Raw genomic sequence first — 510035 nt, 5'->3', positions numbered from 1 at the left:
ACTGAAGCATTAACCTTCCCATGATGGCTACATTGAAAGAGGAAAGGACAGAGAAAATTTTAACTCAAAAGGATACATGGCTATGATGCTTTTCACAAATTTCACCAAGTGCTTTTCCTAAACCTTAAGTATTCAAAGAACTCCCTTTTGAAATGCCTCAACAATCTTTCCTTCTTTAATTGCTCATTAGTCTCACTCATTAGAGGTGCTCATTTGTCACTGGTTTTGCTGGGCTGCAAGAGGTTCCCTAATAGCATTTCACGGATTTCATGAAACCCTGGACCTGTTTTAATATCTGCAATGTTACTTTGCAATCAGCTTGCCTGGCACTTGCCTGTTGCATGGGCTAAAACTCTGGGAGAGGCTGAAGACAGAGTTGTGAAGAGATGGATAGTGACAGATGTTATTAAAGTGAGGAGGGAGAGATGGGTGGGGGTGACATTTCTATATAGTTAGGTCATTGGTGACCTTTAATTCCTTGTTTGAGGAATAAATAAGGAATCTTTGGATAGTAAGGCTCCTCTGTATTTCCTTCACATCTTTCTGGGCATATCCACAGCTCACCAGACGTGGCTTCCTCATCCTGTGGTAGGAGGAGTCAGAAGGAAAAGTGAAAATAATTTTAGATTCAGATCTAGGATGGACTACTGGTTTCACTACAGTATCTGGTCTCCTCTACTTCCTTATTACTAAGAACATGCAGGGTATAATAGGCTTTTCTCGTGGCTCAGATGGTAAAGAATCCACATGCAATGCAAGAGATCCAGGCTCAATCCCTGGGTTGGGAAGATCCCTTGGAGAAGGAAATGACTACCCATTCCAATATTCCTGCCTAGAGAATTCCATGGACAGAGGAGCCTGGCAGGGTATAGTCCAAGGAGTTTCAAAGAGATGGACATGATTGAGTGACTGAACACACACCAAGGACAAAATGTGTATGTATACATACTTGCATATATAAATATATTTGCATTTGTACCTGTGTTGATGATTCATATCTGTCTCCCCACTGAAGTGCAATCCTCCTGTGACTATGAAAACTGAAAACCTTTTCCTTGACACGGAAGATGCTCACCATACTTTGTGTCAAGAAATGTCTGGTAAAAAAGGTACTTACACAATAAGCATATGTGTCTACAGTGAAAAAATTTTCAAAGTCACAAATCGCATCTGTAACACCTACCTTTAAAATTTGTTCCAAACTTAAACTAAATTTGTATCTTGAGCTGTCATTTCCTTTAGAAGTGATGCTGCCAGTGCAAGACATTTGGTTACGTTAGTAATAATTCAATCCCTTCATGTATGAAAATTTTCAATTTCAGGAAGCTCCCTGAAATTTTCCCATTTTTTTCCCCTTAGGATGACAACTAAGTTTTTATGAGAAAGATTATACCTCAAAACTACAGCTAAAGGACATCTTTAGGGTGTTCTGTGTCCCTCCCGGCCCAGGGCAGCCACTCAGGGGATTCTCTTGGGCTCAGCTCCAGTGTTATCCAGCAGCCATTTCTATTTTCTGCCACAGAATCTTCTCTTCTGGTGTGTGCTTCCATGTGGTTCGCCCTGGAGGTCAGAGGGTTTCCCTGTTTTCAGGAGGAGCAAGGGAAGGAAGGAAGGTTGGGTAGAAGCATTTGGAACTGTAGGAATTCCAGGGAAGTTTGGCAAGGCTGATGGGGAACCCTCAAACCGACCTATCCCAGAAATGAGCCTGCTTGCTGTCCCTGCCACCACTGAGCAGCCCAGGGAAAGGTTGGTCTCCATGGGAACCCGATGATGGATTTTGACCACAGCAGCTGGGATGTTGGTCATTTGTGAGATTAAATAATGAGATCTAAAGATGTCCAAAGCCTTGAAGGTCAGAATCTTTTTTGAGGAAGCCATTTATAGCTAGGCATGTCCGACTCTTTGTGACCTTTTGGACTATAGGCCACCAGGTTCCTCTGTCCATGGAATTTTCCAGGCAAGGATAGTGGAGTGGGTTGCCAATCTCTTCTCCAGGAGATCTTCCTGACCCCGGAATTAAACCCAGGTCTCCTGCAATGCAGGTGGATTCTTTACCACTAGCGTCACCTGGGAAGCCAGGGCATGGTAAGAGGCTGAAAATATAATACATTTGATTGATGGAAATTCTTCACTTGTTCATTTGCTTAGAAAGTCATTCTCCTTTTGCAAACTCCAGTTGCCACTCAAGGAGGATTGCACTTAGGTGGGGAGACAGATATGAATCATCAACACAGGTACAAATGCAAATATATTTATATATGCAAGTATGTATACATACACATTTTTAAGATAATTGGGACCATGTTTTAGTCATTTTCTCTATATTCTTTTATTGAATTTTTAAAATTGGGGCAGATTCGTATCTTTAACTAAAAGTTCTTGCAATGATGGCAATCAAATGCCTATGTGCCTATGGAAATTATTTAAAATGCACAGCCCAAGGGTCCCCTTTCTTGTGATGGCCACCTGAAAGATGCAGGTACATGGTTTAATTCCATGATAGCAAGGAACAGCATCAGAATATGCTGCTCCAAATATGCCACTTTGGCATAAAGATCATTTGGAGCTGAAAGCAATTGACAAAGAGCAGATTGACAAGCTCTCCTTAACCAGGCTTCTCAGGTGGCGCTAGTGGTAAAGAACCCACCTGCCAATGCAGGAGACCTGGGTTTGATCCCTGGGTTGGGAAGATCCCCTGGAGGAGGACATGGCAACCCACTTCAGTATTTTTGCCTGGAGAATCCTATGGACAGAGGAGCCTGGCAGGCTATTGTCCTTAGGTACCAAAGAGTTGGACACAACTGAAGCGACTTAGCACACATGCACTCCCCTTAACCAAACTTCAGTTCAGCTCTTCTGAGCACTGTTTGGCTAAATCTTGACTTTTGTACTTGTGTTTTATCTCTACACTATCCAATTAGCAATCCTGCTGTCAGTTTAGTTAGAATCCCCACCTTCAATATCTGATCATCCTCCATATTTAATCAGGTTCCTCACCTCCACCAGTCCTGGTGATGTCTAATGACTCTGGCCTGCCTTCACCAAGAATCAACCTCCTATTCTATGTTTCCTTAGTAATTTTCCTTCCACTGACCCCCACCCTGCTTCTTTGCTATAAATCCCCACTTGGCCCTGCTGAAATTGGAATTAGGCCCAGTTCTGTACTGAGGTCTCTTTTCCCCTACTGGAGTAGTCCTTGAATAAATCCTGTTTTTACCATTTTACTATCCAGTTATGATATTTCTTTAAAAAGACACAGAAACACTGTCTAAAATCAGGGCATTAATTTCCCTTTGTGGAGATTTTCCCCATCCTTTTGCATACCAAGGACAGAACAATTCTAACTCACCATTAATCTCCAGAGAGGACTCTAAACTCTTATCAGCCCAGAGACATAGGGAGAGGAATCTGCATAACAAATCTTACTGATTGACCCTTACCTCCCATGACTTTCCTCCATGTATTTACTTTTCCACAATTTACTGCCTCTAAAAGTTCAAACTTCTTTTCCTGTCTGTCCCATGTCTACAATGTATCTCTTTATGGTAAAAATGGGCTATACTGCTCTCAGGCTTAACCACCTCAGAGGGTCTTGATTTCTTTTGTATGAAGGATTACAAGTACACATAAAAATATTAACATCAAATAAAATGTGTATGCCTTTTCTCCTGTTAATCTATCTTTTGTCAGTTTAATTTCTAGGGCTCCAGAAGCAGAATCTAGGAGGGCAGGAAAGTCTTTTTTTTCCCCTCCTCCACAGTTTTACAAGGGTGAAAATCAGCATGGAATGAGGAAGGGAAAAGGGCATCAGTTTCATCAGTGAGAAGAGTTTTGCAATCTAATGGTTACTCACAAACAACTGGTTCTCAAATAGACTCTGACATTTGAACATGAGCATGGTCCTTAAATGTACCCTCTTGGTGTTGGTTGAACTTTGGGGCCTGGAACCTGGGGTTGATCTACCCACAAGACCCTGGAAACAGATAGTAGCTGATTGGTTGGTTTGAACGTGCCTTTGACCGTGGTTTAGTAAAATGGGTCTGCACAATATACACAGCCCCAGCATCCATTTGCTTTTACTTATTAAAGTGACAGCTATTCCCAGAGTCATCAGGGACCAGTTTTGTAGAATTTTTATGTATCTGAATCCCGAGTCCAGTCCCTGTGGGTTAGGGGTCCTGCCTTCTCCACCCTCCGTGGATTTCCGCTGCCTGATCACTACCACCAGGTCAGAGAAAGCTGAGCCCCAACCACTATACTGGGACAAGGAGGTGCTCTAATCTCCGTTTCTTTGTCACAGGCTTTGTTACTGGGGGAAGCTCACTTGTTGCAGTTTGTGGAGGGAGGCTCTGTACAAACAGGCTTTCTGGCTCTCTGATTGCAGCCATGAAGTCAGTTCTCAAATGTGATTCCCAGCTGCTCCCTCGGACTTGACCACAGGCCACATGGCAACTGGCTAACCCAGTACCAAAGCCAAGCCACTCTCAGCGGCTCATCTGCAAATCTTATTCTCCTGGGATTATAGGAACATCTGCAAGGTTCATTTTATCCTGCAGAGTAAGGAAAAGAAAAATGCCACATACTGGCTTGTTTGTTAGAAAGGAAAGACTTTCCTTGGAGCTGAGCCATTGCTTCTGAAGAGCAATGCAAATGAAGTCGCTCTGCAGCTGGGCCCAGGCTCAGCGATCCTGGCATCCTGACAGTAGGAATGGTTTAAGGACAAGCACGCCCAGTCATCAGTGTCTGTCCTGAGACCCCTACACTCAAAAAGGTGTTGGAGAAGACTCTTGAGAGTCCCTTGGACTGCAGGGAGATCCAACCAGTTCATCCTAAAGGAGATCAGTCCTGGGTGTTCATTGGAAGGCTGATGCTGAAGCTGAAACTCCAATACTTTGGCCACCTCATGTGAAGAGTTGACTCATTGGAAAAGACCCTGATGCTGGGAGGGATTGGGGGCAGGAGGAGAAGGGGACGACAGAGGACGAGATGGCTGGATGGCATCACTGACTCGATGGGCATGAGTTTGAGGAAACTCCAGGAGTTTGTGATGGACAGGGAGGCCTGGCATGCTGCGATTCATGGGGTCACAAAGAGTCGGACACGACTGAGTGACTGAACTGAACTGAACTGAAAGTAAAGCAGGAGACATATGAGATTTGAAGAACTCTCAGACAGAGCTGTAAAAGACTAAAGCAACAGCAAGTTCAGTTCAGCTCAGTCGCTAAGTCATGTCCAACTCTTTGAGACCCCATGAACTGCAGCACACCAGGCTTCCCTGTCCATCACCAACTTCCAGAGCTTGTTCAAACTCACGTCCATCGAGTTGGTGATGCCATCCAACCGTCTCATCCTTTGTTGTCCCCTTTTCCTTCTGCCCTCAATCTTTCCCAGCATCAGGGTCTTTTCCAGTGAGTCAGTTCTCCAAAGTACTGGAGCTTCAGCTTCAGCATTAGTTCTTCCAATGAATATTCAGGACTGATTTCCTTTAGGATTGACTGATTTGATCTCCTTGCCGTCCAAGAGACTCTCAAGAGTCTTCTCCAACACCACAGTTCAAAAGCATCAATTCTTCGGCACTTAGCCTTCATTATGGTCCAACTCTCACATCTATCCATGACTCCTGGAAAAACCATAGCTTTGACTAGACGGACCTTTGCCGGCAAAGTAATGTCTCTGCTTTTTAATATGCTGTCTAGGTTCGTCGTAGCTTTTCTTCCAAGGAGCAAGCATCTTTTAATTTCATGGCTGCAGTCACCATCTGCAGTGATTTTGGAGCCCAAGAAAATAAAGTCTGTCACTGTTTCCATCGTTTCCCCATTTCTATATGCCATGACATGATGGGACCAGATGCCATGATCTTTGTTTTTTGAATGTTGAGCTTTAAGCCAGCTTTTTCACTCCCCTCTTTCACTTTCATCAAGAGGCTCTTTAGTTCCTCTTCACTTTCCACCATAAGGGTGGTGTCATCTGCATATCTGAGGTTATTGATATTTCTCCCAGCAATCTTGACCCCAGCTTGTGCTTCATCCAGCTCAGCATTTCACATGATGTACTCCACATATAAGTTAAATAAGCAGGGTGACAATATACAGCCTTGACATACTTCTTTCCCAGTTTGGAACCAGTCTGTTGTGCCATGTCTGGGTCTAACTGTTGCTTCTTGGCCTGCATACAGGTTTTTCAGGAGGCAGGTAAGGTGGTCTGGTATTCCCATCTCTTGAAGAATTTTCCACAGTTTGTTGTGGTCTACACAGTCAAAGGCTTTAGCATAGTCAGTGAAGCAGAAGTAGATATTTCTCTAGAATTCTCTTGCTTTTTCTATGATCCAGTGGATGTTGGCAATTTGATCAGTGGTTCCCCTGCCTTTTCTAAATCCAGCTTGAACATCTGGAAGTTCTCGGTTCACATGAAATTGAATCCTGGCTTGGAGAATTTTGAGCATTACTTTGCTAGCATGTGAAAACATTAAGATCTCATGACCCCCAGCATCCTCAAGAATTAACCCACTCAGTTCTCCATCCAGAGGTAACACCCACTGCCCTAAGACATTCATCTCTACATCATGGTCTTCTTTCTGGGTTCTTCTCTGGGGGCATTTCACTTGAGGTTTCTGAATTTATGATACAGGTCCATTCCTCCAGAAAATGATGACAAACATAATAAACAGGTTTGAAATGTCCAGAGATGGAAGCTAGCCTGTGAAAGGTGATCACAGTCATCAGGAGGGTAAACCTCTCAGTGAAGGATTAGCTTCTCACTGATGTAGAGTCTGAAATGAAGTCTTTCTCCTGCTATATACTGAAGAAGGTGTCCTATACAATTATAAGTGCACCTGAATTGTGCCTCACAAAAAGACAGATTGAAGTCTGACCACCATCCCCTGTACCTATGAATGTGACATTATTTGGAAATGAAGTCTTTGCAGACGCGGAGGAAAAATTAATTAATAGTCAATCAAAAAGGAAATAGAAAATTTTATTAGAGACAACCTGAGGATTCTAACCCAGGAGACAGTCTTTCAGAAAGCCCTGAGGACTGTTGTGAAGAGGTAAGGGGGTTGGGGGAGAGACCAGCGTGTATGTGGTTTTAGTGAAGGGGTACATGCCATCAAGCATGCATCTCGGTAGAAGGTGACTGTTATTCTCAAGGACCAGACATCTTCGTCAGTGGTTTCAGTGCTTTTCTAAGTGCGGGAAGATGCAGGAAGCTGGGTTCATAAGATATTCTCCTAAAAAGGCTTAAAAACTATCTGGGGACTAATTCTACCAGCTTTCCCAGAGCACAAAATGCCTCATCTTGATCTTCACCCTGAATTCCTTTCAGAGTGTATCGTAGGTCAGCGACTGCAGTGGCCAATGACTTGGTTCTTGTAGAGCTGGCTGGTGGGCACCATTCTTTATTTTACAGTCCTCTCCCTTTTACTCAATTTCAGCCAAGGTTTGGGAGGCATTTTGTGACCAACTATCCCACTGTACTGGGAATTCTCATTCTCAGGCCAGGTCAAGATTGCCTTGTTAAGACTCTTCATGTACTATTCCTGGGTCAGGCCCAGTTAACAGTGGCCAATAGCCTCTGGACCACTGTCTTACTAGTCTGTTATGATCCAGGAAATGGTTGCTGCCTGTTGCTTGTTCCCATATCTAGAGTTACGCTATTACAATCATTGATCTTACAGAACTGTTCATTTGGTCACTTGTTTCAAGTTTCCTAGTCATCATTACTTTTATGGGAGTCTCAGTCACACATTTGGTAATACAAGAAAAAATAGCCTTGTAGAACAGGCAGAATACTGCTGACATTAGTAAGATCACAAGTATTTAAGCTCAGAACTTCCATTAGGTTGGTTCAGTAGCTCCCCAGGTCATCTGATCCGGTCTGTTCCTTAACTAAACTCTAGTTTTTAAGGGAAATGACATACTGGACTTCACATATAAAGTTCATCAAAGATTTCTGCTCATACATGGAGAGTGGTGGGTCATTATGACCCCTTATAGGACCAAGAAAGAAAATGATTTTCTAAGGAGTTACAAGGCCAAAAGAAGATAAATTGAGCTTTATGGTTGAACAGATATTTCTTCTGTTGGAGAGGTCTGGTTAATGCATAATGCAGATGTACAATGAACACTAGAGGGGAGGGAAGAGGCTGAAATAGGCAAAGAAAAAAACCTATGTTTGAATTATTCTTTTCTTGCCTTAAATATGAATTTTATTTCAAGACAGATATAATTAAGTATCAGTTAAAATAAATTCATACTTACATATGATTCACATGTAATTCATATGTAATTCATATATGATTCATGCTTACATATACTCCAACAACTTCTCTTGGAGTAGGGTTGACTCTAACCGAATGATTGATGGCCTTATAAAAAGAAGGAAATTTGGCCACACTGGAAAATGCCAGGTGATGACAGAGGATGAAATTGCAATAATGCAGCTGCAAACTAAGGAAGGCCAAGGAAAGCCACGTGCTGGAAAAAGCAACATTGGAAGCTACTGAAGGGAGAAGAGGGTTCTATCCAGAGTCTCAGATGGAGCATGGCCCTGACCACAGCTTGATTTTGGACTTCTAGCCTCCAGACCTGTGAAAGAACATATTCCTGCTGTTTTAAGTCATCCAACCTGTACTACTTTGCTACATCAGCCCTAGGAAACGAATATGGCACAATAGATTTTCTTTTCCTCTTTTGATAGGAATCACATGAAATAAAATTCATCAGAATTCCTGTGTTTGTGTATACAAACCTATAGCAGTCCTGGAAGCAGTAAATGTGTGGAATCATATACTCTAGGCATCCAAACTTTCAATCATAATATGTACACTTGAATAAATCATGATGGAGTAAATGGAACTTCTTTCTATTGTCTGTACAGAAAATGAAATTATTATAAAATTATTGTCATGTGGAGTGGCAGTCAAAGAGTACACAGCCAAAAAACTTGGAAAAAGCATTCAGAAGTGTGTCAGGTGGTTATTTAATAAAAATGCAATATTATTTTCCTGATATTTGTCAGGTTTATGGTATTTGTCAGTGTAGTGAGATGAACAGTGGCCTCCAAAAAGATAGGTTCCCATTCCCTGGAACCCGTGAAACTTACCATATTTGGAAAAAGGGTCCCTGCAGATATAGTTAAGTTAGGGTATTGAGACCGATTATCCAGGTGAGCCCAGAATCCACTGACAAGTGTCCTCATGAGAGATATAAAGAGGAGCCAAAATAGAAGAAAAGGAGGCAAAGTGACCACCGGGGCAGATACTGGAGTGATGCGGCCACAAACCAAGGAAGCCAAGGCCCGCTGGGGGAGCTCCCAGAAGATGGAATAGGCAGGAAAGTGTTCTCCCCTAGAGCCACTGGGAGGGAGGGAGTGTGGCCTCACTGGCGGCTTGGCTTCTAACTTCTGACCTCCATGACCATGAGAGAATCGACTTCCCTCAAGTCACTAAGTGTGGGGTAATCTGTAAAGGCAGCCACAGGAATTTAATACACTCCACTGTTGAAATTTTGTCATTTGTTGTGATTTCTGCTCTTGTTCTGAATAAACAGTCACGTCTACACCTCCTTGTACATTCATAGCCTTGAATTGTTTTTCTTAAAGAGGGCTCTCCAAGTTTCCCAAGGGCTAAACCCCACAAGCCTGGAGTTGTGTGCTGTTGCATCCATATAAAGGTGATGAGAAATGTTGACCCAGTCACCTTTGGGGGTGCCTTTCCTCTCTAGAGTCGGACAAGAAGAATCCAAAGAGCCAACATTTGGAAAGAGGAACTCTAAATGTGGTTCTTTCCCAGTCACCCTGAGGGGTGACTCCATTTGAAGACAGGCGGCTCCATTTCTTCTGAGCTAAATGAAGGAGCAGGAATGTTTTGCCTCAGTCTCTAGGCCATGGCTCTCAGCTTTCTTCTCTTGTTTCCATGGTTGAGCCTTGCAGAAATCCCATACTTGGCCTTGCAAGCTGTGTGATCACAAGGCACAGGCCCCCACCATTCTCAGGAACCCCCCAAAGGCCCAGCACCCTCGGCCATCACAGGAGGCTGGCTTCTCTCCACTGGGCCTCTTGCTTCCCCAGCTCCCAGCACCCACCTCTTCTCAGACTGAAGCCTGTCTGGGAGCTGGTCCCTGCCATGTTATTACAACTTTTCAGTTGGTCACACTGAGGCCTTTGAGGTAAAACAACCGGCCTGACCCCTCCCTGGTGGTGAGCACTACGTCCGAGAGGAGGGGACCTGGCCAACCATCCAGGGGCCCTTTCTCCCTCCTGGGACCTCGCCTCTGCCCTCGCAGGCACTTTAAACTTGAAGAGTTGGGATCCGCCCTCTCTTCTGTTTCAGACAAGTCTCCCCTCCAGCGTCGCAGCATCTTGGACTCCTCTTGGACACCTCAGCGTTTTCCCACCCTACAGGATGAAGCCTGAGGGGACACGACATTTGTCAGCAACACTGATCATCCTGGGACATGTCATCTCCTACTGCCCTTTGGCTGGACAGTTTGAGGGAAAACATGCCTTGGGGAGAAAAAGACAACCGTGCCTGGCTGGAGGAACAGTCCTTGGCAAGCTGCCTGCCTCAGTAAAGTTTGTTCTTCCTCCAGATCAGTGAAGCAGTCACCTGACAGAAGTCACCAGTTGCTGGAAGCTTCTGGAAGTTGGATGTGAACTCATCGTATTCTTTCTTTAAAAATAGCCCTCTACTATGAATAATTCTGGTTGTATTTCTGTTATTTCACAGAGGTGAAAAAAAAAAAAAGCCTTTCCCTTCAAAATATCTCTGTTAATCCCTTTCACGTTTTTGTCACCATTTTCTACGTCTTTATTTCAGCCCTTCAGGGTCCCAGTCGGCTTGCTGCTCTTATGTCCAAATAAATTCTCTGTCTCTCCTCTGCAGTCCTCACTCCACAGGACCCCCAGAAAGCCCTTCTGACACCCCCACTTTCAAAACAGCCTTCCCTGCTCAAGTAGAGGACACAGGTCAAGGACTTGGGCCTCTGATATCGTGGCCAATTGAGGTTGCGGGTTCTTCAACAAAATTCACATGGTTCAGAGCAGACGACTTCCGAGCCTTGCCCTGGACCAGTGCCTGTCCTGCACTGTGCATTAAGAATGATTCCTAAGTAATTTAATTAGCATGCTGATGGAGCTTTCACACTGCCTTGCACATTTCCTTTTGTTGTTCAGTTGCTAAGTCATGTCCAACTCTTTGCAACCCCATTGACTGCAGCACGCCAGGCTTCCCTGTCCTTCACCACCTCCTGGAGTTTGCTCAAACTCATGTCCATTAAGTTGGTGATGCCCTCCTAACATCTCATCCTCTGTCATCCCCTTCTCCTCTTGCCTTCAATCTTTCCCAGCATCAGGGTCTTTTCCAATAAGTTGGCTCTTCACACTTTTCCTGTTACAAACATTTAATTTGTAAAAGACAAATACTGGAATGTGACTCTGTATTCAGACCGCATTTGGAATTGCTCCTGTTTCTAATAGACCCATTTTAAATACCTTGAAATAAAACTCTTATGATGCCTAAGATACTCAGCCCCAAGTGCTCAACACAGGGTGGACCAAAAGGCCCAATTTTCAGCAGCGCTCAGCACTCCTCAGCATCCCCGCCTCCGTAGGCAGTGGGCACTGGTTCGGGAGGGTTCTATCTGGGCCCGAGGCAGTCCTGGTTCTGGGATCCAGGGTAGATAGAGCTGAGCTGGGCGAGTTTCCTCAGCCTTTGGTTCCTCTTACCTTTCACTTTGGTGTTTGCCTTCACAGTTTGCAAAGTGCCTGCTGGGCTCTTCTGTTTTGTTCTCCAAAGAGCCCTGAAAGGGGAGAAACTGACCCACAGGGGGTGGTGGGGGGATAACTGGCTTCCTCAGGCTCCCCTCACTGGCTGGTGCAAAGCAAGACTGGAATCGGGCGTCCTGACTCCACACTCAGTGCTCAGCTACTAACAGAAACGGCAGTCCTTTACGGAGCGCCTACTGTGTGCGGAGCATGGTTCTCAAAGCTGACTGCATTAACCTCACATGAACCTTAGTGGGGAAGCGCTTGGGTTGGCTCGGGTTCCCCCAAAGAGGACTTTGTGGTGAGAACTCAAGAGCAGGCTGTTTGTTCAGAAGGGCGTCTTGGAAAGCAAGCTGAGGAATATTGGAACGTGAGACAAGGAAAGGGGTGAGACTCACGTACTGCTCACCGAGGTCACTGGAGCTTATTCCTGCTGAGGAGGCTCTAGAACCCGCACAGGACACACAGTCACAGCGGGCCAAGAGGGCGGGGGTTTGGACACACCCGTCTGAGCAGTCATGGTTCGGGGGCTGCTGTCCTGTTAGCGGATGAGGACAGGGCACTTAGATGTGGAGAGCTGGCTTTGGCATCCAGAAAGAGCAAAGACCTCAGGGAGGGGTGTCCTGAAAGCATTAAGGGGCGGCACTTGAGCAGCACCTGCTATGGTCCTACTACTGGCTGCATTAGAATTTTAGGGACAGGAGCACAGAGAGAGAGAGTCCAAGCCTCCGACTCAGGTCACACACACACAGTAGGTGGCAGAGCCAGGATTCAAGCAGTCAGAAGAGAGCCTGTCCTCTTAGCCACCCAGAAATTCCATGTGCTTTTCATCTCCCAGCCTCCAGCCCCATCCTGACCCCCCTCCTCCAGCCTCGGGGGCCCCAAGCTCCTCTATCTCTTGACCCCACTGTCCTCACACAATTGCAGGACAGGGGTTCAGTTTCACAGGGATCAGAATCCCCAGGCCCTGCTCAATTATAGCCCAAGTGTCCGTAGCCCCAAAGGTCTAAGGAGGGCAGGAACTTGCATTTCTATCAATTTCCTGCTGCAGGCCAGGGCCGGGCTTTGGGGACCTTTGCCCCACACTCAGGGAGAGACGCAATCTCCTGCCCCGCCCCGTCTGTGGGTCTGAGAAACAGAAAGCTGGAGATGAAAGGGAACAAAGAGTTCCTAGGCTCAGGTCTCAGGTCCAGATGACAAAACTAGGTCACAATGATGAAACTAGGTTCCCATGGACTAAGTGATGTGCCCACGGTCCCCTCTGAGGTTCTGAGCAGTGTCACAAGATGAAGTGATGGGTTCCAGGCAGAGGAGGGAAGAGATATCTCTTGCTGCTTCCCTGGGGATCTGTCCTGGACGTGAGGGCCAGGAGGCAGAGATTAGAGGAGCAGAGTGAGCTTCCCCCCACCAGCCACTGGGGAAAACATTGGGATGGCTTCAGTCCCCTCTAGGGCCAGGCTCACAGTAACCCATCTGCAAGGGTCTCTGTGGGGAAGAAAGTCAAGTAAGGAGAACGGGAGGGTGCAGGAGAGCTGAGGGTGACAGGGAAGTGTTTGCTCAATATGTTTATTGACTTTGTCCCTGTGATCTTCAAACAAAGAGCTGATTCATTTAGCTGAGTTTTTAAGTCAGTTAAAATGGTTATTTAGCACCTCATAAACTAAACAGCCAGTGGACTGAACTTCTCAACAAATTCTAACATTGAATATATCAGTTATGATACAAAGATATTTATAGGCGCTAATAAGTGGCAGGCAGGGATGCTAGGCCCTGGTGAAAGGGGCGTGAACCAAAAACCCCTGCTCATTTTGACCAACTGAAAATCCAGTGTGTGTGTATGTGTGAACCCACTTCATTGTTTAGGATGTGCAACCCTCACTTCTACCTCCTTCATTATCCAAACTCCCTTTGTATCTTTGCAGTGTTTGCAGACTTGGCCTCCTAAACACAAGAATGATGCTCATTCTGTGTGCAACAAAATAACGCTGCCCAAACTGTCATCTTCTGTGTTTCTTTGGGCTCCACCAGGATGTTGAATTACCCAAACCATACAGCATATGTTCAGCAGAGATACTATTGTAAACAAACATCTCCACCACAGCTGAGCAGGAAGCCTAAAAAATGAATTCAGTCTGGGATTGCTCAAAAAGATGAATTTTCATAGACTGGAGTGGGAGCGAACGATTCACTGGATTGGAAAATGGTTTGGCGATATTCTAATGGAGTTACCGTTGGGTGACAGCGCCCTCTATTGGTTCCTTTAAGGAAAACAGGCAGGGTTTGAGAGCATGGTGATAGGAGAGCTACACATACTAAAATTTGGTTCTGGTGGGAAAAGGTCAGTGGTTTGTTTGTGGGATTTGTCAGGGTGTTGAGGTGCCAGTTTGTCAGGATATTCTCATATTCAGTCCAACATGTGTGAGAGCCACCCCGTCACTTAGAACTGCCCTCCCAAGTGTTTTATTCTCAGGCTTCTCAGAACTCGTTTTTGGAACTTTACCTCTACCTTCACTCCTGAGGACGGTGGCCCAAGGCCTTGGGGTTCTGTAAGGTCATCGTGCTACAGGACTGACGGATACAAACAAGACTAAAGAGGCTCCTCCCTGACAACATTATTGTGCCAAAGACAGTAACGAGTAACTTAGGGGGAGGCAGCGGGGGAGGGCGCCTTGCAGCTTGTGGAATCCGTTCAAAATTGCCATTCAGGAGTGTTCTGAAGAACGAATTGCCGGCTGTTCTGTCATTTGGCAAAGAGTTCCTTTACTTCAATGAACATTTAAAGGTGGAGAATATGAATTTGGCAAACAATGTGGCAAGGTAGAAAGTTCCCAAGGCCCAGTACGGCCAGAGGGACATGTAGAACCTGTGTAGTGGCAGAACAAAATGGATCTCAAGCACACGATGCCTTCTGCAAGTGCAGCTTGCCTGAATTCAGAAGGATTCCAAGGAGACACCACGTCCACTGGGGCGGGCTCACCCAATGGTGCAGCAGTGAAAAAGAATCCACCTCCAATGCAGGAGACGCAGGAGACGCCGGTTTGATCCCTGGGTCGGGAAGATCCCTTGGAGGAAGAAATGCAAGCCACTCCAATATTCTTGCCTGGAAAAATCTCATGGACAGAGAAGCCTGGCAGCAACAGCCCATGGGGTCAGAAAAGAGTCAGAAACGACTGAGCACAGCACACAGCACATTTCCCTGACCAGCACTTGGACAAGTGCCCTCTGCAGTGAAAGTGCGGAGACCCAGCCAGTGGACCGCCAGAGAACGTCCTATGGGCAACTGCCTGAGGCAATGACCCAGTCTTTGCTGTCTGTCTAGAGATTCTGAGTAGGAAAGAAATTTCAGGCCAAGAAGAGGGGAGAGAGATGTTATACCTCATAGACCAAGGGAGAAAACAGTTCAATATGGTTTCCTCAAATTAGAATAGTAGGCAGTAATGACTCTAGTGATGGGTCATGAACATTTCAGAAAAACATCTTGTTTGTTAAGAGTGGTAATTAAACAAGCAGGGCATTGGACCGATGTGGCTCTAATGTGGTGATGACTTACTTAAGAAACAAAAATCTAAGCCTATAAATGCCTCAAGGTTCCAAATCAAATCACTAAGGACAACCAAATATAGTCAAAGCTATGGTTTTTCCAGTAATCATATGCGGATATGAGAGGTGGACCATAAAGAAAGCTGAGCACAGAAGAATTGATGCTTTTGAGCTGTGGTGTTGGAGAAGACTCTTGAGAGCCCCTTGGACTGCGAGGAGATCCAACCAGTCCATCCTAAAGGAGATCAGTCCTGAGTATTTATTGGAAGGACTGATGCCAAAGCTGAAGCTTCAATACTTTTGGCCATTTGATGGGAAGAGTCAACTCATTGGAAAAGACCCTGATGCTGGGAAAGATTGAAGGCAGGAGGAGAAGGGAGGGACAGAGGATGAGATGGTTGGATGGTATCGATGACTCAATAGACATGAGTCTGAGCAAACTCTGGGAGATGGTGAAGGACAGGGAAGCCTGGCGTGCTGCAGTCCATGGAGTTGCAAATGGTTGCATGTGAATGAGTGACTGAATAACAAAAGGACAACCAATCACAAATAGTCAACTAGGCTTTAATCTACAGCCTGTCAACAATTTCCTTGCTTTGTTCCTACCTTTTCGTTATCAAAGTCTTTCTGTAGCTGCAGTCAGTAGAGTCCTCCTAACCACTTCTGCTTTGCCACAGCCCTGTGTGAATCAATTTTTGCTCAGATAAACTCTTCATGTGCCTCAATTTATCTTTTAATGAGAGTCAGAGACTCCTCTTTCATGAAACTTCCATGGTGTCCCTCCTGGAGGGCTCACAATACCATGGAATACATCGTCATAATATCATAATATGTCTGCAGGAACTATGTAAGGCTCGAGTTTCAGTTTATATTTCACATAACAGTCACTGACACAGATGTTTTAATGTCTGGTAGACACAAATCCAGGGGCTTCCCCAGAGACTCAGTGGTAAAGAACCCATCTGCCAATGCAGGAGACATAAGAGACTCCAGTTCGATCCCGTGGTCAGGAAGATCCCTTGGAGGAGGGCATGGCAACCCATGCCTGGAGAATCCCTTGGACAGAGGGAGCCTGGTGGGCTACCGTCCATCGGGTCACAAGGAGTCGGACACGACTGAAGCAACTTAGCAAGCATACAACTCATTGCTCAGCCAAATTCCTGCTGAAGTGAGCACCTCGTCTCAACTAGAGCTAAAGGTTTAAAAGAGTAAAGACTCACTTGTAAAAATTTTGTTATAACCTAAGGAGACCCCAGGCCCTGCACTGCTGGAATCAACAACTGACCCTCACCCACAGAGGATGCTTTGCAGATGTGTCCTTGCTGGGGGCACATGAAGACGAAAGCCACAGCCTGGCCAAAACATTGCTGAGAACACCTCGGCCCACAAGGACACAGCTCTTCTCCCTGGTTGGGTTACTCCTTCGCTGATCTTCAGCACCTTCATGTGAGATCCATGAACGGGAGGTGGTTTCCAACTACTTACTGATCCGAAGGATCTGAACTCTAATTTTTAAAAAATGAATGACTAAACAGAGGAAAAGTTAAGGAAATATTCCTATTTGTATTTTCCGATTCAGTAACATTCATGTGATTTCCCATTTCCCGTTTGCCTAGCAAATTCTACCCTGGGTAGCTTGGGAGGCATCCCTGAAGCCCTAGAATAAAAACCAACAACGCACTTAAGATCAACATGGATTCGTTTTAAGGTGAACTTCCTTAGTTCAGTTCAATTCAGTCGCTCAGTCATGTTTGACACTTTGTGACCCCATGGACTACAGCACGCCAGGCTTCCCTGTCCATCACCAACTCCCAGAGATTGCTTAAACTCATGCCCATCAAGTCAGTGATGCCACCCAGCCATCTCCTCCTCTATCGTCCCCTTTTCCTGCCTTCAATCTTTTCCAGCATCAGGGTCTTTCCCAATGAGTCAGTTCTTCGCATCAGGTGCCCAAAGTATTGGAGTTTCAGCTTCAGCATCAGTCCTTCCAATAAATATTCAGTGTTGACTTCCTTTAGAATTGACTAGTCTGATCTTCTTGCAGTCCAAGGAACTCTCAAGAGTCTTTTCCAACACCACAGTTCAACAGAATCAGTTCTTCGGCGCTCAGCTTTCTTTATGGTCCAACTCTCACATCCATACATGACTACTGGAAAAACAATAGCTTTGACTAGACAGACATTTGTTGGCAAAGTAATGTCTCTACTTTTTAATATGCTGTCTAGGTTGGCCATAGCTTTTCTTCCAAGAATGTTTCCATTGTTTCCCCATATATTTGCAATCAAGTGATGGGACCAGATGCCATGATCTTAGTTTTCTGAATGTTGAGCTTTAAGCCAACTTTTTCACTCTCCTCTTTCCCTTTCATCAAGAGGCTTTTTTGTTCCTCTTCACTTTCTGCCATAAGGGTGGTGTCATATGCATATCTGAGGTTACTGATAATTCTCACAGCAATCTTGATTCCAGTTTGTGCTTCATCCTGCCCAGCATTTCATGATGTACTCTGCATTTAAGTTAAATAGTCAGGGTGACAATATACAGCCTTGACATTTTCCCTTCCCAATTTGGAACCCATCTGCTGTTCTCTGTCCTATTTTAACTGTTGCTTCTTGACCTTCATACAGATTTCTCAAGAGGCAGGTCAGGTGGTCTGGTATTCCCATCTCTTTCAGAATTTTCCACAGTTTATTGTGATACCCCTAATTTTCTTGAAGAGATCTCTAGTCTTTCCCATTCTATTGTTTTCCTCTATTTCTTTGCATTGATCATTTAGGAGGGCTTTCTTATCTCTCCTTGCTATTCTTTGGAACTCTATATTCAAATGGGTATATCTTTACTTTTCTCCCTTGCTTTTTGCTTCTCTTCTTTTCACAGCTATTTGTAAGTCCTCCTCAGACAACTATTTTGCCTTTTTGCATTTCTTTTTCTTGGGGATGGTCTTGATCACTGCCTCCTGTACAATGTCACGAACCTCCATCCATAGTTCTTCAGGCATTCTATCAGATCTAATCCCTTGAATCTATTTGTCACTTCCACTGTATAATCATAAGGGATTTGATTTAGGTCATACCTGAATAGATAATCTAGTGGTTTTTCCTACTTTCTTCAATTTAGGTCTGAATTTAGCAATAAGGAGTTCATGATCTGAGCCACAGTGAGCTCCCGGTCTTGTTTTTGCTGACTGTATAGAGCTTCTTCATCTTTGACTGCAAAGAATGTAATCAATCTGATGTCGGTGTTGACCATCTGGTGATGTCCATGTGTAGAGTCGTCTCTTGTGTTGTTGGAAGAGGGTGTTTGCTATGCTGCCGGGGTCCAGCCCCAGCAGGATCCAGGGGAACCCTCAGGATGAACAGCGTCGGCGAGAGAGAGACACGTAGGACCGGCCTTGATGGGGCCAAGTCTGCTAGGGAGAGAGAGAGAAAGAGAGAGAGAGAGAGAAAGAGAGAGGCCAGACCAGGAATATGCAGCAGAGTCTGGCAGTTGCTTTATACCCTAAGTTGGTACATTTCTAAGGGGCAGATAAGCACACAGACTTAGTTTAACATCACATCACATCAGCTTGTCCTTCACGAAACCAGGTGTGCTCTGTATATTTTTTGTTTATGAGAGTCTTTTCCATAGATTTTTTGTACATTATCTTCTGGCCTTGAGCTTAGCAGAAAACAGAAAATTGGCAGTCTCATGGTACAGCAAGTTGCAACATAATAGAAATACAATCTTGTTAACGTACAAGTCAGTATTTCTGCAGAAATTCTCAGCTAAATTTATCAAAAGTTTAGCACACAAAGACTCTGCGGCTCTGGTGAGGGAGCCCCTGTTTAGCACTCCTGGTTAAAATTAACAATTATCTTATTGTTTTTACACTAGGGCTGAACTCTTATTTTACTATATCTTTAACTACATTAACAATAGCTTCCACTGCACAACCTCAGCACATTAACATCAATCAAACGTTGATCTAATAACCACTTTTAAAACAATATTTTTTGTATTCTCTAATAGGGCTTCCTCACCCCCCCAAAAGGCTCTGTGCCTATTAGGGCCCTTTTTATGGTTAATTTCTATGTATAATATCTTTTGGCTTTCAGGCCTGTTGACAATTTATGGTTTGCACCTGGTGCAACTTAAAGCAACTTCAGTAGCTGACCCTGTCTTTTTTGTGGTTAATCTATTTTCTTTCTATTAGGTGTCATCTCCAAGGGAACTAGATAGGATTACATTTTCACAGAACAGAAATGCAAAGGATTGCAAAAACAGCAGATATGGCACAAAACAGGCTCTTAGTCTAAAAGTTAATTACCTGCAAAAAGTCACCAGCTAATCTCTATCTAAACTATTTTCTATTAGGCACATATGTGGCTATAATATTTGTGGAGCTTTTCTCACCCCGCGAAGGGGCCTATGCTTAATAGTTTCTTTTGTTAGTGTACTGTGCTTAGGATGTTTAGAACAATCATGAGCATTTTGTGCAATGAGAGCACATATTTATCAAACAAGCCAGAATGCCAGCAAAAGGGTTTGAATTGAAGCATTTCCTTCATCCCTGGCCCCTTCATAGGGTACCAGCGTCCAGGAGATTTATTAATTAGGGTTTTAAGTTGGTCCTCATTCAGTGAAAGAGGAGCAAGAGAGCTCTTGGCAGGCAACACAAGAATCTGCAACAGGGCAAACAAGACCAACAACAGAAAAGAGGGGAGGATATAGGGTGGGGTAGAGGCCGAGGCCAACCTGGAGGGTCCCTTATCCTAGACGGCCTTGCCTGTCAGGTTTTTTCCTCGTGACCTTGTCATGGATGGGGTCCCAGACGGCCTTGCCTGCCTGGTATTTTCTTCATGACCTCGTCACGGGCGGAACGTCCCATAACGGCTCCCGGCACTATGCCAAGTGCATTCTCTTGGCACAACTCTGTTAGACTTTGCCCTGCTTCATTTTGCACTCCAAGGCCAAACTTGCCTGTTACTCCAGGTTTTTCTTGACTTCCTACTTTTGCATTTCAGTACCCTATAATGAAAAGGATATCTTTTTTGGTTGTTAGTTCTAGAAGGTCTTGTAGGTCATCACAGAACCATTCAGCTTCAGCTTCTTCCGCATTCCTTATTTTTCTGTAACTATTCTCACTCTCACAAATGTTTTCTGTTTTGATGCCACCAATTCCCCTGGGCCAGATGGTAATGGATATGATTATTATTCACAGTCGATGGGAGGGAGGATCAGAGGGTTCAATGGATCTGCTTCAAAGGCATAGGTAGTGAAGTTGCAATGGCCCTCTTCTGGTTCTCTTATTAAATAATGCAATCATACCCACTTTACAGATTAAGACAATCAAGGCAAAGTGTCATCTTTGCTTCAGTGACTTTTGATACCACCTCTATCATTTAATAAATTTCCATATGCATTTGGGTCTGTTTCTGGACTTTCTATCCTATACCATTGGTCTGTCTTTGCAATGCACTAGTGCCTCACTGTTTTAAGCTGTATTGGATGTTTTAATGTCTGGTAGACACTCCCCTACAGCTTTTCTTTTTCAGTGTTTTCTGGCCACTCTTGCCCATTTATTTTTCCACATGAATTTCAGTATCAACTTGCCATTTTATTCCATTATATTTAAAGTCTCAGTACCTTGGTCTTTGACAATGGTTTCTGTACTTTGAAACCAGTTTAAATTGGCTTAGTGAATAGAGGGCTACCTTGTAACCTCTGAAGGTAGAGATAGTTGGGTAGAAAAGCAGCGTCCTTCGGCTGATTTCTGACGTGAGCTGGCTTCCAAGATCTGTCAGAGAATTCTTAGTGGAAGAACCTCAGTTACCACTATAGCACACAGCCTTTCAGAATGCAGAGGGTAACGATTTAACTAAATGTCTTGCTGCTGCAAAACAAAGATTCCCACATTCTCAGTCTACAGTATCTGAGTCCTCACTGCCCTTTTCTTTACCACTTCCAATAGACTGTTACTAATAATTTACTTTCTGTGACATTCAAAAAGTCATTTCTAGGTATCAACTGCCATATTAAACAAAATCTAAATTTATTTCTTTCATATCAAGTAGGTCTGGAAATCATCTGGGGTTGGCATGGCAGCTCATCAAGTATCAAATACTCAAGGAACTTCTATCTTGATGTTCTGCCAACTTCAACAAATTTTTCTGCCTCTTGATTCAAAAGTGAGTCCTTGAACTCCAGCCATCACACTCACATTCCAGCTAGTCAGAAGAAGTTGTGGATAAGGGCAGAACTGAGTCATAGGCTGAGAAATTAGATCTTTATCCCATGTGACAGCTAGGAATTAGGGGACAGACTTCTTAAAAAGTGGAAAATAGATATTGGAGGATGCCAGAACATGAGCATGAACTCTGAACACAGTATTTATTACACAAGACATCACTGCCCACTCTCAATAAAGTTATAGCAATTCTGATCTGGCAGTTGGGGTTGGTGAATTGTTTGTTAATTGTGATGATTTTGCGTAAAAACATTCCTTACTCTATAAACCTACTTACACATTAAGTACTTCTTATTTCTAGAGGGGCTGGGAGACATTAGAATTATAATACTAATTGACCTATAAACCTAATTGACCAGTTCAAGCCCTTTTTAGAGGGCCTCCCCAATAGCTCAACGGTAAAGAATCTGTCTGAAAGGAGGAGACACAGGATACACAGGTTCCACCCCTGGGTCGGGAAGATCCCCTGGAGGAAAATATGCAACCCACTCCAGCATTCTTGCCTGAAAAATCCCATGGACAGAGGAGCCTGGAAGGCTACAGTCCAGAGGGTCACAAAGTGTCAAACACAGTTGAGCACACTGCACCTCACAGGTCTTTTTGGAAATCCTGTTTTCGGAGTAGGCTATCTTTCCCATCTTTGCTATTTTATGTGATGTATTGCTACTGTTTTGAATTTCTCCAGGAAAGAGCGAAACAAAGAATTCTGAGACTTAGGTCTGTGTGCAAATGCTGTTATGCTATATCACCACTAGGTGGCGATCATGTCCAGGCGCCTGGAACTCCTCTTTTCGCTGAACCCAGCTCCGTCTCCAATCTTGGAGCAAAGTTTAAGATCCAATCTCCATCAGATTTGATGGAGGGAAGGGAAGATGGGGGCAGGGAAGCATGAATCTCCGGGGGTGGCTCTGCAGGGACAGTTAGAAATAATCAAAGTGTTTTCTTCGTTGCCCTTGCCAATCCAGCCTATTTCACGTAACAGTTAAACTAATATTTACTAATCGCTTTCTTCTCCAGGCACTTTTCTAAGCTTTATATGTGAATTAATCCCTCGGCTCCTCCTCATTTCATACATGACGAAACTGACACGTAGGCTGTGTTATTTTGTCCTAGTTAGGGGGCAGTGTTAGGACTCAGGCTGTCCAACTCTCTCATCCATACGTGACTACTGGAAAAACCACAGCTTTGACTGTATGGACCTTCGTCAGCAAAGTGAAGTCTCTGCTTTTTAATACACTGTCTAGGTTTGTCATAGCTTTTCTTCCAAGGAAAATACTTGTATTGATTGTGCATCTTGAAGCAATGTCTGTGTTTTCCTCCTTTCAGGGCTAATGTGACCTAAGGGCAATTCTTACCCTGCCTGATTCGAGTTTCAGGAAAACCATCTGCTTCCTACACTGTAATCTCTTGTCTTTGTGAGAAAAATTATTTTGCCCCTTTGATAACCACCAACTGTTTGTAGTTAAAGGGACAAAACACAATTGCTCCTAAATGGGCTCTTATATTGAAGGCAGACGTGATTTGGGAATTCTTTCTTCATCTTGGCACCCCTGTTGGTCACAGGGCCAGGTAAGACCAGATGAGAATCACGGGACTGGAGACACATGAAACATGGCTGATACTCAATTCACCAATCACTCAGGTAAAAATCACAGGACTGGAGATGCGTAAAACATGGCCAATATCCAGGTCACCAATCACTCAGTTTATTGCATACATTTATCACACAACACAGGTCTGTTCAAGTAGGGAGAACAGGAAAGGGGGTAACCAGCTTCAAGAAGTCTGGGAAGGAGGTCTTAGCAGGAGAAGGGTTCTCTGGTCTGATGCGGGCCCCAGGACAGGCATGATCGGGTTCACTCTCTGCTCCTAGGGAGCCTCCAGCAGCTCCACCTGTAACAGCTTGGAGTAGGGTCCTCCAGAGAAGAGCCTTCAAGTCACTGGGCTCAGAGGTCTCTTTTTAAGAAGCAGTGGTTGTGCCCCAGGGGACGAGGTCTTCTCTATCAGTTGCTCCTTTGATATACATTGCTCCTCAAATTTTTTTCGTTTTTGGGAGGACCTTACTGGGAGGCTTGTGGGGTCTTAGTTCCCCAACCAGGGATTGAACCTTGGCTCTTGGCGGTGAGAGCACTGAGTCCTAGCCACTGGACTGCCAGGGAATTTCCACCCATCAAATTTCTGATCTAAAGTAACACTGTTACAGAACGAACTTGTGGTTGCCAGGGGGAAGGATGGAAGGAAGAGATAGTTAGGGAGTTTGAGATGGACGTGTACACTCTGCTATATTTAAAATGGATAACCAACAGGGACCTACTGGAGCTCTACTCAATGATATGTGACAGCCAGTCTGAATGGGAGGGGAGTTGAGGGAGAATGGATACGCTTATATGTATGGCTGAGTCCCTTCACTGTTCACCTAAAACTATCACACACTGTTTGTTGATTGACTATACCCCAATCCATGGAGAAGGAGATGGAAACCCACTCCAGTATTCTTGCCTGGAGAATCCAGTGGACAGGCTAGCCTGGCAGGCTATAGTCCATGGGGTCACTGAGCATTGGACACAACTGAGTGACTGAGCATAGCACAATACAAAAAAAAAAAAAAAAGTTTTAAAACAAATTAAAAAAATTAAGTAACACTGTTAGCATACCGTTCTAAGACACTCATAGTCCTACGGTGAACATTTCAAAACAACCATCGTGGAGGCTTATCTTGGCCACTGTGACTCCATTGTGGACTAATTAACATGGCCTACGGGCTTCCCTGGTGGTGCGGTGTTAAGACTCTGAGCTTCCACTGCAGGAGGTACAGGGGAACTAAGATCCTACATGCCAAGTGTCACTGCCAAAAATAAAAAGGCCTAAAGTCATACAAGATGAACAGGAATCACATGATTACAAACCACAGAGACAAATCGATGGAAACATGGGGCCAACCAAGTTCTGGAAGACTCTACCACCAGCCAGCTGGGGGTGTCTAGATGCCATTTTCTGAGCAGGGAAGAAACAGGGCCACCCACTGGATGTGTGCCTCACTTGCATATTTGCTCTTTTCTTCATCCTCACATCCTCGTCCTGCTGGTGCATGGCTGGCCCTCCGAGCGTCGACTTAGGATCATGATCAGTGACAAGCAGATGGGGCCTGCTGGAGCCAGTTCTTTTACCTGATCATGGAAAACAACCAGGGGCTTAGAGCAGTAAGTCACCTAAGAGGGGAGGAAGGAAAAGGTGAGAAGAAGATCTAATAGTGGACTGAGAGGGTAAAAGGATGCTTAGGGAGGGTTAAGGAGGAAAGGGAAGGGGCAGAAGGGGTGTCCTGGCTGCAGTAACAAGCCATAGAGGGAATGGGGCCACATTCAAAGGAAAGTCCAGTTTGCCCCTTCTTCCACCAGAAACACGCATTCTGGTCCTACAGAAACTCCTGTAGCCCACTTGGGACCTGCCATGTCCCCCACAGGCTGACACCAATGTACCCCATTTCTGAAAAGCCACGTTGGAGCCTCTGTGGAGGCCCCACTGATGATGGAAAAGCCCAGACTTCGGCCTCTCAGTTCTTTCCTGCCTGCTGCAGTCTCCATGAACTGAGGAAAGTATCCTTCCTGTCTTGATCTTGGCGAGGCAGCAGTGTGCGGTGGTGTGAAGCAAGATCTTCATTCCTTGTCCAGGAACTGAACCTGGAAAGCCTGGATGAGAACCAGGAATCCTAGCCACCAGACCAGCAAGGGCTAGAGGCTAGAAGCTATTTTCCTCTGGATCTTTGCCCCTAGTGAAAAATGCATTTATCAGGGAGGCAGACACTATAAATGCAGGTACAGAGTTTATTATTAGAGACAGAGCACGACAAGTGGGACAGCACACAGAGAAACAGTTTGTTTACTTAGGACAGAAGCAGGGCAGAGCCACAGCCTGAGAGAAAGTGTGTGGGTGTCCCTCCTAGTGAGGAGGACCGCAGTAAAGAGGCAGTCAAGTCATTTACATAGGTCAGTTCTTCTGGGTCTTTGCCTTTCTTCATGCCAAGTATCTGGTTTCTTTTTTCACACCTGAGCTACCCTGGGACACTCCCCAGGTGTGCATGCAACCCTCAGCCAAGATGGATCCTGAAGTGAAGGCTTCTGGGAGGAGCAAGGCTCATTATGGCCTGGCATTATCGCCTGACTTTTGACCCACAAGGAGCCTTCCTGTGCATGCGCAGTGTCTCCTTCGTCCCCAAAGAGGGGAGAGCGGAGCTCCCTTAATCTTGTACTCAGATGAAGTTTTGTCCCTCTTTGTCTTTGTCATGACTGTTTCCTTGACTATTGTCATACTATTACCTTAAGGCGTTTACAAAAGACAAACATTGTCTGTTTACCCTGTTTCTTTGTTACTTCCACTACAGAGGGCAAACAGGAGGCTGATCATAAATGCCTTAACTGGAGCCCACCTGTCTGTTGTCTCAGAAAATGCTAAGTTTTAAGTATCCAGCCTGAAGCCCATTTCCTTGTGCCCTGTGAAATGCAAACGGGACGCCAGTTGTAAATGTCTAACCTGGAGCCCGTCTATCTCCTACATCAGTCACAGCCTCAGTTTCCCCATCTGTGACCCTAGCCTAGGGGTGATTCTGGAGAAAGGAAAGAGTGGACCTCAGTGTGGGTTGTGGGGTGGGGATGGGGTGGAGTTTGGGGGGTAGGGGAGAGCTAGGTACGTATTCTTGCTGCCTCCTTCACGTCACCCTGTCAGAGAACCTAACAAGGAACAAAACTAACCGGTTCATCTCTGAAAGCGCAAATGGGCTTTCAGCGCAGCCACTGATGACGCTGGCTCTCAGCAGGGGCTCAGAGGCCAGACAATAGAACGATGACTCTTCTCAGCCCTAAACTTTCTCAACTTTGCGATGAGTCAGTGGTTTTGTGTTTATAACCATTGTCCTTGGAGTCTGTGTTAATTTAAACACACACACACACACACCTAAGGCTATTTGGTAACATTTTTCCTACTTTCAAACAAAACGAAATTCAAGTTAGACAACTGAATTTATTTGCCAGCAAGGGGACCAGTGAGAAAGTAAACTACCTTTAACAGGAAAAAAAAAAAAAAGAAAAGTCCAAACAATTTGCAGGAGGAAAGAAGCCAACTTCAGGTTCGAGTTCTGGGCTTCGCTTCTGATCACAGTGAGCAGTCAGGGGCTTCTTCCACTCTGCAAGGAGGTTTCCTCTTCTGCAAAGCGAAGCGTTGACTCGAGGGTTTTTATGGTTATTTGTTGTCGCTGTTGTTAGTCACTAAGTTATGTCAGGCTCTTTGGGACCTGAAGGACTGTAGCACACCATGCTTCCCTGTCCTTCACTATCTCCCAGAGTTTGCTCAAATTCATGTCCAGTTATTTATTAGTAACACCTAACTTTGCCCCCAGAATTCTACTTTAAAAGAGATGTAAATATGCCGTGTAAATTCATGAATGTAAACAACTTCAAATGCATTGGATTATTACAAAGTAACGAAACAAGGCTATATGTGTATATATTTCAGTTGCACTAATCACCAAGATCCTGATACAAGTGAATGTAAACACTAATGGTCTTTTTCTTTCTTTTTCTTGTGTTGTTGTTTGTTTTGCTTCATTTGTTTTCAATAATGCCTTGCCAATTCAGAGTACTACTTAACTGGGGCAGAGCAGATTTTAATCTGATGTCATCAAAAACAAAACAATCCCCCCAAAACTAGCTAATCAGGCAGCATAAATTAGTGCATTTGAGTGGGTCAATGATTTTGAGCATATATATATTTCTTAATTTTAAACTTCTATTTGAGTATAGCTGATTAATAATGTTGTGATAGTTGAGTATATATTTTAATAGCACTTTTTATCACAAGCTAAAATATATTTTCAGGTGAAATTGGGATAAAACATTTGAATAGCCCTAAAGAACCCTCTAGATTCACAGAGTACTTGGAAATCTCCTGGGCTAGAGGTTTTCTAACTTGTAGTCTGAGAGTCTTTACCTTTGCCCCTTCCCTAAACAGGGTTCCCTCCTCTGCCCCCTCATGCATTCTAGAAATTCCTACTCTGAACCTGGCATAGTTCTAGCCTTGGAACACTTTAAGTGAATCTCTCCCAAATATGTGTACAAACCATCAACTTAAAGAAAGACACACAGCACGAGAGTAGAGAGTCTAAGTTTTAATCAGGATCTTACTGAGGGTGATAGCCTGGGAGTCAGCCACTAACTCAGTTAGCTCTGCTCCAAAGAAGCAGGAGAGAAGCCTACCAATGGGATTTTTCACAGAACTAGAACAAATAACTTCACAATTTGTATGGAAATGCAAAAAACCTCGAATAGCCAAAGCAATCTTGAGAAAGAAGAATGAAACTGGAGAAATCAACCTGCCTGACTTCAGACTATACTACAAAGCTACAGTCATCAAGACAGTATGGTACAGGCACAAAGACAGAAATATAGATCAATGGGAAAAAAATAGAAAGCTCAGAGAAAAATCCATGCACCTATGGACACCTTATCTTTGACAAAGGAGGCAAAAATATAATGGAGAAAAGACAATCTCTTTAACAACTGGTGCTGGGAAAACTGGTCAACCACCTGTAAAAGAATGAAACTAGAACACTTTCTAACACCATACACAAAAATAAACTCAAAACAGATTAAAGATCTAAACATAAGACCAGAAACTATAAAACTCCCAGAGGAAAACATAGGCAGAACACTCTCTGACATAAATCACAGCAAGATCCTCTATGACCCACCTCCCGGAGTAATGGGAATAAAAGCAAAAATAAACAAATGGGACCTAATTAAACTCAAAAGCTTTTGCACAATGAAGGAAACTATAAACAAGGTGAAAAGACAGCCTAGCATTCAAAGTGGGAGAAAATAATAGCAAACGAAGCAACTGACAAAGAATTAATGAATATATGAACAGCTCCTGCAGCTCAATTCCAGAAAAATAAACGACCCATTCAAAAAATGGACCAAAGAACTAAACAGACATTTCTCCAAAGAAGACATACAGATGGCTAACAAACATATGAAAAGATGTTCAACATCACTCATTATTTAGAGAAATGCAAATCAAAACCACAATGAGGTACCATCTCACGTCGGTCAGAATGGCTGCTATCAGAAAGTCTACAATAAATGCTGGAGAGGGTGTGGAGAAAAGGGAGCCCTCTTACACTGTTGGTGACAATGCAAACTAGTACATCCACTATGGAGAACAGTGTGGAGATTCCTTAAAAAACTGGAAATAGAACTGCCATATGACCCAGTAATCCTACTGTTGGGCATACACACCGAGGAAACCAGAATTGAAAGAGACACATGTACCCCAATGTTCATTGCAGCACTGTTTATAATAGCCAGGACATGGAAGCAACCTAGATGTCCATTGGCAGATGAATGGATAAGAAAGCTGTGGTAAATATACACAATGGAATATTACTCAGCTATTAAAAAGAACTCATTTGAATCAGTTCTAATGAGGTGGATGGAAGTGGAGCCTATTATACAGAGTGAAGTAAGTCAGAAAGAAAAACACCAATACAGTATATTAACACATATATATGGAATTTAGAAAGATGGTAACAACAACCCTATATGCTAGACAGCAAAAGAGACACAGATATAAACAACAGACTTTTGGGCTCTGTGGGAGAAGGCAAGGGTGGGATGATTTGAGAGAATATCATCGAAACATGTACATTACCATATGTGAAACAGATCACCAGTCCAAGTTCAATGCATGAAACAGGGCACCTGAAACCAGTGCACTGGGACAACCCAGAGGGATGGGATGGGGAGGGAGGTGGGAAGGGGGTTTGGGATGGGGGACACGTGTACACCTGTGGCTGATTCATGTCAATGTATGGCAAAAATCATGACAATATTTTAAAGTAGTTAGCCTCCAATTAAAATAAATAAATAAACTTTTTTTAAGCCATTGACACTGGGTCCATTTTGTATTTCTTCAAGGATGGGAAAAAAAAAAAAAAAGGATGCTCTAAAGGAGGTTGCATTTTTTTTCTTTCTTTTTTTTTTTTTTTTTGGTAATATGGTGCCCTACTCAGAAAAACCCAGAGTCCTGTCAAAATGCCCGCAAAGACTGACCAATGGAAATGTGGCCTTTGTAAACCTAGAGAATAAGGTATTGTCAAAGTAACTTGTCTTATTGAAAGACTTCTGTCCCTTTAGAAACAACACTTGATAGCCTGGAAAGCTAAATGTAGAATATCTAATTCCTCAGACTCTTGGAGAATATCAGTAGGGATTCAGATTACGTCATTTGGATTCTGACCAAGAACAGGAAACAGAAAGTTGAACAGATACACCTGAGAGTTCCTGTCCAATCTCCTGTCTTTCCCACGAGCGCCAAAAAGACACGGAGTTGGTGTTGCACTGTCCTCCCAGCAGATGCAATTCCTACGTGCTGTTGGAACACACATGTAGGAGGATAGCACAGAGAAACATGGGAGGAGAATGGAGAGGCAAACAGTTTTTTATCAACTTTATCAACTTTTTCAATTCCACATGACCAAGAAAACCCATCTGAGCTTCCCTGGTGGCTCAGACAGAAAAGAACCTGCCTGCAATGCAGGAGACCTAAAATTCGATCCCTGGATCAGGAAGATCCCCTGGAGAAGGGAATGGAAATCCACTCCAGTATTCTTGCCTGGAGAACTGCATGGACAAAGGAGCCTGGTGGGCTACAGTCCACAGGATCACAAAGAGTCAGACACGACTGAGCAGGACTAACAAAAAGCAGGCAAGCTGGACTTAGAAAAGGCTGAGAAACCAGAGGTCAAATTGCCAACATCTGTTGGATCATAGAAAAAGCAAGGGAATTCCAGAAAAGCATCTATTTCTGCTTCAGTGACTATGCAAAAGCCTTTGTCTGTGGATCACAACAAAATGAGGAAAATTTTTAGAGATGGGAATACTAGACCACCTTACCTGCCTCCTGAGAAACCTAAATATTCAGGTCAAGAAGCAACAGAACTGGACATGGAATAATGAACTGGTTCCAAATTGGGAAAGGAGTACATCAAGGCTGTATATTGTCACCCTGCTTATTTACTATGCAGAGTACATCATGAAAAATGTTGTGTTGGCTGAAGCTCAAGCTGAAATCAAGATTGCCAGGAGAAATATCAATAACCTCAGATATGCAGATGTCACCACCCTTATGGAAGAAAGTGAAGAGGAACTAAAGAGCCTCCTAAAAATCTGGCATAAATCTCAACATTCAAAAAACTAATATCATGGCACCCAGTCCTATCACTTCATGGCAAATAGATGGGGGAAAATGGAAACAGTGACAGACTTTATTTTCTTGGGCTCCAAAATCAATGCAGATGTGACTGCAACCATGAAATTAAAAGATGCTTCCTCCTTGGAAGAAAAGCTATGACCAACCAAGACAGCATATTCAAAAGCAGAGGCATTACTTTGCCAACAGAGGTCCAAATAGTCAAAGCTATGGTTTTTCCAGTAGTCATGTATGGATGTGAGAGTTGGACCATAAAGAAGGCTGAGCGCCGAAGAATTGATGCTTTTGAACTGTGGTGTTGGAAGAGACTCTTGAGAGTCATTTGGACTGCAAGGAGATCAAACCAATCAATTCTAAAGGAAATCAACCCTGAATATTCATTGGAGGGACTGATGCTGAAGCTGAAGATTCAATAATTTGGCCACCTGATGTGAAGAGCCAACTCATTGGAAATGATCCTGATGAGGGCAAGAGGAGAAGGGGACAACAGAAGATGAGCTGGTTGGATGGCATTATTGATTCAATGGAAATGAGTTTGAGCAAACCCAGGGAGATAGTGAAGGACAGGGAAGCCTAGCGTGCTGCAGTCCATAGGGTCACAAAGAGTTGGACACAACTGAGCAACTGAACAATAAGTAGGCAAAGGAAATCATGCCAAAATTCATGAAACAATTTGGCTACTTTTTAAGGTACAAAAACATCCTTTACCAAGTTTAATTTAATCAAAAATGATAGTATGCTTAGAACTATTTAATCAACTGCTTGCTAACCTGAAGCCTGGAAGGAGTCTGACTTCAGAGAATATGTTGTTTTTGTTCTCATCCGTTAGGGGGCACCAAAATCCTGTAAACTATCTTCAGAGAGCCCTGGAAGGTTTCAATCAGGAGGAAGGGGATGAACAGGCAGGCTGCCCAGGTCTGATCAATGCTCTAAAAGTAGTAATGTCCAATGATTGAAACCCTCCACAAGAGTCCTGTCAAGTTGCTGTATAAGAATATGTGGCATTTGCATTAAGAAGCGAGTCTCTCGAAGTGACTCTTGCCATCTGAGGTCTCATAGAACAGGTCTTATCCAGCTTATTCATGGCCAGACATTCAAACACAAGCCTCCAATTTTCACATGTCTTCAGTCTTTTCCTCTCCAGAATAAATACCATGGAAGTTTCGGCAGTTCTTAAATGTATTAGTGAAGGTTCTTTCTGTTCTTTTGCAGGCTGCAGAACTGGGCCCTGGTTAGCTTTACCTGGCATGTCTCACAGGATCAAGAGAACAGTTAAACACCTAAAGCCTGAGAAAGTGGCTGCTAGGAGTTCGCAGCAGCAGTCCAAGATCCTCCTACTAAGGCCTTGCCATTCACATGAATCACACAGGTGACTCGCGCTCATCTCTGTGTCTCCCAAGTCCAAATTTCATCTTCCTATAAAGGCTCTGGTGGCTCAGACAGTAAAAAATCTGCCTGCAATGCAGGAGACCTGGGTTCAATCACTGGGTCAGGAAGATCCGCTAGAGAAGGAAATGGCAACCCACTCCAGTATTCTTACCTGGAAAATTCCATGGATAGAGGAGCCTGGCAGGCTAAAGTCCATGGGGTCACAAAGAGTCTGACATGACTGAGTGACTAACTCTTTCACTTTCATAGAGATTCTGAAGCCCCATCTGGGGTCAGAGATCTAGCCCTGGGCAGGTGATGTGTGTCTATAATGAAGACATGGCTACCGAGTTTCAACACTGAGAAGTGAAAAAACACAGGTTCTAATTTTCTTATTCTGATCTTGATATCCAGCAGGACCCTAGTTTCCCATCAAGGGATATACATAATAATATCTTTGAGCTGTTCGGCAAATACTATCACTGCAGATGGTGACTGCAGCCATGAAATTGAAAGACACTTGCTCCTTGGAAGAAAAGCTATGACCAATCTAGATAGCATGTTCAAAAGCAGAGACATTACTTTGCCGACAAAGGCCCACCTAGTCAAAGCTATGGTTTTGCCAGTAGCCATGTATGGAGGTGAGAGTTGGACTATAAGGAAAGCTGAGCGCTGGAGAATTGATGCTTCTGAACTGTGTTGAAGAAGACTCTTGAGAGTCCCTTGGACTGCAAGGAGATCAAACCAGTCAGTCCTAAAGGAAATCAGTACTAAACATCTGAACATTCATTGGAAGGACTGATGCTGAAGCTGAAACTCCAATACTTTGACCACCTGATTCGAAGAACTGACTCATTGAAAAAGACCCTGATGCTGGTAAAGACTGAAGACAGGAGGAGAAGGGGCCGACAGAGGATGAGATGGTTGGATGGCATCACCGACTCGATGGACATGAGTTTGAGTAAGCTCCAGGAGTTGGTGATGGACAGGGAAGCCTTGCAGGCTGCAGTCCATGAAGTCACAAAGAGTCAGACACGACTGAGCAACTGAACTGACTGAAGTCCTCACCAGGTGGGAGAAGTTAGTAACATGGTGCCCAAAAGCATGTAGACCCCAGACCGGTTGGGAACAAGAAGGTGGAAGATGCTGACTCCCACCTACCTCACCACCAACCAATCAGAGAAGCATCCACAAGCTGACCCTCCCCTCTTTTAAGCATTACTATAAAACTTCTCACTATCTCCTCCAGTCAGGACATGGTTTTGAGGCATTAGTCTGTTGTGGCCCCCTTTTCCTGGTGAAGCAATAAAGCTGTTATTTTCTACTTCATCCAAAATTCTGTCTCTGAGAATTAATACAGGGTTGGGTACAGAGGCCTGATCTGGCTCCCATCTCTCCTCTGAAAATTGACCGTTTGTTCATTTTCTTTACATTGGCGGCCAAGTGTTGAGGGTGGGTCTGAAACCATGCAGAGCAGGGGACTATCACCCTCTGATTCTGAACTCCATGCTTCTATTACTGTGATCTAAGATATGAGCTTTCTTTTGATTCACATGACTCTTCTCGGCTCTTGATACATCACCTTCATCTTGTATTTCAGCCATGTGATCTGGTGATTTAAATGTCAGGTCATCACCCCAAGAATTTTCATCTATAACATCTGAATTACTGTTCCAGCTTGCCAAAATCTTTTGCATTTTGATTCTATCACGCATTAGAGCACAAAGTTACGCCAATATTATTTTTGGCTATTAATTTAGCAAAGTTCTGCTTTGTTTTAAAAAACTGAGTTTGGCAGGAGAATGAGACAATAGAAATCACTGAGCTACCCAGAGAAATTGTACAAAATGTGTAAGAGAACTCCTTACTTTTAGGAATCCATCATACTTTCAGGAAATTTTAGTTCTATAAACACAGATTTGAATACTTAGGTTTTTGTCTTATTATTTATAATTGAAAAAACATTGGAAACTCATTTACTGCCTAATGGTAAGGGAATGTGTAAATAAATTTTGATATAGTCATTCAATGAAATATTTTTGCCACCAATAGAAATTTATTTATAAAGACTTTTTTAAGATATAGGAAAATATGTATCACTATATGCAATATATTTTATATAAATTTAGCAGAAACTTGTATTCTCATTATGATATTTTGATTTTTTTCTTTTCTATATTTTTTTCACTTTTATAATGAAATAAGTGGAAAGTCTTCTCTGATGAAAGTCTGTTTCATGATCACTCTCAGCTTTTGATTATGGATAAATTCTTTGCATTTTTATGTCTAAGGAACTTTCATTTTTTGTTGTTGTTGTTGCAGTTTTCGAGCTATTTCTTGGAGAACACTGGGCCCTGTGCCCCCGGCCTCCTCCGGGCGCCCCCCCGAGCCGGCGCATCTCAGCAGCTCTGTGCTCACCCCATGTCCACTCAGGCTGAGATCGCAGCGGGGCCCACAGGTCGGGGGCCCAGAAAAGGCCTGTCGGGTGAAGAGGAGAAATGGTCAATTTGTAATAAACCAAGTTCTCCATCTTCAGGCTGCTGTGGGCGGAACTTTCATTTTTTTAAAACTATCTTGTGACATAGGGCTTCCTTCACTTTGTCCCACTCACATATGTTTTATAGTAGAACCACCCCAATGCGATAATTAGCACTTCCTGTTGAGCTTATCTGGAAGAGCTCTGAAGCCTGCTGCGGCTGTTGCTGCTAAGCCTGAGTCTCTGTCAAATGTTGTCGTTCAGTCACTAAGTTGTGTTTGACTCTGCGACCCCATGGACTGTAGCCAGGCAGGCTCCTCCGCCCATGGGATTCTCCAGACAAGAATACTGGAGTGGGTTGCCATTTCCTCCCTCCAGGGGATCTTCCTGACTCAGGGATTGAACCCTCGCTTCTTGCATCTCCTGCCTTGGCAGGTGGATCCTTTTACCACTGTGCCACCTGGGATGCCCGTCCTAAACTGGGAAGTCTGCAGTGTCAGCTCCTCAGAGCCCCTGTGTGGTGTGAAGTGCCTGACTCTAAGATTCTCTGATTGTACTGGAAGGGCCAGACATGAAGATTTTGATAGTGAGGTCTCCATCTCAAAGATATCTATCTCCAACAAATCTCCACATTGCTAGCGACACAACCAGATACAGTATCAAGTTGCCTCACCCTTGAAGTTCCCCTTGTAGGGAGCCCTGGGTGAAGTAGATAACTGCCCCCTTGCCTGCTTTTCTCCTCTAGCACCCCAATCCCTGCTCTTATGTTCTCGCGAAGTCCTAGCCCCCTCCCACCCTCAACCCCAGGAAAGGCAGAGCCCCAGGTCTGCACTTTCTCTCTCTCTCCATGACCTCACTATGTTGCCTCATGTACGCTGTGTCCCCTCCAGGACTTTGGAGTCATACACCTTGTCGTTGTTTTTTGAAGTTTCCTGATGGTTGTAGCTGATGTGCCTCTTACAATTACAAAACAACATAGGGGCTGGCCCAGCCACAGTACTGGTCCCAGTTCTAAAAACATCTGTGAGACTCACCACAAGTGTGAGTGTGTGTGTTAGTCACTCAGTCATGTGACCCGATGGACTGCAGCCCACCAGGTTCCTCTGTCCGTGGAATTCTCCAGGCAAGAATACTGGAGTGGGTTGCTATTGCCTTCTCCAGAGGATCTTCCCAACCTAGGGATCAAGCTCAGGTCTTCTGCGTTGCAGACAGATTCTTTACCGTCTGAGCCACCAGGGAAGCACCACAAATAGGACAGCTAAAGTGGGCACACCCAGAGATTCTGAGAGCATCACTAGCCAGAGGCTGAGACCGATAGGAAACGCCCTGTCATTGCTGTCTTCTACCTGGAGGCTCAGCTTTGCTCTTTTTCTGAGTTACTCACTGGAGTTGCAGAAAGATTAGTGGGATCTGAAATTATATCACAGGTCTGGTCTAGGGTTCTGTGTGCTGGGAATGAACCACATTCCTCCATGTCATGGAGGTTGAAGCAGAAGGATTTCCACTGCCATTCAGCAAAGAGCTGAGCTTGGCCTTGTTTCCCCACCACTATCGCTGTCTTCCACACCTTCCACACTAAGACTGGATGTGGGGCACCAGCCTCTTTGTCTGCGGTCTTATGGTCCTTGTCCTCCATGTTCTCTGCCTGCCTTCCGTCTGTGGGAAAACTTCAGCCAAAGAACAATTTTAATCAGAGAGGTGACAGAAGGCAGAAACAAAGGGAAATAGTCAAAGGAGACCAAATAATAATAGTTTCATCATTAAGCATAGTCAAGGACTGTAGTTCCTTCTCAAGGGCTATAGATAATATTCTGAGGCATATCCTATGAGCTGTATTACAGATATTAAAACTTCCACCAGGTGGAAGAAGTTAATTGCATGATGACCAGACCACAGCCATGACATTGTTGTTGCTGTTCAGTTGCTCAGTCGTGTCTGACTCTTTGCAACCCCATGGACTGCAGCACACCAGGCTTCCCTGTCCTTCACCATCTCCCGGAGCTTGCTCAAACTCATGTCCATTGAGTTGGCGATGCCATCTATCCATCTCATCCTCTGAAATTCCCTTCTCCTCCTACACTCTTTCCCAGCATCAGGGTCTTTTCCAATGAGTCAGCTTTTCATATCAGGTAACCAAAGTACTGGAGCTTCAGCTTCAGCATCAGTCCTTCCAATGAATATTCAGTGCTGATTTCCTTTAGAATTGACTGGTTTGATCTCCTTGCAGTCCAAGGGACTCTCAAGAGTCTTCTCCAGCACCACAATTCAAAAGCAGCAATTCTTCGGCATTCAGCCTTCTTTATGGTTCGACTCTTACATCCACACATAACTACTGGAAAAAAAACATAGCTTTGACTATATGGACCTTTGTTGGCTAAGCGATGTCTCTGTTTTTTAATATGCTGTCTAGGTTTGTCATAGCCATGATGTAAGCTGCCGAAATTTTGAGAACTGGCCTCAAAGAAATGGAAACAAAGCAGCCCTGGAACTGAAGATTGACTAACTATACCTTAACATAATAAAGATGATGCTGGTCAATCCAATTTCAAGATGGTGGTCTGACCAGCCATCTTTCAAGATGATGACCAATTTCAAGAAGACTATCAGAGCTGACTGTACTGTTTCTGCACGCAGCCCCCTCCCTCTGTCTATAAAAGTTCTTTCCCACTGATTGGCAGTGGAGGGGAGTCAGCCTTTGGATAGATTTCTTCCCCACCCCTCCTTCCCCTCCCTCCCCACCGCCCTTGCCAACCCTGGCTGCTGGCATCCAAAATAAAGCAAATTTACCTTTCCACCAGCTTCCCCTGTGGCTCAGCTGATAAAGAATTGACTTGCATTGCAAGAGACCTGGGTTCAATCCCGGGGTTGGGAAGATCCCCTGGAGAAGGGAAAGGCTACCCACTCCAGTATTCTGGCCTGGGGAACTCCACGGACTATTTAGTCCATGAGGTTGCAAAGAGTCGGACACGACTGAGCCACTTTCACCGTCACTTTTCACCTTTCCACCAACCTGGCCTCTTTAATGGCTATGAGCAGCAAGCAGCTGGACCCTCATTTTTGGTTACACTGTCACCCTATTCAGATATTACCAGTGGACCCTGTATCCTCTCATTTCACTGCTTACCTGAGCTCCTCAAGATCACCCCAGGATGAGAGCACCTGTGCCCAGAGATCCTCCTCGCCCCTCTCCCTGCCAGGCTGAGCTCTTGTTGCCATCACTTTCCAGCCTTTCTCCTTCTCGTCTGAGGGTCCTCCCCCTGCCCTGCCTGCCTAAGAAATCAAGGACCCAGGACACCTCCTCCTTGGCCCCCAAGCTGCCTGTGACATTGTTAAGTCTGGGGTGCACTCCTGGCTCTGGGAAAATTGGGGGATAGGCAGAAGAACTGGGGAGAGGGTACCATCTTACAATGTATTTTTTATTATTATTTAAGCAGAAAGTAAAAATGATAACCTTCTCACTTTAGGCATAACCTTCATTCCTTAACATCTTATACGTCGTTTTTCTAGTCTTTTATGGGTTATGCCATTTTTATAGCAGCTGAAACCATATAGCAGCTTTTTATAGTAGTTGAAACTATTTAGAGTACCCTGGAAAGGTACTCCTTTGCTTTTTGACTCTCCCTTTCCTTTTCTCCCTCCTGCATATCCCTTTTTGACTACCGGTTATTGAGGCAAGTCTGAGAGGGGAGGTGAGATCAGCCCTAGTTAACCGCATTGCTAATTGCAATTCCAACACTAGCTGTGCTGCCTCCTTCGGGCTCCAGCCTCCTTTCAGAGGGACAGCCGGGTAACAGCGTTCATTGCCTTTTACATTTGAGGAAACAATACTCAAGGAGCTTTAGTGGCTGGACCATCATGACACAGCAAGAGGCAGGGCCAGCACCAAAGCCCAGCCTTCACAGCCCCGTTTCTATGTCCCTGCTGTCAGCAATGGGTGTGGGCTGATTTGATAAGGATCTTCTTGGGGTCTGATTTCAAGTGGGCGAAAGGAGAGGGCCTGTGAATGAAGCTGGGAACAAAAGCAGCAGAGAGCAGAGCAGCCAGTGGCAGGGTGGGCTGGCTCCCCTAAGCCTCCTGGGCTTCTGGGAGTGTTCCAAGGAGCCTGGCCTCTATTCCCAGAGGAGAGTTCATATTCGTGCTCAGTCACAGACTATTTACAGCCCATTTGTGCCTACCTGATGCGCTGGCGATTACAGGGGCAGCCATGGGCCCACCAGGGAGTGCAGGTTTGCTTTCTCTAGATTCTGAATGTGAGCGGGAAGAGACCTTCCCTTCCACTCCAGGGTACGGCGGAGTCCCCAGGGTTTTCACAGAACTGTCTTTGAAGGAGGCGGTCCTCGGCACCAGTGGCCATTCTGCCACGGGCCCCTCCCAGACCTTCTCCTTGGGTTTCCAAATGGCTGCTCATTCTTTTTTTTTTTTTTTTTTCCTGAAAAGAAGAAAGTATGCGTAACTGTACTCATCCCGGGGTCCACCCTCAGGGGCCTCTGTGTGTCCTAACAGAACCCCTGCCCCGGGGCTGGAGACGCGGCCCCTAGAGAGCCTGGGCCGGGCCCTGCGTGGGATGTCAGGGGAGCATCTCCACGTGCACCCTGCCCCAGCCCCCGGGTGGGGGTCCTTTTGTGGTGGGCCTTGTATGAGCCATTCATTTCTTATTCCACAAACACTTACTGAGGAGCTGCTAAGTGCTGGAGACGGAGGGGACACGACTACCACAGCTCCCTGGTGACGGGATCCAGGGGCAAAGCTTTGCGAGTCTGCGCCGGCGCCTCAAGTCCCCGCAACCTCCGCAGACAGGCGAGCTGCGGCCGGAAGATGCGGAAACAAAAGTCAGCGGGAATTTCATTCTGTCGCAAAGCCCTTCCCCTACTTCCGGAACGACCCCAACTCTGTTAGACGCTTTCCTGTAATTAAACAACGGAGTTTATCCAGAGTGGCGACAAAGCTGAAGGTCCGAAATGATTTGAGCCAGAGGGGATTTTGAAGGTTAACTGTGTTAAGATAAGGAAGTATGGAACCGGATGCTGCGCCTAATAAGCACCATGACTTTAAAGCAGTATTGATTACTTTGCCCAGGAAGAGAGATGACTTTCTTCCTAACCATAAAGATTCTTGTTCCTTTACAGTTTGTAAGCTCACATTCTTGACAGGCCACTTAAAGGAAAATTGTGTAAAAATCTGATTTTAAGTTGCAATTTTTCTGCTTATTCAAAAATCAATGTTTTGCATAAACATAAATATTAAAATGTACATCATATATTAATTCTCTTGTAAGGAGGATTGTCCTTTTTTCTGAATTTATGTATTTTGCAGTTAGTTAAGGTGTTAAAGGAAAATGAAAAGATGATAATAGTAAAGAGTAGCTGCTTTTTAAATACCCTTGTGTGATAAAACACTGACAGTCCTATGTTAATCCCCCATATTCTTAAGTTTTTATTATTCTTTGTTATTATGCTAAGATAGAATTTATTTTATTTATTATATACAACATTACATAATGTAATTTATTATATAATAACATAGTAATGTTGGACTTCCCTGGTGGTTCAGATGGTAAAGAGTCTGCCTGCAATGCAGGAGACCTGGGTTTGATCCCTGGGTCAGAAAGGTCCCTGGAGAAGGAAATGGCAACCCACTCCAATATTCTTGCCTGGAGAATCCCATGGACAGAGGAGCTTGGTGGGTTGTAGTCCTTGGGGTTGCAAAAAATCGGACGTGACTGAGTGATTAACACTTTCACTTTATAGTAATGCTATTATTATTTACACATTTATTATTATTTAAGTGACAGAGCTTAAGTAACAGGGCTTCCCTGGTGGCTTAGAGGGTAAAGAGTCTGCCACAATGCAGGAGACTGGGGTTCGATCCCTGGGTTGGGAAGATCCCCTGGAGAGGGAAATGGCAACTCACCCCAGTACTCTTGCCTAGAAAATCCCATGGACGGAGGACTGAGCGACTTCTTTTTCCTTTCCTTTCCTAAGTGACAGAGCAAATATGTAACTACCTCTTTCTTCTTAGAAGATCACTACAACCACCCCACACTGCTCACTGCACCCCCCCCCCCAAAAAAAATCAAGAAACAGAAATGCAGCTTCATCTGTGATGAGACCAGGCAACATCTGTGACCTCACTGATCCCGACTGCAGTATCTGGAGTGAAATTGTTAGACGCTCAGTCGTGTTTGACTCTTTACGACCCCCATGGACTGTAGCCCACTAGGCTTCTCTGTCCTCCACTGTCTCCTGGAGTTTGTTCAAACTCATGTACATTGAATTACTGATGCCATCTAATCATCTCGTCCTCTGCCATCGCCTTCTCCTTTTGCCTTCAGTCTTTCTCAGCCCTGGAGTGGTTGCTATCTGCTGGCTGGAGAGAAACAAAGGCTAACTACTCACCCATTCAAAGAGGCTCGAGTTCTGAGAAACTGCGCTGTGATCTAGGGAGAATCCTGTGTGTCAGGAGGCTCAGCGTGTCAGATACCAATTGATGAGTAATGAACAATCAGTCCCCAACACAGTAACTTAAAAGAATATCCCAGGGGACTTTCCTGATGGTCCAGTGGTTGAGAACCCACCTACCAGTACAGCAGACTCAGATTTAATCCCTGGTTGGGGAAATAAGATCCCACATGGGGCAACTAAGCCTGAGTGCCACACCTAGAGATCCCTTGAGCTGCAAGGATCTTGTATGCCTCAACTAGGACCCGATGCAGTCAAAAAACAAAATAAAACAAAACAACAAAAAAAAGAACATCCGTTTTATTTGCTAAGGATCCTGGGGGTCAGCGGTTGCAATGGGTTCAATAGACACGTCTTTGAGTGTCTCTCTTGGGGTTACGAGGCAGAAGTCTTCCTGTTTGGCTGGGGCCGGTCCTTGATGGTGTCCCTTATGTGTCTGGCAGTTGGAGCTGGAAAAACAAATTCAAGGAATTTGGCCTGCCTCAAACTTTCTCCTTAACAACTTACAAGATTAGAAGTCAATAGAGCAATGCCTTCCAAGTTTAAGGAAAAAAGTGACCTGGAAATAAGGCTACAGAAACATGTTTCTAAATGTACAAGAATTCAAGGAATATATTTTCCACATGCTTTCTTCAAATTAATCACTGACAGGTGAAGTTTAGCCAACTGTTATGGACTGGATTTTGTATGCCTTCCCCATCCCCTCCCCCCACAACACAAAATATTTATATACTGAATCCTCATTCCTAGTGCCTCAGAATGTGACTGCATTTGGAGTTTGGGTCTTTAAAGAGGTGTGTGTGTGCTAAGTCATTTCAGTCATGCCTGACTCTTTGAGACCCTATGGACTGTAGCCTGCCAGGCTTCTCTGTCCATGGGATTCTCCAGCCAAGAATACTGGAGTGGATTGCCACGCCCTCCTCAAGAGGATCTTCCCAACCCAGGGATCGAACCTGTGTCTCTTACATCTTTTTCATTGGCAGGTGGGTTCTTTACCATTAGAGCCACCTGGGAAGCCCCTTTAAAGAGGTGATTAAGTTAAAATGAGATCATTGCAATGGGCTTGAATTCAGTATGACTAGTGTCCCAATAAGAAGAGGAAATTTGGCACAGACCCATACAGAGAGCATATAACGTGAAGATAGGGGGAAATCGGCCATCTACAAGCCAAGGAGTGAGGCCTCACAAGGAACCCACCCTGAAGACACCTCGATCTCAGACTTCTAGCCTTTAGGACTGCAAGAAAATAGCTTTCTTTTGTTTAAGACACCCCATCTGTGGTACTTCGTTATGGCAGCCCTAGCAAACAAATACACCAACCAAGAAAAATGAGTAAAAGAAATGAAAAAAGAAGTGGGATGAGCCGTGAACCACGTTACCACAGGGCTAACTCTAACACAAATGGGGGGCAAGTGTTACACACGGGTCGAGCATTGGTAAGTTCATAAATCCATTTTTAAGGGACTTGGGCTCCACTGGCACCGAGGCCCCCAGGTAACATCGGGTCAGTCACTTGGGTTCACTGGGCCACACTGGGCTTCAAGGTAATGAATAACTTCCAACTCAGACTCTAGAGGGTCCTAGGCATTCAGGACAAGGGATTCAGGGATTTCCAAGAAAATGAGGAGGCGAGTCTGTGGGGTCTGGACCCTCCTTTACTTCATGGGCAGCCCCAGGCCTTTGCAGTGAGAGCTCATGGACAGGAGTTTGCTGAAGCTAAAGCAAGCCTGAACCCCAGTGACCTGGATCATTTTCTTAATTTTCTGCCAAATCAGAAAGCTGATAGCATCTTCAGGTGGTTTCACCCCATTGTGTGTGTGCTCAGTTGCTCAGTCTTGTCTGACTCTTTGAGACCCCAATGGACCACAGCCCACCAGGCTCCTCTGTCCATGGGGATTCTCCAGGCAAGAATACTGGAGTGGGTTGCTGTGCCCTTCTTCAGGGGATCTTCCCAACCTAGGGTTCAAACTCAGGTCTCCTGCATTATGGGCAGTTTCTTTACCGTCTGAGTCACTAGGGAAGCCCTTCACCCCATTAGCCTTAAGATAATGTAAGGACATGTTGGTAACTTATATGGGGTTCTGTTACCAACAACATTTCTAGCCAAGACCCACCACAGGGCTCAAGCTTGGCTCCTCCTCCCTCAGGACCAGCCTGTCATGGGAGATGGACGCTGCTGCTGAAGACAGAGGGGAGACCCAAGGGGCCAATTAGGTAGCAAATCTCAGGAACTCGTTGTTGGGACTTCAGGCCACCTCAGGGAAAGGGTCAGAGTGACCAAGCCCTGATGGACAGGACTGGGCTCTATAGGAGACATTTTTTTTTTTTTGAGACATTTTTTACCAAAGCAAATCTTTGTCATTGTTATTCCTCTCTCCCCCTCCTCAACCAATGACTCGGAGTTTGAACCCTGGGTTGGGAAGATCCCCTGAAGAAGGGCACGGTAACCCACTCGAGAATTCTTGCCTGGAGAATCCCCAGGCACAACCGAGACATCAGTGGGGCCAGGAATTTTCCTTAATAATAAGACAAACAGCAAAAAGCTTTTGCAGCAACATTGATGGACCTAGAGATGATCATACTAAGTGAAGTGAGTCAGAAACAGAAAGAAAAATACAATATGATATCACTTATAAGTGGAATCTACTTCGGCTTTATTGACTATGCCAAAGCTTTTGACTGTGTGGACCACAACAAACTCTGGAAAATTCTTAAAGAGATGGGGATACCAGACCACCTGACCTGCCTCTTGAGAAATCTGTATGCAGGTCAGGAAGCAACAGTTAGAACTGGACATGGACCAACAGACTGGTTCCAAATAGGGAAAGGAGTACATCAAGGCTGTATATTGTCACCCTGCTTACTTAACTTATATGCAGAGTACATCATGAGAAATGCTGGGCTGGATGAAGATTCCACAAGCTGGAATCAAGATTGCCAGGAGAAATATCAATAACCTCAGATATGCAGATGACACCACCCTTATGGCAGAAAGTGAAGAAGGACTAAAGAGCCTCTTGATGAAAGTGAAAGAGGAGAGTGAAAAAGTTGGCTCAAAACTCAACATTCAGAAAGCTAAGATCATGGCATCCGGTCCCATCACTTCCTGACAAATAGATAGAGAAGCAATGGAAACAGTGACAGATGTTATCTTTGGGGCTCCAAAATCACTGCAAATGGTGACTGCAGCCATGAAATTAAAAGACGTTTGCTCCTTGGAAGGAAAGTTATGACCAACCTAGACAGCATATTAAAAAGCAGAGACATTACTTTTCCAACAAATGTCTTGTCTAGTCAAAGCTATTGTTTTTCCAGTAGTCATGTATGGACGTGAGAGTTGGACTATAAAGAAAGCTTAGCGCTGAAGAATTGATGCTTTTGAACTGTGGTGCTGGAGAAGACTCTGGAGAGTCCCTTGGACTGCAAGGAGATCCAACCAGTTCATCCTAAAGGAAATCACTCTTGAATATTCATTGGAAGGACTGATGCTGAAGCTGAAACTCCGATACTTTGGCCACCTGATGTGAAGAACTGACTCATTTGAAAAGCCCCTGATTCTGGGAAAGATTGAAGGCAGGAGGAGAAGGGGATAACAGAGGATGAGATGGCTGGATGGCATCACCAATTCAATGGACATGAGTTTGAGTAAACTCCAGCAGTTGGAGATGGATAGGGAGGCCCAGCGTGCTGCAGTCCCTGAGGTCGCAAAGAGTCGGACACAACTGAGCAACTGAACTGATCTTAACCAATAAGTGGAATCTAAAATACAACACAAGTGAACATACCTATGAAACAAAAACATGCCCACAGGCATAGAGAACAGACTTGTGATTGCCAAGAGGGAGGGAATGGGGGAGGGAAGGATTGGAAGTTTGGGCTTAGCAGATGCAAACTATCATATAAAGGATGAATGAAAACAAGGTCCTACTGTATAGCACAGGGAGCTGTATATTCAGTAACCTGTGCTAAATCATAATGGGAAGGAATGTGAAAAAGAATGTGTATCTGTATAACTGAGTGACTCTGCTGCTGTTCAGTTGCTCAGTAGTGTACGACTCTTTACAACCGCATGAACAGTAGCACACCAGGCTCTCTTGTCCATCACCATCTCCTGGAGCTTGCTCAAACTCATGTCCATTGAGTCGGTGATGCCATCCAAGTATCTTGTCTTCTGTTGCCCCTTCCCCTTCTGCCTTCAATCTTTCCCAGCATCAGGGTCTTCTCCAATGAGTCGGCTCTTCGTATCAGATGGCCAAATAATTGGAGCTTCATTCTAGCTTCAGCTAGAATGAATATTCAGGGTTGATTTCCTTTAGAATTGACTGGTTTGATCTCCTTGCAGTTCAAGTGACTCTCAAGAATCTTCTCCAAATCACAGTTCAAAAGCATCAATTCTTCGGTGCTCAGCCTTCTTTATGGTCCACCTCTCACATCCATACATGACTACTGGAAAAACAATAGCTTTGACTAGACAGACATTTGTTGGCAATGTAATGTCTCTGCTTTTTAATATGCTGTCTAGGTTGGTCATAGCTTTTCTTCCAAGGAGCAAGCATCTTTTAATTTCATGGCTGCAGTCACCATCTGCAGTGATTTTCAAGCCTAAGAAAATAATGTCTGTCACTGTTTCCATTGTTTCCCCATCTATTTGCCTTGAAGTGATGGGACTGGATGCCATAATCTTAGTTTTTTGAATGTTGAGTTTTAAGTCAGTATTTTCACTCTCCTCTTTCATCTTCATCAAGCTCCTCTTTGCTTTCTGCCATAAGGGTGGTGTCATCTGCATATCTGAAATTATTGATATTTCCCCAGCAATCTTGATTCCAGCTTGTGCTTCATCCAGCCCAGCATGTCTCATGATGTACTCAGGATAAAAAAATGTACTCATGATTAAATCATAATGGGGAAGAATATGAAAAAGAATGTATATTTGTATAACTGAATCACTTTGCTGTACAACAGAAATTAAACACAACATTGTAAATCAACTATACTTCAGTAAAATTGTTTTAGAAAGCTTCTAAGTGGCTGACCTGGAATTATTCCTCAATTTCTCCTTAAGGACCCTCAAGGAAGGCAACACCCGTCACATAAGAGGCACCATCACATGCTTCACTTTTTTAGGGGAAGAAACCTTCTCTCCCTTGTCAGGCTCTCTGGAAGGCTTTTAACGGAGGGCTGGCATGTTCTCAAGGTGTGTGGCGTGTGGGGTGAAGGAAGGACGGATGGCCAGAGAGCATGGACGAGCATTGTCTGAAGAGAGACTGCCAGAATGTTCCTCTGGGGCGCACGTTCTGGCTGCAGCAGTTGTTTCCCTTCCAGGAAATTTCAGACAAGTTCACAGACCACCATGAGCTCGCAAACAAACTGCTAATAAAGAGGCTTCCAGCTGGGGTGGAGCAGGAAAGGGAGAAGCCCTGAGACCATACACCAAACAGAAACAGAAAAACAAGTGGTGCACGGAGGACAGGGACTGAGCGTTGACCTTTGCGCTGGGGGCCCAGAGGCCACGGGAAATGGCCAGGGCTCAACAAAGGCTTCAGAGGCGGGCGAGTACCAGGCCCCGGAAGGCAGCCGGGGTGACCTAGGTCTCCTTTGCTGGGTTTCTAACGGCTCCTCTGAGACCCTGCGCTGGAGGAGAGTGAGGAAAGCAGCCGGTTGCCGGACTGAGTCCCCGCAGAGCTACTTGGACGGGCTTTTCCAGTGATTTAACAGCCTCGGTTGCCTCTGAAAGGGGAACGCAGTGCAGCTGGCCCATAAAACTGCCGCGCTTTGGGGTTTGGAAAAAATCCTCTTCAGAGAGAGTCAGAACGGCCCGGAGGGCTGACCGGGGCCAGAGCGCAAGGCTGGCTGGGGAAAGCAGCTGTCTCCAGGGTGGCCGGGTCAGCGAGCGAGACACCAACCCCACCGGAGCTGCGGCGGCCCGAGGGCGTGGCGCATGCGCCGTGGTCCTCACGCAGGCAGAGGCTCGCTTCCATTTCCTGGGTGGCTGAGACCGGGCCGCCCACCCGGAAGCGGCGATCCTTGCGTCTCTCGGCTGGGAAGCACAGGAGGACGTGCTGGGCGGTGGGCCATGCGGGACCCACGCTTTGCCACGGAGAACTTGGTTCTAACAGATCCCACCAGCGGGTTCAGATTTCAGCTCCCCACTCGGCCAGAGACTTCCGCTTGTCGGTTCTTTCTGGAGAAGGGAATGGCTACCCACTCCAGTATTTTTGCCTGGAGAATTCCATGGACAGAGGAACCTGGCCGGCTGCAGTCCATGGGATCCCAAAGAGTTGGACACGACTGAGCCACTTTCAGCCTCTCCCCCATGTCGAACATCACTTGGTTATTCATTGACACTATTCATTCAACAAATACTTAAGACCCGCTTGGTATAAAATGGCCGTGAGGATGACATCAGCGGTGACTTGGCCCAGCCCTGTGCCAGCTGCTGTAAGTGAAAGAACAGAGTTAGGCACTGTCTTTTGAGAGTATCAGATGGGTGGAGGAAATGCATGTTATTTCTTTGATTTCTTTAACGCTCATGTAGTGAGTGCCCTTTATGCGGAGACCACTGTTCTTAGCACCTAATACGTTTAATCCACCTCACAATCCCATATCCCCATTTTACAGAGGAGAAAAATAGAGACAAAGGAACCTGCCCCAGGACCACACAGCTAGGAGGAGGTTAGCTGAGGTCAGTTGGGCTCTAGCACCCATTCCTTTAAATGTTACACCATTAAACAGATAAATGGAATGAAGAGTCTATAGAGTCTGCTTGGTGCTTGGAAAGAACAAAAGGGGGATTTGTTTTCACAGAGGTTGGGAGTCAGGGTGGATTTCTCTGAAGTGGTAACAGAAAGGAGGAAGTCTGTTCCACAAGAAGAAAAATACGAAAGCAAAGGTCTGGGGTGAGAAAAGTCATGATGAACTCACAACACTTGGAGGGAAATCAGTGCTGTCATGAGAACGAGGTGAGCCCCAGGCAGGATGGGGAGAGACAAGGTTGGAGGGTAAGGTCAAGCCATATTCAGTTTCCTTTGGCAGATCTCAAGGTAAGGTGATAAAGGGTGTGGTGGTGGTCGGGTGGGGGGCAGGGAGGAGATCTGTCTTTAAGAAATCAGGCATATAATGTAGCATGACCATGTGGGGAAGTTGCCAGTATTCATTTTGAAAAGCCTCTATTGCATATTTCACATATACTTGACACTCGCAACCACCCTGTAAGGAATTAGATCAAATTAACTGCTTTGTGATCGCACCCCACCCCACCCCTTCCTCATACCCACTCTCCCTCCTTGCTGCTGCTAGCGGAGTTCTGTTCTGGGAGGCCATGCATCCAGCCCTGGCAAACACCCCCATCCTAGCCTCCACCACGACCACGGGTGGCTCTGCACCCTTCCTGGCCAATGAAACATTGGCGGGGATTCTGGGAAGCCTTTTGCTTTTCCTGACAAGAGGCACAAATGTGAGTCCATCACCACTTTCTCTTCCTCTCTACCTGGAAAGGGACAGGATGTCTGTAGCTGCAAGAACTATTGTGCAACATGATATAAGAAGCGTAGGAGAAAAGCCAAGAGACTCTGAGAAGCTGGCTCTGAACTGGTGCCAGCAGCCACCCACAGCTAGACTTGTTATAGGGGTGAGGGGTCAACCCTTATTAATTTCAGCCATTTCTGTAACTGAGAATTCTATTACTTGTGTGTTCCTCCTAAAGAAAACACTGTTACACCCTAAACAAACTGAGGATGAGAAAATATCAGACCTAGCAGAGAGGAGATTTAACCCCTAATTCACCTGAGTCTTCATCCAGTGCTCCTCCACCATTCTTAAAAGAATGCTTACCTTGCCTTCGGTATTTCTATGTGTGTTTAACTTTCTTGGCATCGCACAAGCCAAACCCCAAATCTGCATTGCCCTGGGCACCTTCCAGGCAGCCACGATTTGAATCAGGTGGCCCCACCCTCTTTAAGGAACCAAACAGAATCCCTGACCCAATAGTGTCAATGCACAGACTAGTCAAAAGCCCATGATATGGTCTGCTCTGGAAAAGATGAATTGGCCAAATAAGGATTTCTCTTGCAGGAATTTGAACTAGGTCGTTCTGGGAGATTGGAAAAGGAAACAGAAGAGCTGAAGTGGGAAGGTGAGACCACCTGAAAGGATCTTGTGTCATCTAAGTTGTGAGGAAGCCGAAACCATGAGAAGCAGAAGTTACAAAGTAGAGAAAGCGCATAGAAAGCGAAGAAGATGGGCTGGTATACCGAGAGCAGGGCAGTAGAAGCAGTCAGCCCAAGCTGTAAAATGTAGGCTTTACTTGGACAGAATTTAAACACAGTCATGAAATCCACCTGTAACTGATCTTTTACAATATCACTTGGGCTTCCCAGGTTGTGCTAGTGGTAGAGAACCTGCCTGCCAATGCAGAAGATGTAGAGATGCTGGTTTGATCCCTCAGTCGGGAAGATCCCCTGGAGGAGGGAATGGCAACCTACTCTAGTATTCTTGCCTGGAGAATCCCATGTAGAGAGGAGTCTGGTGGGTTACTATCCTTGGGGTTACAAAGAGTCAGACATGACTGAAGCAACTTAGTACACATACTTGTTCCCTGGCAAGTCTGAATGAGAAAAGAAAAGAACTCTTTTGTTGGTGTAAGTTCTGAACTACTGCTGTGATTATTGCTGAGTTTTAATAATACATATGGAAGTTTTAAATGAACATGCTTTTCATACCCAACCCTTTAAGAAACACTATATTCTACACAGAAGTTAATTCAGAGAACTTGCAGTTTGTGGTCAGACCCAAGACATGTAGACTCAGCTACACATGTTCTTTTCAAGAATAAATTTTTCACAGTTTAGAACTGATGAAACTATCTTAGGATACAGCTTATTTCTCCAAAACCCTGGAGTATGACAGATGCCTGCTTTTAAATACTAATTCAAAATAGACCATGACAACGTAATGTTTGTAAAGAAGAAAACACAGTTTGAGTTACTCTGCCCATGACTGATGGAGTTTTCAATTTGTGCTTAAAATCTAAAACCACAAAGTAGATTATTTTTGTTTGGAAAGTGCAAAGTTAAATTCATTCATGTTTACATTGAAATATAGTCTTCTTTCTAGATTGTGAATTGGAGTGGGTTGCCATGCCCTGCTCCAAGGGATCTTCCAGACTCAGGGATCGAACCCAGATCTCTCACATTACAGGCAGATTCTTTACTGTCTTAGCCATCAGTGAAGCCCAGGAATACTGGAGTGGGTGGCCTATCCCTTCACCAGGAGTACTTCCTGACCTGGGAATCAAACCAGGGTCTCCTGCCTTGCAGGCAGATTCTTTACCAGCTGAGCTACCACAAAGCCACTGAAATACAGGGATTCTTTCTTACAGCAACTAACTGTACATAACTATTATGCCTAAGAGCTTTTTTTTTCTTACAAGGTTCCAGTTATTTATTGAAACTCATCTGATTTCTTCTTTGTGAGTTAAAAAAAATTTTTTTATTGGGGTATAGCTGATTTACAATATCCTAAAAGGCTTTATTTATTTTTTAAAAAAAATATTTATTCATTTACTTATTTGGCTGCTCTGAGTCTTAGTTGTGGCTTGTGGGAGTCTTAGCCATTGGACCGCCAGGAAAGTCATCCTAAGACCTTTTTAAAACACATGATTCTAGGCACCACCAAAGACTACAAAATCAGAAGCTCCTGTCACTGTGTCTGATAATGTATAATTTTAAAATGTTATTCTGCCTGAAATGGAGCAGACTGTATAGTCCTTGCCATCTCCCAACCCCCACCGTGTCTTCTGCCTGCTTTTGGCCTGTAAAAAAACTTTAATCAAAGAATAAGTTTAATCAGAGAAGTGAGAAATGGTGGAACAAAGGAAAACAGTCTAAGGAGACTAAATAATAATAGTGTAATCATTAAGCATAGTTGAGGACCTTTAGTTCTTTCTCAAGGGCTGTAGATAATATTCTGAGCCATATCCTGTGAACTAAACCCCCAGGTGGAGAAGTTTATGACATGATGACCCAGACTGTACTCAGGACTTGAGCTGCCGCAGTTCAGAGAATTGACAGCAAAGGAATGGGAACAAGTGCACCCTGGAACTGAAGATTAACTACTGTACCTAAAACGACCAAGATGATGCTAGTCAGACTACTGATGATAATTGGAAGATGAGTGTACTGTTTCTGCATGTAACCCCCCTACACACACACTTTGTCTATAAAAACTTTCACCCCCTGCTTTTCAGGTGTGGAGGGAAGTCGGCCTTTGGAGGAGATGTACACCACCCTCCTCCCCAGTTGCCGACATCTGAAATAAAGCAAACTTTCCTTTCCACAACCTGGCCTGTTTACTGGCTTTTGAGAGGCGAGCAGCCAGACTTCTCCCCAACGCATACCTTTTGGTAACATGCCTGGTTTAGGAACCAAAGCCTAAATCACCTTAAAGAGATAGGTATACATTTGCATTCACCAAGTAGTAACTACCCAGATCATAGATATGGTACTTAGAAAGAGTTAAGCCAAATCTTCAGAATTAACCCTGTATTTTTAACTGTTCTTCATGATAGAAATATCATTGATGGATTTAGTGTAGAGATCAGCATTAAGTGATTTGTGGAGGTATTTGCCATTCCCAGCAGAAGAGAGTTTTCAGATATAGTGACTGCCTGCCAGCCTTGACTGCCATTGAAAACCATGCTTTTGGTAAGTATGTTGCAGACACTGGGCAGATTAGCATAGCAACAGACAATTGCTGGGGCTCCTTGACCCAGAGAACTCAGGAACTCCCAGCATGAGATGGTCTGATACAGCTTCTCTCACTTGCCTGGATTCACACACTTGCTTTAGTTTTTGTGGTTGTTTCCCAGGTGTCAGAAGTAGCTGAGGCATGTACTTAGTGACAGGTGTGTTCTTCCAGGGGTCTCCCACAGGCTTTGGTTCCCAGGTCAGTTGGCAAGGCTTTTGGAATGCAAGTGAGAGCCTAGAACGAGTGAAGGAAAAGGCAGGATCTGGTTGGGAGGTTTCATCTGATGACAAAGGGTGATGGTGAATGTTGTTGATGTACCAAGACCCTCCCTGGGCTTCTCAAGGAGCTCTAAATGATTGCTGTGATTCTGTGTCTATACTGATGGCAGGAGAGCAGAGTAGCGAAAGGAACGCATCCCCTTGACAGGCTCCAGGCAACTCCTTCCTGAGGACTTCATCCTTAACAGAAACTAGACAGGAAACTTAATAGACTTAATAAGAAACTTAATAAACTTAATAGAAACTTCCCTCTGCCTTCAAGCAGGATGCCCACCTAAACAGTTCACACTGCTAAACAAAAGGGCTCCTGGAAAGCTTATGGGCATGTTCCCACAACAGCCCAGGAAAGCCCAAATTAGCAGTAATTATAGCTGACAAGTTAACATATGTATAACATATATATTACTTTGCCAACAAAAATTCTTATAGTCCAAGCTATGGTTTTTCCAATAGTCATGTATGGACGTGAGAGTTTGACCATTAAGAAGGCTAAGCCCCAAAGAACTGATGCTTTTGAACTGTGGTGTTGGAGAAGACTCTTGAGAGTCCCTTGGACTGCAAGGAGATCAAACCAGTCAATCCTAAAGGAAATCAATCCTGAATAGTCATTGGAAAGACTGATGCTGAAACTGAAATTCCAATACTTTGGCTACCTGAGCCAAACTCATTAGAATTTGAGAGCCGACTCATTAGAAAAGACCCTGATGCTGGGAAAGATTGAAGGCAGGAGGAGAAGGTGATGACAGAGGGCAAGATGGTTGGATGGCATCACCGACTCAATGGACATGAGTTTGAGCAAGCTCTGGGAGATGATGAAGGACAGAGAAGCCTGATATGCTGCAGTCCATGGGGTTGCAAAGAGTTGGACACGGCTGAGCAATGGAACAACAAATACCTGAAGAGGGAAACATAGCTTGAAAGAATTATGGGTGTGACTTTTGGCAGGTGGGATGGAATAGAATGAAATAGAGAAAACACTGTGCATTCCAAAACCCACAACAAAAACACATGAAGGCTTTTTAGCATATCAGTGAAGTCTTAAAGCTATAGTCCCTAGGCTGTAGCCTGGACTAAGAAGAGACTGTGATGATTTGAAAGGTAAGCAGACCTTGGCCCCCCAACATTCTGCAACAAGGAAACAGGTAGTAAAAGCTGCTTAGCCACCCAAAATGGTGTATTTGTCTTCCTCAGAAATGGGCAAGGGGTATGATGAGGAAGCAACATCTTTCAGAGCCAAGGGGGAAAATAGACTTGGGAACTACTCCCAGAACTGGAACCAAAATAAGAAACTTTACCTATTTCCAGAGTGGGGAGACCCAACCACAGTTGCCCAGGAGTCTTCAGGGACCAGTAACTGCTATGGGCTCACATCCTTCCCTTGTGTGAATAGGAAGAGCTTTTCTGATTATCCCTCCCTAGTTCAGGTTTAATCTTTGGTGTATATGGAGCAGTCAACTCCATACAGGTTACACCTGTATCCTGCTGTTCAAGGTGGTAGGTGGAATTTTAAAGATGTTTGTCCAAGACTCCTGTCTCCTGCTGTTTAATAAAATACTAATCCAGTTACACCTGCCAAGGGTCTTTGAAGTGAAAAGTGAAAGTGTTAGTCACTCAGTCATGTCCTACTCTTTGCAACCCCATGGGCACTGTAGCCCACCAGGCTCCTCTGTCCATGGAATTCTCCAGGCAAGAATAGTAAAGTGAATTGCCATTCCCTTCTCCAGGGGGTTTTCCCTACCCAGGGATTGAACCCAGGTCTCCTGCATTGCAGGCAGATTCTTTACCCTCTGAGCCACCAGGGAAACTGTTTAACAAAAATAGCAAACCAGTTACAGCTGTCAAGGGTTTTTACAGATTTAAATGGTTCTGATATGGGGAGATTATCTTGGATTATGTGGGTGCACTCAACCTAATCACACAAGTCCTTAAAAGTTGAGAACTTTGTCCAATGAAAGCAGAGATGAGACAGAAGGGGAGGTCACAGCATCAGATGACTTGACCTACCATTGCTGACTTTGAAGATAAAGGAAGCCAAGGAATGAGCAAAGATTCAAGAAGCTGAGATTAAACTTCAGCCAACAACCAGTAAGGAAACAGGAACCTCAGTCTTACAACTCTATGGAATTGAATCCTGTCATCAATCAAGTAAAACTGGAAATAGATACATTTCTAGAGCCTCCAGAAAGAATGACATCCTTGCCAAAATATGGTTTCAACCTGGTGAAACTCTCAGCAGAAGATCATACTGTATCCCAACTTTTGACAGACAGAACTGTAACTTAATAAATTCATATTGTTGTTTGAAGTGAATACATTTGTTTCAGCAGCAATAAGAAAAGGAATGCACGCCTTCTCCCCTCAACAGCTCTCAAGGAACGACCTCTAGCTCTAGTTGCTTGCCTCTTTGACTTAAGACTTACCAGAACTGCAAGGTTCAGATAAGAAAAATGAGTTTAGTTGATGCCTAAGTGGCAATAGAGACTTAAGAAGCAATAAGACAAATCTGATCTTGCTCACTGACTTGAACCCTTCTACTGTCATCATTTAAGAACTGTGAGGTCTTCAAATTTGTTGAGGTGAGATAAAGACAAAATATGTCAGCAAATGGAATTGTGTACAACCCTCAAATCTATGTGTTTACGGGGAACTGAAAGACAATGTTTAATGCAGGTTGCTCAAATTACAAGTATCCTGGTTGTTCAGTCACTCAGTTATGTTCGACTCTTTGTGACTCCATGGACTGCAGTACACCAGGCTTCCCTCTCCTTCACCACCTCCTGGAGCTTGCTCAAACACACGTCCATTGAGTTGGTGGTTCCATCCAACCATCTCATCCTTTGTCGTCCCCTTCTCCTCCTGCCCTCAATTGTTTCCAGTATCAGGGTCTTTTCTAATGAGTTAGTACTTCACATTGGGTGGTTCAAAGTATTGGAGCTTCAGCTTCAGTTATCAGTCCTTCCAATGAATATTCATGGTTGATTTCCTATAGGATTGACTGGTTTGATCTCCTTGCAGTCCAAGGGACTCTCAATAGTCTTCTCCAGGACCACAGTTCAAAAGCATCAATTTTTATGCACTCAGCTTTCTTTATGGTCCACCTCTCACAACCATACATGACTACTGGAAAAACCATACCTTTGACTAGATGGACCTTTGTCGGCAAAGTAATGTCTCTGCTTTTTAATATGGTGTCTAGGATGGTCATAGCTTTTTTCCCAAGGAGCATTCTGGCATTGTGGAAAAAGCATCACGTTATAATCTCTAAGCTGCAATTTTACTTTCTGTAAAGCAGAGATGATATAATCTCCACCACAGATTACATTACTGTGTTGTCCTAATGGTCCGGGAGTGAGCGACAAGAATGAAGACAGAACACGAAATCTGGGGCAATGGGTCAAGGGACCTGCAGCCTCTATTGGACTGAGGTGCAGAGTCTACTCTGAGTCCAGCTTTTATTCCTAATTGCAGAATACAAGACTTTCTCAGATCTTTTCTTTCGTAAGACACATGCTGTGTTAATCACCTACTCCTAAATGTCATGGATTACACTGGAATCGTCCAGATTTCCTTGTGTTTACCCCAGGCCATTCCCTTCTGAGCTAGTCCTGGGAACAATTAGCAAATGATGTAGGTAATGTTCATGCCTGGTGCTGACCCCGTGTTCCAAGGTCCATGCTTTCATGAATCCCAGTCATACTCCCTTCTGGGTCTGGCCTTAGGGTTTGTAACAAGGAGATAACTCTTAAGAAAAACATGAAAGATAATCATTAGCACAGTTTCTTAATATATGCTGTTTTTCCAGGTGTTTTTTCTGTGGAATTTCTCAAGACTATGAAAGTACATTATTAGGAATTCCCACTGCTTTACTGTAGAAGTTCAGCCTCATGATATTTACCCAACTTGAATCACCCAGGTACATTTTTTGTAAATTTACCGTATCTGCATGCTACTTTTTCTACTCTTTACCTAATATTTTCCTTTAATTTACATACTTTGTACTTTTCACTTTTCAACATGCAATAAAATAATCACACAGCTATTAAAAAGTTTAAACCTCCATCCATCCATGCAAGTTCTAAAATTATTTCACATGCTGTTTTTTTGAGAAGCCATAAACTGATACAGTCACAATGTAATAAACAGTAGCATATCCTATACAAATGTTAAAAAATGAGTTATATATTTTCAAGCATTATTCAGAAATTTTATTTGGGGATAACAATTAAAAAAAAAACTTCCAGGTATGTATATTAATAATGCCCTGATCACATGAAGTTCTGTGCATTTGTTCAACAGATACCTCATGAGTATGTACTATTTGTTAAGCACCATGCCAAGCTGTGGGAACAATGATGAAAAAAACAGATGCAATTCACAGTCCAGTGGAATAATGAAAATCCAACTGGAGATGATACAAATAATGATTTAATTGCAAATGTTACATGTGCTGCAAAGGACTCTCATTTCTAGATATTTGGTAGCCATCTCCCCAGTTATATTATAAACTAAGTGCTCTGTGGCTATTTAATCTGTCTGCAAATATTTTGACCCTTTTCCTTCTGAGTGCTTAAGTTGGCATCCCCTCCCCTTAAATCTGGGTTCTTAATCAATAGAATAGCAGCAACTAATGCTACCTGAACTCTGAGGTTCAGCATTAGTCACCTACTGTTCCACAACAAATTACCCCTCAAAATCAGTGACTTAAGATATCCAAGATTTATTATCCACAGTCTCTACGGCTCGGGAATTTGGGAGTGGCTTACCTGGTGATTTTTGTCTCAGGGTCTTTTATGAGGTTACAGTTAAGATATCAAACAGGGCTACAGTCATATAAAGACTTGACTAGGGCTGGAGGACATGCTTCCAAGATGGTTCACTCACATGGCCACTGGCAGGAGGCCGCAGTTCCGTACCCTGTGACTCCTTCCATAGGGTTGCTTGACTATCACGGTAGCTGCCTTCCTCCAAAGCAAGTGACTCAGGGGAAGCAAAGAGGAAGGCACAACGCCTTTATGTCCTAATCTCAAAAATCACATACCGTCACTTCTATACCATTCTGTTTATTAGAAGTGAATCACTAAGTATATTTCGCACTCAAGGGAGGGAAGTTAGGTGACCCTTTTTGAAGGAAAGAGTATCAAAATTTTAATACTAACATACCTTTCAGAAAATTGATGCTGTTTCCATGCAGCTTGCTGGCTAGGCTGAAGTTGCATAAAACACTTCCTCCATGAGTTGCCATAAAAAACATCCACATTGTCTAAGCAGGCCATACTGTGAGGAAGCCCAGTCCACATGCAAAGACCAGTTGGTGCACCAGTTGCAAACCCAGCTTAGGTCCCAGCAAGCAGTCAACATCAATGAAAGAAAGATAAATAGATGTTTCCAGATGATTCCAACCCTCAATTGTTGAGACATCCTCAGCCATCATCTCTCTAAGCCATTGAATTGTCCCAGCTCCCCAGACATAAGTCATCCCTAACTCTAAAATCAGCTTCTTCTCAGTACAGAAGGGGAAAGAGTATAGCACAGGGATTATAAGCAGCGGTTCTGGATTTCTGGAGCCAGGAAGCACGTCCTGCTCTGCTGCTTCAAACCACATGACCTTAGGCAATCAGTGTTAACTCACTATGCCCCAGGCTCTTCATCTCTAAATTAGGAGAACTACTGCAGTCAGTCCTTTTTACCCTCAGATATGGAACTCTTGGGTACAGAGGACCAACTGCAAGGAACTTGAGCATCCACAAATTTTGTTATCTACAAGGATTCACAGATACGGAGGGATGACTGTACATAAGTATGTGGGTTTTGAAGACTGAATGGAGTAATAGATTCAAAGTTCTCATTATATAATGTATGCTAGATATTGATATTGAGGCTTCCCAGGTGGTGCTAGTGGCAAAGAACCCACCCATCAATGCAGGAGACATAAGAGACATGGGTTTGATCCCTGAGTCAGGAAGCTCTCCTGGAGGAGGGCATGGCAACCCACTCTAGTATTCTTGCCTGGAGAATCCCATGGGCAGAGGAGCCTGGTGGGCTGTGGTCTATAAGGTCACGAAGAATCAGACATGACTGAAATGACATAGCATGCACTGACATTATTATCAGTATTTTCATTATTATTTTTTAAATTCTCATTAAATCTGTTCCTCTTCTGATATTTCCCATGTCAGTTCATGTCACACCTGGCTCAACATTAAAAAAAAAACACACTTCAATTTCTCCTTGTGTTTCACCAATTGTTTTTTCTGGCTTCATTGAGATATAATTGATATGTAAAAATTCATATATTGAAATGTGCAGCTCAATATTTGATATACATGCAGTCACCACAATCAAGTTAATTAGCAGATCCATCACTCCATATAGTTACCATTTCCTCCTTGTATGTGTATGTGTGTGTGTGATGAGAAACTTAAGATCTATCCTCTTAACACATTTGAAGTACACAACACAGTATCATTAATTATGCACACACTGCTGTACATTATTATCTCCAAAACTTATTCATCTTGCATGACAGAAACTTTGTACCTTTTGACCAGCATCTCCCCATTTCTTCTTCCCACTACCCCCTGGCAACCACCATTCTACTCTCTGCTTCTGTGACTTTGACTATTTTGGTTCATTGCAGCATTATTCACAACAGCCAAAATGTGAAAGCAACCTAAATGTCCATCAACAGATGAATGGATAAAGAAAAAACAGTGCATATATACAATGAAATATTATTTGGCCTTTAAAAAGAAGGAGGTTCCACCATTTCAACAACATGGCTAAACCTGGTGCTTGTATGCGGAATGAAGTAAGGCAGACACAGAAGACAAACACTGCATGACCTCACTTATGTGTGGAATCTAAAATAGTCACTATTTATAATTGGTTGTCATCTTGTTGATTCTACTTTCATAGTTTCCGTTATCTTTACACTTTCAAAGCCAATTAAGGAGAAGGCCAAGTTCTCCATGGACACCAAACAATGAAAAGGGGAAAATAAACACCCTTAGGAATAATGAAAGCGCTGTATTTACCCTAAGGATAGTGGCGAGTATAGTTGGAAGAAAGGTTTAGAGAAGTTCATGGTGTAGTCCTAAGATAAGCCCTCAACAAAAGATCATGAGGGGAAATGTTTTGAGTTAGTTCTGTTTCACCTGTTTTAAAGGAATAACTTGCTTGAACTTACTCCCTCCTCTCCAACCTGTGATCTGGAACATGAATGCCTGAGTCTGACTATGACCATGGAGAGGAAGAAATGCATACTTTAATAGGTGGAATAATCAGATGGAAAGAACCTGGTTCCCCGAATGATGTCATGAGGTCAGGTTGCCCACCAGCCCTGACAACTGCATAAGAAAGAGAGAAATAAACTTCTCTTGGTTTTCAGAGTCTCTGTGTTACACCAGCTTTGCCATTGGGTCCCTATGACCTGCTCTTTCCATTGCCAAGGAAGGATGGGCAGGGGCAGGGGCAGGGCATAGGGATGGGGGGAAGACGAACCACTTTCTCAGATATGCTACTGGCAAGTCAAGTTCCTGGAGTAGAAAATGTGCACATGTCTAGACAGACAACCTAAGTCAGCCTCACAGAGCGCTGTCACCCTGGCAAGGAGCAGGTGCAGCACAATAACCCCCATGTTCCCCAGAGGAGCGAAGGAGTGGCTAAGAGAACTTGACCCAAACCATCTGGTCCAATACCCAGACTCTCAGTTAATTAATGTTCAAGGATAAACACAATTTCAGGTTATTTCTCCAGAGGTTCTATTATTTGAAGTTAGATTGCCAATAAAGGATTGCTACCATATAAACTTTTTTTTTTACGTCTAATACACGTACAGAAAAGTATGCAGAAGTGTATGACTCTATAAATTATCACAAACTGAACACACCCACATAACCAGCACCCAGTACAAGAGAAAAAACATGAGCAGAACCCACTGTCACCCTTCTGATCACTGCCCCTGCCCAAAGGCCAGTCACTTCCCCTGAGCCCACTCTTTTGTGCTCCATAGAATCAGAAGTCAGTTCTTGCAGGTTTTTCCTTTGTGGGTCCAGCTCATGAAACCAGCAGTTTCCATTCTTCTTTTTAAACCTATTCAAAAACAGAAAAGAAACTAAAATTTGCATGCTCGACTTACCATCTTTCCTCTGTTGGAGTTTTTTAGATCAATTCGAGTTGGCAAACATTTACTCAGCTATAAGCAGGGCACTTTGTGTTTATTGAACAATGGGTTAGAAAGGCAAATTAGACGATTGTGTGCCTGTCTCCTAAAATAGCAGGGGACACTGGGTACCAGTGTGCCTTTAAACCTCTTTGGTGACTGTAAAGAGCAACATTCAATGCAAGAGACATAAGAGATGTAGGTTTGATCCCTGGGTCGGGAAGATTCCCTGGAGGAAGGCATGGCAACCCACTCCAGTCTTCTTACCTGGAGGATTCCATGGACAGAGAAGCCTGGTGGGGTCAAAAAGAGTTGGACAGGACTGAAGTGACTTAGCACCCACACATGTGAAGACCTACATACATGCAAGGTGGCCTTATGGATTGTATATGGCTGGCAGGCCGGTGCCTGGTAAACTGTGATTGGCATCTCACTGTGTCTGAACTGGGTGCTTTTACAAGGATCCCTTAGATCCCCTAGGTGCTGTGGAATTGGAGAATATGTTCAGATCTATTTGGGATCGCACTATTTGGGGGAAATAATTTCCATCGCTGCTGATGAAAATCTGTTAAATGTCAAATTGTCCTTTGGGTTTTGCAAAGTTCTTGGGTTGTCGTGAAGACATCTCAGGGCAGGAGGTGGGCCTAGATGTAGCCACTGTTTCCTGAGTGTATCAATCAGGGTTCCCTCTAATTCTCTAGGCACAACCAGTAATAGACAACCCATATGTGTGTGATGTGTGTGTCTGCATAAAAATGTAGACGCTACAGACAAACACGATTTTCACTTTAATTTCCACATTTAAGGAGAATCTTTCCCCTGTTTCCAGTTTTTAGAAGTCATACTTCAGTAGTCATTACTTCTCAGAACCCACATGATCTTTCTCTATCTCTAAAAAGTAGTTGACCGGCTTATCTTTGGTTTGTCCACCAAACCCCGCTTCTACCTTCCTCCCTCCTTCTCTGTGCCCCAAGAGAAGACCTCCGGCTCTGCTCCAACAGGCCCCCTGGCCCTCTGGCTGCACAGTTGTGTTCTGACCACAGGAAACAGTGCCAGATGAGAAGAGGGGAGGGAGAGAGCTGGGAGCGTATGTTCCTCTGGCTCCCCCCCTGCAGTGTTACCTAGGGCTGGCTGCATCCCTCTTCCACACAGCTCTCAACCTCTTTTCCCCTCTCTCTCTCCGTCTCTCCACCTCCATCCCTCTCTCTCCATCTCTTTCTTGATGACTGCTCCCTCTTCTCCTCTCTTCAGTCTTCAGGCTGGCAAAGTGACCCATCACAACCACACATGGGTTCTGTTGCCATTTTATAAAACTTTCCTCAAAATATCTAGACTAAATGTGCCAAAGACATCCTTTAACTGATATAGCAGCCAAATCCAGCACTGAAACCTAGGTAGTGGTGCTCAGTGTGGCCCTCCCAGGCTTGTTGATAAAGATACTCTCTAGCTTCTTTTTAAAAATATATTTATTTTTTATTTATTTATTTTGGCTGCCTCTGGTCTTAGTTGTGTCTCCCGAGCACATGGGTTTAGCAGCTCTAGTGCATGGACTTAGCTGCCCCAGGGCATGTGGGATTTTAGCTCCCTAACCAGGCATTTCCAGAGGTTAGGAGTTCTTGTGCCCAGTGGAGACTCAATAATAAAGTTGATGACAGACACATAAATCTACCACAATGACTGGATTTCTAAAATGCCTTTTTTCATTGCTGATCTTCCTAAAAATTATTCCAGAGCATCTCGGCCCACCTTCATACTGTTCTAGCATTTGGGGGGAAAGGGTTGAAGTGCAAATTCATATCTGCATTTGTTGATTGTTAGGGCTGTATAACAGGGCTTTCCTGGTGGCTCAGATGGTATGGAATATGCCTGTGATGAAGGAGACCCAGATTTGATCCCTGGGTCGGGAAGATCCCCTGGAGAAGGAAATGGCAACCTACTCCAATATTCTTGCCTGGAGAATTCCATGGACAGAGGAGCCATGGGTTCACAAAGAGTCAGACATGACTGAGCAAAATTTCAGGGCTGTATAATATTTAGACTCCATTCATTCTATAGATTTATTAATATTTATACATAGTATATACATAATTCGCCATACTTTTAGAGAGTTCTCCTCCATTGATAATTGTCTTTCATTAAGAACCTCATAGCAGGATGTTTATTTTTTATTTTCATGAGCTGGTCTGGATATAGGCAGGAGGATAAGAACATATTTAAAAGAAATACTCAGTAAACAAAATGCCACCCCCAAATAAAACCATTCAAATGTCTTGATATGTTGTATTCAGATATTTTTCTAAGTAGAGATGTTTGTTTCACATTCAAACTATTAACTGTACATATTGCTTGTTTCTAACATTTTCTACCTTATCAGATATTTAAAAAAATTGAAATGCAGTTGATTTACAATATTAGTTTCAGGTGTACAACATACTGATTCAAAATCTTTATAGATTATACTCTATTTAAAGTTATAAAATATTGGCTATATTTCCTCTGCTGTACAACAGACCCTTGTAGCTTATTCACTTCACCAAACATTTACCATTTACAACATATTCATAATTAAAATTTTAATCATTTTTTTCAATTCTCTACAGTTAGAGATTCTAAATGTATTCTAATTTTTTCCATTGCAAATAACTTCTTTATGAACACTTAATATAAAAATAATTTTTATGTTTTTATTTATGATTATTTCCTTAAGAATCACTCTCCCTCCCCTCCAAGAAAGATCAGGTCCAAGTACTATGGTCTCACAACTCCTTTTATATCATAATCACATATTCTATATCTGAATCATTACTAGATGAATGTCTGTCTATTAATGCTCAAAACTGATGACAGTCTGTTAAAGAGAGTCACATAATTTGCTAGAAGGAGTGGACTTTGGTACAATCTTTCAAAACCTTTGATAAACATTTCTTATTTCAATATATGTCACCTCTCTTCACCACTGCCTTGTCATTTTGTATCCTTATATTTATTTTGTATCAACTAAACTGTACATTCACTTGTTTTCCCCCATAGCATAAGGACATACACATATCCATTCTTAAATAAAAATATTAAAGTGAAAGTGAAGTCACCCAGTCGTGTCTGACTCTTTGCAACCCCATGAACTGTATCCTGCCAGGCTCCTCCATCCATGGGATTTTCCAGGCAAGAGTACTGGAGTGGGTTGCCATTTCCTCCTCCAGGGGATCTTCCCAACCCAGAGATTGAACCCTGGTCTCCCGCATTGCAGGCAGACTCTGTTTACTCTTTCTTTACTGTTTGAGCTACCTGGGAATCCCAAAAATGTTAACAACCCTATCTTTTTGCCACAAACAACTGCTACTGTCAGCATTATTATTTTTGAACTTTGAACAGTAGAAATTAATTTTTTAAGTAAGTCTTGGGTATGCCACTGTTCTCAGCTCTTCAACTGCTCTTACCAAGCTGTGTTTCAAGAGCTTCTCTCTTAAGGAACCATTGCATCCAATGCCAGGAGATAGAAATGGATAGAGCAGATCTGGGATAAGGAGGCAGTTTTTCAGGTGAGTGGTTGAGCTCTCTTGAACTAGTGGCATGGAGAAGTGAAGGAAAATCATGTTAGAGAAAAATAAATGATGACTTCGCATTGCTTTACAAACAGAACTAAGGGGATGTGCAATAAAAGAGAATGGAAAAACCAATTGAATTGAGGTCACCATTAGCAGAGCATGATGCTGTTGTCCTCAACATTGGGCACGGTAGGCTGCAGCATTCCTGGACCCTCCAAGTAAAGCTAATGTAAACCAGTAGGTGGCAGTCACATGTCTAAAATAGCCCAGAACACTGCAGACCGAGTAATGAGTCTGCTGGGTGTTCAGGGTGTGCTTCCTCGGGCCACCTAACATCATAAATTCTCATTTCAGATTCAATTTTGGATGTATTTTACTATTTCATGACATTTGTCAGTGCTCGTGATGGCTGATCAAAATCATGGCCCAAAGCAGTTACTGTTCTCAAAGTTACCAGTGTGTGGTTTTTCCTTCCATTGTTCAGAAATTTATACTTACACACTGCTCCTATTCTTTTTTTTCCCTTGGGGACTTGACACTACTTCTGCCTTAGAATTGATCATAAATGATATCCCAGGCAAATGCTTCTTACAAAAAGGATGAGCAGAACAAGAAATTGGCCACTTGGGGTTTTGCTTTGTCTTAGCTTGGTTTTCTTGTTCGGTAGGTTTAAACAAAGCTTTTCAACATTCTCCTTTCCAAACAAGACCCAAACTAACAAACCAGGTTAGATCACAACAGTGTGAGATGCTAATCTATTTTGATAGATGCTTCTGTTGTAGGTCCTCACTCTATTTACTGTGCATTGAAGTCTCTGAGTTTGAGCAGCAAGATATAAGAAATACAGATTGTTGTTGTTGTTCAGTTGCTCAGTTGTGTCCAACTCTTTGTGACCCCGTGGACTGCAGCACACCAGGCTTCCCTGTCCTTCACCATCTCCTAGAGCTTGGCCAAACTCATGTCCATTGAGTCAGTGATGCCATTCAACCAGCTCGTACTCTGTCATCCTCTTACATGGGGAGCTGGATGTTTGGAGATTCATTTTGTGGGAGAAAGAAGTTTCTCTGAGCCTTTCCATATCGTATGATGGAAAAACATGATAAACCACTCTTCCATGTAACAGAGCCCAGCAAGGCCAATGGATTGAGTGTTGGTTGTAGGTTACTCCTCACCTGAGTCCACAGGAGTACTGCTCTCTGCAAAAATCTCTGACTCTGGCCCCAGGCCATCAAGGGACTGTGCCCTAAGTTGCCATGTTTGACAACTGTCTGCAAAAATAAACTGTTTTGGCTGCCGTATAAGATTGAGGAGTTCTCAGTTTCATTGTATTGACCTCCCCAAATGAAGAATGTCTTCCACACTCTGAAACAAGAAGTCATTCTGAGGTTGTATATAAGCACAAGTTATTTATGGATACACTGATTACAGAACATGTTATAGCTGAGTCGTAAGTGCTGCTGAATTCACAATAACATCAACTCTGGATTATGTTTCATCAGTGCCTATGGGGCACACTGGGGATAGACATTATTAGCTACACCCTCCCCACTCACCAAACACTCGTTTTGTTTCACACACTCATTCTTGACCAGGAACATTTTTATTTATGGAGGACAGTTTCACTTTTCATGGTGGTAGAACTTTGCCCTGTGTCCTTTACTGCCCACTCTTTGTTCTTCTCCTTTAAAAAAAATGTTCATTTATTTGGCTGCACTGGATCTTAGCTGCAGCATGTGGGATCTAGTTCCCCAACCAGGGATCAAACCAGGGCCCCCTGCAACTGGGAGGGCAGTGTCTTAGCCACTGGACTACCAGGGAAGTCTCCCACTCTTGGGTTTTTTTTAATCAAGAGTTTATTTGGTACTTTTCACTCTCTTTCTGTACTTAATCTTCAGTCTTGGTTAATGCAAAAAATGAATCACTTAATTTCAAAATAAATTTCAAGTTCATTTTATATATAGATATGTTTGAGCATATATGCATATGATTATCTTCACATATATAACTATTCACATATTTATATCACTCATATATGGATGCATGTGTATAAAATGATTGGGCTTTTTTTGTTCAAAACTAAGAACATATTGTGGACTGGATATGTGTGTACTCTTCAGTTTCATATGTCAATGTCTTAGCCTATAATATGATGGTATGGGGATGCTGGGTTTTGGGGAGGTGATTAAGTTTAGATGAAGTCATGAGGGTGGGACCCCAAGAGGAGAAGAAACCGAGCTTCCTCTTTACACCATGTGAGGACACAGGGAGAAGGTGGCCATCTGCATGACTGGAAGAGGGTCCCCATCAAAAACCAAATTTACCAGCTCTTTGATCTGGGACTTTCCAGCCTCCAGAACTGTGAGAAAGAAATACCTGTTGTTTAAGCCTCTCAGTCTATGGTATTTTGTTTTGGCAGTGCAAGCTGGCTGCCACATAGTGTGTTAATATATGTGAGGAGGGCACACAATATGAAAGGCCATGCACCCACCTGTCGCCAGCAGTTACTATCCATTGTGGAACTGCTTTCTCTGCTGACTGCTCTTCCTTTCTTTTTTATCTGTGTCTTCCAAGTTTGCTATCATAACCAAATATTACTTTTATATACAGTCAAAAGCATAATGCAGCAGTTTTGGAAAAAACATATCCCATTGGAATAATAAAGCAATATGTTCCAATGAAAAAGGGAAGGTGCAATCGGTCTTAGAGCCTGTCAGCCAGGCTGATTCTCGAGTCTCTGTTTACTAGGTGCTGACACGGCCAATGTGACTTGAGTGTTTCCTCATTTTAAGCAAAGGTAATAACATGTGACTGATCTTATTCAGGAATGTTGAGCAATCAGAGGAAAAGGTTATATGAAAGCTCTGTGCATGTACCTAGACTGCCTATGTGAAAATGTGCTGACTCACTTCAGTTATATTTGCACTTTCCGTGAGCTGGCTGTGTGCCCATTACAGGGAATTCCTGGCAGCTGGGGCCATGCAGGAGCCTTCGTGTGGAACTCCCCGAAACCCCTGGTCCAGGGCTTGTGAACAGCCAGAACAGGGCAGAGATGCCCACGTCAGGGCTGGACTTTGTTAGAACAGTCAAGAGTCAAGATGTATTTCACAGGATATCCGGACTGCAGAATTCCATGGCAGCTGGGATTGTCAGCTAAAATACGGGCACTCAGTTAAATTTGAGTTTCAGAGAGGGATGCACAAGAAATAGTTTTTAGTATGAGTATGTCCTGAATATTGCACAGGATATACTTATACTTACTTTTCTAAATGATTCATTGCTTGTTTACTAAGAAAAAAAACTGCACAACCTAAAAGTTGAGAATTATGTTTTATTCGTTGGACTTTCTGAGGACTTCAAGCCTGGGAGGTGGCCTCTCAGATTGCTCTGAGAGACTGCTCTGAAGAGGTAAGGGAGGAGCCAGGGTATATAGGAGTTTTTGCGACAAAGACCAGGTAGCTGGAACATCAAAAGATTACTGTTCATTCAAGAAAACCAGATATCTCAAGTTTAAAAATTTAGTGCTTTTCTACGTATGAGAAGATGCAAGACTCTGGGCTCACTGAAATCATGCTTTTGATGTGCATCTTAGCTATCTCGGGCCAGCATCCTGTTCTTTCCTGCCCCAAGTCCCCTCAGGGCTCACTGTGGGGGCCGCTGCAGTGGCTTGTTGGCTGTGACATTCTTTGTTTACTGAAATGACAGGCAGCCTTGTTCATTCGCAATCTGAAGTTCAAACTTCACTGGCATTCTGCATTTTTATTTGTTAAATCTGGTAACCATAATGGGGAACATTCACCCTCCCCCCTTCCAGTTTGGTTTGTTGGGATTTTTACTTATTAAACTCATCTACCTAACAGTTTGGGGCTTCCCAGGTGGCGCTCATGCTAAAGAACCCGTGTGCCAATGCAGGAGACATAAGAGGCATGGGTTCAATCCCTGAGTCGGGAAGATTGCCTGGAGATAGAAATGGCAACCCACTCCAGTATTCTTGCCTGGAGAATCCCATGAACGGAGGAATCTGGCGGGCTACAGTCAGTCTATAGGGTTGCAAAGAGTCGAACATGACTGAAGCAACTTAGCACGCATGCATACACACACTTAACAGTTTAGATATTATAAATGCATCCATGTCAGCCTCTCTGGAAGGCACCCCTGCAGGTAAAGCTGGTGTGCAGTAGACAATGAGAGGCTATCTCGGTAGTGTCAGTGGTGGGGCTGGCTAGGGGCTGGGGAAACACAAGGTCAGGGCTCCATGGGCCTTCTCTCTAGACACTGTAAACTGTAAAGAGCCTCTTGAAAAAAGTGAAAGAGGAGAGTGAAAAAGTTGGCTTAAAATTCAACATTCAGAAAACTAAGATCATGGCATCCTGTCCCATCACTTCATGGCAAATAGATGGGGAAACAAAAGAAACAGTGAGAGACTTTATTTTGGAGGGGCCCCAAAATCACTGCAGATGGTGACTGCAACCATGAAACTAAAAGATGCTTGCTGCTTGGAAGAAAAGCTATGACTAACCTAGACAGCATGTTAAAAAGCAGAGACATTACTTTGCTGACAAAGGTCCGTCTAGTCAGAGTTATAGTTTTTCCAGTCGTCATGTATGGATGTGAGAGTTGGACTATAAAGAAAGCTGAGCGCCACAAGAATTGATGCTTTTGAACTGTGGTGTTGGAGAAGACCCTCGAGAGTCCCATAGACTACAAGGAGATCCAACCTAAAGGAAATCAGTCCTGAATATTCATTGGAAGGACTGATACTGAAGCTGAAACTCCAATATTTTGGCCACGTGATTCGAAGAACTGACTCATTGGAAAAGACCCTGATGCTGGGAAAGATTGAAGGTGGGGAGAGAAAAGGATGACAGAGGATGAGATGGTTGGATGACATCACCAACTTGATGGACATGAGTATGAATAAGCTCCAGGAGTTGGTGATGGACAGGGAAGCCTGGCATGTGGCAGTCCATGGGGTCACAAAGAGTTGGACACGACTGAGCGACTGAACTGAGCTGAAAGAGCTCTAAGGGTGATGGTTAGGGCCACATCTTAGCCTTCATCTGGCCGTAGTACAAAAGAAGCACCTGCAAAATGCAATGAGCTCACCTACCTGTAGACTGAAGCCATTGTTCGGCCTAGTGAAACTTGCCAGGGGCGAAGAAGGATTGGGAAACAAGAATGGGCAGCCAGGCGTGAGGTCACGATTGGGCCACAGCCTGACTTTCCACAAGGACTCTCTTGTCTCTGGATGGTGGGGGCGCTGACGTAAGGGAGTCAGGGACAGAAAGTCAGCGTTCCCTGTTGGTGATGCAAGCCCCGAGCCAGGTGGCAGAGCCGAAAGGCTGAGAGTGTGAGGGCCCTGACCCAGTGTTTCTTGGCAACCAGCCGAATGCCCCAAAGCCCCACTGTTGGCCTCACACTCAGGGGGCACCTGGATATTTGAACTAGATGATAGCGTTCTCCTATGTAACCAATGCATTCAGAGGAGTTCCTCTATGTGGCTAATTATTTCCTAATAGACAACAGAAGAGAGGGTACAGGATAGAGGCAGAGCAATATACCGGGAATCAGGAGTCCTGGTTGTGTGACTTGAGTCAAATCTCTTCCCCTCTCACCTCCGGGCCCTTATTTATGAATTGAGTGGTAGAACTTGATGACCACAGAGGCGCTCCCAACTCCATAATGCTGATCGATAAATGAGTGAGATGCAGGGGCAGTAAACTTTGGTAAAGGAAAGGATTCTGTGACAGGTTAGACCTCTAAAGCTCAGTTCACGTCTCAAGATTTGCTTTCAAATGGGGCCCTAAGGTGATAGGGGGTGGTCTGAGACCACCAAAGGAGTAGCAAGGGAACTGGGGCTTAGGAGGAGCCCAGTCCTCCAAGACCCACCACCTGAAACTTTTCATTCCACTCCCCTAAGTCCCAGCTCTTCATAATAAGGCCATGTGTACAACATGGGAGAAACTGATGCTAAACTCATTAACCATTTACATATCCCTTCTCCAGACCAGGCAGGTCTTGGCATCAGAGTTTACACTATAAAAAACTGCTGGTATGGGCTGAATTTCTCTCCTTCAGTACTACTTCAACAAATATTTATTGAGCATCTACTCCATGCCATCATTGTTCTAAGCTCTGAAGAGACAGTATTGAAAGCCCCCTTCCCCTCTATCAGCAGAACGTGAGGAAGTAGTTCACAGGGCATCACTGCTCCTCTGGTTGTTAAGTGAGCAAAAGCTGATTCCATGCTTCACGTTTATTTTACCTCATCCGCCATCCTCACTCTACCAAGCTGGTTTCAACCAGCCCTGGAGAAGCAAGAAGAGTGCTACAGGTTGAATCAGGTCTCTCCCCACACCGCCCCCCCACCCAGTAGCTCAGAACATGACCTTATTTGAAAATAGGGTCTTTGCAGATGACCAAGTTCAGATGAGGTCATGAGGGTGAGTCCTAACCCAGCATGATTGTGTCCTTATAAAAAGGGGACTTTTGGACACAGGGAGAATGTCTCGTGAAGATGGAGGCAGGAATCAGGGGGCTGCCTCTACCAGCCGGGGATGCCAAAGAAGGCCAGCAAACCACCAGAAGCGAGCAGACAGGCATGAAACAATTCTCTCTCACAGCCTCAGACGAAACCAGTGCTGCAACTCCTGGATTTCTAGCCTTCAACTAGGAGACAGTAAAACTCTGTTGCTCAAACCGACCAGCTTATGCTCCTTTGTTATGGTAGCCCTAGGAAACGAACACAGAAAGCCGGGAGCCAGCAATGCTGCTCTCTTTGCTGAAGGCTGTCTCCTGTGTCTGCGCACGCAAGGGCTCAGTCGTGTCCGACTCTGCGACCCCCATGGACTGTAGCCCACGAGGCTCCTCTAACCGTGGAATTCTCCAGGAACAATACTGGAATGGGTTGCCATGCCCTCCTCGAGGGGATCTTCCCAACCCAGGGATGGAACCCAGGTCTCCCGCATTGCAGGCAGATGCTTTACCAACTGAGCCACCAGGGAAAGTGGGTGTGTGTATTTCCAGTAGCCTCAGAACACCATTACTCCTAATTCTCAGTTCAGAGGCTCAGAGCTTTTGGGAGAGTTGCAAAGACTGAGGCCAGGTTTGGGGATCTGCCAAGGGCTAGAGTTTTGGGATCAACTTGTTCATAGATGCTGCCAGCTCTGATGTCATAAGCACTCCACTGACTCTCTTTACCATCTTCCCTTGCTCCTCCCGGATTTGGGATCTAACTCTGCCCCTCCCCAGGCACCTCTCATACCCAATCCAGGCCATGGCCCCACTCCATCTCTGTTTGAAGGCCAAGTTACAGCTTCATTTTCTGTCCTGTAAAGTCACTCAGTTGTGTCAAACTATTTGTGACTCCATCGACTGTAGCCCATCAGGCTCCTCTATCCATAGGATTCTCTAGGCAAGAATACTGGAGTGGGTAGCCATTCCTGTCTCGAGGGGATCTTCCCAACCCAGGGGTTGAACCTGAGTCTCCTGTTCTGCAGGCAGAGTCTACCATCTGAGTCACCAGGGAAGGCCATTTTATGTTCTCTTGACCTTCCGTTTCTGACCTTGCCTTGACGCTGAAGAGCTCACGTAGGCTGTGCCCTAATTTAAACTGATGGTAAGACAAGAATGCTGCAGGCTGTTCAGGGATCATGGAGGGGGAGTGAGGAATAGGGAAGAGGGCTCATAAAATAAGGATGCATTTGACACAGATCATAGGAGAGGTCATAACCGTTCACACTTGGAGCTTTCCTAGCACTTTCATGTATAGGAACTTGAAGTTACACAACCATCTGAATTGCAAGACAGTGGAGACAGATGTCATGTTTGCCATTATCCAATCTCTGTGCCGCCAAAGATGAAACTGAGGCTCACCCAGGCTATGAAACTTGACCTAAATCATGCAGTGGATAAGTGAGGTGGCATCTGGCTTTCAATACGAGTTTTTTCTACCCCCACCAGACTCTCTCCTGATAGTTTGGCACTCAGAAACTGAAGGAGGGTGCAGAGTCAGGCTGAGACGCTACAAGCAGAGGCAGACCAAAGCTATCACTGACTCGGCTCTTCCTCCTTGTCAAGTACAAACTGGCCAAATACCACACACTAATAACAAAACACCTTGCATTCAGGCAACACCCTACAATCCACAGTATTCCTACAAACATGATCTCATTTGAGCCTTACAAATAACCCTTTAAGGTAGGTGTGGTAAACCTGGTTATCCTCATTTTGCAGATGAAGCATCTAAGCAAAAGTGGGTTAAATACCTAGCACCTGGTCACAGAGCCAGCAGGTGAAAGAAATAGAACTCAAGCCCAATCCTTCTCTGCAAGACCATCTTCTTTCCTAACACTCAGGAAGGGGGTCCTGTCCAGGAATGGCAGGGCTTCCCAGGTGGCACGAGTGGTAAGGAACCCACCTGCCAATGCAGAAGATGCAAGAGACACAGTTTAGACCCCTGCATTGGGAAGATCCCTTGGAGTAGGAAATGGCAACCCTGTCCAGTATTTTTGCCTGGACTATTCCATGGACAGAGGAGTCTGGTGGACTACAGCCTAGGAAATCGCAAAGAGTCAGACAAGACTGAGCACGCTTGCACGAGCCAGCAATGGCAAATACCTGGTACACATACAGCCCCATTTTTCCACCACACCCTGAGCCGACATTATTCATCAATCACAGCACTGTGCCCGGATTTAGCCTCAGGTTCCCCAGGTGGTGCCAGTGGTAAAAAACCCACCTGCCAATGCAGGAGACACAGGACACACACTTGGATTCGATCCCTGGGTCAGGAAGAGCCCCTGGAGGAGGCCATGGCAACTCACTCCAGTATTCTTGCCCAAAGAATCCCATGGACAGAGGAGCCTGAAGGGCTACAGCTCATAGGGTCACAAAGAGTCGGACACTGAAGCGGCCTAGCACACACACACCTCCTCAAAACAGTCCTCTGAGCAGCCATTATTGGTTAAACAGGCCAGCTAGATGAAAACTATTTCCCAGCCTGCTCTAAGCGGTGACTATAGTTGGCCCAGGGCACAGGGACCTGATGCAGTGTGCATGCATTTGATTAGAGATCTGGCTCAAGACTCTAAAAGACCCTAATAATGTGACCGTTCCCCTATAGTCAGTCTTACATGTTAATGTGTAACCACAGCAACAATGATAATGATTAACTTTTTGGAACACTTTGCATGCTGGGGCACAATATTAGGCACTTCACATGCATTTTCCTGAAAGGTAAGTCCTATTGTTACCATTTTATAGATGAAGGGATGGAGGCTTTGAGGATTTAGGAAACTTGCCAGATGCAGGTTGGTCCTGCCAAGGCCTAGAGATGCCCCACCTTATATACTGCCTTGTGTGTTCCTAGACTGCAGACCAGCGGGGAAGCATTTCTTATTTTCCCAAACACTTAAAATCAGAAGAATAGAGTTGATGCCAAGAATAAAGCTGAGCAAAGCAAACTCCCTCAGAGGTGGCTTTGGGGAGGGTAGGGGAATTTGCAGTGTGAACAGAGCTTGGCCATCTGAGCTGGAGCATCCACATACATGGGCACAAATTCGTGGTGGTACAGGGTGAGTCCAGGGTAAGAAACTGGGGCCGGGGGCTAACTCCCCCATACTGCCATGTTCTGGCATGTTCTTCTGAGGCATTCAAGAATGTAAATTTGACTCTGAACATCCACATTGCTATGAAGGTATGTCTGTCAAGGGTAGGGCACATCTGCAGCTTGATCTGTAACTGGTAGCAATTAATGCACATGGTCAGTGGTCCTACATTTGTTCTTTTGCCCAGGGTTGTGTACTTATTAAAGGTGCAGTGAAAGTGAAATTTGCTCAGTCGAGTCCGACTCTTTGCACCCCCATGGACTATACAGTCCATGGAATTCTCTAGGCAAGAATACTGGAGTGGGTAGCCTTTCCCTTCTCCAGGGGATTTTCCCAACCCAGGGATCAAACCAAGGTCTCCCACATTGCAGGCAGATTCTTTACCAGCTGAGCCACAAAGGAAGCTGGATTTGATAAGAAATGAGGCTTCCCTGCTCCTACTGTTTTTGCTGCTTCCACAGGCAGGCCTCCCCTGCCATCGGGTATTGGTGGAAACAGAGGCCCCTGCCATCCTTCACTGGCTTCCTCGGGTTGAAGCAGGTGCTTTGCATTCGTTTGATGGTGCCGACTGCAGCAGGACCAGTAGGGACTGGGAATGGCAGTGGTTCCTGATCAGAGCAGCCTCCTGATCTTGGCAATAGCAGGGGATTCTGGAACCAGCTCCCTGATTGAGAGAGAAGGCAGCCTCCAGATGCGGGAGGAACCTTGGCTCCCTTTGGAGGCTTGGTTCTTTGGTGTCATTTGGGAGTTGTTCCTGAGCCTTAATTCTGAGTCTGCTTCTTCAGCCCTCTCAGTGATTCTCTAATCCATATGAGTCCCGGAAATGAATCCTTTCTGAATGAAGTTAACTCCAGGGGATCCTGCTCTGCGTAACTGACCTACACCAGGCAGTTCACAGCCTGCTTTCCATGATTAAGATTCTAGTATCTAAGGAAACACACTTTTTGCTACATTGTTTGGCCTCATTGCTCCCTTAAATTGGCTCCTTTGGTAAGGTCTAATCAGCCTGGGTTCTGTACCTGGATTAAGCCTCTCTGATTTCTCCCTCAGGTCTCCGTCTGCCTGCCTTGGGCAGCTTGGTTCCTGGTCATTTTCTCTCGGGTCCTCCTTGGTGCCATCACAGCCCAGGGGCTGACCCCAGCACCACGCCCTCTCCAGCCCAGGCTCCTGGGGGCCTGGCCCATGTCCAACAGCTCTCCCGGGCCTGCTGTCTCCGACAAAACATCAGACACATGTCTGTCAAGGCTACGTGCAGCACAGCTGGGTGACAGCCCTCTGAGGACGGTCACTGGGATTGTACCCAAAGAGAGTGAACTTGGAGACAGGGTAGGAAGGACTGTGGAGATAAGTCTGACCTTATCAACTACTGAGAATCACGCTCACTGAAATCAGTGATTGCAAAAGCAAACAGAAAGTGCTCCTTGCTTTCAAGTTCTTCTCCTACAGTTTCTCTGAGTGTCTCTCAAGGGCTTAGGTGAAACCAAGCAGTTTCGTTTTACTACAAGTCCCTGCAAGAAAGTTTCCAAATTCCAGTGGCCTGGTTTTATCTACTTTTGCCTCTTCAGGTTTGAATGATCTTACACAGACTTACAGCAAGTCCCCTTGAAGCCATTTTTGTCTCATTGGGTTTCATCTCCCAGCTCATGAGCTCATGGGTTTTGCATGATTTCAATATGAAGTCATCAGCTAGTCCCTAAGATTCCTGGGCAGGCTTGAAAACCTCAGGATTCTTTGAATAAACCAGAGGTAAACCTCTTGGTTTGCACTGAAACACTGAAACCCAGACCTTCTCCCAGGTGTTCTCATGTATGTATATTTAAGTTTATTATATGGTTCAAATCTTTTTCTTTTACTCTTGTTTTCTTATTTTTTATCCTTAGTGTTTTTTCACTGGGGTATAATTGCTTTACAATGTTGTGTTAGTTTATGTTGTACAATGAAATGAATCAGCTGTGTGTTAGTGTGAGTTGCTCAGTCATGTCCGACTGTTTGCCACCTCATGGACTGTAGCCCGCCAGTCTCCTCTCTCCATGGAATTCTCCAGGCAAGAATATTGGAGTGGGTAGCCTTTTCCTTCTCTAGGGGATTTTCCCAACCCTGGGATCAAACCCGGGTCTCCAGCGTGGCAGGCAGATTCTGCATTTATCAGGCTTCCCAACTGGTGTAGTAGTAAAGAATCTGCCTGCCAATGCAGGAGAAGCAAGAAATGCTGGTTCGATCCTTGGGTTGGGAATATCCCCTGGAGAAAGAAATGGCAACTCACTCCAGTATTCTTGCTTGGAGAATTCCATGGATAGAGGAGCAAGGTGGGCAACAGTCCCTGGGGTCGCAAAGAGTTGGACACAACTGAGCGTGCACGCGCACGCACGCGCACACACACACACACGTATATCCGCTCCCTCTGGGATCTCCTTCCTACCCCTTCAGCCCCCATCCCACTCGTCTAGGTCATCACAGATTACAGCACTGAGCTCCCTGTACTATACAGCAGGTTCCCACTAGCCATCTATTTTACGTATAGTATGTATGTCAGTCCTACTCTATCAATTCATCCTACCCCCCTTCCTCTCTTTTTAAACTCTAGAATTTTCCATCTTGCTTTTCTTCTCCTCAGCCTTTGTGCCTGCCCAGTCAAAGAAGGAGAAGACCCAAAAGGAACTCAGACCTGGAGGAGTTAAAGGATCAAAGCTCGGGAAATATTGAGCCCTCTGTTTTACAAAGGATCATGTAAGTACACGCTGGGAGCTGAAACAACACTGAGATTCTGGTGGGAGGAGAAAAGAAAATTCCACCCTAAGACAGTTGCATAAAGAGTGGAAAGTGGTATATATTTCAAGTATCCATTAATAGAGTCAACATACTGGAAACAAGCCAGAATGTGTAGGCTAGGAATTCTGGAATGTGCATTGACAGAACATTCCTGATTTCCAAAGTCATAGCCAGTGACAAAAATCTCATTGTGGTCTCAGGGCTTCCATTCTCTTTTGTATACCCATGGGTTCTCTCTGAGCATAGACCATGAAAGAGTTTATAGAAAATAACAACAAGAAAGTTATAAAGATGGTAACTTTGAGTTTATAGTTTGGATTAAAAAAAACACACACACAAGTCTGATCAAATCCACATAACTCCATCTAATTCAATTCAAAGTACTTTTTAATTCTGTCCCTAACTACATTCCCAGTGCTAGATTAAGTTGTAGGAAATACAATAGAACTATATGAAATGATGATGTCTTTTCTGGAAGGGTAAAAGAGGCAAATATTAAACTTATTACATAGAGGACAAAACCAGGGGAGATAACCTGAAGCATGTTATTGACGTGAAATCTGGTAGGCAGTAAACAAAAGACCAGGGTAGACAAACAGATAGGAAAGTATGAATTGGAGGCAAAGTCCTTGAAATAGTCCTTGAGGTTTGCAAACAGTTTGGGAGGTTTCCGATCTAAAGCTAGTGTAGGTAAATTTTTTTCTGAAAGGAAATAAATCTAAATATAACTTGTCCCAGGGAGAGTCTGGGGAGTGGTCAGGTGGAAAGAAACAAAACTCAGTACCCATCTCCTGATAAATCTGAGCTCCTCCAAGGACTGGAAAGCTCCCAAGTGAGAAGATTGTAAACCCAGTGTGGAAAAGTGGAAGGGAAGTCAATGTGGGTAATTAGCCATGGCAGAGTGCCAAATCCCACGTCTCAGCCACTTTATCTTTGCTTCCTATCTGTTCTTGGAGGAGATATTGTCAAGAATAGTATACGAATCTAGAATGAGGAAGGAGAAAGACCTAGTGGTGAGAGGTGAAAAATGTCTGAGAACACTGCTGAGAACTCTGGGTGGATATAAATCTTATGGTAAATTAACTCCCACACTACTCTTAGGTACATAAAAATGGAATGAATAGTCTCTGCTATTTTCTTCCACACCTGGTCATCTTTTTATGTTGCCCATTGTATTTAATGCCACTTTCATGATGTCAGTCATTGAGGATGGAAATTTCTTTCTGTGATGAAGAAGAAAAGCTTTTCTTTGATTCTCTTATGTTTAGTGGCTGGGGCCTATGGATTAAACTAACAAAAGACAGGTTAATAGGCGGAAAAAAGTTTATTTACATGTGCAATGTGCATAAATGCAAGTACTCAGCGATGAGTAACTTAAAGGGTTATTAGAAATAGTAGATTAGTAGGAAAGGGGAGGAGGGAGAAAGACTCCTATGGGAAGAACAAATAGGTTTCTTTAGAAAAGACAAACAGGTTTTTTTAGAACAAACAAGAGATAAAGTTTGTGGTAATATTTGTCTCCACAGGTATGAGCAGTCTTTCTGACTATCAGGATCAAATTTCCCCCAGAGAAGGGTTTTATGATAGGTTTTACTCTTGGTCTCTCCTGGGGGCAGACCTGTCCCAAAGAGAGAATTTATGGCACGCGTCATTTCTCTAAAGTTTCTGCCTTAAGTCAGATAAGAGAAGCTCTGAGAAGGCTTCTTTCTGTATCTGTTGAATTTCAAATGTCTTCAGTTTAAAAGAGTCTTTGTAACACCCCTGGGGTTCTGAGTGGTCCCCACACCTGCAGCTCTGCTTTTCATTCGTGACCTAATCCTCTGATGAGGCTATGAGTTTCTGAAGGATCTTATTCATCATTTACCCCTAGAGCCTAGGATGTGTGTGTGTGCTAAGTCACTTCAGTCACATCCGACTCTTTGTGACCCTATGGAGAGGCTTCTCTGTCCATGGGATTCTCCAGGCAAAGAATACTGGAGTGGGCTGCCATGCCCACCTCCAGGGGATCTTCCCTACTCGAGGTGGAACCCATGTTTCTTACGTCTCCTGTATTGGCAAGCAGGTTCTTTACCACTAACACCACCTCGGAAGCCCTAAAATCTAGCACATGGTTTGCATACTTGTTAAGTTTGAATGAATGAGTAAATAAACTAAAAGTGTATTGTTTTCTTAACATTTGTCAAAGGGCAATAAACAAAAATCATGACACCTTTTAGAGGACAATTCCCAGAATATCTTTAGCCTTGATCTCTCTCCTGTGGTATTGTTTAATCTCTAGCTCATGTCTGATCCTTTGCAACCCCATGGACTGCAGCCCTGCCAGGCTCCACTCTCCGTGGGATTCTCCAGGCAAGAATGCTGAAGTGGGTTGCCGTTTCCTTCTCCAGGGGATCTTCCCAACCCAGAGATCTAACTCGAGTCTCCTGCATTATAGGAAGAGTCTTTACCACTGGGCCATCTGGAAAGTCTTATTGTCAACTCTTTGTAGCCTGTCTCCACCAGGTTTCATGATCATCTCAAATTCACCCTATCCTACTATGAACCCATTATCTTTCCTGAAAACCTGTTCTTCATATGTTTCCTAATTCAGGGGATGGCATGTCACCAGATACCTAACTACCCAAGCTTTATAAATGTTATTCCTATTGACTCTCCTCTTTCCCCCTATAGGGAATCATCACACAATTCTACAGACTATACCACTAAAGAATGTCAAGAATAAACACTCCCTCTGCCCCTGTTCTGTTCTCGTCATCCTTGCCTGGTGTTCCAGCAATCTCTTAACTGATTCACTGTTTCTAATATCTTTGCGCTCCAATCCATCACCACATTTTTCAAAACAGGTAACCCAACAGTCTGCTGCTGAAAATCCTCTAATATTCCAGTGCTCAGCAGTCATCTTCCCTTAGTTATGAAATGACATTGCTGAGGCCTCACCCTATATTACTGCCAGATGTAGTCTCCCCATCACACTTTTAGGGTCACAGCCCAGCTCCATCTCTGCTTCTTTCCCCACTCTGACTCCTCAACTCCGCTTCCAGCTCACATGCAGATCTTGGCTCTCTTTGCCTCTAGTCACCTTAAAGAATTCAGAGTTACTAGCTGCTTTCTTCATTTCGATTCCATTAAGCAAAAGCAGATTTTTATGGAATCTCCAGAAATGATAGGGCATAATGATGGCACAGTCAGAGGAACCATCAACACAATTGTTTAAAGATACAGTGAGTTCTCTACATTGGAAACCTCAAGTTGCAAACTTTCAAAGATGCCAATGTGTGTTCCATCAATGAAAGGCATGAGTGAAACTGCAGTATGCCCTCCATCTCCTTCAGATGATCCTTCAGCTCTACCATCTCCCACCGCCTGTTCCTCCTCCAGTCAGTAACTTTTCTTGCCTGTTCACATGATGCCAGTCCCTGTATGCCAGTTGTTGTATTGTACTACTGTACTTTCAAGGTACTGCACTGTCAGATTAAAAATGTTTTCTGGGGACTTCCCTGGTGGTCCAGTAGTCAAGACGCCATGCTTCAACAAAGAGAGCATCACCAGACACCAAATCTTTTAGCTCCTTGATCTTGGACTTAGCCTTCAGAACCGTTGAAAATACATGTTTGTTGTTTAAGCCAAAAAAAAAAAAAAGACTCCCCACTTCCAGTGCAAGGGGCATGGGTTCCATCCCTGGCCAGGGAACTAGGATCCCTCATGATGCATGGTAGTCAAAACAAAAAAAAAAGTTTTCTTTATTTTTTTGTTTGTTTTTATGTATTATTTGTGTGAAAAGTATTATAAACCTATACCTGTATAGTACCACCTAGCCAATTGTGTTAGTTGGATACCTAGGCTAACTTTGTCGGACTTACAAACAAATTGGACTTAACGAACGTGCTCTTGGAACGGAGCTCGTTTGTATGTAGGGAACTTGCTGTACTTCTCTGGCATTTTCTGTGTCTCCCTGGCTGTGATCCACTCGAAGCCATGACCTCACCCTCTGCCATGTTGCTGTAGAGCTTCCCTCATTAGAGTAGAATCCCTTCACATCTTCTCTGCCAAAGTCCTAACAGCTTCCACTCCCAGCTCTTGCCACCCCATGGACTGTAGCCCACCAGGGTCCTTTGTCAGTGGGACTTTCCAGGCAAGAATACTGGAACAGGTTGCCATTTCCTTCTCCAGGGGATCTTCCTGACCCAGAGATTGAACACGTGTCTCCGGTATTGCAGGCAGATTCTTTACTGCCGGACCACCAAGAATTCCTCAGCTCTAGTAGACAATACTGAAATCCTCATGTTTGTTAAATTCTTCATGTGGAACCTGCTTCCATCTAGCTACAACCACCTGACCTCACCTTTTATAACCAATCAGTTCCATTAAGCTATTTTCCAGGACAAAGGTGCAGTTCTCTTTTTAGGAGGAATTCTACCATCCCCTGAGCCAATCAACTCAAATTTTGGTTATTTTTTACAACAATGTGCTTTGTTTGTGTATTGTTGGAGTTAACACAGATTTTTTTTCCCAACTAGTTAATATTTGTGGTTCACTATTGTCCAGAAAAATAGTGAAGAGAGAGAACCAAAGGTGTTGAAGATCCATTGAGATATGCAAAGAAACTATTGCAAGTTCTTTATTTTTCAAATTATTTATTTTTGTTTATGTTTATATATGTTAGTCTATGTACAGTACTGATAGTATACTATATTTGTATGTCAAGGCAGGGTGGTTAAAAATATTTGCTGACAAAGGCATATACTCAAAAAGTTTAAAGACCATTGCTCCAGAAGGCAGAATCACAATGATCTTAGTGCAGTTTCCAAGCCCTTTTCAAACAGTGCCCAGTAGTATTTGAGTTGTTAAAAAGATAATCTTTTTTAAAAGACAAAATCATGACCCTCCTATAGAAAAAAATTAATGCATGTTAAAGATTTTATTTAACTCATTATTAATGAAGGAGAACTGGAGAATCCAAAGCGTAGATATTTTTATAGGTCAGAAATATTGAAAGAAATGTGCAAATTCAGGCAAGACTGCCTTCTTCCAAAGGCAGAGAAGGAAGTCCAGTGAACTTCCCAGGGTCAAAACTTTATGTCTTTAAGGTCAAGGATGTTTTGCATTGCTTTCATTTGTCTATGAGCTATAAAATAGTTCAAATGACAAGCTCAGAATCTATATAAAATCAAGATCAGGAAGGGTGTGCTCTAGACCAGGGCACTTAAGGCCTGCAGGCCCAATCAAGCCAGCCGCCTATTTTTGTAAATAAAGCTTTATTGGAACATGGCCACATCCATTCATTTAGGCATTGCCTATGGACACAGCTGAGTGACTGAACTGAACTGATGGCTACTTTCCAGCTATGAAAGTATTTTTGAGTTGCCCAGATAGAGAGAGAGAAAATACTTCTTATCTAGCTCTTCACACCAAGTTTGCCAACACCTGCTGTAGAAGACCATGCACAGTTTTCCCATGAAGCACAAAGTTTTCTCTACACACCTTTATCCCAAGAGGGTCTCCCTCCCAGAAGTCCCACCCACCACCACAGTTTATATTCTCACTGCCCCCCACCCCGAAAGGTTCCTGGGCCTCTGCATTAGTGAATCTCAACACACGGATTGTGAGTCCCCCAAAAGTTCCCTCAACAGGCCTCAGACTGCTTCCAAAGGCTGTAGCTCTCTCTCTGTTTATTTGGCAGTGCGACCTGTTGGTAGTAAACTAGAGAACCTGTGCTAGAGTCTGGTAAGGACTGAATTGTGTTCCCCAAGATTCACTTGTTCAAGTCCCAACCCCCATTCCAGAAAGTCACTGCATTTGGAAATAGGACCTACAAAGAGATGACTGAGTTAACCTGAGGCCTTCAGGGTGGGGCCCCAATCCAATACAACCGGTGTCCTGAAATGAGGTGGTGACCCCAGGGATGCCACAAGGAGAAAAGGCCACATGAGCGTGCTGTGAGAGGACAACCACCCGCAAGCCAAGAAGAGTTCCCAGGAGGAACAAAACCTGCCCACACCTTGTTCTGAGACTTTCAGCCTCCAGAACTGCAGGAACATAAATATCTATCATTTAAGCTACCCAGTTGGCGGTCTTTGTGATGGTAGCCCTGGCAAAATTAAAACAGGGCTATTCGTATTACCTGACCTGAAAACTGCAGCAGGGCTTAGAAAATTGGCCTCCGGAAGTCTGGAGGAGATCACTTTATTCTTTGGGGACTGAAAGCAGTGATCAGCCATAGACTGATCCAGATAGAGTCAGCCTACTGGGGGTGACTAATGTTAGAGTATATTTGCCCCAGACACTCAATCACAAAATCATTCATTAATCCTTTATAAGATGATGTGACCACAGAGGGATACATATGTGTCAGCGGTGGCGGTGAGAGAGGGGTGGACAGGATGAGTTCTCTGGGGATTCATGGTCTAGGAATGGAGACAGATACAAACACAACCAACTGTCTCAAGTCCTCTGTACACTGGCATGAGGGTGTTAAAGCACAAACCAAGAAGGAATCATAATACCAGGTAACAAGTCCTGTGAAAGAGGGTGTTCTTTTTTAAGTAAGAGTCCAGAGGACAAAGGATTGATTTAGTCAGAGAAGAGCAGACAGGAGGGAGAAGGGGGATGGTCATGGAGGGATTCAATGAAAGAAGTCCTACTGGAATGAGACTTAATGTGTGGGGGAGGTACAGAGTTTTAGCTTCCTGCACTGTCCTCTAGGCTTGAAATGCATGGTAGGCTTAAAACAGATGTTCTCACAATTTTTGCTTAGTCAAGGCATAAAACCCTAGTGTCAGGCATGCCATCCATTCCCTCTTTCTTAGGGGCTAAAACTCAAGTGGGCAAGAGAGAGGCACAAAAATGAAATTCTTATGTTTTCCTGGGACTTCCCTGATGGTCCAGTGGCTGATTCCATGCTCCCAATGCAGTAGGGCCAGTTCCATCCCTGGTCAGGGAACTAGATCCCATATGCCACAACTGAAGATTGTCCATGCTGCAATTAAGACCAGTGCAGCCAAAGAAATTCTGATGTACTTCTGAAATGAGATTGATATTTTATTTATTAAAAAAAAAAAAAGCCCTAGTCACATTTTAATTGCCCTTAATAACCCAGTAGGTTTCTAGTCAGTTGAGTTCAGGTCTGTGGCTCAGTCGGGTTTGACTCTTTGTGACCCTGTGGACTGCCACTCACCAGGCTTCTCTGTCCATCACTAACTCCCAGAGCTTACTCAAACTCATGTCTATTGAGTCCATGATGCCATACCGCCATCTCATCCACTGTCATCCCCTTCTCCTCCCACCTTCAATATTTCCCGGCAACAGGGTCTTTTCAAATGAGTTAGTTCTTCACATCAGGTGGCCAAAATATTGGAGCTTCGGGTTCAGCATCAGTCCTTCCAATGAACATTCAGGACTGATTTCCTTTAGTATGAACTGTTTGATCTCGTTGCAGTCCAAGGGACTCTCAAGAGTCTTCTCCAACACCACAGTTCAAAAACATCAATTCTTTGGCACTCAGCTTCCTTTATAGTCCAACTCTCACATTCATACATGATAACTGGAAAAACCGTAGCTTCAACTAGACAGACCTTTGTTGGCAAAGTAATGTCGCTGCTTTTTAACACGCTGTCTAGGTTGGTCATAACTTTTCTTTCAAGGAGCAAACATCTTTTAATTTCATGGCTGCAGTCACCATCTGCAGTGATTTTGGAGCCCAAAAAAATAGCCTGTCACTATTTCCATTGCTTCCCCATCTATTTGCCATGAAGTGATGGGACCAGATGCCATGATCTTAGTTTTCTGAATGTTGAGTTTTAAGCCAACTTTTTCACTCTCCTCTTTCACTTTCATCAAGAGGCTCTTTAGTTCTTCTTCGCTTTCTGCCATAAGTGTGGTGTCATCTGCATATCTGAGGTTATTGATATTTCTCCCGGCAATCTTGATTCCAGCTTGTGCTTCCTCCAGCCCAGCGTTTCTCATGATGTACTCTGCATATAAGTTAAATATGCAAGGTGACAATATACAGCCTTGACGTACTCGTTTCCTGATTTGAAACCAGTCTGTTGTTCCATGTCCAGTTCTAACTGTTGCTTCTTGATTTGCATACCAATTTCTCAGGAGGCAGGTCAGGTGATCTGGTAGTCCCATCTCTTGAAGAACTTTCCACAGTTTGTTGTGGTTCACACAGTCAAAGGTTTTGGCATAGTCAATAAAGGAGAAGTAGATGTTTTTCTGGAACTCTCTTGCTTTTTCAGTGATCCAGCGGATGTTGGCAATTTGATCTCTGATTCCTCTGCCTTTTCTAAAACCAGGTTGAACATCTGAAAGTTCATGGTTCACATATTGTTGAAGCCTGGCTTGGAGAATTTTGAGCATTACTTTTGAGCTAGCATGTGAGATCAGTGCAATTGTGTGGTAGCTTGAGCCTTCTTTGTCATTGCCTTTCTTTGGGATTGGAATGAAAACTGACCTTTTCCAGTCTTGTGGCCACTGCTGAGTTTTCCAAATTTTCTGGCATATTGAGTGCAGCACTTTCACAGCATCATCTTTTAGGATTTGAAATAGCTCAACTGGAATTCCATCACCTCCACTAGCTTTGTTCATAGTGATGCTTCCTAAGGCCCACTTGACTTTACATTCCAGGGTGTCTGGCTCTAGGTGAGTGATCACACCATCGTGATTATCATAGTTCTTCTGTGTATTCTTGCCACCTCTTCTTAATATCTTCTGCTTCTGTTAGATCCATACCATTTCTGTCCTTTATTATGCCCATCTTTGCATGAAGTGTTACCTTGGTATCTCTAATTTTCTTGAAGAGATCTCTAGTCTTTCCCATTCTATTGTTTTCCTCTATTTCTTTGCATTGATCGCTGAGGAAGGCTTTCTTACCTCTCCTTGCTGTTCTTTGGAACTCTGCATTCAAACGGGTATATCTTTCCTTTTCTCCTTTGCCTTTAGCATCTCTTTTTTTCTCAGCTATTTGTAAGGCCTCCTCAGACAACCATTTTGTCTTTTTGCATTTCTTTTTCTTAGGGATTTTCTTGATCACAGCTTCCTGTACAATGTCACAAACCTCTGTCCATAGTTCTTCAGGCACACTGTCTATCAGATCTAATCCCTTGAATCTATTTGTCACTTCCACTGTATCATAGTAAGGGATTTGATTTAGGTCATACCTGAATGGTCTTGTGGTTTTCCCTACTTTCTTCAATTTAAGTCTGAATTTGACAATAAGGAGTTCATGATCTGAGCCACAGTCATCTCCCCATCTTGTTTTTGCTGACTGTATAGAGCTTCTCCATCTTTGGCTGCAAAGAATATAATCAATCTGATTTCAGTGTTGACCATCTGGTGATGTCCATGTGTAGAGTCTTCTCTTGCGGTGTTGGAAGAAGGTGTTTGCTATGACCAGTGCATTCTCTTGGCAAAACTCTATTAGCCTTTTCCCTGCTTCATTCTGCACTCCAAAGCCAAATTTGCCTGTTACTCCTTGACTTCCTACTTTTGTGTTCCAGTCCCCTATAATGAAAAGGACATCTTTTTTGGGTGTTAGTTCTAGAAGGTCTTGTAGGTCTTCACATAACTGTTCAACTTCAGCTTCTTCAGAATTACTGCTCTGAGTATAGACTTGGATTACTGTGATATTGAATGGTTTGCCTTGGAAATGAACAGAGATCATTCTGTTATTTTTGAGATTGCATCCAAGTACTGCATTTTGGACTGTTTTGTTGACTATAATGGCTACTTCATTTCTTCTGAGGGATTCTTGCCCAAGTAGTAGATATAACGGTCATCTGAGTTAAATTCACCCACTCTAGGTCATTTTAGTTTGCTGATTCCTAAAATGTGGAAGTTTGCTCTTGCCATCTCCTGTTTGACCACTTTCAATTTGCCTTGATTCATGGACCTAACATTCCAGGTTCCTATGCAATGTTGCTCTTTGCACCATTGGACTTTACTTCCATCACCAGTCACGTCCACAAATGGGTGTTGTTTTTGCTTTTGCTCTGTTTCTTCATTCTTTCTGGAGTTATTTCTCCACTAATCTCCAGTAGCATATTGGGCACCTACTGACCTGGGGAATTCATCTTTCAGGGTCCCATCTTTTTGCCTTTTCATACTGTTCATGGTGTTCTCAAGGCAAGAATACTAAAGTGGTTTCTAGTCAGTAACCCTTATCAAAATCAAAGTTGGTTATGTAATTTGATGAGTCCAGGGAGCCCTACGAGGTGTGTGCAGTATACTCTCCTGATATAATTATCAGCATCAGTATCTCTGGGCAGATTTATACTGGCCTCATTGTCCAAATTTCAACTGTGTGTATCACTGCCCCTTTTACTGGCAAAAGGAAAGCAACAGTGCTTTTTAATCCTATGACTTCTATTTCTCTTTGTTTTTGTTTTGGCAGGGTAAAGCCTATTTCTCTTTTTTATATTTTCCACGATGAAAATAACTTATTCTAGTTATATAAATGACCCATGTAAAACATTCAAATGATACCATTTCATCTCTACCCTAATGAGATCATCAGAAATCCTCTGGACCAGCTAGAACAATAATGTATATTAGCTTTTCCCCTCATACCACTTAAGAAAGCTATCATATACAGTTAGCCACTCTTAGAAGAAAGAGGGAATATAAGTTACATTTAAAAGAAAAGTAAATTTGGGGGAGGGATGGGTAGTGTGGGAATTACGTGGTCAATTTTTATGAACTCTAGGGAAGCAGCTGGTGAATTAACCACAATATTTGATCAAAGAAAACAAAACTCTTCAATTACATTGAAGTGTTTGGAGTTTTCTAAGGAAAACAGACTGGGGTTTGGTAATTGCAGTGTTTTGGTTTGTCTTACCAACTTGTAAAATTTTTGAGATTGTATCCTTTAAAAAAAATCAATAAATAACAGTAGATTTTTAGCTCTCAGTTCCAGGAAAAAAGAATCAGCCTACCCTCAAGTTGAACCTGTATCCATGTGGTCATAATTAAATACCACCAAAGAACTGAAAATCTTCTGAGAACCTGACCACATTGTCGCATGTTCAGCTACACATAATAGAATGTCGCTAGACAACAGATGGCTGTTTCTAAAATGGCCTCTATAGACTCTTTGCAACCCCATGGACTGTAACCTGCCAGGCTTCTCTGTCGATGGGATTTTCCAGACAAGAATACTGGAGATGGGTTGCCATTTCCTTTTCCAGGGGATCTTCCTCACCCAGGGATGGAACCCACCTCTCCTGTGTCTCTGTCGTGGAAGCCATGGATGATGGGGAGAAAATGCTGAATGAGCATCTGGACCAAAGTAAGAAGGAAAGAGATTTTTTTTTTTAAATCATATATCTGAGTCCAGGTGTTCAAAAGCTGTAAGCTTCGCATTGTAATATGACTTCAGTGTGGTCTCCAAAACCTCCTGGGGGCTTGTGGAAGCTGCTCATGCCAGATGTAGAGCCATGGAAAGAAAGATGCAGCAGAAAGGAGCTGTGGAAGGAAGAGTGTTCTACTGGGGGCATCCCAAGAGGCTTTATACGCAACAGTAGCCTATGGTCAAGGTCATAAAGGCTGGGGAGGGTTTGAAGGGGAAGGAAAGTAAAGACAGGACTCAAGATGGGCAGGGCATGCCTGTACAGCTGGAAAGAGAGGTGGATTTCAGGAATGTTCCCTAGTCAAGGAGAAAAACAATGCAGGGTTTAGTGTATGAAGGGAAACAATCAGATTTGTATTTTTGGACACCAAATATAGGCAACAGCATAGAAAATGAATTAGAGAGGTGAATCTTTGGAAGTGAGGTAATGGGTTATAAAGTTAATGTAATATAGGCCTTGAATGTGGCAGAGATCAAAGGAGTAGAAATTAAATGTAGGCAGACCCTAAAGTTGAGTGTGTGCTCAGTCATGTCCAACTCTTTGTGACCCCATGGCCTGTACCCCGCCAGGCTCCTCTGTCCATGGGATTTTTCAGGCAAGAGTACTGGAGTGGGTTGCCATTTCCTTCTCCAGGGGATATTCCCAACCCAGGGATTGAACCTGGGTCTCCTGCATCTCCTGCATTCCCTGTGGCTCAGATGGTGAAGAATCTGCCTGCAGTGCTGGAGACCCAGCTTCAATTCCTGGGCCAGGAAGATCCCCTGGAGGAGGGCATGGGCCACCCACTCCACTGTTCTTACCAGGAGAATTTCATGGACAGGGAGCAGGCTACAGTTCATGGGGTCACAAAGAGTTGGACACAACTGAGCTACTAACACACACACAGACCCTAAGGTTAGAACAAGCTCTATTTTTTTTTTTTCCCTCAAAACAATTGTTTTCTCTGTCCACTGATGAATCTCAGCCTGGAAACCCCCACTTCACAGATGACATCCTTTCTCTTGTTTCTGGACTTATGCCCCACCTCCCTACCATGGGAGAGAAATAAGGGAAATTCCTCTTCCCCCACAAGGGCAGGAGGGGTTGGAGGGAGGCATCTTCACCCCACATTGCAGGGACAGAAAACAGGATAACTGGCATGCTGGCTTCCTCTCCCGCTCCCTAAAGGACCAGTGAGATAAACAGCGATTCTGTTCTAGACTCCTAGTCATACACTCCTCTGTGGCTTTCTAAATGCCATCATGCTCTCTTTCTAGCTCTCTCTGGTTCGCTTCAATGGCAAGAAAGGTGATGCTGTCCAAATACCTGCCTTCCAACGGCACTTATATAACATAACCTGTCGTCCCTCGGTGGTTGACAGCCAGGCTTATCTGGATCCAGATCCTAGTTGTGCCACGGCCTCAACTAAGGATGACTTCCTGCCTCTGTGCCTGCTTCCCCACGGGCCCACTGGGTACCTGCCTCATAGGATGGTTAGGAGAAATAGACAGTCATGTCTATTCGCTCGTGTCTAGTCGCTCAGTTGTGTCCAACTCTTTGCGACCCCATGGACTGTAGCCTGTTCCCTGTCCATGAAATTCTCCTGGTGAGAACAGTGGAGTGGGTTGCCCTCCTCCAGTAAAGCACCTCCAAGTAAAGCACTTGGACCAGTGCCTGGCACAGAGTAAGTACTTAATAAGCATTAGCAATTATTATTACATATCAAAATAGTCATGTCTCTTTTCTAAAATGAGAACAACAGTGGGTGAGAGAATCTTAGCAGTGTGGTGTTTCCACCCTGCAGACAGGGTCAGCATCAGAATTCTAGTGGGTGAAGAGATAAGGGGGTTATGACTGCAGTCAAGGGTGGGGGGCGGCTTTGGGGAAAGGGGTGTCAAGTGGAGACCACTAGCCTGCAGCCAACTAGACTGCAGCCAGCCTAGACACTCCAGGTTATTTAAATGAGATACTTTAAAGAAAAGACCATTCTCCATATAAAAGCCCACACCTCTGTGGAGCCAGCCACTAGCCTGTCTCACTTCCCTTAAGATGGCGGCACTCACCCTACAACTCACATCCTTCCATTTGGATCCCAGGCTTAGTGAAAGCTGAAAATATTTGCCATGCCTTGGTGGCTCAGATGGCAAAGAATCTGCCTGCAATTCAGGAGACCCAGGTTTGATCCCTGGATCGGGAAGATCCCCTGGAGGAGGGCATGGCAACCCACTCCAGTGTTCTTGCCTGGAGAATTCCATGGACAGCAGAGTCTGGTGGGCTACAGTGACTAACACTTTCACTTTCAAGCAATCTTCCCTATGATGTTTAATTCATTGTTAACAAAACAAAACTTCTGAAAGGGAGAGAATGAAAATTAGAAAAAAGATTGAGACTATTGGTGGTGGTTGTTGTTTTTTGCTGGGGCGGGGGTGGCTGTACTGGATTTTTGATGCTGCATAAGGGCTTTCTCTAGTTGTGATGTGAGGACTTCTCATTGAGGTGTCTTCTCTTATTACTGAGCACAGGCTCTAGGTGTTTGGGCTTCAGTAGTTGCAGCATGATCTCCATTGTTGTGGTGCACAGGCTCAGTTGCCCCACGGCACATGGACTCTTCCCAGACCAGGGATCGAACCTGTGTCCCCTGCATTGGCAGGCAGATTCTTCTTCACCGGACCATCGTGGAAGCCCGAGACTAATTTTAATAGAGACACACGGGATCTTAGAACTGGAAGGAAATCAAGAAATCCTTTAGTTGTTTTCTGGACTCCAACCTTTTTTTTTTTTTTTTTTTAGCAGAGTGCTTTATTCAAACAAAAATTTGCTTGAAATCTGTACCCATAAAACAGATAAGCCCAGAATCACTTTGAGAAAGCAATGCATACAAAGATGGGAACTGGTGGGATCAGCTTGTCTGAATTATCTACCTAGGGGACAGGTGAGAGGGGAGTGCATTATTTGTAGAGAATTGCAAAACAACAATAAAACCAGTTAATAGCTGGTCTGCTTCAAGCAAGTCAATCCTAAAGGAAATCGGTCCTGAATATTCATTGGAAGGACTGATGCTGAAGCTGAAGCTTCAATACTTTGACCACCTGGTGGGAAGACTTGACTCACTTAGAAAAGACCTTGATGCTGGGAAAGATTGAAGGCAGGAGGAGAAAGGGATGACAGAGGGCGAGAGGGTTGGATGGCATCACTGACTCAATGGGCATGAGTTTGAGCAAACTCCAGGAGATAAGACGGACAGGGAAGCCTGGCATGCTGCAGTCCATGGGGTCTCGAAGAGTCAGACATGACTTAGCAACTGAAAAACAACTGCTTTGTGTTATTGCTGTGCACTGTCAAGTCTATATAACATCATTTAAGGGCTTCCCTTGTGGCTCAGCTGGTAAAGAATCTGACCACAATGCAGGAGATGTGGGTTTGGTCCCTGGGTTGGGAAGATACCCTGGAGAGGGGAAAGGCTACCCACTCCAGTCTTCTTGCCTAGAGAATTCCATGGACTGTATAGTCCATGGGATCACAAAGAATCGGACACCACTGAGCGACTTTCACTTTCATTTTTTCAGCAATTAAGTACTCCCATCTGCCCAGGTGGATGCATGCCCCCTCCCACCCCCCGCCCCCCGGCACATCACTGGGTGAAGTGAGGAGGAGGGATCAGAAATCTGCCAACATAACTCCCAACCCAAACAAGTCCCAGTGGCTCCGTGGAACGAGTTTTAAAAACCATCTATCCAGCCCACTCTGCTTATCTGTCAAACCCAGAAAGGTTAAATGACTTGCCCAAGGCCACCAAGCTAGACTCATAAAAGTGACATTCAAATTCAGAGCCGGTGCCCTCTGTGTCTACTCCCCAAAGCCTTCATCTGGGTGAAGAGAAGGCAGCATCTTGTTCTTTATTTCCCCTGCTTGATGGTGGTATGGGTTGATTTGTGTCCTCCTGACCCAGAATTCCTATACTGAAGTCCTAATTCCCAATACCTCAGCATGGAACCCTATTTGAAAAGAAAATAGTTGCAGATCCAATTACTTGGTCATAACATGAGGTCACTGAAGACGAGCCCTAATCCAATATGACCATTGTCCTTATAAAAGGAGGAAATTTGGATATAGACACACACGTGTAGAGACAATGCTACATGAGGATGAAAGCAGAGACCAAGGCAATGATGTATAAGCTAAGAAACACCAAAAATTGCTGGCAAACCACCAAAAGCTAAGAAGAAAGCCTGGAACAGGTTCTCCTGCATACTATCAGAGGCAACCAATGCTATTGACCTTGATCTTGGACTTCTAGCCTCCAGAGCTGTGAGACAATAAATTTCTGTTGTTTAAGCCACTCAGTTTGTGATACCTTGTTACAGCAGCCCTATCAGTCACTAAGTCATGTCCAGTTCTTTATGACCCTCCATGAACTACAGAACACCAGGCTTCCCTGTCCTTCACCATCTCCTGGAGTTTGCTCAAACTCATGTCCATTGAGTTGATGATGCCATCCAACTATCTCACCCTCTGTCACCCCCTTCTCCTCTTGCCCTCAGTCTTTCCCAGCATCAGGGTCTTTTCCAATGAACTGGCTCTTCACATCATGTGACCAAAGTACTGGAGCTTCAGCTTTAGCACTTGCAATGAGTGTTTAGGGTTGATTTCCTTTAGGATGGACTGGTTGGATCTCCTTGCAGTCCAAGTGACTCTCAAGAGTCTTCTCCAGCACTACAGTTCAAAAGCATCACTTCTTTGGTATTCAGCCTTCTTTATGGTCCAACTCTCACATCCGTTCATGACTACTGGAAAAACTAGAGCTTTGACTACACTGACCTTTGTTGGCAAAGTGATACTTGGAAGCCAGTATACCTAGTAAAAAGCAAATGGGACATCACTGCAGAGCTGTCCTCAAAGTAATGCACACCAGTGAGCTGGAATTGAGGTGGAAAGAGCCACAGAATTCAAAGCCACAGAACCTTTACAAAGTTTCAGTAATTAAGTCCTTGGAGATGGTTTCCAGTTAGTTGGCAGCTGCAAACCCAACTTCATGGAACTCAAAGTAAGATCGAGTTATTGTCTCCCACAAGTGGGAAGGACAGGAGAGTGTCTCGGGGAGACCGAAGCCTGGGCCCAAGTGCCCCAGGACCCTCTGTCCATCACTTCTCTGCTGTCAGCATCTTTCTCTTCTACCCAAGTGCAAAGAGTGTGGTCCCCAGGCCACCTCCAACAGCTTTGGGCACTGAACAACAAAAACGAGCCTCTTTTCTATCAGCTACAGTGAGGACAATCCCTGGGAAGGATTCTGCTTGAGCCAGCTATGCAGTCATCAGCGAGAGCAGTGCTAGACTACGAGAGGGAAGGTGTGCTGGGCAAGACAACCCCAACCACCCAGATGCTCTGGGGCCCACCAGCTGTCCCCAGCAGAACCGAGGACTTGGGGCCATTGTTCCTTCCCTGTGGAAGTGCCTCCGTTCAAAGACAAACCACACTCTCCTTGCTTTCTCAGAAACATGCAGGAAGCAATTTAGACCATTTGGACCACCCATGAGAGCCATCTGTGCGTGGGAGGAACGGAAATGTCCATGCAGGTGCTGGTAGCCGTTTCCCAGAACCACGGGGCGTGGAATCAGACTGAAAGGACCCCTGAGAGGAAGCTGCCTTCTCCTCCCTGCCATGAGTGAGGGGATGCAGCTTTATCATAATCTGTAGCAAAATCCAGGAAAGTACTCCCCAAACAGCATGAGATTAAGAGCACATACTCTGAAGTCTGGGCTTCCCAGGCAGCACTAGTGGTAGGAAAAAAAAAAAAAACAAACCCACCTGCCAATGCAGGAGACGCAAGAAAAGTGGGTTCCATTCCTGAGTTAGGAAGGTCCCCTGGAGGAGGGTATGGCAACCCACTCCAGTATTCTTGGCTGGAGAATCCCAGGGGCAGAGGAGCCTGGCAGGCTACAGTCCCTAGGATCACAAAGAATCCTACATGACTGAGTCAGCTTAGCATGCCTGTGAAGCCTAGATTCAAATTCCAGCTCTGCCCCTTAAGAGCTGTGTGACCTTGAGCAAGCTCCTTAATGTCTCTGTTTCAGCTTACTCCTGTGTAAAAAGTGTGATCATAAGTCTACTTTCCTCCTATTTTGAAAATTATAGGAGCTGATTTGCATAGAATCCTGACTATTGCCTGGTTGAAGAACATTTGCTGTTTCATTAATTTTGTTGTCATGATTACTCTGAGGAGCATGAGCTTTGAAATGGGACAGCCAGAGCTCATCCCATAGCTCTGAAAAGTGAAAGTGTCAGTCACTCAGGCGTGTCCAACTCTTTGCGACTCCATGTCACCTGCCAAGCTGCTCTGTCCATGGGATTCTCCAGGCAAGAATACGGGATTGGGTTGCCATTCCTTTCTCCAGGGGGTCTTCCCCGACCCAGGAATCGAACCCGGCTCTCCTGCATCGTAGGTGGATTCTCTACCATCTGAGCCACTGGGGAATCCCCCAGCTCTACCTCTTACTAATGCAGACTTGGGCAAGTTGCTTAAACCAGCTGGTGCCTCAGTTTCCCCATCTCTAAAAAGGAATGGTAGTTGTATCTTTCTCCTCACTTTGCTATGAGAACCGACTGGTATCAGACATTCCAGGTGCTAATAATGATGGTGCTTGCCACATGCTAAGCATTCCGTTGTCACTTTGTATTTAAATGCATTCAGCCCTAGCAACGCAAGCAAGTTATTAAGACCTACTACTATACACTCGGTATGGCCAGGGCTATGTGCCAGAATCTCAGAGGATACTGGGAAGAGGAGAACTGGAAGAGACCTGGGAGAACTTGTCCAACTCTGTCACTTGTTGGATTTTAGCTCCGAGCTCCAAGCATCTACATCTCCATCCACAGAAAGAGACAGGACCCATCTGTCAGCTCTCAGGAGAAGGGAAATTGGCGGCAATTCAAAAACTATGAGATTGACTGGAGGATGACTCGTGTTGTACCTCAAAAGTGGCTGGGTTTACTGGCAGCGAGCAGCTAATTACTTGAAAAATCTGTGGGAAGGCAGAGTGGTTAATATCTGCAGAGTAGTGATAGAATGGCCTGCTGTGAGAAAATGTCAACTCCGTATGGGGTTGGAGATGCGTCTGTATTAGGCAAGCTGTTCTCCATCCTAAACAGTCCTGCTGGGTGAGACTTAGTGGGCGTCATAGTGAGCCAAAGAAGGAAGTTTTTGACTTTGCTGCTTTTTTTACTCCAAGTACTGCTGTGAGTTAGCATATGGCATCTCAGATGCGAGAATGAACTGTAATTTGTGCTTGGGATATCTGCAGCTTGAAGTGATCTATTTGGCAAAGGAGAAAAAAAAAATTACAGAATATGATTAAGACCTGGGTGTCTTTAAAGGGAATAGACTTCTGGAAAACAAGCTCTGACATTCAGGTGCCTTGCCAAAAATTATCCCAAACCATCCATCTCCGCAGTTCCACTTCAGTGCTTGGCAAGGGCGGGAATGAGGCAAGGCAGAGCCTCGACGTCCTCATGCTTCTGTGGTTCCAATAATGACATCATCTGTTACCGTGCTCTCCTTTTCCAACAATGGAAATCAGACTTGGAAAATCGCAATCACTCAGAATCAGCTACTTTTTCAAACGCCTCTCTTCCATCTATAAATTTACATTAACAGTTCCTCAACCTTAAAAATTATTTTATTTGCAAAGAGTGTGGGCAGTAGTAGAGTGGTATAAAAGGGGACAAGGATCATATACCTGGAAACATCAATCCATAATGCCTTTTGCTTGCATGTGTAACCCTCTCTGCCTGAATAACATCCTCCATAGAAGTCTCATATTTCCACCCAGGTGCCCTAGATGTTCAGACCTATGGTTTCTGTTTTTGTTTTTAAATCTGGAAATTATTGTTTCTCATCTTTTGAGAGAATGTGCTTACAAACCAATGCTCACTCCCTTTGGGGGAATTAAAAAGATGAAGACAGTGTGGCCTGGATAATTTTTTCTATTAAGTTAATTAAACAAGAAGACCATTATTCTAAGCAGACTCCAGTGACTTAGCAGCCTATGCAAGCAAACTAGAAGGAAGCCAATAAATGTCTTCAAGTTATGAAATGAAGGCCAAGCACAACCAATCACAGTTGAGCAACTAGGCTTTCCCTAATAAGGCACTGCTTAAGCTATAGCCAGTCAAGTCCTTCCTTTGACTTGCTTCCTGAATCTTCTCAATAAGTCTTGCCCCTAACTCCCTTGGATGGAGAACTACTAACTGTTTCCTGTTTGGTACTGCCAATTGGAATAAATATTTCCCTGATGGCTCAGACAGTAAAGAATCTGCCTGCAACATGGGAGACCTAGGTTCAATCCCTGGTCGGGAAGATCCCCTAGAGAAGGTCATGGCAACCCACTCTAGTATTCTTGCCTTGGAGAATCCCATGGACAGAGGAGCCTGATGAGCTTTGTCCATGGGGTCAAAAAGAGTTGGACACAACTGAACAGCTAACACTTTCACTTTTACTTTCAAATAGATGCTTAAGAATGTCAGAGTATGTTTCAGTTTATCTTTTAATACTCCCCCTCCCAGAAAAAAAAAGATGGGATGGAAGGTGAAGACCATGAGACTGCTTTGTCTCCAACCTGATGTTCTATATTCCACTCCCAGTGATGGCACCCATAGAAATGGAATGGAATTTAGTGTCAGCATTCTCAATAGTGGATAGCATCCATTTCAGCAAGCAGTGTCTAAATTAATTCATTAATTCATCATTTGTTCAAGAAGCGTCTATTGCATACCCACTTTGCCCTATGCTGTGCTGTGATTAGTCACTCAGTTGTATCCGACTCTTTGTGACCCCATGGACTGTAGCCTGCCAGGCTACTCTGTCACTGGGATTCTCCAGGCAAGAATACTGGAGTGGGTTCCATGCCCTTTTCCTGGGGATCTTCCCAACCCAGGGATCGAACCCAGGTCTCTCGAACTGCAGGCAGATTCTTTACCATCTGAGCCACCAGGGAAGCCCAAAAAGAGTACTGGGAGTAGGTAGCCTACCCCTTCCCGACCCAGGAATCAAACCAGGATCTCCTTCATTGCAGACGGATTCTTCACCAGCTGAGCTACCAGGAAAGCCCCCACTCTGCTCTAGGCACTAGATAATGATGACAAATTAGACCTGGTTGCTGTTCTGTAATAAATAGAAAGGTATATCAAGATGAAATGAATATTTGTCCTCTCTGTGGTATTAAAACTTGTTGGTCTACATGTACTTTGAATGAATCTTTTACACACACATGATTTTTTAACATCATGTGCTGGTCATTTGGAAAATCTTGATCTGCAAAAGGTTTTATTATACAATATCAATATCACGTCTCCTAGAATAGGTCCTGGATTCCCAGGAGCTTGACAAACATTGTTACTGGCTATAGTAAACATTTGTTCCTCTTTTTTGGTAGCTCAGCATCTTCGAGATCAAGAACTGCCCCCTCTTGATAAGTCCTGGTGGAAAGCAGACACCAATCCCCAACGCTAGAGTCAGAATTTCTCAGCCTCCCTTGCAGCTTGACTGAGGACAAGTACAAGGCTCTGGCAATCACAGCATCCATGCTGGATTGTGACTTGGGAGGCCAGAGCCTGGCATCCACTCTAGTCCTACTGGAGGCAGCCTTAATGGTGAACTCTGGGAGTAGTCATGGCAGGATGATGAAAGGAGTGGAGTCTTCTGGGGACCAGATCTGTTGTGATTGGGAGGCTTACCTGGCCATGTGGCCTAGTTCTCTGATGTCCCTGGAAATTCAGGGAGTGAACCAATATTTTAATACTTTTCTTTCTGCTTAAATTATCCAGGTTTGGTTTGTGTGTACTCAACTTCCCAATATCTATATCCCCTCAAACTTGAATCTATAACACCATCACTGTGAACAACTTTGAGCACCCAAGTGCTAGAGGCCTGAAGTGTGTAGGAAGCTGGCCATCCATAACAGAAAGCTCTATTTGACCTACTTTGGCCATAACGCAATCATCATTTTCAAGTTACATATTTCTAATTTAATCAGACGGCATTTTGAAATTCCTGTTGATGTAGTAATCCCATTTCTAGGAATCTATCCTGAACAAATAAATCATCACTGTTTCTTTAAAGATATTCATCACAGTGTTATTTATTGTTTAAAAATAATAAACCAGAAACAACATAAATGTGCATCATTGAAACATATCAGCACTACTAAAAATAACATTTTCAAAGAGCAATTAAGGCCATGGAGAGAGTACAAAACTTTATATAAAGTAACATCCCAATTTTCTGTAAAACTCATTTTACGTGGATGATACATATCCTTGAAGGTGATAGATCAAATTATTAATATCCTTTATGTCTACATTATGAGATTGCAGGTGCTTTCTAATTTTTTAAGCTAGAAAACAACTAGATATTATTTATTTTGCAGATAATTATTTTATTTACCTTGTATAATTTAAATTTTTTCTGCAATGAATATGCATTAGTCTTACCTTAAGGAATAATAATAAAAGTATAAAATATGTAATTAAAATACATAAATGTGTTTGGAATCTGATTCTTCACTGATTCAGACTATTACCCCAACAGTATTTTAGGTTAGGGAGGTTCAGTCATATTTGCAAGAGCTCATCAAGACAATGATGCTAGTAAATAAGGCTGCTTCACTGTATCCTACCAACAATAAGTATGGAAGTGAAAGTGAAAATCGCTCGGCCCAGCCATGTCCAACTCTTTTCGACCCCATGGACTATATAGTCCATGGAATTCTCCAGGCCAGAACACTGGAGTGGGTAGTTTTTCCCTTCTCTGGGGGATCTTCCTGACCCAGGAATCAAACCGGGGTCTCCTGCGTTGCAGGCAGATTATTTACCAACTGAGCTATCAGGGATATAACAATAGGCATATACACAGATTATCCCTCATACCCTCCCCCAGAGGCAGTAAGACAGATTTCTGGCTTGTGAGAAGCTTGTAGAACCTTTTGTGGATTTTTTTTAATGTATTTTACAACAGAGAATGATAAAATAACACCAAATGACGAAGAGTAGTACAAGTTTAAAGTCTACAGGAATTCAAAAAACGTTTGCCCACCTCTATTGGATGTTTCGACAGTTTTCTTGAAGGTGGTAGGGCTTCTACTCTAAGCCACTGATTCACTGAAGACCTTTATCCTCTTGAGAATGAGCGAAGACACTGAAGAGCTTTTGTTTGTGTGGATTAAATATTTACCCAGCTAGAAACTAAAACAATTTTTTAAAAAAATTGTTTATCAAATCATTTAAAAATAACAATAATAAACCCAATCACATACTAACACAAATAATTTATTTTTTGAAAAATAACTGTATTTTCTAAAAGAAAAGGAGAATTGGTGGGAAATTCTATTTTGCAAATTTCTTTAATAAGTGCTTTAATAGAAGACAGCTGGATTCTTATATTTGCTTTTGTATTCAGCCTGTTGACCCATGTTGTTGGGTTGAAGTATATGAATAAAACACGGCCTTGCACAGATAAGAAGCTGGCAAAAGGGAGAATACATAACCTTTTTCAGATAATTATAAATATCTTTTTTCTTTGATGAGACACCAAATCTCAACAAAAAGTAATCTCTTAAAGGTTAGTTTCAAGGTGGAATCTGAAACTGTATCAGTGAACTTTTGTTCTCTTTTACATTAAAATCCATTAGTCTACATGTACTTTGAATGTGTCTTTTACCCACACATGATTTTGTAACCTCATGCACTAGTCATTTAGAAATTTTGATCTTTAAAATGTTGACATGTTTTGTTACACAATAATAACAGAATCACATTTTTAAATATTACCATGGAGCTCATCAAGAAGTCTTCAGTTATTGGGAATCTGTCAAGCTCACAGTTGTGTACAAGTTTTCCAAAAGTCTAATTTTGCTGGAAAGCCCCAATTTTATCATTTGGCAATGAGGCTTAGTTGTTTTCCTCAAAGTGACAGATTCAGTTTATTTTTGAGAAAATGTTCGCCAGATATGCAAACTTGAATGAGCACAGTTTGTTCATGAGTTATTCTATCAGATAAAGTGATGTTCCATGAAAAAAAAGTGGCAGTTCAACTCACACTTCAGTTGCACAAATACTTGTACTCTAGACAACCACTGACTGTTTACATACAGCAGAAGTGCTTTTCCACTTCATCACACAGAATATTAAAAAGATGTGTGCTCAAAGGGCAATATTTAATAGAATTAATATTTTTTGTTTCTTTAAGCACAATCTTATGTGAAACTGGTATTTTCCTCCCTGGAATTGGGTGATGGATTACCCCAATTATAGGATTACCAATAATGGATTAATGGATTACCAATGAATGGATTACCACCAAGGATTACTTGTGTTCTCACTTTCACCCACCAGCGCTTTTGCACATTTGGTACAAATGTTAAAAAGTGAAAAAAGAAACCAAACAACATCTTTAGCATTATTATGAGCGTTATTATTTTTTGGCAGCATTGCACATCTTGTGGGGTCTTAATACCCTGACCTGGGATTGAACCTGGTCCACAGCAGTGAAAGTGCTGAGTCCTAACCCTTCGACTGCCAGGGAATTCCCATCTTAGTATCATTATGACAATAATTTTGACCTCAAGACCTTCTGAAAGTGCCTCAGAGACCTTCACCCCCTCAAGATTCCATAGACATACTCTCATACTCTGGGAATTGTGCTAAACCTCAAAAGCTTGGAAGACTTTGACAAGTCATCAGGAAATGAATGCCCCTGGATGTTGGCTGGATAGTGAGTGGAAGGGAGCCAAGGCAAAGGCTGGAGAGCTAAGTAGGTGCTAAACTATAGGAAGTCTTAAGTACCAGGGAACAGAGCTTGAATATTACCCCATGGACAAATGGGAAACTTTAAAAACCATAGCTGTCATTTATTTAGCATCTACCGTGTGCCTGGCATTTTGCTCACATTATTTAATTAACACTCCATGTTAATTCTGAGCTTCCTAGGTGGCACAGTGGTGAAGAATCCTCCTGCCAATACAGGAACTGTAGGTTTGATTCCTGGGTCAGGAAGATCCCCTGGAGGAGGAAATGGCAAACCACTGCAGTATTCTTGCCTGGACAGAGGTGCCTGGCGAGCTACAGTCCATGGGGTCGCAAAAACTTGGACATGACTGATCGACTGAGCATGCATGCACAGCACACACACTTAATCCTATGAGGCAAGTATCATCATCCTCATTTGTTGGAAAAGGAAGCTGGGGCTTAGAGAAGTTAAGGAATTTACCTTAACTCACACAGCTAGCAAAAGTAATTTACCTTAACTCTCACAGAGAGATGAGACTGCAAAAGTTAGGTGGACAAATTCCAACTTCCTGCACCTCAGGTTTTCTTCCAGGTCACATTTTTTCAGCTCTGCTGGGTAGGATCCTGGAACGTGTATGTTTTTAACACATCTAGTCTGCTGTGAAGCACTCTGGTTATAAATCTTGCCTATTTACTCTGGGCTCCCTAAGGGCAAGGGTCAAGTCTGTTTATATGCCCGGCACAATGTGGTCACTTAATAAATCTTTAACCACAAAGGTAGTGATTTTTATGGTGCCTAACTCCACCCAGATCCCTTGCAACTTTCCCTGGGTCTAAACTGCACATGCCAGAGTAAGAGAATTTTTTTTTTTTTCCAAAGAGGAATTTGGAGCCCATATTTTCTGAATTTGACTATGACCTTCAGTGACAACAGTTTTATCTGAGCAATTATTGCTGCATATTCATACGGTGAACAAGGCTTGTTTTTTTCACCTTTCCATTTCTTGGACCATTTGGATCTTACTCTGGATGGAAAATGGGCTTTAGAGCAGGCTGACTTGAATTTGAATCCTGATTCCACCACTGACAAACTATGTAACTGTGGGCGTAACCCCTTTCAGCCTCCGTTTCCCTCCTGAAAGCATGACGATGGTGATACTGTCTTCTTCAGAAAGTTGTTGAGTGAAATAAATGGAATAGTATAAGGAAATCACTGCTCCTGGGCCTTTTCTTCCCGCCACACCTCCAGTCTGGGCCCACAGAGCCCCTCCCCAGCCCCGAAGGGTCCCGGGTTTTCCTAGAGTCAGGCAGGCCTGGTAACTTACCAGCTCCTACCTCATCACAAACTGCCCCTTCCATCAAATGTTCTCTATCTATTTTCATACCTTGGGTTACCACTGGCAGTGCTGTCACTTAAGAGATGATTTAATAAACAAATGAAAAATCAAATGCAAAGCCTTATGTTTACCGCCATAGAAATTTTAAAAGGTATTCCCAATGGGGAAAGGTATGCATGGTTTTGCTGGTAAAATTATTTTTTAAATATTCATTTATTTGGCTGCGTCGGACCTTAATTCAGACACGTGAGATCTTCATCGCATCACGTGGGACCTTTCGTTAGGGTGCAGGGGCTCCAGAGTGTGCAGGCTCAGTAGCTATGGCACTCGGGCTTAGTGTCCCTGTGGCATGTAGGACCTTAGTTCCCTGATCAGGGATTGAACTCATGTCCCCTGAATTGCAGAGCAGATTCTCAATCACTTGACCACCAGGGAAGTCCCAACTGATCAAATAATTTTGAGAAACCGAAGACTAAATCTCCCTCCTTAGTTGGAGCAATTGAACCTGTTAATGGTTCTGACAATTCCCAAAGAAAAAGAGAGCTCTGTGACTTCATAGCACAGCGAAATAAACTGGGTGCCCTGATGGTAATCATCTGTCTCACCCTCAAGATAAGTTTTCCCCAAAACTATTTTGAGAAGCACTAACTCACTCTCAAAACTAAGATTCCTTAAGGACGGCATCTCAGGCACTGGGAGTTCTCCAAGCAGATGAAGACACACTGGCCCGTATCTTCAGAAGTCTGTGAGCGCTAGGTCTAAGAACAAAATGCTAAAGCCTGGCACAGGCAGGAAAGAACACAGATTTGAGGAGAATTCAAGTCCAATAATGGGCTTCCCCGGTGGCTCAGGGGTAAGAATTTGCTTGCCAGTGCAGGAGACACAGGTTCCATTGCTGGGTTGAGACTATCAGGAGGAGGAAATGGCAACCCATTCTAGTATTCTTGGCTGGAAATTCCATGGACAGAGGAATTGTAGCTTGGTTGGCTACAGTCCATGGGGTCGCAAAGAGTCGGACACGACTGAGTGACTGAACACATATACACCCACACACAAATCCAATAAATAAACCTCTACAACACTTTTCAGCTTACAAAACATTTAAATACATATTACCACCTTCAAATATGCTATCTCAGTTTATTCCTAAAAAAAGTCTTACAAAGCAGTCAAGATATGGTTCTCTCCCTTTCTAGGTTCTGAGGTTAGGGCTCAGCGAGATGAAATGACTCCCCACCACCCTTGCCCAAGCCCCTCAGTCAGGAAATCTCTGAGCTGACTCTAAATCTCTGGCTGGACTTCTAGACCAGTAATGCCTCTGGGAGACCAGAAAACGAGGTGGGTGGAAAGGAAAGCCGAAAGGACAGTTGCAGGGGGTTCTGTGGGTTATCCACTCTGCTCGTATGCATCGTGTCCACACGTCTGTCTGCTCTGGCACCTGTTCTTCTTTCAGGAGACCCAGGTCCCAGGAAGAAAGAGCCAGGACTCAAGAACAGCCTAGTCCCTGCCAAACATGAGGCCTGCAGTCAGCCTCTAAGGCACTGGAGGGAGCGATGGCCACCTTCCACACCATCCCAGCTGCCAGCCTGGCAACAAGAAGACAATGCACAGCTAGGTCCCAACCACCCCTCTTCCTTCTCTCCCCTGACACATTTCCCCAGCTTTCCATCAGCCTTGCCTGGTGGATGTCTACCAGAGCCACATGCACCCAAGACTTCAGATCCAGTGTTTCTGGTTAAAATGTTAGGTGTCCTCTTTTGGGTCACCCACACTCTTCCTAGAAGCCAAGAGAGGAAGAGAAGAAGAGAGAGAAGGAAGGGGAAAATGAATGTGAGAGGCAGCAATGATTTGTGCATTGGATTCATTTTCCCCTGGAGCTCAAGACCATTTCCAGGATTTTGTAAACTCTTCATGCTAACTGCTCACTGATGTCATCTTCTAGTCCAAATGCTTTATGTGAGCTAGTTGTCATAAATCTGAAATTCCCCCCTCTCCGTAGCAGTCTCTGAGGTGCTCTCACCTGTTGGAATGAACTGTAATGAATGTAATGAAGACAAAGAATGTATCACAAACATGGAAATTCTGACCTGTAATATCTCTGAAAATAAAACACTGATCACGGGCACTGCTGTGCTTGGATGCTTGCCCAGAAACTTCCCAATCCTGGGAGGAGAGATTTCTCAATTAACTTCATCTTCCTTCTTGTGTTAAAAACAGCATGCTTTTACTTTCTGGTTCTTTTGACAAGAAACTTTTGGGTTTCTTTCCAAAGTAGTCAGGGATGAGACAGTTAGAAAAGATTTTGGAACATTATCCGCATGGCTGAAGTTCATGTTTTCAGAGGAAGCAGAGTGACTGTTTCTTTGTTTGGGATGAGGAGGTAGTTTCCTACGTGGTAGTTAATAAAACAGTATTTTTACTAGAGAACCAAGTCAGCTTGCCTACAATAATCAAAAAATATCTAGAGTTAGGAATGCTGAAAGTTGTTAATTCCCAGCCCAAATGAAAGTTAAAAAAAAAAAAGAGGAATTCACTGTACCAAATTTCTGTTCCTGTTTTATATCCTAATATACCTATTTCACATATAGAAAAAAATTTTCTTTGAAATCAAAAAAATGTATCATTTTAATTTTATTTATTTGTTAACTCCATGAGTGGGACTAATGATGTAAGATGGAAAGAGGTGAAATTTTTTATCTTTGTTTTTTGTTTTTCCTTGTTTTCCCCTCAATTCGTTTTTTTTTTTAATTATTTTTCTTTTTCGGTTTCACCTTGTGGCATGTGGGATTTTAGCCCCCTGACCAAGGATTGAACCCATGCTGTCTGCATTGGAAGCCAAGAGTCTTTACTCTTGGATCATAAAGCAAGTCCCTCAATTAATTTTTTATAAGGAATTATATTATTTTGCTAGAGCTGCCATAATGAAGTACTGCAGGCTGAGTGGCTTAAACAACAGAAATTCATTTTCTCGTAGTTACGGAAGCTAGAAGTTCAAGATCATGGCGTTTAGCAGTGTTGCTTTCTTTCTTTTTTTTTTTTTTTATTTTACTTTACAACATTGTATTGGTTTTGCCATACGTTGGCTTGAATCTGCCATGGATGTACATGTGTTCCCCATCCTGAACCCCCTCCCACTCCTCTCCCCATTCCATCCCTCTGGGTCATCCCAGTGTACCAGCCCCAAGCATCCTGTATCATGCATCGAACCAGCAGGGTTGATTTCATCTGAGGCCTCTCTCTTTGACTCATAGATGGCCATCTTCTCCCTGTATCTTCATTTGGTCTTCCTTCTGTGTGCATCTGTGTCCAAGTTTCCTCTTCTTAAGAGGGCATCAGTCATATTGGATTAGGGCACATTGTAATAACCTTATTTTACCTTAACTACCTCTTTAAAGACTGCCTCCAAATACAGTCACATGCTGAGGTACTAGGGCTGGAACTTCAACATAAGAATTTGGGGGGAACACAATTTAGTTCATAACAGGAATCACTGGCCATCAGAGGTCTATGGGTGACAGTGTAACGGAATGAGAAATTAAATGAGGAATGGGAGAAGCGATCGATGAGGAATTGAAAGAACTGGCTTCCAGCCCCAGCCTGATTATGGACTGGTTATTGGACCCTGAGTAACTTTCTTACCCTCTCTGGCTATCTCATCTTCCAAAGTCAAATGAAAAAAGAGAAAATGCCCTCGATGATTTCCAGGGGGCTTAGCAAATCCAAGGAGAGGCAGAAGCAATAACACCCTGCACTGATTCCTTGCTGGCCAGAGGGAGAAGTTTGCATCTCAACCATGGGACACGTTTTCTTTCAAATGGGAACCAGAGGAAAGTTAGAGCAATGCTTTACATGCTTTACAAGTGAAATTAGCACAGTCTTCAACAGAGTGCATGAAATCCGATTTTGCACACCTTGGGGAATCAAAATGACAAAGGGCATGGAACCCTTGTAAGACTGAAAGAAAAATGAATTTTCATTCACCTTTAAGTTAAAAATAGGTACGTATGGGGTGGTGAGAGCAAATAAACTCTGATAGAAAACAGCAGCTTCTAGGGAAACCCTGTGAAGGTTTGAATCTTATATATTTGTTCATTTAAAAAATTTAAACCCCTAAATGGCTTGAAGCATCGCCTGAAAGTGTGAGAACTGTGGAGTGAGTGAGTGCAGCTCTCAGGGGGGCCTCCCTTTTCCAGGAAGGTTTCCCCCTGTGCATTACTCACATCTTGAGCGCCCTGAGTGCTGGGACCTCCAGGAAAAGCTCTCACCAGTCTGTTCCATTGACCTTCACGCCAGTGCCCCAAAGAAGGGCCTTACACCATCAAGCAGATGGCAAAAGCCAAGCCCTGTGTCCACTACACAGTCCCTGCCCTGCAGAATGCGATCCCAGTGCAGGGACACGGGGAGTGGGTCAAAATCTTGACATTCTGTGAAAAGGAAAGGGAGATTTAAAAAAAAAAATTTTTTTATTGTGGTGATAGACACATAATAGAAAACATACTATTTTAACCATCACTAACTATACAGTTCACCGGCCTTAAGTACATTCACATTGTTGTGCAACTCTCACCATCGTACTAAACACCAACTCCCCATACCCTCTTCCCACTCCTCCCAGTCCAACCCCCAACCCCCTAAACCAACTCCACTCCCGACCCCCTCCACCTCCCCACCCCCAGACCCTGACATCTACCGCTGTACTTTCTGACTCTATGAATTTGACTATTTGGATATCTCATACAAGTGGAATCAAAGAGTATTCGTCTGCACCTAATGAATTCAGTTTTTTATTTTGTATTAGGGTATAGTCAATTAACAATGTGGTGATAGTTTCAGAACAGCAAAAGGACTCAGCCATGCATATGCATGTATCTATTCTCCCCCAAACTCCTCTCTTGTTCAGGCTGCCACATATCACTGAGCAGAGTTTCATATGCTATATAATAGGCCCTTGTTAGTTATTTATTTTAAATATAGCAGTGTGTACATGTCCATCCCAAACTCCCTAACTATCCCTTCCCCCCATCCTCCACCCTCCTCCGCATAATTATAAATTCCTTCTTTAAGTCTGTGAGGGACTTCCCTGGTGGCTCAGCTGGTAAAGAATCCACCTGTAATGTGGGAGACCTGGGTTCCATCCCTGGGTTGGGAAGATCCCCTGGAGAAGAGAACAGCTACCCACTCCAGTATTCTGGCTTGGAGAATTTCATGGACTATACAGTTCATGTGGTCGCAAAGAATCAGACACAACTGGATTGTTTCTGTCTTGTAAATTCATTTGTATCATTTCTTTTTAGATGGAATGCATTTTTAAGGTTTAGTTCAGTTCAGTACAGTTGCTTAGTCATGTCCGACTCTTTGTGACCTCATCCTACAAATAGATTGTACCTTCTTTTATTTTCCCCAGTGCTATACAGTAGATTCACATTTTGTTGTTGTTGTTCAGTTGCTAAGTTGTGCCCAATTCTTTGTGACCCCAAGGACTGCAGCACACCAGGCTTCCCTGTCATTCACTGTATCCCGGAGTTTGCTCAAACTCATGTCCATTGAGTCAGTGATGCCATTCAACCAACTCATCCTCTGTCGTCCCCGTCTCCTCCTGCCCTCAATCTCACATAGCATCAGTGTCTTTTCCAGTGATCGAGCTCTTTGTATCAAGTGGCCAAAGTATTGGAACTTCAGCATCAGTAGTTATCTATTTTATACATAGTGTGTATATGTCAATGACAGTCTCCCAATTCATCCCACCACCCCTTAAGGAAAGGGTACTTTTGTGCTTGCAACCATCTTGGTTTTCCCAAGTGCTCTCCCAACTGCCCAGAGTTGGGATTCCCTAATCAGGCTGTCTTGCTGGCAGTGCTCCAGGTTCCAGATCTGGCCCTCTTCTCTGCCCTTTTTTACCAATATTTGCTGAACACTTACAACATGCTGGGTTCTGTGCTGGGCACTGTGGATAGAAATAAAAATAAATCCAGATGTAGTTATTTCAAGAGATCACAGTGGTGGGAGAGACAAACCAATAAGTCAAATCTCTGTTCAGTCCAGTGAATGCCACCTGGGCTGGGTCCTAAGAGCCATGGATAGCCATGGATAGCCATGGATAGCTCCAGGATAGCTCTTCGGGTCGTGGCTATGACGCTCCACATCTTGGATGGGCTCTCGTGCAAGCAGAGCCTGAGGCAAGGACTTGGATTCCGGAAATTTATTTGGGAAGGAGATTCCAGGATTGAAGGAGCAGGGAGGGTCAGACTAGGGAGAGAGAGAAACAAACGGAGAGTGTAATTGAAATCACTGCTGGGAGTAACTGCAATGCTTCCGTGGGGACCTCTGAGAAGATACAGGATGCCTTTGGGATTTCTGCCAGAGGGTGGAGGCTCTCGTGCCCCACCCAGATTGCTGGGTATCCCCAGGGCATCAGCACCCCGAGCTCTCCAGCTGCACTTCCCAGCAAGCCAAGCAGGTGCAGCTTCAAGACAGCCCTTACAAATAAATCAGAAGGACACTTGCCTCCCTCCTGGTGCAAAGCTGTCAGGACGAGACCGCAGCTGCTGCTGAAGCCACAGGGAAGCTGAGGGGATGTGACAGGGACACAAAAGCATTTGCTGCACATGCCAAACTTGGTTTCTGCGGGACCACTCTCTTCTCTACAGCTCTGGGGCCTCCCTTCTTTATTTTTTCTCCCTTTAAGCCTAGAGGAGTTCCACCTCCCATGCTGATCTCCATGTCCTCAACTCCTGGTGTGCCCAGAGCCCTGAGTCCACTTCTGTAAATACTTCCTTCATTAAAGTGCTTCTGTTTGGAGAAGAAAATGGCAACCCACTCCAGTATTCTTGCCTGCAGAATCCCACGGACAAAGGAGCCTGACAGCCTTCAGTTCATGGCGTCTCAAAGAGTTGGACATGACTTCGAGACTAAATAACAGCAACAACAAATGTCTGAGTCTTTCTAGTTTCTAGAATAGAAAGGGAAAGATTGAGAACATGTCAATGAGAAAAAACACCAAGAAGGTTGCCATATTTTCAGAAATTCATAGAAGGAGACTTTTGTCTGCAAAGTAATGAAATCAGCACTGATTGTGGAAAATATGTTATTCGTACATTTCAATATTTCTACCCTCTTGTCCATGTACAATCCTTTTGGATTCCTTAGGCAATACAACTCAACTTTCCTCTGAAAAAGAAATAATAATAATAAATCCTTCTGTTGGACCAACAAGGTGGGACTCTACTTCCTGTTGGGACCCTGAAAAATATAGATTACTCTAGCTGCAGAATTAAGCTTGCCAGGGCATGAGATGGCGATCAGGAGTGTCAGTTGGGTCATTTTTTCAGTTATTCCAGCTGAAGATGATGAAACTGTGAAACTTGACCGAGGCATAGGGAGGGGAGTTGGACTGGAGTTGACATTTAAATGAGTCCCACCCCCTCTCCTGGAGATGGTGAAGGACAGGGAAGCCTGGCATGCTACAGTCCATGGGATCGCAAAGAGTCAGACACTACTAAGTGACTGAACAATAACAACCCCTACTCCAGGAGCTGCTGGAGGCTTGGCTAACCTGGGAAACAGGAGCTGCCATGCTGATCAGGCCTTAACAAGGGTCCTCTCCCTGGGATATGGCAAGGGTGGCACAAAAGCTTTCATGTCGGAGCAAACAATTTAATAGTGGATATTCAGAAATGAAGAAATCAGGAGCAAAAAAGACTTGGATGAGGGTACAGTGTCAAGTTCCTCTTTGTATCCTTTTTCCTCAAACCCCCACTGCCAGCCTCCCTCCCTCTGCACCTATAGGCAAGAAACAGATGATTTCTGAATAAACCTCCATTTCTAGTGCTGCTGTCCTTCTCACATTTGTCAACAGCTATCTTACAATAGGGGCTTCCCTGATAGCTCAGTTGGTAAAGAATCTGCCTGCAAGGCAGGAAACCCTGGTTCGATTCCTGGGTTGGGAAGATCCTCTGGAGAAGGGAACAGCTACCCACTCTAGTATTCTGGCCTGGAGAATTCATGGATTATACAGTCCATGGGGTCGCAAAGAGTCAGACACAACTGAGCGACTTTCACTTTCAATTTTTCATCTTATAATATAGGGCTTCCCAGGTGGCACCAGTGGTAAAGAACCTGCCTACCAGTGCAGGAGACATGAGAAATGGGTTCAATCCTTGGGTCAGAAAGATCCCCTGACTGAAGGAGAGCATGGCAACCCACTCCAGTATTCTTGCCTGGAAAATCCCATGGACAGAGGAGCCTGGCGGGCTACAGCAAAGAGTCAGACACGACTGAAGCGACTTGGCACACACACACACTCACGCACCAGGGGAAAGAGGGCATTCTAAACTAAGTGAAATTTAGAGTTTAGCTATTACACTAGATCTCACTTTTTATAATCTAAAATTTTCTGGAAAAGCAATGAGTCCTGCAGGAGACTTCTTCCAGGGTAGGGAGCACACAATGAGTTTCCCAAGGAGGGTGAAAAAGAATTAAGTTGTTTTGTCTTATTCCCTTACAAATTGTGTTCCTTTCATAAATCGGTTTCACTAAGGAGTTAGTCCTTTGGTGCCTTCCTTCCACTGCCCTTGCTGCCTCTATGCTGATAGTTCCACCAACAGCCCAGGAACTAACCCGGTGCTCCACCAGGTCACTTGACAGAAGTCCTGACCCCCAGTGCAGGACTGTGGCTTTGAGCGCAGGGCTGGGGCCACGTGCCAACCCCAGCTCCACCCCCTCACCAGCTGCATAACCTAAAATTCTCTGTGCCTCACTTTGTGTGCTAAGTCACTTCAGTCATGTCTGACTCCTTATGACCCTACCAACTGTAGCCTGCCAGGCTCCTCTGTCCATGAGATTCTCCAGGCAAGAATACTGAAGTGGGTTGCCATGCCCTTCTCCAGGGAATCTTCCCGACCCAGGGATCCAACCCACACTCTTATGTCTACTGCACTGGGAGGCAGGTTCTTTATCACTAGCACCACCTGGGAAGCCCATGCCTCATTTTACTCACCTGTAATGGAAAATATAATCATCCCTACCTCATGGGGTTGTGTGATTCACATGACAGGAAGGTGGATTTATGCAGCCCAGAGAGTCACGCTGGTCCTTACTTCCGCCCCAGTCCCCAGGGATGGGCAGACAGGACACACTGACTAAGCCCAGCCTCTCCCACCACAAACAAGCCACAGGGCCCTTCATTCCTCTACTTCTGGTGACTCCTTCTCAGAAGAGAGGTGGGAGTTTTGTGCTTATATTCCCATCACTCTACTGAGAGAAAACAATATCTGTTTCCTTCCAACTCGTAATAGCTACCCTGTGTGAGAGAGAGGGGACATGGAAACAGAAAATCTGCTAATGGAATCTGAAATCAGTCTCTAAGGAGTGTTAGGTACCTCTCAGGTAACACAGAGTTTACAGATGAGAAGGACATGATCCCAGTCATTCGGTTCAGGGACAATACAATGCCATGTGCGATTCAGGGCTAAACTGTGTCAGGCCGGAGTGGAGTGGGCTGAGAGAGAGGCTCCAGGAAGCCTGAAGCAGCCTAGAGGCCACATCCTGGCCAGGACTGTCCCACTTAGTCAAGGACGAGCATCCTGATTCTGGGTGTTACTCTCCCAGGGGATGCGGATCCTGGGCATGTCCTGTCATCAGGTCTGACGCACATCTTTGGCTGGGGAATCACCAGATTTTCAAAACCCATAACTCAGACCTTAACCAACTTTGATCCCACAGGGGTGTTTCCTTCTGACAGTGTCCACTTCTCACGGCCGCTGCCACCCACCCGTGGCACCTTTGAGGCCCCAGGGGGAACAGCTTGGATGAAGCATTTGGCAGGGACATGCTTGAGCACCGGCAGAGCTGCTCAGGGCTACTCAGTCCTGCCAGATGCCTCTCATGTTCCCTCTTCCTTGTGAGAGGGATCTCTGCTCTAGAGATCTCTGTAGGACCAGCTGAGGCCTTTGTCACAGCTCAACTTCTCCCTTTGCAACTGGAGCTATTCCTGAATCATTCTGCAGTTGACCTGAATGCATTGTTCAGAGGCTCAGGGTATGTTCCTTGGAGACTCCAACGTGCACCAGTGTGGCTGCCAGGAGTCTCTCTGAACTCCTCAGCAACTAGGCTGGACTCAGGTGAGGATGAGGTAGTACCAGGCATGGAATCAGAAGGACTTTTTCCTACTTCTGGGTCCATAAGACCTTGGCAGGGCTGATGCAGGGTATAAGACCTCCTCCCCACAGCCCAGTGCAATGTTCAGTCCATTGAAGTTTCCTTCTGAGTGATCAATGCCAGTGGTACCATCTTTTGATATCACTTCTGCTTCAGCATCTTACTTTAGGATGGCCTGAAGCCTTTCAAGGCAGCTTCCTGAATTTCCATCAAAAGTCTACAAAGCTCAGGAGTCCAGATATCTCTGGTATCTGAAACAAAGTGCAAAATCCTGCAACATCTAAACTCCAAAGTCCCTAAAGTGCTCAAAGAGCCAGCCCCACATCCTCTAAGTTTTGCAGCATCATTCTAGTCCTGCCCTCTACCTACTTTCTAGTCCCATCTTGGCATCTCACTGGCTACAAAAACTAGACATCTCATCTCTCCTCACTAATCCTTAGTTTCCTCATTTGTAAAATAGTGGTAATAAGGAGCACTCTATTTATAAACACTTTCCAGAAACATCTAGTCTAACACCTACTGAAGGCAGGAATTCCTCTTGAACAACATGGCGGCCAGTTTCTGCTTGACTATCCTCTGGCACCCCCACCATTTCATGAAGACTTTCAATTTATTGCTGGATGCTCTAGTTCTTAAAAAATTTTTCTTTATTACAAACTGGAGTTTCCTCCCTGCCTTTCTACCACTTGACCTAGATCTGCCTTAGGGGCCATAGAAAATATGTTTAAGCTTTGCTCTACATGAAAAATATTCAAACATCACTCCCTTCTCCCCACCAACTACCAGGTTTCTTTTTTCAGGCTACTCTTTCTTAGTCCCCTTTTCACATACGTTCCAGATTCCCCATCATTCTGGTTGTTTTCCTCCAGGAATCCTCTAAGCTTCGTTTTTAAATAGAAGACTTTAGAATGGAACACAATATTCAAGATGCTGTCTGGATAATAATTTCATTTGTGCATTCAAAATAATATTCAACTTGCATCTTCTTTACATCTATCTGTTCATCAAGATGTTTGTATATAAAAATATATTATTCTACTGCAAACTTAGAGATTTTCTTAGACTTGCAGGATTTGATTGGGTTAGCATGCATCTGGCTGCAGTGATAAAATACCCAACTAACAATGATTTAAAAAATAAAGATATTTAATTGTCTTGCAAGATGCAATGTGTAATCAGAGATTGGTGATTCAGATTTGATGAGAGGCTCAACAATGTCCATCATGGACACTGTTCTGAGACAGCTGTTGCACTTCTGTGTGCAACATTCTTATATATATGTTCTTGTGCATGAGTGCTAAGTCACTCTTCGTGACCCCGTGGACAGCAGCATACCAGGCCTCCCTGTCCTTCACTATCTCTCAGAGCTTGCTCAAACTCATGTCCATTGAGTCGGCAATGCCATCCAACCATCTCATCCTCTATCGTCCCTTCTATTTTTCTATTAATATAGCCCACGATCACATTAGGCATCACATTTTTTAAGTCCCCCTCATCACAATTTCCTAATTCAGTTTATTACTACTGATGAATGTATAGTCAGTACATTGACTACACAAGTATTTATGTGTACTGCAATTCAACAAAGTCTCCTCCTTCTTGTAGAATTTATTCAGCTGGCTTTGTGGGCCAAGTACAGGACCTTTAATTTATGCCTATAACATTTCATCTTCTTGGATTTGACCCATCACTTTAACAAAAAGGTCTTTGGATACTGATTCGGTCATCCAACAAAATCCATATCTCTCTCTTAACAAACTCTAGGAACTGCTGTGAAGAATGTTCTGTAAATGTCAGACAGTAATATGTGACTCATGTCTGCTGCCAGGAATTTCAGACAATTTCACACTACATTTGAAGCTAAGCCTTTCAAATTTAGGACAAAAGAGAGCTGCTTGTTTTGTATCTTCTCCATTTTGCATAAGTATGCCTTGTGAAACTGGCAAGGAATTTAAAGAAAACAGCTCTTCTAGGAATTCGGAAAAGGTAGGATGACCACAATTGCAGATACATGGGAGTCTAGCCTGTACAGTGTTGCCCACCTGAGCCCTCATACATCGTCCTTTATGAAGGTTTTGTTTCCAGCGGCTTCTCCTCAACCTAGATACCACGTCCAAGTGCCCTTCTCCATCTCTTTCCCTGGCTTTCACTTTCCTCCTCCCCCAGCTTCAAAAGGCCCTGTAACAGGTTTAATAAAGGCCTTCAAAGATTTGCTGTTGTTGCCGTTAATTGCTAAGTTGTGTCTGACTCTTTGTGACCACATGGACTGCAGCACACCAGGCTTCCCTCTCCTTCACCATCTCCTAGAGGTTGCTCAAACTCATGTCCACTGAGTCAGTGATGCCATCCAACAATCTCATCCTCTGTCACCCCCTTCTCCTGCCTCAATCTTTCCCGGCATCAGAGACTTTTCCAATGAGTCAGCTCTTCACATCAGGTGGCCAAAGTATGGGAGCTTCAGCTTCAGCATCAGTCCTTCCTTTGAATATTCAGAGTTGATTTCCTTTAGGACTGACTGGTTTGAACTTGCAGTCCAAGAGACTCTCAAGAGTCTTCTTCAGTACCACAGTTCAAAAGGATCAATTCTTCAGTGCTCAGTCTTCTTTATGGTTCAACTCTCACATCTGTAGATGATTACTGGAAAAACCATAGCTTTGACTATGGACCTTTGTCAGCAAAGTGATGTCTCTGCTTTTTAATACACTGTCTAGGTTTTTCATAGCTCTTGTTCCAAGGAACAAGCATCCAAAGATATCAGGTCCTAATCCCTGGAAACTGGAAATGTTAATATCCATGGCCAAAAAAAAAAAAAAGAAAAAAGGATCTTTGCAGATATGATTATGTCAAGGATGTTGAAGTGGCAACATAATTCTAGATTATCTGTGTGGGCTTTAAGTGAAATCAAAAGTATCCTTCTAAGAGGGAGACAGGGAGATTTTACTGCATGCAGACAGAGGGGAGGAGTCAAAGTGACCACAAAGGCAGAGACTGGAGTGATGTGGTCACAAACCAAGGAATGCTGGCAGCCAGTGGAATCTATAAGAGGCAAATACATGTCCCCCCTTGGAGCTTCTGGAGAGAGCATGACCCTGCTGACACCATGATTTTGGCTCAGTGAAACTGATTTATGCTTCTTGTCTCTAGAACAGTGAAAGAATACATTTCTGTTTAAACCAACAAGCTAAGTTTGTGGCCATTTGTTACAGCAACCATAGGAAGCTAGCGCAGACCCTAATGACTCTGCTAGGAAATGCTCAAGTCCCAATACTTTTCTTTTCACTGCAGATCTATTGGAGTTCCTCCTACATCCCCCATTCTGGGTTGTTTACATATGCTTTTGTTTTATTGTCCCCCTTTTCTTTCCTCATAAATACTTTTCATGCTCTTCAAGATTCCAGTCCACCACATCCTTGCTCCTTCACGCTTTACCAGGATGTGCAGAACTGCAAGATTTGAACTTCCTCACAAGCTCCCTCCATGCCTTTGACTAGTACCAGGAGCTCCACCTGGAAGAGAGCTGCTCAGAGCACAGCTCCAGGGGAGCACCGTTCACATTACAGCCTGTGTGAATGTCCTCTCTGACCTGCCTGGAGGACTGACTCTCTCTCTCTCTCTCTCTCTCACACACACACACACACACACACACACACTCCTCTGCTCCACCTGTCTGAGTTTTAGCTTACATATCTCACTTTGCTTCCTTGATCACTCTGGACAAAGGTGCTTTTTTGTTGTTGTTGTTGTTCTCTCTTTTGTTGTTCTTTCAGAAGTTATGAAGCTCCTCACTTTTTATCCTGTTAAGACCTTCCTGCTATAGGTGGTCTTGACTTTGCCTCTCAGTGCTGTCTGCTCTCGGGAGACAGCATTAATTAGGTTCCCTAAGCCTTTGTGCTCCCAGTACGCTTCCCCATAGCTGCCCTCAGGACAGGTGAGACCAAGACCGTGGGTTTGCAAGTCCCGTAGCTTGCTGGCCTTTAGTATTTATTCAAGATGGACATGAACTCCAAGCTCACAGAGGGTGGGAAGAGATGGTGGTAGGTGAGCAGATGGAAAGGTTTATGGTTCTTAGCTGCTCCAAATTCTGCTTCTTCTGTGTTTCCTCTTCTGTGCATCTCTTTTCTGTAGCATCTCCCATTTTGCCTCTGAGTATATTTCCTTTTTTCCCTTAAAGGACAATTAATACAGTGCTGCACACTCAGGAAAGTTTTTGTGATGCAACTAGATTGGGCAGTTACATCATAGTCACACACAACCCAGCTTAAAACTGGACATCAGCCAAGCTTCTTCTTAAAAGACCCCAGTAGAGCTCACTGGCCAATGCCTTCTGCAGGGGTCTCTCTGGGTAGAATCTGGGCTTTTCCATCTCATGTGCTCCTCTTTCTCTGCCCCACAGTAATCTCTACCTGAAATGTCTTATTCTCAGTCATGCTAAGAAACTGAGCAACCTCCAGCCTCTTCCTAAGCCCAGACTCCAGGCCGTAATTCTGCTAACAGTCAGTCAAATGATTTGCTGAACAGGCCATTTGAGCCAGGGCTCCACCTCTGAGAATCAGAGCAGACATTTGAAATTATAGTTCTCTCTTTTTTTGCAGACCAGTTCAAATTCTTAGTCTAGGATGACCTCTCTTCAACCCCTACTCATCCCACACCCCACTCCCCAAAAGAGGCAGAAAGAAGGGCACATTTGCACTTTGCAGCATTACTGGTTGACTAATGAAGATGGGCTGTCCAAGCAGTCCATCTTTGGGGACTGGTTTTACTTTACCAAGAGATAATGACCCATGGGACAATTTCACTCTCTCTTAATCTGAGTGGGCTGGATTTCTGTGAGGTTTAATCAGAGAAAGAGGAAATGAGCTAATGCAAAACTAAACCCCCCAGAGCCTCAGATTCTTTGTTTTTTTTGTTTTTTTGTTTTTTTGAGTCATCTGTGCAATGCTTTCCTTCACTTCACTGGAAGGTGGTGAATGGGGAAGAAGATGTATTGGTTTTCTAGGGCTGCTATAACAAGGTGTCACAGATTGGGTAGCTTAAAACCAGAAAAGTGTATCTTTCCAGTTCCAGGGGCCAGGAGTCTGAAAACCAAGATGTCAGCCAGGTTGATTCCTTCTGCGGGTTCCCAGGGAGACTGTTCCAGGCCCCTCACCTGACTCCCTGTGGTTTTTTGGCAATCCTTGGAACTCCTGAGCTTGTTGAGGCATCACTCTGCCCGTGTCTTCACATGGCTTTTTCCTGTGTACGTGTCTGTGTCCCAATTTCTCTCTTCTTCTAAAAACACAAATCATATTGGATTTAAGGCCCACCCTAATCCAGTATGACCTCATCTTAACTAATTACATCTGCAGATTGTGTTTCCATTCTGTGGTTCTGGGTGGGCATGAACTTCATGGGGAGAGACCTTATTCCACCCAATATAGGAGGGAAAAGGGGTGGGAGTGTGGTTGGCAGACTGCTGAACTCCTCTCTTATTTCTCATCAGCTGACGCCCATCCTGAAGATGCATTTTTCTCCCCAAAATTTTAAACACTTCATTTGATATTGGGGTATAGCCCATTAACAATGTTATGATGGACAATGTTCAGGTGAACAGTGAAGGGACTCAGGCATACACACACATGTATCCATTCTCCCCCAACACCCCCTCTCATTCAGGCTGGAACAGAACATCGAGCAGAGTTTCCTTTACTATACAATAGGTCCTTGTTGGTTATCCATTTTAAGTATAGCAGTGTTCACATGACATGAAGATGCATTTAAAAGGCAACATGGCAGAGTGGGTGAGGTTCCAGGCTCACAGCCAGTCTGTGTGTGCCTGTCAACCCAGCCTTCACCTTGTGTGAGCGTCTTCTCTTTTTTTGCCTCTGTCTCCTCACCTATAAAATGGGGATAATAAAAGGTTTACTTCAAAGGCTCGTTGTGAAGATCATTTGCATCCACCGATGTGGAATACTTGGAGCAGTTCCCAGCACATGGTTTGTGCTCAATAAATGTTACCAGCTGACTATATTTTCTAAGTGCTTTTTGCTTGCAAGGGCCATTGGAGGAGGCATTAGGAACAAAAAGTGACTTAGGCAAAGGTTCTGCCCCAAAGGTACTTTTCATCTAATAGTGGAGACTTTAACAAGATAAATGATACAAATTTGTATACACTTCTGCTAAGCGGTGGGTGGCTTTGCTGGTAACTGAGAAGGAGGACAGCCTGTGTCTTGGCAGCCTGTGTCCTCTCTGGGGATGGAATTCGTAGAAGCCCTTTCTACAGGGAGCAATGCTCTTCAGGACTTACAAGGATACTCAAAAACTGTATAAAATATTGACGCAGAGACAAGCACTTCACAGATCATCTCAAGCGATCCACACAGTGACCTGGTCTCATTTTACAACTGGAGACAAATGAGAGTCAAACAGGTTAGTGATTTCTCCAAGGTCACCCAGCAGATCCCCATCCTGAAGCCAGTCCTCTTTGCTTGATGCTACAAATCACTCAGTTGGACACGCCCTGGGCCCATGAACCAGACAGCTGCCTTAAAGGAGTAGAGGTCACAGGCTCCAGGAACACTGCATCTGCTGATAATGATGACAAAGATGACAAAGATGCTGTCATGCCTTGGTTTATGTTTACCCTGGGATTTTAAAAGTGGTTTGGGAATTGCTGACAAAACTTTAAAAATAGGTTTCAAACTGAACTTGGCGGCTTGTCTTGTTACTGAATAAAACGTGGCTGCCATTAAATAAACCATTTAGTGCTGAGTGCATCCTGGCAATGGGGAAAGAGTTGCTCATTACTTTGTCTGTCTTTATGTCATGGGGCTTTACTTGAAAAGAAAAAAGCAAATGATTTTGAACATCAGATTGTCTTCCTAAGAAACTCTTCCTCTGGAATTGAGGACCAATCCATAAAAATTTAACTTTAAGCTCCTATATATTCAGCCTTCCTAGTCATTCATGATCTATAAATAGGGTATTTAAAGTACAAGAGTCACTATTCTTTATGTAAAGAAAGGAGCAATGTTGTAAAAATGTAAGAATCCTTCTATAATACAGTAACCTTGATGACATAGGTTTAATGTCCAGCTCTCTTTCTTTGATAATTTATGTAAATTTTCTTTTGTCTATAAAATAGAAATAATAATATTTACTTCTTTGATATTTAATAAAGGATTAAATAAGGCAAGTTATAAAGGCTTAGAACACTGCTTTATTCTTGAAATTTTTATTATAGGCCTCAGAGTACTGACCATAAAATTTGTAAGGAAACACAAAAGACCAAAGAAATCCTGAAAAAGAACAAAGCTGGAGGCAAACATTTATGGATTTCAATTGTATTACAAAGCTATAGTAATCAAAACAGTTTGGTACTGGCATAAAAACAGGCAAATATATTGAATTGAGAACCCAGAAATAAACCCTGGCATGTATGGTCAATTAATATTTGACAAGGGAGCCAGGAATACTCTATAAAGAGAAGACAGTCCCTTCAATAAATGATGATGGGAAAATTGGATATCCACATGCAAAAGTATGAAGCTGTACTCCTCTCTTACACCACTCACAAAAATTAACTCAAAATGGTTTAAAGTCTTATACATAATACTTGAAACCATAAAACTCCTAGAAGAAAACTTGGGGGAAAAGTTCCTTGGCATGAGTCTTGGCAATGATTTTTTGGATCCAACCGTAAAGCACAAGCAACAAAAGCAAACATCAATAAGTGGGACTACATCAAACTAAAACACTCTTGCATAACGAAGGAAATAACCAACAAAATGGAAAGGCAGCCTACAGAATGGGAGACTTATTTGCAAACCACATATCCAATATGGGGTTAATATCCTAACTATATAAGGAACTCATTCAATGCAGTAGATTCAGAGTTTTCTTAAAGGGAGGCAATGTGTTTCCTCTCTCCATCCCCTTCACGGTCACCTTCATGTATTGTCACCTTCACCTCTCTCCATCACCTTCACCTATTGTCAGCAGAAGCAAGTTGCCTTGGCAACTTTGGAGCAACAGTTGTTGACTTCAGGACTTCGGTGCCCGACTGAATGCTGCCTGGCTCCGTACTCTTCCCTGGACCATTCATAAGCACGTGGAATCAGGTGGTTTGCAGAGCTGATTTGAGACATTACTTGTTTAAGGAATTGAAAGAACCAAAACAGAGAGAGCAAAAACAATGTGAGAGGAAAATCATCCCAAGATGAGCCTTTTGCCCTTTGAGGTTGTCTGGCTACCACCTTATCCATGTCCGCAGGGAAGGAACAGCCTAATGAAACACTCTTGGAAGTCTGCCAACATCCAAACATCTGTCTCCAAGGAGGCTGGAGATGAGTTCAGTGAGACCCACTTAAGGAGCAGCAGGCTTGCCTCCTGAACATCATGCAGACACACTCACGACAACACTCATTTCTCTTCTTTGGCAGCTTTTTAATTAACCATCCTTTTAGTGAATTCAGCTGTGTGCAATTCATGAGCCATGGGCATGTTTTAATGAACTTTAAATAATAATTTTTATAAAACCAGCCCCAGAAATTATATGAGAAGCCTCTGCCTGAGCCTTTCATCTGGAGCAATCAGCAAACATCAACCAAGCTGCCTGAATGATTTCCAGAGTTCAAGCACATGATCCTTTTTCTCCCTCCTGAGTTTGTCCAGGTAATTTTGAACCTCTGCAGAGAGTTTCTTCATCTGGGGACCAAGAGAACCAAAAGTATCCTGCAGAGATATTTCAGCATGTTCGTGAAGTCGGGGGGCTCATAGAGGATATTTAGAATTTTCCTGAGCCTGGCAGGTTCCAGTCCATAGGATTGCAAAGAGTCAGACATGTCTGAGCACACACCTCCTCTCTCTCTCTTCATTATGAAGGTTGCCAACAGCCATAGTCCTTATAGAAGTCCATACAACTTTTTTTAACCAGGAAATCAAGGATATTTTCAAGGGAGCCGTTGCAAGTTGTTGTTCAAGTTGCTGCCTTGAAATAATATTTACTGACATCACTACCTCTAAAATAATTACAGACCCACCATTATTAAATGTATAAATGCATTATTAATGCATCAAATGCATTAGCCAAAAAGGCATGTGCATTTTATATCACAAATTTGTCTATGAAGCATTTTGATAACTGTATTTCAACATCGTTGTGGTCTGCTTTGGAATCCTAGGAATTTTATTTCATACATTTTAAGACATTCTTTTGAGAAAGTGTCCCTGGGCTTCATCAGGCTGCCAGGATTCCAGGGCACAAATAAAGTTAAGGACCCCGCAGCTGGACTCGTGGTGGGCCTCCTTCCTGTCCTCCTGCCCACCCCAGCACACTTGTCTTCTCTCATCCTCACGTGCAGCTTCTTTTTGTCCTTCCCTTAGCTAGCCCAACTCCTTCCCCACCCCCAGACACTAACCTGGGCTCCATTTCTGCTCAATCTTCCTAAAATATAAACTAAAAAGTATGAGAATTGCTTAATAAGCATGTGAAATGTGGACCCTCAGAGGGTTGTGGGAATGTTCATTTGGAGCTCAAAAGTACCATAAAGGACTTCAAAGTGCAAAAAAATAAAGAAAGAAGCTTTGCTGCTGGACCAGCAGGCAGTGGGTTCATCTGAGGGCAGCAGCCAAGGACTCCTCCATATGCTCCTCCATGAGGCTGGGAGGCCTGGGCCTACTTAAGTCAGCCACAGAGTTTCTCAGCGAGTGGCACTCCTTCATGGCCACACAGATGCACTATCCTGGAATTTAGTCCTTGGAGGACGTCTTGCAGTTAACCTTCAGCATGAGTTCATGGGACCATTGGTTGCGTAAGTGACACCTGACCAGATTTCAAAAGTTAATGTACAAAAATATATTACCTTTTATGGTCAAAGAGTGGCTGACTCATCAAAAAGGCTCACAGGACCATAAGTCTTTAAGAGACTCCTTGGCGTTAATATTAAGTTCTTAGACCTTGCTTCTCTTTTTTTTGCCTTTCTTTTTTCCTCCTCCACTCTCTCCCTTTTCCTACACTCTTCACGGGCTCTCTCTCTAAGGTTGGGATTTAAGGAACTTTCTGGAAGGAGTTGCCTTCAGTGGGTTCATTCTCTGTTTCATAAAAGAAATGAGTTTTGAAAGGAGGTCTGGGCTGGGACTTTGTGGGTTGGTGAGTAGGAACAACTTGACTAAAAGCCCAGGATATAAAATGTTATGGACGTAATCATCTGCTCTGGGATTGAGGCCCCGTGTCTGGTAGTACTTAAGGCTGGAGACCAGCCTTCCAAATATTCACAAGGGAGAAGCCTGGCATCTTGGGATCCTCATGTTCCCCAGAGCAGTGCTGCCTTTGACAGAGGGGAGCTGTTGCCTGAAGACCAGCAGATCTGACCTTTTCATCTCACATTTGATCTTTTTATTTATGTATTTTTATTCCAGTTTTATTGGTATATACTTGACATATAGCACTGTATCTGGTTTTTTTAAGATTTTTTTTTCTCTTGGTGTGGATCATTTTTTAAAAAGTCTTTATTGAATTTGTTACCATATTGCTTCTGTTGTTTATTTTTATGTTCTGGCTTTTTGGCCGTGAGGCATGTGGGATCTTACCTCCCTGAACAGAGACTGAACCCCCACCTCCTGCACTGGAAGGTGAAGTCTTAACTGCTAGACCTCCAAGGAAGTCTCATAGCACTGTATGTTTAAGGTGTGCAGCATAATGATTTGATGTACGTACATCATGAAATGATTATCATGATAAGTTTAATGAACACCCATCATCTCCTATGGGGCTTCACTCATAGCTCAACTGACTGACTAACACTTTCACTTCATCATCTCCTATAGATAAAGAAAAAAAATTATCCTTTCCTTGTAATGAGAACTCTTAGGATTTACCGTCTTAATTATTTTTTTAACTTTTTGGCTGCACTGCACAGCATCCAAGATCTTAGTTCCCTGACCAGGGATCAAACCCACACTCCCTGCATTGGAAGTGTGGAGTCTTAACCACTTGACCAACAGGGAAGTCCCAGGATTTATCCTCTTCACAATTTGTATATATAACATACAGCACTTTTGATTATATTTATCACACTGTACATCTCTAGTACTTACTTATTTTATACCTGGAAGCTTGTTTGTACCTTTTGACAGCCTTCATCCAATTCCCCCTCCATCCAGCCCCCACCTCTGGTAACCACAGATCTTATCTCTTTCTCTATGCGTTTGTTTGTTTGCTTGTTTTTAGAAGTGTAATTGACCTGCAACATTGTGTTAGTTTGTGTTATACTGATTCAAAATTTCTGTACATCACAAAATGATCACCGTTCATCTCACGTTTTAATTACTGAACAGGATCTTGTAGGAACAGACAGACAAATGGTGGTCAGAAACCACAAACTGGTGTGTGTTCATGTGAAGAGAAGAAAGAACATTGATCAGAGCATAGGGAATTGGGTCCTGCTCCCTTCCCTGTCCCTACACACTGAGAGGCCTCAGCAAGACTCAGGTTCATTCATTAAAAAAAAGAGAGAGAGAGAGAATATCCACAGTTATTATGAGGCTGTGAAGAAATAATGGAGGGGAAAAAGAAATACTTGGAGAAGTAGAAATTTTCTGCTCAGATAGATTGCATTTTTATTATATTTAGAAAAATACATTCTTCATGCTTGATGAACCTATTTTGAAAACTGTTCTCCACAATTTTTGAATGATTCACCTATAACAGTAAAAGTTTCAAAGCACACAGTGATCTTGATACATTTTTTAAGAATATGACACCCTCCTCAGGGTTGCCATTCTTATAATGTAGAAAGAAATCATTAGGTGAAATTTATGTTGACTTTGAGGCTCGACCAATAGAGGCCCAACATTAAGGTAAATCAGAGCCAGATTATCTTAAAAGCTAATCAGGGTTATGAATATGGTCCAACAGGTGAAAAGGAGCCATTGTATGTTCTTGAGCAGGGCAGTCACAGGAAGTACCCCTTAGGAGAGTAACATTGACGAGAATGAGCAAGCTGAATGGAAGGGACAAGAAATTGCAGTCACTGTGACAACCTAGAGGGGCGGGATGGGGTGGGAGATGGGAGGGAGGTTCAAGAGAGAGAAGACATATGTATTGTTGTTCAGTCACTCAGTGGTGTCTGACTCTTTGTGACCTCATGAAGCTAGGCTTCCCTGTCCTTCACTACCTCCTAGAGTTTGCTGGGACTCATGTCCATTGAGTCAGTGATGCCATCCAACCATCTCATCCTCTGTCGCCCCCTTCTCCTCTTTCCCTCAGTCTCTCCCAGCATCAGGGTCTTTTCCAGCAAGTCGTCTCATGTGTATACCTGTGGCTGATTCATGTTGATGTATGGCAGAAATCAACACAACATTGTAAAGCAATTATCCTCCAATTAAAAATAAGTAGTAAATTAAAAACCAAATAAAAAAAAAAAGAAACTGCAGTCAAAGCAGTGAAATGGTGACTCCTACTCTCTGGCTGGCCTCCCTGTTCATCGTAAACTCCGGGAGTTTCTTCTTCTCACCTGAAAGCAGGGCCAGCCAAGGCAGATTTTTGAAGTCAAGGGATATTTTTATTTCTAACTTCATCTCTTAACCTCTGAGCCTCAGGATATAGAGGATCTCATGCTATCCTAAGACCTTCAATAAGCACCCATCCACGTGGGTTCGACACCGTAAAAGATCTCCCCTTCGACTTTGCTTCCTACCCCCACCACCAACCCCAGAGCGAGCCTTCTCCAGGTACAGCTCATCCCAGCTGGGCCAAATGAGATCAGTCTCCTTGCCTTCAGCTTACAACTGATGGAGACATTTATCCCCTCCCAAAGGACTCGTGCTTTTAAAGAGAATCCGTGTTCACACAAACGGATCTGCAATCCATGAAATCTTGTGCTGTGTGACCTTCTGTATCATAGGAGAGCATGTTCTTGGCAGGCTTGGGTGGAGAGGGGGGAGTCATAGCTCCTTCCCATCCTCTCTGAGAAGCCAGCCTTCTCAAACAGCTCATACAATCAGTATAGGGACAGCCTGTTACTCAGAGAAGGCTGGTGCCCCATCTGCCATATGGAAGCTGGGCTTCCCTGGGTGAGGTGGTTCCAGGCCTAGGCCAGGAAAACATGGGGGGCTCTGGCTACTGATATCATAGCCTCACAGAGGGATAAGGGCAAGAGGAGAGACCAGCGGTGGAAACAACCTCTACAGTCCAGGGAAATCCTCACCACCAACCAGAACCCTTTCCTCATCAGGAAAATGAAGCCCTTTCAGCTACAATATTTTAGGATCATTGAATTTCTTAAGATAAGCTAGCAAGACACAATCTCTGGGTCATTGCAGGTCACCTCCCATCACAGCTAAAAGTAAAATTGGCCAATTAAGCTGTTACTTCTCAGCAGTTGTTCCATGGCGCCACTGATCAGCCAACTGGTTGACAGATTCCAAGTCTCTCCTCTATTGACTGGTGGATTTTCCCAAAGAAAGAGGTCAAACCTCAACATCCAGCCCGTCAGGCATTCACAGTCTGGGATGCTAGAATCAAGGATGTAGAACAACTTACCTAAAAGCAAGTGCTGTATAATAGAGTCCTGAGTCTATGGGGGTTCAGGTACCACGGCAGGAAGGAAAAGCTAGAGAAAAATCTGGTTGATCTGGAAAGTTCTTGTGGAGAACAGCATCTAAGGCCAGGACCTGCTTCCCTTTTCTTTCCACTTACCAGTGGGCACAGCTCAAGATCTTGGGAGAAAGGGACAGGAGGCAGGCTCGGGGCCAGCCATTGCAAAAGCCACTAAAATTGGTATGTCCTATAGTGGCATGGGTGCTCTCTCGAGTCCCATTTTTCTATAAGCACCTCTGGGGATCACCTATTCCCCTGCTCAGTCTGAGAAAATCCCTACCCTGCCTCAGGCCCTGGGCCACCATGGAGCTGTAGGATAACATTACAGAGTTTCTCTCAAATGACACTCTCTGTCCCATGGCTGATGCTGGGTATATTTAATGGGTCCATGATTTATCTTTACAGCTGTCCTTGTTTGTTTTGAAAACATTGGAGCTATCAGTTGGCTCCTTCAGACAAGCCCTACTTTTGGCCTGCAAACTTGGAGAGCAGAACCTCTTCATGAAAAGGGAAAATGAGTCCCAAAGAAATGACTTTTCTAAAAAGTTTTAAGAAAGAAAAATGGTGTTAGAAGTGGAAGTCTACCTAAGAATGAAACAGAGGGAAAAGGCCCCCTTCATGGGTCTCACGAGGTCCCTCCTTCAGAAGGCCCCACACTTGGTTAATTCATGTTTGTCACCATCTTGAAATTCTTTAAAAGTTTGGAAGAAAGGCCTCTGTGCTTTAATTTTGTACTAGTTTAGTACAATGAAGTTGTACTAAAGCAATGAAGTTCTCACAAGCAATGAAGTTCTGGCCAGCTGGTCTGTTTTCAAGAAGTTCTTCTTTGTGTTCCCAGAGGACAGGGAGGAAGCTCAGAGGAGAAAATGGCCATCTTAGCTGTAAGGCTCAAGTCAAGGCTGCCCTGGGATACACCAGGCTCCAGGCTCACCCTCAAGATTCTGTCTGAAACTGACTGGGCCTCCTCTGGGAGAGACATCTTGTCCTAGAGCAAAAGGCCTTCCTTGGCCCAGGTATCCACTCTGTATCCACACACTCCCCCGGCCACACGCCCTGAATGACGTGGACTCTCAGCTAATGGAAGTCCAGAATTGGAGGACCCAGAATTCGGGTTGGCTGAGGAACTGCATTCATTTCCTACAACTGTTGTAACCACCTCCCACAGATGGGAGCTTAAAACAACACAAATTTATTCTCTTACTCTCTGGATACCGGAAGTGAGTACTCAGTCTTCCTGAGCTCAATCAAGGTGTCTACAGGCTCCAGGAGAGAATCTCAACGCTAACTCTTCCAACTTTTAGCAGCTGGCTGCCGGCCATCCCTGGCTCATCACGTGGCCTCCTCACTCCTGCTTCAGATTACTCTTGCTTCAGACTCTGGTCACAGAGGCTCCCTCATTTTTCTATCACATTCCCCATCACTCACCTAGAGCCAGACATCCTGGAAAGTGAAGTCAAGTGGACCTTAGAAAGCATCACTATGAACAAAGCTAGTGGAGGTGACGGATTTCCAGTTGAACTATTTCAAATCCTAAGATGATGCTGTGAAAGTGCTGCACTCAATATGCCAGAAAATTTGGAAAACTCAGCAGTGGCCACAGGACTGGAAAAGGTCACTTTTCATTCCAATCCCAAAGAAAGGCAATGCCAAAGAATGCTGAAACTGCCACACAAGGGCACTCATCTCACAAGCTAGTAAAATAATGCTCAAAATTCTCCAAGCCAGGTTTCAGCAATATGTGAACCATGAACTTCCAGATGTTCAAGCCGGTTTTAGAAAAGGCAGAGGAACCAGAGATCAAATTGCCAACATCCATTGGATCATTGAAAAAGCAAGAGAGTTCCAGAAAAACACATACTTCTGCTTTATTGACTATGCCAAAGCCTTTGACTGTGTGGATCACCACAAACTATGGAAAATTCTTCAAGAGATGGGAATACCAGACCACCTGACCTGCTTCCTGAGAAATTTGTATGCAGATCAAGAAGCAACAGTTAGAACTGGACATAGAACAACAGACTGGTTCCAAATAGGAAAAGGAGTACATCAAGGCTGTATGTTGTCACCCTGCTTATTTATCTTATATGCAGAGTACATCATTAGAAACGCTGGGCTGGATGAAGCACAAGCTGGAATCAAGAATGCCAGGAGAAATATCAGTAACGTCAGATATGCAGATGACACCATCCTTATAGCAGAAAGTGAAGAAGAACTAAAGAACCTCTTGATGAAAGTGAAAGAAGAGAGTGAAAAAGTTGGCTTAAAGCTCAACGTTCAAAAAGCTAAGATCATGCCATCTGTTCCCATCACTTCATGGTAAATAGATGGAGAAACAGTGGAAACAGTGGCTGACTTTATTTTTTGGGGCTCCAAAATCACTGCAGATGGTGATTGCAGTCATGAAATTAAAAGACACTTGCTCCTTGGAAGAAAAGTTATGACCAACCTAGATAGCATATTAAAAAGCAGAGACATTACTTTGTCAACAAAGGTCCATCTAGTCAAGGTTATGGTTTTTCCAGTAGTCATGTATGGATGTGAGGGTTGGACTGTGAAGAAAGCTGAGCACTGAAGAATTGATGCTTTAAAAAAAAAAAAAAAAAAAGAATTGATGCTTTTGAAGTGTGGTGTTGGAGAAGACTCTTGAGAATCCCTTGGACTGAAAAGAGATCCAACCAGTCCATCCTAAAGGAGATCAGTCCTGAGTGTTCATTGGAAGGACTGATGTTGAAGATGAAACTCCAATACTTTGGCCACCTATTGGGAAGAACTGACTCATTTGAAAAGACCCTGATTCTGGGAAAGATCGAAGGCAGGAGGAGAAGGGGATGACAGAGGATGAGATGGTTGGATGGCATCACTGACTCAATAGACATGAGTTTGAGTGAACTCTGGGAGTTGGTGATGGACAGGAAGGCCTGGCATGCTGTGGTCCGTGGGGTCACAAAGAGTCGGAAACGACTGAGCAACTGAACCGAACTGAACCGCCTCCCTCACATAAAGACACCTAGGATTACATCTAGGGAGCACCTGGGTAATCTCTCCGTCACAAGACAGAATCACACACAAAATACAGTCACAATCACAATCCTTTGCAAACAAAGGGCTTTGCAAAGTCCTTTTACCATATAAGGTAACATTCACAAGTTCTGGGTATTTGAGGGAGGGTGTCTTTGGGGCGCCGTTATTCAAGCTGCCTCAAGGGCAGTTGTGAGTTGGAGCTCTGCCAAGAAGCTCGAGGGTCTTCCTGCTTCCTAAGGTGGCTCTAGAGCTTCCCTCCCAGAAGCGCCTCACCCTGCATGTGAACTCCAGAGGGTCCTGGCAGCCATCCATACCTCTGCAGGGCCCCCAGTCCCACCTCCACCAGGTTGTACCTGTAAACAAACAGAGAAGGGAAGAGGGGATAGCCCCAGGACCTTGCTCCTCACCTCCTTGGCTACTAAGACAGGTCTGAGTCAATATGAGGGTCGCCTTTAATGCTGGCATGCATAATCTTATTACTTAGTTGGACTCAAAGAAAGAACAAATAAAATAGTTTTCAACCCTGGAAGGGCCCAGGAGGAAACATTCAGTTAGACCCTGGAGAATAAACCATATCAACTTACTAAATAGACAGGGAAAGGCGGGAGCAGCTTGAGCCCTTTATAAACACAGTGAAAGTGAAAGTATTAGTCGCGTCTGACTCTCTTGTGACCCCATGGACTGTAGCCCACCAGGCTCCTCTATCCATGGGATTCTCCAGGCAAGAATACTGGAGTGGGTTGCCATGCCCTCCTCCAGAGGATCTTCCCAACCCAGTGATTGAATCCAGGTCTTCTGCATTGCAGGCAGATTCTTTACCATCTGAGCCATCAGGGAAACCCATAAACACAGTGGGGTGGCCTAAAATGAGCTCTCTGGGGCTGGGTCAGCTCTGTTTAGCCGCCTAACTTGACTGAAGACAGAACCGGGCAGGTAGGAAATAAGACCAAGTGGCCAGTTATCCCAAAGCCTGCGGTTCAGCCATCTCTCACTCTGGACAGTTTATAAAGCAGAGAAAATGGTCTCAAATTATCCCCCGGCAGTGAAAAGCCTTGACAATACCACCCCTTGGAAATAGGAAGGACACCGTCAGTGGTACTGGGTCTACACCCGGTGCTGTGTGGGGCCAGCCCTGAGCGCCCGTGGGGTATACAGAGTTTTCTTCTGAGTCCCTCTTGTCCCCTAAGAACCTTTCTAATTCCTACCCTGTGCCACCAAGGTCCCCAAACATGCAACCTGCGGTACCCAATGCTGCCCCCATTTTTAGGGTCCTGTCAGGAAGGGTTCAGGGAATAGTAGAGGAAACTTAACACATTTTTAACAGAAAGGATGAACAATATACTGAAACCCAAATGCTGAATGCAAGTAGTTTGTACCGAAATTTAGGAGGACAAGTGCTTTGTGCAGAAGGTGGTACTCAGAATTGGCCTTGGAAGGTGAATCAGACTTAAGCAAACAGAGGTTGGGGTAGTAGGAAGAGGACCAAGGAAGAAAGGAGAGAGCCACAGGAGAGAGTTAGCAAGAAGCCCAGCTGCCTTGAAAGGGAGGTCTGTGGAGGACAGGATATTGCTATAGTCCAGGACGAGCTTTCCTGATGGCTCAGCAGGTAAAGAATCCTCCTGTAATGCAGGAGACACAAAAGATGTGGGTTCAATTCCTGGGTCTGAAAGATCCCCTGGAGGAGGGCATGGCAACCCACCCCAGTATTGTTGCCTGGAGAATCCCATGGACAGAGGAACCTGGTGGGCTACAGTCCAAGGGGGTCGTAAAAAGGCAGACGTGACTGAGTGACTAACACACATAGTCCAGGACAAGGCTTAAACTAAGGTGATGGTATTAAGGATGAAGGGCAATGGGAATAGAGTTAATATGGCCCAATGAGAATCATCCATCCATCCACCCACCCTCAAAGGTATCCACCTGGCCCTCCCCACACAAATAACGCTCCCACAATCCCCTACCCAGAAATCACCCTTGATTCTTTTCTCTTTTGCTCATGGCCCTGTAGTTAAACATCATCAGCTGTTTTCAAAATGTATCCTGAACTGGATCACTTCTTCCTGAACATGAATCACCTTCATGGTCACTCTTCCAGTTCAAATCACCATCTCTTGCCAAGTTATTGAAATAGTCTTCTTTAGATGTATTGTTTCATGGGAATCATTTCATTCCTCCTGTTAAGTTATCCTTATGAGTTAAATTCATCCTATGAGTTATATTCTATAACCTTATCTCAGTGATGAAGAAATTGAGACATTGAGAGAGAAATTGAGAGAACTTATATAAATGGCAGGTCTGGGGCAAGACCCCCAGCTCCCTATTATGCTATACTCTTCCCCATCTTCTGTGACCAGCTGAAGAAATGGTGCAGACCTAGGAACAAACATGGAAAGATGCTCAAGATGTACTGCAAAGTGAGAAAATAAGATCTCTGTGCAAATATAAGCAGAAACACATCTACCTGTGAAAAACGGTGTATGTTCATACACGCATTGAAGTGTACAAAGATACCAATAAAATAATATTAAAATGGAAGAATGGGTAGTTTTTCTCGAATTTATAGCTATAATTTTTTTAAATTTCCACAGCAACCTGGAATAGGTCTTTGCTTACATTTCACCTTCTGGGTAAGTCTTCTCTAAGACCCATACATCCATTCTCACAAGTCACCCCCTCCCTCCCCTGCTTTATCTTTCTCCATGGCACTTATGAAATTGAAAGGGCTGGTTGCTCAGTCATGTCTGACTCTTTGCAACCCCATGGACTGTAGTCCCCAAGCTCCTCTGTCCATGGAATTCTCCAGGCAAAAATACTAGAGTGGATTGCCATTTCCTCCTCCAGGGGATCTTCCCGACTCAGGGATCAAAGCTGGGTCTACTGCATTGTAGGCAGATTCTTTACCATCTGAGCTACCAGGGAAGCCCATGGCACTTAACACGTTCAGTAATTAATTATTTTAGTGATTTTCTGTCTCTCCTCTAGAATGTAAATTCCATTACAGTGAGATTATTACCTGTTCTGCTCAGTCCTATATTCCTAGACCCTAGAACAGATGATTCATATAGTAAGCACTCATTTGTTGAACAAATTAAATTGTTGAATGAAAGGAAAAAGCATGTCATTTTTATTTATTTATTTTTTAAGCATGTCATTTTTATAAGCAAATTTCATAGGCAACCTCTTCTCCTAAGTCAGACCCAGAGGCCACTGACACTGACACTCCTGTGACTCAGGTATCCCTGTCGGCTTGGGATAAGTTGTTTGTTATTTCAATGCCACACCCTCAGGGCATGTTACTGCCAGAGGGCAGCCAGCCCTTTGCTTCCTTGGTGGCCTGCAGTGTTACCTGCCCATCCAATTCTTTCTTCCGTGTGTACAGAAGCCTGCAGCACCTGGAGACTTCCCTCCCAGCCAACTTCATGTAACTCTGCTCACCGCAGCCAGTGGAAGTGGTCCAAATCTCTTCCTGGCTGCAGTGGAGCAGCTGGTCAGGTCACTGGAAGCAAAGCCAGGTGCTAACTGCTTCCTCCTCAGTAGACTTAGCTCAATCCTCAGCCTCAAGAGTCTGCTATGCAATCTGTATCCCTCCTTCAAAAGACGTGAGGGAGAAATTCAGCCCCCAAAGCCTTCTCTGGTTGCTCAAATGGTAAAGAAAATGCCTGCAGTGCAGGAGACCCAGGTTCAATCCCTGGGTCGGGAAGATCCCCTGGAGGAGGGCATGGCAACCCACTCCAGTATTCTTGCCTGGAGAATCCCATGGACAGAAGAACCTGGCTATAGCCCATGGGGTCTCAAAGAGTTGCACACGGCTTATTGACTAACACACACATATAGCCATCACATTCCAGATAATCCAAGAGCTGAGGACGTTCTTGGTGGTCAAGTGGTTAAGACTCCATCTTCCACCACAGGGGTGTGGGTTCGATCCCTGGTCAGGGAACTAAGGTCCCACATGCCCCGTGGCATGGCCAAAAAAGATAGCCCAAGAGCTGTAATTTTCTCTTTCTAAACACCATGGGGACTTTCCTGCCTCCATCGACTTAATAGGTTGGTTTTGCAACAAACTGGGGGGGAAATCTAGAGAATTCCTGCTTTTAATCTCCTGGAGAAATATTGTATGTATGAGTATTTTTAATTTGATTTCTTTTAATTGTTAAACTATTATTATAAAAATGCCAAAGAAAATCCATCAAATATCATCCCACCACTCCCACAATACAGTTCTCATTTTCCAAGGTCCTCTTCCTCTCTTTGATGACACATACAAACATCATCACACCATTATAGTCATGTTCCACACACAGATTTACACTCTGCATCTAAATCTTTTTTTCTTTATACAAGACTTTTTAAATCTTCATAAGTCTAGTTTCTAATGTTGGTATTATATTCTTAGGACTTCCCTGGTAGCTCAGTTGGTAAAGAATCTGCCTGCAGCGCAGGAAACCCAGGTTCAGTCCCTGGGTCAGAAAGATCCTCTGCAGAAGGAAATGGCAACCCACTCCAGTATTCTTGCCTGGAGAATCCTATGGACAGAAGAGCCTGGTGGACTATAGTCCATGGGGTCACAAGAGTTGGACACAATTTAGTGACTAAACCACCACTGTATTCTTGAGAAGATAAGGTGTGAGAGAAGATGGAAGAGAATCCTTGAAATACCAACCAGCCGTACCCTGCTGTCATTCCCACCCCATTCTGTGTTCAATCAAATGCCCTAACCCAGCAATTCTCATACCTTTGGTTTTGTGTTTGTTTTTTTCTTCCCATCCTCTATCCCTCTTTTTTTCTTTAGACTGAAGTATAGTTGATTTACTCAAATCTTTGATTTAAAAAAATATAAGCAAGAAACACTTTTAATTTTGCGACCTCATCACTTGCTTAAAAGTTATTGAGGACCTCAAAAAGTGTTTGTTTATGTTGATTATAGGTATCAATATTTGCTGGAGTAGAGATTAAAACCATGAAATTTTTAAAATACTTATTTATATATTTATTAGAAAATAATGCTATTGCATGCCATCATAAACAACATATTTTTATGAAATATGTTACTTTCAAAATACTCTTTTAAGACAAAGGAAAACATAGTGGCAAAGCACATTGGCTTGCATATTTTCAAATTTCTTTAAAGTCTGGCTTAATAACAGACATCTGGATTCTTCATGACTACTTCTGCATTCAATCTTTGTAGTATACAAGGAGGGTTTTGGTTGAAGTATATGAAGACAATCCAGCCTCATCCAGAAGTGTAATTGGAAAAGGAAGGAGTATTTTAATAGGCTTTTCAAATAATTATGGATGTTCTTCTTTGTTCCTATTCAAGTCTTGACAAGTGGAGTTTCTTAAAGGTCAGTCGTAATGTGGAATTTGAAATGATATCAATAATTTTTTGTTGATATATGACAGAAATCAAACCAATATTGTAAACCAATCATCAATCAATTAAAAATAAATATTACAAAAAAATTTTTATATCTGTCACATAAAAAACATTTGCCTGTCTTTCACTTGAGATGGCTCTTTTACCCATGCATGATTTTGAAACACAATACATTGGTCATGTGGAAGATACTGGTTTTCACTGAGTCATACAGAGTTTCCTAATGTTGACACATTTTATTATAAAGTATTTGAAAAATCACACTTGTTCATATCACCACTGAGTTCGTCAGAAAATTCTTTAAGTGTTGGGAAACTCTCAAACTTGTAGTGCGAATGCAAACTTTAAGAAAAAAAGTTGGGTTTTTTTTTTTTTTTTTGCTTAAAAACTTGAATTTTATTATTAGCAGTGCATGATATCAGTTGTTTTTCTTGAACTAAAACTCACTGTGTTCATTTTGGAAAAATGTCTGCCAAATACTTTTATCTCAATAGCCATAGTTTGTCAGTCATTCTGTCAAGCAAAAATGGAACTCCATGAAATATGCAATTAAGTTCAGCCTGTAACTCAATCAATTGCACAAGTGCTTTTCCTTATGGCCATGGTGTCTTTAGTTTTGCTGCAGAAATGCTTTATACTTGTCATTTCATCACACAGCAAATTAAAAAGATGTTAGTATGTGAACTTTTAAAAAAAATTAATGTATGATGACTTTTTAAAAAATACAGTTTTAATACCACACTGTATTAAGGCGTAAAGTCAGTACTTTGATTTTGTGGTACTAAGAGTTTAATTCACTATTGCTTTTGCACTGATCAGTAAAAAATGTAAATAACATCATAGTATTAATGTGAAGATGGTTTGAGCTTGCAAATTTCCTGAAGGGGTCACAGAGAACCCCACCCCCACCCCCTACCCCACACCCACCAAGAGTCTATAGATCATAATTTAAGAACTGCTGCTCTAGGAAAGCATTAAGATGAATCACTCTGGGCAAAGGAATATTTATTACAATTGTAATTGGCCTTAGATGCCTATCTGGGGTGAGCTGAGTGGGACATATGTAAGTTAAAAGGACTCTTGATCCTTCTACTCTAAAACTGTACCCAAAAGAGAACTAAGGGTCCTCGGTCATTTTTCTAAGTCACAACCTTTCCCTCAACCTCCTAGGTCTTACCAATCTGATGGTAAAAAGAACTACCTGAAGAGATCCCAGGGTGACATCACCAAGATGGTGACCCGAATTGCGCTGACATTGCTCTTTCTCAGGAGAACAACTAACAACGCTATAAGAACAAGACACCCCTGAGAGAACACTAGGACATGAGGGTGAGGCTGAGGCCCCGCTGGCCCCAGGGAGACAAAAACACACTGCATTAGAAAAGAAAGAGAAACAGCTACACACTGACTACCTTGCCCCTCCTCCCAGGACAGTGCTACCTCTGATTCCTCCAGTGGGAAAAGAGAACCCAGGGTGGAAAAAACCGGCCACCCCCAGCATTGTGGGTGGCTCTGCAGAAGCTCCTACTCTGACCTGGCCCCATGAGGATTTCAGGAGACTCTGGGGGGCTCTCCCACCAGGAATCTGGCTGTGAGGGAGAAGGGAGGAGAGCTTGCAACAGCCAGCACAGGGATCTTGACTGAGTTCACATCTGTGATCCCAAGCAGCAAACCCAACCAGCAGCTTTGTTCACCTGCAGAACCAAGTCAGGGGTGAACACTGACCAGGAAACAGCAACGGGGTGCAGATCTGCCTGATTCAGGCCCTCTGAGAGGTTCTGCTGGCCCGAGAGCCGGGCCTGCCCAGTCTCAGGTGAGGAATGGAATCACAGCCCTGCCCACTATAGAGAGTGTCTCCTGCCCTCGTCTGGCCAGAAGGGCTGGAGACAACACCTGCAACTTGTACCTCCCAGCAGTGCTTGAGTTGAGAGGTGGGCTGGCAAAGCCAATAGTTTGCAGAGCAAAGCCATGGCCCTGCTCAGTCAGGGAACCTGGGATGTGAGTCAGCCTGAGTTAAGACAACAGACAAAGAGCTTGAGCAGTTTTAAAGCTGCTTCTCCCACTACACCCAGGTACAGAATCTAATTCACATTCCCACTCATTGCTGAATATGCCATTCAGCCTCTCTGACCAGGGAACCTCTCCAGGGCACACAGGAAGCTGCACAACCCATCCAACAGTCCTATTTACAGCAGCACTGAATAGAGAGTGGCTCCCCACATCTGCAGAGCAAGACTGCTGGGCTCAGCTGACCAGGGAATCCGGTCCACATTCAGGCTGACTCAAGTTCCCAATGAGTGGTCCAGTCCCTGAGTCTCACCCTGCTGCCTTGCCAGGGCAGGGAAGCTAATTCATTGCCCCATCTACTGTGAATCAGTACCCAACTCATAGCCTCATCTACTACGAATACAGTACCCAGTCTTCACCATCTAGTAAACCCGACCAGAGAATTCAAGCAACTGCAGAGCCTCCCTTAGCTTCACAAAGGACTCACCCAGCAGCAGTCCTATCCAGCTGTTCTCAGCCAGGGGCACACAACCCCAGCCCCATCCCTCAGATGGGGAACAGTAAACTTGCCCCAAAATAGACCTATACAGCAGAACCCACATGCCCAAGGACTTTATCAGCAAGTACACTCAGAAACTCAAACTGAGCTGACTAGAGGAGAACTGTCTCTTCCAGAGTAAACCTATAAAGTCAGGAAGAGGAGCCCAGTTACTCAAATGCATAGATACTCAATGTAAAGAATCAAGGATCATGAATAATCAGGTAAATATAACACCACCAGAGGAATCTAATAAGCTCCAATAACTGATCCTAAAGAAATGGGGATTTATGAACTATCATATAAAGAATTCAGAATAATCCTCTTAAGAGAGTTTAGCGAACTATAAGAAAACACAGATAGCAGTTAAACAAAATTAGGAAAACAATGCATGAACAAAACAAGAAGTTCAGTAAGGAAACAGTAACCTTAAAAAAAAAAAAACTCTAAGATTTTTCTTAGAGTTGAAAAATACAATAACTGAACTGAAAATTCAATAGAGAGTTTCATAAGTAGACTTGACTGCGCAGAAGAAAGAATCAATGACCTGGAGGCTAGGACATTACCTGCTCCTGTCAGCTAGGACATTATTTGCTCCTGTCAGAGGAGCAAAAAGGAAAAAAAAAAAAAGAAAAGAATGAAGAAAGCCCATGGGATTCATGGGACGCAATGAAAAGAAATAATGTTTGCGTTATAGGAATTCCAGGAGAAATGAAAGAGTAAGAATAGAAAATATATTTAAACTAATACTGGCTGAAAACTTCCCAAACCTGGGGAGATAAATGGACATGAGGACAGAGCCATGAGGTCCAAAAGGCCCCAAAGAAGTTGAACTTGAATAGGGCTATACTGAGACACATTTTAATTAAATTGTCAAAGGTCAAAGACAAAAAAAGAATTTTAAGAGCATTAAGAGAAAAGAGAGAGGTTACATACAATGGAACCAACATAAGACTTCAGTCAGATTCCTTGACAGAAGCTTTTCAGGTCAAGAGGTAAAGGGATTACATATTTAAACTATTGAAAAAAAATAACTGTCACCCAAGAATTGTATACTCTGCAGACGTGTCCTTCAGAAGTGAGGGAGGGATAAAAACTTTCCCAAACAAACAAAAGCTGAGAGTTTATTATCACCAGACCTGCTTTATAAGAAATGCTAAAGGCAGTTCGAGTGGAAATAAAAGAACATGAACTAACATCATAGAAACATAAAAAGATAGATGTAAGAGCCTGTTGTGATAATCATTTCACAGTATATGTAAGTCAAACCATCATGCTGTAGCCTGCCAGGCTCCTCTGTCCATAGAATTCTCCAGGTAAGGATACTAGAGTGGGTAGCCATTCGCTTTTCCAGGGGATCTTCCTGACCCAGGGACTGAACCCAGGCCTCCTGCATTGCAGGCAGATTCTTTATCACCTGAGCCACCAGAGAAGCCTTATCATGCTGTACACCTTAAACGTATACAGTGATGTGTGCAATTAATAAAGCTGGAAACTTTTTTCTAAAAAGTTACATATATCCCAAAGAAAAGTCTGTCTCTCCGACCCTCAGCATAGTGGTCCAAACCACTTCCTCTGACTTTTTCTTTGGTCTGACTAAGCTTTCCCAGGGCAGTAAATCCCCTCAAGAGGAACAACTCCCAAATTGCCCAATCCCCACCTACCTAAGGCCAAAAGCATGGACAAGAGTCCCAATTCTTGTTCCTCTTACTTTGTTCTAAGTTTTATTCCCTCTTAGTTTGTCCAGAAATATGTCCTCAATTTTTGTCAGAATGCAGAAATGGGCAAGGGGAAGTTTAAAGCTCTCTGCACCCAGTATTTGATAAGTGACACTCATACTGGCAATTTCCCTTTTTTGGACACTTGTGCTGCTTCTAATAGTTCACCGTTATAAATAATGCAAAACCAAATACCTTCAAGTGTATATATTTTTATATTTGACATTTTTTTCATAAGGTTAGTCATTCTACCTGTTGATTTTAGCCAGCAGACATTTAACATCTGGCAGGAGAGCGCTTTAATACTAGGACATTAGGTTAGCTACCTGGGCACTCTATATTGTGTGTACTGCACCCTCAATTCCAAAATGAACTGTCCCTTTTCCGCAGGAAATGTTAGTAATACAAACGGTGTTAAGTGTCGAACAGATGTTCAGATGCTAAGACCAGGGAGAGCCAAGGGAATGTTGGGGACCAGAATCCAAATAATGAGAAATAGTCACAAGATGCATAAGATTCTGAGTTCTGTGCAAACTGGGCTCTGTAATGAAGTAGGTGGGCAAAGAGCTAAAATATCTGATCTGAAAATTAAAGCAAGAAACTGTCTTCTAGGCACAGTCTAGGACAGTGGTTAACAAACATGGGCTTGAAGTCACATGTGTGTGCATGCTAGGTCACTTCAGTCGTGTCCAACTCTTTGCGACCCCATCCGACAGTAGCCCGCCAGTCTCCTCTGTCCATGGGTATTCTTCAGGTAAGAATACTGGAGTGGGTTGCCATGCCCTCCTCCAGGGGATCTTCCCAGCCCAGGGATCAAACCTGAGTCTCTTAGGTCCCCTGCACTGGCAGGCAGATTCTTTACCACTAGTGCCACCTGGGAAGCCCGAAGTCAAATCTATCTAGATTTAATTTCCAGCTCTACAAATTGTGTGTGTGACCTTGAAAAAGTTGCCCAAACTATCCCAAGCTTAGTTTCTTGTCTCTAAAATGGAAAATGGAAATGTTATGACCTTGAAAGGGCTCCAGAGTCCTCAGGCTTCCTATTGGGTTTGGGCAATGAGCATACCAGCTGATGAAAAGTGGGGAAGAGAAGAGAAGGCCCCAGGTCCTCTGTACTAAGCCTTGTGGTTCCTCGATTGCTCCCACATTCTTTTGTAATTAAGCCCTTAGGGAATAAAACCTCCTCAAATTATCCTATTTTCTTGTGCATATCTGATTCCTGTTGGGACCCACACTAACACAAAGTCCTTCCTCTGCTTTCCTCTGTATCACAAGGAACTACACTCTCCAGGCTTTCTGGCTTCCAAGTGAGTTCAGTCAGTAAGGACGGTGTTGAGAACTGGATAGTGGAAGGCTGGGGCTTGCCCATGTGTGTTCTTTCCTGCTTTCAGTGGTGCTCCTGAGGTTCCAGCTTCTACCCTGCACTGGATCCTGAGCTTTCACAAACCTGAGTCTTTCTCTTTTGCTTTCTGATCTTGCTAATCTCTCAGCTGCTTCACCATTGCTATCTGGTCTCTTCTGTTCCATCACCTGCAGAACCAGTTCCCTAGACTGAATGTCCTTTGTTTGGAATACTCAGAGGGTCTCTGTTGCTTGTTTGGACTCTGAGATGTTCTCTGAGCCTTAGTCTCCTCATCTGTAAAACAGGTAATAAAGAATACCCATCTTTGAAGGATACTGTGAGAATATCAATGTGTGAAAACTACACATAGTGTATATAGTAACTGTTGAATAGATATTGGCCATTATCTATCTTCTCAGAGTTTCCAGTGGTCTTTGGGACAAAGTTCATCCTTTGTAATATAACTTAAAAAATCCAGCCCCTGTCTTCCTTCCAGCTCATGGTGAGTCAGGAATCCAGTAAGTCATGGGTAAAGGCATATAAAATATCTACTTGTCACGAGGAAGCAAAGGATCAGAAACCTGTATGGAAAACAGTGCAAGGTTACATAAACAAAGGAACCACACAGTGAGCATGAAACTGAGATAAGTTTCCAATCCAGTTAGAGGTCCTTTATTCACTTCCTGCTGGAACAGGAAACTGCTCCACCTCCCATTATGCAAGGAAAGAAAGGCAAATGGTGGCATCTGGTTGGAAAAGGAGAAAAGGGATTATGGGTTAACTCTAATTCTCAGAAAGGTTATAGAGCACGGGTTGTGTTCCTCCAGTTAAGTGGTTCTGGTGGCATTTACAAGCCCTAGTACACAGGGAAAATCTAGTGCCCTCTCTTATTTCCCCTTTCACCATGGAGTTGAGTTTCTTGACTGGGTTCTCTGTACCATCAAATCAACCAGAAACCTAATCTTCTCTTGCCCTGGTGCCCACATCCCACAGAAGGGAAGGCAGTTAGCTCCCTCTTCTCACAGCTGGTAAGAACTGGGTGGGTATGTCTTGTGTTCCTGTTGTGAAATGGAATGCACAAACAGGGGATGTGATTCATGTCTGTAGACACATAGTATTCCTGACAGCTAATCAGGAAATGCCTTTTTATGTCTGGTCTTGTAAATCCTCTTCAAAAGTTTGATGGAGGCTAGATGGGAGCCATTGTGTTAAAGAGAGTGCTTGTTATCTCTTCAAGGACTGACACCACATGCCCATCACCACAGAGTTCCGAGAAAACTCTACATCCTCACCCCTTTTCCTCTGCCCCACGCCCATCCCCCCACCCACACCTCCAACACACACACATTCTTTGGAAAAGAGGTCACATAACATGAGGCATACTTTAGACTGAAGCATGTTGTTTGTTTTCATGGCAGAAATTAAGTTTCGCTTAATTTATATGAAGTAGAGAGAAATATTTAAAAGCCTTGTAAGAACAGATAAATCCAATTCTCATCTGGAGCTCAGGAAATGGCAAAAAAAAGGAACAGGTAGGGAGAAGAGTCATCTATAAATCAAGTGGATTTAACAACTAGAATTGTGACTTCCTCCCGAAGGAAATGAAAACTGCTCCTCTGATCAAAGAAGCAGAGCTTATTATTTTATTTTTCATTCATTCACTTGTTTTGCAGGAAGGCGTCTAAATTAATGAAAAGGGCTAGATGTCAGGGAAATACAAGATTTTCACAGAAAGATGATGGAAACCACAATTTACTGGTGGCAACAGTGTGCTGCAAACCGTTTCTTAAATATCTTAACAAAAATGAAAGTCTGCATTTTAGTGAACTTAGGCCAAGGGAAACTGTGTATAAAACCTTCTCAGAGTCAGGACTTTTGCTCAGTGAGTAAATAGTGTTTGACTGGTTGATTAATAAGGACGTATTTTGAATTCCTTGAGATTTAACAAGACAACAAATTGGACTTGTTTAGATTTCTCCTTTGGACCAGCAGGAAAACTTTGACACACCTCCCCCACTGAGAGGACAGGGAGGGTGCTTCCTTGAACCCTTTCCCAGACTCTGAGCCCCCCAGGGCTGAAGTCACACATGGCTCAGGATACACAGAGGTGACCTCTGAATTGAGAGATATTTATTCAAAGCCTTCTCTAAACTATCAGATGTGGAGATGGAGGAGCTTTTTGCAAGACCACATATCACACCCTCCCCCCCAGAAAAAAAGTAAAGTCTGTCTCTCTGATCAGAAGAGCAGTTTTCATTCCCTTTGGAGGCAGCTTCCACTCAACTGGAGGTACATGGATGACTTCTCCGTCTCTATTTGCTTGTCCCTGTTTTCGAGCACAGTGAAAGCAAAGAAGTCATCCTTGTTTATCCACTCTCTTTTTTCACCAAGTCTGGCTAGTGCTTTTGAAGGGGGGCTCCAGCTTTCTCTTATCTCCATCCTTGATACTTTGCATGAGCGTGTTTTAACAGCCTCTCTTCCTCTCCTTTGCCTCTGAAATCATAAGCTTCCTAGCACTCTGCTTTCATGTGCTGCTACCCCTCTGCAACCACCATGGGTTCCTTTTGCTGCCAGGCTGAGTCTAAAATCCTCTTCAGAGCTCTCAGTGACTCTCCCGTTCTTTCCCAAACTCCTCCTCATCTGCTCAGTTCTCCCTCTAGTTCCAGAGGTTTCCTCTTCCACTGCCCAGGCTTCTTTCTGTCTTCCTTCTCTTTTGACATGGATTTCACCTTCCATGGACATTACTTCCCTCTCTCTGCAGAACACACCTGCCCATCCCAGCCCTACTTCTTGAAGACTTTGCTTTCATATTCTTCTCTTTCTTCTTCTTCTTCTTTTTTTTTTTTTATTCTTCTCTTTCTTGAAGCTCCCTCAACATGCTGAGTTTCTGGTGCTCAGTTTAGCCCCTGATTTGCCACACTCACAGATCATTTTCAGACTGCTCCATTTATGTGACTCTTGTCTTCCATCAGTGCGACAAGGTTCTCAAGGACAGAAATCCATTTCCAAGGCTTGCCTGTATTTGGTGACTGTAGAAAAACTTTAGGAATGAATGCATGATTCAAAATGGATCCATTGACACCATAGTGTAGTAGAAAGGTCTTTGGAGTCAGACAGACCAATCTCAAGCTGCTACCTCTTCACCATGTTGCTGAAAACTCTGAGTCTTAGTGTCCCCACATGTCCAAAGAGGACACTAATATTTGGCAGAGTTGCTATGCGTATTAAATGGCATGAAATTTATAAGGCTTCTGAGGATACTGCTTGGCCCATAATTAGATGTCCAGGAGATGGTAGTAACTTCTGTTATTATTGAACTCTGGAGAAAGTAGGTGGCAACATTCAATTCTGGAACTGAGTGGGACTTACTGTGGGAGACCCTTGCCCTTTGATCCCTAACTGACAGCTAGAGAGAAAACAAGTGTAGGTTTACTGTCTGCTCAGCCCAGACAGAGTTGACTTGTGTCTAACTCTCTGAAGGAGATTTACTTTATAAGGTGAGAATGCAAGTCTTTCCAGATGGGACCAGCATACCAGAGGCTCATTCCCTGAGCCCAACTCGTAAGCTCCTTGCCTCAGAGATAATGCAGGGCTTGGTGGTAGAGGTCAACATTGACATCCAAGAGCAGTGCCCCAGAGACAAGAAGCAGACACTTGGCCTTGGCAGAGAGATTCTCCAGGCAGCAGGCTGGCGCTAGATGCATAAGGAATAGCTCAATCAATCCTGTAGCAACCTGGATGCTGAAAGGCACAGAGAAATATGAGGAATGGAATAATAGCAACAGACCCTGAAATAGTTCTTACTATGTGTCTGCATTGCTTTAAGAATTTTTGTATAGCAACTTATTTAATCTTCACAACCACCTATGAGGTACCTACAATTATTAAGCTAGATCCTCTCTGTCTATCCCTCACCTATTGCAAAGAGATAGGGTATGGAAGCTTTTCCTGTTTCTTTCTACTCTCTTTTCCTCCCTCTGAGGATGAGGCTAATCCACAAAGATCCTAACAAAACTGGATGTGGAGGAAGCCAAGGTTTTTGCTCTGTGTCTGGGGCAGTATTTAACTCAGTTGGTAGAAATCACTAAAAAATAAACACAATTTTGCTTTACATGCTTGTCGTTTCTTTGAGGGGTAGGAGGCTGCTCTTTGAGTGTCATGAAATCACTCTTTCCTCAAATGTGAAGAAGTAAACATTAAATGAGTAAATTCCCATCTAACCGGACAAGAAAAGAAAGGGGCATCCAAATGAATGTCACCTAACTTTCCTATAGACATTGATACAAAGTGAAGTGCTATTTTGCAAAAAACTTAACACTCGGCCACTTGGAATCATTAGATTTTGAGACTGCCTTTAAGGCTACTTCAATCCTTTTTCTCCTCTTTGGCATCCATTGTATTTATGGGACAATTCTTTAATTCACATGTAGTAGCTATGAGCATGGACTCTGAAGCCAGACTACCTGAACTCTCTTCCAGATTGGCAACTCTTGGTGGTTGAGTTCATCCAGGAGCTGGACGTGAGATGAGGGTTTGGGTACAAGTGGCTTATCTGAGAGCTAAGGCCAGGAAGCACCAGTAAGGGAGTGGAGAATTTCTTTAGGAAAGGAAAGACAGACAACAAGGTGTGCGTTAAAGGGCCAGGCTACCTAGGGGTGCTGAGGATTCTAGTCCAAGAGCATTTCTCTGGAAAACCGTAGAGAATACACTTCAAAGACATCCTACCCAAGGGGCAAACAAGCTGAGGATTTATCAACCATGTCCCACCCCTCACTGGCTGAGGGCTGCCCCCTAGTATGTGAACTCCCTGGGATTTCTGGCCTTTCCTCTTATAAACCAAGCTTGCTCCTGTGGCCACAGAGGCCCTCTGGAAAGAGTGGGGACCTGTCTGTCTACGTGGGGCCAGTGAGAGCCAAGGGATGCAGGTGGAGGACAAACAGCCTCAGCTATAGTCCACTCCTGTTGTCACACAGATCTATCCATGCATCTGTCTTGTCACTGAGTTTGAAGGTGGCTGGTCACAATTTCCAAGGGGAAAAAACAGTGTACAACAGGCACATGAATGAGATAAGCCATCTTCACTTCTGCTGCAGTTAGTGTGAAGGCTCTAATTCCGGTCTTCATCATCTGGTTCCTCTACCCCCTCACTTCACTCTGAATTCCTCTGACCCTCAGCCAGTCCTTCTGCTGGTTTAGGTTGTGTACCTGGTGGGATAAATTATACTCCCATCCCTGAGGGGTCTGAACCCCCGGCTTCCATGTCCTTGTCAGAGTAGGATTGCTACTATTGCCCATCCACGGTCTAGGAGCATCAGGAGCGGGGGACCAGACTGTCCGCTGAATTCCAGATACACTTCTTCCTGTTCTCACCGTGTAGAAAGAAGCCTGCTTCCTTGAGATAATCAAGATCAACTATTCCTGCCAGTACATAAAGTCTTGTTTTGGGGGGCGGGGGAGCTTACTGTATACTGATGCAGGAGTTTTAAGGGACTAGGTGACAGACACAGCTTTAAATGTAGTGAAGCCCTGACTAAATTGTACAGGTGTTCCTCCCATTTACTTCAGAAACCACAGTCTTTAGGAAAAAACCAAAGCTGCAGAAATAGGAAGCACAGTCTCTCCAAGTAGGTCACTAGGAATGATGGTGAGAGGGCCACCTCCTGCTTTATTTCCCGGATCTGTGAATTCTGTCTCCCAGGGTCATGACTTGATGAATATACTGCACCTTGAAGACAGCGCCCAAAAGCCCATGGTGTGTCATCCCCAGCTGATATCTTAGCTAAGTCTTCACGAGGTCATTTCAAAACTCTACCCCAGCCAGCAGCCCCCAGATTATGGGGTGTGTGATAGGATCAGTAGATCCTGTGGTTGTATGACTGTTGTCTTGACTTCACTGTAAAGTGGCTTATTGGGCCTGAAGTTAGGTAATGTGGATTCCCATGTTGGTAAACCAGACATTCTGTGAATCCTTGGCTAAGGGTGCTGGCACTACGGACAGGGAAGCTAAATCGACCCCACTAAGCACAAGTCTGTGTTTCCTTCCAAGTGGGATGGGTCCAATATAATCAACTTTCAACCATGGGTAACTGACTCCTTGAGAGATGGTACAAAACTGAGAGCTCAGCATTGGTCTCCACCTCTTGTAGGTCAGGCAACACATGCAGCAGTAGCTAGGTCACCTTGATAAGGGGATTCCATGCTGGTGCCTCCATCCTTGTCATCTTATAATCAAATGATAGGCCTGGTTTTCAGCAGCCTGCCCTCTGGCTGCAGAAGATGTGAGTCTCTTTATTCAGCAGCATAGAGGACTCCTCACCTTCTCCTTCTTCACTGACATGAAACGTTTCACTTATTTTTTCAGAGTGAATGCTGTAAACAATAGACAATCAATCCCCCAATCTTTGTAGCTAGCATTGCCCCCAAATCTTTCAAGAGCTGGTATGTGTTAAGTCGTTTAGTCATGTCCAACTCTTTGTGACCCCATGAACTGTAGCCGAACAGGTTCCTCTGTCCATGGGATTCTGAAGGCAAGAATACTGAAGTAGGTTACCATGTCTTCCTCCAGGGGATCTTCCCTACCCAGGGATTGAACTGGGGTCTCCCCCATTACAGGTAGACTCCTTAACATCTGAGCCACCAGGGAAGTCCCAAAAAAACCCCATATTCCAAACATGATCTTATGCTAAATCGCTTTAGTTGTGTCCAATTCTTTGTGACCCTATGGATTGTAGCCCACGAACTCCTTTGTCCATGGGATTCTTCAGGCAATAATACTAGAGTGGGTTGCCATGCCCTTCTCCAGGAGATCTTCCCCACCCAGGGATTGAACCCATGTTTCTTGAGTACCCTGCATTGGCAGATGTGTCCTTTACCACTATCGCTACCTGGGAAACCCTTAGGGCCTATGTTCAGACCATAAAAACTAACATGAGACTTCACAAGATGAATCCCAAGGTGAGAAAACTCTTGGCAGTTTTCAATTTAAACTAGGTTGAATGCTTCAAGTTAAGGACCAAAGTCATGAGGCTGTCTTCCTTTGCAAATAAGCTGACTGGTCTCCTCCCTAAAAGAAGGGGAGTTTACATAAGCAAATTAGTATTTCTTAAGATGTATAAATTTCCACTGTGGGACAGATCCCACAGATTTGGTGTAAATTTCCTAGTCTTGCCACTGACAGTTCCTTTAGCCCTGTAGTCTGGGTCAAAGCTCAATGAGAGATGGAGGTTGGAGAGTTCTTGCCCCTACTCTGGCATCAACCCATCACCAAACACTGAGTTCTGTTCTCAGCCTTTTTGGACTTCAATTCTCTCATCCATAAAATATGGGTGAAATAGCTTCATCCATTATGTACAAATTAAATAAGATATTGTGTATATGTGAGGACTTCCCAGGTGGCTCAGTGGTAAAGAATCAGCCTGCCAAAGCAGGAGATGAGGGTTCAATCCCTGGGTTGGGAAGATCCCTTGGAGAAGAGAATGGCAACCCACTCCAATATTCCTGTCTGGGAAATCCCATGGACAGAGAAGCCTGGCATGCTACAAAGAGTCAGAGATGACTTAGTGACTGAACACATATGCAAGTATATATGTGAAGGGTTCGTAAATTTAAAAATGCCATTTAAAATGAGTTTATATTAAAAAATAATTATTAACTCTGCAAGAGATGAAACCTGGGCCTTTGAATTTGGAGACAGACATCTGTAAGAATTACCTCTGGCTCCAGCCTCTCCCATTCACTCTGGTCCATGATACCTGGCCTGGCTAAATTTATGTCTTCTCTCTTCAGCTACCTCCCCTGGGCTCTGTCCAGGTCTCTATGCCCTCACTCTGGCCACTGACCCTATTCCTACATTTGTACCCTGTGTTCGGTGTAACATCCTGGGAATATCTTGAGTCACGTTCCAACATCGCACCTCCCTTGATTTGAACTTGATTGTCCTATTTCTCTTCCTGTCTGAATTCTTCTTCCTTTGCCCAGCCTCCCACACTAGGACAATGACTCTGCTATGTTCATTTTTTATCAACATAGATCCTAGATGAGGGAGAGAGTATGATTTTTAACCAGCCCACGTGAACTACCAGACTCTAATTCTCAAGTTACACACACAAAAATAATTCAGAAAGGCTGGGGTATAGTTTGTTGATCTCTTTCCACCAGCCACAACTGCTCAGACTCCCTTTATCTTTCCATGGCATCTGGACACGCCACACAAAGGGAACCCACACCTCAAGGTAGCTGAAACTCAAGTCACAGTAAAAACTCATCAATTTGAAATTGATTCTGAATCAGTAAAGAATAGGATCAAATCAAAAAGCATAAGACTAGGTGCCTGGCACATAATGAAAGCCCAATAACATCAGTTGAATGAGAGTCCCCATATGTGATTTTTGGGTCCATGCTTAATCGATAATTATTCACAATTATGTCTAGGTAAAGGACTTTACCCTCTGGCCCTCGGTTTCTTCATGAATAGAACACGAGCATCTCTGTGATCCCTTCCAGAACCAAAATTCTCTTCTATGTAACTGGGTTAAAGTCCACTTTTGCATCACCAATGAAACAGAAGTTTTCTTCAGTTCTCTGCTCAAATGTCTCCTTGTCAGAGAAAATTTTCTTGATAATTCCATATTAAATAGCGTCTCTCTCTTTCCCCTGTCACCCTCTGTCCTCGTCCTCCGTTTTATTCTTCTTCATGGCGCTATCAGACACTTACTCACTATTTGTTTATCACCTGTCTCCTGCCCCTAGAGAAGAAGTGCCTCCACAACAGAGATTTCATTCATTGTGTCCATAGCTGTGTCTCACTGCCAGCACCTAGAACAACACCAGACATGTAGGAGGTTCTCTATACAGAGCCCTTGAATTAATGTTGGATCTAAACAAGCTATAAGGAGTATAAATTGGGAAGAATATGTACCTATTATGAAATCAAACTTTTCCAATACTCTGGATACCGTTTCAGATTGACTCATTTGCTATGAAATTAATGCAGCTTCCTGCAAACCACCTGTCTCCTTTATAAACCTAGCCCCTCCAAACCATCTCTTAAGCAATGCTTTGTAACCTTGATTCTAATTATTCTTAGTCTTGAAGGTCATCCAACTGCACACATTAATAATAATTAAAATTCAGTTTTATTTGTTCAAGCTGGGTTTCCCTGATCATAATATCCCAGACCAAAGAGTTTCGTGGCTGAGAGTTTATGACCACACGCTGGCTTCTGTACCATCTGAGAATCTGTTTTAGAACATAGGTATGCAGTGAGACTTCCTGAGTTTGAATGCTGGCTCTGCTAGTTGCTACCTGAGTGACTGGACTTCCCTGGTGGCTCAAATGGTAAAGAATCTGCCTGTAATGTGGGAGAAGCAGGTTCGAGCCCTGTGTCAGGAAGATCCCCTGAAGACGGGAATGGCTCTTCACTCCAGTATTCTTGCCTGGAGCATCCCATGGACAGAAGAGCCTGGCGGGACATAGTCCAGGGGTCACAAAGAGTCAGACATTCCTGAGTGACTAACACAAAGCGAACACCTGAGTGATTTGGAGCAAGTTACTTAGTGTCTCCTTTTCATGCATAAAAGGGATGTGATAGTCACTCTATTTTTCTCCAGTTGCCTTTGCCATTCTGTATCCTAATCCGTTCTAGGAGGCTAAACTTTGCTGACTGTAGCCCCTGGGGTTTTGGTCTGGGCGACAGGAAGGCCCTGGACAGGAGATCAACGGCAACAGGAAAGGGGGTTGAAATATTTCTCCTCCACACCCTCCCTCCTTACCAGGATTTGGTAATGGCCATCTTTCTTGAGCAAAGTATCTGACAAACAGCTCAACTGCCATGACTGAAGATGTGACTGTGTGAGGTGACACTGTCCTCTCCCCACCCCCCTGCCCCATCCTCCCAGCCTGAGATAGTGTTTCCTGGGTTTGCTAGTTCCAGACATACCTTAATCCTTGAAGATCCCCTTCATCCTATCCATGTCTCTGAAAGCAGTCCCTTCACTGAAACCTCCTCATCTCATCCTTTGAATTGTGCTTTCTGTCTTCTGCCAAGTCCTAACCAAAAAGTGTAAGAAAATGTTAGTTGCTCAGTCGTGTCCGACTCTTTGCAACCCCATGGACTGTAGGCCACCTCTCCTGTCTCTGGAATTCTCCAGGCAAGAATACTGGAATGGGATGCCATTCCCTTTTCCAGGGAATCTTCCCCACCCAGGGATTGAATCCAGGTCTCCTGCACTGTAGGCAGATTGTTTACCAACTGAGCCAGCAGGGAATCCCAAATTCAAACCCAAGCGTCATGAATGCACCACAAGGCATCAAATGAGTGAAAGCATGTAAAGCAAAGAGGACATTGCCTGACACCTTCAAGTTCTCAATTTGTGTTAATGATTATTATCTACATAACAAGATGAAGAGAAGTTGTACAAGACAGCATATGTGAAAACACTGATACATTGTTCAGAACTGATGTACATTCTGCCTGATGGGGAAAAACTGGCATGGTATACAGTCTTTTGTGTATGATCCTGAGTAAGTTAAGAAATCTCCTAGACTCATATGGTTGCTGTGGGAATGACAGAAGATGATGCATATGACAGATAGGTACAAGACCTGATAAACTGTAGGCATTCATACCTGTCAATCAAAAGGGGCAGGAAAGCTGGGCCGGCTTCACAGGTGTGTGATCTGTGCTTAGTAAGGACACTACCCCTGGTTTAATGTTCTGCAGTTGCCATTTTGAAATTCTTAGTAATTTTTGAACAAAGGAATCTTTGTTCAATCTTTCTTTCTATACGGGACTCCACAATTTATGTAGCTAGTCTGGGAGGGAGGGCTCACTTTATTTTTCAAATCATTGATGTCACACTGTAATTCACGATTTCTTTTTGTATCAAACATAAACATCTAGCTGAAGGGAAATAAAACTCTTGAAAGATGGCATCTGGTGTTAAGTTTGCATTAATCAATTAATTAATATCTGCCAAAAAGCTGGTATGTGTATGTATCAGGCACTGTGCCAATTACTTCTTTGAGCCTAAAATTTCCTGCTTTGTGATTCCAGGCTGAGTTGATCAACATGTGACCGGATTGGAACTGACCTTTTTGTGAACCTTTCAGTCCTATCTGTGGTATCTGAGTCTTGGGAGAAAAAAAAAAAAAAAAATCCGTTTCTTATTTCATCACAGGACTGTGACTAGAATTTGGACAGTGAATCATCCAAACTCAGTTAGAAGAACTGGCAACTAAAATCCTCCAATTAAAGGATTTTAAACTCCAGGAACAGCATACCAAATTTGGTATGACTTGAGGGATGATGCATAACTTTTCCAGGGTCTTAAGTTTGCAAAATTGAAAATGTGAAGCACTCAAAATGATTACCTCCTCCAGGTAACATTTTATACTGGAAGGTGTGCTGTGACCTTGAAGGAGAGTGAAGGAGTGAAAATAGAACATAGGCTTGTCTATTTAGGGAAAAAATTACTCTGTCAGGATCAGAGAAGGCGGGCCTGCTCCCTGCGAACCTTGGTGGTGGCCCAATAATATGTGTTGCCCTTGGAGATGCTCCTTGCTCATTTCTTCTGTGCAGAAAGGAGGTAGACATATATCCTGAAAGAAAGATGCCTCCCAAACAATGGCAACACATGCTAACTTTCCAGGTGAATGAAGAAAGGCTATGAAATGGGTCTTATATGTTTGACTGGAATCTAGAGGGATTGAATGGAGCAACACCTAGGAGCGTAGCTCTGGGCTAAAGGACAGGCTTTCTTTAAAATGAAGCATTAAATTAGAGCACTTTTTCTTGCTTGCGCATTACAACACACACACACAGAGCCAGTATTGCCATCTTTACAATACTAGTTAATGCCATTTCTAAAATACAATGAAGTAACGCTGCGAGTGAATTTAAGATTCAAACTTTATCATGAAAGAATTCAGAGATGAAGTGATAGTAAGAAGTGGGTTATTTAGAGACAAACACACTCCTCAGAGTGTGGGCCATCTCAGAAGAACCTGAGAGAGAGAAAGAGAGCACGTGTAAGAGAGTGCTGAAATGTGGCCTGCTTAGTTTTTAGGGGTTGGGTAATTTCATAGGCTGGGGCTTCCCAGGAGGCTCAGTGGTAAAGAATCCACCTGCCAATACAGGAGATGCCGGTTCAATCCCTGGGTTGGGAAGATCCCCTGGAGGAGGAAATGGCAACTCACTCCAGTATTCCTGCCTGGGAAATCCCATGGACAGAGAAGTCTGGTGGGCTACAGTCCATGGGGGTCACAAAAGAGTCAAACATGACTTAGTGACTAAGCAACAACAATTTCATAGTTTAGTGAGTGGGAGGATTATTCCAATTATTCTGGGGAAGGGATGGGGATTTCCAGGAATTGAGCCACTGCCCACATTTTAGCCTTTGATGGTTGGCCTCAGAATTGTCATGTTGCTGGTGGGTATCATTTAGAGGCTAAGGTGTTACAATGAGTGTATAATGAGGCTCAAAGTCCACTGGAAGTCAAATCTTCCACCATCTTAGACCCAGTTGGTTCTAACCAGTGTTTATCATGCCCTATGGCCATGCCTTTCTTTTAAAAGTTGTGCCTATCCCCCTTCCCTCCTGTTTCAGTAAGAGAATAGAACAGATATGGGGGATGGGAAATAAGAAGCTGATAGAGAATGTGACTGTCTATTTGTATAAGTAGTTCTAAAAGCAAAGAGACTAGTATTCATCTATATGATTAATATGTCAATCATCTCCATGATTAATAAGTTCTCCAAGTTGTTTTTCCATGAGGCTATGGGCTACTCGAGGCTAACACTTGGTACAGAGTTTGTCTCCATATGGGTTTAGGCTGGAAGAAAACATGAAATGCAGCAATCTTTTTCAACCTCCCATGAGCAGGCTAAAACCAGTATGGAACATCTTTTCCCCATAAGAGTGCCTTTAATGCTCTGATACAACCAAAGAAAGATGTTGGCTTTCGGCTTTCGGCTAGGAGGAGGCGAAGGTGCAACTTTCTTCGGTCGTCCCGAATCCGGGTTCATCCGACACCAGCCGCCTCCACCATGCCGCCTAAGTTTGACCCCAACGAGATCAAAGTCGTGTACCTGAGGTGCACCGGTGGGGAAGTCGGTGCCACGTCTGCCCTGGCCCCCAAGATCGGCCCGTTGGGCCTGTCTCCAAAAAAGGTCGGTGATGACATAGCCAAGGCAACTGGTGATTGGAAGGGTCTGAGGATTACAGTGAAACTGACCATTCAGAACAGACAAGCCCAGATTGAGGTGGTACCTTCTGCTTCTGCCCTGATCATCAAAGCCCTCAAGGAACCACCAAGGGACAGAAAGAAGCAGAAAAACATTAAGCACAGTGGAAACATCACTTTTGATGAGATCGTCAACATTGCCCGGCAGATGTGGCACCGGTCTCTAGCTAGAGAACTTTCTGGAACCATTAAAGAGATCCTGGTGACTGCCCAGTCTGTGGGCTGCAATGTTGATGGCCGCCACCCTCATGACATCATAGATGATATCAACAGTGGTGCAGTGGAGTGCCCAGCTAGTTAAGAACTGCAAAGGAAAAAGAAAAATAAAGGATCATTTGACAACCAGTGGAAAAAAAAAAAAAGAAAGATGTTGGAAGGGGGGAAATAGGCACAAAGGGTGATATGTTCTGGGCTTCAAATTCCTTAGAGTGCAGTCTCTAAATGGCAACTAGGAGGTAAGCCAAAGCAAGCTCATGCTGTTGGTTATCTTAAACTTTTGAAAGTGCATACTGAGAGAACAAAAGGACCTGAGGACAGCTGCAAGTCAGGGAGTATCAGCCTTAGAATACGCTGGAGGCAGGCAGGGGAGGGAAACTGTCATGGACCAAAGGTCAGTGGTGAGTCAAAGAGGCAGCCTCATCAAAATGCCTACAGCTGTGTTGTTTACAGCCACTGTTATCAGACTCTGAGGGTTTCTATAGTATGCAATGGGACACAGGTGTAACTAATCCATATGTTAATTGACCATCTGATAATAGAGAGTACAATAAATATTTGTTGAGTGAATGTTGTTGAGTGGGCAGGGCTATAAGGATTCACAGATTCGTTATGAAAAACACTAATTTGTCCTCACAGGTTAACTCTTGTCAGAAAGACTGGACTATCTCATCCTGGGTCAAAGGTGAAGGATTCTAAGTCTCCCTTGCCTGGGGAAGGCCTTGGCCCTGTCCTCCTTGTCATCCTACTGTCCTTTGTTGACTTCACCCTCATAACTTCTCCTATCCCTTCTCCTCCCTGAGAGAGGATGTAGCATCAGGTAATGTTGATTTTACCTGAAGAAAGGAAGACCCACCACCTTCTTCTCATCTCCTTCTGATCTTTTCTGTCCTATCCACTCTTAACCCTACCATCCGCATCTTCTCCAACACTGCGGTGTCTGTCTTCTCATTTACAGCCTCTCGTTTCTCCATCTCTCATCTAATTACTTATCATATATTTATGATATCATATATTTATCTTCTCTCTTCTGATTGCTTTATCATATATTTTGTTTTGTTTCTTTTTTAAATTTTTATTGGCGTATAGTTGCATTACGATGTTGTTAGTTTCTACTGTACAGCAAAGTGAATCAGCTGTACATACACATTTATTCCCTTTTTTAGATTTCCACCCCATTTAGGTCACCACAGAGCACGGAGTAGAGTTTCCTGTGCTATACAGTAGGTTCTCACTGTTATCTATTTTATGCGTAGTATCAATAGTATACATAAGTCAATCCCAATCTCCCAATTCATCCTACCCCTGCTTTCCCCCTTAGTATCCATACATTTGTTCTCTATGTCTGTGTCTCTATTTCTGCTTTGGGAATAAGATCATCTATATCACTTTTGGGGCTTCCCAGGTGGCTCAGTGGTAAAGAATCTGCCTGTCAAGCAGGAGTTGTGGGTTTGATCCCTGGGTAGGAAAGGTCCTCTGGAGAAGGAAATGACAACCCATTCCAGTATTCTTGCCTGGGAAATCCCATGGACAGAGGAGCCTGGAGGGCTATAGTCCATGTCCATGGGGTTGCATGAGTCAGACATGATTTAGCAACTAAAGAGCAGCAGCATAACATTTTTCCCCAGATTCCACAAATGTGCTAATACGCAATATTTCTTTTCCTCTTTCTGACTTCACTCTGTATGCCCATCTCTAGGTCCATCCACATTGTTGAGAAAGCTACATACTAAAAGTCATATGAACATACCACCTGGGAAGTCATATGAACATGCACATTTCATGTTTTCCAAAAGATTGGATATTATTTTATTAATGGTAATACTTGAATGTACTTTTTTTTTTCGCTACCACCCTCCTATTTCAACTTCCTGGGATATATTCCTTGGTCTCTCACATTATTTCCAAAGTCTGGAGTTAGAGTTTCTATCATCAAGGTGTTTTCTCTTGAAACCAATCTGTTTTTCTCCATTACTATAAGCTATTGTAATATCAAAACAGTTGTTAATGGAAAGAAAATGCACTAAAGAAGTTTAAAAGAAGGAGGATTTGTTGTGGACTGGGAAGCTTATGGAAGACTTTACTTAGAAGGGCAAACTTGAGTTGGCCTTTAAAAATGTGTAAGGTTCAAGCAGGCCAAGAAGAGAAAGAGAATACTTTAGGTAGAGGAAATTATGTGGAATAAGGGATGAGACAAAAATATAAGAAATATTAAGTGTGAGAGGAGGAAAGAAGGCAGACTGGTATGAATGAAGCTCTCCGTACCATGGCAGGGGGACATGACGATGAACACGATACGTGACAGCCACATGTTCACTATCAAGCCAAGTCTTTGAGCTTTAGCTTTGCCTTGGCCAAGATGGTTTTGGATGAAAATAACAGAAAACCACTCAAACTAGCGTAAGCTCCAGGGAGTGAGGTAATTTAAAAACAAAAGGATCTAGATAAACTCAGAGTACAGAATGGACAGCTGAGTCACCCCGAGGCCTGGAACCAGGAATGAAAACCTACCAGGAGCTAGAGCTACAAGTTTCCTAGTCTTCATCACACAACTCCACTCCAGTCATATACTTTCTCATCTTGCCTTCTGTCTGCATATCTGCCTCATCCTTCCCCATGAATGTGGTAGAAGACAATTCTTTCCACAGCTCACATGCTTACATCTCTTCAGTTCAGATGACCAGCAGAAGCTACCCACATCTTTGACTTCCAATTCAAATTTCCATGAAAGTGAATTTGGTTGTCTATTCCTAGGGCAACAATAGAAGTGATGTCATATTGAGAAAACATGGCTTCTGAGGCCTACCTCTAGGATGAAGCAGTGCTCAGAGAAGGAGTATGGGACAGAAGCCTGGACAGATACACTAACAGATGTCTTCAATGCTTTTAGAACCAAGTGAATGCTTGGCAGTGGGTGAATAAATAATAGAAATGATCTCAGGAAGCTTCAGCAGGGAGATGTATGGTTTAAAAGTGAAAATTCCCAAATCAGGAAGACCAAAGAGCAGCTCTTTGAATCTAAGCACTGAAAACTTAAAATAATGGGGTCATAGTCAACCTGATCACTATTCTCTAGAAAAAAATATACTTGTTTAACAAGTATACCTTTGTATTTAGTTATGACAGGAACATGTCTTATTTCATAGATCAGAGCCAAGCCTGAGCTATTTGATAGTATATATAAACACTGTTATATGTTGGCAGTTATCTCCTTATCCAGTGGTTGTCCAACTTCCTGCTTTGAAGTTAGAACTGGGGATAATCTAAATTAGTAGAGGGAAACCCATAAAATGAATTTGGTTCCATGCTGTCCTACTCTAAGGACTTTGTAAATTCTCACTCTCTGAAGCTGGTCAAAGTTTGTTTTTCATCTGTTGCTAGTTAATTTGACTGGTTAACTGAGGTCGTAGTTATTGGTCTAAACCCACACATGGGACAGTTGGTTTCACTCTGTCCCTTGGCCACAAACCATATCCTCATGAAGCTCCATCCTCAGTTCCAGCTGAGGGAGGGTTGGGTGAACAGATACCAAAGCCCTACCCGTGCGTTTGAAAAAAACTAAAAATGCTGCCACTCCTCTGACATCCTCAGCTTGCTCCTGATCATTAGATGATCTGCTGCTCCTTATATTATGACTGTATTACTTCAGTATTACATGATGCTCTGTTTTTTCTGGCCTTCAGTGTTAAATGTTATAGCTACATCTTCTATCTTCAGGCTTGCTGTCATTATAATAGAATAATATGGATGCAATATCTTTTTTGGTTTTTTTAACAACTCTGTTAGAATAGAACAGAAAACCCCACTTAAGTGATTTAAAAAAATAAAAAATTGTATGGCCTTATATATCAAGGGCCAAATGTCAGGCAGTATATGTCTGTAAGAGCTGCGCCTAACTAACTAAGGAGCAAAGGCTGGGTGGCTTGAACAACAGGAATTTATTTTCTTTTCGTGCTGAAGGCTCAAACTCTGACATCAAGGTACGGGGAGCTTTGGTTGCTCCCAGGGCTTGGCTTGCTGCCTTCCCTTGGCACTTCCATCCCTATGCCCCTCCCTGAATGTCCTACTCTCCTCTTCTTATCAGGACACTAGTCTGATTGAATTAGGGCCCACCCATGAGATTTCATTTGACTATAATTACCTCTTTAAAAGGCAGTATTTGCCAATATAGCCAGATTTCAAGGCACTGAGGGTTAAGACTTCAACGTGTGAATTTTGGAAAAACACAATTTAGTCTACAATAGGCAGCTCTGTGGTTGGTTAATTCAGTGCTTCAGGTGTAGCCTCAGGCCCCAGGGGTTGCCGAGGCTTCCCTGGTGGCTCAGATGGTAAAGAAGCTGCCTGCAAGGCAGGAGCCCCAGGTTTGATCCCTGCGTGAGGAAGATCCCCTGGAGAAGGGAATGGAAACCCACCCCAGTATCCTTGTCTGGAGAATCCCAAGGACAGAAGAGCCTGGCAGGCTCCAGTCCACGGGGTCACAAAGAGTCAGACATGACTGAGTGACTAACACACCAGGGGCTGCCATGATTCTGCTCAGTCATCTTCAACACGTGGGTCTGAGCCTCAGCCTTGTTCCTCATGTTATAAAATGGCTGCTGCAGTTCTGGACATCACATCCAGGTAGGATAAGCCTAGTAGAATAATAATCTGTGTCTTCCTGGGTATCTCTCTCTACAGTCCTATTCAAAAGGACCCAGTATAGACTTCCCTTTGCTCACTGGCTGGAATCTCTTCATGTGCACTTGCTTAGACTAATTCCCAGTGAGAGAGAGAGAGATACTGTCATGATCAGCTTGGAATAACCACGATTCATTCCCAACCTCTCGGAGCACAGTGTTGCTTTTTTAAAAAGAGGAGAAAACAGATAGCTGTGTAAAAACAGAGTCCTACAATCAACAAGGAAGGGGCAAAATGGGAACTGACATTGTCTGCTGTAACATTTCTTTCCCAGCACCATGTCCCTGAATTTCAACATGACTATAGACCCTGTGATATTCAGTCTGCTGCTAGTAAAGCCAATCTTTGGACCTGCAATAAAAAGTCATGTAAAGAAATAGCAGTTTTCCTGGAAGGACCACCTGGAATGGGCAGTCTCCTCCAGTTTGTGTCTTCTCTTTTCCAAGCCCCTGACCCCACCCCATGTTTAGCTGCATCTTTGTAACACAACCAGTATCTTATGTTCAACTAGAAACCCTGATCCCAGTTTCTGTGCAGAAGATGTAAGAGTCTTCTCCCTGGCTAGTCACTGCAAATATGTATCACTGAGAATAAGATGAGCTGGACAAGAGAACATGGATCTCTCAATGCACATTCATCACCAATATTAAGAAAGTGACTTGAAAACTGTGTCATACAAATGGCGGGTGACCAGCTGGAACATCATTTACATGTGTTAGTTAACCCAGGGCTCGTTATCAATATCATTTAAAAACTAGTCCTTTACTGCTGATAATTAATTAATTTTAGAAGGACATTCTATTCTACTTTCTTGTTAATTTCATTGTTGTATTACTTACATCAAGAAAGGAGAATGGCAGGGGGATAGGAAAGGATGTTGCTTAAGGGTACAAACTTACAAGCAGTAAATAAGCCTTAGAGATCTAATGCATAGCATAGGGAATACAGACAATAATATTGTATTATAATCATCAAACTTGCTAAGAGACCAGAACTCAATTATTCCAACCACCAAAAAAAAAAAAAGTATGTAATGTTATTAGAGGTGTTAATTATCACAATCATATAGCAATATATAAATATATCAAATTAACATGTCTGCCTTAATTTGTGTACTCAGTTCCTCATTCATATCAGACTCTTTGTGACCCCATGGGTCCATACTGTAGCCCGCCAAGTTCCTCTGGCTCCTCTATCCACAGGATTCCCAGGCAAGAATACTGGAGTGGGTTGTCATTTCCTCCTACCAGGGATCTTCCTAACCCAGAGACCAAACCTGCATCTCCTACATTGGTAGGTGGATTCTTTACCACTGTGCCACCTAGGAAGCCCCATGCCTTAAATTTACACAATGTTATATCAAATATAGTTCAGCAAAAATTCAAAACTGTAAAAGAAGAAAAATAAAGGGTTGTATTCTACTAAATATTAAAACAGGTTATGACATCTACAAATATTTGTAATATTGAAAATGTATTTACTTATGCTGACTAATGTTGAAATTTACCTACTTTTTTCAAAAAGGAGATTCTTTTGCTTTGTTTTTCCCCCAGACCATCCCAGAAGAACTTTAGAGTCTCTCATGTACTGCAAAGATGCTCAACATTGCTAATGATTAGAGAAGTGCAAATCAAAAGTACAGTGAGGCACCTACCACCTCATACGGGTCAGAATGACCATCATTCAAAAGTCTACAAATAACAAATGCCAGAGAAGGTGTGGAGAGAACAGAACCCTCCTACACTGTTGGTAGGGATGTAAGCTGGTAGTCACTGTGGAGAACATTATGGAAGTTCCTTGCAAAACTGAAAGTAGAATTACTGTATGATCTAGGTATCCCACTCCTAAGCATATGTCTAGATAAAACTGTAATTCAAAAATATACATGCACCCCTATGTTCACAGCAGCACTGCTTACAATAGCCAAGTCACAGAAGTAACCTAAAGGTTCACTGAGAAATGAATGGATAAAGATAATGTGGTACATATACTACAATGAAATACTACTCAGCCATGAGAAAGAATGAAATGATGCCATTTTTAGCGATATGGATATAACTAGAGATCATCATATTAAGTGAAGTAAGTCAGAAAGACAAATACCATACGATATCACTTATGTGAGGAATCTAAAATATGACACAAATGAACCTATCTATGAAACAGAAACAGACTCATGAACAGAGAGAACAGACTGTGGCTGCCATGGTGGACGGGGTTGGGGGACAGATAGATTGGGAGACTGGAGTTAGCAGATATAAGTTATTATACATAGAGTGGATAAACAAACAGGTCCTATTATACAGCCAGGGACTAGATTCAGTATCCTATGACAAATCATAATGGAAAAGAATATTTTTTTGAAAAAGGAATGTGTATATATGTATAATCAAACCACTTTGCTCTACAGCAGAAATTAACACAACATTGTAAATCAATTTACTTCAATTAAAAAAAAGAACCTCATAGTGCAATGAAAAACCCACAGTCTATTTTTAATCTCCCACAAGTCTCTTATTCTCTGACAATTCAATTTATTTGTTTGAGCTCAAAATGGTTTTGCTTCCAAGAAATAAAGGTTATTTTGTTTTGCTTTCTGATGAGCAAACAGTAACGTGTGAATAATTAATACAGAAAGAAAGCTTGCTTTCTTCTACAATTTCTACTTAATATTATCAAGTTCTTTTAAACTATGAGCTTCCTATGTCCCTGATTACTTATTTAGAATCACTTTCCCTATTGCAGCTCTCCTTTGACCAATGAATACTACATCGGAGTTGATTCTTATTTGTGTGCCTATATATATATTTTGCACACATCAAACAATCACAACTGCATTCTGCTTTGGACATTTGTTTCTGATAAGCATGGAGCAGAGGGGTGAAAGGGGCCTTTCTCTGGAATGAATTGAGCCAGAAAATGTCAAAGACAGCAAGTCACAAGGAGCACTGGTGACCACACACTGGCAGCTGGCGTGCCTTGTACCAAGAAAGAGGAGAAGGGCCAGGAGGGTCAGGAACTAAGTCTTAGGCTTAAGTCATCAGGAAAATTAGCCTTAAAAAAAGATGGAAACCTTGACAACTACCTTTAAGTATTTTTCATGAAGAAAAAAGAAAATGACAGTAGTCACAGCTAGATTTTACTGAGCTTTTACTTGGATGAAGATTTCAAAGAAGCAAATTATGCCCAATCATGAAAGACAAACATAGCCATCTGAGGCTAGAGTGGTTCTCCCATAAATTGCTGCCCCTGGGGTATCCCAGTGCAAGCCAGCTGCTTCTCTGTCAATAAGACCCTGGAAAGGACTTCTTTTTTGAAGTGGAATGTTGAACCAGGTGATTTCTCATTTTCCTTTGTGCTGAATCTGTGATTTCTTAAAAGCCAGGAAAGCCATTTGATGAATGGCATTTTCTTAGAAAACATTTAATCCAAGCAACGCCACAATATAGAAACACCTCCTTTGGCATCTCCGAATGTTCTCCTAGATGCCTAACACCACAATGGTGCCTTCTCTCTCATTCACTCATGCACTCATTCATTCACTGTACAGAAATGTCAAGAGCCTCTGTTATGTGCTAGGTTCTATGCTAGGCACAGCAGACACCACGTGAATAAAGACATAGGTTTGTCCTCAGGGACTTCCTAGTCCATTAGAGGAAGCAGACAGAAAAAAAAAATCAAGTAGATAAATTACATGGCTTTGGATAAGTGCAGCAATCAGAGCATGCACTTGGCAGAGAGGGAGCTATGAACTCTGTCTCTGAGGTCAGTGAAAACTTCCCAAAGAAATGAGAGCTAAACCAAGTTTGCTAAAAACAAATTCAAATTTTCAAACAGGCAAAGGAAGAGGGTATTCCAGAGAGAGAGAGAGAGCAGAATGGTCAAGGTATCAGGAAGGAAACAAACACTGAGGTTGAGCCAAATCTTGATGCCCCTACTTTTGCCAGACTAAGCGATTTGGAGATCATCTCGTAGGGGACGGGAGCCAAATCAGACCTGCATTTCTAGAAGTGATGCTTATTTGAGTCTACTGCTCTGTCTGCTCTGTCCTATCCATCCTCCCAAGGTTCCTCTTCCTGTCTACTTGTAGTCTTCCCATGTTCAGCATTGCAACTAGAAGGGTGAAGATGGTTCAGTGGGGCAGTCCTTTACCTCTGACATATATCTACTTCTCCACTGCCCCAGGCATGCTGCCTGGACACATTCCATCCCACGATAAGCCTTGCTACTCCACACCCAGACACAGACAAGATTGGACTTCATGAGTAACTTCTAATCATTTCATAGGTTTTCCGGAGTTTTATAAGCTGCCTCCCAACTCTTATTTCTTTGAAAAATAATGCTACTTCATTTCAGGAGAGATGCTTTGCTTATGAGTGATAGATTCTATCATTTTGCAGCTAGTTAGAATAGAAATTTGCCAAATTAATGATCAGAGTTGTTGCATGACTGATAGTTATAAAACTAAACTGAAAGAGTACTAGAAAAAAAAAAAAATTGCCCAGAAAAGACTCTCACCCCAGCCCAGAATAGCTGGGTCAGGATGACTTCATCATGGGTTATTCCACTTCTAATTTCTAGATTGCAGGATAATTTCAATAAAGATAGTGCCGGGCAGTTACCGAGTCAGCCACACACTTGGAGTTACCGCCTATAGGACTTTTACAATGGAGTGAGGAGATGAGTCACATTTTATTACAGAGTACTTATATTCGATAGAGCTTCAATCCATCGGACTATGAAGAGGTCGAGCAAGAGAAAATATATCCTAAGGAATACACAATAGAGGGAAAATGATACACAGACTATCCCCTTTAACTTCAAGCACAGTCACATCCCCCAGGGGCTATTCTTAACCATCTATGAATGTTTTAAAAGGCAAAGATGACCTTAAAATGTGAAACATATTATCAGTCTAATTTAATGGAATATAGTAAGACTTTTTTTTTTTTTCCTGTTTTAAACTGGCAGATTGTGTTGCTTAAGTCTAGGGTTAGATCTCTCAGTTGTGAGCAAATGCATAAAAATAGCTTTCCATTCTGTAGTTGGGTCTAAGCCAATTAATAAAAATAAGGAAATGACTCAGTGGAGAGTCTGAGATACTCTACTTTTTAGAATTCATATTGTCCCCCATATGCACTCACTTAAAAACGGACTTGAGCAAGACCTCAAAAAAGTTTAAGATGTTCCCGTCACAAGGATAGCTATGTTCCAGAGACACTCCAAAATAGAGAGACACATGTCCAGTGATAAAGACTCCCAAGTAGAGGGTACTGTTTTCCATGCAAAGCACATCTCGTAAATATTCACTGTTCCAGAGTTCTTTTTTCAGTTCTCCTTCAAGTTTCCCTTCTTCCATCAAATGAGAGAACTTCTCAGGGTGATCATTTGAGTTTAACACCTCTCCCTAAACATCTTTTGCATTCTGATTAGTGACCTTAGAGCTACTAAGTTCCACTTTCACAAGAAGGATGAATTTTAGCTTAAAATATCCATGAAGAACAGAAGCAGTGAAAGAGAAAAGGGGGATGAATCTGGTGATAAGAATGTTCCATAACATTTAAGAAAGCAACACCGAGAACTCAGAAATACAAATCATGAACCTGCATGTCCCTGGTGTGTTCTATACAGAGCACAGAGCTGTTTCTTGATCAGATTTATAAAAGAAAAAGCTGAGGATTCTACTTGAGAGAGTCAGTAATCTAGGATAAACTGAAACTTTTTAAGCTGACACTCTAATTTCCTTTTTGAGCCTGGGAAGAAAAGGCTTTCTTCATCTTAACCATGCAGCAAACCTCAATTAAATGTGACAGGCACAGAGAAAAATTAGACCATTGGGAGAAAAATGAAAATAAACAAGGTTGGTAAAAAAGCAAGGGAGAAAAAAAAAAAAGCAAGGGAGAAAAGCTAAGTAACAATCACCAGCATAAAAGGAAATGTGTTGGAGTTGCTACAAAGAAAACTAAAAAGAGAAGGGTGAGTAAGCTCTGAAAGTACTGAAAATGAGTGTAGGCAAGGAGCTGGAAACAGGAAACAGGACTATGTAGAAAAGAAAGAGAAGAGACAGAAGCAAGAAAATAATATACACTATTTTTAATGAGAAGTGGTTAATTCATATGTAATGCATTTTTAAAAGAATGAACCATTGTACCATGGGAATTCTAAGACTGCCCACTGCAAAGGTTATATAATCCATTGCATTATTGTGTAGGAAAATAAACACACCACAGACCCAAACCACTAGTCACTGAAAATGACTACCAGCGTATATTGGTGGGTAATGGTTTTTCCTGACATTAGGATGTATTCCTGGAGCATCACCATAATCCACAAGGGAGATTTATCTTCAAAGGATGTTGTACATCACACATCCACTCAGTAGAAAGTCTCTCTAGCCTATAATACTGTTAAGAATTATGATTATATATCTATCACCCTATAGTACAATAATAAAATCTTTGTTGACTAAAAAAATAAATTAAATAAATAAATAAATGCAGAAGGTCCTATGATTGACCCGGCCTCTAATTTCTAGCTGTACTTCTGGTTGATTGCCTTATGTTTCCCTCTTATTGATTTTTTTGCAGAAGCAGGCCTGCCCTGTAGAGAAGCATTATGAATGGATTCCCTGAAGAGAAACCTGATACAAAATTGGACTTGGGGATTATGAAGCTCAGTGTTTATAAACATGAAAGAGATTTGAGATGAAATTTTTATTTACAAAGGAAACTGAAGATTAAGGAACTAACTTGTGAATAGTTAGATGTAGTATAGGACTTCTGCTTCTCTATGTGACAAAAAAGAAAAATGTTAAAGGCATCTGGAAGAAGAGAGGGGCAGGGAAACCAAACCAGCCAAAAATTACTAATGATTAATAACGAGAAAAAAAAAAAGTCTTGTTTTATTTAAATTATAGAACGTGGATTTAGTGTTATTCAGTCGCTAAGTCGTGACTGTTGCATTGTGACCCCATGGACCACAGCATACCAGGTTTCCCTGTTCTTCACTATGCCCCCGGAGTTTGTTCAATTTAGTGTAATTTTTATAAATCCTTGATTCAAAACCATGTGATTACATTGTTACACATAACTAGAAGGTGCAATTATATGCAAATAGAGGGTTTGGACGACCTCTTGGCAGTAATCTCTTCAGGGAGGTTTTTACTCATACTGATTGCTAGACTACCAATCATAAAAAGTACCACCACTTGCACTCTCATCTTTTTGATCACTTGTGATTCTAGAAATTCCATGAGTTTTTAGAAGGAGCCTCTTCTAGGTGTGAATCGCAACCTCCCACCCACTCACAAAACCATGTCTCCATGGGACTCGAAGAACGTAACCCAAACTGGTCTGCACTGCTGGTAGAACAACAATTCTTTGAGGCAACTGGACTAAGATTCTTCAATATGTTCACATCTTTAATTCAGAAAACTCACTTCTAGAAAACTATTCTAAAGTGATAGTCATAGATGACTGCAAAAATAGCTACATGCCTATTCATCACAGCACTGTTTAAAATAGCAAGGAATGAAAAAAAAAAAAATAGCAAGGAATGAGGATCAACTTAAGCACTAAACCATAGAGGCAATTCAATAACTATAAATTTTGTTAAAATTATGTTAGATTTAATGTGATGCGGTAGTAAAAAAGATAATATATAATGTGTAGCAAAATATATAATATATAAAATATATATAATAAAATATACAATGCATGCGGTCTTCCCTGGTGGCTCAGATGGTAAAGAATCTGCCTGCAATGCAGGACACCCAGGTTCCATCCCTGGGTCAGGAGGATTCCCTGGAGAAGGGAATAGCTATCCACTCCAGTATTCTGGCCTGGAGAATTCCATGGACAGAGAAACCTGGCAGGTTACAGTCCATGGGGTCCCAAAGAGTCAGACACAACTGAGCAACTAACACACACATAGACACACACACACACACACATGGACATACACACACATATATATGTTTCCACAATAGCTATAAAGATTTTTAATTTTACACTCCTAATAAAATGTTTGGGCTTCCCAGGTGGCGCAGTGGTAAAAACCCACCTGCCAATGCGGTAGATGCATGTTTGATCCCTGGGTTGGCAGGATGCCCTGGAATAGGAAATTGCAACCCACTCCAGTATTCTGGCCTAGGAAAATCCCATGGACAGAGGTGCCTGGTAGACTATAGACCATGGGGTCTCAAGAGAGTTGGACATGACTGAGTGACTGCACACATATATGTTAATCTGCCCATTAAAATATAATTAATGATCATCTCTGGGGAGTGGGACTCTGGATGATATTTACTTTCTTTCTGTTCATCAGTAATGAAATATTGTTCCTCAATGAATATTAGTCTATAATAAATAAAAAAAGGTTAACTTTTAGAAAATAAAAGTGTTTTCTAAAATAAAAGGATTTTTAAAAAGTTCCAAAGCTTGCAGCCTGTTGGATACGGAACCTGTTTCTCATCTGACCTTGCCCAATACTCTGTTAAGTAGATTAAGTAGGTATGTGGGAAAAAGATCCCAAACAAGGGACTAGTATTATTCTTGGGGGCATTCCATATCTTCTTGGCATTTGGAGTTGGGTGCCAGGCAGGTCCCTGCCTCTTTGACTTCAACTATAACAAGACGGAACCTTCTGCCAGGTGGTGGGCAGCACCCTCTGCCCCTGCTGAGACTGGGGACTCTGTGGCCCCCGTTCAGTCCTGACCCCACACTCCTGGATCTGCCAGCAGTGTCTTGGCTAATCCCCAAGCTCTCTCAGGAGAACTAAAACCTTGGCAGCGCTCTGACCTGGCCAGATCACTGTCTCTGAGGCTAATATCCTGAGACAGCAAGCAGGACCAGCTGCATAATTGGCAGGTCTCAAGGCAAAATGAAAATGCAGAGCCCCCTGTTCAAAACTGAGGAAGAATGGCAAGATGGTGACCACAGATCATGAACCAAGAGCAGGCTCTGCGAGCACATGGGCCCTGTGTGACTGCCCAGGTCACTCATCCATGGAGCTTCCCTGGCACCAGCCTTCTTATTTCTTATCAAGTCTGTTCAACTGCAAACTGTGGGCAACTTAGTTTGTTCCTGAGCCTGAAAATGTGATCCCAGAAAGAGAGGCAGCTTAAACAGAGACAAGACAACAGTTAAGGTAACATAATTTATCTTCCAACACCCAAGGACCAAATTCCCTGTGATCAGGTTGTAATAATGCCACATTGTTTCAGAGTATGTCTGTGCGCAAATGAAAGGGGCATAGGGACAAGGAAAACCTCTCAACTGTCAAATCTGTTCCTCTCCCACAACCTTAAAAACAACTAACTTCCAATTATTTAGCAGTTTGTTGCCCAATGGCAGGACTATCTTGGCCAATTTATTACAAAATCAAATTATAAATTTGTTACCCGTGGGGCTTCCCTGGTGGTCCAGTGGTTAAGACTCTGAGCTTCCACTGCAGAGGGTTCCACTGAATCCCTGGTCAGTGAAGTTTCATGTGCTGTGAGGTGCAGCCAAAGGAAAAAAAAGGGGGGGAAAAAAATGAATTTGTTACCAGGAGTTTAGTGGCAATGATAGCTCCAATGTGATATTAGCACTTTCTCTTCCTCCAACTTGAACTTTTCAGAAAATTCCACCAAAAGGATTTCACAGTGCTAGCCAAGCCTATGGGGTCAAACTGCCAGAGGAAGAACTCTGGGAAGGCAGGCTGAGGAGTCTGAAAGCAGATCTGAGTTCTTCCTCTGTTACCTATGTGCTGGGTGGTCTGGGAATAAAGACTTAATTGCTTTCTGCCTCACTCTCCTCGACAGTAAGCAAAGATAACAATACTCACAGAGCTAGCTGTTGCAAGAATAAAATGAAATAATATAATGATGTAAACTTTTTTTCCTAAGTCTATAATAGGCTTCCCTGGCTGTCCAGTAGTTAAGACTCCATACTTCCACTGCAGGGGGATGCAGGTTTGATCCCTAGAGGGGGAACTAAGATCCTGCACATCAAATAGAAATAAATGAATTAATTAAAAAGTAAAAGTCTACAATATATCATAATTATTAGTAAGTCATTCCCCGAAAATATAGCCATTTGGATAGGCAATAAAAGGGAAGTGATCAGGTACTAAATTGATATCCTGATTTTTTTTCTTTTTTCCTGCTTTCTTTTAGAAGGAAATAGTTTGCTTTCCTGTCCCTAGGTTCACAGTGTACATCTGTACAGAATGTTTCTGAAAAAGGAAAATATCACCCCTCGTATCCTTCAGCCAAAGGTATACAACTGCCTTTTGTTCTGGAAATTGGACACCTAATAACCCCGCCAACTTTCAGAGTCATTAGAATAAACGATGGGCTGGGGAAGACTGCCTACCCATAGTTGTAACTCATTTATTTCAACTAATGTTTTACACTTCAAACTGCCTTGTGATAGAAGATTTTAGACAGACCTTGAAATATCATTCAACTTGCACTTCACCTGATTTCTCAAATGCCTTTCCCAAGTGTAGACCTAGATTACACAGGCTCAGACCCTACGCACCAGTTAACCCTGGGTCACTGAAGGCCCTCGAGACGGTAATAACAGAGGCAGGCCTTGTGCTATTGTCAACATTTTAAAACTTGTAGAGATTTAAAACTAAATCTGCCCATGGTGAGACTATACATGGAAATGAAACAAAAATTCACTGCTTTTGACTGGAATCTAATGAATTCCATATAAGAATACTAGTTACTAAAAAGGATCAAAAACAAAACAAAAACCACCCCAAGAACATTATGATGAAGAGTGATCTAAAGTATGAGTTGCTGCAGTGATGTGGCTGAACAGTGGCACATGGATGTCACAGGGATGAAATTTTTCATTGTTTCATGTTTATCATTTGACACGTGGAAGTTCTCATATGTTAGGCCCTGTTTAGAACACACTCCTCTCAGGAAGGTTGGCACAAATTTACAGAAGAGATCTAGAAATAATAGGGCTGGAAGTAGGAGGACTCCCCAGGAGGCATGGATTTATCATTTATTTATTTTATTGGCCGTGCTGGATCTTCGTTGCTGTGTGGGCTTTTCTCCAGTTGCAGTGAGCAGGGGCTACTCTTTGTTGGGGTTCTGGGGCTACTTTTCATTGTGGTGGCTTTTCTTATTGCAGAGCACAGGCTCTAGGCACACACACTTCAGAAGTTGCAGCCCGAAGGCTCTAGGGCGTGGGCTCAGTAGTTCTGGCGCACCAGCTTAGTTGTGAAATCTCCCCAGACCAGGGATCAAACCCATGTCTCCTGCATTGAAAGGTGGATTCTTATCTACCGGACCACCAGGGAAGACCAGGAGGCATGGATTTAGAGTCAGGTCCCAGAGGAGAGGAAGCATGCTTTCCTAAGCCCTGAAAAACAAAGGCCACACAATTTAAATTTAAGGGACTCAGTGGCTCAACAAATGCTTATTGCTAAGGACCCAGTGCTGATCAAAATAAAGTCCCCATCCTCGTAACGTTACTTCCTATTCAGAGAGCTAGAACACGAAACCAGAAAAAATAAATAGGAAAAGGAAAGGATTGCAATTAGCTATTAAGTGCTATAGGGAAATAACCAAGAACGATGGTAGTGAGTGATTGGGGTGGGGGTGGGGGTCTGCCACATCCAATGGCAGACTTGGGGTGTGTGGGGGGTCTCTGCCAGAGAGAGGCTATCTGAGGAGAGCTGAGACCTGAAGGATGAAAACAGTGAAGAGGTAGGGAATGTTACTCCAGGCAGAGACCAGCAAGTGCCAAGGCCCCGAGGAGGGAAGGGTCCTTGGTTTGTTGGGAGAACAGAGAGAAGGTACTTCCGTGGGGGCCTGGTGAACAAGCAGAGGCTGGTGTGGGGTGAGGCAGAAGGGCAGGGTGGCCAGATCTTACAGAGTCCTGCAGGCTGGGTGAGGAGGGGAGGCAGAATGAGGGGCCATCGACACGTTTGAAGCAGGAAATTGGTTTATCGTGTTTGAAGATACACTTGGCTTTGGCAATTGGGCAGGAGACGTGAACACAGGGAAGAAGCGAAGCAGAGACACTGGCAGGAGGTTCTACCATCACCCACATGAGAGTGGGAACAGAAGCTAAGATTCCTTAGAAGCCAACCACAGGCATTGAAATCCACTCTGCCCTGAAGCAGAGTTAACCTGTTTGAATCTACTGTGAATCAAAGACTCCTCTGCAAGAACACCCAACCTCTTCCCGTGCAATTTCCCCCAAACTGGACCATGTTGGCCATGTGTAGCTGAAGAGACGGCTGACTGCTAAGAAAGGCCCTAATGGGAATAAGGGACAAGTTGTGATTACAGAGTGAACACCTCCTCATGCTGGAAATTCTAGAAGTCCAATGGGTCAGGAGGTGGGAACATGGCAGGGTCCCCAGACTGGAGATTCACAGTTTGAGGTCAAAATGTAAATCAGAGTCAATAGGAGGGCCTCTGCACAGCACCCTAAGGTGGGGAGTTGGTGGGGTGGGGCCATGGCAGGATCTACAGAGAGGGGTGATTATCACCTATTTGGAAGTGACTGTGTCCTCATAGTACCTTTGGTTCTCTTTCAAATTAATTCAAATTTATTTTTAGTGTTTTGTAAGCTCCCCATAGATACTATATATAGCATGTTCTAAACTGATAAGATGATAAAAATCTCATTCCTTTCTCTATTTCCAAGATAGTTTTCTAAGGACTTATTCCAACATAGGCTGGCAAGTTTACTCGGCTGCATAGTAGAGTGGAAAGAATGTAAGTTTTGGAGTCAGAGAAGAATGAGTTCAAAGCCTGGCTCATTCATAGTCTGGTTCTATTGTCTTGGTTAAGTTATTTGAACCCCCTAGTCTCAGTTTGCAGATCTGTGTAATGGGGGTTGTAATGATTACGAATAGTGCAATTTTCTGGTTGCTGCTAGATACTTTATAAATGCCAGTATCATAATTACAGAGCCAAGGACACAGATTCCTTTCTCACAGGAAGTTGATATCTTATTTTATTTTTTTTTAAATATTTTGGCCAGACGGCATGTAGGACCTTAGTTCCCTGATGGTGCATCAAACCTTTGTCCTCTGCATTTCAAGGTAGATTCTGAATCACTGGACCACTAGGATGTCTGTAGATATCTTATTTTAAAAAGAGAGAGAGAGAAAAGAAACCTCTTTCTACTTCTGCAGATTGTATCAAGCCCTGACATATACAAGCAGTTACACAAAAGAGATTCTGGATGAGAGGATGACTGGGTGCAGACCCTCTCCTACATCCCTCAACAGGGACAAAGACTCAGGAGCGACATCCCCATCACACCCACTTGTTATTTTTTACCTTCCTTTTTGAGGTTATGGCTGGAAACTATTAGAGTTAGGGAAACGACTAAAATAACTTTCTTCAATCATGAAATTATTGTCAATGTGGAAGTTCCAAGAACATTCAGCAGCCTCAAAGCACACCAGGGTGGCAAGCCGGAACCTATTTGCTTTTGAAACATAAACGAGGATGGTTCTTTAAATGTAACTTCTCACTGCACCCAGAAATGAAAAATTCCAGCTTGTCACTGATCTCTTACGAAATTTGGAAGTAGCTGCTTCTTTCGTAGGCAGGATTCACATGAAAACAGCCCAACTCGGCCCTCATTCCTTTTTTCACTCCGTGTTTGGTTATAATTAAGTGTTTCATTCTTGAAGTCCCATATCCACCGAGCCTCCCTATAGAAGAAAAGTTATCAGAGGCTTATTTCTGCCTCTGCAAAGCAGGGGGGAGGTCCCCCACCCACCTCTGTCTGAACATTAAATCAACAGGCGCTAGAAGTTGGATGGGGCCCCATTTTCCAATCCTTTGATATTCCTTCCAATATCCCAGCATGCAGGACACCAAACCCAGGAAAACTGTATGTAATTTTTTAAATCGTTCTTGTTCATTTAATTGATACCTGTAACTAGTGTTCCCTTCTTCAACTTTCCCTCATTTAGGTTAAACCTTGGATGACTCAGATGGTAAAACAATCTGCCTGCAATGCAGGAGACCCGGCTTGGGTCCCTGGATTGAGAAGATCCCCTGGAGAAGGAAATGGCAACCCACTCCAATATTCTTGCCTGGAGAATTCCATGGACAGAAGAGCCTAGTGGGCTACAGTCCACGGAGTCACAAAGAGTCAGACACAACTGAGTGACTAACACACACACTTGGCAGGTCAAGCAATGTGTGGAAGAGGGTGGTAAGAAGATCAAATGTTGGAAGTAACTTATTTTTGGAAACTTTGAAAATAAAGGAGAATGAGATACACCTAGGATGGAGGTCAAGAAGTAAGACCTGGAAGTGACTGAGACTTTTCCTCACTTAGGGAGAACAGAGTATTGTGGCCTGAGTTGGGTGTTGTGACTCTTTGTTGAGAGATGATGGAACATGGTTGAGTTAGTCAGAGCAAGTGGGTCATGCTGCGGAGAAGAGGAAACTTGGTCTCCTCTGGTGCCTCCCCTACAGGTGGAGGTGGACCACCTCTGCCCTCAGGAGTGCTGGCTCTCTTGCCCAATCCATTTCCATAAAAAATGAAAGAGAAAATCCCAGAGTGGGAGATTGGAATGCAAAGATGAAAACAGGCTTTCCTGAGTGTGTCATGACTGCAGCATGGCCCCAAATTAGGTCATAAAGTGAACTCGAGCAGCCATTTAAGTGGTATGATTTTAGGGACTCGGAAAAGCAGCCTGTCCTCACATCAGCTCAAAATGTTTATCAAGATTCTCTTCTGTGTGTTGGATCCTTCTAACTTCCTGGCAAAAGGTCATGAGCTATCTGAGAGAGGTAAACACAATGCCATTATTGCCCATCAGAATTTTAGTGTGACTTGGTTTCCCACATAAGGCCATGTGGGAGAGTGGAGGACAGTGCACTCTGGCATTTTTACAATGACCAGTAGGGATGGTCAAGGGTGTCTTGCTGCCGGAGAGGACCTGGGACAGACAGAGGCTGTCCTACCCAGAATTTTGCAAGCAGCTGGTCTGAAAGATGAACCCTGTCTCCTAGGATTAACAAATCAGTCATGAAGCACTTCCTGAGGGTCTGTTATGTGTCAGACACTCTACTAGATATTGTGGACCTCCTCAGGTTAACAAAAGGTTAGGAGACCATGTGGCTGCCCAACTCTGCATTCAGCAGCATCATGATAGGCAGGTCAGTGTGAAAGCAGAGATGTGCACAGGGTCCTGTGAGGACACAATGAAGGGTGCTTAGCCCAGCTGCAGGGAGAGAAAGAAGATGGTTGGAATGGCTTTGTGGAGGAGATGATAGCTGAATCAATGTTTTCTTGCTTTCTGTGGTAGAGATGACCAGCCATATTTCACTGATTCTAAGATGTGCTTTTTTCCACATTGTAGCAACTCTGAGCTTTGTCTTGTAATTGTTGGAGACATAGAAGCTCTAGGCCAGGCAAGCTGTCATGACATAATTGTCATTACTGCACAGAAACAAACTTGGTTACTTTGTCATCAGTTCATTTACTTGCAACATTTAATGAGGAGTTGAACTGCCATTTAAAATGTTCTCTAGAGATTACACATGATTTGGTATTACTGTAAAAAGTTATTGTCTACATAGAAAAGTATGGGAACAGAGTAAAAGACAATACGTTCATCACTAAGAAAGCAGATACACATCATTGGAAGAATGACCACAGTTCCATATTTTCTCCCAAAATAACAAGTATTTTACAAGACTCAAGGAAAGAAGGTAGAAGTAACTGAAGCTCTGTTACATTTTGTTACTATGATACCAAAAAAGAATCATCCATCACACACTAAGCAATACAGCTAAAGGCAGGATAAATTGGTAAAACAAGAGAAATAGATATGAGAAATTGTCAAAGAAGCAAAGGCTGGTGGTCCTGATTCATATATGGCACAAAACAGCCGTTAAAGCATTATGGCATAATTTTAAAAGTAGAGTGTTCTTTCCTTATTATCGGCAATCTAGCCAATCAATAATGTTTACCTTAAGCCCAAACCAATAGTGAGCTAGAGAAAGTTCAGAAAACACAGAAGGCAAAATGCAAGTGCACATCTCCTGCAGTGATATCAGTGAAGTTATGATAGCTTGAAATAGTCCAGAATGGGAGTGTTTACACCTTGGGAATTGGCAGTTGCTATAAATCAGGGCTTTGTTGTTTGTTTTTAAGAACTGGTTAAACAGTATCTCACTGCCAAAGTGGGAATTTGTGAATTATACAGAAGTATCTCGTGCAAGGCTTGCTAGGATTTGGAACCAGGTATTAGGGCTTCCCTGGTGGCTTAGTGGTAAAGAATCTGCCTGCAAATGCAGGAGACCTGGATTTGATCCTTGGGTTGGGAAGATCCCCTGGAGAAGGAAATGCAACCCACTCCAGTATTCTTGCCTGGGAAATCCCAAGAACAGAGGAGCCTGTTGGGCTATAGTTCATGGCGTTGCAAAAGAGTCAGGCACAACTTATTGACTAAACAGCAAAATAAATTTATCAAGAACGGAGGTCATTTCTTTATATGTTTCCATCAGTCTTTCCAGAACCACATGGCCTATTATCTTTTCTTAGGTCTACACATCTCTTTCTTCTCTCTCTCCACATTTCATGGCCATCTCTGGTACGATCAGGTTCAGTTAAAGTCAGGCAGTGTGCAGACCTGTCTTTTTAAGAATTATGGCTGAGGTGGGTTCTCAGGAAGGGGATGTAGGGGCTGGACAAAAATGATGAGCACCTCAGGCCTCATTCTTAAAGGAAGTTGGTTTGGGTAACACACTCAGGTGGAAGGATATGAGCAGAAGTAACTGCTTTCAGAGTTGCTAGAACAAAAAGTGGAACCCGGGCATGATAGAAGATGAGGCTAAAGAAATGCACAAAGGTGAGGCATAAGAGGGGATGTTAGTTTCACATATGGCAGGGTTTTCAAGTCCAAAAGTATCCAGCCTAAGGGAACTGGAATCTAGACAGGCCCATGGGCATGCAAAGTCCTATGGCATCCAGCTCTTCGGTGAGAAGGCTACCACTAAGGCAGTGGAAAGCTTGAGTTGTAGATGTGCCCATTGACTGACCCCTTCCATAGCTGGGCAAGTCATTCATCCTCCCAATGCCTCCATTTCTTTATCCACAAGGTGGAGATAAATAAAGCTACCATCTGACTACCTCAAAGGGTTGTTGGGGAGGCAAATGATCTACCGTATGAAAACCCTTTGAGGACTGTAGAACAAAATTCAAGCATATGGTATTTACTCATCTGTAAAATAAGGGGGTTGGCCTAGATGGGATTTAATGTTCTAGTCTTAAAGTTCTACAACTCTATTATTACCCTTATTATCTGATGATTATGCTAAAATTATGGGTTTTATGGACATGAAACACCCTTCTCTCATCTTGCCAAGAAGACTTAAGGCAAAGCTTTTAGGCTGAGAAATACCACTTCCTAGGTGGTTATTTCCACAGAAACACCAATAACCATAAACTTATGCAGGAATGTGAACTGTTTGGGTTTAAGTAGGAAGAGGAAATTGATTTATAAACCAGGAATAGAACCAAACCCCTAAAAAAGAATAGTTTCTTTCTGTACATTACACGTAAGTATGTAACCTGATCCCTCATTTTAAAAATACTGCTTTTTAGATATCTGCTTTTAAAAATATTACATACTATACTACAACTGAAATGCCAAAAGATTTAAAAGTGGTTTTAGAAAACTGTGGCTAAAATTTAGAGGTTTAAAATGATGAGGTCTAGAGATTTTTTTCATTCCTAAATTGCTCTTCAGCCACAGTGTTTAGTAAGTCTCTTGTATTTTAGAAAGGAAAGAGGAAACATCATCTTCTTTCTAGAAATATATCACCAAAAGTGGTGCAGTTAATGACCAATAATAGTTTGGAATCATTGCTGACACTCAGAGGGCTTCCCGTGTGTCAGTCCCTGGCCTGAGCGCTTTGCTTGCATCTTCTTATTTCCTTGCAAAATCTTAAGTGAGGCAAGCAGTCTTATTAGTCCCATTATAGAGATGAGAAATCAAGGCTTCAGGAGAATAATTGACTTGCTCAGCCAGCAAGTGGTGGCTCTGGGATTCAAAGCTCCCTTGCTCCAGCCCTCATCCTTGCTATCCTGTGCTAGCTTGCTTCTGAAAACTTAACATGATTTTTTAAAAAACAGCTTTCCCAAAGGGAAAGATAGATCTCATTTCATATGTTGAGGGGTGGTTAGAAAATGATCTCATTGAAAATAGAGGCTCTGTGATACTTCAGTTATTAAGAGCTAAGAGTGAGTAGTATGAGGCCATAAAAAAAGAACAAAATGTTGTCATTTGCAACAACACAGATGGGCTTTGAGGACGTTATGCTAAATAAAAGAAGTCAGAGAAAGATAATACTGCACGATGCCACGTATATGTGGAATCGAAAAAATACAACAAACTAGTGATATAACAGAAAAGAAGCAGGCTTACGGAGATAGAGAACAAACTAATGGGGACCAGCTGGGGGGAGTGGAGAGAACTACTGAATGAGGAGTTTAAACTATTAGGTGAAGATAGGCTCAAAGATGTATTATACTGCTGCTGCTAAGTCGCTTCAGTCGTGTCCAACTCTGTGCAACCCCATAGACGGCAGCCCACCAGGCTCCCCCGTCCCTGGGATTCTCCAGGCAAGAACACTGGAGTGGGTTGCCATTTCCTTTTCCAATGCAGGAAAGTGAAAAGTGAGAGTGAAGTCGCTCAGTTGTGTCCGACTGTTAGCGACTCCATGGACCAGAGCCTACCAGGCTCCTCCATCCATGGGATTTTCCAGGCAAGAGTACTGGAGTGGGGTGCCATTGCCTTCTCTGATGTATTATACAACACAGGGTATATAGCCAATATTTTGTAACAACTGTAAATGGAAAGTAACTTTTAATAATTGTATAAAGAGACTTCCCTGTTGGTCCAGTGGTTAAGACTTTGCGCTTCCAATGCAGAGGGCATGGGTTTGAGCCCCGGTCAGAGAACTGAGATCCCACATGCCACAGGGCCAAAAAGAAAAGAAAAAACTGTGTAAAAATTTATAAAATTTTTTTCTAAGCATGAATAGTATGTTCAGTGTTCTCAGCACATACAAACAGACCATGTTTTCCAGAATGGCCAGCCTAAAACATTAGAAGCATCGTGTCTCAAGAAAGGCTTGGACTTTTAAAATGCCTCTTGTTCCATAAATAAACGGGAAGCTTCCTTAACTAGCAGGGATTTGGAGAGAAGGCAGGAATTCTCCATCCAAAACTTGGCTTCTTCTCTGCTGTTGACTGAAGCATCAATTGCAGCTCTTTCTGCCTATGGTTCAGAATTGGTAAAACTTGTGGAAAGTGAACGAGACCCTGTGGAAAAGATTCTCTCCCAATTTTCCAGGCAAAATGTTTCAATCAAGTATCTTTTCATACATGCATTCAGACTTTAAAAATCCACTTACAGACAACTAAAAAAAATAACATTCAATTCTCCCTTTTTAGGTTAACCATAAATGTTTGTGAGGCACAAAAGCCCATAGTAGAGAGGAAAATAGTCCAGCTGAGTAATAGGCTTCTATTTCTAGAACATAATTACCAAGAAGAGCAATCAAGGGGCAGGCATTTATTGAACATTTACTAAGTGCCTCGCTGCGTGGGATAGAAAATAAGAGCAGTAAGATCTTAATTAAAAGATCCCTGGGAACTAAACATTGTAAAAACAAAAAGCACACAGAATTTCTATATAAACTGTGCAAGCAAAGTTGCCTAAGGGAAGGAAAAAACATTAGATGAATGAAGAATTATGAAGCTGGTCCTTTCTTGCCAAGTCTTTGGGGGTCCTTTACCCTTCAGGGGAGAAATATCCTCTCTTAAATCTCTTCACATTCTCTTTCACTCAATAGATTGGTGGGCTCATAGATACTGGGAATGCAAAGAGGAACTAGATCCCACTAAGAAGCTATGATTCTAGCCAGGATTTATACAAAGCCTCTCACTCTCCTCCTCTGCCCAGCTCTCCAGTCAAAACAGGGTATGATCATCATTCCCACTGATACGTAGATTGGCCGATGGCTTTCCAAACAAAGCTCGTCCACACTAAAATGTGACCTCCATCATGCTTTTGCATTTTAAGTCTGTCTCTTCTGATTGTAGATAAAGAGTTTCAGATACCACTATATGGGTTTTAAGAAAAATAAAGAGAAACAACCTAAATGTTCATCAATAGAGGAATGGATAAAGAAGAAATAATATATTTATACAATGGAATACTACTTAGCCATAAAAAAGAATGAAGTAATGTTATTTGCAACAACATAAGTCTAGAGGTTATCATACTAAGTGAAGTTAAGTCAGACAGAGAAAGACAAATACCATATATCACTTATATGTGGAATCTTAAAAAATGATACAAATGAATTTACTTATAAAACAGAAATAGACTCACAGATTTTGAAAACAAACCTATGATTGCCAAAGGGGAAAGGTGGCAGGAAGGGTAAATTAGGACACACACATAGCATATATACACACATATACAAAATAATCAATAAGGAAAAAAAGAAAAGAAGAAGGCAAGCCTAGAGTCACCTCAGTCCTGCTCGTCTAGCTGGCACTGAAGGTCTCAGCTCAAATGTCACCTCTTTGGAGAGTCATTGTATGACACTGGGTCAACTATTGGTACTCTACTACATTAAACCTTTATTTTATCCATGGCACTTATCTTTACCATAAATTCTCCTATTTCTTTGCTATATGTTTTCCTGCACTTTTCCCTAAGCATTGTGAGAACAAAGATCTTGTCAGTTTTGTTTTCTACTCTGTCCCCAGGGCCTAACACAGTGGCTAAAGCACAGAAGATTATCACAGTATCGAGCTGAGTGGATGAATGAGTGAGTGAGTGGGTGAAGGAGTCAGGCTGACCACCTGACTTAGTTCCTCAAGTGTGGTTGGCAGAGTAAATCCTCAGAATTCTCATGACAGGAAAAAAAAAATAGATCTTATCATTTTAAGCCTTATGATCCAGTAACCCCACTTCTGGGTATACATCCAAAGGAAATGAAAACAGCATCTGGAATAGATACCTGCATCCCATGTTCACTGCAGCAGTATTCACATAATAGCAAAGATGTACAAACTACCTAAGTGTTTCTCAACAGATGAATGGGTAAAGATGTGTTTTATATACATATATACACACATATACAATGAAATATTATTTAGCCATAAGGAAGAAGGAGACCCTGACATTTGCTACAATATGGATGAAACTTAAGGGCATTATGTTAAGTGGGATAAGCCAGAAAGAAAAAGACAACTATAGTATAATATCACTTATATGTAGACTCTAAAAAAAGCCAAACTCATCTAAACAGAGAGTAGAGTAGATGTTAACAGGGGTTGGGGGTAGGGAAATGGGGAGATGTTGGTAAAGGGTACAAGTTATAAGATTAATAAGTTCTGGGCATCTAATTTACAGCACTATATATATTCCATATATTTACAGCAATCTATATATATATATATATAAGATCTACTATCTTAGCAAATTTATATATATAATACATACATATGTATATATACACACACACATAGTGATTATAGTTAATAACAGTGTATTATACACTTGAAATTTGCTAAGAGAGTAGATCTTAAGTGTTCTCACCACAGAAGAGAAATGGTAATTATGTGCTGTGATGGAGAATGAGATAACCGCTATGAGGATAATGATTTTGTAAAATATACAAGGGTATTAGCTCAACACATCACTACCTCACTTTAAGCTACACACTGTATGTCAATTAAAACTCAAAGCTGAACAGAAAAAAATAAGAGTGGTTGGCAGGGGTTTGGAGAATCAAGAGCTCCCATGCTGGTCTCTAAGCCCTAGACCAGAGTAAGCAAATGATGAGTCAGCCTCCTGTTCCTCTAAGTAAAGTTTTATTGGAACACAGCCACACCCATTAGCTTACTCATTACCTATGGACAGTTTTGAGCTCCAATGGCAGAGTTGAGTGGCTGTAATGGAGACCATATGATCTGCAACCTGAAAATACTCACAGTCTGGTCCTTTCAGAAACCATTTGCTGACCCCTCACCTAGACTCACCCCAGGGGAGTAGAACTAAAACCATGAGGCGCCCAGTTTATGAGCTGTGGGATACAAAGGAGTTAGTGCCTCTTCCTCATTTAATTGTTGGTCTCCTTTCATTAATACACACCATCTTCTTGAATACAATTTTAAATCAAAAGCCTTTTGTACTTAAATTTTAAAAAAGTTAAATGATCTAAAGATAATGTAGTATGATAAATAGATGGGCTAGGTGTTGCTGGAGTAACAAACAACCCAAAAATCTCAGCAGCTTAAAATAGCCCAGTGCATCTCTTGCTCACATGGCATTTCCCGTGTTGGTTGGCGGAGGCTCTTCACAATGTTTGGAGAAGGAAATGGCAACCCACTCCCACTTCACAATGCTGTCACTCAGGAACTGCAGGCTGACAGACACCTGTCTCCACTCTACTGCTGCAACTGCCCAGAGTGGGGAAGAAGACGCACTGAATCAGGCACTAGATGTTGAAGCTTCTACCTGGAAGTGACTCATATACTCCCTCTCACATTTGGTTACCCAGGGGAGGACTTACGGTCACATCTTAATTCATCAGGGGGAGGATGTAATCCTTCCACCAGAGTGGACACTCATATTTGTGGGAACTTTGTAGTTATCTATAATTATTCTCTAAATACTGAGTTAAAAGGAAATGTAGTGGATTAGGGTCAGCGCCATGGGTGCTCATCCCAAGTAGAATTGAATCCACAGGGATGAAAGCTGGAAGGAGGGGCCCCTTTTCCTGAGTTCTACCCCTGAAGGTACCCCTGAGAGACCACAAGCTCCAAGTTCCATTGTTTTGTTTTCTTTTTAAAAAAAAAAAACCAGTGGAATTTGAGATAGGCTGCAATATACTATCAGATACGTTACTAACTTTAACATTTAAAACTCCACTGAGACCAAAATAATCTAGCAAATAATATCAAAACGATACTCAGGAATTTAGAACTTTTTGAGTTTCTTTACATGGGTCTATAACTCTCAAGGCTAAAGAAAAGCTCTCCCCAGGTCCAGCTGCAGCGAGAGTGCTCTGCATTCCTTCATGTGAAGGAAGGCCTCTGGTGAAGAGCACAAGAAATGTTTGTCTTCCAAAGTCTCCATATCTGGGGTGGGGAACTGTCTGGCCTGGCCTTTCAACATCTTTTTCATCTCACTTCTAGAAATCAGTGCAAGCCCTAGAGCCAACAAACTGAGCATCTGGGGTAGGGTGGGTGCAAGGAGCAGAGGTCATGGCACACTTGGGGAAGATCGATCTTTTGCTTTTCAAGAGTCTTGGGTGAGAAAAAGAGCACAAGGAGGAATGCTATGGGAAGAAAGGAGGAAGATCTTTAATGATCTCACTCAGACTGAGGACCGAACTAGCTCTTTGTGCAGAGCAGCGTGCATGGGTGCCCTAGAGGAGTCAGAAGGGAGTATGCTTTATCTCACTTATCTAGAAGATGAGTTTTGACCCAGAAAAGGGAAAGCTTCACGTCCAATGACAAAAAGCAGAGACTGTTGATGAGCGTTACCCATGGAGGGAAAGCATGCACTGAAAAGAAAAAGTGGATTATCTTAGTTTGCTAGGGTTGTCATAACAAAGTACCATGGATTGGGTGACTTAAACAACAGAAATCAATTTTCTTGTAGTCCTGGAGGCTGGAAGTCCAAATTTAAGATGTTGGCAGGATTGGTATTATCTGAGTCTTCTCTCCGCAGCATTGAGATAGTCACTATCCTCCTGCTCCTTCACGTGGTTGTCCCAGGAGCAGGCACATCCCTGGGGTTTCTGTGTGTGTCCTTATCATCTCTTCTTATAGGGAGACCAGTCAACCTGGATTAGAGCCCAGCCTAATGGCCTCACTTCAACTTAATTACCCCTTTAAAGTCTCTCCCTCCAAAAACAGTCACATTTTGAGGTACTGGGAGGTTAGGGCTGCAACATAGGAATTTAGAGGGGATACAGTTCAGCCCATAATGTGGACTCTTTGCTGGTATATAAAAATATCCCAAGCTCCTCAATCTGTTCAAATCAATAATGGATATTGAGTATGACTGCCCTGAACTCCCTGTCCTCACAAAATCTCATCTGGCAGAACCTTCCCAACACCGTGTGTATATGTGTGTCTGTGTGCAACTCAGATGTATTCTCAAAAATAAAACAAAAAAGCGGGGTGTACAAAATGAACAACTAGAATCTTGAGATAAGCACAGTGTCATCCGACATAAGGAAACTATCAGCCTCAATACCCTTAACAATATTGCCAATGTGATAAAATATAGGTGCAGTACCATCCATACTTTTTATGACCATGGAAATTTGAATGACATAGAGACAGGCATGGAGACTCTCCTGAAGAAGTTTAGGAGTTCCCAGAGTATAAGGCTGTCTCCTCGCATTCTTCTGAAAATGTCTTATTGCCCCCTGTCCTAGATGATGGTTTAGCAGGGTACACAATTTCAGGGGCACTTATTTTCTCTCAGCACTTTGAATTGTTCCTCTGGATTCTGAATCCTCTTGTTGTTAAGACTATTATATAATTATTGGGTTTTTTTGGGTTTTTAAAAAATAATTTCTTCTTTCTTTCTGGTTCTTTTTATGATTTTTTTCTTTTTGTTTTGTTTTCAGTTTTCTAAAGCTTCATTTTGATGTTTGTAGCAATGAATTCATTTTTATTTATTTTGCTTCAGATTTTATGTACTTCTTCAAACTGAGAATTCAGATCTCTCATTAGTTCATGTTTTTTCATTATTGCTTTGAATATTGCCATTTTCCTTCTGTCCATTCTCCCCTTTTGTAACTCCAATTAGATATATTTTGAAGATCTACTTTTCTCCTCCATGTCTCAGCCTCAGTTACATAGTTTCCATGTCTTAATCTCTCTGTATAGCATTTTTAGATGATTCTTACCCCCTCTCTTCTAGTTTAGTAATTCTCTCATTAGCTGTGATATATCTGCCATTTAATCTACCCATTACATTTGAAATTTCAAGTATTATATTTGACATTTCTAAACATTCTATTTGGCTCTTTTTAAAAGAATATTTATTCTTGACGGTCTTCTGTTCATTTCTTATGGTTACAATTCCTTCTGTTTCTTCAGAGACCTGTGTTCGATCCCTGGGTTGGGAAGATCCCCTGGAAAAGGGAAAGGCTATCCACTCTAGTATTCTGGCCTGGAGAATTCCATGAACTGTATAGTCCATGGGGTTGCAAAGAGTCAGACACAACTGAGCGACTTTCACTTTCACTTCCAAGCCCAAATTTCTTATTGTCTAATTCTATTGTCCATTGTTTCTGCTGAGCCCAGTTTATGGTGGCTTATCTTCTCATGTGCCTCTCATCTTTACACTCAGTACAAATAAGGCTACTCTTAAAGGTAAGAATCCTCAAGACTCTAGGTTGAGGTTGCATCCCTTCTAATACTAGATTCCTTGGGGTGTTATGAACTAGATACACTTGTAAAATAATTTTTCTCCCTGGAGTTTCCTGGGTCATGTAAGTGCCCCTGAAATTGTGTACCCTGCTAAACCATCATCTAGGACAGGGGGCAATAAGACATTTTCAGAAGAATGCGAGGAGACAGCCTTATACTCTGGGAACTCCTAAACTTCTTCAGGAGAGTCTCCATGCCTGTCTCTATGTCATTCAAATTTCCATGGTCATAAAAAGTATGGATGGTACTGCACCTATATTTTATCACATTGGTCATGTAAATACTAAATTACTATCATGTCAGGCTTGGGATTATAAATTCGCAGTAAAGAGCTATTTTGTTGTCATTTTCAATGCCTTTTACCAAGGCTGAAATAGAGATATTTCCTTGTTGGCTTCCTTTTTGCTAGAGCATGAATTTTTTTTTCCTAATCCAATGTTTTACTTGAGAATGTAGATGTCTGAGGCCCCTAACTTTTTCTAGGATCTCAATTTTCATCTTAACAGGCCTTTAGTCTCCCCTCGGAAAATCAGGCTCCTTGGATTGGCAGATAACCCCCAAGTGGCTCCATGCTTCAGGGTTTGCTGACCACTCTGGTTTCAACTTTTTTTCTTACCGTCTGTGAATCTTACTCTCTTACAAATTTAACTTTGCTTTTAACAAATTTTAACTTTGCTGTATATTACCCAGTGTTTCTATGTCTTGTGGGGAAATTTTTTTCAGAATTTCTAGGCAGCCATACTGCTGGAGACCAAAGTCTATTCCCCGGCTCTGAAGAACACAGTTACCTCCAGTTATGCCTGAAGTAACTTGTTCTTGCTTCAGTCTAGTGGGACAGAGTGCCTCCTTTCCTTTGTACATCTATGAAATTCCAATAATCCGTGGACATATCTTATTTTTTATATAATGGGGGGAGGGGTAAAAATGTGACATGTAGGTGTAAAAACACTTTGTTAACTCTAAGGAGTGGTTCTAGTCACTCTGTAATAAGGTATGGTACCAGGCTCTCCTTTGGAAAGAGAATACTCTGTGTTCTGATATACCTCCTCTGGTGGGAGTGGGGGGCGGGGGAGGTGGGGGGGTGGAATCTGCTTAAGTAAGGTATCCTGTGAGGAAAGCTGAGCGCCGAAAAATTGATGCTTTTGAACTGTGGTATTGGAGAAGACTCTTGAGCGTCCCTTGGACTGCAAGGAGATCCAACCAGTCCATCCTAAAGGACATTAGTCCTGGGTCTTCATTGGAAGGACTGATGCTGAAGCTGAAACTCCGATACTCTGGCTACCTCATGCGAAGGGTTGACTCATTGGAAAAGACCCTGACACTGGGAGGGATTGGGGGCAGGAGGAAAAGGGGACGACAGAGGATGAGATGGCTGGATGGCATCACTGACTCGATGGGCATGAGTTTGAGTAAACTCCGGGAGATGGTGATGGACAGGGAGGCCTGGCATGCTGCGATTCACGGGGTCACAAAGAGTCGGACACGACTGAGTGACTGAACTGAACTGAACTGACTGAAGGTATCCAGATTCATTTGCAAGGATTAAAAATCTACTTTTGAAGGGACTTACGTTGCAGAGAAGAAATTCTGACTCCATGTTGGAACTGTTTCTTTGACTTGCTTTTTATTGCTTTTGTTATTACAATCATACATAATGGCGTGTCTCAAAGGACCCTGTCCCTCTGCCTGATGGTAAAGTGCCTTTGTTCAGCTCATAGAGATAATCTGACCTTGCCCACCTGTGAATAGAAGAGATTAACACATCCCTTCCAAAGGCTGACACTTCTCAGAGATATTTTGCAAGACTTGAGTCCCCTGGACTGCAAGGAGATCAAACCAGTCCATCCTAAAGGAAATCAGTCCTGAATATTCATTGGAAGGACTGATGCTGAAGTCGAAACTTCAATATTTTGGCCACTTAATACAAAGAACTGACTCACTGGAAGAGACCCTGAATGCTGGGGAAGATTGAAGGCCAGAGGAAAAGGGGAAGACAGAGGATGACGTGGTTGGATGGCATCACCGACTCGATGGACATGAGTCTGAGCAAGCTTTGGGAATTGCTGATGGACAGGGAAGCCTGGTGTGCTGAAGCCCATGGGGTTGCAAAGGACACGACTGAGCGACTGAACTGAACTGAACTGAAGACCCTTTTTACTTTACTTCCTCACTGCCCCTCCCTCTCCATTCTGCCTTTTGACTTTAGTTCCTCATTGTTTCTCTCTCTGACTCTGTAAAAGAACCTGGTATCCAGAACCCAACAAAATGATTACTTTGAGAGATTAGTCTGCCATCTTCTTGGTCAGTTTGTTTTCTGAATAAAATCATATTCCTTGCCTTAACACCTTGTCCCTTGGATTTATTGGCCTCTCATGCAGCGAGCAGAGTGAGCTTGGACTTGGTAATACTTAGCACATAGTGTATTCTACCAGTATGTTCCTTCTGCTTATAAACAGGACAAAACCACACAAAAAGCAAGGATTGGAAAGAAAAGAAACTCTTAAATACAAATTGTGTATTTTTGCACCTTAGAAGTTCAGCCTATCTAAACATTTGTGTTCATTTAGTTCTATTGACTTTGCACTGAGTTTTTTTTTAATCTTTTGGCCATGCCATACAACATGTGAGATTTTAGTTCGCTAAAACTGTGCCCCCTGCATTGGCAGCATGGAGTCTTAACCAGGGAAGTCCCACTATCTGACTTTTTTGAGCTTCTTCAAGTTCTTTAAAGATCGTGTCAGCTCCTCAGTCCAGATTCACTAGAAAAACACCTTCATCACTGTTCCTTGTTGCACCTGCCCATCTGTCTCACCTTGACCAAGGGAGTCTGTTCTGGATATCTCTAAGCTCCTTCTTTTTTAAATTTTGTTTTAAAATTTTTATTTTATATTGGAGTATAGCTGATTTACAATGTGGTATTAGTCTCAGGTGTACATACCAGGTCTGTGTATTTTACCAGTGACCTGTCCCTTTGGAAAGGTCAGTGACTTCTGTCTTTCCCACAGATGTTTAGTGTGTACCCACACCTTGAATCCCCTTGTGTTTGTCTGCCTCCCTATTTTTAGAAATGGCAACCCACTTCAGTATTCTTGCCTGGAGAATTCCAGGCAAGACAGAGGAGCCTGGCGAGCTACAGTCCATGGGGTCGCAAAGAGTTGGGCATTACCGATGGACTAACACTTTGACTTTCAAAGGATTTTTTGTTTGTTTTTTCCCTCCAAGGTTTTAAAACTTGGCTACAAGGTATGGGGTGTGATTCTTCGGACCAGCGTGACAGTTCGGACCTTATTAAAAATGAGGAATCTCAAGCCTTTCTTCAGACCTACTGAATCAGAAACTGCTTTTTAAAGAGATCTCAGGCAACTCAGATGCACATTAAAGTTTCAGAAGCCCTGTTTTAAAAATCATCATACTGAAAGAACATTTTAAAATCAATCAATCATAAATAAAATAAAACAAACCATTTGCCAATGTTTTGTGTATGAGTCCTGTAGAATGCTCCTTAAACATGCAGATTTTCTGATTCACCCAATGAAGAGCCTGAGTCAGTATTTCTGTGGACAGACCAGTGTGGAGACCACACTGGAGAAGATTACTTTTAAACAGAAAAAGTATTGCATCTTCACTGTGCTTTTCATCAATAGACAGTGTTTCTAACATGTCAGGGTGATTCACTTCTGACACACTCGTGCAGGTATAAGTTCAGCAAACTTCATTTTTTTTTTCCCCTCTCAGAAACCTCCTTGATTCCTTAATCAAGGTCCCTAGATGTTCGGATTTTTTCCTCAAGTTTTCCCAGGGTAACTGTAGCCATCCCAGCTTTAACTGGCTCATGTGTGCTTTCATCTCTGCCTTCTGCTGTGTACACTTTGGGGAGAGGGGTCCAACGTGCATTAGATCACCTGCCCAGGAAGCCAGTGAGCATCTTCTCAATAGTCCTTCAGCCTTGACTCTGATGGGCAGAGACAGTTCACTTTTCTCTCCGTACCTGCTACAGGAGGGGACAAAGGAGAATGGTATTAAAAACATGGCAAAAATCTCTTTTAAATGGCCACTTTGTTAGATCCCTATCATTTGATCTCCTCCCACCTTCCTGCAACCAGAATGTACTCACAAACCCCTATCCAAGCTGAATATTCAGGTTGGGCTCAAGTTCTAGCCCTGGTGACTTCTTACTATGTGAACTTGAACAACTTTCATAAGCTTCCATGATCTATTTCCTCATCTCTAAATGGAAATAGTAAGAACACATAGCCCAAAGTTTTTTGGGAGGATTTTCAGAGTTAATGCTTGCCAAGTATTGCTCTACATTTGCTGCAAAATAATCATTGATGAATTTAAACATGTGATCAAAAAAAGATGGCTTGGTAGCTAAATACCTACCAATGGTGGACAGCTACTTTGTTGGTCCCCAATGAGCCATGATTCCTGGCTCTTACAACTTTCTCTAATTGCTTTCTGCTTTGACTTTGGACTTGGCTGTGCCATTGAAATAGGGTGGCAGGGTGGCAGGGCACAACTTTTAAAATAATAATGTAGCCATAGGACATGAAAAAGACAAGTTGGAACCAATTAGGTCCAAGACGGCAGAAGATTCAACTTCCAGTGGACCTTGAGACTCATTATACGCTCATTGTAATACACCAGCATGATAAATGGCACATCCACTAGCACCATGATAGTTCTGAGGCCAACCATAAAAGGCCAAAAAGTGGGTGGTGGCCCAATTCCTGGAAATCCCTGCCCTGTCCCCAAAATAATTGGAATAATCTTCCCACTCATTAGCTGATGAAATTACCCAGCCCACAAAAACTAACTATGCCTTATTTCAAAGTTCTCTCTCTCTTGCCCACCCTCCATGGCCTGTGTTTCTCCCAAGGCCTCTTGACTTCTGAGATGGCCCACACTCTGTAAAGTATGTTTCTGTCTAAGTAAATCCAGTTCTTACCTATCACTTTGTGAAATCTTTCATGATGAAGCTGCTGCTGCTGCTAAGTCGCTTCAGTTGTGTCCGACTCTGTGCGACCCCATAGATGGCAGCCCACCAGGTTCCGCCGTCCCTGGGATTCTCCAGGCAAGAACACTGGAGTGGGTTGCCATTTCCTTCTCCAATGCATGAAAGTGAAAAGTGAAAGTGAAGTCGCTCCGTCGTGTCTGACTCCTCGCGACCCCATGGACTGCAGCCTACCAGGCTCCTCTGTCCATGGGATTTTCCAGGCAAGAGTACTAGAGTGGGGTGCCATTGCCTTCTCCTCACGATGAAGCAAGAACCTCAAATTCATTGGCAACACTGAGGCAGGAGGCAGATGGGTTCCCCACAGGGTAAAGCAATTGGAGACTCATTCTCCACTGACCAAAACTCCAGGATAAGAATAGCAGGACCATTATGGGAGGAGGCCGGGCCCTGCTCAGACTACACATTTTTCCTTCCTGAAGTCAGGACACCTCCCCAACCATACATGCACAGAGAAGCTTTTTGGAGGTCAAAGGGGAGTGATGCTAACTAATGCTAGGTTGCCAAGATGCATTTTTGGTAGGATCCATCTTGGCTGAGATGCATGCACACACATAGAAGGATCCTGAGATATACCCAATATGACTGTGAACCAGGCAAATCATAATGATTGGCTAAAGGAAATCCAGAAGAAATATCCCATAAAAGTAATTCAAACTGCCTTGAGGGTGCAACTCAGGGATTCTCCCTCTGAGTCTGCCCATGTATCTATACACACATACTATAGTTTTCCCTCTTAATAAATACTTGTATGACTACTTTCCATCTTTGTGGGCATTCTTTTCTGCAAGCCGAAGGGCCAGGGCCCTTATCACTGACTACTTGTCTAGTGGCTAGGATCTGGTGCTTTCACCACTGCTACCCAGCCCAGTCTCTGGCTGGGAACCGAAGCTCCACTGCAAGCCATTGTAGGCTGAGGCCACTCGAGATCAACGCCTTTAACTTTGGCCAATGGGACCGTGGCAAGCATGATGTGAGTGGAAGCTTGATGAGCACTTATAGACTGAGGTGCATCCCCTCGGAACACACCTTCCTGGAATCCAGCCACCAGTCCTTGAGGAAGCCCGAGAAACCACAAGAAGGAGAACCAACATCTCAGCCAACAATCGCCAGCTGACCTCCAACCAGGGACCAACACTAACCACAGCTCTTGGAGAGAGACATTTCAGGTCATCTGGCCATTCCAGAACCACCTAGTCAACTTACAGAATCATGAGGAATAACAGACTCTATTGCTGTTGTTTGAAGCCACTAAGTTTTGAAGCTGTTTGTTTTATAGTAACAGATAAACCCAATAACCATTCTTCCCACTTACATATTAGCAGAATACCAATTTTATTTGGTGTACAATGTACCCAGTTAAAAAAAAAAAAATCTGTGTTCCCTTCCCTTTCAGAGAAAGGCAGCCATGTGATACAATGTTGATCAATAAAATTAAGTTGGATGGGGCTTTCAGAAAATCTTCCTGAGAGGGGCAGACCACACTGGCTATCCACTCATCCCCTTCTGGTGCCTGAAACACAGAATTGATACTGTAGGTGGGTACATTACTGAATCCAAACTCTCTCTGCTCATTGCACTAGTAACTGGAGAAGCTAGGGCTCAACCTGCAACCTAACAGTATCTCTTCCTTTTAAAAACTCTCTCATTTCTCATCTTTACTCCACGTAAGAAAACAAAGGAAAAAGAAGCAGTCAATCATGATTGCTGCCTAGAAGCTGACAAGCAGCTTTGGGCTGAGAAGTCCCTTCTCTGGGCCACACTGCAAGGGCTCCTGCCAGGATTCAGCTTCTCTGTTCTCACCAGTCTTCTGCAGATCCGGCCTCACATGTGATACTCTAAAATTTTTGCAAGTGCCTCTCTGACCTTGAATTGTTTTCTATCCCTCTGAACTGAACATGCAAGTAAGAACTTGGAGACTTGAAACAGAAGGCAGTGTGATCAGGGAGGTGAACTGGGATGCGAAGGCACACACAGAATGTTCTCATCATCCATGTTTCTTCATATGAACATGTTATACTGGATAGGAATGAGGAGTCCTCTTAAGGCACACAGTTTAAATACAACCTTTTAAAATATCCTGCAGGGAAAAAAAAAAATCCTGCAGAAGTCCACAAAGCAAATGTGAAACCCACTCAGACCTCCCCCTTCCTCTCTTTGCCCCAAAGACCTGGGTTTTTCGGTGACAAATTTCCCAGACTAACTCAGTGCCAACCTAGTCTTCTGATGCTCCCAAATGGCCTCCAAAACTCCCTTCCCTGTTACATATTCAGAAGGACAAACTCCTCTACCTGGTCAACGGTGACCTCCCTATCGTCAACACCAGAACCCTGCCTCCTCCCTCTTATTGCTCTATTATTGTAAAGCCGATTTGTCATCTTGGCATTTGTGTCCTGAGGGTTCTAGGAATGCATGGCAGGCAGTCACCATGACCTCTTTTCTTGCCTCTGCTGGTTTCTGTGCACCTTCCCCATCCCACCTCGGCTCTGGGGAAGGAATCTGGTCCACAGCGATCTTTCTGGCTCCCCTGTGGTGGTGTCTCTGTCTTCTGGCATGTCATGGGACAGTCAGAAACATCTTCATAGCCTTCATTCTGTTCTGAAACGCAAACAGGAAGTCTAGAACAAGAAATTACAGGTCTCTTCTTAAAGAAGGCAAAGGAAGAGTGATAACTTGACCTTAGAAGAACCTCCACCTCGAATGAGAGAAACCTGCTTACAGTGCATGTTTGGATCATTGAGGAATTTGTATTAAAGGCAAAGCAAACAAAGGGTGTGTGGAATTTTGTTAAATAGCTTCACAGTAGTGTAGTCGTATGTCTTAAGTATGAACTGTCTGACATAGAATGTCTCTTAAAAATGTGTTCTCTCACAAAGTCGAAAGAGCAATTTTGAGAACAAGAAGCAAACTACTTATATCTTCTAAGGATGTTAAAGAAAGCCACAAAACTGGGAATGTGAAAATGAATAACAGAAGCCAAATGGCTACCAAACCTTAGAAAAACATAAACAAGAAGCCATAACAGATGCAAAATAACTCATCAGCCAAAGTAGGACACAGATGTATTATGTGTGCATTGTTTAGTTAAGGAAGAAACACAAATTAAAATACCTTATAAGCAGAAGTTGATCTTACTGAAGAAGACAAAAATCTGGAGCTCAGTTTCGTGCCATACAGAAAACAAATGGACCAGGCCAACAAAAATAGTGGCTTGTTTTAGAATTACTCTATGAAGAGATCATTCTGAAGCATCAGCTTTTGTAAGGCCCGTTAATAACTAACCCACCCTCTTCACTTAAACTCACTTTGCTTACAATGCTAAATCAAGAACTAGATGCTCCAGGCATGGCTGGGACAGTCAGGACAGCCAAGACTGCCATGGTACCACTTTATGACAATCTAGGGGGAAAATGCAAAATACCAATGCCCGGGCCCCACACCAGACCATTTAAACCAGTCTTCTAGGGTGTGGGGCCAAGGCAATGGGGATTTTTAAAGTCAGGTGATTCTAAGGAGCTGCTAAGATTGTGACCCACTGCAGAGGAAGCCAGTAAAGCTACCCCTGCCACATTCATAGAATGACGTGCCCTGTTATTGCTTCTGACTGTGGAGTTTTGTAAAAGCCCTTGCTCTTAGCCTTTAGATAATCAGCTGTCTTCTTGATGTTTGTGAGCTCCTCACAATGCTACCTCCACAGCCTCAATGGCAAATATTTTCTGGAATTCCTGACATGCACAGCAGAACAACCAACTTGGCCCATGGATGGCTCTTTGGATTATCTTACAATGCTCCTTCCGAGAAAGGAGAGGCCAACAAGATGGAGCTTTTGGTATTAGTTGCCTGTCTCAAGGTGATGACACCTGCGTTCTCATCTACTCTTATCCAGTCCTCTGCTAGAATGCAGAGAAGTAGTAAAGTCAATATAAGAGGTGTTTATAAACAGAGGGGGCCTGAAAGCAAAACAAAGTGGTAGTTAAGAGGACCTCTCTGGAGTTGGTCATCCCAAACCTTGATTCTTGGCTCCTTCTTTCCAGTTCTAGGATTTGGACAAGTTGCTCGAACTATTTAAAACTCAGTTTCTGCATTGTAAAAACAGAATCATGCTCTGTCCAAGTTGCTGTGAGAATTAAGATAAATGGCATCCATTAGAACCTCCATCTATATTAACTCTTTAGCAGACAGTGGTGCATAGCAGTTGAGTGAAGGGTCAAGAGCCAGACCGCCCTCGTTTGAATCACAACCCTGCCACTTTCCAGCTGTGTGACCTTGGGCAAGTTACTTAATCTCTCTGTGCCCCAGTTCCCTCGTGTGCCCAAAAGGGATTATAACAGTACTTATATGTTTGGTGTTGGAGAAAGAAATGGCAATTCACTCCCATATTATTGCGTGGGAAATCCCACAGACAGAAGAACATGGCGGACTACAGTCTACGGGATCACAAAAGAGTCAGACACAACTGAGCGACTAAATAACAACCGCATAGGTTTGATGTAAGGATTACATTGACCTAACATTAAGGGGACTTGACATCTCAGTTTTCTCAGGACAGTTTCAGTTTATGCCTCTTGTTCAGATGTTGTGGCTGGTTGAGCATCTGCCTGCCCCACTTCTCTCTCAGAGATGTCCCAGATTGGATAATTAAGTACTTGGCCATGGTAGTTAATGCGTATATCACTTAGAAGAGCGCCTGGTATATAGAAGGTGCTAAATGTGTACTAGCTGCTAATATTAGCCCCCATAGCAATGTTATCCAATAGAAATACAATGTAAGCCACATAGTAATTTTTAATTTTCTAGTTAGCCACATTTTATTGTTATTTTATTTACTTTTATCTTTTGGCTGTGTTGCATGGCATGTGGGATCTTAGTTCCCTGACCAAGGATTGAACCCATGTTCCCTACACTGAAAGCACAGAATCTTAACCACTGGACCTCCAGGGAAGTCCTCTAGTTAGCCACATTTAATAAAGTAAAAAGACATAACTGAAATTAGTGTTAATTATATATTTAACCTAATATATCCAAAATATCAGCATTTCAATATGTAATCAACATAAAATATTTTGTGATTTTCTTTTTTAGCCTTTGAATTTTGGTGTGTGTTCTACATTTATGACACACCTCTATTTGGACTAGTGACATTTTGAGTGCTCAGGAGCTTAGTTGATTAATGACGTCTCAGGTGTCCACATGTGGCTAGAGGTTACAATACTGGATAGAACGTTCTACACACTTTCCATTCCTTATAGACAGTGATGGGCCAGATGGTCTTAACACCTTCTCAGGTCTGTAGTGTCAAGGCTCAGATGCTTATCTTCTCTGCCACATTCCTATAAGCAGGGCTTTGATGTAGGGCTGTGGGATGTATTTTTACCGAGCATCTTAACTTCACCTTGCCATCAGGTGACCAAGGTGACTGAGAAGGGAAGGGTAGTAATCTACCCTTGAGGAAATTTCTGCTGGCTTCCTGGCAAGTGGAAAAACCATGGACCAATCAGAGTTTGGAGGCTTCTTCATTACTATGGTCTTGTTACATTATGAGAAGAAATGTCAGAGTTATTTTATTTTCTCCCATGTCACAGTTTCCTCCTATTTGGAAACATCACCAAGAAAACACAGAAGGTGGTTTTGTTGTGAATATTTGGGCTTTTGGGACTTCTCAAGTGGCTCAGTGGTAAAGAACCTGCCTGCCAATGCAGAAGACACAGGAGATAGGTGCGATCCCAGGGTCGAGCAGATCCCTTGGAGAAGAAAATGGTAACCCATTCCAGTTTTCTTGCCTGGAGAATCCCATGGACAGAGGAGCCTGGCGGGCTACAGTCTATGGGGTTGCAAAGAATCAGACATGACTGAGTGACTAAGCACGCACACATATTTCAGCTTCTCCCCACAGATCATCTCTCTCCAGCCTTCTGATTGTGTTTTTGTTCCATTCTCTGGACTGGGCCCAATATCACCACATTCCTTTCAATTATGCTGCCTCTAACTAGACCCAGAGGTGCAGTCAGAGCCTGACCAAACACCAAAGAAAGTGGAGGGGTAATTTCGGCTCTGGCACTTTTTGGCCATCTCTATTTTCTCCTTCAGGGACAGTTTTTTTAAATCCCAACAAGTCTTAGCTTTGGTTCCTCAAACTTAAAAAGTCCTTAATTTGGGAAGAACTGATATTGGTAAGAGATGGAGCAAGAAAGAAGGGATGTGACATTATTTAATTTCAAAAATGAAAATTGAGCCCTACCAACCAATGGATTTCATTTATGGATCATGCTAAGTCCTGGATGGCAAGACTCTTAGGATTTACAATCTTATAGGTATGACAAGACTGACCTGCAAGATCAGATACTTTGCCAAACACATGTGAGGGCTACATAGCCGGTGAAAGCTGTACAAACAAAAGGAATGGTCTTAGGATGCTAGAGGCCATGTAATTCAGTGTTCTCTTTTACTGACTGGGAAAGTGGGCCAGGAGAGACCCAAACATGTGGTGAAGTTCAAATGGAAAGTGAGTCAAACAGAAGGGTTGGGAAATCTGGTCCCCTGACTCTTCTTACTCCCAATACTATATATCACACCATAGTCACTTTGATTTGGGGGTTATTCTCCTACTGAAGTTCAACATGCTGTTTACAGCCCCCAAAGTTTTATACAGTTGAGATGCTTCCACGTCTCAAACCCTTTCACCTGGGTCAGGTCTCCATCAGAGGGTCTCGTCAATGTATCCCAATCCCAATTAGCATTTTCTGAAAGACCTGGGTGAAAACAACCAATGAGAAGACACTGCTCAGACATACACTTGACCACCAATCTCCCTACAGGTGGCAGAACTTCAGTTGTGGTCTGAAGCTGGTGGTCTGCATTTCGATAGAGGGGGAGATCTGGAAAAGGGTCTTAGCACAGCGGATTAACTGTAAGAGTCCTTTCCTCCACAACAATCTCTCACTCAGAGCTGGACTTGCTGATGGAGAAGGTGGGATTATAAATTAAGGAGAATAATCACACAAGCCACCTGTGGGAACCATTCAGAGCTGACAAAGGCGGGTGGGCTCCCAGGAAGGTGGCTGGGACAGGGCCTGGTTGTGTAAAAGAGAAAAATAATTTATTCCATGAATAATGTTTATTTTATGAATAAAAAAGGCTGATGACCCTGTGTGTGTTAAACACACAGAGTTGTATCCAACTCTTTGAGGCACCATGGACTGTAGCCTGCCAGGCTCCTCTGTCCACAGAATTCTCCAGGTATGAATACCGGAGTGGGTTGTCATTCCCTTCTCCAGGAGATCTTCCTAACCCAGGGATTGAACCTGGATCTCCGGCATTGCAGGGAGATTCTTTACCATCTGAGCCACCAAGGAAGCCTTACACAATTATTGTTTGCTATTTTAACTCCTTCAGCTACAGAACGTGTGTGTGTGTGAAGTCGCTTCAGTCTGACTCCTTGCGACCCTAGGGACTATATCTCACCAGGCTTCTCTGTCCATGGGATTCTCCAGGCAAGGTTCTTTACCACTAACACCACCTGGAAGCCCCAGGTACAGAATGCCCACATGTTAACTTTCCAAGGTGGGCTTCACTGGTGGCTCAGATGGTAAAGAATCCACTCCCCAGCCCCCCACTCCCTCCACTTCCCCCGCCCTCCAGCCCCCCTGCAATGTGGGAGACCTGGGTTCAATCCCTGGGTTGATAGAAGGCGGTGCGTATTCTGTAGCTGGGGCTTCCCAGATGGCGCTAGTGGTAAAAGAACCCTCCTGCAATGCAGGAGAGGCAAGAGAGGTGGGTTCCATCCCTGGGGCGGGGAGATCCCGTGGAGGAGGGCACGGCAACTCACTCCAATATTCTTGCCTGGAGAAGCCCCATGGACAGAGGAGCCTGCAGGGCTGCAGTCCATGGGGTCACAAAGAATTGGACACCACTGAGCGACTAAGCCCAGCACACAACTTTTCAAGGCAGCACAGAACAGGGTGCTCCAGCGCACATCTTCCCAGCTGCCACCGTTCAGCGAGACTGACCCGGTGAAAGGGGAACAGAAAACTAACACGTGGCGGTATTGTTCCCAATAGATTCCCTACATTACACCATTCATGTGAACTGCAATGAATAACTGTACTGTGGAAATTGCCAGCATTAAACCAAAAAGAAGTTTATCAGTTCAGGTGTCTTTTAGAGGGTGATTTTATTTGAGAGGGATAAAAGACAGGAAGAGGAGTGTACACCTTGCTTTAAACCAGCTATTCATCACTTCTCTAAGGAATTGCTGACCTATGATTTAGGAAGGGAAGACCATGTAGCTAGTTACACAGCTTTTGTCTCTGATGTCACCTGTTAAAGCTAAGACAGGCTGTTCCTTTGGCAGGCTGCTGGTGGTGGTGGTAATGGGGTGGTAGGGGTACAGATAAAGTTTAACTGGTAGTCGTGGGGATCTGTTTAAGCCATTATAAACTGAACTTAGGTGAATTTCATTTGTATTGGATTTTTTTTTTTATTCCATTGCTTTCAATTTGATCTCACCAAAAAGGGACTCATACCACATATTCCAGAAAGCTTCCTGCAAAGGACTTGGAGTTAACAGAACACAGGGGCTTTGGTGAAAAGACTTTTAAAGTCATAGCTGGTTGGCATGACCAGAATGAATCGCAAAGGGGTCCCAAATTAAAAGAGAGGCGGAGAGCTTTGAAATCCTTGGGAGTTGAAGCAACAGTCCATTACGATTCAAATGCAGGGGCTCAGGGGGCTGGAGAAGAGAGAGTAACTCCGGGGGTGCTGAGGCCGGCCCCTCGGCATCCCAGACCCCACAGGGAGGGCGCTCCGCACCGTGCCTCTCAGTTCAGACAGTAGGCGTCTCCTTCCTAACTCGCGAGCAGCGTGAACGCTGGTAGTTTTCTCTTGCCACCTGATGAACGTTAGGAAAGTCGCTCCGACCAACTGGTTCAGTCCAGGGACTCAGCAGGTTTTAGTTTCCTTTCTGTTCAATAATTTTGGAAACTATGACCGATTTGATTCTGGGTAGAAGGCGCTTGGATTAGTGACTTGCAAACACCAACACGACCACAAACGACTTTGGACGTTAACCAGAAATGAATACTATTCAGGATCTCATCCTTTCTAAAATCCCGGGGGTCAGAACACCGGTGGTTTCCATTAGCTTCAGGTGACGATGATGCAAGCAGATCCACGGGGCAGAATCCCACGATCCGCGGAAAATACAAGCAGGCTGCGGACGCTTGGGGCGCGCGGGGCGGGAGCACCTCCCGCAGGTTGCGGCCGGAGCGCGGGGCCGGATCACCTGACTCGCGGAATTTGGGGCCGCGCGGTGGAAGAGGAGGGGAATGGTTAGCACCTCCCTCCCGGCTCCCGCGGGATCCGGGTCGGCGGGGGCCGGCGCCGGGCGGCCACGTGGTGGTGCTGCCGCCGCCCCCGCCCCGCCGGCCCAGCCCGGGAGCCGCGGCGCCCTCGGACCCCCGCAGCGGGGGGAGGAGGAGGAGGAGGGACCGAGGCGCAGGAAGCCGAGCAGGAAGCGAGCCCGGCGGCCGCGTTTTCCTGGGGAAGCCGCGGGCGGGGTGTCGCAGTCAGCGGGGCAGACCCGGGGAGCCGCTGCCGCCGCCTAGATGGGGTAAGTGCGCGGCGCCGGGAGTCGGGAGGCTTCCCGGCGCGGGGTCCTCGGCTCGGATCCTCGCCTTTGTGTCTGGGACTCCGATGAGGGTAGGAGGCGCGGAGGACGCGCAGGGCGGAGTGGCTGCGAGGGTCCCACTACCAGTCCCTTTCCCCCGCCTGCCGCCAAGTGTCTGCAGAGGGCAGGCGGAGAAACAGAGGGAGAGGGGAATAGTAGGGGTCCGAGTAGAGAGGGAGGGCGCGCCAAGTTACGAGAGGGGCTTCTCCTGCTGAATCCCCGCCACTCGCAGGCCGGCTGGGGCAGGGGTAGGTGCGGAGCGACCGCGGGTGGGAATGAATGACCAGCTCCCCCACTCCTGGCGGGGCGTTCTGGGTACCCCGAGCCCGCTCCCAGTCCCACCTGCCCGGGCCGCCCGGCGTCTGACTACCCCAGGTCCCCGATTCTGGACTCGACCCGCCTCCGCGCTGAACTTGGAGGAGCTGGGGAGGAAGGCGCGAGCGGGAGACTCGGAGGGCTCGGGCGACTGAGGGTCCGCTATTGTTCTCTTCCTGACTCCAGGAGCCCTCAGGCTGCAGGCGGGACCACTCCGGGCCTGCAACTGCCCCCCAACCCTCCAGCTCCCCCATCTTGCGGGTCCTTTTCCCCACCGCAGCTCCGAGGAGGGCCGGGAGGAGGGATGCTGGAGTTCGGGCAGACTTCGGGAGGAGGGAGTTCTTGGAGCCGCAAGAGGGGCGCCCGCCAGCCATCTACCCCATCCTCTGCCCAGGAGGGTGGGTACCCTCCCTAACCCACCCTCCTCCCTTCGCTGCTGACTCGGGCAGGTTGTGTGCCCGCGGTTTAGTTTCTGCAGTTTGCAGAGTTCGTCTGCTAACCCTGGGCTCGCGCTCTCCTTTGCTCTGGACCTCGTACCCCGCTTTTGTGGAGGGGGGTGGGGCTGAGAGCCGGGAGAGACCGCAGACGCGGCAGATGGAGCCGGGGGTGAAGTGGAGAGGTTGCAAGTGATCTCCCAGCGCCTGAGTTCTGTGGCCAGGCTTGCGCTTCTCCGAAAAGCCCGGCTCAGCGCAACTTCGTTTCCGATGATTGGGGAAATTTGCGAACTCGAGGTCGCTCACCTGGGCCTGCGGCCTCGCTTGACCTTAGGCTCACAGGTGATTTAGGTGGGATCTGTTTTCTTTCCGGGAGAGACTGCCGAGCACCCCGGGATGGGGGAAACATTGCCACTTCTCTGGAGAATGTGATCTCAAGCTCGTCAGAGCCTGACAGAGGGAGGAGTTGGTTTTGTCTGTCAGTAAGACTTAGCAGAAGCTCATCTTAGCAAGGAGAGTTTCACCTTCATGAGGTTTGGACAAACTTTCAAAGGAGAGAGCGCATCACAGGGAGGCTGGATTTTGATTGCTTGGTCTCCACCCTGCGTAGTCCTGTTTACAGGTGTGGCTGGGAATTTTATTACTGATGGATGTAATCTGATTATCCTTTCTTAGTGATGCTTAACTGGTGTCATATTTTTTTCTCTTTTGCATGTAAAATAGTTGATTTTATGTGAGGAAATTTATCCTGTTCTTACAGTTTTTAACTAGTCCTTGCATGACTTGGAATGGGAGTGGGAGAGGTGGTCCCATTCCGAGCTGTCTGCATTCATTGAGATGTTTCAGTAAAGCATTTATTGTGTCATTTACACTCCTTAGATGTGTTTTTATGCCTTTTTTGAGGGGGGGGATATAACCCTGTTGAAAAATCTTATTACTATTATCTGTGAAATTGAAATAAAGTAATGGCTGCTGGGCCCTGGAGATTCAGTGGGGACAAGATGTAGTGCCCTTGCCTGCCAGTATTGTATCTGACAATGAAGTTCTGTCTCCAGACTGCCACTTCTGTAGCATCTTTGAGGCAGGCACATCTAGCATCACTCACCTCTTAAGGGTGAAGAACCTGAGCTTTGAAAGTTAGGGAAACTTGGCCTTGGAGTTACTGGAATGTGGTAGAGGAGCTTTGTCTATCCCTTCTTTCTATTCTTCCTGTTTTTTTTGTTTTTTTGTTTTAATAAAAGTATGAAAATTTTCAAACATACATAAAGAGAACATAATAAGGCTTCCATTTTCCACTACTTATGTTTGAGTTACTGATCTTTATATATTTGCTTCATATCTCCCTCTCGTTAAAAATAAACTGCAACTGAAATATTTTATCCATCCCTCCTCTTCTGCATCCATCCTCAGATAACCACTACTGTGAAGTCAGTATACAGAGTGTCCAAACATGTTTGTACTTCTGTGTTACATATCCACAAACCATATCCCCAAGCTTAACATTTTATTTAAGTAGCGTGATTCTATATACATACAGCTTGCATTTTTAAATTTGTCAGTATGTGTTTGAGATGCCTGTAGATCTTATTTACTTTAGCTGCTGCAGAGAATTCTAGTGTATGAATAAATTATAGCATGCTCTTTCCCTTGCCAAGAGAAAATTTGAGAGTTTCCAGTTTTTCACTGTTACACTTTTTCTGCATAGGACAGTTTCTTTTTCTACTTTTTTTTTTTTTTTTTTTACTTAACAGTGCTACAGTCAGCATCTGAAATGTGTTCTCCTTAAGCAATTTCTCTGTGAAACACACCTATACAATTGATTGCTGGGTAGTGGGATCTCGGTAATGAAGCATTTATTATTCTTCAGCATGTGTATAGGGTATATGTAGGGTCTCTCAGTTACTTGCTGAATGACGAGTGAAATTGATCAGTTTTAGCTTTTAAGGTTATGTTAGTTGGCTGAGTTCTTCAGTTTTTTTCAGTTTTTTTTTTTTTTTTTCTTTTTAGGAAAACAAGAGTGCCTCTTAATTTTAAAGTGGGAAAGTGAAAGTGAAAGTCACTCAGTTGTGTCGGACTCTTTGCAACCCCATGGACTATACAGTCCATGGAATTCTCTAGGCCAGAATACTGGAGTGGGTAGCCTTTCCCTTCTCCAGGGGATCTTCCCAACCCAGGGATCAAAGCTTGAGATAAAAGTGTGATGCGAGTTTGGGATATTTATACTAAAGTCTTTTCTTGGCTGGTCACCCAGGTGTAACCCTGGATTACTTGCTCAACCTTCTCTTCCTCATTTCTTCAAGCTTGGAAAGATTAGGGGCTTAAGTGAAGTGAAAGTCACTCAGTCGTGTCTGACTCTTTGCCACCCCGTGGGCTGCAACCTGCCAGGCTCCTCTGTCCATGGAATTCTCCAGGCAAGAATACTGGAGTGGGTAGCTGTTCCCTTCCCCAGGGGATCTTTCCAACCCAGGGATCAAACCCAGGCCCCTGGCAGATTCTTTACCGTCTGAGCCACCACCCATTTACAGAGGCATGTTCCTGCTCTGTGCGTGTATGAAAATATGGCTGTGTTCATGACGTTTTCCATCTGATTCTAACTCTGTTAATCTGGAAGCAGTTTAAGGCATTAAAACCCTTTGGTTTCCTCATTGTTACTTCAAGTTGCCAGGCACACTCCTGCCTCAGAGCCGCTGCATTTACTGTTCCCCATTGTTTGGATCACTCTTCTCCTAGATGTCTCCAGGGCAATGCCACTCAACCCCTCAGCTCTTCACTCAGAAATCATCTTCTCTGGCCACCTCTTTATGGCATATCCTGGTGCTCTTCTCTCTTTCTCTCTTTTTTTTCTTTTGGACCAGGGACTGAACCTGCACCCTTGGCAGTGAAAACTCTGGGTCCTAACCACTGGACCACCAGGGAATTCCCGTTTCTCCTTTATTTTCTTCCTAGCACTTAATTGCCTTCTAATTTGCCAGGAGTTAATATCAGTTTAGTTCACATTAGTAGTCTGTCTGCACTAGAATCTGTGCTCCATGAAGACAGGGATTTTGTCTCTTTTGTTTACTATTGAATTGGTAGTGTCAAGAACAGTGTTGCACACAGTAAGTACTCAAATATTTGAATTTCATGCCTTTTGTTGTGATTTTCTACTTAAAATTTCTCTTAGCACATATTGGGTATCCTTAATGGTGCTGGCTGTTCCCCCAGCTGCAGTTGAGTGCCCCAGATGGCATATTTACAGGTTCCATCAGGATAAAAAATACAGGTTCTTATAAACAGAGCACTCTATTAAATCCATGTGATCTATCCCACAAAACACTTGTGTCTTCAGATTTTTCTCCAACATTTGCCTTAACCTGAATTCAGAGGAAAACAAGTAATATGATGCTCAGAAGCACACCCATCTTTCCTTTTCTTAGTACCTTAGCCTTCCAACAGTTCAGCTGTGGATGCGCGTGACCAAGTGATACTCATTCTCCATTCCATACAGGATCCAAACAGACTAGAAATGATCTCGAGTAACACCCACCACACTGAATTTCCAAGAACAGAAAGTGTATGTCTCTGAATTGTTGCAGAGGGTTTATTCATCATTGCTTTGATTTTTGTGCATTCATCCTGAGGTCATGTTTTCTTTTTTCTCTGGTTGAGGGGAATGGTGACCTTAATCTGAAGATTCAGGAGCGACCAACGTATAAAATAGTATACCCAGAAATATGTAAAAGAAAAACTGTCACATCAGAAAGTCCTTAACTTACAGTACTGAAAGCATTCACTGTTCGTGCTGTGCATTATTTTGCTAGAAGCCGACTGAATATCCTCTGTATAGAAGAAATGATGAATATAGGAGTTGACAAGACAAAGCTAAATATATCAAAGGCCTCTTGGGTGTATTTTAAATGGGTGATAGTGAAAAGGATTCTAACCAACCCCCCCATTAATGATTTACATAGGTGTATGATACTGGGGGTATCCTTTTAAGAAAGTCAGGAAAAAAAAAAAAGAAAATCATGAAGATGCTGCATGATTTAGAGATTATTTCTTGTTTTATTGCTACCCATGAGCTGAAAAGTACAGATGGTAGTAGTTTAATGAAAGATTGTTAATCAAACTGTTTCCCAACTCCAGCCATCTACCATGAACAGACTGCTCCAGCCTTTGACATCAGGCTCACTGATGGGTATTAGTAAATATATCAATATTTTAGCAAGTAATTTTACGGACGTACCATGTGTTTTAAAACAAAACCCCTTCTCACTGAAGTATGCCTCATTCTTCAGTTTTATATTCTGTGTATAGTTAAGTGTCTGTCACATAGTAGGTGGTTAACATTGAACTTCACACACCCACCCACCCTCCCATGTTGCCATAAAGCCCTTCAGGGTGTTCATCAGATATTGAACTTTCGGGAGCCTGGAGGAGAATTGAAACAGAAATCAAAAGTTCCGAGGAGTGGAGGTAGTTACCCAAATGCAGGCTGAAGCTCAGAAGATGTATTCCTCTTCAGGGAAGTCGGATCACCTCCCTGAGACTTGGTTTTCTTTCTTTCTTTTTATTTGAAACTGTTTAGTTGCAAAAAGTGAAGTTTAGCCAACTGTTATGGGCTGGATTTTGTATGCCTTCTCCACCACCCCTCCCCCACACACAAAATATTTATATACTGAATCCTCATTCCCAGTGCTTCAGAATGTGACTGCATTTGGAGGTTGGGTCTTTAAAGAGGTGTGTGCATGCTAAGTCACTTCACTCATGTCCGACTCTCTGCGACCCCGTGGACTGTAGCCTATCAGGCTCCTCCGTCCATGGGATTTTCCAGGCAAGACTACTGGAGTGGGTTGCCATTTCCTTCTCCAGAGGATCTTCCCGACCCAGGGATTGAACCTGGTCTCCCTCACTGCAGGCAGACTCTTTACCTTCTGAGCTTTACCTATAGTTTAAAAACCTGCTTCCGGCCTTTGGAACAGTTCCTGGGTCTTGCCTGCTTCACCAGCTGGTTTTGTGTGATAGGTCTCACCTCATCTAACCTGAACCTGGGACCTAGTCCAGTTCTTCCTGTAGTAACTGGCCTCCACTGGAAACAGTGTCTTGCCTTGTAAATTCCACAGCCATCGGTCACCCCTGGGTAAGGGGCAGTCTTTGGGAGTTCATGACTTGTTTCTCCCTGCTTCTAAATGAACAGAATCCAGTTGTGAGAAAAGTTGGTTGTAGGCCAAAGAGTTTATTGTACAGTGTGAGAAAATACATAATGTTTTCCTTTATTTTTTTCTTAAATTGACATTTAGTAAACAGCAAAATTTATCATCAAGTAATCGAGCATAAGCATTTTGTCTTCTACTATGTCAATTTTCCTCACTGTCAATAATTACTTTTCTAACCTTAACTCTTCTTATCCCTGTTAAGTATTGCAGTTGGTAACAGTGATATCAATCTACAGTTGTTGTTTTTCCTTTCCTTCTAGATGAACTCAGTTTGCTTAATCCAGAATGTTTTCTTTTTAAAGAGCTAAATGAGTCTAGAATTAACAACCCCAGCAGCATCTCTCTTTTCACTTTCACTACGTCTGTCCAGTTCCTTTTGCTGGCTGAAATGACAGAAACCCAGCCAGGAAAGAAAGCCTTGGCAGAGCTCACTGGTGGGGAATAAAAGGCGGAGCAGCTTCCTTCGCTATAGGGCAGCACAGAGTCAAGTGTTTTCCTCCAAGAGAAGTTCATTTTGCAGACCGAGGCAGGCCATCTAGCAGGAATTCTGAAGTATTTTTGAGTTAAAGATGGACATTTTTGCAAGTTGGATGCAGGTGTTGGACCACTTTTCCTAGAGGGAAGTTCACTTATATGCAATGATGCTATCCACTTGTAATCTTTGTTGGTTTCAAAAGGTTCGTGGAAGTCCCTGGGCTCAGCCCAGTTGTGAACATCTTTGGAATCCCCAGATTAACCCAAGGTCTGTTGAATGTACCTAGAAGATCTTGTTGCATTTGTCCTATTTACTTTTAACAGCTGCCTTATAAGGTCGGGAGTACAATGACAAGGGAATCTGTTTTCTAACAAGTGCCACTATTCCTCAGACCTGACGATATCATACATGCGTGTGTGCTGTTGCTCAGTCATGTGTGACCCTTTGCGACCTCATGGACTGTAGCCCACCAGGCTCCTCTGTCCATGGGATTTTTCAGGCAGGAAATATTGGAGTGCGTGGCCATTTCATCCTCTAGGGGATCTTCCTGACCCGGAGATCGAACCCGGTCTCCTGCGTCTCTTGTATTGCAGGCGGATTCTTTACCACTAGCGCCACCTGGGAAGCCTTATCCTACAAGAGTGCAAAGTAATAACTGTGGGTCTTATATCCTCAGTAGGAAAACCAGTTTATATACCATCGACGATTTTTAGGAACTATTTCTATTGGAGGCAGTAAAATGCTATTTAGAAGTAATAAGTAGTAAACCTGTCATATGACTATTTTGCAGAGATGTGCTGGATTCTAAGGCTGGGTCTTGAGTTCCTCACTCCAGGGATATTTCTTGGTCTAGTGCTGGCACATACCGTTTTCTGCTTTGCAGGGGACAGCAGTTTCCTCCCGTTACTGTTGAAGGAGGGAACGAAGATGTCCCTGGGTCCAGCACATGACACTTCTAAGCTCACGGGGTCAATCTCTGGCTGCTCAACCAGGTAGGGGGTATATCTCCAATTCTCTGTGTCCTTCTCCTCTTAAGTCTCCTAGCCTATGGGGCTCCCTCCAAAAGGGACCCGAGGAAGACAGAGGGTCACATTTCCTAGCTGGGGAACTGGTTCTCAAATAGCAGCTGGCTTTTCCAGAGGAACTAGCCCATCCCTGGGAAGTAGCAAGTGCTGGGAGAGAGTCATCCCATGGTCATCAGCCTTGCTCAGGAGCTTGTTCTGTCACTATCCATCTTAGGTGACATCCTCTATCTCTTTAATGAGTATTTGGGCCAAAAGGGATGGTGACCTGGCTATAACAGAAGGTGAATAATGTAAGCTTTTTTCGATAAGTCCTTTGAATTGACTTGAGCACCTTCTCTGCACCAGTCACTTTGCTTCTAGACTGGCAGATTTCCGGAGGTCTGGGCTGTCTTACTCAGCACCAAATCCTTTGTGAGCAGTACATGCTGGTGCGGTCATTGAGTGGTAGATAGAAGATCTGGGGATGAACAGCAATGCCTGCCTTCATGGAGCTTTGAGTTTTAATGAGGTTAACATATTTTCATTCCACTGGAGTACAAGGCTCCAGTGGTTGGAGTGGGGTGGTGGGGGGAACTCAACCGACAGCAGATGTTGAGGTCTAGGAAAGAGAAATGAGCCCTCTGAAAGTGGCACAGTCAATAAGGGGCAAAGATAGAGGTGAGCCTCAGTTCTGGCTCCTCTTGGCACAGGGCTTCTAGATGTTGTCCTTTTCTTTTTCTCTCTGATATAGACAGTGACCTTGGGAGTCCCACAGGTAGCTAAGGACAAGTATTATGAATGAAGAAGACTGGTATAAACTCGGACTTGCTGCAGTGGAGTCTGGTGGGGAGTCCGAAGTGAGGCAGATGGCTTTGAGCAGCAACAGGAAGGTTGGAAAAGGAACTGGAACCCAGGCCCTTGGGATCCTGCTAGGCAAGAATCACATAAACAAACCCATTTGTCAAGCTTTGTCAGTGAGTTAACAAGATCTGTGCTGAGCCTCTTCGTTTGATGAGAAGGCTCACATAACTTGACCATCTCCTCCTACAAAAGTTGACCTGTTTGTGATTGATGGCTTTTCAAAAATGAAAGGGAGTGCTGACTTTGGGTGGATGGTTTTGACCCATAGACATTTCACTGGTGGGAGAAGCAGCCTGTTCACAGTGGCTCCTCCCAGCTGCCCCAGAGGACGTGGGAACCTCTGAGCTGGAAGGCTAAGGGACTTGTGGGTTGCTTTTCCTTTCTTCCTTACCAAAGGCAGCCAGAAGCAAAACACAGTTGACCCTTGAACCGTGTAAGGGTTTAGGGGATACCTCCCACCCCACTACCACCAAGTTGAAAAATCTGTGTATCGCTTTGACTCCCCTAGAACTTAACTTCCAATAGCCTACTGTTGATGGGAAGCCTTACTGATAACACAAATTGTCAATTAGCACATATTTTGTATGTTGTAGATATTATTTATTGTTGTTGTTCAGTTGCTCAGTCGTTTCTGACTCTGTGACCCCATGGACTGTAGCACGCCAGGCTTCCCTCTCCTTCACCATCTCCCAGAGCTTGCTCAGATTCATATCCACTGAGTCAATGATGCCATCCACCATCTCGTCTCTGTCATCCCCTTTTCCTCCTGCCTTCAATCTTTCCCAGCATCGGGTCTTTTCCAATGAATGGGCTCTTTGCATCAGGTGGCTGAAGTATTGGAGCTTCAGCATCAGTCCTTCCAATGAATATTCAGGATTGATTTCCTTTAGGATTGACTGGTTGGATCTCCTTGCAGTTCAAGGGACTCTCAAGAGTCTTTTCCAACACCACAGTTCAAAAGCATTAATTCTTTAGCACTCAGCTTTCTTTATGGTTCAACTCTCATATCCATACATGACTACTGGAAAAACCATAGCTTTGACTAGATGGACCTTTGTTGGCAAAGTAATGTCTCTGCTTTTTAATATGCTCTCTAGGTTGTTATAGCTTTTCTTCCAAGGAGGAAGCATCTTTTAATTTTATGGCTGCAGTCATTATCTGCAGTGATTTTGGAGCCCAAGAAAATAAAGTCTGTCACTGTTTCCATTTGTTTCCCCATCTATTTGCTGTGAAGTGATGGGACCAGATGCCATGTTGGTTTTCTGAATGTTGAGTTTTATAAAAAGCCAACTTTTTCACTCTCCTCTTTTATTTTCATTAAGAGGCTCTTCAGTTCCTCTTCATTTTCTGCCATAAGGGTGGTGTCACCTGCATATCTGAGGTTATTGATATTTCTCCCCTCAATCTTGATTCCAGGTTGTGCTTCAGCCAGCCAGGAATTTTGCATGATGTACTCTGCATGTAAGTTAAATAAGCAGGTTGACCGTATACAGCCTTGACATACTCTTTTCCAAATTTTGAACCATCCATTGTCCTTGTCCGGTTCTAACTGTTGCTTCTTGACCTGCATACAGATTTCTCAGGAGGTAGTAAGATAGCCTGGTATTCCCATCTCTAAGAATTTCCCATAGTTTGTTGTGATCCATACAGTCAAAGGCTTTAGCATGGTCAATGAAGCAGAAGTAGATGTTTTTCTTGAATTCTTTTGCTTTTTCTATGATTCAGTGGATGTTGGCAATTAGATCTCTGGTGCCTCTGCCTTTTCTAAATCCAACTTGAACATCTTTTAGTTTTCAGTTCACGTACTGTTGAAGCCTAGCCTGGAGAATTTTGAGCATTACTTTGCTAGCATGTGAAATGAGTGCAGTTGTATATTGTAGCCTTACAATAAAGTAAGCTAGAGAAAAGAAATGTTAAGGAAATAGTGTAAGGAAGAGAAAATACACTTCCAGTACTGTATATGTATTGATACCCTAAGTTTACATTGTCTGTTTATGTGATTAATTATCAATATCCACATCAGTATAATCTTGTGGTATAAAACACTGCCGATGTTATATGTATTACTAATACTGGACATCAAAAATGAAGAGTTGTGAAAACATTCATATTTATAGGAAGAAACAGTGGTGTGATTGCTTTATGGTGGCTTAGTATAATTGATACAACTGCTTCATGGTAGTGTAGCCTAGACACTAATGAATGAATCTTTATAAAATCTTATGGCATACAGTATTACAGTTATATTCATAATACAGTATTGAAAACTGTTACTTTTTTAAACAAAGCTGCTTAGCGTGTTGATAGGCTGATAGGCAGTTTCTCCTATTATGAGAGAGAGGCATGCTGTAATTTTTTTTGAAAGCAAAGTTAGAAAACAGTAAGAAACCTAATGCATTATTAGTTTTATATTAAATATCACCCGCCTTATGCCTATTTAAGGATAGACTAGTATCTGCACATTTTATGCGTTCATGATATACCTTTAAAAAAATTTTTTTTATATTTCTAGGCTACATGGTTCATCGGCAAGGTTTTTCAAATTGTCCCAAATCTCCAAAAGGCTTTCCAATCTATTTATTGAAAAAAAGTTGCATGTAAGTGGACTTGCACAGTTCAAACCTGTATTGTACAAGGGCCGTAAACATATGTGCGGCCCTGAAGTCCCACGTTGAACCATGTCAGGAAGGCCTCACCCACAGCCAGGCGGGGAGACGCCTACCATTCTGTCTCCAAGTGAATCTTATTTTGGGCTCAATCCACATTCATCGTGGATGCAAGTTACTTCGACGAATATGCTCAGGACCTTCTTGTATCTTCGTTTTAAAAAAAAAATCCTTAATTTTCTTTGGGGAGAAAAAAGTTTCACATTTCTTTCCTTTGAGCTTAATTATTTACTTAAAAAATATTTGTTTGGCTATGCTGGGTCTTTCAGCATGCAGAATCTTTAGTTGCAGTGTGTGGGATCTAGTTCCCTGACCAGGAATTGAACCTGGGCCCCCTGCATTGGGAGTGTGGAGTCTGACCACTGGACCCAGCAGTGTATATTAGTCACTCAGTTGTGTCTGACTCTTTGCAACCCCATGGATTGTAGTCCGCCAAGCTCCTCTGTTCATGGGATTCTCCAGGCAAGAATACTGGAGTGGGTTGCCATTTCCTTCTCCAGGGGATCTTCCTGACTCAGGGATTGAACCCGGGTCTCCTGTGTTGCAGGCAGCTTCTTTACGATCTCAGCCACCAGGGAGGCCTCTGGACCACTAGAGAAGTCACTTTTGAGCTTTTTTTAAATCAGAAGAAACTAGAAAATATAGGCGTAGACACTAACCAGTATCTGTATACCAACCAGGATTTCCTAACACCAACCAGTATCTGTATACCAACCAGGATTTCCTAAGAATTTTTTTTTTTTTTTTAAAGGAAAAACTCCTTTCTTCCACTAACCTTGTGTATACATCCAGTCAGCAACACCTTGATAATTAGATTCTTTCTGTGCTATACAACTTTAGGTCATGTTTGGTGTGCTGTTCGGTGACTTTTTCTATTGCTTTTCCTCTAGAGTCTCTAAAAGCTAGAAAGAGATGACCCCTGTCCCAGCCTGTCTCCCTGCCGATCTGTGGACGGCGGTGTTACCACTTGTGCCTTGTCTGGAAACAAGCTTGCTTTCTTCTTGTGCTTTAACACAACCCCTGATTATTTTAAGTGCATACCCCTTGGAACAAAGCGCATTTGATTTTCATTACATTGCAGATGGGTGTTTTTGTCCACGGTGGCAAAAGAAACAAAGAGTAGCTCACCCTATCCTGGTGATATCTGAGGTGGCAGGCTGCTGGCTGCCGGTGCTTCTGTGTGTGGCTTCCAGAACCAATACTGCCTGCACCCCCTGCCCCATTACTGTCTCACTAGTGATTGTTTTAGGACAAACTTTTATTATATCAGTGCTTGTAATGGTTGTAAAGCATTGTAGTATTTTATTTTGTTTTTTAATAGCTTGGAAAGAGGTAGTATACAGGACATGAGAATAATTTCCTAAGGAACAAAAATGTCCTGGTGATGGAGAAGGATTTAAATATCTAGCCGTTCTGCTTTTTCATATTGTTTCCAAAGCATGGAAACCTCCACCCAGTCTGGAGTTGCCAGCTCAGCTGAGTATAAAAATAGCCACTTCACTTGTCTGTAATTATCTTTACATTTTATGTTATTGACTGGGTATCTTTAGCCAAGCTGTATGGAAAAGGATTTTTTTTTTTTAGACTGGTGAGCTCATTACATTTATTCACTATGTGTATGCCTCACATGTTAAAAGGACAAAGAAATAAAATGCCACCTTCCCCTGGAATGTTGGGAGGGCAAACAGCCAGAAGGGAATGCCTTTTTTCGTATTGGTCCATTCAGACTTCCTAGGGGGAGCTCTGTATATATGCCAGTGGCTGATCTGAGGACTGTTCCATCTTTAAAGGCAACAAAATTTTTTTAAGTTGTAAAAAGGTTGGTCTGTTGGTCAGACTTTTTTTTAAATTACTAGTGCTGTCTAATATGCAGCCCGGGAACTGAACTTGAGTGTCAACCCAGCCTTCTCTATTTTTAAATTGTGCCACTTTGGCCAAATAAACTTGCTTGGTGGCAATTTCCTAATCTTGAAACTGAGATTAAAAGCAATAGCATCTTATTTTGAAGTGGTGTGGTGTGAGCATTAAATGAGATAATACTCATTTATAATCAGATAGTAAAAAAAAAAAAATTTTTTTTTTTTTTTACAAAGTAATCATGTAAATGATAGCTATTGTTACTGTTACTAAGGTTATCACGTTCTGTATCCTACCTTTGAAGAACTGTTGACAGATTGGCCAATATGATTGTATCTGCCATTGTAAGCTATAGCACTAAAAAGGGGTTGCTCCCATATGTCATTGAAACACATTTGCCAGGTATCTTCTGTGTAGTTTGGGACTGTGTTTTCCTGTGTTATCATTCCTCCATTTAGTCCTTCTTTATATCCTTAGGTAGACAGTATAAAGGCATATTTCCTATAGTTGTGATCAATGCTATTCCCAGTTGTATTAACAAATTCCTTAGTCTCACCAGACAACTTTTGTTTCAGTCACCATCTAGGCACAGAGGAGCAGTCTTGTGGTTAAAATGAAGATAGTAGTGTCTAGAATGAAGTGATGGGGAAGTTAAATTCCCTTTTTTTTTTTAGTTGGAGGCTAATTACTTCACTAAATTCCCTTTTGAATCCTTTGGAAAATTGTCCATCTTTTGATAGAGAAAAACAGACATGTTTTCTCAACCATATATAACAGAGTAATAGTTTGCACAGAAATCCGTCAGTCTTGAAATTTAAATTTTTTTTTTAAATTGGAGGATAATTGCTTTACAGTGTTGTGTTAGTCTCGGTTGTACAGCAACATCAGTTCAGTTCAGTCGCTCAGTCCTGTCCAACTCTTTGCGACCCCATGAATCGCAGCAGCCAGGCCTCCCTGTCCGTCACCAACTCCCGGAGTTTACTCAAACTCATGTCCATCGAGTTGGTGATGGCATCCAGCCATCTCATCCTCTGTCATCCCCTCCTCCTCCTGCCCCCAATCCCTCCCAGCATCAGGGTCTCTTCCAATGAGTCAACTCTTCGCATGAGGTGGCCAAAGTATTGGAGTTTCAGCTTCAGCATCAGTCCTTCCAGTGAACACCCAGGACTGATCTCCTTTAGGATGGACTGGTTGGATCTCCTTGCAGTCCAAGGGACTCTCAAGAGTCTTCTCCAACACCACACTTCAAAAGCATCAATTTTTCGGTGCTCAGCTTTCTTCAAAGTCCAACTCTCACATCCATACATGACCACTGGAAAAACCATAGCCTTGACTAGACGGACCTTTGTTGGCAAAGTAATATCTCTGCTTTTTAATATACTATCTAGGCTGGTCATAACTTTCCTTCCAAGGAGTAAGCATCTTTTAATTTCATGGCTGCAGTCACCATCTGCACTGACTTTGGAGCCCAAAAAAATAAAGTCTTACACTGCTTCCACTGTTTTCCTATTTCCCATGAAGTGATGGGACCAGATGCCATGATCTTAGTTTTCTGAATGTTGAGCTTTAAGCCAACTTTTTCACTCTCCTCTTTCACTTTCATCAAGAGGCTCTTTAGTTCCTCTTCACTTTCTGCCATAAGGGTGGTGTCATCTGCATATCTGAGGTTATTGATATTTCTCCTGGCAATCTTGATTCCAGCCTGTGCTTCTTCCAGCCCAGCATTTCTCATGATGTACTCTGCATATAAGTTAAATAAGCAGGGTGACAATATACAGCCTTGACGTACTCCTTTTCCTATTTGGAACCAGTCTGTTGGTCCATGTCCAGTTCTAACTGTTGCTTCCTGACCTGCATACAGGTTTCTCAAGAGGCAGGTCAGGTGGTCTGGTATTCCCATGTCTTTCAGAATTTTCCACAGTTTATTGTGATCCACACAGTCAAAGGCTTTGGCATAGTCAATAAAGCAGAAATAGATGTTTTTCTGGAACTCTCTTGCTTTTTCGATGATCCAGCGGATGTTGGCTCAACATAAGTATACATATATCCCCTCCCTCCCACCCGCTCCACCCCACCCCTCTATGACATCACAGAGCTCTGAGCTGAGTTTTGAAATAAAATTGTTGATTAATTATCCCTTCTTCTGCATGTGGCAGAGTGAATCTTTTAAACTAACTTTCATCCATTATCAACTTGCGGAATTTACAGTATCTAAGCTTCATGATTTGATAGTAAGTGAGTGTTAAACATGATAACCTATACTTTTTTTCCCTTAATTTTGTGCCTGCCTTGTAATAATAGTAAGATGCTGTTATTGCCAGTTGTGCCAGACTTTTAGGGGGAAATGTGAATCATTACTGTCTAATAGAATATAAGCAAGCCATAAATACATGCCATCACAAGTCATTTCAAAGTTTCTAGTAGACATAAGAAGGAAAATGAAGCAACTGAGATTGTAATCATCTTTTATTTTTATCTAGTATATCCAAAATTCTGTCAACATGTATTGAGTCATATAGTTGACTTTTTTTTTAATAGTAAATCTTTGAAATCCATTGTGTATTTTCCACTTACAGTGCATGTCAGTTTGTGTTGGCCATGTTTCAAATGCTTAGTGGCCACGTGTGGCCAATGACTGCAGTATTGGACAGCACTGGTCGAAGTAGTATGTCCTTTTGTAGGTCCTGTAACCCCAGTCCTACCTGACACTTAGAATGCCTCAGTAGATGCAGGTTTGATTAAGCTTCGCTGTGTCTTTACCTAGTTATCTGGAATTTTGCCCTTCGTTTTTAGTGTTTCCTTAGAGAAGTATGATAGCTCGCTAGCTTCATCATAATCTGATTACACATGAAATAGTGGACATTTGTGTTCTTGGTTTACAAATCTGTGGGTCTCTGCTTTCTTGCATGTGTGCTAATCAGCATGGACTTTTTTTTTTTCTTTGTTGTAGGCAGGGATTATGTATGGGACAGTTTTCTACATCTCCCTATGTACTTCGGCCAGAGTTGGTAGGCAGTGCCTGTGAGTAAACAAGACAGTATAGATTTCTTAGTCTTCCTTTTAATTTGCGAGTTCTTGAGTAGCCGTGATGTTTTTACTCTTTAGAGCCTCATGGGATCGGGTGCCAGGTATGTGAGTTTGTGTGTGGGGCCCAGGGTGGAGGGGAGTGTGTTTTAAATCTTTGTTGCAGGTGACAGAAGTACTCACCATCCTTTATGTTGATGCTATTTTATTCTATCCCTCAATACAGAAAAGGTTGAAAATTGAAAGAAGGTCCAGGCTCTCAAATTCAGTCAACAGAGCCTGTGTTCACTGTGAAGGTGGTTCTAGGCCTCCTGACAGAGCACACGCTTGGAGTGGCCTGGGGCTTTTAGTGGAAAGGATCTGGAAGGCTTTTCCATTTGCACTGCCAGGAGAGTAGTGTGGCAAATCCAGGCCAGCCTAACCCCTGGGGGGTGATGCTTGGTGACTGAGCCACTGTGTCGGGCTTCTCTTCCAGGTGTCTTGTTTAGAATCAGTTAGGGTGAGTGAAAGCATGCTTCCTTATCATATCTTCAGCAATATTCAAGGATTAACTGCTCTGAGAATTATCCTTGGTGCTTGAGGTCTCCTGATCCAGCTGAACCCCAGCGTTCCATCCCCTCCTCCAGGCAGCTTCCCTACTGTCTGCCCCATCTCCTTGTCCCCACTCCCCCCTGAAGTCCCTATCTTCCTCTTGAGCTACTTCACAGGGTCCTTCAGGGCCCACCTGTTATGATGGCTTTTCATTTCGTGAGGGTTTTTAACAGTCTAATTCTATTATTCATTTCCAGTTACTCGGGATTGTTTTCCTTATTGGCAGGTTCCTGTAGGAGAGCGAAAGAGCTGGTCTTATTTTCAGAGTGGAAATAGCCCAGAAGGTGGGGCTTGCTGGCCAGGTCTTCTGTGGTGAAGAAAGAATGGAATGCTTGGAGGTGGAGATGGGTGAGGGTATGCTGGCAGATCAGGGAGCAGCTCATAGCCAAACAAATGGATGATAAATAGGCCGTCCCTAACCTATGGGTTCAAAGGGGACCTTGTAGGTCACCCCACTGTATTCAACCACTTAGACTCTGGAGGGTGTGTATTTCATTTCTGTAGATTCTTAAAGTGAATTTAGCTACAGACTTCCAAATGAGCTGAACAGACAGACGTACAAACTACAGCAGGGCTGCCGAGGTTCTAGGCTCCTCTCTCACTGTGGCGTCTAAGGTGACAGCCTGAGCGGGATTGACTTGGTGGGAAGGCAGCAGGGGATTTGTCAATATTCGTCGATTGCAAGTCACAGAAACTCAACCTGAACTAGCTTAGGATAGGAGGGAGGACTTCCCTGGTGGCACTGGTGGTAAAGAACCCACCTGCCAATGCAGGAGACGCAGGAGACATGGGTTTGATCCCTGGATCAGGAAGGTCCCCTGGAGGAGGGCATGGCAACCCAGTCCAGTATTCTTGCCTGGAGAATCCCATGGACAGAGGAGCCTGGTGGGCTACAGTCCATGGAGTTGCAAAGAGTCAGACATGACTGAAGTGACTTTGCACGCAGGTAGGTTGGGGTGAGGGGGGGGGCAGCTTGGCTCAGGGGATGCCAAATTCTGTGCTAAAAGGGTGTTGGGGCCTCCCTGGTTCCCTCCCTCAAACCAGCTATCTGCACTGACTTAAGGAGTGTCTTGGACAGCTGCCAGGCTCACATTTTCCTAGTTTCTCTGCCAGAGAGGAAGGCTTTAATCTTCCCTTTTTCTTCCCCGTTCTGCCCCCTTCTCTTCCTTCTTCTTGTACTTATCCCTTCCCTGTCCCTTTCCTCTCCCCCCACCCAAAATCCCAGGGACGGTCTCTGACAGCCTTGCTAAGGACACCTTTCCATCTCTTGGGAACAGCTACGGTCAGGCTATAACCTGGCTGGAGTGGGGGGTGGGGGGAGGGGGAAGGGAATAGGAGGACAGCTTCCTAGAAAGAAATGCAGTTATCAGAAGAAGGCTGGGCACTCGGAGTCATGGGGCAGACAGCGTGCTACATGGCAATGTGTTAGGTTAGAGAAAATGCAGAGACGTGCCTTCAAGTGAGCTGGGCTGGAGATGAGAATATATGATTTGAGTACGTGGTGTTCGAATGACATCCCAACATGGTAGTGGGGCAGCAGAAATGATTTTTTGTGCTCTCCATCTGCTGTTCCACTCCTGCTTCTAGGGCATCAGAATTCACAGTATCCATGTTGTTAACTTATTTATCCCTTATCCTCAAAAAGTATTTGAGGCACTAGATGACTGATTCATCAGAACCATTGTGATTATCGTAAATGACACTTCCTGCATACAAGAATGTGGAGAGTCTGAGTTACCCCATTTTAAAGCCAAGTCAAAGAACCGATAATGTCACAGTAAGCCAACATTTGACCATTTAATCTTTCTAGAGTAAAACCAAGGGAATCTGGTATAATCATCCAGGGAGCTACCCTCTCGCACTCTAAAGCTGTTTCTCACTAACAACTTAGCATTTCACTTTTTGTATTTCATCTTGTTAAAAACAGCTTTATCGAGGTATGATTTACATCCCACAAAATTTACCATTTTTAGTATACAGTACTGCTCAATTTTTAATAAATTTACAGAGCTGTGGAATCATCACCACAATTGAGTTTTAAAACATCTCTCTCACCTCCCCCAAAAGAGCCCTCATGCTCATTTGCAATTCCTCCTTATCATCCCCCTCCCTAGGCGACTGCTAATCTACTTCCTGTCTATAAATTTGCCAGTTCCAGACATGTCGTACAGATGAAATCTTACACTGTGTGGTCTTGTGTCTGACCTTCACTTGGCGCAATGATTTTGCGCTGCACGTATCAACCCTTGGTTTCTTTTTGGTCCTGGATAGTCCGCCTTCCCCTGTATGGAAATGCCATGTTTTGTTTACCTAGTTGGTGGATGTTTCAATTGTTTCCACTTTTTCACGCTTATGAATACTGCTGCTGTAAACACTCATGTGCACGTCTCTGTGGACACGTGTTTTCATTTCTTCTGGCAAGACACATCGTGTGATTGCCAGGTTGAATGGTAAATGTATATTTAAGCTGCCAAACTACTTGCCACAGTGACTTTGTGCTTTCCACATTTTATATATTCACCAGTAACATTTGAGGAGTGGCCCTGTCTTTTTAAACCTGAATGACTCTTTTGGATTTTAAGGTGGGGGAAAGCCAAGAAATGGACTTGCGATGGAGATGGTAAGGCACTTGGCACATACCCCTTGCTGTTTGGGGTTGATTACTAGATGTGTGCAGGGCAGCTTTTTTGCTTGAGAGATGAACACAGTGTTATGTCTTGATAGAGCTGTTGACACCAACATCAAAGATTTGGAAATACACCCTGGAAACGGCATTTTAGAGATCAGCTTAAAAATAACCTCAAAAGGGGGGATAATCACATGGCGTTTCTTAGTCCTGGAGTGATTTTTGTATTCCAGAGTTGGCTTGTTTTGATTAAGCCCATGCTTTTTTAAATTGGATGGATTTAGGGCATGAGGTAACCTTGGGGCTTTTCTTTGGTAGGTTTATCGGAGCATGTGAGTAGCAGATTTGACAGCCCAGATAGTAATGTTGCCAGAGCCCCGACCAGTTTTATATCAGTGCTGGTGGCTCTGACTGATTCATGGACCAAGATTGGTCCTCATTGATGGCAGGTTTTATTTTTAAAGAAGAATGATGTGTTTGTTTCTCAAAAGAAATGTCATCCCCTGATAAAGGCAAGTTGTGAATATAGGGAGGGAGATTAATGTTCTTAAGAGTTTCACTTCATGATCATTATGGTATATTATCTGGATGGCATTTATGGTTTTAAAAGAGTGTGGTCATTTTTGGGGGGAGGGAGTGAGATATTACAGTATTTTAGGAAGGATTCATCATCAGGATGAAACTACTGCCTATGTCTTTTTTTCTCCCTCTTACCTTTCCCTCTTCTTTATCATCTGGACAATCTTTTATCTCACCTGCACCTTAGTTAATATATGAGTGCACTCAGCCCATAATTAATGCTTAGTAAAGTTTGCATGTTTGTTGAGTCATTTATTCATTTATTTATATGTATCTGGTCTGCTGAATAAATAAGACACCTCAAATGTGATCACAAAGCAGCTTTGTTTTGTGTCCCACTGACTCTTTAAAATTTATTCAGAGAGGTTAGCCTATCTCATGCCTCTGGGTGAAATCTATAACTTTTCTGATTCGATTTTGTAAAAATTCTACAGTCAATTTCAGTTGCTAAATACTCTTAATTTAGAACTCGGAATGCCTGATTTAAAATAAAAGTAAAAATTTCAAATTTGATTTAAAAGAAAACATCTTTCTTTTTCTCTCTTTCTCCATTTTCTCCTGTTACTCTACCCCCTTTATCTGACTGTAATGGTTTGTGTCCCCTCCAGGGTTGCAATGCAAACTGGAGGCAGGAGAGGGGAGATGAGAGGTAAGAAGAATGAGAAAGTTCTTACTTGATGGTACACAGGAAGACAGTGCTCTGCTCTCTAATCCTGACAGATATTTTGAGCTGATTCTTGCTCTTTGAGGAGGTACTTTAGGCTGGACCATGTGCTCCTAAAATTCATATGTTAAAGTCCTGACCCCTGGTACCTCGGGACGGGACTGTTTGTGGAGGTAGGGCCTTTAAAGATATGATTAAGATAAATGAGATTCTATGGGTGTGACTGGTGTCCTTATAAAAAGACATGAGGACAAAGGCACACAAAGAGGAAGCACTCGTGAACACAAAGGGAGAAGGAAGCCATCTACACCCAGGGAGAGAGGCCTTAGTTCAGTTCAGTTGCTCAGTCCTGTCTGACTCTTTGCAACCCCATGGACTGCAGCATGCCAGATTTCCCTGACCATCACCAACTCCCAGAGCTTACTCAAACTCATGTCCATTGAATCGGTGATGCCATCCAACCATCTCATCCTCTGTCATCCCCTTCTTCTCCTGCCTTCAATCTTTCCCAGCATCAGGGTCTTTTCCAAGGAGTTAGTTCTTTGCGTCAGGTGGCCAAAGTATTGGAGTTTCAGCTTCAGCATCAGTCCATCCAATGAATATTCAGGACAGATTTCCTTTAGGATGGACTGGTTTGATCTCCTTGCAGTCCAAGAGGCCTCAGAATAAATCAGAATTGGCTTTGCTGTTACCGTCGTCTTGGACTTCTAGCGCCCAGAACAGTGAGGATAGAGATTTCTGTTGCATAAGCCACCAGATGTGACACTTTGTTACACAGTCCTAGCAAACCAGCAGAGGCGGCCTTGGAAGATCCTTCTCTCCTCCTGGTTCCACTCCTGGATCGTCACTAGGGACCCCTCTGATTCCTGTGTTGCAGGTTCTGCTTTGTTGCTTCTCTGTCTGGGACTTGGCCTCTCTCTGCCCTCTTTACCCTATAATCCACTCTGTTAGAATCCAAGACAGCTTACTACCCTTCCATGAATTGCCTAGGTCAGGTTTACCGGAGACAGACATCTGTGCACAGATGAACTTCAGCATCAGGCTGATCACAGCCCAGCAGCTACCATGCCTTCATTCCCACCCTCAGAACTTAGGCCAGTTTCTCTCTGAACTTGTAGATTTTCCAGGCGAGGATCAGACCCCTGTCCATTCTCTCTAAGTGGTCCTGTAGGCCTTTCTCATTAGGTTGAGTAGGCCTGGTGGGAATCATTGCATCATTCCTTCCCAAGAAAGCTGCTGCTGCTGCTAAGTCACTTAAGTCGTGTCTGACTCTGTGTGACCCCATAGACAGCAGCCCACAGGCTCCTCCGTTCCTGGGATTCTCCAGGCAAGAACACTGGAGTGGAGAAAGAACCTCCCCCATCTCCATGTGCTCTGACCCGTTTAAACCCTGGATGTGAGTGAGGGTTCAAGAGTCCTGTTACTAGTTTTTGGCTAAATCCTTTGAAATTGTGCATCTTGGACTGGGCGCGGTGAAATGTCTGTTGTATCTTTGTGCTTCCAATTTGACACCCAGTGCTTGTTCAGGTGGCATTGAGTAGTAAAGAACCTGCCTACCAGGAGACCTAAGGGACGGCTTCGATCCCTGGGTCAGGAAGATCCCCTGGAGGAGGGCATGGCAGCCCACGCCAGTATTCTTGCCTGGAGAACCCCATGGACAGAGGAGCCTGGCAGGCTACGGTCCATAGGGTCACACAGACTCGGACAGGACTGAAGCAACTTAGCATGAACACTTGTTCACCCATCCCTTCTCTCAGCCTCAGTGAACTTCCGCTGAGTGTGGACCATGGAGAAAGTCCTGCTGAGGTCAGAGGTGAACACTTGGGTGTTGCTCAGTTCAGTCACTCAGTCATGTCTGACTCTCTGTGACCCCATGGACTGCAGCTTGCCAGGCTTCCCTGTCCTTCACCATCTCCTGGAGCTTGCTCAAACTCATGTCCACTGAGTCGGTGATGCCATCCAACCATCTCATCCTCTGTTGTCCCTTTCTCCTGCTGTCAATCTTTCCCCACGTCAGGGTCTTTTCCAGTGAGTCAGTTCTTCGCATCAGGTGGGCAGAGTATTGGAGCTTCAGCTTTAGCATCAGGTGCGGCTAGGATGTACTTTTTCCTTCTTAAGAAGTTCCCTACCTGGAAGTGGTAGAATCTCATGCAAAAATAATAGGTCAGGCCTGCAGATGCGGGGGAGCCCTTGGCCTGCTTTGCTTCAGGCTGATAAAATCTCTGTCCTAAGTAAGCACTTGCCCCTTGGGGTTTTAGCAGCTGGTCCTTGCTCTTTATTGACACTTACATTCCATTATTCAAATGGTCAGCTCCCTTGGCTAAGCTCAGCTTGTGATTAGGGAGATGCTGCCGGAGGCGCACAGCTCAGAGAAAGGAGAGGGAGGTGGAGGGAACAAAGAGGAGCAACCTGATAAGATTTATAGGCCAAATGAGATGGTGATTTGGGGTTTTTTAAAACTTAGTGCTTTCATATGTACATGTGAAAACTGATCACGGCATTTACTTAATCCTATTGCAGCTAACCCAGTCCATTTAGGACCAAAAAAAGCCTTGCTGAGGTCAAAGATGAAGTCTACAGTCTACCCAGGCACCTAACCTGTATCTCTGTCCTACACGTTCCTTCAGGAAACATTTATTGATTTTTATACCAGTGGCTAGCACCCAAGTAATAAGCAAAATGAAAACTCTGCCCTGAAAATCCTCCATTCCAAGGTAAATAGCCTGAGATGTACATTTTCAAATTTGCCAGAAAAACTGGTAACTGGGACTCTTGAACCCCTTGCTTATATCCAGGGTCTAAAAGGGTCAGGGAATGGAGACTGGGGGAGAGCCTCTCTTCAGAGAGAAGTTTGCATCAGCTCCCACCACGCCTGCTCAGCCTCCCGAGAGAAGCTTCAAGGACTGCCGGCAGAATCTGGACGGGCGTTTGACCCTCACTTCACCTGGGATGGCTGTGCCCCGTCTAAGAAAGACCCGATGAGGAGCCCTCTTCTCGTCAGCCTGCCCATATCCTGAGTTTCCTTTTAGAGACACTCAGACCCCTATCTCTGTGGTGAAGACTTCTCTGATTTTTCCTGGCCCTCAGAGATTTCCATCCAGGAGGCAGAGTCTTAAAGCAGCTTCTGCCCCCAGCGGCAGTTTAGATGGCAGGACAGGCCATCGTCAGGGACTTCTTTATCCGGGGGGACCTTTGACAGCATGTATTTGTTCTGCCGCCTTGAGTGTTGATGCAGCTTTGGGTTAAAATTCCATTTTTTGGAGAGAGATGATTGCAGAAGCAGGTACTCAAGGGAGAAGAGGTAGATGCTGAGCAAGAGAGAAGTATTTTAATCTCAGTGTCTTGCATTTGTTCAGGGTCATCGCCAGTGCTTTGGATTTTAAGTCTCATGTACTTTTTACTTGGAAGAAAAATTCTCAAAGCCAGTCTGGGGGTGCATGTTTAGTGTTCTGGTGTTGCTGAAGATTCCGAGGAAGTATCTCACATTCCATGACGGAGGAATTAGTTAGAGCAAGGACATTGTTATTCACTCAGGTCCTCTGGTGCTATGATGACTCAGAGGGAACTATTTTAAACCACTGCCCTTGAATCCTGGTGTATGGCATCTTGGATGCTAATATATCCCCGTGATTCAGGAAAAGATACATGTGTGTATAGCTGCCATTTGCCTTTGTGAGTTATTGTTTCTTAGTGGCCATGGTAACCAGCTAGTTTCTCTCTTAGCTTTTAATGTAGAATGCCCCCCTCTCATCCACCCAGAATATTTTGAAAGATTCAGTCAATGTTCAGAAATACTGATCTATCATATCTACTTATGCAGTGTCTCTAAATTAGTTTTAATGAAAGTGTCAATTATAGGTATGATTAGGTGGTATGATAGGTATAGAACAGTGGTTCCCAATCTCATTGAGCATCCAAGTCACCTTGTGAGTTAAAAAAAAAAAAATTACAAGAGACTTCCTTTGCAGTCCAGTGGTTAAGACTCTGCACTTCTAGTGCAGGTGTGAGTTCAATCCCTGGTCAGGGAACTAAGATCCCACATGCTGTGGGCCATGACCAAAAAACAAACAAACAAAAAAACCCAATTCTGAGCCTCACTTTTGATTACAGAATCTAAATACCTGGCTGGGGGCTCCAAGGGTGCCCTTACGTGCTGACATAATTGTCAGCATTGTCTTACGGAATAACCTTTGGGTCACATGTAGGAGTGGAAGTGGGGGTGAGTGGGAGAAGGAGTGGTTTGGTGATAGAAGAGAGGAACTTTTTTCCTCTCTTTTCCTCATGATTACATTTCAGTTGGAGGTGGCTTGTGGTAGAGAAATAGCTAAGGAGAATTTAGGAGCAAGGAACCTTTTAGCACTAAGGGCATTGCTTATTAACCTTTGTTCCTTCAAAATTCATTTTCAACTAATCCAGAGGTTCTCAACCTGAAATTTTCCTAGCTCTACAGATTGGAGAAGGTAATGAAGATTATTAAACTATTTAAAAAAAATAACAGCTAAAGAATTAACATCTTTGTGGAGATAAGTCACATCCTATTCAATTTACCCATTTTAATGGTACAGTCGATCGGTTTTTGGTGTGTTCACAGGTTGTACAGCCATCATGGTAATAAATGTAGAATGTTTTCATCACCCCAAAAGGAAAATTCTATATCTGTTATGTCATTTTTAATACTCAAAGAAGTCTAACTTGTTAGTTCACAGCATAGCTCTATAGGCTAACATCAAGGCTTTTTGATTCAGGCTAGAAATTCTATTCGATAAGGGTAGTTCATGTTCAGCTTTGGTTGAGAGTTGCATTATTTTAAAGGGAAAATGGATTAACAAACCCTGTTTGTTAGATCTAGTCTTTCAGATGAGAGGGTCACCGTCTGTACCTCCCTGCCCTATTCCATCCTCACTGATGGAGTGACATCGCATGGTAACTGGCAACGAAGCAATGCTTGTTAACTTATTTTGGGTTGAGCATGGAGTAAACTGACCAACATTTTTGCTCAGTGGGTAGACAGGCTTTGAGAGGATTTAATTCAAATACCTTTTCCTGTGTATGTGGAACATGCCCTTCTCTTTTTGAACCATCCAGATTAGACTCCCATGCAGCTAATTCAGCTTTATCGCAGCTCTTTTGACCTAAGCACCTTAAGTTACTTTTCCAAGGACTGCTGTTAGTGTGGCTTCACTAAGTTGATAGATGTCACTTTATCCAGTCTGGGCTTTGGAAGTTTGAATCTGGGAATTGGAGCCGAAAGATTCCAGCTGAGCCAAGGAAGGCAAGTCACGATTGACTCGTGGGTCCTTTTGGGGAAGAGGGGGTACTGAGGCAAAGGGAGCCCAGGTGACTTCCCACAAGTCCTGACTTCCAGGATTAGGTCCTGGAGTTAGGTCCTTTTACCAATTCCCGGAAAGCAATGATTTGTTACTAACTTTAATTATCCCCAGCTACAGTTCTTGTTTCTAGTTACTGTTTTGTGGGTTTCTAAACCTTTTTACCCTTGACCCCTATGTCTGTCATCCCAGAGTTATACCCTTGGACCACCCAGCTCTCAAACGCCCAGAGCTTCCAGAAAAACATTCATTTTCACAGCTAATACCTCCCCCTGGGAGTTTTTGGAATTACTTGCTTTATTTACTTAATCTTCTTTAAATGAGCCTTTGCATACTTCTCACTACCATGCTGAGGGGTGGGGGGGAGACAAAGACAAACACACCAAACTACTAGCACCCACACCCATGCAACACGCTCCCCCACCTCCGGCCCTAGGCACCCCATGACCTCAGACAAAAATCTGACCCAACTTTGGCTGAGACATTGTGTTCTTGCCTGAAAGAATGCTTTGGGTGGTTCCACCTTGGTGGGTTACACAGTTTGTGGGTTATCCAAGGCTGGGTTTCTGTTTGCTTCTTTTCCTGGTGCATGGATTTGTCCTGTTATCTTGGTTATTAGCACTTCAGCTGGAGGGTGGAAGGAATTGAACTTCAAGGGTAATTTCCATCTTCTAGCTGCATTTGGTGGAGAACCGTGAGCCGGTGTCAGGTTGGGAACATCTGCTTATCAGGGTTTCTACTTGGATTCATCAAAAGATGGTTGCTCTGACATGATGAAGGGCTGTTTCATAAACCAGCACAGCTTTGATAAAGATATTTCCAGTTCCACATACCTCATTTCTGACTTCTCAAACTTGTATGCCAGAGTCAACCAAGCAGATTCCTTGGTCCTGCCCTTGAGATTCAATTTCCAGGGAATTTTGCATTCAGCAAACTGTCCCCAGATTCTTCTGATTCAGATTAAGTTGGGGGGCCGCCCAGAAGCACTGTCCTCAGAGTTTATACTTTGCCGTTCAGGTACCAGCCCAGCCTTCTCTGTGGTTAAGTACATGGCAATTAACAAGGTGTAATTACAGTGTGTGCAGTTTCCAAGGCAACAGACATTCTGTCACTCCTGCTGAGGCTGGGAAGATTGAAAGGGACCACAGGGAGGCCACAGGAATGGTGTGGCCTCCAGATTAATGTCATTGAGGTGCTTTGTGACCCATCCAAAGGTCCTTGCTTAAGGGCAGCAGCAATAATGAAAGTCAAAAATTAGCAAATTAGAAGCCAGGGAGCCACTAGACCACTTCTGGAGGTGGCAACAAAGACCTCAAGAGAAATGGTCCAGCCATTCAGTTGCCTGCATTTCCTACCCTGCCCCCCACCATGCCATCTGTTTCCTCAGATCAGTTTAGTCCAGAATAAAGATGGTGGACGAATATGATGACCTTGAAAGGCTTTTGAAAGGTAATGATCAACTGTGGTCAACACCTGACCATCGTTCCTTAGTCCTCGAATAGACGGGCCTCTGTATGTTCCCCTGTTCTCACTTTGTAAGCTGAGGCTTGACGTTACATTTCTTGAGCACTTTCCAGGTGATAAGAACTTGTACGTAGATTTTTTCTGTCATTTTTGACCTAAACATACACTTTCCAGGTTTCAGGATGGAAGAGATCAAGTTCATGCCATGTTTTAGCCCAGGAGTTTACTTTCAGGTTTTAGTTTTAAAGCTGTAGGGCAGTGGAAAAGGCATTCACCCATTAGTCCAACTTTGGTTCTGAATTTTTTCATACAGAGGTGTGGGGAATGCAAACAGGTTTCTTCACTCTGAGATTCCATCTCTTCCTCTGGAGAATGAGGGGCTCCGACTAGATCTATAGTCTTACCTTTTGAAGGGTGACAATGCCTTTGCAGAATCTGATGAAAATAGGAACTTTCTTCCCAGAAAAAAGTACAGGGACTTTGCTGGTGGTCCAGTGATGAAGACTCTGCAATCCCAATGCAGGGGGCCTGAGTTCGATCCCCTAGTCAGGGAACTAGATCCTGCAGGATTCATCTAAGACCTGCCACAGCCAAAAAAAAAAAAAAAAAAAAAGTACAGATATACTGTCATTCCAAAATTTACCTTCATTTTCTAAAGGCACCACAGATCCCTCCTAAATGAGGTGGTTTCTTAAGACTTTTCCAGCTCCGGATTGGAATCACTGGGTCCCACGAGGACCTGGGGAGAGTCTTTCACTGTTTTGAGTAGCTTCCTGAGGAATGAGGTATTTGATGAGGGAGGTTTTGTTGTTTCTCGCATTTTCCCCTCATTGCCCTGTGCATCTACGAGGGGGAAAAAAAACACACTGAGAAAAATAAATAGGGAATGAATGGCATCTGGAATGTGAGCTGTGCTTCAGTATGCTTCACTCCTGTGGCCCTTTCAGAGGAGGTGGAGGCTGTAACTGTACCGTGAAGGGAATGGAGAGGAGGGAGTTAGGCACTGAATTTTGTGCAGTGACAGGCCAGCCTTTACTTAAGCTTGTTCTTCTTTGAATGAGGAGTTGGAAGAAAATGAAAAGTTTCAGTTAACTTGAAAATGTTGGACGCTTCAAAGGAGTATCACAAATGGGAAGAACATAACATTCTGTACCGCTTCCCAACCCTTAACCCTGACCACCTTCCTAACTTAAACCCAGATGCTTACCCGTGGCCCAAAGTCCTAGTCCAGCTGGGAGGGAGTCACTGTAGTGTTTGTTTGGAAACCTTGAAGTGTGTATGTGAGTTGCTCAGTCATGTCTGATTGTTTGCGACCCCATGGACTGTAGTCCACCAGGCTCCTCTGTCCATGGGATTCTCCAGGCTAGAATACTGGAGTGAGTTGCCATTCCCTTCTCTGTGGGATCTTTCCAACTGAGCGATCGAACCTGGGTCCCCTGCATTATAGGTGGATTCTTTACCATCTGAGCCAGGAGACCTTGATCCTTAATTTTTTTTTTTCTCTCTGGCTAGGTGCTGAAGGTGTCCTCTAGAGCTGTGGAAGGCTGAATGGACTAAACATGAAGAGCTTGAAGGCCAAGTTCAGGAAGAGTGATGTAAGTACTTGTGACTCACGTCTGGCTGCAGAAACACCCTCCCTTGGACCTTGATAAGGTGCTGGGTTAATCAACTACAGAAGTCAGAAGTGCTCTGGGGCACAGCTCAGCATGGCTTTTGTGAATGACGTGTTCTTGCTGTTTGTGTATATAGCTTCTAAAAATGACTTTTTTTTTTTTTTAATTCTGATGTCTGTGCCTTGTAGAGAAAGGAACAGTTAAATTAAACATCTTAACAAAAAGAGTCAAATACCTCAGCATTTCTAAATCCCTCCAAATCTGACTCAGAATGTCATTTTTAGAGAGTGGTTTTAAGGAATTATGTGTTAGCGTGGTTCATCTTGGGTGTTTAGGAAACTTAAATTCTGTTAAGGCTTTTGTGGTAAAATCTATTGCCGCCTGCACCTTTATTCCCCCTTAATTCCTGGGGTTCTTCCTCACTTCTTATTCATCATACAAGCCTTTGGATTGGAGGAACCAATGATGATGCCTGAATTATGAGACAAAGTCTCTCAGAGGAGAAAATGGAGAAAAAGAACACAGCAGTGGGATTATATGGGATGCTGTTGTAACAGAAGGTCAGCTCATAAACCCTGCTGAGGCTCCAGTCTTGTGCTAGCTGCTCCAGATACTTGGAGCAGAGTGGTTGAAGGGGAGAAATACATGGAAGGATGTTTGATGGATGTCAGCGATGTCACCCTCCTAATGGGCTTGCTTGGCTGTCATTTAACATGGGGTAATTAAAAGTAAACCTGGATTTTATTGCTTTGCTGTGAATTATATGACAGCTTGGCACAACCACATTTTTGCATGTCTTACAGCTAACACGTCACACATGCACATATACACGCAAACACACATACCTCCTCTTGGCTGAAGCTTATCTCCTGAGGCTACATCATGACATGTAACTTACTGCCCTGATAAGGCCCAGACTGGAGGAGGTGCTTGTGGAATGATTGCAGAATCTTGTTATGCTGAAAGGAAGTTTGAGCTCTAAGGAGAAAGGGTTTTTAGGAAAAAGCGGACATCGCCTCCTCATTCTTCAGGTAAGTTAACTAAGACTCAGAGAATGTGACTTGGCCGAAGTTGTCCAGGTAACCTTTGGCCGGAGTAACAACGTTGGTCATCTGACTTCGTTGACCTCTTGCCCTGCCACTCTGCTAAGAAAACTTCCTTCAATCTTCTCATTTGTTGGCTAAGTGATGCGACAGTCTCTAGATCTCATTGGACTTTCAGTTAATAAGGAAAAGGCAGTTAAATGGAAAATGTTGTCCAGCCAGGCCGATTCGGGTTTGTAACTTGTGTGACCAGGTTCACAAATACCTCTTCCATTCCATTGGGCAGCTTCCATTTGTACAAGCTGAAATTGTTTTAGCAAAATTTAATCAGTCTAGACTTCCATGATATATGAACAGGGGCAAGGGGGGAAATAATAGGAGCATACACTTTAGGTTTATAAACTGGTGGCTGTAGGGAGGGTATTGCTGGAATCTAGTTTTTAAATAAAAACTGAAATATTTCCATGATTTAGGGGGAAAAAGTCACAGTAATAACACTATTAAAAGCTTCTGGAATTTGGCAGTTGAAAAGCTATGATTTTGGCAGTTAGCGCAAAGGGAAGAAATGTTAGAAGAGCAAGCTTGGGAGAGGAGAGCAAAAGAAATTGGTATTATGGGGCCAGATGGTATCAGATGGCTCCCCAGTTTCACCCCAAATTGCTTCCCAAAGCATCATCCCTCCACTGCAAGATGGAGGGAATGAAAGCAGAAAAGAAAAACGTTTCAAACCCCAGCTTGTTAATCAGCGGTAGGTTAGTAAGAGCTAACCATTATGAAATATTTACTTTGTGTTAAGTGCTGTGCCAAGCTCATTATGTGAACTTTGTTTAATCTTGCTGCAACCCTTATGGGGTAGGTATTATTGGCAGGCTCATTTTCCAGATGAAGAAACTGAGACCCAAGGAGCTCCAGTCCCTTGCCTGGGCCTGAGTTCTTCTAGCTCAAAGTTGTATAGTCAGTGTTTGTGCCCAAGTAGCCTGATTCCAGACCTCAGGTTTTCCAAAAGAGGAAATGTGGATGCAGGTCTGATTTTATGAGACGGCAGTCCGGGCAGTAGCTTGGGAAAGCGACTTCGGACCTGGGTCTGTGGCCTTGGGCAAGTCTATTCCCTGTCCTGAACCCCCAGGCTCCTCAGCTGAAAACTGAAGATCGTGTTACCTCATGAAGTTGTGAAGGTTAAGTGTTCTCACACCTGTAAGGCACACATTTTAGGCCTGGCATTCTGGAGATGCTTGGTACATCTTTCTACCTCTTTCTTAATCACAGACACCCATGCTGGAGTTGAGAGGACTTCAGCTGTATGGTTGGCAGGTAGGTTCAGACTCACCACAAGCTTTACTTGGGAAGGTGACTACCTCCTGCTCGGGCATTGTAAGTGGTCTTCAGAGCACAGACCTGGGTGGTGAGGGCCTTCTCTAACAACATGTATTTCTCCCTTTAAGCAGTAGATTTTAGATGAAAATGATATCGGCATGATTGTAAAACAAAAGCAGCAGCTTGTTCTCTCCTATTCTCTGTGTGACCACTGGGAATTTTTACTTATGTCTAAAATTTCAACTAGTCAAATAGGACAGACTGCAAAGTGATATTTTTGTTGGTGCAAACTTTATTTCATGTGTGACATCTTTTACTGACTCCTGAATATTTTTTAAATTGAAAATTATTATTAAAAGAAAAAAGAAGGATATTCACTACTGCTGACCTTCCTTTGAAAAGTAATTGGAGGTGAAGTGTAAATTGTCATATAAAAATGTTTTAAAAGGCAAAAAAAAAAGTGAAAGTCGCTCAGTTGTGTCCAACTCTTTGGGACCCCATGGACTATGCAGTCCATGGAATTCTCCAGGCCACAATACTGTAGTGGGTTGCCTTTCTCTTCTCCAGGGGATCTTCCCAACCCAGGTCTCCCAACCCACATTGCAGGTGGATTCTTTACCAGCTGAGCCACCAGGGAAGCCCAAGACTACTGGAGTGGGTAGCCTATCCCTTCTCCAGTGGATCTTCCCATCCCAGGAATTGAACCGGGTCTCTCGCATTGCAGACGGATTCTTTACCAACTGAGCTATCAGGAAAGTAAAAAAAAGAAAATTATTATGTAGAAATTGCTAATTGAAAGTAAAGAATGAGTCAATAATATAATTATGGTTTATTAAAAAAAAAGCAAACACAATGAGAAGTAGGCAGAAAAGTGTATGTGGTCTGGAGGGCAAAATAACCTGTAACTAAGTTGCTGTCTCTCAGGAGGGATATAGAACTGGGAGTGGGTTGGTGGGGCAGTGGCGGGGTGGGGAGGATTTTGCTTTTCACCGGGTGCTTTAGGCTTTCATTTTTTGGTATATGTGTATGCATCCCCATGTCACTTGTTACAAGAAAAACAAGTTCTAAACTGTTTACATTTGGTTCAGTGAGCCAAACTGTAATCTTCTTTACCCAAAGTGAGTGGTCTCTCTTAGGGAATAACCCTAAACCCTCACCCATCAAATTTGCCTGCTAGTCTTTGTGGGAGGCTGAAAGAAGGATAAAGAAAGGGCCCTTTGTGTTTCTGGGGGGTAGGAGGAAGAGGGACAGCATATCATGTTCATGCTCTCGTAAAGAGAAGGCAGGTGACCCGCGGGCATGATCACATTTCAGCCAGCCCGTGTCTGGGAGGTCTGCAGCCAAACGAGTTTGTGACCATTGAGGGCAAAACCCAGGAGTGAGAAAGGATAAGCATGGCCCAGAAGAGCCCCCGTGGACGCCTTTAAGGTCATTGTGCTGCACTAGGACCATGAGGCAGACAGATTTCTTCCAAGCATCCTTTCCAGAATGCTTGACTTAGGCGGCTGAGTTTCTGTGCATGACCTAGGGGGAGGACCTAGCCTGTTTCTTTGGGCTGTGGTTAGATACCGTCCTTGTCTAGTGGCTTCCATCCCTAAACTTAATAGGGAGCCTGCAGGTAACCCACAGAGGCCAAAGAAAGTCATGGAGCTTAACAGATGTTCCCCCTAATGTGGGTGACATTTTCCGATTCCTGTTTCTAACTTGATTTGGTCATCTTTGAACTGGGGTTAGGTACTGGAAGGGATACTGGAGAAATATGCGGGATGCTGGTTGTCTTGAAGAAACTAAAAAACCCACATCAGAGGAGAAAAACTACACACAGGCAATAACTAAGACAGAATGCAAATCCTATAGAATATAGATATTAATAGGCTATCCAGGATGATATAACCAGTTGTTAAATTAGGAGACCTGAATCATAAATGCTATAGATTTTCAGAGAGGAGTGAATCTCTGAAAATGGGAAAATTGGTAGGAGGTTTATGGATCTGAAGCTTCTTCTAGGCCTCAGGGAGGCATAGGATTGGAAGGCTGGTTAGGAGAGGAGGAGAGGGTAATGATGGCGAGCAAGTTGTGAGGCACAGTGGGTAGACTCACTTTCCAAAAATAGCCCTTGACCCACAACAGTGACACTTAAGGAGCCCAAGAGAATGCCCATGGCATGGCTCTGAGTCTTTTCATAAGAACACTGTAAACTTTTCATTCTAGTCTAAAAAATGGATGTACTTGACTTTTTATGCTTATAAAGTAAGTACAGGGTTCTAAATCATCATTATTTATTTCTTTTATGACTAGTTTGAAAGTAGCTTCTTTACCTCTTTAAATATTTGCAGCAACCAGTACGTGGTTCCACTTGGAAAAATGAGCTGTCATCATGAGAAATGAAGCCAAGAAGGTTGGGATTTCCCTTTGCTAATAAAATGCTCAGGCTTCTGGAATTTCTTTGTAAATGCCAATTTTTAGTGCCTTGAGTGAAATGGGTGGAGGTTGAGGGATTCGAAAAAAGGGTTGAAAGATCTTTGTAACAAATCTTGAGAACTGCCTCTCCAACATGATCGAGGCCTTCAGAGTTTACTTTGTGGGTGTGTGTTTAATTTTATGAAAGATTTGTTCCCAATTATGTTTTCCACTGTAACAGGGAAGCAGTGGACATTCCATTTAGGGGGGGAAAAAAAGGCATCCAGTTTGAAATGGCTGTGTCCATGAGAGATTAAATTAATGGTATTTCTTTATGGAGCAGCTACTAATGATGGCAGCTTTCAGCCAAAGAATGCACACACCCCATGAATCTTGAGGAACCAGACACATCCTGCTTAGACAGGAGTTTGAATTTGTTGCCTGTTGAGAGAGTGGCTCTTGTGAAGGTCGATAATCAGCATCTCTGCCAAGGTATTTTTTTCAAGTTTTTAGTTGTTTATAGTAAGTTTTTATACATGCCCATGCCTCCCTCCCCCACCTCACATGCAAAAAAAAAAAAAAAAGCTTTTAAAATCCGAGCCTCTTTTGACAGAGGAACCTTGGCTAAATCTATTGTAAAGCTTAGCCTCTTTTTTTCCCCCATAGATATAATTTAAAAATACATCAGAGGTGACCATTTGGGGAAGAGGCCTGAGTCTGTTGTAAACTTGTGCAGAGAATGTGTCACGCTACATAGTTTCCAGGTCCTGTCAGCCCATCTTAGTGAGGAATCTGCTGCTGCCTGATTTTACCTTGTATTAATTTCCTGGGGTGGGGGTGGGAAGAGTGAAAGTCTATCCCTCAGTCGCCTGAATCTTTTGCAACCCCATGGACTGCAGCCCGCCAGGCTCCTCTGTCCATGGGATTTTGCAGACAAGAATACTGGAGTGGGTTGCCATTCCCTACTCCAGGGGATCTTCTGGACCATGGGATCGAACTCCTGTCTCCAGCATTGGCAGGTGGATTCTTTACCACTGAGCCACAAGGGAAATCCATTAGTTACCTAGACTTACTGTGAACATGCTTTGAGTGGCTTATACAACAGTAGTGTATTAGCTCACAGTTCTGGTGACCAGAAGTTTGAGATCAAGGATGTGGTGGGGTTGCTTCCTCCCTCCTGAGGCCTGTGAAGGTGAATCTGATCTGTGTCTCTCTCAGCTTTGGTGGTTTGCTGACAGTTATTGAGATGCATCACCTTGATCTCTACGTTCATCTTCACATGGTGATCGCTCTGCATGTCTCTGTCTTCAAATTCTCCTTTTCATAAGAAAACCAGCCTTATTGGATTAGGGCCCACCCTAAGGACCTCGTTTTAACTTGATGACCTTTGTAAAGACCCTATCTCCAGATCAGGTCATATTCTGAGTACTTAAGACTTCAACTGATCAATTTCGTAGAGTGTGTCAGGCGTGGGGCTCACAGTTCAACCCCAAACATGCCTCCATCCTTTTCTGTCCTAGATTTTCCAAAGCCCTGGCATCCCCAGCTGAGCACGTGTGCTCATAAACTTTAGCTCCACCATTTCTTCATCTTTTGGACTATACATTTTCAGTGTCTAATAAAGTGAGGCTGGAGTATCACAGTTTTTTAATGGGTGTTGATGCCTAATTTTGTTGTTCAGTTGCTAAGTCATTTCTGACTCTTGGCGATTTCATGGACAGCATCACGCCAGGCTTCTCTGTCCTCCACTGTCTCCCAGAGTTTGCTCAAATTCATGTTTATTGAGTCAGTGATGCTATCTAACCATTTCATTCTCTGCTGCCCCCTTCTTTTGCCTTCAACCTTTCCCAGCATTAGGATCTTTTCCAGTGAGTTGACACTTCAGATCCGGTGGCCATATCTTCTGGATGGTCATATCTCTTTGCCTTCCTTACTGTCCATGGAGTTCTCTAGGCAAGAATACTGGAAGGGTTTGCCACTCCCTCCTCCAGTGGACCACGTTTTGTCAGAACTCATCACTGTGACCTGTCTGTCTTGCATGGCCCTGCAGAGCATTGCTTATAGCTTCACTGAGTTGCACAAGCCCCTTTGCCATGACAAGGCTGTGATCCATGAAGGGGCAGCGCCTAAACATAATGTTAATCACAAGGATAAACACAATTACACGAGTAAACATGTATTGATCACTGACCTACTACAAGAGAAATTAGGAGAAGAGTTCCCATTGATTGAATGCTTGCCATGTGCCAGGCACTGTACCAAAACCCTTCATGTGTAATGCTTACAAAATTGTATCCAATAAAGACCATTGCTGTAATAGCAATTTACAGAGAGAAGTTAAGGTTGAGAGAAGTTAAGTAACTTGGGTAAAGTTGCACGTTTGATAAATGGCAGAGAGATCTGAATCCCGGTTTCTCTTGATGCCAGAGCAATAGCTATGCACAGTTGTTGACACAGGTATTCCCTTTCTTAAGTTTCAAAGCTGCAGACTGCAGAAAGTGAATTTTGCTCCAATGCTCTAAGCAATAAAGACCCATGGATTGATTTTGTCATTGTCAGCGCTCTCCACCGATGGTGGCAAAGCTCGCCAATAGTGTCATTCCCCGGGCAGAGGAGGCTCTGGGTTGCTTTGTGGGAGGCAGATGCACTTGAAACTGAACTTTTGAAGCAAGAGAGGACAGATGCTGCTACTTTTTGCTCTTCCTCTGTAGTTCAGAAAACTAATTCTAATTCTAAATGGAAGCCCCATTACTGGCTAACTAGACCATAGCCTCATTCTAGTCGTTGTTCAGTCGCCCAGTCGTGTCTGACTCTTTGAGACCCCATGGACTGCAGCATGCCAGACCTGCCTGTCCTTCACCATCTCCTGAAGTTTGCCCAAGTTCATGTCCATTGCATTGGTGATGCCATCCAGCCATCTCATCCTGTGATGCCCTCTTCACTTTCTGCCCTCAATCTTTCCCAGCAACGGGGCCTTTTCCAATGGGTCAGGTGTTCACATCAGATGATCAAAATACTGGAGCTTCAGCTTCAGCATCAGTCCTTCCAATGAGCATTCAGTACTCTTAAAATTGACTGGTTTGATCTCTTTGCTGTCCAAGAGACTCTCAGGAGTCTTCTCCAGCACCATTGTTCGAAGGCATCAATTCTTTGGTGCACTGCCTTCTTTACAGTCCAGTTCTCACAACTGTACATAATCACTGTGAAAACTATAGCCTTGGCTATACAGATCCAGAAAAACATCTATTTCTGCTTTATTGACTATGCCAAAGCCTTTGACTTTGTGGATCACCACAAACTGTGGAAAATTCTTAAAGAGATGGAAATACCAGACCACCTGACCTGCCTCTTGAGAAATCTGTATGCAAGTCAAGAAGCAACAGTTAGAATTGGACCTGGAACAACAGACTGTTTCCAAATCGGGAAAGGAGTACATCAAGGCTGTATATTGTCACCCTGCTTATTTAACTTATGTGCAGAGTACATCATGAGAAACACTGGGCTGGATGAAGCACAAGCTGGAATCAAGATTGCCAGGAGAAATATCAATAACCTCAGATATGCAGATGACACCACCCTTACGGCAGAAAGCGAAGAGGAACTAAAGAGCCTCTTGATGAAAGTGAAAGAGGAGAGTGAAAAAGTTGGCTTAAAGCTCAACATTCAGAAAACTAAGATCATGGCATCTGGTCCCATCACTTCATGGCAAATAGATGGGGAAACAGTGGAAACAGTGACAGACTTTATTTTGGGGGGCTCCAAAATCAGTGCAGATAGTGATTGCAGCCATGAAATTAAAAGACTCTTACTCCTTGGAAGGAAAGTTATGACCAACCTAGACAGCATATTAAAAAGCAGAGACATTACTTTGCCAAAAAAGGTCTGTCTAGTCAGAGCTATGATTTTTCCACTAGTCATGTATGGATGTGAGAGTTGGACTGTGAAGAAAGCTGAGCGCTGAAGAATTGATGCTTTTGAACTGTGGTGTTGGAGAAGACTCTTGAGAGTCCCGTGGACTGCATGGAAATCCAACCAGTTCATCCTAAAGGAAATCAGTCCTGAATATTCATTGGAAGGACTGATGCTGAAGCTGAAACTGCGATACTTTGGCCACCTGATGCGAAGAACTGACTCATTGGAAAAGACCCTGATGCTGAGAAAGGTTGAAGGCGGGAGGGGAAGGGAACGGCAGAGGATGAGATGCTTGGATGGCATCACCTACTCAATGGACATGAGTTTGAGTAAACTCTGGGAGTTGGTGATGGACAGGGAGACCTGGCATGCTGCATTCCATGGGGTCGCAAAGAGTCGGACACAACTGAGCAACTGAACTGATACAGATCTTTGTTGGCAGAGTAATGTCTCTGCTTTTCAACACAGTCTTGGTTTGTCAAAGTATTAGAACTTGTAAACAGTATACCTGAAGAACTATGGATGGAGTTCTATAATATTGTACAGGAGGCAGCAAACAAAAACATTCCAAAGAAAAAGAAAAGCAAGAAGGCAAAATGGTTATCATTCTAGTTACCCCAGACCATAATTGCAGGAATTCTTAGTTAAACCTGATATCACTCCAGCTGTAGCTGGAAACCGATATGAAACTCAGAAGCTGGCCCCTAAACTTGGGGAAATCTGATCGTCTGCACAAGCAGAAAATCATCTAAGTTATTACCTCTTATCTCTTTATTCTGAAATTACCTAATCATTTTGAACTATGGCTGACTTCGGTGTTTTTTGCTTGACAAATTCTCGTATGTAACTTTTCTTTTGAAGTGGAATAGGAGTTGCTTCTGAATTCATTCCGTGGAGATTTTTCAGTTGAGTTTCTTTCCATAGACCTTTGCCATAGGAGGTGGTTCTTTGCATTTCTGTGGCAGCAGGTGTCAGCATGAGTTGAAGGTGCAGTGTCTATTAAGATGACATTAGTGACAAGCATTGACTTTCCTTTCGAGTCCCCACCTACCTTTAAACAAGGAAAGTCAGTATGTTCTGATTGACTTGGTTTTCCAATCATTAGTTGTTACCATGTGAAATTAGGTTCACTTTTTAAGAAGCACTGCCTAAAACGATTTCATTGTCTTCTTAGGAGGCTGAAGGACATGGTATCTCCCTCCCTCCTTCCTCTTAGGCTGTCCAGTGGGCTGACTGACTGGGAGGTGCAGAGATTTATAATGTGGGAAAAGGACAAAAAAGTCTGAGGAACCACATATTCTCCTGGGATGGGTTTATTTTGAAATGTATTTTTCAATGCTGAGAATGTTTCTATGGTAATTTTTCAAACTTGGGCTGTGATTTTGGAGGTTTCTTTATTTTTCCATGAGAGTCAGCGTCCATGCTTTAAAGGGTTGTTTCATAACTGAGAAGCTGCAGGGTCCTTCTGGGAGACCCCAGAGGACATATTTATTATGATATGGGGTAAGCTGTGATAACAAGATACATGAAATTGAATAGATAGAACTGTTTCCTTAAGTAAACATTTCTAACACTCTAGAGCCAGCAGGACAGTTTTGCTTCATGGACTCATCCAGGGACCCAGGTTCCCCTCTAATGTCCTTGTGCTGCCCTCTCGAGCCGTGTTGTGTGTTGCAGTAGGCGGTTGCTGCATGTGGCTCTTGAGCACTTGAAATGTGGCTAGTCCAAATGGAGGTATTCCACAAATGTGAGATATCCACCAGATTTCAAAGATTTAGTACCGAATAGTAAATGTGTCAAATACCTTAATAATAATATTTATAATTGCACACTGAAATGCTAATAGTCCAGACAGAATGAATTAAGTAAATTTAAAATTCACTCCCCTTGTTCCTTCTTATTTAATATGGCTCCTAGAAACTTTAAAATGACTTATATCTTACTAATTCCTTTGCACAGTGCTGGTCTAGGCTGTTCATGGTGCATATTCTGTATGTGAGAACCAGAAAGAGGGAGAATGAACCCCAAGCATCTCTTTTTTTAAAAAAAACAAACAGGTCTTAGTTGTAGCACGTGGGATCTTAGTTTCCTGACCAGGAGTGGAATCTAGGTCCTCTGCATTGGGAGCATGGAGTCTTAGCCACTGAACCATCAGGGAAGTCTGGTAGCATCTTTTTTTAAAGGATGTGATCCCAAAGTCACACAAGTCATTCTCCCCTCACATGGAACTTACTGGAACTTAATCACATACCCCTACCAGCTACAAGGGAGGAATTCTGAGAGGAAACACTCTTTCCAGATGGCAGCCATGAAACCAGGGACACCTCAAGGGATAGGAGGAATGGGTCCTGGAGGAGATTACCTCAGTGATCTGGGTTGAATTGCTACCCATCCCCCAAAAGATATATTGAAGTCACATACTGAGTTCCTCTAGGACCTTATTTGAAAATTGGATCTTAATAGAGGTAATTAAGTTAGACTGAAGTTATTAAGATGAATGCTAATCCAACATAACTGATGTCCTTATGAAAAGTGGACGCTTGGACACAGACCTGGGCAGGGGGAAGACTATGTGTAGAGACAGCAAAAACACCACATGGAGATGAGGGCAGAGAACTCTGTGATGCACCTGTAAGCCAGGGAAAGACCAAAGATTGTCTTCAGACCCCTAGAAGTAAGGAGAGAGGTGTGAAATAGACTTACCCTTAGGAGGAAACAGCCCTCCCAACACCTTGAGCTTGAGCTTCTAGCCTCCAGAACTGGGAGACAATACATTTTTGTTGTTTTAATCAACCCAGTTAGTGGTATTTTATGGTGGCAGCCCTGGCAAACCATTACACTTGGCCACAGGCAGTTTCCACAGTGAGTTTCATCTGAGAGAGTTAGGTGGTAAAGGTGTGTCGTATGTTCTTCATTTTGATTGCTTTTACCCCAGTAGTGAACATTGGTTGCCCATTTGTCCGATTCTCCATGTTCTGTTGGTGGACATGCTGTTCACGTGATGTGAAGTGCTTTTTCCATGTTTGAAATGGAAACTGCTCCTAAGTGTCGCCAACTGGTGACGTTAGGTTGTCAATCAGGCTTTTCCTTCTAGTCCAGTAATAGGCTGGGTTTGATGAGAAGTGGGATTAAAAGGACCTGTGTTAAGTATACCACACAGTCATCATTCTGAGATAGTTTGCAGCAATGGGAACTGTCCTGACCTGATCCTACACCTTCACAGGGAAGTTTGGGAGTGATATCAGCCTACAATTATACATTTTAAACTTAGTTGTAGGTTACACTGAAGTGCATACATTCATTTGGTCAGTATGCAATCTATGAAATTGTGAAGCATGAGGATTCTTAATTATATCAGTTTCATTTGAACATATGTGCCCGTTTGTGACATATGTGTCATACTTTCAAGCTGAGGCTTAGAATTCTGAGCAAAACATTAGATTTGTTGTAAAAGAATTTAAAATAGTGGCATTTCCCACTTCTCAGTCATGTAGCTTTATTACTATAACCTGACATAATATTAATTTTTTTTTTTACCCACATTCCCCTTTTCATTCATAGTTTACTATTGATTCTTTTCTACCACTGTTGCTTGCAAAGTCTTGTCATTCTCTTTGTGGGCTTGGACTGTTGAATATTTGAACCCAAATGCAAGACACTATATTTATCCCAGTTAAATTTTATTTTCTTAGTTAAGTTTGTTCAGTAATTCTGTTGCTCTGGTTTTTGCATTAAATTCTAACTCTGCCATAATCACATTGTCATCCATCTTATCATGCTCAGCCACTCAGTCATGTCTGACTCTTTGCAACCCCATGGATTGCAGCTGGCCAGGCTCCTCTGCCCATGGGATTTTCCTGGCAAGAATACTGGAGTGGGTTGCCATGCCCTCCTCTAGGGGATCTTCGCGACTCCAGGATCAAACCTGCATCTCCTGTGTCTCCTGCACTGCAGGTGGATTCTTTACCACTGAGCCACCTGGGAATCCCCAAAACTTAGTAGGCATTCCTATTTAATCTAAGTCATTAATGTATGGTACATCTAGCTCTGTCTTCAGATATGGCTATATAACCAGGCAATGCCCATTTGGAAGGATGTCAGTGGTTAATATGTATCACCTTGTCATATATTGTATATATATGTATATATAATATACAAGCATGCTTCATTTTATTGTGCTTTTCAGATATTGTTTATTTTTCCTAAGAAAATTGAAGGTTTATGGCAACGCTGCATCGAGCAAGTCTTTTGGCACTATTTTTCCAACATCATTTGCTTACTTCATTTCTCTGTCATACTTCGGTAATTCTTACAGTATTTCAAACCTTTTCATTATTGTTATATTTGTTGTCATGATCTGTGATCTTTTATAATGCCGTTGTAATTGTTTTTTGTTTTATAATTTTTGACTGTTATGCACATTATTTAGACATAATTCTATCACATACTTAATAGACTATAGTGTAAACATGACTTTTATATGTACTGGGAAACCAAATAGTTCATGACTTGCTTTATGGCAATATTTGCTTTATTACAGTGGTCTGAAACTGAACCCATACTATCTCTGATGTACACCTGTATATAATTATTAGCAGCCTTTCAAATGGGCAGTGCCTTAATTCACATTCTTTGGGGTCTGGTTACAGCTGACCCATTATACTATTTCTCAACCCTGTTTATCTTGTCCCAGTTTTATTCTTTACTATCTATGCAATATTGGACAGGTTACATAATCTCTCATCTTTGATTTTCTCATCTGTAAACCAGGGTGATGCCAGCACCTTCCAGCATCATTGTGAGGATTAGGATAAAGTCTGGCACACAGTAAGTTTTCAGTAAATACTATCCAATGATACTGGTTAACCCTGTTGCCTTGCCTGGTGCCTGGCATTAGTAGGTCTTCAGTAGTGTGTGATGCATGAATGGTCTCCAAGTTTACTGTCTAGTTGAGGTACTGTGATTGACATGCATGAAACAGGTACAGCAACAGAAGGCTTGCGTCATTCAAAACAAAACCAGGAGCCCCGGTGATAAATACTGTAAAAGTTAAGGGAGGGCTTCATTGGAAAGGGTGAGTTTGGGGTTGGGCCTTCTTGACTGGTAGGTTAGGATTAAGAGAGGAAGTCAGTACTGGTGGGGGGTTGTCCAGAGGAGAGATCAACAAGAGGGAGATGAACCGAATAACTGAGTTTAGGTGGGAGGGATGGACTTCTGCACAGCATCGGAAACTAAGGGTGGGTGGTGTTGATAAAGTTGCAAAATGAGGGTTGAAGATGATTGCATTTGGGGTGGTAGGATGGTTTAGGTTTTTGAGAGACTAATGGGAGGAAAGGGCCAGGACTCTAGGGCTGAGGCTCCGGTGGTGGCGGCTGCGGGGAGGGAAGGGATATGGTACTTTGAGTGGGTGTGAGACCAAGAGCAGAGAAGAAGATTCCTGTTGCACCACACCCTGCCCTGGGCAGGCCAGCCAAGGGAGGGTACTCCCCATCTCCTGAGAAATCTGGCGTGGGCTGTTATCACACTCGCCTTTTACTAAGCAGCTTTGTGGGAAACTTCAAGACGTTTAGAAAAAAAAAAAAAAGAGTGAGAATCTCCTTGATTAAAAAAGAATGTTTGGAGAACATTAACATTCAAATGCACTGCTCTGCCAGGCATTGTTCTAAACAACAAATTGTAATCTTCTTATCTCTGTTAGAGGAGTACCTTTCTTATCCCCATTTTACAGATGAGAAAGCTGTGACACAGTAACTCGCTGTGTTAGATTGCTAGCATGGTTGTAACAAGTAGTATAAATGGAGTGGCTTAAATAACAGTGATGTATTGTTTCATGTTCTGGACAGCAGGAGTCTGAGATCAAGGTGTCAGCAGGATGGAGGGCCATGAGGAAGAATGTGTTGCCTGCACCTCTCCCCGCTTCTGCTGGTTTGCTGGCGATCTTTGGCGTTTCCTTGGCTTATGCGTGCATCTCCCAGATCTCTGCCTTCATTTTCACACACATCTCTGTGTGTGGGTCTCTGTCCAAATTTCCCTTTTTCATGAGGACACCAGTATTATTGGATTAGAGGCCCACCTTTCTTCAGAATGACTTCATCTTAGCTAATCACACCTGTCCCCACCCTATTTCTAAATAAGGTAATGGGGGTGAGGACGTGAACATGTGAATTACAGGAGGACACAATTCAACATAGCACCTGTCCAAATCAGAAAGGTGAAGCAGGAACCAAGATTGGTGCCTGGGGACTCTGGCCCCACAAGCCACGCCCTCCCCCACAAACCACGCCTTCCCCCATAAGCCACGCCTTCCCCACAGTGTCTGTAGTCGCTGCTGTGCACGAGTGTTGGCTGGTGGAGCTACAAAATATTCCAGCCAGCCAAGTAAAGCCCTGAGATTGGATTTCGAATTCTTCTTTCCATAGTACAATGGCAACTGACCAGTGATAATTATGGATAAACTATGACCAAAACATGTTCTGGTAAAGCTCAGTAGCTGGATTCCCACTGATGGGTCTGAAATCCTTTGGTGTCAGAGATAAGCGGGGGCGGAGAACATGGAAAGCAAAACAAAGTAGTTAGACCTGTTCCTGGAGGATCCAGGCCTACAGACACATTGGGACCTGCAACTTAAGGAATATCTGTACAGTTCTTTGTGTTGAAAACTACAAAGGGCGGGACTTAGGCCAGCCTGGCTGTGCCTTTGACTGTTAGGGGCACAGCTATCCCTGAGTGGTGGATCTGGCCCTGGAAGGGGTCTCAGGGCATCAGCTGTGCCCCGTGAAGAGTTGCAAGATGGGTTGTTTGGTAAGGTCTGCTGAGTGTTCAGCAAGTCTCACAGTCGTGGGACCCTGGTACTATAGATTCCTGCCTTTTGGAGTGCCTTTGGAAAGCGACTTCTGCCCTTCCCACACAGCGAACCATGGTAGGCAGGATGAGATCGTTGTCCCTGCTCTGTCTGCAGCATCCGCCCAGCTCCCTTCTCCAAAGAGTGTGATGAATGAATGAATGAGAGCAGCATGGAAACACTGCTCTTTGTCACCAGGGCCACACCCATTCCTCTGGCTCCTGTTTGCTCAATATTTACTACTCTCCCCCTGTGGACAGAAATAGATGGGCAGAGGGATTTTCTGGGTGGGTTTCCTTCAGAGTGGCCTGAATGTCCTCTCGGCCACTTCTGGTTGTGTTATATGACATTAACAAGCATCATCAGAGGGCCTGCCTTGTTATGTACAACCCAACTGGGTTTTGTATCCATGCTATGAAGTTATTTGATGTCTGTAGTGCATTAGCTGAAGTGGTTGGAGAACCACGCCAAGACCAATCACGAACTTGGATCTGATGTAGGCTAAATAACTAGCTTGTGTCCTATGGGCAAAAATTATCTAAATTGAGACCCAGTTTACTGACTAGCTTCTTTGTCTCCTTGGTCATGAGAGAGCTGGAATGTTTGATTAGGAATATGGCCACTCGATACCAGAAACAAAACAGTGCTTAGGTCATAGTTAAGATGGAGCAGCTATGCCAACCTCATTTAAAGGAAGCCATAATATCACTATTATTCATTTTTTAAAATGTATTTCTAAATCATTTCGCCAAAGTTGGTCAAAAAGAGTCTGTACAGCTTGTTCCTCGCTGCGGAAGAATTCTCTCAAATAGTCAAGCAAGTCCTCAGTCAGGTAGAGGCCTCAGTTCATGGCTCCAGGTATAACATGGTGAATGTTACTTATCTTTGAGTCTTTGATAACTTTCAAGCCCATTGTGAGCCCTGTTCACACATTCATTTCTCTACTATAAACCTGTTTAATAAATAATACTATTGGGTTAGCCACTGTTAAGATTTTTGATCCACTTAAGGGAAGCTATGTAAAGGAACGAATCTAAAATATGGAATTTTTTGGTCATATTATTTACATTAGTAAAAAATGGAGAGCAACCCATGTTTTGGAGGAGTATGCAAATAAATTATTTCATCCACAGAGAGGAGTGTTATAGAGTTCTTACAAATACTAAGCTTAAAAAATTATGCAGCAACTGGGAAAGTGCATTTAATAAATTAAGTGGAGAGAGATTCAAGTTACAAAATCATATGACATTATAATTACAAAAAGCAAGTGCATATGGTACATATCAACACTTAGAGGAATACTTAGGAAGGGTGAAAGGATGGGTGAAAATATTTAGCCTTAAGGATATTCACCCTGGTGATACTCTTAAATATATGAAAACTAGAAACCACTTTAGCATTACAGTAAAAAAAAATTGGCTGGGTATATTTTTTAGTACATATTACAAAGCCATTAAACATGTTGCAGAAATCTATTAGCGAAAGCTGTTTTGTATATTATTGAGAGATAACAGTAAGTTCTTAAACATACTTGTGATGGAAGATATGAACAAGGTAAGAGACTGCTAAGGACAGATCCAAGTTTTGTGGAAACAGGGTTATACAGAAGTATATGGAAACCCTCCTTAAAAAAAAATTTTTTTTTTTTTAACTTTACAAATTTTACAAAGATGAAAACAAACAAAAATATATGTACATACACTGGGAACACATTGCCAGGCCTTGAAAGGGACTCATACAGGGAAGGGGTCCCTTAGGTTTAAGCTTCAGTAGCTTCTGGGTGTCTTGGTCTGCCTTTTTGCATCTTCTGACCTGAAAGTAGAAGGCGGCCAAGCCTGTGGCATTCAGTCCATCTCAGATTGCAGCAGTTATCTCCTAGGGGCCCTCTGCTGATACCATCGTAGGCCTAGTAAATTGCCCTACACAACAGGGTTCGTAAAAGGCTTTGTGGTGGTTCTTTTCTTCATCTCATTTAAGTACATTTATCTTTCTTTTAGTTTGGTCAGTCTCAAAATGCATTGTCTGGACCATCCACTTAGCATTCCTGGGGAACTTGTTAGAGCTGCAAATTTGGGGCTACCTAACTAGAAACTCTGGGAGTGGATCCCAGCCAAACCCCCAACCCCAGGCTATTCTGGTGCCAACTCAAGTTTGAGGTCTAGTCCTATAGCTGTCAACCCTCATTTTACATGATAACCACCCAGAAAGCTTTTGTAACTGCTGATTACTGGGACTCACCCCCAGAGATTCTTTGTCCTATGAGAGGGAAAAGAAATCCTTTACCACTGAAAGTGAAGGATTTATCGTTTATGGCACTTACAACACAAATGGAGAGCTGTGTAGATGAACACTTCATTAGCGTGCTTTGTCTTTCTGAACTCTACAAGGGAATCAGTATCTGTAATTACTTGACTGGCTGAACAGTGTTTTTGCACAGAATCCAGAGTTATCTCCTGAGAGGTAATTTCATTCATTAGTTAAGCCCAGTTTCTTGGACTTCCCTGTGAGTCCAATGGTAAAGACGCCACACTTCCAATGCAAGGGGTATGGGTTCATTCTCTGGTCAGGGAACTAAGATCCCACATGCCAAATGACGCGACCAAAAAGTAAAAATTACAGAAAGAAAAAAATAGCCCAGTTTCTCTGCACTTTACTTAATAGCTCTGCTGCTGCTGCTAAATCACGTCAGTCATGTCCGACTCTCTGCGACCCCATAGACGGCAGCCCACCAGGTTCTTCCCTCCCTGGGATTCTCCAGGCAAGAATACTGGAGTGGGTTGCCATTTCCTTCTCCGATGCATGAAAGTGAAAAGTGAAAGTGAAGTCGCTCAGTCATGTCCGACTCCTCGCGACCCCATGGACTGCAGCCTACCAGGCTCCTCCATCCATGGGATTTTCCAGGCAAGAGTACTGGAGTGGGTTGCCATTGCCTTCTCCGTCACTTAATAGCTCTAGCCTCTCTGAACCTCTGATTCCTATTCAATGAAATAGGAATATGAGAAAAGTACCTCCCCCCACTAGGATAGTGTGAAGATTAAAAATAAGATAAAAGTGTTCAAGTTTTTCAGATCCCTTTTGCAAATACTTTCTAATTTGTCCCAAGTAATAAACTCATCTGTCAAATTTATTTTTAAAAAGTTTCTTCCATTTCTATATTCCATAAGCTGAATTTCAGGACAGTTTTGGATAACGAAGGAATTATTTTTTTTCTCCTTATGGACTGACTTTTATTGCCCAGCTTTTATATTCCGTGGGCAGTTGGAGGGAGAAATGATTCCTGTGATGGTGGGACAGGGATGGTTGTTTGAGACCTATGTTGTCCCCTCCTGTAGCCCCTTGAAACGTGGCTGGGGTGGCTAAGGAACGGAATTGAAAATTTTATTTTCAATTTCAATTTAGAAATGGGTTACTCAGTTCAGATGTTGGAAACTTTTTACCTTGGAACAACTTAAGTTTGTGAATTTACCTGTTCAAGCATAAATTATGTGAAATAAATTATGTGAAATAAATTATGAAATAAATTATGAATAAATAAATTATGTGAAATAACTTATGTGAAACACATCAGGTATTTCTGATAAAAATGTAGCATTACAATTGAGATAGAAGACTGTTGACAGTCCCTTGGGCAGCAAGGAGATCTAATTCTAAAGATAATTAGTCCTGAATATTCACTGGAAGGACTGATGCTGAAGCTCCAGTACTTTGGCCACCTGATGGGACGAGCCAACTCACTGGAAACGACCCTGATGCTGGGAAAGATTGAGGGCAGGAGGAGAAGGGTATGTCAGAAGATGAGATGGTTGGATGGCATCACCTACTCAATGGACATGAGATTGAGCAAACTCCGGGAGATGGTGAAGGACAAGGAAGCCTGGTGTGCTGCAGTCCATGGGGTCACAAAGAGATGGACATGACTGAGCTACTGAACAACAATAACGTAAATATACAGGATGTTGAAGACTTAGTATGAAAAGAAAGGATGTAAAATTCCTGTTAGTAGTTTTCATGTTGATTTCAGGCTGAAGTGATAATATTTTGGTTATATTGGGTTATATGAAACATTGATTTTGTCTATTTCTTTTTATATTTTTAACTGCAGCTCTTAGAAAATATAAAATACGGCTTATATTACTTCTCTTGGACAGCACTGATAGACACTAATAAGAAACAACAGAATTGAAAAAGCAAGCCACAGAACTGTTAAGACAAAGTAAAATGATAAAACTGGTCACCTAAGTCATTTCTTTACCTTAACCTAGTCAGCTGTCATCACACTCGGGAGCACTGCACTCCCTTAAATTTGCTTTTGTGGGAGCAATTTAGAGCCCTTCTCCCTTTTTCTCATGATGTATGCCAACAACCTCTGTGTTGGGAAAATGTCACAACCTACCATTTGCCCTCCAAATCTGAGAGGAGTTTGAGCTGTAGCTGCTGGTTTAGCCACACGAATTTCAATATGGAGCATCTCAATGACATTCATTTTTTAAAATATGTGATTTGGGCCTTTGTGTGTTTTTTTCTGTGAAGTGCTCTTTTAGCATAGGAATGTAATTGTTCTGCCCCGGAGTTTTGCTCTGTCCATACAAGGGAGTTACATTCTTGGAATTCAGATTTATAACCACTTCCTTATTTTGGTACTGCCTCCTAATCTACTTTTAAAAGGGGACTTGACCTTCATATAATTCATATTTTTCCTTGAAATGTTAAACCACCACTTCAGCTGCCTTGGCTTTAGGTGACCCATGGAATGTATCTTCCCGGATTGAATGGTACTCATTAAACTGAGCACAGTGAAGATTTCTTGTAAGGTAAACATCAATATAATGCCACTTAAGGATTATTTTCTGCCTTTATATGGCTTTTGTCCCATTTGGGGGGCCCTTAGTCAGAATATCTCTGGCTGAGTAATGGATTTGAGGCTGCTTAGACACTTATGTTGACATTTCAAAGGTGACACTTGAGACATGAAGTTCTGAACTCGTGGAAGAAATTTTTGATTTCAGAATGTCACTGCACGGGTGTTTTGCCTGTTGTATCACCATGCACAAGGTACTGCAAGCTTTTTCCTCCTGATCTGGGTAGTATACTCTTTGTTGGTGGCTCCTGTTACAACAGGAGTGTTTTTTCTCAGCTTGGAATCCTAGGTTATCTGTGCCACCATTGGGGCACCAAAGTTATGCCTGTGCCCCCTCTGGATATGCCACATGTGGTTCTTTGACCTTGAACTTTTGTACGGAGAATTGCGTGTGTGGTGAGAAATACCCTCTTTCCACTCCAAAAAAGCTTTTTATCATCTTAGCAAGAGGCAGTAGCTCAATCAAGACCTCCAGCTCTCACCGCTCCCCACATCAATTAGAGCATATTAAGAGATGATGAATATGCAAAACATGAGGCCCACAGAGGCAAAGACGTTGTTGGCTCAGCGTTTTACTGTTTCTTCCGAATGGCGTCAAGGCTTGGCAGCCGATTTTGTGGACAGGGCTCAAGGCTCCATTTACGGATCTTAGCTCTGCCAATTACATGCCTGAGACTGCTGCAAGTCTGTTCACCTCCCTTGCTTTCCGCATGTGTAAAATAAGATGCTCTCAAAAGTCTCATTAAGCTTTAAAGTCCTGTATTTCCTGGTAAAGTCTCTTTCCAACCCCCCTGTGCTCCCATTCATCTCTGCATCCACTGGTAATTGCTTCTGTAAGAGAGTCAGAAAGCAGTACATTTATTTTTACTGGAGTTGTGTGAAGTCCCAGGGGCATGTGGAAAAGAAAGAATACACATCTTAATTGAAGCATGTTCAAGTCTCCCCAGTGCCTCATCAGAGTGTACCTTCTTCCTCTCGTCCTTGGCATTTCTTATAATTTCTACTAACTAATGTGATCCTATTGTATTGAGTGATTATAATGACATTTTTTTTTGAAACATGAGGGTCTTTTTTTTTTTTCTCCTTCACGTTTCCTTAAGCACAAAGGCAGGGCCCTAGACAGGAAATCTGTCTCTGACCTCTCCAAGGGGAAAATCAAAGCTTTGTAAAATGGCCAAAGAAGAAAGAGATTGAGATAGGAAGAAAGGAAGGAAAAGGCTCTTATGTCATAGATATCTACTGTATTTATGAATTTGTTTTGTTTCTGGAGTAAGGAAGGGTTTTGTTTTTTTTTTTTTGAAGGAAAGGTTATCTTGTCCAGAAATTAGGTAGTATAAAAACTCAACTCCTCCTAAGTTTTATCTACCTATAATTGAAGATATGATGTAATATACTCTTTAGAACCATATTGAAAGTAACAAAGGAGCTAAGCAGTAAGAAATTTAGAATTTTTAAGAAGTCTTTAGAGTTCTGATCAGTTGAATAAACATACCAGCTGTTAAACAGTTGTCAAGTAATTTCCTTGCCCCTTTCACCAAAACAAAACAGGGGAAACTTGGCTTCAGTTTATTCAGAACATATTTCCTAAGTGGTGGGTAGCTCTGAATTTGGATATTTTGCCAACTTGCAATAGTGAAAATATTAGTAGCTTAAAAAAAATGACTAAAACTGTTGCTTTCTGTTAAAACTACAGAGGGTGAGATTGAATATAAAAGACTATTATGCCACAGATAAACTTAGATGCCTAAGAGCCCGCCTAGAGCCATTTAGTTCAAACATTGTTAATCAAACCATGATGGAACAGTTATTCATACGAAAATTGATTTCTAAAGTCAGCTTTCAAAGTCTGTAGCTACTTAATGTCAGTTTTACACAGGATGGGTTTTCCTATTATTTTTGAATTTTGGACACTCCCCCCGCCCCAACACCGAACCCACACACAAGCCGTTGATTGAAAAAAAACAAAAAACCATAACCCCTATAATCTTGGGCAGTTGTTTAACTCCTACTGTACATTAAGATTGCCTGGGGAGCTTCAAAAAAAACTAAATCCCAAACTATTTCTGCTTCTTGCCCCTTGCCGGGCCCTCCCCCACCCCCCACCAAAACCGACTGAATCAAAGCTTCTGGGGAGGAGCCTGGGCTGGGTGAATGTCCAGAGCCGAAAGTGTTTATTAGAACCACTGATCCAGGATAGCAAGTGGTCATGTAGCAAGGAAATAAGTATTGTAGATACTTCTGATCTGAGAAGCATCTCGATGAATTATGTCCATCTTCACCTACTACCGATTCCCCCAGTGATAAGAAGTAGAAAAACCTGGTTTTCAAAGCATCCTGGAGAAATCAAATGCATGGAAAGCTGCATTTAGAGCAATTGAATTGTTTTCAAGTGGATGTTTGCAGTTTGTTTGGCTTTCAGGCTGAGTTGTGCAGGCAGATAGCTTCAAGTCTTAGATCAGGGACATTTGAGTTTGACCTTGGTGAAGAAATACATTCTCACTAACCAATTGTGTTTGTTTGCTAGAGCTGCCAAAACAAAGCTCCACAATCAAAGTGACTTAGAACAACAAAAGTATATTGTCTTTGGGCTCTGGAGGCTAGAAGTCTGAAATCAAGGCTTGCAAGGTTATGGTCCCTTTGAAACTTGTCGTCCATGTTTCTTCCTGGTTTCTGGTAGTTTGCAGGCCATCTTTTGATGACTTTGGCTTAGAGATTAATCATTCCAATCCTCTGCCTTTCCCTCCAGGTGTTTATCTCTGTCCAAATTTCCCGTTTTTATAAGGACAGCAGTCCATTGGATTAGGGCACACTCTGTTAACCTCAGTTTAAATTAATTACCTCTAGAAAGACCCTATTTCCAAATACGGTCACCTTCTGATGTACCAGAGGTGAGGACGTTAATATATCTGTTTTTTGGAGGACATTCAGACTGTAACACCAACACATGAAAAAGAAAATTCCTTTAACATGTTTACTTCATTCTTTTATTCATTCTAAAGGTGTAATTCTTCACTCATAAAGAAACATCAGACTAAATGTAGGTTGGACTCATTTTCCTCAGTAGAAAGACTATGGCAGATTGAAGCTGAACTGCTAGAATGGTTTGTTTGGAGGAAATAAATGTTGCGATGGACAGGAAAACTAGACTCCAAATCAGGAACGAGTGACTCCTACGTGTTGCAGCGTGCACTACACGTTTGATCTGTGTATGTGTGCTCAGTCACGACTCTCTGTGACCCCGCCAGGCTCCTCTGTCCATGGGATTTCCCAGGCAAGAATACTGGAGTGGGTTGCCATTTCCTCCTCCAGGGGATTGAACCCACATCTCCTGCCTTGGCAAGTGGATTCTTTACTACTGAGCCACCTGGGATCTATAGTTTTACTTCAAAAAGAGGGAATTCTCTGGCAGTCCAGTGGTTAGGACTCAGCCCTTTCACTGCCGGGGCCTAGGTTCAATCCCTGATCCAGGAACTAAGGTCTTGCAACTGTGCATGGCCAAAGAAAAAAAAACAAAAACAAAGAGCAAACCCATCCAGCCATAGGCTAAAGGCTTTCAGGCAATCTGCTGGAGAGCCCTGACATGTTGCAAGGCACCTGGAGCCTGGGAGACTCTGATGCTTGTCAAACATATGTCCCAGTTGGCATAAAAATATGCTTGAAAAAATTAGAGGACAGTCATTCTCAGGCTTTCTGTAAGGAAATGGGCTGATTTTGTATGATCATGTTAAGAGACAAAATTCAACCAAGTCCATTTGAAGGTCTAACTAATTTTTTCAGGTGATTCATGAATAGGGCTGCACCACATCCAGCAACCAGAAGGGTGCTCCGAGGGACTGTACAACATGGAAGGTGTATACAGAAAGAAGGGGCTTTGGGCTGTTAGTCAAGGAAAGAAAGGATGATTTTTGTTTGTTTGTTTTTAGGCAGGACATTATCCTTCTGAGGGAGGGAAGCAGGCGGGGCAGGGACCATTATCATGCAGATTGCTGCCCCTTCTTCCTCTCAAGGGTGAGAGAGGGCCCAGGAGACCTCATTGGTGCTGATCAGAAAATTTCAGACTAGATTTCCCTGGTGACCCAGTGGATAAGAATCCACCTGCCAATGTAGGGGACACAGGTTTGATCCCTGGTCTGGGAAGATTCCATATGTCGCAGAGCAGCTAAGCCCATGCACCTCAAATGCTGAATATGTGCTATAGAGCTTGCGAGCCATAAGTGCCTGAAGCCTGGGAGATCTCAGGTCGGTGACGTGCAACTACTGAGCCTGTGTGCCACAACTGCTGAAGCTTGCACCTGGGGTCTGTGCTCCACAACGAGAAGCCATTACAAGGAGAAGCCCGTAAATCGCAACAAAAAGTAGCCCCAGCTCACCACAGCTAGAGAAAAGCCTGTACAAAGCAGTGACGACCCAGCATAGCCAAAAGTTAAAGGAAAACAACAACAAATTACAGACTGGTTGATAAGATTACACTTCCGGTGAAAGTCAAAACTGCTGTTAGGCTGGGTATTAAATCTAGGTTTGGTACCATGGGCTTTAGCACATGTGACACCGTTTTGGTCTTGTGGTTTTTCTCTTTAGCAATCGTGTTTGTTCGTGTGATGGGCCTGGTGGGTTAAAGCACTTGGTTGCCGGATTCATAATTACTTTGCTATGATTCCTTAATGGTGAGGCCCCCTTGGGTTCTTCCTATGGGGTTGGCACTCTGATGGAAGTTGTGTCAGTATGAGGGAGTATGTCCATGTCTCTTGTTGCTCAAGGATGGACTGACTGCCTTTGGGGCACCAAGGCTGAGGAATTTGCTGAAACTGCCAAGCTGGGGAAAGAGTAGATTTCAATGGTTCCCAAACTTGCTTGATGATAAGAATCACCTAGGGTGCTTGTTAAAATCTCTAGGTCATCTCCCTGGCGATTCTGGTTCCGTAGGTCTGGGTGGAGCATGGGAATTTATATTTCAATGAGGATATTCCCTCCTACCCCTCTACCACCCACCCCACACACATGACTCTTACCAATAAACTTGAGAAACACTGGACTAAATGATTTCTGACCAGCAACATAAGACAGTAAGGTTCTAATATCATATTCCTTCTTCCTGGCAGAGACTACTAGTTGACTACCCAACATCCATTTTTCTGTTCTTTCTTAGTAATAGGACTTCATTTTTAAAATTTGAGATTCAATATATTCAGCTCAAAGATCACATGTGACCAATGAGAAGCTGACATGGGGACTGGGGAGAGTCTCCATAGGGATCTTACAACTTTCCTGAAAGCTACTTGTTTTTTACCTATTCTGCCATCATCCTCTATTTTTCTTCCTGGGATCAGGACTTGATGGCTAGCATTCCAGCTGCCATTTTGGGCCCTATGGTGACCTTAAAGATGGAAGCCTTGTATTAAGGTGGTGGAACAGACAGAGTCCCAGTCTCAACTGCCTTGTCAGCTCTGGACTGACTCTTCTCAGACTCTGTTTACGTGTCAAGACTTCTATCTTGTTTAAGCCACCATTTTGTTGAGTTTCCTTTCATATGTGGTTGAACCTAATCCTTAACTGATGTATCTCTAAATGTGGAACTTTGACTTTCCTCTAAGCTAAAATCACATTACTGACCAAGTCACCCAATTTCTCTGTGTCTCTAAGGTAGATCTTCTAAAACAAAAACCTGCTCTCTCCCCAAGGGTAAAGGGAACAATCTGTAATTTATATCTAAGGATTCTCTCAGTTCCAAGATGTGGGAACAAGTCCCTTTGTGGGAGAAATAAGTTGTCCCATATCCTTAGTGACTCAGAGTTGGTAATAGAAGTTTTCAATTGATAGATGCATAAAGAAAGGAATGTGAGTGAGAAGTCAAGGGTGCTGGAGGATAGGAAGACAGTTTCCTTTTTTAAAAAAATTTATTACTTTAAAGCACCTTGTGAACTGTACCATGTCTCGTGTATGTTATTTACTGAGCACTTCGTTGTATATATGATGTTGTTTCAGATACTTTAGGCCAGTTTCCTCAAGTGGCTCTGCTGAATTTTTAACAGGCATTATAAGGAAGAAAAGTTTCCTGTGTCAAAGAAGTTTGGAGCATGTCCCTTTCAGCAAAATAAATAGGTTTGTTTATTACAGGACTGCCTGGTGCCTTTAAGCTGTTAATGTACATTGTAAATGTCTAAGAAAGGGGAGGGTTGTATGTGTGGGGTTGGTTGGGGAGGGAGGGAAGAATGCCATGTGGTAGGTAATCTTTTTACTTCACAACTGTAGGTTGTGCATGTTGGACAGGACCACCTTGGAGAAATGCAGCTTTGTAGGGGAAATCACAGAATATGTAAGAACACAGATTTAGTGCCAGCCAGATGCAAGGCCCTGGATCCCCACAGAAAATGGGAGACATGGTTCTTGGCATTGGGGAGCTGCACTTTTCTCTGGGGGGACAGACATTTACATGTAGAAGAAGAATATTCAGAATAGAATCTTAAGTGCTGCATGAGTGATTTCAAACAAACAAACAAAAACAAGCCTTTTAAGTTCAGATGAAGGTACAGTCTTTGTGAGGTGACTATCAACATGAATTTAATGAACATTTCAAAGCACCTTCCATGAGTGCTCCTGAAGATGCTGAGGTGGTTTATTTGAATTTTATTTTCTTTTTGAGTAGTGAATTTTAGTTCTATTAAAACTGTTTAAAATTCTTCAGATAGAGTTCTAAATTTCAACCATAAAGACTCCATTACTAGCTTTCTCTATCACTTTTAAGCATCCATTAATATGTCATTTTAATCCTCTGCTTGCTGGCTTCTATTGCTCAATCAGTGTTGTTTAGAGTAGCTTTTAAAGTCACATTAAACATCCTTGGGTAAGGAAGGATCCCCTGGAGGAGGAAATGGCACCCACTCCAGAATTCTTTCCTGGATAATCCCATGGACGAGAGGAGCCTGACAGGCTAGAGTCCATGGAGTTGCAAAGAGTCATGACTGAGCACCCACATACATAAACCAAACTGAGATTTGCAAAATTATTTTATATTTTTAGGCAACCATGTGAATGTAGCATTGTGTTAATTGGGATAGGAAAGTGGAGGGAACCAAAATTAAGTATATATAGCTCCTAGTGGACATTCCAGCCGAGAAACCAGAAGCATGATTTTTCTGTTTGATTTTCAGGGCTGAGTGGTTTCATTCCTTCCTGGACTCAAGGTCATACGATTGTGATCATATGTTGCCATAAGTAAGAACTATTGGCCTAACTAGTTATTGGACAGGAAAGGAAGCAAGAACTCCCAGCTTTAAAAATCGAACAGCATGTAATAATAATTAAGCCTCTTCTGTTGCGTACAAGAGCCAGGAGTGTTTAATATGCAATTAGCAATACTATGTTCAAATACCTTCCTGACATTCTCAGAAATTCTTAGCCTTAGGATTCTGTTTTTCATTACTATTTCTGTCCACCTCTCAGATAAGGGGCATGGATGGTGTTTGCTGATTCTATTAAGATTAGAACTTGAAACCAGCCTTGAAAACAACAACAGTAAACCAGCCTTGAAAACAGTAAACCAGCCTTGAAAACAACATATATGTAATGAAAGTCAATTCCAGCCATTGAAGAAAAGGTGGGGCCAGAGAAGGGGACTTTAAGGCCATGAACATTCTCCTGACATCTCCTTACAGGAATGTTGTTGTGTTGGGGGTCAGGGATATTTGGGTTACACAAAGAAAAGATTGTTTTTCAAAAAGCACCCCAGTATTTTAATAGGTGCTTGTATATAGTATTTCTACTTTTGCAGTAAAGGCAGTATTTCCTCATTTTATAGAAGGAGCTGAGACTCAAAAATGGAAAGTTTTCCCCAATGTCACAGAGCTAGGAGGTAGCAGAGCTGGAATTCAACTCAGGCCTGTCTGATACAAATGCCCTCATTTCTGTGTCACATCAGCAAAGCTATTTTTGTGTGAGTTTATTTTTAATAAAAAGTCTTTTAATATAACAAATTCTCAGGTGTCCAGAAACCAGTTCTCTAACTAATAAATTAGTGTATATTGAAAACTTCAGATTTTTTACTCTAACTTTGTAATTGCTTAAGTATAGGAAGCTCCGGTGACTCAGATGGTAAAGAGTCTTGCCTGCAATGCAGAAGACCCAGGTTCAGTTCCTTGGTCTTGGAGAAGGAAATGGCTACCCACTCCAGTATTCTGGCCTGGAGAATTCTATGGACAAACGAGCCTGGTGGCCTACAGTCCATGGGGTCACAAAGAGTCGGACATGGCTGAGTGACTAACACTTAAGTTTTTATGGGCTTCCCAGGTGGCACAATGGAAAAGAACCTGCCTGCTGATGCAGGAGGTGCAAAAGACTGTGGGTTCAATCCGTCAGTTGGGAAGATCTCCTGGAGGAGGAAATGGGTACCCACTCCAGTGTTCTTGCCTGGAAAATCCCATAGACAGAGGAGCCTGGCAGATTGCTGTCCATGGGGTTACACAGAGTCAGACATGGCTGAAGTGACTTGGCGTGCATGGCATCCCACTCAGTAAAGCAGAGTCCTTGCCAGGTCTGGAAGCCACCCTCTTGTTTATTCTGCTCCAGGCTCACTTATAAGTTCCTGAGCCCACCCAGCCTTTCACATACTGTTCCCACTCTAGAAGGCTCCTCCCCAGGCACCCACAGGGCTGCCTTCCTCCAGCAAATGTCACCTGGAGAGCTCTTCCCTCACCCTTATTGTTGTCATTCATTCGCCAAGTCATGTCCAGCTCTTCCTGTCTTGCGACCCCAAGGACTGCAGCATGCTAGATTTCCCTGTCCCTCCACCATCTCCTGGAGTTTGCCCAAGTTCATGTCCACTGAATCCCTGACACTGCCCCCCCACCCCAATCACACATTCCTCTCACTTCCTATCCTTACTTCCACTTGGTAAACCTTTGTCACCCTGGACGTGTTATCTGCTTATCTTGGACTGACTTCTTAGTGTCTGACCTGTCTCCCCTGAGAGCAGCAGCCCTGTGAGGACCTAGGCTTCAGCTAGTTCACTGCTGGATCCCCTGGCACATAAGGGGTGCTCTCAAGGGATCTCTGTTGAATGAATAAGTGATGAATGAATCACAATTACCTCAGTTATAAATGAAGAATGTTATCATCTGTCTTCCCAGAAGTTTTACAAGGCTGGATACTTTGAAGGAAACGAGCCTTTAACAACCAAAAAAAAAAAGGATTTCCTGGCTGAAATGTATGTCTTTGTGTGCAATACTTGGGTAGTTACAGTCCGGTACAAGAAAAACAACTGTATTTCCTGTCCTCTAGGAATTTGTGATCTGTAAAGAACTCTGACCTTGGAAATGCCTGATAGTATACATCTGGAGTTGTTTGTGGCAAAAGATGAGGCAAACAGACAAATATTCTATATTATAGGAACGGCATAGGTTTTAAAGGATAAGTATGGATGGATTCATGGGGCCCACATCTTTTGAGATAATGGGAATTTGTTGGCACTGGTGGTAAAAAAAAAACCCACCTGCCAATGCAGGAGATGTAAAAGACATGGCTTCGATCCCTGAGTCAGGAAGATCCCTTGGAGTAGGGCATGGCAACCCACTCCAGTATCCTTGCCTGGAGAATCCCATGGACAGAGGAGCCTGGCAGGCTACAGTCCATGGGATTGCAAAGAGTTGGACATGACTGAGTGACTTAGCATGCACACATGTAATCCAGGTGAGGCAGAAGCTCCTGGTTGTGACCAGTTCCACTGGGGGCCATGTACCTCCTTGGTCAGCAATCCTGCCTCGATTTAGAAAATGAAATGGTGAAAGACAGAGAAAGGTCAACTGCTTTTGTCATGTGGCTAGTGAATTATGAATTTGGTGTTAATTTCTTAAAATATCTTCTACTTCCTACTGTTCCACTTACTCTCTTGGTTTCTAGGTTCTTTTCCTTTAAAAGGTAAGGGGGAGAGCATGGGTAGACCAGATAACTTTCCTTGAAACTGTCTTCTCCCTCCTGCCTTCACTGAAGTTGATAGATTGATGAGATTTTAGGAGAGAATGGAGGACCTTTTGGGCTAAAGCCTTTGCTCTGTATTTGGGAGATAGGTTCTCTGACTGTTGGTGGCCAATATGTGAATCTTAAAAGGATTTGTGCATGTGTGTATATGTATTGGGTTCTAGTTGTGCACTTAAGATGAAAGATGTATTTTTTTTCATTTATGAATTAAACAGTGATTAATTGGTATTTCATTTTAAGACTGTTTATTTTGAAGAGTTACCACCACCAATAATCCTTAAATTTTTCACATACCTAAAGTTAATGATAATAGGAAATGTGCTTTCAAAAATCTTGAGTCTTATTTTCTTCTTTCCCCATTTAATCAGAGCTGAACAGCTCACAAGCAGAAATCATGGGGTTTGGTGTATATAGACACAGTTGTCAAAACTGCACTTTGATTTTTTTTTTTTTAAACAAAACGTGGTTTTATGAATTGGAATTTTAGTTGTTTTGGCACCGACCACCTTCATTAGATATTGTAATTCCCCTCCTTTATCTCCCCCTTTTTGAGAAGAAAGAAATCCTTGTGGAATGCAGTGATTTAAGAGCTTAGGGCTGGGGAGAGTAGCCTGGGGGCTGTCACATGGTAGGACTTGCCTCCCAAAGCAAGGCCTTCTTGAGGGTATGAATACCGATTACTGCAGCTAAAGAAAAGAACCCTGGGAAGAGGGAGTACCTCCCACCCACCCCAGACATGCCCATTTGTCTCAGGCTGGAGGTTGCTTCTTGCTCAGCATCCCATGTGAATGTAATGGCAAAGGACTCTGGTGAAACTGCCTTTCTTTTCTGAAAGAAGCCTTTCTAAGGCACATGAAGTACCAGCATTCTCGCCTCTTTAGCACAGATCTGAATGGGGTGGGCTTCCATTTCTCAGGGAGGTAGTGAACTTGCTGTACATCCCTGATGAATAATAAAGTTGTCCCCTCATCTATCACAACCTTCCCCTTCCTACCCCAAGGGAAGCAGAATGCCTACTTAGTAGGATTTCCTGAAGGACGGAGGAAAGGCGAGGACGGAGAAAGGTCCATTCTTCTCTGCCCGCCATCCCTGTCACTTGCCTGTATATGGAAGTGGAAAGACACATACATCATCATTAGCTCAAGACAGAATGCTGGCCAGTGGTCAATGGGAAGAACAATTAGCAAATTAATGAATTGTGGCTGGGGGAACTCTCTCCTCTCAGTGCCCTGGGTAACCACCTTTATTAAAGCAGCACAGATGGAATGTTGTTGATTCACAACTCTTGCATTTTCCTGTGGTAACATAGCCCAACTTACCAGGCATGAATGTGAATTCTATGCATGGAGGTGTGTAGTTCATGGTTCCCAACTTTTTTGTTGTTGATTTGTTTTAAAAGATCGTGGTAGATTTATTAGTACTAACATGGAAAAATGTCCAAGGAACAGTGATAAACGGAAATGAAAAGCACGTTGGAGAACATTATACATGGTGTAAGCTCACATGTATAAAGAAAGAAAACAAATATATTCAGATGTGTTAAAAGATACCTAGAAAAATTCATAGGAAGCTTTAACAGTAGTTGCTTCAGCAAGGAGTAAGTTTAAGGCTGGGGATAGCAAGAGGAGTTTTACTTTTGGCTTTATATCCTTCTCTACTATATGGATTGTTTTACAATGCCCATGTGTCACTTTTATAGGAGAACCAAATTTAGAATTCCCAATGTTTTTAAGTATGAAAACCCTGTCCTACTATATGTATAGGAAGTTTACAGACCTTTAACTTCTGGTAGCTATTCTGTTATCATCTGTTAGTTGAGAAGATACATAATTAGGACCAAAATCATAATCAAAACCAAGATCAATAATGTACAAAATGAATTTGAATTGTAATTATTATGGAGTTTACTGTATTCAAAAAGTGTGTGTGTGGCGGGGGGTTAGAGGACAAATGACACACAGACTGATGCTCATGGATTAATGACGCTTTCTGATTTCCACCAAATTGAGGCTCCTTCCCCTACCCCCATCCCTGTCCCAATCCAGGGCCAAGGCCCCCAGGGTTGGGCTCCACTGGGAGAGCAAAAAGATTGTGAATTTTAGTCAGGCAGATATGGGATCGGAGGATTCCCAGGTGACTCAGTAAAGAATATGCTTGCCAATGCAGGAGACGCAGGAGGTGTGTGAGTTCGATCCCTGGGTTGGGAAGATCCCCTGGAGAAGACGATGGCAACCCTCTCCAGTATTCTTGCCGGGGAAATCTTATGGACAGAGGGGCCTGGTGGGTGACAGTCCTTGGGCTCCCAGAGTTGGACGCAACTGAGCGCACACGCACAGATATGGGAATAGACTTCAGCTCTCCCAGTGCCTGTATGAACCTGGATAAGGTACTAAACCTTTCTGTGCCTCAGCTTCCTCATCTTTAAATGGAGGTTGCACTTAAATCTCACTGGGATTTTGGGGGAGTTGAAGTTTTAAAGTTTTCTCGTACGTGACATGGTGCCTGGCACAGGGGAGTTGGCACTTAAATATTTGTGTTTCTGCTTCCTGCCTACGCTTTCCTACCTGCAAGACAGACCCAAAGCCAGTTATGTATAAAATCAAATTAATCAGTGAATTCTTTTTGCTTGTGAGTATTAATGTACATTCCAGCTACTAGGACTGTTTAACTGCCAAATTTAGTGGCATGAAACATTTACTACACTCACACTCTTCTGGACAGGGTACACTGGGACAGCTTGTCTCTCTGATCCATGATGTGAGACTTAGCTGGGGAGAGTCAAAGGCTGGGTGTGGGAATCACCTGGAGGCTTATTCACTCATCATCTGATGGCAGCTCGTACCTTAGACTTTCGTTAAGTCTTTTCAAAGCATTTTTGTCCCCTCTGTGTAGCCTGGGCTGGGTTCCAAGAGAAGCACCCTGAGAGAGAGCCAGACAGAAGCCAGGTCACCCTGGTGTCGCCTCTGCTGCTTTCCATCACTTGAAACGGTCACGAAGTCTTCTCCAGATTCAAGGGGAGGAAAAATAGACTCTTGACTCTTGATGCAGGTGGCAAGGGTTTGGAATAGCCATATGGGACCAGAAATCTTGTAGTGCCACTTTTGGAAAATACAGTTTGCCACAGTATATGAACAGTTTATAAGCTTATAGGCAGAGGTGCTTCCAGAAGTTTCTAGCACTGGTGTTCCTTTGGTTGCTGCATTACCTGCCAGCAGGTACACTTACCAGAAGCTGAGAACTGAACATGAGGGCCTGGAATACGGCATTTTGAAGTCTGTCCCGGGATACATATCACCTTCCAGCTTTGAACTTGAGCCTGAGTTTTCATGTAAAAGTCACAGAAATGTTTGGTTGTCAACCAAATGTTGGTAACAGAACTCAAAGGTATAAGACACACTTGGAAAACCAAAGATCAATCCTTTTTTTCGCCTAGTGCCATAAGGTTATTTTATTTCCTGACAAGAGCCAAGTTACCTGTATACCCTACCTTGACCCCACTGATAACAGTTCATGAGCTTTTTTTCCTGAGATTTATTTTAAAATCATTTAGATTGTTCTAGGAAAGTTGTAGTGTTTGAAACAGCAGCTCTGGAGGAGAAGAGTTGACCTCTTCAAATGTGATCACTCTTATTTTTCCCAGTAGATAAATATGTATTAATCACTTTTCTCTCAGCTTGTTTGTCAAAGAGCTATCTTTAAAGCTAAACAAACGAAACTCTCAGGAGTATAAAGCCAAAAAGAAATTTTGTGGAGAAAGAGTGAACACAGAACTTTAAAAAAAAATAACATATAGATCACATACTTTGATTATGTATGAACCAGAAAGCCTAACAAAGGAATGGTGGGGTGAAAAAGGACTGTAGTTGTTGATCATTTCTATGGACTCGAATTAGTCTGTGAAATATTCAGTTACTTCCAGATTCTGCAAGACACTTCAATGACTCTGTCTCAGATTTTTGAAAAAACTGTCAAGTAAAATAACAGTTCTGTCAACTGAAAAAAATTGCATAGCCTAAAAGTTGAGAATTGTGTTTAATTTGACGGACAGCTAAGGACTTCAAGCCCAAGAGAAAGGACTCTCAGAGAGCTCTGAGGGACTGCTCCAAAGAGGTAAGGATATATATATATAGGAATTTTTGCAAAAAAGGCAAGGTAGTCAGAACATCAAAAGATTCAAGAAAACCAGATATCTCAAGTTAAGGAATTTAGCGCTCTTCTATGTGTGGGAAGATGCGAGAGTTTGGGCTCAAGAAATTATGCCTTTGATGTGCACCTCAGCTATCTTGGGCGAGGATCCTGTTCTTTTCTGTCCTGAGTCCCCTCAGGGCTCATGGTAGGGAGCAGCTGCAGTGGCTGGAACATCCTTTGTTTACTGATGTGACAGGCAGCATTCTTCATTCACAGTTCAATGAGATCTCATTGGGGCTGTTTGGGATACACCAGGAATTGTTGTTGTTGTTGAATCACTAAGTCACTTCCGACTCTTTGTGACCCCATGGACTGCAGCACAACAGGCTTCCCTGTCCTCAACTATCTCCCAGAATTTGCTCAAATTCATGTCCGTTGAGTCAGTGATGCCATCTAACCATCTCATCTTCACCGGGGATAACAGAGGTGAAGTCTTCGGAAATGTACAATGCTATTTACATGTGAAGTTCTGGCTTTTTTTTTTCTTTTTTTCTTTTTTAAAGTCAAAGTAGGACCCTGGCATGCTGCAGTGCTACTAAGAAAGGAGGGACAAAGTCCAGCCCCCCCATGCTGGACTTTCTCATTTCTTGTCTTTTCCCTCTTCTTTCCATCCCCTTTCTTACGTCTTTTCTGCTCTGTCTTCCTACGTCATTCTTTCCCCCTGTCTTCTCTAAGGCCTTGGGTCTCTACTGATGCCTGCCGATATTGCCTGTTAGATTAAACACCAAACAGCTTATGGTCAAAACTATGTCTTTAATATACATTTACAAAGATTTCACATCCTGCCTGGCCCCAGGCTTAAGAGAGTTTGGTAACTGATTTTATGATTACTATCTAGCCTGTGGGGAAACTCCCTTGTCAGGGTCAGATAAACGAAGTCCTTGCTGCTTTCTACGCCAGAGCAAGATGTAAAATATTGCCCAAGTGACAGATTAGTGCCTGAAATTCAGAGTGTCTGCTTCGATGCCTTGGACTTGGGCTCTTGTTTAAAATCATCTCTTTATTTTCTCTGCCAGACAGTGTTGTAATAGGTTCGCATATTTTTCTTAATTGGACATTTCTGCCTGATCCAGAGGAAAATAAAAGTCACTCAGTCGTGTCCAACTGTTTGTGACCCCATAGACTGTAGCCTGCCAGGCCCCTCTGTCCATGGGATTCTCCAGCAAGAATACCGAAGTGGGTTGCCATGCCCTTCTCCAGGGGACCTTCCCCACCCAGGGATCGAATCCCCGTCTCTTACATCTCCTGCATTGGCCGGCAGGTTCTTTATCACTAGCACCACCTGGGAATCTAGAGGAAGGCTATCTCTAAATTGTTGTTCAGTCACTCAGTCATGTCTGACTCTCTGCAACCCCGTGGACTGCAGCACACCAGGCTTCCCTGTCCTTCACCATCTCCCAGAGCTTGCTCAAACTCATGGCCATTGAGTCAGTGATGCCATCCAACCATCTTATCTTCTGTTTTCCCCTTCTCCTCCTCCCTTCAATCTTTCCCGGCTTCAGGGTCTTTTCTGATGAGTCAGCTCTTTGCATCCAAATTGCTTTCCCCCCAAAGTGAGCTTTATTTATCCATGTAGCCTAATAGTAAGTAAATCATATTTTTTTCAGAGAGACCCTCCATTTTGGACTGGATTGTGCCTCTCACCCCATTCATATGTTGAAGCCCTAGCCACCAAAACTTCACAATGTGACAATATTTGGAGATCAGGCCTTGAAGGAGGTGACTAAGTTAAAATGAGGCCTTTAGAATGGGGCCTAACCCGAGTCTGACTTGTGTAAAAAATTTGAATCCACGAGGAGACACCAGGGGTATTCGAACCCAGAGCAAAGACTGTGTGAGGACACTGCGTGAAGGTAGTCACCTGCCAGCCAACGAGAGAGGCTTCAGAAGAAACCAAACCTGCTGGCACGTTGACCTCTGGCTTCCCAGCTGCCAGAATTGTGAGCAAATACTTTCTGTTGTTTAAGACACCCAGCCTATAGCGTTTTGTTACAGTAGCCCCAGCAAACTAACATGCCTCCACTTTTAGGGAAAATTTGTAAAGTCAGGCTTGTATAATGTGGGGACAATCAGATAAATATAAACTTATTTCGCTTTTGGGGAACAGCTATAGAATGATGGTGAACCAGAATGGGGGTGAGTGTGTGTGTCTGTGTCTGTCTGTCTCTCTGTCGAGAAATTCTGGGGAATGGGCTCACACAGCCATGGGACTGACAAGTCTGAAGTCTGCAGGTTCGGCTGAGGACCCAGTGCAGAGCTGACATTGCAGTGCCAAGTCTGAAGCTAGTTGGCAGTCAGAATTCCTCTTTGGGGGGGATCTCAGTCTTTTTTTTTTTTTAATGGTCTTCAGGTGTTTGAATGAGGCTCCTTATATTATGGAGGATAATCTACTACCCTCAAAGTCTCCTGATTTAAATGTTAATCATATCTACGAAGTACCTTCACAGTAACATCTAGGCTTGACCAAACAACTGGGCATCAGAGCCTAGCAAGCAACTTGACACTTGAAGTTACCTATCTCGTGACAGTGATGCCAAAGTGGCACCCTGAACTCACAGCATAAGAAAAGTGGGATTTCAGAAGCTGATTTAAGAAAAGCTAACTTTCAAATGGTATTATTAATAATGATGTGCTTTTGCATGTATAACCTCATTTGATCCTGTCAACCAAACGTTTTTTTCTCTTCCAGTTTTATTGAGACATAATTGACATACAGAGTGTGTAAATTTAAGGTGTACAACATAATGATTTGATTTACATATATCATGAAATGATTACCACGATAAGTTTAGTGAACATCTGTCATCCAACCTCTTGGTTTGATGCATAAATGTGTGAGTTAACCACACATTCAGTCATAATGTACTCATTACCCCTAAACTTCTGTTCATGATACAGGCATTAAGTGTGATGTCGACTGTGCTGGTATTTACACAATGCTTCTGCATTTCAACACTCTTGCTACACTCATTTTATAAATCACTTGGTCTACAGGTTTTTTTGGTTTTGTTTTTGGTTTTTTTTTTCTCTGCCTTTGTGTCTTAAGCAGAGTATAGAAAACTGGTGAGACTTGTACTTAATTTTCCTTGGGACTTTGTATCATAATCCTACTTTGCTACCGTGGGAATTCCTGCTTTAAAAAGAAAATCTAAGCTCTAATTGAGGTAATATTTGAGTTTTACTTTTCTTCTGTTACTCCTCCTGGCCATTCGATTGAGGCTTAGAGAAGTAGCCATCTAGTAATTCAAGCTGCTTTTCTGAGGGGACAGTCTCTGATAAAATGGAGAGGTGGGATCTCCTAGGTAACCAAACTTGTGCCTCATAATTGCCCTCATTTTAAAAGAGTCTGGGTCTATTTAAGATGTGTTGGTAACTGTTAAAAAGGAAGCCATTAACCAACCCTCACCGCCCCCCCCCCCAACCAACTTCACTGTGATTTAAATTAATCCCTGCTTTTCATTCTTGCAAGGAACTAATTAACACCCTAATGAGATAGAGTGCTTTAAAACTAGGTGACTGGTCTCCCCTTTCTCTGGAAGGGGTTAGAATTTTTCTTTGGGAGCAGTGGAAATTTATGGGTAGTTTACTAAGGGATTCAAATAATTTAGAAATATGCTTCTACTATTAAACTTTATTCTTTGTGACTTAGGCATTATGGAGATGAATTCTGGGATTCACACAACCTAAATAGCTTTCTGAGTATATGACCTGAATGTACTTAACAATGCAGATTACTTAGAGAAACTAGAAGAAAATAGAATTGAATAGTAATTATATCTTTGAAGGAAGGGAGGTATTCTGAGCTAAGAAGCAACAGAAGGGCTCACGAATTGCACTTAAATTAGAAAGCTTAAATTCACTGGGTAGTAGATGGACTTCAGGACAGATGGACTCAGTCCACTTCCTATTAGTAGAGAGATAGAAGACTGAGAACATATTTGTAGCAAAAAAAATGGTCATCAGTCTTTATTATTTTCAACCCATCAACTCAGTTCAAAACAAGCAGAGGACATAGCCAGTAAATGAACACAGTGGAAGTGTTCTCACTCAATAATCAAATGCTACACATTAAAGTCAAATGCAAAAGTATCTCATAATACAGGGGAGGGAATGTGAATGTGCTGTGCTTAGTCGCTCAGTCGTGTCTGACTCTTTGTGACCGCATGGACAGTACCCGCCAGGCTCCTCTGTCCATGGGGCTTCTCTAGGCCAGAATACTGGAGTCGGTAGCCTTTCCCTTCTCCAGGGGATCCTCCCAACCCGGGAATCGAACCCAGGTCTCCCGCATTGCTAGAGGGAAGCCCAATACAATGGAGGGAATGTGAATACAGATCAGATATTTGGTATTAAGAAATTATTATTAAAGGTCTTAAGCTTTATAATAGTATTTTTTTTTTAACCACTGTCTTTTAGAGATAAACGCTGAAATGTTGAGAGATAAAATTATATGATGTCTGGGATTTGCTTCAAGATAGTCTAGATTTGGAAGAGAGAGAAGTGAGCAAGGGTGTGGATAAAATAGAATAAGGGAGAGGGAAACCAGTGAGTTGATACTTGTTAAAGCTGGGTGATGGGTGGATGGGGATTCTTTTTTTTAAGATTTGCTTCAATGTGGACCATTTTTAAAGTCTTCATTGAATTTGTTACAGAATTGCTTCTGTTTTATGTTTTGGCATTTTGGCCACAAGGCATGTGAGATCTTAGCTCCCCAAGCAGGGATCAAACTCACATCCCTTGCATTGGAAGACAAAGTCTTAACAACTGGACAGTCAGGGAAGTCTCCATTGGGGATTCTTTGTATTCTTTTCTTTCCCTTTGTTTGAATTTTTTTGTAATAAAATATTTTAAATGGTTTCTAATAAAAAGTTAAAAAAAAACCAGACTCTACATTAACTTCAAAGAAAGAGGAAACCAGACATGTTGTGCCTTCCAATGGAAATACATAACACCTTCTATGAAATATTTGTTGTTGCCAAAACATTGAACTTGAATTTAATCAAGGATTGAGATCCTCCTGATTTACAGGGAATAGGGAGATAGAGGAACATGTTATAAATGTCATTATGAGATGCAGTTTGTACAAACTCTGTAAGACGGTTGATCTCACTTCCCTGGTGGCTCAGATGGTAAAGAATCTGCCTGCAATTCGAGAGACCCAGGTTCATTCCGTGGGTCAGGACGTTCCCCTGGAGAAGGGAATGGCTACCCACTCCAGTATTCTTGCCTGGAGAATTCCATGGAGAGAGGAGTCTGGCAGGCTGTGGTCCATGGGTTCGAAAAGAGCCAGACAGGACTGAGAGACTAAACTAACACTTTCACTTTTCACTTTCTTCAACAAGTAAATTAAAGAAAAAGAGGGGTGGGGAAGGAGGAGAACCTACAGATGAAGAGATTGAAGAATGGAGCCACCATTTACAGCGTAAGGACCTTGTTTTGTATCCTGATCTCAACAAACCAAGAAAAATTTATGAGACAATGGGGAAAATTTGGATTTGTCTAGATGTTTGATGTATTAAGGCATTAGTGTAATTTTTTTTTAAAAGATATGATGTGGTATCGTACTTATGTCCTAAAAAAGTTCTTATCATTTAGAAATATTTATTGAAGCTATGCTATGTGATTTGGGATTTACTTCAGATGATCTGGGGCGGGAAGTATTTAAACTGGGAGGATAAGTGAAAGGAGACCGCACCAGTTGATAGTCTTGGAAGAGGAGTATAAATTATTTCCTCTACTCTTGGATACTTTAAAATATTTCCATAAAAAAATACCAGTTTTTGCTCATTGTTGTATAATCGAAAACATTTTTCCATAGTGATGATACTACCCAGTACCCTCATTCTTTGCTGGTATCCTTCACAGAAAGCAATTTTATCTGAGATATTCATGAAAACTATATGCACAGATATGTCTCTGGCTGTGTTCTTTGTGTCACTTCCCTGAAAATAACCGAAATTTTAAACAACAAAGGAATGTTAATTTTTTCAAAATAACTTCTGGAATTTTCTGTATTCTATTAATATAAAATAACAATGAATTGCCCTGTAAAGTTGCTTTTAGTACATTATTAGCATGAAAGAAAGCAGGGCAAAAATTATGCTAGAAAAGACATCCTTAAGAAAATTGACTAAAAAGAAGTAAAGCTAAATGTTTGACTGTTTTGTTTTTTTTTTAGCAGAATATCAAATTATGGGTGGGGATGTTCCTCTTGTGTATCTCTTTCTAATTTGTTCTTATGTGATTATATTTTGTTTTTGAGATCTTAAGGTAAATGGATTAAAATGTATAATGTTGTGAATTGAGAAAATATACTCACATACATACATTCAAACTACAGTATTTATCTTCACCTAAAATAAAGATACTATATTTAAGAAAGTAATATCTTGGAGGCTTATATTTTAAGTGAATGATAAATTTTTTAGCAGTTATATGCCCTAGAAAACTCTTCTATAGGATGTTTATTTATTTGCATCTTTTTGCATTTACTTATTTTGAAGTAAACAAGAGTAAGTAGCCTTGATACTTTTGATTTGTGGGAGATTTTTGCTTTTTCTTACCCAATGTGGGGAGGCTGCTGGCAAAGTTGACTCACACATAGCTTTTTCATTTTCTAGTTTCTTGGCACTCAGCTAGCTAAGTGCTTCCCTTTTGTAGGACCGAAAAGGGAAAAGGAAAGAGTAAGTGGCATCTTGTAAATAGTTTGGGGAAAAATAATTTAAGGAAATAACTAGTCAAGTCACTGATAATCTGGTTACCTTTCTTGGTAAGTGTTGTCATCTCAGCTCCTGTTTTGATAGAGGACAGTTGAAAGCACCGGGATTGCACCATCCGGGTGAAGGTTGCACGGATTCAAAGCAGGAAGGTTGAGGATTAACCAGTGATGGTTGGCCTGACCTTCCCGAAGTCTAGCCAGCATGCATGTTGTGCTAAAGCACTAAAGTTAGAGCGGTGGTGAAACGCTGCCTCACCCTTCCTCGGCCTGTCTTCTGCCTCTTAAAGCTGCAGCAAGGAGTGAATCACAGGCCCCGAGTGGAAGTGGTCCCTGAAGATGAGACAGATCTGGGCCCAGCCAGGTGTAGTCAGGAACCACCAGCCCACACAGGGATTGCCCAGGAGCCTGGGGCCTGAAGGCTCAGCTGAATGGGGCTGCCCTGCTGTGAAGGTGACATCTGGCCACGTGGTGGGTTCTCTTCTGCTCGGCAGTGATGCTGTGCTCCCATCCATGGACCAGTGCCCAGGAGGGGCCTGATTCTCTTCAGGTACCCAGAAAAATCTGGCTCGTGGGTTAACTTTATTTTTCTTGGCCATGCCATGCAGCATGTGGGATCTTAGTTCCCTGACTAGGGCTTGAACCCATGCCTCCTGCAGTGGAAGTGCAGAGTCTTTACCACTGGACCCCCAGGGAAGTCCCTGGCTCATGGGTTTGATGGTATATATTAGAGCCCTAGTACTGGATATGTTGAATCACCAGAGCTAATTTTACCAAGACAGTTCTGAGTTTCTCCTACCTTGTAAGAGTACTATTGCTTACCATTAATTTTGCAAAATACTTACTCGCTCTGGGTAGTTTGAAATGATTTATATAGATGATTTGGTACTTACAGGGTGTTTTCGCTCCCTCATATCCAGAAACTGTGATCATGAGGCAAGAATTAACACACAGGAGACGAGCTATTACTGGCATCTTCCCGCAGCCTCTTGCCCACCTCTATTCTGGGAGCCTGGAGTAACTTTATTGTGCTTAGGAGCCTCCAAGTGACTTGTGCCTGGGTTTCTGAAACACAAGCTGTTCATCTTGTGTTAAATAGTAAAAAAAAAAAAAATTGTTTTATACTTAATTTCCAGGATCCTTAGAAATTTATTAGGGTAAAATAGGAGAACATGATTCTCTGAGGAGTCTAAGGCCCAAGAAGTTTCAGAGAGTTGTCCGGAATTGTACATTTTACCTGGAAGTTATTAATAACTTCCCACGGCACAGGGCTTTATCGTGGGTCTTGTTCACTACTCTGTTCAGTGCACAGAAGGTGCTCAATAAGTTATCTGCTGAATGAATGAATGGGCCAAGCCAGCCTGGGCCAGTACTGTAGTGCCCCTATTGAATATGCGCACTGTACCCTATTGGAGCTGTAACTGATCTGATGAACTGTCTCAGGTCCATGAGGAATAACGTTAAGAAGGTCTTTATTTCTCTTCAGTCCTTGCTTTCAACCGTGCCCACTGAATCTCCCTTTCCTGTCCCTTCACAGCTGCAACCTCCACAAACTTCTAGAAATGAATCCAGTTTGGGAAATTAACCTGCAACATGATTTAGATCTTCTCTCTTTCCTCCAGTGCAGCTTGCCCGTTTCAGCACTGGACGTGAGAGAGACATGGGGGAATCCTGCGTTTCACTCTGGCCTCTTGCTCTATGGGGATGGAGCCCCTCCTGAACCACCCCACCTCCCCACCTGGAGCGAGGACAGGAGAGATGCCTGGAGGTGGCAGGGAAGCTGAACAGCCCTAGACTTAGCTAGTTGCAGCTGCTGCCCTCCTCTTCTCTCTGGTCAAGGCTGTTTCTCACCAGCAGCTCACTCAGAATGCGTCCCAGGTCTCAGTAACCTGACTCAGGGGCTGTGTCTCCAGCTGGCCCCTTTCTAGCCCCTCTCCCTACCCTCTTGCCCTTGTACAGCCGTATTGGTCAGGGTGTCAGCAGGATGGCTCAAGTAAGTCTTCATAACATGGCATCCGTTTGAGTCCCAGGAAATCCACTGGTCCTTGCCCCTCCAAACTGGGGGTGCTGCTTTCCTGGATCTGCCTGCCTCCTCTTCTGCTCCCTCCCCTTTTTCTTCTCTCTTCTGTCACTCAGGACACAGGGAAATCAGTCAATCCACTGCCTAAGTAGATGGACAACCAGTGAAAGAGATTTTGGTTTTTTCCTTCTTGAATGCACTCTCCGCCCCATCTCATTTTGCTGGGGATGGGGAGTGAGCTGGGTGGCTGGGGTGCCTAGAAGCAAGAACCCTCCCCTCCCATCAAGGATCTCTTGTTCTCCACCACCCACCCCACCGCTGCCCCCCTGCCCCACCCTAGTTCTACTAGAGACTGGGAAGCTGGTATTAGTAACTTTAGTTACTTTTTAGTAACTTCTGGAGGAAGTATACAACCTCAGTCCTTTAGAAGTTGGGTCACTTACTAGTTTTTTTATCCAAAGCAGTAGGCTTTGTCTCTCATGCTCAGGCAGTAAGGAAAATGATATCAAGATTTTACCAGACACTTAGGTGTCAAAGACATTTTGGTAGAAGATAAAGCAGTTACGTTGAGTGACACCGTTAATGGTCTGAAGGATCAAAAAAATTGTAAACTTACAACCCGGGATGTTAATTGGCAGGCTGGGTAGATTCCAGTAGCATTTGTGCCTCGTCTCATGTATTCTTCAAGTCGCACTATGCTGAACAGACATAAATGTTCAGTATGTTCAAGACAGAGCTGTGCATAATCATGAGGACCTGGTAACAACCTAGATGGTGTGAGAAACCTTTGCTATAGCTCGTTAATGATATGGGAAAATATTCAGCATATATTACCTGATGAGAAAAGCAGGTCATAGAGTCATAGAAGAAAATATTTGTTTTATATATAGAAAAAATATGATTGGCACAAAAATTTAGGGCTTTCCAGGGCACTGGAGAAGGAAATGACAATCCACTCCAGTATTCTTGCCTGGAGAATCCCAGGGACAGAGGAGCCAGGTGGGCTGCCGTCTATGGGGTTGCACAGAGTCGGACACGTCTGAAGCGACTTAGCAGCAGCAGATGGTGTAATAGTAAAGAAACTGCCTGCCAATGCAGGAGATGCAAGAGATGTGGGTTCAGTCTCTGGGTGAGGAGGATCCTCTGGAGTAGGAAATGGCAAACCCACTCCAGTACTCTTGCCTGGAGAATTGCTTGGACAAAGAGCCTGGAGGGTTCATGGGGTCATAAAGAGTCAGAGTGAATGACTGAGCACTTCAGCACAGCACAAAAATATACAGGTTTATTAATCTTCAAGGATAGGATTGAAAGTGATTCTATACATTTTTTTCTTTTTAATTCTCTGTGGTTTTTGAACTTTTCTGCAGAGTCTTGTTTACATGTATGAAACATTTTAAAAAGAAATTATACTATTAACTTGATGAAAAGCCAGAATATGTACTTGTATAAGCTCTTTTGTCTTTTACATGTCTTATATCCTTAATTACTGACGAATTTATACATTTCTTATAATTTCTAAACTTTAATACTCTTTAGTCAGTTTTTCTCCTACTTGGCCTAATAACTATTACTTCATTCCACATTCTTGCTTATATTTCAACAACTGAATGTCCTAAATATTATTTGGCACTTACAAAGGCATATGGTAATTTGGAAAAATGCCTTTATTACAGTATAAATCTTCCAAGTAACTTTAAAAATTATGTTGTGGTCTCCATTTTGAAGACCAGAAAATGTGAACACTCTTAACTTGCGGAAAGAGCCTCCAAATGCTATTTGTCTTTTATCTTGACTGTTCTGTAATTTATTGGAATCACTGAAGTGTTTCAGGGAAATAAATTCCACAGGGTTTATTTAAGTGCCTAGGGCTTAATAAATTAGAATGGAGTTTTAAGCACGCAGAGAAATGTTACGTCATAGGTCTGCATCTCTTCGTTTGTGTGAGTCGAGTATCAGCCTATAAAATCTGTGGGTTAGGAACCTGGCTATGGATCTGGTTTTCTGTGGGTCACCCCCCACCCCGAGTCTACAATCCATGGGGTCACAAGAGTCAGACACAACTGAGCAGCTAACACTTTCACACTTTCCCCAGGCCTAGCATGTTGCATGGTACATGATACACTGATGGTTGTGATAAAAGCAAACATTTACTCAGTTCTTGATATGTGCAAAGTGCCTACTATGTGATTTTCATGCATTATCTTGTCTAGCCCTCAAACAACTCAGAAGTAGGTGATTTTTAACGTTTTCTGAAGGGGGGAGGGTGCAGAGCTAGAGTATATGTAGAGTGATATATGAGAAAAGTGTCAGTAGTTGGGATGCCAGAGTGAAAGTGAAAGTGAAGTCGCTCAGTCGTGTCCAACTCTTTGTGACCCCATGGACAGTAGCCCACCAGGCTCCTTCGTCCATGGGATTTTCCAGGCAAGGATACTAGAGTGGGGTGCCATTTCCTTCTCCAAGCTGGCCTCAAATTCCACAGTTACAGACATACCTTGGAAAAGCTTTTGATTAAGTTAAAATTCAGGTTAAATTAGACCGTTTTCATGGAAGTCCGTGTACAGCATAGGTTTATATAAATTGAGATAAACAGAAGGCACAAAAATTCTTTAGTGTTATGAGAAAACTTTATAAGAAGGATCTTTTCAATGGTTGCCACATTTTACTTTATTTAAAACCTATAGAATCCTCTCTCTGTTCTGAGTACTGTCATTGGAATAGTTAGGATACTAAATAGAGCAGTTCAGAGTTAGGATGAGCCCGCAAATAATTCTATTATGGTGCAGGATGTGCTGGGGGTAAAAGTGGTGGCATTTAAGCTATGCTTGAAGGGTTTTTGACAACTTAAGGAAAGTAGTATTATTAGCATAAAATTTTGGCGGCAGATCTTGAAAATGGGTTGGGTTTTGTTAAAATCACTCTGGGAGGGCTTCCCTGGCAGCTCGGTGGTAAGGAAATCCTCCTGCCGGTGCAGGAGACAAGGGTTTGATCTCTTTGCTGGGAAGATCCCACATTGCCATGAAACAGCTAAGCCCATGCGCCACAACTATTGAGCCTGTGTTTTAGAGCCTGGGAACAGCAACTACTGAGCCCATATGCCATAGAGCCTGTGCTCCACGACAAGGGAAGCCACCGCAATGAGAAGCCCTTCCACCACCACTGGTAATCCCCCTGCTCGCTGGACTGGCGAAAAGCCCACACAGCAATGAAGACCCAGTACAGCAATAAAGAAATAAATAAATAGAATTATTTTTTTAAAGAAAAAAAAAAAAACCACTCTGAGGAATCATGCAGGTGTCTGAATGAATACATCGTTCATTAGAAGAAGACCACCATCTCCCAGCAGGATGCTTTTCATATAAAGAAGAGTGTACTGGAGCAAAATGTGCTGTCTTACACTTTGAAATGTCTAGTATAAATGTTCAGAGTGGTGGCAATCAACATTGCATTCTTGTTTTCATGTTCCAAGATGGCCTACATCTTCGTTGTTTTGTATATTAACCGTTTTACTCCTTTTGCTACACACCATTTATGTCAACCAAATTTTCTAGATTTTTGGGTTCTTATACTTTGATTCATTCCTTGATCAAGGAAGGAAACCATGGCTTTGAAAACTTAGTGAGCATTTAGGTGAGGGCGTACTCATGATTTCTACTCCAGTAGAATTGCCACATGATGCTCAGTGCCTCTCAAAACTCTGTTGGTTTTTATTTATTTTAATTAAAAATATAAAAATAATAGTTAAAAAAAACAAAACTCTGTTGGTGTTGGGCCACTGCATCTTGGTGTTCAGTATTGTAGGGAAATCTGAGCCAACCTGATTTGGGGAGCCTTTGAAAATAATCTTTTTACAAATTTTAAAAAATTTCAACAAAATGTGGCTCAAGATGCTGGTCTCTTTCCCCCTGCTCTCCATTCACTAATTCTAGCCACACTTGGAGACATGCTTTTCTTTAGCTCATGGTAGTTTTTTCTATTAATTCTTTTATTTCTTTATTTTGCTTAGATTTCTGTGTCATATTTTGCCAGGATTCTTTTTTCATATCTTTTTTCTTCTCCTTGGTATTATATCTCTCTACTTTTCCTTTGAGTTAAATTTTTCTTATACTTTAGCTCCAGATTTCCAAGATTCCTCAGTCTACTCTTCACCATTCCCCACACATTTTAAATTTGGCATCTTCGTGTAGTCATCTTTGATTTCAGATTGTTCTGTGGAATAGTTTCAGTTTTTTTTCTCCTGAATCTGGTTGAAAGCAGACATTTGAAAACTGCTCTAGTTTCTTAAAGCATAATTCTGTTTCATGGTAACAAATGTGCTCCGATTCCTCGAAGAAACTTGCCTCTTTTGGACTTGTTGGAGCTGTTTTTAGGACCTGTGCTGTCTGGGGCAGCTAATATTTATAGAGAGAAGGCTGTGCTCATCCGAAATGGGGGGGAGAGGTGGGTTCTATCAGATACAGTAAGATTCCTATTTGAATATTTCAATCCACAAACCCATTTCAGAAGGCCAGGAACCTGAGGAATGGGTGACTCTGAGGTGGCTATAGCAAGAAGCTCTCATCTGTGCTGGAGTTCAATGCCAGGGACAGCCTGCAGTTCGCTGGCACAGTGCCCCTTTCTGGGCTGGCCACGGGTGCCTCTTGTGTCTTTCAGTGTCCTGTTGGAATGGGGTGCACTCCATGGTGACGCTGAGTGGTCACCCTCACCATCTCCCTGTATCCCTTTAATTAGGCATCATGGATGGAGTTCATTGGAGTCTCTTCCTGGCAGGCAAGCTTGTCGTCGTCATTAGTCCATTGGCTTTTCCTCCAGCTTGTCCTGTCTGACCTGAAACTAGATACAAGAGGTTCCCTGGAGTTTCTGGCTTATGGCTATCATCCTTCTGTGGTTTCCTGAGCAGATGCAAGTTTTCTCTTCATTTTATATTTTGCAGTTCATTTTAACAAGACACTGATAAGTCTGTCAAGATATTTAAGACATGGATGAATTTTCCTGAGGTCCCAACCACTTTAGTAACTTAGCTGAGAGTTGCAGCTGGAGCCTCGGGACTTGCAGACAGTCTCATCTGTGCTGTTGCCATCAATTGAGATTGATGGGAGCGTATGATGAACATGAGCCTCAGCCAGTCTTCCTAGAGGAAGAGAACCACTGTTCAGTACAGCAAAGGGCCTTCCCTTAGGAGTGTGAAAAATAACCATATTAGCAAACACATACTCAATGCTTACTATGTGCCAGACCATGTTCTAAATGTCTTGCAAATATTTGACTTAATTTAATTCTCACAATCATTCTATGGTAGAAGTGACTCTTATTATCTTTTATTTTTATAGCCAAGGCACACAGGAGTTAAGGAACTTGTCCCAGGTCATGGGGCTGGAACCAGGCTGTGACCCTAGGAAGTCTGGCTTCTTGCTCCCTGCTTTAAAGCACTGCCTTATACTGAGTTTCAGTAAGCAGGCATGAAGTTGGGGATCTGATAGTGAAAAGAGTTTGGATTTGTTAGAATAAAGAGGAGAGAGTCAGTTGATGACCAGTAGTGCAGAAGGGGTGTCAAGATGACAATGTCAAGATGATAACATTTAATTAGCTCCCAAGAGGAAAGGCTGTCTTGGGAGAATGGTTAGATGTGTCTACTTCCTCAGTGGTTTCATAGTAGCACTGCCATCTTTTAAAAACCCTAATGCTTTACTAGAGTCTTTCGCTTGGGGAAACATTCAGTCATTCGATGAATGTATGTTCATCATGGGCCATGTGTCAGCCCTGGTGCAAGGCACCTGGGATACAGAGGTAAAAGCTAGAGCCCCTGCCCTTGAACTTGACAGTCTGAGATACCACTAGATACACACCAAGCAACTTTCAGTAGAAGTGGACCATGAGTGATAATAAGCTGTGTGTAACATGCTCTGGAAAATGGAGTTTCAGAATTTCAAAAGCATTCATGTTATTTATTTTTATTTCATTGTTGTATCAAAAGACTCATTCATTTACAGTATGTATGTCCAAACTGCAGATTCCCGACTTCTATATTAGATGAAGGTCAAAACCATAGCCCGAGGCCACACACAAGAGTTCCAGTATTGCTTCACTAGAATTTTCCCTCTTTAGGCGACTTTTGTCTGAGTTTTCTTGGCACTCAGTGCCTAGCTGAATCATACAATCCTAAGTAAGATGCTTTTCTGGGAATCCCTTGTGCACTCGAAAAGGATAATGAATGAGACTTTACATACGGGAACCTTGATGAGTTTTCCAAAGTTCTCTCCCTTGGTTTTGACTTGTCTGTTGTGCTTTTTAGGAAATGTGCAGTTACACGCTTCCGTCTTCTTGGGCTCTGCTTGGGAGCCCTTTGTCTGGGGTAATCAGGGAGACAGTGATACAGGAGAGCCATCTATACACGAGCTCATGGGAAGTCTCAGAAAGATCATGCTGTTGGTAAACGTCACAGCCCCTGGTCTTGTGCTTTTCAAAACTGCTGCCCTCTGCCTTCAGACTTCAGGCTGAAATAATTTGTTGGAACCAGATTTTTTCCCCTGTGGGTGGATATTGAAGTTTATTTTGGATTGGCTATTATTGGAGTGAAGAAAGGCTATAACAGATATGCCCTTTCTTGAGAACTACAAGAATTTGGGTGTAAATAAATCAATGGTATCTCTTGCCTCAAATACATTAAAATAGCCAGACTGTTTAAAATTAACCTCTGATAACATTAGACAGCGTGCTTATGTGTGTGTAGTGTTTTGATTATTTAAGTCACTTTCTGATCCTTGAGGCTTCCAAACCCAGCGGCAGCACAGCTAGAAGCTTGGAGTGTTGGTGATGAGTGGGAGCCCTGGGAAACTGGGAACCCAGTTTCCTCCAAAGTGGAAAGGGTTTATTTTAATGTATTGATTCATTTAAAAAATATCCAGATAACTCCGGAGGCAGGGGGCATTGTGGATGAATGTGAAATTTTCTGTCATCAAGTACAGTCTGTTTGGGGAGTCAAATGTTTTTAAATGTTCTGTTATCTTCTATTTTACAAATGAGGACACGGAGATACAGGGAGTTAAATGACTTCTCCAGGGCGCACAGCTAGTGAGCAACAGAGCCAGGGTTTGACTCCAGGAACCCAGACTCCAGGCTCTTAGCCCTGTATTCCATGGCCATTCTGTGAGACTTGAAATGGGAAAACCATGTACTTCGAATGCTAGTCTAAAACTTTGTTTAAATGGAAGGCAAGGAGCAACTTTATGCCTCCTCAGCAGAGAGAGGTGGCAAGATAAAAACAAGAGTGAGGAAAAATTGAGCAGTTTCATGTAGAAGGGGAAAGAGTAACTTGGATTCTGGAGCTCAACAGATTGGCTTGAGAGGGATGTTCATGTGTGGGGGTGGCAGGGGCCAGAGGGAGAGCCAGGTGAGCAGGGTGGAATTGAAGGTTTGAAACGGAATTAAGAGACGTCCTTCCTTGTATGTGTGTGTGGAGAGCTGCTAAAGAGTACGGGGTCCCCTGTTGGCCATAGATAGCCATGGATGCTTTTGTGAGCCAGAGCAAGAAGCAAGAGCACTTAATCTCCAGAATAGTGGGCTTGGGAGAGGGGAGGGCTGGGGGTGGTGAGGAACTGGAGGTAGAAAGGCCAGTTAAGAGGCTGTTGTCCAGATAAATGTCCCAGATAAACAGTGATCAGTGTCAGAGCCTCTTCCCTGGTTCTTTAAGTGTCTGTACCTGTCAGTGTGCCCAGGACTTGGCAAAGAGGAGAGCCCCATCCAAAGTGTCTAACACAATGCCTGGCAGTAGTACGTGTTTGTGGAACTGAACTGGATTAATTAAAGGCAGTGGCTGTAAGATGGAAAACAAGTCAATGCAAGGGAAACTGGAGAAGCAGTTGTCAACAGTGGTTGGTGAGTAATCAACTGGGGAGAGAGAGGGAGAGGTAAGCCAGGGTCTCTGGCTTGATGGGTAATATGATTTTAGTAACAATTACAGTCGGTGGGCTTTCCACACACCTTCAAGCGATTCACTGACTCCAGCTGGGTGTCCTGCTAGTCAACCCAGTTCTGTCACTGTCTACCTGGAAGTGACATCAGATTCCATAGCTTAAGGGCTCAGTGCCACAAGACTACCCCCAACCTCAAGTCCAGGTCATCACCTGTACTTTTGACTGTCTAGCTAAAATTCAGAGGCTCTCATAACCCTTCCCGCCTTGGGTTTGATGAATTTACTAGAACAGTTCTTAGAACTCAGTGCCTGCGTGCCTGCTCAGTCGCTTCAGTTGTGTCCCATGGACTGTAGCCCACCAGGCTTCTCTGTCCTTGGGATTTCCCAGGCAACAATACTTCAGTGGGTTGCCATGCCTTCCTCCAGGGGATCTTCTCAACCCAAGGACTGAACCCATGTCTCCTGAATCTCCTGCATTGTAGGCAGATTCTCTACCTCTAAGCCTCCTGGGAAGCCCTTTTCTTTACTAGAACTCTGGTTTATTATAAAAGGATGCATCTCAGGATCAGCCAGTTAGAAGAGATATCTAGGGTGAGGTATGGGGAACAGGCATGGAGCTCCCATGTCCTCTTTACATCTGCAGGTATTCACTAACCTGGAAGCTCTCCAAACCCTGTCCTTTTGGGTTTTTATGAAGGCTTCTTTACACAGGCATGACTGATGAAATCATTTGCCATTGGCAGCGGATTAAACTTCCAGCCCCCTCTCCTCCCCTGAAGTTGGGGGAGGAGACCGAAAATTCCAACCCTCTAATCACATGGTGATTTCTTCTGGCAGTCAGCCCCCATCCTTAGTTGTGATCCAAAAGTCACCTCATTCATACAACAAAGGACCCCTCCCCCCCTTTTTCCCTTTTGCTCTCACCACTTAGAAAATTCCAAGGGATTTAGGAGCTCTGTGCCAGAGATGGGGACAGAAATCAGATGTATATTTCTTATTGTTAGATCACAATATCACAGGTGAACGTACCCCTAACCAAGGCACCGGCATCAAGACGAGGGACCCATTGAGAGGAGGGTGCGGTGAGGGTGGTTCCGGCTCTTTTCTCATTGTGGGACGTCTCGATTGCCTACTGGGACTTGTTCCATCTTTAGTGCAGAAAGGTAGGGAATGTTGAGATTCACCCTCTCGTCCAGTTCAGCTTTTAAACAGAAACAAATGTAGTTAATATCAGGCTAACTTGTCATCTTCATTGTTGCCCAGGGAAGAATAACTCTGGCTGATCATAGAATCACATGGAGAAATTTTAAAAGCTAACCCTCATGTTTTTTCCCAGAGACATAGGTGATTCTATTATGTAGCCACCTAGAGCCACGTAGCTGTGCTCTTTGAAAAACATTGGGTATAAGCAGTTACGTTGTTTATTTTAATCATAAAAAGTTTTTTCCTCTAAAAATTTTGGAAAGCTTAGATAAGTGGATTTTTAAAAATTTGGCAGTCCCAGCAGCCTTGAGATAGACGCTAGGCACAGCCACCTTGATGCAGGCTCACCATGTCTGTGTGTCTGTACCCTGGTGACTGAACGAATAGGTACCAAACCAATGTCATCTGTGGGTCTCCCAGAAGGTTTCTGTTGACCCACAGTCAGTGGGGATGGAGTCCTTGCAGGCTATTTTGTGCTGGGTAAGCAACCCTCTTTCCATGTATCATTGTCTTAGATTCCTAGGACTACCACAAACTGGATGGCGTAAAACAACAGAAATGTATTCTCTTACAGTTTAGGAAGCCAGAAGTCCGAAATCAGGGACCAGGCAGGGCTGGTTCTTTCTGGGGAGTGCTGGTGGAGAAACTATCCCAGGCCTGTCTCCTGACTTCTGCTGACTGCTCGTATCCCTTGGCTTGTAGATACATCACTTTAACCTCTGCCACCCACTCACTGTCTTCACCTGGCCTTCTTGCCCATGTCTGTGCCTTTGCTTCTTGTAAGGATACCAGTCATTGGATTTGGGATATCTCAAAATCCTATTTTCAATTAAGGTCACATTCTGAGGTTCCAGATGGATATGAGCAGGGGACATTATTTGATGCACTGTAGTCCCTTGTGACTTGCACATGGCTAGGGTTAGGGGACACTAAGTTGGGGGAGCTGCCTTGGCCTCCCACCCTAAACTTGGGATCCTCAAATATTCTCTGAGTCTCCGAACAAGAAAACGAGCCGTTGGCAATGGAGATACGCTAGTCCTAGGTGGACACCTGCCCATTGAGGAATCCAGCTTTCACTGGTTGAACTGGCTGGTTCTAGAAGGGAGAGTTGGGAGAGGGGAGGACCAGTGCAGGGGTGGAGAAGGGGCAGCAGAAAGTACAGAGAAGTTCAGATCTGGTAGAATTTGTAACTCCAGAGACTGTTTCCATTGCTCATAGATTTCTTTAGCTCTTATTTTGTCCCTTGGTCTTCATTTAATATCTATAAAGGGTATGATGCCTGGGCATGATGAGGGCAAGGGACCACCCTGGTCTTTTCTCTGACCACTTAGACACTGACCGTGCATTCAAACATTTGGCTTAACAATGTGTGGATGAAGTCATTTCATCTGGATACTTCATGTGAAATCTATATTGTGTCCCTTGGGTAAAGAGCAAATCTCAGGAGTTGTAGCTGTCTGTTATGCTCAAGTTGAGGCCAAAAATACCTGTGGTTTGTGCTTGGATTATAGCCAGACATGTCCCCAAGTGTCCTGTCTGTGTGGGAGTAAAGTCTTGCTCAGGCCTTAAGATGTTCGTTATTGCACATATATCACCCTTTAGGCAATTATTATTCTTTGATTAAATCAAATCTTATTTGTATATGAATCATAAATATGTATACAATGCCAAAGAATGTTCAATCTACTGCACAATTGCACTCATCTCACACGCTAGCAAAGTAATGCTCAAAATTCTCCAAGCAAGGCTTCAGCAGTACGTGAACTGAGAACTTACAGATGTTCAACCTGGTTTTAGAAAAGGCAGAGGAACCAGACAGAGATCAAATTGCCAACATCCGTTGGATCATAGAAAAACGCAATAGAATTCCAGAAAAAAACATCTACTCTGTTTCATTGACTACGCTAAAACCTTTGACTGTGTGGATCACAACAAACTGTGGAAAATTCTTCAAAAGTTGGGAATACCAGACCACCTGACCTGCCTCCTGAGAATATGTATGCAGGTCAAGAAGCAACAGTTAGAACCGGACATGGAACAACTGGCTGGTTCTAAATTGAGAAAGGAATACATCAAGGCTGTATATTGTTACCTTGCTTGTTTAATTTATATGCAGAGTACATCATGTGAAACGCTGGACTGAATGAAGCACAAGCTGGAATCAAGATTGCCAGGAGAAATATCAATAACCTCAGATATGCAGATGACACCACCCTTATGGCAGAAAGTGAAGAGGAACTAAAGAGCCTCTTGATGAAAGTGAAAGAGGAGAGTGAAAAAGCTGGCTTAAAACTCATCAAAAAACTAAGACCATCGCATCTGGTCCCATCACTTCGTGGTGAGTAGATAGGGAAACAGTGGAAACAGTGACAGAGTTTATTTTTGGGAGTTCTAAAGTCATTGCAGATGGTGATTGCAGCCATGAAATGAAAAGACGCTTGCTCCTTAGAAGAAAAGCTATGACAAACCTAGATAGCATGTTAAAAAGCAGAGACATTAAAAAAAAAAAAAAAAAAAAAGCAGAGACATTATCTTGCTGACAAAGGTCTGTCTAGTCAAAGCTATGGTTTTTCTAGTGGTCATGTATGGATGTGAGAATTGGACTATAAAGAAAGCTGAGTGCTGAAGAATTGATTCTTTTGAACTGTGGTGTTGAAGAAGACTCTTGAGAGTCCCTTGGACTGCAAGGAGATCCAACCAGTTAATCCTAGAGGAAATCAGTCCTGAATATTCATTGGAAGGACTGATGCCGAAGCTGAAGCTTCAATACTTTGGCCACCTGATGCAAAGAACTGACTCATTGGAAAAGACCCTGATGCTGGAAAAGACTGAAGGCAGAAGGAGAAGGGGAAGACAGGATGAGATGGTTGGGTGGCGTCACCAACTCGATGGACATGAGTTTGAGCAAGCTCCGGGAGTTCGTGATGGACAGGGAAGCCTGGCATGCTGCAGTCCATGGGGTCACAGAGAGTCAAACACAACTGAGTGACTGAGCTGGACTGATATGAGCTTACTGTTCAAAGAGGCCTTACTTTGAACATGCTTATGAATAAAACCATACTTTAAATGCTTTGTATAACTATAAAGTTCATGTACCATAACAAGTTTGCTTTTTGGGAGTTCCTGCTTTAAAAGAGACTTAAAAGCGTGAAACCGGCTTTTGGTGTTGCTTCTGCAGCTGCTATTAGCCATTGATGATCGTTCTTCTTTTCCTTTTTGGAGATGAAGAGGGAGAGGACGTAGTCTGAGTGGTTTCGGGTGTCACTTAAATAAAAAAAAAAAAAAGAGAGACTTAAAGTCCAGAGTTTCCAGTCTCAGTGCCACCAGACTGAGGTCTATCCCTCTGCTTCATGTGGCTCACCACGCCACGCTCTGTGTTCTGCCTGGGTTTCTCCAGTGCAGTGAACATATCAGAGGAGCAGGACTGTACAGTGGAAAAGATCCAGAGGTCTGGGGTTTGAATCCTGATTCTCCACTTTTTCTGGCCTCGTGAGTTTGGCCAATATATGTATGTTTGCTGATCATCCGTTTTCTCATCAGTAAAATGAGGATAATAATAGCAACCTGATTGGATGGTGTGTGAATTTCCTAGAACTGCCATGAACTGCCATAAACCAAGCGGCTTAAAACAACAAATGTGTTCTCTCTCAGATCTGGAGGCTAGAAGCCCAGATCTGTGGGTTTCTACAGCAGATCTGGTAGATCTGTAATTAAGGTGTCGACAGGCCCATACTCCCTCCAAAGACTCTAGGAGAGAATTCTTACCTCTTCTAGATTCTGATGGTTGCCAACATTCTTTGTTTAATGGCATCAGTCCAGTCTCTGTCTCTGTCATCACATGGCCTTCTTCCTGTTTCCTCCATGTCTTCCTCTCTCTCTCCTTGTAGGGACACCAGTCAGGAGCTTGGAACCTGCAAAAACCCTCTTTCAAAAGAAGGTCAGGACTTCCCTGGTGGTCTAGTGGATAGGAGTCCATTGCCTGCCAATGCCGGGCACATGAGTTCAATCCCTAGTCTGGGAAGATTCCATATGCCAAGGGGCAACTAAGTCTGTATGCCACAATTACAGAACCCGTACCACAACTACTGAAGCCCACACACCTAGAGTCTGTGCTCCACAAGAAGAGGAGCCACAGCAATGAGAAGCCCGTGCATCACAATGAAGAGTATCCCTTGCTCGCCGCAACTAGTGAAAGCCCGCACACAGCAACAGAGACCCAGTGCAACCAAAAAAAGTTAAAAAACTAAAGCTTAAATAATTGTCACAGTCTAGGGTTGGGCAGGGGGACATGGATTTTGTAGGGACACTATTCAAGCCAGTACAGGTGCTTAGACTGAAATGAAAGCAATTCTTTAGAGCAACCAGGAGGGACTAATATGTAGTAGAAACTCAGTAAGTCCCAGGAAGCCATTTCTTTAAAATATAGACTTGATCCCTTTGCCCTACAGCCTCATCACTCCTTTCCCCTTTTGGTTATGCTGGGCCACCCTCATCTCACTTCCTCACCATCTTTTGGGGGCTGTTTCTCCAGGAATCTGGTTACCAGCTTCTATTTTTCCTTTCTGCCATCATGGTGGAAACTCTGACATTCATCTAAATGACCCACCCAATAACCTGCCTCTGGTCGATAGCACTGTGCCCTGGACCTTACCCTTATCTGCCCCGATCCCACGGTCATTTCAAATACCTGTTCACTGGCACCTCCCGTCCTCTTGACCCTGGAATCTCTGCTTTCTCTGTCTTCCCAGTCTCCAGGCATGGGTCAAGCTACCCACCCTCTGCTCCCATGCTACCTAATGCTTCTGGTGAAAAATCATACGACTCCACTAAATGCTTTCTTTATGGAGTTATAATTCCTACTCTCAGCTGGACCTTCAGGGCTGCTTGAAAACCCCTTTACTCATTTCAAGTGGGTTTCCTCTCTCATTCCCCCAGGAGCTAGTGGGAATGTTTGCTACTGGGAACATTTTTCAAGCTGCTTAGCCCCCCACTGACTCAGCCTCCTTTACCGCCTGCCTCCCCAAGCAAACAAAAGCTGTAAAACATGAACTTGACGACCGTGGCTCTGATCACCTTCCTCTTCTGCCCTTCTGTCTTAACACGCCTCTAATTCACAGATCAGCCTTCTGCCTGAGTTGAATCCTCTCTTCTGCCCCCTTCATCCTTATGTTTTTCATTCCTCCTTTCTCCACGGACCTCTGTGCTTGCCTCAGTCTGTAAACAGACTTAAATCTTGCTCATCCTGAAAAGTGCATCCATTTTCTTTAAATTGAACTGCGTTTAGCTTTCTTCTCTTGAGAGGACCAAGAACACATGTTTCTTAGCTTCTCTGTGCCGATTCCTCATCTGTAAAGTGAACTCAGGATGGTACTTGCCTCATAGAGTTATTCTTAATGTTAAATTGTATTTATATTCTTAGGTCATGTTGTTGAAAACTGAAAGTGTTAGTTGCTCAGTTGTGTCCGACTCTTTGTGATCCTGTGGACTGTAACCCATCGGGTTCCTCTGTCCATGGGATTCTCCAGGTAAGAATACTGGAGTGGGTAGCCATTCTCTTCTCCAGGGGATCTTCCTGATCCAGGGATTGAACCCAGGTCTGTCCCATTGCAGGCAGATTCTTTACCATCTGAGCCACCAGGGAAGCATTTATGTAATATTATGTAACACTGTATGTAATTGCAATTATGTAATATTAAGCAGGAACTATAGTACAGTTCTTAGAACTATATGGTTTTGGCTGTTTGGGGTAGTAATAGTATCCCCTGTGGGCTTTGATAGGATTCAGTTCACATCATTGGCTGAGCACTGACAGATGATGTAGTAGTTACTGTGTATGTTTCTATCCTCAGAAGTATGTCAGTTTCTTCAGGGTCAACATTACTTCATGTCCATCTTTTTATCCCTAGGGCTTTGCATAGTAATACACACAGACACACACACTGGGTTGATGTATGTTAATAAAACAAATGAGTGCCAGAGCCCAAATGAATTCGATGGAACCATCTTCAGGGTCAATATTACTTCATATCCGTCTTTTCATCCCTAGGGCTTTGCATAGTAGCATGCACACACACATACACACACACACACACACACACACACACTGGGTTGATAAATGTAAATAAAATAAATGAGTGCTTGAGCCCAATTGAATTGGATGGAACCATTTTTCTCCCTGAAGGGTAAAATTGGTTTGACCTGTTTCCAAGCTTTTGTCTGTTCCCATGAGACTGTTTTTACCTCATGTGACGTGATTTTGACGTATAGAATAATGTTTTTAACACTGGCCAGCATAGTCAGAAGAAGGCATTTGATAGGAGCATGGAGCCTTTATGTACCTTTGGGACTAAGACAAAGGCATCAAACGAGGAGGGGTTAATCAGTACCGGCTCCCGAAGTAAGAGGAAGAAAAACAAAGCTGGTGAAGGACCAGCTCTTGAGCCTCTACCATCTGGCAGCAGTGGGCCAGGGGCCAAGGCTTTATGACAAACAAGACAGATGCTGGCCATTGGCCGGCCGTTGGCCATTGGACTGGATTGAATCATAGTCCAGTGAGAGTTGACAGACCTTTAAAGACATTTTAGGAATACTATTTAATTAGAGTTGTGCCAAATGCTATGGAAGAGGAGGACAGGAGAGCCCAGCAAGGGGAAGTGACCTGGTCCAGTGATGAGCAGTGAGTGAGGGGCAGGGAGAAATGAATAGGGTGATCTGTGAAGTGGGTCGGGTGGGGGGACCAGCCTGTTTCTGGATGGAGGTGTTTATGATAATGTGTTATATCCATGTCATAGCATGCATCGTTTATGTGTAATCACATAACACAGTCTGTTAGAGGGAAGCTGACAGATTTCAGAGTGATTTGCAGACACACCATAGCCTGCATGTGTGAATAATCTGACATAAAAGTGTGGGGAGAGGGAAACTCATTTTAGATGAACTTATGTTTTGGTCCGAAGTAGCTAACATTATATAGAAGGCTTTTTATGATGCTGCTGGGCTTGTTAGACAGGAGGATGGTGAGATTTTAAAGTCCTGGTATATTAGTAATTTTCTGGGTATTCCATGGATGCTAAAAAGGACAGTCTTGTAAGGCCTCACTTGGATCAGCTCACTATTTACACTCTCATCTAAATACATCTTGCATTTTTCAATTGTTGTGTCTTCTCTCCATTAATGTAAATATTGCTCATTACAGAGTCTAGTTTATCATCCAGTCAAATAGCCTTCCCACCCCAGCTGAAAGTTGTCCCTCTCTTTTATTGGACTGACTTCCAATTTTACTCCCTTTTTCACTCTGATGTCTTGTTTTATATTGTTGGCATATTTCTCATATTGCTATATTTTGTCTCAATATGTAGAAAATTCAGTAAAGACTATGCCAATCATGTAAAAGAGTTTGAATGATTTAAAGAACAAATGCATGAATGTAAGATCTGTAGACTGGGAAAGATCCCCTGGAGAAGGAAATGGCTACTCACTCCAGTATTCTTGCCTAGAGAATTCCATGGATAGAGAAGCTTGGCAGGCTGCAGTCCGTAGGGTCGCAAAGAGTCGGATACCACTGAACGACTAAGCACCTTAGAACACCTAGAAGGTAGATATCTAATAATTACTGACTGGTAGTCAATAGGGAAAAATACCATCTGGCTTGAAGTGTGTCAGCTTCTTGTCCTCTTTCTTAAAATGAGAGCTATGTGTTCTTTTTTTCTCCCCGGATGGTATGAATCTGAGGCCTTCCCAGTGGTGAAAATGGTGTCTCCTTTGTCTAATGTTCATTTTAGCCTAACTGATTGTTTTGGCAAAACAGTCTCCTTTCCATAAACTAGAGAGAGAAATGCTGTCTTTCCAAAGATAATCTCTCAGATAGACCTCTCCAGATGGCTGTTCAAGCTCCATCCAACAGGAGCTATGCAAGTGTTTGATCCTTAGGGTTTTCAGCATTTTTCCCAAAGGAAGTCTAAGAAACTTTCTCTTCCTGGATCACTCTGTGCCACTGGATTATTTTGGTTTGGGCTGGTATATTCCAAAACTCAAACCTGCCCACTAGCCCGCTGCCTGTGACCACTCAGTTTCCACTGGTTTTTCAGTTCCCAGTGATTAAACCAAAATAAAAGAAGGTGATGCCATGTCTGGCCAGGGGCAGACGCTGCCAGTTGCCAAAGCCCAGTGTTCATCACGCGGTTGACAGGATCTCTGCTATCCTGGCAGGAGGCATGCTAGACTTTCAAAAGGCCAAGCGTGAAGGAAAAGCTCTTAAGTAAGTGAGTGTCATTTGGAAATGATTTGATGAATAGGACAGTTACAGGCCAGCCATTGAAAATCCCCTATGTGATATATTAGCAGGAATGTTTGGAGCCCACATGGAAGGTAAGGTCTGCCTTTCCCACATGCTGCCCTTCATAGCTGACACATTACACATGTCTCCGGAGCATAACATATGGCTTCCTGAACTTGCAAATGGGGCCCAGCATGCTCTGTTGAAATAGTGTCTGTTTAAACAGTCTCCTGGAGAAGTGAGCCACAGTCACTAAAATAGTTAATTTCATGTCTGCGAATGTCTTCTCTAGAGCCCTTTAAAATATGTGTGTGTGTTTTTTTAAGGAGCATAGTAGAAAATTTGCAAATTTAAGGTGTTGACTGCCTTTGAAGGGATTGTGAACCATCCTTACTAATTTGTACATTTTGAAAGAATCAGAGCATAAACCAAAAATGGAACAGTGCAGATCATCTAATTCAAGCCTAATCATAATCACTTTTTTTTTTTTTTTTTTTTGGCGCCTTATATGTGCCAGGCCCTTTATATTAGGCTGAGTGGTAAAGAATCCACCTGCCAGTGCAGGAGACATGGGTTCGACACCTGGGTTGGGAAGATCCCCTGGAGAAAGGAATGGCTACCCACTCCAGTATTCTTGCTGGAGAAATCCCATGGACAGAGGAGCCTGGCGGGCTACAGTCCATGTGGTCATAAGTTGCTGAGCGACTAAACAACTACATTGTATAACCAGGTAGAATTCCTTCCAGCTTATTGATAGGAATAGAGAGACTCAGATGTAAATAACCTGCTCCATACCACCTACATGGGAGGTTTTGGTGCTGGAATTTCGACTTAGAAGCACTAAAAATATGAAGCGTGTCTTTCTCTATGCCAGGAATTCTTAATTTGGGCTTGTGGATGGGCTGGGGTTAGGGATTTAAGCTGGAGAACCCTCTTTTGAATGCGAACGTTTGTGTGTTTGTACATTATTCTGAGTAAAGTCCATATGTTTATCAGATTCTCCTGGAGGTTTGTGTGGCCTCCTAAACAACTGTATTTTGACAGCAGGCTCCGTTCAGTGTAGAAACAAGAAGACATCAAGTAAGAATGCAAACCTTCCAAAGGCATTTGATCTGGTGTTGGTTTGACCAGAAAATGAACCACAAGTCTTCTTTCTAAACTCTGTGTGTGTATGTGTGAAATAAATCACATATAGAGAAAAGTGCAATAAACGAGAATGTAGCCTTTAGTGAACATCTGTGCATGCTGCATGCTGTGTCACTTCAGTTGTGTCTGACTGTGATCCCATGGACTGTTGCCCACCAGTCTCCTCTGTTCATGGGATTCTCCAGACAAAAATACTGGAGTGAGTTGCCATGCCCTCCTCCGGGGAATCTTTCTGACCCAGGGATCAAACCCGTGTGTCTCGCGTGTCTTACATCTCCTGCATTGACAGACGGGTTCTCTACCACTATCACCTGGGAAGCCCAGTGAACATCGGCAAGAGGCACTATAACCAGGTCAGGAAATTGAGCCAGACTCTAGAAGATGTCCCTTTCTGATCAGATGCCATGCCTCTACCCAAACTACTATCCTGACTTCCATGGTAACCTTGTGCTTTTCTTTATGGTTTTATCATCTTTATGTATATGTACCATTAAACAATATGGATCCTTTTTTCCTATTTTTATCTTTATACACGCACAGTCATACTGTTGTGTTCTTTGGTGTCTTGCTTAGTTAGTTAGTGAAAGTTGCTCAGTTGTGCCTGATTCTTTGTGACCCCATGGACTATACAGCCCATGGAATTATCCAGGCCAGAATACTAGAGTGGGTAGCCTTTTCCAGGAGATCTTCCCAACCCAGGGATCTAAGCCAGGTCTCCCGCACTGCAGGCAGAATTTTACCAGCTGAGCCCCAAGGGAAGTTACTTTCACCAATATTGTTTTAACTGTCTGTCCATGTTGTTGCATGCAGTTGTAATTCATTCACTTTCATTGCAGTGTTGTATTCCATTGCTTGGTTATATTGAAATTTACTTATCTTCTGTTATTGGATACTTGATTATTTGTAAATTTTGCCTATTATGAGCAATGCTTTCGTTAACATTTTATACATGTTTTATACATGGGTTCCACATGCAACTCCTAGGGAAAGCCTAGTATATTTATTAAGCTTTTGTAGGAAGTGAAATACTTTCTTTCATGAGACAAAAGTGAAGAATTCTTCTCTTCTCCCATCCCTGTCCTTAATAACACTTTGTGGAGGAAGAAAATTCTTCCAAGTAAATTCTCTGCTTAGCCTTAGCATGGGTTCCGGTTGTTCCCAAACTTGCAATCAGATCCAGTTGAACCTGGATCAGTCCAGGGCTCTCTCCCCAGCCCCACCCCCTAGCTCACTGAGACTGGAACCTCCAGGATGGGGCCTGGGGGGAGTCTGTGTATTTAACCAGTTCCCAGACCATCCCTGTGACTGGGAGACACTGGGTTTACCCTGATGAATTGATGAGGCGTGGATCCTTGGTTGGGAAGAGATTTGGAGGAAATGTATCTATGATTAAAATCTTGGAAAATTGGCCTTAGAAAGAAAAGTTGAGGGAGCTGGATTTGTTTAGCTTCTGTAAAAAAAAAAAATCTGAAACATGATTAAATAGGTTTTTTTTTTGCAAAAGGATGAAAGAGTTTTAGAAATGAAAAAAACATTTCCCAAGTCAGAGACTGTGGAAGAAACTCCTACTAAAATCAGCAGATACTGAGCATTTACTCGGCACCACGGGGGTAAGAAATAAAGGCTGTTGTCAGTGCCTTAAGGGAGCTGGAGACAAAATGAGTACATGCTGAGCTGGCGCACAAAAGCCAGGACGTGATATTTCATCCAGTCTAGACTACAGGCTTCAGTGGAGGTGAGTGGGCGGGCCCTTGGGAGGAGAAGCCGAGAGAGGTCACCGGGAAAGGCTGGAAGTGCCTGCAGGGTGTGCGCTGGGCTTTAGAAGGCTGCCCCCTGTGGGCGGAGGGATGGGTTGACTGCACTCTGAAGCAGTGATGTCCATTTATTTTTTATTGTGATATCCCAATAAGAAATATATTTTATATCACTACCCACTACATACTTAAAAGTTTAATGGAATGTTTAGCCTTATTACATATTATGCATGTGATGCTTAAAATTTCTTTATATATATATATATATATATATATATTTTTTTTTTTTTTTTAATGTTTGAGTAACCCAGTACGAGGTTGAGAACACTGTTCTAAGGGGGCCAGGAGCCCAGTGTGAGGCAGAGCTGAGTCTGCCCTGAGCCTGCCTTATTGGGATTGCCAATAAGGGAGAAGGGTTCCATGGAAAGTGGTGAGAGAGGACTTGCTGATGTGATGGTGGGCTCCCGAAATCTTCCTCAATTCCAGAATGTGAGTGAATTACTTTGGAATGTTATGGCAAAAGTTCACACTTTACCTATCATGGGTGTTGAGCCAATAGACACAACCAAGCCAGAGATCTGGAGAAGGAAGGATTAATTATTGAAGCAAGTAAGGGAACACTGGGAATCTCACCCAAACCAGTGCCTCCCCAACAGCAAAATGGGGGAAATTTTAAGCTAAGGGTACATCCATATTCCACTGGAAAAGACCCTGATGCTGGGAAAGACTGAGAGCAGGAGGAGAAAAGGACAGCAGAGGACCAGATGATTGGATGGCATCACTGACTTAAGAATTTGAGCAAACTTCAGGAGATAGTGGAGGACAGAGGAGCCTGGCATGCTGCAGTCCATGGAGTCACAAAGAATTGGACATGACCTAATGACTGAACAGCAACATTCATATTCCTGCAGGGGCTTGAGCAGAGGAGAACTCAGCATAGAATTGGGGTGTAAAGATAACAGAATCCAAGCTTTAGTTAATTGAAGTCAGGAGGCTCAACATCATCATTCCATCCTCCACCTGGGTGGGGGACTTAGTTCCTGCAGGTATGTGAGGCAGTTAGTTGCTCGGTCGTGTCTGACTCTTTGCCACCCCATGGACTATAGCCCGCCAGCCTCCTCTGTCCGTGGACTTCTCCAGGCAAGAGCATTGGAGTGGGTAGCCATTCCCTTCTCAACCCAGGTCTCCCGCATTGCAGGCAGATTCTTTACCGTCTGAGCCACCAGGGAAGCCCTTCTCAAAGATGTGTTGTTGTTATTATGTCTGTCCCCTGAGGAGGAACTAGGACTCTGCTTTGTCACTGCACTATTGTTTGACTGCCTTTTTCTGTTTCTGCATTCCTTGTTTTCCCTGATTACTGAGACTTGTTCAAGGGCAAGCACTGTGGCCAGACTCAGATCACAAAATGGCTTAGGACAGAGTGGCTTCTCTTTTGTCAAGAAAGCCGTCCCTGGATTTCTTTCTCCAGGGATCCCCTAACCTATCTGCTTACAATACCAGATATGAGAGTGGGGTGTCCTTCATATGAAGAAAGTTTTCCAACTTTCCTGACAAAAATTGGGTGTCCAACAATTCAGTTCAGTTCTGACACTAATGCTCTGGAGTTAACATCTGATTCCACAGGCTAAAGCGCTCAGTCCCACAAGATTGTCCCCACTTCAGATGCCAGTTTCAAGTCCTCGGCCAACCATATGTCTCACTGACCAGCTATAAAGTCCAAGGGTTCCCACAGCCCCTTTTCCAGGTTTGATGATTCACTAGAAATACCAGACAGAACCCAGGAAGGCACTTCACTTTCTAGTGTCAGTTTATTATACATGATACAATTCAGAAATAGCCAGATAGAAGAAATGCTTGGGGCAAGGTATGGAGTGTGTGCACATGTGTGTGGGCGCCCAACTCTTCATGGCTTCTGTAGCAAAACCATGCTCCCAGTACCTTTGTAACTGAGCAGGACGCCATGGGGCCTCCCAGGACAGACCCCCCCGCTCCATATTCTCTGCTGTGGGTCCCCTCTGAAGTACCTAAATAATAATATCTCATACACATTTCCTGAGTTTTTCAGATGCTCGAAAACCACAACTAAATGGAAGAACTACTTGATGATTAGGGGCACAGAGCCTCCAGACCTTCTGGCCCCTAAGAACAGATACTGTTCACCAGCCATCAACCACTCAGAGAGTTGTGCAGGAGCTGATCACATACCCTGGGACGCCCCTCCCTCACCTGACCTTTAGAAATGCTTTGCTGAAACCTTCAGGGAGTTCAGAGTTTTGGGGGGGCGGGGGGCATGAGCCACCCTTTCTCCTTGCATCGCCCTGCAATAAACCTTTCTCTGTGCCAGATTCCAACATCTCAGCTTCTTGGGCCTCACTGTGTGTCGGGCATAGGAATGTGTGTCCAGTAACAGATGCACATGTAACTAATTTTAGGGAGCCCCTGCAATCAGATGTTTCTCAACCAAGAGTCGAGTGCCTTAGTTGCACTGAGAAGGAAAATCCTTTCATGTGGCCTTTCTTTCCTTAAGTACTTTCAATCATGTCCTCTGAGATTTAATATCCTTTTGATCTTCCCAATCCAGTTTTAATTGGGTCAGTTTAAGTTAGGGAAGGATTTTAAAAGACAGCACTAATAATGGAGCAGTTGGGATGATGTAGATAGGAATAACTGGTTGGAAATGTGCTTCAGTAAACGTTTTTTTGTTTTGTTGTGGCTTGTAAAATGCAGTCTGGAGGGAAGTAAGCTGCAATCCATTTCTCTTAGTGTTTGCTACATTTTGTCATTAAGTAAAGGCTGCAATTCTACTGACAAACACTTGTGCCTTGGGCAACGTATTTGTTCTGTTCCCCTTCAGTAGGAAGCCTGATTTGTTTTTTTAAGTAATTTTTTAATACATGTGAATTTATATTATTAATTTTTTGGCCATGGCACGTGGCATGTGGGATCCTAGTTCTCTGACCAGGGGTCAAACCCACGCCCCCTGCCTTGAAAGTGTGGAATCTTAACCACTAGCCCACCAGGGAAGTCTCAGGAAACTTGATTTGTAATAAAAGATAAAACCAGTGTCTTCTCTGTGAGTAAATTGTAGGAGAATGGTAGATAATTTGGCCTAGACACGTTCTTTCTTTGCTAAACAATGTTTAGAGAGCCTTTGTGTAGAGCTTCACTGTTCTATGTGATATCCACTAGCTACTGGCACTTGATATCTAAAATTAAATTTTGAAATTCAGTTCCTCAGTCTCACTGGCCACATTTTCAGTGCTCAATAGCCACATGTGGCTAATGCGAGATTGGTGGTTGAGGCCAGATAATTGTTTGTTGCGGGGAGAGGGGTATCCCGAGCATGTAAGGTGTTTAACATCACCCCAGCTACCTACCAGATGCTGGTAGGACTCCCTAGTCATGACAATCAAAACTACCTGTCAGGATTGCCAAATGTCCCTTGAGGGGCAGTCACCCCTGGTTGAGAATCACTGGCTCAGTGGCTACAGTTTTGGGACAGTTGCAGATGTAGAACATTGCCATCATCATAGACTATGCAATTCTAGAATAATTCTTAGCAGAGTTTGGCTTTGGACATTTTCTAGATTAAACCTTTTAAGTTTTAGAGCAAGAACAGTGATTGTTCAGTTCAAAGCCTTGGGAAACTGAGACATACACAGGTTTTTTTTTTTTTTTTTTTTCAGGTGACTTACTATCTGAAGCATGTAAGTACCCCTGTGGTGTTCTGGACTTCATGAAGCCTAGAGGACAGATGTATGATTTTTCATTCAGACCTACTTCCCTCTCGCTGTGTTCTTGGACTCAGTGATGGCAAGGAGGAGGAGGACTTCCCTTTCATGGGGAAAGGAGAATGTCCTGAGAAATGGAAGATATCCAGCCCTGAGACTCTCAGAGAAGCAAACTTCTGACTTAAGCCCTGGGTTACCTCTTCCGTGGCCTGTGGCTTTCTCGAAAGCCCTGCCTCTAGGCTAGGGTTGGAGGGAGTGCTGGGGCCATCTGCTGGCCCCACCCTTGCTCTGTGAGAGGCACAGTCTTACTGAGTTTTCTGGTTCTATGAGTGCAGAGAGATGCAAGTTGTCCTGAGCCCATGGAAGACTGCAGTCCTTTAAAAGATTCCCTCTTGTTACTTTTAAATCTCCAGTGTCTCCTCTATCTACATTTTCCTGGAAGTGGTCCAGGGCAGAGTCTTTAACATGAATTGCCTGGTGATTCTTATTTTCAGGGTCACAGGGAAGCAGCCAGCCCTAGAGACCTGTCTGTAGAAAGTGCTGGGGAGAGAGGAAGATTCCCTTTCAGGGCAGAGGTGTCCATCCCTGGAGGCGCCAGAAAGTGGGCTTAGCAGGGGTGCGGTGGGGGTGTGTCTGGAAAGCAGGCTGGGCTTGCAGTTTCCCAGGGTCTCTTCCTCCTCTGTGAACCCTACATGCCTCACACACCTCCTGTTGACTCTTCTGCCATCACGAGTTTGTTCTCCATTCTAAAATCTTCAGTGGCTCACCGCTGCCCTTCCACGTTGGACACTTCTTAGTACTCAAGGCTCTTTTTGCTCTGATATCAAGATCTTCTCTATCCCTTAACAAGATTCTTGTGCCGCTGAAAGCTTTCCTGTTACTGCCATTTGCAGAATTATTCTCTCGGGGCTGAGGGTCCGTGGTGGTGGACACTTTGCTCAGGGCCATTTGATGTGTAATAGCTCGTTCAGGAGGAAGTTTTGTTTCTGGTGAGATTCTGCTGAGTTGGAAGCCTAGACAACTGCTTTAAACCAGCATACGACTCAAAACTGCAGTAAACTGGCCAGGAGCAGTGACAGTGAAAGCAGACGGGGCGTTGCGTGTGTAAATCCTCAGGCTGCCTTGGGCTGGTGGCCGGTTGGTCCTGTCCCCTTATGGGTCCAGTGAGCTGTGGACCAGGTCAAAGGTCAGTGTTCTGCGGTGCCAGCTGTCAAGTTTAGCCGCAAATAAGCTAATGTGTAAACTGGCCTCTTGGTCTTTGAAAGTTGCTTCATCTTCCCCATTTCAGTTGAAAGAAGTTGCTTTGTTTCAGAGTTTGGTGACCGGCCGCTATTTCATTGAACTGTGGATGTTTTTTTTTGGGAAACCAGTCCTTTTGGGTGTCTCCAATGGTGAAGGGAAAGGTATTTTTAAAGTTGCCCACTGCGGGGCAGGTTCTCCTTTGAGTGACGGGGAGGGTGGGGAGCCGGGAGGTTCGGGATCCTGGCGGCAGGATAGCCGTGGCTACTCTCGCTTACTGGCTCTGCGTGTCCGCTTTGCCCCACAGACCAACGAGTGGAACAAGAACGATGACCGACTGCTGCAGGCCGTGGAGAATGGAGACGCCGAGAAGGTGGCCTCGCTGCTGGGCAAGAAGGGGGCCAGCGCCACCAAGCATGACAGCGAGGGCAAGACCGCGTAAGTTAAAGAGATTGGCTTCTGACAGCCGCTTCTGGGTTCTCAGCTTGTTCTCTGAAGTTCTCAGGGTCCCTGGGGAAACTTTGCAAGTGCATCTAGTACTACCCCCACCACCCACCCCTTGTTAAAATATGTAAGAGGATATTTTCATCTAGTTCCTCTCTCTCCAAGTTCCAAGTTTGAGTTTTGCCTTGAATGGTTACATTTGTTCCTGGTGTAACCACAGATTTTGCCAGAGAACAAATAGCACCAGCCTTGTAACCAGCTAACTGATAGGTGGGAAATGAATCCGATCCCAGGTTAGAAACAGCGTAAAAGAGAAAGTTTTTTTTTTTTCCATAATCTTGAAACCTTATTATTTATAGTGTTTGTTGTTCAGTTGCTCAGTGGTGTCTGACTCTGTGACCCCATGGACTGCAGCACGCCAGGCTTCCCCGTCCTTCACCATCTCCCAGAGCTTGCTCAAACTCATGTCCGTTGAGTCAGTGATGCCATCCAACCATCTCACCCTCTGTCCTTCCTTACTCCGGTCATCTTACAGAGAGGTTATTGACTTTAGATTTCTAATCTGGACTTTTATCAGCTAGGATTGTGTAGTCCTCGCACCTCAATTTCTTCACTGTACAGTGGAGATGACAGTATTCAGCTTCTAGGGTAGTTATGAGAATAAAACAAGATACTGATCTTGGTTGGGTGACCCCAGAAGCAGGCTGTGAGGTGTGGATTTGAGTGTAAGAAGTTTTTATAGCCCATGATCTCAGCAAGTGGACAGTAAGGGAATGAAGCCTCTATAGCATGTTATTGACAGGTTACTGCTATGAGCAACTGAGACTCATTCCCACTGAGGACCTCTGGGAATCTGTCTAGACTTAGAGCAGGGGTTGGCCAACTATGGCTCAACTGTCTGGCTTTATAAATTGGGTTTTGTTGGAACGCAGCCACACCTATTCATTCAGCCTTGTTCGTGGCTGCTTCTGCACTGCAAAGGCAGATTTGAGCCTTAAGACAAGGACTGTGTGGCCCACAAAGCCTAACATTTTAACTAGTTTGCTTACCCTAGGTTTAAAGTATGCTTCAGAGTTGTCCCACCCAAGGGGTAAGGAAACTGGGGTATCTATTCCTGGTCTCCTGACACTTCTAGGTTGAGTGCCTTTGCTAGGAGTGATAACGCTCATGGCCAGAACACCTCTAAAAGGATGAAGGAGGGGCGCCTGGAGCCATAGATGCCAGGTGTAAAAAGTTGCACAGTGCCCAGCCCACAGTAAGCACTTGATAAAGCCAGCTCCCTTCCTTTCTTGTCCTAGATTAGTGTTGCTCAATTCTGGCAGCTCTGGCATTAGACTCTCCTGGGGTGCTTTTATTTTTTTTCAACTTCGTTTTTGGTCCTGCTGCACCTCTTGTGGGATCTTAGTTCCCCGACCTGGGGTTAAACTCATGTCCCTTGCATTGGAAGGCGGATTCTTAACCACAAGACTGCCAGGGAAGTCCACCCTGGGGTGCTTTTTAAAATATGGATGCCACACCCACCCTGATATTCTGAATCATTTGGTCTAGGCAGAGGACCAGGAATCCGTATTTTTAAAAGTATCCCATGTAGATTCAACCAGAGAGAACCATTCTCCAGAAATTAGATTGAGTGTAGATTGAAGCAGAGGTAACAAGAATAAATGGCAAACTGTCAGGGAAAATTGTCCCATTTTAGTGCTACGCTACGTGCTAAGTTGTTTCACTCGTGTCTGACTCTTGGCGACCCCATGGACTGTAGCCCACCAGGCTCTTCTGTCCGTGGGATTCTCCAGGCAAGAATATGGGAGTGGGTTGCCAGGCCCTCCTCCAGGAGATCTTCCTGACCCAGGGATCAAACCCACATCTCTTATGTCTCTTACATTTGCGGGCATGTTCTTTACCACCAGCGCCTCCTGGGAAGCCCCAAATTAACCCCTCTTCCCAGTACCCATTGAAAAGGGTGATCCCATAGAAGAGACCCCAACTCTGTTGATTGGGAGCCACAAGGAAGCTCAAGGGGCTAAGCTTTCTGTAGGAACCAGGCTAGCCAGCACATAAAGAGGAGAGGGTACACGTTCTCACACAGGTCAGGGTCTGGTTCTGTAGGAGATGGGCTTGTCCTTTCGGCCAGCCACCCTAAGTTGAACTCCACCCCCGTCCCCAGTCTCAGCTTGACTTCCTTCTTGGCAGAGGGCTGTCTCAGGTGTGGGCACAAGGCCGTATCCCTGGGAGCCCTGGCTTGCTCGTTGGGGCAGTAGGCTGGCTTTGGGTGTTGGCTAATGTTTTGTTGCATCAGTTGCCTACTCAACCTTATGTAACTGTTAGTTCTTACGTCTCTTGCACTCTAGACTATAATTTACTTGCTAGAAGGGACTGTGACCTTACAGTTCCCAGCTGGAATTATCTAGCCAGCGGCTTGGTTTATAGTGTTCTTTTAAAAATAATTTTATTTATTTTTGGCTGCACAGGATCTTCACTGCTTCACAGGCTTTCTTTAGTTGTGGCGAGCAGAGACCGCTTTCTGTTGTGGTTCATGAGCTTTTCATTGTGGTTTGTCTTATAGAGTACAGGCTCTAGATGCATGGGCTCAGAAGTTGTGGCTCACAGACTCAGTAGTTGTGGTACAGGGGCTTAGTTCTTCTGGCATGTGGGATCTTCCCAGACCAGGGTTTGAACCCTGCATTGGCCAATTCTTAACCATTGGACCACCAGGGAAGTCCTATAGTAGATAGTCAATAAATATGTGTTGGATGAGTTAATTAACCTTTTCTTGTGATGCTATATTTGGAGTTCATGTTCTCGGAACTACAGTGGCAGAGGCCACCCTCCAAAGCCTGTCCTGAGATTTTTTTGCAGTTTGTATTACTCTGTGTATCACCATACAGCTTTCTAGGCTCCTTCACATCCCAGTCTGGCTCTGCAGATGTCTGCACAAGACAACCTTTATAGCCACCCCAGAGAAAGGGAAGGGAAGTGTTCGTGATAGTTTTGTCCAAGACAATACTCACTTTAAAAAAAAGAAAACTTAAATTAGCAGCTTTGCCATACTTATGATCACCTTGATCAATCTGTGCCTTTTGTTAATAAGATATTCATTATGTATAGAACAGATGGTCAGATTTATTTTCTCTTCTCTCTCTTTTTTAATTGTAAAATATGCACATCATAAAACTTACCAGTTTAACCATTTTAAAGTATCCATTTCAGTGGCATTAAGTACATTCACAGTGTTGTACAACCATCATCATCATCCAGTTCCAGAAATTTTTCATCACCCCAAAAGGAAACCCACACCCATTAAACAGTGACACTCCTTAACTTCCCCTCCCACTCTTCCTGGCGACCACTAATCTGCTTTCTGTCTTTATGAATCAGCCTATTCTAGATATTTCATATAAACGCAATCATACCATACGAGGCCCTTTGTCTCTGGCTTCTTTCAGATTAATGTTTTCAAGGTTCATCCTTATTGTAGCATGAATCAGTTCATTCTGTTCTTTTCAACTAGAAATGCACACAGCAGTTATAAAAAAAAATCACCACCTCCATTTAAAAGATGATAAAACTAAGGTCCATGTGACACATCTCTCCCTAAATTAACCCTGAGCCATTTCTAATATCTCTGCCTTTGCATTTACAAGCCACCATTTTTCCCTTCAGTGACACCTAGTTAGAAAACTAGAGAGACACTGTGCAAAAGGAAGAGAGGAGATAATTTTTCCATGCAAGATTTTTCATAAGACATCATCTGCTAAAGTTAAACTTTTCTGGTTGGACTGTTCCTTTTGATTTTTAAAGTTATTAACTGATAACGGTAAGAATTTAGTTTTCAAAGCCACCATAGAATTAAATCTATCTGACTTCATATTTTCTTTCAGATCTAATGGTCTTAGTGTTGAGAAGGAAGTGGGGTTGCTGTGGGGTTGGAAATCCTCTCTCTTGTCCCTTTGTCTCTGTGTGTGTTAGTCGCTTAGTTGTGACTGACTCTTTGCAACCCCATGAATGGTAGCCCTCCAGGCTCCTCTGTCCATGGTATTCTCCAGGCAAGAATACTGGAGTGAGTAGCTGTTCTCTTCTCCAGGGGATCTTCCTGACCCAGAGATGAAACCCAGGTCTCTTGAATTGCAGGCAGATTCTTTACTGTCTGAGCCACCAGGAAAGCCCGTCCCTTTAGTACCATGTAATTCTGCAAGGCCAAGTGTCTGCCGTAATAGTGAGCCACAAGCAGCATTGTTTCCTTGGTTTCAGCATTCTTACCTTGCAAGTCTGCACTTCTGGCTTTGGGTTAGTCTAATCTGTGCTTTCCTGCCTGAGTGTATGTGCATGTGCCTCAAGCTATGGAGACTTTGCTGTCCTTGTTCCTGTTCTTTCCGCGCGCATTGGGTTTGGTGTCAGGGGAATGGGGAACTCCCTAGGAGCAGTTCTGAATTCAGGGCGGGCCAATGCACAATGTTCCTCCCTCAAGAACTCTGGCTCCATCAGCCCCCTGGAGCTTGCAGGGCCTGCATTTGGTGGAGGGTGTGTATAGAATGTTCTCATTTGTCTCCAAAGGGTGAGACTAGATCACATACCTGGAAGTTAGGTCCTTGACAGGACTTGGCCTCATTCTATGCCCACTCATTAGGGTTTACCCTTTGATTTATGCACACTTCCATATCAAACTGAATTTGGAGGCCTATCTTCTAGTGAGCTTTTGTGATAACCCATTTTGTTATCTCGCTCAGTGATGCACAGTGTTTTCCTATTGCCTAACAGCCTGGATTCCTGACTGGCTTTCAAGGGCCTCCTGGTGGCCCTGTCCTTGTTTTGCTGTTTTCTTACTCGTTTCTTCTGCTGGAGGTGGCACTGTCTGCTCTCTGCCTTCCTCTCCTGTGAGACCATCTAGGCGTTTGCCCCAGGTTCTCTAGTCCAGAATGCCTTCCTCCCTGATATTCTCAGTCCTTTGTCTTCTCTTTGAAATACTAGAATCTTGATTGAAAAACTTGATGTAGAAAAGTCTCTCCAACTTAAATATGATCTGTATTTTTTTTTGGCCATGCCATGTGGATGCAGGATATTACTTCCCTGACCAGGGATTGAACCTGTGCCTCCTGCATTGGGAGTGCAGAGTCCTAACCACTGGATTGCTAGGGAAGCCCCCAAGATCTGTGTTTTCTGAATGACTCAAATCCCTTACAACATGGAAGCTCTCTGAGGACAGGGATCCTATGATTTCAGTGGTGGTATTCATCTTTCCCACTGTTCCAGGTTTATAAGAGGCACTTGGCTGCTATTTGTGGAAGTGAACTTTTCAGCCTGGTTCTAATGGAGAAAACACTTTTTGCTGGTACTGTCTCATGGGTAAAGTTGTTAGGGATGAACTAACTTGGGGCTCAAGAGGAAAAAAGCTGTCCTGGTGAACATCACAACCTGACACGTGTCTCTCCCAGCTTCCAGTGCAACTTCAGTAGAGACAAACTCAGCCCTCACTACCTAGAGAATCGGACGACCCAGAAAGTCCCAAGAATGAGGCAGCCATCTCGGTTGACATTCTCCAGAAGCTTCCATAACCCAAGGTCAATAACCAGATGGGTGGTTTAGTAATTCTTCAGACTTTTCAGTTCTTCCTGGGATACTTCCTTTAGGGAGAGATAAGAAACCTTGTCTGACATTTTTTTTCCTCTAAAACTGATCTAAAAGGGGTTAAAAAAGGGGGTGGAAGCAATCGAATAACTGAAATTCATTTCACAAAGAGTAGAAGCAGGGTGATGTCTTGGGTCAGAAGAGAACAAAATAGAGCCGGGCAGAGAGTTTCAGCCGTGGGCTGTGTTTATAGAGTCAAGCTTGGCTTCCCTCAGCCCATCTGTTCTCTTTCCACGGTGGAGGTGAGGAAGGGGGAGATGCCATTGCCCTAAAACCTCTCACCATAGAGCAAGCTAATTGTTTCAAGATGGTTTCCCCTACATTTGGATGTGCGTTTAATTAAAGTTATGTGTGTTTGTTTTAGGAACAACCAGACTAAATAAAATCACTGCTGGGACTGTGGTATTTGAAGAAATACCACCCAGCCGTGTGTGTATAGAGACAAATACATATATATATATATATATATATATATATATATGTTGTCTGCATCCATATTTAGCCCACCTTTCAAAAACCTGATCTTTTTGACTTTGAAAACAAGAACTTGTGCAAGTATTTTTAGATGACTCTGTGGCACTTACATGTAAAATAGAGGAGGTAGTCCTTGAATTCTGCAGATCAGTATGAGAAGGGGCTTCTCTGGCGGGTGGCTTGTTGTATTTCTGACTCTTCCTGTTTTCTGGAAGAGAAAACCAAGAGATTTCCAAGACCGAAAACCCTTGGAAATCAAGTCATACCACCTGGTTGCCTTCTCTCACAGCTCTCAAATTCATTTACCTAAAACTGCAGTATACTTTATGTGTAATTGCAGCCTCCTTCTCAGCAAAATCGCCTTCCAGGCAAAACCACCTTGTGTTTTGTCTAAATCCTGTTAATATCTGGCAGAGGGATGAACTGAAAGCTATAATTTCTTTACAGCATATCTACTCTGCTTCTGGTCAAGTGCATTTTTGAAAGTGACATAATGTCTGTTCCTGTCTTGCAAATGTACCCAAATGTTTGCTTCTAGTTGGGAGGTATTAAAGTGCTCCAAAATCATTCATAAGCACATAACAAAAAAAAAAAAAGGAGAAAATATGGTCCTTGCCTACAAGATGCACAGCATCTGGCTGAGTAGATAAGACCAATGGAAGTACTGGAGAATAATTAAGTGCTAAATTGTAACATACTAACTGTAAGGGGTTCAAGATGGGAAGAGGTGGTGATGCACTGGAGTGGTGAAGGAATGCTTCCTGTGATGCAAGGTGGCCCTGAGAGGATGGGTTGGGAGGATGTAGGTGGGGACAGAGGAAGTGGTAACCGTGTGGATGGAGGCCATCCTAAATGGAAAAGAGAAACAATACCATGGTCATTATTTCCTTCCTTTCCTCCAGAGCTTATCACAGCACTTCAAGGTCAGGGACCCACTTGACAACTAGATCCCTGGTTCTGAACCTGACTCCCATTAGAAGCTTCCTGGACAGCTTTGAGAAGTGCTGGGCATCACCCTCAGAGCTACCTGTGTTTAATTCCTATGGGGTGCAGTCTGGGCATGGGGTTGTTTAAGCACACAGGTGTCTTGAATGGTCAGCCCAAACTGAGGACCATGGTGCTAGTCACTCTGCAATGAGACCCCAGGCTTTATAGCCCAAAGCTTCCCACAGGTTTTCCCTCATGACAGGTTACAGGGGGACTGGGGAAGGCCCACGGAGCCCAGGTGAAATGTTTTCTAGCACACATACACGTGTGTGTGTATGTGTGTTTAGTTGCTCATTCATGTCCAACTCTTTGTGGAGTTGGAGCCCGCCAGGCTCCTCTGTCCATGGGGATTCTCCAGGCAAGAATACTGGAGTGGGTTGCCATGCCCTCCTCCAGGGGATCCTCCCTACCCAGAGATTGAACGCAGTCTCCCACATTGCAGGCGGATTCTTTACTGTCTGAGCTACCAGGGAAGCCCATCCACACATATATGTATATACATCCTTGTGCACAGAGTAAAATTAAAAGGAAAGATAAATTTTGTCATAAAGTAAATTATGTTAAAGTTATGTAATTCACAAGGTGTTTATAGGGAACTAGTGTCATGGATTAAAGCTGAACAGATCATGTTGCAAAACTGCTTTGGAAGGAAGACTTGTAACCAGGGAAGTGGTGCAAATTGATGAGAATAGATATGGGGATTAAAGAACTACCCTGATTAAAATATTGGTGGGGTCACAGGATTTTTTTTCATTTTGAAACTTTGCAAAGCTGGATTAAGTATATTGAAAAGGAAGGATTTTAGACACTCAGATGGCCTATTGTTGCCCAGGGTTGCAGCAATCTGGCTTTGCCTCAGGGGCGAGACCTGCCACCACATGCAGAGGTCAGGAGAGCCTGGGAAACGGAGTTGTGACAGAGGGCGGAGCCGGGGCGGGTGGGCGTGGCCGGCAGCACACGCAGGCGTTGACCTCCATCCAGAGTAACCTCGCAGGAGGAGGGGGCACCTGGGGCAGGAGGTTCTCACGCTGGCAGCCACCAGACAGTTCAAAGGTTGAGGCACATGACATCACTCAACACACGCCTGTCCTTTAGAAATACTCCTGCTCTTTCCCTGCATCCCTGAAACTGACACTTTACAAAAGGCCGCCACCGCCGCCACCACCATTCAGGCAGCAGAGTCATTCAAGGTCCAGTCTGCCCTCTTTCATAAAGTCTTTTCTAATTTCCAACAGGGATGAGCTTGACCTCAGCCGCTACCTCTCTTAAACCACCTAAAACTTGATGGGTCTTGTTTACCTATGTACTTGTATTACACAACAGACAATTGTTATTGATCATGTTAATATTGAGTACCCAACACTGGGCTGGGGGCTTTCGTATGTGTCCTGCAGTCAACAGATAGTTGATCTTTCACCCATTAGAAAGATCATGTCAGTTTCCCCCAGTGTTTCTCATCTGATGCTCTCAATCACCCTGGAGTAATTTGTGAAGAGAAAAGTATGGGTCAGAAAGGTTTGGAAATTGGTACAAATCACCCATTCTGGGTAGTAGAGTCTGGGGCTCATGAATCAGTTCAGTTCAGTCACTCAGTCGTGTCTCACTCTCTTCGACCCCATGAACTGCAGCACACCAGGCTTCCCTGTCCGTCACCAACTCCCGGAGCTTGCTCAAACTCATGTCCATCAAGTCAGTGATGCCAACCAACCATCTCATCCTGTGTCGTCCCCTTTGTGTTCTGCCTTCAATCTTTCCCAGCATTCAGGATCTTTTAAAATGAGTCACTTCTTCACATCAGGTGGCCAAAGGATTGGAGTTTCAGCTTCAGCATCAGTCCTTCCAATGAATATTCAGGACTGATTTCCTTTAGGATTGACTGGTTGGATCTCCTTGCAGTCCAAGGGACTCTCAAGAGTCTTCTCCAACACCACACTTCAAAAGCAACAATTCTTCGGCACTTAGCTTTCTTTATAGTCCAACTCTCACATCCATACATGACTACCGGAAAAACCATAGCTTTGACTAGACGGAGGTTTGTTGGCGAAGTAATATCTCTGCTTTTTAATATGTTGTCTAGGTTGGTCATATATTTTCTTCCAAAGGAGCAAGTGTCTTTTAATTTCATGGCTGCAGTCACCATCTGCAGTGATTTTGGAGCCCAAGAAAATAAAGTCTGTCACTTTATTTTGGATTTTGGAGCCCAAGAAAATAAAGTCTGTCACTGTTTCCATTGTTTCCCCATCGATTTGCCATGAAGTGATAGGACCGGATGCCATGATCTTAGTTTTTTGAATGTTGAGTTTTAAGCCAACTTTTGTACTCTCCTGTTTCACTTTTATCAAGAGGCTCTTTAGTTTTTCTTCACTTTCTGCCTTAAGGGTGGTATCATTTGCGTATCTGAGGTTATTGATATTTCTCCCAGCAATCTGATTCCAGCTTGTGCTTCATCCAGCCTGGCACTTCACATGATGTACTCTGCATATAAGTTAAATAAGCAGGGTGACAATATACAGCCTTGACGTACTCCTTTCCCAATTTGGAACCAATCTGTTGTTCCATGTCCGGTTCTAACTGTTGCTTCTTGACCTGCATACAGATTTCTTAGGAGGCAGGTAAGGTGGTCTGTATTCCCATCTCTTGAAGAATTTTCCACAGTTTGTTGTGACCTACACAGTCAAAGGCTTTGGTGTAATCAATAAAGCATAAGTAGATTTTTTTTCTGGTATTCTCTTGCTTTTTCGATGATCCAGCAGATGTTGGCAATTCCATCTCTGGTTCCTCTGCCTTTTCTAAATCCAGCTTGTACATATGGAAGTTCACGGTTCACATATTGTTGAAGTCTGGCTTGGAGAATTTTAAGCATTACTCTGCTAGCATGTGAGATGAGTGCAATTATGTGGTAGTTTGAACATTCTTTGGCATTGCCTTTCTTTGGGATTGGAAAGAAAACTGACCTTTTCCAGTCCTGTGGCCACTGCTGAGTTTTCCAAATTTGCTGGCATATTGAGTGCAACACTTTCACAGCATCATCTTTTAGGATTTGAAATAGCTCAACTGGAATTCATCACCTTCACTAGCTTTGTTCGTAGTGATGCTTTCTAAAGCCCATTTGACTTCACATTCCAAGATGTCTGGCTCTAGGTGAGTGATCACACTGTCGTGGTTATCTGGGTCACGAAGATCTTTTTTGTATAGTTCTTCTGTGTATTCTTGTCACTTCTTCTTAATATCTTCTATTTCCGTTAGGTCCATACCACTTCTATCCTTTATTGAGCCCATTTTTGCATGAAATATTCCCTTTTTATCTCTAATTTTCTTGAAGAGCTCTCTAGTCTTTCCCATTCTATTGTTTTCCTCTATTTCTTTGCATTGATCATGAATACAAGAGACAAATCATTTGCCCTAAGGAAGATTTCATATTTCCCAAGTACTACTTTCAGACTACATTGTGAAACCAAACAGTCCTGAAGAAAAAGAGCCGATGTTCAGCTTAAGTGTCTTGGGATTTCTTATCTCTGGGTATGTGATCTTTCATCTCAGCGTCTCGTCCTCCTGTCACTAGGAGACCTCTGTCCTGAGAAGAAGCATAGCTGACTCTATTAGCACATTATGGGCACTTAACAACAATAATCCTGTCTTTATTTATTTTATGCCAGTCACCTTTTATTATATCTACCTGAAATGTTTACCAGGAGAAGGCAACCAATGTTTCCATTTTTCAAACTGTCTGCTACCTCAGTTACTGATAGAAGCAGTGATCAGAGTCACTGTTGCATCTACCTTTGAAATACCTGAAACACAGGCAGGCCTACTACTTCTCTGCCTGAGGCGATTTCTCTTGGGCCTGTGGAGTTGATCCCTGCTAGAAGAGGAGAATAGTTTTTCAAGGCTTTTTTGACTAGAAGCTATTAGACAGGGATGCTTTCCTTTCCCTCAGATTATAATCTGAAACGGAAATCCTGGCCTAAGGATTAAGGATTGTCCCACTGAAATATTTGGTGTATGCTAAGCCTCATTTGAGGCTCAGTGACCTCATTAGAATTTAGGTGTTGCAGCAAGTAAGTCCCATGAAATTCTTGGTAGGCTGGGTTGGAATCAGACTTTAGAGCTGTAAAAGCCTTCAGTGGTCATATGGACCAGGTGAGTAAACTGAAGCTGATGAATGTGGGTGACTTCATTGTCTCATACTTGGAGATTGCATAATTAAGACCAGAACCAAAGAATGCTGGCTTTTAGTTCCTGCTCCTGCCTACAATGCTAGTGGTCCTAAAAATTGGACATGTTTCAGAATCACCTAGGGGGTTTGTTGAAACACAGGTTGCTAGGCTTCTTCCCTGAGTTTGAGCAAGATCCTAAGAATCTGCATTTCTGACAAGACCCCCCTGATGCTAAGACTGCTGGTCCAGGGGGCACACTGTGTGATATGATGTTGGGAAGCAGAGTCAGTAACATAACACAAATTCTCTCTTAAAAACTTACCACCTGAAAAAAACATGGTCATGCCAGTTTATAGGTGTACCTTGGTTTGTTGTTTTTTTAGTCACTAAGTCCTCTTTGTGACCCCGTGGACTGTGACCCCCCAGGCTGCTCAGTCCATGGGATTTCTCAGGCAAGAGTACTGGAATGAGTTGCCATTCCCTTCTCCAGGGCATCTTCCCAACCCAGGAGTTGAACTCGAGTCCCCTGCGTTGGCAGGCATATTCTTTACCACTGAGCCACGAGGGAAGCCTGTCCCTTGGTTTAGTGAAACACAAAATAGAAACTTCAAATGGACAAATTCAAAACTAAAACCTGCATTACCCCGACCCCGCACCCCAGATTGCATCTCTCTGCTAGGAAAATTGCAATAGGCTAGACAAAATCTCTGCCATCATGGAAGGTGTATTCTAACAGGGCAGTCAGACAATAATCACATGCCTCTTTAACATAATGTCAGGTGCACTGAAAAAAAAAAAAAAAAGCAGCAGCTAGGGGCCACTGTGAATAAACCTGGTCAAGAAAGGCCTCTCTGAGCAGACACCTTCATTTGAGCAGATTCCTGAATTGGAATGAGGTGCAAGCCATGCACTTTTCTAGAACTGTCCTGGTGGAGGGAACAGCTGGACAGATGCTCTGAGGTAGGAGGGTGCTTGATGTGCTCAGCGAACAGGGAATGAACTAGAAGGTGAGATCACAGTGGGAGCCAGTAGCCCCTCATATAGAACCTGGTGGGCCATGGGAAGATTTTGGGTTAAATCCTAATTCCAAATACTTAATTTCCCTTATTCATATGATCTAATATTTTCTCCCCCTCCAGAAAGATGCCTTACAAAAGGAATGCAATTAAAGTATAGGCGATTTGGGGAAATGCTGATGTTCTCAGTTCAGTTCAGTCACTCAGTCGTGTCCAACTCTTTGTGACCCCATGGACCACAGCACGCCAGGCTTCTCTGTCCATCACCACCTCCCGGAGCTTACTCAAGCTCATGTCCATTGAGTCGGTGATACCATCCAACCGTCTCATTCTCTGTCATCCCCTTCTCCCACCTTCAATCTTTTCCAGCATCAGGGTCTTTTCCAAGGAGTCAGTTCTTCGCATCAGGTGGCCAAAGGATTGGAGCTTCAGCTTTAGCATCAGTCCCTCCAATGAATATTCAGGACTGGTTTCCTTTAGGATGGACTGATTGGATCTCCTTGCAGTCCAAGGGACTCTCAAGAGTCTTCTCTAACACCACAGTTCAAAAGCATTAATTCTTTGGTGCTCAGCTTTCTTTATAGTCCAACTCTGAAAAGCTAGTTATTATTGTGAAATAATAATATAAATAAGAAAAGGAAAAGCTGGTTATTGTTGTTAAGTATTTCTGAGTCTCACTGACCATTGTTACTCCTCTCTTGGAAATAAAGAGCTTTAAAAAGAAAGAAGGGAGATGTGGGCTTAGCAGGGAGGAACTGCTATTAGGGTCAGGGCAGTGAACTCAAGTCCTGATCTTTTCCACATTTCCCTAACCACTCTTCCCTGGTAGCTCAGAAAACGGTAGAGAATTCACCTGCAATGCAGGAGACCTGGGTTTGATCCCTGGGCCACAAAGATCCCTGGAGAAGGGAATGACAACCCACTCCAGTATTCTTGCCTGGAGAGTTCCATGGGCAGAGGAATCTGACTTCCATGGACAGAGGGGCCTGGCAGGCTACAGTCCATGGGGTCACACAGAGTCAGACAGTAACGGCTGAGTGACTGACACTTTCACTACTTTCAACCTCTCTGAGCCTCAGCGACTTCATCTATGAAGTGAAATGTTAGACCAGTTTATTCTTCTCAGTCTTCTAACTCGATGGGATTCTGGGTGTGTCTGATGGTGCTAGTAGGGTTTGGTGTATGGTCATTTTCTATAGCTTGACTTCGGGTGTGAAAAATTGATTGCAGAAGCAGTGGTCAGGACTAGAGAGTTGCTGGTGGTGGCCAGCCTGTTGCATTCCTGACCTCACTCGGCTGGCCAGCTCTTTTGGGATCGGGAGCTGGGTTGCTTGTGAAGAAAGAAAGAGTTGGGAGTGAAATCCTTCATTCAAGAAAGAGTTTGAATGAAATCTGTGAATGAACATGCATTAACAATCCAGGTCTTCTGAAAGTAGCCATGTGAGTTTGTGTTTCCTCCAAATATATGCTTCAGCTGGCAAACAGGAACCAAAAGAATTGTGCTGGTAATAGCTCTACAAGATAGAAGGAACCTTCCCGGCCATCACTCACAGGCTTTTGAATAGCAGCAGTTTCAAATCTCCTTCGGGTGAAGGGCCTTGAAGAATATCGTGGCCTTGTCCCAAGGTTTTGAATTTGAGAAAGTTTGCACAACTTGCTGAGTGATTCTGAAGGAAATGAAGCCTCTGTTTTGGGCTCTGTGTGCTGTGGCAGTTGGATACATTCCTTTTCATTTGAGATCACGGGCAACCCTCATCTGCCCTAGTAAGAAGCCTGTATTTGCCTTTTGGCCAAATATTTCCAGTTATTTTAATTTAAACTTTGTTTCTTTAAGAGTGGCACAGCCAGTAAGTTGTATTATGTGGCGTTTCATAGTTTGCAGACAGATCTAACAAGTACTGTGGTTTCTCAGCCTGGTGATGAAGCCTGCCTCCTACTCTGGAGGCAGAACACCAAGGTCAGAATTCAGGCTCCCCTACTTACTGGTTCTGGGGCTTTGTGCAAGTTCACTGGACTTCTCTGTGCCTCAGCTTCCTCCTCTGTAAAATGGGATGATGATAATTATTCCTTCCGGAGCCTTGTTAGGGGATGTAATGAGTTACAGGAGCATGGTATTTCAATAGATAAACAGCTTTTTAAAATATTTTTTAATTTTTTATTTATTTTTATATTTGGCTGCTCTGGGTCTTTGTTGCTGTGTGCGGGCTTTGGCTACTCTTTATTGCAGTGCATGGGCTTCTCGTTGCAGTGGCTTCTTTAGCTGTGGAGCATGGGTTCTAGGCACAAGAGCTTGGTATTTGCAGAGTGCAGACTTAGTTGCTCCAGGGCGTGTGGAATCTTCCTAGACCAGGGATAGAACCTGTGTCCCCTCAACTGGCAGGCAGATTCTTATCCACTGTATACTTCCAGAGAAATCCTGCTATTATTGTTGATGCTGCTGTTGGGTTTTTTTTTTTTTTTTTTTTTTTTTCAGTTGCTCAAATATGGTTTAGAGGTGAGAGAAGTGAAGTTAGTACCTCAACCCTGATGACAAGGCAGCAGACCCAGCCGTGGTATTTCAGCCTCCTAGGCTACTCATTTTTTTTTCCTGCTATTCTTCTTCTGTGCCTTTGGGCTGCCACCCAGCTGTTGTTCTGGGCTCTCCAGGTTTTCTTGGTCTTCTCTTGGGAGTGGGAGGGAGGGAGGAGGAAGAGGAAAGGGTGGTTGGTGGGTTCCGGGTGGGATGGGGAATCAGAAAACTCTTAAGCGCAGAAACCTTGGGAACTTTCCAAGTGACAAAAGCAGAGAAATTCCAAATATCAGTAAGCAGCAAAGGGATCAGAGGAGCATGATGTAAATCTTTAGGCCGCTCTGTTTGTGCTTTTTAGTTACTCCTCTGTGGAAGGGCCCAGCTGAGTCTTTTTTACAAGAAAGCTAAACATGGCCTATTATAATGAAACTTAAAACAGCATCAATTCCTTTTTTGTGGGGCAAATCCACAAGATTGCTTTCAAGGCTAAGGGATTATGTTTTCAAAAGAAGTTTGAAACAATGGGTGCCTTGGTGAAAAGGATGGTGTGAGGTTCTGAACTCGCCCTCCGTTTAGAGCAGCCCTTGGAAAGCAGTCACGTACATGGGGATCATCTGGGAAATTTGTAAACACAGCTTTTGAATCAGTGATGCTGGGTGGCGCCTGAGAGCCTGCCTGTCTAACAGCTCCTGGTCCATGGATCACCCTGGGAGCATCCAAGATTCGGGCTACTGAAGAGCTGTCACTTCGGCTGTAGTGGAATCTGAACGGCCGCCCTGCTGTATCCCTGGGCAGAGACGAGTGTCCCTGCCACTGGGCCTGGGGTTGGACAGATGGATAGAGGTGTTTATACCCCTCCCTCCTCCACTGAATTCTTGACCTCTCTAAATGAACGGATAAGCCAGTAGACTCATAAAATGTATTCCTATCGACACTTGAGTGACGTTTCTTGTCTTTAAAAGGAGAGGCCCCACTTTTTAATTAGGTGTAAAAGCCTACAGAGACAAAGCCCAAGGATGTTCTGATTTCATTTTGCCTTCGCTTTTCTATTCCTCTAAGGGGAAATTTCAGCTGATAATTAGTTACAATAACTACCTCAAAGGGTTCATTAAGAAAGACTGAAGTGTTTCTTCTGTGGGAAATTTAGGTGTAATTAAAATTCTCATCTCTCAACTTAAAATTTGCCAGACAACACGTCTTGGCTAGGATGTGGACAAATTAGAGCCCTCATGTTGCTGGGGGTGTAAAATGGTGCTTTAGAAAGTAGTCTCGCGTTTCATTAAAGACTAACATAGTTACCATATGGTTCAGCAATTCCACTCCTAAGTCTATACCCACTAGAACTGAAAACAGGTGTCTACACAAACACTTGTACACAAATGTTTTAGCAGCCTTATTCAAAATAACCCAAAAGTAGAAACAACCCAAATGTCCATAACCAATGAATGAATAAACACAATATGATATATCCGCTCAGTGGAAGGAATATCATACTGTATGTGCTACACATGGGTGGGCCTCAAAAAGAGGCCAAACATGAGAAGACAAACACAAAAAAAATCTCATACTGTATGACTCCATCTTGATGAAGTGTCCAGAATAAGCAAATCCATAGATAAAGTAGATTACTGATGGCCAAGGGCAGGCATAGGATGGGAAGTGAATATTAGTGGGTATGAATTTTCTTTTTTAAGTTGATTAAAATATTCTGGAATTAGATAGGGACGTTGGTTGCACAACTTTATGAATATACTGAAAACAACTGAATTGTGCGTTTTAAAATGCCGAATTGACATACCGTAAAATAAAAAGTTTGGAATCTGCCCATGCTGTTTCTTAAGTCTTTATTTAATTTGTTTTAATAGGATTATATCTCAACATCATGGTTTTAAATAGTTTATCATAGAGTTTCTCAACCTGGGCACTATTGACATTTGGACATGTTGGTATGATTCACGTTTTAGACTAGTCAGAGAATTGTTTGTTGTGGGGAGCTGTCCTGTGTATTGTAGGATGTTATAGCAGCATCTCTGTTCTTTCCTTGGTGGCTCAGTGGTAAAGAATCTGCCTGCCAAGCAGGAGACGTGGGTTCAATCCCTGGGTCAGGAAGATCCGTTAGAGAAGGGAATGGCAACCCATTCCAGTATTCTTGCCTGGAGAATCCCATGGACAGAGGAGGCTAGCAGCCTCTAGTCCATGGGATCACAAAGAGTCATATATGACTGAGTGACTAGTTCCTTCCCTTTCTTTCCTGGTCATTATACATTAGATACCATCCCTCACCCTGTGAATAATAATCGCAGCTGTCTCCAGGTGTTGCCAAATGTCCCCTGGGTGGGGCAGAATCACCCCCAGTGGAGAACCACTGGTTTATCTTTAGTCTTCCTGTTAAAAGCTGAGATCCATGAGGGCTTCTTTATTCATCATGTGTTTCTCAGTGCTTAGAACAGTGTCGGGCACATAAATACCCTACTATGGTAAATATGTAAATGAATTAATATATTCAGCTATAGCGATTTATAAAAGTAGACAACTATAGAAATGATTCCATGCTCAAATTAGTTCCAATGCCCTGGGATTAACTTTGTCAAGAACAGTCTCTGTTTTGGGGTGAGGGGGGCTGTTCTTCAGCCTAGTACTTTTCCTACCCACCTCACCCAAGTCTGCAAACTATCTTTACCTAGAGGTGTGTTCTTTTATCAGCTATCCAGGGCACAGACTGTTAGAGGCCACCAGCCAAGATCTTCAGTAGTTGTGTGCTGACTCAGGGTGCCATCTCCTCCTTAAGCCTGAGGCAACACCACAGATGCCACCTGCAGCCCAGACCAGCACCCACCAGTCACCCGGACTGCCGCTCTGATGATGCCTGCATGTGTCAGGCACTGCATAAGAAAGGAAACCTACTCACTGTCATTTACAGATCCGGGTTCTGTGAATGACTAACCATGTTTTCCCACCCAACCGAACCCAACGCTCCACTTGAATATCTTATAAAAAGTTACTCAGGTGGAGGCTAAATGCTAATGACTTGTTGCTGCCACACCCTGCTTTGGGGATTGTCACTTCTGGAAGGTGCCTGAATCTTAGCAGCTCAAGTGTGAGCATTAGACAAGGCTGATCTCAGATGGTTTTTGTTTTTGGTGGTGGGTTTTTTTTTTTTTTTTTGTCATCAATGACTGTTTATAACTCTTTCTTGCTTTTCTTTCTTTTTTTCTCACATTTTTTTAAAATTGGAAGATAATTGCGTTACAACATTGTGTTGGTTTCTGCCATACAGCAACACGAATCAGCCATAAGTATACATAGATCCCCTCCCTCTTGAACCTCCCTCCCAGGCCCCCTTGATTTTCTTCTTGGTTTGCTCCTCCTCTCTTCTTTTTTTTTAATTTCAATTTAATTTTATTTTTTTTAATCAGAGTATACTTGCTTTACATTGCTGTGTCAGTTTCTACGGTATAGCAAAGTGAATAAGTAACGTGCATGCACACATCCCTTCTTTTTTGGATCTCCTTTCCATTTAAATCACAAGAGAGCACTGAGTAGCATAAACCCAGAGAAAACCGTATTTCTTTCTTCATTTCTTAAGCAGTGATGGTTCTGACCTAATTTCTGTTGGTCTGTCTTTTCTGAACATTGAGACAAATCCTTTTATTAAGCAGCATGTCTCTATCTCTGTTCCTTGCCTTGTGTTGATGAGGCTCGGATAATTGGTGGCATTTCTTTGGATACGTATTCATGCTTCACCCTTTGCTAAGCACTTTTTACATATACCTCATTCATTCCTCATAGCCCATTTTACAGATGTGGAAACTGGGATACAGAGAACAGTTGCCCAAGACCACTCAATGTTAATAAGCAGCGGAGTGCAGATTCAAACCCAGTTAGCCTGAGCCCTTGAAGATGATGTGTATTGCCTCCCCAATATCCTGCTTCTTGTTATACTTTCTCATCTGGCTGCACATGTTTGTCCTTCCTTTAAGCTTTGATAAAGCTCTAAAGTTTGGAAGTTTTGTCTGATTTTTTCAGAATCTTGGGTGTTTGGAATAAGGACCAGATTTTCTGAAGTTAAAGCCTTATAATGACTGGATATCCAAATTAAGTACACACAGAAGAATAGCAAGGTAGTTTTCCCACCTTGCCCTTCTGTATAATGGCTTAGGAGCTTGATTAGGAGCTTCTTCTAGGCACAGGGCTGGGGGAATGAAAGAGGGAAGACAGGGCTTTCTCTTCCAGCAGCTGGAGGAGAATTGACCAAACGATGAAGCTCCATTTGTTGGTCATTTGTTGCTGCTCAGGTGTAAGGTAACTGGATTGAATATATAAGTGCTGTTGGTGTGAGGGACTTGCTGACAGAGTCACCTCATTGTCTACTTCATACCTTATTTCTTCTGCATTTGTACAGTTTCCTTAAGAACAGGGCAAAGCTAAATCAGTATACTGATCATATGGGTGTTCTTTGATGTGATAATTGATTTAGCAAACTCAGGTTATAGACATTTTATCCCAAATAAGGTAGTAAAATGATTTTTGTATATATTATTAAATAAAGGGATACTTTATAAGTATCAGAGTATTTAATCACAGTGATCAGTAAATACCAAATAACTGTATGTCTTGGTAGTTATTCTTTCTTATTTTATATTTTCTCTTTCTAAATCTAGCCCACATATTTTTAAATGCTAGAACATAGTATAAAATAGCCTGTATCGTATATATTACAAAGAATAGTGTATCATATTTATATAGAGTATAAAATGTAGAATATGCTGTTGAAGATTTTGCTTCTAATTCATTACTGAAGAGGCCTTGTTATTTCACAGGATGTTCTCATAGAACTTTTAAACTTTCCCAGTTTTAGAACACGGCTGTAGTATGTACAGCCATGTGTGTGCCCATATGTGTTGTAGATGGGGTGTTGGTTACTTTATCAAGAATAAGTCTACAATTTAAAATCTGAATTATAAAATTTATTTTTTTGCATCATGTTCTAGATTGAGCACTGGCTCTTATTTGTCAACTGTTTTTCTTATCTTTGGAGTAGGGTGTCTTAAACCTTTTAAACTGGCTCCTACTTTGGCCTTAACACTATATCCAAAAATCCTTTTGAAGTCACTTAACATATTCTGTACAATTAAGGTGATTTGACACATTCTCCCATCAAAGCATTTTACTCACGATGCCCAAGTATCTTAAACAGTCAACTCAATTACATGCAGAGTTGAAATATTTTTGGCAATGGGTTTCACATGCATTTATTGTAGTATTAAATATGGGGATGTACAGTGGTGAAAATGCTTAAATTTGTTTATCAAAAAATCTGGAGAACTGATTGGCTATCATACACATGTCTATTTAACTTACATACATTAATCTTCTCACACCACATTGGTCTCCTTTAGCAGACACAAGGCCACCAACTCGTTCTTAAGAAAACTTTCGTTAAAGTAAAAGATCAGATGTGTCTTTTTCCTGTATGAACTGTATTTCTGGAAAACTAAATTGTCATCAAGGGAATTTTTTTTCTCTAGAAGAATTCCAGCTAATGAATAAGAAAAAAATCATGGATTAGAATGTCACCACTTGGCAAACCACAAATCAAAGGACGACTCCAAGTAGTGATTATCGGTGGTTGCTAACATCACTGAAACGGAGCCAGCTAGACATTACGTGTCTTCAGTGAAAGTACACGATACCACTCATGAAGTTGCTTTGCCAATAACTGAGCCTGTATCAAACCAAGCCTCTAAACCTAGCTAAAAGTTTACAGAACAGGTAGAGGCAAGAGAAACATGTTAAAAAATACTATGGGGAGGGAGGTGCAGATACTGAAAATCCAGATACTGAAAATTCTACAGGCCCAAGTGCATGGCTTTTTCATAAAACAAATTGCAAGGACCAAAAAAAAAAAAAAAAGGGAACATTATTAGACATCAACCAGATCTCAATATGTTGACTTTTTTTGGATTTTGATTTCCATAAACTATTCAAAAATGATAATATTTATGAAACAATTAGAAATATCCAATGCCTGAATATTTGGCATTATTGAAAAATTACTAAAACTTTCAGTTGTGATGATATTGTTATTACATTTTCATTAAGAGCTATTTTATTTTAGAAATACATATTGAAATATTTAAGAATAAAGTGATATGAGATGTGCTTCAAAATAATAATGGTTGGTAAGGGTATACATGAAACAAGGTTGTTGGATACAAAAGATTTCATCACATTATTTCTACTTTGTAAAGTGCTTATCTTTTAAGTATATGTATAGAAAAATTCAGAGATGAAAAGATATGATAAATGAGATCCTTAAGAACAATTTTTATGTGACATCCACAATAAACACCTGGAAATGAGTCTCCTTTCAGAAACACCTTGAAATATTGGTTTAGTTAGTTGAATTTTATCAACTAAGAATGATTTGATTAGCTAAAAATAGGAGATTCTGCATTATAAAAATACAAGCATAAACATCTATCATTATATATGGATAATTGGCTCTTTATAATTATTTATCTTTATACTAGTTCATTTTCTCTGTAAGAACAACGAGTGCTGAAGTTTCAGGTGAAATGTATGAGGATAAAATTATGAATTGGGAAAAGACTCATTTCATTTTCTCATCAGAACACAGTGTTCTACAGAAGAATAATTGGAGATTTCCCAAAATAAAGGAAACAGTCTCTTCATGATCAAAACTCTGAGGAGAGAGGGCAAAACAAAATCACATGCACACTATTTATTAAAACATATGCAGTGAAACCTTAATTAACTGGATCCCTCAAAACAACGTGTTATAACCATCAAAGATGGATTGCTTTAACAATTTCATTTTTAAAAGCAATGTCTAAGAAAATTGGATTGGATAGTGAGCCCAACTTCCTCACACCTCACTTTTCTTGACTTATAATGACCACTGACCTTTCAAATATGATGCTGAAAATTATACAACTGCCAAGCCATCCATAGAATATTGTGTCACATTCATCAGAGCACATTTATCAGCCTGCAGAAGTGGCCTTACAGAAATGGTTCATTGTCACATGTTCAAGTCACATATCACAAGTTTAATGCCCTATAAATACAGTGTGCAATCCAGAGAAAATACAGGGCTCCCCCTATGACTCAGTGGTAAAGTACCACCCACAATGTGGGAGATGTGAGTTCAATTCATGGGTCAGGAAGATCCCCTGGAGGAGGAAATGGCTACCCACTAGTATTCTTGCCTGGAAGATTCCATGGACAGAGGAGCCTGGTGGGCTACAGTCCATGGGGTCACAAAAGAGTTGGGCATGCCTGAGCAACTGAACATGCATGCAGAGGAAATCCAGGAAGTCTTTTTTTTTTTAGCTTTTAATCTAAATTTTATTTTTTTCCCATTTATTTTTATTAGTTGGAGGCTAATTACTTTACAATATTGTAGTGGTTTTTGTCATACATTGACATGAATCAGCCATGGATTTACATGTGTTCCCCATCCCTATCCCCCCTCCCACCTCCCTCTCCACCTGATCCCTCTGGGTCTTCTCAGTGCACCACGCCCGAGCACTTGTCTCATGCATCCAACCTGGGCTGGTGATCTGTTTCACCCTAGATAATATATATGTTTCGATGCTGTTCTCTCGAAACATCCCACCCTCGCCTTCTCCCACAGAGTCCAAAAGTCTGTTCTGTACATCTGTGTCTCTTTTTCTGTTTTGCATATATGGTTATCATTACCATCTTTCTAAATTCCATATATATGTGTTAGTATGCTGTAATGATCTTTATCTTTCTGGCTTACTCCACTCTGTATAATGGGCTCCAGTTTCATCCATCTCATTAGAACTGAGTCAAATGAATTGTTTTTAACGACTGAGTAATACTCCATGGTGTATATGTACCACAGCTTCCTTATCCATTCGTCTGCTGATGGGCATCTAGGTTGCTTCCGTGTCCTGGCTATTATAAACAGTGCTGTGATGAACACTGGGGTGCACGTGTCTCTTTCAGATCTGGTTTCCTCGGTGTGTATGCCCAGGAGTGGAATTGCTGGGTCATATGGCAGTTCTATTTCCAGTTTTTTAAGGAATCTCCACACTGTTCTCCATAGCGGCTGTACTAGTTTGCATTCCCACCAACAGTGTAAGAGGGTTCCCTTTTCTCCACACCCTCTCCAGCATTTATTGCTTGTAGACTTTTGGATAGCAGCCATCCTGACTGGCGTGTAATGGTACCTCATTGTGGTTTTGATTTGCATTTCTCTGATAATGAGTGATGTTGAGCATCTTTTCATGTGTTTGTTAGCCATCTGTATGTCTTCTTTGGAGAAATGTCTGTTTAGTTCTTTGGCCCATTTTTTGATTGGGTCATTTATTTTTCTGGAATGGAGCTGCAGGAGTTGCTTGTATATTTTTGAGATTAATCCTTTGTCTGTTGCTTCATTTGCTATTATTTTCTCCCAATGTGAGGGCTGTCTTTTCACCTTGCTTATAGCTTCCTTTGTTGTGCAAAAGCTTTTAAGTTTCATTAGGTCCCATTTGTTTATTTTTGCTTTTATTTCCATTATTCTGGGAGGTGGGTCATAGAGGATCCTGCTGTGATTTATATCGGAGAGTGTTTTGTCTATGTTCTCCTCTAGGAGTTTTATAGTTTCTGGTCTTACATTTAGATCTTTAATCCATTTTGAGTTTATTTTTGTGTATGGTGTTAGAAAGTGTTCTAGTTTCATTCTTTTACAAGTGATTGACCAGTTTTCCCAGCACCACTTGTTAAAGAGTTTGTCTTTTTTCCATTGTATATTCTTGCCTCCTTTGTAGAAGATAAGGTGTCCATAGGTTCGTGGATTTGTCTCTGGGCTTTCTATTCTGTTCCATTGACCTATATTTCTGTCTTTGTGCCAGTACCATACTGTCTTGATGACTGTGGCTTTGTAGTATAGTCTGAAGTCAGGCAGGTTGATTCCTCCAGTTCCATTCTTCTTTCTCAAGGTTACTTTGGCTATTTTTTTTTTTTTGTATTTTTTTTGTATTTCCATACAAATTGTGAAATTATTTGTTCTAGTTCTGTGAAAAATACCATTGGTAGCTTGGTAGGGATTGCATTGAATCTATAGATTGCTTTGGGTAGTATAGCCATTTTGACAATATTGATTCTTCCAATCCATGAACACGGTATGTTTCTCCCTCTGTTTGTGTCCTCTTTGATTTCTTTCATCAGTGTTTTATAGTTTTCTATGTATAGGTCTTTTGTTTCTTTAGGTAGATATACTCCTAAGTATTTTATTCTTTTTGTTGCAATGGTGAATGGTATTGTTTCCTTAATTTCTCTTTCTGTTTTCTCATTGTTAGTGTATAGAAATGTAAGGGATTTCTGTGTGTTAATTTTATATCCTGCAACTTTAATATATTCGTTGATTAGCTCTAGTAATTTTCTGGTAGAGTCTTTAGGGTTTTCTATGTAGAGGATCATGTCATCTGCAAACAGCGAGAGTTTCACTTCTTCTTTTCCTATCTGGATTCCTTTTACTTCTTTTTCTGCTCTGATTGCTGTGGCCAAAACTTCCAAAACTATGTTGAATAGTAGTGGTGAGAGTGAGCACCCTTGTCTTGTTCCTGATTTTAGGGGAAATGCTTTCAATTTTTCACCATTGAGGGTGATGCTTGCTGTGGGTTTGTCATATATAGCTTTTATTATGTTGAGGTATGTTCCTTCTATTCCTGCTTTCTGGAGAGTTTTAATCATAAATGGATGTTGAATTTTGTCAAAGGCTTTTTCTGCATCTATTGAGATAATCATATGGTTTTTATCTTTCAAATTTGTTAATGTGGTGTATTACATAGATTGATTTGCGGATATTAAAGAATCCTTGCATTCCTGGGATAAAGTCCGCTTGGTCATGATGTATGATCTTTTTAATATGTTGTTGGATTCTGTTTGCTAGAATTTTGTTAAGGATTTTTGCATCTATGTTCATCAGTGATATTGGCCTGTAGTTTTCTTTTTTTGTGGCATCTTTGTCTGGTTTTGGAATTAGGGTGATGGTGGCCTCATAGAATGAGTTTGGAAGTTTACCTTCTGCAATTTTCTGGAAGAGTTTGAGTAAGATAGGTGTTAGCTCTTCTCTAAATTTTTGGTAGAATTCAGCTGTGAAGCCATCTGGTCCTGGGCTTTTGTTTGCTGGAAGATTTCTGATTACAGTTTGATTTCCGTGCTTGTGATGGGTCTGTTAAGATCTTCTATTTCTTCCTGGTTCAGTTTTGGAAAGTTACACTTTTCTAAGAATTTGTCCATTTCTTCCAAGTTAAAGTAGAAAAATAGTTATCACAGGGAGAAAGGAGTTAGCAACTAGAAGGGTCACATGGAGATCTTCTGGGGTGCTAACAGGAGATACAAGGAGGGATTTTGGGTCTCTGGCCACATTGTGTTTCTTCAGCGTGAAAGCAGAAGGGACATGTTCCACTTGAGAAGTTTTAGCAAACTATACAATTATGAGATGTGTAGCTTAAATATGTTAGAGTGAAAGTGAAAGTTGTTCAGTCACGACCAACTCTTTGCGACCCCATGGACTATACAACCCATGGAATTCTCCAGGCCAGAATATTGGAGTGGGTAAACTTTCCCTTCTTCAGGAGATCTTTCCAACCGAGGGATTGAACCCAGGTCTTCCGCATGCAGGCAGATTCTTTACCAGCTTAGTCACAGGGGAAGTCCATATGTTAAACTTCAGTCCAAAGTTTTGTATCTATACACATTTGCATGTGTGTGTGTGTGCATGTGAGTGTGATAATTTCTATTCCTGGTATTCTCATCTTTAGCAAAAGATTTTTGGCTGCCTTGTCCAGATCATTTTGATTGAGTTCTCCCCTGGTCATAGGATATAGCAGAGTGAACAGCTTAGAAACAAGCACATAGACATTAAGAAAAGAAAATAAATATATTAATAAATATTAGGGCTTAATAATCTGGGGTATTTAGATCCATCATTTGAAAGCAGAGTTCAATAATTGAGTCTCTTAGTGGTTTCATGTCCTCAAGAGCAATTAAATTATGTAATATACACTGTTACTTACTGTATGTGCATGAATGCTAAGTCACTTCAGTTGTATCCAGACTCTGTGACCCTATGGACTGTAGCCCACCAGCCTCCTCTGTCCAGGGGATTCTCCAGTCAAGAATACTGGAGTGGATTGCCATGCCCTCCTCCAGGGTATTGTCCCAATCCAGGGATCAAACCCGCGTTTCTTATGTCTCCTGCATTGGCAGACAGGTTCTTTACCACTAGTGCCAACACTGTTACTAAGGGTGGGGAAATTTTAGAAACCTTTCACTGTGATTAAATGATTTACTGTTTAAAGATGAAGTTCATTAATTGTAAAATTAAGTTACCCCAACAATGCTGAAAACGGGTGTTACTGTTTATTGTCTTGACTTTTGGTGCGGTTTTTTTGGTTAAGCAGTATTTAATCAGAAATTTCACTTAAACAAGTCACACATTCCCGAGTCATTCCATATGATCAAAGCTTCACTGTAATGTGTAAACATTATACAATATGTGTAAATCTACTATAAAGTAGATTTTGACTTTAAAGAAACATTACACATAAGTTGCTGCACAAATGAAGAAACGGTCAATGTGATCAGAGCCAGGGAAGCTAAAATGATAGAATGTAAGAGCTGGAGGGAACATTAGAAAGCATCTGAGTCTATCCGCACACTTGACAGTGAAGGATATTTAGGCTCTGAGAGCTTAAATTGACTTCCCAAAGATACATAGCTAACATATGGCTGATCTGCAACCAGAACTGATACAACCCTATTTGCTTACCCGCCGACCCTCAGTCAGCCCAGTTCTCCAGAGCAGAGTTGTGGGGTCAAGCTCATTTGAGTTTGAATCAGTTTAGCTCTTGGATTTGCTACTTGGGTGTGACCATGGGGCCCAGTGACAGATCCTGTCCTATGGAAAAATATTGCCTGGGTATTAATTCAGAGGTACAGACACCAAGTATCCTGAGAAGGTAACTCCCTAAGACAGGTCTGAGGCATTGGAGAGCTCAGAGGTGCATTAACCTCCTCAAGGCATGGCTGCTCAGTGGGATTCTGCTTTCCTTCTGCCGTGGAAGTGCCCCTCACCCTGGGATCTGCAGGGAGGATGGCTGTGGCCTTTGGATGTTGTCTCTTTTTTTAAATATTTATTTATTTTAAAAAATATTTATTTTTATTGGAGTATAATTGCGTTGCAGTGTTGTGTTAGTTCCTGCTGTAAACAATGTGAACCACCTATATGTATACATATATCTCCTCCCTCTTGACTCTCACTTCCATCCCACCCATCTAGTTCATCACAGAGAACTGAGCTGAGCTTCCTGTGTTATGAGGATATTATCTCTTTCTAATGATAAATCTAAACATGCTGAGCAAGGTTTGTACCCTCAAGTGTCATTGAGTTCCAATGCCTAACTGTGGGCTTCCTTTAATGCTGTTTGCACCTGAGTGTAGACACCTGCCATCTAATGGAGATGGTGTTAGGACTCACGTAAAAAGGCTTTTATGGTGAATTCCCTGGTGGTCCAGTGGTTAAAACTCCCTGCTTCCAATGCACAGGGCAGGAGTTCGGTCTCTGGTCGGGGAACTAAGATCTCTAACGTGCTACTTGATGTGGCCAAAAAAATTTTTTTTAATTTAAAAAGGCTTTTATGAGAATGAAAAGAGCTAAAAAAAAAAAAAAAAGAAAAGAGCTAGTGTACTAAAGTGGGTAATAAGATGCTTGGCACACATTAGCCATGTAAAATAAGTTGTGTAGTTGTGTACACACACTTATTGTGTACAACACACAATAAGTTGTGTAGTTGTGTACAACTTCAGTTAACTATTGTTATCTGCTAGAACACAGCAATGGATTTGATACTGATGCTGTCCAAGAACTCTGACCATTGTTTGACTTGGACAAATGACTTTGTTAAAAACACTGGAAAACAGAAAAAAAAGTTGATTAATTACTTATATATTTAGGAATTGAGTCAAGTTGGGACTCTGGTTATTTTTTCCTAAAGGAATAAGGAATGTAGTTGAATTTTACTTTTTTCAAGCCTATCTTTACATGGGAAGACCTAAGATCTAGTTCCTAATCCATTACTTAATAAAAGTATCAATGAGAAAATTATCAGACCACTTCAAGCATCTGTTTTCTCCTTTTTAAAATGAGGTTGATAGTAAGACCTACTCATGAGGTGGTTTGGAGCTTAAGTGAGAGATAGTGTACACAAGAGGCAAAAACATGGTCGGGGTAAGTCTATAAAGAGTGGCAATCTTAAGGAGATTGTGTTACCTCTTTTCCAGTTTTCACCTTGCTGCTACGAAAGGACACGTGGAATGCCTCAGGGTCATGGTTACACACGGCGTGGATGTGACCGCCCAAGATACTGCCGGTATGTCATCTTTTTCTCTTAAGCCAACAGGCCAGCAGGAAAGTAGGTATCACAGAAATGATACGTATTCCTTGTAGAAAATTTACACTCTATACAGATCAACCAAAAGAAAAACATAGAATCTCCTCCAGTGACGGGGCTCTGATGTGGTTTCATTATTTGGCCCTTTACAAGTGATTTCATCTTATATGTGGTTAGTCAACTAGAGACTATGCTTTTTATCCCCCCTTTAAAATTTTTATTTTCCAGGATGATATATATGGACCAAGTACTCTCCCCCGATTTTTGTTCTTACGAATCCTGGTACAATGTGATGAGTGGAGTGAATTGTTCAGGTGCTCATTTCATCAACTAGCTGAGGTGGGCTCTGTGGACAGAAGGCAGGATCTTCACGTGGATCAGCTGCCCTTGGTCTTCACCCCTTACTGTATTTTAGTGCATCTGAATCACCTGGGAACTGGAGGGGAGGAAGGGCGAAAGAGCTTAAAGGGGGAAAGGAGAAGAAGGAAAAGAATAAACAGCGCGCACACACACCTACAGACAGCCCCGCACATATGTATCCCAGCTCTGTCTTCAGAGATTCAGAATGTCTGAACGTTTCCAGCCAGTTGGTACTTTTGTAAAGCTCCCAGATGATTCTAACGTGAAACCAGTGTTGATAAGTGATGATCAAGTCAGATAGAAAAGGAAGTGCAGTCTTGTCTTTTATGAACATTGTTTTATGGGAAGGAGTCCCTGGGTTGCCAGCCTGGGTTTCTGCCCCTGTTGTCCACACCAAAAGGTGGAAGCAACTACTGGTGGCTTTTCACTTCTCTATTGTACTTGAAAATCTTTGTCTTCTAATAGACTTTTGTTGGTTTTTACTGGAATATAAGATTAGTCTGTTCTGTAGTCTTTATTGAGGCTTTTCATTAATCTGTGATGGATCCCTTTTGCTTTCCACCTGAAAACACTGACACCCCAGAGTAGTCATCTTGGGGGCAGATTGGTCAAGTGTTATGAAAATACAGTTATTACTCAAAATATGGCCGGAAAACTCATATTTCAGAATTGTTTTCATAAAGTCTGTGGCACTTAAAAAATAATATCAGGGTCTGGGAATATTTATTCTTTGAGAATAGACTTGTGTTTTTAAGACAGATGAACTTAAAGTCAAGTCAGGTAAATGAGGTGTCAGTCTGGTAAAACCATTTTTGGTTAAAAATAGGGAGTGATTGAAGTAACAGAATGATTTCCCAGAGCAGTGCCACAGAAAACTCCCAAAAAATATTTTGAGAAATGGCAATACTTCAGGTGACACTAGTGGTAAAGAACTTGCCTGCCAATGTAGGAGACATAAGAAATGCAGGTTTGATCCACAGGCCGGGAAGATCCCCTGGAGAAGGAAATGACAACCCACTCTAATATGCTTGCCTGGAAAATTCCATGGACAGAGGAGCCTGGCAGGCTGCAGTCCACGGGGTGTCAAAGAGTCAGACATAACTGAGCACAGATTATTATAATAACAGCAGAAGAAAGTATGGTTTCTCTAAGTGATTCCCTTGAAGGGAACACTAATTTATGTTGCTAAATAAAGTCATCTTTAATACTAAGATCCATTTTTTTTAAAGTTTATTGTTACTACTTTTAAAGTTGTACTACATACATACAGAGCAGTATGAGTGGCTACCATCCCCGTGATGAGATGTGTCCTCTTAAGTAGATGGGATTTCTTTAAGAAAATCATAATCTAAAAAAGTTTATTTAGTGTGAATAAATTTGAGCTGTAATATGATTTTGTTTAACTGCATTTGATGTTAAAAAATAGATTAGGAGTCTCATTATTTCCATCATAGCTGAACATCGCTACCCTATGTTTTTATTAAAGGGAAAAAAATGCTTAATACATGTTCATTGTAAAAAATTTGGGAAATACAGAAAACTACCAAGAAGATAACCAGTGGTTCTACTCCAAGAAAAAAAAAAAATCTACTGTTTTGCTGTATTTCCTGCCAGATTTTCCTGGTGCAGTTTTACGTAGTTGACATCACATTATATAATAAACTCTAAATTCTGCCAGTAAAAAAAAAAAAAAAAAAAAAAGATTACCATGATCATTTTCTGTACTAAAAACTTAAGAAGCATAGTTTTTTGTGGCTGTCTAACACCATGTGGATAGAGTTTGTATTTACTACCAGAGCCCTCACTCGGTTCCTGAAAGCCAGGGGAGTCATGCAGTGAGACCTGGACACCCCAGCGCAGTTCCCTCTTCCTTGCCAGTGGAGATGATAGTGCTCTCCAAGAAGCTTGAGGGGAGGACTTCCCTGGCAGTCCAGTAGTTAAGACTCCATGCTTCCACTACACGGGGGCACAGGTTCGATCCCTGGTCAGGGAACTAACATCCCACAAGCCACAAGGCATGGCCAAAAAAAAAAAGCTAAAAACAAGCTGGAGGGGAAGCTGCAGACCCATCCTCCCATCCTGGACTCTTCTCTGGGCTGGTTAGTGGAAACTGTCACAGCCCATTTCTTTCAACTCTGATTGAAACTGGTAGAATCCATAGCACTTGGCAGCCCCAGAACACCTTCCATACATCCTGTGAGTTGGAAATGTCTCGAGCTGCCTGTCACTTTTCTCTCATTTCTAATTATGAGGTCAGCACTCTGGTCCTCGGGCTTATTGTTTTGCTTTGGTCTGAGTGAGGCACTGACTTCTCATGATTTCTTGAAAGCATGCAAACAGAACCCAGGAACAAAAGAAGGAGAAGTGGCATGGATAAAAGTACATGGAAAATCTGTTGCATTATCTAGAACAACACTTCTCAGAATTTTTCCTGTTAAAGTGAACAAGATAAACGTGATGGCCTTTACTGCTCATGTCCTTCCTGTTGGCTGTAACACCCACTCCTTTCTTTCCTCAAGAATGCGTGTCAGAATCCAAGGGAAGGGCAAGGACATTAGTCACTGTGCTTTAGTGGTTGTTGTTAGCCCAAGACATTTGATGAAAGGATGAATTAAATGGCTCGGTTGCTGTTGTGTCCAGCTTTTTGCGACCCCATGGACTGCAGCACACCAGGCTTCCCTGTCCTTCACTATCACCTAGAGTTTGCTCAAACTCATGTCCATCGAGTCAGTGATTCCATCCAACCATCTCATCCTCTGTCGTCCCCTTCTCCTCCTGCCTTCTATCTTCAATCATCAGGGTCTTTTCCAATGAGTCTTCTTATCTCATTATCTTATCATAGTGCTCCAAAGTAGTGGAGCTTTAGCTTCAGCATCAGTCCTTCCACTGAATATCCAGGGTTGATTTCCTTTAGGATTGACTGGTTTGATCTCGTTGCTATCCAAGGGACTCTCAAGAGTCAGCTCATAGATGCTGTCTTTTCAGTCAACCTACCTGAAGTGTTGCTATGTTATTGCTAAGATCCAGTTATCTTCAATTCTAATACCCAGTGAGAACTCGTATGAAAATCTGTTACCATAAACCCAACTGCCCTACAGAGTTTCAGAAAAAACCCTGCTTTCAAAATATATCATTACACTGACCCTTTTAATTCTTTATATCCACACAGTGTACAGCATGGTTAACTTGGTACAATTACATACTTCTTAAACTGGTGACTGGATTTAAGTTCAGAAGCAAAGGGATTTTAGTATCTATTTCTTTATCAACTATCCTTCCACATCAAATGTTTAGAAGTCTGACCACAGGCTTTTCATAAATGCTTTACAAACAATCTCAGGAATCAAACACTGTCAGTAGATAAAGCCTTGTGTGTGGTACCAATAGTGTGAAAGTGTTAGTCACTCAGTCGTGTCTGACTCTTTGTGACCTCATGGACTGTAGCCTGCCAGGCTCCACTGTTCATGGGATTCTTGAGGCAAGAATACTGGAGTGAGTTGCCATTTCCATCTCCAGGGGATCTTCCTGACTCAGGGATTGAACCTGTGTCTCCTGCATTGCAGACAGTTTCTTTACCGTCTGAGCCACCAGGAAAGCCCAGTACATCTCAATTATCCATCATTTTAGATGGCTTTGGAGGCTTAGGTGAAAGCATACGTGTGAACATCCTAGCGCCCAGTCTCTTTTGCACATCAGGTTTTGAAAATATTTCACATCTTAAAGAAAAAAAAAAGCTGTGATTATCACCAAGCCAAACACTCTCATAGTACAAATCAGAAAAAGAAATCCCCAAACTGGCAGAAGCTCATGACTCATGTTTTTGGTTTGTGGAGGTCCCCCCATTCCTTGGCTTCCCTGGTGGGTCAACAGTAAAGAATCTGCATGCCATGCAGGAGACACAGGTTCAATCCCTGAGTCAGGAAGATGCCCTGGAGATGGAAATGGCAGCCCACTACAGTATTCTTGCCTGGGAAATCCCATGGACAGAGGAGCCTGGTGGGCTACAGTTCATGGGGTCACAAAACAGTCAGACACAACTTAGCAACTAAACACACACACCCCATTCCGTATCACCTATTTGCCAAATAGCACCATAGACACAGTGATAGCAGTCAGCTGGGAAAGTCTGCTCCTAAGCTCACAGTGCTGACTCTAAAGAGGACCTTTGTGTTTGCTTGTGTTCTTCCCTGATTTAGGAAGTGGCATTCTGTTTCTTTAGAAATGAATCATTTCTCCCAGACTTGTAGGCTTTTTTTTTTTTTTTTTGGATGCCTGTAATTAGCACCTGGGAAGATAAGATAGGATTAAACAGAGCGTTAACAGAAGATTGAAGAAGACCAAAGAATCTTCTGTTTATTATCAGTGCTTGTCTGAAGTATTAGCTTGCAGACTCCCTTTTTTAGCAAGTGTATGCATTTGACACAATGTGACCCGGTGGCTTAAACAAGATAGACTTTTCTCTCTTTCAATTAAAAGTCCCAAATTGCTATGGCCACTCAGCTCCACACTGAGGACTCTTACCCAGACTTGTTACTCCACCATCCAGGGTATTGCCTTGGTTCTAATGGCCCAGGGGGGCTCCCAGTCCCAGCTGGCAGGAGGGAAAGCCCAGGTCATGAAGCGGCATACACTCAGATCTCACTGGACACTGAGTGATCTGTGGCCACTCCTGCCTTTAAAGGAAGCTGGGAATTCTGGGCAGAGCAAGAAATTGTCCAGTTTAATAATATAGAGGGGGGGCTTCCCTGGTGGTCCAGTAGCCAAGACTCCATGCTCCCAATATAGGGGGCCTGGGTTTCATAAGATCAGAGAGCTAGATCTTATCACATGCCACAAGTAAGAGTTCAAACACCACAACTAAAAAATTCCTGCCTGCCACAACTAAGACACGGTGCAACCAAATAAATAAATAAATGTTAAAAAATATGTATAGAATGTTTTGCTGTAGAAGGAAGTATAAATAGAAATTGAAGAATGATGTGTGATTTGTCACACTCCCATATCTTAAATTTTCCTTGATCCCTTTGCATACAAAACTTATTTTCTCATAGAAGAAGAGAGTCTTAGGAGAGTTAGAACTGAGCTATGGAATATGGAGATACCATAATGCACAGAGGCCTCAGGAGGGAGGCACTGGAGAACCCTTCTTCTTTTCTAGGGTTTCTGGTATTCGCTTAGCTTTTGTTTGGGTTTCTGGGTGGCCCTCCATTCCATTATGCCCTTAATCTGTCTCACATATAATACCATATAATACCAATCTAGCTCACATATTCTAGCCCAGAACAGTTATATCTTAAAACTCAAGTACTTGAGAGAATGGGTCATTTAAAATGTAATGGCAGACTGTAATCCATTAAGTATTTCATATTTAATTTGGAATAAAGGCAAGCCAGAAATTGATTGCATGATTATAGTTCTTTACTTCCTGGTTGTGCACGTGTATGGCATGTCTGAAGGGCCAACCAACTATGTACAGTTCAGTTCAGTTCAGTTGCTCAGTCGTGTCCGACTCTTTGTGACCCCATGAACTGCAGCACACGAGGCCTCCCTCTCTGTCACCAACTCCCGGAGTCCACCCAAACCCATGTCCATTGAGTCGGTGATGCCATCCAACCATCTCATCCTCTGTCGTCCCCTTCTCCACCTGCCCTCAACCTTTCCCAGCATCAGGGTCTTTTCACATGAGTCAACTCTTCGCATGAGGTGGCAAAAGTATCGCAGTTTCAGCTTCAACATCAGTCCTTCCAATGAACACCCAGGACTGATCTCCTTTAGGATGGACTGGTTGGATCTCCTTGCAGTCCAATGGTCTCTCAAGAGTCTTCTCCAACACCACAGTTCAAAAGCATCAATTTTTTGGCACTCAGCTTTCTGTATAGTCCAACTCTCACATCCATACATGACTACTGTGTACAGTGATCAACATAATCTGGCCATGAAAACATTTCAAATGATATATACATGCAGGAGGTGCAAAAAAAAAAAAAAAAAAAAAAAGCCTTTTGCTTCGGTGTAAATCACTATGCAAGTCTACTTTGTGGAGATTAAGGGATAATTTCAAAATTCTAATAGTAAGAATGGTTATTAAAAATCTCTCTTTGTGTGTGTATGTGTGGTATGTGTATATATATGTGTGTGTGTGTATATATATACACACACACACATAACTGAATCACTTTACACAAGAAACTAGTACATCATTATAAATCAACTACATATACTTCAGTAAAAAAGACACAAATAAAATTTTATTATTTTTTATTGCAGTATAGTTAATTTACAATGTTGTGGATTTTTTTTTTTTAAATATTTATATTGGGGCACAGTTGATTAACATTTTGTGTTAGTTTCAGGTGTACAACAAAGTGATTTAGTTATACATATACATGTATCTATTCTTTTTAATAAAATTTTTTTAAAGAAAGAAATACATCTTTCATGCTCTGATCTCTCCCCTGGAACTATAACTAGGTGAATAGATTTATGCTTCAGTGGTTGAAAACTTGATGTAAAGATAAGCATTTCTAAGAACAATGTTTAAATATATTTAACGTAAATAAAAATCAAATTAATTGCCACTTTTATTGTTTATATTCAGCATTTTGAAACTCTGGTTCTTAAGTAGAGATTTCAAACCATGTCTAGTTGAGTATCTTTTAGCTCTCTTTATTTTTTGAAATGTTTCCTTATTACGATCTGAAACTGATTTCTCAGACTTCAGCCTTTTGGTGTTTCTTTGCCTTGTCTTCATCTCAACGAATTCATCAGTTTAAACATTTGTCACCTGCACTTGAAGACTGTGTTCTTAGTCCCATCAGTAATTCCTTCACTATATGAGTGAGTTCTGTTCTGTTTCTGTAGCAGTCTGAAATCATTGAATAAGTGGTTAATGTCCAAGTTAGCTTGGGGGATGGTGTTCTATGGCTGCAATGGCTGGGCCATCCTTCTTAGACTCTTTGAATAGCAGGATTCTTAAACCACCTGGAATAGCCTCTGACACTTGACTTACGAGTAGCACTGATGTCTTCACTCACAGACAGAGTTCTGCTGAAATGCACCTGAATTAGGGTTGCCTTGTCATTTTCCTAAAGGGAAATTGCTTTCTGATATTCCAGACAGATCCACAGCCAAATGGGGCCAGTCTTATGTGGGGGCTGGTTAGAGTGAAGTTCTGTCACTAATATATTCTCTCCAGAAAATTTTGCATTTGGAAAGAGATTTTGTTTTAATGGTAGCTGTGAGAGACATCTCACTCCAGGGTAATGTTGTCCAGGGACTGATGCATCATTGGAATTTAGAGATTCTTTTAAGTGAAAAATGCTTTTGTGCTCCTGGTTAGGGAAACCCATCACAGGGCCAAGGAATAAAAGAGTGTTATTTCTGTAGAAACACAGTGCTTACTTCAGGTATGACTGGAACTCTTGCACTGAAAATGAAAGCCTGTTATTTATTTTATGATGGTTGTGTAAATCTCCCTACCCTCTTGTCTTTGGAGAACTGTGCCTTTTTCCAGTGGGTACTATTTATGTATTAGGAGAGCTTTTGTCTACAGGATAGACAAAAGTTAATGCATTGCACACACGACATAAACAGTCTTCTACTTACAATCAGGATGGGTTCCAAAAGTTCATCTGCAAGGCATTTGTTTAAAACACAGAATGTGCTCCTCCTTAGAAACACTGATAGAAATGATGGTCGAGGGCCCGGCTAACCCACGAAAACTCAATTCATAGTTTAAGCAAACTCACTATTGTATGTTATACCTCCTGAAAAGAGGTCTCCTGTGGTAAAAGGAGGAAGGGGAAAAGAAGATACTTGTCTTCCTACTTCCAAAGATCTCATTGCCTTAGTTCCTGATTGTCTTCATCCTTATCCATTTGGGTGGAGGTCAAATGGAGTGTTCTACCTCCTCCAACCAGCTCCCACTATGCATACCCTTAAAATCTCTGTGCAGATTCTCAGCAAAGAAGGTATCTGATCTTTTAATCTTACACTTGCTTTTGTGCAACTCACTGTGGTCCTAAAACCTTCTAATTTTAAATATGGTATTTCCTAGCTATATGATTCTTTAATTATTAGTGGATTTCTGGTCAGTGTTATAAAGACTAATTCAGAATGGAGAAATGGTATTTGGAGGCCAGATCACCATATAAAAGAAGTTGTTCCTCTAAGCCAGGGGTTCTCAACTGAGTTATGTGATTCCCGTCTATCCAAGGGATGTTTGGCAATGTCTGGGGACATTTCCGCTTGTTCCATCTGGACATTCAGTTGATAGTGGTCAGAGATGCTACTCCTCATCCTATGGTACGTAGGGCCACCTTCCATAGCTTCGAATTTCACTGACGTTAAGGCTGAGAAACAAGCTTTAAGTGTGGGTTGCTTACAGGTTACATTGGAGGTATCTTGATCAGTTTACAAATGCAGGATTTAGCAGTTTGGTTCCCTGCCCCCAAGCCTCCCTCCCCAGACATTCACAATGGACAGACTCTCTGATTCAAATTTACAAGTGTGTATGGAGAGCCTGGTCTGTGTTAGCACATACATGCTGTTTCTTTGGTCTTCGTTTAGGCTTCCCAGGTAGTGGTCTTTCTTTAGGCTTTGCTTAGGCTTCCCAGGTAGTGGTAAAGAACCCATCTGCCAATGCAGGAGATGTAAGAGATGCTGCTTCGATCCCCAAGTTTGGAAAATCCCCTGGAGAAGGAAATGGCAACCCACCCCAGTAGTTTTGCCTGGAGAATCCCATGGACAGAGGAGCCTGTCAGGCTATAGTCCATGGGGTTGCGAAAAGTCGGACACAACTAAAGTGACTTAGCACACATAGGCACTTGGGATACAAACTTTATATTCTAGAGGGAAAGGAAGAAGAGTTGACTACATAAATGTGTGTGTGAGTGTGTGTGTGTGTGTGTGTGTGTGTGTAGGAGGAAGGGGAGTCAGGTGAGAAGGGAAGGTTGAAGGTGCTGAGTGCTATGAAGGACAAAGAAATGAAGCAAAGAGATGAGAGGAGTGGGGGAGGAGTTTTAAGTGGTGAGATCAGGAAAGGTCTCATCAAGAAGCAGCTTTAAATGGCATCAGGCAGGTAAGTGGGCAAACTGCATGGTTATCCTAGAAGAAGAGGATCCAGGCTAAGCAAAGAGAAATTCTCTAGGGCCCAAGGATGGAAGCCTGCTAGCCACAGCAAGGCTGTCCCTCAGCCCCTCGCCCACAGATGTTCTATAGGCCCACTAGATGGTGCAGGGGAGGGCACTGGGTGTAATGTTTAGTCGCTAAGTCGTGTCCAACTCTCTTGCAACCTCATGGACTGTAGCCTGCCAGGCTCCTCTGACCGTGGGGTAGAATTTCCTAAAGTTATCTGACCACAGAAATGTCAGAGAGTCTCACGTTGGCGTCACATTCTTTGAAGGGAACGTAAAGGGATGCTCCTTTGATAGTGTTGTTTTTATAACTCTTTTCCTTCTTCCACCGGTTCCAAGTTTGAACATTTGAACTACAGGTAATTCCCGTGCAGAGCTGGAGCACATTTGGAGGAAAGCGAAAGGACAGGTGGAAGTGGGGTTTCATGCGGGTGTTGGGTGTGTTCTCACATGGCCGCCTGTGCTGGGTTCCGGGGCCCATAGCAGTCGTGGTCAGTGTTGTGGACACAGGGCATCTGGCACCCATGCTGACAGCTGAAAGCAGAATTTCCAAGCTGCATACCTAGAGTCTACCGCAGGCTTCTAGCCCAGAGCTTAATTGTACCCCAGGAGAACGGCAGCTGGCATGGGCCCTGAATGCTATCCAGAGGGCAGGATGCTGTGTTCTCCCCACTTTTGTCACAGTGAACTTTGCAGATAAGAAGTGGAGGCGTTACTCTCAAGAATAACAATTCCGTCTTTGTTGGAGAACAGTTTATTTCCTCATAGTTGTCTTCATCACAGAGATAAGAGATTTAAAATGTGTGGTCTTTTTCTTCCAATTTTTTTTTAATCCATTTAGGACACAGTGCTTTGCACCTCGCAGCCAAGAACAGCCACCATGAATGCATCAAGAAGCTCCTTCAGGTAAAGTGAAACAACTTAAAATTATAAATGTGTCATTTTAAAAACTTGAAAGTAAACTTGTGTGTGTGAAAAAGCAAATAAATACACGCATACTCCTTTAAATATTACCCCAGAATCTGGGTTCCCTAAGAAGCTTCATTATTAAAATTTCAGATAGCTAAGGAGAAGATTATTTCCACAGCAGTTTCACTGGTGGAGAAGGGGATCCTAAGAAATTTGGAGTGCTTTCCTGGGATCCAGCTCTTTTGTCCCCTTTATTCAGCTGTTTGTTTTTTGTTTTTTTTTTTTTTCTTTTTGGAAGGACATGTACCCTTCAAACAGTCACCTTAAATAAAAACTTGTGCTGTTGGAGATCCTTACAATACAGGATCTCTAATATCCTAGTATTTATTCTCGCTCAATCATTAGTAGAATGCAGCTTTTCTTGAGAAGCAAAACTTCAACCACTATTTCCTTGAATGTAACTTGATGAGCTTTTAGTTCTTAGTTTTTGTTCAAATTCTTGGTTTTATTCTTCTTTGTAATTTTAGGTCAACTCCCTGGTTGGAAACTTCCGTGCCAGGAAGTTTTTATAACGATCACTTAGGGTGACAGCTTCTGTCTATCTTTGAAGATGAATATTTAATGAAATCCCAATAGTTCATCCAGTTACTTCCATCTGTTGCCAGTCAAAATGCAGTCTTGGCTGTTTTCAGGAACAGCACAGAGCAATAAACTACGTGTTTGGAGTACTGTCTGTTCTGTTGAGCTGTCGTCTCGGCCTTCCTGAGCCCTGTTTGGGACCCAGCATCTTGCTTTAATTTGGCTTCGCAATTGTGATGCAGAAATGTGGGCACATTCTTCAAATTGTCCTCCTCTGTTGACCACACAGCTTCTTGTCTTGCGTTACATGATGCAAGCTACCTCCAGTGCCAGGAATGCTTAACCTTAACAGGTCTTTGAAGTGAAATTCAAGAAAGATAGATCAACATCTGTGATGATGAAGATGATTTTTATTATGAGGATTCTCTCTAAAGAAAGTTACCATAGAACTTTTCTTCTCTGCCTGCTCTGGGGCTGGATACCCTGGATAAGTGAAAATCATTGAGTTGCCCAAGTGCCCTGCCTCCACACCCATGGTCTTACCTTCAATTTTTTTTTTTTGGAAACCTTATTTGTATTTTAAGTCTCTATTCCCATCCTGGCTTGGCTATCCAGACTTTGCATCTGGCTCTGATTTGAGGGAAGAAAGAACTTGACAAGCTGGAAATCCTCATGGGCAAGGACCAGATATTCTAGCCTCTAATGTAATTTTATATCTGGTTATGCAAATGGATTGGTTTTTCTCTGGAATCTTTGAAGCCTTTAAACAGTTCCTTGTGCTGTTCTAAAATTAGGCCAAAGCATGGTAAGTTGTAACATGATCTCTATTCTTCTTACCACTGAAGGGCAGACAAACATTTCCAACATTGCCTGCTCTCCACAGATCATCTGAATGGTGTTCTTCTTTCTGGATAGTTGTGAGAACCAGAGGCTTTGATGGCCTCCTAGTGGGTTGTTTACCTTGAGTCCTGCACTCCTCTGATCTCTGCTTCACTTCTTGTCTGGGCAGCCCACACCCTCTGCAATGGGGCCACTGCCAGCCCCTCACCCTGCACCTTCTGCAGCTACTCCTTTCTCTCTGGCCTTTTGCTCTTACTGCCTGTCTCCTGGAGAGACTTCCCTTCTCCAGGGGCTACCATTTCAGGGTTCTACCTCCTCAAGGTAGTGAGCACGAAGAGAGCCTTGTAAGAGTCTTCAAATTCAGATGACCTCTCCTTCTCCTACCCCCCGCCCCCATCCCCCTGCTTTGTCTTCTAGCAAGTGGTCCCTGGGCCCTGTGCGCTGTGTCAAATGGCAAGTGTTTACTCACGAACAGAGCAGCCCCCATCCTGCTGGAGCTTGCCACTTGGTGAACAAAGACACAAATGCCCATGGCAAATTGCACATCACTAAGAAGCAAACTGGCAAGAGTATTGTGAGAGGTGTTCAGGAGGGCCCCTGTAGAGGAACTGAGATTCAAGCTGAAAATTAAGCGGTGCAGAGAGCTGTGGGAGAGCATTCCAAGCTGACAGAAAAGCAAGTGCAAAAGACCTGTGGTCGGACCTTTTGCAAGTGCAAAAGGTTGGAAGGGCACTAGGTAGTCAGGGAGGAAAGAAAGCCAGTGAGGGGACCTGGGGGAAGTGAGGGAGAAAGAAAAAGAAGGGCCCACAGGACTTTCCTGACGGTCCAGTGGTTAAGACCCTGGGCGAGTTCACTGTAGTGGGTTTGATCCCTGATGAGGGATCCCTCATGCTACACAGTAAGGCCACCAAAAAAGAAGGGCCCAGGATGCAGCCTTGTGTGACATGATGGAACTGCGGAGGACTTGGAAGTAAAGAGCTACACTCACAGTTTAGAAGGTCTCTCTATTTGTGTAGAGAATTGACTAAAGAAGGAAAAAGCAAACCATGGAGACAGCCAGGTGGCCGTCAAGGCTGTCAAGGTGAGCAGGTATTGGTTCAGACCAGGTGGTGATGATGGAGGAAAAGAGGAGAGTTGATTAGGGTGTGTTTGGGGTACAGAATTGACTGACGTGGTGGTAGACTAGATGTGAGGGAGGAGGAGGAAGCAGAAATCAAGGATGACTCGGTGGTTGCTCAGGGACTAGAGAGATGAATATGCTGTTCAGAAGGACAGGGTGGCTTGGGAGGATCAAGCTGTACCAGGAGGAGACCCCAGAAGTTTTGCTTGTGCTGCCTTTGAGGTGCCCATGAGAAATAGGCAGGAGGTTATGAAACCCAGGGCTCAGAGATGCCATCTGCTGTGTACTGACATGAACACAGGCTCCACGCAGCCTGTCTGAATCTGAATTCTAGCTCTGCCACTTACTGTGACCCGAGCAAGTTACTAACTTCTTTGTACCTCAGTTTCCTCATCTGTAAATGGGTTAATGGTATCTATTCAGGGTTGTCAGCAGCCTTAAAACCACTCCTGGAACAGTGCCTGGCACATAATAGCCAATACTTGTGAAGTAGTGTTGTTGTCATTGTTAAGATAGACATTTGGGAGGCATTAGCTTCTAGACGGGGTTTCGAGCTGTGGGTGTGGATAAGATGACCCAGGGTGATAGCATAGAGAAGAAACACCGGGGGCCCTGTGTTCCCCTCTGGTGAAGGGTGGCCAGAGCAGTGGGAGGGAAACCACAATTGGATGGGCCAGACAGGGCTCCAGGAGCCAAGAGGAGAGTGTTTGGAGAAGAGGGAGTGGATCACAGGTGAGAGGTTGATGAGAGGAGGACAGAAATGTTTGTCGTCATTAAAAACACGAAGGTGGTTGGTGACTTGGATCCCCTGATCCCAGGAATATTCCTCAAGGAATATTGAGGGCAGACGCCCAACTGCAGTAGGTCCAGGAATGAACAAGAGTCAGGGAGATGGTGTGTGTGCAGGCCGTTTTTAACAGAAGGTTGGTCTTGTGAAGGGGGATAGAGAATTAGGGCAGGAAATGGAGGGACAGGTGGGATCATGATGAGACTTCCTAGAGCATGTTGTTTAGCTGGTGGGGATGATCTGTTGGTGGCAGAGCTGATGGAAGGGGGAGAGGTGACAGTTCATTTCTGTCTTGACTGCTTCAAGGTGAGTCTCTCCCCATGAAACCATATGCTCCTGGAGCACAGCAGCTGGGGCTTATTCAGGTTTATACTTTGCTTAGTAAGTTGCATCATACCTTGCAGGAAAAGGATGAACTGAATAGAACTGAAATTTACTATACATATTTATTGACTTTTGTCTTATAGTCTAAATGCCCAGCTGAAAGTATCGACAGCTCTGGGAAAACAGCTTTACATTATGCAGGTAATTTTCTTTCTCTTATTTGTTGTCTTCTACCATGAGAAACAGTACATTTTTATTTTCCTTATTTAAGCCATTAACTTTACCATTGTTATTCCTGATGCCGATTTCTGTCATCCTTCCTAGACATTATTCCCCTCTTCCTCAGTTTGCAGATTGTGTAGGGTTTTACTGAGGAATACAGCCAGAATTCATCAATTGCCTGCCACACAGCTAGTAAACATTGTCATGATTGTTATATTTTAATTGTGAGATTCTCGTTTAAGAGAGATTTATGAGCATTTGTAGATTTCAGGTAATGTGTGATACAGATTTGTTTTTGCTTGGGGATCAAAAGGATCTTCAATCGATTTTATACATCAAAGTTTGGTTTTACTATCGGTCACACAGTTTCAAGTGACAAAACGTTGATACAGAACTCTGGGATGATTTTAGATTTACACATTTCTTTTAGTGCTAGTTGTAGAAAACCTTGGGGCTTCCCAGGTGGCGCTAGTGTTAAGAAACCTGCCTGCCAGTGGAGACTTAAGAGATGCGGGTTCAATCCCTGGGTTGGGAAGATCCCCTGGAGGAGGGCACGGCAACTCACTCAAGTATTCTTGCCTGGAGGATCCCATGGACAGAGGAGTCTCGTGGGCTACAGTCCATGGGGTTGCAAAGAGTCAGAGATGACTGAAGTGACTTAGCATACATGAAGAGCTAAGCCAAATGTTTGCCTAAAGGCAACCAACAACTGGCAAGCGCTGACCGTAGGTCTGACGACACTGAAATTAAACGGTAATTTAAAACACCGCTTGCTTATCCATCCTGACATCATTTCTCTTCAGTGTAGCCACGTATCACCTGCATACTGGGTGGACGTGAACTTTTCTCTCCTAGAAGTGTTTGATGCCCCGGGTTGTGAGACTAGCCTTGTGACTTGCTGTGGTTTCTGTGTCTTCCTTCCCTTAGCCGCACAGGGCTGCCTTCAAGCTGTGCAAGTCCTTTGCGAGCACAAAAGCCCCATAAACCTCAAGGATTTGGTAAGTACCAGATGACCATTAGAAGTGGAGATGGACCCTGGTTTCCAGAGCACCATGGGCTCCTTCTGGAGCATTTGGCAAAAGTCTGCTGCTTTCTGACCTAGATTCTCTTGTGCAAAACAGATTTCGGTGTTAGCCCCATTGGTCCTTAAACCATTAATAAAACATTTTGCAGCATGCACTTTCAGTATTTATTTCTAAGGATGGACACATGGCTTACTATCAACCTAAATATTAATAAGACTTATTTTATTGACTTTTAGTAAAAAATAAGTCTAAATAGTTCTATTATTTTCGTTCTGTACCCCATATATCATCTTTGGTGCTCCTGGATAGTGTTTTCTAACTATAAAGACCACTTATAGCCTATTTTAACCTTGCTGGACTATTTCGAGAATAAATTGACATGCCTCTTGCTCCTGTTTACGGCATTGAATTTCCTGCTATAGCATGAGACTTGGCATGTGTAAGTTACACTTGATGGGGACATTGTGAAGTGAGCATTTAAAATCTGTAAATAAATTCACACTTGCTGAATCTCAATACTTTATAACCAGAAAGTATTATAACATCACAGAGATAATTTTCTAGGAATTCTGAAGTTCTACTCTGACTGAATACTTAATCTTTAAGTAGCAGTTGTATTTTTAAATATCCCCACATTATAATAATTGAATATATTGTAACTCTTTTTTTCCTTTGCCTATTTGAATACATCTGCCTTAAAATTATTGTCAACCACATATGTGGGGTATGTTCAATGCAAGAACAGAATAAGAGCTTCTCTTTATGGCTTGCATAATTTGAGTCAGGTCCCCTATTCACCCTAAGATTGTGGAAATTGTCACCCATAAATTCTCCTGGTATTTTTTTCATTTGTTTTATACTGTGATGTTGAGATTCTTAATTCATTTTGCAATTTGTATGAGCTGGTAATCTAATTTTTTCTAAAGAAATTGTCAATTGTTATATTAAACAAACCTTTCTTTCCATCAATCTCTTTATCTTGTCATGTGTCAGTAATGGATAAATAAACTCTTAAGCTATGTTTTGATATCTAGTAAAATTATGAAAGCATATGCTTTCCAAGAAGACAGTTGATGGCATGGCAGGATGCTAGGATACTTAGAAGAAAGTGCTTAGAGAGCATGGGACCTAGTAATGCCATAAGGAAACAACCCTTCATTTCTCCAGAACATGGAAAGCCATTTCTCAATGAACATGGTATACTTGCCTCAAGCCTTGACATAAGTACAGAAGGAATCAGGACCTTTGCATATCTGGTATTTGGCTTCTAAATTAAAATCTTAATCTGAATTTGTCTCCTAGGATGGGAATATACCACTGCTTCTTGCAGTACAAAATGGCCACAGTGAGGTCTGTCGCTTTCTTCTGGACCATGGAGCAGATGTAAATTCCAGAGACAAAAATGGAAGGTACCACAGAATTAGAAAGCATGTGATTTCACTGATATCCACATTCTGAGAAGTTTTCACAGCTGTACTTTGGATCATTTGTTTTAAAGCAGTTTTAACTTCTTTACTGTGTTCTGCCTTTTTTGGATAATTAAGAATCTGTTTTGACTTAAAAAAATATTTTCTCTAGACCGCTGGGAGCATCATAACTGACTGTGTCTATGATGACATTATTAAATGTTAAAATGGATAGGCCATTTCCTTTGATTTTTCAGGCAAAATAAAAGTAAACATATTGGTTGTTTTAAAAAAAAACAAAACAGGCTTAATAATGTTATAGGTTCTTTATAAAACTTGATTTGAGAAAAGACAAGATTTGTGCCAATCATATTTAAATTCCATCATAGTTATGTCTATGTTATTTGACCTAATATTGTTTATGATTTAATCTGAGCTTTTATAAAACAGCCGATTTTGGTAGCATTCCACTTTGAATTTCCTGTAGTATTAAGAGTAGTACAGGTTTAAATGCACTTAATCTCCTTTTCTCTGTTTTTAAGACAAATGAAATTATTTCCTAGCAGAAGTTTCCAGATTTTGTTTTCCAGTACTGATTTTTTGTCTCCTCATTCTTTAGAACTGCTCTCATGTTGGCTTGTGAGATTGGCAGCTCAAACATCGTAGAAGCCTTAATTAAAAAGGGTGCAGACCTAAACCTTGTAGATTCTCTTGGACACAATGCCTTACATTATTCCAAACTCTCGGAAAATGCAGGAATTCAAAGCCTTCTATTATCAAAAATCTCTCAGGATGCTGGTATGTGAAAGAAAATAGCCAATGTTGTTTCAAATTTATCCCACTCCATTTTCCCCAAAGAATAAAGGAATTTGTACATTATTATTCTTTTAAATATATTCCTGGGGAAAAATGAAGTGTTGGATATTGTGTATGTTGTGTATATGGGTGTGTTTGTGTGCAAGTGTGTGTTTATATACCCCCCCCACCCAAAGTAGATATGAGTCATTATGGTTGTTATAGGTTTTTTTTTCTCATTTTTCTTCTATAGATTTAAAGACACCAACAAAACCAAAGCAGGTATTTATCTTTGGAAGAGGAGATTCTTTTTTATCATTGCTTGTGGGAATTTCTGATTAAACCACTCTGTGGGCCATTAGGAAAGTGATTAAGACTAGGCTGAAACTACTTAAGAAGTAAAATACCTTTGGAATAAATGATTCATTGTAAGGTGGTAAATATTTTCTTAATGATTTAACCTGTTCCCAAAGCATGTAACTTTAAACTTGCTACTCATATATTCATCTTTTTTTCTGAAATGTACTAATATTTCCTACTGGTGTGAAAAGGTTTGATGTGATTTTTAACTCTGAGAACAACAGTATTTTAACTACTTGTAATATCACATGAATTACAGCACTCTGTGTTAAATATTTAATGAAAATATGAGATCTGCCACTTTCATTTTAATTAGATCTTTTCTAAAATGTCATTCATTTTACACAAATAGAAATTGAGAAGTTTACGCTGTTACTTTGGAGTTTTTCTTAAAAACATAGTCACTATTGTTTGTTAATGAGCTATATATTTGATTATTTATAAGTCAAGGTTCTTGGAAAAATTATCATACTGAGCAAATACTTGATACTGAATTTATTTTATACCAACTGTGTTATCTATTCATAACCTTCAGAGAGGAAGTTCTCCCTTTTCCCCGTATTCGTAGTCATTCCTTGGCATCTGCAGGGAATAGCAAAATCTGCAGACACTCAAGTCTCTTATATAAAATAGTGTGGTACAGTTGGCTGTCTGTATCTGTGATTCTGGGATATGCAGATGGTTGAATCTGTGGGTGTGGAACTTGTGGATATGGAGGGTCAACTGTACATTTTTAAGAAAAGGAATGGAAGTAGTGAAAAGGTAGGGGAAATACCACTGCTTTGCATTAAGATGGGAGCTAGACTATGAACATACTCTGGGTTCTAAATTGTGGTAAACAATTCCTTATCCTCTCCTTTCCAAGTTCTGCACACCAACTTAATCTGGTTTTGTCTTATGTTTTTTATTTTCTTACTTTAAAGCATGGGCTGCTAGAAGAACACTTGGAGCATGCATATTACTTATTTTTATGTTGGTAGCAGATTTCAGAACTTGATAAAGTAAAAAGTGCATGAACTGTTGAGGTTTTTCTCATTTGTTTGATGAAGCTATTTACTCAGACTTTACTAACCTAACTAACCCACCTCCATTCTTTGGACTGTGATAACTTTCAGCATGATCAAGTCTCTAAAATAAGCTCAGAGAGAAGTGGAACTCCAAAAAAACGCAAAGCTCCACCACCTCCTATCAGTCCTACTCAGGTAAAAATGAAAGAAACCAACAATGAAAAAAACATAACAACAAAGCCATAATTTTTTTATTTTGTGTTTAGGTCAAAAAGAACTGTTTTAAAATTGACCCTTAAATGAACATTTAAAATTTTCTTTAGCAGTTTTAAACTACAAATAGTGATATGAAGAATTTTGATTATAGTAGGGAAATAATGTTGATTCTTACTTATTTCAAAGCTAAAGAATTAGACTGTATCTTTTTTTAGAAGTTTCAAAATTCTGAAAATCTAGAACAGGACCTTTTTCCTTAAGATAATAAGCTCAGACAGAGCTCACATTAACAGCTCTAGTAAAGTGGGGAGAATGTGTGACTGGTGAAGCATTAGTTGAAAATGAATTTTAGTTGGTTTATCAAACATTATTGAAATATATTTGCCTTTCATATTACATTTAAGGTTGACTAACATTAAAGGAGCTTTCATTTTTGAGCTTATAGTGATTACTGAGTAGAAGAGGAAGCTTGGGTAACTATGAAATGATAAATAAAAACAAGCCAGGGTTTATTATTAAAAGAAGCATAGGCCATAAAAAGAATAATCCTTATCAAGTATTTAAGGAGAATATCTCCTTCAATAAGTAATATTAAATATGTTAGCATATTCATTAATAATATTCTCAATCTGCAATAGAAGTTTTATAAACTTGTAAAGTTAATTCTAGTGAATATAGGAGCAAAGTTCCTTAGTTAATTCTACTCTGTAAACTTTCAGAAAGTATTTGAGATAGGTGAATTGTACTGAAAATACGTTACCGTTGAATTAATTGAAACTAAGCATAATTACTGTTAGATTTATTTGCATTGGTTAAATAGGCTAATTCTTTGGCACTGGAGAAGAAAAACTTTTGAAGAAGGATTCCTTATTGATGGTTTTCGTTTTGGTTTTTTAGTTGAGTGATGTGTCTTCCCCAAGATCAATAACTTCAACACCACTTTCAGGAAAGGAATCAGTATTTTTTGCTGAACCACCCTTCAAGGTATTTCATTTCTGTGTTCAACTTATTACTTAATTTTAAGATATACAATAGATTTGACTTAAGTTATATAGCACTGGGTAAAACAGAATATACTTCCCAGTCATTGGTTTACAACCTTTTCATCAGAAGTCATCCTCTGATTATTTTTTCTGGTGAAGACTCCATAAAAAAAGAGTAGACTGAATATATTTATTAACTAATATTTAATTTTCTTCATTTAAAAAAAGGACAAAGATAAGAACTTACCTGATAACCAGACATCTTTCCAAATTGAGTTGACATAATATCAATCAAAAAGAAAGAAATGGATAGTCGCTGATGTCTTACTAAGAAGTAATTATATATTTTTATATAATTATAAAAGTAATATGTATTTTTAAAATGTTAGTAAATCCATTCTACCTGATTGTCTAGATTTGTGGTTGGAATGTATTTTAAGGAATGAGAGGGTATTTCAATTTAATATTTGTTTACCTAAGTATCACTAGGAAATTATACTTGGAAAAAAAGTAAAATTTATATTTGTTACAGTGAAATTTCAATGGCATAATTGTGTATTTATTTCCCCCATCTAAGAATTACTAAAAATAAATTTGTGTTTAACTTAGATGCACATTGATCTGAAAAAGATTCTATCAACCTATCATCTCGTTTGTGTTAACTAGATTTTATTAAAATATAAGGCAAGGAAAGGAAGTTATGCCTTTATAACTACCATCCTAATATCTTCTAATATGATTATGGCTCAAAGGTAGCAAATGCATTCCAAAGAACAATATGACAAATTATGTTTTTCAGAAATAGAGTGTAAAAAGGCTTATTTCTTTAAAAAAAATCACAGAAAGATAAAAGGGACACCATCTGCAATAGCTAAAGTTTTAAAAGATAAAAAGATGCCAATGGGTGGTGATGATGTGGAAGAACTAGAACTCTCATACTCTGTTTGTTGGATGTATAATGGTACAGCTACTGCAGCCCTCCAGGCTCCTCTGTCCATAAGGATTCTCCAGGCAAGAATACTGGAGTAGGTTGCCATGTCCTCCGCCAGAGGATCTTCTCAACCCACAGATTGAACCCAGGTCTCCCACATTGAAGGCAAATCTTTACCATCTGAGCCACCAGGGAAGCCCATAGCTACTTTGGAAAACCATCTGACAGTTTCTGTAAAAGTTCAACATACACCTAACATATAATCTAGCCATTCACTCATAGATGTTTACCCAAGAGAAATTAAAATATGTCTCAAAAAGTACACAAATGTTTATAGCATCTTTTTTCAAATATCCCCAAACTAGAAACAGTCCAAATGTCTTACAACAAGTGAATGGATAAAGATAATGAGATATATCCATATATAAGAGCATTAATCAGCCATAAAAAGAGAATGAAGTGCTGGCCAAGCAGTATCATAGATGAATCTGGAAACCATCATGCTGAATGAAAGAAGCTAGGCTCAAAGAAGTTCATCCCTTGTAATATTCCATTTATAGGAATTCTAGAAAATGAAAAAAGGAGAGTAGTGTGATTGCCTGGGAATGGCAGGGATTGGCTAATGAGGCATGAGGAAACTTAAGAGGTAATGGGGATATTCTGAATCTTGATTATAGTGGTATCTTGGGTGTGTATCTGTTAAAACTCCTCAAATTAAAAGCTTTCAATGTATATACTTTATTGTACTGTAATAGAGTTGAAAAATAAAAATAAGCACGTATTTTTTAAGTGAAAATAAAGCTTTTGTTATGATAAGCACTTGCCAAAAATGAGCCACTCTATTTTTAGCATTTGAGCGTTTACGAAAGTTCCTTTGCTGAAAAATTATCTCTCTCATCATGGTCTATGGCATATCTAGATAAAACTTAGTAATTTCTGGCAAGAAACTGTATTTTGTTTTGGAATGAGAGTTTGGCTTTGAAGTTACAAGAATTTTTCCAATATACTAAAAGACAGATATTCGGGGATACAGGTTTAGAGGAAATCTTTAGGAGATTGTCAGTCCACAGCCATAAGAATTCTTATTCCCTTATAAAATTACCTGTATTTTCCCTGACAGGTCTCATTGATTACCATTTTTCTTAAAGGCAATTAATATATTAATGATTTATTGATAAAGTGATAAAGCTAAAAATAGTTCTAATGTATTTTAATATATTACCCAGATAAGTAAAACTTCTATTTGTCTTTACTATGAAAGCAGTATTCACAATCTCAAGTTTTAGCACACAGCCCACTGAATTAGCTATTATGTAAGTTTATTATAATCTTCAAAGATTTTTGTAATATTCATGAGGTTTCATTTTGTAATATTTTGAGAATATATCCTTAGGAACCTCTAAATAAAAATTTTATCTCAGGGGTTAATTGTTGCTTTTATGTACTTATATTTTAAAATATCTTCTTTCCTGGAGATGGTCTATTTTCATAGTAGGATCATACCAACCCGTGTAAACTCAAGGAGAAAAATTCGCTGGACTCTTTTGCAGAGTGTGACATTCAGGAATATATTTTAAGTCATTTTTGTGTTCCAGCAGGCTGAGATTAGTTCTATACAAGAGACCAGAGACAGGCAAAGTGCCAGTACTACAGGTAAGACGAAGGGGCCTGTCCCCATGACTGGTCTCTATTTCATGTCCCTTTAAGAGAGCAAAGGCCAAGGAGAGATACCCTGTCTGGGGAAGTCAGAGAACCTCGGGGACCACCCAAACACTGCCAGTCTTTCACAGTCTGATGCTGTCTACTTCAGCAGGCTTTAACCTAGATTTTAAGGAGTCCCTGAGCTTGGATATGAAAAAAGAAATCTCTGTTTTCATCTGTTCCTAATTTAACATTGGCACTTCCTTCAGTGATGAATATAGACAGAAAGCCCCAGTAGTGTTAGCAGATCAGTGATTTTGACACCAAGAGAACTCATAGATGCTATCATATCCCCTTACTGTTATTACAAATATCTTGAAAGATCATTTATAGTATCTCTACTAGAAACTATGGCAGTTATTAGACCTGCTTCCAGATCTTGTTGTTTGGTGGGTTACAAAAGAAGCTTGCTGATTGCTGTAGCTTGTACATTCTATTTTATGCATTTTAAGACACTGTTTTGCGATGAGGTCCACGGGCTGTGAGCTGCCAGCTAGTGACCCTTCTTGCGACTGAGCAGCAGGTTATTTCTTGAAGAGAGAGCCAACTGAGCACCTCCACGGCTGCCATAATTGAACTTTTCTACTTTGGATTTTAAACAGACGTGAAAAGAGTGTCAAATCACATGCAATCATATTGTCTTCAAGGAGGTTTGATTCATTGTATTGAGTTCATCCTGTTGCTTTACCCTTTAAGAATGTAGTACAGTACCTTCAGAATCAATTTGAAATGTGGAGTAGATTATTTCAAAGGCCCCTTTTTTGTTCCAGTATCCAGTTTCTCAATCTGTTATGCACATCATATGTGTTTGGAGCACTTAACTTACAAAATTTAGACATATAAGCATATTATTGGCTGGGGAATTTTTGCAGAAACTAATGCTTGAGACGTTAATACAGCTCTAGTTAATAATGTGTTAAGAAATATTCCTGGTAGAGAACAATGTTAATATAACTGTACAACTGTTACATTGGATACTTTAAAAGCCATCCATCCTATCTTAGAAGTAATTTTTGTTGCTTAGAATTACCCTCCTGCTCCCAAATCCCCTGATTCATTCCAAGCTGACCAGACTCTATGTCCAGAACACTCATAAAGCTGTGGTTTAGGCCCCAGATATCATTAGTAAGCATTTCTGGGAAGAGATGTCATTTCGCATCCTTCTAAATTAAGACTCAAGTTTTCATCTTTGCATTAAATGGTTGTGAGAAATTTTTTAAATAGAGGTGAAAATTTGGATCAGTGCTGTTCAGAGTGTGGTCTCTAAACTGTTGCCAGTCTAAAATTAAAAAAGGGATTGCTCCAAAAAGTCATCCAGCCAAGCACACTGTTTCATCCACCTGACAATTTTTATCCATAGGAAGACTTTCTGGGTGAAGGAAGCAGTATATTGAATGACATTCTGGAGCACATTTCTTGTCTTATCTCAATGAGAACTTTGAGTAGCATAGCTTTAGATGTTATTTCAGCATGATAATCAGTAGAATGTCAAATAGTTGTGGTTTACCAGCAGTGTTTATTGTGGGATTCGGGAACTCATGTTTCATGCAGGGGTGGTCAGCAAATGCCTTAAGGAAGAGGCAGGGTCTGATGTGGGTCTTGAAGGATGCCTAAGAGTTATCCAGCCAAAGAGATGCTACAAGGGCAATCATATGGATGAAAAATTAAAGAAGCAACCTTATGTTGAGAATAGAGAGTGTGTAAATCTGATGAAAATGGGATACTGGGGAAAGACGTGATGAGTCATAAACCTGAAAAAAAAGTAGATTGAAGCCAGATCCAGGAGGCCTTAATCCAGATAAAGGAAGTTGGAGATTATTTTTGGAGGGAGAGCAATTAAAGCACTTGAACCAAAGGCATGACCCCATCTAAGTATGTTTTAGGAAGATTAGTCTGACAGTGTTGTTGGTACAGGCTATATTTTCACTAGAGGAGAGAGAGAAAGATTTATTAGGAACCCATTTGTATAGTTACCAGGTATGGTGATGAAGTCTAAACTAGGGTAATGGGGATGGGGATAAGAAGTAAACCAGATTCCAGAGATCTTTCTAAAAGGATTCATAGAGTGGGATATATAGGGCATGGGAGGAATAAAAAACAACTAAGGTGTGGCACTTAATCAAGTGAACAGAAACTATATGACCAAATCCATCAGTTTTCAGATGAGTTTATTTGTATCTAGGCATCTAATATTATGCTAGGGAGTGAGGAGACCCCTATCCAGCTGAATGGGTCTTTCATCCCTAGTCTGGACGAGAAGGAAGAACTGGATTGGGTAGAAAGTGAGTTTGTTAGAGGTCAGAGAAATAATAGTTAAATTTTTAAAATATTATTTTAAATTGCCTTTCTCTTTCCTAAGGTGCTGATAGCTTATTGGATATAAGTTCTGAGGTTGACCAGCAAGACCTTCTTGTCCTGTTGCAAGCAAAAGTTGCTTCTCTTACCTTACACAATAAGGAGTTACAAGATAAATTACAGGTAGGTAAATAGTTCAGTCGGGTCAAGCTATTGGATTTCTCAGGGTTAGTTGGGTATTTTGTTTTAGACACCAACACTGGTTTCTTCTTTTTAAAATATAATTACCCTTTAGCATTTTATGCTTTCAAATTATTTGTTTCTTGAGACTTACTAACTTATTATTTTTATAAACTGGTAAATTATATAATTATATACTTAGTATGATATATATGACAATAGATAGCTATATGCACACCATACACATGACTAGTCATTCATTTAGTAAAGTTGATCATTTCGCAGATTTAAGAATGTGGTAAGAAGTAGGGCAACTACAATAATATGAGAAACAAAGAAAAATTTGAGTTAGAAGCTCTGCAGCCAAAACAGGTGTTGCATTTTTAAAGTGGCAAACATAATCTGTCCTTCAAGAGCACAGAATAAGCTTAGTGTTGTTAAGCCTGACTCTTGTGTCCCAGACCATATTTTTTCATGGGGCAAGAGGACGCGTGCAGAATGATACTGCTGCTCCCCCATACTCAAGGTTTGGATTTGCTCCCCGATTGCAGTTGCTTGCTCATCTAACCACACCTTTGGTGTCATTTCATTCTTGCCTTCTTTCCAGGCCAAAACACCCAGGGAGGGGGAAACAGACCTGAGCTTTGACTCTTACCATTCTACTCAAACTGACTTGGCCCCATCCCTGGGCAAACCTAGTGAAACCCCTCCTCTAGACTCCAAACCATCTCCATCTGTCATAACACATTCCTCAAGTAAATCCACTCTCGACAGCGATGTCAGAATCCAGCAACTCCAAGAGGTTTTACACGACTTGCAGAAGAGACTGGAGAGCTCTGAAGCGGAGAGGAAACAGCTGCAGGCCGAGCTCCAGACCAGGAGGACAGAATCAGTGTGCTTAAACAACGCCGAGATCTCGGAGAACGGCTCCGACCTCAGCCAGAAACTTAAGGAAACTCAGAGCAAGTACGAGGAAGCTATGAAAGAAGTCCTGAGTGTGCAGAAGCAGATGAAGTTGGGCCTGGTCTCACCGGAAAGTGTGGATACTTATTCACACCTGCATGAGCTGAGGATCACCGAGGAAGAAATGGACGTGCTCAAGCGGGACCTCCAGGGTGCCCTGGAAGAAAGTGAACGAAATAGAGAGAAAGTGAGAGAGTTAGAGGAGAAGCTGGCAGAGAGGGAGAAAGAGGCAGTTGTTCAGCCACCGAGGGAGGAGTACGAGGAAATGAAAAGTTCCTATTGCTTGGTGATTGAGAATATGAATAAGGAGAAAGCATTTTTGTTTGAGAAATATCAAGAGGCACAAGAAGAAATCACAAAACTGAAAGATACGTTGAAAAATCAGGTGACCCAGGAGGCGGGTGATGAAGCTGAGGACATGAAAGAGGCCATGAACAGGATGATTGATGAACTCAACAAGCAGGTGAGTGAGCTGTCCCAGCTGTACAAAGAGGCCCAGGCAGAGCTGGAGGATTACCGGAAGAGGAAGTCTCTAGAAGACGTCACAGCTGAATATATCCATAAAGCGGAGCATGAGAAGCTGATGCAAGTGACAAACGTATCCAGAGCGAAGGCCGAAGAGGCACTGTCCGAAATGAAGTCTCAGTATTCAAAAGTGCTGAATGAGCTGACCCAGCTCAAACAGTTGGTAGATGCTCAGAAAGAGAACTCTGTCTCCATCACGGAGCATTTGCAAGTGATAACCACTCTGCGGACCACTGCCAAAGAGATGGAGGGAAAAATAAGCAGTCTGAAAGAGCACCTGGCGAGCAAGGAAGGGGAGGTGGCAAAGCTGGAGAAACAGCTCCTAGAGGAGAAGGCGGCCATGACCGACGCGATGGTGCCCCGGTCTGCCTACGAGAAGCTCCAGTCATCTTTGGAAAGTGAAGTGAGTGTGTTGGCCTCAAAATTAAGGGATTCCGTGAAAGAGAAAGAGAAGGCCCATTCAGAGGTTGCCCAGATTAGAAGTGAGGTCTCACAAATGAAAAGGGAAAAGGAAAACATTCAGACTCTCTTGAAATCCAAAGAGCAGGAAGTAAATGAACTTCTGCAAAAATGCCAGCATGCTCAGGAAGAACTCGCAGAAATGAAGAGACATTCCGAGAGCTCCTCAAAACTGGAAGAGGATAAAGACAAGAAGGTTGGTGAGACTGTTGCTATTGAATTTCTAGCTAGCAAACCCTGGTACTTTGAACCTTCATTTACTGAAATTAGCATTTTTAGCATTTGTTAGCACTAAGCTATTGTGAATGCACTAAGGCTTCACACAGGACTCCATCTGTCCCCAACACCACATTAAAAATAGTAGGGTGGACATTTATTTAAAGAGAGAGAGAGAGAAAGCACTTATCTTCTTCTACTTCCCTCACACCAGAGTATTTTCAAATGTGTGGTACATATTTTCCCCTTAAAAATTATTTTACAGAAGCTCTGCCAAGTGTCAGGGGCCAGAAGTGAACCCCCCGGCTGAGAAATATTTGTGATCCATCTTAAACTTCTACTCCGTTGGAATCCAGACAGATTTCCTCTGTCATATGGAAAATCAATTACTGCCAGACTTGATACTGCTTCCCTAAACCCCATGAGCTTACTCTTGAGTCAGTTTAAAAGCCCTCCCTGGTCCTCATTTTCAAACGTGTGCAACAGGAGAGAAAGGGAGGAATGTGGGGGGCCAGGCAACTCAGCTCAGATGGGCTGAGCATGGAGGAAGGTGGAGAGTAAGGGAGAAGTGAAGGATGCTTCTGTGCTTGGATCTGCTCTGCATCCCCAGATGCCCAGTCTCCCAGGTTAGATGTTCTGAACAGCATTCACTAGAGAATTATTTATTTTTTATTCCTTTATTATCATGAATGTTTCCAAAAGAGCTTCCAAAGCCAAGGAGGCAGGGGTTTGAGAGGGGGTGGGCGTGGGGATTGTCTTCACTACAAGGTAGGATATCAGAGATACCAGGGTTCCTAGAACTTATTTCTGATTGCCTATGGCAGCAATAGGGAACAAAACCTAGCTGGCTCCAAATATTAAATACCTGAAATTCTGTTTTTGATTTAATTTTTTTAAACAGTCCTCCATCTTAAGGGTGAAAGAAGGGAATCCACATAACAGATGTTACCTTCATGGCCCCAAGCACAGTCTCATTCCAGGGCCCTTGTCTGCATAGGCTTGTTGGTTTCCCTGACTCTTACCTGTTTTTGTTTCATTGTATGGCTTTTCTTTGAAAAATTAAGAAAAGGGATTGCTCCAGGCCCAGAGGCCAGTCGAGGCTGTGTTCCCAGTGGAGAAACAGCTGGCATCTTGCCTCTGCGGGTGCCTTCTCTCCTGATAAGAGCTTTCCTTTCTCGCTAGATAAATGAGATGTCCAAGGAAGTCACCAAGTTGAAGGAGGCGCTGAACAGCCTCTCGCAGCTCTCCTACTCCGCCAGCTCCTCCAAGAGGCAGAGCCAGCAGCTGGAGGCGCTGCAGCAGCAGGTCAAGCAGCTGCAGAACCAGCTGGCGGTGAGCGGGGCTGTTTCCGTGGCTGGCTGGGGGGTGGGCGACAGGTGGGAGCCAGGCAGAAAGCTGCCCAGCCTAAGAGAGTCATGCTTTAGTGAGCAGTTGACTAAAGACCTCTAGGTGAGGGCCAGAGAGGGAGCTGGTGGGTTTCCCAGTCATTACCTGCAATGAGAATTCCGTGTGTCACTGGGAAGGGAGGCGTCTGCAGGATAGTGGCAGGAGCCTTCTTGTCTTATTCCCTCTTCCACTCACTCACTCCCCTTTCTCCGTTTTTCTGCTTCAGTAGTTACCATCTCTGGCAGCGGCTTGACATGTTTCTTATTAGGGGGCCAGGATGCTTGGTGGTTGTATATCCACATGTCTGAAGCTGCTTCTTGGCCCCTCTCCTGATTTCACCCAGGAAAGCTCTTTCACGTCTGTACTCGTTTCTGGTGACTGTTGTAACAGAGCAACAGAAACTTGGTTTAAAACAACACAGATTTATTACTGACAGTCCTGGAGATCATAAGTTCAAAGAAATCAGTTTCACAACAGTAAAGTCTAGGTCTCAGCAGGGCTGGCTCCTTCTCAAGACTCTAGGGGAGAATCTGGTTGTCTTTTCAAACTTCTGGAGGCTGCCTGCTTTCCTTGGCTCATGGCCCCTCCCTCATCCCCAGAGCACGTCCCTCCAGCCTCTGGTTCTGTCCTTCCACCTTTGACCTTTTTGCCTCCTCTTGCTGCGATTCATGGGGTCGCAAAGAGTCAGACACGACTGAGTGACTGAACTAAACTGAACTGATAGGACCCTAGTAATGACATTTAAGGTCCACCCAGATAACCAGTATAATCTTTCTTTCCATCTCAGGATCCTTAATCTAAAAGGTCCCTTTTGACTGATAGGTAACATTTATAGATTCTAGGGATTAGGACATGGGCATCTTTGGAGGGCCTCTCAGGTTGAGAGACTGAGAGGCCAGGGTGGTGGGTGGTTCATCCATGTGGATACCGAAGTCAACCAAGTAATGACAGAAGCAGGACCAGAAAGGAAGACAGTGATCAGAAGACAAAGCTATAGAAAGTGTAAAGTTTTCATTGTTGCATGCTCACTCAGTTGTTTTTGACTCTTTGTGACCCTGTGGACTGTAGCCCACCAGGCTCCTCTGTCCATGGGATTTTCCAGGCAAGAATACTGGAGTGGGATCCATTTCCTCCTCCATCTCCCCCACCAAGGGATTGAACCCGAGTCTCCAGCATCTTCTGCATTGGCAGACGCATTCTTTTACCACTGAGCCATCTGGGAAGCCCTTTAGTTGATGAGGGTATGTGATGTTTTCTACATGAAGATTAGTTTACCCTGGGCTGTTGCTGGCTTCCATTTACATGAACTTGGATTTTGTGATTCCTTCAGTACAGATCAATACTAGTGAATTCAGGTTTCTACAGTCCTTACTCCCTCTGGCTACAAAGTTCAAAGCTTTTTTATGTTACCAGCTCTAGCAGTGGAGTCGTAGTCAGGGAAGGAGAAGATGCTCTTGACTGTTTTGCAGGTCATTTTTCTGATCAAGTGGTTATCACAGATTTGTAGATAAAGTACTAATGGTTTATATAGTCATTCTTACAATTATCCAACATGCATTTAATGAGCTTCTATGTTATCAGTAATGTACCAGGTGTCCATGATATAAAAATAAGACACAGCCCCTGCTTTCATGGAATATAATGGCTTGTTCAATGTACTCAGTATGGTAAGCATTCGTTGAGAGATGACCGACATGCTGTGGGCATAGAAGGGCAATGTGCATAGCCAATCTGGGTAAACCTTGGAAGGCTTCCTGCAGGAAGTGATGCTTGTACTGAATCTTAGATGAGTAGGAGGCAGCAAGGATGTGGCATTTAGATGGCCCATGGTAGCTGCAGCAAGCACAGCTTGGAGTGGAGGTGTGGAGTGTGGACGGCTGGAGGCTGACTGCTGGAGAAGTGACTCAGGAGCTAGGTATCTGCAGGAGCTGAAGAGAAACAGTGGGAGGCAGGGGAAGCCTAATGCAGATTTGCTAGAAAGACAGGAGATGGTGGTGAAGGGAGTGTGGGATGCTTTCAACTGAGATCTTGGAGATAACAACTGAGGCAGGGAGGTAACCATAAGAGTGAGTGGCTAGAAGGAAGAGAGACAGGTCATGAAGCTGAGGTTGAGGGACTGAAAGGCCAGGGTGGTAGGTGGTTCATCCACGTGGATACTGAAGTCAGCCAAGTGATGACAGAAGCAGGGCCAGAAAGGAAGACAGTGATCAGAAGACAAAGCTATAAATGATGGAGTGGAGGGAGCCAAGAGGCGGGAGGAATCAGCACACAGAGAGCTACCAAGTATACTTCCTAGTGGCATGAACTTCAAAGATCAAAGGTTCCAGGGTTGTCCTTAAATGGGAAGGACACCTCATAACTAACACTGATGAGAAGGAGGTAAGAATAGATACTGATGGACTTCAGCTGATTTTTTAAGTGATCCATATGTGATAGTTTTGATTTCCATTGGGAAATAGGAAGAAAGGCCTCTTCTTAGAAGAGTTAAGAGCTGAGTTGAGATCCTTGAAATAGTCACTGAGAGGAACTGGAATAACATCTCAGCAAGAAGAAATAAAAGCATTAACAGCTGTGCTGCGGGGCCATTTGAGAGTGGGGTCATCACCCTGTTTACCTCCTCAGTACACAACTAAATCACTGAATTCCCCAGGGATTATATACCACTGGTCACACAGTAGGTGATCAACAACTCTTTTTATAAGATTACATTTTAAAAATTAAATTAATATTTGGTCATTTTAGAAAAGTTGAAAGATTAAAAAAAAAACTCTGAAGAAGCTAGTCTAGATAAACATTGTCTATAATTTAACCACTCAGAGACAGTAACTGCATTTGATGTAGTTCCTTGCACTGTTGTTTACTTTGTTTGAATACATTTGCCTAAGTATGTATATTTATATTTGTTTAAACAAACATGGGATTATAATAACTACTTTTTACAGGAATTTTCTTCTGGAGTTGACATATGCCAAGATATGAAATAGATTTTTTTTTCCCCTAAGAATATTGACAAGTGTTCCAAACCACACACCCCATCAAGTCCACAGCAATTTCAAAAGCTTCCTGTGCTAGTTGCTGGAAGGAATCACTAGGGTAGCATTTGGCCACAGCCTTCTCCTAGGATTTTTTTTTAAGGTCTCCTAAGCCCCTGATGGTGGCTTAGATGGTAAAGAATCTGCCTGCAGTGCCAGAGACCTGGGTTCAATCCCTGGGTCGGAAAGATACCCTGGTGAAGGGAATGACAACCTACTCTAGTATTCTTGCCTGGAGAATTCCATGAATAAAGGAGCCTGGCAGGCACTAGTCCATGGGGTCTCGAGTCAGACACGACTGAGTGACACACACAACAAGCTCTTGAACAGTGTCAAACTGTCTCTTTCTAGGAATGCAAGAAACAACACCAGGAAGTGATATCTGTTTACAGGATGCATCTTCTTTACGCTGTGCAGGTATGATATCTGGGGATCCTAAAGAGACATCACAACAGGGCTTGTCCAGATCCCCGTCTTGAAACTAGCAGAACGGGTGAGAATTTGAGGAGATGGATTTTCCGTGGAAAGTTTTTTCAAATACCTTCTGCTTTGCTTTGGATTTTGTGTTGGGAGCCCCTTCCCCTGTTAATGGGGAGCTGCCTCCTTTGTTGAGTGCTGAATGAGGAGGTGGCCGTTACACGCCCCGAGAAGGAGTCTGGGGGTTACTTTCCAGGCCTGAGGATATTTGCCGAGCCATTGGTGCCGTCGCATTCCTGGGATGGTCAGTGTTCTGACTGGCTGGGCTCTCATTTGCTGTTAAGGTTCTAGAAACCCTTTGTTGAGGGCTCTGCTGGGATACCCAGCCTCCTTGTCCTCTGGAGGAAAAAGATCAGGGCCCTCACTAGCCTCAGTTCCTCCTGGAAATGTGGGAATGGGTAGGGCTCACATTTCCTGGGAAGATCAAGGGGGGCATCTAAGGGCTTATGCCTGGTAGTCATCTCACTCCCTAGGTGAGGGAGTGCCAGGATTTAGGTTCTAATGAGTGTCATTTTGTTTTATTTTAAACCTTTTTGACACTCACTTTTCTAACAAGCATTCAGCCTCCCCTCTGCCCCTATTATTTTCTGCATTTTGATGCTCCTGTGGGACAGCAGCCTCTGCCTTTTATTCACCTCCTTCCTCGCCACCCCTCAACGTCCCACATGAATTGTGTCCAAGGCATGATATCATAGGTTATTCTAATGAGTGTCTTGTGTTGGAATTTCCTAGGGCCAGATGGATGAAGATGTCCAAAAAGTACTGAAGCAAATCCTTACCATGTGTAAGAACCAGTCCCAGAAGAAGTAAAGTGGATTCCTTGGCAGGACACTGGCCCCTTGCTGTCCACCTTTGTGTTATATCCAGAGTTGTCGGCAGCCACTGCCATTGTTCTCATTCGTGGTATCACTGTGACCCTTATCAGAGAACTTCTTCCCTTTCCAGAGACTCCTTTCTGAGGACAGGTCCCTGGAGAAGAACGTCCTCCGTAGAACCGCTGAGAGACTTCAGAGCAGCAGAGGGGAAAGATGCAGTCACCCATTCTGATCCAGAGCTGGCATCAGTCACGCCCAGGTGTCTGGTCCCTGTGCTGGCAGCGGGGCATCTTCCCTGGTACCTGCCTAGCTAAGGGGCTCCATGGCTGCATGACACATTGACACTCCATGCAGCCGTGCTTCTGTTCCTACACTCGGGCCGAGCCATTCAGCACAGTAGGGTTCTCTTTACTTTTGGTTTCCTAGCCCCATCCCCACCCCCAAACACGACTTAATTTCTAACCAAATTAGTATGACACTAGTTACACGCTATGCGCTTAAGATCCTTTATCATGATGTCCTGTGGATTTAAAAACTTTAATTCCATTTTTTCCCCATCTGCCTTATATTTCTCACCACCCTGCTTGTCAATCTTACAGTCAGATGAGCACTATTAACTTAAATATGAAGTTTAAAAACAAAAGCAAATTGTCCTTAAAAGTTCTTTCTTAAGTACATTGCTGACATGTTGCAAATTTTCTATGCAAACTTGCCTCCTGCTGTTTGTTATCCACGAAGCTCAGGAAATCCAAACATTTGTGTTTCAACAAGGGACAGTAAACTGTGTGTTTACAGCCAAAAGAAATGCCTCATAGTTTTTAACCTCAATTTTTTAAAAGTGTTTTTTTTTCCTGTACAATATTTTTATTGGCTCTTAAAGATGTTTTCATATCTAAATCCCTAAGTAACTGAAATTTACATTAGACTATATTAACAAAGTATTTTTTAGGTAATCATGCTTAAGACTTTATATATATAACTTTTCTCTCCACGTTTTCAGCTATATCAGAAGGTGGCTATATATTCCACTCAAAATGAGCTGCCACCAACACCCCTAGACTTTCTACCATTGTGTTCTTAGGACTGTAGCACGTCTCTAAATATAGTAAATCCTCTTTAGCCCATTGAATATTTCTGAGTGCCCCAACTCTACCAGCACCTGTAAATTACCTTGGGAAGGACTGTGAGTACCAGTGGGTTTTTCAACTTTGAAACACAAAATCCTGGTAAACATTACGGTGCCTAGCCAAGGTCTTGGGAGAAAACATCTCTGTTCCCTTTACTTTCAGGTTAAAAATGTTTCTGACTTGCTTGCAGCTTCCTTTATGGCCTTGATCTTATAAGGGATGTAAACTGAAGACAGAAGTCTCTAACGTATAGAACTGTTAAGTGTAGGCCGGCTCTGACGGGGCTGCCTGCGCTCAGAGGCCACTTGGCAGCCCTGTGCTGAATGAGGGCCAATGACAGCGAAGCAGAAATGGCTTTCGAACTTGGTGTTACTTTTCTTAAGTTGTTTATAGTTCAGCAATTTCGAACATGCTCCAAAGAAAAATGTGAAAGGACTTTCTGTCACAGCACTTAAGAAAACACAAAACCACCCCCACCCCACCCCCACACAGAAATGCTGCAGAGTGTAAAACTTGAGACATTTTGTAGGACGCCTGACAAAGTGTAGCCTTTTATCTTGTTTCAGGATGCATATTTATTTCAAGTACTCTGGTTAAATACTGAAGTTACATGCTGTAGTTTAGCCTTTTGCCTTTGTAATTTACAGAAAAGTACTGCAGAAAATAAACTTTTGTTTCGTTTTGCATCTCCCTTGTTGATTTTGGGCGCCTTCATTAGCATGCCCTGTAGGGCTTCTGAAGATCAGCTCAGTAGCTCTTCAGGGTGACGGTTTTTATACCATGTGTCGTGATCAGCAGGTGGCCGTTGTCTGCTATCTCTCACGCAATATGTCATACCGTTCCCATCTTCTAGCTCCTGGGACCATCTTGAACTCTCCCCCAATCATCAGCCACTTTTGAACACTTGCATCACAGTTATTTCATTGAAAATTGCCTCTCAGTTGATCTGCAGTCTTTTTTTTTTTAACCATTTAAAAATCCCCATTAGATTTTTTTTTTCTCTTCTATTTTTGAAAAAGTAAAAAAATGTGTGCTAAGTCACTTCAGCCCTGTCTGACTCTTTGTGACCCTATGGACTGTAGCCTGCCAGGCTCCTCTGTCCATGGGATTCTCCAGGCAAGAATACTGGAGTGGGTTGCCACGCCCTTCTCCAGGGGATCTTCCCAACCCAGGGATCAAACTTGTGTCTCTCATGTCTCCTGCATTGGCAGGTGGGTTCTTCACCACTAGTACCACCTGGGGAGCCTGAATACATACACATGGTTTATTTTTAAAAAGTCAGAGACATTATCCTGTCACATTAGAAAGTTAATTCATTCCTGAAAAAAACTCCTGTAGGGTGAATTCTTGCAGGTTGAAATCATAATTAAAACACCAGATGACAATGAAATGGGTGCAATTATTTAAGTAGCTCATATTCTTCATAGCACAGCGTAACAAGGCCATCTCCCTTTGCTCACGGGCTGCTGCTGCCAAGGCACACCATAATACTCAACTGAACACTTGCTCACCTCCTCCCTCTGAAAAGAAAAAGGACAAAAGATACCAATGAAAATAATGCAAAAATATAATGTCTGAGGCTACTGTTATTTTAAATTATCAAGTGCATGCCCCCTAAAAAGAGCTTACCTCAACAAAGGCCAACCGTTCAACTCAGAAAATAATTTCCTGGGGACACTCAAATGAGTTCTTAACTTAGATAAATCCAAACCAGGCTTCTTAAATGGAAAGAACTGTCATATGCCAATGGCAGGGTAAGAAAAGAAACAATCATCCCTCAATGATTATATATCACAGTATATTTGTAGGATAAATGAGATAAACTGAAAGTAAGTCTCTCCTTCTGACCTCCCCAGAAGTAACAGCTATTTAGTTTCTTGAATGACCTAAGACAGTCTGTGTCTATATGTATTGGATCATTAATGAACATTTTGGCCACCCTAACATTTTGCTTTCCTCTTTAAATATGGACACTTCATTCATTCTTCAGGACCATACTTTTTCCACCTAAAATATCCAAGAGATTGTTGTTTGTCAGCACACAAATCTCATCCTTTTTAACTGCTGCATAATGTTCCATAGTATAATTGTGCTGTATTTTATTAAACTAGCTCCTCATTGATGGGCATTTAGTCTGTTTCCAGTATTTTACAGCCCTAAAACTGATGTGATGACTATGCTGTGTGTAAATGTGTGTATGTGTATGAGCATCGTTTGGGTAATTTTCAAATTGTCCATTTGCACACTGGCTTCCATCAGGTGATACAAGAATGCAGAGAAGGAAAAAGTAGAATAGCGTGTGGATTGTCACAGTCAGAAAGAAAGGTCTTTTTCTTCACATGGGTTTCGTAAGAGTCATCAACTTGTTTTTCTTACGTAAACTTTCAGACTGACTCCAAAGCCTTTAATAATTCAACTCACCGATCTTAAGATCAACACATGATATGCTGTGTGGAGAAAATGCTCCCAAAATATGTTGATGCATAACCTTTTGCCATGTGGCATAACTGGAATGCTGGGTGCTGACAGCAGTTGAAACACCACCCAGCCAAGATGGGGGTGATGTAAGGTTTAAAAGGCAGACTGCAAGGCAGAGACTGAGCTGAAAAAAGCAATAGACAGAGGCATTCACGAGAGCAGTTTCTGTTTACCTGCTCAGGGCAGAGAACTGTCAAGCATTCAGGGAGTGTGGCATATTTGTGAAGCAAAGGACAAAAACCCATCAATGACAGTCACCATAACTGAGCCAACAGGAGCTGGTAGAGGGAGCAATCGATGTGGGTGGGTTCCAGCAGATGAAAAGGCTCCTTTGAGGAGTAAATCCTCAAGAGATGGAGGTGGATAGAAGGGAAGAGTCATTTCTGCACATTCACTATAAGCCAAGCCCTAAAAATGGGAAGAAACTATTTCAAGAATGGCGACTGGGTGTACCAGATTGTTAGTGGAGAATGTGGAGGGAAGACAGAGGAGCAGGACACGGTCAAATAATGTAGGATTTAACAAAGGAGAAGGGTAGTAAGAATTACCTGTGTGTCACCATCAGATGTTTTCAAACCTATACATTTAAATCAGGTTAAACACACTCTTCATAGGCAGAATAACACCCTCCCAAAGAGGCTCATGTCCCAACTCCTGGAATTTAAATAGTTTATGTTATATGGCAAAGGAGAATTAAGTTCTCAGATAGAATTAAAGTTGTTAATCAGCTGACCTGATTAGCCTGATACAGAGATTATCCTGGGTTATCTGGGTGAGCCTGCTGTAATCAAAAGGCTCTTGTAAAGCAGAGGAAGGAGTCAGAGATTTAAAGATGCTGCACTGCTGACTCTCAAGATGGAAGAAGAGCCGAGAACCAAGGAAGGCGGGTGGTTTCTAGAAGCTGGAAAAGGCAAGAAAACAATTCTCGCTGAGAGCCTGTAGCCCAGCCATGGTCATGCAGACGTTTGACCTCCAGAAGAAGGAGGTAATAAATTCCTGTCGTTTTAAGCTGCTAAGTCTGTGATGACTCGTTATAGCAGCAATAGGAGACATAACAGAGACCAGAACCTCTAATAATGGGGAGTTCCTGAAGATGACACAGTTTACTGTTATTGAATATGAGTAATAAGCCAGGCACTCTGCTGGATGCTAAAGGTTCAGTGGTGAATATAAACCTCCTGCTCACAGGACCACGCATCTGGTCAAATGGCCCTGCCACGGAGCAGACATACCATGTTCATTGGATGAGTGGGTAGGTGGAGGTTTAGATGGATGAATTGCTTATAAGGCCCTGCATCGTGATCTCCTCTTAGGCTGACTCATTCTCCTGTCTCTCTCGCGCTCATTCTTTCATCACGTATTTCTTTCTCGCTGTGCTGGGCCTTCATTGCTGTGTGCGGGCTTTCTCTAGTCTGGGCAAGTGGGGGCTGCCCTCCAGTCGCAGTGCACGGGCTTCTCTCTGTGGTGGCTTCACTTGCGGTGCACGGGCTCAGTAGTTGTGGCACACAGCTTCAGTGGCATGTGGAATCTTCTCGACTAGGGATCGAACGAGGTGTCCTCTCCTGTGTGCAGGCGGATTCTTAACCACTGGAACACCAGGGAAGTCCTCTTTCTCTCATTCTTAGTTGAACCTTTTGTTCTTTGAATCGATTAAATTTGCTCTGTCCCCAGGACTTTGCACTTGCTATTAACATCCTGTAATGCCCTTGTTGACATTTGCCTGATTTGCTCCCTTATTTCCCGTGGTCCCTCCTCAATGCCACCTTGTCAGAGAAGTCATCCTTAAGGACCCTGTATAAACCAGCACAGCCCTCCCCACCTGCCCACGTCACTTTCTAGATCCCATGCTGGGCTGTTTTTCTTTGTATAATTTGTTACTTCCATGGAAGGTGGTTCATTCCTTTCCCAAAGCTGGACCCCTTAGCAGGGGCCTGAGACCAGCGGGAAGAAGGTTTTCTCCTAATTCACACAATGCATGCTCAGTCACTTCAGTTGTGTCCGACTCTTTGCGACCCCATGGGGTGTAGCCGGCCAGGCTCCTCTGGCCCTGGGATTCTCCAGGCAAGGATACTGGAGTGGGTTGCCATTTCCTTCTCTGTAATTCACACAAAGTTGCTGCCTATTCCCTAAACCACCTGCCTTTTTCTAACTTGCAGGGTGCTTACTAGCAGCCCTATGTTTTTCTTCACCTGGTAGAACAGAAGCTCCAGGAGAGCAAAATCTTCATTGCTTTGCCTGCTTTTGCTTGCCTAAGGCTTAGAAAGAGCAGTGTCAGGCACATGGTAGGCATTCAGCAGGTATTTTTCCTTAAAGGGATGGACAGATACATGGAGAAACTCACAAGTAAACGGAGCACAAACAGCCTTAGGTGTGTGACTATGAGACCACGGATGGGACACCAAGGGAGCTCGGAAGAAAGACATCCAACCCTGCCTTGGGAGGCCGGAAAATGTGTTTTAAGAAATTATACCGTCCATGAGAAAGTTTATTTGGATGTCCTTGTCTTCAAGTTTCACAGTTCCTGGGTTTGGAATAATCTGGAGATAATCACATTTGATTGGGGATTGGAAGACTTTAGAAGGAACCCTCTACGCATGGTTCCTCTATGTGATTTCTGCAATAGCAACGCTTAATCAGGATAGAGGGAGAAACTTTGCGTGAACAGACTGTATTAATAAAAGCACTGTCTCAGATTACTAGCATTTCAATTCAGAGTCAGTAAGCAGAACTGAAGCACACCTACTATTGAGACAGAGGGAAAGGGCAGGACACAAATGCTTGATGACGGAGTGAGGCTGCTGGGATGCAATAAAGACCAGCTGGAACCAGCTGAAACCAAGGTGGCTTTAAGAATAGCCGGGTCATTGATCTATAGCTCATTATACCTTCATTGTAATACTAAAAATCACTCCCCTTATGCCATGCTGGTTCCGATGTGGGCCATAAAAGGCCAAAAAGTGGGCAGTGGCCCAGTTCCTGGGAAATCCCTACACTGGTGGCTCAGACGGTAAAGAATCTGCGATGCAGGAGACCCAGGTTGGGAAGATCCTCTGGAGAAGGGAATGGCAACACACTTCAGTATTCTTGCCTGGGAAATCCCATGGACTGAGGAGCCTGGTGGGCTACAGTCCATGCGATCACAGAGTCAGACAGGACTGAATGACGAACACTTCCTGAAATAGCAAGAGTCCTCCCTATGAAATTACTTAGACCATAAAATCCTATGGCCCCATGCCCTGAGGTCGCTCTCACTGAGCCGACTGAATTCTACCTATGGAATGTGTATCTCTCTAAATAAATTTTCTTTCCCTTTACTGTGGCTTGCTCTTGAATTCTCTCTTGCACTAAGCTAAGAACCCTCATGTGGCAGTCCATCCTAAGGATTCCTGCAGACTCCAGGACGTGGTGATATTTCCCTCTCCTGCAGCTCCATAACTAAGATTACATCTGTAGCCAAGGTTGAAATGCAAGGAAAGAACAAAAGTCACAGGTTTAGAACTCTAAGAGTCTTTAAAGTTCTTCTCATCTGATTTCTAATTTTACATATGAGGGCAATGTGCTTCTGGTTAGAACTAATTAAATGGAAATGGCACCAGTGTTAGCTTTAGGAACGAGAATTCAATGGCTGTTCAGCACCTCACTTCTCACCAGGACCAGCAAAGCAAGTGTTCAGGAAAGAGAAGTTATTTTTATTACTCTTGGAAACAATCTCATAGGCACTTCCTACCATGACAGAACATTAAAACTCTTCAACGAAGACCAACTTATAAGGGTAAGGGAGATGTGTCAGAGAACAGGAAACAACTTCTTCCTTTTTATCCTCATGCATGTTAAATATTATTCATAGAATCACAAAAATCTCTGGTTTAACCTCACAAAATCCTGAGACTGGAAGGGGTTTTAGAAAGCAAGTGGTACAAATACTCTCACAGTAGAGGCGAGAAAACCGAGTCCCCTAGACTATGACCTGCCCCAGGGCACAGAGTCCAAAACAGAACTCTGCCATTTCAAAGCCCAGCTCAGTGCTCTCATCGTGGTTTCATGCTGAGGATTCTTTTAGGAAACAGAAAATAAAGCAAGTGGGATCTTTCTGAAATTTTGGCTCAGGAGCTTGAGGGTAGAGATTTAAGCTTTAATAGGCCATCTAGGTTTAAACTTATGGGATATTAAAAAGCAAACTCACTTAAACAGCTCCTCCAACCTAACTCCAGAAAGGCTATCTTGGCAGTCCAGGAGCAACAGCAATTAAACGTCAACAAAGGAACTGGAAAGAACAAACACTAAATGTAAACACCACCTGTCAAGTTCTTGGTAAATATTTTCCTTTTCTCTCTACTGAGCTTGCTCGTTTTTGAAAAGGAGAGGACATACCAGTTCCAATTTGACTTGTCATAGGCCCCTAACTCATTGTGGGGTTCATGACAACTCCTTAAACACAAGGCTACTTGAGCCAGTGCCATTTATTTGGGTATTGACCACAACTGCCCCTTCACCTGGCAAATCTAAATGTTTTCACTCTGTCTTTCAGGCCACTGAAGGTGGGTAGGATAAGGCTACATGGTGTATAACTTTGCGCTATGTAGTGTTTGCCAAGTGTGCCCTGTACCCTGGAAAATATTCTCTGACCTGCCAATCATTAGCAGAACTAGTGGACCATTTCTTAAGCTACTGACTCCCTACACTCCGCTCCACTACTCACGTGTAGCGCGAATTTTACCAGGAGAGGCAACACAGACGGCGCCAGCACCGTCAATAGTTCTGAGGCTTTCCTCGCCGTGCCCCGAGAGACAGAACACCCGGGGAACCGCAGGGTGCAGGGTGCGCGGGAGGCGCAGGGTGTCGCCGAATACAGCCTGGGTACATCGCAGCTTTAAATAAAGTCGAGGAGCCCGGGGCCCCATTCCATCCTTCGATGGGATTTATCGCCTCTTTCCGGATCTCCATCTCCGAGAGGTAAAGTCAAATTGAGAAAAACAACAGTAGGCGGTACAGCTCCAAGAGAGGGAAGTGTCAGGACGAGACTCCGGACGCCCTCATCTCGCTTGGGAGGACCGGAAAGCCTCCGGGGAGGCAACAGCTGTAGTTGGCTGGGGCAGCCCGGGATTCCGCAGGACCGGAAGTGCCCGCGTCGTCATGGCTACAGGCGCGGACGCTAAATGCCGCCCGCAGCATTCCGTTCCTATGGTAACACCATTGTCTCCAAAGCCAAAACCCCGGCGGCGGACGCGGAAGACAGAGCTAGCTGAGCGTCTTGCTCCCGCAAGGCAACCTGTGGCGCCTTGAACGAGGTCCGCAGAGGCCAGTACACTGAAGCGCCCCACGGAAGGCGAGCAGAGGGTGCCCGAAAGGCTAGTTCCGGGCCTTCTGCCCTTCGCCAGGTACCCCGCGACACTTGCCTCTTGGCCGCCCTCGCCCTCTTCCGACCAGGGCCTCTGCGGCCGGTGCGCCGCTGACAGGAAGCCAGGGTGAACCTCCGACGGTGCTTGAAATGTGTTAAGGTTTACGAAGGCGAGACAACTGCAGAAAAGAGGAAAGCGATTTGCACTGGAGAGAGGGGCCAGAATTTGGTATTACAGTTCAGGGCCATGGGAAATCTCACAGGAACAGAATTTAGGAGATTGAGAAGTCAGAACCTCACCCCCTGGCCACAGTTTATATATATGCATATACACACACCCATATATATATGGGTGTGTGTGTGTACAGTTTATGTATGTGTGTATGTTTGAACTTCGCCCCCGGCCACAGTTTGTGTGTGTGTGTGTGTTTGGCTGCACCTGGTCTTAGTTGCAGCACTCAGAATCTTCATTGCAGCCTGCAAAATCTAGTTCCCTGACCAGCGATTGAACCTGGGCCCTCTGCATTGGCAGTGCAGAGCCTTAGCCACTGGACCACCAAGGAAGTCACCGGCTACAGTTTTGAAAGTAGAGATTAGAAAGACAAATTAGTGAATCTTCCCTTCTAGTCTTTGGGTGGAGCATTAGTCAGAGACCTACTCAGGGCTCAGGTGGGAATGAGTGACTTTCTGCATGGTGAAATTAGGAGAGACTTGGTGAGTGCTAATGTTCATAAATAATTGCATTGCGTTTTTATTGGATTTAAGCAACGGGGATAACCATAAGGGTTCAATTTAGAAAATAATATAAATTATTTTTTTCTTTTTTTGCCATCAGTTTTCACTATTTCCTCCATCAGTTAATGACAGCAATTAAAATAGATGCATGTGTTTTAGCTCTTTAACTAGGATCACCTACTAAATAGATGTCTCTAGGGACATGAAGAATTAACAAACACACTATTAGTGTGTTAGTTGTGAGAGCTGGTCATCTGCAAAAACAATATCTGACTTGAGTAGGAGATCACAGCTTCCATGATTCAGGAGATGTAAATGTGTTGGCTAAAGGGGTAGGAAAGGTCAGAGATTGGGAGGTAATGTGGAGTAAAAATTAAACAATAGAAATTTAACTCAGGGATTTAATTTGGCAAATGTCTTTAATTTCTGCTTTCCAGGTCCACCATTCATGAGTGTGTGTGTAGTCTATTTGTGGATTTAGGATGGGTTATATGTTTGGGCAGTTTCAGTTTAATGCTAATAGCATCCAACAGAGGGAAAATAGAACAGACTTCTAAGCGTTTTCTTCCGAAGCTAATCTCACATGTGATTCTTGGTAGGAAGAAGATGCAAGCCAGCCCCATCCGCATCCCAACTGTCACCAATGATACCGACTGGGACTTCTGCTTCCATCTGTAAGTGCCACAGAGTCTTAGCATCACTTTCCACTGGCCTGAAGCACTGGGACCTTCACTTTTTTTAATATATGAAAAGATTTTGTTTTTCAGTGTTTACATTTTATGTTTTTTAAAAGTATGTTCGAATTTAGTAGACATTTTTATTAAATTTTTTTTTACTTTGTATTGAAGTATATCTAATTAACAATGTTATGATAGTTTCAGGTGGACAGTGAAGGGACTCAGCCATACATATACATGTATCCATTCTCCCCCAAACTCAACTCTTCTCCCATTCAGGCTGCCGCATAACAGTGAGCAGAGTTCCCTGTGTGACCTCCACTTAAGGCCAATCTTGGTGAGAAGCTTTGCATGCGTGTTATAGGAAAGATTGAGCTTCTGTGTTGTTTTCTAATCACAGTTCTGGACTTCCCTGGTGGCTCAGACGGTAAAGCGTCTGTCTACAATGCAGGAGACCTGGGTTCGATCCCTGGGTGCGGAAGATTCCCTGGAGAAGGAAATGGCAACCCACTCCAGTACTCTTGCCTAGAAAATTCCATGGACGGAGGAGCCTGGTGCAGGCTACTGTCCATGGGCTTTCAAAGAGTTGGACATGACTGAGTGACTTCACTTTCACTTTCACCTGTGCAAGGGCTTCCCTGGTGGCTCAGTGGTAAAGAACCTGCCTGCCAATGCAGGAGATGTGAGTTCAATCTCTGGTTTGGGAACATACCCTGGAGAAGGAAATGGCAATGCACCCCAGTATTCTTGCCGGGGATATCCCAGGGACAGAGGAGCCTAGCAGGCTACAGTTCGTGGGGTCACAAAGAGTTGGAGAAGACTTAGTTGAAGCACGCACACGTGCAAGATGGAAAAGAAATGTTTTTTCCTAATTTAAGGGAGGTTTCAACTCTTTTTTACAAAGATAATTTTAACAAGATTGATAAAGTCATGGAGAATTAAAAAGTTAATGAGCAAATTGAAATTGTTTCATGAAATAGTATTAGTCTCTCAGTCATGTCCAACTCTTTGCAGCTGCATGGACTGTAACCCACCAGGCTTCTCTGTCCCTGGGATTCTTCAGAAAAGAATTCTGGAGTGAGTAGCTATTCTCTTCTCTAGGGGATCTTCCCAGCTCAGGGATAGAACCCAGGTCTCCCACATTTCAGGCATATTCTTTACTGTCTGAGCCATCATGGAAGCCCTTCATGAAATAGACAATAAGTAAATTAAAATTTTTACATCATAGCAACTAATACTTATTGAGCAAATACTATGTGCCAGGCTCTGTTCTAAGTACTTTTATATTTTAACTCAATTAATTTCTCCAACAACTCTGTGAGGGAGGTACTGTAATTACCCCATTTTTTAGATGAAGAGTATAAATTAAAGAAAGGTTAGGCAGTTTGCCCAAAGTCACATAGCTAGTAAGTGCTGTTCAAACTGGGCAGTGTGACTTCAGAGTCTATTCTTTAACCACTTCTCTATACCAGGGCTTTTCAACCTTGACATTATTGACATTTTGGATTAGATAATTATTTGTTGTGGGGCTATCTTGTGCATTGTAACATCCTTGGCCTTTACCTATGAGATGTCAGTAGCTCCACCCCAGTTGTGACAAGCAAAGTTATCTCCTGACATTGCCAAATATCCCCTGGGAGCAATATCACCCTTGGTTGAGAACCATTGCTCTATACCAATGCTATCAAGTAGAAATACAATGCTAGCCAAAAATCTAATATTAAATTTTAAGTCGCCATATTAAAAAATAAAAAGAAACAGGTAAATGTAAATACTATATATATATATAATATTATATAAAATAGTTAATGAAGTATTTTTCTTCATATTAAGTCTTTAAAATTCGGTGTGTATTTTACACTGCAGATCTCAGTTCAGGCCAGCTACATTTCATGTGCTTAATAGCTAAGTGTGTCTAGTGGTTAACATGTTAGTATAATTCATTCTGTACCATCTTATAAAATATTTTAAGGATTATATAACTATAAAACTTGAAGTTAAAAATGTAGAGTTCAGGGATTTTTCTGGTGGTCCAGTGGTTAAGAATCTGTGTTTCAGTGCAGGGGAAATGGGTTCAAACCCTGGTCTGGAAACTAAGATCCCACATGCCCTGCAGAGCAACTGAGTCCACTCACCACAACTGGAGAGTTTATGCACCAAAACGAAAGATCCTGCATGATGCAATGAAGAACCTGCATGCTGCAACTAAGACCCAGTGCAGCCAAATAATAAAATAAGTATTTTTTTAAAAAAAGAAAAAATGTTGAGTGCACAGTAGAGTATCTTGGAAATAGTCAGATAATTCATATCTAATTTTACTAGTAAGAATTCATATTTATGATGGCAATATATAGAATAAGTTAGAGACCTAGCAAGGCAGATCATTCATTTAACTGGCCTAATCTTTATATATATGTTTTGTTTTTTTTTTTTTGGTCATGTAGCACAGGGGATCTTAGTTCCCAAACCAGGAATCAAACCAGCTTCCTTTGCATTGGAAGTGCAGAGCCTTACCCACTGGACCACCAGGGAAATCCCTGGCCTAATCTTTTTATTCTGACTATCCTTTGAGATATCTATCTGGTCAGTTTTCTCCAGGTATCTTTCTTACCTTTCACAGCAACAAATTCAAAGCTAGTTCAGAGCTTTGCAGTCTCAAGTCATTTATCAAGACTTGAACGTTTCTTCTTCCTTTGAGGCCCTGCTATTAAAGCTTGGGCTTATTGTTTTTAATATTGAAAGAAAGTTAATAATATTTTTGGTGACCCCAATAGATTGAACTTCTGCTCCAGGTATATGAAATATGCAGCCTAAGCAAGGTCTTCTGTTGAGGGACTAAGTTTTCTTTCTGTGAGTTTCTTGAGTTAGGCTCTCTTGCCACAGATTTCCTCTATCATCAGTCTTTTTCAGGCATCTTGAAGACCTTACACTTCCTTTTTCCATTCATTTGTTCATCATTAAATAAGCAGTTATTTTTTCCTACTGTGACCCAGGTATCAGGGTTTCTTAGAAAGAAATGAGACTCAGTCCCAGCCCAGGTGGATTTTACTTACTAGGAAGCAAAGAAGTCTCAGAAACAAAACAAATTTTGAAAAAGACTGTAGTGTGATTCGCACTATAGTCGAAGTTGGAGGAAACTTTCGCAAGCCTGTAGAGGGTGTTTGTACTGCTACTCCAGTGCGATATTTCCAGCAGAGGTGACGCTCCATTTGGGTCTTGGGGGAGTATGGAATTCACCAGGCAGAGATCAGGCAAGTTTAACTCCTGTTTCCCAATGTCATGGCTCCGCCAGGCTTCTCTCCCTTTTCCATTGAGTTTTTGCACGTCGTCTGAAAGCACACTTGTGTTTGTGGGCTGAGGGCAGTCCTGCCGGGGCCTGGGCCTGGGCCTAAAGCAATGTTGCTGCCCTGTCCACATGGTTTACCCACATGCCTAAATAAATATAGGTTATTGAGAACAGAACTCTGGATGGATATTAACATGTCATTTATTCGAACCTGGTGTAAAAGTTTACGTTTGACATTTATTTTCCTTCTAAATTTTCTCCTTTTTGTATTCTTGCAGTGAGCATTCATTACTTATCTAATTAGTGGAAAAGGAAGATAAAATTTTTTAGAAAACTATGCAGTTGTTGAGCTTTTAAAAGCTATCATGAATACAAAGGTGATTCTTTGGGGGAGCTTACTTCTAATTAAAATTTCTGCTGTTCCTCTTAAGATCTTAGAATTCTATTTCTTCTGGATCACTTTATGATTTTTCTGGTAGAGTTAGAATATGGTTATCTCTTTTGTTAACATAGGAGTCACTCTTTGGACTTTATCACATCAATTACCCATTCATAATTATGTTTAGCACTGGAATCTGAGATTTACGTTGTCTGTGTATGCATGTGTGTATGTGTGTGTTAGGGGTGGGGCAGGGGTGCTGGGGAAGAGGGAGGAGATTTTTCAACCCACTCAGCTCTTTCTTCAACACATTTTTGGTTTATTGTTTTTTTCTCCTAATAATTGAAAAGGTCATTTCTCTCCTGAGTCTGCACTTGACCCAGTGTGCGTTCCCCTCCCTTCTCCTTGGTGGAACCACATCCTCTTTTAGTTAGGGTTTATAGTGAAGCTTTTAAAAATTTGAAAGAGGACATGTGAAGTTCCAACCTCAAAATGTTAGTTCCCTTTAGCTTATTTCACTGTGTCCATTTTTGCCCCTGGTTTGGATCAGAATTTAGAACACTAGGAATCTTGGAGATGTTCCAATTCAACATCCTGAAGTCATGGAGCTCATAAAATAATAATAGCTAATGTTAAAAGAGCACTTACTAAATAGCAGGCACTGTGCTAAGTGATTTATGAGTATTACCTGACTTAATCCCATAACCTCATCAGGTGAGTGTTCATATTGACTTCATTTTACAGAGAAACAAATTAATAACTTCAGGTCTTATGGTTGGTAAGCCGCAGAGTTGCAGCTGAGTGGGTAGTTCAACAAATCTGTTTCATTTGAACCACTACATTGCTGTTCTAATTCTGGGTTTTGCAGGTGAAATGAGCTTGCTACTTGGCTTTATTCTTCAGGTCTGTTTTAAAGATCATATCCCCAGCCCCATGTTGGGAGGGCTCTGTCCTTCAGTGCCACGTTGTTTGAGATATGCAAAGGTCAAACCTCACTCCATGTCCCTCTCTAGTACCCACAGGTCCCAGCAAACCAAGATCCCAGAACATCAGCGAACAGATGAGTCATCTCCCACTAGTGGATCTGAAGAGAGTGAGGAAGACACCAAAGCCAAGGAGAAGGCCATAGACTGTATGTCTCATCCCAAAGAGAAATTGGCCCAATCCCAGAAGAAAATAGCTCAGCTGATTAAGAGGAAAAAGGTAAAATAAAAATTCACAAGGATTTCCCTTTTCAAATGGAAATTTCCATGTCCATGAAGGCCATGAAGTGAAGGAAGGTGTTAATATTTCTGTATAAGTGGGAGAGAACAGAGCAGAGCGTAGTTGGTAGCCAGCCCACCTTCCAGCTCCACACATGGGTCACTAAATACTTCCTTGGAGTATTTGTGCTCTTGGCTTTAAACTGAAAATTGATGTTGGGTCTTCCTGTTGCTGTTTGGTTCTTTTAATTAACAAACAGTTTTTGATTTCTCCTGAAAGGTTTCAGGATAATATCTTTTGGGTAACAAGAAGTCCAGGATAGTGAGGCAAGAGACTGAGAACAAGGGTAGCCAGGCGCAGTCTAGGCTCAGGCCTAGCAAGGATATGGTAAGATGCCTGTGGTTACAGTGGAATCCTAAGGAAACCAAAGGACAGGAAGTGGGTGGTAGCAGCAGAGGTCAGGGAGTCCAGGTATCCATTTCCAAGAGCAAAGCCAGGACTTGGGAACTACGGCCTCAGAGCAAATGTTTAGCAGGAGTGTTCAAAGTCCAAGAACATGAGACAGCCTGTCAGTGACCCTCGTGATTAACACACAGGCACCAGCCTGCTCCCAGAGCATTATTTATCAACAAAGAATTCTTATGCTGACTTACTGACTTCCTAGCCATTCCCAAACAAGGGGAAAAGTACTTGCGTGAAAGTGTGCAGATGGCTTAGGAAAGGCTGAGAGGCATCTCAGAAGACAACAGAAGTTGATACTTCCCTGGATGGATATATCTGTAAATTTACCTGTGTAAACTACCCAGAAACTTGGAAAGGACCATCATCCTGACCCATTAGTATTTCATGAGCCTAGGCTAGAATGATCAGTTCTAGAAAGACAAGTACCAACTGCTGTGGAATGCAAGTGTGAACTTCTAAGATTTGACAGCTCCTAGACTACTTTGGATAATGACAGAGATTGAGATTGAGGAGTTAAGTCTAGCCCACCCCAGTGCTCACCGCCCTGAAGGACAGGGGGGTTGGTGGTGGCAGTGGGAACGCTGGGCTGACCTCTGGAGCCCATATTGGTTGCTTGTGTCCCCAGGACAGGAAGTGTGGGGACGGATGAATACACGATGTCCAGAGCCAGGAAAGGACTCAAGGCTTTGGACTCCCATTCTAGGTATTTTTCATGGTATTATGCTTCCTCCTCGGAATAGAACTTAGTACTTAGTGTGCGGTTGGCCCATGGAGAACACTCACATGTTCTGACCGAATGGCTGTTTTTAAAGCATGAGGGGAAATGTCCCTCTAACATTGTTTGCCTCTGTGTGTTTGAGCTGAGAGGGATGAAGTCTAAGGTGAGGAAGGATGTGGGGGTCACGGGGGTCAGAAGAGAACAGTCCTTAGACTTCCTCTGTGTTACTCTGTAAGGGGATTACAGTCAGATAATACAGAACAGATTCGGATCCCTTTGATATTGACTCACTTTCCTCTAGAGTAATTCTGTAAGGTGAGTGGTATAGATCTCTAAGTTGAAAAGGAAGCTGGGACTCAGGGTGTTCTTGCCCTAAACCTCACAGTCAGTAAATGTCAGGATCAAGATCAAAATTCCTGGATCAAAATAAGTGCCTGACTTTGTCAATCAGTGCAGCTACCTGGTGACTATGTATGTAAAGTTACTGACATCTATGCGTTAAAGATGTAAGTCTGTGATTTTGAGAGCTCTGCCCATCAATTCTACAGGGCCAGGGACTCTTTTCCCCACCCCATCCTTATCTTTGCCAGTAGAGAGATGATTTATTCAACAAGTGCCGAATGAGTGGCCTCCTCTGTGCATGGAGCATACAGTAGTGAATTTGAGGAATAAACTGTTCTTGGGGAACTTATTTTCTATTTGGGGAGACAGATCATAGGCAGAAAATTTTAGTTAATGGAATATCAGAGCGGTAAATGCCATGAAGAAAAAAATTAAAATTGGTAATGGGGTATAGTAAGTGATGGGGTGAGAGGCTGTTTTAGATAAAGTGACCAAGGAAGGCCTCTCTGGGGTGAACAAAATGAAAATGACACAAGAGGGTAATGATCTGTGAGAGTGTCCCAGGCTGGGCAACAGCAGGTGTACAAGCCCTGAGCTAGAAAGTAGTTCGCTGTATTCAGGAACATCAGATATATTTTAAAATCCTATGATCATAAATAATAATAAAAATTAGAAAAAGGAGAAAAAGATGGAGGAGGAGAAGAAAAAGAATGATAAGCACCTAGCTACTTGGTCACCACTGGTGGGTGCTAGTGAATGAACTCATTATTTGGAAAGCTGGTAAATTAAGGGAAAGATTAAAGTATATATTCTATCCTTCTGATATGAACTGTACTGTTGGGTAACCAAGAAGTAGATGAGGGGAGATTTCATTTTTATAAAGTTAGTCCAGCTAACAGATGAAGAAGGAATGATAGAATTAGGATATCATCATTCTGTTATCTTTTATAGATTTATTCATACAGTTGTGCCTTCATCAGCAAGAGACAAGCAGAGGTTAGGTGTCTTCTGATGGTAGAACATATGCAGTAGTTTTGCTTGGGTAAAAAAAAGCTAAAGGTAATCAAACTTCTAAATCCAATGACCGATATAAAGGCAGAATGGAGGATGGAAGGACATGTTGAGTAACACCATAAGGATGCAGTCAATCCAGTTTCCATCTTTGGGAAACACTACAAATCAAGTAACTCAGTTTCTTCCATAAATAATTTTCAATGAAAAGAATTAGAAATAAAGGTGGAACCCATGGATTAAAGGAGATTTAGGAGATAGATCTCAGTATTTGGACAATCAAACTGCAAACTATGAGGTAATTATTAGATATATGGGAGTAGGTTGCCGGGGTCCAGCCCCAGCAGGATCCAGGGGAACCCTCAGGATGAACGGCATCGGCGAATGAGAGAGAGAAAGAGAGAGAGAGAGACCAGACCAGGATATGCGGCAGAGTCTGGCAGTTGCTTCATTTTTCACCGTAGCCTTTATACCCTAAATTGGTACATTTCTAAGGGGCAGGTAAGCATACAGACTTAGTTTAACATTATATCAGCTTGTCCTTCACGAAACCAGGTGTGCTCTGTATATTTTTGTTTATGAGAGTCTTTTCCCATAGATTTTTTGTACATTATCTTCTGGCCTTGAGCTTAGCAGAAAACAGAAAAGTGGCAGTCTCATGATACAGCAGGTTGCAACATAATAGAAATACAATCCTGTTAACATAAAAGTCAGTCTTTTTGCAGAAATTCTCAGCTAAATTTATCTAAAAAGTTTAGCACACAAAGACTCCGCGGCTCTGGTGAGGGAGCCCCTGTTTAGCACTCCTGGTTAAAATGTACAATTATCTTACTGTTTTTACACTAGGGCTAAACTCTTATTTTTCTAGATCTCCAACTATATTAACAATAGTTTCCACTGCACAACCTCAGCACATTAACATCAATCAAACGTTGATCTAATAACCACTTTTAAAACAATATTTTTTGTATTCTCTAATAGGGCTTCCTCACTCCCCAAAGGGCTCTGTGCCTCTTAGGGCCTTTATTATGGTTAATCTCTATGTATAACATCTTTTGGCTTTCAGGCCTGTTGACAATTTATGGCTTGCACCTGGTGCAACTTAAAGCAACTTCAGTAGCCGACCCTGTCTTTTTTGTGGTTAATCTATTTTTTTTTCTATTAGGTGTCATCTCCATGGGAATTAGATAGGGTTACATTTTTACAGAACAGAAATGCAAAGGATTGCAAAAACAGCAGATATGGCACAAAACAGGCTCTTAGTCTAAAAGTTAACTACCTGCAAGAAGTCACCAGCTAATCTCTATCTGAACTATTTTCTATTAGGCACATTTGTGGCTATAATATTTGTGGAGCTTTTGTCACCCCGCGAAGGGGCCTATGCTTAATAGTTTCTTTTGTTAGCATACTGTGCTTAGGATGTTTAGAACAATCATGAGCATTTTTTGCAATGAGAGCACACATTTATCAAACAAGCCAGAATGCCAGCAAAAGAGTTTGAATTGAAGCATTTTCTTCATCCCTGGCCGCTTCATAGGGTACCAGCGTCTAGGAGATTTATTAGGGTTTTAAGTTGGTCTTTATTTAGTGAAAGAGGAGCAGGAGAGCTCTCGGCAGGCAACACAAGAATTCGCAGCAGGGCAAACAAGAACAACAACAGAAAAGGGGGGAGGATATAGGGTGGGGTAGAGGCCGAGACCGATCTGGAGGGTCCCTTATCCTAGACAGCCTTGCCTGTCAGGTTTTTTCCTCATGACTTCGTCATGGATGGGATCCCGGACGGCCTTGCCTGTCCAGTATTTTCTTCATGACCTCGTCACGGGTGGGACCTCCCATAACGGCTCCCGGCAGTAGGTATTTGATAGCAAGGAATCATTGTTAATATTTTGGTGTGATAATGATTTTGTGATTCTGTTGGTTTGGCCCAAAAAGTTCATTCGGGTTTTCCCTGAGATGTTACAGAAAAACCCAAACGAACTATCTGGCCAACCCCGTATTTCTAAGTCCATATCTTTTGGAGGTACTTATGAAATATGAGATGACTTAGTATCTTGGATTTGCTTCAGAGCCGTAGAGGGAGAGGGTGAGTACATGTGGAGCATAGATATGAAACAAGATTGACCATGAGTAGTTACTTGAGGCAGCTAAGTGAGTCATTGTCCATTCCGTTTTTGCATACTGTTAAATTTTTTCACAGTGAGAGGTGAAAATAAGTCCCTCTGGCTGTGATGTAGAAAGTTAACTTTTGGGGGGGGGCAGGGGTGGAGGCAGTAGAAGGGGCTGAGGTCACCCAGGTCATAGGTGAGGGTGGCTTGGCCTGGGTATGCATGGCAGGAATGAAGAAAAGAGCTTAGCTTCAGGACTTAGTAGTAAGGTGGAGCTAATAGGACTTGATGAATTGGCTGTGGGATGGGAAGCAGGGAGGAGGGAAAAAGATGACAGTGGATGCAGTCCTGTATTCCTGTGATGAGATGCGGGCCGGGGATTTTCCTCTTTTCCAGAAAGCATGATGACTTGCTTGCTCTCTGCAGAACATTGAAGCAAATAAGGAGCTGATTCGCTGTGTCATCCTTTCTCGGATTATTTTTGGGGAAGAACACTGGAAATGTGCACAGGCTTTGGCCACCCTGGCTTATGGCTACCTGACACTGAGAGGTACTCTGTTTCCCAGTTGGGTGTGGGTGGGTGAACCATTGCTGAGCAAACACAACTGCAGTGGGGGTGGGGATGACCAGGGGAGGATCCATCCTGTCCCCAACGCACAGCTTGTCAAGAGAAGGGAAAGCCCATGGGTGAGGCAGGCAGTAGGATGGGGGTCTTAAGAGATAAAAATAATAATGAAGGAAAGAAGGCAGAGGACAGAAGACTGAAGGACAAAATAGGGTAGAGGGAGCGGAGCCAGTGAGGAGCTAGAAGAATCAGGAAGGGCCAACTCAGGGAAGCCAAGGGAGAAGAAGGCATTTCAAAAGAAGCTCAGTGTGATTTCAGCAGGTTCTGATGGCGGAGAGAAGTCAAATGGGGTGAAGGCCGAAGAGAGACCCGTGGATTTGTCCATCAACAAGTCATTGGCAGTTGGTTTGGCACCAACAAATAAACTCCTTGGGCCCTGGGAGAGCACAGATTCAGGAAGACAATTTAGGAAACTGTTTCTGAAATTCTGACTGGAGGTGAGGGCAACTTGAAACCAAGAGGAAGGTACAGAAGCATGTGAGGGGGATGTTGTCTGAACCGAGGGAAGGCAGACGCAGCCCCCCTTTCTTCAGAAAGATTACTGAGTGGGTCTGTGGAAGGAGGTTGGGCTTCATCTTCTGAAGTCAACACTTTCAATGAGCAGCCCCAGTAGACCTTGAGTTTTGCTTTTCCAGTTAGATTCCAAACTGACTCAAGACAGGTAAACAAGTCATGTCACAAAAGACGCTGGGAGCACTGCCCTCTTTTCTCTGACTCACAGTTCTTCCCGCCACATGAATGGGCAACCACATTGGAGTCATAGGTTGGAGGGGGGAAAAGTTTTCCTGTAAAGGAAGGTCTTTTTTTTTTTTTCCATTTATTTTTATTAGTTGGAGGCTAATTACTTTACAATATTGTAGTGGTTTTTGTCATACATTAACATGAATCAGCCATGGATTTACATGTATTCCCCATCCCGATCCCCCCTCCCACCTCCCGCTCCACCCGATTCCTCTGGGTCTTCCCAGTGCACCAGGCCCAAGCACTTGTCTCATGCATCCAGCCTGGGCTGGTGATCTGTTTCACCCTAGATAATATACAGGTTTCGATGCTGTTCTCTCGAAATATCCCACCCTCGCCTTCTCCCACAGAGTCCACCATGCAGGACGGTGTTTGTAACCTGCCTTTTTCTGGGTGAGAAGGTACATCTGTGTCTCTTTTTCTGTTTTACATATAGGGTTATCGTTACCATCTTTTTAAATTCCATATATATGCATTAGTATACTGTATTGGTCTTTATCTTTCTGGCTTACTTCACTCTGTATGATGGGCTCCAGTTTCATCCATCTCATTAGAACTGAGTCAAATGAATTCTTTTTAATGGCTGAGTAATATTCCATGGTGTATATGTACCACAGCTTCCTTATCCATTCATCTGCTGACGGGCATCTAGGTTGCTTCCATGTCCTGGCTATTATAAACAGTGCTGCGACGAACATTGGTGTGCAGGTGTCTCTTTCAGATCTGGTTTCCTCGGTGTGTATGCCCAGAAGTGGAATTGCTGGGTCATATGGCAGTTCTATTTCCAGTTTTTTAAGGAATCTCCACAGTTTTCCACAGTGGCTGTACTAGTTTGCATTCCCACCAACAGTGTAAGAGGGTTCCCTTTTCTCCACACCCTCTCCAGCATTTATTGCTTGTAGACTTTTGGATAGCAGCCATCCTGACTGGTGTGTAATGGTACCTCATTGTGGTTTTGATTTGCATTTCTCTGATAATGAGTGATGTTGAGCATCTTTTCATGTGTTTGTTAGCCATCTGTATGTCTTCTTTGGAGAAATGTCTGTTTAGTTCTTTGGCCCATTTTTTGATTGGGTCATTTATTTTTCTGGAATGGAGCTGCAGGAGTTGCTTGTGTATTTTTGAGATTAATCCTTTGTCTGTTTCTTCATTTGCTATTATTTTCTCCCAATGTGAGGGCTGTCTTTTCACCTTGCTTATAGTTAAGGAAGGTCTTTTTGTGTGTTTGTTTTTTCTTGATGGGAAAACCAACTTCCTGGTTAAGTGTCCACATAATATAATAGTGCTCAACCTTGCACCCAGACTTTCTGAAGCCTAGCCTAGAATTTTTCTAGGTTATGATCATGACCTTTCCTTGAGAATAGCCCAGGGTCTTTTATTTCAAGTATAGGCTTTACCCAATTTCTTCACTTTAACTTTTTTAAAAAGTCTGTGGTCCTTCAAATAAAATAACAAAAGCTTTGAAAAATCACAAACCTTCAAGAGGGATGAAGTGCTTGCTGAATTCCACTTCGTTTTGTTGTCATTAGTTCTGCAACTGCTTTAAAATGGACAGAATTTATGAGCCAGGCTTCCATGTAGGCAGGACCTATGCATCTGTGCATGTTCATGCCTCGCTGCACATGTCCGTGTTTTATGGCCAGCAGACCGGCCTGCCTCATTTCCCTGGGAGCCTTTTCCAGTACTGGGGGAAGGGCTTCAAGCCAGAAGACTGATTTCTCTCAATAAACAGTCTTGCAGTATTTAATGAGACATTTGTATATAGGAGATGCTGTGAAGAGGACTCTGGGAACTATAAGGTACAGAAGGCACAGTCGTGGCCTTTAGAGAACTTACAACCATGTAGAAGGTGAACTACACATAGACAACTATGATAAGAAGGCACCAGAAGGCAGATGCTATGTGACTGGTTTAAATACAGGGCTTTGGGGATGCTGTTGTTCAATTGCTAAGTTGTGTCCGACTCTTTCTGACCCTATGGACTGTAGCATGCCAGGCTTCCCTGTCCTTCACCATCTTCCAGAGTTTGCTCAAACTCATGTCCATTGAGTCAGTGATGCCATCCAACCATCTCATCCCCTGTCATCCCCTTCTCCTCCTGCCTTCAATCTTTCCCAGCGTCAGGGTTTTTTCCAGTGAGTCAGCTTTTCACATCAGGTAGCCAAAGGATTGGAGCTTCAGCTTCAGCATCAGTCCTTCCAGTGAATATTCAGGACTGGTTTTCTTTAGGATTGACCGGTTTGATTTTCTTGCTGTCCAAGGGACCTTCCAAGAGTCTTCTCTAGCACCATAGTTCAAAAGCATCAATTCTTTAGCACTCAGTCTTCTTTATGATCCAACTCTCACATCTGAATATGGCTACTGAGAAAACCATAGCTTTGACTAGATGGACCTTGGGGTCATTGGGTGAAATCATTTCTTGCTGAAGGTAGTTAGTGATAGATTCAGGAAGAGATGCCGTTCAAGAAGGCTCTTTGAAAAATGTCTGGGGTTGGGTGGGCAGAGGACGGGGTGGACATTTCTGATGAATAACAAAACCTGGGCAGAGGCCTGGAGATGGGAAGGTGCAATGTGTGTTTAGAAAGCAATCAGCAGCCTGGCTTTCTACACTGAGGATTGCTTAGGTGAGCCGGGAAAGGGCACCTGGGGGCAGGCTGAAGAACTAGTCCTTTGTTTGGTAAACAAGGAGGACTAGTAGAAATTTTCTAGCAAGTGGTGAATAAATAAAAGTGGGCCTGTGGGAAGGTCAGTTTAGCAATGATAACTGGAGTGGAAGCCATCTCATCTAGCTGTTAACATCTAGGTATAAATTCAGGCTGATGACAGGGCCATAAGTGAGAAGGTAAGGATTTGAGAGTCTGCGATGCACAGATACCCTTACCTTTTGAGCCAGAAATCCCACTTCTGGGACTCTTTCCTGAATCTACAGTTATAACCTGGATGAGACAGTTTGGCTGAGATTATTCTTTGCAGCACTGTTTATGATAATAAAAGATTGGAAACAACCAAATATACTCATGAATCACTCATGTACAGTGGGGGTATGCAGTCTTAGAAAGGGCACAAGGAAGTTCTGTCTACAACCAGGGAGGGATCTCCTGATACATCTTTAGGCGACAGAGAATGCACCATGCAGGATGGTGTTTGTAACCTGCCTCTTTCTGGGTGAGAAGGACGGGAGAGGAATGAGAATATGTGCTTATGTTCCCATAAAGAAATACTGAAGGAAACACAAGAAAGAAAAGTTACCTAGAGGTTGCTTGTGGTAAACGAGGATAAAAGTGGAAGTGAGATCTCTCAACATTTACCTTTGCATAAAATTTTGACTTTTGAACCATGGGTATGTACTGCCTATTCCAAAAGACTGTGAAGGAAGAATTGGCAAGACATGGCACTGGATTTGGGGTTGAGGAAAAGTGAGGCCCCAAAATGACCGTGAAGTTTCAGGCCTCTCAAGGTGCCACTGTCAGAGACAAGCAGATCAGGAAAGAAAGTGGAGTGGAAGAGGAAATGTGGATCTGGTTTTTGATATACTGATTTTGAGTTGCAATAGCAAAAGCCACAAGTATATTTTAACTAGGTGCTAGAAAACTGGGACCAGAACTCAGAAAGAAAGGAAGGGAATCATAAGCATGGAGGAATATTTGAGACCAGAAGTAGGGAGGGGCAATGGAAAATTATAAGCATGAAGGCCAAGGTTGAAGTTATAGGAGTTGATAAAACTTCTGGGAGGAAAGAGAGAAGAAAAGGAAGAAGTGAAAAGACAGGTCCTTGGAGAATGGACACATTTATGGGAGGGAACAGGGGACCCTGGCAGAGTGAGCAATGTCAGACGTTTATCAAGGAGAATCAAGTTAGTGCAGTACCTTGGAAGCCAAGAGGAGAAGCCAGCAGTCAGGGTGTCTAATGCTGCCATGAGATGGGGATGCAAGAAACCGTGAACACACTGATTCAATAGGATGCCTTTGGGGACCTCACAAGAACCTGCAGAAGGGTTGGAGCAGAAGCCAGATCCCAGGAGTGAGGGCAAGGCACAGGGGCCAGCAGTCTAGACTATGTATGTCACATCCTGCATAGTTAAAGTGATGTGGGGGTAATAGAGGGTAGTTAGGGAAGGCAGAAAAGACATGAAATTTATAAGAGGAGGAGACTTGGGAAGATTTCTCGCAGTGAGGAAGGAGCCAGGTAGAGAGTTTGAAGGTTTTAAAAATAGAGCAATGGATGCGATGAGTCCATAAGTCAATACGAGAGAAAACAAGACCTTTGCAAAGCAGAGTATAAAAGGCTGTGGGCTGGTAAAATAGAGTAAGGGGACACTAGAAGTGGAACTCTGTCATCAGCTGACCTGATGAGAACCGTCCTGAGGCTAGGGCTTCCGTGGTTGAGAGAAGGGCAGGTGGAGAACAACAGGGTGGCCGGTCACCTTGTTACCGCTGTTTCCAAGTGTTTAAGAGGAAATAGTAATATGAACAGGCAGTTTCCTGAGGCTTTTCCTATTTTTAATGAAGCAATGAATTAATCTGTTAGCCTGTTCTTACTGGGGCCTTTCCAAGTATCTGAGGCTCTTTTATAAGTTCTGCAAAACACCAAAAAAGAAGTATAAGTCATGAACCCTACCTTCTCTGTCTAGTTGGTTAAAAAAAAAAACTGGTATAGGAACAAAAAGAAATGATAAAAAACCCAGGTGATCAGACCTTCAGGAAGCCTAGTACCTATCTGAAGTGAGTGTGCATTTGGGAAGGCAGTCTTTTATAGAGATGCTGTTAGCAGCTTTATGAAGAATGTCCAGTGTATGTAAGGACACATATAATAAATTGCTTAAGAGGTACGGGCACTGGTAGTAATGATAATAATGGCTAATATTTATTTAAACTCATTTCCCACCAATGTGCCAGGCACTGTTTATTCCTTTTTCATGAATTAAATGAATCCTTGCAACAACCATACAAGTTAGGAGGTATTTTCATTGCCGTCTTATAGATGAATAAGCTAAAGTACAGGTAGATTAAGTAACTTATTCGGGTAGTGGCTAAGCTGACTTCTGTACCTGGAAGTCTGGCCCTAGACCCTGCTCTCTTAATCACTACTGTGAGAACTTCCTAAATATAGGTGATGTTCTAAGGTGACAAAGGCTGAGGAGCTCTGAACAGATTGCCTGTGGCCTGAGTCAGAGTAACAGACATCAGTGGTGGAATCTTATCCCAAATTAAAGAGAAATGATTGATACATTGGGTGAACAATCTCCGGACCCCTTTCCCAGTTTATCAGTATGTGCTTGTGATTTCTGAGTCTCAGGCTTCAGAAGCAGGTCTTGCTGCTGCCCTGACTTTCACTTCTGTAGCTGCTGCATTCCTGGTGCAGGGAGAAGGTTGGTGTCCTTGGCTTGGGAAAGCAAGTAAAGGAAACTGACTTGGTCTCAGAGCAGATGTTGGAACTGGGGAGTTGGGACTCCCCAGTAGGGAACAAGGTCACTGATCTGTGAGTATCCTCTGGAGAGAGAGGAAATGAATCTTACATGTACACGTATATGCAGATGCTCTTTTTCCACAAAAGAGGGTGTTCTTGTAATTACGAAAAAGCAAATTCTTTTTAAAGCATTAGATTCTGACTCATCGTATTTTTTGTCATCCTGAATTTTCTCGTATAGGGAATGTTATAAAAATATTATCACAGAGTGACATTTTTAAAATTTATTTTATTTGGCTGCATTGTGTCTTAGCCATGGCACATGGGATCTTTGCTGCATCATGCAGGATCTTTCATTGCTGTTTGAGGGTTCTCCAGTCATGGCGCTGGGCTCCAGTAATTGCACTGTGTGGTCTTAGTTGACCCATGAAATGTGGGATCTTAGTTTCCTGACCAGGGATTGAACCCATGTCCCCCTGCATTCCAAGGTGGATTCTTAACTGCTAGACCACCAGGGAAGTCCCAGAGTGAGATTTTTTTTTAAAAAACAAAAAAAGGACTTTTTTCATACTTGGAAACTTTAGAAAAAACATTTGTCTGAAACTATAGTCTTTAAACTCTTGAGAATTAGCTTCCTTAGCACTGAAAAAGCTTTGTGTGCTCTCCATAAATATGTATTTATTATAAACTATGTACAATGGTATTAAATATTATGTAGTATAAATATTCATTAAAATGGAAACGAACAAATACTTTTTTTAAAAAAAAGAGAGAAGTTTTTATCCCCTCCACACACCCTAATGGCATCTTGCATACCCAGAGGGGTATACACATCCCACTTTGGAGACCAGAGTGCTTTCTGGGAAGGGTAAAGGAGTCATTTTTCTTTAGGGCTGAACTTTCAAGTTTAATGAGCTGTTTAGTTCAATTTACTTAAGGCCTACTGGTCGCGAGCTCTGCTTTTTCATCAGAAGGACCACAATGCAATGAAGGGGAGACAAGAAACTATATGATTAACTAGCTGATGCATTTAGAGAAAGTGTTCCCTTGGGGATTTCACAAGCAGCCGCTGGGCCCCCAGGGCTGGGGTGTGGGGCTGGGCAGGGTGGAGGGGGGAGACTTGCAAAGCCTCAGAACAACTTTAGGATTTGTTTCTCATTTAGGAGCCCAGGAGCAGTGTTGTGCTGATCCGGGAGTGGTTTTCAGTGGCTCATCCAGTTTCACTTTGCTTCTTCCTCTACACCCAGGGAAGCATCTAAATGTGGTTCCTGCTCTCCTTACTGACATACTCCCAAGGGCCCAGCTGGTTGTGGAAAGCAAACTATTTGATAAAAAGACTCTCAGTTTCCTAGTTAGTTGTCTCGGTCTGATTCCCTGGCAGAGTTTTCTGTTGCTACCTTCTCAGGACCTGTAAAGACTCCCTGTCACCCCGTAGATCAAGTCCAGCCTCCTCGTCTTGGCATCTAAGACTCCATTTTCCCCATCCGATTCATATCTTCCGTGTCTTTCAATTTAAACCTCCCTTTAGTCAGACTGGTCTTCTCACAGCCTTCCCTATTATTCTAGCACATGTGTGCGCTGTTTCCTCCTAGTGGAAACCCTTCCTCATTCTTCTCCATCAGTCACACACACAGAGACACACACAGAGACACACACACACACACACACACACACACACACTTTCTGTCTTTTTGGCCACAGGCTGTTGCCTCCTAGTAGAAACCCTTTCTCATTCTTCTCCATCAGTCACACACACAGAGACACACACACACACACACACACACAGACACACACACACACACACTTTCTGTCTTTTTGGCCACAGGCTGTTGCCTCCTAGTGGAAACCCTTTCTCATTCTTCTCCATCAGTCACACACACAGAGAGACACACACACACACACACACACACACACACACACACTTTCTGTCTTTTTGGCCTCAGGCTGTTGCCTCCTAGTGGAAAACCTTTCTCATTCTTCTCCATCAGTCACACACACACACACACACACACACACACACTCACACACACACACACACACACACACACACACACACACACACACACAGTTTCTGTCTTTTTGGCCTCAGGCTGTTGCCTCCTAGTGGAAACCCTTTCTCATTCTTCTCCATCAGTCACACACACACACACACACACACACACACACACTTTCTGTCTTTTTGGCCTCAGGCTGTTGCCTCCTAGTGGAAACCCTTTCTCATTCTTCTCCATCAGTCACACACACAGAGACACACACACACACACACACACACACACAGAGACACACACACACAGACACACACACACACACACACACTTTCTGTCTTTTTGGCCACAGGCTGTTGCCTCCTAGTAGAAACCCTTTCTCATTCTTCTCCATCAGTCACACACACAGAGACACACACACACACACACACACACAGACACACACACACACACACTTTCTGTCTTTTTGGCCACAGGCTGTTGCCTCCTAGTGGAAACCCTTTCTCATTCTTCTCCATCAGTCACACACACAGAGAGACACACACACACACACACACACACACACACACTTTCTGTCTTTTTGGCCTCAGGCTGTTGCCTCCTAGTGGAAAACCTTTCTCATTCTTCTCCATCAGTCACACACACACACACACACACACACACACACACACACACACACACACTCACACACACACACACACACACACACACAGTTTCTGTCTTTTTGGCCTCAGGCTGTTGCCTCCTAGTGGAAACCCTTTCTCATTCTTCTCCATCAGTCACACACACACACACACACACACACACACACACTTTCTGTCTTTTTGGCCTCAGGCTGTTGCCTCCTAGTGGAAACCCTTTCTCATTCTTCTCCATCAGTCACACACACACACACACACACACACACACTTTCTGTCTTTTTGGCCTCAGGCTGTTGCCTCCTAGTGGAAACCCTTTCTCATTCTTCTCCATCAGTCACACACACACACACACACACACACACACACACACACACACACACACACACACACACTTTCTTTTTGGCCTCAGGCTGTTGCCTCCTAGTGGAAACCCTTTCTCATTCTTCTCCATCAGTCACACACACACACACACACACACACACACACACACACACTTTCTTTTTGGCCTCAGGCTGTTGCCTCCTAGTGGAAACCCTTTCTCATTCTTCTCCATCAGTCAGAACCTACCTACTCTTCAGGAAGGAGAAGAGTCCCACTTCCTGCATAAAGACTTTATTAACTCACTGTTTCTCTAAGTGTGGTCCTCAGAGAGCCTATATCAGTATCACCTAAGATAGCTGTTATAAATCTGAGCCCTTGGTTCTCCCCTTAGAACTTGTGAACTGTAACTACTGGAGGCCCAGGACTCTGCACTGTAACAGGTGCTTTTGATGCAATTTGAGGACCCCTGTCATCTGGTAACTTGAGATCCATTTTTCTCTTCCATTTGAGACCTACAGAAAGGGCATTTCTGAGTGTTCTAACAAAGATTCTTGGCTTCTGGGTCCCTTTTAGGGCTCTTTCAGATAAACCGTGTTCTCATTGTTGCAATTCATTAAGAAGGACCTACACATTTGGAACATATGAGGGCTTTAGGCTTCCAAAGCAAGTCCTTTAAATCACCTCTAATGCTGCTGACTGCACTGTGCTGTGAAGGCAGCTCCAAAGGCCAGTGCTGGGTGCTGTGCTTAGGAGCTCAGTCATGTCCGACTCTCTGCGACACCACGGACTGTAGCCCGCCAGGCTCTTCTGTCCATGGAGATTCTCCAAGGAAGATTCTGCAAGTACTGGAGTGTGTTGCCATGTCCTCCTCCAGGGGAATCTTCCCGACCCAGGGATAGAACCCAGGTCTCCTGCATTGCAGGCGGATTCTTTACCCTCTGCGTCACCAGGGAATCCTAAGAATACTGGAGTGGGTAGCCTATCCCTTCTCCAGGGGAGCTTCCCAACCCAGGAATCAAACTGGGGTCTCCTGCATTGCAGGCAGATTCTTTACCAACTCAGCTATCAGGGAAGCCCCCCATGGGCCAGAGGGAGAGCAAACTGGGGGCTGGGGTGGGAGGGGCAAGTCAAAAGCACAGCGGGCCTCCTTCTGTGGCAGGGTGATATGTTTCCTAGACCTCGGGTCTGCGGGGAGGAGAGCTGTGCCAGCCACGGGTGGTCCTCAGGAGGGCAGAGGAGAAGGCTTCGGTGTTCCCTGCTGGCCTTACTCTTTTCTCCAGGGTTCCCCTTATCCATCAGAGATCACTGGACATGAGCTGGGGGGAAAGATGAGGAAATAGTTCTATAACCTGAACACTCCCAAGTCTCCCTCTGTTAACTGGACTAATTCCAGTTCAAATAAGTGCCTCAGGAACATCAGCCTTTAGTTAGAAAACAAGGGGAAACACGCCCCATGTTCTGTCTTGTGGGGTGTTGGCATCCCTTTTGTCTTCTTTCTCTAGAGAGGGGCCTCACTGCATTAGAAATTAGATCCTGTGTGTGTGACCAATTAGTATCAACAACTTCATCTTGGATTGAAAAAAAAAATCCCCAGATGGAAGTAATTGTATTCATAAGCCCCTGTCTTTATAGAATCCCTTTTCCAGCAAGCTCAAAGCATGCACTCTGTGGCATAACCCAGTTCATTTCTGGACTGTCTCCATGTGTTTGGTAAAAGGGCAGCTGCTGTAATTTTGTTGTCATTTCACATTTGGGGGATGGAGAAGCTCTGTGGGTTGAAAAAGTCACATGGCATTAGCAAGAGATTGAGACCGGGATCCTCAGCTTCCTTTGCTGTCTCCATCACTCCATCAGTGATGTCCAAATAGAGTCCGTCGATGAATGCCAGGATAGCTGCATAAGAAACACTTGTGCAGTTAATTTCAAATATAGAGTCCTGGACACCCTTCCTCTAGAGATCCCAACTCAACAGGTCTAGGGAGGGGGTGGCCAGGAGCCTTATTCTTTACAAGCCTTCTAGATGATTCTAATGCACTGCAGTTTGGGGAACCAGTACTAAAGACTGTACTGACAACCACACTGCCCACCTTAGCCCCTCCCAGGAATGTCTTTGACTGAAACGTGCCTTCTTGATGTTTTCCTTCTTGCCCTCCACCCTCCAACTCTCCCAGGCCTTCCAGCTCAGGCCAAGAAACATGCCGAGTCCGCCAAGAACGTCCTGCTGACCTGGAAGGGAACCACAACCTCAGACAAGGAGGAAAAGCAAATTCTGGAGACTCTGGTCATGCTCTACTACACTCTGGGGGTGGCCTGCCTCCTGCAGAACCAATATCCTTTCCTTCCCAGCAGGATCTGGGTATCAGGGCCAGGGGCCATCCATGCCAGATGAGTCATCTCACACAGGGTGGGAGGTGGAACCGAGGCCTCGTAGCTCCATTCCAACGTCCGGGCCCTCCATGAGCCTCCACTCAAAAAGTCCGTCTAGAAAGTACAAATGTTCCTCCTGCGTCTATTCACATGAGCTCTGAGTTGAGCCATGGGAGGGTTCTCACTGGGGACACACCTCCTGGGCACCTGAAAGTTTGGGGAGCCTGTCTTGTGCTTCATTGAGCCCTGAAGACAGGCAGTGTTAGCAGTAAGGAGGTGGGTGATAATGGCAGTGGCCATGTAGGAAGATGGAGGATAGATGGTAATTTGAAGCACTGTTTTTCAGAGTAGGCTACATATCCTCGTCCCCTGAGGAGCTTTAAGAATGATTGCTATTTGGGTCCCACCCCCGAGAGTTTGACTTAGTAGACCCCAGGTGCATCTGTTCCCTGAGATTTTTTTAAAAGCCCCAGGTGACTTGTAACACACAGCCAAAAACATCTGATTTAATGTACACTTGATGGTTTTAGTTTTTCTAAAATGCTATTGAGAACATTGCCCATGAAGCCGAAGGCCAAGCAAAATAGACCAGAGAAATAGTTTTCTGTATTTCAAGGGAGAACAGTTAAAAATGCCTCTCCTCCAAAAGCTTGTGATTTTGACAGCCTGTGGGTACTATCTCTTTTTGAAAACTAAGGGGTCTTTCATGTTCATGAATAATCATAAACCCTCTTTGACCTTCTCTCTACACATCCCCCCTCTACATTTTTGGTCCTGGTACTCAGCTTGCAAAATCTGATACACTTCCTTCCTCTCTTATGCTGTTCGCCAGAGGGCTATTGAGAATGCGGGAAATGGAAGGATATTGGGAATTAAGGGGATTTTCTTTCCTGCTGTTTGCCTCTCGCCAAAAAGCTGCTCTGCTTGGACTTTCTAAATGACCCAGAAAGTCCCTTTCAGCAAAATTAGTTCCTCTCTTTTGCCATTCACAGAGACCAACTTGGGAAAAAATGAATAATTGTCACGCAGTAGATGCCTCTAAGGAAATCCGTGTAATTCACAGTTTCCGTTTACTCCCAGTGCTTGCCACACATCCTAGCCCTGGACTCCTGCAACACCACAAGACACCCAGGGTCCCGTTCCTTTTCTGAAGAATCCTCCCTTCTTGACAACACATATAGATGAAAAATAGAGAACAGAGGGAAGTGTGTGTTTCCAGATAGTGTTTCGTTTTCCCAAGGGCCCCTTTTGTTTGTTCACCAACTCTGCCCTGGTCGGTGGGGGCGTTTGCGTACCTGGCACTTTCCTTGACTGTTTCACTGGCAGAGAGGCGTATTTCAACCTGCAGAAGTCAGAGAGAAACATGAAGGAGCTGAGGAAATCATATAAGGGAAGCACTTGTGGGTTACAGGTCTCAGAGAACGATCTAAGAATCGCTTTGGGCAGGTGAGATCTGGGCTTAGAGAAGCTTGCATTTTTATGACTTTTGTTCTTGTTCAGTCACTAAACCTTGTCTGACTGTTTGCAACCCCATGAACTGCAACTCACCGGGCTCCTCTGTCCTTCACTATCTCCTGAGGCTGCTAAGTCGCTTCAGTCGTGTCCGACCCTGTGCGACCCCATAGACAGCGGCCAACCAGGCTCCCCCGTACCTGGGATTCTCCAGGCAAGAATACTAGAGTGGGTTGCCATCTCCTTCTCCAGTGCATGAGAGTGAAAAGTGAAAGTGACATCACTCAGTTGTGTTCGACTCTTAGCGACCCCATGGACTGTAGCCTACCAGGCTCCTCCATCCATGGATTTTCCAGGCAAGAATACTGGGATGGGTTGCCATTTCCTTCTCCTCGCTATCTCCTGGAGTTTGCTCAAATTCATGTCCATCAAATCGGGGATGGCATCCAACCATATCGTCCTCTGTCACCCCCTTCTCCTCCTGCCTTTAATCTTTACCAGCATCAGGGTCTTTTCCAATGAATCAGATCTTCACATCAGGCAGCCAAAGTAATGGAGCTTTAGCTTCAGCATCAGTCCTTCCAATGAATATTCATTCTTATGACTAAGGCCCGGAATTACATGATTGTCCTGTACTCTGTATGTAAGGGGAGAAAAATATTTAGAGCAAAAGAACCAGAGACTCAAATAATAGTAAAAGAGGCTCATGTTTACCAAATGCATACTCCATGTTCTAAGTTTTCTTAGAACATGCTCTTTCCCATTTAATCCTCATAGCCACCCCTGAGGTAGCTGGTGCAATTACTTATCTCATTAGAAAGAGGGCAAAGAGAATGAGCTGAGGATAAAGAAACTATCCAAGGAGATAAGCTTTAAATATTGGATTGGAACTTGATCTGAACTTAGACTCTTAGCCCTTCCTTGTGCTGCCTCTCCTACTTACTCTAAAATTATTTTTTTTTCTGAATTGCCACCTACTTTTGTCATTAAGTGGTCTTCCCTCATAGCTCAGTTGGTAAAGAATCCATCTGTAATGCAGGAGACCCCGGTTTGACTACTGGGTTGGGAAGATCCACTGGAGAAGGGATAGGTTACCCACTCCAGTATTTTTGGGCTTCCCTTGTGGCTCAGCTGGTTAAGAATCTGCCTGCAATGCAGGATACCTGGGTTTAATCCCTGGGTTGGGAAGATCCCCCAGAGAAGGGAAAGGCTACCCACTCCAGTATTCTGGCCTGGAGAATTCCATGGACTGTATACTTCATGGGATCGCAGAGTCTGACACGACTGAGCAATGTTCACTTTCACTTTGTCATTAAATATGACAACTTAAATGATAAAGAAGAAACACTTAATGAGAGCAATATATTGAAGGTCCTTGAGTTATTCATAGCACATGCATTTTTAAGGAAAGTTGTATTCCATATGGAAACAAAGTTCATGGAATTTGTTCAAGCCAGAATGAGACTTAACTGTTTTACAGTTAGGGATCCTCTGAGAATCAGAATATTTAGATATGATATAATGGGCCCATCAGATTATCAGAAAAAAAAAAGAATAATAAAAGGTTTACTGTTCCCTAGATTTTTCAAATATCTTCACATCCTTGAAAACAATCTGTTTCCAGAACTGTAAGCACTTGGCATGGTAGGGTAGATGATGGAATGGTAAGTAAATGAAATACATGAGTCATACTTGCCTCCTCTAAACAGCTATGAATCTAGTAGTCAAATAGGAAATGGTGGGGAGATATTCGAATGTCCAGAGTCAAATCAGAAATGATTCTTAAGTCCACAGGCCCATGAGTTAGAGTCCAGTGACCGTCTACTGCTGTCACATGGGGCAGTGACTTGGATTTTTGTGCTTATGTGAAAGATAGCCTTGTTCCTCTTTCAGAATAACTTTGAGTGTATATTTCATTCGTCCATTCCACACACTTGACCTGTTTTGTACCTGCACTGTTCTAAGTGTTGGAATGTTTACAAAAGTATAACTACATTCTCGACACTGTTCTAAGTGCTTTACATGTATACATGTCAGGATCATATTTTAAGTACAGTTTTATAACTGTTTTTTGAACTTAGCACATTTAAAATTTTTCATGTCTAAAGTATTTTATTGTGTGATGTGCCCTGATTTATTTACTCATCCCCCTTTTGGTGGGGGGATACTTAGACATTGTTTTCTCTATCCTTTGTTATTTTTAACTGAGGAAGAATAAACTAAACTAGCTCAAACAAAACAAAGGAAAACCCCTGATTTAGCCTAAGAGAGAAGGAATCAGAGGTAATAAAATTTTATCTTGATTTTAGAAAGTCTTTGTTATGGGGTAAATTATCCCATCTTATGAACTGCCGGACGCCATTTTTTCCATATGCTTTTTTATAAAATTAGCCTAGCATGATGTATTAATGGGTTTGATGGAATGGTAGTCAGTGAAATCTGGTGGGCAAAATGCTGGTTAATAGGGGTGTGCTTACAGCAAGACTGGACTTTGGGCCACCACACAGATGATCAGCCTGTGAAGGCCAAATTGTTCGGTTCTTAGAATCAGTTCCTTCTGTGTCTGCAGAGCAAGTCACCTTGCTCTGACTTTCCACCCTTGTCCCTTTTCTTCCAGAGCCTCCTTGGCCAACTGCAGGTTAAACCTTGCACTGATATACTTTGAAAAGGTGGTTGACAACGTTATTGCCAATAAGGGTGACAATACGTCAGATCTGGTCAGCCTTTACCAGGAAATGGCTCAGATCGAGCAGCTGAGGAGGAACCACGAGCACGCCATCCAGTACTTGCACCAGGTGGGTGGGCTGGCTGAAGTCCAGGCCAGGAGGCTTTGTTTGACCGCAGGCCTGGTTCCCAGAAGGGAAGAACGGGGTGGGATCAATTTTCCTCCAGATCCACACAAGAGACCTTCCTCAAACTCTGGATAGGGAACACAGGCTCATGGTGGGCCTGTCTGTCCATCAGGTGTGACCTGATTTAACACAGCATTTCCCCTCCTGGCTTCCCTCACCTCTGTCTGTGCCAGGAAGAGGGAGCTGAGGGAAAAAGCCAGAGGGGCAACTGAGTTCATGTCTTTAACAAACACAAAGGGCTTCTAAAATGAAAATTTGTAATATTTTGGTGTAATGCTCTCATTTATCCTATAAACTAGTCTAGCTGGTTGAATTTCCAAATCTAAGGCTCAACCACCAAGATGGTGTTTTGCTTGGAGGTAACTAATTTGGCAGATACTGAGAGGAAAATGAAACAAGATGTACAAAGGAATGTTGAGTCTATCATAATTTAAACAGTGTAGGGCACTTTATGAATCAGGTACTTAAAGCTTTCCTCGAAACTGCTGGGTAAATTCACGTTTTCTCTCCTCAAAGAAGAACCGTGCCCATGGCTTCAGGTATCTCCCATGACCAAGATCAGATCATAGTACTGGATTTCCTATTTTGCAAAAAAAAAAAAGTGCACTGCGCTCAAACATTACATGTGACAGCAGTCTGCTAGTGAAGAAAAGGCATTGCCTGGGCTTCCCTGGTGGCTCTGAGGTTAAAGCGTCTACCTCCAATGTGGGAGACCCGGGTTCGATCCCTGGGGTTGGGAAGATCCCCTGGAGAAGGAAATGGTAACTCACCCCAGTATTCTTTCCTGGAGAATCCCATGGACGGAGGAGCCTGGTAGGCTACAGTCCACGGGGTCACAAAGAGTCGGACACGACTGAGCGACTTCACTTTTCACTTTCACTTTCACAATCCAGAAATCCCAGGTTATTGACATCACAATGGAGAGATGTATGGGAATGCTGCCTCGAAGGCAGGGAGTCCACAATTTATGGAGAAAGCCTGGCTGGTGTGTCCCAGACTCCCTTAAAGCAGTAGTCCAGTTTATAATGAATAAAACAGTACATAATCAAAATAATAGGTCAAAGCAAAAATAGCTCAAGCAAAAATAATAGTTCAAATGTATGGAATGCTTTTACCATGTGCACATGAGGCTTTATTAGTTCATTTATTTCATGAAATAAGCATATGAAGTAAGCACCATTATTTATTTTTTATCTTGTGTTAAGCATGAGGAAACTGAAGCGCAAAGAACTATAGCTAATTCACTGGAAATTGTGTAGCTAACAGGTTGGGGGGTGGTGGGCATGGATTTGAACTCAGAAGATTTGACCCCACAGCCTCTACTCATAACGACTCTGCACTGGGTCTTAGCTCTAAAGTGTTGTCTAAAGTGTTATTTGGAGCTCCTTGAAATACCTCACGGTGTTTGGCCTATGAAGTATGAAGTGCAGGTGGCTCTTTTCTTGCTGGTGGGTAGTGAGCTGAATGCTTTCTGTCTTCTTTCTTTTTCCAAAGTGTTATTCCTTCCATTTTAGTTCAGATAATAAAAGCTGTATTTCTCTAATGCTTACAATGTTTAGTGATACTGTTGCAGGAAGGGGGACCCCTTCCAGGGCCCGAAACTGGGCTCCTGTCTAACACTCGGAAATGAATTGTCCGAGGAGACACATGCTGACAAAGCAAGAGATTTTATTGGGAAAGGGCACCCAGGTGGAGAGCTAAGGGAACCCAGGAGAACTGCTCTGCCACGTGGCTCTCAGTCTTGGGTTTTATGGTGATGGGATTCGTTTCCGGGTAGTCTTTGGCCAATCATTCTAATTCAGAGTCTTTCCTGGTGGCGCACGCATCGCTCAGCCAAGATGGATGCTAGCAAGAGGGATTCTGGGAAGTGGATAGACACGCGGTGTTTCCTTTTGACCTTTCCCAAACTCTTCCGGTTGGTGGTGGCTTATTAGTTCCGTATTCCTTATCAGGATCTCCTGTCATAAAACAACTCATGCAAATGGTTACTATGGTGCCTGGCCAGGGTGGGCGGTTTCAATCAGTGTGCCTCCCCTAACAACTCCCCCTGAGAGACTTCATACTCAAGATCCTTCTTGGGAATTGGGGTGGAGGTCTCTTTCTTCTGTAACTTCTTCCTGCTGTGCCTGGGTGTAGGCCTGCCTAGCAGAGCAGAAGTCTCTCTATACCTGACCTAAGTTGGGGTGTTTTATATCTGAAACCAGCTTTTACTCTTGTAATAACAGCAACTTAGTTTGAAACTGTCAGCGCCTCTCAGAGGTAAAATAGACAGGGGCCAAACAGGAGACCTAACAGGATGGTCATCACTGGTCCCCAGAAACAGGAGGCACTGCTGGGATGATTGGCTGGTGGTCAAGCAACAGAGCTGTGTTCTAAGAATCTTATGTTTAGTCTGAAGTTACCATCTTCCACCTGGGTGGGGGCTCTAGTTCTGTAGAACTCAAAAGACATTGTTATGCATATTTTTTTTTTGAGTAGGAACCAGGACCCGTCTCAAGGCTGTACCACCATTTGATTGTTTCCCCTCTGTTTCTGTATTTTTTCCCTTCTCTGATTGGCAATTGTTTGAATCTACCCTTTGGAACTCAGGGAAGGTCAAGGAGGCTGAATAAAGCCTATATTTTACAGTACAGCAGATCTGTACTCCAGAGTTGCCACCCCGCAGAGTCCTGTTCAGTTTTATTTAGGGAACAGGGCAACTATGACTGTGATAACTTTTTGTCAAAATGGGGCATAGGACCGCCTCAGCTTGGAGAAGAGACACTGAATTGGAAGTATTCCTGAGTTCCAAGTCTTAGATCTGAGCCTTGTATGATTAAAATCTCAATCCCTTGGTCTGCCATTTTGTTGTAACATACCCAGTTAGTAGTAGCTAGAGAAGGGATAACTGGAGTTTTAATAGACAAAGTAAATCTCTTTCTTTTAGAAGAATAGACCTGAAATCCAGTCTGGACCTGGCACTTCAGGGAGACTTGTAGCCAGGTGGCCAGTTGCCTAGTTTTATAAAAAGTAAGGTAGAAGTTACTAGCTTCCAGCAAACATTGTTTTGAGAATGGTGGCCTCTAAGCCTGACACGACTCAGAAAACTCAAGTGTTTAGCAATACAATGTCTAATCTGAAATTACACCCATAGTAACACCTGGTTATTTCCCAGGATGTCTGAACCATAGCTGAGTACTCTATTTTGACTTTTAATTGTAAAATTTTTTCTTTAAAGCCAAAGCAGATGGCACCATTAATGATGTCAGTGTTTCTCTAGGTATGAGAAGATGCAAGAATTGGGACTCATAAAATCTCTTGAAAAGATCTAACTATCTGAAGGCCTGTTCTGCCAGTTTTTCCCAGAGCACGGAACACCTCATTCTTGATCTTCACCCTGAACTCCTTTCAGGGCCGTTGAAAGTCAGCAGTTGCAGTGGCCATGATAGAATCGCTGTAGATGTAGATGGCAAGTGTCAATCTTCAGTTGGCAAAGCCCCTTTTTGCTCACAAACTTGACCACGACTTTGAGGGGGGCATTTCATGACCATTTTATCCCATGGTGCTGAGAATGTCCATTCTCAGGTTTGGCAAAGATTTTGTCGACCGGCCTCTCAATGTGCTGTTACTGGATTAGGCCATAAAACAGTATCTAAAATTCTCTGGACCACCTGTCTTACTAGCCTCTTGGTCCAGGAAAACATTCCCTCTTGTTGCTTTTTCTCATATCTAGAGTTACATCATCGATTTCATAAGGAACTATATATTATTCTATCAGAGGCCTCAGTCACACATTTGGCACTGTAAGAAATAGCAATTCTGTAAAACAGGTGAAATACAAAGAACATAGCCAGCAGTATTAGTAAAGTCACAAGTAAGACCTAAGAGCTTCTGTAAGATGTAGCCCAGTATATCTCAGGTCGTCTGACTTAGTCTACTCTGTACGAATCTTTATCTTTCAGGGAAATTATACATTGGCACCACCATCTATAAGGCACACAGCCCAGTTTTCTAGTGTTACTAGACTGATTATCTTTAGTATGATTTAATTGTTTTTAACACAGAGGAGACTTTAAACCTGAATTACCATAGCCTAGTGTTATCTATATAAATCTATCTCATAATTGTGGGAGATTTCTTTTTCTTTTGTTAAAACTTTTTTTGTTGCTCTGATTGAGCTTGAGGAATAGAAAAAGGCTCAAATTTATAGCCAGAGTCAGAGTAGGCATTATTAATTGGCCCAGTGAGGGGATCCCGTCTGGTAGTATCATAGTAACCTGAATATGACTATAATTTTTCCAAGTAAATTTCCTCAGGCCAACCAGTTAGAGTCTTGTAGTAGAGAAATTTACCAAGGTAACCCAGAGCTAGACACAGATAATTGGCCACAAACCCAAAAATTGGATTGATTTTTAAAACTAGCATAGTATCAGGCCTATGATAGAAAAGCATTTGATTTATATACAAAGGTCTAAGAAGTCAAGAGAACACTATAAACGATCATACGAATCAGGTCCAGTATCTTGGACAAGCTGTCTACCTCTGATGTCGTTGTCTTCTCATCCTGGTGTACTGTACTTTTTCTTGTTTGAGCATCATTTTAAGGTGAGATCAGGTCAGCTGTCTTCTCTATAGACCAGTCCAGTGTAGAGGCCTTTGGAAGTGGGAATTAATCTAAGAGTTAATTTCCCTTCAGTTTTATTGTGTATGAGCTAGTTAAGAGTACCTGATAAAAAGTCTTTCCATCCAGGTTGGAGACAGTCTCTTAAATTATGTCTTTTTCTAGTCCTGGTTGTAGGTCATGAGGCATCTGATTTTCGTCCAAAGATAGATTACTGAGATAAGCTTTAGAAACAAACTTTCACATTAATATCACATAACAGAATTGATCATAGACTTTTTATTTTGCTGAAACACTTATAGGATCTCAGACTGAATTTTTAATATAAAGCAGGACTGGGAAACTCAAAGGCTTATCACAGATTTTGTCTAACAAATCTAGGTGAACTCTTTTTTTTTTAAGGTCTCAAAAATTCCTTGAGATTTTTGTACCTGTTAGTGAGATAACCTTTTTAAGCTCATTTGATAAACTTACTGGAAACTTAAGAGTTTTAAATTTCTGGAGGAGTCAGATAGAGAGAAAATATAATTGTCTTGTTTATAACGTGTAATTTTACCAAATTATTTTTATAATTAGTTTAAGGGAAGGTTTTTTCTATTCCCAGAAAACACACAATTTAAACCTGTACTTTCTTAGATAGAAACCATAAAAGTTATAAGCATATTCGCTGGTTCATTCAGTCCTTTGTTAACTTTTGTGAAGTCATCAGGTTTTTCATCAGAATACCAAGACATATCAAAGTGTTAAGAACTCTATATAATTTCTAGGATATCTGTATTAGTAACTTTTTATACATTATAACATGAGCGGATTTATTACTCATTTGATAATCTTTTTCATGTAATTTAACCAACCAAATAAACAGTTTAATATCTCTCTTTGGGATGTTTCAGGGGCCCTCTGAAACACCCCAAAGTTAGCTAGATGTCAAAGAAACTTCAAAAGAATTCGATTCAGGAAGTTTTATCGAAAAGATCAATTAAAAGCTTTAGAACATTTGGTCAGATTCAGTCAATGTTGATGGGTGTATCATTTAGCTTGTAGGTATGTCACAATGGGTGCAAATACCAAGGCTCAAGGTCTAGTGAAAGTCAGCTCTGCCATCTTGGACCTAATTGGCTCTAACCAGTTTTCTTATGACCGTGTCATTTTTAACAAAATCTATTTATTTAACTAATTGTAATCTAATTTTAGAAAATCTTGATCATGCATAACTCTTTTTAGTATTTTTTTACTCTTTTTTTTTTTACTGAAAGCACACTTCCTGCTTTCCTTTAGCAACCAAGAGCTAACTTTTATATTAGCATTTTATAGATTGGTGAGCATAAATACCAGTGATAATTTCTAAAACCCTTGCTTTTTTAAAACATTTTAGGATGGCATCAAACATTATTTATTTATAGTCCCAAATCTCTTTAGTTTTTCTGTAAAAGGAAATCAGTGTTTAGTAGTAAATGTTTCAAAATCTTATTTCATTTGGAAATGACCCAATTATTTAATAGACTTTCAATACTTAGTTTAGCACAACCCTTAGAAATTCAAGTTACACCAATCTGGGGAGACTATTGTAGACAGATATTTTTAAAGAATAATTATTCTTAATAGAGTTTATATATAAACTCATACCTCATTTACATTTTTTAGAAGTTTTTTCACTTGACGTAATTTCTCTGTTGACAAACTTGTAATAGGTATAATATTTAACTTATATTAAACCTAGGTACAATGAAAATATTCTACTTAATTACTCTAAGACATGTCTGTATTAGATAGGTCAACAAAAAACATTAATATCAGGTATTTAATACTGAATATTTCCCAGTTCACCTGAACCTGGAATTTATTGTTTAATTTAGAATTATTTGATTTGTAAGCGCTTACCTTTTTTAAGCCAATTAAATAGAGCTCATTTACAAATTAACCTAAAAAATATTACCCAGAGACAAAAACATACCAAGACATATTTAGACAGACACACTGCAAGATCTAGCTTCATTTTCTAAGTTTGGTCATGAATTAGATATTACAATATAAAATTTACTAGTTTATAAAAAAAGCTGAAATAAATAACATTTTTAAAGGCTTTTTTCTTTTTTTTTTCTCAGTCTCAGGAGTTAGAGATGGTCTAGATAAGTGTTCCTGAGAGCCCTGGTCTCAAGGCACAGGGAAAGAAAATCAAGCTCTAACAAAATGGTGGCAGGTCTAAATGGTAGCCAAACAAAGCAAAATGGCCATCACAAATCACAACACAGAACAGAGTTAAAACACACACATATAAACCTGGCAGTCCTCATCAGACACTCTCTTAAATACAAGAATACAGTCTCTCAGAAAACCTTTTATGGAGACACAAAACTTCAGATGTCTTCAAAGATTTCAAAAGGAGGAAAGGAAGCCAGGTTGAAAGAAGGGGGAGGAGGCGGGAAAGGGGGGCAAAAGGGGTGGCGTTACAGACGTCTCCTGCCACCTGCAGACACCCAGGCGTTACGGGACTTTTCCCTGGGCTTCCAGAAAAGGGAGGACTGGAACTCGGCCCTGCCAGAAACCAGACCAGAAAATTCGAGTTCTCTGCCAAGAGGAGGTGATCAGTCTCCAATCCTCAGCTCAAGCTGAGGCCCTTCGACCAGATTCCTGCGTCCAGGACCAGGGGACTAGAAAAACGGGAAGGATAGGAAGGGCTAAGGAGAGGAAAGAGAGAGGGAAGGGGAGGGAGGTCAATAAAGTCTCTTGTTTCTTACTGGTCGGGGCACTCTGGCCAGTTGTCCGCATCAGGAGGAGACCAGGGACAAAAGGGTCCCAGTTGCAGCCACTGGGTCTGGTCCATTGGCAGGCAAGCTGGCCCCTGAGTACCCCGAGTGGTCAGGATGTCAATCTCAGCGAAGAAGATGTCCCTTCGTGGTCGCCATTTGTTGCAGGAAGGGGGACCCCTTCCAGGGCCCGAAACTGGGCTCTTGTCTAACACTCGGAAATGAATTGTCCGAGGAGACACATGCTGACAAAGCAAGAGATTTTATTGGGAAAAGGCACCCAGGTGGAGAGCAGTAGCTAAGGGAACCCAGGAGAACTGCTCTGCCACGTGGCCCTCAGTCTTGGGTTTTATGGTGATGGGATTTGTTTCCGGGTAGTCTTTGGCCAATCATTCTAATTCAGAGTCTTTCCTGGTGGCGCACGCATCGCTCAGCCAAGATGGATGCTAGCAAGAGGGATTCTGGGAAGTGGATAGACACGCGGTGTTTCCTTTTGACCTTTCCCGAACTCTTCCAGTTGGTGGTGGCTTATTAGTTCCGTATTCCTTATCAGGATCTCCTGTCATAAAACAACTCATGCAAATGGTTACTATGGTGCCTGGCCAGGGTGGGCGGTTTCAATCAGTGTGCCTCCCCTAACAATACCTAAACACTATATACATATTCATTTAATCTTTACAACTGTTTGTGACAAATACAATTTTTGTCAGCCCTGTTTTTATATTCAAATAAATTATAGTGACTTCTCTTATGTTACAGTAAATGGCTGAGCTAAGATGGGAACCCAGGCAGTTGGGCTCTGGGATTCATGCTTTACTAGACTTTTTTTTTTTGGATACTGAACCTTTGAGAGGTTGAGCTAAAGCTATAATTTTGCTTTTGTGATGAAACATTAATAAAAAGTAACAATTTATTTAGAACCTACCATGTGAAGGTTGCTGTGCCCAGTGCTTTGCACGCATCATCTCATTTAACCTTTCCCACGCCCTAATCAGGGCTTTCCTTGTGACTCAGCTAGTAAAGAATGTGCCTGCAATGCCAGAGACCTGGGTTCAGTCCCTGGGTTAGGAAGATCCCCTGGAGAAGGGAAAGGCTACCCACTCCAGTACTCTGACCTGGAGAATTCCATGGACTGTTAGTCCATGGGGTCACAAAGAGTCAGACACAGCTGAGCAACTTTCACTTTCAAACCCTAATCAATGGGAAATATATATTCTTTCTACGTATGAAGGTAAAATTACTTGCTCAAGAATCACAGAGAGGAAGTAGCAGATCTGGGTCTCAAACTCCTCTCTCAGGTAGGTAACTCCATGATTAAATAAACATCGGCCGTCAATCAGCTATCACTTCTGTGGGAGCTACTATAAAATCTACAGTGAAACATTGCCATTTGGGTACTTAACCTTCTCACAATTTTCTGTATTCCAGGCCCATTCTATCTGTGTCTCTTTGTACACTGAAGTCAGCCCCCAAGCTGCAGAGGCGAGCGCGTTACTAGCCAAGGCTTATGCCATGTCTGGAGAGGTCCAACACAAGGGTAGGTAGAAGAGGTGATTTTGCAGATATTATCATTTCCCACTCATAGGAGGGACACACACTGCCAAATGGAATAGGTGTATCTATCAATATGCACAGATGATAAGTAGCTTTTCATGTCTGTGATAGAAAGATAAGACTAGATACCATTTTGTAGAGTCATTTACACATGGATTTAGACACAGTAATATCTCCCCAAATTAGCTGGAACATCAAAACCAGTAAAATCATCTGATTTCTATTTCCTTTATTCCTAGAATCTCACCAAAATTTACCTGCATGAAGAGTAGAGAATCCTACACGCAATGAACATGGCCTGAGATCTATCAGTTAATTAGGAAATCCAGTGATAGAAGAGAAACATTGGCTCCTCTCCCCAGCCTCCTCCACTCTCAACCTCCTTGACTCTTTCTCTGCCTTATGAGAAAGAATGTTTGTAGCAGCTAGAATTTTCTCGACTTCTATTCAGAAGTGAGGTACTGGGGGTTCTAGAGGAAAGCTGAGTCATGAACCCATCCCTCAGCAGTAATCCTTCTCAGGCAGGGCCATCCTTTTCATAGTGGGTAGCTTTGAGAGAGACTTGGAGGAACTAGTAAGGAAGGACAGTCCCACGCTCACCTGGCTTGATTCAGTTAGTGTACACTGACAGATTCAGTGGTTTATCAGGAGGAATTTGAGATTTATCTAAAATATAATTTAAATATTTTAAAAAATGCTGTGCTTTTAAACACAATCTTTTTTTTAAAAAAATAATCTTTTCTGTGCTTATAAAAATAATCCATTTTGCTGGACGTTATCTGCCAGTTACATATATGAGAGAGAAAGGAAGTATGTGTGTGTGTGTGTGTGTGAGTGATGAGGGGGGATGATATTATTTTCTATTCTTATATTTCCTTATGTTATTAAATAAACTTTTTTTTTTAAGTTTTCAGAAGTTATTTGGATATTTTGAACATTGGTTTCTTTAGCATGACTGTTCATTGAAGATTCTTATTCTGTGTTTTCTAGCTAATTATCTTGCTCCTTTTAAAAATGTCCTTGTGTATACTCACAGTATTTGTGCTCCATGTATATATTTGATTTTTTAAAAACAGTCTTCATGGTTATTAAGAAGTTTAATCTGCTTGTGAATATGTAAAATTTGTTTTTAATAAAAAAAGTTTATGATTATAGAGTTGGGAGATTCGAAGACCATCTTATTCTTTCCTTACATACCAATTTTAACTAAAGAAAATCTTCAACTCCTAGCATCCTCTAAATTCCAGATGGATTAATATTTTTTACATCAGAACTGAAAAATATAAATTAGCCAGAAGAAAGTTCAGTATTAGAATAAAATGTACTAAAATTAAAAATTGGAGAAAAGAAGAATTCTCTGAGCATACAAAGATATACCAGAAAATAAGAGACTGGTAAGTTTAATTATAAAAAGATATAAGACTTGGGCCTGTCATGAAAAACTGTAAATAAAGTAAAAAACTCAACCAACGTGAATAGGTAATCCAAATAGGCCCTAGTTATTTTTTTTTAAGAGTTTGTAGTTAACTTTCTAAGAAAGAAAACTCCAAGTGCAGATGATTTCACTGAGTAATTCTGCTTAACATCTGAAGAAGAAATAGCACCCATCCTATATAATCTTCTTCAGAAAGTTAAGGAAGAAGGAATACTGCCCAACTCATTTTTTGAGGCCAGTGTCTCCCTGATACCAAAATCAGACAAAGACAGAAGAAAAAACAAAACCAAAATAACAAAAATAATAATAGACTGATACATTTCATGCACATAGATGTAAAAAAAAAAAAAAACTCAACAAAATGTATAGCAAGATATAAAAAAGAATAATACACAATGATCAAGTGAGGTTTTTTCCCTTTGAGAATGTTAGGCTGGTTCAGTATTAAAACCTGAATCAATGTATTCTACCATATCAACTAAATCCTAAAAGAAATGAGTCCTGAATATTCATTGGAAGGACTGATGCTGAAGCTGACCCTCTTTGGCCACCTGATGTGGAGAATTGATTCATTGGGAAAGACCCTGATGCTGGGAAAGATTTAAGGTGGGAGGAGAAGGGGACAAGAGAGGATAAGATGGTTGGATGGCATTACCAACTCAATTTTGAGCAAGCTCCAGGAGTTGGTGATGGACAGGGAAGCCTGGAGTGCTGCAGTCCATGGGGTCGCAAAGAGTAGGACACAACTGAACTGACTGACCACATCAACAATCCAAAGACAAAAAGCACATAATCTTATCAGTTGATGCCAAAAAGGCATGTGACAAAATTCAATATCCTTTCATGATAGAAAGGGAACTTCCTCAGTCTGATATAAGGCCTGTACGAAAGGCCTACAGCCAACATCACGTTCACTGGTAAGACTGTATGGTTTCGCCTAAGATCACGAACGAGGGCAAGATGTTCACTCACTGCTCTTATTCAACATAGGACTGGAAGTGTTAGCCAGTGTAATAGGCAAGAAAAAGACATGTGACTTAGAAGAAATAAAATGGTCTCTATTCGTCAACAGCATGACTGACCAAGGCATTTACAGTTCCAAGGAATTTACAAATCTCCCAGAACCAGCAAGTGAGTTTAAGCTTAGCATGGTCATAGGATATAAGATCAACACACATTTCTATATTAGGAATGTACAACTGGAAACCAAAATTTTTAAAAATATCATTTATAAGAACCCCACTTCCTAAACGAAACACTTAGGTATAAATCTAGCAAAATATACACAGGATCTGTGTGCTGCAAACTACAAAATCTTGATCAAAGACTTCACAGATGACCTAAATAAATGGAGACACATTGTGTTCTTGGAAGACTCATAGTAGTAACGATGTCAAAGTGAAAGTTGCTCAGTCATGTCTGACTCTTTGCGACCCCGTGGACTATATATGCGTCCATGGAATTCTCCAGGCCAGAATACTGGAGTGGGTGCCTTTCCCTTCTCCAGAGGATCTTCCAAACCCAGGGATCAAACCCAGGTCTCCCTCACTGCAGGTGGATTCTTTACCAGCTGAGCTACAAGGAAAGCCCAAGAACACTGGAGTGGGTAGCTGGTCCCTTCTCTAGCAGATCTTCCCAACCCAGGAATTGAACCAGGGTCTCCTGCATTGCAGGCGAATTCTTTACTAACTGAGCTATCAGGGAAGCCTATCAAGTCTTCCCAGAGCAGTTTGTGAATCTAACTCAATTACAATCAAAATTCCAGTAGATTTTTTTTTTTTTGGCTGGCCTCAACAGCTAGTGAGATCTAATTCCCCAACTGGGGATCGAACCTGGGCCCTCAGCAGTGAAAGCACTGAGTCCTAATCACTGGGCCACCAGGGAATTCCTAGGAACTTTTGTAAATATAGATAAGCTGACTGCAAACTTTATATGGAAAAGCAAAGAAACTAAGAAGCTAAAACAATTTTTTAAAATAGTACAGTTGGAAGAATCGTACTACTTGATTTTAAGATTTACTCTATCAAGAGAGTGGTATTGGTAAAGGGACAGACAGAAATCAGAATCATTGGAACATAAGGAGAGCCCAGAAATAGACTTAATTAATTAATGGCTGATTAATTTTTGACAAAGGTACAAAAGTAATTCAGTGTGCAAGTGATAGTCTCTTCAACAGATGGCATTGGAACAATTTGTATCCAAGTGTCCCCCAAAACCTCAAACACTTTCATATTGTACATAAGCATTAACTCAAAATGAATCACTGTCTTAAATATAAGAACTAAAATTTGTATTTACTTTACAATAATCAAGTAATAATATAAAACAGCAAAGATACCAATTTTCTTCTATCAAATTGTCAGCATTTTAAAAAATATAACCTTTTAGCGTTGAAGAGAGCAATTTGATTACAAACTCCTTGAAGGACAGTTTGGCAGGATATTACATATTTTAGAGCTATATATATATATTAAACTGTAAGGCAATCAACTTTTCAACCATACTGTGTGAAAGTTACAAAAATTTGAAATTATCTATCATTTGCCAGATAGGTAAACAGGTCAACTCAGTCATAGCTGATGGGAATGATATTGTAATTGATATAAAATTGTGTTGGTGGTTTAGTCACTAAGTCAAGTCTGATTCTTGTGACCCCATGGACTGTGGCCCACCAGGATCCTCTGTCCATGAGATTTCCCAGGCAAGAATACTGGAATGAATTGCCATTTCCTTCTCCAGGGGATCTTCCTGACCCAGGGATAGAACTCACATCTCTTGTGTCTCCTGCACTGCAGGCAGATTCTTTACTGCTGAGCCACCAGGGAAGCCTTGCTATTAAATTCAGTTCAGTTCAGTCGCTCAATCGTGTCCAACTCTTTGTGATCCCATGGACTGCAGCACACCAGGCCTCCCTGTCCATCACCAAACTCCCAGAATTTACTCAAACTCATGTCCATTGAGTTGGTGATGCCATCCAACCATCTCATCCTCTGTCATACCCCTCTTCTTCTGCCTTCAATCTTTCCTAGCATCAGGATCTTTTGAAATGAGTAAGTTCTTTGCATCAGGTGGCCAAAGTATTGGAGTCTCAGCTTTAGTACCAGTCCTTCCAATGAATATTCAGGACTGATTTCCTTAGGATGGACTGGTTAGATCTCCTTGCTGTCCAAGGGACTCTCAAGGGGCTTCTCCAACACCACAGGTTAAAAGCATCGGTTCTTCGGCACTCAGCTTTCTTTACAGTCCAACTCTCACATTCATACTTAACTACTGGAAAAACCATATCTTTGACCAGACAGACCTTTCTTGGCAAAATAATGTCTCTTCTTTTTAATATGCTGTCTAGGTTGGTCATAACTTTTCTTCCAAGGAGCAAGCGTCTTTTAATTTCATGGCTACAGTCATCATCTGCAATGATTTTGGAGCCCCCCAAATAAAGTCTCTCACTATTTCCACTATTTCCATATCTATTTGCCATGAAGTGATAGGGCCAGATGCCATGATCTTAGTTTTCTGAATGTTGAGCTTTAAGCCAGCTTTTTCACTCTCCTCTTTCACTTTCATCAAGAGACTCTTTAGTTCTTCGCTTTCTGCTAAATCTGGTGTCACCTGCATATCTGAGGTTATTGATATTTCTCCCAGCAATCTTGATTCCAGTTTGTGCTTCATCCAGTCCAACTTTTCTCATGATGTACTCTGTATATAAGTTAAATAACCAGGGTGACGATATACAGCCTTGACGTACTCCTTTTCCTATTTGGAACCAGTCTGTTGTTCCATGTCCAGTTCTAACTGTTGCTTCTTGTCTCAGGAGGCAGGTCAGGTGGTCTGGTATTCCCATCTCTTTCAGAATTTTCCACAGTTTATTGTGATCCACACATTTGAAGGCTTTGACATAGTCAATAAAGCAGAAGTAGATGTTTTTCCGGAACTCTCTTGCCTTTTCGATGATCCAGTGGATGTTGGCAATTTGATCTCTGGTTCCTCTGCCTTTCCTAAATCCAGCTTGAACATTTGGAAGTTCACAGTTCACATACTATTGATGCCTGGCTTGGAGAATTGTAAGCATTACTTTAGTGTGTGAAATGAGTGCAGTTGTGCGGTAGTTTGAGCATTCTTTGTCATTGCCTGTCTTTGGGATTGGAATAAAAACTGACCTATACCAGTCCTGTGGCTGCTGCTGAGTTTTCCAAATTTGCAGGCATATTGAGTGCAGTACTTTCACAGTATCATCTTTTAGGATTTGAAATATTCTATCACCTCCACTAGCTTTGTTCATAGTGATGCTTCCTAAGGCCCACTTGACTTCGCATTCCATGATGTCTGTCTCTAGGTGAGTGATCACACCATCGTGATTATCTGGGTCATGAAGATCTTTTTTGTATAGTTCTTCTGTGTATTCTTGCCACCTCTTCTTAATATCTTTTGCTTCTGTTAGTTCCATACCATTTCTGTCCTTTATTGAGCCCATCTTTGCATGAAGTGTTCCCTTGGTATCTCTAATTTTCTTGAAGAGATCTCTAGTCTTTCTCATTCTGTTCTTTTCTTCTCTTTCTTTGCACTGATCACTGAGAAAAGCTTTCTTATCTCTCTTTCCTGTTCTTTGGAACTCTGCATTCAAATGGGTATATCTTTCCTTTTCTCCTTTGCTTTTCACTTCTCTTCTTTTCACAGCTATTTGTAAGGCCTCCTCAGACAACCATTTTTCCTTTTTGCATTTCTTTTTCTTGGGGATGGTTTTGATTACCGCCTCCTGTACAATGTTACGAACCTCCATCCATAGTTCTTCAGACACTGTGTCTATCAGATCTCATCCCTTGAATCTATTTGTCACTTCCACTGTATAATCGTAAGGGATTTGATTAAGGTCATACCTGAATGGTTTAGTGGTTTTCCCTACTTTCTTCAATTTAAGTCTGAATTTGGCAATAAGGAGCTCATGATCTGAGCCACAGTCAGTTCCCGGTCTTGTTTTTGCTGGCTATATAGAGCTTCTCCATCTTTGCCTGCAAAGAATATAATCAGTCTGGCTTGAAATTAAGGGACTAATTTGATATATTTTTAAAAGTTGAAAAGGAAACATGTATAAGGATTTCACTGTGGCAGTATTTGTAACTGTGAAATATTATAGACAACTTTATCAATAAATAAAAGGAAAATTTGGTATGTTAGCTATATAGAATTTTGTAGTATTTAAAAGGGCTAGAATTTAGGAGTTCCTTGGTTGTCCAGTGGTTAGGATCCCAGGTTTTCACTGCCATGGCCTGGAATCAGCCCCTGGTCAGGGAACTGAGATCTTGTGATTATGAGTGTGACCAAAATAAAATAAAAGGGCTAGATTTTACAAATAAAGAAAAGATTAATTTTTAGAAAGCAGCATTAAGGGGCTTCCCTAGTGGTCCAGTGGTTAAGAATCCATCTGCCAATGCAGGGGACACAGGTTTGATCCCTGCTCTGGGAAGATCCCACATGCCACGAGGCAACTAAACTGATGAGCCACAACTACTGAGCCATTGCTCCAGAGTCCGTGAGCCACAGCTACTAAGCCTGCAATCCTAGATGATGTGCTCTGCAACAAGAGAAGCCACTGGAATGGGAAACCCACACACCGCAACTCAAGAATAGCCCCTGCTTGCTGCAACTAGAGAAAAGCCCACACACAGCAACAAAGGCCCAGCACAAAAATAAACTAAATAAATATTAAAAAAGCATTAAGGAAAAAATAACTTGCACTTTTAGGACACAGAAAGTAAATGTGATGGTTTAGTTGCTAAGTAGTGTCTGACTCTTTGCAGCCCCATGGACTGTAGCCTGCCAGGCTCCTCTGTCCATGGGATTTTCCAGTCAAGAATACTGGAGTGGGTTGCCACTTCCTTCTCCAGGGGATCTTCTGGACCCAAGAACTGAACCCAGGTCTCCTGCGTTGCAGGCAGATTCTTTACCAACTGAGCTAGGAGGTAAGCCCTGTAGTTACATTTATATAAACATGAAAAATGAACTGCAGAGTAAGAAAAACTGCATCAAAATGTACATCAAAATATAAACAGAGGTAGAGACTTCTGACTGTGGCTTTGTGAAGAGTTCTGTATAACCTCTTAACATATATAGCATACACATACACACAAACTGAATAAAATGATAAAAAAAAAATACCCATTTCAGGACACTGGAAATAGATAAGCAGATAACAAATTGCAAATCATTCTCAAAAAACTGTTAGAGCTTTCGGTGAAGAGTGAGTCTTTTTGGCATCTTGCCTGGTGCTGCTCCCACCCATCCACAGCCCCAGCTCAGTCCTTGAAGAACACAATTTTATCAACAGGTTCTCTTTAGCCAAAGAGAACCAACAGCTTTGCTGGCACAGGAGGCTAGTGACTCGTTTAGAGCACGGGACAAAAGCCTACAGATTTATCAGCTGAAAGTGGCCAGCGTAGTGGGAAATGAATTGGGGAATGCCTGGTAATTGTTAGCCTGAATATACTGTACTGGTTGGTGTCAGTAGCAGGCCAGTCATCAATTTTAACTGAAAGAACCTTGAAATGAGAGAGCCATAAAAAGGCTAAATAAGTTCTCCCAACATCTCTGGCCACCTGGGAAATCACATACTCATGCAGGGGACGCTGGGGGGGTCCAGCAAAAAGCAGTCAAAGGAGACTTAAAATGTGGTAGAGCTTTGAACACACTCCCCAATCTACATACAGATCGCTCAACAGAGGACGAAAGACGTAGCATCTGGAGGCATTTGAGCACAACCTCTTCCCAAGTCAGTGGGTCAACACAATTAGGCAGACACAGGGGTCACCTCCAGGAATCCAGACTAAAAATTTAAACATTGAAACCTGAGCAAAGACTTTTAGTTTTTGGTCCAGTGTGTAGGAATCATCAGTCCATTCTAACAATATAGAAGCTGATCAAACTGAAAAATCAATAACTCTTCTTTGATCTGTCAAAGAAGTGAGGTCATGGGTCACAAATCAACTGATCCCTCTGAAACTGGAGAAACAGGTGAATACAGAGAATCACAGTTTACCAGAACAGATCACCATCTTGACAGAAACCAGTACTGGGGTTAAGAAAACCTGAACTGTAGTTGATGAATTTCTAGAAGCTCAGTGTGGGCAAAAATTTTTAATTTTTAATTAAAAATTAGGAGAGTTAAAAATTCCAAGGTTACTCAATCATAGGGGATCCCCCATACTTTATATTTTTACCTCCAGGAACTTTGTCAGGTTTTCAAAGTGAATATTGGAGGAAAAAAAAAAACCCTTGCTTGCAGCAGGGAGGGGGGAAAGTAGCCATTTAAAAAATATACCAGAGCATTCTGCTTAACAAGGCCTGCCTTCAAGAGAAACTTTTTTTTTTTTTTTAACTAGACCCTAAATATTGGATTTCCCCCCCGCCCCCAGAACCTAACCAACCTGAGGAGATGGAAATTTCCAACTTTAGCCTCCTCCATGCTGTCCCATCTGAGGGAGAGGGGGACTGAGGAGCCTTGTAGAGTTCACAATCCAGAGGCACGGGCTCACCAAAACTCAGGATTATACAATGCTTCCCTTCCCCCAACACCTTACTACCACAGTACTAAAGGCCTGTTTGGAGCTGTTCCTTTTATACAATGCATCATGCACACTTACCAAGAAGAAATACAAGGCATACTAAACGTCAAAGACCATAATTTAAAGAGACAGAACAAGCATCAGTATCTTACTTACTTACTTAGAAATGGAAAATGAAGTGGCTTAGTCGTGTCCAACTCTTTGCGACCCCATGGACTGTACTGCCGGGCTCCTCTGCCCATGGGGTTTTCCAGGCAAGAATACTGGAGTGGGTTGCCGTTTGCTTCTCCAGGGGATCTTCCCGACCAAAGGATCGAACCTGGATCTCCTGCACTGCAGGCAGACTCTTTACCGTCTGAGCCACTGGAATTATCAGACTGAGAATCTAAAACAACTATGTGATGTCCAAGGGCAGGACATGGATTTCTCAGCTTAAAATAGAGAATACACCCTTCCCCTGCCTTTGTTTTTTGGAAGGGGTAGGGTGTCTGTTATTGATCTATCTGGACCCTCAAGGACTGGGCAATGTCTGCCCATACTGGAGAGAGTGGAACTTCTTTACTGAGTCTACTGATTCAGATGCTCATCTCTCCTGAAAACACCCTCAGAGACACACTCAGAAATAATGTTCTGCCAGCTATTTGGGCGTCCTTCAGCCCAGTCAAGCTGACACAAAAGTCACCATCATAAATCCACTCCTCATCAACTTGATATCTATACACATCTCCTTAATCTTCAAATGAAGACAATACCAAGGTCATCATTTTACCTGACATGATACAGCTCTCCTGGTTACAACTGAAAAGACACTAATCCCTTCCCCAGAAGAGGAGGTGAAGTCCTTCAGGATGTTGACTCGCCTTGTGGTATCCCATAACTGGAAAGCTATGATGTAAATTTGATGATCCCCAATGGCTGATACAAGGCTAATACATCTTATGTTACATGATAAGAAAATAAAATAGTAAAGAAAACAAAGACATTTGCTTAATATGAATATGTGTATACACACACATACACAAATGTATTTATAAAATAAGGAAATTCTCATTACATTGCAGTCCTCATTTCTGTAACTGGTTCTGTGGTCATGGCTGGTATTTATATCTTTTTCTACTACCCATTCTATATCCCTTTTGTCTTCAAGAAGCACCTTAGCTGGTAATGATGCTTTATCTAGTAAAGTGGCCCAAACCTTCATTCCTGAATGGGTCATTACTAATCTGGCCTGGATTAGGATGTTGTAGTTTTTCATTGATCTTAATCACAGGGCACAGTACTACTAAGAGAAGCCCTAAGGGACCTGCTGTATTCCAGACAGACTCTCCTGACCTCCACTGTGGAGTAGTACTCCAGTTTCCCCTGAGGGATCAGGAGCAATCACTCCAGTCAGCACAGTAACTCCTTTCCCTGTCTTTTGATTCAAAGGCATGAGGAATCCAAATGACCAGGTGGTGGTCTCAACTTCCAGTTCAGTGGAATCATTGTATCTCCTAATGAATTCATTCATCCCTCTAGAACTAAGACCTTTAGGCCAGCAGAACATATGGTAACAGGAAGCAAAAATTTTGTTAGTGGGTCATAGGGATAATGATGAGCGATGGTACTCACATTTCCATCCCTTAATTCCTAGACCTGTGAATCCTGACTATTGGAGAAACAGCACCATATACTGGATGCTGATTCAAAGAATATACAGCCTTCTGAAGAAGCTTGACCCAGCCTTGCAAAGTATTGCCACCTAGCTGACACTGTAACAGAGTCTTCAAAAGACATCCCACTGCTTTATCAAGCTAGCTGCTTTAGGATGGTGGGCAACCATCCTAAGGGCTTCCCTGATAGCTCAGCTGGTAAAGAATCCACCTGCAATACAGGAGACACTGGTTAGATTCCTGGGTCGGGGAGATCTGCTGGAGAAGGGATAGGCTACCCACTCCAGTGTTCTTGGGCTTCCCTTGTAGCTCAGCCGGTAAAGAATCTGCCAGCAATGTGGGAGACCTGGGTTCGATTCCTGGGTTAGGAAGATCCCCTGGAGAAGGGAAAGGCTACCCACTCCAGTATTCTGGCCCGGATAATTCCATGGGCTGTATAATCCATGGGATCGCAAAGAATCAGATACGACTGAGCGACTATCACTAACTATCCTAAAGTGGTGATTTCCACAAGCCTGGGTCCATTGTTATACCTCCTTTGCTGTGAAGTGATTTCCTTGATATGAAGCAATATTGTGTGGAATATCATGATGGTGAATAAGGTATTCTCTGAGTCCCCAGATGGTAGTTTTGGCAGAAGCATTGCATGCAGGAAATGCAAATCTGCATCCAGAGTAGGTATCTGTTCCAGTAAGGACAAAACACTGGCCCTTCCATGATGGGAGTAGTCCAAAGTAACCAACCTGCTACCAGGTAAATGACTGGTCACCTGGGGAGTGGTGCCATATTGGGAATTCAGTATTGGCTCCAAGTGGAGCAGTGGTAAAGAATCCACTTGCCAGTGCAGGAGACACACGAGATGTGGCTTTGATCCCTGGGTCAGGAAGATTCCCTGGAGAAGGAAATGACAACCCACTCCAGTATTCTTGCCTGGAAAATTTCATGGACAGAGGAGCCTGGTGGGCTACAGACCATGGAGTTGCAAAGAGTCAGACATGACTGACCATGTACGCACATCATATCACTCTGTGCTGGCATACTGGGCACTCAGCAGTGGCCACGATCAAGTTGTCCTTGGTGAGTGGAGTCTGTGTTATAGAGCCCACTCCTGGTACCAAAATCCATATTAGTCAGGTTCTCCAGAGAAGCATAACCAGCAGTACATATAGACAGATATATAAGAGGAGCTTTATTATAGAAATTGGCTCATAAGTAGTTACGGAGGATGAGAAGTACCACAATCTGCCATGTATAAGCTGAAGAGCCAGGAAAGCTGATGGTATAATTTAGTCTGAGTTTGAAGGCCTGAGAACCAGGGAAGCTAACGGTGTAAATCCCAGTATGAGGACAAAGACCTGAGAACTGGGGGATGTGGGTACCTCTGATATAAGTCCTGGAATCCAAAGGCTCAAAGGGCTGGAGTAGATGGATTTCACAGTCCAAGAAAAGAAAGTGAGAGGCACCCTTCCTTTGCCCATTTTGATTCTATTCAGACTCTCAATAGATTTGATAATTCTTGTCTGTGTTGATAAGTGAAAGTGAAAGTCGCTCAGTCATGTCCAACTCTGCGACCCCATGGACTGTATAGTCCATGGAATTCTCCAGGCCAGAATACTGGAGTGAGTAGCCATTCCCTTCTCCAGGGGATCTTTCCAACCCATGGATCAGACCCAGGCCTCCCTCATTGCAGGTGGATTCTTTACTAGCTGAGCCACCGGGGAAGCCCAAGAACAGTGGAGTGGGTAGCCTATCCCCTCTCCAGCAGATCTTCCTGACCCAGGAGTCAAACTGGAGTCTCCTGCATTGCAGGCAGATACTTTACCAGCTGAGCTACCAGGGAAGCCCATGTTAATAAGGGTAGCTCTTTACTCAGTATACTAATTTAGATGTTAGTATCTTCCAGAAATACCTTCACAGACACACCAGAAATTATTATTTACCAGCTTATCTGGGATCCCTTAGCCCAGTCAAGTTGACACATAAAATTAACCATCATAAGTGCTTATTTGGGGACAGAATTATACTGGCAATCTCTATCTCCCACTTAATTTTTCTATGAATGGTAAACTGCTCTAAAAGGTTTATTAATCAAAAATAAAACCAAGCACACACAGATAGCACCAGAGCAAAGACATTAGCCTCCCAACACCGTGGGGGAGACAGATTGTATCGTTTACCTGATAAGTAGAGCCCCACAAAGATGTATCAGAATCTGTGATTACTCCTATAATTATCTAAAGTGTAGAGTTGTCAACAACAACAACAAAAAAAGAAGAATACAGAGAGGCAGACGCCCATGACTCAGAAAAAGGGCAGTCAATAGAAATTGACTCTTTAGTGGGCTAGATGTTGGATTTAGCAAAGACGTCAAAGCAGCTATCATAAATATGTTGAAAGAATTAAAGGAAACAGTTCAAAGAATTAAAAGAAAATATTATGAAAATTACTTAGCAAATATGAAATCTTTATATTTTTATAGAGAAATATAAACTGCTTAAAAAAACTAGCTAAAATGGATATTCGGGAGTTTGAAGATATAGTAACTTAATAAAAAAAATGTGTTAATGGTCTCAACATCAGCTTTGAGATAAAAGATAGAGATAGCTCAAAAGCAGGTCACTAGAGATGATCCAAACAAAAGAATAGCAATAGGAGATACTGAAGAGAAATGAGAGCATAAGAGATCTGTGCGATAACAGCAGGAGTACAAACACTCATATAATGGGAGCTCCATGGGGAGAGGAGAAAGAACAAGGCAGAAAATCATCTAAAGAAATCATGGCCCCAAATTCCCAAGTTTGATAAAAATGTTATCCACAGATCTGAAAGTCTCAATGCCAAATAAGGTAAGCACAAATAAAACCACAACTGCACATGTAGTCAAACTGTTGAATGACAAAGAGAAAATCTTAAAAGCAGCAATGGAAAAACAACTATTTACAGGGGAACAATAATATGATTAATGGTTGATTTTTCATCAGATAAATTAAGGCTAGAAGGCAGTGGAAAATACCACAGTAAAATTCAGCCAAGAATTGTACATCCCACAAAACTCTCCTTCAGAAATGAAGGTGAGATAAAGACATTTCTTGATAAACAAAATCAGGATGTATTGGTAGCAGCCTTGCCCTAAAAAAAACACTAAAGGAAACCCTCAAGCTGAAAGAAAATGACAGCAGGTGGTAAGTCATCCACAGAAAGGAATGGAATTGGAACTGATAAGTATGGGGAAAATACAGTAGACTATATTCACATACACAAATATTCATCAGCTTGTGAATGTGTAAACAAAATGTCATATATCCATATGATAGAAAAATACTCATTGAGAAAAAGAAGTGAAGTACTAATTCATGCAACAACATGGATGAACCTCAAAACAGCATGCTACATGAAAGAATCAGCTTGAAAAGACCACATATTGTGTGATCACATCATGTATCATGGTTACATAACTATTACAGACTGTATAATTACAATGGGTGAATGGGTATTATACAGTTTACACCTTAATACAGTGGCTAAAAAATGTTAGTGCCTGTTCCCAAGTGATGTGTATGGAGACAATTTTCATTTTCGTTTTGCTTCTCTGCATTTTCTAGATTGATTACAAAATATCTATTATGTTTGGAATAAAAGACATCATTGGAAGTAAATTTTTAAACAATAACAACTGTATATTTAAAATTCTTTTAAAATCAAAACTCACTCTCTCCACACACATACACTCAACAGGAACCCCAATAAACAGCAATCTCTGTAAGACTTTAACTAAAAATATAGTCTTCCATTGCACATGAGAGTTTAATTTGTGGTTATTTTAGAGCTTAGGATAAGACTGTTCAGACATAAGCTTTCTTTTCCTACAGAAAATCCATGCATTTCATAAAAAAAAAAATTAGAACTTCATCTGATGCCATCAAACTATATCTGAGATTGTTTGAAGCTTTTATGAGTCCTGGAAAGAGGATAGCTATGGGCTTTAAGCATGAAAATGTCTAATTGATTGAGCCAAAGTTGAATTAGACACTTGTAAAGGTTAGCATATTGCTTTAAATAATTGTTTCCCTTTTATGCAGATGCTGTTGGGCTGTATTTTATGAAAAGCATCACTGCATATCAAACAACATTGGGCCCAGATGATTATGAAACACTGACAACTGTTGAAGAATTTTGCAAATGGCTTGTTCAAAATGGGGAAAAGCAGGTAAATATTATCAACTCACAAATGTAATTGCTAGATTGTTTGTTAGATTGAGGCAGTCGTTTTCATTTCATAATTCAGAAAGTCCTGTGCTGTAAAGAACAATATTGCATAGGAACCTGGAATGTTTGGTCCATGAATCAAGGTAAATTGGAAGTCATCAAACAGGAGATGGCAAGAGTGAACATTGACATTTTAGGAATCAATGAACTAAAATGGACTGGAATGGATGAATTTAATTCAGATGACCATTATATCTACTACTGTGGGCAAGAATCCATTTGGAAGAAATGGGGTAGCCTTCATAGTCAACAAAAGAGTCCAAAATGCAGTACTTGGGTGCAGTCTCAAAAATGACAGAATGATCTCTGTTTCCAAGGCAAACCATTCAATATCACAGTAATCCAAGTCTATGCCCCAACCACTAATGCCGAAGAAGCTGAAGTTGATTGGTTCTATGAAGACCTACTGAGCTGAGCGCCGAAGAATTGCTGCTTTTGAACTGTGGTGTTGGAGAAGACTCTTGAGAGTCCCTTGGACTGCAAGGAGGTCCAGCCAGTCCATCCTAAAGGAGATCAGTCCTGAGTGTTCATTGGAAGGACTGATGTTGAAACTGAAACTCCACTACTTTGGCCACCTGATGTTAAGAGCTGACTCATTTGAAAATACCCTGATGCTGGGAGAGATTGAGGGCAGGAGGAGAAGGGGATGACAGAGGATGAGATGGTTGGATGGCATCACAGACTCGATAGACATGAGTTTGGGTAAACTCTGGGAGTTGGTGATGGACCGGGAGGCTTGGCATGCTGTGGTCCGTGGGGTCACAAAGAGTTGGACATGACTGAGTGACTGAACTGAACTGAACTGAACTGATGAAGACCTACAAGACCTTCTAGAACTAACACCAAAAAAAGATGTCCTTTTCATCATAGGGGACTAGAATGCAAAAGTAGGAAGTCAAGAGATACCTGGAGTAATAGGCAAATTTGGCCTCAGAATACAAAATGAAGCAGGGCAAAGGCTAACAGAGTTTTGCCAAGAGAACACACTCATCATAGGAAACACCCTCTTCCAACACCACAAGAGACAACTCTATACATGGACATCACCGGATGGTCAATACCAAATCAGATTGATAATATTCTTTGCAACCAAAGATGGAGAAGCTCTATACAGCCAGGAAAAACAAGACTGGGAGCTGACTGTGGCTCAGATCATGACTCCTTATTGCAAAATTCAGACTTAAATTGAAGAAAGTAGGGAAAACCACTGGGCTTCTCTGGTGGCTCAGCTGGTAAAGAATCCACCTGCAACGTGGAGACCTGCATTCCATCCCTGGGTTGGGAAGATCCCCTGGAGAAGGGCATGGCAACCTACTTTAGAATTATGGCCTGGAGAATTCCATGGACCGTTTAGTCCATGGGGTTGCAAAAGTCAGACATGACGGAATGACTTTCAGTTCTTCTAGGGAAAACAACTAGGCCATTCAGGTATGACCTAAATCAAATCCCTTATGATTATACAGTGGAAGTGACAAATAGATTCAAGGGATTAGATCTGATAGACACAGTGTCTGAAGAACTATAGATGGAAGTTTGTAACATTGTACGAATGTTTGGTGGTGATCAAAACCATCCCTAAGAAAAAAAAATGCAAAAGGGCAAAATGGCTGCCTGAGGAGGCCTTAAAGAATTGAGAAAAGAAGTGAAAGGCAAAGGAGAAAAGGAAAGATATACCCATCTGAATGCAGAGTTACAAAGAATAGCAAGGAGAGATAAGAAAGCCTTCCTCAGTGAACAATGCAAAGAAATAGAGGAAAACAATAGAATGGGAAAGATTAGAGATCTCTTCAAGAAAATTAGAGATACCAAGGGAACATTTCATGCAAAGATGGGCACAGTAAAGAACAGAAATGTCATGGACCTAACACAAGCAGAAGATATTAAGAAGAGGTGACAAGAAAACACAGAAGAACTATACAAAAAAGACCTTAGTGACCCAGATAAGCATGATGGTGTGATCACTCACCTAGAGCCAGATATCCTGGAGTGCGAAGTCAAGTGGGCCTTAGGAGGCATCACTACAAACAAAGCTAGTGGAGGTAATAGAATTCCAGCTTAACTATTTTAAATTCTAAAAGATGATGCTGTTGGCACGCAATATGCCAGCAAATTTGGAAAATTCAACAGTGGCCACAGGACTGGAAAAGGTCAGTTTTCATTCCAATCTCAAAGAAAGGCAATGCCAAAGAATGTTCAAACTACTGCACAATTGCACTCATTTCACATGCTAACAAAGTGAAAGTGAAGTGAAGTCGCTCAGTCATGTCCAACTCTTTGTGACCCCATGGACTATAGCCTACCAGGCTCCTCATTCCATGTAATTTTCCAGGCAAGAGTACAGGAGTTGGTTGCCATTTCCTTCTCCAGGGGATCTTCCCAACCTAGGGATTGAACCCAGGTCTCCCCCTTTGCAGGCAGATGCTTTACCACCTGAGCCACTTGGGAAGCCCACGCTCTAGCAAAGTAATGCTCAAAATTCTCCAAGCCAGGCTTCAACAGTACGTGAACAGAACTTCCAGATGTTCAAGCTGGATTTAGAAAAGGCAGAGGAACCAGAGATCAAATTGCCAACATCTGTTGGATCATAGAAAAAGGAAGAGAATTCCAGAAAAACATATACTTCTGCTTCACTGACTACACTAAAACCTTTGACTGTGTGGATCACAACAAACCATAGAAATTCTTCAAGAGATGAGAATATCAGACCGCCTGACCTGCCTCCTGATAAAACTGTATGCAGGTCAAGAAGCAACCATTAGAACTGGACATGGAACAACAGACTGGTTCCAAATTGGGAAAGGAGTACATCAAGGCTGTATATTGTCACCCTTCTTTTTTAACTTATATACAGAGTACATCATGCGAAATGCTAGGCTGGATGAAACACAAGCTGGAATTACGATTGCCAGGAGAAACATCAATAACCTCAGATATGCAGTTGACAACACCCTTATGGAAGAAAGTGAAAAGGAACTAAAGAGCCTCTTGATGAAAGTGAAAGAGGAGAGTGAAAAAGCTGGCTTAAAACTCAACATTCACAAAACTAAGATTATGGCACCCCATCCCATCATTTCATGGCAAACAGATGGGCAAACAATGGAAACAGTGACAGACTTTATTTTCTTGGGCTCGAAAATCACTGCAGATGGTGACTGCAGCCATGAATTTAAAAGACACTTGCTCCTTGGAAGAAAAGCTATGACCAACCTAGACAGCATATTAAAAAGCAGAGACATTACTTTGCTGATAAAGGTCCATCAGGTCAAAGCTATGGTTTTTCCAGTAGTTATGTATGGATGTGAGAATTGGACCATAAGGAAAGCTGAGTGCTGAAGAGTTGATGCTTTTGAACTGTGGTGATGGAGAAGACTCTTGAGAGTCCCTTGGACTGCAAGGAGATCAAACCAGTCAGTCCTAAAGGAAATCAGTCCTGAATATTCACTGGAAGGACTGATGCTGAAGCTGAAGCTCCATTACTTTGGCTGCCTGATATGAAGAACTGACGTTAGAAAAGACCTCGGTGCTGGAAAGCTTGAAGGCAGTAGGAGGAGGAGACAACAGAGGACAAAATGGTTGGATGGCATCACCGACATAATGGACTTGAGGTTGAGCAAGCTCCAGGAGATGGTGAAGGATAGGGAAGCCTGGCATGCTTCAGTTCATGGGGTCTCAAAGAATCAGACATGACAGAGCATCTGAGCAACAACATTCAGAAACAGAAGCTCAGAGGAAGCTCAGGTAATGCCCGGAATAAAAATAGGGCTGGTGCATCTTGCAATAATAGTTTTTTTTTTTTTTAAGTATTTTTCCTGTACCTTGAAATATGAACTCATTCGCATCCAGGACACATATAATCTCTAGTCCTGTAAATTTCATATTTTAAGTTAAAATGGGCTTTCATCTTTAGATATAGCTAAGTTTTTTTTTTTTTTTTACTCTTGATATATTATTTCCTTCTCAGTTTCTGGTCTTCAGCTCTTTATTGACCAAGCTTTTGTTTTCACATTAAAAAAGAGTTATAGCCATCAAAAGAAGCTTTTGATCGCTGACCTTTTTACTAGAAGTCCCATGAGTCTAAACTCTTACTCAAAAACTTTGGACCTGAACTTTATGTACTGAGTTTAGCATGAAGGCAGTGAAGACCTTTATTTGTCATGAGATACCACGTGACTTTGATCTGACCAAGTCAACCCCTTATTCTTCCTTAGGCATGTGAAGAAACAGTATGGATCTGACATGATCTTGTTGGCCATGTGATAACCAGTTTAAGAGTAGGGTTCTAGGCACATAATAGGGAAGTTTTTTTTTTTTTTTCCGAGGAATGAAGAAAAAGCTTTTTTTATTTCACATTTGAACATTTTTATAAATGATGACATTTTCTTTGGTTCTGTTCATTGCCACTTGTAGAGGCAAAAAACGTGGTGATGATTTGCAGTTTTTTTTATTATTATTTTTATAATGGCTTTGGCATTTTCTGTTGGTTCAGAAGATTAATATAAGCTAGCAAAGCCAGAGCTGTGTCTAATATTTTAATTTAGTTTCCATGGTGTGAAGGCACTTGGTCAGAATCTCGTAGCATATTCTTGTTAGGTTCTGATACAGTGAACATCTTGACTTTGTGATAAGACACCAGTATCAATACCTAACAGCTGTCTGCTTCTAACCACATGTACCAATCTCCTAGAGAGAGAGATGAAAGCACATGAGTGCCAGGTGGCTCTGAATCTAAACCACAGGCAGGACTGTGGACAGATCACCTTTACTACTAGGAAACTAGCTCCAGGAGGGCAAGGGTTTTTGTCTGTTTTGTGCACTGCTGTGTCCTCAATGCCTGAAACAGTAACTGGTACATAGTAGGTGCTCAATAACTTGAGTTACTTTGCTGAATTTCATAACACACTTCCTGTGGGATGTGCATATGTACTAAGTCACTTCAGTCTGACTTCAGTGTCTGACTCTTTGCAGCCCTATGGACTGTAGCCTACCAGGCTCCTCTGTCCATGGGATTCTCCAGGCAAGAATACTGGAGCGGGTTGCCATGCCTTCCTCCAGGGGATCTTCCTGACCCAGGGATCGAACCCGAGTCTCCTACATCTCCTGCATTGGCAGGTGGGTTCTTTACCGCTAGTGCCACCTGAAACCGTAGCCCAAAAGAAACTGATCTCAGGGAGACAGCAGTGAGCAGTCCTGAAGAGAGATCTTAGTTCCCTGCCAGGAATTGAACACGGGTGGCCTGGATGAAAACCAGGAATCCTAGCTACTAGACCATCAGGGATAATTCCATTTTAAAAGGAGATTTTTCTTCCACCCTTAAAGCCTGAGATGAGACCCTCAGCCTGTTCTAGAGGACCATAACAGAAACTCAGATGATTTAGGAATTATTTTTCCTTTGAAAAATAACATTTTTTTTCAAATAGAGGTTTAATCTGCCACTGATAAAAAAATAAACAGGATCCACTAGCCAGAACTGCCATCTTCCAGATTGAGAGTATCATCTCAGGCTTGAGAATAGGAGAAAAAGCTCCTTTTAAACTGGAATTGTTGACACCATTTTATCTTAGTATATTGAGTACAATTTATTTTCAACAAAAATATATGTGTATGTATATATTGTATGTATTGACTATATAAAATGTTGTCTATTACACACACACACGTATGATTTTTTAAAGTTCAGTTCAGTTCAGTCGCTCAGTTGTGTTCAACTCTTTGTGACCCCATGAACTGCAGCACATCAGGCCTCCCTGTCCATCACCAACTCCCAGGGTCCACCCAAACCCATGTCCGTTGAGTCGGTGATGCCATCCAACCATCTCATCCTCTGTCATCCCCTTCTCCTCCTGCCCTCAATCTTTCCTAGCATCAGGGTCTTTTCAAATGAGTCAGCTCTCTACATCAGGTGGCCAAAGTATTGGAGCTTCAGCTTCAACATCAGTCCCTCCAATGAACACCCAGGACTGATCTCCTTTAGGATGGACTAGTTGGATCTCCTCGCAGCCCAAGGGACTTTCAAGAGTCTGCAACACCACAGTTCAAAAGCATCAACTCTTCGGCGCTCAGCTTTCTTTATAGTCCAACTCTCACATCCATACATGACTACTGGAAAAACCATAGCCTTCAGTAGATGGACCTTTGTTGGCAAAGTAATGTCTCTGCTTTTTAATATGCTATCTAGGTTGGTCATAACTTTCCTTCCAAGGAGCAAGCGTCTTTTAATTTCATGGCTACAATAACCATCTGCAGTGATTTTGGAGCCCAGAAAAATAAAGTCAGCCACTGTTTCCACTGTTTCCCCATCTATTTGCCATGAAGTGATGGGACCAGATGCCATGATCTTAGTTTTCTGAATGTTGAGTTTTAAGCCAACTTTTTCACTCTCCTCTTTCACTTTCATCAAGAGGCTCTTTAGTTCTTCTTCACTTTCTGCCATAACGGTGATGTCATCTGCATATCTGAGGTTACTGATATTTCTGCCGGCCATCTTGATTCCAGCTTGTGCTTCCTCAAGCCCAGCATTTCTCATGATGTACTCTGCATATAAGTTAAATAATCAGGGTGACAATATACAGCCTTGATGTACTCCTTTTCCTATTTGGAACCAGTCTGTTGTTCCATGTCCAGTTCTAAGTGTTGTTTCCTGACCTGCATATAGGTTTCTCAAAAGGCAGGTCCGGTGGTCTGGTATTCCCATCTCTCAGAATTTTCCACAGTAATTTTTTAAAGAGAGTGCAATAAAGCAAACATTGCAAAATGATAGCCAGTTGGTGAATCTGGTTGAAAATATTTTGTGTATTTATTCTACTATTCTTTCAGATTTTCTGAAGGTTTGAAAACTTTTTTAAAAAGTCATTAAAAAAAAATGGGAGCAAGGACTTGGGACTTCCTGGTGGTCCAGTGGTTAAGACTTCTATTGCAGGGGGTGCCAGATCAATCCCTCCTCAGATAGCAAAGATCCCACATGCCTTGTGGCCAAGAAACCAAAACGTAAAACAGAAACAATATTGTAACAAATTCAATAAAGAATTTAAAATTGTCCACAGTAAAAAAAAAAAACTTTAAAAAAAAAGAGCAAGGGCTATGGAATTCAGACTGGCTGGTTTGAATCTTGACACTGCTAACTGTAGGCTGTGTGAGCTCAAGCAAAATCCTTTGCCTTTATTAGTTTCCATTCCTTCATCTAGAAAAGAGTGTAATGACATTTCTCTGTTGTAGGGTAGTCATAAAGATGAAATAATATTGTCCATGTGAATTAACTGCTATAATTAATTATAAGCTTGGAACTTCAACTCTTCATGGAAACATTACCTAGATGACATATCACAACCGACTGACTGATCCTGGTGGGTTGTGCCATTGTGGGGTAGGATGCCTCCCATAGAGAAGAACACAACCAGCTTGCTCCTTCAGAATTGCCAGGCAAATTAAAAGTATGTTTGTATTTTTTTATCCCCTAGGAGGCTTATAGACTGCTAAAGGCTTCATTGAGATCTCACCTCATCAGCTATGGTGACTGTAGTGAAAAAGTGGCTGAAAGATTTTATAACATGGGCAAGATCTGCTTTGCCAAAGGAGAGCTCAGAAAGGCAGGTCAGCTGCTAAGGAAGGTAAATACTGGCTGGTTTTGTTACATTTGCTGCCAAGCCTGTAAGCACAATGTGAGGGGAGGTGTGTGTGCGTGTGTGTGTTTTCCCTTCACTTCCTTTTCTCTTGCCTTCCTTCCTTCTCACTCTTTTTCTTTTTTTTTTAAGTAAAGTGTTCTCTTTTAAATATTCTCCACATTGTGAGATGTGCTGAGGAAGAATATGACTACAGAAACTTTTACTGTGCCCATGCCTGGACCAGAGTCTTAAAAGAGTGACACTCTAATCCTGAAATCTTGGTATGTCAGTAGCAGAATCTTGAGGAAGCACTCGAGGTTGTGTTAGAACAAGGAACACTTTGTACAGCCGTCCTTACTCAAGTACTGATTCCTGGTATCCTAGAAGTTTATTCCCTGGAAGTAGAAGTGGCAAGAGGTGTGACTAACAGTTGTTCAACCTGTCAGCATACTAACAGACCAAGCTTAAGACGTAGTAAGATTGGTAGTGATGTCTCTACTTAAAACCCAGATTTGTTCAATGTCAGAGGAAAAGTTAGTATAAATCAACTAATATTCATGAAAATGAAAGTGAAAGTCACTCAGTCATGTCTGACTCTTTGCAACCCCATGGAGTATACAGTCCGTGGAATTCTCCAGGCCAGAATACTGGAGTGGGTAGCCTTTCCTTTCTCCAGGGCAGAGTCAAAAGCAGCCCACACATGTATATTGCCAAATGTCAGGACTGGATACATTTTATCTCCTTTCAGGTTAACTAAATGTAATCAGAAAATACATATTGAAATAGTAAGTAACAGAAGAAAGGGGACTTCATTCTGAAGGTTAAGAGAAAACAAAAACCCTATGAAAATATAAGGTCACAACAGCTTCTTCAGGGGAAGGATAAACACATGGCTGGCAGCTCTGTCATGGGATCATAAACCTGTAAGAAAAGAAAACTTTAAAATGAAAAGATCACAGTTTGAGACCAAAAGATGAGATGAAAGTAAATTTTTAAGGGTGAATTAAGGAATTTCAGGAAAACAAGAAATTTGAAACAATGCAATCCAGATTGAAAATATTGAAGAGAATCTTAACATGCTGAATGTTGTTGAGCAATATTCCCCAAATCTAGGATTGCAACAGAACAAAACAAATTTGTAAAACAAAATAAAAACGAAACAGAAAACAGATTCCTGAGTCCCACCCCAGACTATTAAATCAGATATTCTAAGACTGGTGTCCAGAATCTGCATTTTTAATCCTCTTTAGCCAAAGAATTCTAATGTATTTCTGAAGAGAGACTGTAATATCAATACTTGAAATAGGAACAGTAATTAAAGAAATCATTGAAGATAACTTTTCTGAATCGTAAAAGACCACATTGTAAGGGCTTGTTTACCATGTTCCACACAAAATCAATGAAAGGAGAGACCCAGCTAGATCTTACCTAGCAATGAAGGCCCTGCCCTCCATTTAGAATAGGGATTCAACCTGAATCTTTGTTTGGATGCCAGACATTGTGTATTTTACATTATTGAGCGTTGGATATTTTTGTGTTCCTGTAAGTATTCTTGAACTTTGTTCTGGAACTCAGTCAAATTACTTTGTTGTGAAATTCAGTTACATTGGAGTTTGGTCCTTTTAGGTCTTGCTTTTAAGATTTGTTAGATGGGACAAGGGGTCATTTAGTCAAGGGCTACTTATCCCCCATTACTGAAGCAAAAGCCTCAATACCTCTGATAGCCCACCCAGTGCTTCATGACAATGTGGCTTTCCAGTTTGGCTGGTGGGAACAGGCATTGTACCTGGCGGTATGTAAACACTGCCCTGTCCCCTCTGGGACCTGCAGATGATTCTTTTCTCAAGCCTTGGGTAGTTTTTACATGTCTGTGTTAATCAGTACTCTCCTGAATAACAGCTGTCCCTCTGTGTCTGTGAGGGATTGGTTCTAGAACTCCCCACCTGCCCTCTTTGCCAACACCAAAGTCTGCAGATGCTCACGTCTCTAGTATAAAATGGTGTAGTACCAAAAAAAAAAAAAAAAAATGGTGTAGTACAGTCAGCCCCACTATACCTGCAGGTTCCCAGACTGTGGGTCAGCTATATTGAAGGGGATGTACTGCAGATACAGATATTCTTTTTCTGTGCAGCTGTCTCTCCTCTGTTACTCTGCCCTAAGAATCTTCTGAGAGTCTGAGCCCCATATCCTCAATTCAGGGTGCTTGCTGAGCTCCACTTCCCTGCATCAAAGCTTGGAGAGGCTCTCAAAGTAGTAATCTGGGGAAGTCGTAGGGTTTACTTCACTTGTTTTCCCTCTCTCAGGAACACTGTCTTTTGTTGCCTAATGTTCACTGTCTTGAAGATCATTTCAAATATATTTTGTCTACTTTTTCTTTTTTGATTGTTTCATTTGGGTGGGTAAATCCAGTGCCTGCAATTCCATCTTGATTGGATAGAGAGATCAGCAGTTAAGTTTACAATGGAAAACTGCTTAAGGGTAAAGTTATGTAGCATAAGAGTGCAATGCAAATTTGGGACTCATACACTGATTTAGTTTATATCCATCCATTTGGGACAGCTATTTGGAAAATCTTGATGGAAACCATGGCTGTAATTCTGGTGGAGACCACTCTGGGTTTTAGATAGGCATGTTGTCAATTTTCCGGAGAAGGCAATGGCACCCCACTCCAGTACTCTTGCCTGGAAAATCCCATGGATGGAGGAGCCTGGTAGGCTTCGGTCCACGGGGTCGCTGAGTTGGACACGACTGAGCAACTTCACTTTCACTTTGCACTTTCATGCATTGGAGAAGGAAATGGCAACCCACTCCAGTGATCTTGCCTGGAGAATCCCAGGGACAGGGGGGCCTTGGTGGGCTGCCATCTATGGGGTCGCACAGAGTCGGACACGACTGAAGCGACTTAGCAGCAGCAGCAGCTGTCAATTTTCAGGCCTATTACTTTGGTTATCCATAGCCACGGATGGTAGCGGAAGCTTCAGCAAAGCTGAAGGGAGAAGCTCAGGGGGGTCAGAGCCTTCAGTTCAGACTCCTTCCTCCTTGGTAGGGAACCAGGAGGAAACCAAGTTCAGTCTTTTGAAATGTAAACCTGTGACATCTCAGTTCCACTTGTGCTCTCCCGAGTTTGGTTTGTAGTTAAGGTGCTTGCTATCTGATTCTCTTTAACCTATTATGTTTCTCAACTTGCCTGCAGTGTCTGATGATTCAAATCCTCATATATGGAGATGAGCACAGTAAAAGCAGGGACACAAAAAATCTCCTGACCCGAATGCAGAGGTGAGTTCTGGTCCTGATCATCAGCCAAGTCTTCAGTGTGGATATACGGATAGCATGGCCTCTCCCAGATTCATTTATTTGGGGTGATTCACCTCTATTATTCTTGTTAGTTAGGCAAAGTGCCAACCTGTACTTTGGATGAGGTCAAATTCTAACCTGGAGGTACCTCGCCAATTTCTAGTAGTATTTCGAACCCAAAGCTATAGGGGTCTGCTGAAATAATATTTAGTATTTATATCTCCTTCAATGCTGAGCATTATAACCAAATCCCACAAGACTGTCTCAGCTAACAGCATGACAGATACAAATCAGATTTATGACAAAGTAAGTGAATACATTAAACTTATTTTTCTTGCTGAATATATAAAATCTAAGTCCCTAAACATAAGGCAAGTTTCGCGGGGGGTGGGAAATATTAATAGTTGTCTCTAAAAGTAATAATTAAAGAATCTCTTCAGATTCATTTTTAAAAATGTTTAAAATTTCAGCCAAAAACAGTGTTTTGTGCCTACCTGCCCCTTTATTTATCCTTGGCATATCATTGCTGTTTGTTCATTTCAGAATGATGTTGATCCTGAACTGTTCTCTTTTGTTGAGTGTGTGTTAAATCCCTGAAGCTGAGCTAGGTCTTATCCATAAAAAACCTAAGCCTCACAAACACCCTACATGATAGCTCTCATTTGCCAGAAGGAGCCTGACATTCTGTAAAGGAACATGCTTAAAGTCATGTAAGTCTTGGAGGTTAGTTCAAGCAAGTGTGATTCTAAAGGCCATGTGCTTTCCCCTTACAGCCCTTTAACAAAGAAGTGTGTCATTACGGGGTGAGAGTTAGGATTCTGATTGCATTTCATTGGAGGTGATTCATAGTTAGTACTTTCTCATCAGGCTGGCCGGGGGGTGGAGGGGGTGGGGGACAAGCTGGGCACAGAGAATTCATGCAGCCCGTCTCGTCCCCATCTATCTCAGTCAGAGCCACACCTAAAGGAGGCCCAGCAGAAGACTGTCTCATGTTTCATCTTACCCAGGACAGCACGTTTTCTAGCCTCTCTCAGAGATGCCCATGGTAGAAAGGGATATGGGGAACTTTGCCCCCTGCCCACTGGTATAATGTGAAAGTATGTCTTCTTAGTCAGTAACCATCAGTTCAGTTCAGTTCAGTTCAGTTGCTCAGTCGTGTCCGACTTTGTGAATCCATGGATTGCAGCACACCAGGCCTCCCTGTCCGTCACCAGCTCCTGGAGTTTACTCAAACTCTTGGCCATTGAGTCAATGATGCCATCTAACCATCTCATCCTCTGTCTTCCCCTTCTGCCTTCAATCTTTCCCAGCATCAGGGTATTTTCAAATGAGTCAGTTCTTCACATCACGTAGCCAAAATTTTGGAGTTTCAGCTTCAGCATCAGTCCTTCCAATGTATATTCAGGACTGATTTCCTTTAGGATGGACTTGTTGGATCTCCTTGCAGTCCAAGGGACTCTCAAGAGCCTTCTCCAACACCACACTTCAAAAGCATCAATTCTTCGGCGCTCAGCTTTCTTTATAGTCCAACTCTCACATCCATACATGACTACTGGAAAAACCATAGCTTTGACTAGAGGGACCTTTGTTGGCAAAGTAATGTCTCTGCTTTTTAATATGCTGTCTAGGTTGGTCATAACTTTCCTTCCAAGGAGCAAGCGTCTTTTAATTTCATGGCTACAGTAACCATCTGCAGTGATTTTGGAGCCCCCCAAAAATAAAAAGTCTCTCACTGTTTCCCCATCTATTTGCCATGAAGTGATGTGACCAGATGCCATGATCTTAGTTTTCTGAATGTTGAGTTTTAAGCCAACTTTTTCACTCTCTTCTTTCACTTTCATCAAGAGGCTTTTTAGTCCCTCTTCACTTTTGCCATAAGTGTGGTGTTATCTGCATATCTGAGGTTATTGATATTTCTCTTGGCAGTCTTGATTCCAGCTTGTACTTCATCCAGTCCAGCATTTCTCATGATGTACTTTGCATATAAGTTAAATAAGCAGGGTGACAACATACAGCCTTGACAAACTTCTTTCCCGATTTGGAACCAGTCTGTTGTTCCATGTCCACTTCTAACTATTGCTTCCTGACCTGCATACAGATTTCTCAAGAAGCAGGTCAGGTGGTCTAGGTATTCCCAACTCTTTAAGACAGTTTGTTGTGATCCATACAGTCAAAGGCTTTGGCATAGTCAATAAAGCAGAAGTAGATGTTTTTCTGGAATTCTCTTGCTTTTTTGATGATCCGGCACATATTGACAATTTGATCTCTGGTTCCTCTGCCTTTCCTAAATCCAGCTTGAACATTTGCAAGTTCACAGTTCACATACTGTTGAAGTATTGCTTGGAGAATTTTCAGCATTACTTTGCTAGCACGTGAAATGTGTGCAGTTGTGTGGTAGTTTGAGCATTCTTCAGCATTGCCTTTCTTTGGGATCGGGATGAAAACTAACCTTTTCCAGTCCTGTGGCCACTGCTGAGTTTTCCAAATTTGCAGGCATATTGAATGCAGCACTTTCACAGCATCATCTTTTAGGATTTGAAATAGCTCAACTGGAATTCCATCACCTCCACTAGCTTTGCTCATGGAGATGCTTCCTAAGGCCCACTTGACTTCACATTCCAGGAATCTGGCTCTAGGTGAGTGATCACACCATTGTGATTCTCTGGGTCATGAAGATCTTATTTGAATAGTTCTTCCAATGTTCAGAAACCATAAGAACATTAATAATAACTATAATGTAGAACTTATTCCAATCCCCTGGTGTTATAAAATACATATACTATTTCTGACTCATAAATAACCCAATTCAGTAGGTATTTTTATCTTTCACGTTCAGGTGGTGAAACTGGTACTCAGAAAGTTTGAGTATCTTGTTTAAAATCATCTAGCTGGTAAGTGTGGTAAGATTTGAACCCAGATCTGTCGTATTTCAAAAATGTACTGCCTTTCACTCTGTAACAGGGATTCTGACTTTGAGGAATTTGAGAATACATATGGGGGCACCTGGCCAGCAGGCATGTCCCCAGAGTCTCATTTTACATATGTTGGAACTGAGGACAGATAATGTTCAAGTTAAATTACCCAGGAGGAGGAAGAGCTGGGATGTGAATGTAGGTCTCTCTAACTCCAGAACGTGCCCTTCATATGCAAGGTAGCTTACTCTCTGAAGGCAGGCTGTCTGGATTTTAAATCAGGCTCCATCACTCAGCTCTCTGATCTGGGTGAAGTTACTTAACCTCTCTCATCCTCTATTTATTCATCAGTAAAAATAACAGTACCTTCCTCGAAAAGTGGATTTTCTGAGACTTAATAAGATCACACATAATACAGCACTTAGATCAGGGCCTGACAGGTCTTGAGTACTCAGTGAATGTTGGCATAAGAATAAAATTATAATAAGAATTATCTTTCTGAGATGCTGGAGATAATAGATGAGATATCACCGATTACTTCCCAGGTGGTGCTAGTAGTGAAGAACCCACCTGCCAGTGAGGGAGACGTAAGAGACTCAGGTTCTATTACTGGGTTGGGAAGATCCCCTGGAGGAGGGCATGGCAACCCACTCCAGTATTCTTGCCTGGAGAATCCCATGGACAGAGGAGCCTGGAGGGCTACAATCCATAGGATTGCAGAGTCGGACATGACTGAAGTGACTTAGCATGCAAGAGTGATGGATAAAGAGTATATATTGCTAGAGTCAGCCCTGTCACTTACTTAATCTGCCTCTGCCACTTATTAAGTACACAACCTTGGGAAAATCACTTAACTTCTGAGCCTTGCTTTCTCCATCACTAAAATGCAGATAATAGTATATCACATAGAGTTATTGTGAGTTTTAAATAAAATAATGTATATAACATGCATAGGCTAGTGCCTGACAGAGTATGTACTCAGTAAATGTTAGCAGAGCATCCTTTCCTCCCCATTATTCTGTAATATACAACCTTTTGCTTCTAGGGAAGTGGGTCAGAGTATTTGAAATTGTAACTGTGATTAATTGTTAGACAGGATTACAATATGTTTGTGTTTGAGAATTAGATTGAGAATTTGGATCTGAACATACTAAAGTACACTTTGTACTTTAGAGGTAATAATAATGAAACTAAAAGAGTAAAACCCGTAGTTTCAGACAAGAAATGCATGTTTCCTCAAAACCGAAAGCAAAAGTTCTACTCAGCTTGTATTTAAAAAGAGAAACTTCAGAATAGCTGGAATGAATCCATTGCCTCAGTAGCCTGAGGTCACTTTCCACCTCTGAGTCTGTGTTCCTTGTCCTCCATGATTTGAAAAGAATCATAGGAGGGCGAGAAATTAATAGGCATTGGAATAACCCAATTCAGATCCCAGGTAGTATGAATTTCTTTTGGCTCTTGGAGACTAATTCCTCTCTCTGTAAATTCAGTGAAACCTAGACCTATCAGGAAGGCACATGGAAGGGGAAGGATCTTAAGGACTCTGCTGTAGCAGAAGTCGAGTCAGTAAAGGTTTCTTTCCCTGAAACAAGTCCATATCTCATCCCTCACGAACTGCTGAGCAAAGCCATAGAAGTGGCTGCCAAAGCCCAGATGTCAAAAAAAAAAAAAAGAGAAAAAAACCCCCATAAAACCCCAGTCCAGGAATTGTTCTCTGCGCTGAGCATCTTGCTGGGATAATCAGCCCCAGATGTCCTGGAACTCTGCTAGTTTTCCGATGTGCTCTTGTACTTTCTACCCCACCTCCTCCGGAAACCCAGTGACAACATTCACTGGGCTTTCGTTGCCAGGAGCCCAAATTCCTGGCTTCTGCAGCCTCTGCAAAGAAGTGAAAGCAGAACTGGCTACATGAATTAGGAGTTAATTCCAAGGTTAAAAGTTTGTTAGTTGCACGGGCCTCAAGTAAGATCTTAGTGTACAGAAAATGTGCAGAAAATCTGATTTAGAAGTAAACATTGAGATTGTTTAGTCTGACTTTTACCTAAATCACAAATGGATTTCAGTTTTAATCATTTATATATCAAGCTCCCTCTAAGCTCTAGAAATACTTAGATGTTTAAGATATAGTCCTTTCAAGAAAACAGACACACTGGACCAGATTACAAGTTAGTCTGCAGTAAAGCTTTAAGAAAAATGTAAACAGAGGACAAGTAATAAATTGTGACCCTGAAAATGTAGGTGGAGACTTGTTTTTATGCTGTGGGCAGGGGGCTGGGTCTTCAAAGAAAAATAAAATATCCACAGGTAGGAAAGCCAGCGGTGGGCATTTGATGCAGCACGACCAACAGCATAGTGCCATGGAGAAGCTTGATATTTCTGAGGAAAAGCAAGTGGCCTTTTGTTGTTGTAGTCGGAGGTATATGAGTAAGACTCATTGAAAAAGATCCTGATGCTGGGAAAGATGGGGGCAAGAGGAGAAGAGGGCGTCAGATGATGAGATGGTTGGATGGCATCATCGACTCAATGAACATGAGTTTGAGCAAGCTCTGGGAGGTGGTGAAGGACAGAGAAGCCTGGCGTGCTGCGGTCCATGAGGTCGCAAAGAGTCAGACATGACTTCGCAACTGAACAACAGTAAGAACATGTTGGAGATGTTTGGGAAGATAAATTGGGGTCCTATTACAGAATGTGTATGTGCCATGCTGATGAGTTTAGAATTTATTCTGTAGGCAGAAGATAACTATCAAAAAATTTTGAGCAGGATGTGCCATGATCAATTACTGGCTTTGGAACATTAACTGTCAGCCCTGGGAAGGATGGATGGGACCTGGGGAGACCACAGAAGTAGGGAGACCAGTTAGGAGGCAGATGCAATAGTGCAAGGGAGAGATGTTGAGAGCCTTAATTATCTAAAACCATAGTAGAAGGAACATGGAGAAGATGGAGTTGAGAGCAGTTTGGAGTCTCAAATTGGCAAGACCTTGAAACCAATCACATGTGAGGTATAATAGAGTCAGGGGCCCATTCAAAGGTGGCTTTGAAGTTTCTAGCTTGAGCAACTTGTTGAATGGCCATGCTATTAAGGAAAGCATATTGGCAGGACAAGGTCATCTTGGAGGATGTGTAGTGGGTCTGGAGAAGATAATTTCCATTTTGGATGTCTTAAGTTTGAGGTGCCCATAATACATCTACTTGACAATGTCTAATAGGCTGTATGGACCAGAAACTCGAGATATATTAGAAGTTAAAGGAATGGATAAGAAATCCATGGATTATGTGTATGTCAAACAAGAAAACTTAGCAACTTTGGAGAATATTTACACTTGCTTTGCAGAGAACATATGTGGTATTTTTTAATCAAAATAGAGACAGCTCGAGTTCCCCACTTACGGAGAGACATCCTGCATCTTCCTTTCTTCATCTAAAGAAATGCAAATAAGAGAACTCTGTTTTACAGGTTTTATTTACTGTATGGCACATAGTAAGCTTCTGTGAAATGTTAATTATTGTAATTATTATTATTATGTTATCCAGGAGTCATTCAGAAGGAAGAATTGGGAAGGAGACTCAGAAAGAGTCTTTAGAGAATTAGAAGAGTCAGGAAAAAACAGAAAGGAACTCACTGGAGGAGAAAGTTTCAGAAAAGGGTGTGGTCTTTAGCAATGTCACAAAAGACACGAAGGGGCAGTTCAAAAAAGAGGGATGCAATTGTCCAATAAACAGAAAGCAGGATTTCCAATCTCATACAGTCTTTATAACTCAAATGAAATATACTTGCAACCTATTATATTGTGTGGTAGGGGCTTCCCAGGTGGCACCATGATAGAGAATCCACCTGCCAACACAGAGGATGCAGGAGATACGGATTTCATCCCTAGATTGGGAAGATCCCCTGGAGAATGGAATGACTGCCCAATCCAGTATCCTTGCCTGGAAAAGTCCATGGACAGAGGAACCTGGTGGGCTACAGTCAATGGGGTCACAAAGAGTTGGACATGACTGAGCACACATGCAAGAATATTTGTGATAATGAAAAGTACAGGTCATATAAACTCAGTCCTGTCAAAGATATGGGGCGATCAGCTATCTAGTACCCTATGATGAAACTGTGGATTGATATAAAACTATATATCTAGCTAGATAGGGCTTCGCTGGTGGCTCAGTGGTAAGGAATCCACCTGCCAATGCAGGAGATGGGGGTTTGATCCCTGTGTCGGGAAGATCTCCTGGAGGAGGAAATGGCTACCTCCAGTATTCTTGCCTGGAAAATTTCACAGACAGAGGAGCCTGGTGGGCTACAGTCCATGGGCTCGCAAAGAGTTGAACACAACTGAGCGTCACACACACACACACACACACACATACACACAAATCAGGAACTCACTCATTATCTCTCCGGGTGGCCTTTTCCAATAATAGACAGTTCTAATTGTTAGAATGCAAGGTCATGAACTTGAGAGTCAGACTGACATCTGTTTGAATCCAGGCTCCTCCACTTTCTCTGTGCCATAAGGCAAGTTATCCTAAGCCATGGTTTTCTCTAAGGAGGATTATAATAGCATCTATAATAAGGAAAGACAATAAAGAGTAAATGAGATTATTCACATAAAAAATGTAGCACTGCAGCTCATATATAGTAAGTGCCCAATAAGTATGAGCTATTTTTGCAACTCTAACTGGTCACCCATACTTACTGGAAGTATGAAGGCATGGATCATTAACTTCAACTTTGTCCTTGTTAGCCATCTCTAGGAGAGCTGCATGCTGAAAAATTGCTTTTGAATAACTTTCAATGGCTCTTAAGCTGTAGAAGACAACAGAAGGATCCTTTTCTCTTGATAGGAGGGGAAAGGAGGAGAGTACCTCAATGCCCATTAACCTATTAGTGATCTATTATCTTCTTGGTCAAAAATCTTTGTGAACAAAAATCGCCTTTTCTGGGCCGAGGGACTAGGGAGACAAAGCCAAAGAAAAGTAGGATGGAAAAAAAAAGGATTTGGGGGTGTTTATTTCCAGAGAAAATTGCAGTAAGTAAAACAGTGGACACGCTCAGTAAATTTTGTGTCAGCCAGACTAGTCTTGGGCAAGACCTTAGTGATGAAAGTTATGTTCCACAAGCTAGATTGTTTCCAGGCTACTGCATTCCTATTCTTTCCCTGTCATTAGTGTATACATTCTACTGCCGCCTCTACAAAATTAAAGGAGAAAATATTCTGCCAGACCTTGGAGTATGAATGGGTGGGGAGCAAAATCTGCTCTAACATCCAGGTGCCCAGGGGCGGTGGGTTTCCAAATTAGGATTCTGGGGACAGCTAGCAACACTGGGACAGGTAGAGCAGTGAGCATTTAGGAGCATTTAGCTCCCATTCGAGGGTCTCCATGGAGGTGAACAGAGGCTGCTAAGTCACAAGGAGCCAACTCAGGGTACCTGCTCTTTGGTAGTGCATCAGGGGAACTTAGTCAGTGGCCACTCTGCCATGCCCACAAAAATGGAATGACAGGAGGTAGAGCGTGAATAGTGCAAGGAAAGCAAGTATATTTTACCACCTGGGCCCACTCTGGTAGTGATTTCCTGGAGTGCTGCTTGAAGTTCCAGAGCAAAAGGCTAGGTTTGGTGGAGCTTGATTTATCATCATCTGCCGTGGGGCATGGGTTGGGGAAGAGATAAACTGTGACGGATTTGTGATTTATGCACAGAGTAAAGAGCAGTGTACCTTGAGTCCAGACATCTTGTATGTGAGTCCCAACTCTGCTATGAGATAGCTACGTGACTTTAAGTAACCTAAACATCCTGAGCCTCACTTTTCCTCATCTTCAACATTCCTTCAACAAATGTATCTGGTGAGCATCTACTAAATCCTAGGTGCAGTTAGAGCTGCAGGTGGTAAATAAATAAAGATAACTAAAACATGGCCATTACTGTTAAGGTGACAACTGTCTAGTGCAAGAGACAAACATGAAAATAATGAAAATGTGAAATACAGATTCTGTAGTAGAAGTCTCAGTGTACTAAGAGCAGCAGGGAGAGACCATCTGAGGAATCTGGAAAAGACTTCATAAGAGAGGGTTACATTCCAGTTGTTTCTTGAAGGGCGAGTAACAGTTCATCCAGATGGAGAAGAGAAGACATCCCAGGAAGAAGGCACTCTCTATGCAAAATCACAGAGGCCTGACAGAGGGCAGCGTTTGGAAGGAATGGTGAGTTCTTCATGGCTGCTCTATGGGGCAGCATTTCCTAAAGGGTATTGTAAGCAATGTTGATTCCAAGGGACGGAGGAGGAAGAAAGGCTCTGTGGCAGAAAGTGTAGGAAGAAACCAAATTGAATTACACAAAGTGACACACGTTCATTTCCTGAAGTACTTCCCAGAACTTTTTACACACTAAACTTCCCCCACTGGCATGTTGGGAAGAAATTAATTTTTAAAACACCACTGTATAAAGTAATTAGCTTCCAACTAATAAAAATAAATTAAAAAAATAAATAAAACACCACCGTATTTATATTTACCTGAATTCTTTGTAAACTGGTCAGTGATATAAATTTTGGCAAATAAAACCTTATTTAGAACCACAGAGATAATATCTTAGGTCTAGTTTTATTTAAAGCAAAAGGTAAATATAGCACATGTTTGCACTGAGGGTACATGAATACTTTGGCAGTTTGGTAACAAATTTGGCTCCTGCTTTAGGGCATAATAAATTCTTTATGAAAGATGACCATCTCACCAGTGAACTATTTTACCTGATCATAGAAACATGACTTCAACACATCCTGATGAACTAATTTTTCTTTATGATTCATGGTGGTTAAGAGCTCTAGGCATGGAGACAGGACTGTTCAGACCCCAGCACCACCACTTTCTAGCAATGTATAATTCTGGTTTTCTCATCATAAGATGGGGATGAGAACAGTACCTATCTCTTAGTGTTGCTGCAAAAATGAGATACTATGTGTAAAGTGGTTATCAGGTAATAAATGACAGTTATTTTCGTATTTACTGAAACCTGGGCTTTGACTTTATCGCCTTCTAGCTATACCATTGGCAGTGAAGGAAAATGAGACAGGGGCTAGTCACTGCAAAGCTACTGTGAGACTGGTGTGGAAAACATTTTGCCTGTTGACAGCTCAGAAGTGAGGTAGAGCTCACCCCTGGAAACACTGTATCATAGAGAAGAGAGTCTAAGACAGTTTCTTAAATGCACAGATGATGTATCCGTTTTATCAGCCAGAGGCCTTTCAGTGACCTGATTTCAGGAAAGGGGACTCCTACCACCATGTGGCGAGAGAGAGCAAGGCCCAAGGTTGGTTTCTAGTTGCAGTCCCTAGCAGAGAGCCCTCTCAGATCTCTGCCCACCCCTGATTTTATGAGACCCCTGGGCAATTGACTTAATTTGTACCTACTTTTTTTTTTTTCAAATTTGGAATCATATTATCTCTTGGTTTACTGATCAGGAAATTAAAGTGCCAGATAGCTTTCTGTATTTTATATGGTCCAGTAGTAGACAGAATGAATCAGTCTTTACTGGGGCTTGCATATAAAAAAAAAAACCTCAAGTTGCTCATAAAATTTTGTATCTCATATTTCTGTGGAGCAGATTTTTTTTCAGGCAAATGGGGCTGTGAAAACCACACTTGTTGCAGGCTTGAGGTCTAAACAGGAGGTGACTGAGGAACACTTAATAGAAACCGGATTTCTGGATCAGAAAATCTCTTGGACTAGATTATTTCTAGTTCCAGGCCAACTTCTCCAGTATAGGCAACCAGCGTATGGAAATCTTAATGGCTGGGAATGAGGATGACAGATCCTCTTTTAGCAGTTACAGTGCCTCTGGGCTCTAATCCCTGTGCTCATGAGGAGGAATCACCTGAAAAGCACAAACAATATATAAAAGGCCCTAAATTAGATAATTTTTTTCAGCTGTGATTAAATGCAATCCAGATATCTTAGATACACCCCTCACCTGCTGTCTGAATCAAAGGAAGTCCCCTGCTCTTTAGGGAGAAAACCTAAGACTCTAGTACCATTTTGGAGGCCCTTTAGCAGAGTTAGCATTTTAGGGGGATGGTCACTTAGTAAAATAGTTGCCTCAGACTGAGTTCAGCCTTCTAGCTCAATAAGGCAGCGGTTGGTGCTAGAAAGAGGGAGAGATGTCAAAAACCAAGAAAAAATGCATAAATGGTTTTCTCCTTTCCTCTAGGTCTTCTGTTATCAGTAAAGGGAAAAAAAACCCTCTATACAGGATAGTCAACAATAAAGCCAACCTGTTGATAACAAGCATTCTTGACCACAAAATATATTTACCAACACGGATAGCAGTGGCAGATCAAAAACAGAACCAAGGATTCTGGGGGAAAAAAAAAAGATCCATTTAACAGCGGCATTACAGGTAAAATACGTATGGCCATTAGAAACCAGGATCCTGTTACCTGAGAGGAAGGAATCTTTTTTAGACACATGCTTTAAGTTAGTTTTTCATGTCACTGGGACTCCCATTACCTTCCATTTCCCCTTTTCTAATTTCATTCTTTCCCATTCTGACTTTTAAAAAAAGTTCTGCAGTGCATAAGTAGTTTATGTATGAGCATTTTAATACAGTACTTGTAAATATCTTTAGCCATAACCTGTTTGGGGTCCCTAAAATTGCTTTGTGAGGAAATGTTTGACCTTCTGGAACACTGACCTAACCTGGTCTACTGAAGTCATACCATGTTAGAGCCATAAGGCCTTTTTGATTTTTGTAAATGAAGAAAACAGGGACAAGAGGGATTGATTCATTTATAAAGCAGATAGTCACCTGAATCACAGGTGACTACTCTTTCCACCCTACTATGCTGCCCCTACCAGACTGGATTAAAAAGACTTGGGAATGGAATGCTCACCAAGGTTGTTAAAAAAGAAGCCCCTGAATGGGCTTCTCTGGTGGCTCAGACGGTAAAGAATCCGCCTGCAATGCGGGAGACCTGGGTTCGATCCCTGGGTTGGGAAGATCCCCTGGAGAAGGAATGGCTACCCACTTGAGTATTGTGGCCTGAAGAATTCCATGGACAGAGGAGCCTGGCGGGCTACAGTCCATGGGGCTGCAGAGTCAGACACGACTGAGCGACTTTAAAAAAGAAAAAAGGCCCTGAACCAGTGTGTATCTAGGAAATTGGCAGTCTGAAATCATATTCCTTTGTGTGTCGAGGGACAGAGGAGAAATCAGATTCAGTTTGTACTACAGCTTTTTTTTCCCCTTGTTATCGCTCCTCAGTTACCTGAGCTGATTTAGTGGAGCTCAAACACCTGTGTCTTTGGGATCCACGTGTGTTTCTAAGAACATTTCTATCACTCATCAGTGCTTATACAACCACATCTTGGTTCTTCATTCAAGAGAGTAGTTTCTCATTTCATTCTGTTTAGTCTGTAAAACCTAGTAATCAGCTAGTATCCACAGTATTAGTAGTGAGCAGTGTTCTGCTGTGGCAGGAGGACATATATATCCGGTGGTCTGGCCACAGACTGCTTGGCTTTCTCCTGCTAGCTGCCGCGCTCCCTCTGCTGATTCCAAGAGTGCTTTAAGTCTGGCACCCAGGAGCAGGGTTTCCGCTTACAGCTCTGGCCGAAGGCACCTATATTCCACTGACCTTCTCTGCAAGTACTTATTAACTAGTCACTCAGTGACTCACTGCAGATTTTAGCCCTGCTTGGAGATGGGACTGATGTTCTTGCCCAGAATATGCTGAGTTGACTAAAGCAGCCTCAGAAGAGTGGCTTCTGTTTTCACACACGCAGTTGAAAACAGGTTTTCAACAATGACTGTGATAAAAACAAAGTATTAGGAGTGGCCACTCGGACTCCATTTTGGGTGGCACTAAAATTTTTAAAATTTTACTATTTTGTGAGGTCCCAAACTCTTAACATTTCCAAACCAACAAACCTCTATCAATAAAACAATAGCATAAAGTATTACACTGTAAAATAAAACATTATTGTGTAACCCTCTTGTCTCATTTGAAATTATTTTTAGTATCTCCAGTTTTTCTTTGACTATAAAATTCCCACCTGTCCCCTGAGATTTTGATTTTAAAATGTTTTATGAAATGGTTTTAATATCCTCATATCTGACAAAATAGAAAGCTGCCATCTATCTTGGTTCTAAAAGTTTAAAAATGTTACTGTTTTGTGAAATCCCTAAGTTTTAAGAAACCACATTGGAAATGTTCAGCACAATACAGCTTAGTATAAAGTTTCACTCTTGGAAAACTGGAGCTGAGAGCTAAGCTCCTTTCTAAACCCATTCAGTGGGAAGCAGCAATCTGGACAACCAATCAAAACACCTGAGGTTTCCAGCCACCCTAGTCCATAAGGTCATACACAACTTATACATTCCTTTAGTTATTGGCCACTGAAATTTCTGAGATAGATGAGGGTTAGCTACTTTCTTTTAGTCCCTGTAACCGAATTAGAAAGAAAACAAACAAAACCAAGTCCAGCTCAAACTCTCCCACATACACATTTTAATAAATGTTCATTAGCAAGCATACAGCGTTTATGCAACCGGCTCTGTAAGTTCAGTGAGGCCTTACCACCATGTGTTGGCAGTTCACCCATCACTTTGCATTAAAAGCCCACTTAAGGCAAACCTGACAATATTGCAGAGATGGGGCTGTCCTAATCCAGTCAGCAAGAAGCAACAGAAATCCCTGGACAAATGGCAGGAAGTAAAAGTCAAGCCTCAGGCACCAGTCCTAAGGGTACAGACTACAGGCCTCACTAGATTCTTAGATTCTTTCCATAAAGGGATGGGGAACTACTCTGAAATAATTTAGTTCACATATCCTGAATCCCTCTAGTTTTACCAATGAGAGTCACTACTATTAACTAGGAGTTACATCCAGTCAACGAGCTATGAATTTCAAAAAGATAACCTACTTCAAACATTTACTCTTTCATTGAGGCTTCTGAAGTGACTGAGATATGGATGCCAGGAATACCCGTACCAGCTGCCTGGGGCATTTCTGATTAGAGGCTGAGCTATCCACTGCTGGAGAGGAAAACCCACGGTAGAGCTGCTAACTGCTGCAGGGGAGCATATAACCTGAGACACGTATAAAAATGCTACGAATACAAACTCGGGAAAAGAGAAAACACTATCTCCCAATTCCTCAGGACCCAACAGATTTCATTTCAGGTGGGGACAAGAGGCAGCAGTATGAAGATGGAAAGGGGAAAGGGGAGTCTATGTATTTCTGACCCCACCCACCCACCCACCCTAAGCTATAGGGGCTGCCACATGCTGCCCTTTCAGCAATAGTAACTCATACTTAGCAGGACTTGAGAGTATCACAGAAACTGTGTGGCTTCTTGTAAAAAAACAAAACAAAACATGTATTACAAGACTTATTTTTATTACAACAGTGAAATTTAACATTTTTGTTTTGAATCATTTCATCAGTTCTAGGTGGAAGCACATCCTAAGTAGGGCATAAACTAATTTAAAATAGAAAAAAATAGCTACTGTAAGTACAATTTTATTAGAAAGAATATGAGGTAAACTTCAGAAAGGCAGAGCTAAATCTTAAGTCTTTTGTGACACATGAATTCAGTTTATAGTCACCAAAGCATCTGTGTTGCCCAAGGAAGCGCTCCCCCCAGTGGTCTCTCATAGGAACTTGAACAAAGTTAAGCTAGCAAATTAGGGAGTCAAACAGAACACACTTAACTAGAAAATTCTTTATTAAATCATATCTTGATTTACAGTGACTAAGAAATTTATTAGCTTCTGAATTCTAAGTAACTCAAGATATGTTCAGCTGAAATAGTAGTCTTAAATGTGCAAACATATTTAATCATAGGTTCAACTTTCATAGTGACTAATAATCTGAAAGTGGAGGTCCTTTTATCTGATGAATATTAACTCTATCCTGGCACTATTTTAGATACTAGACATGCCAATGGAAAAAAACCAAGTAACTTTCCAATTTTAAATTTAAAGGAAAATTGTAGTCCTTGAAATGTTTACTGAATAAGTATTTTCATAATTATGTTTTTAGACGTGTTTTGTTCTTAATGCTTATCGAGACAAAAAAAAACTGGACATTTGGCAGATTCAATCATTTCCTTCTTGAACACATCCTATAACTTTATAAAACTCCAACGACTTTTGTACCAGCTGGGCATCCCGAGATTGCCTGGGAGATTTAACTAGTTATCGGGCATTCACCCTGGGCTAGATACCCAGCATTGCACGAGTCGAACAGGTATCTGGGAGCAGCACCTACGTGCCCGCCCACTGAGATATGCCTTGGTTTGGTTGAGAAACTTAAAAAAAAAAATTATTTTTGGTTGTACTAGGTCTTCGTCGTGTGCAAGCTTTTCTCTAGTTGCAGAGCACAGGCTCTAGGGCACATGAGCTCAGTAGCTGCGGCTCCCAAGCTCTAGAGTACAGGTTCAGCAGTTGTGGTACACGGGCAGAGTTGCTCCACAAAATGTGGGGTCTTCCAGGATCAGGGATGGAACCTGTGTCTCCTGCATTGGCAGGTGGATTCTTTACCACTGAGCCACGTGGGAAGCCCTGGTTGAGGAACTCTTATAGGCAAACAGAAGGTATCTAATAACTTACTACAATGAATGGTTTTCAGAACACGATGAAAATCTGTAATTCTGAAGGCTTTTATATCATGTTCATAGATGCCTTCAAAATGTAAATAAATCATATAATTATTCAGACTTGTTTGGTGACAGCTAAACTTCAGAACACTTGCAAAGACATCACCTGTAAAAGCAGTCACTTCAATGCAATTAAAGTGCTATTTTAAAAAAATATCCTTTAAAACAGTGGTTCTCAAACTTTAGCAAGGATCAGAATCTTTGGGGCGGGGAGGGCGAAGAGGGGGGAAGCTGTTTAAACTACATATTGCTTGCCCCGCCCCCAGAGTTCCTGACAAGTTTCCAGGTGGTCTAGGTATGACACTCTGAGAACCACTGCTTTATGACATAGTCTCCAGAATTCCAACTTGGAAGTGATGCCCATATGCTATTGCTTTTTCTAATAGTAAATAAATAAAAGGACATTTCTGATATGGCTTCACCAAACTTCAAATTTTTATACTCTTGGAATGTCCTACTTAAGTAGAATAACACATAAAACTTATGCACCTTGACTTATAACAACTTCCACGAGTTCAAAAGACAGAACCACAGACTAGTCCAGTACTGGATAATCTATGACTATGTGACAACATTACTGACAAAACCTACAGCAACTATCAGGGGACAGGGACTGTGCTGCTTCTTCCCCTTAGAAAACCTTAACAGGAAGTCACGAAGGGCACTGCCCTCAACATGAGAACATGACCTACTACGAATGTCTACATAAACAGTGCGTGAACTGTCACGTATACATGAACGACGCGTGAACCATTATGTGTACATAAACAGTGTGTGAACCGCCATACTGAAGACTAAGAGTCAGGAACTTCTTCATCAGGACAGCAGTAATATTCCACAAAGCATATTTGTCCATCTTCATTTCTAATCATATACTGTAATGAGAGAAATCCTCGGTTATCTGTTCGAATAGATACCTTACAAGACAGGACTAATGCCTTTGTAGAGGGTTTCAGTAAAGAAATCTTGTATCTGCAGAAAAGTAAACAAAAAGCTGTTATTTGGACACACTTAAAGCATAATTCCAAGGACAAAAGTTAGCCAAGAACTACCAAATAGCAAATGTAAGAACAGAATCAAAGAGCTGTCCAATTTGCTAATACTTTCTTCATTTTGAAAATTTAATTCCCTATCACAATGCCAAATTCCCAAGTAAACCCAGCAACCTACTATTTATTTTTTGCTATACTTTTATCTACACACTGAAAGTCTTAAAAAAAATTTATTTAATAGAAATATAGTATTTAACCTCGCCTTCATCACCAAATGGCAACCTACTGACCTGTTGACCTGGGTCTGATTGCAGTGAAATGAGTCCATCAAATCAGAATCTTTGGGATAGTCAAGGTGGGAGCTTCCTGCATTCCCAAAAGTAGATAACCTATAGTAGAAAATAAGCAATTCATTCATTCATTGGTTCAACAATAAGCTACAGTAGTATCCAAATAAGCAAACATTTCCTTAAGAAGCTCACTCCGGTGAAACAGGTATGTAGACAGCTGTAGACAAAGCACTGTAACAATGACATGATAAAGATTCCTGTAGGATGCTGCCGGAGTACAGAGAGCGAGCAACTAATAAATGACTTTGCAAAAAGCCAGTCACAGAAGGAATCTAGGGGGCTTTGCCTCAATTTCATTACCTTAATATTACTTTGATATTGTCCTTCCCTCTTCAGCAAATCAGAACCATGTAACAGGAGAGTGGAGGAGTGACGGAAGACCCTGATCTATGTCAACGGCAAGCCCAGGGCCCTGCCAACTATGTCTACTGCCACACCAAGCAATTAGGGCTTTTGTGTGTTTCAGGCTGTTTTATGGTTTTCTTTGCTTGGGAATATCAGTAGGTTGCAGACAATTTGTGAATGTTTATGTTTACTTAACTTACTGATCATTTGTTTTGGAAAGTGAAAGTGTTAGTGGCTCAAGTCCTGTTCGACTCTCTGCGATGCCATGGACTGAAGCTCACCTGGTTCCTCTGTCCATGGGATTCTCCAGCAAGAATACTGGAGTGGGTTGCCATGCCCTTCTCCAGGGGACCTTCCCGACCAAGGGATCGAACCTGGGTATCCTGCATTGCAGGCAGATTCTTTACCATCTGAGCCACCTGGAATTAACATATATGAGCACTGTATGTGACTGATGAGCACAGTGATAAAGACATAGGTGCTTGTTGGCTTTCGCCAGAATCCATCTTTCCTCTTTCTCTGAGCCATGTTGTTTAGGCCCAGCCATGCTGATGGTTCCCAAATCTAAATTTTTAGTCTAGACTGATCTCCTGAACTCTATACCTATCTATCCAACTACTCCTTAGTGTCACAGGCTCAAGTTTAACATATCCAGAAAAAAATATTTCAACTTCCAATTCCCCTCCACCAAATAATTTCCTGTATGGGAGATGAAAAATACCATGCATGATCCACCTAGTCACCCATGCTGAGAGAGATCGTTTAGATGAGGAGCCTCTGGAATACTCTGTTTAAAGTGCCTGGAATCTTTAATTCACATCACTGCTTAAGTAGGGTTAGACTCATTTCCATTTTGATTAGCATTTTAACCAATCTTGAGCCAATTTTTTAACTACCTAACCAATAAGAAAAGCCTGCAGTTCTTCTAACGTAGATTCAAAAAGAATTACACCTCTCATACCGTATGTATTTAACTCCTCTACTCTAATATTCTAAAATATTTCAAAAGAGTAGAAATAAATACTCTCTCTAAACTGATTCTAATCCTGAAGAGTTTTGCCATTTCATTTGTTGGGTCAAAATATGAAAAGCAGCTTGATAGTTTTTGATACCATATTCCTGCTGAAAATTGTCCTCTTAGGAAGCTCACCTTGACCATGCCTCCCTAGGTACCCCTGTGCTTGTTCCCTAAGTATCTTAAAGGCATGTAATTTTGTTCTAAGGTGTTCCATGTATATCCTCATCACCTTGATTTTAAGCTCTTCCTTCCTGTAGTGCTTAATAAGGTAAATATGCACACTATAGGTGATTGATACTTAGTGAATGAACCATGTATAGAAAACACCTATTCCCTCCAGCATCCTGTACTAACTTGGGAAAAAGAGATACCATATGCTGTGAACACCTTTTGCAAAAGTTTAAGCTCAATTTTCCTCACAATGCAATTGATCTATGATGGTAAGTAGTACAGCAATGAAATGACTACTAGTTTATGAACTCAGAGATTGGGCTACTCTTCTAGAAACCAACACTACCTAGCTTTATATAGTGAGTTAGTCTTCCTGGGTCTTCTAGTGTCCTGACACATAAAAGTATGAAGTAAGAGTAGAAGCTCTCTGAAGTTCTGAAAATTCTTGTAACCTGGGTAACAAAAACTCTGCATCCTAAGTAAATGTGTAAGCAGGTAGATGGAGTAAACTACATTAACTAGGACTGCAGGGCTTTCAAGTACCTGAAATAAGGTTTATCTGGAGACATGGTGATCTGCAGGACCTCACTCGTCATATCCAACTCAGAAAATGCTTCACGGAGCCCCTCTGACTGCAGAATAATTTTATTAATGACATTGGTGCTGCAGAAATCAAAATCCAGAGTCTCCTCAGGCTCTTGCGTATTGATTTTACACACTGTCACCACACCTCCTTCTTCCAGAAACAGCATCAGAGGGTAACCATAACCTTGGTAACACATCCGAAGTGCAGTAAAAGTCCCTGCAATGGAAACAAATCATACTCTGGGCTTAGCTTTACAGCTCTGGGCTCAGCTTCTCCTCAAATGATGCCTAAAACTCAAGAATATTTTACTGTGTCCATTTCTAGCATATATGTATGTATATCCTTATGAGAAGGGACTACATCTTCCCTGATGATAGTGTGTAGACAATTCCAAAAATAACTGCAAAAAATTGGCAATAAAATATAACTCTTTGAAATAGTTTTCCAGGTTGCAAAACAAAACAAAACAAAACAAAAAACACTTCAGAGATAGCTAGGTGATTATATATAAATATACAACTTTAGGATGGAGAATCTATACCATCCATATTGCATGTATTAATAATAACTGTTATAGGATAGACTGTGCTATTCTTGAAGGTTCAATCTGTGTTAACAATGGATTGCTTTCATATTGTCTTATTATAACATCAATGTATTCACTGTGATAAGGACCCTTCCAATGTTTTCTACTGGGAGATAGTCTTTATATTTCACCACATCTTAAGGTCTAATTGGGAGGAAAAGGGTGGTTAATGGAGGTTAGGGTTTTAGCTCTGCAAAACACTGAAGAGCAGAAGGAATATGACAGGACACTCTACTCTTTCTTACTGGGTGGAGAACCACAATGATGAATGGAAGAAGGCAGGTGCTTTTATGGAAAACCAGTTGGGGATCACTGCATTAGAAAATGTATAATTTTAAAATTAAAACATATTTTGTAGAGGACCATAACTGATCCTTTCCTATGAAGTAAAAATCATCCTTCTGGGGTTTCCTTGTAGTTTTAACTATTTCTAAAAGTATATGACTATTTTAAAGAAAAGCATTTAGGAAAATAAACTTAATTTATAAATAGGGCTTAAAGAAAAAAAGCAAATGTCAAACACAGTGAACTGGGAGTTAGGACAACTGGTATCTGTTTTTCTCTGCCACTAACTATAATTCTTGACAAATTAGGGAAAAGAAGCAATTAAAATATATTTCTCAATGTTAAACATATTTAAGACATGTTCAAAGTATTCTTTTGATTAGTTCAAATTTAAAATCCTAAAAACTTTGTAAATTAAAAGGTGAATGTAAATATAAGAACCATTAGCATCTACTAATGTTGTGAAAAATCAGAACATATGATTGTGGCAAATGAAAAATAAATTGGCAATTTTTTAAACAAATGTTTATATTACTTATATTCTAATAATTTTTCCTGTATTTTTCTGACCATCCAGAAATGCTTTTGTGTTATTATAATGACAATAAAAATAAAATAGCTCACCTGGCATAGGACTTGATCCAAAAATAGACAAACAGTCTAAAAGGACAGTTAAATTAATTCGAAAAGTAACAGACTCTTCTTGAACTCTAAACTCTTGAAATATTCCAGCCTATAAAAAAAAAAGTAAATGTGAAAATGTATGTTAAAGAATGAAAATGCACACATACAATTCTAGAGCTCACTTTGTTTTTAAAATAACAATATTGTGCTAAACCTATGAAAATAATTTGATTATCAATCAACACATCTTAAACTTCTTCAACTGTGATCCATTAGAATACTACTACTCAGTAGTTGAAGGTGTAACTGATTTCAGTCTGATGCAAAACTTTATGTAAAGGTCCTTCACCTAGCTCCTTGGAGTCATCCCTTACATGACTCTTCCTTGTCTCCTTTTTGGGCCCATCAGCTGGGCTAAGGTCATGTGGAAAACAGCCAAACAAATTAGACAATGCATGAGTAATACTGGTTCTCAATTTCTTTTGAGGACGGTAACCATGTCTGATTAATCCCTCTATACCTGAGGTCATACTGTGCCCTTAGGTGTTCCAAAAAAATGCTAAATTGAATGTGAAATCTTATCTGAACCATACAACTAATACTTTGTAAGAACAAACAGATTATAACCAATAAGAGGAAAAAATAATAGCGAAGTAGTGCAAAAGAGCATGTACTACAGAAACAAATGTTGTGGGTTCTCATCCCAACTAAGCCACTTGCCAGCTAAAGGACTGCTGACAAATCACTTAAATAGCGTCTCAGTTTCCACAAATATAAAATGGGAATAATAACAGAACCACCTCATAGGACTGTTGTGAGGATTAAATTATTTAAACATATAAACATACAAAACACTCAGAAAAAGTGCCCACCTATAGTTTAATATATTTTAGACATTATTAACCACTACCTCTGTAAAACAGGATAGGAAAAGGATTTGTTACCAGGAGAGAAAAAGAATTCAAATAATATTTTGTGCTCCAACTTAAATGAGAACCCTTGGAATTCATTGACCTGGGTGAAGAAGGTCATATTTCACTGGATTAAAGGTGCCAACTTCCATACCTGAATAAAAGCATTTGCTTGTACACATTTTGCGTTTTCCACTGTAACCTTGATTCCATTTTTAGTAGCGAAACACGTGGCATGTTCTCGGAAATGAATAGCCTTCAAGATAGTGGAGAGGTTCCTGACGTTGTCAAGGCTGGCCACTAAGCAGTAATCATTCTCGTCTGTGATCCGCTGGGTTAGGAGGGGCATGGTCCACGGCGCATTCGGCCCCGAGGGATGCTCCTGAAGAGATGCGACAATAAAACTCCCCGTCCAGGCTGACGAGGCCCGCGATTTCAACCTGCGCTGAGCCGAGTGGAAGAGGCCTGGACGCTGAACTCGCCGAAGTAGGGACTGAAACCCCACCTCTGCCACTTAACTATCTCTAACTTTGGGGAAAATTACCCTGTAAAGGAGGGTTTTGTCGTCTTTAGTAAGGGGACAGTAATACGAAAAGTTACGAAGGACAGAAATACACAACTAACATGGTCACCGAGGTCAGTTTCGCCAACCCAAACAGAGGCTCCGCTTCCTCAGTCAGAGAAGAGGTGTCCCGCGCCTCCAATCTTGCTTCTAACAGGATATACTAGAGGGGCGGGCTTGAGTCCTTGGAAGGTCCTCCAAGAAACCCAGACAACCACCCAACACCACTCACCAGCCCACAACCCGCTTACAGACTTGTCTTGGGATCCCCAGGGCTCAAACCCTACCTTTGCGCAGTGCCCAGGTGCAGCTCCTAGAAAACTGCGGAGGAAGTGGAGAGGCTCCCGCCACTCTCTTCGGATATTGCCGACCACCTCGGCCACCGTCACCACAGAGATAGAGGAGGCCTAGAGAGCCGACCGGGCCGTACCATAGAGACGGGAAAGAGGCACCATAGAGCTGCAGGACAGTGGAGCTGGGGGCCGGGACCATAGAGACGGGAAGGCGGAGCGAGCGGCAGAGCCGGAAGGAAGGCCCAGAGCGAAGGCGCGGAGCAAGATGGTGGCGACCAAGAGGAAACGGCGTGGAGGACTGGCGGTTCAGGCGAAAAAGCTGAAAAGAGACGCGAAAGATGGCAAGCTGCCGGCTAAGCCGAACGACGTATCAGAGGAGGCGGCGGAAGAAGAGAAAGATCGTATCCCAGGCCCAGTTTGCAAGGTAAAGGGCGCTTTGCGGCCGCGGCTCCACGCTCTTTCGTTGTGGTACCTACCTGATTACTGCTCTGCGGGTTTCAGAATTGCTGGGGGTGTTACGGGAGCTCCGTCTCAGCTCGTCCGGCGGGACCCGCTGCCGCGTTTACATCTAACCCTAGTGCACGTGGCTGCACTCTTGGCAGGCTGTTGACTGAGCAACTTCACCCATTTCAAAGCTGTTACCTGGCTCCCAGAGAAGCGACTTTCGGGGACTGTTACAGTGTTTGGTCTAATAACTTTAGTTTTTGTTGTCGGAGGAAGGAATTCTTCGTTAAACTTGTTTGTCTCCCTCAAGTATATATCCCTTCCAGTGATGGGATATCCAGAATATTCCCATATTCTGAATCTTGAAGCTGGTAATGCGATTCTTTAAAAAGCTACTGTCCTTTGGGACTATGCCTTAGACGTGATCTTTTTTTTTTAAATTTTACTTTTAATTGGAAGATAATTGCTTTACAATGTTGTGTTGTACAGTTTTCTAGAGTACAACAACGTGAATCAGCCATAAGTATACATATATTCACTCCCTTTTGAACCTCATTCCCATTCCATCCCCGACTTGTTTGATTTGTAACTCTCAAGGAATACGGAAAACTAGGGTAGATACTATGAGTTTTAGGTGTATTCGACAGTTTTAATGTGCCAAGCACTGTAAGAAGTTAGGTTCCCGTGCTTTGGGATTGCAAAACTGAAACGTGACCACTTTCTCCTAAAATGTTGGAATTTAGAAGGAAACTAAGAACTGATATGTAAGTTGATGGTTTTTATTCAGAAGAAGGTGAACACAAGTTGTTGAATCTTTCATTCATCTGAGAGCTCCTTAAGCTAGATAAAATACTGTGGAGACAATTGGTCTGCTTTAGTAACTTACTTCCATCGTCCCCGCCACCCCCACCACAGCTTAGCATAGATCTCTATATACCACGTAGTGAGTGATAGGTAAATGACCCTTTTGTAGTGGTTTGCAAGCACTGGGAAAGGAGTTAGCTTTGAGGAATGAAAGATAAGCTTGAATTCTAACCCTAAGAGAGGACTAAGAGTTGTTGAAAAGGGAAATTGACAGCATTTACTGGTGCTTATGATGTGAAATAAGGGCAAATGGAAGATTCAAAGCGTGGGGGACTGAAATAATGGTGACATCATCAGATAAATAGTAAGGAAGTTTACCACATTTTAAGATTTGGTGTCCTAAAGTTGAATTTGAGGTAAGTTAGATACTGGATTATTTGAGCTAGAAAGAGTTCCTTATCTTTCTGTAGAGTTAGTTGACAGTGAAAGCTGTGAGAGTGATTATGAGAACTGTCATAATCAGGAGGAGGAACTGGAGAAATTGAAGAAAAACAAAAGGAAAGGAAGCCAAGGAGGTTTCCGGGTGGCAGCTGGGGTCAGTAAATGCTACTGAGATTGAATTAAAGGCTGAGGTCAGGATTGTTTGGGTTGCTACTTGGAAGCATTTATTGTTAAACAAACAAGATAGATTCACCATGAAATGTTAAAATTCTCACACTTTTTTCCTTTAGGGGAAGTGGAAAAATAAGGAACGGATTCTCATCTTTTCTTCTAGAGGAATAAATTTCAGAACAAGACATTTAATGCAAGACTTGAGAATGTTGATGCCTCATTCTAAAGCAGGTGCTATCATATCGTATGCTTTAAGATTCCGTATTTGTAAACTTGCCTGTTTATATATTTTCACTTCTAGTCACACTTCATTCATTCAGCATGTCAGGTAAAGAACAGTGACTTCTCAGAAGTTTTATCTGTTTGGTGCCAAGATTTTTCCAATTAATATTTTTTAGAAATTCTTTGCAAAATTCATTAAGCACTGTCTTCTCTAAAACATTTTTTGAAAGTCCGAGAATATGTTCTCAGAGGCCATGAGCTGGTTTGTCCTTCTAAATGAGTCAAGACTGCCATGTATTATTTTCTGAATTTAAAACAAAACAAAACAAAAAACTGTTCTTATTAAAAACTTAATGTACCAGGAGTATGACTGAAGCACCTTTAAGTTGGGACTCAGTCTACTCCTAATGCCAGGCTTTTGCTTTTATAATGGGATGTCTTACAGGCAAATGAAAAACATTAGTAATGGGATTTGGAACCACGACATGTTCTCATGCAGCTGTTTTTTGTGCCTGTGTTGGGAGGTGCTTAGGTTTTAATTCTTGGTAATAACATAACAGTGTTTCTGAGTAAAATAAAGGTGTTTCTGAAACTGGGGTCTATAGTTACATAAAGAGAATTTTAATTTATATTGTTTCCTAAGTGAGTGTTTCTAAAACCTGTGTCCTAAAATTGGTTTATGAGAATTTTTCTGTTTTGGAAAGAGATTCATAAAATTTAGGTAGACCTCATTTTATTGTGCTTCACTTTTTTGCAATTTTTTTTCTCCATTTGCAGACTTGTGGTAACCCTGTGTCAAGCAAGTCTCTTGGCGCCATTTTTCCAATGGCATTTATTTGCTCACTTTGTATCTCTGTCACATTTTGGTAATTCTTGCAGTGTTTGAAACCTTTTCATTGATGTTATTTTGTGATCTGTGATCAGTGATCTTTGAAGTTACTACTGTGAAGTTTGAAGTTACTACTTTGAAGTTACTAAGCCTCACTGGAGGCTCAGATGATGGTTAGCATTTTATAGTAATAAAATATTTTTAAATTAAGGCATGTACATTGTTTATTTAAACATAATGTGTTTGTATATCTGATAGACTACAGTATAATATAAGCATGACATTTATATGCACTAGGAAATCAAATTTATATGACTTGCTTTCTTTCAATATTCTCTTTATTACGGTCATCTGGAACTTAACAGGCAGAATCTCTGAGGTATGCCTGCACACAAAGAAACAGTGCCTAGATCTTCATAATTCCTGAGGACTATTTTCAGTCACTCATTTTTGCATTTCAAAAGAACAAGATTTTTAAAGAGGTCATGTGTCTTCAGCTGTAATCATTTTGAAGATCAAAAAATCTCATTTAAACTGAAAATTATAAAGATACTTAATAGTTAATTTTCTAGAAAGTGTGAGTGATTTGATTGAAGTAGCTTTGAAATCTTTTTGTTTAATTGTTTTGTTTTCTTTTTACAGATACTAAAATGGATCGTAAAGATAAGTTATTTGTGATTAATGAGGTAATTTAAGAAAATAAAGTAAAATATTCTAGCAGCACTATTTAGAAACAGTATTTTAGAACGTGAGAAATTGATCATTTAAAAAAGAAGTCAGTTATCCAGTGACTTAAGTTGTTTTGTATAAGACAGCAAATTTTATGAACTTTAATTATGTACCTTCTAAATTTTTATAGTACTCATTGTCTATTTCACACAGTTTATTGCTTCAGTACATATTATTTCTTGGTCATTCTTAAATTTGTCTTCTCTCAATAAGCATATTGAGGAAAGTATTTTGCTAGTATTAAAAGCAGTGCATGTGATATTTGCTCTTAGGTATTATGGACTAGTAATAGGTTAAAATTTCAAAGTACTGTTGAAAACTAAACTTCCATTTTTAAAGCAAATTTTTTTAAAGCTTAGAAGAATTGTTTTAGATACTTCTCTTTAGTTATTAGAAAGGCTTCTGTTATTCATTTAGCACAAATTTTTGAAGTCCTGTTCTATCATGGGATTATTCTATAGAAACAGTGTTAAAAGAAATGCCTCTGTCATCATGGAACTTACATTCTAATGACGGAGTCAGGCCCGTAATAGGTAGTATAATTTCAAATGAAGATAGGCGACATAAACAGGATCTGAATTGCAGCAACTAAAGCTTACAACTTAGCATGTAGTTATATTTATTCCTAGAAAGTAAGCAACAAAAGCATTGGATTGATGAATTCTTTAATCCTCAGGTAGTGTATATATATTAATTTATAAATACTACAATAATAAAGGACTTCATTCCCTTACTGCTTTTGTGCATTTCTCACTTGTGACTTTATAAATGTTTAAGACGTTGAAGTTTAATTCAACTTGAAATAGGTTTTGTATACTCCTTAGTGATTTTACAGAACCAGATCACAGAAATGGTAGTACAGATGAGGAAGAAAAAACATAAATTTCTTGAGCTTAAAATAGAACAGCAAAAGAGTTAAACATCAAAGTAATGGCTATGAAGGATGTTTTTGGTTCTTTAAGGACTGTTTTTCTACAGTTGGTGAGTCTGGTTGTAATGTGCTTTATTCCTGGGGTTGTTTGTTTTTAATCTTAGTAGTTTGTACACAGGAATATGGTCAGAAGAAGAGATTCCCCAAGGGAGGCCAGTTAAAATGCTAGACCAAAAAGAGTAACTGTTAACATCAAAGAGGTGGGCAGAGCATAGCTTACCTTATGCAGAAAATCTAAACATTTCTGCAAATAAATCTACTTTGATTTAGACCTTTGTAACCTCTTAACCTGCTGAAGTATTCTTGGAGGAATCTGAATATTCATTCTTTGAATTACTTTAGATCTTAGTTTTATTATATACTTCATTTTTCTATACTTCGCTCCATTAGGTTTGTGAAATGAAAAACTGCAATAAGTGTATCTATTTTGAAGCTAAGAAAAAACAAGATCTCTATATGTGGTAAGAGAATGTTTTTTTTAAATTTTTTAAATTATGAAAGTATAACACATTTACAGGAGACTTGGAAAATAAAAGTTATAGTTCCACAATATATTATAGTTAGTTTTTAGTAGATTAATTATGATAAAATATGATGAAAAATAATTTTTAGTTGGAGTTTCAATATCAAACTCTCAAAAATTAATAGAATGAATAGACAGAAAAGTAGAAGAATATAGTGGACCTGAAAAGCACTGTGAACCAATTCAATATAATTAAGATTTATCCAGTTTTCACACAACAGCAGGATACAAATTCTATTCAAGTTCCCAGAGACTATAAACCAGGAGACACTGGAATATATCTAGGGATGTACAACAAATGCAAAAATTCCATGGTCTAAAGGTATTGAAATCATACAGAGTCTTTTCTTTTAAAACTGTGAAATTATTAGAAATCAATATCAAAAGAGAATGTATTAAATAAATTTGGGAATAAGTGAATATTGTTAGCACTGTATGGTATCTTTTCTTTTTTTTAAACTGTGCATTTTATGTTTTTGACTGCACCATGTGGCATGTGGGATCTTAGTTCCCAGACCAGGGATCAAACCTGTGCCCCATTGCATTGGAAGTGCAGGGTGTTAACCACTAGACCACCAGGGAAGTCTCTGTGGTATCTTTTAAATTGAGCTGGTAGTAAGCTTTTACTACATTCTAAATTCTAATTAGTTGAAAAAACTTTTTATGTTTTTTAGGCTTTCAAATTCACCTCATGGACCATCTGCTAAATTCCTTGTTCAAAATAGTAAGTTGACTCAATTTAAATTTTTTTGTGAGAAAATTGAAAATCTTTTGGGATAATTGTGCCAAAGTTATAACTATTTTTGTTGTTATAATTTTTCTAGTTCACACCCTGGCTGAGCTGAAGATGACTGGAAACTGTTTAAAAGGTTCTCGGCCCCTTTTGTCTTTTGACCCTGTAAGTTTCTCGTTACGTGTCAGGTTAATTTTCTTACTGTGCATGGTGATTTTTTTTGAGTGGATATAGTTGTACAGTTCAATTTAGTTAATAAAACACAATTTTAAGCAAAATTAATGTTGTCAAATAATATGTTCACTTTATTTTTACAGGCTTTTGATGAATTACCACATTATACTTTGTTAAAAGAACTCTTAATTCAGGTAAATATCTTTACTAGAAACTGTTTTTAGTAAAATATTATAAATAAGTGTCTTCCTTTTAACTTTATCTAAAACACACATGGTATGTCATAGAATACAGAACTAATGTGTCCCTTTTTCCACTAGATCTTCAGTACACCACGGTATCATCCCAAAAGCCAGCCATTTGTGGACCATGTGTTTACATTCACCATTTTGGATAACAGGATATGGTTTCGGAACTTTCAGGTTAGCTTTTATTTTTAATTATATAAGTTAGGATATGTAGTGTTTATGATATAGAATAGGCAAATGATACTCTTTTTCTCTTACATAGCTTTCTTTTCTCTATAGACTTGTAGTAAATAACCCCTATTTCATAACCTAAGTTCATGGCTATCTGCTGATGTGGAGTATGGATTTTCTCACAAATCACTATATATTGAGTAAAATATAAGTTTCTCTCCTAAGAGGTTAGAGTCTGCTGGGGCTGGGGTGGGGTTTTAGACTTAGAAAAACATAGCCCCCGTAGAAAACATTTGTGAGAACTATTAGAGCGATTCATTCAGGAGGAGAGGTGGATGAAAACAGCAAGACAGAATTTCAGACAGCGTGTAAAGTAAACTGGGCTTTTTTTTGCTTCTGTTAAGCAGAAAAGATACGTGAGTTAAACATATTCTCTTCTTAACCTCTGAATGCAGGCATACCTTAAACAACAATAGTAATATTTGTGGTTCAGAAGTTGCTCCTTAATTCCACAGTCAGTAGCCATTCAAAAATAAATTTTGCCATGTATCCTTTTATATGTCTTTTAATCTAATTTGAATTAGATTTATAAAAACAACTCAAGGATTGATTTAAATTTTGAAAGAGTGCCACATAGGGTGCTTGAATACATTTTGTTCTCATGGTTGCAATTTTAAATAATCATTTTACCAGTTTTGCAAGAAGACATGTGCTGTGAGAAGCTAGATACAGACCAGATTGAAATGACTCAATTTTAAAGACACTGAAAAGACATTAATATTTTCCTATGACAACTACCTGTAACCAGTAATACATTTCAGAAAATATTGATGATTTGGCATTTGCCAAGTTTCCCTTCCACCTTAACTTTATTGGTTATCAGTTCTTTAGGTACATTTGTAATGAGGATATAGCCCGTGTCCCATGTAGAAGTATTTTATTCAAATCAAAATGAAATGTTTCCTTTTTTTAATTAAAGATCATAGAAGAAGATGCCGCTCTTGTAGAAATAGGACCCCGTTTTGTCTTAAATCTTATAAAGATTTTCCAGGGAAGTTTTGGAGGACCAACTTTGTATGAAAATCCTCACTACCAGTCACCAAACATGGTAAGCTGTTTCTGTTCAGTGGTCCTTGATGTCCTAAAACTCTTGGGCCAAAGTAATTCTGTCAAATAAGTGTTCTGTTAACTGTGAAACTGAATTTGGTTTTTGCTGTATCCAGTCTTACAGATTACAATTTTTTTTTTTTTTTGATGATGCAGGGTAAAGGGAAATAGGTTTCATAAGTGAATGTCCTTGCCATATATAAAATGTTTATTTTTATTCAAAAGCACCTTTCATATTTTTTTTGTTTCTAGCATCGGCGTGTCATAAGATCCATCACAGCTGCAAAATACAGAGAGAAACAGCAAGTGAAAGATGTGCAGAAGCTGAGAAAGAAAGAACCAAAGACTATTCTTCCCCATGATCCCACTGCAGATGTTTTTGTTACGCCGGCTGAGGAAAAGCCGGTAGAAATACAGTGGGTGAAACCAGAGCCAAAAGTTGATTTGAAAGCCAGAAAGAAAAGGATTTACAAAAGACAAAGAAAAATGAAACAGAAGATGAGCAGTGGGAATGCAAAATGAATTAATGGAGAACTAATTTGATTTCAGTTTTTTATATTTATTTTGTGTTCAGTGTGTAAATACTTTTGTTATTTGCGATGGCCTTCCATCTAATTAGTGCAACATTTAAAAGAAAAAACTTAAGATTTTGTGACTTTGGTCCGGGTGGGTCTATGTTTTTCTAAATAAAATATCACCAGAACTCATCACCTAATTTCTGTATTTCTTTTTAAAGCTTTACATGTTACTAAAAACTTAGCACATTTAAGGTTTAGGCCCACTGTTTTGTATTAAAATTTTGAGTTTATTAAATCTGAAATTCAGGCAGATTTACTGGATTGTTATTATATGTAAAACAGTATTAGGCACTTTGAGGGCATCGTTTCAGATGGTACAGTGAGGATGGAGTGCTAGAAGGGGAAAGCATCTTACTGAGGTTTGAGTCCCTGAGTCACAAGGCACGGGAAGAGCCAACTTCTCTTGTCTTGTTACCTTGAAAAAATGAGAAAAATATTTAGGTTTTGCAAATCAAATAAGTTGATATATGTATTGAAAGCATTTTGTAGATTGCAAATTTAATTTAGAAGCAGTGGGTGTAAATTACTTAACAGTAAAAGGAAGAAAAAACAGTTATGGCACCAGAACATGTGAATTTTTCATGTTATGAAAGAACTTTATTTGAAGCAGAGAGAGCACTGGGCTTATCACCCTGAAGAACGATTAGTAATAGACAAGATTCTGGGTGCAAGTGGCCAGGGACAGGGTAGGGTCATGCGTGTGGTGTTTTGTCACTTTTTTCCTGCTAATCATTTTCCCGTCCTTGCTCTGCAACATTAGTAATTGCACAGTATTCTACTCTGCCACACCTCAGCAGTCCCTTATTGTTGGATATTTGAGTATTTCAGTTTTATCTTTTCTGGTATAGATGCTTGCAGCAAACATTCTAATACATATTTTGTATAATATATGGAGTTAAGAACCCTGGTCAAAAGTTAGAAACTCGTTCCTCTAAATATTGTACCTCACCAGAGGTTAGTGTTCATTTCCTTGTGCCCTTACTAATGATGAGATAATCTTTGTCAATTTGATAGGTAAAAAATATTAATACTGTGTTTTGGCTGGGTATTGGTTTTTCTTTTGTGACTAATACTGTTTTTGTGTGGTAGTTACACGAATTTGTTCGAGAAGGAAATGGCAACCCACTCCAGTATCCTTGCCTGGAAAATCTCCTGGACACAGGAGCCTGGTGGTCCTGTGTTGTAGTAAAGAGTCCATGGGGTCGTAAAGAGTCGGGTACAACTGAGTGACTAACGCTTACTTCAGGGGAAAAAGCCGATATTTAAGCAATTGAATATAGGATGAAAATAAGACATTATTGTAATCATTTATGTGGATACCTCATTTGAATGAGAATTTCTCAAGTCCATGTTCATTTAGAAGTCAACCTGTTTAATAAAGATCTTCCTTTAGGCTGAAATTTACATACAGTGTAATTGTCTTTAAATTTCGATACAGTATTACAAGCAAAAATGGATCCTCTTTCCCTCAGGAAAGAAAAAGAGGCAAGTGACTGAGAAGTAGCAAAACCAGATGGAATTGGAGAAAGAAAAAAGTCATTTTTTTGTTCACTGTTTGTTTACTCCCCTTTCCTAATTACATTCTCAGCTAGAGAAATGTCCTGTTTTTCCTTGCACTCAAACTTCTCAATCTTCCCTATTATCATTTATAATCCAAGACCATATAGTATCCTCCTCCTTTGGAAAAGAGGCTAGTGTATGAATTTTTAGTAGTGAGTTGGTTGGACAGTGTTGTGCCTAGAAACTTGAGATTTAAGAGTTGGTTTGTTTTGATTGTGCAGAGGGCAGGATGTTAGGGAAGAAAGGGACAACTGCATAGACTTTAGGAACCCTGATTCTGTACAAGAGAGATTTGTTAGCAACAGAGCCAACCCTTGTAACCATATGTGGTTGACAATCTAAATTTAACAACAGTTGTAGGGATCTTTCACCCCATAATACAGTGTATCAGGTACATCAACCAAAACCTGCTACTGGTTAAATACTATCCCTTAGCTGCATTCTTTTTTTTTTTTTTTGGTGGCACCTCTTTTCTTGTGGCTTCAGCAGAACATGAACCGTGAACTTCCAGATGTTCAAGCTGGTTTTAGAAAAAGCAGAGGAACCAGAGATCAAATTGCTAACATCCACTGGATCATTGAAAAAGCAAGAGAGTTCCAGAAAAACATCTATTTCTGTTTTATTGACTATGCAAAAGTCTTTGATGGTGTGTATCACAATAAACTGGAAAATTCTTCAAGAGATGGGAATACCAGACCACCTGACCTGCCTCTTGAGAAACCTATATGCAGATCAGGAAGCAACAGTTAGAATTGGACATGGGACAACAGACTGGTTCCAAATAGGAAAAGGAGTACGTCAAGGCTGTGTATTGTCACCCTGATTATTTAACTTACATGCAGAGTTCATCATGTTGAAACGCTGGGCTGGAGGAAGCACAAGCTGGAATCAACATTGCTGGGAGAAATGTCAATAACCTCAGATATGCAGATGACACCACCCTTATGGCATAAAGTGAAGAAGAACTAAAGAGCCTCTTGATGAAAGTGAAACAGGAGAGTGAAAAAGTTGGCTTAAAGCTCAACATTCAGAAAACTAAGATCATGGCATCCAGTCCCATCACTTCATGGCAAATAGATAGGGAGACAGTGGAAACACTGGCTGACTATTTTTCTGGGCTCCAAAATCACTGCAGATGGTGATTGCAGCCATGAAATTAAAAGAGGCTTACTCCTTGGAAGGAAAGTTATGACCAACCTAGACAGCATATTAAAAAGCAGACACACTACTTTGCCAACAAAGGTCCATCTAGTCAAGGCTATGGTTTTTCAGTAGTCATGTATGGATGTGAGAGTTGGACTATAAAGAAAGCTGAGCGCCGAAGAATTGATGCTTTTGAACTGTGTTGCAGAAGACTCTTGAGAGTCCCTTGGACTTCAAGGAGATCCTACCAGTCCATCCTAAAGGAGATCAATCCTGGGTGTTCATTGGAAGGACTGATACTGAAGCTGAACTCCAATCGTTTGGCCACCTGATGTGAAGAGCTGACTCATTTGAAAAAGACCGTGATGCTGGGAAAGATTGAGGGCAGGAGGAGAAGGGCACGACAGAAGATGAGATGGTTGGATGGCATCACCAACTCAATGGCCATGGGTTTGCGTAGACTCCAGCAGTTGGTGATGGACAGGGAGACCTGGCGTGCTGAGGTTCATGGGGTCACAAAGAGTCGGACACGACTGAGCGACTGAACTGAACTGAACTTTTCTTGTGGGATCTTAGCTCCCCTGACCAAGGATCCAACCCGACTCTCAGCAGTGAAAGTGCTGAGTCCTAACGGCATTCTTAACCTAAATCGATCTTGGAAATGTAGGTTTAGAGCCCAGAAAATTAGTGATGGATGTGATGGATCCATCAAGAGTGATGGATGGGTGGATCAGAGCAATTTTATTTACGGTGGTAAAACATTTAATATTAATTTAAAAAGTGTTGATGCTCCCTCTTAAATTGTTTCAGTATAAGTCATTTTTAAAATTATTATTTCTCATGCACATTGGTCAGGACAAGGAGTACTAGAGATCTCATTAAGTGGTAACCGAAGAAAAGAGTTCAAAGATCTGGTTTTGATCCAACTGAATCCTGCCATTCATCAGTGGGGCGTTCCTCAAGCTTGAGTTTTCTCATCTGTAAAAGCGTGGCTCAAATTGAGAAATTATCTTCAGAACTACAAGATGTTTTCCAGAATCTCATCCCATCAAACTCCTTTCTCATCTCTCAGGTCGGATGTCAAGTTAGTGTCTCTCTGACTGCCGTCTGTGCCCCTCACAATGACACCCCCCCGGGGCCCCGCCTCCCGTGACCCTACCTCCGTCTCACCTCGGCCCCGCCTCCCGCCCGCCGCGGCCCCGCCTCCCGTCCGCCGCGGGCCCGCCTCCTCCCCGCCGCGGCTCCGCCTTCCTCCCGCGCGGCTATTTCCGGAACAGGGCCCTCCCCGTGTCCATGCGGAGCCGCCGCCGGCGCCGCCCCCTCCGCGCTCCCGCGTGCCGCAACCAGCGCCGCCTTTCGCCACCGCGCGCCGCCGTCGCCCGGCGCTGCCGTCGCCGCCGCCGCGCTCGCTGGCTAGCCCGGTGCGGGCGCCGGGCTCCCGCCGCAGGAGAGGACCACCAGGGCCGTCGCCACCACTTCGGCCCGGGCCCGGGCTCCGGCCCCGCCCCGGGCCCCGGCCCGAGCCCCCTGCCCTGTCGGGCGATGAAGTGTCACTACGAAGCGCTGGGGGTGCGGCGAGACGCCAGCGAGGAGGAGCTCAAGAAAGCCTATCGGAAGCTGGCCCTGAAATGGCACCCAGGTAATTACTCCGCAACCGCCGCGGCCCCTTTCAAAAGCCGCGGCCCTCGCCACCTTTCTCACCCCTCTCCGCAGGGTAACTCTAGGGACCTGGCTGTGCCCGGGCTTGCCCGCCCGGTAACTCCCCTCGCCCTGGAAACCGTGCCGGCGTCCGGCCGGGTGGCCCCTGCCCAGCCCTGGCGATGAGGGTTCTCAGCTCATCGGCGGTCGCAGCCCTGCACCCCCAGGCTTCATTCGAGACCCGAGCACCTCGTTCTGTCCCAGACGTCCCCGGGTTCCCGCGTGGCGACTTGAGGGGGAAAGATAACATACTAGAGACTTCTCGTGCTCCTCCCACCCCTCCGTAGATGACCCCGAGCGGGGCGGAGTCCCGAGCTTTTAACCCAGTCTGTCTCAGGCTTTTCCCTTGCTGGAGTTCCTGCAGCTTTCCTGGGCTTTCACCGGGAAAGCTGCCCTTAACTTCAGCGGGAAATCCCAGCTACTTAAGTGTAATTAAGACAAAGGGGCTAGTCAGATGTCTTCTAAAGAGCTATGCTTTTTTTCTCTTTTGGTAGGTTGATTCTGTATTTCACTTCGGGTGTTCTGCAGATTGAAAATTTTAATTGCGTGCCTTCCCTAGTGAAGTTATGTGTTTACATCTATAGAAGTATGCTTCTTTCGGATGTTTTATTTAGTTGTAGTCCAGACCTGTGTGACTGGTGAAGTAATCTGATCTTCTCGACTGGGTAACGAAGACAGTATTTGAAGCTCAACTTTTTGAGGTTTATAAGAGGCTTTCATATTAGCACTAGTCCATAAAAATGTTTATAGAGTGGTTAGAATGCTAAGACGGAGATCTCAGTCTTGTTTGGAAAACATGCCTTACTGGAAAGGTAAATACAAATGCAAGCAAAACAGCATAACGCATATAATTGGTAGTGGGTTACTAGAACAATGACTTGGTTACTAGAACATGGGCAGTGGGTTACTAGAACATGTTATTGGAACAATGACTTCCCTGGTGGCTCAGACGGTAAAGCGTCTGCCTACAATGTGGGAGACCTGGGTTTATTCCCTGGGTTGGGAAGATCTCCTGGAGAAGGAATGGCCACCCGCTCCTGTATTCTTGCCTGGAAAATCCCCATGGACAGAGGAGCCTGCTGGGCTACTGTCCATGGGGTCTCAAAGAGTCGGAGGCGACTGAGCGACTTCACTTTCACTTACTAGAACAATTAATAACTGCCCCAGGAATTCAAGACCAGGAATTTTCACCATGTACTGAAAGGCAGTGAGGCTTCCCTTTGGCAGAGGAGCCTGGCCTTTAGCTGGCTCTAGAGGGAAGAGGGAGAAGAAAATTTAATTGTATGGGAAAGAGCACCGTGGTGGGCAAAAGATGGTCCAAAGGAGAGTTTGACGGAAGGCAGCGTTTATTGGAAGTCTGAAAATAGATGTTGAGAGAAGGGCTGAAGGAAGGGCTTAGAACCCCAAATCAGAAGGTAATGGTTCTAGGTGATAGAACAGGAAATAAAGGTATGGGTTTGTTGCTTAAAGCTGTAAATGATGACCGTCGGAGGAACTAAAAAAATCTGATGTATACTGGAAGGGAAGAGGTAAATGAGCTAAATGTTCTTCCGGAAGTCACGAGCTATATCCAAAATTAATAGGTCCCAAAACAGTATAGAAGAATGGTCTTAGAGTAGTAGGGATTACTGTTAGAAATAGAGTTGGAAATTTGTTAACTGTCTGGGTGGGGAAGGGTGAGAAAGAGAATTAATACTTGTGACCCAATGCACATATAATTTTGATGACAATATTAAAACGTTTTTGAGTAGTAGTCTGCGATTAGGTTGTAAAGGTCTTTGATTGGCCAAGGATGGTGAAATGTGTTTTTCCAATAATGCATAGTTGTGGCCAGTTTTATTAAGATGTCCTGGAAAGGTACTATGAAGGCAGCTTAGTAGATTGAGGGGGCCCAGAGACCAAAGTCAGGTAGAGTCAACCTTGAGCACTTAAGGACCCAAACCAGTCTTGGGATCATTGGGAGGGGTAAGGGCTGTATTGAAGGGAAGTTGCAAAGGAAAAATGACCAGATTTAATTAGCTGGAAATCAGTGCAAGGATAGGATATATACTGTCCCATAAGACACATGATTTTGGTGTGCTTTACTTTGCTGGCTCATTAATTTGTTAAGTCTGTCACTCAGCAAATGTTTAATTTCATCCTATGTGCAAGGTAATGCATTAGATATTTCCAAGGTTGACATTCGGTTTGTGCTTCAAAGACTAATGTGTGCCTCATATAGAGGCCACCCATTTTCATTGTTTAAAAAAGGAATTACCTTTATTTCTTTTATTGAAGAATTGAGAATAATTTCCAATAGGGTCAATAGCACTGCCTACTAAGATCACTCCTTGTGAAAGCCAGTCTTTCAGTAATTCATCTGATGACTGTTCCCTGAGCACCTTACTGCAGACAAGACAGGAGTGATCCCTGCCCTGCTGGCCCTGCTGTCTTCGGAGAGACACAGAGGAAAACAGTCACTTTCCATCCGCTGAGATAAGGGCAGTAGGAGGGTACATACAAGGTGCTTCTGAGCCCCTGTACCAATCTGGACTGAGTTTTTGTGAGGGTGGGATAGATGTTCATCCCTGAGTGACATCTAGGTTGAGACCTCAAGTGGGATCGCAGCGAATACAGGAGGTGGGAGGTTAAGAGGGAGCACAGCAGAGCCTAGGAAGGGGAAGAAGTCAGCTTGCCCAGGTGAGCAAGGGCTGGGTCTTGAAGGTTGTGGTAAACTGTGTTAGGAAGATTGGGCTTTGGGAAGCCATCGAAGGGTTGCAAACAGGAGAAATGATAGGTTTGTGTTTTTCAAGTATTCCTTTGGCCGTATGGTGGAAGACTGGGTTGGAGAGGCTAGGCAGGAGGTAAGGAGACCAGCAAATCTCACCAGGGACACTGACATCACCTGGATGATGAAAGGACCTGGGAGCAGAGATAATTCACATGCTAAAATTCTCAGTGAATAGGGGGAGTGATTGGGAGGCTAGTGAATAGTGAGAAGGAGGGGAAGGAGGAGAGGTAGCCATATTGTCTGAATCTCCATTTGAATGGACAGAATGCTGATTTGTACTGAGTGGTGAATAAGATCAGTGACCAGGAGAGGAGGTCAGCTTCATCACCAGACCTGCTGTATCAGAGCCCCAGGGGCCGGTAGGGAAGTATGTTCTCAGGGAGCTTGGCTTCAGTTAAGGCAGGGCGTAAAAGGCACAGTCCATGAAGTGTTCTATAAGCTACTGTAAAATCATTTGGGAGAAAGTAGAGGAGGGCACAAGTTTATCTAGAGAAAAACACAAAGAATAGTATGAGAGTGCCTTTTAAACTTCATTGGCAGGATTTGAAATATCTATGGCATTTGCCTAATGTTAATAATTAAGGTAGACTTCCCATTTTTTTCTATGATAGTTTTTTAACTTTTTACACTCATCTTTTAGATCTCAGTTCAACCTCCTAGTCAACCAGTCACAGGCATATTTAAGTGAAATAAAAAGCCTTATGACAGATTGAAGAAGTTACTTAAAAAAGAAGATTCAGAAAGCGATAGATCTTGCTTTCAGATGGTACACTGATGGGTTTTCTCGTTTTAAAAGCTTTAGCTGTCACCAGACTTCTTTGAGGGAGGGAAGAAGGGAGTGGGAAGAAAAAGGACAACAAAGTACAGTACAGATTAAAAGGTGAAGAAGAACCACCCACCTCTCTGTCTCATATCAGGAGATTTAGTTGGCGGCTTTTTCTGTCATTCTGCTTTAATGTGAACTATGCTGCTTTGTTTATCAGACCATCATTACTAATGATTTGATGAAGACATAGAACTCATGAGCTGGATTGTACCCTTGTATATAAATCAGGATTGTGTTTAGCTGCAAATGATAGGAAGCCGGCAGTCGTGTTCAAAAAGTTGTTCTTTTTTCGCATGTAGTAGGAAATCAGGAGGTGGCCCTTCTTGGTAGTTCTGGCTGCTTGATGAAGCCATCAAAGACCTGCTTCATCATCCTGACCATAAGACTTGAGTCTTTGTGTCTAAGCAGTTAGGAAGTTCACTGCTTTCATGTGGAGGTGCAGAGAGAGGCAGGTGAGCCCCAGGGTAGCAGGTCTCCCATGAGGTCGTTGGACTCTGCTCAGCAGCTGTCAGATGGGGCCTCACTCACCATCTGAGATGGCAGTAGGGGTCCCAGGTGGCAGCATGAGGGAGGAAAGGATAAAGCAGGAACAGGGTGTGTGCTGGTTGTCTTTCAAGGAAGAGTCTAAAAAGCTGCCATAGAACACATTCATGGATTTTATTGACTAGAGCTTAGTCATGTGGTCAATCCAGACTTCAGGGGAGACTAGAAATGGCATCTTTATTTGGGGGATCGGGTGCCCCCATAAAATCAGCATTCATTTGTTCCCGGAAGAGGGGATGAACCTGCAGTCTCTGCCTCAGTTGGCATAATCTGCCGGCAGGCAGTATACCCAGGCTTTGGGCAGGACGCAAAGGGTGAGTTAGAGCGTAAGGTGAGTGCCACCCAGGCCCGTCCCTTTCATCAGGAAGAACAGTGCTTCTCCTGGGAAGCTTCACTTAGTATTGATTGATTTGTGTTTGTATCTGATGGGCTGAAAGTGGGTCACCTGATAATCTCAACTTCAGAAAAGTTTGAGGAGGTAAGGTTTTTAAGTGTGTACATTACCATTGTGATCAACATCATAGTTTTGTTAGGAATAAGAGGAGAATGGATACTGAGTAGGCAACTAGTAGTACTTGTCACAGAGAAGTAATAAAAATTTCAAATAATTAAAACAGGATACTGGGTGTCCTGTGTTTAGAACCAGATGGCAACACGGCCACAGCAAGGTGAAAGTTGATAGACTCATTGGAAATAATGGAAAACCTAGCCACAGTGGTTTAAGTAAGTTAAGAACTTATTTTTCTCACCACAGAAGGCTTGGAGGTACATGCTTGCTGGCATTGTTTGAGTGGCTGAGTAATGTCACTGTGAATCTCTTGCCTTTTCTTCAGGGTCTCAAGATGGCTGCTGAAGCCCCAGCACTCACATCCATGTATAAGACAAAGAGGAAGGAAAGAAAATATAGTGCTTTCACCAATGCTTTCACCTCACTGGTCAGAACTATGTTACATGGCCCTGTCTAGCAGCAAAGATAAGCCAAAATGCTTGCTTAATTTTTAACTCATCCAGCCTCCACAGTAAAGCCTGAAAGAGAAAAAAGAGGGAGAAGTTTTGGATCAGCTAACCTTTAGTATCTGCCACAGAGTGGATTGAGCACTCTATTTGAGTTTAAAAAGCTGTTTTACAGTTATCAGTTGGTTTGTCAGTAATTAACATGAAAAATACTTAAAACTCTGTCAGCTATAAATTCAGCAGGACATAATGTGATATTGTTACTAAAAACTAATATAATTAGCTATAGTGATTAAAAGTAGAATGTTAAGGAATTAATGAATAGCTCCTTGATCATTACTATCTTTGACTGCATTTGAAGTGCAGGACACAGCTAAGCGGCTCACACACACACTTGGGCCTCCCAGGTAGTGCAGTGGTAAAGAACCTGCCTGCCAACGCAAGAGACACAGGTTTGACCCCTGGGTCGGGAAGATCCCCCGGAGAAGTAGATGGCAACCCACTCCAGTATTCTTGCCTAGAAAAGTCCATGGACAGCAGAACCTGGTGGCCTACAGTCCATGGGGTTGCAAAAAGTCAGACACACTGACTTAGTGACTAAACAACAACAGTTACTTCCTCATGATTAAATTCAGGTTAAATATTTCTAGCAGGAATGTTACAGAGATAATGCTGAATGACTGAGCATGCACGCACAAAGTAGAGTATATTATGGTGCACATAAGAAGTAGGAGATTTAGTCCAGAGAAGAGAGGTAGGCTAGAAGATGACCCATGGGCTGCTCTAAGGAAGGGAAATTAGACCTGTGATGGAGTTTTTTCATTTCTGTTTTTTTTTATTTTTTGTTAATTTCAAAGGAGCATGGTTCTAAAAGCTTTTTGTGTCCAAGCACCTAAACAAAAAGAACTAAGGCAGACTGCTGCACTTGAGAAAGTGTTGTCAGTGTCAGTTGTTGAGCACAGAAGGCTGCTTGAAGGACGTGGGACTGTGTGGTGGTATCTAAAAAGAGGAGGTCGGGTACACTTGAGAGTCTTGCTTTAAGACTATTTCTGTCATTTTTTTAAGAAGCATATATTGCGTTGTAGCCTAAAGAATGTTGATGTGTACTCCATAGTAGACTCAAGATACTGATATTTTGCTTTTTGAGTGTGTTAGTTATCTATTGCTGTGTAACACATTACAGAAACTTAAAACAGCAAATATATTCAGGATGTGGACTCACACCGTTTTCTGGGGATCAGAATCAGAACTGTGTAGCTGGGTGGTTTGACTCAAGGTTTCTCAGAAGGTTGAATCATCACTGGGAAAACTCACATTCAAGCTTGCCCCCAGGTGATGGCAGGTCTCAGTTCCTGTTGGCCGTGGGCCAGAGGCCTCCATTCTTTACCTCGTGGGCTTTTCAGAGGCCACCAGAGTGTCCTCACGCTATGGCAGCTGGCCATTCCCAGAGACCCAAGAGAGGGCGAGCACCCAAGATGGAGACTGCAGTCTTTCATAATCCAGTATTGAAAGTAATGTCCTGTCCTGTCATCGCTTCTGCCTCTGGGTTTCAGTCACACAGACCGACCCTGTTGATGGGGGAGAGGATTATTACACAGGGTGTGAACGCCAGGAAGGTGGGGGTCCTTGGGGGCCATCTTGGAATCTGGCTACCACCCTGAGGCAAAGATGCTTTCTGAATTCCATGGTTAAGGAGGCAAACTAAGAGAAAGTTAATTAGTATATATTTTATAAGCTTTATGGGATTTATTTTGGTGTATGTTGATAAGAAAGAAAACCTTAAAGATGGTGGTAAAGACACACTAAATATAATCTAGCACCAAAGAGTAACAGTCTTTCTATATCTGATGGATGTATTTTGCTCCTTCTAGAAATAAAATGTGTACTACCCAGGGTTTTCTGTTTGTGGATATCCAGACTGAGTGCTAAGTGACACGCTGAGATTTAGAGAAAAGCATGAAATTGCTACTCGAGTTGACACTTAGAGCCGATCCTGATGATCAGCTGTCAGCCACTTTCTCTGCTTTTCCCTAGTTGTTTTTCTTCGTTTTGTACACATCCATTTATGGCATTCCTGATGGAAGTGGCCCTTTTTAGAGTCTGTCCTCTACTTTTCTGATGAGTGAATTTCTGTCCTTTATTTTAACAGATAAAAATCTGGATAATGCCGCAGAAGCAGCTGAACAATTTAAACTGATCCAAGCGGCATATGATGTGTTGAGTGACCCTCAGGAGAGAGCGTGGTGAGTATCGTGCTGTCCCTCCTGGAGTATCTAGCTGGGAAGAATGGTCAGCAGAGGGCTTTTTAGAAATGTAATACATCACATTGTTTGGGGTGTGTTCTGAAGCCCAGTCATCTATTCATTATGTAAAATGCAGTGTTTGGGTAGGAAGGAACCTGAGAGAAGATTACTTCACCTCTGATCTCATAGATGAAATTTGACGGTAGTAGAAATAGTTTTAATTTTCATACTTATGAAGCTCCTTCTCATTTAATAAGGTCTCTTTGATGTCTGACAAGTTAAATGATGTCAGTGTTCTTGCCTGGAGAATCCCAGGGATGGGGGAGCCTGGTGGGCTGCCGTCTATGGGGTCGCATGGAGTTGGACACGACTGATGTGACTTAGCAGCAAGCAGCAGAAAAGGAAGAATGTCGACTTATCCTTAAAAAACAACAAAATTCTGTAAAGCAATTATCCTTCAATTAAAAAATAAATTAAAAACACAGATACAGTGTTTTTGTCAAGAATTGTAATATTTTTTTCCAAGAACTTCTTTATATGGAGGAGTTAAGCATCTACATCCATGACAGACTCTTTAATGATGACCTGGTCACTTAATTCACTTAATGCCATTTCCAGACATAAATTTCTACTTTTGAAATCCTTTTGAAGGTTTCCACATTCTCAGTGAACTTTTTGCTGTGAAGCAATAGGTTTAATACTCTTGACATAACCATGCAAGATGCTGCTGGTACAGAGAGCAGATGGGTGTTCTGTTCACCTGTGCAAGTCTTCTCTCTTATTAAGAGAGAAAGGCTATAAAGAAAATTCTTATTAAATTACCTTTTCTATAAAAATTAGAGAATACTAGATTTTTCTCCTCCTGAGGAATTTGAAAATGTGGCCTTAGAAATGCTTTTGCTTTCCTTTGGAAGCTTTGAGATTCTTTCCTGCCTTCCATTTGCTCTAACTCTTCTCTAGATCTTAGGTGGTATTCCTGCCCGAGGAGTCCCTTGTCCTTTTGTTTGAAGCACCTACCTTTTAATTCTCCCGTGAACTGGAAGCAGTTCGGCACAGTGGCAAGGAGTGTGGTTCTTCTGATGCTGGACTCATGGTTTTGAATTCTAGCTCTGCTGCTTATTGGCTTTATGATTGTGGGCAACATTATTTAATATTGCTGAGCTTCAATTTCTTGTTGTATCAAACAAGGATAATAATTGACTTTATGGAGTGAGGGTCAGTTGTATGTGTGTGAAGTTCTTAGATGGTTTACAGAAACACTAGGAGAGTGTTACTCATGTCCATGTTGGTAAATTCCCAGATCCCAAAAGTGTATTTAGTCTATGGAGCAGGTGATGTCTACTACTGTCTGACTTAGGCTTTTTTCTGGTGAAAGTGCTCCTACTTTTCTGGGAGAGTAGAAATTCCCTAGCTTATTAAACTCCCCTCTTCATGTTGGCTAGTTTCATATATGGCTAGTATCATATAATAACTATAATGGACTTGGAATTGCAGTCGAAGTTTTAATCAGCAGTTCTGTCGAAGATTCTTGCAGAACCATAGATTATAGCCCACCAGGCTCCTCTGTCTGTGGGATTATTCCAACAAGAATACTGGAGTGGTTTGCCATTTCCTTCTCCAGGGGATCTTCCCAGCCAAGGGACTGAGCATAGGGATTGAACCTAGGGATTGTCTCCTGTGTTGACATGCAGATTTTTTACCACTGAACCACCTGGGAAGCTATTAAGTCTTTAACTGTTGATATTTTTCTTCAAGGTTTTGGTTGTGGGTTGGCCACGTTAAAGTGTAAAGAAGTTATATTTTGACTGTTTCAGAGTAAGGGATCTTTTGAATTCTTACTTATTCAGCCTTCACTGTTGCTAATTTTTTTTTTTTTTTTTTGCTTAGGTATGATAATCATAGAGAGGCTCTGCTTAAAGGTGGGCTTGATGGAGAATATCAAGATGACAGCTTAGATTTGCTTCACTATTTCACTGTTACCTGCTACTCTGGTTATGGTGATGATGAAAAGGTAAGAAGTGAACTCACTGATAATTTATAAAGCATTTAAGTAAGACTCTTGAATGCAAATTCTTAAAATTATTTGAAAATAGAAAGTGATAGACTACTCATTTGAAAACTGAGAAACATTGCCTTCATATTTAACCTGTCAGCATTCAACCTTCAGTTGAAACCTAAATGTATTTGCAGTGACAGAGCTTGGGACTGTAAATTTTTTTAACAGTTAAAATTTTTTTTTTAATTAAAAATTTTCATGTTACATTTAAAAATCTTATTCTATGAGTAGACTACAAAAGTGTTAAGAATTTGTGTTTCTGTTACTGTTTTTTAGGGCTTTTATACAGTGTACCGTAATGTTTTTGAAATGATTGCAAAGGAAGAACTAGAATCTGCTTTAGAAGAGGACATGGAAGATTTCCCAACTTTTGGAGACTCCCAGAGTGACTATGATACGGTAAAAGGAACACTCACTACCATTTTGTAATTAGCATTTATCAGTGTGTCTTTTCCCCATTTCTTTATTTTTTTTTTAAAAAAGAGGTTCTAGTTCTCCGTCTTGTACTGTGACTCTCTTATCTTTTGTTTTTCTTGATCCCCTCCCCTCTTTACTTTTTCCTCTTGATCATGGTCCCATTCCATTAATTTCCTCATCAAATTAATTCTGAAGAGTTACTGTGTAAAGCCTTCAAAGGACTGTCTTCTCTATTGATTAATAGTAATGTTATATATATATATTTATATATATAAAGAAAAGAGGTTAGGTGTTTTGCAGCATCAGTATTTATGGCCTTACTGGAAAAAAAATCCAAATGAAAACGAGTGTTCCGCTTGCTTCCCTTGTCCCCAGGTGGTCCACCCTTTCTATGCTTACTGGCAGAGCTTCTGCACTCAGAAGAACTTTGCTTGGAAAGAAGAATATGACACACGGCAGGCTTCAAACCGCTGGGAGAAGCGAGCCATGGAAAAAGAAAACAAAAAGATCCGGGACAAAGCGAGGAAAGAGAAGAATGAGCTCGTCCGTCAGCTGGTCGCTTTCATCCGTAAAAGGGATAGAAGAGTGCAGGCTCATCGAAAACTCGTGGAAGAACAAAATGCAGAGAAAGCCAGGAAAGCTGAGGCGATGAGGCGGCAGCAGAAGCTAAAACAGGCCAAGTATGTGGGCCGGGCTGGAGCCTGTCTAGACGTAGGTGCCGGTCCCCAGAAACGCCATGGATACCTGACCTGGTGCTTTCAAGGGGGTTTGATCCTCACCCTGGCTTCAGCTTTCTTTTTATGTCCTGGCACTGGGATGATGTCTTTTCATCAGCTATGAAAAAGTTTTTCTTTTAAGTTGGGTGTTTTCCTTCAGAGGCCCATTTACACTTGAGATCCTTTACAGACTCTTATAACATTTAATAATAACTAATATTAATTGAATTCTCATTCTGTACAAGGCCACATCCTAAGTGCTTTTCTTGCAGCAGTGCTGTGATGAAAGTTCTGGTTTTTATCCTCTTTCTTTGGAGGAAATGAGACAGGCCCAAGATCACATAGCTAATAAATTGCGGAGGTGGGAATTGGAGCCTGAAGTCAGTCCAGGGCTCTGCTTTTAAGTCCCACGCAGTACTCTACTTTGTTAGTATACTCTTAGAGACTTAGTGCCTTAAAGTTCTGTTGTTTTGAGTCACTATAAAAGCATTGTGTCCAGAGCTTTATAGCATTCTTTAAAAAACTATCTACTTGAAAGTTCTACCCACCTCATCTTTGGGAAAGTGCCACTTACATTGACACTTAGGATTTAAAACCACCTGAAGACTTTTAGTAAGTTGCTGAGAGTTAGATGTTTCAAAACCTGTTATCTAGCAGAGCGATTAAAATCAACCACCCAACCGCTAACAGATTGAAGTGACTTGGCCCGTTTCAGCCAAGCACAGGTTTTGAGTCTGTAGGCATGGACAATTGGGGAGGATGGGTTTTAAGTCCCAGAAGTAAATGAAACCAATGCAGAGACCGTGCCGTGTGTATCCAGGCTGGCAGAGCAGTACAGAGAGCAGACCTGGATGGCGGTAGCTGACTTGGAAAAGGAGCTCAGGGAGATGGAGGCGCAGTATGAAAAGCAGTTTGGAGATGGATCCGGTGAAGATGAAGTGGAAGACCAGGAGCTCAGAGATGGACAGGATGGTAACTTCCTCCATTCATTAAATGCTACAGGGAATGCTTTTATTTTGCACTCAGGATGCTCACTGCTGCTGCTGCTAAGTCGCTTCAGTTGTGTCCGACTCTGTGCAACCCCATAGACGGCAGCCCACCAGGCTCCGCCGTCCCTGGGATTCTCCAGGCAAGGTCACTGGGTTGCCATTTCCTTCTCCAATGCAGAAAAGTGAAAGTGAAGTCACTCAGCCGTGTCCAACTCTCAGTGACCCCATGGACTGCAGCCTACCAGGCTCCTCCGTCGATGGGATTTTCTAGGCAAGAGTACTGGAGTGGGTTGCCATTGCCTTCTCCGCAGGATGCTCACAAGCACCTGCAAAGAGTTCAGGGACACAGCAAGGAACGGGAGGGCGAGCGGGTGGACACCTAAAGAACACCTGGGTTCCAGCCAAGTGTTGCCAGTTTCATGTTTGTTTTGAGAATGAGGCTGGAAATTGGATTTTAATGTGCCATCTCCCAGTTCTTAAATATGGCAGATAATTGAAAAACAATTTGGCATGGCAAACTGAAGGTAGTCTATGGAAGTACACAGTATCATTGCGATAATTTCATTCACAATTTTCTGACCATGTTTTAAACTATTTGTCTGCATAAATATAGTGAGAAGTGGGCATATTATCAGGTACAACTGGTTATTTTCTAAAAATGCAATTAAATAGTAGGTCAAATTTTAATAGTAACTCTTTCCGGAAAAGCTGGTGTTGTGCAGAAGCCTGTCTGGTATATATAAGTTGTCTCATTTCTGACCTGTAGAGGGGCTTCTTTTTTGTGCTGAAATGTGTCTTTTCTCTGCCTCTGTCATTAGAGCACAGGCATGTGACTACCATAAAAGGAGAGGATTGGGCATTGTTGAGAATAGTGATCAATATACCTGACTTTCCCCACTGTCTCTGGCTATTCCATGATAAAAAATTAAGTGATCTAATAGTTTAATTAAATAGTTTAATTAATTTTACCTTATTTACAAGTGTGGCTTTTCATTGAGTAATAGCTCAGATGGTAAAATGGCACTTCTTTTTGCTCCAAATGATTAGGAAATGGAACGTTTCCTTAATGAATTAGAAGTAGTGTGTGTGAAAGTGCTTTGAGAGCTATAAAGCGCCTTATAAATGTAAGGTGACATGATTATGTAGGGTTTTACAATCTGTAAGGTGCTTTCACACACAAGACCTTGCTTTGTCCTCCCACTGTACCCCTTGAATGTAGGTTTCGATCATGTAATTACCTCTGTTTTACTGATGAAGAAACTAGGACTCTGAGAAGCTCTGGTATGTGTCTGAGAACATAGGAAAACATTCTTAGTGGAGATTATGTCTTCAAATTCAATATTCTTTTTTCACTATTTGAATAAGCTATTTGAAAGCATACACATAATTAGAAAGTATCTTATACTAAACATAGGTGCTATTTTGATTATTTCAGAATGTCCTTCAGAATCATACTACCATTACTTATTATAAAAAAGCAAAATGTAGAATATAGGAGAGATATCTTGGGATCTTGATCCTGTAATAAATCTGAAACAGCAAGCAGTTTACTTGTTTATTTCTTCTAAAGATAGAATGTGAGATTGTGCAAAGACTTTCAGCAGAGGTTAGGTTTTGTAAAGGGTCAGTACTGATAGTAATTATTCCATTGTAATAAAGCTTCAAGCTTATAAAATCTATGAAGACAGTGTTGGAGTTTACATATAATATGCTGTTTTGTGAACCATCTTTCTCATAAGGAATATCATAAGCTATTTAAGCTTACTTAAGTGTTTAAAAGTAGATTACAGTTATAGGTACTATACTGTATTTCCATTTGTATGGGCTTCCTTGGTGGCTCGGATGGTAAAGAATCTGCCTGCAATGCAGAAGATCCAGGTTTGATCCCTGGGTCAGGAAGATCCCCTGGAGAAGGGAATAGCTACCCACTCCAGTATTCTTGCCTGGAGAATTTCATGGACAGAGGAACCTGGTGGGTACAGTCCATGGGATCATAAAGAGTAGGACATGACTGAGCGACTAACTTTTTCACTTTTACATTTGTATCAGACAGGACTGAGCGACTGAACTGAACTTGTTGAAAAAACTGCTTTGTGGTAGAAATATGAAAGTGACATTTGATTTTCTGAGGTTAGCAGACATCTAGGACTCTTGAGAATTTTTTGAATCATCTTCTGAGTAGACTTATAAAAAGGACTTGAAAGATAAGGTGATTTATTTGAAAGGCTTCCCCTGTAATTCAGTGCTGCTTTTAAAAAGCCAGCTCAAATCCTGGTAACAATTGTTTTTTTCTTGGTGAAGAAGTAACAAATTTTAGTTTCTAATTTGTGTGCAATTTTAGGTCCTTACCAAAGAGATGTAACTTGCTAACATGTTTTAGATTTATGTTCTAATCAAACAGGATTCTCACTGTAGGCTTCCCTCTGGTAGGTAAAGACAGCGATGAGGCCGAGGACGCAGAACTTTATGATGGCCTTTACTGCCCCGCATGTGATAAGTCTTTCAAGACTGAAAAGGCGTAAGTTTACTATCTCTGCACTCACCTCTTCTTTTGAGGTGAGGTATAACACTTTCAAAGTCCTTAAAGAAGATGCTCAGAGCAGTTGTTCGTGAGCCCTCACCTTCTATCTTGGAGGAATATCTTCCCAGTGGAGAAGGGAGAACCATCTGTACCAGCAGTTAAGCTTGGTGTACTGATACTCATTCATTCCATGTTCCTCTTTAAACGTGTCTGCTGTCTCCAGAAAGAAACGTTGCTTGTTTTGGTGAAAAAGGCAAAGTCACAGAGGCAAGGGGGCGCGGAGCTGAGGCTGGTCCCCTCTCTCCACTAATGTGCACACTCACGTCCAGCCATCAAACTGCCTTGCAGACCGTGGCCCCCAACCCAAGACCTTCAGATCTGTCCTGCCTGTAGTGTATTTGCTGAAGTGGCAAGACTTTGTCATAGGGGAACAGTGATGAAGGGAGAAGTATTAAAAAGGATACTGTCCTAACTCAGGGGCTGAGGGGGCAAATATGGGAGAAAACGAAAGGAGAACTAGCAAGGGAGAAAGAAGCAGAACGTGTGCAGTAGAGAAGGCAGAGGTCAACAATGGAGATGGGGCTGTGGGAATCCCAAGTGGTACCACCGTGTAACCCCAGGGAAAAGTGAGTGTCATAAGGAGCGGTGGGAGGCAGACAAGTTAGAACCAAACAAGGAAACAAAAGCAACAAGGAAGGAGGTTTGAAAATTTATTTTTTATCTGGAAACTGAATGTCAAACTGGCAAGTTGCATGAATAGAATATAGAGTGCTCAGTTCACCTTTTGCTCACATTTCACCCCGTTCGCATGTGCTTATTCTCTTTCCACACATAGACAAGATTTTTATTGGAATAATCCGAGAGCAAGTTACGTGTGTAATGCTCCTTCACCTCTAAATACTTCAGTATATATTCCTTAAGAATAAGGATATTCTCTCACATAATCACAGCTGTCAGCTTCAGGAAATTTAGAACACTGACGCAGTCCTTTCATTTCATTTACTACCCGTATTTCACTTTTGTTAGTTGATTCTTTGTTAACGTCCTATGTAGCATTTTCCTAGCTTCAGTATAGGATCTAGTGTAGGATCACGTATTATTGCATTTATTTATTTGGTCTCATTTAATCTGGACCAGTTCCCTTGTCTGTGCCATTGACGGTTTGGAAGAGTACTGACCTTTCAAATGTCTTTTTAAGCAGAGCCATTTCTCACTTGGGGTTTGTCCGTTGCCTCATGATTAGATTCAGGTTGCTCGGTCCTAGCTAGAGTGCTGTACACACCTGTGTTGCTCTCAGGGTTTCTGTCTAGAAGCACAGACGGCTGCCCGCCTCATGGCTGGTGATGATTTTGGTCATCCAGTCAGGGTGTTGCCTTATTTTTCCACTGTATAGTTAGTATTTTTCCCCTTGCAATGTTTTCCCTTGTAGCATGTTTAATATGTGGGGAGACATTTTAAATCCCTACAAATAATCTTTCCCTTGATCAAAATTTCCTTCCTAGATTTAACATTTATTGATGATTTCATCTTGTACCAGTCTTCACTAGAATTGTCTCAAAATGAGGCTTTTCCGGTGCCAGCACTCCTGCATCAGAAGTCGTCATTTGACCTGCTGCTGTACATGAGAGCATTGATCTGCATGTCTGTTGTCAGAATGAATTTAGGAATTTTGTGTCAGTATGTTAAATTCATCATTGCCCTTTTTATGCTCAGAATTTCCCAGGTGTGTTCAGTGACACTTCCATCAACCTGACTCCTGTGTCCTTTGACGTGTCTGAGTCATATTTTTGAACTCTTACTTTCCGGCATAGAATGTTCCAGTTTCTCCTGAAAACTTCGTTCTTAAGGAGAATTTTAGTGGGAACGAAAAGTAGGCAACCCCCACTAGAAAATCCAGATCTGAACAGGATGAGATCTAGTCCTTTAGTGTTGTCAGTTTTATTTTGTTAAGTGTTATTTAGTTGCCCATGGGAGCACTGAGATAGACATCGCTTATATAGACTCACACAGAACGGTAGAGATGCATCTGAACTTATGTTTAGGGTAGTGGGAGTGAGAAGAGAGACCGTTCTAGAAAAAAAGCAAAAGGACATAAACTACTCCTATACTTCAAGGCCTCATATCACGATTTCTGAGATCCAAGGGGTCTCCCTTTAAATGTTAGAATCTTGCTTTGTGATTTTCCACTTAGCCATACTTAAGTGATTAAGAGAAAACAGTGATGACGGTTTGAATTCTTAGAATGGGAAAGGAAAAATATAGAACATTTGACGAAAAAAAAAGATAGGAAGAAACTATGTAGATAAGAGGACAAAGGGAAGGTGGCGGGGGGGCGGAATGCTGGAATACAGGAAAAAAGAACAGTCATGGGCTTCCAGTGTACTTAAATGCCTAAGAAATCCCAAAAGGGTTCTGTGTCTCCTTATAGTATCACTGATGATTCGCTAATGGGAAAAAAGTAGATTTCAGCTTGGTTGTATTCATCCAGCAACACAGTTGGGCATCTGTGAATTAATCCCATTGCAGTCACTCATTTCAACTTGTCCTTTCAGTATGAGGAATCATGAAAAATCAAAGAAGCATCGGGAAATGGTTGCCTTGTTAAAACAACAGTTGGAGGAGGAGGATGCAAATTTTTCAGGACCTCAAACTGATGAAAACAGTCTGAATGCCAATTCCGAGGAAGAGATGGAGGATGCGCCAAAACAAAAGTACTTCTAAAAAAGTCACTAGACCTACTTAGCCCATTTAGAGGTTGCATTTAAAAGCTGTTTTATTGCAGGGAAATTATTCTGTTATGCTAATATTGTCTGCATTTTGGAAGAAACTAGAAGGTTAAGAGAACTTTTAAGTATTGAAATGGATAAAAGCATGATGTCAGACATAATTTTTACAGACTGTATTATGACTATTAATAGCAGTTTTATAACTGGCTAATTGATGTGCTTTACTATCAATTGAACCACTACTATATTTTTCTAAAATGATAATGTGGGTATTTTTCTTTTAATGCTTTATGATACTCAATATTTTTTAATGTTATTCTTTGTATTGCTAGTATTTTGGTATTTTTTCTTTTTACTTAGTCAAATATTTGACATTTTGATCTATATTTGTTCTTAGGCTTTCTAAAAAACAGAAGAAAAAGAAACAGAAACCAGCACAGGTACATTGAAAAAGTTTTATTAACATTCAATATCAAATGTTAAGTTGGAGCGCTCTTGTTTATTTAGTGTAAACTGTATTAAGGAGTGGAACTTTCACACTCTAATTTCATATTGATTGTAAAACAGATTAAAAGAAGCTGAAAGTATTTTGGTTTTTCAGTGCTTTGCCTTATTATATGGGCTTCCCTGGTAGCTCAGCTGGTAAAGAATCCACCTGCAACGCAGGGCCTTATATATGTGGTCAGTTGACCTAGTTACTGTTGTCTGTGTGTTTACAAAATTTGCATGTGGAATTCTCGTAGTATGGATTAACTGAGGGATCACATTAAAAACATCTAGACACACATGATGGTAAGATTTTTAAATCAAGGTAGCCGTTCACCTCATAAATATATGAAAATGTAAGGGTTGATCATTTGTATATCCAAGTTTATTTTGCCAACAGTGTAAATGAAAATTTGGAAAGGGAAAATTTGCTTTCCTGCTTCTGGGCATGTATCTGGAGAAAACTCTATAATTTGAAGAGATCTATGCACCCCAGTGTTTATAGAAGCACTGTTTATAGTAGCTAAGACATGGAAGCAAGTGTCCTTCAATAGATGAATGGATAAATAGGGTGTGGTGCATATACACAGCTATTTAGAAAGAATGAAATAATGCCATTTGCACAAAGTGAATGGACTTAGAGATTAAGTGAAGTAAGTCAGGCAAAGCTAAAAATCATAAAATATCACCTGCATGTGGAATTGAAAAAATGATACAAATGAACTAACCAAAAATAGACTCACAGACATAGAAACCAAGCTTATAGTTACCAATGGGATTAGCGATAGGGAGAGGCAATATTAGGTGTTTGGGAGTAACATATATACTCTACTGTATATAAAATAGTTAAATAACAAGGACCTATTGTATAGCACAGGAAACTATATTCAATATCTTATAATAACATAATGGAAAATAATTGGAAAAATATATATGTAACTGAATCACTTTACTGAAAACCTGAAACCAATACAACATTGGGAATTAACTATAATTTTTTTAAGGTGCTTAAAAAAGGAGTATTTGCTTAGAAACTTGTAGTGATTGTGATTCTTGAAAAAAAAGTTTATATTACTCAGTAAGTCATTTAAATATTTTACCTTGGGGATTCATATTGAATTTCTATCTTAAGAATCACTTTTAACTAAAAGTATGTTGTAACACAACATATTGTGTCACATACATGTTGTTAATATGTGTAACACAATTTTGTGGATTTTTTGAACCTATAAAAACAAAATGAACTTGTCCATTTTCCTAAGGATATTTAGTGATTCTACAGGGAATGGAATTGATTTCTGTGCTGTCTAAAGGTGATCTAATTATGTTAGCTTATATTAAGTATTAAATGTTAACTGTAGTTTTTTAAAAAATTGGAAGTGTTTTTATGAAAACTTAGGTAATGCACTAATAATTTTTCATAAGACTTTAGATTTGGCTTGTTTATCCAAATGGTTTATGTTCGGTAATTTTTAGCTGTTTCCTGGGCTTCCCTGGTAGCTCAGCTGGTAAAGAATCTACCTGCAATGCAGGAAACCCTGGTTCGATTCCTTGTTGGGAAGATCCCCTGGAGAAGAGTTAGGCTACCCACTCCAGTATTCTTAGGCTTCCCTGGTGACTCAGTCAGTAAAAAATCCACCTGCAGTGTTGGAGACCTGGATTCGATCCCTGGGTTGGGAGAATCCCCTCCCTGGAGGAGTGCATGGCAACCCACTCCATTATTCTTGCCTAGAGAATTCGCATGGACAGAGGAGCCTGGCAGACTACAGTCCATTACGGGTAGCCAAGAGTCAGACACGACTGAGCTGCTAAGCGCGGAACAGCTGTTTTATACTTCAGAAGTTATCATGACACATGAATTAATCACTATTAAAACTGTGACTTGGAACTTTTTGCCTCGGTTATAAAACCACACAGCAAATTGTATATTCCTTTTATAAAATGACTCATGTCATTTTCCACCCAAAAACTCTCTAGTCATTAGTTTAGAACACTTTTTTCTTGTGTGCCAGAACCACTGGAAAAGACAGAATAGAGAGGAATTTATACCCAGTAGGTCCTAAGAGTGCAGCAGTAAGCACATATATTTGTATTTTCTTACCAAGGAAGATATTTACCACCCCATTTTTTTTCTCCAAAGGTATATGTATTCCTTGATGATACCTATGGTTTCTGATTATATCAGGGAGAAAGCCCCAATTCAGATCTAGTTTTCTGTAGCACTTTTCCCTGGATTTTTTCTAAGCTCTTTTTGAAGGGAAAGGTGGTGTGGAGACACATACAGGTAGATAAAGGAGCAGAAAGCAGCAGATACTGAGAATCATGAAACTTCAGGTTGGGAGTTTTCTGTATTGTCAAAAAAATTTGCATAAGCCAACAAGGATTGTAAAAGAAAACCCCAGAAAATTGAAATTGAGTGTAAACAAATAAAACCCTCTTGCTGACAACAAGGAAGAATTAGTGTAAGAAACTTTGAATGTAGCACTCTGAACACCATCCGTGGGACATACCCTGAAGACAAAATTAACTGCAAAAGAAAAAAATCTTAAACTTTACTTAGATATTTTAGTGATATTGGTGTGGTATTTTTGAAACTATTTTATGTATATTATAGAAGAAAGCAAATAAATATACTAATGTTGTCAGGAAACAGATTTTGTGGTAGGAGAAGGGAAATACAGGTATAGATTGAGGGAAGGAGAGAACACTAATGAAGTACTGGAATTGGAGGTATGATATTAAAAAAATAAACAAGACACAAATGCTCAGCATACACTGAGGGCCCCGAAGCAGTGACACCCTGTAGCAGTGAGCATATATAGTACACACATCTTAGTTTCTACAGCCCCTTCCCCAATAAAAGGAGTCAGGATTTGGTCCTTGGGAAAATGACTGATTCTAGGGCCGAGACAGAGAAAGTACAAGGTGAGCCTGGATTATCGATGCTGGAAATAAAGGGAGTATTCAAAAATTGATGGGAATAAGTCAGAAGTACCCAGAAGTCAGCTCATGAGCTTGCCAAATATGGGAAATGTTGAGGAGTCAAAAAGAATAATGGTGATAGATTTCACATATTGGTTTTATTAAAAAAAAATCACGAGTCTATATTGAGCTTTAAAAAAGAGAGTTTGAGAAAGGAGGCAGATGGGAAGGCATCACTCCAAGAATATGAATTAATACAAATGCAAATGGCAGGACTATTCTGGACCCACCAGTATAATAAATGGTTCACATAAGAATCAACAATAGATGCCAGATCCTTGGGGTAAATAGTTATTAGGAAAGAAGATACTGATACATTCTGTTTATTACTTATTAAAAAAGGAAAAAGGTGCTTTACAGTAGAAAAATCCAACAGTAACCATCTTAACCAAATGATGAGACTTTAATCACTGAGAAATGGAAAGCGACATTTTGCTTCCTGATAAAATGTACTGAGGGCACAGCATTATGTCTGTAACATTCCTGCTAGAAATGTTTAACCTGAATTTAATCATGAGGAAGTAACTGTTGTTGAGTCACTAAGTTTTGTCTGACTCTTCTGCGACACTATGGACTGTAGCCCACCAGGTTCCTCTGTCCATGGGATTCTCCAGGCAAGAATACTGGAGTGGGTTGCCATTACCTTCTCCAGGGGATCTTCCCGACACAGGGATCAAACCCGCATCTCCTGCGTTGGGAGGCAGATTCTTTGTCACTGAGCCATCAGGGAAGCCCTGTAAAAAAGGACATTACTGCAATACTTATATGGATTTTGTAACAGATAATGAGTGTGAAGAGGGAACTGGATAGGAAGGAGAATGATCTTAGGACAGACATGGTATCTTCCTGCAGCTTGCTTTTATAGTTCTGGGGATGGGAGTCAAGGGGGGACGTTTTGCAGAGAAAGGGAACAAGGGGAGAAAAGAAGGAGAAAACAAATGTGGCAAAACATTACCCAAGGCAAAAGAAAGTCAGTCGCATTTAGTGGAAATACATTTGTGAGGTGTTTTTTCTTGTGTAATGCCTGTTTCTTACTGTTTTCTTTTTTCCAATGTAAAATAGTTGTTCATTGCTGGATCATTTGGAAACTATGGGAGACTATCAATATCATCCCTAATTCTGCCTAAGGATATTCCTTAATGTTGAATTAAGTTGTAATCAAAGGTTATATATAATTTTCTCTCTTCTGTTTTTGCTAGTGTGTTCTCGTTTTCCACATAATTGAATCAGTGTCTTTGGAAACGTGACTTTGAAGAGCTCTATAATTTTCCTTCATTTGTTCAACCATTCATTTACTGAATATTTGGATTGTTTCCAGTTTCCCCTAATTTAATATTTCTCTAATGGACATTCATATTCTTCTTTTCTGCCTCTCCTTTTTATACCCTGAAGATGTCCTCCTACTAGAGTGTATAGGACATGACCATTGTTTATTATAGCTGTTTGGTAACATAACATAAAAAACTAGTGGTATTACAGTATTTATTTTGTAATGGCGCACATGTTTTCTTACCTAGAACTATGATGATAATTTCAATGAAAACGGAACTGGAGAAGGAGTAAAGGTTGACCCGGAAGATACCAACCTAAATCAAAATAGTGCCAAAGAATCAGAAGATAGTCTCCAAGAAAATGTTGGGGTCACAGAGACTGTGGAACTGTGTGATGACCCCAAAACTGAGGCTAAAAGGTAAGTCAGAGTTGTGTGTTGTTTTCTTAATTACTTGTACTGGTAGTGAGGATGGCTTTTCATGTATCAAGTAAAACACCCTTTCCCATGATGGACGCTGTGAGTTGGATGTATCTGTGACTTATTCATACACAGGTATGTCTACCAAGGATGATGTTGGAGGGAGAATGCTAGACAGTGTGCTCAGATGTTTCGGCAGCATGGCCCAAAGCAGAAAGGAGTTTCATGGACCGAGTTTCTGTTTTTCTCATTCTGGTGAAGTCCTTATTTTGTGCTGGGTCGGTAATCCTTGGTGAGGCTACAGACAAGGCCATGCCCCACTCACCTGAGCATCACTGTCCAAACCTCCACACTCAGGCCAGGCAGCCTGCGTTCGGCCCCAGCACAGGGCATCAGGGTGGATGTGCCAGCTTGGGGCCTTCGCTCTCTGGTTGCCCGGGAGTCATGGTGCTGCCCAGGCCTCCGGGGTTGGCGAGGGGGAGGTGTCACTCAGGAGATGAGTGATGTGGCTGCCTTGAAGACTGGAGAGTGGAAAGCGGGAAGAGGGGGTCGCACATACTCTGATCCTTGGTGTGTGTCCCCATTTTACACATGTGGAAACTGAGTCTGGGGTAAATGACTTGCCCTAGAACAAAAACTGGTAAGTGGAAAGGCTGGCTGACTGCATGGAGGACCCAGCTCTGCTAGTTCCGTGGGGCCCTGCTGTCCTGTAAAGGTCCCTTGGGGGCTGCTTGGGCGCATGAGCGGTGGGCCAAAAGGTGGGGTTCCAGGCCCCTGAGCACCTCCTTCATCTAGAGCTGAAGTATTTTTGTTTATTTTCCATATGGCTTCTGTGTGGGTGTCACTGGGGGCGGAAAAGGGGTACTCAGTGCTCACAGTCAGACTTTGGCAACCACCAATAAAATTCTGTTTCCTCACTTAGTGATGTGAGAAAAAGAATCAGAATTCAGGTGACCTCTTCACTGCTGAGGAGTGGTGGAGCTGGGGTAGACACCCCACTACCGCCGCCACCCCCCCCCCCCCGCCCCCAGTATCCTGATGCCCACTGCTTTTCTGCAGGACCCCTCTGCTGCTTCTCTGCAGTGCATGGACACTAACTACCTGCTACATGTGTGTGTGTGTCTGGAGTACATTTTTTTTCTTCTTATTTATTTTTTATTAGCATTAACATACAACATTAGTTTCAGGTATATAACATAGTGATTTCACATTTATATACATTATGAATTAATACCACAATAAGTCTACCCTCTCCATACAAAATTACTGCAGTATTCTGGAGTATATTCATATGAATACATTATATCTCCTCTAAAGTACATTTTAGAAATAGAGTCTCAGATACTAGCTTCAGAGATGTAGCTGTCTTTCATAATATGGTAAGTTGTTCTTTGGGAATATTATCCTAAATTTTCCCAAATTAGCCTCAATGCTAAATGTTGGATATATTTGTGGCCTCTCTGATGTTATTTTGTAAATTAGTAAATGTTGAATCTGTTGCATTTTATGTCATTGTGTCTTTTTCTTGATATTTTCAAAGCTGGCTGAAGGGAATGGCAAACCACTTCAGTATTCTTGCCTTGAGAACCCCACGAACAGTATGAAAAGGCAAAAAGATAGGACATTGAAAGATGAACTCCCCAGGTTGGTAGGTACCCAATATGCTATTGGAGATCAGTGGAGAAATAACTCCAGAAAGAATGAAGGGACGGAGCCAAAGCAAAAACAGCACCCAGTTGTGGATGGGACTGGTGATGGAAGCAAGGTCCGATGCTGTAAAGAGCAGTATTGCATAGGAACCTGGAATGTTAGGTCCATGAATCAAGGCAAATTGGAAGTGGTCAAACAGGAGATGACAAGAGTGAACATTGACATTCTAGGAATCAATGAACTAAAATGGACTGGAATGGGTGAGTTTAACTCAGATGACCGTTATATCTACTATTGTGGGCAGGAATCCCTTAGAAGAAATGGAGTAGCCATTATAGTCAACAAAAGAGTTCGAAATGGAGTACTTGGATGCAGTCTCAAAAATGATAGAATGATCTCTGTTCGTTTCCAAGGCAAACCATTCAGTATCACGGTAATCCAAGTCTATGCATGACCAATAACGCTGAAGAAGCTGAAGTTGAACAGTTCTATGAAAACCTACAAGAGCTTCTAGAACTAACAGCCAAGAAAGATGTCCTTTTCATTATAGGGGATTGGAATGCAAAGGTAGGAAGTCAAGAAATACCTGGAGTAAGAGGCAAATTTGGCCTTGGAGTACAGAATGAAGCAGGGCAAAGGCTAATAGAGTTTTGCCAAGAGAACACACTGGTCATAGCAAACACCCTCTTCCAACAATGCAAGAGAAGACTCTACGCAAGGACATCACCAGATGGTCGACACCGAAATCAGATTGATTATATCCTTTGCGGCCAAAGATGGAGAAGCTCTATACAATCAGCAAAAATAAGACGGGGAGCTGACTGTGGCTTAGATCATGAACTCCTTATTGCCAAATTCAGACTGAAATTGAAGAAAGTGGAGAAAACCTCTGGACCATTCAGGTATGACCTAAATCAAATCCCTTATGACTATTCAGTGGAAGTGGGAAATGATGAACTATGGATGGAGGTTCGTGACATTGTACATGAGATGGGAATCAACACCATCCCCAAGAAAAAATGCAAAGAAGCAAAATGGCTGTCTGAGGAGGCTTTACAAATAGCTGTGAAAAGAAGGGAAGTGAAAAGCAAAGGAGAAAAGGAAAGATATACCCATTTGAATGCAGAGTTCCAAAGAATAGCAAGGAAAGATAAGAAAGCCTTCCTCAGCGATCAATGTGAAGAAATAGAGGAAAACAATAGAATGGGAAAGACTAGAGATCTCTTCAAGAAAATTAGAGATATCAAAGGAGCATTTCATGCAAAGATGGGCTCAATAAAGGACAGAAATGGTAGGGACCTTAACAGAAGCAGAAGATGTTAAGAAGAGGTGGCAAGAATACACAGAAGAACTGTACAAAAAAGATCTTCACGACCCAGATAATCATGATGGTGTGATCACTCACCTAGAGCCAGACATCCTGGAATGTGAAGTCAAGTGGGCCTTAGGAAGCTTCACTACGAACAATGTTAGTGAAGGTGACGGAATCCCAGTTGAGCTATTTCAGATCCTGAAAGATGATGCTGTGAAAGTGCTGCACTCAATATGCCAGCAAATTTGGAAAACTCAGCAGTGGCCACAGGGCTGGAAAAGTTCAGTTTTCATTCCAATGCCAAAGAATGCTCCAGCTACCACACAGTTGCACTAATCTCATATGCTGGTAAAGTGATGCTTAAAATTCTCCAAGCCAGGCTTCAGCAATACGTGAATCGTGAATTTCCAGATGTTCAAGCTGGTTTTAGAAAAGGCAGAGGAATCAGAGATCAAATTGCTGGATCATTGAAAAAGCAAGAGAATTCCAGAAAAACATCTATTTCTGCTTTATTGACTATGCCAAAGCCTTTGACTGCGTGGATCACAATAAACTGTGGAAACTTTTGAAAGAGATGGGAATACCAGACCACTTGACCTGCCTCTTGAGAAATCTGTATGCAGGTCAGGCAGCAACAGTTAGAACTGGACATGGAACAAAAGACTGGTTCCAAATAGGAAAAGGAGTACGTCAAGGCTGTGTATTGTCACCCTGATTATTTAACTTCTATGCAGATACATCATGAGAAACACTGGGCTGGAAAAGCATAAGCTGGAATCAAGATTGCTGGGAGAAATATCAATAACCTCAGATATGCAGATGACACCACCCTTATGGCTGAAAGTGAAGAAGAACTAAAGAGCCTCTTGATGAAAGTGAAAGAGGAGAGTGAGAAAGCTGGCTTAAAGCTCAACGTTCAGAAAACTAAGATCATGGCATCCAGTCCAATCACTTCATGGCAAATAGATGGGGAAACAGTGGCTGACTTTATTTTTCTGGACTCCAGAATCACTGCAGATGGTGATTGCAGCCATGAAATTAAAAGAAGCTTACTCCTTGGAAGGAAAGTTATGACCAACCTAGACAGCATATTAAAAAGCAGAGACATTACTTTGCACACAAAGGTCCATCTAGTCAAGGCTATGGTTTTTCCAGTGGTCCTGTATGGATGTAATAGTTGGACTATAAAGAAAGCTGAGTGCCGAAGAGTTGATGCTTTTGAACTGTGGTGTTGGAGAAGACTCTTGAGAGTCCCTTGGACTGCAAGGAGATCCTACCAGTCCATCCTAAAGGAGATCAGTCCTGGGTGTTCATTGGAAGGGCTGATGCTGAAGCTGAAACTCCAATACTTTGGCCACCCCATGTGAAGAGCTGACTCATTTGAAAAGACCCTGATGCTGGGAAAGATTGAGGGCAGGAGGAGAGGGGGACGACAGAAGATAAGATGGTTGGATGGCATCACCAATTCAATGGACATGGGTTTGGGTGGACTCCGGGAGTTGGTGATGGACAGGGAGGCCTGGCGTGCTGCAGTTCATGGGATCGAAAAGAGTTGGACACGACTGAGCGACTGAACTGAACTGAATACTACATAGTGTTGCGTTACACTCCTTATCAGCATCTTTTTTTTTTTTTTTTTTTTAAAGATTTTACTTACTTGTGCTTATTTTTGGCTATGCTGCATCTTCATTGCTCTGCGGCCTTTTTCTTCTGGTTTCAGGGAGCAGAGGCTACTCTCTAGTTGTGGTTGTGAGCTTCTCATTGCAGTGGCTTTCCTTACTGTGGAGCATGGACTCCAGAGTGCTTGAGTAGTAGCGGCAGATAGACTCAGTAGCTGTGGCCCCTGGGCCCTGGAACACAGCCTCCGTCAGTAGTTCCGGCTCACAGGCTTAGTTGCTGTGTGGCGTGTGGAATCCTCCTGAATCAGAGATTGAACCCGTGTCTCCTGCATTGGCAGGTGGATTCTTTACCACCGAGCTACCAGGGGAGCCCCACTTGTCAGCATCTTTTAAATGTATAGACCACATAACTTAATACAGACTCCTAGGTTCTGACGAAGTGCTTGACAGCATTTTAACTCATTGGTTATAACCCATCCTATCTGTTCTGTAAACATAGCTGCACTCAGATTTTACCGTAAGAATTTGGTTAGCACAAATGAGGGAAAATATGAGAGCACTGAGGAAAATGAAGATTTACATAGCAGATTAAGCAGAGGATCTTTTGGAGTTAAAGGAGAACAGGAGGAAACTGAATATACTGACTGGCAGTCTCTGGGTTATAGAATACAGGGGAGAGAAACTCATCACATCAACAGAAAGACATCATCTTTTAACAAAAGAAAATGCTTTACATTTAACAAATTTAATTATATGAAAAATGCATTGCAGTGTCTGTTTTTCTCATTTCACTGTGTAACTGGTGAAATGTTTATCATTAGCTGAATCAGGTTTAACAAGTTGTCTCTTAATGTCATAGGTTATTTGTGAGCACTGCTGGTTGGCCATGAAGATAGTTTGCTTCAGTAAATGGAGTATTAAGTACTTACTTTTTTTTTTTTTTTTTACAAAAATGCACTGAATAAAAAGTTCAAAGTAAATTCCTCTGTTTTTGTATCAAATTTGGTATGTAATCTTACCTCTAAAGTTGTTTTTTAAAGTTGTTCATTTGAGATGTGAAAATTAATTCACTTGGCCATTAAAATGAATGAATTTTTCTTTAAAATGCACGTTACTCTTTCGAATCTTCTTGGGTTCTAGATGACAAGTTAAAAGGGGGGTACATTATTATTGAATTAGCCTGAATTCTTTCATTTATTTTCCAGTGTTTCTAAACCCAAAGGAAAGAAAGCCAAAGATACTAAAAAGTCTGTCAGAGTACCTGCTGAACCACAGACAGTGGTAAGTCCAAACAATATTGACAGCTTTTCCGTGGACCTTGTTGTCTAAGCAGTGTAATCTGCATCCTTGAGTCTAATCTAAAGATTTAAGTGTGTACCTGGTGAACCCTTCACCTGCTACATGCGTGTGGCTCCATCAGCAGTTTTCCTTGATGAATGTAAATTTTATTCAGAATATACGTGCCACTGACATTTTTTTCTTTATGGTAAACAGAGGCACCCTGAACGTCTCAGATTATACCAGAACAGTTTCTGTTGTGTTTTTCATTACTTTGAAATCCAGGGCCTTATCCTTACGGCATGTGCTCTTGAATGTCTCAAGACCCTTAGAGTTGATGGTATTGGTTAATGAAACTCAGCTTCCAAGAACAGTTGCCTCTGCTGAGTCTGTCTTGGTATTTTGCAATTGCTTGATATTTAATCTCAACATGAAAACATTGCTCTCAGATAATAACACTTGCTTTCATTTATGATTTTTTTCTCCCCTTGTCAGAGTGATGTGCTTATCAGCTGTACAACCTGCCATAGTGAATTTCCATCCCGGAACAAACTTTTTGATCATCTAAAGGCCACCGGTCATGCAAGAGCACCTTCATCCTCAACATCTTTGAACAGTGTAACAAATAGTCGAAACAAAAAAGAGAAACGTAAAAACAGATAGAAATTCTGCCAATGCTTTTTTCTTTCAGTTGTCTCTAGATTTTGAAACCAAAAACTGGACTGAAATCATCTAAAGAGTTAAAATTTCAGTGATCTGCAATTTATTGCATTGTGGAAAATTATTTTTTATCTTGTAAAAACATTTTTTTTGTTTAATATATATTTTTTAAACATGTCATTAGTGACTGAATTCTACTTTTGCCATCTGAAATTGACTTGAATGTCCCAAAACAGGTAAATATTGTAAAGTATGCTTTCTTGACTTTTGTTGGCTCATGTGGACAGAAATGTACAGGGAGAATTAAATTATTTTAACACATACAAATTCTCCTTTCTGCTTTATTTTGTGAATTTCACATGAGGTACTTTTATATGATTTGGTGCTTTTGTGTTCTGTTTCATGATCTGTTGATGACTCAGATCATTTTAAAATCGTCATGGATTTTTTTTTTTCCACCTGATACCATGACTCCAGTTCTGATTTTAAAACCATTTCTAAATAACCTGTTGTTGATTACTGCATTTCCCGCCCCCCGGAGGATAATGATAAGTGAAAACTAATTGAACATATATGGTTGTTTTTCAACAATAGTATTTCTACAAGGTATATCTGTTTAACTTGAGATTTTACTGGTAATTATCAATAGGATATATCTTTTGGTTTTTCACCCTGATTTGACTCATGGAGTTGGAACAAATTAATTTATAGGGTGCTTCCTTCTCATAAATATGCACAGTGACAGGTATAAAGCATGATGAATTCAGGTAGCCCATGGTTCACAATATATTCTGACTCTTTTAATAGAGGATATTCTTCCTTGGATTTTTTTTCACTGTTTTCAGAAGTTTTTTGTTTTTTCATCATTCAATGGAGAGAAACTTTTTAAATGAAAGATTGTTCTCCAGGGCTGCTATTTATGCCATCTATTCTGTAGCAAGGATGAATATTAAATCAGAAGAAATAGGGAGAATCTTTATGAGTGTGGTCGAGTACATGGATCAGTGACGAGTCAGTTTTTAGGATGGATTAAATAGGCAGTGCTTTTAGCTGAACTTGAAAGTAATTTTGAACTCACTAGCTTTGAAATATATACTTGCTGATCAGTGAGGTTAATTCTCTCCATATATCCTTGAATCATCAAATGAAGCAATCTTTAGTTATGCATGAACTCTAAAACACACTACGGTCCCTGATGGCAAGTTTTTCTGAACTGTTCATGGATAATATTGATGGTATGGATCCATTTTGTGCGATGGACTTAAAAAGATGCATTTGTGGCTAAATTTTTTATCTTTTTCATTTTAGATAGATGTTTATTTTCTTTACCTCTCCTCTTTCTCCCTAACTTATTGCTAATTCTTTCTAATTGTTTTCCTCCATTTCTTGGTCCCTTTAGGGAAAATACCAGCCAGTTTTCTGTCTTTGATCTTTTCCTCTCAAGTTTCATCTGAACACTCACCACCTTCCTGTAATTTGAGCAATCAATTGGTCATAGTCATGAATAGGGATATTAATGAATGGGAGGGCATATTAGTCACAGGTTATTTATCATCAGTAAAAAATTGGAAGTCATCTGGAAAGGCAGATAGTGTCCTGCAGACGCCCTTCAGATCTCCCTTGCTTTCCATGCAGGTACTAACCCTGCAGGTGTATTCAAATTTATTACTACTACATGTGAAGATTGGTTGGGGTTACTTGTCAGTTTTATTCTGACTGTCAAAAATCATCCATACTTTTTAAGAGAGCTTCATCAGTTGTGATTGGAAATTAGGTTTCACATCTCATCCTGTGTATGCTGCTGATAAGTCATTTAACTTCTCTGAACTTCATGTTGCTTATGTCTGACTCAGTTGTTAGCATAATAATATTGTCTCCATTTAGCACACAGGATAATTATTAAGATCAAATACAATAGTATATGTGAGAATGTTTTTTTAAATGCAGAAACTTTACATACAATTTTGTTGAATTTGGATAAATTAAACCTTTTCCAGTTAAAATATTTGCAGATAGCAGTATATGTGCTGAATTAAATGTGCTTTAAGTTTTAAGGGAATTTCCAATCTACTTCTGAAGAGGAGAATAGAAACATATGTTATGCCAAGGGTAAAATGTTATTTTTGCTGACTCACAGACATTCAGTTTTGTCTGAGGCAGAGCAGAATATTGAAAAATATTTGAGCTCATATTTTACATTGATCTCATTTAAATTTAGTGGTAACTACTATCTTGATTGAAGTTAGCTCAGGTGTGGAAGATGCATTGCTTGTTGGTTCTGGAAGGAGAGTGTTAGGGGAAATCCAATTTTTTTTCTCTCCATAATCATTCAGTGATACCAAACCTTGGGTTCTCTATAAAGTCCAGTGAGACTTCCCCTATTTCAAAATAGGAGCAGTATCCTTATCAAAAGTCCAACACTATAGGAAAATAAGGTTGTATCAAAATGAAAAACATCTGCAGGACAATAGGAACCATAAGTAAAAAGACAAGCCTCACTCAATCTGGGAGAAAATGTTTATGATACATGTAACTGACAAAGGATTAGTATCCCATTAAAAGACAAAAGAACCTCCTGTAAGTCAGTGAGCAGTTGACAGCCATGCATTAATATGAAGTAGTTCTCAAAGTTCTTGGTATCAAGACCCCTTTTAACAATTGAGAAGCCCAAACTGTTTTTTTGTTGGTAGGTTATATCTATTGATAGTTACTCTATTAGAAATTAAAATAGAGGAATTTTTAAAGTATTAACTTATTTAAAATAATACATGTTAAATAACACTTTTGGAAAGCAACTTTTTCAAAATGAAAGTTTAATGAGAAGAGAGGGATTTGTTTTACATTTCTGAAGATTTCTTTAACGTCTGGCTTAACAGAAAACAGCTGGGTTCTCATATCTGCTTCTGCAGTCAGTCTGATGCTCTGTGTTTTGGTGAAAGTATATGAAGAAAATTGAGCCTCCTGTGGATAGGAAGTTGGATAAAGAAGGACCTTGGGGGCCATCCCTAGATCTCCCAAGGTCGTCAGGTCACACTTGGAACTGCTGCGTTAGAAAAATGGGTAAAATACATGACCATAAAACGCTTGAGTAGTCAGACAATATGAAAAGGGGATCATTATCAATGATAATCAGGGAAATATGACTTAGTCGTTTCATGTGTTCAAATGGGCAAAAGGCAAAAAAGTCTCACAGGATCAAGTGTTGGTAAGAATGGAGAAATGAGAACAGTTGCTTCGAAGTGATGGTGTCTATGGCAGTGGAAGATGTACGCCCTGACTTGACAACTCCAGGGTAGACTTAGAGGCTCAGAGTATCTGCAGAGTCACAGCACGGGGACTGTCACCCAGGTCCCACCCCAGAACTGCTGAGTGAGTTTGAGGTTAACACGACTTCTCGGGTGACTCCTTGCAGTTTGAGAAGCGGCACTCTAAGGAACCCATGTGCAGGTGGACAAGAAGACTTAGTGGCTGGTTACAGCTAAATTGCTTGTGTCTGGGAAAATCTGGAGATGGACCCTACATTTCCATGAACAAGAAAAAAAATTGCACAATAGGTAATTAGATGGCAAATGAGCAGTTAGAATGAGTTAACTTGCCAGCATCAGTGGCTGGCCCTTAAAAAAAATATTGAATGAAAACAAGATATCAGAAGGTGACATGTGTGCCACTTATATGTAGTTTTAAGTACTGTTGTTATTTATAAGGAGAAAATACAGAACCATCAGTGGAAAACACATCATTCAGAAAAGCAGTTGCCTCAGAAAGGGAGGGCCTGGGAGCATGGCAACAAAGGGTCCCCATCTGAGCCAAGACTTCTTACTAAGATATGAAGGAAGATGTTAGCATTGATTGAGTGGTGGCAATGAGGGTCTATTACTCTAGTACCATGTTTTCATTAAATACTTCAAATGTCCAGAGAAATATAAATTAGTGGTCCATTTCTTGTTAACAGAAAATACACTTGCACAAAGGGGGAGATGAAGGGATTCAGGTCTATATTTTATTGCTGGTGTATTCCTTAAACTCACTGGCAGAGGCTGTTACTTACTTGACGCTCTCAATTCCCTCCTTCTTACAATTCTGATTTTTAATTGGGTGCAAGCCACCTAGAATCTAAGGATTACCTTCCCAGCCTCTTGTGCTGCTAGGTGTCAGTAAGTTCTGGCCAGTGATCTGAGCAACTTTGGGAATGTGTCCTCAAAGACGTGGGAGGTCCGTATTCCTTCCTCCACCAGCTTAAATGAACAGGTAATGACTGGAACTTCCAGCTTTCCATCTGGGACCATGAATCCTCACAGGAACGTGTAGAGAGCTTCTGTCCTTGACACTCTGAAGGACCCTACGAGCCCCCAGACTACCTGTTTCTGCGTTCCAGAGAAATAAACTGCTTTACTGAAGCCTCCGTTGTTTTCTATTTCCTATCGCAGGTGACTCACGTCCTGATTGTTTTTTTGTTTTTTTTTTTTTAAATAGTTCAATCCTTGTGTCAGGAAGATCCCCTGGAGAAGGGAATGGCTATCCACTCCAGTATTCTTGCCTGGAAGATCCCATAGACAGAGGAGGCTGGTGGGCTACAGTCCATGGGGTCGCAAAGAGTCAGACACTTCTGAGTGACTGACAGTTGATTTGCAAAGCTGTGTTCATTTCTGCTGTAGAGCAAGGTGATTCAATTATATATGTATTTTTTTTCTTTTTTATATTGCTTTCCATTATAGTTTATCTCAGGATATTGAATATAGCCAGTTGATTCTTATTTCAGCATATGAGAGGTATGGTTTTAGCAAGAGTGAGAATGTGGGCTCTTAGCTCTGAGCGATCTGGGATCAAATTACAGTGACAGCACCAACTGTGATCTTGGGCAAGGCATTTAAACTTGTCTTTTTAATTTTCTTTTAAAATCTGTAATAGAGGGATGAAATCAACCTTTGGCAGATTTGCAAAGGTGAAAACTGAGCACTATGCCTGGCACATAGTAAGCATTCAGTAACTATTAGCTTTTACTTACTTTCAGTAATCTCTTCTGCTTTATAATTTTCTTGCTTTATTTAACTTCACTTTGGTTTCTGAAATCATCTAATGGAGTAATTTGGGGAGAAATCCATAATTATATTGATCCAATGGTGTATTTATTTTTCAAGTACTAGTTTATATATTGGAATTCTTTCTGGCTCAAAGAGAACTAAATTTGTACAGGCTAAGCTAAAACTATGCTATTTCAATGCGGTCGCTTGACACAATGGATGCTGTCTTGTAGGTCAGTGATCCTAATGGTATTAGAAGACTCAGTACATTTGTACAGATAATTACTTTGCCATTAAAATAAGTCAGGGCCCCAACATCATTGATGTCCTTCCTTTCAGATACAAAATGGCTTCTGAAAATAGAAAAGGTTCAGATTATCCTTTGCAGTATAAATAATTTGAATGTCACTTAGAGAAAGTTTCTAGCAATTTCAAAAATGAAAAGGCCATAGTATTTCCAAGCATTTAGATAAAATGGTATATGGCTAATCTATCTCTTCAGGTAGTTATTTTCAAATTTAATAGTAACTCACACTTCTGTGTAGGAGGTAACAGTAGTCTCAGCATATTTCTCAGCAGAATTCCCAACAGTTCCATCCAGTAGTGGAGTCCATCTCTTGTGATGTAGCTCCCTGTTTCTGGGACTGTCCGTCAGAGCTCTCTGCCAGAAATGCCATAGAAGGATGCCTGCCCCGGGGGTGGGGGGATTCCCTGAGGGACAGCAGGGTCCTGGGCTGGGGTTCCCTGCCTGCTGGGGTTCAGGGGAGCCCCACAGTTTGACGAGGCCTCTGGCAAGTAAGCCACACCACTTGCCGCTGGGCATCCTTTTAAAAAGCCAGTACTCCACGCATAATTTTCTCTCCAAACTTGAATTGGGTTTTGAAAGTGTAGGGCCAATGCAGATGGCAGATGACTGCGAGGAAGGACACTGAGGAGAAAACTTATCCAAAGTGGGCAGGCCCATTGACCACGCTTTAGCTGAGATACGTGTGTTCCGTGTTCTGGGTCAGCCTGAGAGAGCGGTGCCACTGGAGAGAGATGTCCTTAGTGCTATACACACCCGCCACTGGTGCATGCATGCTCAGTCATGTCCGACTCTTCGCAACCCCATGGACTGTAGCCTCCAGGCTCCTCTGTCCATGGAATTTTCCAGGCAAGAGTACTGTGTGGGTTGCCATGCCCCCCTCCAGGGAATCTTCCTGACCCAGGGTTCAAACCCATGTCTCTTGTGTCTCCTGCATTGGCAGGCAGATTCTTTACTACTGAGCCACTTGGGATACCTTTAAACCAGGGCCCCCTTGGCTTCCAGGATTCACTGCCCTCACGTGGCTGGAGGTGGGCCCAAGAGGATCCAGGCTCTTCTCCCTCATCCCAGCCGCTCCTTCCTGGGGCCTTCCCAGTCCTGCTGCCCAAGGACCCTACCCACCTCAGGTCCTGGGTAATGGAATCCTTGGAGTAGGCATGTGAGGGAGCCTTTTGAGCTTCCTCAAAACCAAGAGGCAGAGATGGTATTTCTTCCACTTCAACAGAAGTTCAGTGTGGAGAGACTGTAAGTCTTTGAAGTTAGACTCAGATAGGTTCAGACCCTGGCTCCAAATGTATAAGGCTTGTTAACTAGGACATACCCCAACCAAAACTTTGAGCCTGTTTCCTTTAAAGTAAAGTAGAGAGATTAATACTCATTTCATAAGTTAGTGGTTGTGGCTCATGGTAAAGAGTTCGCCTATAATGCAGGAGACCCAGGTTCTATCCCTGGGTCGGGAAGATGCCCTGGAGACAGGGCATGGCAACCCATTCCAGTATTCTTGTCTGGAGAATTCCATGAACGGAGGAGCCTGGTTGTCTACAGTCCATGGGGTCACAAAGATTCTGGCAGAGAACCCTGTTGGATAGTCCAAGAAACAGGGAGCTCATGTTAAGTCTGTATAATGTCACCCTCCTTATTTAACTTATATGTAGAGTACATTGTGTAAAATGCCAGGCTGGATGAAGCACAAGCTGAAATTAAGATTGCTGGGAGAAATATCAATAACCTCAGATACAGAGACTACACCACCCTAATGGCAGAAAGTGAAGAGGAAATAAAGAGCCTCTTGATGAAAGTGAAAGAGGAGAGTGAAAAAGTTGGCTTAAAATTCAACATTCAGAAAACTAAGATCATGGCATCCAGTCCCATCATTTCATGGCAAATAGATGGGGAAACAGTGGAAACAGTGAGAGACTTTATTTTGTTCGGCTCCAGAATTATTGCAGATAGTGACTGCAGCCATGAAATTAAAAAATGCTTGCCCCTTGGAAGAAAAACTAGGACAAACCTAGACAGTGCATTAAAAAGCAGAGACAAAGGTCCATATAGTCAAAGCTATGGTTTTTCTGATAGTCATGTATGGATGTGAGAGTTGGACCATAAAGAAGGCTGAGTGCCAAAGAATTGATGCTTTTGAACTGTGGTGCTGGAGAAGACTCTTTAGAGTCCCTTGGGCTACAAGGAGATCTAACCAGTCAATCCTAAAGGAAATCAACCCTGACTATTCATTGGAAGGACTGATGTTGAAACTGAAGCTCCCATACTTTGGCCACCTGATGCTAAGAACTGACTCATTAGAAAAGACTGTGATGCTGGGAAAGATTGAAGGCAGGAGGAGAAGGGGCGACAGAGAAAGAGATGGTTGGATGGCATCACCGACTCAATGGACATGAGTTTGAACAAACTCCAGGAGATGGTGATGGACAAGAGAGCCTGGTGTGCTGCAGTCCATGGGGTTGCAGAGACAGATGCGACTGAGGGACTAAACAACCACACTGGGCCCACCCAGATCATCCAGGATAATCCTCTCAAGATCCTTAACTTAATCACTCTGCAAAGGCCTTTCTGCCTTGTGAGGAAATATTCACAGTTTTCAGGGACGAGAATGTAGACGTTTGCAGGCTTGAAGTGCTTTCTGCTCCCGACCACAGGCTCCTCACTCAAGGGTCATTGCAAGGACTAAATGTCGGTGCCTGTGGAGCAGGAAGCACTCAGCCTGCCGCACAGCTGTCCTGCTGGCAGGTCTTAGGTCCTGGGCAGACCATGAGCTTCCTGAGGGCCATGAGGGACTTGTCCTCCTTCTCTGTCCTACACCATACCCAGGATAGTGCTGGAACCACCGCACAGCATCAGCAAACCTCTTGTCAGATATTTTAAGTGCACAGTCCCTGTATGGCTCTGCGTGCAGCTGGGCCAGTTCCAACAGGCACCCTCAGTGCAGACAGGTCCCGGCTCTGCTGATGCAACAGTCATCCAGTGAGAGCGCCCTGCTGTCCATCCAACAGAAGACAGACCCGCACTGGTTCTATACACACTTGGTGAGAAGTTGAACCATCAAACTTCCTGTAAATCAAAACTATGATCTTTGTGCAAGCCTAGCGTTCTCCATCAGGCTCAGGATAGGCACAAGTTCCCGTGTCCACATGACCCCTCTAAAGTGAAATCATGCAGCTTTGAGACTACAGAAGGATCCAATTTGGTTTTCTTTTTAAAGGAAATTTGAAATTTACCAGCTTCTTAATATTTTCCTCAGACCCTCGCCTACTTTATAGGAGACTGACTCAGGATCCAAGAGAAGTGTTTACAGATAGTGGTTTAGTCACTAAGTTGTGTCCAATTCTTGCAACCCTATGATAGCCCACCAGACTCCTCTGTCCATGGAATTTCCCAGGCAAGAATACTGGAGTGGGTTGCCATTTCCTTCTCCCAGGGGATCTTCCTAACCCAGGGATCAAAGCTACATCTCCTGCATCGCAGGCAGATTCACAGATAAATTTTAGAAAAAAAAAGATAAAAGATAAATGAGACTTTTATTAAGAATATAACTGGAACAAAATAGAATGGGGAAAACACGACTCAACCATAAGATCTGGAAATGAAGTGGAGATTGAGTGGACAGCAATATCATTGAGCCTGGGTGAAGAGAAATGTCTGCTGATCTCAGGGTGTGTTCATATCTGGACAGAGACGTGAACATGAAGTCTTGCTCTGCCCACCCCATGCTCAGTTCTGGGTGCTGCCCCTACAGGAAGGCACCATGGGCAGGAACGCTGAGGGTGGCAGTGTCCAGAGGAGTTGAAAAGTTTGGAAGCACTGATTCGAGAATATATTGGAAATCAATCAAAGATACTTAGCAATATTTAGCTGGAGAAATGACAAACTGAGGGAGCTAAACTAGGACTCTGTTCTCTGCATCACACTCATCTGAAACCTCTCCTCCTCTCTGCATTTCCTAATCCTACCCTTCCTGCAAGTCATACTTGAAGCTCAGGCATACCCCTCAGGTTCCTGGGACCTGGGGGAGGAGAGCAAATGGACACCCACACACAATATGTTGAAATGTTTCAGAATTATACCAAGTTAACAAACTATTGAGTTAAATATGCTTTATCCTCCTACCTTGGTCCTTATGACTTATAAGGACCCAAAAGTCCAGGTTCAGACTTTGAGTTCTCAGATTCCTTGACTTTCCTATCAACATGAGGTGGCATGGAAAGACCTGACCTCTGACTTCTTGCCCCCCTTGCTTTTCATCCTCAGCTCCATCCTGCTTCATGTGTATCCCTATAGATAACTCAGCTCTCATGTCCAAGTATCTGACTCACGTAGTCTGCTGTGCCAGGAAGACGTCCAGCATTTGAGCTTGGAGCCATTTAGGCAGTTGTTGTTCAGTTGATCAGTCATGTCTGATTCTTTGTGACCCCATGGAGCTCAACATGCCAGGCTTCCCTGTCCTTCACTATTTCCTGGAGTTGGCTCAAACTCATGTCCGTTAGGGCTTCCCTGGCAGCCCAGCTGGTAAAGAATCTGCCTATAATGCAGGAGACCCCAGTTCAATTCCTGGGTCAGGAAGATCTGCTGGAGAAGGGATAGGCTATCCACTCCAGTATTCTGGCCTGGAGAATTCCGTGGACTGTATATAGTCCATGGGGTCTCAAAGAGTCAGACACGACTAGCGACTTTCACTTTCATGTCCATTGAGTCAATGATGACATCCTCTGTTGCCCCCTTCTCCAGGGACCTTCTGGAATTCTGGGGTCTTGTGGATTCCTTACTCCTGGAGAGTGGCCTTGCCAAAGGAAAACCAGAATGGGATCCCTCTAAAACCAGGGGCCCAGAGCAGGAGTGCCTATTGCCTGAGTTTTCAAGCAATATTATTTAAGTGATTCCTTTTCCATGAAGATTTCCCAACATCTCCTCAGTCAAAACAAGTATTTCTTCCCCTGACCTCCTCAAACTTGCCAACATAATAAGTTTGATACTTACCATCTGCTCCCTCAAGAGCAAAACAATGGAACTTGGGGTGGGCTAGAACCCACTCTGTACTTCTGGGGGCCAGCTCTGAAATCACTCTGCACTGGAGGGCTAGAGGCGAACAAGAACACCTAGTGGAGGCTGCTCTCTGCCTTGACCCCATGAACGATTTTCAAATGGAAACTTCAGCTTCTTAGACCCAGTGTCTTATTTTCTTTAAAATTTAATTAACCGCAAGTGTAATTCTATCAGTATTATCACAGCCATACCTCAGGAGAGAATGCAGTCAAGTTTTCCCCCAAAGTTATCACCCTTTGCCTACTCTAGGTACCTCATATAAATATTTGTACAGTATTTATCCTTTTGTGACTGGCTTGTCAGAATAATGTTTTCAAGGTTCATCCATGTTACAGCGTGTGTCAGAATTTTCTTCCTTTTCAAAGCAGAATACTATTGCATTGTACCACATTTTGTTTATTCATTCATCCAGTGATAACATCTGAGTTGTTTCCATCTGTTGGCCATGTAAATTATACTGCTATGAACATGGTTGTGTAAATATATGCTAGAAATTCCTGCTTTCAATTCTTTTGGATCTACACCCCAAAGTGGAATTGTTGACTCATGCGGTAATCCTGTTTAACTTTTTGCAGAACTGCCATACAGTTTTCCATAATGGAAAACATTCCCAACAGCAGTGCACAAGAGTTCCAATCTCGACATATCCTTGCCAACACTTGTTTTATTCTTTTAAAGAATAGCCACCCTAATGGGTATAAGTGGTTTTGATTTGTATTTCCATAATGGCTAATGATGTTGAGCATTCTTTTCATGTGCTATTAGTCATTTGTATTTCATCTTTGGAGAAATGTCTATTCAAGTCTTTTGTCCATTTTTGAACTGAATCATTTTGTTGTTGTTGAATTATAAGTGTTTTAAAAATATATATATATTCTGGATATTTAGCCTTCATTAGTATAAGATTTTACAAACATATTATCTAATTTTGTGCCTGCCTTTTCACTCTATTGACAGTGCACTTTTGACAGTGCACTTTGATGCACAAAAGTTTTGAAGTTTTCTTTTCTTGTCTTATCCAAGAAATCATTGTCATATCTGATGTCCTGAAGATTTGTACCTATATTTTCTTCTAAGGGCTTTATAGTTTTATCACTTAGGTTTGATTAACTTCAATTCATCTTGGGTTAATTTTTGTATGTGTTGCAAGGGAAGGATTCAGATTCATCCCTTTGCCTGTGGATAACCCATCCCCGCAACCCCCACCATTTGTTGAAAAGATTATCCTCTTTTCATTGAGTGGTCTTGGCATCCTTGTCAAAAATTAATTGATCATATATGTGAGGGTTTACTTTTGGCTCTCTGTTATATTCTATTGGTCTCTGTGTCAGCTTTATGTTACTACCATTCTGTTTGATTACTGTAGCTTTTGTAGTAAGTTTTGAAATCAGGAAATGTTAGTTCTCCAACTTTGTTCTTCTTTTTAAAATATATTCTTTTTATTTATTAAAAATTTTTTTCCTTTCCTTTATTTTTTTAAAACTTTATTTTTTATTGGAGTATAACTGATGAACCAATGTTGTAATAGTTTCAGGTAAACAGGTGAAGGGACTCAGTCATACATCTACATGTATCCATTCTCCCCCAAACTCCCTTGCAATCCAAGCTGCCACATAACACTGAGCAAAGTTACATGTGCTATACAGTAGGTCCTTGTTGGTTATTCATTTTAAATATAACAGTGTGTACATGTCCATCCCAAACTCCCTAACTATCCCTTCCTTCCATCCTTTCCCCTGGGAACTGTAAGTTCATTCTCTAAGTCTGTGAGTCTTTTTCTGTTTGACAAGTTCATTTACATCATGTCTTTTTAGATTCCACATATAAGGGATGTCATAAGCTATTTCTCCTCTGTCTGACTGACTTCACTCAACATGACACTCTCTAGGTCCTCCCATGTTGCAGCACATGGCATTATTCCATTCTTTTTAATGGCCGAGTAATATTCCATTGTATATATGCACCACATCTTCTTTATCCATCCCTCTGTTGATGGACATTTAGGTTGCTTCCATGTCTTGGCTATTGTAAACAGTGCTGCAGTGAATATTAGGGTGCATGTATCCTTTTGGATCATGTTTTTCTCTGGATGTATGCCCAGAAGTGGCATTGCAGTGTCATATGGTAGCTCTATTTTTAGTTTCTTACAAATATATTCTTTTTAAATTGCATACCTAGATAGCATGCGTTTCTGAAAGATATTTTCAAGAGTGGCAAAGTCAGAATCTTTAGAACTTTAATACAGAAATTAAACTATTCCTTGTATTTGCTGCACTAAAAAGGCTGAATGATAATATATCTTGCTTTCTTGCACTAAAACCCACCTCCTTTCCCCACAGTCTCTCTGGAAGAGCTAGAGGAGTCAGGGAGGAGTTGCATCTGGGTTTAAAGATCCTGCTAGAAGATGTAGGAGAAGAGGTGAGCAGGTAGAGGAAACCAATGCTCCTGGGAAGGTAAGCAATGCTCCTCCGAAAAAGAGGGTGGAGGGTAGGATGTTGCTAAAAAGAAAGAGGCAGGGAGTTTACTGGAGATGGTTCCCAGGGTCTAGTAGTTGACTCCAGGGATGTTACCAAGAATAAAGAGGACTCTCCTGCCCAGGTTGATGGAATTGGCACAGGACTGCCAAGAGCATGGGTCAGGCCCCTGTGCCAAGTCCTGGTACTACCTGGCAGTGCTGAGTGGAACTAGCTAGACACCAGCTCCAGGAGAAGAGTGGTTTTTAATGACAGCTCTTCTAGAGTTCACTCACTACACTGACGTTCCCCATCCCCAGTATCATCACAGGAAGAAAAAAAACATTTTTTTTAAAATATTTTATTTCTGGCATAATTTTCACTCTCTCCTCCTACCTCCTCGCTTTTAAAAAATTTGCCTCAAGTGGCAATCAACAATGCCTGTAAGTTGGGACTTTTTAGCTGGAGCAGAGAAGGAGTTAGATAACAGAAAGGCCAGCTGGTTAACTCTTCATAAGTGAGGATGAGGTAATGATTTTCAAGCTGGGCAACAAGACAAGAAAGGGAACAGAGCAATGAGTAGGACAAGGAAGGCCCTAAGTGTGCCAAAGGCCAGCCATGAGACTCCCAATCACTCATGGCAGCCAGGGATGGGCTGATAGAGGAGGCGAGAAGGCTGTGATTAGGGGGAGTGGGGCAGCACAAAAGGATGGCAGGGGGGCATGCAAGAATCAGAAGTTGGGTTAAGACTGACTTGGGGGATGGTGATTACTGGTGCCAGGCTCTCAAGGCAAGAAGGTAGTGGGCACAATCAACATCTCCTGAGGCCAGGAGAGCATATGTGCTCCAGGGGGAGGAAGAAAACACAGTAGCAAAAATATTCAAGATGCTGCTGACGACGTGAATCTGTAGGCCAGAAGGAGGTTGCCCTGGACATGTGCTTGGGAATCATCAGCATCTAGAAAGTAAAGCCATCATGGATAATGGGTGAAATCACAAAGATAAAGTATATGGAGAGGGGAAGAAAGAGATCAAGATAAAAGTCCAGCAGGTACACCAGCATGAAAGAGCAAACTGAACCAAAACGAATGCATGAGAATGAAAAGGACTAAAGAGATAGTGCCTGCATGCCAAGTCATTTCAGTCATTTCTGACTCTTCGCAATCCTATGGACTGTAGCCTGCCTGGCTCCATGAGTGGGCTGCCATGCCCTCCTAGAGGGGATCTTCCCAACCCAGGGATCGAACCCACATCTCTTATGTCTCCTGCATTGGTATCTGAGTTCTTTACAACTAGTGCCACCTGGGATGCCCAAAGAGATAATATGAGATTGGAAGGTCATGGAACCACTGAAAAAATAGGAGAAGATGCCAATAATCTCAGCTGCCACAGAGATTCTAAGTGAGGCGAGGGCTGAATTTGGCAGTTAAAAGGTTATATTAGGGCTTTTCAGAGAAACAGAATCAATAGGAGTTATATTTACACATACACATACATAGCTATGTATATAATGACATGCATATGTGTATAAAGTGTATAGTGTACATAAAGTGTACAATAATGTACACAGCTATGAAGTTAAAAAGAGATATAGCTATATATCTATATATCCATGTGATATCCAAATTTAGATTTATTATAAGGTATTGGCTCATGTGATTATGGAGACTGAGAAGTTCCCTGGTCTATTGTCTGCAGGCTGGTATAGTTTGAAGGCCTGAGAGCCTCAGGGGCTGATGGCATAGATTTCCACTTGGGTCTGAAGGCCTGAGAACCAGGTGTGCTGAGGACAGAGGAGATGGATGGCCCAGCACAAGTGGTCAGGCCAAGAGGGAAAATCCAATTTTTTCCCACCTTTTTGTTCAAGTCTTCAACACATTGTGTGATGCCCACCCACCTTGGGCAGGCCATCTGCTTTACTCAACCCACCAATCCAAATGCCAATCTCTTCCAGGGACCCCATCACAGACATGCCCAGAAATAATATTTCATAAGTTGTCTAGGCACCAAGTGGCCCAGTCAAGTTGCCACATAAAATTCACCATCACAGGGGTTGTAGGTCACTTTTGCAAGAATAGCTTCTCAGAAGCCAGCCTATGGGGTACTGAGAGAGGGGCAGTGAGGGAGTGATGTAGCAGAGCCCAGGATATTTTCTTAGCAGCTTTTTAGGAAAAAGATCTACATTTGAAAGACTTTTTTTTTTTTTTTAATGGAGAGAGAGGTATGTTTTTAGGCTGAGAGAAAGAAGAAAAAGAATGTAGAAGTTGAAAATTCAGAAGAGAAAGAATAATTCAAGCTACAAGAGCCTGAAGAATAGATGTGTGCTGAGGTGTAGGTTTTATGTAAAATAGCCTGAATGTGATGATTGGCTCTGTGAAGGCTGAGGAAGAGGTAGCTGGTGAAAAAGCCTGGGGGCTCCCGGCAGAGAGAGCCGGGTAAAGCAGCCCTGGGATCGAGGGCATTGTGTGGGGAATACAGCCATGCAGAAGTCAGGGGAAGGGGCAGGGCCACCAGGCCTGGACGCCAGCCAGAGACAGACTAGTGGGAGGACATTAGACTGTAGGTATTAAGCAGGAGAGTGATGTGATCAGAATTCTTGCTGGATAATTTCAGTGTTTTTCTGATAAAGGACCATCACTTACTGAGAATGAGAAGGCAGGGATGTGAACTGGGGGCCTAAGCAGAGTACAGAGAATTGCCGTCCCCTTGGAAGATGAATACGAGGTGCCCAAGAACCCTCTAGATTCCTCCTGCAGATATTGTGTTCAGTCACTTCAGTCACGTCTGCCTCTTTGTGACCCTATGGACTATAGCCCGCCAGGCTCCTCTGTCGATGGGATTCTCTAGGTAAGAATACTGGAGTGGGCAGCCAGTCCCTTCTCCAGGGGCTCTTCCTGACCCAGGGATCAAACATGAGTCTCCAACATTTCAGGCAGATTCTTCACCATCTGAGCCACCAGGGAAGCCTGTGGATAGTACAGCCTCACAATTCATCCAAGAGAGGCTTCCTTTTCTTTCTAAAGTTACCTCTGGTGCTTTATTACCAAGATCTAAGTGTGTGTGTGTGTGTGTGTGTGTGTGTCTGTGTGTGTATATTTCTAAATAGAGATTTCTTTATATATTATTTGTTCCTATTCATATATGCATTTCTATTATGTATTTATCAATATATATAATTTATGTTTCTGAATACACACATACAAGGCCCTATTAGATGGCTAAATGTTTATTTCAGATAAACTAATTGCTGCCTTAAGCTGTTGGTAACTGTAGCATCTGTTGATAAAATGCACACAGCACTCTAGGTGTTAATATTTGCCTTTTTGCGAGGGGCACTGCGTTAGGCCCGATGTATATGAGGATGGAGAAGACAAGGTCACCAGGAGTTTAGAGTCTGGTTAAGAGGTAAGATGTCTCCACAGGCATTGACATCTTTCTCAGATGGTGACAGCCAAGTGCAACTAAGAAAGTTCTGTGTCAAAAGGAAAGGGAGGCTAGGGAAAGAGTTAATATTCATTGAGCAACTGCCAGTGTATTATTTAAATCCTCCCAAAGGTCCCATGTGCCTATACTATACTATCCTCTTTTTTTTTTTTCCCCAAGGAAACTTCAGCTCAGAGAGGTTAATTTGCCCAGGACAAAACACATGGAGAACTTGTGCAGTCTCCCTCTGTCACATCATTTTGTCTCATCTAATTAAAAGTTTGTGTTTTCATTGCTTGCTGTCTGCAAGGACCCTCCCCAATCAGTTCTTGATGAAATCACGTTCTTGACGTCTCTATGTTCTCCATCCTGGATTACTAGCACAACGTTGCCAGTTCCGCCAACACTCCTTACATCTGTCACCAGTCAGACCAGGCCTACCTTTATCTGAACTAAACCCAAAGGGGTTGGCATAACGAGCCTTTGGTTCTGTGTCTCCGCTCTTACTGAGTGCGTTCGGTGGCCCTTTCGTGTTTGCTGAGATCACTTGTGGCGTTGGTTCTACGACTATGCCTGGTTTTAATGGGCAGAGCTGTGCTACATTTACTGTTGGTCCCTTAGTTGGAAATGTGGCTTCAGCTTTAAAGTAACCAGAGCAGTGTGCTGCTACAGGGCCCGGAAACTTCAGACCTACTTTTGAAACATGACTGTGATGCTCTGGCGTGAAGTGGTGATGAAGTGGCCAGTGCTGATGATTTAAGTGGGATCTAAAGGTGGAAGAAGAATCACATCCTCCCATAGATTACAGACACTTTAGGAGGTTATTTTGAATTACTGGAAAAGTTAAAACTACATTGATAAAAAAGATGGAGCATTAAAACACAAAGAAGAGCATAGTTTATTGCTATATTACTAGTTTATCAGTGTTATATTACATCTCTTTAAAATTATTATTGTTAACGGTATAACCAAAGCTTCATGGTTTTTTTTTTTTTTAATTACTCCCTCCTGAGTGGATTGTCATTTCAAAGGTTTTAAACAGCTGCCAACATTTTAATATTATATTTTCATCACATGATTAACTGTCAGTATATTCATTGTGGAGGAAAAAAGTTTACTTCAGTTGAGCATTCATTACCTTCACTTTAGGCAGTTTCAATAAGAAAGGAAATAGAGAAGAGTTGGCAAGCATGTGGATTCCTTGCCTTATGTAAGCTGGCTTACATCCCACCTCCTGTGGGTAGAGCAGAAAATGGAAGGGCAAGAAATGATGGTGCTAAACTCCTACCCATGGCTCCAGATGGAAAGAATTAGGAATCCATCATGCGTATAAACCAGTGAAAGAAATGAATACTTGCTCTAAGGACACCATGCTTGCCCTTCCTGCTCGGTGCCTCCCTCTGATGGCTCACACATCTTAATCACCAACTGCTCTTCAAGAAAGAGGAGCAGTTTATCTTGACCAAAGCACTTGGATAGACTCATGCAGACTTCATGGTCAATAAATGAGGCCTAGGACCAGGCTATGGTTCAGAATTTCATTTCTGCTTTTACTCTACAAGGACTCCAGGAGGTGGGAGACTATCAAGGTGTACTCCTAGATGTGCACAAGATCCTGTGGGATTCAGGAAGCCACAAGGAATATGTTCTATGAATTAAATCCTTCAGGCCCCTTCTTCCAAGACAGGGTGTCCTGCATGACAGGGATCTTGGCCTAAGCATGGAAAAAAAATTTTTAATTAGTATTTTGTTTTAAATGTGTTTTACTTTTTTTCCCTTCATATTTTATTAAATTTCTAAATGGTTGATGTAAACATTATTTTCAATGTTTTCCCCTTTTTCTTTATCTGGAAAGAAAAGAAATATCAGAAATGGGAAGGCTTTGAAGAACACAGAAGGAAGTGTTGTCTTTCTTGTGCAATCTCCCCAATCCCTTAATTTTCACTGACAAAGAACAGCAGAAGAATGTTCCAAGTAAAGTAAACTATAGATGCAAAGAAACAACATGCATAACATGGAAAGAAAAAAGGGAGCTTGAAAATTTAGGGGACAAACTGTGAAAGCTCTTGAATGCCATAATAGTTGGAATTTGGACTTTGTTCCATGGGCAACAAGGAGCCCTCAAAGCCTTCATAAGATGAGAGATGCAATCATATTTATCCTTTGATTAACTGACTTTGAATCAATGTGGACAATAGGTTGGGAAGGAGTCCAGAATATCAGTTAGGAGGTAGTTGAAATCATTCAGGAGAGAGGATGATGACCCAAATTAAGGCAGTTTTGGTATAAGTAGGCCATATCGGAAAACTTACCATTGAAGAAAGTATTTATGAGCATTATTATATTGTTACCAAGGAGGATTCTTGGCCTCCTTAATCAATAGAAATTGATCAGAGGCCAGACGAGAAATTCAGGCAAGACTTTAATGGGGCCCCTGCTGCAGCAGAGGGGAGTAAGAGGACAAACAACCCTTGCTAGCTCGCTCCCTGAGGTGAGGGTGAGATTATTCCTTATATGGGATAAGGGTAGTAGTGTGTCTAGGGGTGGCTTAGGTGGTCTGCCCACCCGTTAGGTGGTATTGTGTACAAGGGGCATGCACAGTAAGGACTGCTTTTGTTCCAGACTTTTCAAAAGTGGCATTTGGGCTTTTTGGTCTCTTTCTATCTTTTGTCCAGAATTTGCCCCAACTGTGCAAGCATGCAGTTATTTTTAGTCCCATGTGATTTCTTTGTATTTTGTTGCTTGAGGAGAGGTATGTCCAGGTGCAAGCATTGCAGCACTGCTGCAAAAGGTCCCAGGTCACACCTTGTCTCAATGTGAAAGGCAAAAAGATAACTGGGATAAAAATAATGCCCTAAATGATGCGCCTGAGACAAAAGTTTCATTAACCAAGAAGAAATTCCTTGTAGGAGAGAAATTAAGTGTGTTTTATGTTAGAAATGTTGAATTTGAAGTGTCCTGATAACATTCAAATGATGGTGTCTAGACAGCTAAAATCTTGGAATTGGGGCTCAGTTGGTAAACAATCTACCTGTAATGCAGGAGACACCAGTTGCA

The 510035-nt window shown here is 42.4% G+C and overlaps 8 protein-coding genes, 1 long non-coding RNA gene, 1 other non-coding gene and 1 pseudogene across 27 annotated transcripts; 8 read left to right on the top strand and 3 right to left on the bottom strand.

The window, feature by feature from the left end:
- Nucleotides 1–47480: 47480 nt before the first annotated feature.
- On the top strand, nucleotides 47481–51136 carry LOC122683736. Its single transcript, XR_006337804.1, has 3 exons — nucleotides 47481–47524; nucleotides 49157–49217; nucleotides 51081–51136. It is a non-coding gene; the product is annotated as an uncharacterized LOC122683736 (long non-coding RNA).
- A 22877-nt stretch (nucleotides 51137–74013) lies between these two features.
- On the top strand, nucleotides 74014–108112 carry LOC122683651. The gene is made up of 7 exons (XM_043887438.1): nucleotides 74014–74211; nucleotides 74469–74744; nucleotides 76033–76145; nucleotides 87371–87471; nucleotides 103079–103150; nucleotides 103625–103714; nucleotides 108033–108112. Exons 1-7 carry the CDS (start codon nucleotides 74014–74016, stop codon nucleotides 108110–108112), a joined length of 930 nt encoding a protein of 309 aa, XP_043743373.1.
- Nucleotides 108113–152317: 44205 nt separating this feature from the next.
- On the top strand, nucleotides 152318–152966 carry LOC122683605 (60S ribosomal protein L12-like). Its single transcript, XM_043887329.1, has one exon. It carries the CDS (start codon nucleotides 152408–152410, stop codon nucleotides 152903–152905), a length of 498 nt encoding a protein of 165 aa, XP_043743264.1. The 5' UTR covers nucleotides 152318–152407; the 3' UTR covers nucleotides 152906–152966.
- A 44476-nt stretch (nucleotides 152967–197442) lies between these two features.
- RAI14 (retinoic acid induced 14) lies at nucleotides 197443–358352 on the top strand. 13 transcript variants are annotated; one of them, XM_043887396.1, is made up of 19 exons: nucleotides 197443–197584; nucleotides 226236–226318; nucleotides 293567–293587; nucleotides 295158–295288; nucleotides 323383–323471; nucleotides 333828–333892; nucleotides 337689–337746; nucleotides 338695–338765; nucleotides 340095–340201; nucleotides 340818–340996; nucleotides 341247–341275; nucleotides 342469–342555; nucleotides 343474–343560; nucleotides 346089–346143; nucleotides 348551–348669; nucleotides 349274–350809; nucleotides 352012–352161; nucleotides 355599–355664; nucleotides 356457–358352. In XM_043887396.1, the coding sequence occupies exons 2-19, from the start codon at nucleotides 226283–226285 to the stop codon at nucleotides 356532–356534; spliced, it is 2964 nt and encodes a 987-aa protein (XP_043743331.1). In that variant the 5' UTR covers nucleotides 197443–197584; nucleotides 226236–226282; the 3' UTR covers nucleotides 356535–358352. The 13 variants fall into 13 exon arrangements, with proteins under 13 accessions (XP_043743331.1, XP_043743328.1, XP_043743337.1 ...); XM_043887393.1 differs by having other exon boundaries at nucleotides 346086–346143; XM_043887394.1 differs by having other exon boundaries at nucleotides 197554–197673; nucleotides 346086–346143.
- LOC122684003 lies at nucleotides 281757–281953 on the top strand (annotated as a pseudogene).
- LOC122683629 lies at nucleotides 357379–365242 on the bottom strand. Of its 2 annotated transcripts, XM_043887411.1 has the most exons (3): nucleotides 364844–365242; nucleotides 364328–364408; nucleotides 357379–359186 (listed from the first exon to the last, which is right to left on the bottom strand). In XM_043887411.1, exons 1-3 carry the CDS (start codon nucleotides 365043–365045, stop codon nucleotides 359158–359160), a joined length of 312 nt encoding a protein of 103 aa, XP_043743346.1. In that variant the 5' UTR covers nucleotides 365046–365242; the 3' UTR covers nucleotides 357379–359157. The 2 variants fall into 2 exon arrangements, 1 of the variants encoding a protein (XP_043743346.1); XR_006337791.1 differs by lacking the exon at nucleotides 364328–364408 and having other exon boundaries at nucleotides 364844–365209.
- TTC23L (tetratricopeptide repeat domain 23 like) lies at nucleotides 364968–438904 on the top strand. Of its 3 annotated transcripts, none has more exons than XM_043887407.1 (13): nucleotides 364968–365097; nucleotides 366817–366891; nucleotides 371573–371762; nucleotides 376827–376950; nucleotides 388291–388447; nucleotides 389807–389932; nucleotides 392556–392733; nucleotides 401566–401674; nucleotides 416414–416541; nucleotides 424055–424204; nucleotides 427392–427474; nucleotides 436496–436602; nucleotides 438605–438904. In XM_043887407.1, the coding sequence occupies exons 1-12, from the start codon at nucleotides 365057–365059 to the stop codon at nucleotides 436575–436577; spliced, it is 1443 nt and encodes a 480-aa protein (XP_043743342.1). In that variant the 5' UTR covers nucleotides 364968–365056; the 3' UTR covers nucleotides 436578–436602; nucleotides 438605–438904. The 3 variants fall into 3 exon arrangements, with proteins under 3 accessions (XP_043743342.1, XP_043743345.1, XP_043743344.1); XM_043887409.1 differs by lacking the exon at nucleotides 364968–365097 and adding an exon at nucleotides 365397–365522; XM_043887410.1 differs by lacking the exons at nucleotides 416414–416541; nucleotides 424055–424204; nucleotides 427392–427474; nucleotides 436496–436602; nucleotides 438605–438904 and adding an exon at nucleotides 401931–402788.
- Nucleotides 365973–366045, bottom strand: TRNAG-GCC. Its single transcript has one exon. It is a non-coding gene; the product is annotated as a tRNA-Gly (tRNA).
- A 2871-nt stretch (nucleotides 438905–441775) lies between the features above and the next one.
- On the bottom strand, nucleotides 441776–449912 carry RAD1 (RAD1 checkpoint DNA exonuclease). Of its 3 annotated transcripts, none has more exons than XM_043887390.1 (6): nucleotides 449773–449912; nucleotides 449078–449305; nucleotides 448013–448121; nucleotides 446475–446733; nucleotides 444338–444436; nucleotides 441776–444027 (listed from the first exon to the last, which is right to left on the bottom strand). In XM_043887390.1, exons 2-6 carry the CDS (start codon nucleotides 449270–449272, stop codon nucleotides 443850–443852), a joined length of 840 nt encoding a protein of 279 aa, XP_043743325.1. In that variant the 5' UTR covers nucleotides 449273–449305; nucleotides 449773–449912; the 3' UTR covers nucleotides 441776–443849. The 3 variants fall into 3 exon arrangements, with proteins under 3 accessions (XP_043743325.1, XP_043743327.1, XP_043743326.1); XM_043887392.1 differs by having other exon boundaries at nucleotides 449737–449869; XM_043887391.1 differs by lacking the exon at nucleotides 449773–449912 and adding an exon at nucleotides 449548–449729.
- Nucleotides 449913–449997: 85 nt separating this feature from the next.
- BRIX1 (biogenesis of ribosomes BRX1) lies at nucleotides 449998–458012 on the top strand. The gene is made up of 10 exons (XM_043887389.1): nucleotides 449998–450202; nucleotides 451758–451869; nucleotides 453332–453375; nucleotides 454740–454810; nucleotides 455547–455596; nucleotides 455697–455770; nucleotides 455923–455973; nucleotides 456100–456201; nucleotides 457178–457306; nucleotides 457558–458012. The coding sequence occupies exons 1-10, from the start codon at nucleotides 450044–450046 to the stop codon at nucleotides 457825–457827; spliced, it is 1062 nt and encodes a 353-aa protein (XP_043743324.1). The 5' UTR covers nucleotides 449998–450043; the 3' UTR covers nucleotides 457828–458012.
- Nucleotides 458013–461912: 3900 nt separating this feature from the next.
- On the top strand, nucleotides 461913–491045 carry DNAJC21 (DnaJ heat shock protein family (Hsp40) member C21). The gene is made up of 12 exons (XM_043887595.1): nucleotides 461913–462225; nucleotides 469527–469620; nucleotides 471508–471631; nucleotides 471953–472075; nucleotides 472469–472773; nucleotides 473630–473781; nucleotides 476229–476316; nucleotides 478872–479030; nucleotides 479443–479485; nucleotides 484031–484203; nucleotides 489990–490065; nucleotides 490558–491045. The coding sequence occupies exons 1-12, from the start codon at nucleotides 462129–462131 to the stop codon at nucleotides 490723–490725; spliced, it is 1602 nt and encodes a 533-aa protein (XP_043743530.1). The 5' UTR covers nucleotides 461913–462128; the 3' UTR covers nucleotides 490726–491045.
- The last annotated feature ends 18990 nt before the right edge of the window (nucleotides 491046–510035 follow it).

This window comes from Cervus elaphus, chromosome 25, assembly GCF_910594005.1.
Source record: "Cervus elaphus chromosome 25, mCerEla1.1, whole genome shotgun sequence".
In the NCBI taxonomy this organism is placed as follows: domain Eukaryota; kingdom Metazoa; phylum Chordata; class Mammalia; order Artiodactyla; family Cervidae; genus Cervus; species Cervus elaphus.
This window is presented reverse-complemented; position numbering and strand designations above follow the sequence as displayed.

Bases quoted from the DNA above. Each gene is read 5' to 3' on its own strand.
- LOC122683651 (XM_043887438.1), top strand. From the start codon at position 74,014: ATGGCAGTGGTTCCTGATCAGAGCAGCCTCCTGATCTTGGCAATAGCA. The intron at 76,146-87,370 runs GTAAGTACACGC...TTCCTTTTCCAG, and splicing joins TCTGTTTTACAAAGGATCAT to GGGATCTTCCTCACCCAGGG. The intron at 103,151-103,624 runs GTCAGCCTCTAA...CCCTCTCCGTAG, and splicing joins TGCCAAACATGAGGCCTGCA to CAGTCTCTGAGGTGCTCTCA.
- LOC122683605 (XM_043887329.1), top strand. From the start codon at position 152,408: ATGCCGCCTAAGTTTGACCCCAACGAGATCAAAGTCGTGTACCTGAGG.
- RAI14 (XM_043887393.1), top strand. From the start codon at position 226,283: ATGAAGAGCTTGAAGGCCAAGTTCAGGAAGAGTGAT. The intron at 333,893-337,688 runs GTAAAGTGAAAC...TTTGTCTTATAG, and splicing joins GCATCAAGAAGCTCCTTCAG to TCTAAATGCCCAGCTGAAAG. The intron at 341,276-342,468 runs GTATTTATCTTT...GATAACTTTCAG, and splicing joins CACCAACAAAACCAAAGCAG to CATGATCAAGTCTCTAAAAT.
- LOC122683629 (XM_043887411.1), bottom strand. From the start codon at position 365,045: ATGGGGCCCCGGGCTCCTCGACTTTATTTAAAGCTGCGATGTACCCAG. The intron at 364,409-364,843 runs GTGAGTAGTGGA...TGTTCTTTCCAG, and splicing joins TGGTAAAATTCGCGCTACAC to TTCCTTTGTTGACGTTTAAT. The intron at 359,187-364,327 runs GTGAGTTTGCTT...TTTTCTTTTCAG, and splicing joins AGGTTGGAGGAGCTGTTTAA to AGGGAGGAGGTGAGCAAGTG.
- TTC23L (XM_043887407.1), top strand. From the start codon at position 365,057: ATGGGATTTATCGCCTCTTTCCGGATCTCCATCTCCGAGAG. The intron at 366,892-371,572 runs GTAAGTGCCACA...GTCCCTCTCTAG, and splicing joins TGGGACTTCTGCTTCCATCT to TACCCACAGGTCCCAGCAAA. The intron at 427,475-436,495 runs GTGAGTTCTGGT...TGTTTCTTGAAG, and splicing joins CTCCTGACCCGAATGCAGAG to GGCGAGTAACAGTTCATCCA.
- RAD1 (XM_043887390.1), bottom strand. From the start codon at position 449,272: ATGCCCCTCCTAACCCAGCGGATCACAGACGAGAATGATTACTGCTTA. The intron at 448,122-449,077 runs GTATGGAAGTTG...TTTTTTTTATAG, and splicing joins AAGCAAATGCTTTTATTCAG to GCTGGAATATTTCAAGAGTT. The intron at 446,734-448,012 runs GTGAGCTATTTT...TTTCCATTGCAG, and splicing joins TGGATCAAGTCCTATGCCAG to GGACTTTTACTGCACTTCGG.
- BRIX1 (XM_043887389.1), top strand. From the start codon at position 450,044: ATGGTGGCGACCAAGAGGAAACGGCGTGGAGGACTGGCGGTTCAGGCG. The intron at 454,811-455,546 runs GTAAGAGAATGT...TATGTTTTTTAG, and splicing joins AAACAAGATCTCTATATGTG to GCTTTCAAATTCACCTCATG. The intron at 456,202-457,177 runs GTTAGCTTTTAT...TTTTAATTAAAG, and splicing joins TATGGTTTCGGAACTTTCAG to ATCATAGAAGAAGATGCCGC.
- DNAJC21 (XM_043887595.1), top strand. From the start codon at position 462,129: ATGAAGTGTCACTACGAAGCGCTGGGGGTGCGGCGAGACGCCAGCGAG. The intron at 484,204-489,989 runs GTAAGTCAGAGT...TTTATTTTCCAG, and splicing joins CCCAAAACTGAGGCTAAAAG to TGTTTCTAAACCCAAAGGAA. The intron at 490,066-490,557 runs GTAAGTCCAAAC...TCCCCTTGTCAG, and splicing joins CTGCTGAACCACAGACAGTG to AGTGATGTGCTTATCAGCTG.